This window comes from Lynx rufus, unplaced genomic scaffold, assembly GCF_022079265.1.
Source record: "Lynx rufus isolate CCGP_SWC_20201006 ecotype Redwood Valley unplaced genomic scaffold, mLynRuf1.p SCAF_14, whole genome shotgun sequence".
In the NCBI taxonomy this organism is placed as follows: domain Eukaryota; kingdom Metazoa; phylum Chordata; class Mammalia; order Carnivora; family Felidae; genus Lynx; species Lynx rufus.
Window position 1 is genome coordinate 3,231,662 of NW_025814828.1, and position 576,716 is coordinate 3,808,377.

Below are 576,716 nucleotides of genomic sequence, written 5' to 3' on the forward strand. Positions count from 1 at the left end.
AACTGGTCTTTGTAGAAAGAACGAGTGAGAACTTGTTAGAACTTGGGGTTATAAATCTTATCTAAAGAACTACATCAAATTGAAGCTGAAATTGGATACGTAAATACTAATGATTTATTTTACAAAATCAAACTCACATAAATACGTTACTGACCCTGGTAAGTTTATCACCTCTTATAAATTTTTAATCACTTATTGGATACACACACACACATTTTTTTTAAATGTTTATTTATTTTTAAGAGAGAGAGAGACAGAGTGTGAGTGGGGGAGGGGCAGAGAGAGAGGGAGACACAGAATCCAAAGCAGGCTCCAGGCTCTGAGCTGTCAGCACAGAGCCCGACGCGGGGCTTGAACTCACAAACCGTGAGATCATGACCTGAGCCGAAGTCGGACGCTTAACTGACTGAGTCACCGGGGCACCTCGACACATACATTTTTTTAAATCATAGAACTATAAGGAGTCTTTGAATAAATTCCATCTTGGGTGAAAGAAAATGACTACAATTTTAATATTAAAATTGCATTTTTTAATTTCCTGGCAAGACAAAAACAAAATCTGAAAACCAGTATAACTTTGGAATTTTTGGTCACACAAGCCCCAAGGGAAAAATAACGGATTGATGAAGCCAGGACAAAAGGTACTTATTTAGATGCTCTTGAAGCATTCCAAATGCCTAAGTAACTACATGCAACATTCACTTGTCAAAGCCAAATCTTTGTAACCAAAAGAAGAGAAAAAAGAACAAGGCATCTCATTTTGGAATATCAGGTTCCTGATGCGGCCACGCTTATGCCTGTAACCCTGCCCTGTTCCCTTCTTGAGCAACCAGCTCATGTCTCAGCCATGCCTAATGGCCTGTGACAGCTAACATCCTTCACGGAAAGAATGTCATACTCATGACTCCCTTCTCCTCGATTCACTGACATTCCTCACAAGTCACCTTAGGTTCAGTTTCTCCAGGAACTGTGCCCTGATACTCTCCACCAGCTCACTCCAAGGCGCGTCAGATGACAATTCTTTGTGCTTCTGTGACACCCACGTACGCTTCAATTGCAGGACTTTCTATCTTGTGCCTCAGCTGTTTGTTGACTCTTAACTTTTGCACTGTGGATTGCCAGAGGGCAGGTGCTACATTTTTCATCCCTTACGTACTTAGTCCCAACACAGTGTCTGGACATATATTAAATATTGTCAGCCATGATTTAAAAAAAAAGAGATGAACAATAATTTTACCGGTATCTTGCCTTTATAGCTTAAGGACAGTGAGAATATTATTTAATTTCTTTGGAATTTATTTTGATTTTGGAAAAGCTGTTCCTGTTAAGCAAATCCGTATCTATTTACTGAGTTGGAATTTTACCTGCATTAATAATTCTGGAGATAAAAGGACCCTCAGCTGAATGCTTTTTTACATTGATCATTTGAGTTCCAACAAAACCTGAATTACGGATTAGATGGTTTCTTTAAAAAAAATATTAAGTCTTTGAACTGCATGAAAGAAAGTTGTCTTTGGGGACAAATGTGTTTTCTGAATTCTTTCTGTTACTTTCTTTGCTCCTGCCCCAGTCAATCTGTTCCACGGTTTCTTGTTTTCTGGCGAATTTCTCAGATTGCCTTACTTTCCTTTTCATAGATTTGCATTCTATTTTACATTCTTGACACGTGTATTTTCAATTATTGCACAACTGCTGTCATTTCTCTCCCTGCATCACATTTTACTCTGATTCAGCCCATCTCACAGTATGTATTCCTTCCATGTGACACTCCAATGCTTAAGAACTTTCATTAGTTCTCATGATGAAATTCCTTCCATTCAAGACTTCCAATACTCTGGGCTCCACAACCTTGTCTCACCTTCCCCCTCACGTTACCCATAACCCCTTTGCTGGAACCTGTACAGATTGGAATGCCTTTGGCTGAAAGTAATGAAACATTAAACACCAAAGCAGAGTGCTCCCATGTTGACAAATCCAGTGGCTCAACAAAATTTGCAGAGGATCACCCTCCTTCCATCTTTCCATTCTGCCATCTTGCTCTTCAAGCTAGCTTCTTTCCTTCCCCAAGAGGGCAACTATGGTCCCACACATCATACCACACCTGACAGAACAAAAGTACAACAGAAATACACCATACAGATAGTAACATCCAGTGGTAGAGGAGAAGCTGACTCGTCCTTTCCAGAAACCCCCCCAGGACACATTATCTAAACTTTCCACTTGTTTGAACCAAGGACTTTCTCCCTTCTAGTCAAATCTCAAGAAAGTGTTTGGACTTCCGAGAATGGCTCACCCCAAGGAAAATTATCCTTTGATTAAGGGATAGGGTCAAGAGTTTTTGAGACATCTTAGGGTTGGTTTCATATCTGAGACATACCAAAATTATATAAAAAAACCAAAAAACCATCTTTTATTTGTTGTCAGACCATTGTCTATTCTGTTCTCTGCCCCCTGAAGCTTAAATGGATGGATTACATCAATGGGATCCTCTGACAGCGGGAAGCCAGGTTAGTGATTCCAATGGGGATCTCTGGCAGGAAAAAAAGAGGGTTCCTGATTCCAAATTGGTGCAGTGATCTGAAAACTTGCCTCTGTCTTTATTTCTCTGGGTGTAGGGCTGCACTCCCACCAGCCCTGTGGGTCCTACCCTAATATTTGGGCGTCTGCTACACCCTACACTATTCTGGAAAGGAATCCCCCTGGGTGCTACTTGCTACAAAGAGAAAGGGGAATTTGCTGCTTGGTAGGGAACTAATGCTATAATACATTATCTGTCTTTATTTATAGATTCTTGACATTAACTTTTGTGTCTTTCCTACTGAACTGTAAATTGGAAATTCTCTATCTAAAGCCCATGAGTGTGCACATTTTTCCATGTATGTACATTTTGGCATTTACCTAAAAGGCCACCTGCTTTCATTTAAGGAATAATCACAGAGATATATGTAAGCTGGCTAAGCTCTTAGCCATAACATAGAGTTTATATGTTTTCTTTTTTTTTAAGTTTATTAATTTATTTTGAAAGAGAGAGAGAGCATGCACACCAGAAGTGGAGGGGCAGAGAGCAGAGGAGAGAGAGAATCCCAAGCAGGCTCTGTACTACCTAACACGGGACTCCATCTCACGAACTGTCAGATCATGTCCTGAGCCAAAACCAAGAGTCGGATGCTCAACCAACTGAGAAAACTGGGTGCCCCTGTATATTGTTTCTTAAGTTTAATATCACGTATGAGAAGTATTTTAAAGTCACGTACATGAATTGGCATGTTGGCAACTGGATTGGAGGCAGCTTGACTTAGAAATATTTATTTAGAAATATTCTTCACTGTTACCTTTAAACATGAATTCCCTTGTTCACTGTTACCTTTAAACATAAATCCTATGTGTCTTTATTCCTGAATATAATTCAAAGTAATTACTCAATTACTTACTATTTAAAAGAGCTTTCTGAGCTGTGTACACCATGACCCATAATTTAGATATGGCATTTGTAAGGTATTAGAAGAATAAACGTTGCTATATATTTATATGAAAAATGTTTAAATGAATGAAGAGATTCTAATCAATAGAATTAGCATTCAATATAAAATACTCATCAGAACACAAAGTTTAGAGCAAATGCTACTACAAATAAATAAAAGTAGTAATTAAGCTACAAGAAATTTCCAGTCAAATAAGTCAAGCTGTGATGCTAGACTTAGACACCCGATTTTGTGAGTAAATTACCTTTAGTGATGACTATAATAGGGACAAAATGTATAGACTACAGAATTAAAACCCATACAAAAAATCTAAACACTATTGTCAAGGGACAGCGTATAAAATGCAACCAAACAACTGATTTAAAGGCTTAGGGTAATACAAATTAACGTGGTCATATAACCAAAACTTTAGTTTTTGGATGAGAAAGATTAGAAAATATTTGCATAATATAAACACTGGCTAAGGAAGTGAGTGATCAATGATTTGGGAGGCTTTGAGAAGAAATAACTTTTTAAAAAAAAATTTATTTTCAGAGAGAGAGAGAGCACATGAGCAGAGGAGGGGCAGACAGAGGGAGAGAGGGAGAGAGGGAGAATCCCAAGCAGACTCTGCACCCTAGGCACAGAGCCCAATGTGGGGCTTGAACTCACAAACCATGAGATCACGACCTGAGCCAAAGTCGGACACTCAACTGACGAAGCCACCCAGGTGCCCAGGAAATCACTTCTTGATGGCAAAAGCATCTGAGAAATAATTTCAAGGTTATTACATGGTCTTTTATTGATGATTCCAATATTTTAGAGACTAGCTTCATTTTTACACTTGACTTGGTTGGACCCAGCTGTGGTTCTAGATATGGACAAACTCACTACGTAACAGCTGGAATTTATGTCACCGTGACAAATCTGCATTGGCTCTGGGGACATTACAGCAGACCCCTGAACAACTCACGGGTTAAGGGCGCCAATCCCTTGCAAAGTCCAAAATCCATGTGTAACTTTTGACTCCCCCTACATGTAACTACTAATAGTGTATTGTCGACCAGAAGCCTTACAGATAACAAAAACAGTAATACATATTTTATATGTTCTATGTAGTATATACTGTGTTCTCATAATAAAGTAAGCCAGAGAAAAGAAAATGTTACTTAAAAATCACCAGAAAGAGGGGCGCCTGGGTGGCGCAGTCGGTTAAGCGTCCGACTTCAGCCAGGTCACGATCTCACGGTCCGGGAGTTTGAGCCCCGCGTCAGGCTCTGGGCTGATGGCTCAGAGCCTGGAGCCTGTTTCCGATTCTGTGTCTCCCTCTCTCTCTGCCCCTCCCCCGTTCATGCTCTGTCTCTCTCTGTCCCAAAAATAAATAAACGTTGAAAAAAAAAAAATCACCAGGAAGAGAAAATACCTTTGCGGTACTGAATGCCTAATTTATTGGAAAAAAAATCCACTTCCAAGTGGACCCACTCAGTTCAAACCAGTGTTGTTCAAGCGTCAGCTTTCATTTAATTGCTGTTAATCAGACAAATGTGAAATGGGTCTTTGAGATACTGTGTGGTGATAGTAAGACTTAACTCTTCCTCTTCTCAGATTCCTTCTGACATTCTGAGTTCAGAAAAATCACCTGTACAATCAATTAATGTATTAATTACAGGAGCTCACGTGGACATTTTTTCAAACCTTTGTCCCTCAAAGCGGAATTCTGTTATATCAGAAAATACCACCACAATGTTGGACTTTACACTGCAAATGCCCTTTATCTCGGTAGCCATTGACCATCTTTTTTTTTAAGTGGTTAGATAGGAAATGTTGCTGGTTTTACGTGAAAACTACTGAACTCTGTCATCTTAGTGAGAAGGTAGTCGTAGATAATGTGTGAACAAATGGGTACAGATGTGTTCCAGGAAAACTTGATTTATAACAACTAGCGGTAGGTTGTGGTTGACCAGAAGCATTAGACTGCAGAAGATAAAGATGAAAAAAAGTATAATGCTGAGAGCATTTTGTTTTTATAAGGACCGGAGGTGAGGTGGAGATTGCTTTTTGATTAAAGGCGGTTGGAACTGGACCCTGCTGACAAGCGAAATGAGGAGAACACGGTAAAACAGGGGACTTTCATGACCTAGGCAATATGCAAGTTATCCATGCTGACTGTCCTTAATTTCTGAAAAAGTGTTTTCAATCTCAACCACATTGTATTCTGAAATCGTGAGGTGTGGAGACTTGATTGGAAGTCCACTCGAAAAAGTGCCAGTGATGAGGGACCTTTGCTACATTTGCACAACATATTGTAAAGACTGAATCGTGTTCTCTGTGTGGTGGCAACCGCTAAAGACAGAGAGGAAGTACAAAGCAGCGCGTTGTCAAAGACCAGGTCCCCCTAGCTGTCACGCTATTGCGTTCCGAGTTTGCCAACCAGTTCCTGTAACACAACAGGAGCAAACACTACACCATCTTTTTTTTTTTTTTTTTTTTTAAGAGGATGATCTACCTTTGGTAAAATTTTCTTTCTTGAAATGTGGCAGTTTGGGAGCTTAAATGTGGAAGGGGGAGGGAAAAAAAGCATTTAGCAGTATAAACGCTATCTTTAATATATCTCAGTTTAATATACCTTTAATATACCACTGTTGGGAACATCTTTTTATGTTTTGTTCAAATATCTATCGTTGAAAAATGTACTTTTTAATACAAATATTATTATATTTGTATTATTTGTATTATTATATTATCAATATTTCTTTGTAGCAGATACTAGGGATGATTTCCTTTTACCCTTAAACTGTTACTGTGCACCATGACCCATCGTGTGTGTGTGTGTGTGTGTGTGTGTGGTTTAGTTCAACACCCCACTTTATGTAACTCTCAAAATAACTGTTTATAGGCTGCTGGATCTCCATTCCCAGGTGTAGAGACCTACATGTACCTGGGAACCCCTTAGGCTGGCCATTAACCATATGACGGTCCACCTTCCCTTATTAAAACTGACACAACCTTGAATTTACAGTTCAGACCTCCCATGGGGTCAGGCTGAGTCTAGGAGTTTGTCCCATCTTCCCGTCTGTTATGTCACTACCTTCCCTTCCGGCTCCCTTGGGGACACTTCCTCAACATCTTCGTTAACTCCACTTCTTACGGTTAAATCGATACTGTATGCTCTCAGTCTAATGAATAAATTCAAGTAGACAATGAAATAGGAATCCCCACACAAGGCGATGGTTGAGGTTTTCAAACGTCAGATACATTCATGGAAATTTACCAAGCCAGTGGTTCGTTCTCTTACATGAGAAATATGAAGAATCACACTGCTAAAAATTACCAAATCACCTTTTTTTTTTCCCGAGCTCTGTCATTGTAGTTGAGAGGTGACGTAATCAAGTGTTGTCTGTGTGGTTGTACTTCCATGGCATTTGGAGGGGGAAATGGGCTCAGCTCTTTGAGGCAAGGGACACTTGTGCTTGTCTGGTTTGAGAAAGCCTTGTCAAAAATGGTTGTGTCGGGGTGCCCGGGTGGCTCAGTCGGTTGATGCTCCGACTTCAGCTCAGGTCATGATCTCATAGTCTGTGAGTTCGAGCCCAGCATCAGGCTCTGGGCTAACAGCTTGGAGCCTGGAACCTGCCTTGGATTCTGTATCTCTCTGTCTCTCTCTGTCCCTCCTCTGCTCATGCTCACTCTCTCTCTCTCTCTCTGTCTCAAAAAAAACATTAAAAAATGTCTTTAAAATGGTTGTGTCAAATTTTAAATTCACTGCTCTTGCATGGGTAAGACACATGGGGAATAGTTAGGGAGATCTTCAAAGATGTTCATGTACTGATCTTCAGCCGCTAAGAATGCGTTAGGGTTATCCAGCCAAAGTAATTGGGTTCTCTGATGGAAGTAAAGTTGTTGGCTGACCTAAAGATAGGGAGATTATCCTGGGTTATCTGAGTGAGCATCATATAAATCACTTCAATTTGGAAGAGGGGGACATGAGAGTTGGTGTCACATAGACAGCAGCATGAGGAAGACTTGACTGGTGACTGTTAGCATTGAGGATGGAAGGAGCCATTAGGTCAGGAATGGAGGAAGCTTCTAGAAGCTGGAAAGGACAAGGAAACAGATTCCCCCACCCTTAAAGCCTCTGTGCTATACATAAAAGAACTACCAAGAGCTTGGTTTTAGCCCAATAAGACACCCAGTCCACTATAGTAATAAGATATGCACGTATAGTGTTTAAGATGCTAAGTTTGTGGTCATTTGTTATGGCGGCAATAGGAGACTAATCCAGTCATCACTGACCATCACCCAAAACCTCACCTACCCCCCAGAGACAAAGGCCAATGATTGGGTATAGGATGATAATAGAATCAGATGGAATGAGCGTCAGGAAAAAAAGAGAAAGTTAAACTTATTTCACATGCCAGAGAATTTTCTTATGTTTCTTTTTCATGGAACCATCCATCCACGCTTTGGGATTCCACTGGCTTCCATCTAGTTACAATATTTAATTAGGAATCCTTCCCCCTTCTTGCCAAGGGTTGAGTGGGTGACCTACTTAGGTCAAGGGATCGATGCCTTTCATCTTACACCTATTAAGTGGGGGATTGATCAGCGGCAGGCAGAGAATGCACTGAGTTAAGTCCACCAATCAAAGATGGGCAAACGCAGAGATAATTGTGAATGTCAGCTCTGGCAGTTCAGGGCTCCTCCTAAAATGTCACCCAGAGGAGCAAGATTCACGTTGCCTGTGGGGAAAAGGCTGTTATTTGGGTAAGGACACAGGAGATTTGTTTCCAACTCCCACTGAAGATCAGTTTTGTATAGATTGAAGGTAAAGGGAAAGCATTCACATGTAAATGTATTTTTTTTAGGCAGTAAAATGCCCAGACCTGAAATTTGAGAGAATGCTGAGCATTTCAGAAAGAATGTTAGGTTCCTGCTGTTTTGCAAAGTGAGTACAACTGTGTTGAATCAGGCTGGAGACATTCCTGGTGATATTATTTCATCTGAGGCAGTGAATGCCTGTTACAGAAGTCAAAAGTTAGGCAAAAACAAAAAAAAAATATTCCAGGCTTAGTGCCTTTTCTTGAATAATAAACTATTAACATAATAAAGAAGCATTATTTCTATTTTCCATGGGAGATTATGGGTGCAACACATACTTTAAAGCAAGAATAAAAATGTGCATCTAGCTTTGAGATGGTCCCTTTTTCCTTGCCTTTTTTTTTCTTTCAAAAGTCTTGATCCAGGCTTGTATGTTAGTTCAGATCCTCTGCGAAACAGAAAGGACAGGATTAGAGGACCAAAGGTTTATGAGGGGATATTTGGGAGAGAACATGAGGACAGAGCCTGCAGGGAGTAGGAGAGCCATCAGACCAGATGGGCATGTATCCAGTGGTGCATTGGGGCGGGCAGGCAGGCAGGAAGGTGGTGAGGAAGCATCTTGGCTTACAGCACAGTTCAAAGACAGATTCACAAGGCTGTGGAAGTATTCTCAAGTCAGTCACAAATCATCTGCCAAAGGCATCCTGTGACACCGAGGAACAAACTTGCTTTTGACTCCCTGTGGCTTTTAGGCACGGGTAGGGAACACCCCCAGGAGGCTGAAATTTGGTTCAAATGCAGTGGTGGATTCCCGAGCTCAGTAGCTGGGCTCCCCAATCAATGATGCATTCAAAGATGTGCCTGGCACATTTTTATGGCTGCCATAGCTGACGACTGCTTGCTTTTGGCCTCTCATTGTTAGTCAGCTCCCATGCAACTAATTTTTACAGTCTGGAAGCATGAGTTTTAGTGTTGCTTTGGCCTGGAGTCCAATTCGTTTGGGTGGGCCCCAGATTACAACCACTGATGAGAGCTCTTGGTTGACTGTCACTAAACCAACTCTTCATGTAGAGAGGATGGCATGCAAGATGTTCTCAGCAGCTCATTGGACAAAGTCTCCAGAATCATGTTGGTTTTCTAACTAACAAAAGGACAAGTGAGGGTATAGGATACTTAGGTTGCCACCATAGATGCCTTGAGTTTCATACAAGAGGGTGTTAGCCTTCTGGAATCAAGCCCTGAGTCTCCTACCCATGGAATCATACGTTGGGCATGTCTGGAGCCTAAGATTATCCCTAAGGAAGATTTTGACAAGGAGTCTTTGCATCCTTTATGATATGCCCTTTTGAACTCAGTAGAAGAAAAATCTGCTTCTGCCCCTTAAAGAATCTTATTTTCTTTACATTCAGAGAGGAAACAGTATTGATTAAATGTTTCAGGGAAAAAAAGATGGTCATCGTAGTGGTGATGATGATAATGATGGTGGTGATGATGGTGATAAAGATGATGACGATGATAGTGGTGATGATGGTGATGGGGTTAATGATGGTGGTGTTGAAGGTCATGATAATAATGGTGGTAATGATGGCGATGGTGATACTGATGATGGTATTGGGCTTCTTGTTTTTCCAAGTGCCCCCTGGTTCATAGATGGCCATCTTCTCACTTTGTCCACCCATCATGGACTGGACAAGGTGGATCTCTGCAGTTATTTTTTTATTATTATCATTATTTTTATTTGAGAGAGAGTGTGTGAGCATGAGCAGGGAAGAGGGGCAGAGAGAGAGAGAGAGGGAGGGAGGGAGAGAGAGGGAGAGAATCCCAAGCAGACTCCACACTCAGCACAGAGCTTGACATGGGGCTCAATCCCACAACGCTGGGATCATGACCGGAGCTGAAATCAAGAGTTGGATGCTCAACTGACTGGGCCACCCAGGCACCCCTGGGGATCTCTTTTATAAAGACACCAAACCCATTCATGAGGTCTCCACTGTCATGACCTGATCACCTCCACAAAGCCCTGCCTTGATAACATCACCTTGGGGGGTAGGGTTCAATATATGAATTTGGGTGGAACACAAATATTCAGTCTATAGCACCACTGAGAAGCTTTATTCATATGGTTGTAACAATTTTATTATGCATCAAATGTGGACATAATATCCTCTTTGGCAAGTAGGAGTGACATCGTCATAAATCGTTAATGTGTGAAAAGAAATTGCTTCTTCCTCTGACAGAGGTGATTTCCTCAGACTCTGAGCTGTTTATTTGAGGCCTCTTGCAGTGTTCAGAATAAATATCTGACAGGACAGCGACATTCCCAGTGACTTAGGTGTTATCATGCCTGGCTCGACGCTATCTCTTTGCCTAGCTAAAGAGAAAGTTTTTTGATTTGTATTTAATCTTTTCCAGTTTGTAAGTCTGTACTAAAATTGGCATAATTCATAAGGATTGAACTGTGGATTTTGTGGTATGTATGGCTTCTGGTTATTTCCTGTGTATTATAAATATAATTGTGAAATTGTTCTTAAAATCAACCATACCTTACGACTGGTATACAGAAGAAGGTATGAAATTAAAGGGAGGCTGGGTTCAGTTTATTAAACATCAGATTCTTGATTTCAGCTCAGGTCATGATCTCACAGTTCATGAGTTCAGGCCCCGCATCGGGCTCTGTGCTGATGGTGCAGAGTCTGCTTGGGATTCTCTCTCTCTCTCTCTCTCTCTCTCTCTCTCTCTCTCTCTCTCTGCCCCTCCTCCACTAGCACTCTCTATCCAAATAAACAAATGAACTTTTTTTTAAAAAAGAAGGTATGAAATTAACAGATCTACCTTGCATGACCCAGCTGTTCCTTCGAGTATAGATAGAAACTCTCTGGACTCTAGTTCACCATGGGGGAAACAAAGGAGGTTTCAGTGGCTGTAAATTCTGGTATTTGAATGAATGTTTATCATTGGCTTGAATGCAATGTCTTCTATGGGCCACAAAATGTACTCGTGAAGATCACTGATCTTCTTTACGCCTTGAGACACGAAACACGAAACAATACCTAAGTAACGAGGGAACAAAGTTCCACAGTAAAAACAGCAACAATCCTGTGGTGCCACAGATGTGCAGATCAATCTCCAGTTGCCCACAGAGGAGGTCTGTGGGTTCAGGACATATCTCAACTCTCTGAGCATCTGCTGTGTCACATGTACGAGATACTTAATAATACCAACATGACAATATGATAAAGACTCGATGTAAAGTGGAAGTAAATTTTCAGGTACGTGATTGGTGCCCATGAAGAAGCTTTTCTTTTTATTATTGAGGAAATGGAAGAGTGACCTCATCATGGCTTTCCCATTTATTCTGATGGCAGTGAGGAATAGAAAGGCAAATCTACAGCGTGATCTTAAACATCTTTAAAACATGAAAGAATTTTAAGCGTTTTGGATGACATGCATGCCATCCAGGATTCCCTGAGGCTATTTGTTAGAAAAAGAAATGAAAACTGATGCCCACAGTGAATGCTGTGAACAGATACAGCTAATAATTCTTGCATTGCCTCGACATGTTGAAGAAAGCATGTTCTGTGTCCCATCTTGTTGTCCCATTGTACATGGGCTGTGGAATTATTTCATTCCACTCGATTATTTCATTACACAACCAGAAAATCTTCTCACAGCATGTAACGATAGTGGAAATTACATATTTATCCATGTCAGTGCCTTGTTTATCCCTACAGATGCTTCAGTGTAGTTCAACAGATGAAGAGTCTACCATAGGGCCAGGCTGGGCAAGGCTTTCAGACAAGACCTTGTATGTGGTGCTTTTCAGCTCTGAGAGGACCAAGTCGAATATTTAGAGCTGGTTGGCAACTCAGTGGTATTCTCTCTTACAACCCAATTGACTTTTGTATTTTGCTTTATACATATGAAAACAACCTACAGGACACACAGCAATGTATTTCGAGCTTTCTGTGGGCATACCCCAGCTCACGGACTTCTGAGCGAGAATCCTCGTTCCATGCAGGTGAAGAATATAGAAGGGCACATAGGCCCTCTTTATTTTATCATTCAGTGGAAATACGCCCTTCTAAATAGAAATTTTAAGACTTTGACCTTTAAGCGGACTCCAAGTAACCATTCATGGCCAAGATGGAATTGTGTTCATATTCATCATGTAGGCACAGAGAAGTGGTATGGAGGTATTTGAGGAGCTATAACTGACATGAAATCTACATTAACTAAAAGAGTGAATAATCACCGTAATGAAATTTAGAAGAAAATGTGCCGTACAATAATGACAAGATGAGGATTTCAGAGAAGGGGTCACTCCAACTTTATGTTTAACCAGAATTAACTGAGAATCAGGATGTCTGTTTATATTCCAGTAGACTCAGTCTTCCATGGGAGTTTCACTCGAGAACAATAAGCACTGGTTCTTTCAAGAGGAGACAGTAGGTAGGTATCAGTTCTCACTTCCATAATTTGTAAGTTGTTTCCTTTCCCATGTATATTACTCTATGCATTTCCTCTACATATTCAGTCACTGTTAAACACTGGAAGACCTTTCTTTTATTGGTATTGTTAATAGAAAATGTCATAAAGTGTTAAATATTTTGAAACAATCTTTGAAACAAAGGTTTTATCTGGAGAGGGTGAAGGACAGGCTTCATCAGTTATTATCTTTCACAAAAAGAAAGATGTGGCAAGGAATATGGAGGAACCCCTTCTGTAATCCTTGAGGTACCCTTATGGGTGTGTGGCTAGCCTTCTTCAGATTGTGAAGTCTATGTAAGTAATGAGGAACCCACAATTTTCATATATCCTTTGTCTTCTGGTGCGTGGAGATACCACGCACAGTGGGTGCCAGGCTGAGAGGCAGACATGTACTAGGGGCACCCTTCATATCTGTTCACTTCTGAACCTTGTGCAGATAGTATGAAGCGAGATAGTCCAGGAGAAGCTCCCTGTGGAGGGTTCATTCTAACAGAGGCTCCCATGATCCCCAAACCTGGTATTCACATCTTTGCATAATTCTGTTTCATTGAGTGTTGGCCATCCCTTGATTTCCTTGTATCCAAAAGCATAAGAGAGAAGTGATAGGATGTCATAAAAGCCTAGGACTTCTGTCTTACTAACCCTCTTCCTCTTTTTTTTTTTTTTAACACTTTCTCAACTTATAGGGATTGATAAAGTAAGTAGTCACGTTTGAGAGCTTCACATGGCTAGGATATTAGGGTGGCCTCTGACCAATTGTTATGAACTGAATGTTTGTGTCCCTCACAAATTCATATATTGTAGCTCAAAGTCCTGATGTGATGGTATTTGAGGTACGGCGTTTGGGAAATAATTAAGTTTAGATGAGGTTGGGGGCTACCATGATGGGCTAGTGTCCTTATAATAAAAAGAGACAGCAGCTCTCTTTCTCTTTTTGTCTCTGCAGGCACACTAAGAAGGGGTCATGTGAACACACAGGGAGGGGGTGGCCATCTACATGTCGAGAGAAGAGAACTAAAAATAAAACCCTACCTTGTTGACACCTTCATGTTGGACTTCCCAGTCTCTAGAACTGTAGGAAATGAATGGCTATTGTTTGAGCCACGAAATCCAGGGTATTTCTCTATGACAGCCTGAGGAACAGGCTCATTGACAACAACAATGAAAACCTTTATCCAAAAAGCCTGGGAAGCTAGATGACTAGTGTCAGCTATTCTGGAGAAATAAAGTCTAGCAGATAATTATCCAGGGCAGTAAATTGGTCGTAGGGAATGGATTACAAGGATGAAAAACGTGTCCCATGATTTGCTCAAACATCTGAGTCTCTTCCATTTTCGACTTCACGTCTGTCTTATTTGGCTCATTATCCACTCTATTGGCAGAAGCCAACTCTTGAGTTCAAGGAATCTTGTCTGCCTTTGGAATTCTGGCAGTCACGTAGGATTTTGTTTGTTTGTTTGTCATTTACTCAAATCTTTAGTTCCAATGCTTAAGCCAAAAGTTAGGGGGTGGATAGGGAGTGGATGGGGATAGTTTTGATGTTGGAACAAAGTGATTGGGTCCCTATCACTGAGTGTGGAAGATGGGTTGCATATTGGGAGAACCCAGAGGGAGCTGGAAGGCATAACTGTTACCAGCGCTAGGAAAGACCTGCTGGAGAGTGCAAATCAATAATTCACAATCTGCATCTGATAAAATTACTGCTAATTAAGTCTTCCCAATCAACAAGAGGAGTCATTCATTCACGAGGCTAGGAATAAATCCTGCATCAAACTTATGCAAATAGTGATTTTGCTCCTTTAATCAAACTTACTCTGGTACTGACAGCACTAAATAAAACATTACATATCTTCCTTCCTTCCTTTGATGTTCTAAGTCTCTTGTTCATTATAGCTATAACAAGCTCAAAGCAACGAATTACATGAGAATCATACAGAACTGAATTACGATGCATATGCTTAACTCGGGTTGGCCCATTAAATAGCAAAGGGGACTCTGTTGTCATTTATATTTCAGTGGGATCTATCCATGGAGGCCACAAGTGTCATTACAAGCATTTAGCAGGAGGATAAGAGGGATGCTAAGGAGGTGGCAGTCAGCAGTGTTCTTCAGTTCCTATTGCAAAAGTCAGAACGAGGAACGTTGGCCTCAAGTTTCAGCAGAAATGAGGTTAGCTAGATTTCATTAAAAATTTTGAGATGCAAACGTGTGAGTAAGTGGGTATCTTCGTATGGCAGAACGAACGATAACCCTTCTAGGGCTCCTGGGTGGTGTCTAACTCTTGACTTTGGCTCAGGTCCTGATCTCGCGGTTATGGGTTCAAGCCCCGTGTTGGGCTCTGCACTGAGAGTGCATCCTGTTCGGGATTCTCTCTCTCCCCACCCCATCTTTCGAAATAAATAAGTAAACATGTAAAAACCAAAAAGCAATAACCCTTTTATCTCCAAGTCTATATCAATAAAAGGAGACAGAGAGAGAGAGAGAGAGAGAGAGAGAGAGAGATGATTGCCATTACTCATCAGTGAAAACAGAGGCTGCGTGATATGTAATTTTTCTAATACATGGTTCTGGATTTCAGACTGTGAACCTAATAAAGCTGAAAGACTTAGTTCACATTACAAAGAGTCCAAGAGAGATCACTAAATATGGTGAAGTCTTATCTGACCACTCTTCCTTATTTCATTTCAATACATGGGATAGAAAGATGATAAGAAGTTGGAAAACAATTGGAGAAATTAATTCCTATGAGAATATTCTTTCTAGTGTTTTTTCAACTTAAAAGAGCACCAGTAAGAGTTTCTCGGGAAAGGGTGACATATTAAGAATGTAATGTCAGGCGTCTATGTCTGAGCAGGTGGTTGGGACATTACTTCCTTCCAGTGTGATCAAAAATACTGTTCTAGGGTGCATCGGTGGCTCAGTTGGTTGAGTGTCTGACTCAGTCTCAGCTCAGGTCATGATCTCACAGTTTGTGAGTTCGAGCCCTGTGTTGGGCTCCATGCTGACAGTGCAGAGCCTGCTTGGTATTCTCTCTCTCCTTCCCTCTCTGCTCATCCCCCACTCATGTGCGCGTGCACTCTCTCTCAAAAATAAACAAACAAACCAACCTTAACAAAAGGTTTTAAAAATACTCTCCCAGCAGGGTTACTTAGTGGAAAGAATCTACCTGTGACTGTTATGATAAAAGTATGTTATAATATATTATTTTCTTACAAGCATGACTTACTCTGTGGCGAAACTCTACACTGTTGGTATCTCTCTAAAATAAAGATGCAACAAAACGTGGCATATATTAATAGCTCTGCTTTCTCAGTACATCCATGATCGGAAGGTCATGGCAGTGTACATCTTTGAAAGAAAAACACCTTTGATCTAAGAATGAATATAGTTTTGGGGCTTGGTGTGTGTGTGTGTGGGGGGGATATGTAGCTGTGTTTTTTAGGTGTTTGTATTTAATCACCATACACACTGAGTTATCTCTCTTCTATCCACTCAACTCACTTAGTGTCCCACCCAAATACTTTAGACGTAGCAATAAAAAGACAAATAGCCCCATTTAAAAAATGCACATAGGATCTGAATAGACTTTTCACCAAAGAAGAGGTAGAAATGGCTACCAAGCACATAAAAAGATGTTCAACACATTAGTCATTAGAGAAATGCAAACCAAAATCTCAGTGAGATACCACATCACAGAGTGGCTAAAATTAAAAAAAACATGTTGTTAAGTACTCATGAGGATATAGAGTTTGGAGCTCCCATACCCTCCTGGTGGGACTGTTAAATGAGGGAGCTGGCTTTAGGAAACAATTCAGCAGTCACCCCAAATATTAAATGCAGAGTTGCCCATGACCCAGCATTCCTTCTCCAGGCTATATATGTAGGAGAAATGAAAACATACATCCACACAAAAAGTGGCCCATAAATGTTCATAATAATTACACAGAGGAAAAAAAAAAAACTTCAACGTCCATCAACCAGTGAATGCACACACCAAATGTGGAATAGCTATATGATAGAATATTATTCAGTAATAAAAAGGAATTAAGCACTGATACATGGGAAAAAATGGATGGACCTTGATCGTGTTATGCTAAGTGAAAGAAATCAGACACAAAAGGCCACCTGTTGGATGATCCCATTAGTAAGAAATGTCTAATATAAGCAAATCTATAGAGACAGCAAGGAGGTTAGTGATTTCCAGGGGCTGAGGACAGGGTGCGGACAGGGGTGACTGCTAATGGTTTGCAGTTTTCTTTGGGGTGATAAGAGCATTACGGAATTAAATGTAATGATGACTGCAAACACACTAACATGTGAAATATTGAAAAGTGTGGACTTTAATGTTTTCTGGATTATACTTCAATAGAGTTGTTATTTAAAAAAAAAATCTAGGTAGCTTTTCACCAATAGGTAGAAATTAAACAACACCACTTTTTTCTTTTTAAGATTTTACTTATTTTTGAGAGAGACACAGATGTGGGAGGGGCAGAGAGAGAGGGAGAAGGAGAGAATCCCAAGCAGGGTCCGCACTGTCAGCACAGAGACTGATGTGGGGCTCGAACCCACGAACGGTGAGATCATGATCTGAGCTGAAATCAAGAGTCAGACGCTTAACCGACTGAGCCACTCAGGCGTCCCTAAACAACACTACTTTTAAGCAACCAATGGGTTGAAGAAGAAATTAGGAGGAGATGTCTTGAGACATCTGAAAATGAAAATACAGCAGAAGTGGCTGCATTAAAGAAGAGGAAAGGTCTCCCATCAACAAACGAACTTCACCCTCCAAGGAACAAGAAAAAGAAGAACAGACTGAGGCCAAAGTTTGCAGAAGGAGGGAATAATGAAGAATTCAGCAGAAATAAGTGAAATAGAGAATAGAAAAAAAAACCAATGAGACTAAGAGTTGTTTTTAAAAAAATAAGAAATAAAAAAGAGATATTAAAAAGGTGCCACAGACATCAACAGGATCATAATATACAACTGAATAACTATCTGCTAAAGGGTCGGATCACCTACAAGAAATTGACAACTGAGTTCCTAGAAGCACACAATCTAGCAAGCTTGCATCCTGAAGAAGGAGAAAATGGGAACAGACCAAAGTCTGGTAAAGAGATGGACTCAGGAATGAACAACCTCCCAATACAGGAAAGCTCGAGATTAGATGACTTTGCTGGTGAATTCTGTCAAACACATAGAGAATTAATGACAATCCTGCCATGTTCTTCTAAACAGGTGAAGAGGAGGGGATACACCCAGACCCATGTTTGAGGAGCCCTTGTTACTGTTCCCAACCAGGGGCTCGCCTTGCCTACACCTGGGCACACGCCTCCCCCCTCCCCCCCCCCAAGGCAGCTCCTGGCCTGTGCAGAGCTTTGCTGAGCTGTGTAGACACGCGGGCGGCCCCTGTCGCTACACTGCGTAGACCAGCAGCTTCTCAGCAAGTTTACCAGAATCTATCAATCTCTCCCCAGGACTACACGGTCACACACTGGGCTTCTGTGCACAGTCACGAGGTCACCTTTTCACCTATGCTCTCCTTTCCCATCCCATTGACTCAGGACTTCTTCTGTTCTTGTAAAGGTCCTCACCTCCTACTGAGTCGCCTTCTGTCTAGATATCTTCATCCTCCCTGGCCCTAAAGATCGGCTTCCTTCCATCCTTCAGGATTCACTTCTCACCAGACGGTCACTTGTTCCTGGGCAGTTGCCTGTCCGAGGACGCCCCCCGTACACCTGCTGTATTTCATCATCACGTCCTGTACAATCCAAAACACCTCGCTGTGAAAGTGGGGTGCTTTCTCCTTGTTCCTACTGCTTCCTTTATGAGCTAACAGGTCAGCTCTTCTCTCTGAAACTGGGTCTGTCCCGGAAGCTAGCAGGAAACCAGGCACATAAACACCGCTAAATAAATATCCGTTGCATAGACCCATTTTAAGAAAGGGCTTTTGGTACAAACGATTTAATGCTTCAGAATGTTGGGTCTCCTGAGCTGTAAAAATCAGAACGTCTCATAAAGGATCACCAGTGTGAATATATTCTAACACAGTACAGAATTATTTTAGTGGGGCCATGAAATAAATTTCATGGTAAAACAGAATTTCCAAGTGAAATTTCCAGGGAAAAATGGCAGTGGAGCTTTTACGGATCATGACCTTACTTATGATGCAAACCCCATTCGTCCCAATCGAGGGTCTTATGTCATACAATTCTCTTCTTGTCATTTTGAAATAATCACATTTTCCTAGAACCAATTTTACAAGTGATGAATACGGTAATTCCCCAATTTGTATGAAAGCAGTGTATGAAATTTCTCCGAAGTAAGATGCTGCAAATTCCCAGTGTAATATTTTGGAGCATTTGAGCTCAACCATCACAAGACAGGCTCACTGTGCGGGACGGTGATGAGACCCTTAAAGGAGCCTTGGGAGGGGCTGATGGGAAGCCTGGTCACCTGGCTCCAAGTTCGTAGGTTGTGAACCTGGTCCCAGTGCCAAGCCATCCAGTGTCCTTCTCTTCTGACACAGAGCGGATAATGCCACCTACTGGGTCACTCCCGTGGCTTTAGTGCATGCCCTGCATTTGTGTTTTTCCTCTGTGAAAACATCTTGTTCATTATCGTGGGACATATACACGCAGTATGAAACAGGAACAGATAAGTATAACTGTAATATTTGTATCATGTATATGACATTGTGTGTAGTATGACCCGAAAATCAAACGAGGAAGAGACCTACAAAGTTTAAGTGATTTGCCCCAGGTGTGGGAGGGGAAAGGGAAAGGTATCAGTATAAGTTATCTCCCTTGTCACAAAATCCTCTCTCTCTCTCTCTCTCTCTCTCTCTCTCTCGGTGACAGAAGACGTGAATGGAGTTCAGAGTCACTGTCTAATTGTCTTGTATTGACATGTTTTCAAAACTGATCCAAATGCATAGCAAGAACTGTTAATGGCTTGGTAAAACACGTATGTATACATTCACACGTCTATACGTAATATAGGTACACATATGGTAAGAGTCACACATGTATATTATTTATACTTATCAACCCATAACATATACTTATTTATAAGGGTTTGGTGTCAGTACAAGACAATTAGACAGTGACTCTGAACTCCATTCACATCATCACCGTCTGGGGCTTCCTTCTCCAACGTCAGGCAGAACTCCCCCCGTGGGTCGCCCAAGAATCATGCACTGGGAGAAACTGTGCGAAGCTGACCCGTTACAGGTTGGGTGTGTCCATTTATGTCTGATGTTTCCTGAAGGTTCCTGAATTGGAGCACTAGGATTTATTACTGTTATCACTGCCCGTTCTTATGGTGCTGGGTTTGGCATTGAGTTTGACAGAATAATGCCCTTATACAAACACACACATCTTTTTAACTGTACATAATAGTGTGTGTGTGTGTGTGTGTGTGTGTGTGCGCGCGTGCACATACATCCTTAGCTGGTAAAAATATTTTCTAAAGCACAAAGCATAGCTGATCTTTGGTTGTCCTACAAGTGAACTGGGGGAAAACTGACCCTTGATCCTATAACTTTCTTCAATTTGCAAGTATTGGCTTTTATGTTGCTGGCATAAGAACATGAAAACAAGAGACTTGTTATGTTGGATGTCTACGCATATCCAACCCAGTGTTTGTTCTTGTCTTTGATGGAGGTGTAAGGCCATGATCTAGACTACTGTTGTCCAACCCAATGCTCATGTTAACACACTCACCACGTGTCCCAAGAATCTTCTTCTTTTTTGTAAGTGTATATATTTATTTTGAGAGAGATAAAGTGTGAGCAGGGGAGTGGCAGAGAGTAGAGAGAACCCAAGCGGGCTCCACACTATCGGCACAGAGCCCAACTTGGGGCTCGATCTCATGAACCGTGAGATCATGACCTGAGGGGAAATCAAGAGTCGGTTGCTTAACTGGATGAGCCACCCAGGTGCCCCAAGAATCTCCTTTAATCATATTACTATAGGCTTAAATTACTTTCAAATAAAGGATAAACATTGTACTTACCTAAAGATCATTCAAATAGTTAAACAAAAGTAAAGATTCATGTTCAAAAACCATATGTAACGTTTACAGGAGTAAATCAGAAAAAAATATACAATTTTTACATTTCAAAAGAAAAGTCTGTATGTTGTGCAGGCCTTTCTTCTCCCCACCAAAAATAAGTTATGAGTGTGTATATATAGACTGCATATATGGGCATATGTAATATATACAGTATATATTATACACTATATACTATGTCACTATATATAGCATACATAATATATACTATATGTATACAATATCGTATGTCTCATAGTATATATTATGGTACATATATGTTATATACTATATATGTGTCATTATTTTTATATGTTGTGTATATATGTAATATAGCCATAATTATGTATATCTATATAATTATATATTTGCAATATATATAGCCTAATAAAATTATATACAGTAAAAACCTTGGTTTGCAAGCATAACTAATCTGGAAACATGCTTGTAATCCAAAGCACTCATTCATCAAGTTAAAACTTAGAAAGCTTTGCTTATCTTGCAGAACACTGACAGAATGAGTTACTTGCAATCCAAGGTTTTACTGCGTATGATTTTATATATATATATATGATAAATAAGATTATATATAATTATGTATAATATATACTTAATAGCCAGTATTACAGTATATACTAAGCACACACACACACACACACATACATACACACATATATACTTATATAAGCACACATGAATAAGCAAGTAAGACTTGCTACTGATCGGGGCACCTGGGTGGCTCAGTCAGTTAAAGCATCCGACTTTGGCTCAGGTCACGATCTCACGGTTCATGGGTTCAAGCCCCGCGTTGGGCTCTGTGTTGACAGCTTGGAACCTGGAGCCTGCTTCAGATTCTGTGTCTCCCCCCTCTCTGCCCGTCCCCTGTGCATGCTCTGTCTCTCTCAAAAATTAATAAACATTAAAAAAATGTACACCTCAGTATGATTTTCTAAACTTTATCACAGTCTCTTTTCCCTTACTCTGTGTGCTCAGGTCTCCCAAGTGGAGTGTTCCCCATACATGAGATAAACAGCACAGGCTTCTACTTTTCATGCCAAATGAACAGAGAACAATAAAAAAAAAAGTGAGTCCACATTGATAAGCACAGTTCCTAGAAGTCAGCAAGACAGAGTGACCACTTTCTTCAAATATTGTTTAGAAAGAATCAGATTACCCAGGACCCTTTGAGATTTATAGGAGTTTATAACAAATTCTCAAATGTGCCATTTTGTTTTATCTTCAACTGGATGCGGGGGCGGTGGGGGGAGGAAGCAGGTCTAACCAACACGGTCCCTCGTTGGCAGGTCAAAATGCACACAAACTAAGTGGCTTGTGTGAGGTCACTTGACCTTCCTTTGGCCAGTGCAGGAGAAAATGCCAGGTCACCTGACTCTGACCCATAGGTGCTGGGGTGTTTCGCTCGTATTTAAACACATGCTTTGCAGGCTAACAAGCGTCCTTAGCACAAAGATCCAACTCTTTTCCTTTCCCTAGAGGTTCGGTGTAGATTTATCTCCATTGTTGAAAAAGGAAGAGGGGTTCGTATTTCACTTATTGATGTATCTCTTGTGACCAAACATTGATTCAAAAAAAAATGCCCTCAATTGTTGCCCCTTTTTACAATTCTGTAAGAAAGCACTTACAGATAGGGTTTTCACACTATCATTATTTTAACACTATCATTATTTTTCTGGACACGCACCTTTAAAAAGACCAGTGGAACCAAAGTTACTATCATCATCCGTTGCAACCAAGAAACATAGCAAATACGGCCCTTATGTTTGTATTTTGCACCTGTAGCTCAGTCCTAAATAAGGGGTCAATGAGAAGCTGAAGGTGTATTTTTTTCTCCCCCCGCGCCTCTTGGCACATTAAAGATCATACGGTCTCTACCTTCTGTACCAAGGGGACAGGCTAAGCATCTGGTTTTAGACTAAAAGGATGCACAATAAAAAGAGACATTCTGCATAACCATAGTTTATAGCAAAAGTATTATTTCATATTATTTCAAGAACTGAGCCTCAATACTAGATTTTGTTTGCAACAGACTAGCAACAAACATATGATTTTTTTCCCATTAAAATCTAAGAGATGTTTGTTCCCACCACAAACTACGTTCCGCTTTCTCTCTGACGCAGTTGTTTACAGAGTGTGGTTGACATATGCCTGTTCCAGTCACTTAAACGGGCCTCTCCAATAGGCTTCGTCTAGCCGGAAGATGCCTCACCGGTCCACACCGGACTTGTTACCGTAAAGAACAAGGGGCGGGGCAAGAACTACCTTAGTTCCCGCTTCTTTTGATGTCCCATGGGCATCATGGAACACTCTGTAAAACTTTAGGATAAAACAGAATAGGGTTCATGACCAATTTACGAGCACGCCTCTTAGGAAACTCACTTCCGAGGTGATTTTGGTATTACGGTTCAAAAGAAAGTACAAAGGAGGATGCTGTCCCAAATAGGATGTGTTTGGGGATGCAGGAAAAGGATGTGACAGAATCAAGACATAGGTGTGGGTTTTGTGGAAGGAAAATAGTAAGAAAAATCCCCATAAGAGGTTGAAAGGAACGAGTGTGACTTTAATCAAAGGGACACAGTCCCACTTTTATTCACTTATTTCTAATTTTCCCTCTTCGTTGTTCATCTGAGTTCACAAGGATATTTCTCTTTAAAAATTTTTTTTGGAATGTTTATTCATTTTTGAGAGGCAGAATGTGAGCAGGGGAGGAACAGAGAGAGAGAGAGAGAGAAAGAGAGAGAGAGAGAGGCAGATTCCGAAGCAGGCTCCAGGCTCTGAGCTGTCAGCACAGAGCCCGACGCGGGGCTTGAACTCACAAACCATTGAGATCATGACCTGAGCCGAAGTCAGATGCTTCGGCTGAAGCCCCCCCAGGCGTCCCCAGGAGGATATTCTTAGTAAAGTGCTTCAGCACCCCACAGCCGAGGTAGAGCATCGCGGAACAGGACGCATGCGTACACACACACACACACACACACACACACATACACGGTCTACTTTTCTAGTAAGAAAGGAAATAATAATAGCAAAATATGGATGAAATCAAACTGCAATCCCACATGATGCTGAATTGAAGATAATGCCTACAGCATCCAACTGTATGGACATGTGGCAAAGATCCTGCCATCTCTAATGAGTAAAACTACCATGGGCTCAAACCATGCACTGTTAAGGGAACCACTGTGATATTTGCTTATGATAATTATATTGTGGGCTCACATAATGAAAGTCAGATTTCTGATGTTTATTCATAGGAATATTGCCTTATGTCTCTCCAACATTTCTCTCAATGTTACAGAGCAATTAAGCACATTACGGTAGATGAGAGAATGGAACATGAGGAACTTTATGGCTTGTTGGTGGAAATACCATGAGGAGAATCCATACATTCTGGGAATCTTGGTTCCAAAGTGCACACTATTCCTTCCTACTTTATTTTCCCCAGAAATCCAGTGTTCAAGGCTCCCAGGAGGACAGAGGTAAATGTAGGATTTAATTTTCATGGCTTACGATTGAAGGTCATCATTCCTCTAATTTTGTGCCCTGAACACCAACAAAGATAGTGTCATTTTAAAGTTCCAGATCATTTCTTACATAACTGTCAGCTGCTAGTTTTTTTTTTGTTGTTGTTGATAAAGGGAACAATTAAGTGTTTTCCTAGCACACATGGATCACCCAACATTCAGATACTTTTGCATACTTTGTGCAGACAGGCGGTCAATTGTTATTTTCCCTAGTTACCCCTGATAGTTAATTTAAAATACAAAACGTCAGGGGTGCCTGGGTGGCTCAGTCGGTTGAGTGTCCGACCTCGGCTCAGGTCATGATCTCATGGTTCCTGGGTTCGAGCCCCCTGTGGGTCTCTTTGCCGACAGCTCAGAGCCTGGATCCTGCTTCGGATTCTGTCTCCCTGTCTCTCTGCCCCTCCCCTGCTTGCACTCTGTTTCTCTCTCTCTCAAAAATAAATAAACATTAAAAAAATTTTAAATGTGAAACGTCAGCTGTCCACATTGTAGAATATCTACATTAACCAAGAGGCACATCTTAAACTGTTAGTTTGTGCCTTATTCCTGTTAGTGCGTAGGATCCATTTATATGTGATTAAAAGGGGATTTGGAAGAAGGGTGAAAAGTTTTGCTGTGATGAGCCGCATTTAGGTCCATAATAAAAATGAGGCTAACAGGTGTGAACGGCGACCGGGTGTCCTGCTAGTTTCTTTCTTTCTTTTTGTTTGTTGGGACTTTGCCTGCTCCCGGGATCTGGTGTCCGTTACCCGGATGCTTGTCTCAGTGGTGTTGAGGGCAGAGGAGGGAACTCCCGAGACAACCGCTGACCACTGTTGTCTTTGACCCTGCGCACATCTGGGAAGCGGGGCTCCCCGGAACCCCCATGGGGACAGCTCAGTGTGCCGGGGCTCGTGGCACTGTGATGGTTGGTGGCTCCTATTTGACAAAGCATGAGCTGAGCCCACACGGTTCAGGTGGCCAACACACCTGCCTGTGAACCCGCCTCTTCTCTGTGCTTTCTCCTCATTCAAATGCTGCTTCTTTCAAAAGCAGGCTTTATAACAACACGTAGGGTCAACATTTACAGCGGGTCGCATCTCCCTCTCCTTCGGTTATAAATTACTTACAGTGGGTCCTGGTGTAACTCTGTCCCCTTTATGTTGTCTTACCTTAACAGGCCAAGTTTCCTGTTCTATATCCATCCATTCACGTGAGAGGCCGGCATAGCAGGTGTTTAAAAATAGTGCTTCAGTAAAATGAGATCCCAATGATTAACGACACAAAAGAAACCTAAAATTGTAAGTAAGACAATAGGTGATGCTGATAAATTATTTTTTTAAATAAAGGAACACTCTACAAAATCATATAGGCATCTGAATGTGTGTGTGCAGGTGTGTGTGTGTGTGTGTATGTGGGCGTGTGTCTACATGCAAAGAGCTCTAAAATTTAAAGCTATCACTTTTCTCAAGACAGAAATGACAGACTTTTTTTTTTTAATCTTCCAAAATTCCTACAGGAGACATAGATTTCCGAACCAACCGGCTACATTACAGAATAGTTGATAAGCACAGCAAAGCACAACAGATCTTACCACTGACGCTGTGTAATGCTTCCCATATTTGCAATTGGGCATCAGCTGATTTCCCAGTTTTTCAAGAGACATCTCCACTGGTGTACGTTGGGGTACCAGAAACGTATCTCCCCATTTCCTCCCTACATCAAGGGACGCACTCAATACCAAGGTCCTGCATTCGGGACCTGAGACGAGGGACTTGGATGAATTTGCTTTTCAAAGCTTCTCCCAGCTGAACCTGCTGGCAATTTTTCTCAATACCCAGAAGCCCCCAAGCCATTTCTATTAGGAGCCTCTGACCTCAGACACTAGAATGAAGACTTTAATGCATTCCACCTGTTCATTCTGGCCAGCTGCTTCTCCGCCCTGGCCAAACGTGGAAGAGGACGCACCCTCCCCATTTTCTCTCAAGCCCTTGTCTGGAGGAAAACACAATTATTTGTAGGCTTTCTAAAAATGCGGGTAGTCGCTTTGTGAAAAGGTAGAGTCCTAAAAGACTGCTCTCTCTCTATATATATCTATATATAGATATCTATATATAGATATCTATAGATATCTATATATCTCTCTATAGATCTCTCTCTCTCTCTATATATATATATCCATTTATTAAAATATAATCATGAGCATCTGCAGACAAAGTATTGCTTTTGCTTCCTTAGCAGAGACTAGATTTACAACTTTTTTTTTCTAATCAGGTGGTCCAGAAGAGGTAAGATGATGAGATGAGAACATTTTGAGGCAGTTCTGAGAAGGAAATGAAGAGCCCTGCCATCTGACTGCTTTGAACTAGTCTGATGGTTCATGGCTCGGTCATGTTGGGCTCCGCTAAAAGTGACCAAACGTCTACTTTTATTCCAGTTTATTTGCTGATGACGAGTCTGGACCTGTTCCGCTCCTCTTGCTTCCTGCCGAAACACTGTACACCACAAATTATCCTGAGGGTAACTAATCCAGAACAAATTCTTGTTCGCGAAGCCCTCTTAATGCCGCCCTGTGTAAGCCCAAACGCTCCTCTCTGTCGTGTGAACGGCTCACCCAGATGGCTCACTGGTCTTGCGTGTGCTCTGCCTTTGCTGCAAGTGACCAAACTCGAGCTGGATGCCGGAAGTGCCCCTGGTCATCTCTGACCACTGGGCTGTATCAGTTCTGGAACACAGGGCTGTAAAACGGCTCTACCCCTCTCCCTGTCCCCACCACCTCGGAGAAGGATGGTACTTCATTTCTCACGTTGCTTTGGCTTTCCACGCAACAGCTTTCACGGCGCCCAGGGCCCCCTGACCGTGACCGTCATGGCTACTTCTGAACATTCTCAATAGTTGGGGACAGTTGGGAACCAGAAGCCTCTCCAGCACTTGAGAAGTTGTGGGAAATGTGGGGACTCCAGCCTACACATCCCCAGCTGAGGGCTCACCACTCCTAGCAGGTGAGGTTAGGGTGCTGTGTCTACACTCCCACTGGCACTGGGTACCATCTCCAAAGCCTACTGCTATTCTGTCCTTTCACTTCACACACTATCCCTGGCACACGGCCTGTGAGGAGGGAGACGGTCGGTAAACGTTTGCTGAGTGAACACATGAGGGAACGAGTGCATGAAGGAATGCATATACTCTTACCATTTTTCCAGTTAGGATGCACAAGAATGTATATATACATGGTGGAAAAAAATAGTGACTCTCCCTCTAGCTAAAATTTGCTAAAGACTCGGTTTTAAACATTTTTTTCAATTTTGAATCCATGAACATGGCATTTCCATGAAATATATATTACATATACATATATGTATGAGAGTATTATACATTCACATATATATACATGTAATATACACCTATATGCAATATATAAAATATGCATATAAATACATAAAAATGTATTACAGATTATATAATACGTGGTATATATTTTATGTATTTATATAAATACATGCTATATATTTTGTTATGTATTTATATAAATACATGCTATATGTTTTATGTTTTATTTATATATTAAATATAAATATAACATATGTTGTATATAATATATAAATGAATGTGTCATACTGTGAATATTAATAACATTTATATTTTCCTTTATATAATTATAAGATAAATACTATAATTATATTACAAATAAAACATATGATGTAAATTCTGTATATACAATATTTCTATAATATAGCAACTTAATATGCAATATATTATAAAACATATTTTTATATTATACAGTCTGCATATATTATATATGCTATATTATATATTATGTATAGTTTATATCACATAAGCATATAATATGTAGTTATAATAAAATATAATAGGAAGTATACTACTAAATTATTATTATGTAACATATGACACATATATTTATCTCCCGTTTGCCTCATACTAGCAAATAACCCCAATCAATATGTAAAAACCTTCAGTGCTGCACTGCAGCAAACAGTCACAGGATTTTCTGGGTTTCTTTATCTGACCATCGGCTAATGCACGGGGACACGTGTGCACCTGTGTGAGAAATTCCTGCTGTCTTCCTCACTGGTGGAGTTGGGGCTCTCAAGCACACTACCTTCGTTTGAACCCAACCTGTGCTGCCTGGCGGCCACACGTTCCCAACTCTCAACCTCTTCCACTTTAAAGGAGGGGTATTACAGGTGCCTGTGCCTGGGGGCTCTCCTGAATGTTAATTAAAAGGATAAGAAACAGCCAGATGCACTTGTGCGGACATGGCCAATTTGCTCTCCACGGGCCCGGGAGGCACGTTCTGCCTCTTGAGTTTTACTCACAATTTCTTGCTGTCACCCGAAGATTTACTCAAACAAGGCTGTTTGGATGCGGGAGGGCATTATGATGTCAAACTCAATGCCAAACCCAGCACCATAAGAACGGGCAGTGATAACAGTAATAAATCCAAGTGCTCCAATTCAGGAACCTTCAGGAAACATCATCATCACCGTCTGGGGCTTCCTTCTCCAACGTCAGGCAGAACTCCCCCCGTGGGTCGCCCAAGAATCATGCACTGGGAGAAACTGCGAAGCTGACCCGTTACAGGTTGAGTGTGTCCATTTATGTCTGATGTACCGCGTAGCTTTGAAAATGAAAACAGCAGTCAAAGGGGTAGGAAAAGTAAATAACATAGGCCACCTACAAAAAAAGGATGGACGCGTAATTATTTGCACAAAGCATTAGAAAATACTGTGATATTTTATTATTAAAAATGCTGCTGAAAAGTTTATACATATGTGTCCAGCCATATATATCTTCTATCATTACTTAAGGCAAAATCAAAAACAAAATTTCAAAATAATAACCCAAGAAACCATTAAACCCTGCGTGCCTGTGAAGGTCAAGGATAAAAGCCTAGGAAAGTTTTTTTTTTTTTAACTTATTTTCTTTTTCTCATTTTTTTTCTCATTTTTCTCTTTTTTATAGATAGCAAGTATATTTTATTCTCATAGAACTCTATGAAGATTCTATAACTTCTTTCCATGTAGAAATAAGATATCATTTACGGTGTATTAAATTTCTTTTGATCATATCCTCTGTAAAAGCTATTCACTTAACAAGAACTCTTTTTTTTTTTTCCTTATCCAAATGTCACAAGCCTGATACATTACTGTGCATATTGCTAGCAGAAGACAATTGGAAATACTAAACAAATATTGGAATTCACATTACAAACATACCAGACCCACACTGATGCCAAGCATCACCTCTCGGGTAGTTGTATGGAGAGTCTATTTGCCGTACCCCGCTGGGGGTAATACATAGCTTGCAGAAATGACCTGACAATACCTTTAGAAAAGGATGAACTGGGGACAAAACTTGTACCCGTGACACGTCTAGCTGCAGGAAAGGATTGTTGGTTGGCCATGTGCAAAGTGGGGATTATCATAGTTCACACATGTATATACAGAGACCCACTCTCAAATCTTAACCCAGATGGACGACAGAATTTATCGTGGGACTTCTATGCACCTGTAGGAACTGTCTTTTGCTAAAGGGCGTTTTCGAAGACGTTGGTATCGATCGTTACTGTTTCAGTGTAGGGGTTCAGTACGCGAGCGTTGTGCCAAGGGGCAAGGACGCTGGACTTATCTCGTGGAGCGTCCCCAACGTAGCAATGACTTGTAAGCCTCGCTTTCTGAAATAACCATAGTCAAGCCCAGAGACAGGATTTTCAAACATCTTTGGCTGCTACTTCCTGATGTTGCAATAACGCTTGAAAGACAAACTATAAAGTAACCATTGTTCTTTTCCCTTCCACCGTAGGAAACTCAAAATATTCCTTCAGATAAAATTAAAAGGACAATGGGAATGTGAGGAGGTGTTGGGGGCAAATGTCCAGTCCCCAGCTTGCCAATTTTAAGTGGGGCGAATAATTCCCGTAACTTATCTTGACAGCGAAGGCGACCCTAACTTTGCAGAAAAACCCATGCAGAGGGCTTTTCACGTTCTGTCCTTTCACGTGGGTTTGTTTTCTCCCCGTACGATTCATTGACCAGTGACTGATACACAAGTCTCACAGTACTTTAGACAAGCATATGTGTTATCCCATAAACGATGTAAAGAATAAAAAAAAATCTTGCTTCCTGATAAATAAGGGACTTACTGCTTAAAGAAAAAACAGGAAACACACATGCCCTCCTTCAATCTGATTAGCTAAGCTGAGCAGGTAGCCCGGCACCCACAGCCCTTTCTGCAGCTGCTGGGGAACACTGAGTCGTATTTACCCGGCGGGGCATGGCCCCACCCCCACTAAAGGCGAGCTTTCTTTCCTTTTTGGCAGGACCCCTGGGGGTGGGCAGCAGGTCTCCCTAAACATATTCAAAGAACCACAACCACAGACCAAGACTTGTGTTTTGTTTTTTGTTCCCGCAGTGTCTCTGTGTGTGTGTGTTTCTAATTCAGCAAGCTTTACATAAACTCCACGCTGGGGATGGGGGATCCATCTAGGTGGTGCAACTCCATGGAGGCTAACACACACAAAAATAAAAGTTTGCTAACACAACGGTCGGTCTCCTAACAATGCTGTCGCATGCATCCCAGAAAGGGGGGTGAAGAGCCCCACCACACAGACAGTCTGGGTCCGCTGTGTGACACCACATCGTCCTACAAATGAAATGCGTTAGAAAACCCCATGTGTTTGCTTACCACGAGGAATTAAGAACATCCTCCTGTGTCCTGGAGGAAACAGAGGTGAATGACTAATGTATATATATATATATATATTTATATACATACAGACCACAATGGAAAGCACAATCTTGCTAAAAGGTCTTTCAAACTGAAAACACCAATAAAAGCTTTTTTGTTGGTTGTTTTTTTTTTCCTTTCTCTGTGTGTCTTTTTGTTGAAACTCACAGCTATATACATTTGTTTTTTCTTTTTTTTTTTTTACAAAGTTTCTTAAATATAGTTCAGGCTGGCGAAACACCTCTTTGCACAGAACTATACATATGTTACTGCATAGTCGGCTCTTGTAATAATAAAATTCTACTTCTCCTTCTGTCTGGATGATAGCTCCATGCACTGGGTAAAATCCCACAGACTCGTCCTTCCCTTAAGTAGAGCCATCCGTCGTATGGCACATATTGTATTTTTCAACTGTTAATTAAAAAAAATTTTTTTCTTAAGTGTCCCTGGCTGAGTCCCCAAAGTGTCAGCTTCTATTGTTAACACGGGAAGCATCCAGGTCCTGGAGACGGTGATGTCCTAGCCAAACTAAACGTTCTCTGGAGAGGTGGAGATGTTAAAGCAGTATTGTAACAGCAATGTATACTTTTTCACATTTCATAGGGTCAGAAGTAGATCTTGTCGTACTGGGAAATGCCAATGGGATGGGTCTACAGGGACACGATGGTGGCCCTGTTCTTTTTGTCTTATGTCAGTGGGATGACCCACACTCCTCGTGGGCACACGTTGCTTCTCTCTTTCTCCCTCTCTCCAGTGGGAAGGAGCAGATGTAGCGGAAAGGAACAGCAAAGCTATACTCTAGTGGTCGAGTGTCCGTGGGGGAGATTGGTACTGTTTTGTCCTCCGCTGAAGGTGTTGAATGTGTGCAAAGGCTGCATGCCCGTCAGTGTGTTTGGGATCATGGTGATGGTATTTGGTGTCATGAGCGGGATGTCATCTGGAGACCTGCGCAGTGTCAGGGTGTAGTCTGGAGGACAGGTGAGCCTCAGCGTGTCGTGAGCCTGCAGGGACTCACACTCGTGGTCATGTTCCAGCTGCTTCATCTGCAGGGACATGATCTCTTCGTTCTGGATGTGAGCAATGTCGTTTGTGGTATTCCTCTGGGGACTAGGGCGCCTGTGCGTCTCGTGGCGTCTCTTGTCCTTCTTGTAGTACAGAGCCGCAAATGCCAGAATGTTGAGGAAGAGCAGGGAGGCCCCCACGGCGATGGTGACGCTCAGTTCAGTGGAATAATCCCGTTTGGTTTCGATGAGGACGGTTGTGTCCTCGGGCCCTGTCTTATGAGGGTCCTTGGAGTGTTTGGGGTTGTTAGCGGGAGTGATGGCTGGGCGTTTGGTCGTGGGCCATATCTTGGCGGGAGACCGCCGGGTTCCATAGGGGAAGGAGGTCATGTCGGGAGGAGGGACCTTCGTGGTTGTTGACACGTACTGGAATATCTCATTCAGGTTGTGCAGGTGGGGAACCAGTTCCAGCCAGAAAGCCACCTTGGTAGCTCGGTAGTGATCCCTCACTCTGGGCTTCAGGCCAATATGTAGATAGAGCTGGTCTTTGGGGTTATACTTGGACCAGGCCACTTCCTCAAAGCGATTGGGTTTTGTATGAATGAACTTGGTGTCCTGAGGAACAGGCTGATTTGGGTCACTGGGGACAGAAGGAAGAGAAAAGAGGGAAAAAAAGGTCACACCCTTCGACATGTGACAAGTAAATCTCGCCATCAAACAAAACGGGGAATTAGGACCATTTAATTGAGCTCACCAAGCCCTGTTTATGAACACCAAGTACTCAAATAGCAACGGACACACTGTGGTTTAATTCAACCATGGCTACCACTTTGTATTTTCCTTAAAGTCTTCTCTTCCTTTTATTTTAAAAATAATTCCTGGTGGCAGAGGTCTGGCATTTTCATAACATTTCTACTATTTTTTTAAATGCATCAAATGATCTTCAAAAATAAAAAAAAGTAAGAAAAAAATGGGTGTAGGAAATTTTTTCAGTATTTCAAGTTTAGCTACTCTTGAGCCATAAATCTCAACCGAAGCGTGTTGTCCACACAGGGACATTTGGCAATGTCTGGGGACATATTTGGTTGTCATGTGTGGACTGTACCACCATGAATGAGTAGAGGGCACAAACATCAACAGTATTGAGGTTGAGAAATCCTGATTTAGAGGCAATTGTTCAAAAAGTAGGCATTTTCTTTCTTGCACCAGGGTGGCTTCTGAGGTGGACAAACACACACTGAAGTTTTAAGAACTAAAATTGTGTTAAAAATCAAATAAAAATAGGACTTGCCATTGCAAAATGTGAAGACACGGTGAAATGAAGGCACCGCGAGTTTGCTGTCTTTTTGAAAGAGGAATAGTTGAATATTTGAAAACCTTTCCAAGACTGAGCCACGTAAATATCAAATAACATTCCATGAATTCTAAGAACGGTGATAAGATCACAGCTTTACATATGGCGAAGCTAACATGTTTAGGAGAAGTAAAACACGGTGCAAGAAATTGAGAGTTTTTGTAGATGTTAAGTGTGCCAGGCCAACTCTGAACCCAAGAATTGTCTTGTTATTTACATAAATGGGCACAGGCCGAAAGGGAATCACCAAAATTAAAGGGAAATCCAGAAAACTCGGTACTTTAAACATCTTTGCCACCAACTCTTTTACTATAACAAAGAACCTCCCCAAAATATCATATTCTCATTTCTTCCATCTATTTCTACGGTTGGCAAGGTGAAGTGTAAAACATATTTCATCTTAATGTTTATTTGTTTTGAAAATTTTGAGGTCATGCACAGTGAAATGTCAGCTAGCAGACAACACTGACCGTTCAGACGTCATGGACAAGCCAGAGCAAGTTGGGATGTGCACACACAGATCTGGCTCTTGTCACTTCCGTTTTCCATGGAACAACGTTCTGGCAGCATGGACAGAGCTGCCTCTAGCCACTGCCTATATGCTCACATGCCAGAACACTGGCCAGAAGTCCTACCTGAAAGTCCCAAGTCCACACACATGACCGTGCATTGTGCAGGATGCAAACGACACCCTGGCCAACTGGTGCATGCAGCCTTTGCTAAAAGAAGGACATTCGCCCTCAGTCTGAGGCTGTCAAAATCATCTCCGGGCATTAAGCTCTGAGGCTCTCCCTCATTACAGCTGTGAAATCTTGCGCAAATTTCTGAAGCCTCTCTGGGCCTAATCATCCTCCTCTACAGAATGGGTGACGATACTGGGATTAGAAGTAATTGATGGAGGCTCAATAATCATAACAAAATTTTTGGAAACTAGTTACATCCTAGTAAATATTATCCCCTTCGGCCAATATACAAAGTAGAATGCCTAAAAATTGCTTAGGGAGGGAGAGAGGACTGTAAAGTAATATACTGTAATACCCACAGCATGTACAGGGTACCATATCCTGCATATAGTATATGCCATATAAAAGTATACTGTTTACCACCGTATGTATGGTATGCTATACATTGTAAGTAATATACATCATAGCATGTATATTACATGGTACCTAGTACACATCACAGTATATTATATTACATATTGTATGTATTGAATACTACAGTATATACAGTATAGTATACACTTCATATAGCATATATTCTATACCACAGGATTTATGGTATATGCTATATGTTATATCCAGTATATGCTTCATAAAAGTATAATGTAGAATATATACTCTGTGAAAGTATACTATATATCATAGTATATACTGCATAATGTACACTATATATATGGATATCTATATCACTAGATATATAGCTATATATAGATACATATAATTATATGTAAATATAACTATATACACGGCATACAGAAAAAGAAATTTTACTACTTAACTGAGTGCACACTCACTTTTATTTTACTCATGAGATCAAGAAAAAAGAATACAAATTTGTAGATCCTAGTGCATGAGTTTTCTTTCTTATCTGTTCATTTACAAACATTAATATATTTAAAATCTTTTTATCTGATTTTTAAAAATACTTGCATGTTTCAGAACCATGTTGGATTCAATATAGCACCTCATGTTTCTTTTATTTGAGTCTTCTGAAATAAATTTTTGAAAAAATTCCTATTTAATTGGAATGTGCCACGGAAACTTTTGTCACCGATTTTTATTTTCTAAAAGCAAGGAAAGGTGGTAAGGATTCCTACTATTTTTCCATTGATCTGATTTCACTGAATTGGGTCTATTAGCTGTGTGGACCTTTTATTAAGCAGAGGGCATCTAGGAAAAAGAGTATTCTGTTCATGTTGGATATTGGACTCTTTTTGATGAAATTCGGTGTGCATTTGAAAGGTAAAGAAACACATTTATTTTGTTCTCAAAGAATAGAGCAGAGGATTTTGAAAATCCAGATAAGTAAGCTTTAGCCTGATACAATCTATCTATTAAAGTTCTTGGAGGTGCACGGTCAGAAGCCTTAAACCAAGATAAACTCACAGAGCTTATGAAAGTCCATCATTTTCCCTTGTCAAACACTCCAAAGACAGCAAGACCTCTAAGTGGGATATCAGTGTCTTGCTTTTTAGACTTGACTTCCGCATATGGCATGTTTTAATTTCCAGGAGTAAAATTAAAGATCGTGATGATTAAGGATAAAAGCAATGGACGTATCTTCTCTCCCGTGAAAACCTCAATGCTACCTGCATCCACATTTCCCAGCACCTGAGACACACATTTTCACCTGTCACAATTTATTTGAGACATCATCTTGGCGGAGGATAGTCAAGTGCATTTCTAAGCCCTTGTGATCCATGTTATTTGCTAGAGGTAGGTAATGTGATTCCTGTAGAAACACCAGTAAACTCTCTGATGGGCTCCTTTTGATGACACAAGATTCTCCTCACATCTAGCATAACGTAGTACCTGGTGTTTGTTACCAGATGTCTAAGAAGAAGGCTACCACGTGCACCTACACAACAGGTCAAGATGTTCATTCACTCTGCTTAAAATGCTTTTTGGCCGTAAAGGTCATTTTAAGACCAGACACGGGCTGCAGTTCTCTCTAAGCCATGCACCCTAAGGGCCTCTTGAGTTTTCGCAAAGGTTGAAAATAAATTCATCACAGGATACCAACAACGTCAACAGTCAAGATAGCATCTCATTAGACCTACACCGAGAGCCTTGGTCCTGAGACCAAGTCAAAAAATTGAAATCTGTGTTGGTTGCATTTGCCGTGCCAGAATTATCTTTGCATTATCTGAACTCCAATGGCATTTAAGTAAGGCCCTCGATGGACAATGCATCATCTGGTTCCTTAAAGTGCTGATTGTTGCAATATGTCCTACAGAGACCAACTTTTCTTTGGTGTCCCCACAAAAGAGTTCAGACTGAATCGGTGTTTGATCCACAAGCACCTGGATGCTATGGACCAGTCAGGGCTCGCATTCCCAAAGAGATTTTCTATGACACAGGTTGTAATTCTTTCTAAGCCTTTGTAAGCCTTGGGATTAGTTTTCATTTTTCCTTGACATTGCTTTTCATTTAGCAAAACTTTCCACATCAGCTTTATTTTTAGGCTAGTACTTATTGTTTTGGCCTATGTTGTTCTTTTCCAGCACTGTTTCGATTGAATCTTCTTTTTTTATTTTTAACATTTATTTTTGAGAGAAAGAGAGTGTGAGCAGGGGAGGGGCAGAGAGACAGAGAGAGAGAGAGAGAGACAAGGGAGGGGCAGAGAGAGAGGGACATACAGAATCGGAAGCAGGCTCCAGGCTCTGAGCTGTCAGCACAGAGCCCGATGTGGGGCTCAAACCCAGGAACTGTGAGATCATGACCTGAGCTGACTGGCACCCTGGCAGCACCTTGGCTGAGTCTTCTAAGCTGGATCATGGAACCTTCCTTCCTTCCCTCCCTACCCGCCTTCCCCCTTCCGTGACTTCTATACGCATATTCCCAACATTTACTTCTCTGTGATCCACAACAACAAAATGTTGGCATATCATGTATTTACATTTAAAGACAGACATAAGGTCACACCTGTGAGCTGTGGGTTGTACGAAAAGCAGCACCAGGGTATATGCCTTGCCTAACATCCGAACAGTAAGGAACAGCAGCGTGTTGTCTGTAAGGTACAGAAGACTGGAAACAGCAGCCAGTGATAATGGCAAAGCATGTCCTGATGCCATGGACTCCTCTCTCTCTGTAGACAAGGGCTGTGACAAATGGCTGGGGAGATGTTCTTATAATCTAGGTCCTGTCCCTCTAGTGCTGGTGGGGAGCAGTTGGTGGTCTCTGTGTCACGGTCTGAGAATGTGTTCTGAAGAACAGAGTTAACCAGCATGCTCACACTGTGGCATCAGACATGGTTTATCCTACGTTGTTCCATTGCTGGCACCATTTTGGCTCACCTTCCCTGGGACCACCGAAGCAGCCCCCACCAGGGACAAGGAAATACGCCCCTGCAGAGAGCCTACTGCACCACTACCCTAATTAAATAAACGAATAGCAACCACCTCTCACGACTTTGCCAAGTATTGACAAATACCTAAATCACTAGACTGCCCACCCGTTCCATCCTCTGTCTCCTTGTTCAACTGGCCGCCATGGAAATATTATCCCACACATACTGACGGGAGACTGGAAGACTCCACTTTGCATTTCACATTAGAGGAAGTTCTGAGTGACTCTCTTTAAGGATGATTTGAGTCATTTCAATGACCTTTCCAAACGAATGAAGAAAACTGACTGCATTAATATCCCTAAGTATTATTTCAGCCGTGGCCCACAGGCACCGCGGAAGTAAAAATAGCTCCTATTTGGATCCAGTCCAGGTTCTTCAGCCTGACATCCACAGCTCTCCATTGTGTCTTTCCCGTTTGCTCAGGGAGAGCTTGACTCTCTCTGAAGTTCTAGACTCCACTTAGATGACACCTGTTCCCCCAAAGCGGATGTCCTCCCCCTTCCGACCCCTTTTCCCATCTGTTCTGGCTGTTTTGACACCTTCATGAACACATACCATGAACGGTCACACGAATGCCTTTGGCCGTGATTAAGCCCAGGCTATTTAACAGTTCCGTCACTACGTTCCCCACACGAGGGTGTGAACCACAGGCGCCGGGCACAGAGATTTTAGGAACCAAGCTATGACATGAAAAGAAGCACTCAATAGCAGAATGCTGTGGTATTTTTAATCCTGGCTCAGCCTTTGATAGGTCTTGGTGAAAATATCCATTTCGCGCTAGGAGATCTTTCCCATCGCGTGACACTAATTAATTTCCTTTACCGTTCTTCTTTCTTTTTTAAACGCCAAGAGGGCATCAGCCCCAGAGCTCTTGGCAAGGCAAGAGGAGCTAACGAGAATTTAATGGCTTTGTTCGGAGTTTGCCATTTTTTTCATGGTTCAGTTACACTGCTGATGAATGATCACCATGTAAGAAAAATCATATAAAGTCCATTTCCAAAACACATAAGGGAAAGAAGTATGTGGTTTTAACTAAAGCGAGTAAGGATGTTTTGATATTACTTAAAGAGTGCTATGTTTGGATGAAAATGTAGGGAAAGCAGATGGCCATCATTTGGGAAATCTTTCTGCTTCAAGAGCATGACACTTGGTTAGGAAAGGCATCACACACCTGAGTTCAATGACACAACTGGGCGTCATCCTGCCTTTAAAAGGGGTGATGAGTTGAATTGCTCCTGCATCAAATTAATACCATATGCCAAAGTGCTAACCCCCAGGGCCTCAGAACGTGACCGTATTTGGAAACGGGGTCATTCCAGATGGAATCAGTGAAGATAAGACGGGGCAGGTTGGACTTCTAAACCAATATGACGGATGCCCTTAGAAGAAGACGGCCATCTGCAAACAGACACATAGGGAGGCCGCCACATCACACAGACGCAGAAACCACAGTCACGTGGCTATAAACAGGCAATGCCACAGATAGCCTGCAAAGCAGCAGGAACTAGGAAGGAGCACAAAACTGTCCCCTAGAGATTGGAGAGGGAACTCGGCCCTGCCAACACCTGCATTTTGCATTTCTAGCATCCAGAACTGGGCAACGATAAATGTCTGTGGTTTGAAGCCACACCGTTTGTGGTACATGGTTACAGTACCCTAGGGATGTTATAATAACATCATAAACAAGGGGTGACATAAAGATAGTCGTTGACTAGGGGACGCCTGGGGGGCTCAGTCGGTTGAGCATCTGACTTCGGCTCAGGTCATGATCTCACGGTTCATGGGTTCGAGCTCCGCATCGGGCTCTGTGCTGACGGCTTGGAGCCTGGAGCCTGCCTCGGATTCTGTGTCTCCCTCTCTCTCTCTGCCCCTCCCCCACTCGTGCTCTGTCTCTCTCTCTCTCTCTCTCTCTCTCTCTCTCAAAAACTACATAAACATTAAAAAAAATTCATTGGCTTGATGTCAATCATCTCCTTGTTGAGGAAAGAACCCTTAGGTGACAGGCAAGCATCTGTCCCAAATATCTGTACATCCTCCCTCCCCTACTGCCTCCTATGCCCACCGTGGTTAGACCAAACATGTAAAATGTGACAGTTGGACGTGGGTATCCATACAATACACTTGCCACTCTATAAACACGCCATACTTTTGCTAAGACCTCCAAAACTCTGAAGACAGCGTGCACACAGTAACATTTGGAATCGTTGTGAAAGAATGAGCCCTGAGCATTGAGCCCTCAGCACCACGAACCCTGTCTCTAGAGCTGCCTCAGACTCAGGCACTGCGGGCTGCTGTCGTGTGGGCGCCTCTGTCCCACATCTGGAGTGCCACGGGAAGACGCACATTCCCGCGGAGAGGGAGAGCGTCTCCGATTTTAATTCAGGGCAAGAGGCTCAAGGTTAATGAGAGAAGCCCACCCAGGTAGAACAGAATGATACCTCATTAATTTCCACAATCACGTTGCTAGACAGGAGAAAAATGAAAAGTTGCTGTGACTTTGTAGCCATTTCAAATGCTGGGGAGTCGGGGCGCTTGGGCGGCTCAGTCGGTTAAGCATCCGACTTCGGCTCAGGCCATGATCTCACGGCTCGTGAGATGGAGCCCCGCGTCTGGCTCTGTGCTGACGGCTCGGAGCCTGCAGCCTGCTTCGGGTTCTGTGTCTCCCTCCCTGTCTCTGCTCTCCCTCACTCACTCTATCTCTGTCTCTCTCAAAAATAAATAAAAACATTAAAAAATATTTAAATGTTGGGGAGTCTTCTGATGCCTGGGTGGCTCAGGCGGTTGAGTGTCAAACTCTTGATTTTGCCTCAGGTCATGATCTCACAGTTCGTGGGATCGCGCCCTGGGATGACAGTGTGGAGCGTGCTTGGGATTCTCTCTTTCCCTCTCTGTGTACTCCTCACCCATCACACGCCTGCTTTCTCTCAAAATAAATAAACCTGAAAAAATAAAAACTTGGGGAGACTTTTCTATCCTTGTTTGCTTGGAAGCTGCTCAACAGGATATCGGTGGACCTGTCGTTATGTGTGCCTCTTGTGGGTTTTGTACTACATTTAGCTGAGGTCCTTTCCTGTGAGGTATGTATATACACATATATATGAAATATATATTTGTTTATGAAACAAATATGTATAAGTGATATATAGATGAATAAGTATTTGCCAATATATGTATATACAGGAAATAAATCTCATAACTGTAGAGAAACATACATACGTGTGTGTTCATATATAGTATAAACACACATGGATCATATTTCTTAGATGTATTATGAGACTGAATCTGTTCTCGTGGCTACACAATAAACACAAATTGCCACGTGGTACACGTGTTTTGATAACCCTACTATTTACCAAAGGACACAGGGTCCTATTTGATAACCCTACTATTTACCAAAGGACACAAGGTCCTATTTGATAACCCTACTATTTACCAAAGGACACAAATTCTGGGATTGGCTTCCAAAGGTATTGCCGTTTACCCCCGAACCCTGGAGTGGCAGGTAGAAACAGACTTTTAAGTATGCAATGAGCGCCCTTAGTAAAAATCTGGTTGGCAGAAAACAATTTAAGGAGGAGGAAAAAGCGAGGCCCCCCACCATTACCGTGTGTGAATGCATCTTGCACTCCGTTCGTCACGGCAGAACCAGACAATCTAGGAGAAGAGCAAGAAAAACCTGCTGTGGGGAAGCACGTACCCGGTTTTGGCAAAATTGGTCCAGTAGGTCATGACCACTGCGCTGAGCATGACGTCGTTCTTGGAGAAGTTACAACTGAAGAGTTCAGTAGGGCCAATCATGGGGATCCCAAAGACGTAGGGGACTTCGTCACCATGGGCTGAGTCCGCCCAGCTGGGCTTCATTTCACTCTGGCAGTGGTGGTAGAAGGCATAGAAGTAAGTCGGGGAGCCGTACTGAGCATGCAGGTCGGCCGTGGCCACCGCGGGGGCCACCCACTGGTGATCCGTGAAGAGAGCCACCAGGGTCTTGCGCCGCGTCTCGGGGTTTTCCTTGTCTGCCCAGTCCGTGTACATGAACTTGATGGTCTCCCGCAGCGTGTCTTTCCCCTCTGGGTAGCCGTAAAGGTTGTCCACAAAGTTGGACACGGAGAAGTCAAAGTCGTTGGGCGTCACACCATCTTCGTTGTCCACGATGCCGTCGACAAACTTCAAGCCTTCCCCCTGGTTGACACCAAGCATGATGTCGTAATTGAGGAACTCCCCCTGCTCCATCAGGATCTGAGGGTCGTCTGGGATGACGTCCCCGTCGATGACGGGGCCAAAGGAGATGTGGTACGTGGCCGGGGTGATGGTCTGCTGAATGAGCTCCTTGTAGTTCTTATTCCGAAGGCATTCCACCATGTCCGTGGTGTCCAGCATGTTGCAGCCGACTTTATCTGCCAATATCCGCGTGTACTTGGCTGGCTGGTAGTTCACTGCCCAGCTGGACAGCGCGGTCCCGCTCTGGATGATTGCCTTCTGGAACAGACCTGCAGGTGCAACGTCGTACACGTGCAAATGAAAACCCGGAAGACAGAAAAGCAGCGTTTACTTAGCAAAGAAGGCTCTGATTGTCTCTCGGCATGTGAATTTCTGGATACGGTGGCATTCAGCGCTTTCAGGATTTTTGGGCTCATTTCCATCTCCTTCTCTCCTCCTCCCCTTCCCGCTGGACATTTGTTTTATGGGATGTTATTACGCACGCACGCACGCACGCACGCACACACACACACGGTTTAAGAAAATGGTAAAAAAACTTTTAGCTCCAGTGGTAAAAAAACGTGCAATCTGTTTATCACTCCACAATTTAGGGTAGTCTTGCCATTGGCATCCCCAGATGCTGTTATAAATAAACCCACCCAGGGTAATCACCTACCTCCCATTCCTTAAACATATGCTTTGAGCCAAGAAGATGTTAAAGACCATTTTGCCTCACTGGCAAATCCAGGTACCACGTCAACACGCAGAAAGAAAAAATCCACTAAAATCAATTTCAGGGTAAAAATTCAGAGATGTACTTCTGTTTCCACCCTCAATATATTGGATGTATTAAGCTTTCACAACTAAAATATTAATTAAGCTAGCTATTCCTAAAGGAATCCTCACTTGATTGCCCAAGTAAAATGCATTAAAAAAAAAAATCACTGGTTTCAAAATTGCATCCATTCGAATCCCAGACTTTCCTCTAATGTATTCTGCCACATGTTCAAAATGTCTGTTTCATGAGAAATTAAAAAAAAGGGCAATTTGATGAGTAAAATTCTGTGTGGCTTACAATATTCTCTCAGTTCTGTCTAGTGCATGAATGTTGGGAAGTAAAAAAAGATTTTTTTTAAACCCTGTATTTTTCACTACTACAGGACAAGAGCTGATGGGGTATAAAATGATAGCATTCTGTTTCTTATCTCTTCCTGCCATTTTCTTGAATTCCAGCATGATGTAGCTCTCATGCCTCAGGAGACGCTGGCAGAGTAATTCAGCTGGGAGCCCAAAAGTTTGTGCCCTGTAGAGTTTTAAGGTCATGCAAGCAATCAAGTGAGGAAACATGATTGCAATCAGGAAGATGTGATTCTAAAGACTGGAAGATTGCCCAAAGATGACACACAAGAGAAGACGTTAAGTTGATCTGGTTTTGCTCAATGCATCATCAAAGTCATTTGGGGGCCATTCTCCCAGAGTTTATAATGCTCTCAGACATGTACAACTACTGACGTTTGTGTTTGGCTCTAAAGATTGATGTGTTGAAGCCTCTTAAAGAAATGATGTCAATATGTGATCGATTGAAGATTTTCACAAGTTAAAATAATCAGGATTATAAAAATTTTGCTAGATGTTTTTTTTTTTATCCTGTTACAACTATTGGCCATGACTGATGTAGCTATGTGTTTGTGTGTGTGTGTGTGTGTGTGTGTGTGCTACAGAATATAATTTGTGATAAAACTTGAATAATTGGATAAAGAAAAATACCACTCATACTTCATACTATAAAATTCAACCAAAATGTTTGGTTAGCATTTTACTGTCATTCCTACTTGGCTATCTAGCTCCCCCTCAACGTTGTTTTGTACAACTGTGTGTCCAGTAGATGCATAGCTTTCACACTGTGTCTCCCAGACCACTGTATGTCTTCAGCACAATTCTTAAATATTTTAATTATTGTTCCTTTGAGTAAATGCATGTGTTCCTTATAACTTTCTTGTCTTTTTAATCTTGGAGCTTCTCATTTGATTCTTTGCTATGATACTGTGGCAAACATCTTCAAGAAAACATCATTTTCCATGCATCTGTTGATTGCTTTTTTTGGGACTACATCGCTAGAAGTATAATTCTAAGGCCAACTATCTAGTTATTTTCATAGTGCTCATTACATTGCTGGGTTGTTTTGAAAAGCTGCTGTGTAGAGACGCGACCCATGCCCAGCACTGCCATGGAGCTTGATCACTTCCGACACGCTGATTTAAGTAATTAATGCTCTTCCTCCAATTAGATTTGGTTTCCTGTGTTTGATTACTAAGGAAGCTGGTCCTGACTACTTGCTAACTTGAGAACTGGGATTACATCAGTTGAAAAGTGGGAAAGTCTAAATATTTTCTGGAATGCTATAGGTATTGATGTTGCCAACAACCCCTCTAATTATCCACTGTTTCATTTTTGTAAAAATGAAGTGTTAATATAAATGTGAGCCCATAACGTGACCTCTCCTTAGACACTATGAAATAATCTATAGCCCTGTCACCTTTGATTTGACTGATGGTTGCTTATGGCTGTTGGACTGAGCATCCTAATAACAGGTGCATTTTGAACCTCCTTACTAAGCCGCAAATCTACTGGTCACATCAGTGCCTGTGACTAGTTAAAATTTCTACTCGAGCTCAACATTTGTGTTTCCTAAGAGCTACAGAATACCTTGAGAGGAAATCTGAACTTCAACACTGGAAGCCGAAAGTGGAGAAGCAGTTGGGAGGTAAAATACCAAATAGGAGAGACAATCAGGGCTTTCCTGATAGTTGTTCTGTGCGCAGATATCCATGAATCCCGCACAGCCAGTCTATTCTGCACAGAAGATCAAGGCTACCCTCTACTCTGGCACAGTTTTTAATAGCTAAGGAAGAATGGTGGGAATAGGTTTGAATCAGGGTCTGGGAAGTTGGGTTTCTTCCCTGCCTCCATCACTTGCTGTGTGAACCTAGGCAGGTTATGCAACCTCTTTAAGCCTCAATTTCCTTTTTGATAAATGAGGGCTTTGGGGTAGATACACTTCAAGGTCCTCTTCAGTTTTTTTGATTCTATTTTATTAAAATTCTATGTATTTATTAGTCTTTAAAATATTTTGACCTTTTCATTCCTTTTGCAAGACTCTTTAAAGAAAAACAAATAACTCCTTTAAGGTTTCAAGTGCTTTTGATGAAAATGGTTCAAATAAAAATGGTGCAATTCTTCAACCAACCAATGACATGGAAAGAAATATAACATGACCCTGATAATTTAGATCATAACCGAGAATGTTTATTTGCATTTTCCTGGGTTGTTTATTGGTTTTTTTTTTAATGTTTATTTTTGGGAGAGAGAGACAGAGCACAAGCGGGGGAGGGGCAGAGAGAGAGGGAGACACAGAATCCAAAGCAGGCTCCAGGCTCCAAGCTGTCAGCACAGAGTCCAACATGGGGCTCAAACCCATGAACCGTGAGATCATGACCTGATCCAAAGTCGGATGCGAACTGACTGAGCCACCCAGGTACCTCTGTTATGTTTTTGTTTTTGAGGGGGGAGGGGGCCAGGAAGTTATCATGAATGCATCTAATTCCAGTTGACTTCTCTCTTAAACCCCTCCTCTCTGGACACGAGGGAGCTACCCCAAGTTAGTGTGGGTGACCCAACTGACTTTTAAAACCACACGACCACAGGCTGCATTGCTTATGGAATGTAAAAATGTGCATCCGTCTTCCACATGACTGTTTCTCTTCTGTATTACCTCTCCCAAGTTGAAATGAGAAGGCCTTAAAATTTAAAGGTGACCGAATAAAGTCAGGAAGGCAAAAGCAAAGTGTTGGTCTTCCTCTAAGAGTCATTATGTTCCAATTGTTGTAACCAGCACTGAATTGTTGTCATTTAAATGGTTAAAATACAAACAAAGCTGAGCCGAAAGAAAACAATGTGAGGGGCTCCTGGGAGGCTCAGTTGGCTAAGCATCCAACTCTTGGTTTCAGCTCAGGTCATGATCTCATGGTTCTCGGGTTCAAGTCCCACAATGAGTTCTACGTTGACAACGCGGAGCCTCCTTGGGATCCTCTCTCTTCTTTTCTCTCTGCCCCTCCATCACTCACGCCTTTGCATGCTCTCTCTCTCTCTCTAAATAAAAGAAACTTAAAAAAAATTTTTTTAAAGAAAGCAATGTGAGCTCATGTCATCTGGGGACTTTGTGCAGAGGATTCGAGAGAGACTTATGGTGACACCACCAGCAGGCACCTTGGATATGAACTCCACATGTGTTCACCAGTCAGCCCTGGGAGTCGTGCACCAACACGGGGATGCCCTTGTTACCTTCTGAATAGTGCGACAAGGTCAACAGACTGACGCAAGACGCCCCCGCGCCTGAGCCGAAGATGGTCACTCGCTTGGGATCCCCGCCGAAGGCCCCGACATTCTCCTCAATCCACCGAAGTGCCTGGATCTGGTCCAGGAGCCCATAGTTGCCTTTGGCCGCCTGGTCACCGGTACTTAAAAACCCTACGAGAGAACACAGGATATTTTGGGTTGTTGATGACAACAAAGCACGTAAACATCTCCGGTATTTGGAAATAAATCTCCTGGGGGCGCCTGGGTGGCTCGGTCGGTTCAGCGTCTGACTCTTGGTTTTGGCTTAGGACATGATCTCTCCGTTTGTGGGTTCAAGCCCCACATGTCAGGCTCCATGTGCTGATGGTGTGGGGTCTGCTTGGGATTCTCTCTGTCACTGTCTCTCTCTCTCTCTCTCTCTCTCTCTCTCTCTCTGCCCTTGTCCCTCCTGGCTCGCACACATACTGTCTCTCGAAATAAATAAATAAACACTTAAAAAATAAAGAAAATATATCTCATGGTTTACCCTGTTCATTCTTTGGTTGTCTTCCTATAAATGAGAAGCAGCAGTGGAAAGCATTTTTCATGGCAGGAAGGATTATATTATGTAAATAATCGTGATGATGGTTATTGCTTCTGTTTCTATCGGTTCTGTTTCTGATGATAAAATGCCTCCTCTATGAGTCTGTACAGGGCTAACATATCAGGCGAAATCAATCTCAAATATTTATAATATATGATAATACCAGAGACCATAAATTTTACTAGATTCAAGTTATCATTTGTCTACACACGTTGGTTGTAAAATGAGAAAGTCCTCCTTGAAAAAATTTTTCAGGGATTTCCTAAAAGAAGTTTTTCAGGGAAAAATAAGTGTGTGTGTTGGGCTGGGGCATCTGTGTGTTGGCGTCTGTGTGTAAGTGTGTGTGTGTGTGTACAGAAAAGCATTACAGGTTGTCAGCTTTTCCCCATTGAATTCCTTATTGATATTTTCATTCTTTTTAATGCTTAAGTTTCAAACTAAATGACAGATCCTGGGACTCCACTCTTACTTAGTGCCCACCCCTCTCTATAAATTGAGGAACCAATTTCACCAAAGGCATCACATTCCTAATTCGCCCTTAGAGGCTGCAAAGAAGGCAACCCAAAGCTTTTCCTGTAGCAACGTGGTCAGATGGATCCCAGACTCGTCTGTCTCTCTCTCGTGGCAAAAACGATCGTGACCTCGAAACAAGCCTTCCCTCTGATGTCTGAAGTCGTTTTCCGGACAGACAGGTCCTCTCCTTCTCAAATTCGAAACTACCGCTGCTTGTTCCAGCTTCTGCCAAGGTTAACGCACCGCACCCATGTTGGTCTACCTTTGTATCCACTTCTGTCTTGCCTAGGCCTTCTGACAAAACAACACCAGATGCTAAAAAGGTGTTTTGTTTGCTTCTTAGTCATTTTTCTTTCTTATGTGCCCTTGCCCCCAAACACCCCCTTCCATCCCACCTCCTTCTTCCCAGCCATTTCAGTAAGTGCTTATTACGCTCCTACAGCCACCTGCTGCAGTGTTTGGGTGAAGACAGACTGACTGAGGCCCTGAAGTCACATGAATCAAAACCTGGTTCTGAAAATGCACGAAGTGCACTCACGATCTCCTGTATCTGCAGAGATGCATGGCCAGGGCATCTCGAAGATTCAGGCCTCTCCAGCATTCTCAGGGGTGGAGCTGAGATGAGCTTGTCATTAGTGGGAACGTTCCGACATTACCAACCCCTCCCTTATTTAATTAGCAATTACTAATTAGCGTTTCATGCCAACGAGTGTTCCCTGGCTCTGGCATTCATCGTGCAACCTTTTGCACAGTTTCTCATAAAATGCATCGCGCCCTGCTTGGGAGCAAAGGCCCTTTCATGCAGCTTTATGTATGAAACGGGCTCATAATGGTAGTTTGGGTGCCGTTTAATAACCATAAGACAAGCCTCTCTTTCCCCATTAAGGAAAGCGGTGATTCATTCCTAAAGGCTCCAGTAATTTTCTGGCAGAACCCCTCTGTCTTCAACACATCCTTCCTCCACTCCCTCTCCCCCTCTGTGAGCTCTCCCAGAATGACCTATTTGCTTATTTTGTTTCCGCGGGGCACCAGTGAGGATTTGCAACATACGGTGAATCGCTAGCCTTTATGGAACTGAAGCCCCTCCCCAGCAAAACATGACTGTTGTAACCTCTCCAATGGCAGGCTAATTAATATTCTATACCCTGGCAAATCTTAGCTTTTCTAACAGCCTCCTATTGAAAGGTTTGATCTTTGCGATTCTGAATTCCTTCCAAAAGTCCTGAGGGAAACAGCTCTCCGTGCATGCCTGAAGTTTAGCAAATGAACGTGGGTTTTTTTGAAGTTGGTGTTTCCATAGTTGCTGCCATGGAATCTTCATTCACTGCATCATCCAGGGATTTTTTTCCACCGTCTCTTTTAATTTAAACAATCAACAAGGCAGAGTTTTTATTGCAGGTGCAGAATGAAGGCAAGCAATTTTATTTTACCCTGCAAGAATATATTTCTTTCCTATTCTGATTGTGGAAATAGAGTGCTTGATATAATGCAGAAACAAGATGTGTATCAGTTTCCTATCATGAAGTTCTATGAACGTGGGAGTAGATAATCCGTTTGGAAACGGCCATGCACATCACCAAAGCCGAGTGCTGGTAGAGGCGTCCTTAGAAGTCTGTCCCCTCGAGAAGCACATCTCTTTCCATATACGCTGTAGATGAATTAATAGAAGCAGCCCCTTGGCTGGCTAAAACGAGAGATTTTAAACAAATGGCTTCTTTCACTGATAAGCACTCTTGGCTCCAAATCCGTTAAGCATTTCAGCTGATGAAACATTTGGCTTTTGAGATTTACTGTCTCTGAAATGAAGGTTGTAAATCAGTCAGCCCCCCAGCCCCCCTCCCCCCGCCCCAACCCCCCGCCAACAACAGAACAATGAGAGAGAGACAGAAAGCACATACTTGAACTCAGACCTACTGTGACAAGATCGGGACCCAATTTCATTCCAAGTGCTAGAAGGAACCAAACAATATACATACTCACAAGAGATAAGCTCAGGTGTCCAGTGGTTATTTTAAAATATGGTCCATGAGAGGGGTGCCTGGGTGGCTCAGTCGGTTAAGCGTAGGACTTCTGCTCAAGTCGTGATCTCACAGGGGTTTGAGCCCTGCATCGGGCTCTGCGCTGACAGCTCAGAGACTAGAGCCTGCTTTGTATTCTATGTCTCACTGTCTCTCTGCCCCTCCCCCACTCATGCTCTGTCTCTCTCTCTCTCTCTCTCTCTCTCAAAAATGATTAAACGTTAAAAAAATTTTTTTAATATGGCCCATGAGAAATGCCCGCAAGCCAGAAATCACATTTCCCGCCTTGCTCGTTGAGTGAAATGGACATTGGGTAACAATGAGCACTGAAGTCGGTCTTCATACTGTGGCTAGGATACACAGATTCAGGCTTTTGTGGTAGGACATCACAATCTAAAGGTGTCTTGCTCTTCTGAATTGCACCATAGGGCTTAGGAGAATGATTCCAGGTCGCGTGGCTTTTCACACAGGCAAGTCAGTGGTTGTAACGAAGCCCGATGGTGTCAGATGTGACGGCCCTTTTGTTCTTCTGTAATAGAACTTTAAAGCTACAGTTAATTTTCTTTTAGGACATAATTCATTACATAAGTACAGGAGACCTTTTCTTGGGTGACCATTAACTAAAAGATAATTACCAAGAGAATACAGAATATTTTAGTGTATAATTTTATTGTGTGTATTCACTGGTGATTGGTGCAACTGGAGTCTCAACTGTACTTCTAAAAGAATTTCTGAAATACAGTGGAGACTATAAATTATTATTAATAGTACCTATACACATATGTATATGTAGGTCATATATGTATATACATATTTGTATAATGTATATGTATATAGAATGTATATGTATAAATATGTCATTGTGTGAGAACACACGTGTATATAAGTATGGGATAGATTAGATAGATAGATGATAGATAGATAGATAGATAGATATAGGGATGGATACATAGATATAGATGGGTGGGTGGATGGATGGATAGAGAAACAGATACAGAGTAGCATGGGAATTGACAAATCATTAGCCATTATTAGATCATAATACCTCTATCTTATAAATTTAATAGAGCAAAAGCAAAATGGAATGTTTACACAAAAATTCTTCAACAAAAATAGATAGAATTCACTTTAGGTCACATCAAGGGGCCTGGAAAGGAATCTATGATAAGAATAGAGCAGAGGTATAAAAATGAAAATCAGCCACATAAATGCAAATGTCTATTCTCTGATGTTTATAGGAAATCATTCACTGAGTGCACTTATTACAATGTGAAGCTGAAGTTTCCTGCTGGAATCATTTATGATTTAACAAAAGGGTATATACTTGCACAGGATGGATGGAAGGGGAGAAAAGGTATATATTCCAAATCTTTGAGCCTGATGGGGGACAACTAATTGAAATTTAATGTCTCTACTTGTAGTTTTTAGTTTACTTAACAATGACATGAGTCATAACTTTCTACTGCATTTAATTATCACACCAAAGTCATACAGGGTCAAAATCTATTTATAAATAGAACAAAAATTTATAAATCTATTTATAAATCAAAGACAATTATGAACACACACGATTTCTGTAGCACAGGTTTCCAAACAAAGGGTCCATTAAATTGTTAACGGGGATCCTTGCATTATTTCCATAAAGTATATTATATTTCCACACAGTATTTACACTGAGGCTGTGCAGGTTTTTCATACTACTTTAGTTGAAATTACATTAATTCACAAACTGAAACCAATTATATTCCGGACACAAAGCACAAAATAAGAAACACAGTTTTGTTTAGTATATAATATAGATCAACATATGAAGGTTAATAAGTTTCACAGTGATGAAATTTGTGGCAATGGCCATGTTGGAACCAGATCCTTTGAGCCAACGTTAGATGAGTTTCCATTCAAGACCCCATGCTGGAACATTCCTCTAGATTTGTGGGACTTGCATTCACTCGGCCCTCAAATCTTTTTGCTTTTATTTCTGAAACAGCTAGTATACCTCATCACTCTGCTGGGTCCACACCCCAGTGCCCAAGATAAGACTTCCAGCTCACCCCTCCATCCTGGCTGCTTCCAACCTATTCGTTACCATTAGTCTAAACATAGTGCTCCCCAACTTGAAAAAATTGACAAAACCCATGAAGATGAAAACCTGAAACCCTCTGACACTGAAGTTCTATTTCTATGCTTTCTAGATATATATAAAAAAATCTTTATTTAAAGGTATAAAAGTTGCCAGCCACCCAAGGAGCAATTCTTTGTGATTGTGACTTTGAAAATGAGAGAAGACAGCAATGTCAGTGCCCGTGCATAAAAGATTTGTTGCGTAAATCATGTTGGCTGAACCATATAATGAGAGGTTCTTGATTTCTGTGGACACAGAAAAACATCTAAGATGTCTCAGGAGAAAACAGTGAGTTTCTGAATACCGTGTGATAAGATCTCTTTTTTATGAACACAATAAAGCGGGGTGTAAATTATAAACTCTGGAAGGAAATCCAACATTTAAGTGTTTAGCTCTAGGAATGTGGATTGTTTACACTTAATCCTACATCTGGGTTTACATTTTTTTCCAATTTTTGCTTTCTTTAGCAATCACTCTCACACACTCCCACACACACCACACCACCCTAAAGCAAATATGTTTTATAGTCAAATTCCTTAGTGGGACTTCCAGAGCCCCTCCGTGAGATAGCATGTCTATACCGCTGACCATGTCCTATGTATATTCTTCAGCAGACAGACAGACCACGTTAGTTGTTTGTTGACTGCCTCCAGGAAACGCCTTGCATTTCTGTATCTCTTTGCCTTTTTACACACAGCCTGCTGCATCCAGGATGCTCTTGACCAAGCTGCGGTCAGCCTGTAACCTGCCTGGTACACATTGCCCGCGTCTGCCTTCCTCCTAGAAACCTGGCCCCACTGCAAGGTGCACCATTTGCTCAGGGAGCACAGCACCACCTGTAGACCAACCCCGTCACCTCCCGGCTGCAACCACTGAGGCAGGATTTCGCACCTCATTTTCCTTCCTTCCACCGAGGCAGGTCTCTTTTTAAAAGTTTCCTGATGGCCTCCAATCTCTCGGCTCGGCAACTTTCTTTCAGTGACTTTCTATCCTAGAACGTACTGCTCTCTAGGAAGGATGTGTGCTTGTAGTTCAGCAGCAGGTTGGAATCGATGGTAATGCCTTGGGCATGCAAGTTGAAGATTCCAAAGCCCCACGTGGCTCCAAGGTGGAATCAAGAAATCCCATAGCATTGCTTGGGGGAAATAACTGGGCACGACCAGTAACATACAAAAGCACTGTGCCTGGTGTCCAGTGTGTATTTTTAAAAAACGGTCACCGAGTACTATGACTTCCTTGACATCAGAAACACCGCTATTTATTTCTGTTTCACGTATGCGTAGCAAGTATGAAGAGATGCCCTTTGATTTAGGAAATGAATCCAGAGGAAAAACTGGTCACAGGTCTACTTAGATTCCGACTTTAAGATTCTGCAGGTGATAGATGAAGAAAACATGTGGCTTATGCCAGATTTCGCATGAACGTGATGCATATTTATTAATTCTGTTTACTAAATGTTCATTATGTGCTTAAAGTCTAAGGAGAAAAGCAAGGCAAGAAAAAACCCAAACAAAACAAAACACCCCACCACATAATCTACCTTTTCTCCATGTTGTGAATTAGGGAGATGCCATTCTACCAACATTTAGATATACCCAAAATGACCCAAGCAACATGCTAAAACCTGGGGTGGGGTGGGGCGGAATACAGTATTTGAGTAGATTTCTACAGATACCTTGAAAACTTGTACAATTTTTTTTTTTGCATTTGCAAGCTTCTATTTGGTTTTTTCCTTTATTAAAAATTTTTTTCAACATTTTATGTATTTTTTAGAGACAGAGTGTGAGCAGGGGAGGCGCAGAGAGAGAAGGAGACACAGAATCTGAAGCAAGCTCTGGGCTCTGAGCTGTCAGCACAGAGCCCCACGCGGGGCTCAAACTCACAGACCGCGAGATCATGACCTGGGCTGAAGTCGGACGCTTAACTAGCTGAGCCACCCAGGCGCCCCTTTCTTTCTTCTTCTTCTTTTTTTTTTAAATGTACTTATTTAAATTCAAGTTAGTTAATATACAGAGTAGTGCTGGTTTCTGGAGTAGAATTCAGTGATTCATCTCTTACATAGAACGCCCAGGGCTCATCCCAACAAGTGCCCTCCTTAGTACTCACCACACATTTAAAAACTGATTAGAACTGAAAGTTCTATTTTTGGCATCAAAGTGTATTTATAAAGCATACATAGGATGCACATTTTGTACACGGTAATCAGAGCCCTCTAAAGTGCATATAGAAGAAAAGCCAATTTACACAACAGTATTTTACAAACAGGAAACATAATTGCCATAATTTCTTCTAAAGTACAGTAATTCAAAATATGCTGCTCTGTTTCAACATGATTTTCTAGCCTCCGTTGCACATAAGCATGCTAGTGGAGATACTCACAGTGTTTCCTAGTACTTACCGTTAGATACTATCTGGGGGCAGACCAGAACTACTCTGGTCTGTTCTTATTTTTCCATAACATAATCACAAGAACTAAATGAAATAAGGACAATGCATTCTCTCTCAACTCTATCAAAACTTGACATTATCTCGTAGCTCACACAATCTTTTCTGTGCCCAGAAACATCCCTAGGTTTTCCATCACTGCTTTTCTCCAGCAAATCTGGAACACAGATACGGACGTTGTTTTAATTGTTTTTAAGGTCTGTTTATTTTTGAGAGAGAGAGAGAGAGAGAGAGAGACAGAGAGAGAGAGAGAGAGAGAGAGAGAGAGAAAGAGAGTGTGAGCAGGTGAGGGGGAGAGAGAGAAGGAGACAGAATCTGAAGCAGGCTGCAGGCTCTGGGCTGTCAGCACAGAGCCTGATGCAGGGATTGAACCCACGAACCGTGAGATCATGACCTGAGCCGAAGATGGGTGCTCAACCTACTGAGCCACCCGGGCACCCCCGGAAGTTGCTTTAATTAAGAAAAAACCAACACCATCTCAGATGAAATAGCACACTCTTGAGTAATAAGTAAGCGTGAGGGTATATGAAAGAGTTAAAGTCCCACTGCGAAGTTTAGTTTCAGGAACAGAAAGGTCTTTAAAGATGACCTTTTCCAGAACTGAGTGAAGGCACAGCTGTGCACATATCCTCCGCGTATCACGCGCTAAAGCAGTCCCTTTGGCTGAACGCTTTCGAGCGCTCGCTGCTTCCTTACGTTGTCACTTATTATAGATCATGCCCATGACCGTTCTAACACCAGTGTTATTACTGTCTTTGCTATTTTTCTCAGAGCTAGCTGGTATGCCCACGACTCTCAAGGTCCTGTTCCCCACAAACACAACACAGCTGGGGAGGCCCTTCCTAAGGCTCATCACAGTACCTTTGCTCACACACGTGCAGTCTTGGTGGACTGGAAGATGTAGAGATGTAATGTAACCTAAGGCAGCAAGGGAGGAGGCTAGGGGAGCCTGCAGGGCTCAGTCGGTTCAGTGTCCTCCTCTCGGTTGCCACTCAGGTCACGATCTCACCATTAGTGAGTTTGAGCCCCATGTCTGGCTCTGTGCTGATGGCACGGAGCCTGCCTGGGATTCTCTCCCTCTCTCTCTGCCCCTCCTCCGCTGTCTCTCAAAATAAATACTGAAAAAAAAAATTTAAAAAAAAAGGAAAGAAAGTGAAAAGGTTTTCCCCACTTGCAAGCAGCTACCACATCCCATTCTATCTTTTACTGTACTAATGCTTATTGTTATAATTGGTATTGTCATTTTGGGTAACTCTGGTGGCACCTGAAGAGGCAGGGGATGCTTTCCTGAGGATTTAAAAGGCAGAAATTGAGATTTGTCACAGAAAAATAACGTACAAAAACATTAAATAGACCATATGACAAAACAGGTATGGATAGATTCATCTCAAAAAGAGGGTAACTCTGGTTTTTAAAGATTTATTTTTAGTGTGCCTGGGGGGCTCAGTTGGTTAAGCATCTGACTTCGGCTCAGGTCATGATCTTGCACTTTGTGAGTTCGAGCCCTGCATCGGGCTATGTGCTCACAGCTTGGAGACTGGAGCCTGCTTTGGATTCTGTGTTACCCTCTCTCTCTGCCCTTCTCCCACTTGCGCTCTGTCTCTGTCTCTCTCTCCCTCCCACTCAAAAATAAATCAACATTAAAAAATTTAAAAAAAAGATTTTTTTAAGTAATCTCTACACCAAATATGGGGCTTGAACTCACAACCCCAAGATCAAGACTTGTACGCTCTACTGACTAAGCCAGCCAGGTGCCCCCATAACTCTCTGCTCTTAAAGATTAGACAGTAAGGAACATTAATTGTGCTGATTCTCCACGTAAGAAATTTTATCCCACCAACTTTTGCTTAAAGAAAGCAACGTTCCAGAGTCAAGAACATCTGAAGTCTTTCCTGCACAGACAGCATGTAGAGAGCACGTTGGGTTCACTGAATTTTGGCCGGTACCCTTGGGTTCAACTGGATACCATTATCCTTATGACGGCCAGAAAGCAAAAGCAGCATCAGAGCCAGAGTCAACTGTGGAAAAAGCAGAGATCTTAAAATAATGAAGATGTGATAGAGATCAAATATTTAACAGGCGTAGGGGGGTAATTTACCTATGAGTCAGTTCAACCTGATCTTCATGGGTGCCTACAATAGTCTAGGCACTGATTGTCCTTGTGGTAAAGATGTAGCAATGAACCAGTTTTTTGTTTTATGTTTGTTTGTTTGTTTGTTTTTTTGGACGGCTTGAAACTCATATTCTGGCGATGGGTAGATCATCAGCAAACAAATGAAAATTAAATGATGTTTATATTAGCTTCCTTTTGCTGCTGTAACAAAGTGCCACGAACCTGGTGCCTTAATCCCACACGTATTTCTCATCATACAGTTTTAGAGGTCGGCTGGACAGCGGGTTCCTTCTGGAGCCTCTAACACCGAGCCTGCTCCCTTTCCTTGTCCAGCACCCAGAGGCCGTGCATGGACTTTTCTTCATGGTTCTGTCTTCCTTCGTCTAAGCAGGTAGCATAGCATCTTCTCTCTGAATTCTGCTTCCAAGCTGAAATGTTCTCTGGTTCTGACCCTCCAGCCTCCCTTCCTTAAGGAGATTTTTGATCAGATTGCATCATCCCAGATATTTGAGGCTGATCTCCCCATCTCAAGATCCTTAATATATCTGGCAACATCCCTCCTACCACATAGTCTATATTCTCAGGGTTAGGATGCACACATATGAACAGAAGGGGACTGGTGTTCTGTCTACCAGGGATGGCTGGCCTTATCCTGGCTGAGTCAGGTACATTGCCACCAGTACTGTGACTTTGACAAGCTGAATCAAACCCAGGTTTCTCTTAAACTCTGAATGGTGTTCTGTCCCCATCCTGCCACCACCACATGGCATGGATCGGATGAGGAATGTGATGTCTTATACAGCTCCATGGAAAGTGATTTACTACTATCATCTTGTGTATGAAAAATACTTATTAAGGGCTTGGCGGTAATGACGGTTATGAAAAAAAGGCCACTAGCATATTTTGTTCAATTTACCTTTAACGAATGGCACAGTCGCTATTTTTAAAGCAGTGAGTATTTACCCAAGTGTTCTTGTATACCAAAGGCATTTTAAACAAGACCATGCATAGTGAATTTAAAAGATCTTCTAGTTAAGAAAAATATATATGTGTATGTATGTATAGATAAAGATATAGGTAAAGACAGATAGATAAACAGATAGGATATATAGATGATGGATTAATGGATAGATTGATGGATAGATGGATAGATGGATGGGTCAGTGGGTGGGCAGGTGGATGGATGGACAGATAGATGGAAAGGTGGGTAGATGGAGGGATAGAGGGATGGATGACTGGATGGATAAATGGATAGATGGAAGGGTGGGTGGATGGATGGATGGATGGAGGGATGGATAGATGGAGGGATGGATGGATGAATGGTTGGGTGGATGGATGGGTGGGTGGATGGATGGATGGAAGGATGGAGGGATGGAGGGATAGAGGGATGGAAGGATGGATGGAAGGATGGATGGATGGAGGGATGGATGAATGGGTGGAAGGACAGATGGATGGAAGGATGGAGGGAAGGAAGCATGTATGGAGGGATGGATGGGTGGAGGGATGGATGGGTGGAGGGATGAAAGGATGGATGGATGGATGGATGGATGGAAGGAGGGATGGATGGATGGAAGGATGGATGGAGGGATGGATGGAGGAATGGAAGGATGGATGGATGGATGGATGGAGGGATGAGGGATGGGTGGATGGATGGAAGGATGGATGGAGGGATGGAAGGATGGATGGAGGAATGGAAGGATGGATGGATGGATGGAGGGATGGATGAATGGAGGGATAGAGGGATGGATGGAGACATAGAAAGATAGAATAATTTCAAAGGCTGAGGCATAGCACAGACTCATTTCATTACTATCAGAACAGTTTCAAGGTTGCCAAACCTGACAGACAAGGGCAGAAAGTACTAAAAATAGGGACTCAGAGGGAAATGTACTCAGTTCCTCTCCCAGATGCTTCTGCCACATGACTGTACATTGCCTCTCAATATGTGACTCAGCTGCATTGAAAATGAACTAGAGAGAGCGATGCCACTGAGCACCTTCCGGGTGCAGGTGTACGTTTGTCTCCTGAACACATTGTTACGAGCATGTCTGCATCCTGTACTGTGTTTCCTGGGTGAGCTAGGACCATCCTCTCCAGCCTTCATGGTACTTCGAGCCAGGGAGGGCTGGGCTATCTCAGAACCAGGGTGAGGGGCTCATCTGGACCAGCCCGAGTTCCCAGGAAAAATGGACACAGGTAGGCTCCATCCCAGGCCACAGAAGCAGAACCTTTGGTGGTCCAACTCAGGGGTAGACACTAAAAACCAAAAGGGATTCCCAGTCGGAGGAGCATGGCTGTCCACAGTTGCACTTGGCAGGTGTAGCTATCCAGGGCTGGCTTTTTAAGAACAAATGGAGCAAAACCAAGGTAGTATTTTTCCAGGTTCAAGACTCTAGGCGGTCATTACACATAATGGGCAGAGTCTGCTGAGCGAGGTTGTCTCAGACTTTGGTATATTTTTCTTAACGTCATTGGGGAAGGTGCCAGCCACTGAAGAAGAAAGAGAACTTGCCACCTTCAGGCACCACCTCCTCTATTATCACCAGCCCCAGAACTGCTCTTCAGAAAGAAACACAAGAAAAAAGGAAAAGCTGTCTCTTACCAGAAATAAAAATTCTAGAATCAAATGTTTTTGTCTCTTTCTCTCTCTCTCTCTCTTTTTTTTTTTTTTTTTTTTTTTTTGCTTCATCTGCAGAATTTGTGACCAAATTCATGCTTACCTTCGGTACCTGAAACTCTGAGTGAATCTGTTTTTTTTTTTTTAATTTTTTAAATGTTTATTTTTGAGAAAGAGAGAGAGAGAGAGAGAGAGAGAGAGAGATGAAGACACAGAATCCAAAGCAGGCTCCAGGCTCTGAGCTGTCAGCACAGAGCCCAACGTGGAGCTCGAACCCACAAACTGTGAGATCATGACCTGAGCTGAAGTCGGATGCTTAGGCACCACCTAGGCACCCCATAAATCTGGTTTGTTTTTGAGAAAAAAACATGTATGGGGTATTACATTTTCATGCTACCTCACACCGTCCTTAATTTGAGGAAAACTAAAACCAAAAATCTTATAGAGATATGTGTATACACATTTTTCTGTTTTCATCATTTTTTTAAAAGTTTACTTATTTTGAGAGAGAAAAGGAGGGAGAGAGAATCCCAACGAGGCTCTGTACTGTCAGATCCTATGAACTAATGAGACCATGACCTGAGCCAAAATCAAGAGTCAGACACTCAACCGACTGAGCCCCCCAGGCACCCCTGTTTTCATCGTTTCTAAGCACGCAATTCAGTGGGATTAATAATATCCATAGTGATGTGCATCTATCACCACTACCTATCTCCAAAAATTTTTATCACCCCGAACAGAAACTGTATGAGGCTACCAGTTCCCATATGGGAAATACTCTGCATCGTAGTGTCCATAAGACATGTCACATACACCCTGGGCTAAATCCACCTAATAAGGTATGACACCTGGATTGCATGACTAAGGCCACTTCCCTTCTGTTCCCCCTTGCAATGGACTGAATGCTTTTATTGCCCCCCAAATTCCTATGTTGAAATCCTTATCCCCAAGGTTTATTATTGGGAGATGGGGCTCTTGGGAGGTGACCAGGTCATGAGGGTAGAGCCTAATCCATGAGCGGGACCGTTGCCCTCCAGAAGGGTGAGAAATAAACATCTATTGTTTTTAAGTCAACCAGCCTATGGTATTCAAGCTATAACAGCCCAAGGAGCAAAGAAACCAGTAGTGCTCATGCTGCCTATGAGGTCTGGACATCCGTGTCTCCAACCAAGAATGAAGGTCCTTGCCAAAGTCCACAGGAGTGCTTGTTAGATCCCTTTGCGTGACTTTAACGTTGTCGTTTTGTAGTCTATATTTACATAAGTAAAGCGCCCACAGAAGGTGTTTACCTTGAGTGGTGTTAAACGCAAATGATGGAAAACGGAATCCTTTTCGTCTAATTATCCAAAGTTGATTGAAAAGCTAACTAATACACCTCATCCTGGGGAGAATTTGGGTCCGCCAAGATGTCTCTCTGGTCCAGTTTGCTCAGTGTAGAGTCATGGCTAATTGTCAACAGGATGACTCCAAAACTTGGCATTATGTTCAATGTGTAAGAAAGATCCCATCATGTTGAACACCTTTTTTTTTTCCCCATGGGAAAATTCTTTTAAGTGCTTTCAGGAGAAAAAAAAAATCAAATGTAAAAAACATATTATTTAACTGACCATGGCATTTAGATAGAATCTTCAAATAAGAGCTAACCTCTTTACACAATCACCTTATCATAATTTACAAAGTGCTTTTTACACTTTATCTTATTTGTGCCACTGAAACTGGGGTTCCTTTCATTTACCAATATTTCTGGCTCCTTGCATCATGTGTGTGGTCACACACCTATTATTTTCAAAGAGTTGGGTAACAGGAAATAGGTGACTACCCTCCCTGTCCACACTAAATATCTGGACATCTTTTAAGAAATAGTCATGCCCAAGCCCCAGTGGTAGAGATTCTTAATTAGTTGTTTTGGGGTAGGGTGTAGGCACACACAGTTTTCAAAGCTTGTACAAGTAATTTTAGCGAACAACAAATAACGTGATCTGCGATCTAGAGACAGAGCAAATAAAAATAATGAGAAGATCTCTTCGGTAATAAAATTCGTTTCATTTTCTGATGACATCAGTGTCTTTAAAACATCAGGCAAATAGTGCTGTGAAGCAAGGCTGTTCCATGTTAGCAGGCATGAACATCGCCAGCAGGGTCTGTGAAAACACTGGACCCAGGGGGCCCCTGCCCCAAACTTGAGATTCAGGAAGCGTGGGGTGGAAGCCAGAAATGTGCATTTCTAACAAGCTGATGTCACCCTGGTCTGTGAGCTACAGTTTGAACACCACTGCTGAAAAATATCCTGAGTTCTAGAACAAACTGAATGCTTCCTACGCTGTCTTGTATCTCATCCTGCTGTATTTCCTAAAAAACAAAACAAAACAAAACAATTAGTTTTTAGTTCACAGGTTTGGTTAGGTTCATGTTGCCTACTGGAGGCAAAAATGCTCTGTTTCATCATATATCCCATAAGAACGTAAATGGTGCACCACTGTCTTATTTTTGACTATCTTAACAGTGATTGATCATTGGATTCAGGTGGTAACTAATCCCACCAACTATAAAAAAACATCTGCCAAGTTTTTCAACGGATGTTTTACAAGGCACTGGTGAAGATCGACATCTATGATTTCATCTGGGTTCTACAGAATTCTGATTGCCTGTTTTGATTATTTCTTCTGCATTCCCTGTCTGGAATGGCACAAAAGTTCCCCAAATTTTGTAGTTGCTCTGAGTTTCAGAGGGAAAGTGGGAGAAAAGCACGATTCTTTCAGTTGTTGGTATTCAAAGATGTGTGATGGTGCCCTAGCAGCGGGACCAATGAGTTGTACTTGTGAAATACACTTCAGTTTTAGAGGAGTTTAGCTTCATGGCAAAATTGACAGGAAGGTACAGAGATCTCCCATGTACCTCCTGCCCCCCCCATATAAGCATATGCTCCCAAATTATCAGTGTTCCCCCCAAGAGTGGTACGTTTGTTATTATCAATGAACCTACATTACCATAACATAACCACTCAAAGTCCATTGTTTACATTAGTGCACTTGGTCGTGCATATTCTGTGGGTTATGACAAACGTATAATGACATAGATCTACCACTATGATATGATATAGAATAGTTTCACTGCCTTAAAAGTCCTGTGTGCTCTACCTGCTCATGCCTCCGCCTCCCCACCCCTTGACAACCACTGATCTTTTTACTGTCTCCATAGTTCGCCTTTTCCAGAATGCCATAGGATTGGAAGCATACAGTATGAAGCCTTTTCAGATCAGCTTCTTCCACTTGGTAATATGCTCTTAAGGTTCCTTCATGTCTTTTCAAGGCTTGGCAGCTCATTTCTTTCTTAGTGTTGAATAATATCCCATGTCTGGATGGACCACGGTTTATTTATCCAGTGACCTACCAAAGATATCTTGGTTACTTCCAAGTTTCGGCAATTATGAATCAATCTGCTATAAACATCCATGTGGAGGTTTTTGTATGGATGTGTTTTCAGCCTCTCTGAGTAAATACCAAAGACAATGATTGCTGGATCTTACGGGAAGAGCATCTTTAGTTTTGTTAGAAACTGCAAAACTGTCTTCCAAAATGGCTGCACCATTTTGCATTCCCACCGGTGGTGAACGAGAGTTCCTCTTGGTCCACACCCTCTCCGGCATTTGGTGCTGTCACTGCTCTGGATGTGTGGCATTCTAAGACATGCCTAGTGGTATCTCGTCGATGTTTTAAGGTGCATTTCCCTGATAACCTATGATGAGGAGCATCTTTTCATATCGGTATTCATCACCTGTCTATCTTCTTTGGCGAGGTGTGTCTTAAATCTTTGGCCGTTATTTGTTTTCTTACTATTGAGTTTTAAGAATTCTTTGTAACCAAAGAAGTATTATATGGAGTATCGTGGCGAATGTATGGGTTATTATAAATTTGTCAGGTTTTAATTCAGTACACCTGTTATTCTTAAGGATGCTGAAATTGTCCTGTTGTGGCCAGGGAGGGTCTTACCAGTTGGCGTTTGGAGACTTTGTGTTTCTATTGTCTCCTTGTTTTTTCTTTTTCTTTCTTTCTTTCTTTCTTTCTTTCTTTCTTTCTTTCTTCCTTCCTTCCTTCCTTCCTTCCTTCCTTCCTTCCTTCCTTCCTTCCTTCCTTTCCATACTTACTTATTTAATGAACCCTTGAACAATGCAAGGGTGCTGACCCCCTCTGACCCATGCAGTTGAGAATCCAAGTATAACTTTTGACTTTCCAGAAAGTTAACTGCTGATAGCCTAGTGCTGGGTGGAAGCCTTGCCAGTTATGTAAATGGTTGGTTAACACATAGTTTGTATGTTACGTATATTGTATAATGAATTCTTACAATAAAACAAGCTAGAGATAAAGAAAAGGACAGTAAGAGAAATCACAAGGAAGAGGAAATACATTTCTGGCACTGTTCAGTATTTGTGGGAAAAAAAAATCCACACGCGAGTGCAGTTCAAACCTGTGTTGTTCAAACCTGTGTTCTATATACATACACCCACGCACGGACACATACACATATATTTTTTTCTTTATGCCCTTTGACATTCTAAATTTATAGCATTGAAGGTGTGTTATCTCAGCAATGAGACAATTAGAAAAACATAAAAATATTACACTTAAAGAAGAGTATCATCTGAAATAGAAGTCAGACAGACACTCCACACCGGAGGTGTCTTATCGTCTTAGAATAGTTTCGAGAAGCAGCAAGTAGGCTCTAAAACGATTGTTGTTGAGTTCCTGCAGCCAACTTTTGATCAATTGTACTTTCTGTAGCAAATCTGGGAATTCCTGAAAGCAAATTGGATGTGGAGATATAGTGTGAATCAACAAACTTGAAGGAAAAATCATTAAATATTAAGTTTGGAACTCAGCCTGAAACAAATATTTCTGCTTTATCTGTTTTTCTAACAGATGGATAGCATCGGTGAATCCCTATTATTCTTGCCCATCTCTTCACAAAAGTACCAAGGGGAGCATAAAACCAGGTAAGAGTGAATTTACATTAATTCTTGCAGCACGAAAGCAGATCCTTCAATAAGGATGCGCTCCCAACATGGGTCTGTGAGCCCACACCGGCCTGGAGCATCGAGGATCTGATGACCATTGCAGCCTGGATCTTTAGGGAACCACAAGGGGCTCCAGTCTTACACGCTGCCCAAGCATCACGGAGTTGTTTCGCTCCGTTGTGCTCCTTGTCTGTCAAGCTCAGTGTGTCCGATACGGAGCTGAACATCTTGACTTCCCTCCGCCCACTCTCCCTTCCTTCTCACTCCCTGTGCCCATATCAGGAGCATGTCTCCAGCTACTGAGGCTGACACATCTGAAAAGGCGTTTCTGGCTTCAGTGCCCGTTTAGAAACCCCAGCATTTGGTTAACATTCAGGCTGTGCTGATTTTACTCTCGTGTATTGCAGTCCTTCCCACGCATTGTCACACTCACCCCCAACGCCGGAGGGAAGACCCGTATCTATGGTAAAGACACAGCTTCCCAGTTACTCCCCCCCTCCCCGATTCTAAACTTTACTGAATGCCCACACTTTGTTGACTGTCCTCTTGCTAAGTCTTGCTTAAAACTTGTATTCCTCAGAATTCTGTAGGAGTTGTGTGATACAAACACGATTGTGTTCCTAGTCTCGTCCGTCAAAGCCGTGCACACAACTTGCTTTTTCACCTAACATTTATTACCCTCCTGTTTCTGTGCAGTCAGGTTAGTCCTGTAAACTTTATGTTCTCAAACTCATATTGTGTCCATTAAATGGATGTTGAACGAGTAAGCAAATGCCCTCTTAACAGGTGACAGATGGCCCCAACTCCCTTCCAAAAATTACTGCTCCAGTATCAAGGCGATTTGAGTGGGGAAGGCGGCCAGGGATCAATTGGTAGGAAGAGAGATGAGGTTACATTTAGAAAGGTGTACAGATATTTCGGACCGCATGCTTGCTGGATTCATGTGTTTTCCAATACGCAGCGAATAGCGGACCTTTTGAAAAGGTATCTGTCGATTGTGCAATTGTGTATTTAGCAAGAATGTGCGCACACCTCCTACGGCAGTGACTTTCAGCTGAAAATGCTGTCCTGAGCTTTGCCAAAGCCTGTGAGCATCCTGCCTCCCGTCAGCAAGGACGTGACCTGGGCAGAGTTTGCTAACTTGACGTGTGAATCCCCGTGCAAAAATGTCCCCTAAGCCTGTCATGCAGTGGTTAACTTTTTATCTGACTCGAGCTACTAATTAATCCGTTGAATGAAAAATGCAATGCTTCTTATTTGGCAGGCCCTGTTTTAGAGACTGAAGCTTGTCTGTTTTGAAACAAAACAGATATAAGATTTGTTAATAAACCACTGTATGTTAATTTTTGTTTCATATATATCTTTTTATATATTATAACATTTAATAATATATGCATAGGCTATATTGATATTCTATAAGATTTAACTTCAGTTAATGTGGATAATTAGGGAATTGTTTAAGAAAACTCTTTGAGTTGGCTTCTCTCTGTAGTTATAGTCTGGAATAAATTCATTTTAGATAGAGATTTTAGGAAGAGCGTGGTTGGGAACTGGCCAGCAATAACAATTACAGAGGACAAGTCACAGTTTTTATGACATCCAGAGGTCTATACACAGCACTACTCGAAGTGTGTCCGTGGACCCACAACAACCACATCATGTGGGAACCAGTTAGCTCTATGAATCTTCTGCTCCCTTCCCATCCTCTAGAGTTATTGAATCCAAATTTTGGAGGATGGGCTCTGGAATCTGCATTTCAGCGAGCCCTTCAGCGGATTCTGAGAAATGCTGCAGCATGGCAGGTAACTGGGTGGCTCAGTCAGTTAAGCATCTGACTCTTAATTTTGGCTCAGGTCATGATCTCAGGGTCATGAGAGAGAGCCCTGCATTGGGCTTTGCATGGAGTGTGGGAGTCTGCTTGGGATTCTCTCTCTCTCTTCCTCTAGTGCTCACACTCTCTCATAAATAGACAGATGGATAGATAGATAGATAGATAGATGATAGATAAGGCTAAAGCATGAGAAGCATTTTGGAAGAGTGTTTGGTCATAGAAGTAATTATCACTCAAAATGACCAATTTGGATAAACATTAAGAAGACACTTGACAAGTCAACTAATGAACTATAGTTCCACCAACTTGATAAAATGTTTGTGCAAGAAGTCTTCAGACTTGTGAATTAATACGACTCGTTTTGTTCTGGGTTGTGGGGGAAGGCACTTGGTCCCTCTTCCATTTAGCATCTGAATCTGATAACGTATGAGATCAATGGGAAAAGGTGGTGAAATAGCCACCTATCAGTAAACATTTCTTAATCTGAAAAAGGCCATTTACCAATACCGTCCTCCAAATCTTTCACAAATGGTAGAACAATAGAAGACTTTCTTCTAAAGACAAGATGCCAAGATACACAGTCTCATTTCCACTCAACACTGTGTTCAGATTCCCTAGCAGCTCTATAAGAAACACAACAATGACAAAAACAGAAAGTCTGGACGGAAAATGAGGATCGCTATTTCCAATTGGAAATAGTTGCTGAATCCTCTTCTCTACGACCTATGCAAACCAACAGGATGTAAATGTTATTCACACTAATGACAACATTTAATAAGGTATCTGCATAGAATATCAGTACACAAAAGCCAATATTATTTTGATGAATCAGCAAGAATTTATGGGAAAATGTTCAAAGGATGTCATTTACCAATCCGTGGGAATGTAAGAGAAACTATACAGCTGTACATGATCTGTATGGAGAAAATACAAAACAACTTGTTAAAATTGTTTGTCAAAAATATCGTGCCCCAAATTTCAAACTCATGGAATTACACACTTAAGACATGTGTATTTTGTATGTAAGTTACATCTTTAAAAAGAAAGGTTTACAGGGGCAACTGGGTAGCTCAGTGGGTTGAGCGTCCGACTTCAGCTCAGGTCATGATCTCATGGTGTGTGAGTTCGAGCCTCCCATAGGTCTCTCTGCTGTCAGCATGGAGCCTGCTTCGGAGGGTCTGTCTCTCCCTCTCTCTGCCCCTTGCCCACTCACGGTCTCTCTCTCAAAAATAAATAAGACATTGAAAAAATAAAAGAAAATAAATGTTTACAGTCACCAGGTTGAAAAATAAACATAAAACTTAGACAACACCTCGTCCAGTGAAGAGAAAGGTCAGTGGAAACTCAGATACTATTCTTGGCATAAAAGCTCAATTATTCAAAAAGTTGCTGCCTTTCGCAAGTACATGTAAATATGCACATAGAATGTGGCACAGTGGGCTGGTTATCGGTAATGCCTCTTCTACTTCTACAACAAGAGAGCTCTACAAAGTGTTCATGGCCGCAGTGTTTATAAAAGGTCAACCCAGAGTAAATTTCCAGTTTCAGAAGAAAGTTAACTACATGGTGGCCTAGCCACACAATGTCATTCTGTGTATCAGTGAGTATAAATGAATTACAGCTTCACACATCATCTTGGCTGAATACCAAACATACAGTAATCAATGAAACACCAGGCGAAGAATATATAATAATCCCATTTATAAAAGATAGAAAACAGACCATACTTAATACACATTTTTAGGGTCACGCTAGTGGTGACAGTTTTGAAGAAATCGACTTTCCTAAAGGAAATTTCCTAAAGGAACTTTGATTTCTTCAAACTGTTAAGAAGGAAATCATAAGATTCAGAAAGGTTTGTGCAGGAGGGGAAAAGAGATCCAGAAATCTTCCTTGTGTTCTAATTCCAGGCCAGATTGTGTATAGAAAGATGTTTAATTAATTCTTCATGTCTATGGAGGAAGCATTCCCTAACAAAAAAAGAGAGAAAAAGAATAAAATGGTCTTAAAACGCTAAAGCTGTAAATATCTGGAACAGCTAGAGATATAAAAGAGGTAAATCCTTTCTGTGCTTTAGATCGAATCCACCAGTTCAATAACCAGTATAACCACCAACCTTGCACTTTATCCAAAGAAACCAATGGGTTTACGTTCATGGCATAGCTCCAGGGACACATGAAAATAACTGTTTCTCTGGAATGAAGAAAACGATATGTGTTCTAAGTGTTCTAATTCTTCCGTGTCTTGTGCCAAATGCTAATTCTCAGGAGCTAGAACAACAACAAAGAATCTAAATAATTCAGTCTCGGGTAGCATGGAGAAAGGATTTATTTAAATGGTTTTTTAAGCGAACGTTCGACCGTTCTCTGTTGCCAAGCCTGCAGAATTTACTGCTTATTATAAATTTTTACCAGTGGTTTCCAGACCCAGCTGAACACCTGGGGTGTGTTTTGCAAAAGTCCCCAGCGATACCTCCTGGGGATTCTGACCTATAGACTGGCTACTGGCACTGGTAGAAGGTAATTATTCAAATTGCAAGCGTAGCTAGGAGAAAGGATGTAGCTTCCAAGGGGACATCCCTGTGTATGTACAACTCTCTTAATAGAAGCACACATTGATTATTGTACCCTAAAGAAGCAAAACTCATCTTAGGGAGAAAACGGACTTTCATAGCATTCCTTCTTTTTTTTTTTTTTTATTTTTGGGACAGAGAGAGACAGAGCATGAACGGGGGAGGGGCAGAGAGAGAGGGAGACACAGAATCGGAAACAGGCTCCAGGCTCCGAGCCATCAGCCCAGAGCCCGACGCGGGGCTCGAACCCACGGACCGCGAGATCGTGACCTGGCTGAAGTCGGACGCTTAACCGACTGCGCCACCCAGGCGCCCCAATAGCATTCCTTCTTGAATCGTCAGTGACAGAGGGCAAAACTCCAGCAGAAGGACAGACCATAAATCTGTTCTGGCAGATCAGTGGCTTTGGTGAGTCAGGGTTCAGACATCTAGGAGAAAACCCCCAGTTTTAGGATGCCCGAGAGGTATCTATCACAAGGCCAGGGATATGTTCCATTTGAAAGGTTTATCTTTCCATTATTTTGATAAAATGCTCAGTGTCTCCTCAAATCGTAATTCAATTTGATGAAAACCACACTACACTACACTACACACACACACACACACACACACACACACACACAGCTCGACACCCACAGTTAAGTGGATTTCTGTATATACTGAAGAGTAGCTAAGTTTCTTATGTTGCTGCCCAAGGTGGAGACTGCACAATGCATAACTGGAAGGAGAGAAAATTGGCTCCAGAAAGAGCTGTGTTAACCAGAGTCTCCATCCATGCCCTATGGAAACTGTGCAGGAATATGTGGGGAGGGGTTAGGAATTCCCTGTAGAATGAATCTTGGAACTGAGTCAGAGTTACCCCCAACCACTAGGGGATGTCCATTCCAAGGGGCCAGGCATCTGGGTCTGTACTGCTCATGGCTATATCTATGAGCCTACCTGGTGGTAGGCACACCACGGGTACTGCATAAATACTTGTTGAGTAAATGGATTTTCAGGGATACAGAAGCCCACTGCTATCTCTGAACCTCAATTCTGTAATTAGGAGTATCACAGGTCAAGCCATGTGGATGTCAGTCACCTTGTGCTTTGCACAGATGACAGGAACCTTCCACACCTGGTTCTCCTTTTTCCAAAACTTGCCCAACTTTGTGGTGTCTGTAGGGCTGTAGGGCTGCAAATCCCATACCTACCTTCTAGAACCGAGACACTCACGTGCTCCTGTTGGGGTCAGTGACAAGGTTGGGTTTCAGATCTGTAGCTGGGCTGGGTTGAGTTCAAGTGTGGGTTCGGGTTATGATTCAGGTGAGAAAAAGGTTTTGAGTACAGATTCAGATTCCTGTCCAGAATGAGGGTTCATGCCAAGAGTTAAGGCGTGAAAGGTTTTGAGTATGGATTCACGTTCAGGGTAGGGTGAGGTTAGATTTCTGATTGGATGTTGAGTTAGGGTCAAAGGTCAATGTTAAGATCAATGGATCATTCCCATATTATTAAGATGGAGGTCAAAGGTCAGGACCAGTATCAAATGCCACGGGTCAGAGATTCTCTGCAGGCTGGTTTTACAGTATGAGTGCAGGGTTAGCAGTCAGGGGTTATGGTCAAAGGTCAAGACTCTGTTGAAAAGTTCATTTTTTTAAGTAAATTATTTATTTTGAGAGAGAGAGAAGGTTCTATCGGGGTGGGGTGCAGAGAGAGAGGGAGAGGCAGAATCCCAACTCGGTTCCCCTCTGTCAGTGTGGAGCCTGACAGGGGGCTCACACTCACATACTGTGAGATGAAGACCTGAGCCAAAATCAAGAGTCGGGACGCTTAACCAACTGAGCCACCCAGGTGCCTCTAAAGAGAAAATTTATAAATGCACGTTCAGTGTCCTGGTACCAAAGGCAAGAGTCAAAGAGCTCTGGGGTTTGCACGATTGGATAGAAATTTGGGAAGCACTGCACACAGAGAAAAGCAGAGTGCAGAAATATTTCACATAAGTGTGTCAACATTTAAATTGGTGTCTCCCAAAATACTTCGACTAGGTACATTATGGAAAAAAAATCTGATCACTCAGAGGGAGTGAACACACAGACACACCCTTCTAGCTCCCAACACGCTGATCTGCGACCAAAATCAATTTGCTGTGTGAGCTACCAAGAGGTCAAGACATCCATATTCCATCAAGCAACTTGGCGAAATTACTGTATTTATACAACAGCCACTCCTGATATCTCTTGTGCTCTAAAACTGCAAAATAATTTATTTTTTTAATAACCTTTCCCCTACCACGCCTAATTATTGTATGGTTGATCTCTTTCCACATCTCTGTCTCATAAAAGGATGCATGGGTTATGAAGCTCTCCCCTCTCCATGCATTTTTCTAATTATGATCTTCAATCACAGGATCCAAGACGTAAGGATCCCTGTGGTGTGCTCAGCTTTCAGTTATGTTCTGAAATTAAAATCACACGAGGGAAAAAAAAGGTCAGGAAGAAACACCTAAAATAATTCGGTTTACTTAGCAACACTGACTCTGCAGGATATAAAGCATCAACAAGGGCCCCTGTTTTTTAAGTACCTGGAGATTCTGCTTAGATATTAATTCTTGACATTTGTCCCTGGAAGCTTACGCTTCCTGTCCAGGTAAGACAGCACTGATACACTCACAGAAGCCCAAACTCACTGGACAATGGGCTAGCATAGGCAGAAAATTCCAAAATGGCATGCCATTGCTTCTCCTAACTCAGCCATCTGCAAGGTTGGGGAGACCACACTATCACAATATTAGGTATGCCGGAATCCGCTGTGCCCATACATTTCTTCTTTTAAGAGTTGCGTTTCATTTAGGAAAAGCAGATACCCTTATTTCTAACACTCATTTATAAAAATAAAGCCATGTTTTTCAGGGATTCAGTCAGCACCTAACTTTATTTTAAATGTATTCTACTGTCTTATCCCGGTACTGGATTTTAAACCCACTTTCGTATCTTGTAACCACAGTTTTATTAAACTATCTAATTTCTTCTGGTTCTTAATTGACAGAGGATTTTTAAGGGCTAAATAGATGAGTTGAACTCTTCCTTAGAGTTCATCTTCAACGTATTCTCTTAGAAGAAACTAATTTTATCACCTTGAGTAAAATGATTTAATAAATGGGAGAAACAGTAGAATCGTATCCTTGTGAGGATAAGGTGCCAAAAGGGTTCCCATTAATGTTCCACATATTAAGAGGAATATATAACACAGTGACACTGCTTGGTCCTATTTTCTAGAGAAAAACTTTTTCAGCTGAGCAAAATGAGATCTACAATCAGAAATTACTTTAAAATATCTTTCTTCCACTACTCGGTGATAACCTACCGTGGCCCCAGAGAAGCTGTTAAAACATAAGAAGCTACAACAGTAAATTAGCAAGCCAGGCCACTACTTGCAGATTTGGTCTGGAACTGACACAAGGCAATGGAAATGTGAGTTAGAAACAAAGCTAAAATGTTGGTCTGCACGTTAGGCTGACATTTTCAAATTATTATTAGGAAAAGTAGTTTAAAGGCAGACTGTTTCACGGACAAAGCAGTATTTCCTAAGAAATGGCTAATTAAAGTACCAGAATGGCCCAAGCAAGACCCCAAGCCAGCAGACAAACACCAGGAAAAACAAACATCGGAAAATGTGTGTAGGTCAGGTGGAGTCGTACAAATTAACAGTCCTTACCGAGCCCTCTGGGGTTGCAAAATCACTTTGAATAAAATAGGTAAGGATATGTATAGAAGATGATGGGGGCACCGGCTCTGAATTTCAGCAAGGAAACACCCTAAATATGAACAGTTTCGCTCTCTGGAAGGGAGCAGTAGACAGAAGGCATTGTAACTCTCTTCCTAAGAATGTAAGACTTCCAAAGCGTAGGATGATCTCCCAAGGTCTTCCCCTGTTCTTTGACGTGATTGAAAGCTGATTAAAAATGCAAGGGCTGCCAAACGGTTGCCTTATGGAAATGTATCCACCTTTAGATTCACTGCTGGAAACTGATGAAGGTGAAAAAAATTAACCTGGGATGATCCAAGGGAAGGGAGAAAACAAGATGGGAATTCAAGGGGGCTTGGGTACTAAGTCCCTTTTAAGGTGACAGAAAAATCACACCCTAAGTAGAAATAATAGGATAACAACCACGAGATTGGTAGAGTCCATCAATTTCAGGATGTGGAATTTTGAGAAAAAGGATATACTAAGTAGAGAACAAAGTTAAGCAATAGAAGGATGTTGGCATTTTGAGTCTATTACATAAGAAAGCACAAATAATTGGGGTGGTGGCCAGCCACATCAGAGAGGAGAGGCAGATATGATTGTCCCTGATGAGAAGCAGTGTCAGCTGAGGAATATTACATAGAATGGGGCAGGGTAAGCAACCTTTGGCATATCTTTCCCAGTTGGGTTTTCCCTCAACCTGGGGAGCCTACCGGCTGAGTGGAGCCTAGCCTAGTCTGGTGGGTGCTTAAAGCCAGATGTCAAAGTTCAACCAACCGCAACAGTCATTTATATAGGGGGATGTAGTAAGCAGAATTCTAAAGATGTTCCCCCCCCCCAAGATTCTTCTCCCCCTGATTATTCAGTCAAATGTGAATCTAGGTATTCTTGGGAAGGGACTTGCAAATGCAATGAAAGGTACTAGCCAGCAGACCCGAAGATGAGCAGGTTATCCTGGAATATCCAAGATGCTCCAATGGAGTTGCATGACCCTTAAAAGCAAAAGATGGAGACAGAATCATCTGGGAGATGCCACAGAAGACAGAAAAGGAGCAATGATGGGGAAGGGAAGTCAGAGTGATTCAAAAGACTTGAAGGCACCATTATGGCTTTGAAGACAGAGGAAGGGGACAGGAGTTAAGAAATGCTAAGGTCCTCAGGAAGCTAAGAATGACCCACAGCCAAAAGCCAACAAGGAAACAGGAACCTTAAATACATGGTACTGAATTCAGCCAACAAACCAAATGTTCCCGGGAGTGGATTCATCCCTAGTGTCTCCAGGAAGGAACATAGTGGGTCCCCTACACTGATTTTGGCTGTGTCAGGATTGATTAGAGAAGCTGTCCTAGAAATGTGGACTTCTGGTCTACCAGAAGTGTGATATGATAAATTTGTGTTGTTTCAAGCCACTGAGTGTGGGATTATTTGATGATACACGGGCCACAGGAAACACATGCAGCGACGTGCAGGCAGGACTAACCCCACGGACACACCTGAAGGTGCAGACTTTGGGATTTGGAGAAACAATGACTGAAAATGCTCAGAAAGATATTTCCATGGAGTCCGAGACTCAGAACCCACTGGGAGGCGAACGTTCCTTCTAAGTTAAGGAGATAATTTAAACATATAGAGTGACCATTTCTTGTTAAATCATGTACTTTCCCACCTGAATGAACCTGGAGAACATGCACCTTGGCAGTTTGCCAGAATTGCTTCGGAACAGAATTGTTTCCTTCTTGTGTGCCTTACTGGGGATCCCCTAACAGTATCTACTGGGACTGACAAATACCAGGACGATTTGAGAGGAAAATGCAACTGTGGGCACCATCTCTGACCATAAAGCTTATAAAGGGTTCATTCCAGATCTTTCTCTACCAGATCAAGGTGCCCAGAACTTCAATGAAGAAGCCACCTATTTGGGGGCACCCCATCTGCAACACCAATGCCCAATCTTGAATGAACAAGGCTAGCTCAGATGAAATTTCGGTTTTGTTACAGTGCAAAGAGTTGCCGTCAGTCTAACGTGGAGGTAAAGGCCGCCCAAGCTATGGCAAAAGTCACCAAGAGTGGTGTCCAGAAGCCCTAGGGACAAATATCTAGTTGCCATGGGGCAGGGATGCTGCCCTCTGGGCTCATTTTGCAGTGGGCTTCTCCTGGCTGCCCCCATCCCTGCCTCCCTCCAGAACCACTGAGCAGGACCCCAAAGCTGCCCTCATTAATCAGTTTCCTTTAAGACACCAGTGAGGAAAGCATATGAATCCACACCAGTGAGGAAGATACATACATCCGTGGCTCGCCCCAACCTTGGAAACTCCTCCAGTCTGAAAGAAGAAATTGGCCAAAGGAGAAACACTCTTAAAGTTTTCTTTAGTGTTATTTTTAGTAGAATAATAGCAAATAGCATGGAAAGAACAATCAATATGGAGCCAGAGGACAGCACCCAGATCCCCAGGTTTGCTGATTTTTGGCTTCGAAATCCTGGCGTGTGATGAAAACCCTTCTTTTGTCACATAAAACACAGGTGTAACGATACTTTCATCACGAAATTGTTGTGGAGGACAAAAATGAGGCAGGAGAAAGTCTTTGGAAAGAGTATTTATTAAAAGGACACAAAAAATAACACTAATAATCGTAAAGAAGGACGAGAGCATAGCAGAAGGGCTACTGGCCATCTTGTTTCACCGTCCAATATGCAAGAGTCGCAATGACTGATGATAAATGCCAAAGAGGAGCGGGGGCTCGTAAAGACACAGAGACGCTGGGAGAACACAAGGGTAGCAGTAAACAGTTTTCAGAAAGGCTACAGGCAGTGGCAAGATTGATAGCTTAGGCCAGCAAGCATCGTTATAAGAAACCACTTTGAGGAAGCACCGAGAGCGAACTCACCGGGAACGACGCTTAACCAGATGTACAGCGTGATTTAAACTCCCAGAATAAAATAAAATGGCATATGCTTCAGAAAAGAAAAGTGACATATGATTCATTTTGTGAAAGTTTCCAGCAGCAGAAAGTAGGCTGTCTGGCATGCCTTGTTGGTCAGCCTGGAGTAGTCAAATTTGGAAGGGGTTTTTTGCAACGGTGAGAAGGTAGGTGACCTGAAGGAGCAAGAAAAGCACACAAAATGTACCATTTCAGGGTCACGGCACTCGCGTTGCATTAGGAAACCATGTCCCCAGGGAAGTCAGTGGGCACCATGGTTTCCCTAACATGGACCATTCTGGGAAGTATCTTAGCTGATAGGTACTTCTCTCTTTGCTCCAGAATTTGCATAAAGCACAGAAGCAAAATGGTACTCATGAATTCCATATAACCAAGGCATTATTTCCTCCCGTGATCTTTTTTTTAAATTTAATCATGCATAAACCATGTAAGGGAAAAAGCAATTCAAAGTCACACTTTGTCCTTATCAATATACTCCTAGACCAGGGATCCTCAACCTTGTCACTGGTGATACTTGGAAATGGATGAAATCTTTGTCACTGTTCTGGGCATTACAGGATGTGTAGCACCATCCCTGGCCTCTACCTTCTAGATGTCTGTCTAGAACAGACTTCCACGTAGCTGGGGCAACCAAAACTATGTCCAGATACTGAAAAACTTCCCCAGTTGGGAACCACCGGCCGAACAATCAGACATCTACTTATCTACTTTACTTCTTTTAACTGACTTTTCAAAAGTGCACTTGGTTATTATTGCATGTGTTGAAGATATTAGACAACTCGTGTATTTTTACAGTCTTTGTACATGCCCTCAAGGAAAAAAAATAAGAGAGTATGATGGTACTGTACATGGAGAATCAAATTAGGAAATAGTGCTTCCATGGCTTATAAAGAATTCAGTCAAGCAGGAATCACAGCAAAGCAGAAACAAATGTGGACAGAGAGAGAAACTGATTCATAAGCACAAGTAATAAAAAGATGTTTTTGAACTTTAAGAGAGTGTCTCTAAGATCAAACGTTAAAAATAGGTATGTAAATATGGTGGATGAAGACATATCATTTAGGATTAGGCAAGGAATCAGAGGGATAAGGGAATGTGTTCAAAGTGCTGCAGGTCTGAGGTACAAAATGCATTCAAGTTCGGGCAAAATTTGCAAAAAGGAAGTTTGAAATTCATTAGAGAAGTAAAAATAGCTTCCAGTGATTTCAGACCCTATATGTGGGTTGATACTGAGGGCAGAGGACCTGAGTTCCATGTAGGGGAAGAACATATATTAAGTAGATATAAGTTTGATGGAGTAGTCATTTTTCAGAAGGTGATGGTATTGTGTGTGTGTGTGTGTATGTGTGTGTGTGTGTGCATATTTATATTACATATGTACCATACACAAACATATCTGTGTGTATGTGTTTGAGACTGTCAAATAGGAAAATACTACACGTTCATAAAAAAAATAACCCTTCTGTAAGAAGCTATGAATGTGCTTTCTTTATGTATCTCTTATCCTCACAATATAGATGTTTGTAGTACAACTTGAACCTGAGCATGGAAATATGTATCTCTAAACAGCAAATGAAATAACTATGCAACTTAAATACTTGTTAGGCAGATAGAGGCTGAAAGGAATGTGAAGGGTATTTTCTGACTTTACACAAACATTCAATAGGTAGGAATGAATTAAACAAAAGAGTAAGTACAGAGTTACACAGGAATACACACGAAGGAAAACTCGTTGAACACTCAGTCTGAGAGGAAAGATAACTACAAACTGATGTTTTATAAATTGTTATTTTCTGTGGGAATATGTTTCACAAGATTCCTAAAGTAAACATAGATCTTTATGTGACTCCAACAATGGGAAAGTCATGGATTAGATGACAAAATAAAAATGGTGCTCACAATTGACATTTAAACATAATAGAAAGAAATAAAAAGGAATATATTATTATAATTACATCCTTGACCTTTTGCTATGCAATGGAAATTATACTATACTGAGATTATAAATAACATACACCTCTGAAATTCATGTTAACTATTATATTCTTTAGGAATTACTGATGACAAATGTGTTCATCAGGATGCCATCTTTCCATTTGAAAAGACAAATATAAGTTTATGTGAAATTGTACAATGCCCAAAGCTATTTTTTTCCCCATAAGAGTCTGAATAAGTTAGTCTTTTGTATGGTTCTCTCTATCCATCCCACTTTACCAGAACCTCATTTTCTTCCCGTTCTTCAAGCCCACTGTCTTCTACCCATGGCACTTCTAGCTCCCATCTGCCATCTGGTCCTAGAGGTCAACACCATACATTTTAGGTTTGAGGTTGTTGCTACAACAAAAGTGTCTTGTTTCAACGGCGTGCTGATTAGCTCATGCCATGTAACAAACCAGCCCAAAATGTGAGGCTTGCAACAGTTTACGATGATCTCTCATGGGTCTTTGGGTTGACTGAGTTCAACCGGGAAGTTCTCTTTTGAGGTTTCCAGGGTTATAGCCTGTTAGAAGCTGGAGACTGGATCATCTAAGGGTTTAATGGTGGGATGACCTGTGTACTCACATGGCAGGCACTTAATGCTCTCAACAGAGTGTGCGGTCAAGGCTGTTGATGGGAGCAAGACACATGGCCTCCCCATGGGGCTTGAACGTCTTGCAACATGGAGTCTGTGTTCCAAAAGTTACTGTCCCAAGTAGCCTAAGCAGAAACTATATGACTTCTTGTGATTCAGCTTCTACAATTGCCAGCACATTACTTCCAGAACATCCTATCGGTGAAGAAAGCCACTGAGGCCAGCACAAGATGCAAACCCTGTGCTTCGAAGTTGGAAAAATATTTGTGTGTTTTTCTCTGTTACACCCAGTACATGAAATCTGTTTAATCACGTGATGATTTCTAAAAGATAGATTATAGGGGCCATAAGAAGAACAATGCATTGAGAAGAATTCACTCTTAACTCAGAAAACCAGAATGCTATGATCAATTAGTGATGTCTACCAAATGTAACAATGGCCTACCAGTTGAACATGTGACTCAGACCAAAGTCATCCCTTTAAACACAGGAAACTTGAGAGGGCAGATGATGAACTTGCCTTCAAACTGCCCCAGATCATACATCACATGTCAAATCATACATATGTGGTTGATCACAAGTAGTACGTCAAGTGTGTTCCAACATATTGTTTTAACCATGAATTTCAACGGCATCACTGTTGAAACATTGTAGTTTAATTTCTATAGTAGTAATAAGGACATGTGACATCAGCTGGAATTTGACATTAGCTCATAATTTTTTTAATTTAATTTTTTTTTATTTTAAAATTTTATTTAAATCCGAGTTAGTTAGCATGTAGTGTAATAATGATTTCAGGAGTAAAATTTAGTGATTCATCTCTTACCTGCAACATCCAGTGCTCATCCCAACAAGTGCTCTCCTTAATGCCCATCACCCATTTAGCCCATCCCCCCATCCAACACCCCTACAAAACCAATGTATATACTGCATCATCCATTACAGGAGCAGAAGGAATTTTTCATACATTAATTCAACTCAGCTGAGGGGGGGGGGCTTCTATATCTGTTATGGTTTAGCCTCTCCACTAGGTATGACGGCTGGATAGTGAAGGGAGATGCTGTGCCATCTTGGAGCTTATAACCCAGAACCGAGGCCAGATATACTCTAGAGACCAAAGGCATGGTAAATGTAAAAGAGCAAGGTGCTTAGAGGTTTGGTCAGAAGACCTACAATATGAAGAAGGAAAGACAGATGATGTGCAAAGAGGCAAAATGGCTTACTAAGTAACAGACCACTTTGAGTCTTGATGACCAGTACCCAATTATGAAGGTGATTCAAAGATATAGATGTGTTTTGATCATCTGTTTAAAAGGCCATTTGGTCTTTCTAGAGGCCAATTAATTTGGTGGGGCAGGAGTGGATGTCCAGAAGCCAAGAGATTGTCACAGAGGTAGAAGTGAGAAAGTATGGGTGATAATGGTGTAAGTGTTCAGACTTGGGGCGCCTGGGTGGCTCTGTCTGTTGAGCATCCAACTTTGGCTCAGGTCATGACTTCATGGGTCATGAGTTCGAACCCTGTATCAGGCTTGTTGCTGTCAGGGTTAGATCATCTGATCCCCCTCTCTCTTTGTTCCTCACTCACTTGTACTCTCTCTCTCTCTCTCTCTCTCTCTCTCTCTCAACAAAACAAAACAAAACAAAACAAAACAAAAACAAAAACAAAATATAAAGAAAAAGAAGTGTTCAGACTTTAATACCATGGTTTCCAATATGGTAGCTGTAAACACATGTGGCTACTGAGCCCTTGAAATGTGACCTGCACAAATTGAGGTGTGTTCTAATGTATGTGGACATCAAACATTTAGTAAACTATACACAAAATATCCTCTCGATAGTTTGTCTGCATTACATGTTGAGTTAATAATACCTTAGAAATATTGGGACAACCTAAATGTATTATTAAAATTATTGCTATTGGTTTCTTTTTACTCTCTTTCATGTTGTTGCTAGAGAACTTAAAGGTACACATGTAGTTCATACGACATGTCAGTGGGCACTGGTACCTGGGAGGAAACTGGTGGTTCTTAGATGTCTTGGTTTTCTATGGTTTGCAAAGGTTGGCAGACATAAGTAACCACATTTAACAGCTTAACGAGTGTCATACAACGTTGTCTTGTTCCAGAAACCTTGGTGCTAAGAACTTTTCTTTACGAGGAGATAAATATGTGTGACAGTGAAGGTTCCAAAGTTACCTACGGACACGTGGAGGAGAACTCAAGGGCCGATGGAGTAGTCTACCAAGGTGTGTGGTGGACGATGAAAAACTTCTGAAATTGTTTATGCTGTTCAATCACTGTGACCTTGAAACTTCTGTGCACACACGAACAATGGAAGAGACTGAGATGTGTTCCTATCTGCCTTCACTCCAGCAAAATGCTTACACCATTCTCAGGAGGAAGAAGGGTGGGCAGGAAACACTCCCCACCCAAGGTGAGTACAAGAAGACTCAGATTGGCCATGGTCTTTCAACTGCCTTTCTCTTATGTTTCTGTCACTGCAAATCAGAATCAACTCTGAGAATCATCATTAACCTTTGATAATCAGCATTCGGCCACAGCCAAAGAGGCATGTTTCTTTCTTTCTTTTCGTGAAGTTTTTATTCAAATCCCAGTTAGTCAACACACAATATAATATTGGTTTCAGGTGTACAATACCGTGATTCAACACTGGCATACAACACCTGGTGCGTATCACAAGTGCACTCTTTAATCCCCTTCACCTACTTCACCCATCACCCCCCTTCCGCCATATTTATTTCTGGAGGGTGATGTATAGTGATTCATTGTGTTTTCAACTAATTCTTCTGTTATAGAAGATGCCTACTCACTTCATATGATTATTACCTGCTCCACATCCTCAAGCACTAGGAATGTCCTATTTATTTATGGCTTAATGAAACAAGAACTTGCCACAAGTTCGAGAGTGCGCCAGAGTCTGACCACCCGCCTTTTCCGATTCTACTCCAGAATCCCAAAGAAGTCATTTGACCCATTTTTTCCTGACATTTGAACAACTGGACAACTGATTGCATGGACCAAGAAAATTAGAAATGTAAAGCAGGTCTTTCGCCCTACCTGGTGGACCAAAGGGCACCGAAGTTAAAGTGTGTCCTGCCTTCCCTGGGCTGTGTGTTGGAGCATGAAGGTGGAGAGCACACAGGAGTGTGAGGGCTTCTCCATTCCTTAGTATTTCCTGGGAACAAGCCCAACCTCATGACTTCCCCCAAGCATTTTGAGATGTGGCTTTCTGAAACCCTGCCGGAGCAAGCTGGATGATGACTTGGGAGTTAACTCCCGGATGTAGCAGCTGAGGGCTCAATGGTGAATTAGCAACAGGAGTCTGATGGGAGTGGTCAGAAAGGTACACTGATGTGAGCAGATTCCAGAGAGGGTCAGGAGGAGAGAGACTGAGACATTCATTGGTGAGAACTTTCCATGGGGAAGGGACTGGCATTAGAAGAACAAAGACGTGGGGCCACAGGAGCTGTGGAGGGAGCACTTGTGAATGGGACACATGAGAGAACATTTACAAAGGGTCAGGTATGACCAGCGGGCATGAAGAAATGCAAGATGTAGACGCTGGCGCAGGAGAGTGGCCACATGTTCTGGAGTAGGTGTGAAAAGGATGGGGTTTTCCACACAAGATCATCTATGGTTGAGTCTCTTTTCCTGTCTGCAGTGCCTATTTTTATGTTGGGCTGTTGATAGATCTCTTTGTGAGTGGGTGCGTGTATGTGTGACAAAAATGCCAGACAATGACTTATATTTTAGTCTAAGTTATTCCGATTTCTCTGAAAAGAGCCAAGCAAGAGTGGGACCAAGATGAATCAGCCACAGCTCTCTGTTAAATGTGTTCACCTGTATAGGTTGAATTGATTAACACCGTCTATTTTAAGGAATTGGCTTGTGTGCCTGAGGGGGCTGGCAAGACCGACATCTGCAGGACCGGCTGGCAAACTGGAAACTCAGGCAAAAGATGAAGTTACAGAGTTGACTCAGAATTCCTTCTTCTTTTGGAGACCGCAGGTTTTGCCATTAAGGTCTTGGCTGATTGGATGGGGGCTCACCCACATAATGGGGGGAAATCTCAAGTTGACTTGGAGTCCACTGACTTTAGATATTAACTGTATCTACAAAACTCCCACACAGCAACACCTCCACTCGAGTTTGATTATATAATTGGGTAAAATTCAACAGGCCTATTTTTCTGCCGGTAGGTTAACAGAGGAGTGGAAGTAACCTTGGTGTATTTGTGTAGATAATACCAGGTCTTTCTGCACGCCCGTCACCAACTAAGCTCAGGTCAGGGCTACTTTGAGAGATCTTTTGATTATCTTTCACTGCAGGTATCTCTGAAAGCCCCGTCGGTAGGGAGATCCATCAAAAAAGTCAAGTCAAATACGTCACGAGGATGAAAAGTACAGCATAGGGAATATAGTCAATGATACTGTAATAATGTATGGTGACAGATGGTGGCTATACTTATCATGGTGAGTACTGAGTGATGCACAGAATTGTTGAATCACGATGTTGGATAGTGAAAAGTAATACAGCACTGTATGTGAAAAACGGTTCAATAAAATAAATAATTTAAAAATTAAAGAAAAATAAAAGCAATCTACAGGGGTGTCTGGCTGGCTTCGTTGATACAGCATGGGACTCTTGGTCTCAGGGTTATGAGTTCAAGCCCCTTACCGGGTGTAAAGATTATTTAAAATATATTTTTAAATCCTTTTTAAAGAAAAGCAATCCATGAGAAAAGGTGAGTCAAAGACATCATTGTGTTCATTTGAAAAAGCAACTGGTAGAATTAAAAATCGAGAGCTTTCCATTTAAATTCTGATGAATAGGCTGGAATATTGCTCTTTTGTCTTCCTAGTCTGGAAATGCAACATGACTGATTGTTGCACTAGGAGCAAACGGGTGTGGGAACGTTTCCTGTGCTTCACTGTATTTTCTGTGTTACCAGCCAGGATAGGAAGCCTCCTAAGGAGGTCTAAGGCAGGCTGTAGTACTGATGGCCTCATCCTTCCTGCCATGGACTGTGAATTGAAATGGAAGAGAAGACACTATGTGCCAACAGGCTGGGCCGTGGAGAGTCTCCGGTGGATAGCGAGCATATGTGCTCACCCTAATAAAGCTGTGATTTATGCCCGCTCCACAAAGCCCGGAGAGGAGGTGGGCACTGGCTGGTCGCCAGGGATTCCAGGCGACGTGGGCAGCTGTTGCGAAAACTCAGATTCTGAGCTCCGGTTCCCTTTCATCTGGGGAATTTAGGGAGAAAATCCATTTGTAGGAGATTGTAAGGCATTTAGGAAATAGAAAGGACTGGAAAATCATCACCCCATGGCATTATGTGATGATTCCCAGTGAAATGCTCCCATACTATTCCACCTTAGTGTCTGCTCTCTCTCTCTCAAAATATATGATAGGTGCTCTCAAACCTATCAGAGCCTTCACTGATTAAATCAGATACTTTATAAAACTATTCTAAAACAAAACTTGGAAACTTTGACTTTACGGAATCTAAAGTAGACCCTGCCATTATCAGAGGATCTTGTTTTTACAATATTTCCCAAATATAAATCCTTATCATCAGGCAACAACTCAGGACTTCAGCTCAAAATAACCAGATTGTGGTCAAACAATCCATTGAGAACCAGGAGAGAGTCCTTTACTCATCAGTAAGTGATGCAGAAATAGTTCCGTGACATCAGACACAGCTGATGTGTCAGGTATGACAAGAAATGGATTTGTCACCAATGAGAATTTCAAACCTCACTCTCATACGGATGGATATTTAAAGCTTTAGCACATCAAATCATAAAAAGAAATATGTTCTTTAAGAGGCATTCATTGAACCAGTAGAAAAAAATGGTAATTTCCATGCACATATCAAAACAAAATTAGGCTGAGTCTTAATATGTCAGAGGATACAAGTATGTCATTATCCAATCCAGTCAAATAAAAACCACTTCCCAGTGCTAGAGAAAAAAAAAAAAAAAAAAAAGAGGTTCCAAAATCGTAGTATAACATAACAGAAAATAGTCAGATGGTGACAGACACATATTTAACCATAACATTAACAATATTTTAAAACTATTGTTTCCGTTAGAAATGCGTGTTATGACCTTGCCCTGGCAAAGGAAACTATAGTCAACTCTCACTCTCAGTTAGACCGGTCTTAAAAATATGAAGCATCTCAATATGTGCTAAATTAAAGAAACAAGGAGGGATATGAACTAGAAGACATACAAAAGTCTGTGGGAGCGCAGACCCACATACAGCAGTGGTCAAGGAGACATAAGCAATGCTGCTGGTGGGGCATGTTTGTTTGGAAAACCCATGTAGACTAGTCTTGAATAGTCAAGGACGTGAGAAGGTCACAAGGCAACAGGAAATGAATACACTGTAAGCGTGTGCCTTCCAAACACTGTCGGCATGTAGCCTTGGGGGTGGGGGTGGGTAATCCATGGATATAAATTTTGTGTTGGGTAGAAACTGACAGGAAGTACAAAAATGAAAAGTGCTGGTTGAGCGCGTGGCTACCTAGCCATGCCGTCTGAGGATTACCAAGGTGACCGCCTCTCTCTCTGTGTCTGTCTCTTTCTCCTCTGATGGTGATCCTGTTATTTCCACTTCTTGTGCACTAAGTCATGGGAAAAGTCAGTGTGTGTGTGTGTGTGTGTGTGTGTGTGTGTGTGCGTGCGCAGGGGCAGAGACAGAACCAGAGACCCAGAGAGACAGAGAAATAGACACACAGAGAGAGAGAGAGACAAAGAAGAGAGAGAAGTCAATCATTGGTAAGGGAATCCTCAAACCTGTTTGCCCACTCATCCACAAGCACCCCTCTACAATCTTATTATTATTTTTTTTTAAGAAACGCCAGTTACCGATAAAAATCCAATGCACTTAGAGCCACCTGCATTTTAATGTGTAAATAAGTAAAATATTCACATCTACTTTACGGAGGGGGCCCTGCTTCTAGCATCACCTTGACTTGCCATCTTTACCGTCGTTATGCTGGGGAGAAACCGGAGGGAGAGGCACCACAAGATTCAGGATTTATGAGGTCTTTCACACAAGGACTGACTCTCGCATTTAACATGTGTGACATTAGGTTATTGCCTTTGCATCGATACGATCAGTGGCAAAGCCCTCACAGTAGTTCGTTTTTTCCTCAGGGAGAAAACTTGTGATATGAAATATGCATTTACTTTTTAAGTTTATTTATTTATTTTGAGAGAGAGACAGCGTGAGTGGGAAGGGGCAGAGAGAGAGGGAGACAGAGTCCCACGCAGGCTCCACACTGTCAGCGCAGAGCCCAACGTGGGGCTCCAACTCATGAAACAGCGAGATCATGACCTTAGCGGAAACCAAGGGTCGGATGCTTAACCAACCAAGCAACCCAGGCGCCCCTGAAATATTTATTTAAGCCTCCCTAATGCCAACCCCCCTTGTGTATCCCACGCAGACACACAGGCAGCCGCTGTCTGTGCTCCCTGACTTTCAGATCCTGCTAGTAGTGCACTGAACACAGCGAGGTACAGGTGACGTAAAATCGCACGTCCTGCAAAGATTACAGGACTTGGTGAATTTAACTACAGAGCTGGAATTATTCCTTGAACTACTAACAGATTGTAATGTGGATGACTCACATGTGATGTCCCCAAACCAAATCCTGCCAACAACAGTGACCCAAAAGCCCTTGGCCAATCTTTATTTTCCGTGGCTTTCCATAGAGTTTCATGTATATCTTACCTTTTTCTTAAATAGGAGATAAAAATTCCAGAGTTACAATGTTCCCCAAAGCATTTAAGACCAACGTTTTCCCTATGATGGAGAGAAATAAAATGTTGATCCTAAAAAATATGTTTCAGTGAGTTCCTTTAAATGGCATTTTCCTGGTTTGTGATTACCACTGGGTAATGGGAACCATTTTTAGACATTTACTATAATAACATTTTTTTGCCTTCTCCCCGACAAGGACAAGTTTCTATCTAACCAATTTTGCAGACTACATGTGATGGACATATGGAATGCCATTAAGTGATATTTGCTGAGAAATCCACTCACACTAAGGGTCCGGGACAGCAGGGAGCAGTGAGGAAAAAGCTGCACATTTCTACCAAAAAAAAAAAAAAAAAAAAAAAAAAGGGGTCATCTATGCATTTGACAGGGGTAATGATGATTCTCGGATCTTTTACAGACTTCTGGACAAAACAGAAGAGTAGAATATTACATTTATCAGAGTCAGTTTAAATAGGTATCATCTTCTGCCCGATCAGCGTCATTATCTAACTACACATCTAGATCTATGCATCTGTCTGTATGTCCGTCTATCCAGCCATCCATCCACCCACCCACCCATCCATGAATCTTTCTTTCCAACTATCGTTAAATGGCAGCAGTGAGGATTGAGGAAGAAATAGAATAAGTAGGACTACATAATGATGAACGTTACATTGTCTGAACCACCTGCCTAAGTTCCATTAAGTGGATAAAAGTGTATTTTATCCACTTGAGGTCTAAGGAGCTATGCTAAGGCCAGGGACTCTGGTGGTTGCAAATCACTTTAAATGCTTAACATAGTATTATTATAACCTTAAACATGGTTTTCCAAAATAATTATGTCTCCTAAATTTGTAACGGAACATGGGTGTTTATACCATTTTGGCTCACATTCAACATTGCTGTCTTATCCATCCCCCGAACTATCCCTCCACCTAATTGCCTTCCTCTTCTTGCTTGGTCATGATTTATTTAAGATTTGCCTACAGCCAGGGCGTGCAGAATTTCCCTCTACAGAAAGGAGGTTGTGGAAAGCCAAATGATACAGTATGCTGCAACTTTATGTAACTTGGCTGAGTTTCATGAGGCTCAGCCCCTGGGATAGCCCTGGGTTCACTCTGTGAAGTCAGTGTCACACATCTCCCTGAGCCAAGTTGCTAATGCACAATTCGCAGGTTCGTTTCAGTAGGTAACAGTAACCCCTTAAGATCCAGGGGCAGATGGTTAGCTATACTCCCCCTCTGCCCCTATTCCATCCCATACATCTTAAACCGAAAGGTCACACATACAACCACGTATCAGATTCCTATAACAGACACACCCCGCTTCAGTCCCCTTTCAAGAGATCCGACCTCTATCTTGCATCAAGCAATGAGAAATTGTTTTCCCTTCTTCATGGCTCTGCACAGGGCTACCGTTCAAAGCCAGGAGCATGGAGCCATGTCAGAGGCATAGGCAACGCTACATTTGTGTACCTCGATCGTGCAAACGTGAAGACTGTCTCTAAAACATTTCAGGCAATCCACATATCTTCGCTATCTTTAACGCCACCAAGAAGAGTCCAAGCTAACATTCCTTGAGACCTAACGCGTAATTCATTTCATGAACAAAATGCATTGCTGACATGCTAATCATAAGCAGCACAGTTGGCCGTGATGTGCATGCCCAAGGGACTAGGCTATCTGATGTTGGGCTAACTGGCCAATCGTGGATGGTGGACATGCCATTAAAATAACGGTATTCTCTCAAAAATAACGAGCACAGGGGCGCCTGGGTGGCGCAGTCGGTTAAGCGTCCGACTTCAGCCAGGTCACGATCTCGCGCTCCGTGAGTTCGAGCCCCGCGTCGGGCTCTGGGCTGATGGCTCGGAGCCTGGAGCCTGTTTCCGACTCTGTGTCTCCCTCTCTCTCTGCCCCTCCCCCGTTCATACTCTGTCTCTCTCTGTCCCAAAAATAAATAAACGTTGAAAAAAAAAATTTAAACAAAAAAAATAACGAGCACGTACGTAATACCATACTCTCTATGCTTTTTGTTGCCTCGACTTCCCTTTTAGCTGTATATATATATGCTGTGCTCCGCATCGTAGACTCCACAGGACACAGGGCAAGGGTAGACAAAGAAAAGTGTCAGATCCTCCTTTAAAAGCTAACTATGAACTATTTGGGGAGTTGGGGGCACAACACCCTCAAGGAATGTTGTTGTTAGTTTCTTGGTGGTTTGCTTGTTTGGCTGTGATTTCCATTTCTACTGCAGGGCACCTCCAACCTCACACGAGAAAGATCAATCTGCATTTTCTCGACAAGGAAAAGAGCTACTTACAGAGACGTGAGCTAATTGGCACTGTGTGTCCAATTTATTCCAGCGACACTGTGACGTGTCATAGACACTGTGAATGGACCGAGCCCTAATCAGCTTCCAATTACTTCTGGAATTTCCACAAAAGTGCAAATGGGTACAAAAGGAGAGTTTTCATGACAACACTGTCCATGAACGACCCCAAACAAGGGTTAAGGCAAAGTATGAAAAATAAGACAACAGGCCCCAAATGGTTGTTTATGTAAAGCCCTAGGTCACTAGGACTTAGCTTAACTATGGTGTCGGCTATCCCAGAAACGGGAGTACCAGTCAGTCAGGAATGGCCCGGACAGCACTACTTAGGGTAATTCGACGGACACACCCCTGCCATCCATTAAAGGAAGGTAACCTTCAAATAATCAATCAGAATTTTTGCTTAGTACAACTTCCTTCTGCCTATGAAAGTCTTTCATTTTGAATTTTTTTTTTTAATTTTTTTTTCAACGTTTTTTATTTATATTTGGGACAGAGAGAGACAGAGCATGAACGGGGGAGGGGCAGAGAGAGAGGGAAACACAGAATCGGAAACAGGCTCCAGGCTCCGAGCCATCGGCCCAGAGCCTGACGCGGGGCTCGAACTCACAGACCGCGAGATCGTGACCTGGCTGAAGTCGGACGCTTAACCGACTGCGCCACCCAGGCGCCCCTGAAAGTCTTTCATTTTGTACAGCTCTTGGGAGTTCCTTTCTATCTGCCCGATTGCATGCGTGATCTGAATTGATTTTTACTCAAATAAACTCCTAAAATTTTTAATATGCCTGTTTATCTTTCAACACAAGGAAGTAGTTAAATAAATGGTGGAGCATTCAGTTGAATATTATATAATTGTTTGAACAGGAATTCTTTCTGTAAACTTCCATACTGAGATCCAGACTGTAGTAAATACAGCAACTTGCAGTACAGCAGGAATGACAGAATACCAATTTTGTGCAAAGACGCTCAAAATAAACATGCCTATAAATGCATAAATGTGTGTGGTATAGCTGTATAATGGATGTAGATAATGCAAGAAAGAACTATAAAAAATTATACAGAAAATAGTGATGGAGGAACTTAACTGTCCATGTCACACGTTTCTAAATTGTTTGAAGATGTTGAAAACAATAGATTTTCGAGAATCTATTCTCGAAATATATATATTTCGAGAATATATCTTAAAGACATATTTCAAAGGACTTAATCAAATACCAGACTGGAAGTTAGGAAGTAATAAGGTATAAGAATGCCTAAGGATGCTTCCATTTTGATGGAGAATGGGCAAGAATTTATCTTTACTAAGCTGTTGTGTCTCATATATCACAGGAAAACCATATACGCTATGTTTGAGAGACCTAATTAACCATCTTTTCTATTAGCACATTAACCAGGAGCCTTCCAAAGACGTGATTCCTTAAGATAAAATAATCATAAAATTGAGGGGAATTTAAGGTAAAATGGTATCTCAGAAAGGGAGGTTTTGGAAAGCAAATGTATATTCATTTTATAAAAATGCAACAACCAGGCTGCCATGAGAGCCTGGCCATATGGTCCAACAATTACTTTATAATTAGTGTAAATATTCCATCAACTTGGTGAATTTTATACTTTACTGTGGTGTTTCCCATAGCTTGCAATATTGTTCCAAGAAGGTTTTCTTCTAAAAATGTTTCCAATTTTCACATCAATAATAAATTTCAGATTTTAGGAGAGAGACTTTATTGCATACACATATACAGTAACAGTGTGGGACCTTCTTTGTGAAAGTAAGTTAAATTTTGAATAGTGATTTTTGTGACAAGAAGTAGCTTTCAGAATCAAATAGATATTTTGGTAGAGTCATAATAATAATACTGAAAAGCTTTGGATGCTAATCATAGAAACCTACAGACACTCCATTAAGACTCTTTGACTTTCAAAGCAGTTCTTAGTTAAGTAAATTATAATAATTCCTTCAGAATTTCAACCGTGTTTTCAATAAGGATAGATATCCTATCACAGACATGCTAAATTCTTGAATCTGAAATTTGCATGCATAGAAAATGTAGCACAGGCTGGATGGATATCAAAATCTATATTTTAACACCATATCCCTTTAAGATCTAAAAATGAGAATGTTAACTTGTTTTATATTAGGTTCCATGACATTTTCTGGAATATTCAATTCCATAAAAGTCAGCACAGCCATTTACATAAGACACTAGAGTTTAAAAAGAAAAAGCTAATTCTGATTTACTAAAATGTCAATGTCAATTTGAAATCCTATTAAGGTTGGAAAAGAAGTTCTTTGCCATGGATACTGAAAAACATGAGTCATTTCAAACTTTAAACATGTTTTTACATTTTTGTGAACCTCTGAGGTATCGTCAGGTGGATTTATCACCTGGAAGTCTTAGAACATAAGAAATATGTTACAGGCATACTTCAGATATACTGCAGCTTCTGTTCCAGAGCACTACAATAAAGGGAATATCACGATAAAGGGAATATTGCAATAAAGCAGTATGTTTACACTATACTGTAGTCTATTAAGTGTGCAATAACATTAGGTCTAAAAATAGCATTAGGTCTTAAAAACACTTCATTGCAAAAAAAAAAAATGCTAACCATCATCTGAGCTTTCCGCGACTCATAATCACCAATCACAGATCACCATTTAGTGAATAGAAGAATAATGAAAATGTAAGAAATGAAAATAAGAAATGAAAATGAAAATAAGAAAATGAAAATGTGTGAGACTGTGGGAATAACCAAAATATGACAAGGAAACACGAAGTGAGCAAATGTTGACAAAATGGCACCAGTAGTCTTGCTCACGGCAGAGTGGCCACAAACTTCATTTGTAAAAAAAGAGAAAAATGCAATATTTGCAAAGTGTAAAAGAGCAAAGTGCTATAAAGCAAGGAATGCCTGTGTGTTGAACCCTCAAAAGCAAAGGTGGCCTTCTATTTCAACGACAGAGGCACACATAGAGTGTATCACCTCTCCAAGACGCGCAATAACCCAAAGAGAAATTTGAAAAGTTCACCGTCACTTTACGCCATGTTATACCTGTTTTCTCTTTTGTACACCAGGTTCCTCTGCCCCTGTGTTCATAAAAATGCGAATCAAAAGTTCATTTTGTCCTGAGTTCTAGGAAGAAGAGTTCCCAAAGAATAGACAATATAGTAATCCGAATTATTTGACATTAAGTGTTAGCGTGTGTGTCCATAGAAACAGGAAGTAGAAAGTCCAATGGATTATAATAATGCCTAGGACTGGGGTATCAGAGCCCTTGTTGATCTGTCTTTTGTTTACGAGGGCCTTGGCCAAGAACGTAGAAGGATAGTAGAAAAATTATTCTCTTCTCCCCCCAACACTCATTTTAAGATGCAAAAGGCCAAGTTCTCAGATATTGGGTAATCTTTCCAAGATCGTATCAACTCAGAGAAGAGGCTTACAGCAAATCAAAAGCCATGCTTTTGCCAGTATCTTAGACGACAATTAAATACAACCAGGGGCACCTGGGTGGCTCAGTTGGTTAAGTGTCCAACTTTGGCTTAGGTCATGATCTCACTGTTTGTGAGTTTGAGCCCCGTGTTGGGCTCCATGCTACAGCTCAGAGCCTGGAGCCTGCTTCAGATTCTGTGTCTCCCTCTCTCTCTGTCCTTCCCCTGCTTTTACTGTCTCTTTCTGTCTCTCAAAAAATGGAAAAATGTTTAAAAAATTAAAAAAAATAATTAAATACAACCATGTACATTTATTTTCTGGATAACGAATAATATACAGAAAGTACACGTAGCAGAACCAAAAACATACTTTGAGTATATTTTAATCAAAACCGTAGAAGAGTTTATGGATTTCAATAGCTTTCCTCTACCATCTCCTTAGCTCTTTAACAAATATCTTAAAAACCAAAATCAGGGGGATTTTGTCTTGAGACTAATATAAGTAATTGCCGTTAATAGAGTGTGTAGGCAATCCTGTGCACAGCAGCAGAGATGGGCAATACACGCAATCCTGTATCACTTGCTGGGCACGCAGAAAGAAATAAAAGAAAATCCCTTCCCTGGAGGAATCCTCAATTTCTAGGGCTGATAGCACATTTGGCTGATGGAAGTGCCCAACATAAATCATTAAAATACAATGTAAAGTTACTAAAATAACAGTCATTACACTGTATGCCTGGAATGGTACCATTTTTTCTAGTCATAGGTATTCTAAAAAGATTACAACTAACATAAGAACTGGCTGCCATCTAACAAGTGACAGAAAGAAAAAGGAATCTCAGTTGAATTGGCCAGTTAATGCCTCCAAAGAATGCAGCCTGGCCAGTCGTTCTTAATTTTAGATTAGATGAGTCTTTTCTACAAAAATGTAAGTAAGATGAGATGTTGATGTCTACTCATGCTTTGCAACTTCAGGAAGAAGAGGGAATTTTCTACATAAGGCGTTCAGTAGTAACAGCTCAAATGTATAAAAATATGAGAATTTCCCCATCATTTGTATGAAGTTATCTGATATATACAGAACACCAAATACATCTAAATCAACCATATGCAGCTGTGCTATGTGGACCATGAGGGTAATGAATATAGATGTTGAGTTGAAGGAAGACATGTGCAGTGATCAGTCGAAATGCCACCTAAGCCTGTCCCATGTAATTGTTATAGACTGAGTGTCTGGGTCCCCCCTACAATTCATGTATGGAAACCGTTCCCCCCAGTGGGATGGCATTAGGAAGTGGGGCCACTGGGAGGTAATCAGGTCGCGTGGGTGGATCCCACTTGAATGGGATTAGTGCCCTTATGAAAGGACTCCAGACAGCTCCCGCACCTCTTACACCATGTGAGGACGTGGCAAGAAGACAGCCATCTATGAACCAAGAAGAGGGTCTCACTGGACACTGAATCCACATGTGCCTTGATCTAGGACTTTCAGCCTCCCGAACGGTGAGACATTAGTGTCTGTTGTTTATAAGCCCCTCAACCTATGACATTGTGTTGTAGCAGCTCCAACAGACTAAGACGCTAAGTGAATGCTTTACCAGCCTGAGAAAAAGAACAAAACCAGTACCTGTCATAGGCACACAGTGAGCAGTGCTCGATGCACCTGATGATTAACAGTCATTACTTGGTAAGTCAAGGCAAGCATCACACATCACACGACGAATCTCTACATTCACCTTGACTTATTTGGGGGTTACTGTAAAAGCAACACCTGAGAGGGGCACTGGGGTACAGGTGGTTTATTTGGGTAGGGGAACAGTCAATAAACGGAGCTTGCATGAGTGTGTTTCTAATGTGGGCAACTGGAATTCAGTTCTTCTGGAAACCTCTGAGGAACTCTGTAGAACGCGCTTCAGAGCTGTTCCACTGTCTCGACAGAAAAGAGGCTGAGAGAGTGGGGCATTTTTCCACCCACACTTTTAGTTGAGAGCCATTCCTGGATTCTGCTGGTGTTACTTCCGTTGCTCTTCTGGGTTGTGCCTACATACAGCATGGTCCTCAACAGCTTCAGAGTGAGCACGGCAAAGAGAGACCACAATGGTACACATTTTTTTTTTTTTTTGGTGGGATGATGGTGAAAATGCACCATTTGGAACTGTCCGCTGGGAAGGTGCTGAAGTTGGGCAGAGAGAGGGTGAGTAATCAAACTCCACGCTTGCCTCCTACAGCCCTTCTCTGATGGGCATAATTGCACTAGGTAAATGATAAAGTGGAATCTGGGAGAAGCTAAGTCATGGACTTATGTGCCTGTAAGTTGGACACATGGACAAATTGCCTGTAAGTAAGAAATCCTCACTTCCAAGTAAATGTTCTACAGCTCATGTAGGCAATGACCCCCAGACTAGGCAAATGCATGTGAGATATCCAGACATTCCAAATAGTGTCACTCAGTTGGAATGACAGGGAAAATTCAGTGCGTGTTGCCCACAACACATAAAACCCCCAAGAAGCATCTCTCAGTTCCTGTATCACTAGCCTCAACTTCTAACATCTTTTTCAGTTAATAAAATTTAATGTCTCATTGGCTGTGAGGACCCCTGGAGGGAATGTGTCACGGTATAAAGAAAAACCAGCCACACGCCAAGATCCCTGAAAATGTTACTGGTCACTGATCCACTTCTCACAAGTTGTAAAGGCACAGCTTTGAAATATTCTTAATTATGGTTAAAAAGAAAGCATCCGGCAACATTTGTTCATTGGAGCTCTCAAAAGGGTAAAATGTGGTATATCCTTTACTTTCATTACTCTTTTTAAATATGCTGTCACAAAACAATACAGACAGTTGGGAAAGAAACAGACTTTGAGTGTGAATAAGATGCTGAATCATGCATAGCTTAAGTTAAACATTAATAAACACTTAGTAAATTAATCATTTTGATTTTCCATCACACAGCTTAACTTTTCAGGGCATACTTTGCTGCTTCTTTACAAAGCTGATCTGTTCCTGTGCTTCCTAGAACATGAAAATTCACAGAGAAAGTACAATTTGTATAATAGTGTAAGGGGAATATAGAATATATATAAGGGGAAAAGCCAATGGGTACACTGTACTTTTAGAACACAGAGGAGGAGTGACTTCCCACATACCACATCGGCCCATGATTAAAAATTAAATGTACTTAAGACTAAATAAATACAGGCAGATGTCGACATGCTTTAGTGTCGCAGTTAAACACACTCTTCAAATAAGCTTCCGTGTGACATCAGAGATAAAAGCATCGCGGCCATATATAAAATTTTAATTTTGAAATGAGTCCTTCAAGATAGCTTCGATGGCTAAGGTAGAAGAGGTATCCTTTAGTGAAATGTCAAGGTTCAACCGAATTGCCAGAATGGAAGCTGAAGTCACTTGAGAAGCTGGCCACAGTCCAAGCTGGACATTAGAACAGATTTATGTGAAACTCAATTCCTTAAAATGTGGAGGGAAGAGGCAGCCTTGTAGAAGCTTTCACCTGAAAGTCGATGCAACATCTGTAGGACTGTTTCCTAATCTTACTATTTCCATAAAACATAGTATCCCTGCACATTTCTCCTCAAGCCCCTCAAGAGAGCAGGTGGCAATAAAGCTCCAAATCAAACTGGGGACAAGTTCAGTCTGCCATCTGAGATGAAGGGAGAAAGGACTTCAGTTGACAGAACGAGGCCACTTTATTATGGGGGAAGAGATGTGACACCAGTGAGTAGGGCACAAGGAGCGCCAATGAGGTCTTACATTTCTTCCTTTCTAGCGCCTAGGACAAAATACTAATTTTTACAGCAAAAGGTATTGCAGTCTTACTTAAAATATTACGAAATATTTTTACATAAAATATTTTTACACAAAATATATTTCCATAAAATATTACAAAATGGTGATTGTCACAGAATTGCCTTTAAATCTTCATGGTGGGATTCATCTTTTTAATCAGCCATCTAAAAATGTTAACATGCTTTGTAATAGAAGCACCAGGTAGGGGTTGGATGAGAAAAAAAGGGGTTTCTTATCCCTCTGCATCCTGGCCCCTGTCTGGTTTCTGTCATGTATGCTTCTGAAGGAGCACAAGAGAGCTCCCCTATAAAATCTCAAAACCAAAAGCTAAGGAAGGCGGAAGAAACTCAGAAAAAAAGCTGAGCCACTCCACTCCCCTTCTCTTTGTGGGCATTCAGCCTCCTTGTCACTCAGTCTTGCTCAGGGGAGTTGAATCTGGTGCCTGAGAAAGTAGTTCTAAGAAAGGTTTATTTTTAAACCTGTATCATCAGTGCTGTGCTTGGGTATACTGGAGAGAAGCAGACACAGATTGGCTTTCTCTCCTGCAAACCTCCAAAACATACACAAAGAAGGGTACTTGGAGGACAGGCAGGAAAGATTATCGCCCTTACAATTTGGAAATGTTGTTAGCCGTGTGGTACCAAGCCTTGTTTACCTCTTACCACCAGATACTACCTGCGATATGGTGTACTGAGGACTCAACCCTGCTCCCGTTACAAAATACCCACTGACCCTGCCCCTCATCATCTACCGAACTCCTCAAATTACTCAAATTCACAGCCCGACATCTGATTTCCAATCGAGTTTGGATGTCAAGCGTCATTCTGTCCTGCACTTCCCTCCAGATGGCAAAACAGCATTTATGGACATACCTCCCCACCGGAGTGTGACCTGAGTCTTTGGGAGGAGGAAAAGCCACAAGCTGAGCAGCTGATTGATACGTTCTCTTCAATGAAGGGATCAATGATTCATACTGAAAAGGACCCTCGAAAATTCTTACCTCACTGTGTTCTGCTGTTCTAGACATTTCCTTCTTTCCTGTCCATCAAAGGACAAATAGAAGTGCTCCATAAAAGTGCCTTTAACATGTCTTAGTGTATTTCCAATTTATGTGCATGGCAATTTTATCTACATGTTGTTTGTACCAACTGTATCTGGTTGTGTTCTCTCTGACTGAGGTGGGATTCAGGAAATGCTATCTCAAAATATGGCACCTTGGCACACTGAAAAAAAAAATATACACACATGAATATTCATTCATTCATTCATTCATTCATTCATTTAAAAACCCAATAGTTTAATGAGAGCAATTAAATAACACTTAAACTAAATGGAGATAATGTACCATGTTTACAGATTGGAAAATTCAATATTATAAAGATGTCAACTCTTATGTGGATCCTGAGAAACTTAACAGGAACCCATGGGGGAGGGGAAGGAAAGAAAAAAAAAGAGAGAGGTTAGAGTGGGAGAGAGCCAAAGCATTAGAGCCTCTTAAAAAATGAGAACAAACTGAGGGCTGATGGGGGGTGGGAGGGAGGAGAGGGTGGGTGATGGGTATTGAGGAGGGCATCTTTTGGGATGAGCACTGGGTGTTGTATGGAAACCAGTTTGACAATAAATTTCATATATTTAAAAAATATAAATAAATAAATAAATAAATAAATAAATAAATAAATAAGATGTCAATTCACTCCCTATTGATCTAAAAATTTACTCCAGTGATCATTAACATCTCAGTGGGCTGCTTTGTGTGACAAGCTCATTCTAAAATTTATATGGAAAGACAGGGACTAAAAGGGGCCAAGAAAATTTTGAAAAAGTAGCAAGAATTGCTCTATCAGTTATTGTGGCTTACTATAAAGCTACAGTAATTACACCAATGTGGTATTTGTACAAGGATGAATGGAAATCCAACTGAACAAAAAAGGAAGTTTGAAAACAGACCTTTGCATATTCAGATGCCTGTTCTGTAACACATTAAAGAATGATGCATGCATGTGTACAAATATACATGTACCTAAGTTTCCACAGGTACTCTGAATATTTTAAGCTGAAGGAGTTTAAGAAACTGGCAGAGGCCAGAAGGTCACTTAGACCTCTTCCCTCCACTGGCCTTTCTCCCCCGAAACAGGTCATAAGATCCTCAGGTGACAGGTGCCTTCCTGTATCTGGAGGAAAGGAACATCCTTATCTCTAAAGCCAAAGGGACCTTGAGAAGCATCCCCATGAACAGGCCTTTCCCCCCTGGTTAACTATACTTGCCTCAAACTCTGCCCTATCATATTTCTCCATGGCTGTCCACACGTCATCATACCCAGTTTACACTACTGAGGTCTGGTGGGTGGAACTAGATAGAGTGTGTTATGCTAAATGAAATTAGTCAGAGAAAGACAAATAATCATATGACTTCACTCATCTGTGGAATTTAAACTACAAAACAGACGAACGTAAGGGAAGGGAAGCAAAAATAATATAAAAACAAGGAGAGGGACAAAACATAAGAGACTCTTAAATACGGAGAACAAACTGAGGGTTGCTGGAGGGGCTGTGGGTGGGGGATGGGCTACATGGGGAAGGGGCATTAAGGCAGACGCTTGTTGGGATGAGGACTGGGTGTTATATGCAGGGGATTAATCATTGCATTAGACTCCTGAACTCATCATTGCACTATATGCTAACTAACTTGGATGTAAATTTAAAAATGAATGAATGAATGAATAAATAAATAAATAAATAACAAGAAACAAAACAAGAAAAAATGTTTAAATAAAAAATATCACTGAGGTCTGTCTGTTTCCTCTCATGTCTGTTTCCTTATTTTCCTGTCCTCTGTTTCCTGCATGCCATGGATGTAAAACTTACACTAAATAAATGCCTGAGTTTTTTTTTCTGTTCATGTGTCTTTGTTAGTTTAATTTTTAGACCCAACCCGGGGGCTTGAGAGAGTCAAGGGAAACTTTTTCCTCCCCTACAACAGTGAGCATTTGTGCATTTATGTGGTTGATCTAAAATTCCGACATATTTGAAAAAGAAAACCAACTCTTATGAATGAATTCATGCATCTGAGTAATCACGGTATTCCCTGAGGAGTTTATGAAATCTGGGGCCCAAACAGCCAGTAAATAGCAGTTTGTGGTTTAAAAAAAAAGTGTGAGGGGCGCCTGGTGGCTCAGTCGGTTAAGCGTCCGACTTGGGCTCAGGTCATGATCTCACGGTTCGTGGGTTTGAGCCCCGCATCGGGCTCTGTGCTGACAGCTCGGAGCCCGAAACCTGCTTCGGATTCTGTGTCTCCCTCTCTCTCTGCCCCTCCCCTCTTCTCTCTCTCTCTCTCTCTCTCTCTCTCAAAAATAAACATTAAAAAAACCTAAAAGTAAAATAAAATAAGAAAAAATTTAAAGTGTGATTTTTATTGCTAAGTTGCTCTGGTCCCTTTATGACCCAGCCGGTGAGATGTGGAGGGGTGGTTTCAGGAGTCACGAGCAGTGCCTGTTGTGATGTAACAGGATCATCACTGCAGAGACATGCGAACTGGACCCTCGTCCACCGGACCCCTAGAGCTGCCCAAGCTTTTGTGAACGGCCCCTTGAACTCTCCCCCTCAGCAATTCCCACCTCCCCTCTAGAACGAGCTTGGCCATCTGTGTCAGCTCAGGGCTAACACAGAGTCAATCGCACTCATGAGAATACAACCATCTACGCTGAAGTCCTTCGCAGGTAACCGTATCTGAATTCTGGGAGAATCACCTCCTGCCTGCCTCACCAGGAGTGTGTTCGCCCATCTAGAAACCAAAGGAACTTCCATGAGCATGTCCACCGTCCGTAGCTTTTTTGAGGCCTTCTCCCCAAGCTTCATTATTTAGCATCTTCCTACACTATCGGTAGCCATCTTATTTTGGACCTCAAGCCATTTATAAAGCCCTCTGCTTTAAGATACTGTTTTTCTCTGAATGTAACAGGAAGATGCCCCCATCTCCAGTTCTACCTTAAGAAATGCACTCCTATCACTTGTAAGTTTAAGTAACATGAATGAGATACTGGCACGTAAGAGTGTGTGACTCTCTTATGTGGCTAGGACCCTCTGTTTCCAGCCGTAACTTTCAGGCCTTAGAAGCGGCGAGAGGCATACCTTAGCTGCCAATCAATATAGTTGGCGATGATCTGAACAATGACGATGTTGGGAAGGTTTTGATATCGAGGGCCTGGGCTCAGAGAATCTCAGCATGGCCAAGAAACAGAGACCTGGTTCAGTTCAAATGTTCTTTCCAAATGGGAATGAGCTTTGAACTGTCCTGACTACTGCCTCTGTGGCTGATGTGTAAACACCTGCCGTGATAGGAGAATTCACGGTCTCCTGAGGAAGCTCACCCCATGGCTCAAGAGCTCAAATGGAAACGAATGATAGTTATTACAAATAATCAATAAGCACTGGAAATGATATCCTATTATTAGGAATAGTTATGGGAGACCCCACAAGCCAGGCACAATCTTAGCTTAGCTCTCTCGAATAATTGGAAAATCATCAATAATGCTGTCTTGCTCATTTTGTTCCGAAAACCATGGTTGCCTAGACATTTAAACTTGTCATTCACCGGATCAGGCAACCAGGTGAATAATAATACCAGGGCTGGACCATGATATCTTCTTCCTAGGCACAATCCGTGGGACCAGCTTTGGAACAACTCTAAGTCAGACCTCAAATGTGCCCCAGTCCATGCTTTGCAAACGGGCTGCTGAGGTTTTTTTGACAGGTATTTCTGCAGCCTGGGAAAATCATAATGAATCCTCTCCACGTCTTAATAAAAACCATGAAGTTGCATTTGCAATGATTTGCTACTATTTTCAACTATTCCTTTACAGACCAAGACACCTTCAGTCATGATGTGAATCATTGCCTCCTCTGTGACTTTAAAACGGTCCCTAATAGAAGGAGCAAGTCACAACAGATCCAAGGATAATGCATCCTGATTTTCACTTCTGAGAAATGCTTTCAGCAGGTAGATGTTAATTTAGCAAATAGGAAAGGAACAGAAGAGTGATGTCAATGCTTGGGTCCCATCAGCCACAGTTTCCTCAGTGACACTTTCCTTTTTGCAAGGGGATGACATTTCTTTAATCAATTTCATCTCAACTGCCCATATTCTCATTTGGGCATGATTTGCACAATAAATGACATAACAGGCTTTGGGGAAATTATATTAGACAGAATTGGGCTTTGCACAGCCACCCTGCTGTGTTCCCACAGTATGTTCTGTTCTGGGTCAGAGGAGTGAAAATATTAATTGAATCATAATGTGTGTCCTAGAAGCAAAGACCACTGCTGGTGGGTGGACAGAGTGAAGTAGGACATTACTTCAAGAGCTTGATAGTTTTTTTTTTTAATTTTAATGTTTTCCTCTGTGCCAGACTCAAGAACATCCTTAAAGGCAGTTAATTGCTTTCTGCCATGAGAGCAATTTGAAACATTTTTTTAGATCATGGTAATCTAGAACGTTGCGCTATCTCAATAAACATTATCTAAGAAATGATGGACGTGTTTAATATACAGAAGGAATATGAAAGGTAACACCCCCAAACACACATCATGTGGGGTTTTGTGTGTGTGTGTGTGTGTGTGTGTGTGTGTGTGATTTTTTACAACTATTTAACTGAGGAACATAATCCTGAAGATCTTGCCTCTCAATACCTTCTCAAATTCTTTCTGTTTTGTTTATTTACTCATGGAAACTCGTACTTTGAGACTAATTCTGTACCTGTCTCCTTCCTATACTAAGAAACAAGTGATTAGTCACTAAAAGTTCAAAGAAACCAACACGCCACACATTTAAACACTAACCCTTTACTAAACAATAAAAGGAAAAAAAATCTTGGCAAGGTATTAAAATTCGTGTAAAATTAACATAGCTAATATAAAAGTCAACGATATCTACTGCCTATTCTGGGCAAATGTGAATACATGATTCTTGTCAACTTAACAGTCTGTGCATACATGAATGAGTGATTTACCAAATAGAAATGTAAGGGCCTAAAAGGAATCCTCCGTGGGGGGGTGGGGGGGCTGGCTCTCCCAGGGCAACTAGGAAATCCCACTTCTCTGTGAGAGACCGCTGTATTAGCTATCATCTCTGCATTAGATAGCCATGTCAACAAGTGTTTTTATTTTTATTTATTTATTTTCATGAATATAATTTATCGTCAAATTGGCTTACATACAGCACCCAGCGCTCATCCCAACAAGTGCCCTCCTCAATGCCTATCAACCACTCTCCCCTCTCTCCCCCCATCCCCCGTCAACCCTCAGTTTGTTCTCTGTATTTAAGAGTCTCTTGTGGTTTGCCTCCTCCCTCTGTTTGTAACTATTTTTCCCCCTTCCCCTCCCCCATGGTCTTCTGTTCAGTTTCCCAAGATCCACATATGAGTGAAAACATATATCTGTTCTTCTCTGATTATTTCACTTTGCATAATACCTTCCAGTTCCATCCACGTTGCTGCAAATGGCAGGATTTCATTCTTTCTCATGGCCAAGTAGTATTCCATTGTGTATATAAACCACATCTTCTTTAACCATTCATCAGTTGATGGACATTTAGGCTCTTTCCATAATTTGGCTATTGCTGAAAGTGCTGCTATAAACATCGGGGTACAAGTGCCCTTGTGCATCAGCACTCCTGTATCCCTTGGGTAGATTCCTAGCAGCGCTATTGCTGGGTCATAGAGTAGATCTATTTTTAATTTTTTGAGGAACCTCCACACTGTTTTCCAGAGCGGCTGCACAGTTTGCATTCCCACCGACGGTGCAGGAGGGTTCCCGTTTCTCCACATCCTCGCCAGCATCTGTTGTTTCCTGAGTTGTTAATTTTAGCCACTCTGATCACTGTGAGCTGGTATTTCAGTGTGGCTTTGGTTTCAACAAGCGTTTTTCAATTGCTGCCACTATCAGAGTCCGTATCCCACTACTGGCACCTCCCTGACACCCCATGGCAGGGAAGGTAAGCAAAAGAAAACTTGGGCGGAAGTGAAGGGCAGAAATGAAGAGAAAGGACTGCTGGTGAATTGGCTTGGGAAGAAGACTTCTTGGATGTATGAGTGTACCTCTCTAGAGGGTAGTTAAGCTGTAAGAATGTAGGACGTCTGATTTGTGACGTATTATTTTAATCCCCATGGCAACTGGCAGGTGGGGGGTATAAGGAAAAAGAAGGCCCTAGGACTGAAGTCCAAAGCTGAGTTACAGACTCAGGTCCATCTTTCCAACCTATCATCCAGCTCAGGCTACTCTGAGACTCAGTTTCTTCATCTGGACAATTGGAAGGCGTCTCAAAGTAAGGATGTAACGATCACATAGCACACAGTTGGTTGAAAATACTTAGAAAACTACAGAAGTGAACATCGATATAAAGTTGAAGTGTCTTTTTTTTTTTTAACGTTTATTTATTTTTGAGACAGAGAGAGACACAGCATGAACGGGGGAGGGGCAGAGAGAGAGGGAGACACAGAATCGGAAACAGGCTCCAGGCTCTGAGCCATCAGCCCAGAGCCTGACACGGGGCTCGAACTCACGGACCGCGAGATCGTGACCTGGCTGAAGTCGGACGCCTAACCGACTGCGCCACCCAGGCGCCCTATAGTTGAAGCGTCTTTAAATATCACAGGACCGCCTATGTGGCTCAGTCGGTTGAGAGTCTGACTTCGGCCCAAGTCATGATCTTGTGGTTTGTGAGTTGGAGCCCGGCGTCGGGCTCTGTGCTGACAGCTCGGAGCCTGGAGCCTACTTCGGATTTTGTGTCTCCCTCTCTCTCTCTCTCTCTCTCTGCCCATCCCCCACTTGTGCTCTGTGTCTCTCTCTCTCAAAAATAAAAAACAAACATTAAAAAAAGAGTAAATGTCACAAACCAAAGGGGCATAAAATAATATTTACTCAGTTCTATGTAAAATAGGAATTTATAGGAAAATCAGCTGTTGTAACAGCTAAGGGATCATTATATATTCAGCATTTATGAAATACTTAGGTTTCAAATATAAAAAAAGCTCTCACAAATCAATAAGAGAAAGTTCAAGTGCATTATGAAATATGAACAAAGGATTTAGACAGATTTAACAGAGATTGATACCTAAATGGATTTTAAACACAAGAACAGATTCCCAAGTTAACTCATATAAAAGAAGCAATTTAAAAATTATTTTTGAGCTATTGGATACATCAGAGTCAGCACACTATGGTTCATAAACCAAATCTGGCACACCACCTGCCTTTTCAAATGAAGATTGGAACACAGCCATAATAGAGTTCATTTATGTCATCATCTATGGTGCTACCAAATGACAATGACAGACTGGAGCCTTTAGACCATACGGCCCACAAGTCTAAGGTATTTACTGTCTGGCCCTTCACAGAAGTTTGCTGATCTGTGGTAGATAGAAATTACACAGTTTACAATACTTTGTGTTGGCAAGAATGTGGCCAAGATGCACTTTCATAGGTTATGGTTAGAAGCTGGTTTGGTTAACTTTTTTTAAACTCTATAAATATCCCAACATCTATATAAATTTAAAATAGATATGGAATCTAACCCCCACTCCTAGGGCCTGTTTTTAGCACACCATGGTTTATAGCAGCCACTGTTTAGAAACCATGTAAGCTGGTCAAGAATTATGTTATGTCCATATACCCAACTGTCATGGAACCTTTCTGAAAATGGGACAGATTCATAGGTGTCAAAATAAGCAATCTCAATTTTATGTTATTAAGTGGAAACAGCAAAATGTTAGGATAGTGATTTGCAGTGGCATTTAAATGCTGGTGAGATACAAATACCTCTGGAAGCTTTCTGTAGACAGAAGGAACAGTGGTGTTTTCTGGGAGACCTGAGTAGAAGGTGTGTTGATGTGCGGTCACATAGTTCCCTATATACCTTTTGTTATACTGGGAGTTTCAACCACAGATACAATTAATTTTTCAGAAATAAGAACAAATACCTGGTCTGCTTAAATGAAAAGTGGTTCAGATATGGATATTTGAAACACATTTGTGGATGCACCAAAAGGACAGGCTTGAGAGATAGTCCGTAAAAGAAAGACAAGTTCAATTTCAATCCAAAGTCATGAAATAAGTCAAGTGAAGAGACATCACATTTGGAGAGGCTCAAGGGAAAGTAAGAAAAGGAGAAAAGAGAAACCATGAATTCAAAGAGAAAATAAATTCATGAGTTTTTCCTTCCCCAAATTATATTGACTGACATCATAATAAATTTAAAATTCTGCTACAGGATATAGTGGATCAAGGGTTAAAATGACTAAGCAGAGTGGGTGCCAATTCAAAGTCACCAAAGGAGAAAAGACAATCAATGAATCTAAATCTCTTGAAATACTACAAAAATGTTGTACGAAATAAACTTATTATAATTTAATAAAACGTGTAGACCTGATTACAATTCTACAGAAGCCACTTTGGGTAGAAATACTGTTACACCATTCGTTAGTGAGACTAAATACATAAATTGCTTGGCAAAAGATGAAGATTATTCTACGCTAAAAGAAAGAGCTATTTTCTATTTATTAGCATAACCCTCCTATTTTAAAAATTTTAATATTAAGACAAGACTCCACCAGAAGCAACAAGGACCTCCAAGCTGCAGAGCCCCTGTTTCCCCTTGCCTCCTCCTTCATGCAAATACTACCCAACCATAAAACCAAATCAAGCCACTCACTCTTCACGGAACCCAGAACCAACATGTCCCTTTTGGAAAGGCATAGGCAATGAAAAACTCCATTAAACACAAAGCAACATCTATGGATTGCCATGTAATTTAAAACCAAGAGCATCACCTCATAGGTAGCTTCCCAGATATTAACAATTACAAAGTTTCCAACAAACATACAGTCTGCCTGTATGATGCTACATTTTAAATTGCAGACAACAGGAAAGTACCGTTTGGGTAGGTAGATAAAAACCGATCCTGTCTTGCCCAGTTACCAAAGGCTGTGCCACGGAGAGTGGACCATCGAAACTGTGAAGGTGGAAGTAGAGATCTTCCAGCAACATGAGTAAACACAAGAGAAATGTAAAGGTTAGAGTTTCCATGCTTTTCATCCCGTGAAAACATAGTACAGAGAAAACTCATTTGGTAACTGATGGAACTTCTTACAAATCTGCTTCTCTCCTGCTGTGAAATCACTTAACTCATTTTTCGAGAGGAGATAATATACACTGAAGATTCTTAACCTTTTGTGAATGTGTTTTTCTTTTATAGCTCTCAAAAAAGAAAATAAGCCGGCCCCTTTCATGGCTGATATATCCTAGCGTTTGAAACTGAAGAGTCCCTCCCACCTCAACACCCTTTACTTTGGGCTATACAAATACAATTTTGTTTTTGAAAATCTGTGTATCAGTATGTTTAAGGTACTTCATTCTAAGTCTCCACCGTCTTTTGAGAAAGTTGAAAAACAACAGTAAAATCTGGCCCTCTGCTTATATGCAAACAGGCCCTATGGTAGTGCGTTCTGATTATGTTTTTCTCATGATGATAATAGAGGCGTGAACAATTTCATAAAACGACTGAAATTTTCTACCTGCTTGTACTATTCAAAGATTTTTTTTTTAAAAAAGATGTCCAATAAGGAGCGCCTGGGTGGCTCAGTCGGTTAAGCGTCTGACTTCGGCTCAGGTCATGATCTCACGTTTCATGGGTTTGAGCCCTGGGTTGGGCTCTGTCCTGCTTTGGATTCTGTGTCTCCCTCTCTCTCTCTCTCTGCCCCTCCCCCACTCACACTCAGTCTTTAGCTCTCAAAAATAAATAAACGTTAAAAACATAAAATAAAAGATGTCCAATAATATTTCCTCAATATTTCTTGTGAATATAAAGAATATTAGGAAATACACTTTAAGACAGATCTACATGTTTTTTTCTCAATAATTGGTCTCACGTAGGGGAGCATTAAACTCACATTCACAGAATTGAACTAAAGAGAAAGGCCCAACATTTTTCCATACAACCATTTCTGTTCCCATAACCAACATCAGAAGTGAAGTAAAATTATCTTTTAGAAGGTAAGTGATTAAGAAATTTAATTTCTTTTCTGTTTAATTACATAGCTCATAAAAAAGACCATGAAATGAAAATAAAATTGTTTCACTATTCATTAGTTTCTAGATATGCCAGACCTCATGGGGAGAGTGAGGGTCAGGAAGAAATACTAGTTAATTTTAAACCTTGTTGACGTAGGAAAAAAAAAGAAATACTAATAGAAATACAAATACATATCCATTGCATACTGGGTAGAATTTTTTTCCTCAGAAATGTAACTGATATTCCTAGATAAATAATTTAAAAATAAGCCAGATGCTTTTGAATAGAAAATAAATGATATTCCACAACACATTAAAATTTGACACAGCAAAGGAAGCCAGCAAGAAAGCAAAAAGACAATTTATTGAATGGGAAAAGATATTTGCAAAGGATATAGCAGATAAGGGATTAATCCAAAATATGTGAAGAACTTATACAACTCAACACCACCACCACCAACAACAACAATCTGATGAAAACATGGGCAGAGGGGGCACCTAGGTGGCTCAGTCAGTTAAGTGTCGTACTTTGGCTCAGGTCATGACCTCATAGTTCATGGATTTGAGCCCCACATCAGGTTCTGTGTTGATAGCTCAGAGCCTGGAGGCTGTTTCAGATTCTGTGTCTCCTTCTCTCTCTCTGCCCCTCCCCTGCTCCCATTTTGTCTCTCTCTGTCTCAAAAATAAATAAACATTAAAAACTTTTTTTTTAGTAAAAAACATGGACAGAGGACCCGAATAGACATTTTTCCAAAGAAGACATCCAGATGGCTAACAGACACATGCAGAGAGGTTCAACATCACTCATCATCGGGGAAATGCAAGTCAAAACCACCATGAGATATTAGCTCACACCTCTCAGAATGGGTAAAATAAAAAGAAAAAAGATAAGAAACAACAAGTGTTGGTGAGGACGTGAAGAAAAAGGAACGCTTGCGCACTCTTGGTGGGAACGCAAACTGGTGCAGCCACACAGTACAGAGTCTCCTTAGGAAATTAAAGACAGAGGTATCGTATGATCCAACCCTTCCCCTGTTGCATATTTACTCAGGGAAAAATGAAAACACTGGCTAAAAAAGATACATGCACTCCTATGTTTACTACAGCACTATTTACAACAGCTAAGATATGGAAGCAGACTTAAAGGTCTATCAACAGGCGATTGCACAAGGAAAATGTGGTGTATATATACTATGGAATATTACACAGCCATGAAAGGGAATGAGATCATGCCATTTGAGACACTACAGAGGGACTCAGAGGGTATTATGATACGTGATATAAGTCAGACTGAGGACAAATACTATATGATTTCACTCACAAGTGGAATCTAAAAAATGAATAAGTAAGCAGAAACCACCATCAGAACCATAAATACAGAAAACAAAATGATGGTTGCCAGAGGGGAGGGAGTTGGCATACGATCAAGCATATCATCAACAGTATGCTACAGTCTCATTGTTTGCATTTTTAAGTTTAGTTTTGAGAGACAGAGCGTGAGCAGGGGAGGGACAGAGAGAGAGGGAGACACAGAATCCGAAGCAGGCTCCGAGCTCTGAGCCGTCAGCACAGACCCCGACGCAGGGCTTGAACTCGCGAGCCGTGAGATCGTGACTGAGGCCGAAGCTGGACGCTCAACTGACTGAGCCCCCCAGGCGCCCCATCAGTGATAGTTTTCAATGCAGATGCTATGTGTGTACTTTCTCAGATCTATTACTACATGGTGTATATATTCGCACCAGAGTACCTTTCCGACTTGGGTTGCAAACAAAAGACAAACAACCAAACACAAAACCTAACTGTCCATGACAGATGGCTGAATCATGTTGTGCTATGAGATATTCTTGAGAAATACGATCATTTAAAAATTTTCCCATTTATAAAGTAGTAATTCTGATGAGACTTCACCTCCTCTTTCCGCTTTCCATTGAACAATTGATGAAAGTTTTGGCAAAACGTAACTGAGCCAGTTTTACAAACTTAGTTTGCAGGGGTGCGTTTGATGTACATGTTTCCCTTCTATTGACTTTAAATTTACCGCTATTGAAGCACACTCAAGGGGCGCCTGGGTGGCTCAGTCGGTTGAGCATCCGACTTCGGCTCAGGTCATGATCTAATGGTTTGTGAGTTTGAGCCCCGCGTCGGCTCTGTGTTGTAGCTCAGAGCCTGGAGCCTGCTTTGGATTCTGTGTCTCCCTGTCTCTGCCCCTTCCCTACTCATGCTCTGTCTCTCTCTGTCTCTCAAAAATGAATAAACGTTAAAAAAATAAAAAAAAAATAAAGCATACTCAACACTCAAATTTTTCAAAGTTGATTTGCATTAAGAGTAAGGTAACTAAACTTAGGAGTCCAAGCTGAGTCAAACATTCAAATTACCAATATAAAAGCCTAATTTGCATTCCTGGAGAAATATACGTTGTTACTATCCCGAGAAATTTTAATTTTGGCATAAAATGTACCATTTTTCTTTTATATTATGCCTGGATTTCAAACATAAATTCACTGCTATGGGACTGATTAGTAGACCTACAATCATAAGATGATTATTTATTGAGTAATTAATGTATACAAAGAAGCTGGCTAGGTCCTTTACAGGCACTGTCTCATTTATTTCTCTTAGTTGCTCTGCAAAGTAGCTACCATTATTGCCATATGATAGATTTAATTCAGATACACTCATGAACAGCTGGCAATAACTCCATCATTAATCTTTAAGGTCAATGATCTTACATCACATTATGCAAATATAAAGGAGGACATTTTGATTGGAAAATTCTAAAAATCTGAATTGTAAATGCAACACTAGCTGTAGTCGTTTCCATTTAAAACACTCATGAGTTTATTTCCAAAATGGCTCTTAATCATGCACTTTAAAAGATCAAACGCTCTTGAACAAACCAAAATAACCAAACTCACATTTTCCAGGAAACACTCAAAGAGTGATTGAGAAGGGTAAAGAAACCTGTGAAAAACCAAGAGTATGACTCAGTGTTTCCTAGAGAAATGTTAATGAAAATATCTCCTCGTCCATAACTCTAACATAAATCCTAATTAAAATCCAAGTTGCGTGTGCTGTCTTGTTAAATGGTGATTAACTGTCTGAAATTTCTTTGAAGTTCAAGTTGTTAGGAACAAGATTGCCTATTTAATGCCTGTAAAAGAAAGTAGTAATTCTCTGAATTCTGAACTGCTGTTAAGAGAATATAGCTCTAATAAAATATTTTGCATTATCTCTATCAACTGGTATCTCCTACCTTCCATTTGTGTTAAAATTAGAATAAATCAGACATGTACATCTTATAGTAACAGACGACGTAATTGAAGCCAACCCCCTTACAGAGAACAAGTGAAAATTTGCATGATTAAGTAAGAATTCTTAAAAAAATTCCAACGCTAAAATCATACTTAGAGATTGCAGTACTAAACCAATGAGAAAGTCATGATCCCGGTCGGGAGACCAGTAGAATCCCCAGCACACAAAGCGGCTTGTGCCCCAGGGCATTTTCTATTCTGCAGGACCAACAGTCACCTGCACAGCCTTGGTTTTTGTTGTTGTTGTTGTTGTTGTTGTTGTTGTTTTAAGCAGACCACCATCAAGCCCCAATGTCTGCCAAAGGTATGCACGACCATGCAGCCCACCCTCCACAACATCTAAACACTTCAGAGAACAGCAGGTCTTGGTGGATTAAATCATCTGGAGTTTTAATGTCCATAGATGTCTGCCCTGGAGAAAGAGGCCATTAGCCCAAGCATCAATTTATGACTATGCGTAGGTACTTTTCAGCAGCAATGGCCAGTTCACAAAGATGACCAAACGCATAAAGAAAGAAATAAGAAGTCACTGGTAAGACCAGCAGAAGTAATCGTCACTAAAAGAGACCCTGGAAAAATTAAGAGAGTGTCATGATCAGACATATATGATAACCTAACTATTTCAGAATAATACACAAGGAAGTACAAAAACAAAAAAGAGAGACTGAAAATTTCTGCAGGGTGAGAAACTATTAATATGGGGGAAAAGACATCATAACAGACCAGCTAGAAATTCTAAATCAGAGGATCATAGAAAGAAAGAAAGAAAGAAAGAAAGAAAGAAAGAAAGAAAGAACAAACGGATAAGTCAGGTTCAAGGGCAGATCACTTAAAGCTGAAGGGAGGGGCACCTAGGTGGCTCAATCCATTAAGTGTCCAACTTTGGCTCAGGTTATGATCTCATGGTGTGTGAGTTGGAGCCCCGTGTCAGGCTCTGTGCTGACAGCTCACATCCCTGAGCCTGCTTCGGATTCTGTGTCTCCCCCTCTCTTTGCCCTCCCTTGCTCGTGCGCTCTCTCTCTCAAACATAAACTTAAAAAAAAACATTAAGAAGAGAATTAAAGGGCGCCTGGGTGGCGCAGTCGGTTAAGCGTCCGACTTCAGCCAGGTCACGATCTCGCGCTCCGTGAGTTCGAGCCCCGCATCGGGCTCTGGGCTGATGGCTCAGAGCCTGGAGCCTGTTTCCGATTCTGTGTCTCCCTCTCTCTCTGCCCCTCCCCCGTTCATGCTCTGTATCTCTCTGTCCCAAAAATAAATAAACGTTGAAAAAAAAAATTTAAAAAAAAGAAGAGAATTAAAAAATAAAAAAATGAAGAGAAACAAGTGACTATGAGTACAGGTGAGAAGGAAGTGTCCAGAATACATCGTGGAAAGATATCAAAAGAGAATATATATAAAAGAGCATTAGAAATAGGGAAAGTCACATGAGAATTTCTCAAATGTGTATAATCTCAATGCTCAGGATATGAAACCATCAGACATTGAGATGAACTATGAAGGAAGAAAGAGTCATGGGGTGACTGAGATAATGGCAATACCAAATGTAACAGTTAAATATTTTTTGTTCATTTATTTTTGAGAGACAGAGACAGACAGAATGTGAGTGGGGGAGGGGCAGAGAGAGAAGGAGACACAGAACCCGAAGCAGGTGCCAGGCTCTGAGCTGCCAGCACAGAGCCCGTCTCTGGGCTCGAACTCACAAACCATTAGATCACGACCTGAGCTGAAGTCGGATGCTTAACCAACTGAGCCACCCAGGCGCTCCCCAAACGTAACATTTAAAATAACTAGAAAGAGTATATGCAAGAAAATGCAAAATTGAGAGCTTCCAACATGTGGAAATTATAAGGAGGGTCGAAAAATCTCAAAGTGTAAAGAAACTATGTAACTAAATTATGAATTGGATGCATTGGTTAACCACCCACTAGAGACAGAGGAAGGAGATTTACCGGAATAGAATGGAGGTCTGGGGGGAAATATTCAGAAGGAAGTTTGAAAATAAAATTAGATGAAAATTCAAACAGAAAGGACAGAAATGGAGTGGTAAAGATAAAGTCTAAGCTATGTGCAAGTTGACCACAAATAGGAAAGAAGGAAGAAAATAAAACAGCAATATTAGAAGCGGTAATGATGAAGCATTCTCACAACTTAAGAAAAACATCCTTGCAAAGGTGAAAGGTGATTAAGGAATTGCAATCAGGTAAACAGAAAAAGAATGCAATACCTAACTGCATCAGAGAAACACTGAAGGAACTCAAAGGCAAACAATCTTCAAAGCATCATGGGAATGAAATCTAGAGAATGTATTATTTTCAAAGGAGAAACTCTTGAAGTGACAGCTAAATTCTCTACAGCAACAATGGACTCCAGAGAAGAGGAGAAGGATTTCTTTGATGGCTGGAGAGAAATAACCACAAATTAAAATTCAGCAAGAATACTCTTCAAGAGGAGGGAATTGTAAAGACATTTTCAGACAAGCTATCTGAGGTTTCCAAAAGCTCACATGCTCTGAAAACATATTTCAGATGATTATTGCGGTTTCTCATAAGAGAGGCTCACAGATAAAGTCAGAGGCACAAGAAATAATGGGGAACCAGTAAATGATGGGACTGTGGGGAAATCAACATTAATGTGGAATACATCAAATAAACACATATTTCCTAGGAGATTCCGAAAAATACACACAAAATCAAATGCCAGTAATAGTAGGTCAGCCAGGTACATGAACATGGAGGTTAAAATATACTAATTAGGTAGTATTTGCAGAGAAGTGGAAATTGCATTAATTAAAATTAGTGATCACATTAAGGGTCCCTGTTGTAATTTCTGGCGTTCTGCAATAAAAGATTACAGGCACAATGCTTTAATTTGTAACACAGAGGGAGAGAGGAAACAAAGGGATGAGATGATTAAAAAAACAAGCAATTCACAGGAAAGCAAAAAAGAGAGGAAAATACAAAAGAAGTGGGCTAATAAAAGCACACGTTTAGGGTGGAAGATTTAAACCTAAATATATCAAAAAAGAAATGTAAATATAAGTAGATCTACAGTTGAAACAGCAAAGATATCAGACCCCAATGTATACTACCTATAAAACACACAATGAAAATATGAGTCAGCAGAAAGGCCAGAAGTAAAAACATGGAGATGATCCACAACTGAATTACTAACAAAATACAGCATTATTAACATCGAGCTAAATAGATGTTAAGGCATGAAGTGCAGACTGATATAAAGGACCACATCAGAAAAAGAATTTTAATTTGTCACAATGTATACAAATGCTAGCTATCATCCCCTAAATTGATACGTGCATAAAATATGTAAAATAAAACTGTAGAAAATATAAACGAAGAGAGAAAATTCACGATGGTGGGAACACTTAAGAGACTCACTCTAGTCAGTGACAGAATACTCAGACTATCAATAAAGTGATAGAAAATGTGTAACATATAATCCAAAAACCTGAGTTATTAGATGTATATAGAATATCACTACCAATTCCGGGAAAATAAACACTTTCCTCAAGGATGCAAAACACACTGAGAGGAAATAAACAAAACAATTTTAAATGTAACTGGAAAGAGCACATACATTTCGAAATTAAAGAATATCCTCTGACAAAATTCACAAGTCAAAGAAAAACTCATAATGGAAATCATGTAATATTTCATACGGACAAAAAAAGTATCATTCATGATTTATGAAATGCAACTAATGGGTTCCTTGAGCAAAATTCACAAGTATGTATTAACATGTTAGAAAATGAGGACATTGGATCACTAATAAAATAGGCTTCTATTTCAAGATGATAGTAAGTAAAAAACAGTAAGATTAATGAGGAGGAACCAAAAGAGATAAGAACAGTAATTAATGAAAATTAAATCAACATATAGTAGAGAGAAGAGTAAAATGAAAGTTGGTTCCTTGGAAAGTGTAATCAAAGATAGAAACTGATGAGTTTTACTGATAAAGTGGAAAAGCATACATATTTTGGGTATTGAAAAAATAAAACACCAGCATACACTTGAGAAAGTAAAAACATAAAAGAAAATTACTAACTTCTATACTTTTGATAAAAGAACATTTGTAAGACATTCAAAGACTTCTAGAAGAATGTAGCGTAACAAACTTGACTCAAAAATAAACAGAAAACTGGAATGATGCTACATCCGTTTAAGGTACACATAAGATTTATTGGCCACAAAAGAAAACTCAATGCAAAAATGGTGCACTTACCAGTTCTGGAAAACATTAAGGAAGAAATACCTCAATTTTTTTTTATTATATTTTTTACTGTTTACTGATTTTTGAAAGAGAAAGGCAGAGCTAGAGCAGGGGAGGGGCAGAGAGAGAAGGAGACACAGAATCCGAAGCGGGCTCCAGGCTCCAAGCTGTCAGCACAGAGCCCGACATGGGGCTCGAACTCACAAACTGTGAGATCCCGACCTGAGCCGAAGTCAGCCGCTTAACCGACTGAGCCACCCAGGCGCCCCCTTACCTCTGCTACTTTTTGATAAAATGCTCACCATTCGTGAGTTCGAGCCCTGCACTGGGCTCTGCACTGACATCATAGAGCCTGCTTGGGATTCCTTCTCTCCCTCTGCCCCTCTCTCTGTCTCTCTCAAAATGAATAAATAAACATAACAAAAAAACAACAAAACAAAACAAAGAAAAAATACAAATAGCATTGTTTAAATGTTGGAAACACTGTCTTTAAAACCAGAAGCAAAAAACCAAACACCCAAATCTTTGCAGTATTTTGCCAGCTAAGGTGAGAAAAACAAACGTGGTTTTTACTCACAGATGATATAAGTGTATATGTAGGAAATCTCAGATCACATAATTTAATAAATTTGCTGGCTGTAAAGTTAATATTAAACAAAAATGTATTTTAGGAGCGCCTGGGTGGCTCAGCCAGTGAACCGTCTGACTTGGGCTCAGGTCATGAGCTCATGGTTCACGAGCTCGAGCCCCAAGTCAGGCTCTATGCTGACAGCTGGGAGCCTGGGCCCTGCTTCAGATTCTGTGTCTCCCTCTCTCTCTGCCCCTCCCCTACTTGTGCTCTGTCTCTCTCTCTTTCTCCTCTCAAAAATAAATAAATAAATAAACATTTTTTAAAACTGAATTTTATATTCCAGCAGTAACAGGAAACAAAGATTTTAAAAAGATAAGCATTACAAAAGTTCTGAAACCTTTCCTACAAAGGTTTCACAAACCTTTGTAACACAAAATGACACAAAATGTGTATAAGACCTCTATTTGAAACATGATAAAACATTACTGACACAAAATGTGTATAAGACCTCTATTTGAAACATGATAAAATATTACTGAGAAAAAAAGACTTAAGTAAGCTATAGGGACATATCATTTTTGTGAATTGGTCTAGGCAATGTTGAAAGATGTGCAATAAAGCCTGACTGGGCCAAGACATTACAGTTTTCATTCAAAATCAGATGTTTGTTTTCCCAACGGGAGATGCTTAAGTGTATACAAAAATGCGAAAATTCAAAAATAGCTAATGTTCTCTTAAAAAAAGAATAAGAAGAATACTCATTACACTATATATTGTAGTTTATTATAAAAGGCAATTTTTAAGGGGCATCTGGGTGGCTCAGTTGGTTGAGCGTCCGACTCCGGCTCAGGTCATGATCTCACGGTTCGTGGGTTCGAGCCCCGCTTCAGGCTCTGTTCTGACATCTCAGAGCCTGGAGCCTGCTTCAGATTAAGTGTCTCCCTCTCTCTGCCCCTTCCCCGCTTATGCTCTGTCTCTCTTAAAAGTATATAAACATTAACAAATTAAAATATATATATATATATAATTTTTAAGAAAATATGATACTGGCAAAAAGGTAGGCAAAGGAAGCAATAGAACTTTAGCAATACGGTATACATGTTTTTCTCTTTTAAAAATGTTTATTTATTTTACTTTTGAGAAGGGGAAGGAGGCAGAGAAAGAGGGAGAAACAGAGTTCCAAAAAGGCTCTGTGCTGTGAGCACACGGCCCAATGCAGGGCTCGATCCCACGCACATCGAGGTCATGACCCGAGCTGAGATCAAGAGTTGAGAGCTTAACAAAGTGAGCCTCCCAGGTGCCCCATATTATTTTCAATAACTGGTATTGTGACCTCAACGTGTCTACAGGGAAAAATAAATTGTACCCATTACCTACACAAAAGAAGAGTGTTAAGTCCCTGTGAAATTTAATATAAAAATTAAAAAAATGTGTTGAAGACACTGTGCTCTTACCCTTAGGAAGGAAAATATATTTTTTCCCTAAAACTATATTTAGGGAAAAATATCTTCATATTCCAAAAGCAGTAATCCTAAAGTAAAATAATGTAAAGTCAATAAAGTAACTTTATGAGCAGTGGCTCATGAAAAGACACCCTTAGAAACAGTGAAAGGCATGCCAGGGTATGGAAGACATTTGCAACTCACGAAAGACAGTTCATCCAACAGGAAATACGAATGATCCAGAGATAAATGGACAAGCATCAACCTCAGGGAACAACAAATTATAAACACAGTGAGTTTCCATGTGCGCCCACCAGACAGGAAAACAAATACTGGTGCAGATCTCACGCTGCTGGTGAAAACACTGATTCCCATATTGGAAAATGGCTCAGTCTTACTTAAAGTAGATTTAAAGTAGCAATTCCACAATGCACATATGTCTCCAAAAACCCATGTGCTTGAGAAATGAGGATGTATTTCCAAGAATGGCTGTATCATTAAAGTTTGCAATAGCCGGGGCTGGAAATAACACACATCTCTATTAACGAGAAAATGGGGGAAATACAAGGTAATGTATCCACACAATGGAATACACAGGAATTCAAATGAGTGGAATAGATCTACAGAAAGGAACATAGACTTTAAACACAATTGTGCATAAAAATAACATGTCAGAAAAGAATATAAAGTTCCATTCATTTAGAGTCCCCAAATATGTAGAATGGAACTGTGATGCGGGGATGCCTATATTGATGTGGGAAAAATATAAAAACCAGGTAAGTGTGATTTGCATAAAAGTCATGACAATGGTTATCACCTGGGTGGGGAAGAAGATACGGTCAGAAGAAAACGGGTGTCTTTATGAGGAGAGGGACATCCTATTTCTTTTTTTTTTTTAATTTTTTTTTTAGCGTTTATTTATTTTTGAGACAGAGAGAGACAAAGCATGAACGGGGGAGGGTCAGAGAGAGGGAGACACAGAATCTGAAACAGGCTCCAGGCTCTGAGCTGTCAGCACAGAGCCCGACGCGGGGCTCAAACTCACGGACCGCGAGATCATGACCTGAGCTGAAGTCGGACACTTAACCGACTGAGCCACCCAGGCGCCCCTAGGGACATCCTATTTCTTGACACGGCGGTGTTTACTGGAACATTTGCTTGATGTTTTCACGTCTCTCTAAACGTCAATGCTCTATACAAGCTTTCCTTTCTGTGTGTTATATTTCAGAGATGTTTTATTTTTCAATCAGTGTCCATCTAATTACACCATAAATGTTGACCAACATACCTAGTGTCTACTGTCTTCCTTCACATGGTCCCATCATTTGTACCCGCACTGCCAGTGAAGAAAATGCCAAGAGAAACGTGACCACGTCCCTGGAGAGCTAGTCATGCAAAAAGGAAAACGATGAAGGAGCACTTCTGTCCCCTGCTTCCAGAAACCAGGACAGCTCCCAGGGAAGCCCCTAAATCTGCACACTTTTCCTACAAACCCAGCGGCAGAGAGCCCTGAACCCACTCATTCTCAGATGATAAACTCCAGTCTAAATGGAGCCGTCTATCCACACAACTCACGCCTCTGCTCACGTCGACCGCACTGTCTGAGGCTTACGTGGCAACTATTTTTTTTTTCTGATTGCATGTCTGCACATGTGATAACTTATCACAACTCTCTACAGGCCTAGAGCAATTGCTACTGCAGCTTTCGCGATTTATCTAGTCCCATGAAACATTCAGAGCTATTCCTACACAAATGATATGGTACGATTTTTAATTATTCAAGACATTTTGGGGGAAAAGGACCTAATTCAAATGGCAAGCAGATCAGCTAGGTTTTAACACCGGGCGGGTACTTTCAGTGGTGACCCGTGGCTCCAGTGATACCGAAGACGCATTGAACGATCAAGAACCACTTATCGAACGGACTTCTGGAAGATGAGCGTGCCAGATGAGCATTGTAAAAACGTAAATTTTTTTGTGAAGGTAAATGTAAATGTAAATCGAGCAATGTGAAAATAAGCACGGTGGAAGTCACAGCCCCAAACGGATGCTCTCCTTTGCAACAGTCAATTCCGAAAGGTGTGTATGTGACACTTGGGCTGCACAAAGCATTTTGCGTTTCTCCTTTCAATGTGCCTTAAGAGTGAGCTGAATCAAGCTTACATTTATTTATAGCTGTACCTTGTTTTTGAAGTAAAATTGCATTAGCCAATGTAGTCAGTGACCTTACTCAACAGAACCTTCATGTTTCCAAATATAAATCCCTCTTTAAGGATTAAAAGTTGCCTCGTAGCAAGATATTGAAAACAAATTATTATGGGCTCTAAAGGGATTTAAACAAGCAGAAAGGGGAGACTGGGTGGCTCAGTTAAGTGTCCAACTTCGGCTCAGGTCATAATCTTGTAGTTTGTGGCTTCGGGCCCTGTGTTGGGCTCTGTGCTGACAGCTCGGAGCCTGGAGCCTGCTTCAGATTCTGTGTCTCCCTCTCTCTCTGCCCCTCCTCCACTCTCTCTCTTTATCTCAAAAAAATAATAAACATTAAAAAATTTAAAATAATAAATGAATGAGCAGAAAAACAAATGTTTAAGCAATCTTCTTTATTATAATTAGCATATTGCCTACAAAGTGACTGATTTGTGTATAATCATGCTCATTTGAGTATATAATTTCTGATATACTTGCTAAATTATTTCAGCCTAACATACAAGACTTGGTGTCCATACACCTTTAATATTTTTACCATTAGTCATTAGACTATTTCCCAACTAACATCGTCCTTCCGTATGTGATCGGATACATAAACTGTGGTCCATCCAGACAATGGAATATTATTCGACGCTAAAAAGAAATGAGCTATCAAGCCCCAAAAGACACAGAGGAACCTTAAATGCGCATTGCTAAGTGAAAGAAACCAATCTGAGAAGGCCACATCCCTTTTGTCAGATTCTGTAGGAATCTATAGAATGATTCCATCTATATCACACCCTACACAGGACAAAAGTAAGGAGACAGTGAAAAAGTCAGTGGTTGCCAGAGATTAGGGGGAGAGAGGCGTGAATATGTAGAACAGAGAGGATCTGCAGGGTGGTCAAGCTACAGATGATATAACAATGGACACAGGTCATTATAATTCGTCCAAATTCATGGAGTATGCAACACCAAGAGTGAATGCTAACATAAACCACAGGTATGACAACCTCCCAACGTAGGGTCATCCCTGGTAAGAAAGGCACTAATGTGAGCAGGATATTGGTGACAGGGAGGCTGTGCATGTGTGGGGCCAGGCGGTACAGGAAAAATCTCTGTATCTTCTCAAGTTTCCTGTAAACCTCAAATTGCTCTAGAACAATAAATTCTTTAGAAAAAAATTTTTAACATTCGTTTATTTTTGAGAGAGAAAGAGCGACAGAGTGAAAGCAGGGAGGGGTAGAGAGAGAGGGAGACACAGAATCCGAAGCAGGCTCCAGGCTCCTAGCTGTCAGCACACAGCCTGACACGGGGCTCGAACTCACGAACCATGAGATCATGACCTGAGAGGAAGTCAGACGCTTAACCGACCCGGCCACCCAGGAGACCTGAAGGAAACAGAAGTCAATCTCAAATAATCCCTGAAAATACATCAACTATTATGAGATTTTTTTTTTAATGGAAGATCTATTCTATAAACAGGGATGCCAGGAAAGAACACTCCTGAAAAGTCCTTAGATTGTTTTAAGTATAGAAAATAAAATTTTATCATTCTATAAAATTTTTAAAATTAAAAAAAAACCAGCTGGAATTAAAAATTAAACATTTTTAATTTTAAATACCAGCTGGAGTTATAAATTAATTAAAATTAATTCCCTAGAAAGCAATACAAAAAAACATAAAAAGTATGTGAGAAAGTTGAAAAATAATTAAATAGTTTAGGTATCTGACTTCTACAATTTGGGAGACTTTTTCAAAGATGAGAGTATCAAAACCAGGTGGGAGGAAATTGCCAAAAAGAAAATAATAAATCAGAACATTTCCCAATACCAGAGGAACTAAGTCTCTAAAGGGACACCTGTCTGGCATAAAAAATAAAAAAAAGACACACATCTAGGCACACGACGTTAAAATTTTTGAATACCAGAGAGTCAAGCCAAAGATGGTAAGTGTTTCAAAAAAGAAAAGCTGCACACAAACTCAAATAAGAGAAGTAGAATCGGAATTATATATAAAAGCAGATAAGGCAATGGACATATTCATTCTGCCTTTTGTGAATTTGCTGTAACCTGTAATTTGCTGAAAACCTGTTGTTTTATCCAACACACCTTTGCTGAAGGTCTTCCAAGTTTCCAAGGAATGATTTAGGCACTGACGGTAAGGTGGAAGAAATCCCATCAAGTTGGATCAAACAGACAAACATATTAACAAGGAAATACCCAGCATATGTCAGGAATAGGGTGAGAGGGCGGGGAGGGTTGGGGGAGCCTGTATCCAATGAGGCACCTGCTATTGGGTGAGGTGAGAACAGCCACACCTCTGGCCATGTGATACAAGTCCACAGGGATTGCTGAGTGTAGGGCTAAACGTCAGGGTCGGCTTGTCCCATCAGCCTCCTGCCTTTGCACAGTTCAGGAATTACCTAAATGGATTACCTAGATACAGGTCATTATAATTCAGACAGATGTTAGAAGATGTATGTACCATCACTGATAAGAAGTTAATTCATCAATAATGCCCCAAATAACACTTTCTTAGACATTGGGCTCAGATGGCAGAGCTGTCTGTAACAGTGTATATGTGTATGTATATGCACTTTTTAGTATCTTGAATCACAAGAAGACTGTCTTTATTGCTTGTCTACCAGCAAGAACCCATAGGTCAGAGGGCAGTCCTCAAATCAGAAGACATGGCCCAGAATTTGGGGGTGAAATCTGCAGCCATCTTCTCCCTGTGCAATTGGCACCTGTTCTAGGGAAGCACACCGATTCTATGGTAGGAAAAAGAAAGAAGAAAATGGCCATGTGTTTATTGGCTTATTTTGCAAGGGAACAGTATCAGAGGAGATGGTGTTTCCCTTAAAGACTGCCTCCTGTTGGGTCCCCCTCATGGTGTAATCCAACATGGAGGCATCACCCACCTCATGGGTCAGACAAGAGATGGGAGAGTGGAAAACTTCCTCCCTACCTCTGGTTTCCAACTTGTTTCTGAAGGGCAACGCAGACCTGCACCCCACAAGGTGCCTGCAGCTGACAGCCTTTCCGTAAACTAGTGTGTTCTCTCATGAGCAAGATGGAAATCGATGCGGTGAAGCTTTGGAATTCCCAGGTCTAGAAACCCACTAGGAAATTAGGTCTCTTCTTCGGGATGCAGTATTCTGGGGAAGACATGAGGATTCTAGCCCCATGAGTGCTAATAACAGTACACAAGTGTGAATGATGCCGGCCACCGATGAAAACCCCCGAGAAGACAAGAACATCTACTGTGGCAGATAACGCCAATGAGCTATAATTGAAAGGGATAATAAAGACACTAAGACTTGCATGTCCAATGTGAAGACAGCCTTCTTTCTGTTTGCTTTATGTTACATGCACTTTAATTTCCTGAGAGTAGCATAATCTGATTCCATTTAATGAACGAAGCAAGGGGCAGGAGAGGAGATATTGAATAAATTTTGACTAGCGGGATTACTTGACAATGGAGGGTCTACTTGCTAAGAGAGGGGGTTTGTGTATAAGCGATGCTAATGCCTGCCTTTACTCCTGCTACCTCCCCAAGCTGAATACAGAGGGCAGTCAACAAAGTAATACTTCCAAGGTGCTTACTCTCGGCCAGGCACTCTGACATACTGCACCGACATCTACAATCCACAAGTTACCTTCAGCGCTGGGCCTTATGAGGCATAGAAAAACAAACAAAGGATCTAGAGGCACAGAAAGATGAAGTAACTTGTCCACGACCTAAGATCACAGACAGAGCTACAAGTGCCCAAGCTGGGACTCATATGCAGGGAGTATATTCCTATCTAGGGAGTTCAAGATCTGTGCTCTCTCTTCCTCTTCCAAGCTGCCCCTGCGGCAGCTTGGTGGACACCAATAAGTAACTCTACATTCTAAACCAAGGTCTCTAAATCTTAAGAGTAGTGACGTTACGGGGGAGAGCCAAGGTTCTTAATCAAGGGACTGCTTCATCCATGCAAGATCTGCCAAGACCTTAAGGCTGGCTCTGACATCATTGGCCTATCATGGTCATTCTAGTGTTGTCAGACAGAGAAAAGAATATGGTAGCAGTTGAAGATACTGAAGGGTTTCTGAAGAGAGGACCCTGTGAGCCGTGGCAATGTGGAGACAAAGGGGCACCTCCTGGAAAGAATCATTTTCTAGTCATCTAGAAAGAGTACTTGCACAAGAAAACCACCTCTAGGACCAGGTGGGTGTAAGAAAATAGATGCATCCGGAGATAGCCATGGATGAGAAAATTCAGTAGAAGAGGGCTACCCCAACTCAAACAAATTGCAGTTTGAGGACCCCACCACAAGACCCTGGAAATTATAAATGCATCCAATGTAAAATTCAGCTGTGGACACCTGTCACTCCTAGAAGCCAGCAGAAACAGATTTTAGCTCTAATAGCCACGTGAGAATGTGTAGTTTCCTCAAATTTCCTCGCTTTTTTTGGTGAGGGAAGAAGTCAACATCACCCTCTATTCTTACTGAAATTTTGCCACAATTATGGTTGTCCCAGAGAGTAAGAAAGCCTTACACTGGAGGCGAAATTGCAATAGGCAAAATTTGGATTGTTATAATCTTGGAGTGCCTAGACTTGGTACACTTCATGTCGCGTATTTCAGACAAAGGCGAAAAAGTCTACAGAGTACATTGAAAATGTAAACCACAGAAAGAATAACTTTGCTTCTCGCGTATGCTATGCGGAATGATGTTAGTCTGGAATCTATCTGTGGATCTCTCCCTCCAGGACACAGGAAAACTACTAAACTTCTAATATCTTAGACCAGACACTTACCAAGGGTTGGGGCTGGAATAAGATAACCCACGGGGTCCCTGAAATCTCTTATTCTATTTTTAACTGTGTTTTTAACCTAACAACAATGAAGATTGTATATCCTCAGCCAAAACCAAATTGGTAGGTGTATTCTGTGTTTTGCCAGACCAGACCTACCCACTAAACTTAGCAGTATGAGGATGATTTCAAGGTAGCCCTTCTCAGAGACGCTTAGAAGATCCACAGGGATAGTGAGGGTGTCAGCTTGGTGGAAGGAGCCTCTGACCTCCTGGCCCAACCCTGTAGAATGCAATATCCCCAATGGAAATTGTAAACAATTCTCACGTATTGACAACATGGTAATCACAATGAAGAAGCCTGAGATGGCTGTATGGCAGAAGGGTGACCCTTTCACTGTAATTTGGCAATCTTTGTGGGTTAAACATACTCAGTGACTGTCTGGTTACCCGGGTGGCTCAGCTGGTTAAGCATGTGACTCTTGATTTTGGTCTCAGGTCATGATCTCACTGTGAGTTTGAGCCCTGTGTTGGGCTCTGTACTGACAGTGCGGAGCCTGCTTGGGATTCTCTCTCTCTCTCTCTCTCTCTCTCCCCCCCCTGCCCTCTGCCCCTCCCCTGCTCATGCTCTTTCTATAGATAGATAGATAGATAGATAGATAGATAGACAGATTATATAGATAAACGAACTTAAAAGAAAACACACTCATCAACTGCTTAATTCTGATGATGTTAGAAGATGTATGTACCATCATTGATAAGAAGTAAGAAGTTAATTCATCAATAATGCCCCAAATCATACTTTCTTGGACGTTGGTCTTGCTTAATACTTTTGATATTTTATAATACTGTTGATAATCCTGTTTTGATATTATTCGTTTCTACAAGCTTTGTAACTGTTCTCTCCCACGAATGAGTAAATACTTTTAATAGTCCCTCTCAATTTAGCCAACTTTTTTATGAGACTTTTTCCACCCTCACTTGGTAAACTGAAGGAACTCTCTTGGTTGAGTAAATGCATCCTATTTAATAGAAAAGAACATCCCAGGAAGGCACTGGCCTCTTCTGCCCTTGGTGAACCTTACGTACAATAGTGCTCCTGGGTTCAGAAAGCAGTCCGATGCTTTACAAAGTTTCACCCAAAGGGGAGGAGGGCACAGGATCAAAGAGATGACTCAGGGACAAACTAGGCAGGTAGAAGATGTCGGTACACACACTCTGGAAGACCTTCACTCGGAGCATCCTGGTTAGGCCTGACTTATTCCTCACCTATCATGCAAAAGTAGAAACAAAATGTAGCACTCAGGCTGATGCATTTGGCAAAGTGGAAAGGGAGTTCTGCAGAGAGAAGCTGGAGAGATCTGACCTCATCCGGGCAAGAGTTGGCCAGACTTTAGGAACTAAGGGCATGCTGGGCTTTACCGAACAGTTATATACAGGCTTTTTTCTTTTATAATTTCTCATGTTATCGAAGAGATCTGCATGGCACCATTTCTGAAACACAGACTTTAAGGGCGCAGAACAGTAAAGGGGCTGGCAAATTGTCATTGTCACACACATTGAGCGAGAAGTAATGGAGGGAGAGGAAGTTATGTACAACTCTGGGTCGGAACGGGAGGGAAAAACCTGTTCAGGACTGAAGGGAGGTCCTTGGTCTCTAACAACAAACTTCGTCTTACTACAAACCTCTCCTTGAAGAAAGACTACACAGGTAAGAGTGTCAGTTTACCAAAGCCGCTGAATTGCACAGAAGGCATATTAGGCAAGAGAAGTGGCCAGGATGGAAAGATTCAGGCTGTGGGGACCACAAGTCCGGGATGGCTGGGTTGGAGGTCAGAGACCCAGCTGGAGGCTGCCACTCAAGTCCAGGACCTGCAGGGAAAGAGCAGGCAGAAAATCTAGAAGCACAGGTGAGTGCATTCACCCAAAGTCCTTGCTTTCCAGTCAACCTCCTACAATGCTTTCTGCTAAGAGGGTCAAAGAGGCCATTTCTGAGGGCCATCAAGAACGTGCTTGGTTTGTACAGGGGGTTGGATGAGAGAGAGCTGAACTACCTGCAGACTCTAGAATGAAAATCACACATCAGCTTCTTCTTCTTTTTTTTTTTTTTTTATTTTTTTAAAAATTTTTTTTTTTCAACGTTTATTTATTTTTGGGACAGAGAGAGACAGAGCATGAACGGGGGAGGGGCAGAGAGAGAGGGAGACACAGAATCGGAAACAGGCTCCAGGCTCTGAGCCATCAGCCCAGAGCCCGACGCGGGGCTCGAACTCCCGGACCGGGAGATCGTGACCTGGCTGAAGTCGGACGCTTAACCGACTGCGCCACCCAGGCGCCCCAACACATCAGCTTCTTCTGACCAACAAGAACCTCTCTGGGTCCCTGACTCCGGTATCAACGTCCACCCTATTCCTTTTCTGAGATCTTAAATCCTAGGTCATCTTTCACGAGGAAGTCAGTGGGCATCTACCATAGACGCACAAGCAGCACCATCTGGAAGCCTCTATTTCTGTGAATGAGCCCTTGGTCTTATATTTAAGCTTCTTATAAGCCCGGAGCTCCTATGTCTCCATCACGTCACATGGACAGACACCTAAGCGTATCCTGTCACAAGTGAAGAGAGTTATGCCATCAGGGCGATGCCAGACATACGTCTGGAAAGGGTCCCGTCCAAAGTCAGACCCAATTTACCCATTCAAGACAGTGCCTCTGCTGATATGAAGAAAAGATCAACATGTGATCAGTTGAGCTCATCAGAGGTCTACCGGTGTTCCTGAATTCTAGTTTGGGAGCCCGTGGTCCAGGTGAGTCCCCTCCAGATCAGAGCCCAATGTGGACATGGGGGATGACAGCTTCTCTTTCGTCCTTGCCTTTTGGGCATCTCGCATCGCTGCACAGCCTGATTTCAGCTGTCTTTCCTCCCTGCCCCTGTCACTTAGGTGCCGGTAGATGACAGAGGGCAAAAGGTTCGCTTCTACAGGGCCCTGGAGGCTGCAGGAAGCATTCGAAGGCGAGGAACAAGCCTCCTTTGAAGCTGTGACGGAGGTAAGTGGTGGTTTTCACCCTTTCGGCAGCTGGGTCCGAGGGATCGAAAGGTGTGGACCTGCCCTCAGAGATGACAGTACGAATCCCTGCCTTGGTGGCTTAATGGAAAGAGATGCAGAGCCGTGGAAGAACACAGATAATTACTGCATAGATCATCATGTCTTCAACAAATACTGCGTTTATGAAAAAGCCTCAAAGAAAATACTATAAGATAATGTCATTATTAGTAGTATCCTTTGTTGTTTCTGTATAAATCAGGTGATATTTGAGATTCCTTTTCTTACACTGTCTATTTCTGTGTGCGTGTGTGTGTGTGGGGGGGGGGGGAGGACCGGTTAAAACAGTGTCAGACTGTGTGATGAGTATGTGTGTACCATGTGTAAACATATATTGTATATGATATATAATACATAGGTACAGATCTGTGTTATATATAAATGCTTTTTTATTAAAATTGTTTTAACGTTTATTATTTTTGAGAGAAAGAGAGAGGGAGAGAGAAACAGAGAGAGAGGGAGACACAGAATCCCAACACGGGGCTTGAACTCACAAACCATGAGTCCATGACCTGAGCAAAAGTCAGATGTTTAACCGACTGAGCCACCCAGGTGCCCCTATATGAATATGTTTTATATGAAACCATGTACAGATACATTATAATAAATATATACATTACATATATCAAATTTTATATGTGTAAATTATACATCAATGCATACATAACAAGGCTTGTAAACATTTTATATATATTTTATATATTTATATGTTGTATATATTACTTAGAAATATGTATATAAGTATATGCATGTATATGCTATATATTTTGATACATGTCTATATAGGCATGTATACTCATATATACTATGTATAAATATAGGACACATATTTACATATATAAAGATAGGTATATGTAGTATACAGTTATATATATAAGGTCACATGGTTTTTTTTTGGTTTTTTTTAAAAATTTTTTTTTTCAACGTTTTATTTATTTTTGGGACAGAGAGAGACAGAGCATGAACGGGGGAGGGGCAGAGAGAGAGGGAGACACAGAATCAGAAACAGGCTCCAGGCTCTGAGCCATCAGCCCAGAGCCCGACGCGGGGCTCGAACTCACGGACCGCGAGATCGTGACCTGGCTGAAGTCGGACGCTTAACCGACTGCGCCACCCAGGCGCCCCGGTCACATGGTATTATATACAGATTTATTTATGTACTATTCTGTTAGTATATGTCCTGTATATGCTACACTGCAGTATAATGCATATGTAGTGTATATATATATATATATATATATATATATATACTGAACTATATAACTATAAATATATAGTGCTATGTAATTTCACGTAGTATACATACAGTATGAACATACATATATAGTACAAATTGAACTCACATATAAGTATATATACAGATCTGTACATATATAAATATACGTAATTTTCTAACTCTTCTGCCTGAGCAACTATTTCTTCCACCATCTCCCAAGATCCCCCACCTTCTGCCACCTGTTCGTTATTTATTACCCAAAAGGATGTGACAAAACAATTGATCTTCCTTGCCTGCAGCCAGACCTTGGAAATTCTCATGCTCAATGGGGAAGTTAGAAGTCATTCTGTAGGGACCAGAAGAACAAGGAAGGGCTTGAAGCCGGGACAGTGAGGTGAGGTGAGCGGTGACTGTCGAGGACGTAGCATTCCTTCGGCCCGGGGAGAATGGGTGACAGAAAGAGCTGCATCTGGAGAACAGAAGGCCCCCGCTTGGGAGGATGCTGGTATTGGAGCACATGTGGACACAAGGACAAGGGAACTGCACAGAGAGCAGCTGGCAGGGCAGGGCGGGGGGGGGGGGCGGGGGACAAAGGATTGCATGAACACGCATAAGCTAAATTCAGTTCTTGGCAGTTTTCTCCCAAAAGGTGCATGCAAGTTTAAAAAAAATTTTTTGTAGGGGCACCTCAGTGGCTCAGTCGGTTAAGCATCCGACTCTTGATTTCTGCTCAGGTCGCGATCTCATGATTCTTGAGTTCGAGCCCCTGCATCAGGCTCTGTGCTGACGGTGCAGAGCCTGCTTGGGATTCTCCCTCTCCCTCTCTCTCTGCCCAGCCTCCACTCATACTCTCTCTCTCTCTCTCTCAAATTACCATTTTTTTAATTAAAAATTTTTATTGTATTTTTCTAATTATAGAGAATTTGCAAGGAGGATAAAAGCAAAGTGTTTACACTCATCCAGAGATATCACCTATGTATTTATGCATATATAGTATACACCCTTTTTTCATACATATATATTACTTATACTATGAAATTGAGACTGTAATCTGTACTTCATTTTTCTGAGTTTAAAATTTGTAAGCATACTGAGGCGCCTGGGTGGCTCAGTCTGTTAAGCATCCAACTTCTGCTCAGGTCATGATCTCACAATTTGTGGGTTCGAGCCCTGCATCAGGCTCTGTGCTGACAGCTCGGAGCCCGGAGCCTGCTTCGGATTCTGTGTCTCCCTCTCTCTCTGTCCCTCCCCTGCTAGCTCTTTGTCTCTCTCAATCTGTCTCAAAATTGAACATTAAAAAAAAAGAAAACTACACATATGAAGAGGGGACACTGATTATTTGGGGGGGGGCAACGAATACAAGGTACACAGCTTCATGTAAAATCATGCTATTATTTAAAAATCTTCCTTTAGCTAATCTTATACTATGTTGAAACCATACACTCTGCCCCTCTCCTGCTCATGATCTGCTTCTCTCTCTCAAAAATAAACATTAAAAAAAATTTTTTTAAATTTGTAAGCATATTTAAAAATTTTGCGTTTTGGACTTACAAAGTCTTCCTCCAATATTTATTCAAATTCCCTTCATCATGTGGGAAAATATAAATTAGCAGTAGTGAATTAAAAAAAAATTAGAATACTTGAACAAAGCAATAGCCAGAAACACAGGGGTAGTTTGGGGAGGAAACTGGGCTAACAAAGTTATCAAAGAACTTCCTAAAATAAAGCCTTTTAGGTCCCGACCACTTTTGACAGGTGACCTCTTTCAAAGTGCAGAACAAGAAATAGTTTCCACGCTGTGCTGCTTTGGGGCACCGACAGGGAGGGGACTCTCAGCACCAACGCAGATTTTCCTTGCGTGTGACAGCCGGGAGCCAGTACGCGATTTGGGGCACATTTACCTACGCTCTTGTAAAACCTTAGTTCAATGTCTGTACACAAGGATAAGAATAGGCGGTCAGCTGATTTAGCCTTTCCACACGGCAGGTGGCTTTACTACCACGCCATGTGTAAGAAGCCCTTTGAGACTCACAGAGAATCAAAGGAGTCTTCGGGGGGAAGTCGCCTGCTTGGCCTCGCACGGCTCACGAGGCTCCTGACGATCCGGATTTCACCCCCCGGGGAGGGCGTCAAGCAGGGCAGACACGCATCGCGACCGCCTCGATCTGTCTCTCTGCTTTCACACTACATCTTGCAGCTCTTTGCATGTTTTTCTGGTATTTCATGGAACATTTCCATTTAGAAATCTTCACATACAGAACGGCACTGTGCACATTTTTACCGTGTCCCCTGTAGTGCCTCTCAAGAACGGTTTTATTTAGATACATTTCTCAACATCAGTGCCGCTGCTGGAGAACTCTGGGCTAATGCTACCTTGAGACCTGAAACATGATTTTCTATCACGTTAAAATATGCTAAATGGCTGCCGAAACTTTATCTCCGGAGTTCCCGATCAAAGATGCCCTCAAAAGCATAATGGATTTTCCCCCAGCAGCTAAAATGAAGAGTCGTGCTACTATGACATTTTTGACAATAAATAAATACAGAAATTAATACACAAATCTGTACAGGGTGCGGGCTTCTTAAAAAAAAATGCCCCAAATAAGACCCTTTGTATGGTGCATTTGAATTTTCCAGTGTGAATTACCATAGTTTCATTGTAAGAAAGTGCAGGTACATAGGCCTGCATGAGGTAGATGCTACCGAAAACTTTGCACAAGGTGCCTACTCAGGGCTGTAGAAATTACTGTATCTCCCAGCCGGCGATTCCTGAATGTGCGCCCTCAATTTAGGGAAGGATTCGAAGCAACTTTTTTGAAGCCCTGAGCTTTGAAGCAAAGGAAAACCCACTCAGGCACCAAGATGGTATTGACCCAGCTGTGATTGCCACCGTCTCTCTCTCCTGGTTAATCGGAAGCAGTTCCTTCCACAAGAGGAGAAATACACACACATCTTTCCACTCTTTGCTCACTAGTCATATTTGCCCTGCTAGCACTTCTGCAGCTTGAATGGTTGCATGGCTGGTCTCCGCCATCATCAGCCCCATTGTTCATGGCCTCTTGTAAAACTCTCCAAACATTTAAAGGTGCCTGAAATGCCACAGGATTAGTTATCCACCTACAGGAGCCGAGGTATAAAGCTCTTGACCTAAGAGACAAAGCTGTCAATCAGCTCATTTTTCAAACTGGGTCTCTTAAAATCTTGAAAAGTAATTTTGACAAACTTAAGACATACTGTTATTTAAAAAAGCACATGAGAATAACTAAAAAAAAAAAAACGATATGATATTCTTGCCTTTCCTACAACCTCATCCCAAAATGACATGCACTCACTCATCAGGAACAAGAGAACACAGGATTCACATGTGGGATCAAGAAAAGTTTCTTTGCAGACGCCTCTGGTTCTCAAAAGCCAGAATCCCAGGCATTGGAGAAAGTGAGGCTGAATCTGGGAGATCCAGGCTTAATGACCTCAAATAGGTCGCAAAGACTGTCCTTTGTCTGCATTTTTCTTTGCATTTCATTGTGCTCTTCAAATCCAGGCAGAAATGCACATGAATGGATACCTTAGGGTTTTTCTGTTTTAGGTAACGTACAGAGCAATATTGGTTCCAGGAGTAGAACACGTTGGCTTGTAAATGTAGTGCCTGTTGATGAGTTCAGACCCTTCTCTGCATGGCTGGCAAGTCCTAGCTGTCATTAGGTGGAAACCAGAAAGGGGAGTGACAGATTGGTCTGTGGAATTCAGCTGCAGGGGGAAAGCCACTGTTCAGCACTGAATCCGGCACCTTCAAGGCGGGAAGGCTCGGCCACAAAATCAGAGAACAGCGTGGACAGGTCACAATCAGCCATAGAAAATACAACAGTAAGATCAAAACGTTAAAGACACTGCTATTGGCCATGCCCACCCAAGTAAGGTCCGTGGAAGAGGTTGTGCAGGCTGTACATGGAGGGCTCCCATCCTCACCATACCCTCAACCCTAGAAGAAAGATGGCACCCGCTGGCCAGCCACAGAGCGTCTCCCACCTGCCAGTGACACGGCTCTCTCCTTCAACTTCCTTACATTCTAAGGCTGTGCCTGATTAAAATTAGATCCCACTGGAAAATGTGCTGGCCGTGTACGACATCTCGTTTCTGCAACAAATATGTTGGCATTCAGGTTCCTAGAGAAAAGCTGCAAGTTCACAGTCTAGACCCCATTCTACAGTTTTTGTTGAGATATCAGTGCTGCCTCGTGCCCTCTGTGTAATTTGGACCGCGTTATCTGGTGCATTTAATCCTTGGTTACCTGAGAAAGAGAAAAATAGCCCGTTCACTTGGCTGCTGGCCAGGGGTTACCATGCAAGTGTGGCAGGGAGCTGGCTCAGCCCAATCCCAGGCTGTGGTGGTCTCCCGCGGAAGATAAATATTTCATGGAACAGCTCCATCAGGCAAAACTTCTGAACGACGCTCAGCGATTCTTTGCCAAGTACGGTATCAGCTTTCATCTAATTTTTCCTCCTTTTACATAAGCAACCCTAGAATTACCCTCACTTCTTCAGACTTTTGCACTCTACAGCCATGCCTCACTTCCTGGGATTCTCCCTAAGGTCACTTAATAGAAGCCTACATCCTAGAAGGACTTCTTACCCCTTCCTACTAAGCACCCCACACGGGGTGCGTTCTCACACTTGTTGCAAAGAGTCAATAAAGCCAACGTTGTTCAAAGACATATGTGCATCTAGTAGTTTCTGTTGGAAGACCACAGATATATCAGCTGGGAAAATAAAGGTACAGTGGGAAGTTTTTGAAAGTTACCAGGCGGATGATGGGTGTGACATTTCCCCGGTCATAGCCTCTGGAGGAATGGGTTAGCCACTATTTGCATCCCTACTGAGTGCTGGGGATAAGAAAACAGGTCTCTACCCACAGAGTCAATGGGTTTTCACCGATGGTTGTAAGCCCATCCAGAATTATTCAACTTGGCGAGGACATCTCACTCAGCGTTCTCCTGGCAATCCAACTTTCTCTCAAATGCTGACATGTCAGTTAATCAGAACATACAGCTAACACAGCCCAAATCATGGGCATCAACATCATCACTGACACTATACTATCGCTACCATTAAACCATGCTGGACGGCTTACACATCTTCCAGAACTGTGGTATTAAGGCAAATGACTAATTAGAGGACGGGCAGAATAGGCCTAAGGTTATAGAATAAGGTGTTTTCTCTCTTTCTCTCTATCCATCCACCCACCCATCGTATCTATCTATCTATCTATCTATCTATCTATCTATCTATTCATCCATCCATCATATCTATCCATCCATCCATCCATATCTATCTATTCATCCATCCTTCCATCCATCCATCCATCCATCCATCCGTACATCCATCTATCCATTCTCTCTCTGTCTCTCTCTCTCTCTCCTCCCTAAGGTAACAAGTCCTACTAATGGTTATGCATGTGGCTCTGCAGTTAAACTATGTGGATTCCAATCATATCTCCAAAGATGACCAGCAAGACTGTCATTGGGATTGTGCTCAACCTCTCTGAGCCTGGGAGTAATGTCTGGTAAAGGAAAGAAAATGGCATCTTCCCTTTACACAGGATTGAGTGGGACATCACAAGCAAAGATCTAGGAACTAGGTGAAAAAGGGGAACTGTCATTATAATTACTGCTTCTAGTGCTTGCATCATTATGAAATGCCTGAAAGAATAGATTTTCCTATTAAGGTTTAACCATGTGCCATAGCCCTTTTAAAAAGGCAAAAAATAAAAAGAAGAAATGTTTCTTCCTTGACAATTTTACCATAGAAAACACAAGCAATGGTCCTCATAAAGATACTGGTTAGTTTGGTCTTTATAGAATATAAATTTTACCCCTGTTCGCACTCTCTCTCAAAAATAAATGAACATTTAAACAATTTCTAAAGAATAGAAATTTTAATATTTTAATGATTTGCCAGGTACGTAAAATATTTAACTTTTAAAAAAATCCTAATAGGTTTTCATAGCAAAACTACTATAATAGTTAATGATGAGCCAAAGGTTTTTGCTGTTTTCATTTTAACTTTCTTGCCATCTGTTGAAATCTTTCTAAAACAGGTCTAGAAAAATATTATTTGAGAAATTCTGTCTTTGTTAGAGTGTCAATTACAATGTGATTTTCAGTAAATCATGTTAATAGGATTATGGTTTCCTCATTCCCATCTAGGGAACTGAACAAACAATAAAGTCAGCAAAATTTCTTCAGTCTGATCTTTCCTTCTCTTTAGGTCGGATGGACGTTTCAATTCCAAGAGCAAAGATCAATTCCACTCGGGAGCACAGTTGGGTACCAGCAAGCATTTGTTATTCATGCCGCGTCTCGTGCATTCTACAAGTTTATGGGGTGAGTCTGACCTACGCGTCGTGTCTGAAGAGCTAAGCTTCAACGCTTGGTATGCACGGAGCATTTATTAAATATAGAGTGCTGACTCAGATCATATTTAAGTACGCCTAAAGGAACATTTGATCCAGAGAGATCTCCTGCCACAGCATGCCTGGATCTTATCTGTGAAATGACTTCCAGATGAATCCCTTTACTCCTGAACGAGAAAATGTTCTCAACCTTGCTTCTGAAGCCCAGAAAGATTTATGTGTGCAACACTATCAAGTGAAATCAGCGGGAGTCTTTAACCAAGCCCAAGTTCCTCTGTGAACTGTATAAAGGAGACTAAATGGTGTGAAAAGAAAAATACAGCCTTCTGTTGAGACAGAATTGGCGGAAGTATGTGCAGCTCACTTAACATACGTCACCAAGAAGTGGCATGATCTGAAATGACTTTTCATCATGGTTGGAAGGCATACGTTGTCATTGGGAGACGAAAGTCCCGAGTTTCTTACAGCAAATGGCCGATTCACACATCAGGATCACACACAGTCATGAGAAACTTTGTACCTGCAGAAGGAGGCTTCTAATAAAGGACTATCTACTGGTCTTAGTCTGACATGTCGAAGTGAAAAGCAGTATGGGGCTCAAGAAAAATCCCACGTCTCTCGTGGACCATTTCAGAAATGACTAGGAGAATGAACTGAGACCTTGGAAGTGTTCTCTGAGTCGTAGCTTTTGAACACAAAAACCACTGAATGTACACTTAGGTCACCACCAAGCCCTGCCAGCGCCCTGGCAAGAAACACCAGTTGCTAATTCAACTTAGTATGAACCAAAACTCTAGGAAGGAAAGGACGGGAGAAGCCAAAATGGAATACACGCAATTCTATTTTCTTATAGTGGAATCTGTTGGATTTGGGTCACTCACTCCTTTTAAAGGATGTGGAACATATAAAACTAAGTGGCTAAGGGACTTGGAAGGAAGTAATAGGATCTGTGTTTATTTGCTGCACTGGGCTGGGAGCTTCCCTAAATCATGGACCACGTGTGACAAGGCTGATACAGGTATGAACTCAACCTGAATTTGTGTTCAATGTGTGACAGGGGACTTAGAAATTAAATGTTTATTTCACTTCATTTTTTATTTTTTTAATGTTTGTTTAGTTTTGAGAGACATAGAGCACAAGTTGGGGAGGGGCAGAGAGAGAGGGAGACACAGAATCCGAAACAGGCTCCAGGCTCTGAGCCGTCAGCACGGAGCCCGATGCGGGGCTTGAACCCACGAAGCGTGAAGTCATGACCTGAGCCGAAGTCGGACGCTCATCCGACTAAGCCCCCCACGTGCCCCAGAAACTAGACCCTTTAACATCCCGGACAAATGTTTGTCTTGCACACCATAGGTACATAGGAAAACATATTCACTGATAATGAATGCAGCCCCTCCTTCTGGACTCAGAGGTGTGCAGACAGCACATATACAGTTAAAGTATAAAATGGGACGGAATAAAGAGAAAAGTTGCTGCAATGTGCTAGTTAAATGGACGCCATCCATTTGGATGGAAGGAAAAGTCTCCCTCACAAGCAGAGGACAGCTCTTCTCAGAGACACAGGACAAGCTATCCTGGGGACAGGAAAAACAGCATTGCATTGGGCACGAAGGGTGGAGCCAGAAATATCCAGGAAAAGTAGGCAAAGGCACCCTTTTCTTTTTCCGCCCCTCAAAGCAAAGCCACACCAATTTCCTCCTGGTTGAGCAGGAGTTGGGTTTTAAAACCAGAAAACTCTGGAGTCCGTTGAAATCTGGTGTCATGTTCCTGAAGATGTTTGGGGACTTAAGTTACGTAGTATATCACATGTGCATACTGACATGGAAACGCTGTGAGGCTGGGATTCCAATCCGGCAACAGGTGATTTTTGGGTCAAGGGTTAGAAGCTTCAGGAACCCCTTGGGTTGACATAGCCCAATATAACACTATGACCCCCTTTTTAAATTATATTTTACCTTCAGACTACTGATATTCTTTAGGTTTTCTTTTAAAAAAAATAGGGGTGCCTGGGTGGGTGGCTCTGTCGGTGAAGCGTCCTACTCGGTTTCGGCTCAGGTCACAATCTCACGGTTCCATGAGTTCGAGCCCCGCGTCGGGCTCTGTGCTGACGGCGTGGAGCCCGCTTTGGGATTCTCTCTCTCTCCCTCTCTCTGCCCCTTTGCTGCTTGCATTGTCTCTGTCTCTCTCAAATAAATAAAAAACTTTTCTAAAAAATTAAAAATAAGTAAGTAAATACTTTGCAAGAGCTGTATAGAAAAATCCAAGGCAAAGATATCTCAGAGGTCCTGTAATGATGTATACACCCTGGGTGCTCCCAGTTGATGATGAAGTGTTGTCCTGTGTTTGCGGCTAATATGCATTCTTCCAAGAAATGGGCAGACAACTGCATTCTTGGGCCTTTAAAGTCCAATCAAGGGGCTGAAGTCACAATGCACACGTTGTGCCGAAAGTCCTAGATATACAGGGGAGCCCGGCTGGCCCAGTCGGTAGAGCATGTAACTCTTGATGTCAGGGTCTTGGGTTCAAGCCCTAGGTTGGGTGTGGAGCCCACTTTAAAAAAAGTTCTAGACATTAAAAAGACTTTTGAGACGGCGATACATGTGTCACGGGTGTTCTTTGTCCTCCTAAACAACATACATTTACAGTTTGGTGGGAAGCCGTCAGCACACAGCTCTCGGGGGCCCTCAGCATCCAGCAAAGGTGGGTGGGGCAGGGTCCCTGCATGGTTCTCAAGGCGACAGGCGAATAATGATAGGAAAATAAGAGAACTCTACAGGCTGAGAAGAGGGCCACTGTTTTGTCTCACTGTAGTGCAGGGAGAAACAACTTGGAGGCAGATTTCAAACCGTTTGAGAAGTAACGGAAAACAAGAGAAGGTCTAAGCACTAAATGTAATTGTCCAACCACTATGCCTCTAGCGAAAACCCCCACTCCCCAAGCGTCCCAAACAGTATTACAACCCAAAGAAAGGAAAGTTAACATTGGACTGACACGAATCACCACTTAAAATCGTCACTTTGGCAAGTGTCTTAAGAAGCCCCTGATACGTGCTATGAAAAGTGATGAGTTGTTTTTTGGTGATTCTCAAGAAATCACAGTAGCAGGAGATGAACACTGTTAAATTCGACCGTCATGTCTACAGGTTTGCGGTTTTAAAGGAATTTCTTTAACTTCACTCTTTACCTTGTCAAAAGCACAGGAATTCAATTAGCGGCCCTGATTGATTCGATCCCGGGACACAATGCCTCTGAACGTAGCAGAAAGGAAGAAAAAAGAGGAGGTCTTTGGGGCCAGGTTGCTTCTGTTTTTGCATTTCAGGACGTTGTGGTGTATCTTGACATGTTTTGCTTGTTCGTTGCTAGGCTTGTTGATAGGTTTCTTGGAAGAAATGCTCTCAACCTTTTGTGCAAGTTTAAGGCGGGGAGCTCGGGGTGGACGTGACCAGCTTCGGACTTCTGCTCAGACTGCGGTGAAATGCACGTAACATGAAATTAAGCATCTTATGAACATCACAGATCTGGTTTTGCGTCTCGGTTTGAGTTGCTCTCATCTCCGTTTCTCCAGGAAGGATAGGAAGGTTCTCACATTTGTATTTCAAAGGCTGGTGCCAGGATAAACTATAAAAGGCAGGGACTATGGGGGGCTTCACGCACCAGAGGTATCTTTAACAGTTAAACAGAAATCCCACTGCAGATAAGAGAAATACTGAATTCTAATCACTAATTATAAATCGTATTTGTCCCGTTCGTTCCTATTTTAAAGTGGGTCATAGTCTCCAAGTCTATACTGGCAGGGAGACTAACGTTCCCCACCTGTGAATCTTAAAAAATTCTCATCACAAGAAAAAAGAAATTGTCACCATATGAGGTGATAGATGTTAACCGATGTGGTGGGCATTTCACAACATACATCAATCATCATGCCATACACCTAAACCTACGACAGTGTTATATGTCCATTATATCTTTATAAAACTGGGGGGAAAATCTCTCAGAGTAAAGAGGCTCTTCGTGTAAATGAATAAAGGAAGAAAAAGCAGCTTAGTAAACGGGGCTAGGAGTATCAGAAACTATGAGCAATCTAAAGCAGGATTCTCTGCTTTTATTCTCTAGCAAATAAAAAATAAAGCCTAAGAATTTCCCTGTAATAGGGGCGCCTGTGTGGCTCAGTCGGTTAAGCGTCCGACTTCGGCTCAGGTCATGATCTCGCGAGATCTTGCGTGATCTCGCGTGAGTTCGAGCCCCGCGTCGGGCTCTGGGCTGATGGCTCAGAGCCTGGAGCCTGTTTCCGATTCTGTGTCTCCCTCTCTCTCTGCCCCTCCCCCGTTCATGCTCTGTCTCTCTCTGTCCCAAAAATAAATAAACGTTGAAAAAAAAATTTTTTTAAAAAAAGGTTCAGAGGAGACACTTCTGGATACTGCACGACTACATTATTCGAAAGAGAAGAGGAAGGAGGAAGGAGGTGAAGTCACAGGAAGTCCTAGGATGTTCCATGAGGGTGGTGGTGAGTGAAAGACAAGGTTGCATACGGTGGCATCCCAACACAACGATGCAAACACTGGATACCCCTGTGCCCACCCACAATATCGAGATAATGACCCAGTTGAGAAAGGTAGGAACACAGGTTAAATGCTGTCTTCCAAACATTCATGCCTCCTTGGACCCTTAGAATGCCACCTTCCTTAGAAATGGTTCTTTGCAGATGTTATCCATTAAGTGTCTTGAGAGGAAATCATCCTGAATTCAGGTGAGCCCTAAGGTCAATGACCAGTTTCCTTATAAGAGGAGAGATGCACACAGGCGAAGCCATGTAAAGATGGAGGCCAAGACGGGAGGGATGCAGCCACAAGCCCAGGGACACTTGGAGCCCAGAAGCTGGAAGAGGCAGGAAGGACCTTTCCCTAGAGCCTGCAGAGGGAGCATGGTCCTGCCCTGCCTGGATCTCAGTGGTCCTGCCCCCTCTGGATCTCAGGGGTCCTGCCCCTCCTGGATCTCAGTGGCCCTGCCCTGCCTGGATCTCAGTGGTCCTGCCCCTCCTGGATCTCAGTGGCCCTCCCCTGCCTGGATCTCAGTGGCCCTGCCCTGCCTGGATCTCAGCAGCCCTGCCTGGAACTCAGCAGCCCTGTCACCCCTGGATCTCAGGGGTCCTGTCTCCCCTAGATCTCAATGGTCCTGCCCTGCCTGCATCTCAGTGGTCCTGCTCTTCCTGGAACTCAGTGGTCCTGCCCTGCCTGCATCTCAGGGGTCCTGCCTGCCTAGATCTCAGACTGTGGGAGAACAGACTTCCATTGTTTTAAGCCACCAAGTTTCTGGTAATTTGTTATGGCCACCCTAGAAAACTAATACATTGAGATTTTAGGATCATTTAAGAAACTTGCCAGCCATTTGCAAAAAAAAAAAAAAAAAAAAAAAATTAAGCCAGTTTTGGGAAAAAATCACAATTATTGCTTGTTTACCAGCTTTGTTTAAAATAGCCACGGAAAGGGGTGACTGGGTGGCTCAGTCAGTTAAGCACCCGACTTTGGCTCAGGTCATGATCTCAGGATTCATGAGTCCGAGTCCCGCGTCGGGCTCTGTGCTGACAACTCGGAGCCTGGAGCCTGTTTCAGATTCTGTGTCTCCCTCTCTCTCTGCCCCTCCCCCACTCACGCTCTGTCTCTATCTCTCAAAAATAAATAAACATTAAGAAAAAAATTCTTTTTGAAATTAAGAAAATACCCACGGAAAGAGCCAAAGAGAGAAAATCTCTATTACGAAGCTCTATTGTTTTGGTTTGTTTTTACAACTCTCAAAGCTTGATAAAAAATATAAGGATATGCAGATTTTCAAATGTTTCTTTAAGCTTATGTTTCCATTCAAGATCAAATGCATGCCACGAACATAAACTGTGTGTCTTCAAGCTAAGTCACACGTTAGGAAGATACATCCTGAACTCGTCACACCAGCATCAGTAGATGCATCCAGGAAAATGGAACCTTTCAATATGTGGGAAAAAGGAACAGCTGGTAAACGTAACAAGTGGAAATACATATGGTTTACACAAAATGAGGCATTCGTAGAATTTGACAACCAGGAGTTCACTCCTAGTGCAATAAAAAAAAAAAAAAAGTTGTTCAAGTCAATATATTCTCTCCTTTATTAATTAGCTTCCAATTTGCAATTTGGAGCTAAACGCACGGCAACCGCTAACCATCCAGAAGGCGTTTATTCTCTGGTAGACGCTCAGAAGACAAAAGGCAGTATCCGCTATGACCCCGGCCCTCAAGGAGCTTGGAAACCGGTTACAGGAAGTAAACGCTGTCCGCAGGAGGGAACAAAACCGTATACAACACGTTCCAAATGAGTCGAGGGACAGGGAGCAAAAAGCCAATTCTGCTGTGCTTCTGTCCACCAGGGGACACTGAGCGGGGACCGGAGGCATTTTTGGTGGTCACAATTGGGACTTGGAAGAGGTGCCTGGCAGCTACCATGTGGAGGCCAGGGTCGCTGCTCAATACCTTTAAGTGCACAGAAGAAACATCGGTCCAATGTGAGAGGCTACATGCTTCCGCAGGAGGTGAGATTAAGGGAAAGAAGGCTGCTCTATGAATCAATGGAAACCAAACAGGATGAACTTGAGCAGAGGTATAAGAATTATGAAGCAGAACCAATCTAGCAGCCTTCCATGCTAAATATTTATCCATAGCAGTCACCAAATCATATGATACTGTGCATTTTATGGTGTGTGTCTGGTCTTTATGGCCTCCTCACTGGAATAAAAAGGGAACGTGCTCGGGAATTTTTGCCTTTTTTCTTCACTAGCCTATTCCCAGTACCATGTGGAAAACAGTAGGATTTTAGTATACGTTTACTGAATGAAAGAAACAATGAACGAATGAAAACCATGATTTTTTTGAATGTTCATTCATTTTTTGAGACAAAGAGAGAGACAGAGTGTGAGCAGGCAAGGGGTAGAGAGAGAGGGAGACACGGAATCCCAAGCAGGCTCCAGGCTCTGAGCTGTCAGCACAGAGCCCGACGCGGGGCTCAAACCCACGAACCGTGAGATCATGACCTGAGCCGAAGTTGGACGCTGAACTGACTAAGCCACCCACGTGTCCCTGAACGAAATCCACTATCGTATTTTCCGTGGCAAAGCTATCTTTGTAAGGGCGTGGAAAAGTGTCTTACCACTTACACTTTACACAAACAAGTCTCTTTCTCCCCCTCTCATTTTTGTAAAATTTAAATTTAGGAATGCCTACAACACCTTGTGAATTGTGCTTGCCAACTCACAGCTGAAGGATTCCTTATCAATGTTTTGTGGATAGTTATGAAGGGCTTTATGACTCCCGGTCAATGACTGCATCTGCATTGCAGTTTGGTTAATGCTGGTCTTCCCCCGATATATGCATCAACTGCTCACAGATTTACATTTCCAAGCCTGCAGTATCAGGATGAAATCCCCAATTACGGTAAAAGTGGTGGAAAGGAACCCATATTTGTAGACCCTCAGATGCTAGTCTATTCTGGGTGCACCTTGCCCATTCTTACATCCAGGAATCAGGTCGGCGCAATGGTTACACAATCTTGACAGGTACGGAAGGCTCTGCCCTGGGGGCACGGGGGGTGATGGCACTGGGCTCGAGACATGCCAGGAGGTCATTATACAGAGCGGTGGATGCATGAAAGTGAGGACAAAGTTTTCAGACACGTAAATGGTACAAGAGACACAAAGAGTGTGCAGGGTTCCCTCTTTGCAGTGAGTTTGATGACTAACGTGGAGTCTTTTCCTTTGAAAGTCTTGGTGGCAATTTCAAGGGGGAATATGCTTTGGATACGGGTAGGAGGATGGGAATGAAAACTCAGTGCAAATATCAGCATAAGTGGTGGGAAGTGAAGCACCATCACCTTCCAGGTAGGCGCTGAATGTCTACCGGCAAAGGAGCTCCAAAGACGGATGAGGAAATGTAGACAAGTAGACAAAGTGAATCAGTAAGGAAAAAATTTTCCTCAAAGAACATCCCAGGCCCAGATGGCTTCCCTGCTGAATCCTACCAATTGTTTAAAGGGGATTTAACACCCATCCTTCACACTCTCTTTACAGAAATGAACTGCAGGGGACACTTCCCACTCGTTCAGCGAGGAGAATGGAACCCTGATACCAAAAGCTGATGAAGGCATCACCAGAAAACAGACCTACAGATTCATCTTTCTTATGAATATGGATGTAAAAGGCCTCAAAAAAAAATGCCAGGAAACCGAATCCAGAGATATATAAAAAGGATTATACACTATGACCAAGTGGGATTTATTCCAGGATGCAGGTTGGGTTTAATATTCAAAAATCAAGAGTCGGACGCTCAACCGACTGAGCCACCCAGGCTCCCCTAAAAGTTTTTTTATTTTAGTATCATATTCTGAATACATATTTCTTATCAGATACAGGATTTGCAATACTCTTGATTTTGGCTCAGGTTGTGATCTCATGGTTCGTGAGTTTGAGCCCCACATTGGGCTCTGTGCTGACAGCGTGGAGCCTGCTTGGGATTCTCTCTCTCTCTCTCTCTCTCTCTCTCTCTCTCTGCCCATTTGCCACTCATGCTATCTCTGTCTCTCTCAAAAATGAATAAACAAACTTAAAGAAAAAACTTTTAACAACTCAATAAAAGCCAAGTCCCCCAATAAAAATGGGCAAAGAATCAACATTTCTCCAAGGAAGATATATGGCCCATAAGCACATGAGATGATGTTCAACATCATTACCATTCAGGGAAATGCATATCAAATATGGTACCTCTTTGCACCCACTAGGATGGCTCTACTAAAAAGACAGATGTGAATGAGTGTTGGTGAGCCTACATCTTTTATGCTGGTACCAATGCAGCCCCTTTTGGAAAGAAAGTGGAAGTTCCTCGTATTGTTAAACCGAGTATCATATGGACCAGGTATCATACTACTAGGTATATACACAATAGAAACGCTTACGTAGAATTCCACAAAAACTTGTACATCAGTATCTAAGGCACCTTTATGCATAATATCCAAAAAGGGGAGACAACCAAAATGCTCACCAAAAGATGGCTGAATAAACCAAGTGCATCAGATTAATACAATGGACCACTATTTGAAATTTTTTTGATGTTCATTTATGTTAGAGATAGAGAGAGACAGAGTGTGAGCAGGGGAGGGGCAGAGAGAGAGGGAGACACAGAATCGGAAGCAGCCTCCAGGCTCTGAGCTGTCAACACTGAGCCCAATGTGGGGCTCAAACTCACGAACTGTGAGATCATGACCTGAGCAGAAGTAGGACACTTAACTGACTGAACCACCAGGAGCCCTAATTTTTGTCCCCTTTCTTAGAAAAAAAAGCCTTTACAATCATTTTTCTCTTAAAATAGAACATTTTACCACATTATAGGTAAAGGGGAAAAATGAGGTCTTAAAAAAATGATCGAGTTTAACACAAAATACACATAAACTGGACAAATCTTTAAGTGTGAAATTCAGTAATATTTTATGGATGAATATACCTATGTTACTATCATTCTGTTCTGATGAAATATGTTTAGCGCATTGAAAAAGCGGAGAAAGCAGAGACAACACAGCATTCCCTCAGGATGCTTTCAGATGTGACATCTATGCGTGGTTTTTAATAAAGAAGTTCTCGAGAAAACCATGAGTCATATTTCTAGAGGACTTTCATATAGGTAGATGCTTGGGAGGGACATAGATAGCAATGAGGGGAAAGGATATTCAGAGGTTCAGAAACGAATGGAAAACAGGCACTCCAGGGGGTGTCTTCTGTGTGTTCAGAAAGCAGAGGGTGGAGTAAAAGAATATTTATATATAGGGGGTGCCTGGGTGGCTTAGTCAGTTAAGCATCCGACTTCAGCTCAGGTCATGATCTCACGGTTTGTGGGTTCGAGCCCCGTGTCAGGCTCTGTGCTGACAGCTCGGAGCCTGGAGCCTGTGTCTCCCTCTCTCTCTGCCTGTCCCCCGCTCGCGCTCTCTCTCTCAAAAATAAACATACGTTAAAAAATTTTAAATAAAATATTTATATATAAATATGGCGTATTATTATACACATATATATACACATACCTGTATACAGTATGTGTATATATATGTGTGTGTGTATGTGTCTGTATATGGGGCACATCATTAATAAAAAAGAGGAATAGAGTCATCTAAACTATTACCAGGGTATTTTAGTAAAGACGCAGGGTCATTCTGAATGATAGAAATTGTTTCTCAATCCAAACTGGAAATATTTCCTCTTTCGAAAACTGTTCTCTCACTTCTGGTACAACTCTTAGTTATACTGGGTAGAATTGATGATGTTTTTCTAGGAGGCCAGGTCATACCTCTGTCTATACCAAAATGTGTGTCTTTTTTTTTTTTAAGTTTATTTATTTATATTTGAGGGACAGAGACAGAGAGCAAGGGAGGGGCAGATGGAAAGGGAGAGACAGAGAATTCTAAGCAGGCTCTACACTATCAGCAGAGCCCAACATGGGGCTTGAACTCACAACCCGTGAGATCATGACCTGAGCTGAAATCAACAGTCAGACGCTTAACCGCATGAGCCACCCAGGTGCCCTCAAAATGCATTTCTTTTTTGAAAAATTTTTAACATTTTTATTCATTTTTCAGAGGCAGAGTACAAGTGAGGGAGGGACAGAGAGAGAGGGAGACACAGAATCCAAAGCAGGCTCCAAGCTTTGAGCTGTCAGCACAGAGCCGACCATGGGGCTCAAATCCACAAACCATGAGATCATGACACTTGACCCACTGAGCCCCCAGGCACCCTAAAATGCACTTCTTTATAATGCATTTATGCTACCCACCTGTTCATGACTGTTTCACAGGACATTTCACAAGACACAGCCTTCCCTCCGTAATAGCTGAACCTATAATAAAAGCTGTAGTACTCAATGCAATGAATATAGTTCATCCAGTGTCATATTATTAACAGAATCACCAGAGCCTTGCGACTGATTTACCTGCATCAAGATTTTAGCTCATCCATATCTAATGGCCAAAGGATGGTTCCATGCAGTGTTCTAGAATATTTCTGATTCTTTTATACTGGGAAATGCACACTTCATTCAAAAAGCTATTGTGTTTTTTTGTTTTTAAATAAAAGATACAGTGTCCTAAGCATTAGGCTCAACATACCTAAGCAACATGTTCCAAGGTGATTTTATTTGAGAAATACATTTACATTGTTAAAACTACAAGACAGCTGCGGTATCTGAGTGAGATTTTTCTTCCCGAGAAATTGACTTTGAATCTGCACCTTGCATCCGCTAGGGTCATTTTCACAAAGCCAGTGACTTCTTGACATGTGATTGGGAAAAAATAGGAAGGTATCTTCAAGAATAGGGTGCTCCAGGGTATCCCTGCTGCGGGCTAGGTATAGATGCGTACATTCCTTCCACACTTCTTATAAAGGAGGTGTTCAGGCAAAGGGCAGAATAAACAAAAACTGATCTGCAGGCCAGATTCTTTTGGTCATGGAGCGTTTCCGCCTTAGGGGTCTTTAAATGTCCCCCTCAGGTTGCCTTTGGGAGATTTTTCCATTATGTGACTTGGAAGGACTAACTTCCTTGAATATATGAAGGGAAGGAAGTCAAGATACAGAAGAACTATGGAGGTATTTACCTCGTTAAGGATTGTTTAAAACCCATTTCTCTGACACAATCATCAGCAGAATCTGAATTCCCAGCCATGTCCAATCAAGCTAATGCATTCTGACCCTCAGGTTCAATGCTTCTCCTTGGAAAAGTTCCTACCTTTCTCCCGTACCCAAATGCCCATCACTGTTTTCCTTGTCAGTAGAAGGATGCCTGTGTCCCTTTTCCCAATAAAGACAGCAGCCACTTTACCTAAAACAACTGAAAAGAGTCAACCGTTCATGTTCACACGCTGGGTGAGACGGAAAATTAAGAAAACATGCAAAAGAAAGAATGTGTCTTCTTTTTGAATTAATAATCAGAAAAGGACTCTGTTCGGAATGCAAACATTCCAAGGAAGGGACAGTTTTCAAGGGTTACCCCATGCAATTGTTAACTCAAGCTTACACAGTCCTCTGCAATCAGTTAAGCAGCAATTATTGTATTTACTTAATAGGTTCTTCAATCAAGTGTGTCCTAACACCTTGATTTCCAAGAATGGCGATGCACACGGATATAAAATTCCATCTTCCTTGAGGAAATCCTGAATCATTCTTAAAGGATCAAGTATATTCTCCGTAGAGTGGCACGGGCTGGTCATAGTTAGGCTCATTTGAGATTAAAAGTGAAAAGTCTTTGGTTCTGATTTCTCTCAACCATGATTTTCTTCACCCCTCAAAAAATCCGTTCATATCCTTGGGTGTCTACACTTGCCACAGACTTCTTATTCTTCCATGGACCCAGCAGCTTGCAACAGAAGGGACCTGTCTCCCTTGTTCATACTCATCCTCCTGGTTACAAAGTCTCCACCCCATGGCAATGCCTTCCGGATCTGCCCCCAGGGCCCTCTGAAGTCCCAAACACAGGACTTTATTCTTACACGATGCCTCTAACTTATTTGCTGAGTGCATCAAATCAATGCAGTGGGCATTTTCAGCCACCTGAAAGGCAGGCAGAAGAGGAAAGTCCAAGCCAATGGTCACCAAGGGCAGAACAGGGCCATGAACTTGTCTACTCCCAGAGCTCAGGTTCCACACCAGCAATAACAAAGACCCGATTATGGTGTTTCCAAGCGGGTTATTAGATGCATCGAAACCTACTGATGAAGACAACAGAAGGTGATGTATTTTTTTTCGGGGGAGGGAGGACATTTCTTGATTTTTCTATTTTGCATAAATTTTGGCACAGAGGAGAGGCAAGGCCAACCCTCCTTTGAGCAATGTACGCATCCTACGATTGTGTTATCTGCAGTATACACATCCGTCCACATCCCAGCCCATCTTAGAGAGTCACATGGGCAAGCAGTGCAGCAGGGAGACCCAGAGCTTGTTCCTTTCTACCACCGACTTTCAATATCCTGGTTTTGAGTGGTCCCACATAATTCCTCTCACCTCCAGATCCCATTTCTCGCCATTTTCTCCCATATTCCTTTACTTCTCTAAGATTATGCATATTTCTCTAAAGGCAACACTTCACTGTTCCTGTCGATGCCCTGAACTTTTCACCGCATTTTTAAAAAATGTTTATTTTTGAGAGAAAGAGAGAGACAGGGTGTGAGCGGGAGGGGGCAGAGAGAGAGAATGAGACACGGAATCCGAAGCAGGCTCAGAGCCTGAAGCAGGGCTGAAACCCATGAACCACGAGATCATGACGTGAGCCAAAGTCAGACGCCCAACCGACCGAGCCACCCAGGTGCCCCTCTGTGGCATTTAAAATGCGGCTTAGCAATGCATGGTTTCCAAGACACAGAATGGCAACACTTCCAGTGGGAAATCCAATCAGGGCAAACCCGTAAAGAGGGAGAATATGACGCGAGTTGGGAGGGCAGCAGCAAGACGAGGAGATCCTCAAAGTGGGCCAGATTATTGTTTCCCTTTATAGATACGTGTATGAACTTTTGACTTGATCTTAAGATGGGTTCCATTTGTAATTTAAAACAAAATGCTTAAGGGACGCCTGGGTGGCTCAGTCGGTTAGGCATCCGACTCTGGATTTCAGCTCAGGTCATGATCTCACAGTTCGTGAGATCGAGGCCAGCAGTGCGCCTCAGTGCGACAGCACAGAGCCTACTTGGGATCCTCTCTCTTCCCCTGCTCCACCACCACCTGTCTCAAAATAAATAGACTTCAAAAAATTAAAATAAAAAGCAAACCAAAATCCTTAGTAAGAGATAAAAACAAACCAAAGACAACAGAGTGTCTAAGAAAAAAAAAATAAAATAAAACAGTGCCATTAGCAAACAGCAACCAATAAACTCCCAAAAACAGGAGATGTATTCTGGGTACAGCAGCTTGACATTTTCAGCAGAGGTGTCCAAGGCCTATTATAGGGACCCACCAAATTATCACGGATGTAAAATGCTCGTGCACGATGCACACAAAATATAATTCAGACCATAGCTCTTTACAGGAATGTATCAATCCTTTGCCCCAGTGATTCCCAGACTCCTTTTATGGAGTGGAATCAGACATAGAACACCAACGTATCAAATGGATGATGGCGAGAGTCCCCTGGCTGATGTCAAAGAGCTGCCTACAAATGCCACCCACCTACCCCTCATTTCAGCTGGAAATCGAGACCCCACAAAGGAGACGAGAACCATGAAGGTGGACACACCGTCATAGCAGGCATACGGCTCAAATCCCGTGAATTCTATTTATTGATTTATTTTAATGTTTATTTATTATTTTGAGAGAGGGAGAGACAGAGTGTGAGCAGGGGAGGGGCAGAGAGAGAGGGAAACACAGAATCTGCAGCAGGCTCCAGGCTCCGAGCTGTCAGCACAGAGCCCGACGCGGGGCTCGAACTCGCGAACCGTGAGATCCTGACCTGAGCCACACTTGAGTGCCAGCAACTGAGCCACCCAGGCACCCCAAAGTGTGTGAATTTTTGCTCTGCAAGTACACTGCCTTTACTTCAAACCATTTCTGTGTTATATTCAAAGCCATGATGTCACTGCGTGTGAATGAACTTACGCAATTACTCACCTTAAAGACAACTTCAGGATAACCCCTACGCAACCTTCCCTGAGAAACAATTTTACACCAGTTACAACACCTGAGAAACAAGCAGGTGTTTCTGATACTTTTTTGAATCCTTGAAAAAGTCAGTTATATAAATCTATGGGCAATGTCTCCTGAGACCGTAGAATACCTGTCAGGCGAGAAATCTGTTGAAGTCACCAACTGACTTAGTGGCATGGACTCCATTATGGGCAGCACACAGCAGATAGGCAACGAATGGGCAATACCAATCAATCCCACACCCAACTGGCCCATAAACCATTAGATCTACAGCACCGAAGAGCTTTGCTGCGATCCATCGATGGTGCTGCTGGGGTGGATACCACCCTCACCGTGCACCATGATAACGAACGAGCAATCAAGACCCACTTGGAGGCACCTAACTGTAAGCATCGTAATCATAATTTTGTATCTAGATCAACTAACAAGCACATCTGACTTTTTTTGCGTAATTATAGAAGCTACATCGTTTCCAAACTCATTCTGTAGTTTACCTGATTCATGCTTAATACAGACAGGAAAGCCTGGAGGTGGGATCTGAGTGGAAAAAGTACAGAGTTGAGGCTTTTCTCAGCCCTGAGCTGGGAGCCCAGCACTGATCCCCACGAAGGGTATCGCTGGGAGTCAACCCTTCACCCTTCACCTCTACATGTCCTTTTCTTGTAAGTAAAGTAAGCAAACCCATCCAGTGGGCGTGGTGAGGATTAAGTGAGCAACGACAGCCATCCATGGCTGGCCAGCCACAGGTTCTCGATGAGCGGGTACTAAAGCATAGAAGTCAGACTGTTGTAAAGCAAAAATAATTTAAAGCATGCATGAGGCTTCAAATTGCAGGTAGTGATCCCCAAAAGGGAGTGATACCATGGGAGGTAAATTCAAATGAATGTTTAAATGGTGGTGGAATGAACTAATTCAAGATGTAAAGGCAAAGTGGAGACAATGAATGAGTGAATAGAGAGGTTAAGAGCCACAAATAAATAAATTCCGGGTATTTCCATCAGAAGGCATTCGCGAGGAGCTTCTCTTTTATGTCTAAGGTCTTTGGACGCTTGTCATGAAAAAATAAATAAATAAGAGGCAGATGTGATGGAACTCAAGTCTTGGATATGTATGCCTTCCTAATGACCAAGGTGCAGAGCAGAAGAGGAGATATGGTTATAAAAGAGCATCTTTTTGGAAAATAAATGGAAGACGAGTCCAATGACTAGACTTCATGCAGACATAAATAATGGCCTTCCACTTCTGATGATACGTACCAGTTTGCCAGGCTTCATTCCAGTGTATCAATAACATACTAATAGCTCTCAACGCATCCTGGACTAGATAACAAGTTATATGGCCAATGGCTGGCAAGACTGTGCCACACAGTCCTGAGTAAAGAAAACATCCATATTCCACAACACAAGTGTCTTCTAATCATTATTTTTTTTTAATTAAGGTTCAGGTTGGAGGGCGGCATTTGATAGATACTAGTGATTACATTGTTTCGCCAGCAGCGATTACACGTGTAGAGCAACAATGATATTCATATGTTGTCCAGAGGTATTAGTAAGAATGGAAATTATAAGGTGATTCGGTGTCCTTGTTGCCATTACTGGGCTATGAGATTTCACACCTAAAGCCTCATGCTGAAATCTGTGTTCGTTCCATGCACAGCCTCCTGTGTACACCGTAATTCCTGTTGTCAAACCCTCCTCCTTTGGGTGGGAAAACAGCATTTATTACTCCATAAAAACAATACTATCAAACAATATTTTTCCAATTTCTTAGACAGAAAAAGAGCAGTTATGCACTAATGGCTTCTTTGAAGAGGAAACTCAATATTTCCACGTTTTGCGAAAAACATCTCTCTCCGTATCAAAAGCACTAATTAGAACGTTCGTCCCCACGCACGGTTGTGCCGTTTTATCGGATCATCTTTTTAAATATCCGGACGGCAATGGTTTAAAAATATTTCTCAACACTGAAAATAGCCGGCTTCCTGCAAGCTAAAAGGAAGTGTCCCTTAACAATTTTGAAGAGGGTCGGGAAGAAACGCAAGATCCGTGGTAAAGACAGATAAACTAAGTCACATTTCAGAATCTCTAGCACTCTGTATAATCGGCCAAGCTGGCACGGTTCACCCCAGCAAATAAAAGGGGGTCTGTGGCCTTCGCAGCGTCTCCACAGTAGCTCATTCGTGCACTGTAAATAGACCCGCACAGAGATGCTAAATTGATTCTTTGATTTCTCTGTCGCCCACTACAGCTCTCTGTTTTGCCATCGCGATTTCTTTTTTAACTCTCAGGAGCAAAACGTGGACTTAACGTCTTTCAACGGGAAATATTTTAGAAGCAAACTTTTGTCTTTTGCTTAAAAGATCCGTATGTATACATGTATAAATGTGTACATATATGTGTGCATACGTATATGCATATATAAATACATATACACATTTACATGTGTATATAGTGTGTGTGTGTGTGTGTGTGTGTGCATAATCCCACAGCATTTCCCAGATCTGCACATAATTTCACAAACATGCCAAACTGATAAGGGGTCACCATGTAAATGGAGCTCCATCCCACAGCTGGGCTTCAGAGGGGGAGAAAATCGATTTCCTTTCAAATCTAACGTTTTAAGGAACATCAACGCATCATGCACCCAAGAGAACATTCTGTTACTCCACAGAAGCAAAAGCTTGTTCAATGGGCACTGCTTCATTCAGAAAATAGAGCCCAGGGTTCCGTGCTCGGTCTGATGATGCTACAATGCCCTCTTCGAAAAGACCATACGCACTGCACTGACACGTTGTATCCTCCCTCCACCTCTATGTCAGAATGGACCTTTTGTAAGAGACCAAGAAACACGATTTCCTGTTTCAAGGACTAGCGGCAGAAGCAACTACCCAGAAACTGCTGAAAAAATGTTCAGAAATGCAGGCACTGATGGGGATGTGATGTTAACTACAATGATTCTACAAGGACCTGGCTCAGAGGACCTATGAAAACAGAAAACGAAATAAAATCATAAAACGAGAGGGTTCTTGATGCTAATGCTTTTTATTTTCTTTCATGTGCAAAAACCAACGGGGAATTTTGAGGACTTTATCAATGCTCCAAAAGGCTCAACTTTGCAAACATCTGTGGGTGATTTGCACTTGTAAACTACAAATGCATTTCTACCACTCCCCACCCCCCCACCCCCACCCCAGCTCCAGGGGTCTTTCCTAGGTGAATGTTTTCACATGTAAATGAAAAAAAATGCTCAAAATAACATGAAAACATCAAGGTGAAAATAAAATATTCTTGGTAATATTTGTCCATTTGGAGAGAACATTTTCAGCCACAGATTTTGTTCAGCAGAGCTCCATTTACGCGTTCTATTGTTGTCTTAAAAACAAACGTTTTGGGGCGCCTGGGTGGCGCAGTCGGTTAAGCGTCTGACTTCAGCCAGGTCACGATCTCGTGGTCCGTGAGTTCGAGCCCCGCGTCAGGCTCTGGGCTGATGGCTCAGAGCCTGGAGCCTGTTTCTGATTCTGTGTCTCCCTCTCTCTCTGCCCCTCCCCCGTTCATGCTCTGTCTCTCTCTGTCCCAAAAATAAATAAACGTTGAAAAAAAAAAATTAAAAAAAAAAAAAACGTTTTCGTGTATGCCTAGGAATATTAGTCATGAAATGTACAACGGTAGACAAAGCTACAAAAGAAGATAAATCTCAAAATAGAGCCCACCCCAAATATCTATTTTTCCAAGCCCCCAGTGGGGAAAAAGGAAATAAACAGCAAAACCATGGAGAGCCCTTACTGGTGGATTTCCATGCCCTCACCCTTTACGGTAAATCAGAAACTGTTGCAAAATTCAAGTGAGAGTCAAGCTCCATTGTGTGCAAATACAACAGTCATTGTAACCCCGCCACAGAGGCACAACGCTCACAGAAGATCAGTTAAGGAATTAGGTGAAAGATTTTCCAGCCCCCAAGCTAAAGACAAGTAAAGAAATCTACTATCTACGGCCCTCCATCATCACTGCTTCCCAAAGGATCACCCACCAGCAAATGAGTTCCCTCTACAGGGCTGTGATGCCCAAAAAGTATTCATTTGGCCCAAAGATAGAAATGCGCTTAAGTAAAATTTCATTTTAATTTGGGACCTTGGAGTCTGCCTTTGTTGGAGGAAGGATAGGGGTTCCCCAAAATACAATTCAACGATGAAAAGCTGCATGCCGGAAAAAGACGACCAAACCTCTCCTGCAGCGAGCCCAGGGAAATAGAACCTTCCAAGGATCGGAGTAACACAGTGCAGATCAGCTACTCCCCACACAGTAAAAAGCACCACTTTGTCACCGCCCCTTGCACATTTACCCGATGCCATCACTCACCTAGAATTCCCAGCCGGTAGTTAATGGTGATCACAATGACATTGCCGTAGCTGGCCAGCACACTGCCGTCTATCATATTCCCAGTGCCCTCCATGTAAGACCCGCCGTGGATATAGACCATGACCGGCTTCTTACTGTTCTGATCATGGATGTCTGGAAAAAGAAAGTCAAGTAAGGAAATAGAATAAAAAAAAAAAATCACACTGATGAACTGATACTATGCAACGGACAAAGGGCACGGATTATTATGTTCTTCCTTCTTTGGACTGGAATCAACCATGCATCTATGTGGAATTACATACACCGTGGTAAGACTGCCTAAGAAAACTGCTCAATGTTATCATTTTTTCTAGTCACAGAAATGGTATTTTTGAGAAGCATACGGACATCTGAAGTAATATGAATGCCTATGTACATTTCTGTACCTACCTAAAACACTAGAAACTAGAAGATTTTGATGAAATGCTTACTTCCTAAACAGTGCTCAACTCCTAAAAGGTGATTTATTCAAGAAGCACACGGCGTAATAAGTTTCATCATCTTGGGAAGTGTGCAATCTGCTTCAAAACGATCATTTGCTTTTCCCTCTCTATTCAGAGATGAGCCTACAGATGCATTTTTAACTGAAACATGAGAATACATGAGAACCAGTGAGGCTGAATGTAGCAAACTCCAAGTAAACGGTTAAAAATTATCAACAGAACAGAAACGTGTAAAACCGAAAACAGGGCAAAACAACATGTCCGAGCAAAGGTCTTTGTTCTAGTTTGCTGACTGCGATAAATATCTCAACATATTTAAGTAACGAAAATGAAAGGGGTGCCTTGGGTGGCTCGGTGGGCTGAGTGTCCGACTTTGGCTCAGGTCATGATCTCACAGTCTGTGAGTTCAAGCCCCGCATCGGGCTCTGTGCTGACAGCTCAGAGCCTGGAGCCTGCTTCGGATTCTGTGTCTCATTCTATTTCTGCCCCTCCTCCACTCACGCTCTGTCTCCTCTGTCTCTGTCTCTGTCTCTCTCTAAGAATAAACATTAAAAAATTAAAAAAAAAAAGGAAACAGATGTAATAGAAATGACACAAGACTCCAACCTCAACATGAAATGATTGACATGCAATCTATTTTCAGAGGGATATGAACCCCAGTTGAGATTTGCAACCACTGGGCACCCTTGGTAATGACTTTGTGGCTTTATTTCATAACGATGTAAAAACAGTGTTTCACAATGGTCTGTGAGGACAGGAATTCAGAGACCATCTGTCCATTTGTGGAGCCTGCTTTGTGAACAGGTATTGATTAAATCACCTTTTAAAATCAGTCCTTAAGTTTACGTTTACTGTATCACACTGATTCCTTTTACAATTATTTCTGAATATCTCTCTACATGTATCCATAGATATATACACATAGGTGTGTGTAAATAATGTATATATCTGTCTGTCATCAAAAGAAACCCCAATGTATCCCATGTACATTTATTGTCACCTTTTTTTCAGTCAAGTGTTTTTTCTCCTTCAGCAAGACACTTTTGAAATCTCAAGAAAGGAATTTTAAGGAAATGAATCACTATCATTTGGATGAGGGGGGCTGCTAATAAAATGAATTCTGATCACAATCTCAAAATGAGTTCATTGGGTGCCTCAGGAAGGGGGCTCGAAAAACCCACTGGTCACAGTCAAATACAGAAAAAAGTGTCACGCTCCCATGTCCCTGCAGATCCTGAATAGATAGCAGAAGAACCGATCTTATTTTCTCAAATAAAATTCAAATATACAGTAAAAATGCTTTCTTCATCCCTTGTTCATCAAGCGCTACTTGGAATTCTGAAACACACGGGTGTTTGGAAAGGTGTTGGGTTTTGAACCACGTACTCCTGTGTCTGGCTCCTGATTTGCTGGTTTTCCCCTTAATTCTTTTAGCAGGTGCAGGCTGTTGGGCGGTCCACTGTGGAACAGGATGTGGTGGAGACTTTGAAGGCTACTTGAAGGGGTTTTCTCAGAGAAAATGCTAGGTTAACATCTCTAAGCTTTCCAAAGGCATAGAACAAGGTTCTCGTGAACTTGAAGAGTAATAAATAACAAATGCCCTGTTAATTCAAAGTAAAAAAATATATATCACAGGGTATTGGTATTCAGTGACTAGGGGGCATTTTAAGGGGAATAAAGTTGCATTTTGAGCATTGGGAAAACAGATCCTAAGAAGCAGAAATGCTCTAATAAGAGATGCAGAGTAAGAGGCAAATTATATCTCTGGCTGGTGTAAGAGAACCAAAAAAAAAAAAAGTTTTGGGTTTTGTTTTAATACATTTTCTCTTTTTTTTTTTCTTTTTACATGATCCGATAGAATCTTTTTAAATTAAAAAAAAATTTGTTTTGGGGCGCCTGGGTGGCGCAGTCGGTTAGGCGTCCGACTTCAGCCAGGTCACGATCTCGCGGTCCGTGAGTTCGAGCCCCGCGTTGGGCTCTGGGCTGATGGCTCAGAGCCTGGAGCCTGTTCCGATTCTGTGTCTCCCTCTCTCTCTGCCCCTCCCCCGTTCATGCTCTGTCTCTCTCTGTCCCAAAAATAAATAAAAACGTTAAAAAAAAAAAAATTAAAAAAAAAAATTTGTTTTAATACATTTGTTTTTTTTTTCATTTTACATGATCTAATAGAATCTTTTTAAATTAAAATTGTTTTTTGTTTTAATACATTTTTTTCTTTTTACACGATCTAATAGAATCTTTTTAAATTAAAATTTTTTTTTGTTTTAATACATTTCTTTTTTTCCTTTTCACATGATCTAATAGAATCTTTTTAAATTAAAAAAATTTTGTTTTAATACATTTCTTTTTTTTCTTTTTACACGATCTAATAGAATCTTTTTAAATTTTTAATTTTTTGTTTTAATACGTTTCTTTTTTTCCTTTTTACATGATCTAATAGAATCTTTTTAAATTAAAAAAATTTTAATACATTTCTTTTCATTTTTACACGATCTAATAGAATCTTTTTAAATTTTTATATATTTTTTTGTTTTAATACATTTCTTTTTTTTTCTTTTTACATGATCTAATACAATCTTTTTAAATTTTTATTAATACGTTTTTGGATTCAGATAAAATGGCAGGCGTTTTGGGGCCCGCCACAACAGAGAGGCTGGCGTGCGAGTCAGGTGCGGGATGAGCTATTCTAAGGCCATCGGAAAAGATCTTGCGGAAAAGATCTTGCGAAGAGAGGTAGGGACAGCCCTAGAAACACACGGGAGTTACAACAATAATTAAATAATAACAATGTTAAGACAAGAGCAGGTGTGAAACCAGCATTGGCCCCACTTCTTGGACCCAAGTTGATTAAACGGCACCACCAGGGACTCCTTGCTGTCATCATCCGCTTCTGTGCCTCGAATTGTGTTTCCCCCCAGAACCCAAATGTTCCTCAAGGGCCTCTGCCCTGTAAGGCAAATGCACAGAGGTCCGTGCACTTTCCTACTTGGACGGCAGAAATGGAGTCTTCCTGGCAACTTACTTGGGACTTTCTGTCTTGTCTCTTGGACACTATTTGTTGTGCTGAAGGCACAGGTACAGTGTGGTCCCGGTTGTTACAGACCACTCTCTTCCAGAGTTTAAAAAGCATCAGTTTAGTTCCAGTGGCTGATCTGTCCAGCAACTTGGGATCCTTCAAGAAACAACATCCACGGCAACCAAACATTTTTTGGGGGGGGTGTAACAAAAAAGTTTTCAAAACAGCCTTGGTGTTGGAAAGGAAAAGATAGAGATGTAGGTTTTTGACCTTTTCATTTTTCACATCTTTGCTATCCCTGCTTCCTACCCCCCAACCCCACCCCCCTTTAAATGCTGCTAAAAGGCAGGCAGCAGAGAAACGAGATCTTGTTAAAACACTTTGTCATGTATTTCACTGTGAGCCAGAGAAGATTCTTTGAAACTTAACTGTGAATCCGGATATTTAAAAAAAAGAAAGAAAGAAAGAAAGAAAAAAAAAAAACGAAAAAGAAACAACCAAAACCAGAAATGCCAGACACCCAAAAAGTTCTACGAGGGTGTCTCACAGTTTGGCAGCTCGTAGAAGGAATTAAGAAAACCAAATCTCCAAAATACAATATTAACTTACAAATAACTTTGGAAGGAAGAAAAGAAAGTATACATGCATGTGCTAAAATTTCATTTTCTCTTCTTATGACCAAGCCAAAAAAAGGGGGAAAAAAGGAAAAAGGAAAAGAAAAACATACGATGCCTTGTAAATAACATTTTTTTATTAACTCACTTCATATTTAGAAACGTTTATACTCCTTATGGGTGGTTTGCATTCAGCGACAGGGTCATTGAGATTAAAAAGCACAGTGGTTTCCAAACAAGAAGAAAATAAAAAAAGCACACAAAAGTGTACTCGTTTCAGAGAAGGGGAGGAAAAAGAGGTTGAAATAAAAAAAAAAAATAGAGAGAGAGATATAAAATCATGCATCAGGGTCGAGCTTTGAAAAAACAAAAAATACCTTCGTCTTCAGGACGATCATTACTGGTTATATCATCTGCGTTTTTCTTTGTGTTGGCTCCTGGGGTCATAATGAGAAGGAAAATAAAGGGAAAAAAAAAGAGAATTCAAAAACAACAGGTTTGCAAAAAAACCAGAAGAGAGATACTACCCAGTAAAAGAAAAAAAAAATGTCACACAAAAAGTTGAAATTTGTTACATTTGGATTTCAAAAAAAATGAGGTAGGGGGTCGATGCAAAATGCATAAAAACATAAAGATGTCAAGAAGAACAAATTCAAAATGTTACTTGCGAAAAATATTCTCTATCCTGTGAAAATGCAGTTTGGGGGGTTATAATGATAGTACTGCAAAAAAAAAAAAAAGGAAAAAAAAAGAGCTAATGTGAGTTTGAAAAAAAGAAAATTAAATTATTAAGAAAGATTTTCCACATTCTCAGAAGAAATGCACATGAAGTATTCAATGTCCCTCTAATTTTAACATATTATAATCTACATAAATTCATGAAATGTCACCGATACACCTTGGTTATAAAATTCCATAATGGAAGAAGAAACACATTTATGCAATAAACACAGAAGGACTTTCAATAAAATATTTAAAATTGACATTAGTTCCATGCAGATGAACTTAAAACACAGCGTTTCAAATACAAATCAGAAATGTCAGTTGATTTATTAATTTGAATCATGAAATTCACCTCTGACCGGTGTCTAGAGAACTACTCAATATTTGCTCCTGTTTAGTATAAAAACAAACACAACAACAAAACCAGCATTTTCAATCAGGATTTCTTAAGTTAAAACATTATCAATCATGTTCTCTCTGATTGAAACACTTATTAAATATTACTTCAATGTTATCACTCATTGAATTTAAGATAAGTATATAATAAAGTCACCTACCTTGATGACCTGAAATTTAAACCAGATAAGAATGTCCATGTAGACAAAATATGGCGGGCGGCGGGGTGGGGGGGGGTCCCTCAACTACACCACAAACACTCTCTTCCATATTCGGTATGCAGTGCACCATTTTCCTTTTTATATTTTCCAGATACAAGATGACAAAACATTTAATAATGCTTGAATTGTTTGGTTAATTAGCTCAATTGTCTTCTTTTCATAGATAGACACAATCAGAACATGCATATTACAGATCCACTAGCTTCAAAAAGGTCTGAACCACATCCTTCTAGAAGTTCTAAGTAACTCAAAAGAACTCAGCATGTTGTGAAGCCAAAATGTGAAACTGTGGTGTTTTTGTAGTCAGAGAAGGCTTGCATATTTTCTATTTTATGTGGTTTAACACCTTTTAATGAGCACACCTAGGTGGGTGGGAAATCTGATTTGTTGATTTTTGAGGCTTAAATATCCCCACTGTCGATAATTTCAAACTACCAACATAAAGTTGTTGAAGACAGCTGCACAGAGGTGCCTGGGACCCCTAGAAACTCCAGCCTAATTCCACCCTCATCCACCTAAAATTAGAGTCAAGTCTTATAGAAACCACCTCTCCTTACAAAACTTTCATTTCTGGTCCCTTAGAAAGTATCGTGATGCTGATATCCCAATCTATTATAGTCATTACCTTGATATCAACATCTATTTATTGCCCGCAATCCTACTGCATTTAAATATCTAAAAAGGGGCACCTGGTTGGCTCAATCGGTTAAGGGTCCTACTCTTGATTTCAGCTCAGGTCATGACCTTGTGGTTCCTCAGATCAAGCCCCACATCAGGATCGGCGTTGACAGCTCAGGGCCAGCTTGGGATTCTCTGTCTCCTCTCTCTCTGTCCCTCTTCTGCTCATGCATGTGCATGAAATCTCTCTCAAAATAAACAAACTTTTTAAAAATAAATGAATAAATACCTAAAAGAACTTTAAAAAATCAGATTAGGGGCGCCTGGGTGGCGCAGTCGGTTAAGCGTCGGACTTCAGCTCAGGTCACGATCTCGCGGTCCGTGAGTTCGAGCCCCACTTCAGGCTCTGGGCTGATGGCTCAGAGCCTGGAGCCTGTTTCCGATTCTGTGTCTCCCTCTCTCTCTGCCCCTCCCCCGTTCATGCTCTGTCTCTCTCTGTCCCAAAAATAAACAAACGTTGAAAAAAAATTTTTTTTTAAAAATCAGATTAGCTTGACTGTCTTTGGGTTGTGTTTGTCGGGGTTTATCAGCATAGAACCTATTTCAAAGTGAACTCATGGACTGAATTTATGACAAAACTATGTAGAAGCTTATAAGGGATGCCCTTCTCGGAGAAGTATGCTACGGGAGTGATCCACAAATCTGTGTTACAAGTCCTCCCCTCATTTCTGGAAGAAAAAAATTTGCATTCCTCTCTGTAAGCAGATTTTGTAAGTAAAGTGTGAGTGACCTGAAACACATCCTGGGCTGGATGAGAGGCAATGGTTAGGGAACCTTCCCCAACAAAGAGAGGAAAGTTCTAAAGACTAAGAATGCTTTTACAATTTTGATAACATAGTTCCAAGGCTGATTAAGTAGCAATCCAGGGTAATCTACTGCCTCTTTGATTCTTTACCAAACTTTCTGGTTAACCAAAGTGTGATTTTTAAGAGCTTTACTGAAGCATGATTTACATCCCATAAAATCAACTCATCACAGTATAAGATTCGATGATTTTTTTTTTTAACGGAGTTGTGGCAACTATCAGCATAATCCAATCTTAGAACATTTGCATCAACCCAGAAAGACTCTGTTCTAATTATAGGTGCCATGTTCTTAGCCTCCGTCTCATTAACCTACTTTCTGTCTTTCTACATTTGCCATCTCGGGGCGTGTTGTATAAAGGAATTTGTATAATGCCCAGTCTTTTGTGTCTAAAGCAGACACTCTCACTTAGCGTGTTTTCAAAGTCATTTATGCTGTAGCATGGATCAGTACTCGATTCTTTTATATGGATGAATAATATTCCATTGTATGGATAGACCGAATTTTGTTTTTCCATTCATCTGTTGGTGGCCACTCGTACTGTTTCCACGTGGTGGCTATTAGAACGCTGCTTGGAACATGTGGGCACAATATTTACATTAGGATATAGGTGTTTCTTTCTGTTGGGTAGATATCTAGGAGTGGAACTGCTATTTTATATGGGAAATTGATGTTTAATTTTTTTAACTGTTTTAATGTTTATTTATTTATTTTTTTTTTTGAGAGAGAGGGAGAGGGTGAATGGGGAAGGGGCAGAGAGAGAAGGAGACACAGAACCCGAAGCAGGCTCCAGGCTCTGAGCTGCCAGCACAGAGCCCGATGCGGGGCTCGAACTCACAAACCATTAGATCATGACCCGAGCAGAAGTCGGACGCTTAACCAACTGAGCCATCCAGGAGCCCCCCAAGCGTAACATTTAAAATAACTAGAAAGAGTACATGCAAGAAAATGCAAAATTGAGAACTTCCAACATGTGGAAATTACAAGGAGTCTCTGTCTCTCACGGTTTCCCAAAAATAAATAAATGTTAAAATTTTTTCTTTACATTGGGTTCTGTGTCCCCTATTATTGAATTGTTAAGTGTTCTTTATTTTTTTTAAATTTTTTTACGTTTATTTTTGATAGAGACAGAGTACAAGTGGGGGAGGGGCAGAGAGAGAAGGAGACATAGAATTTGAAGCAGGCTCCAGGCTCTAAGCTGTCAGCACCGAGCCCGACATGGGGCTTGAACTCATGAACCATGAGATCGTGACCTGAGCCAAAGTCGGACGCTTAACCGACTGAACCACCAGGTGCCCCTACATTTTTTAGATACAAGTCTTTTTCCAGAAATATGATCTGCAAATCTTTTCTCCCAGTCTGTGTGGCTTCTCTTTCAGTTTTCTCAGTGGTGTCTTTTGAAGTGCAAACGTTTGTTTTTAATTGTGATGAGGTCGATTTTGTCCATTTTCTTTCAAAGCTTGTTGCTTTGGATATCATATTTGAGAAATCCTTGCCCAAGCCAAGATCCTGAAGATTTTCTCTCATGTTTTTCCCTCAATGCTAACCAGTTGTCGCTCTTCACCTTTTAAGTGTCTGAGTTACTTTCAGTGTATGATATGAGGTTAGGGTTGAAATTCATTGTTTGCGTCTGAGTATCTCACTGTTTTAGGACCATTGATTGAAATGCTAACGTTCCCTCGTTAAGTTCTTGAGACAATATTGCTGAAGCCAGTTGACTATAAATGCCAGGACTCTATTTATTCCCGGACTCTTTTAATTATATTCCATCCTGCGTTTCTATCCCCATGAGTCCCTACCTGTCCTGAAGACTACAGCTTTATAGTATGCTTTAAAATGGGGAAGGAGTGGGGCGCCTGGGTGGCTCAGTCGGTTGAGCGTCCGACTTCGGCTCAGGTCATGATCCCACCGTTCGTGGGTTAGAGCCCCACATCGGGCTCTATGCTGACAGCCCAGAGCCTGGAGCCTGCTTTGGATTCTGTGTCTCCCTCTCTCTCTGCCCCTCCCCTGTTCATGCTCTGTCTCTCTCTGTCTCAAAAATAAATAAACGTTAAAAAAATATTTTAAATAAAATTTATTTAAAAATAAATAAATAAATAAATAAATAAATAAAATGGGGAAATATTAAAAAAATATTTTAAATAAAATTTATTTAAAAATAAATAAATAAATAAAATAAAATGGGGAAGGAGTGGGGCGCCTGGGTGGCTCAGTCGGTTGAGCGTCCGACTTCGGCTCAGGTCATGATCTCGCGAGATCTTGCGTGATCTCGCGTGAGTTCAAGCCCCCCCTTCGGGCTCTGTGCTGACAGCTCAGAGCCTGGAGCCCGTTTCCGATTCTGTGTCTCCCTCTCTCTCTGCCCCTCCCCTGTTCATGCTCTGTCTTTCTCTGTCTCAAAAATAAACGTTAAAAATTTTTTTTAAATAAATAAATAAATAAAATGGGGAAGGAGAAGCCAGCCAACTTTATTCTGCTTTGTCAAGATAATCTGCTCATTCTAGATCCTCTGCCTTTATACACAAATTTTCAAACGAGCTTGTCAACTGAAGAAAAAAAAAAATCACCCACCGAGATTTTGACAGAACTTATTTGCCAAACTGCAATTTTGAATTAATTTCATATAGCACAGTACGACCCAGAAACATCATTAGGTATCACCTTTAATGTTCAATGTGTACTTAATGTTTCACCTTTTTGTTCATGTTTAGTAAGTTGTTGCTGCATTTTTCTTTGCAAATATAGCTAATTAAATGTCCTTTAAAAAAAACAATGGAGTTATCCTGAATATCTAATTTAGTTAGAATCGTGAGCTATGGGAAAAAGATTCTGGTGGGATTCATTCCGCAGCAAACCCATCTTGCACAAGCCAAAAAAAAAAAAAAAAAGGCATTTCAAAATCCATACACGCCATGAGTTTTTTTTTTTCCACCCACTCCATGTCTATACCATTCTCCAAGTGCCAGAAACATATTCCTTTACATCTAATAATTAGGCCCTCTATGAAACCTCCATGGGGAAATAGCTCTAAATATTAAAGGGAATATTTAAGCAACTTCAAACAAATGCATAGCTGTTCCATTATTAAAATTTAAGTATGATTTTATAAATAAAATATCTCAATGTCGCTGGTCCTTGAAGGGTGTCCATCATTTTTTTATACCTGTGCTTCTGATGTGCCCTTCTTATGGTTTATCTGCATCATTTTCAAAAGTAAAACTATTTAAACGAGTACTCTGTATCCTAAATGGAGAAGAACTACTTTGTAGAGAATTCAGAAAAGGTAGAGCATGGTAAAGGAAAGGAAAATCAATGAAAATCCTCTAGATGCTGATTTTAACATTTCAAGGCAAGAAAATAATTTCATAATTCCTCTTTTTATTATCCATTACCTTTGTAGCCAGTTATGTATGGAAATCCTCAAACACAGTCATCAGACAGTGTGAGATGATCGCGTCATTTATGCGAGAACGTAACGAAATGATACAATATGGAAAACCTTTAAAGTATTGCTTTCAAAATGAGATATCATATTTAAAATGTATTTATTAGTTCACATTTTTTTGGGTCTCTTAACAGTGCAAATTCCAAGCAGAAGGTAGACTTGTTTTCTTAAATACAAAAAGAGTGCATCTTAGCTAAATGCATTATTTTCATCACACGGGAAGTTGCGTAATGGGCTACAGGGGACATAAATGCTTTTCCCGGCCATCACACACGTGTGTGATTGATCGCTTTGTCCCTCGGCCACAGAGGAATGCTTCTTTTTAATCTTCTAATTCAGTAATGGGCTCATTTCAGCAATAATAACCTGAATGGGATCTGATCCATGAGAGAGTGCCCATGCCTCATCACTTAACTCACTGGTAACCCATTCCTTCTAAAGACAGGTATGGATGCTTTAAAGATGCCAGCCTTGGCCGCCAGTGGGTACCACGAATAGATACTCCACACGTACATCTTAATATACGCTCTCACTCTTACTGGAACATCGATCTGAAAGATAACACGAAACACTTCATTCAGAGGGTTTCATCCAAAGCATATGTACCTTGAAAAATGGGGTCCCCACAGATGAGTTCACTTTCTGCATCTGAAGCAATGAGCATAGTTGATCTTCATTTCCCGCCCCCCCCCCCCACCCCGCCTGGAATCACAACATCTGAACCAGATCGCGTTGCACTCAAGGAAAATACAGGCAAGGCTGGAGAGCCTGTCTAATTAATGCAGCCTTCAACGAACAGGCTTCCTGACATCCGCATTTGGAATTTCTGTTCATTCCATGCCTTGGTGACACAGGACAGGAGGGTGATACGGGACAGGGTCGACTATGGGAAATCAAGAGCATTCCTTTTTTTTTCTTTTAATGTATTTATTTATTTTGAGAGAGAGAGCATTAGTGGGGGGGCAGCAGAGACACAGGGAGGCAGAGAACCCCAAGCAGCCTCCCCACTGTCAATGCAGAGCCTGACGCGGGGCTCAATCTCCTGAACCGCGAGATCATGACCTGAGCCGGAACCAAGAGTGGGAGACTTAACCAACTGAGCCACCCAGGTGCCCCAAGGGCATTCCTTTTTAATGTGGAAGGAGGATTCTTGGTGATCAAAAGCCCTAGGAAACAGAACATATGGAAGCCGGTGGATTTCTCTAAGTCATCGGCAGACGTCTATTTTGAACCATTTTGTGATGGCATCCCCAAGTTTGAAGCCTTCTGCTCCAAGACATATGAAGAGATATGGAATTGCTGACTTACTGGGTGTGGTCTTGAGGTCAAATACCTAGGATTCATCCCACAGACATTTATTATGTGACTTTCACGTGCTTGAGATTTTCCTAATCGTTGTGAAATGTTCTGCCAATCAACTTATCCTCCGTTGTCCATGTATCTGTGACTACGGTAAAACCAAAGTCTAATTCTTTGTAATTTTCTACCAGTTTCAAAATGCCTCACTGTAATAGTGAAAATAATAGGAGGGTTTTTGTTTTTTGCATGTATTTTTTGCGTGTTTGCTCTGATTGGCTTGGGAAGACAGATTGAGAGAAATATGAATAATAATTTGTTCTTTCTTTTGGAATTAGGAAGAATTCTTTTCACACTTTCTTTGGTTGGAATCAAAATAAACCTAAAAGTACATAGGTCCCTGATATATGTTTGTGCTTTTTATTAAAATCTCAAGGCACTGCATAGCTTCACATAAACATTTTTTTGTTGTTGTGAATTCGGTTATTGAAATGTTTCTGTTCTTGGGAATAAAACACAAATCCTATTAGATTTACAGGAGTCTCTCCTTTTTATTAAAACGTTCAGCTGATAGGATATATTACCTCCTCACACAATCTGTGAGCTTGAGATTAAATCACAATGCATTTAAAAGCTGGAACTAGGGGCGCCTGGGTGGCGCAGTCGGTTGGGCGTCCGACTTCAGCCAGGTCACGATCTCGTGGTCCGTGAGTTCGAGCCCCGCGTCGGGCTCTGGGCTGATGGCTCAGAGCCTGGAGCCTGTTTCGGATTCTGTGTCTCGCTCTCCCTCTCTCTCTGCCCCTCCCCTGCTCGTGCTTGCTCTGTTTCCTTCAAAAACAAATACACATTAAAACAAAGTCTTAGGGGCGCCGGGGTGGCTCAGTCGGTTGAGCGTCCAACTTCGGCTCAGGTCATGATCTCGCGAGATCTCGTGTGATCTCGCGTGAGTTCGAGCCCCGCGTCGGGCTCTGGGCTGATGGCTCAGAGCCTGGAGCCTGTTTCCGGTTCTGTGTCTCCCTCTCTCTCTGCCCCTCCCCCGTTCATGCTCTGTCTCTCTCTGTCCCAAAAATAAATAAACGTTGAAAAAAAAATTTTTAAAGCTGGAACTAATTTAATATTGAATTATGCTGGATGCTTTTCCTGCACCTGTATTTAGAAAACTCATGTTGAAAATGAAATTGGCTTTTATTTGCCCTAAGATACCTCCAGAAATGTTGTATTAAAAAATGATAAACCTCTGTAGATATGTATATAGGTATACATATTCATTTTCCTTGCCAAGAGATTCTGGAAGATTTTGACCCCATGGGCATCGTTTTAACTCTGATGAAAACCTTCTTTCCGTAGTCAGAACACAGACTACTGGCAACTGGGTGGTTCTCTATGCCAGGAGACTCTTCGGTTGTGGCATTGGAATTACAGAGAGCTGGGACCTTTGGCATTTCGTCCCCTTGCATTCTACATAGAGGAAGAGTCGCTTGTCCAGCATCACCAATAAAATCTGTCCAGTTACCTTTGGGTTTCCCTGTGTCTGACTTGAGGACTATTGCACAATCTTCCCCTAAAAATGAAATTTGTTTGGACTTATGCAAAACCCTCCCTACTCTGCAATTCCTGAATCTGTTGTGCCAGGAGATGCTTAACTGAATGTCCCCAAAGAAGGCTCTCAAACTATTTTTAAGAATCACAAGTCACTGAAGCCTTGGGAAAGCAGGATGATATCTTACTGCAGATGACGACTTTAGCAACCTCTATCTGCTTTTGAACCTTGCTGACTGGCCACAAAAGAGCTGTTCGTTGTTCTTTTCAGTGAGAACGCAGAAGACATCATGATACAAACAACAGAAATGTCAACAAGGACACCAATGTAAGGGGAAGAATGCCTCTCATGTCTTTTCCAGTGTGGCAATGTTCAGTCAACACACTGTCTGTAAAGGACCCTGTGATTTGCTCAAAAGATCCAATGCCCTGCCCCAGGGAGGTGTTTTACCATCCACACCTGCTAACCTAGCACTCTTGGCCAACGAAATGTGATTGGAAGAGACATACGTCACCCCCAGGCGGAAACATTAGGAGGCATCGCGTTTCTGCCGTATTTCTTTCCCTCTAAAACCAGACCAGCATGTCCTGCATGGGGACTACCACTTCAAGTTTTTGTTTGGGAAAGAAGAGGGAGTAGAGAACAATCAGTCAGCCCCAAATGGACACAAACATCATAAAAGGGAAATAAGCTATTGTTGTCGCAAGTTGCTAAAATTTTGGACGCTTTTGTGACAACTGCACAACCTAGTCTAAGATCACTGTCGCAGCCATCTGCTTCTCTCCATGAGGTACACATTCTCTCTCTCTCTCTCTCTCTCTCTCACACACACACACACACACACACAGAACACACACAGCCATGTGCATACTCACACTAGCACACAGCTTCCTAACATCCCAACACATACCTCAATCCAAGAAATCATTTTTATTTTTTTAATGTTTAGTTATTTTTGAGAAAGAGAGAGAGAGAGAGAGAGAGAGTGGAGGAGGGGCAGAGAGGGAGGGAGACACAGAATCTGAAGCAGGCTCCAGGCTCTGAGCTCAACAGAGCGGGGCTTGAAACCACAAACTGTGAGATCATGACCTGGGCCGAAGTTGGATGCTTAACCGACCGAGCCACCCAGGCATCCCAACAAACTGTTTTAGATCAGAAGCATGTCTGGATCCCCAGTGCACTTGAAATTTGGAAATCAAAGCCAACATGATAGTTTTTCCTAAGGGTACATGTTTACCTTTTCAGAAAATTACTTTTTTTAGTACGTGGTCCTAATTTCCGTATCACTATAGTGCAATAAAAAAGGGAACACCGACATACGGTATGAAGTACCTACATAATTATGATGACCAAGCACAACACTATCATGATTATACCCTAAAATAATTAAGACGAGGCAAAAGTAAAGCAGTGTAAACAATCATCAGGCAATTTCTGAAGAGCTTAAAAGAATCACGTATCTGAAAAGATCGGGCACAACCTTCCTTCAAATCTGCTGGTTCTCCAGTAACACACGGATGGTGTCTTGCACAAAGCAAGCACTCCACAAATGTTGGCTCATGTTATCTCCAGAAGTGGCATTGTTTTTCATAGTTCCCTATACATTTTCTGCGGTTTTCTGTCTCCCACATTTTGCTCATGCAGAATTTTCTTCCTAGCTACTGAGACTAAGACTGATCTAACTTACCCCCTGCCCAAACTTATTCCTCAACTCTGCAAACCTTATGCCGCCCAGTCTAAGGGCCGGCAGCTCAAGGGCGTGTTCCCAGGACGAAATCACGTCTTTATTAATGTATTACAGTGGGATTTTGTGGGTGTCCCTGTTACACCTGAGTTGTATGTCAATTATACACTCTACACTCCCTAACGATAGCAGGTGTCCATCAATGGGTGAATGTGGTATATTACAGATTTTGCATAAATCTGACATCTATATACATTACATATACACAGTGGAATATTACTTGGCCATGAAAAAGAAGGAAATCCTGCCATTTCCAACAATGTGGACAGATCTTAAGGACATTATACATAACCAAGATAAGTCAGACAGAGAAAGACAAATATTGTATGATCCCACTTACGTGTGGATTCTAAAAAAGCTGAACTTGTAAAAACAGAATAGAATGACGAATAGCGCTTCCCAGGGGCTGGGCATCAGGGAATTCCATTTAGGAATCAGAGAAGGGGGGTATGACTGATGTCTGCATGTTTTGGGGTTTTTTTTCTTAGTAACTTAAATTTTAGGACTGGTTTTCAATTTTAAGTAAAATTGTGAAGACAGTACAGAGACTTGCCATATGTCTCACACCCAATTTCCTCTGTTATTAACATCTAACATTAGTCTGGTACATTTGTTATAATTAATGAGCCAAGACTGAAATACCATAATTAACTAAAGCCTGACATGTATTCAGATTTTCTCAGTTTTTACCGAAAACTGTCCACATCCCATTTCAGTCCTCATGGCTTCTTAAGCTCTTGGCTGTGAGAGTTCCTCAGAATTTTCTGAGTTTTGATGACCTCGACAGGTTTTTTTCTTCCTTCCCAGATTTTATTTAAATTCAAGTTAGTTGACCAACAGTGTAGTATTGGAGAACCCAGTGATTCACCTCTCACATATGACACCCAGTGCATCCCAGCAAGTGCCCTCCTTAATGCCCATCACCCATCTAGCCCATCCTCCCCTCCTCCCCTCCAGCAGCCCTCAGTTTGTTCTCTGTATTTAAGAGTCTCTTATGGTTGGCCTCCCTCTCTGTTTTTATCTTATTTTTCCTTCCCTTTCCCTGTGTTCATCTGTTGTGCTTTTTAAATTCCACATGAGTGAAATCATATCCGTCTTTCTCTGACTGACTTATTTCAATTAGAATAATACACTCTAGTTCATTCCACCTTGTTGCAAATGGCAAGATTTCATTCTTTTTAGGACTGAGTAATATTCTGTTGTATCTATATACCACATCTTCTTTATCCATTCATCTGTCGATGGACATTTGGGCTCTTTCCATACTTTGGCTATTGTTGATAGTGTTGCTATAAACATAGGGGTGCACTTGTCCCTTTGAAACAGCACACCTGTATCCCTTGGATAAATACCTAGTAGTGCAATTGCTGGGTCATAGGGTAGTTCTATTTTTACTTTCTTGAGGAACCTCCATACTGTTTTCCAGAGTGGCTGCACCAGCTTGCATTCCCACCAGCAGTGCAAGAGAGATCCTCTTTCTCTGCATCCTCGGCAACATCTGTTGTTGCCTGAGTTGTTAATTTTAGCCACTCTGACAGGTATTCAAGGGTTCCTTTTTCATAACATATTCACCAACACTTGTTGTTTCTTGTGTTTTTATTTTAGCCATCCTGACACATGTGAAGTGATGTTTCATTGTGGTTTTGATTTGTATTTCCCTGATGATGAGTGATGTTGAGCATCTTTTCATGTGTCGGTTGGCCATCTGGATGTCTTCTTTGGAAAAGTGTCTATTCGTGTCTTCTGCCCATTTCTTCACTGGATTATTTGTTTCTTGGGTGTCGAGTTTGATAATTTCTTTACAGATTTTAGATACTAGCCCTTTATCTGATATTGACAGTTTTGACTGTCTATAGGAATTCTGTAGAATATCTCACAATTGGGGTTTGTCTGCTTTTTCATGATTTTATGGGGTTGTAAAATTTGGGGAGGAAGCCCACGGAAGTCAAGTGCCCTCATCGTCACATCATATCAAGCGTGTATGCTGTCACCGTGACTCATCACTGCTGATGTTGGCCTTGACCACCTGGCTGAGGTGTGCTTGACTGCTTTCTCCACCGTCAAGTGTCATGTTCTCTGCTCCTCTCACAATGATGCTCTCTGGAAGGAAGTCAGCATTCACAGCCAAACCGCAGGAGTAGAGATTCATGCTCCACTGGCTTCAGGGAGAGGATCCACACAAATCGTCAAGAATGCTTCTTCCTGGGAGATAGGTCTCCACCCCCCGTGGGAGGGAGAATCATGTGACCCATTCTCTAGGAGATCCACACTGTAATCCCCCGAACCTGAGAATATGATGTGATACGTGACAAGGGGGAACGGAAGTTGCAGATACAATGAAGACTTTTAAATAAGGAAATTATCCAGGATTATCCAGTGGGCCCAATGCCATCACAAGAGTCCTTCAGAGTGGATGAAGGACGCGAAAGAAGAGAATCAACGCCAGAGACATGTTGCAAAATATGACACCTGTGGCCTTTGCAGATCGAGGAGGGCCCGTCAACCAAGAAATACAGGTGACCTCTCGAACTGAAAAAGGCAACAAAGAGATTTTCCCCTGGATCCTCCGAAGGGCCGCCATCTTGTGAAATACTTCAATGCTACCCAGTGAGATCCACTTGGGATTTCTTACCTCCAACACTGTAAGATAAATTTGTGTTGTTTTAAGCCATTAACTATGTGGTAATTTATTACAGCACAAGTAGGGAACTCATAAATCATGTTTCATTTCTTCATTCAGTCACTGACGTCAATATGAGGTTATGGATATTTACTTTATACTCAGTTACAATCCACTAACTATTTTGTTGCTTGAATTGCTCCAGCACTGGCCATTGAGAACACTTTTATTAGGCTTCTGTGCCCCTTCAATAGACCCCTATCATTACGGTTTGGTTTTGTTGTGTTTGGGTGTTTTATTTTATTTTGTTAGCACTTACTTATTGTAAAGTGTTCCAGATTCATCTTGTCTATTTCCTACCCCATTTCTAGAATCGGACACTTTTCCAAGGAGCCCAGAGTCCTTATACTTGACATCTTACAGATCAAGATTTTACAGGTCAAGAAGTTGAAGGAGACCAATTGTAGATAACTTGCTGCAACAATGCAAGACCTAGTTGGTGACACAGCTGATACTTACATAACAGGCTTTACAGCACATAGTTGTGTCTGTAATTCATACTAGCTGGTGACAGAGTAGAAACGTTCACTTCACCTACCCATCCTGCTGGTCTATTACTACAACAGTTATTTCATTTTGACGCTGTTATTTAAAAAAATTTTTTGTAACGTTGATTTACTTTTTGAGAGAGAAAGAGACAGAGTGCAGATAGGTGAGGGGCAGAGAGAGACGGAGACACAGAATTCGAAGCAGGCTCCAGGCTCTGAGCTGTCAGCACAGAGCCCGACATGGGGCTGAACTCACAGACCGCGAGATCATGACCTGAGCTGAAGTTGGACGCTCAACCGACTGAGCCACCCAGGCGCCCCAGAGCATAAACATTTCTAAATTGAATAGCATATAAAATTTTTTGTTTAATTCTATTATAAATAGTGTAGGAGGAGCATTTTTATATAAATCCTTGAGACTGTCATTTACTAGATGTATTTAATCTCATCTATTTAAAGAGACTTTAAAAAATTTTTTTTCAATGTTTATTTATTTTTGAGAGACACACAGAGACAGAATGTGAGTAGGGAAGGGGCAGAGAGAGAGGGAGACACAGAATCCAAAGTAGGCTCCCGGCTCTGAGCTGTCAGCACAGAGCCCAACGTGGGGCTTGAACTCACAGACGGTGAGATCATGATCTGAGCTTGTCAGACGCTTAACTGACTGAGCCACCCAGGTGCCCCATTATGACACTGTTATTAACTAATCTGCAATGTTGGCCTAATACAGGTACTTTGTAACCATCTGAACACTTATCAGGAACTATTTTTGATCCCACTATACAGAGAAGACAGTTGTAGGGAAGAGGGCTTATGGAACTTGGTCCAAGAGATCAACCGGCCACAGTTTTGAGATGCCAACCCAGGCCCCGAACACATTACAGTAACATAAAAGTCAACATTTTAGCAAATGGGGGAAAATATGTTATGCAAGGTGGTAGGTCAGTCTGTGACAAGGTGGCTTTGTTTTCTTCCCCAAACTAAATAGTAAAAAAAACAGAGACGAATAAGCCATTGAGTATGCCCTAAGACCTTTGGTCTAGTAAAGAAAACAAAAATTATACCTACATGAACGACAGCTAGTATTCAGGGAAAGGCATGACCTGGGTGTTGTAGATTATGGTTTCAAGAAAACAAGACATTCTGGGACAGGAATAAATAGAGAGATCTATCTGACTGGGGGCAGGTCTCTAAATCATCAGAGTATCATCTATCAAGTATAACTCATTCTTTAGGCAAGACCGTGGCAATGAGCTTGAAGAACACACTTGTGTTTTGGATACAGTCCTAGGTGTTAATGATAGATTTTTTTTTGTTTATATTTTACATTTATTTATTTTTAAGAGACAGAGAGAAACAGAACACAAGTCAGGGAGGGGCAGAGAGAGGAGGAGACACAGAATCTAAGGCAGGCTCCAGACTCCAAGCTGTCAGCACAGAGCCCCACGCATAGCTTGAACCCATGAACGGTGAGAGCACGACCTGAGCTGATGTTGGACGCTTAACCAACTGAGCTACCCAGGTGCCCTGATAAAGAGATTTTTAAGCTATTTCAAGCCATTGCCCCCAAGGACTCAGAATCCTTAGGTAATGCTGTAAACATAAAATGCTACCCAGCTCTATTAAACACATCTTGATAATCTCTAATTTACACTGATTTCAATATCATTATATATTTACATTAGCATTATATTACTTCTGAAAATAATACTACGTGGTGATTGTACAATGGGATTTTTCGATGGGATTTTCAGTAATACAACTGTTTAATCCCATACCCTTAATGACTCTAAGCCAATCAATTCATTCTATTATAAACCCATAAACCATTTGCTTCCAGCCAAGATGTAACCTTAATATGTCTCTAGGTGTTTACAGATTTATGCTAAACGAGTTCCGTTTTTAAAACCATGTTATTTTGAGATCCGCAGACAAAGTCAGTGCTAGCTTAATGATTTCATTTCTTTGGTAATTATATGCAATTTTAGGTATTTATGAAAATCTCTCCAGGTAATGGATTTTGGCTTATATTATTATTACTTTCATTCTTAGAAATAGGGAATGATGAAATTCAGCTCCAAATATTTAACAGTATAAAAGAGTCAATAAGAAGGTGGTGAAGAGTGTTAAAATATCTTCAAATTCCAATCTTTTTTTTTTTTCAACGTTTATTTATTTTTGGGACAGAGAGAGACAGAGCATGAACGGGGGAGGGGCAGAGAGAGAGGGAGACACAGAATCGGAAGCAGGCTCCAGGCTCTGAGCCATCAGCCCAGAGCCCGACGTGGGGCTCAAACTCACGGACCACGAGATCGTGACCTGGCTGAAGTCGGACGCTTAACCGACTGCGCCACCCAGGCGCCCCAAATTCCAATCTTTTCGCCAAGAAAACCCATTTTTTGCTGCCATGGCTACATCTGCGTGCTGGTCAATATCCAACCAGCTTTCAGGTTTGGATAAAGCCTCTTCTTTGCTGAGTCCTCCCTTAACAAGTAACTTCACAGTACAGTGTCTACTTAGCATTCCTGGATGCAAATTTCCCAACTGGAATACCCAATAAAGCAAACAAAAAGATGTGAACATCACAGAAAATGAAGAAGACCAGAAAAGCTAACGTCGCATCTGGTGGGTTTATATGAACCTCATTAAGGAGCTTTAAAGAGAGTTCAGTCTTGCCCAGGGATCTTCCTGACGCACCATCGTGTTGGGAATTGTTCTACACCTGTGACAGGAAATAAGTCAGGAAACACTTGGGCACATGCTGCATCCAGCCAATTATCACAGAGAACAAATGCCTGTCTATACAAACCAAAAAAAAAAAAAAATAATAAAATCTAGGAAAGGTATTCCTAGCTCAGAGGGTTGCCAGGGCATTATTTCAGGAAAGCTCCTGCCTCCAATACGTCTAGGTATATGTTCAAATGAGACAAAATGGAATCCAGCCAAAGCATACAGGTAACACAGCAGGTTGGTGCACGGAAATGGTACCTGCACCTTACTGTTGCAAAACTGGCCAATTCGGAAAAAGCTCAGGAAGCTCGATGTCATTTTCCACATCCTCAGCTAGTACAGAGGACTGGAAGGTTAACACTTCTGTTAACTACTACCTAATTAATACTTCATGTGGACACATACTTATTTACTTAACGTCTTAGCAAGGAACAGTGCTGTCTGGAGGGATATCTCATTGGCAATAGAATTTGAACAGGTGTTCAATAGGGTCCACCACCCCAAAGGGTCTGTATTTGTAAGGTCCCCTCCCTCCCCCCAACACGGTATGAGTGCTGGCAGTCTGAGACCGCCCCGTTGAGCGACGAGGACTTTCTGGAGCAGTGGCACAGGACAGGCCCTCTCACAGAGCCATCTACTATGTGGGTACATCTGGACTTGCTCAAAGGTGAGGATAGAGAATAGAAGACAACACAGCATGTGTTTTGTGGGCCAAGAAGCAGGGGGGAACAAACGAGGGCCACAGCTACTGGAGACTCTACGGGAATATTTTGCGAAGCATCGGCCATTTCTCACGGAAGAAAATAGGATGTAGTTTCTCTGGTGCAGAGGCAGGAAAAGAGAACGGTCTGAGACAGAAGAGGACACAGAAGTAGAGCCCACATTCTTGGTAAGGAACAATGCGTAGGCCACCCGAGATGTCAATCCAGGACATCTAATTGTAATTGTCACCGGGAGATAGGACACCATAGAAGTACGTCTTCAAGGGGAAACGGGATGGCTGTGTGCTGTATTTATCCACTTGAACACCCTGATGTAAGGATAACTGGGAAGACAACTACCATGAGGAGACAGGAAGTTCAACAGACAGAAAGTACATGATCAATTCCTGACACCTCCTCAGGTATAAGGAGTATCCGGGTCTCCACAGGCAGGCCCTGTGCGCCAGAAGGACCCCTCAAACGGCGACCACACCAACCTGGAAGTTACCATGAGGAAGCCTAGCACGTTCTGATGTCTCTCCTTGTGACCGCTTTGATAAAGAACATAAAATGTTCATTTTTTCTTAAAGGAAGACTATGTCATGATCCAATAGGAATGAAGTTTACGGTAGGAATGCTGTAGACGGTTCCACAGAAAGAAGGATGGTATTTCACTGGTCTCGTGAACAGTGGAAAGAGCAAAGTCAAATGGAAACCAAGGAAAGATCCAGGGAAGGGTGCCTGGGTGGCTCAGTCAATTAAGCACCCAACTTCGGCTCAGGTCATGATCTCACAGTTCGTGGGTTTGAGCCCCACATCGGGCTCTGTGCTGACAGCTCGGAGCCTGAAGCCTGATTCGGATTCTGTGTCTCCCTCTCTCTCTGCCCCTCCCCAACTTGCACTCTGTCTCTTTCAAAAATAAATAAATATTTTAAATTAAAAAAAAAAAAAAAAGAATGATCAAGGGAGAACAAAGTATTTGAAAGGTGGAAAGTATGGGATGCCTGGGTGGCTCAGTCAGTTAAGTGTCCGACTTTGGCTCAGGGCATGATCTCATGGTTCATGAGTTCGAGCCCCACATCGGGCTCTGTGCTCACAGCTTGGAGCCTGGAGCCTGCTTCGGATTCTGTGTCTCCCTCTCTCTCTGTTCCTCCCCTGCTCACACTCTGTCTGTCTCTCTCTCTCAAAAAAATAAACAAACGTTGAAAGATGGCAAATAGCATTTGACACAGATAATATGTTTAACTAAAGGACTTTAGTATCTGGAATATTTATTTACTTGAATAGGGAACCCTTTTCTAATCCCGCAAATGAAGTGCAGACATATCCTTACGTGGAACACTCTCTGGGGAAGAGTAAACGACGTGAATGTGCACTAAACATGTAAGGAAAGAGATCATGACATGATCATCATTTTTTCAGAGACTTCTGCAAGTTCAAGTCAATATGCTCACAAGAAACATAATGAGAACCAAAAATACTCAAAAGGAGACCCAATGAAGTCATTACTGCACATGATTATCTAAGCAGGGGAAAATAATTTAGGACATCAGCTAAACAAATTACAGTCGATGAGGTATTCGTTATAATGGTATGAAATCAATACACAAAATCAATTTTCATGCCTGTGAATATTAGCATATCTAAAAGGAAAGCCTTCTCATATTAATAATAAACGGTCTGAGAATAACCTTATGAAGTATGTAAGATACATCGTATAAAATATATAAAATCTGAGACACGTACAAGATTTCTATACATTCAGAAGCTGTCAAGGGCAGAAATTAAGTGTGTCACAATATCAATATATTTTCAAATTTGTTAGTTTAAACTAGTGAGCTTTTGGGGTAGCAACAAAATCATTCTAATCTCTATTCCAAAAAAAATAAGTGAGTGTGAGTAATTTTGGGTTGAAGAAGGCAAACACCATTCTTCTGCCCTCATTATATTGTTTATTATAAGATTAATTATTTTAGCATGAGCATGATGAAGTCTTTCTTTTTAAAAAGTACCATTAGCTACATATTTGAAAAAGAGGGAAGCATGACACGTTCATTTTACTGCAAAATAAATGGTGGATTAATTATTTATGCTTAAAAACAATGCCTATGTTTATGAAACAATTATATAATGTTTGCATTGATGCTTTAGTTCAACATATATTTACTTATATAAAATTTTTTTTAGCGTTTATTTATTATTGAGAGACAGACACAGAGAGTGAGCAGGGGAGGGGCAGAGAGAGGGGGAGACATGGAATCCGGAGCAGCTCCGGGCTCTGAGCTGGCAGCACAGAGCCCAACGTGGGGCTTGAACCCCCAAACTGCGAGACCATGACCTGAGCTAAAGTCGATACTTAACCGACTGAGCCACTCAGGAGCACCTAAAGAAAGTGTTTATTGATACAGATGCTCACATTTTTGTGCTATAGAGCCCCCCCCGACACACACACACAGGATTAGTCAGCTTTTCAACTGCCATTCTGTGAACGTGGCCATGAGTATATACACAGACACACATGTATATACACACATATGTATGTATGAATATACTTTTGTCATTTATTAGACGTGATACATTTAGTGTGCACGTAAATATATGTAAAACATCTAATAATAGAAGACATGTATAAAATTTGTACATAGACATTTTAATGAATAATAGAATCACTCAGAAAATATATACATATATTTTGTACACACGCATACATATATACATATATATTTAAAACAGAATGGTATCACTGAGGAAGTATATACATTTAGATTGATATATATTTATCTTGTATACATATATTTACTTAGTACACATATAATGTATATTTATTTTGTATATATATTTATAGCATGCAAATATATAAACATACACTTAATAAGTTAAAAATATAAAGGTTTATATTTAGTAAGTATATAAAAATACATTTAATAAGTGTTAAAAATATAAAGGTATACATTTAGTAAGTATATAAAATACATTTTAATAAGCATATAAAATGTATATTTAATAAGTATATAAAATATAGAATCAATAAGCATATAAATATATAATTAATTCATATATGAAATATGTATTATTAAATATATAGTGTATAAACATTTGTGCTTTTCTAGATATACGTAAAATACATATATATTATGTAAGCATATGAAAAGCTAAACAAAAAAGGAGGCTCACGGAAAGGAATCAAAAGGGGCAACGACTTTGTGGCCATGAGCAGCGTTTCTCAGTCGGGGACAGAAAAGGAAACAGCACCCGTGGAGGACACAGGTAGGATGATGGCGAAGACAGAGAAGACAGTGCGGGAATCACAGTGAAGACTGAAGACGGTACTTCTGAGTCAATAGCCCTGTCATCTCCAGAACAGCGCATGGAGAGAGCTAGACCCAGAGACACGTCCTGGCAATGTACTTGAAAAGTCGTGGACTGAAGGAAAACAGAGTGACAGGCATCCCAGTAGAAATTACACTCAGTCTGTGTGCAATAGCAGGTCTCTTTGGAGGCCCCAATGGACAGCACACCTGCCCAGTGCAAGGGGAGGTGAGCCGGGTAAATGGTATCGAAGGGTATGCTCACCGTCCCCACCCCAGCGCTCCCCCCAACACACCTGGCTGTGATTGAGGGCCAGGGGACCCAGGCATGCAGGCATCCCCGGGTCCTCCGATGCTCATTTTCTCAAAGCGGCCAAGGAGCTGGCCAGCCAGGAGACGCTCAAGGAGGCATGTGGATGGGAGATGAGAGGACAGGAGGCATGAGACCCTGGGGGGACAGGTGCCCCCCGGTCCTGCTCCTGTGAAGTTGTCCCTGCACCCGGCCCTGGTGCTCCAACGCACGTCCATGCACTGCTTGCCTGTTTGCCTGTGGTTAAGCGCCACCCCCACCCCCTGCCATGTCTTTAGGATGATTACAAACGTGCCAAGATCTCTCTCCCCTGGGAATTCTCTGCAATGCTAACTGGAGCTGAAGATAAAGCAAGATATCTATCAGGTTTGGGTAGAAAACCTTTGCCAATCTGTCCTTCACGAAGCGATTTTCAGAGACCAAAGGATAAAAGACTATATCCTCCCTAATGCCCAGTAAAATGCATAGGAAGAAACACTCCAATAATCTAATGAATCAGGGAGAATTAAACTCCATTAAGCTCAGGAATTCAGACAGGATGAAGTCAGATGAAGGTTAAGAATGGGGGAAATTGGGGCGCCTGGGTGGCGCAGTCGGTTAAGCGTCCGACTTCAGCCAGGTCACGATCTCGCGGTCCGTGAGTTCGAGCCCCGCGTCGGGCTCTGGGCGGATGGCTCGGAGCCTGGAGCCTGTTTCCGATTCTGTGTCTCCCTCTCTCTCTGCCCCTCCCCCGTTCATGCTCTGTCTCTCTCTGTCCCAAAAAAAAAAATAAATAAAAACGTTGAAAAAAAATTAAAAAAAAAAAAAAGAATGGGGGAAATTATGGGGCGCCTGGGTGGCTCACTTGGTTGAGGGTCCGACTTCAGCTCAGGTCATGATCTCGCGGTTCGTGAGTTTGAGCCCCGTGTCAGGCTCTGTGCTCACAGCTCAGAGCCTGGAGACTGCTTTGGATTCTGTGTTTCCTTCTCTGCCACTCCCCCGCCCGCACTGTCTCTCTCTCAAAAATAAACATTAAAAAAAATTTTTTTTGGGGGGGCGCCTGGGTGGCGCAGTCGGTTAAGCGTCCGACTTCAGCCAGGTCACGATCTCGCGGTCCGTGAGTTCGAGCCCCGCGTCGGGCTCTGGGCTGATGGCTCGGAGCCTGGAGCCTGTTTCCGATTCTGTGTCTCCCTCTCTCTCTGCCCCTCCCCCGTTCATGCTCTGTCTCTCTCTGTCCCAAAAATAAATAAAAACGTCGAAAAAAAATTTTTTTTTAAAGAATGGGGAAATAATGACACAGAAGAACTGAAGAGTATACACCAAAAAAAAAAAAAAAAAAAAACCCACCACCATTTAAAATATCTTATTAATGAATAGGACAAGGCCAAATAAACATCATTTGCCAAAATGATGCCAAAATAATACTTTAACTTAATAATGCAATAAGAAACCATGTATGACAACCACAGCTGACAGATTTGTTTTTAATTTCAAGTTGTAGCAGAAGAAAATAAAGATTAATGGGAGGTCACAAATGACCTTATTGTGTTCAAATGAAGAAATTAATGCTATTGAATAATTTTTTTAGTCTTCAAAAAAAAGACACTAGAATTGAGGGTATGACACTGTCATTGTTCTGTACGTGTAATGGGATCTATGACTGAGGACAATTCTGTTCTCCATTTCATTTCTCCATAGTATCTGTTGTCTTCTCTAGGGATGCGACCTTAATCCATTTGGACCACTGAGACAAAATAGCATAGATGAAGTGGTAACAACAGATACTTGATTTTCACTTTCTGGAGGTTGGAAGTCTGGGATCAAGGTGTCACTGGATTTAGAATATGGTGATACCTGCTTCTTGGTCCATCTGTGGTTGTCTTCCTGCTGGGTCCTCACGTGACAGAAGCAGTGAGGGAGATCTCTGGGGTCTCTTTTATAAAAACACTAATCATCATGGAGGCTCTACCCCGATGAATGGATCACCCCCAAAGGCCCCACCTCCTAATGCCATCAGCTTGGGGGTTAGCAATTCAACCAGTGAAATCTGGGAGAACACATTCAGACCATACGAGATGCTTAGACAACACTTATGTGCACGAATTCACTTCAAAGAATGGCTTGTTTCTCTGTTAATAACTATGTAAAATCTCCGTGTTGAAAACACAGCCAGGACCCATGGTTTTTGAAGGGTTAGCAGACTTCCCCAGCAAAGCCACAGAATGCTTTTCATAGGAAGGTAAGTTGGGGGTTCCCACGGTCCATTTGTTCTAAAATGCTAGGGCTGAAGAGACCGACCACAAGGAGGCTCTGTCTTTGCTCTTATGAAGTCCATAGTCTCTTGGAATATGCAACAATTAACTTAATAATCACACCAAATTTTTAAATTCCTACTGTGACACAATTATGCAAGGGCAGGTTACCATGTGACTATGCATGGCTCATATACATCCTGGCGACCCTCTAATAATCTGCTGGTCAGCAGTATTTCCCCTGAAGACACAAAGGGAATAAATATGCAACGAACCAGGGGCTAAGAGGATGAAAAGAAATGAGAAAATATTTCAGAAAAGGCGCAGGGGAGTCTGGTGTGAAATGAAATCAGGGAGATGGGCAGCATCTGACCTTGGGCAAAGCTTGGGGTGGATGGTCATGCACTCAACAGCATCCCCAAAACTCACATCCAATGAGAACTCAGGGTGTGACCTTATTTAGACATAGGGTCTTTGCAGATGTCAATGGTTAAGGATCTGGAGGTAAAATCCTCCTGGATTTACAAGTGGGGTCTAAATCCAATGACTGGCGTCCTTCCAAAAGGGGAAGACAGATGGAGACATACTGAGAAGGAGGTGATGGATGGAGACATGGAGACATAGAGTGGACAAGCCAAGCAACCCTTCAGATTCCTTGAAACCCTAAAAGCTAAGAGGGAGGCTGGGGACAGGTGAGTTCTTCCTCCGAGCCTCCAGAAGAAACCAACCATGTCAACATCTTGATCTTGGACTTCTGGCCTGCTGAGCTGGGACAGAATACACTTCTGCCATCGTAAGCCACCAAGTTTACAGTAATTTGTTATGGAGTTCCAGGAAACTCATGTCTTGGGCATTTAACAACGAAATGGTGAGGATACCCCAAGGCAACATCTAATGAGTGGCGTCCTCCTGGAATCCTTGCCAATTGGGCATGAGCTGCACCTGCTAAGATCATGGAAGGGTCATCCTCGGATCAGGTTCTATTACGTGGGAATGAGGTGGGATTCTGATGGCTTGATGACAGTATGTGAGATTCTAGGACAGATTCTTTGTCAGCCGACCTGAGTACAAGATTGTCCTGCTGGCCTCGAAGAGGTAAGCTGTCCTCTGGTGAAGAGGCTGCCGGTAGCCAGCAAGAGAGGGGCTTGGAGCCAACAACCCCAAGGAACAGAGAGACCTGCCCACACCGGAGTGAGCTCGGAAGACCATGAGGTCCAGACAGGAAGGAAGCTGGGCCGGTACCTTGATGGTGTCTCTGTGGGACCCTGGGCAGGGAACCCAGCTGAGACACGCCCAAATTCTGGACCCACAGAAACTGTGGGATAATGAATGAGCCCTGCGTTTAAGCCACCAAGCTGGTGGCAATCTGTTGAGCACCCGTAGAAAACTAGCACATGGGGGCCGCCATGGCAGTCTTTGGAAGGGGATGGCATCCTGCATCATCACGTTTGACTGCCCGTCTCTAGTTATGTCACGAATTTGTGTAGCCAACCCCACAAATCCCCTCAAATCCCAGGCAAGGTGATTTCTGTCAGGGACTCAAGGAAGGCAGGGTCTGAAGAGAGGCCAGCGAGCAGCAGCAAGCCATCTGGGGTCTAGCCATGTGCGTGGGCATTTGGGCCGCCTGTCAGCTGTCCCCCTGCAGGGTGGAGCCAGCACGGCAGAAAGCAGTCCCTTCTGTTCCCAACACACCCCACGGGCCACCTCCATTTCTGCCGGCCACGGTGCACGTGTGCGTTCCTTTATTGGGGTGCACGAACGCTCCGTATCGCATGATGTAGGCATTGCTTCTAAATGCACGACGGACAAGGAGCACGCAGCCCTCCAGCGATCTCTGAGCCTATGCACGCACTGCATACGAGCCAAGGACACAGCAAATTATAACGCTGCTGACAAAGGAAGTCAATGCCTAGATGGCTTCCCAGCTTTCCTGGTGCGCCTTGCTTCTTTTTCTTTGTTTCCCCTTTTTATTTATGTCCACGTTGGTTCCAACTGCACCCCCCCACCCCCATTTAGCCACCTACCGCATTACACACGACATGAATTATAAATTTTTTTTTCAACGTTTTTATTTATTTTTGGGACAGAGAGAGACAGAGCATGAACGGGGGAGGGGCAGAGAGAGAGGGAGACACAGAATCGGAAACAGGCTCCAGGCTCCGAGCCATCAGCCCAGAGCCTGACGCGGGGCTCGAACTCACGGACCGCGAGATCGTGACCTGGCTGAAGTCGGACGCTTAACCGACTGCGCCACCCAGGCGCCCCAACGACATGAATTATAAAGGCTGGAAAGACCGGGACCGAGGTGGATCAGGGAAAGGAATTTCCCCCGGGACCGGAGGCCACCTTGCGTGCCAAGCCTGACCATGTACGCCCTTTGGGGGTATAAAAACCAGAAATGCGGATGAAGGTGGGGTGTCCCAGTAGCGATGCTGCAATCATCTGCATCTGGAGACGGCGTGTACACAGAGTGATAACTCGGTAAGGAGCAAGGATTCCCACTTGCAGCATGGATTCGAAGGGCACACAAATCATTCACTTAGCAGCCTGTGAGCAGTTGGGGAGGCCAGGGTTTGTCCCCGGGGCTCACGGGGCAGACGGGAACTCAGTGAGCGTGCCGGCTCCCAGGGCACCGCAGAGCTGCGGCAAGCATCCCCGGCCACACACAAGCGGGGGACAGGCCGATGGCTTCCCGGAGCACAGGATCATCACAAAAACGAGGAGGAAAAGAGGGTTTTTTTTTAAACGTCAAGTCCCGTACAGGCATGTGACTCTACGTTTCCATCTACAGGGAAGGTGACGTCCCTGATGGATAGCACGATTTCATTCATGACCATGGAGAGCCTTCAGAAAACACCACCACATTTGCTAACAGCACGCCGTAAACATCCACAATAACTCCAACTCCTCAAACAAAACCAAAATGAGTCCTTCAGTGCATGCTTCACCACGCTTTACTTGGGAAGCTTTCAAAACGGGTGAGCTAACTAATCCATTCGAAGCAGAGATATTCTATTTCACTTGGATGCTCTTGTTGCTATTAAAAAGGAGCATCTGGAAATAATAGCTTCAGTCGCCACCCATTATCACCTATGTTTTACGTGTCACCTGGAATAGTGTCCTTCCTTGTATCGTTACTCAACAATAGGGCCGTATTTCTATCCCGGTGTCATTTGCAAAGCGAGAAATGATCTACAATAATCAAAGCAGAGAAGTTGCTAAAAATCCACGGGTTGTATGTCCTATTAGCATTAGTTAGGAACTAACGATTACTTCCAAATAAAATCTTTTTGGCTGTCATTCAGTAAAGAGGGAGTTATGACAATGATTTTTTTTTTTTAATTTTCGTCCCCAAATGAGAACTTTTCATGTTCTTTGGAGGAATAACAAGATTGGCTACATCCTAAATCTGACCACATTTAACCACAGATTTAAAAAAAAAAAAACACAAAAAAACAAACGTGTTCCATGCGACCCATTTCTTCCAATACGGCTTTTGGAATTCTTGGACGAGGATAAAGGCACAAATTGAAACAGCACAAATGAAAGGCACAAATGAAAAGGGCGGTAGAAGAGGAATTAAATGTTGACTGTGGATGCCCCACACTGACGTTAGGCCAGAGCAAAGCTGTGGGCTCACCTTCCTGCACCTTCTCCCTCAGGAGCCACAGAACAACCCTACGTCTTCCAGGGGCAGTCACCCCATGACTCAGGTGGATGAAGGCTCAGCAACTCTCCTGTTTCACCAAACACCCCCCACGGTGATGGAAGGCAGATGGCCAGCAGCTAAACTCACCAAGCAGAAACACTCTCCAACCGCCTAACACCCTAGAGCAGCTGGCATTTGTGCGTTTTCCTCCCGCCATCTTGGAAGTCCAAATCCATCCAAATGGAATTATCCATTTGCCCACTTTATTAGTCTACTCCCGTTTCCTAAGGGATGGGCCCTGTGGATGCAACTGCCTGTTGGCAATGTTAAGCTTCCCTAGTGTTAACACTACACTCTCATCTATGATGGATGCGGTCATTTCGTTGGTGGTACCCTATTCGCATCGTATTAAACCAAAATGAGGAGTCCACACCATCAATACAGAACGGTAATTGTAAGGGGGCGATTTCTTGCCGTGGAACAATGGGTCAGTGGAGCCACGTGATAAACCTTAGCATAAGAGATTAAAAATAACGCAAAGCTCAATGTCAGGCAAGTGACCACTTTTTTTTTGTTTTCTTCTGTTGGGGCTGAAGGAAGAAGTCAACCTCCCTATCAGAATTGCCTGGAAACATGTGTTAATTGGACAGCTAGATGAATACATGTAACATGCACTATTGCTTTGAAAGCAAATAATTAGGGAGAGCTGACAGGAGATGAGCCAACAATCCATTAGCAACTTTTAGCCAGATATTATGAGTTGACAGACTGAGTGAAGCAGAACAGATTGGGACCAGTCCACTGTGAAGATAAATTCTATTAATGAATCTCGCATGTATGGCTTGGGATACAAAGCTACAGAATGGTTCATAAGTCACTAGGAAAAGGAAACTATTGACAAAAATCAGCAGAAAGAGGTGGATGGCCTTTATATCCCAGCAAATGTCAGTGGTAATTGAATCGGCCTAAAGATCAACCGATTTCTTAGCTCCTGAGAGGGAGTCTAGTGGTGCTATGAATATTTTTAATGATACAGATTTAATGAGGGAAAGCAGAATATGAAAACAAAGACAATGATAGGAGACATTGAACATCTAACAGGTACATTATCAAGGATGCTGATTTAATGCATTAAGGTGATGTGAGTAAACAGTTCGTATGGTCCTGGGACCACATCTGAAATCATAAAGTATGCCAAAATGCAGTTTCATAATGTTGACCGAGTAACATGCATACGTACTTGGTTTTTGCCTCGACTAAGTACCAATATTTTGCCAGCTATGGGAAGAAGGCTCTAGGAATGTGGCCACAGGAAAGCAGATTTTGTTTCCTGTGGAGAGGTGGTTTGATTCTGCAGAATCAGTTCAGAGACGGCACTGGGATTGCAGGATCACAAACAATTTTCCCATGCATCCCAAGGCGGAGAGGACTAGACAGAGGAAAAGTTCAACAGTATGAAAGCCATTAAGAGGGTCGAAATCATTTAGAGGAAGAATCAGTGACTCTGCTAACAATAGTTCATCAGGCAGATTAAATTACAAGGTTCCCTCTCAGCGCTTTTTCATATTTAAAAATCATTAAAATGCACATCATGTATATATGTGAGGACCACGGGTTTCATGGACATGGGATCACTGCTGGAGACCCTCAGGCTGATTCAACTCGACGCATCTCCATTTTGGCTCCGTGTTCTTATTTTTGTAAAATGTATTGGATTTTCTGGTAATGGATTACATGGTACAAAGTAAGGGAAGATGTTGCATAAATTGAACCATTACAAGAAGAAGAAAGAAGAAGACAGAAGAGGAAGAAAAGGAGGAGAAGGAGGGAAGGAGGAAGAGGGAGAACAAGAAGAACCAATACCAGCGTTTATTTCCAAATTAGTAAAATCAAGTGTAAGTCAACAACAAAATGCCCCCAGATGAGCCAAAAGCAACTTACCTTCATACCCACTGATAGATTTTAGTTAGGGACTGTATGGAGTTCCTACCTAAAAAGGTTCTTGATGTAACAGGTCTGATCAACTCATCATAACAAAATAACACTTTTACATATGGTAGAATGAACATGTCCCATTTTGAAATACCAACAAAAAGATGCTATAGACGCAATGAAACCGACCAACATGGAAACTGATCTTAGGGCTTGGGGCAGAATTTCAAGCATTACAACCACAATGAAAAAGACTTTTCAGTGAACTGTTAAAACGTGTATACATACATACATACGTGCAGTAATCGAAGCATTGGAAGCTAAGATATAGGCAAAATTATACTTTTCACCTCTAAGACTAGTTTTTCATACTCCCCATCGGATGCAGACAGTTTTGATGTAGACAATGTGTTCCACACATTTAGCTGTGAGACCAGAAAAAAAGCAAATAAATGTTTCTGCTATAGACAGATCATTAAAAACTATGTGAAAAATAATTATCTGATAGATGGGGCGCCTGGGTGGCGCAGTCGGTTGAGCGTCCGACTTCAGCCAGGTCACGATCTCGCGGTCCGTGAGTTCGAGCCCCGCGTCAGGCTCTGGGCTGATGGCTCGGAGCCTGGAGCCTGTTTCCGATTCTGTGTCTCCCTCTCTCTCTGCCCCTCCCCCGTTCATGCTCTGTCTCTCTCTGTCCCAAAAATAAATAAACGTTGAAAAAAAATTTAAAAAAAAAATAATAATTATCTGATAGAAAAACACAAGCAGGGGCACCTGGGTGGTTCAGTCGGTTGAGCATCCGACTCTTGGTATTGGCTCAGGTCATGATCTCATGGTTCATGGGATGGAGCCCCCCATTGGGCTCTGTGTGGGCAGTGCAGAGCCTGCTTGGGATTCTCTCTCTCCTTCTCTGCCCCTCCTCCACTCACGCTCTGTTGCCCTCTCACAATAAATAAATGCACTTAAGAAAAACCCTCCTGGGATATAGACAAAATAGTTATTTTGTTTAAATTCTGTTATTCAAACTACTTGGATATCTTGCAGGTTTATAAAAATGAACTCTTCATTGTCAGGAATTTTTATTTCTAGCATATTATAAGCAAAGGGGATTTTATGTATTTTAGGGAAAGGCCTATCAAATTAACATTTAAAAAATAAATTTGGCACATTTTTACCTATAATTAAAATCATTAAACATGGTCTTAAAGATACAAGATAAATTATGAGCACTGTACTTTTATATCAGATGTTTTACCTACATAGACAATCTGAAATTCTATGCCAACTGCATAACCTATTTATAAATAATGACTTAAGTAGGAATATACAACTGAATATTATATGGGTTCAATATGATGGATGGGCTCCCTTTCATTAAAGGATGAATCATTGAAGATTTAGCAGAAATGTAATCTCAAAATACCTGACCTTTGGTCTACTGAAAGATTAATCATGGAGATATTTTACAGCAAAGAAGACACAAAGAATCCATATGAGAATCCATATTGATCAAAGTGTATTAGATTTTGGAATTAGCTCAAAAAATATGCATTGCTCACTGGAATTAAAATTTAAAAACCATGCACTGTATCATCAAAGTGTGGGCTGGAGTCACTCTTGTGTATTTGGACAGCTTCCGGAAAGGTGAAGAATAGGATTAAATTTTGTTGGTAGCTATAGGTCACCCACCAGTGAAAGGGAAATTCATAGTATCTATAAATTAATCTCTCTGTTTATGGCAATACTCTGGTAAAGCAAGAGAAGCCAAAACAACCACTCATGGGGATGATATCAAACTCAGCTATGGCACTGCTTAGACAGTAAGAAGACAACAGAAGCGCAAAGCACCCTCTGACAAATTTCAGCCCACATTGATGGTGTTTGCTTCAACTTTTCACTGTTGTCTGACATCCACAACCATCACCTTAAAACATCTGTTGCCTGATTCTCTAATTATCTACCCCACACATGCTGGCAGTTAATTATACATTCTCTTATTCTGTGATTGCGATCTTGTTGGTTTTCCCAACAAGACTTTAAGCGCCTCATGAACTGGATCAAAACCTGAGCTCCATGATACAAACTGCCCTACCTGCACAGAACAGTGTATTCCCAACAAATACTTTCTGCCTGAAAATAACCGAATGTCACAATATCCAGTGGATTGAGAAGAAGGCAGCCCAAGCTTCAAATGGGACACCTCAATAAGACCTTGACTAGATAGGATGAGAACATAAGCCAGCCAATTTTTTACTGAGAAAATACTTTTTTCTTGCTACTTTCAATCTCAACAATATATGGTGTTGCTATCATACCTTGTTTACTTTACATCACACTAAATAGAAAGTACGGGTTTTTTTTTTTCAACAAGGCGCATGGACTGTTTCCTGAGACGAGGAATTTCAATGAAACAACTAATATTTTATCACCCATATAACTGACTGTATAGCTAGCTTTCCCCATCTTACTACTTTGGGGCAGAATTTGAACACAATCTGTGCCGCTGACGTTTTAAGGCAAACCTTGAGAGCTGTTCTCGCTCAGACATGGGAGAATTGCATGGAAACAGGGCAACCTATTACCCTTTTTGGACCCTAAGATTACAGACACACAAACACTCAGAATCCTGTGTAGACTGCTAGATATGTTTGTTTCCTTAATTTCACTATAGGTCAACGGTGGGGATACCAACTAAGGCTGCTTATCACACATCAAATCCCACTGATGTACCAATCCAACAACAAAACAGCCCTCCCTTGCTCCATCAGAACTGCTCTCCTCTTGTGGAGGAAACCCAACAACTATGTTACTGTTCAAAGTACTTTCTGCCCCTTTGTGGGAGAGAAAAAAAAATACACTGGTAGCTGTTTGATGACAGTCTGTCTTAAGACTTAAGAGTGCTTGCCCACCCGGGAAGAATTTTACTGCCTCACCTCAATGACATTAGATATACCCATTTGGCATGTTTTAGCCAATGATGCATGAACAGAATTTAAGAGTGTCACTTCTAAGAAAAAAAAAAAAAACTTGAGAACTCGAATGTGGTTCTGCCTGTTTTCCTTCCACTTTGCCATAACATCAGAGATGTGTGTGCACCCTCAGATTGTGTCCTAGAATGCAGAGAAGAGCGAAAGCCAACCCCTGGAGAGCATGTGACATTAGAGAGAAATAGACCTTTGCAGGTCTCATGCCGTTGACATTTTAGGGATATTTGTTAACACAGCGTAACAGAAGCTAAACAACTGATGGATACGACTTGCCTCTAAATCATTCCTACGGCACACGGAATGCTGTTGGACCTGTTTTCCATCATGGAAGGACTATAATAACTTTTCTCTTGGGTTTATATATTCATCACCAAAATTGCTGCTGCTGTAGTAAAAGCTGCCAATAACCTCCAGGCTTCTCTGTTGGTGAGCTCCAGACTCTGACTTCTCTCCTGTCTCTTTTCTATCTTCGTAGTCTTCATGACATTAATTACCACCTAGGCAGACCACTACAATATTTTCCACCTCAGCACAGACCTGTCCCTTGAGCCTCCCCGAAACTCAGACATCCACCGTCTCAGGGACTTCTCATCTGTGACGTCCTAGATGCACCTTCAAAATCAAGCTTTCAAACCTCAGCTCCTCCTCAAGATTCTCCCCACCAGAGCCTTCTCCAATTTCATCCATGAGCAACTCCTTTTCCTTTTTCCACGTTTGGGTCAAGAACTTGGGCTCCTTTCCTTTCCTCCACATTCTACATGTGAATTTTATTTTCAAAAATATAAAAAAATCCAAACACTTTTCCGCACCTCACCGCGCCCATCTTAGACGGGTACTCATAATTTTTCATGGCAACTCGTAAATTAGCCTTCTGACCACCCTCTTGATCTCTGCTCCTGCCCCTACAGGCTGATCTCAACAAGACAGCTAAAGCTGTTCTTTAAAACACACCTCACCATGTCACGTCTCTACTGGAATGCCTCCAATTCTTCTTTTGTTCTCTGAATTAAAGTTCTTGGGGAGCCTGACTGGCTCAGTTAGTTAAGCATACAACTCTTGACCTCAGCTCAGGTTATGCTCTCATGGTTGTGAGGTCAAGCCCCACATCAGGCTCCACGCTCAATGTACAGCCTCCTTAAGCGTCTCTCTCTCTGTCTTCCTCTGCCCCTCTCCCCGCCCCCCCCACCCACTTGAGTGCGTTCAACCATCCCCCCAAAACACTTGGATGATAAGATAGGGTAAAAGGGATCAATACATGTGGCTCAGTTACTGTACTTCTCTCTCTGCTCTGTTATTTTTTTTTAATTTTAACTCTTATTTATTTTTTTAATTTTCTCAATTAAAATAAAAATAAAGTAAAATAAAATAAAAAATAAAATAAAAATAAAGTAAAATAAAATAAAAAATAAAATAAAATAAAATAAAATAAAATAAAATAAAATAAAATAAAAGTTGTTGATGGCCTTATAACGCTTGGATCCCAGTCACCCACTGCTGTCTATTGTCCTTCCCCAACACAATGGGAATGCTTCCACTTTGCACTGGTATGTTCCTTCTGCCTTCTGGTACATCATCATGGCTTTCTCTGTCACCTCTTTCAATTCTTTACTCATCCTTTTCCTTCTCAGTGAGGTCAAAGATGACCACCTGCCTACATTTGTACTTTCCTTGGGAATCCTGATATTCCTTATCCCCTTTCATTTTTGTCATATAGTCCCTCATCTTCCAAAATAAAATGTAACCTATTTAAGTCTTAAATTTATTTTTCACGCCCTCCATAGAATATAAATTGCACTAGGCAGGTAATGTCATCTACTGGGCACACTGTTGCATCTACAATGCTTAGCACAATGCCTGATGTGAAAGACGGAATCAATATTAAAAACTAAGATACCGTAAGTGTCATTTGTGGAATTATGCAATGCTACCCTCCTGTGTAAAGCAAGAATGGGAACGCTTAAAAATCTTATAGAATACATTATTTACAAGTTGAATTTTCAGGTGAGTTTAGAGAGAACCATTTAAGGACAACTCAAGAGAACGTGCAGAATGTGCTTCACCAAATACAAAAATACTTGTGATGTCCTTCCAAGGTTATTGAAGCGTAATTACTCAGATGGCCGCCTCTAGTCCTGCAGGTGGCTTTGCCTCGATTTGCTCATTTGGCTCTTTGTTTTTTGTCACAGGTGAACCGATCATTTCTTTTTATTTCTTCCTTATTTCTGTCCTATTTTTGGATACCATCAGTGAGTCTGTATTCCTTGTGCATGGAGTTGTTGCAATTTGATGACCCCATTCTGTGCCTTCTTTCCCCCCAGTGTCATCCTTATAGGGCCTCATAAATCTCAGGTTTCCTAGAAGGTTCTTAAAAAGCTGGGTTTGGGTTTGCCAAGATTTTATCATCACTCCCCTTCATTCCTGGAGCTTAGCCAGGAAGCTGCACACGTAGGAAAGGCATGTGAGTGATTATAAAGCCAACCTCTGCCTCTCCCAGGAAGACAAATGTCCACATGGCCTCAGAAACAGGCGAACCTGTGCTGTTTCTCACAGTCTCCGGAAGAGACGTGATGACTTCTTCCCCCCTGGATGCCATTCTATTCCAGGAAACACACTTATAATTACCTCATCTTAAAGTCAAGTAGAGAGGGTCTGCTGTGAGCTCAAGATGGAGGCCATGAAGGGGAGAGAGAGAAGCCTCTTAGGTGAGGTATGTGTGCAAGTGTGCTGATGGGAACACATGTGGAAACAGGGATCAATGGTGCCACCAAGAGAAGACAGGGCATGCCAGGGGAAGCAGGCAGGAATACACGGGGACAATCAAAACATAAAGACAGGGGCACTTGAGAAAATTGAGAAAATTAAAAAAATAAATAAGAGTTAAAATTAAAAAAAATAACAGAGCAGAGAGAGAAGTACAGTAACTGAGCCACATGTATTGATCCCTTTTACCCTATTTTATCATCCAAGTGTTTTGGGGGGATGGTTGAACATTCTGTAGTTAAGTATTGGATATTTGAGAATGATGCTTACCCTATACCTAGAGTCTCCTCTTTAAAGCCAAATCCAGTATATAATCTCTGGAAATTTTGCTTTGGTGCACCAGGAAATAGAAGCTATTTTTTTTAAAAAAACTCCCTCTATCTCAACCATGTAAGATGGGTCAGGAAACATGGCCTCCATTATTTGGCGCCTAAATTGTCCTTCTATATTGCTTGACACATAGTATTTGTTTTGTTGTTAAGACTGCTTTTAAAGTCTTTAAATTTCTGATTTTAAAAAGTAAAAAAAAAATAAATACAAATAAAACATGCCCAACATTTTTAACACTCAATTCAATTTTATGGTCCTCTGGGAAATAAAGTAGATAGTTTAAACAAATGATAGTAATCTGAAGATTGATCATTAAGTATGATACTCATTTTTTAAAAATGTTTATTTATTTGTTTGGAGAGAGTGAGAGAGCCCAAGTAGGGGAGGGGTAGAGAGAGAGGGAGAGACAGAGAGAGAGACATCACCAGATTGGGGGAAGGTCAGGGAGAGAGGGACAGAGACAGAATCCCATGCAGGCTCCGAGTTGTCAGTGCAGAGCCACACACGGGGCTCAATCTCACAAACCACGACATCATGACCTGAGCCGAAATCAAGAGTTGGACACTCAACTCACTGAGCCACCCAGGCACCCCACTCATTTTTCAAATGACACTAAATATATTAGGTTTAACATTTAGTGTCCTGACATATCTTAGTGTCCTGGGTTGGTAAAGCATCCATGTGCTCACATAGAGCTAAATTATGTGTAGTATTTGAGGTTGACCTTCTGGTTGCCCTGCTCAGAGGTGTAACGCACGTCCTGCAGTTTCTTCCTCCTCAGTGATTTCCTTTGCTTATGAACATTGTCTACTTAGTAGACATTCAGTGTCCTTTCCTTTGGTTATTTGTGATTTTTGTCTTTCTTCCAGGTTCTCAGCCCTTGTTCTGGCTGTATACTTTAATGTTGGTCTCAGAGCCTATCTGGTAGCTCTTTTCTTGCCTCCTTTGTATGCCTCATTCAGACTCTCAGTGTTTTTGCAGTTTTTGGTTTTTTTGTTTTTGTTATTTTTCACATGGCTTGGCCATTTCCACGTTTCCTTTTGTTGTTGAAATTCTGGTCAAGAAAATAAACCAGCATATGCATGCAATTTTGATTCAGTAAAATCTCGGAAGGCATGTAATTTTATAACTGTCACTTGGCACCCTGTCACTGCCATCCTGCGCTCATCCATAATAGATCGGGCTTTGTGGTAAGGGCGTCCTTTGTTCATGGAGCCTGTGTGGCGCCATCTTGTGTTCCCGACATCCTTCAGAGATTCTCTTCTCCTTCCCATTACCCTTTTCTTGACATCTTTTTCTTCTTGCTTTGGCTATTTCTTCCCTTCCATCTTACTGCTCCTCCCCTATTATTTTCATATGATGGTGTTACCCTGGCACCTTGACCCTGGAGAAGACACACACACATATACACACACATGTGCTTGTCTATGATAAAGGCTTTGTCCCTGTACACTTCTTCATTTCAATGTTGTAGTTGGGTTGGGCTCTTTGAGAATTCTACCGCCGTGTTTTGTGGTCCTTGACCCTGGAGAAGACACACACACACACACACACACACACACACACACGCTTGTCTGTGATAAAGGTTTTGTCCTTGTACACTTCTTCGTTCCAATGTTGTAGTTGGGTTGGGCTCTTTGAGTAGAATTCTACCACCATGTTTTGTGGTCCTTGACCCTGGAGAAGACACACACACACACACACACGCTTGTCTATGATAAAGGTTTGTCTTGTATACTTCTTCATTCCAATGTTGTAGTTGGGTTGGGCTCTTTGAGTAGAATTCTACCGCCGTGTTTTGTGGTCCTCCACAGTCCAGCTCCACATGGGGTGATGGCATATCTCCAAGGACTTGCCTGGGTAGGCTAATGCTGCAGCATACCAGTTTCCACATACCACAGACCTCTGCTGTCTCCTTTCATGTGGGCATTCTACAGAGGGTCTGGAACAATCTGCATTTCACATTATTATTTTTACCACTTACATAAATTTCTAACCCTCATGCTGTTTTGCAAAAAATTAAAACAGATGGAGACAAATGGTATGTGTGTTCATGCTGGAGTCACTCATTTAAATGAACACTGCAACGATAATCTTCCTCTGCTGTTTTCTGGATTCTGTTTCTCTCCAAAGCTAAGGACAGAAGAAACTGTCTGGGAGCCATTTATTTCACTTAAAACCGGAAACAAAAGAAGTATCTTTTTTCAAACCCCAAATATCTGGTGGCTCATCCACGTAGCTTTATAACATTTTGTCCTCTCTGTGATCCGTGTTTTGAAATGCAGTCTTTTAGTGTTTACTGTACAGTTTTATGTTAGTACATAAAATCTTACCACCGATTAAAGCCCACGGTCATAGTTAGGACTATCTGGCAACACATGTGGCAAGTCCCACATCTGGGAACTTTAAAAAAGAAGAAAGAGACATATTTTTTACCTGACAAGAAGGTTTATCACTCAGCTACTCCACATTGCCTCCAGGGGCCCATGTCATCTCTCTCTCACCACACTGCCATGTTTGGCCATTGGGTTTCATCTTGTCCTCAAGCTTGCAGCTCCTGATGACTATGCCGGTGACCCACATCCAGGCAGGGGGAGGGGAGGAGGTTGGTGCAAGATGTTTGGGTCCTTTATATTATCAGAAAGAAAGATTCCCCAGAAATGATCTCCATAAGAGTCCACAGATGCCTGTTTGGTCCCATTCATCTTTGATGCGCCCCGCCCTCCACCCACTTCAGGCAGGTTGGGAAACTGTATTGGGCCAGCTGACCAAAGTGTGCCCAGTTCTTAGGACTGCTGGACTCTAAATGGGAAATTCTGTTGGAATGCTCAAGTTTCACTGAACTAAGATTCAACCACCTTTCTAAATCACAGCCTTCATCTGAAAGCAACAGTGTAGATAAACACTCCATCACAAAAGAATGAAACCACGTTATAGAAACCTAACACCCCGTAATGAATGATCCCCCGTTACACGACAAGGGAGACATAAAAGAATTCAAGACACAGTTCTGGAGCTAAGGATTGAAGGGACAAGACTTATGAAACAAAAATTTGAATGTTAAGTTAAATAAAAATGAGGATCCAGACCTGAAAACAATATTATGAAAGTATTAATAACTGTCCCAAGTAGTTGCACAGCCAATTACTGTTACCAAGGAAGGTTAACAATCATTAATTACTAAGAGGAATTCTCTTCTTATAGATATGAAACCTCAGAAATTAATACAGAAAGCAAAACTGAACGCTCAAACAATGCCCCGACAATATTTTTTTTTTAATTTTTTTCAACGTTTATTTATTTTTGGGACAGAGAGAGACAGAGCATGAACGGGGGAGGGGCAGAGAGAGAGGGAGACACAGAATCGGAAACAGGCTCCAGGCTCTGAGCCATCAGCCCAGAGCCTGACGCGGGGCTCGAACTCACGGACCGCGAGATCGTGACCTGGCTGAAGTCGGACGCTTAACCGACTGCGCCACCCAGGCGCCCCCCCGACAATATTTTTAAACAAATTTGCCTGGAAATACGTAACAACCCAAGGGCTCATGCAGAAATAGGCTCTAGAAACCGTCTTTAATCATTTTAGGGAGGAATGGATCTGTTGCACTGATGCTATTTGGGTCTCTAACAAGACATGCCCTTCGATAAGGGGAGACACTTCACTGGGAAAATACAGAATAATTTTATTCATACTGAAATGAAAAATGGAGCAAAACTTTCTGGATGGCTGATATAAGAAATGCCTGATGGTTGTACATCTATGAGATAATTGGAAGGAATTCAAGTTTCCATGGATGGAAAATAATGATGTACGACTCTAATACAACAAAAAGACACTACAATCAACTCAAGCCATATTCATTAAGCTTTCTGCCTAGGTGCCTAATTCCACACAACTTGTTAAAATGAGACAATGTCCCCATTCCTGAGATGTTCCTGAGATTAGCAGAACACGTACAGCAACAAACAAGACTGTGTATCACCCTTAAAAGAAGCATGTGAAAGGTTTTAGAAACACAAGTTAGCAATTAAAGCTAAGAAGCTAAAGGGCTTATACTTAAAGCTTGCTTATTTTCCTAATATTAATGCAATAAATTGTTCATGGCACCCATAGAGATTTCCCATAGACTTGGGCACAGAAGCTCTATCTTTGATAGAAAACATCATACCCATTTGAAACTCAGTTTCTTTCCCAGTTCATATCTTTACATGGGACAGAAAGAAGGTTATCTTTGCATAAGGCAGAAAGCCACCATGATTTCAAGACAATTAAGAAGGGGATAACTGTAGCCAAGAAATGGGATCCCTGGACTTTTGGATTATTTTCATATTCTGGATCACTGGTGGTGGTGGGAGGGAAAAATACGTCCATTTAAATTAACTTAAGGTTAACAACACTTTTACGACAATAATAAAACATGTGTCTAGAATGAAATCTAAAAGCAGTGGATTGTCCAGGACAAGAATTGCCATGCGCGTGAGGAAGAAATGAAGTGAGAGATGCAGCCACACTAGACCTGTGGGCAGTTTTCGTTCTGCTTCCCACCATGGGGAGGAGAAGGGGAGAGGCACCCTCATCAGATTGATATCATCATGATCCTGGACACAGCCAGCTGGTCTGCACCTTGTTATATAGCATGACATCACTTAAATGCATTTGGTGCTTAATGTGGCTGGAGATATCTCCAAATGTCAATTGAAATCCTGCCCTTAATTCGTCATGAGCAAGACTTGAATTTTAACAGGGGCGACAAGGCCCCTTGCCCAGTGTCATTAATGAAGATACTCGAAGAGTGCTTGAAAGTATAAAAGCAGCATCCAGGGAGCCTCGTGCATACTGCAAGGATGTGGCTTTTCAATGCCACACCTCCATTATAAATTCAGTACCACGGACAGCTGATGACGACTCGAGAGACTGCGAAACCATTCACATCAAAACCATCTTCTTTTCCTTTTCCTTTTCCTTTTTTTTTGTCCCCCATGAGGGAAGATAAGTATTGGTCCAAGTGATGGCAGGAAAGGCATATGCTTCCTTCCACTTTAGGGGCCGTAAGAGAATGTTGGAGACAGATTTCTCTGATGTTTGAGGGAGGTTTTGCCGTCTGAACATCTGGATGTCAGAGTTACTTATCTTTAGGTTGATTTTTTTTCCTCCGTGAAACAAACTGAACCACTTAACACTGCCAATCGTGGCCTCCAGATACGGACTGAGAGCCCTCCAAGAGCTCTATTTCTAGGATACTCCCCGTTTTTCTCCTACATCTTACTCCTCCATTTTTCTAGGCATTCAGTTAGCTTCACAATTTACTTCGAGTTATCTGCTAATCCCAGACCCTCCTCCTGACTTGTGTGGGTATGTGAGCCTCCCCTGAGCATCTGCCATGATGCCTTACTCTCCTTGCTGCTATCATGTTGCGTCCACTTTGAGTTCACTTTGAGTGAATATGTTTATATTCAGTCTCCCTTTCACTGCCTCCAGACCCCTTGTTAATCCTACCTCACCCCTCACTAAACTTCTGCCCTAAACTCCTAACTGGAGTCTCCAATTCCTGTAATCCACATTTGTCCGTGCTACTCAATGCTGAGAGACCCATCTTTCCAGAAACTGGGGTCAATCTTACCTACAACCCAAATGAAGCCTAAACTCTTTACTCCCACATTCACTCTGCTCTGGGTCATTCCCAAATCTAGCCACAGGCTCCCCTTCTGCTCCATCCTCAAATTTACTGTGTTTTAGACAGGAAGGATCCTTTGTTCTTCCCAAATTGTGCCTCACACTTTCTTATTCTACACCCTACTTACAATAGTCCCTCAAGCACAATGTCAATGGCTTCTCTTCCTTTATTTCCCTTAGGAATCAGTCAAAATTTACCTCCTTTATGATTCCTTTCCTAATGCTACAATCTAAACAGCATCATGCCTCCCTTGCACCCCCATTACACAAACCCAGATTCAGTCCCTCACTTTGTCCAGGAAATAACGATATTTTATTTTAGTTCCATATTTTATTTTCCTTAATAGAAGTAGGCATTGACTCATTACATATTTGCCCACTGGCACACGTTGCAATGATCTGTAGAGACTTGGAACTCAATAAAGATTTGCTGAGGAGATGAATTAGTGAATTGTATAGAATGACAACATTAGCACCAAGCTTAAGAAGATGTTATAGAATATAGAGAATGAGGATTAGAGTTGTTAATATTTATGGAGGATTCCAGCATTGTTCACAGTGGTGAAATTACATGTAAAGGACCTCTGACATTCTTGCCAAACTTGTGTCATTGTATTCAAACAAAGTAAGAGGGATGCTCATGAAAGAACATTTAGGGCACTGGCACAGTAGTTCATGCTTTGAAGAGGGAAGACAAAGCAGGATCTCTACACTCACAGAGCATATGACACAGCCGAGAAGCACAAACAATGGGACGGGGCAGTTACTAGGTACTTTATAAGACTGCATCATAAACTAGGAAAGAGAAAAATTAGAAGACAGAGTAAACAATTTTTAAAAAGTAGGGGATAAGGGGAGCCTGGGTGGCTCAGTCGGTGAAGCGTCTGACTTCAGCTCAGGTCATGATCTCATGGTTTGTGAGTTCGAGCCCCACATCGGGCTCTGTGCTGAGAGCTTGGAGCCTGGAGCCCGCTTTGAGTTTTATCTCCCTCTGTCTCTGCCCCTCCCCCACCCCTGCTCACACTCTGTCTCTGTCTCTCTAGTAAAAATAAACAAACATTTAAAAAATTGTTTTTTAAGTAGGTGATGAGAGAACCCAAGAAAGACTGCAAGTGTTAAAGGTTGATCTGAGTTTTGAAAGTGGTTAATGAGCGAGAAATAGAAAGTCTCTCAAGCAGGAAAGAAGCATCAGAGAGAATGCTAACTGTGAAGCCAGTATTCTGTGGCAAGGACTCTGATCCATGCCGTTTAATGCCCAGTGGGGGTCTTCTTAGGTTTAACTGAACATATAAGAGCACAAGACCTCCAAAAGTCACCAAGGTGCCAGCAACTCAGAAGGACACAACCAAGAAAGCTGAACTTGTCCACAGAGCTGCCCCAAAATGCCTCAGATGCAAAGAGGCAAGATCTCTACAAGGTCCACACCTATGGGGTTAGTTCCTTCTTGGCACAGAAATTCCAAGGCTTCACAGGAGTGACTATCTCCTATAAACACCACAGAAGCACAACTTCCAAACCCCACACTTACAAAAAGCAGTGCCCTTGGGAAAAAATCTCGGTAGATCTCTAATTCCAGGATGACACGATATCCGCCCTTTAGATGGACACGATGACTCAGCATTTGAGTGTCCGAACGATGACGGGATAGATACATATTGGTTATCCTTCATAAAATACTGCAATGAGAATTAATGTTGAGCATCACTGATCCCCAAAATGTAAATACAAAGCAGTAGCACCAAAAAAATTCCACAAAGCCTGTTTAATAAATAGTCCCATCGACTGGCCTTACATCGATCCTATCAATATCACCGCTACAACGCTCACAGATGCAAACTCGTCCATAGCCACGCAATTCATTGAAAGGGGCTTCCTGCATTATCATTTGGGAACAGAGAGCTTGTGTATGGATCTGGCCCTTTTCCCAGTTGTTCTCATGGAATGTTTTACAGTCTCATGGAGCCAAACCTATGTAGAATGGCCCAACTCTTCTCATTTCTTAGCAGCTACGCATGGCTAACCCGCACAGGAATAAATATTCTGAGATCAGTGTGGTGCTTTTCCCTTCACCAACCCCTTGAGAAATTCGGGGTGAAATGTTAGCAACTCATATCTTTCAAGAAAGTTGCATATGAAGACTGGTCGTGATCAATTGTACTCGCTCTTTCTCCAGTGAAATAAAATACCAATTCATTGTGGTCTTTCTTATTTCCTCAACACAGGCAAATACGGAGATATGAAGTTCACCTGGACCCTGCTCTTTGGTTCGTTATGCTGGTGCTTCTCTGAATTCAGTGTGTTTATTTCAAATAGATGCCAGGGGCGCCTGGGTGGCTCAGTGGGTTAAGCGCTCGACTCTTGATTTCAGCTCAGGTCATGATCTCACGGTTCATGAGTTCAAGCCCCGCATCAGGCTCTGTGCTGACAGTGCAGAGCCCGCTTGGGATTCTGTCTCCCTCTCCCTCTGCCCCTCCCCTGCTCTCTATCTCAAAATAAATAAATAAATAAACAGTAAAATATAAAATAGAAGCTCATCTCTTTAAAAAAAAAAATAGATGCCAGTAAAAAAAAAAGACTATTTCTAGCATCATCTGGGATCAGACCCTAAAAGAACACAGTCCTAAATAATGTTTTCATATTTCCAATATGTTCTTCCATTAAAATTCTAAATTTAGTTTTTTTACCTTTTTCCTTTCACTCCCACATACGTTTTAAATATAAAAAGTGATCTACCTCCTGCCAGTCTGACATTTGCACAGGTGGGGTATTTGAAAATGATTGCATTCAATTTTTGGTAACTAATGCATAGGGAAAAATTTACATCATGTGGTTCAAATATATTTTTGTATGCTCTTTCCTCATAATTTACTTTAGCATCAGTATTATCACATTCTAAATTTTACAGATTTCTATACCAAAATTATCTCATTTCTCCTTAAAATTTTGTCTGATTAACCTTTGTGTTTGCTAGCATTACATAAGAATTGCCCTTTGTGTTTTTTTCCCAACTACCTTTCTCCTATTTCAGAAACATTCAGCTAATCATCCAGCCATCCGCTGACTAAACCAAAATGGGAATTAATACAGAAGGTTGGCTTATGGAAAGACGAACATTCATAGGAAGATACTCGTCCTTTGCCAGGTTCAGTGCATTTTCGTTGCTTGGCAGATGATAAGAGACTCTACATTTTAGCCCATCACCAGCTCTGGAAACCACAAATGGGATTTGAAGCAATGTGCTCCTTTCTAATCCCGCTAGCCACAAAGGAAGCTGCGTTCCCTGCAGCGTGACCCTGAACTCCTACCGTTAGTTTATTAAATTTCAGCAAACTTGCAAGCCTCTGTCACATGGTGAAAAGACCAATGTCTAGCCCCAAATCTGTCTGGGATATATTTGTCCTGTTCTTTGCATTACTGGGTTTTTGTTTGTTTGTTCTCGGTCACCTTCAGTTGTTCACCTCTTAGAGACCTGTCCTGGTCACACAATCTAAAATATCCGCACCACCCACACGTTTTTCACTTTCTTATTTGCCCTATGGCTCTTCTCCCAATCTGAAATTCTGTCCTTTAACAATTTTAGGTTAATTTATTTATTTTGAGAGAGAGAGACAAAGCACCATCAAGGAAGGAGTAGCGAGAGAGGGAAAGAGAGAGAGAGAATCCCATGCAGTCTCCATGCTGCCAATACAGAGCCCCATGTGGGGTTCAATCTTAGGAACCATGAAATCATGACCTGAGCCACAACCAAGAGTTGGATGCTTAACCGACTGAACCACCCAGGCACCCCTGAAATTCTGTCCTTAATACATTTGTTTACTGGGTATCTACTCCCTCCCCAGCTAAGATGAGGAAAGGACAATTTTGAATCCTATGTACTATTACATCCTCAGGATCAAGAAGAATGATTTATCAATATTCATTGATTGGATGGAAGGATGGATGGATGTGTGGATGGATAGGGGGATGGATGGATGGATGTGTGGATGGATGGATAGGGGGATGGATGGATGGATGGATGGATGGGGGATGGATGGATGGATGGATGGATAGGGGGATGGATGGATGGATGGATGGGGGATGGATGGATAAGTGGAGGAGGCTCTACATGGGTCATTTAACGTGCTCCCATGAATCTGTGTTGTGTCTGTTTTCAGGGGCTCTTGGGTTGGACAGCTCGTCCTTCTCTAACTTCTCTGATCTCTCATTTTGTCTATCTTCTCACTACTGAATGTGTGCACCCTGGCCAAGTTGGTTGTGGTGGGTTATGAAGAGACAGAGTTGTTTCCATGACTGCTAAGAACAAAAATTCTAATAATATGCTAACCTAGCTTCTCCTCAGTCACTGCCAACCACCATCCTGCTTTAGTGATCCCAAAAGTCACTTATCATGACTTGACTCATTTTATATTGCTGAGCCTACCCTTCTGGGTCCCCACATTAAAGCATGCACAGTAGGACATCATGGAGCTGTCAGTCCTAATGATGGTTCTGTCTTCTGTGTTGGGCACATAGTAGGGACTTGTGTCCAACATTTGTTTCATATGAGAATATCCTAAAACACATAATTACATCTGATAATGCAGTTATAAATATTTAATATATGAATATTCTAGTATTTAAACATCTCTGGACCTTTTCCTTTTACCTTTGTTTATGTTCATCCAGGAAAATGACCACAAACCCTCTGGGGAAGGCTTAGGTGAAGTTTTGAATTTGCATTCATTCTACGGTATTCATTCATTCATTCATTCATTCATTCATTCTAGGGTATTTCCTCAAGCGTACCCCTGCTCCATTAAAAAGATCTTCATCTAAGGGCACCTGGGTGGCTCGGTCGGTTGCGTGTCCGACTTCGGCTCAGATCATGATCTCATGGTTCATGATTTCGAGCCCTGCGTCAGGCTCTGTGCTGACAGCTCAGAGCCTGGAGCCTGATTCGGATTCTGGGTCTCCCTCTCTCTCTGTCCCTCCCCCACTCATGCACGCACACACTGTCTACCAAAAATAAACAAGCATTAAAAACAATTTTCAATACTAAGGAGATCATTGGCACCTTGCTATCTTGCCACCCGAGGGGAAAGGGAATTTATACTGACTGTGAACACCCAACTTCTAGGAACGCTTTCCACAACCCTCTGAGGATGCATTATCCCAGTTTTCCAGACAGTTGTATTAACTCCCTCTGGATCACAAAGGACAGATTTTAAACAAGATCTGTCTGACTCACACTCCTTCTTTGATGTGAAAACATTTTCTGTTCCTGGTCACCGTCTCTACAAATTGGTGGGTGAGGACATGAAGCGTTATATTCCCTGTCTTTTTGAGGAACTTAGTGTTTAGGAGGGGAGATAATGTAAATGTATGAAAAATACACTTTGAGCCATATGGAAATGACAATAATTGACAGTTTTAGGACCAAGCACATGGCAATCCCATATGGTTCAAACTTATATATAGGAAGAAGAAATTCCTGTCCTGACATTCTGAATCCAAAACAGGATTCTTTACCTTTCCTGGGTCATGGACTTCTCTTAGGAGATGTTCCTCTCAATGGGAAATACGTTCTCATCTATTCACAAAAATGTCACACAGGTAAGGGGGTGGTTCTTAGACCCCCTGGGAAACCATGGGTCTCGGCTGAATAACATCTACTTCCAAAGATGCAAAATTATCTTCAGCTAGTCCTAAACGTGATACAGGAAATGTTTGTGGCCTCAGGCTCTTAGGATTAAGTGGAACCTTGAAATTTAAGTGAAAGCAGCATATCCTTCTTTTCTGATCTAAGTGTATTCTCAACGAATTGGCATGTTTACGTAAAGCCGTTCAGGCAATACCGACCAAAAGCAAGCTCTCTATTATTTGGGAGGAATATATTTAGCCTGAAAACTGTTCCTTGGAAGATAACAGTAATATTGCCTTTCTTTAGAAAACAAATTGACCTGGTTGATACAAGATGATAGTATTTAATGTAATAGTCAAGCTTGATAAGCAACCGTGCAGGTGTCTCCAATCTCATGGAGGGAAAGTGCCTTGCTGTAGAGGGTATGATAGGGAGATCTTCGAGCAAGAGTTTCAGACTTCAGCATGGAAGTTCCCCCCTCATTCTTCCCTGTTTGGCTACCAACTACTCATTTATCCACAGTTATGAGCCACATCTTTAAGACAAGATTTAGATTAGATGATCTCTGGAGATGGTTATGGGTGAACAATCCACCCTCGGGGACCCATACATTTGCATTACTTTTAACCCAGCTTTCCATAACTACTGGACACACTGGCACATTCATCAATCCAGGGTATTTTCTCTCCTCCACTCTCTCAAGGCCCCTGTGGTGACACCCTCAACCCCCACATCCAGTAAACAGCAGTGTCATATGAACCACTTGGATATGCAGGTGATGACAGTGTGGATCCTGGATAGGCCAGGAGGGAAGAGAGACTGCAGGCCACAATAAGGTGATAAGAAATCTCTCCTTCCTCGCCCCTCCTGTCTAAGAGACTGGCAGCAGGTGGGGCCTGCATATAGGTGTGTGGGTTTAGTTGTGCATAGGTGTATAATTACCCAGACAGACACACATACATGTGCACTGATGGCTGAGTCTCTACACACATCCTCCGTCTATCAAAACGAACTCGTAAGAATACATGTAAGAACTGCCGCCAATGCAAAAATTCACCTGATATTATGATATGGAATAATAATGACGAGTTTAAAACTTGAATAGAATAGTAATTCTCTCTATCCAATGCCTGGGTGTAGACTTTCACAAACCACATGGACTGTATTTCCAATTCTTTTCCTTTTCTTCTGGGTTACATTTGTTCTGAGTGCATTTACTGAAACGCAATCAGATGTCTATTGAATCTAATAAGAACATTAAGCTTATTTTTAAAAAGTCTGATAAACTAAACTAAAAACTAATTGTCAATAAGTAAGACAGCAGATACACTCTATGCTTAGACTCTCAGGACCAAAACTTTTAAACTTCTATTGTAGGCACAATTCTACTAAACAGCATGGTTATCAGGTTCTCATAAATATTTTCTTAATGGAAAGAAAGTGCAAAGTAGGCAGAGTAGCAAACAGGACAGCTGGTCTACCCCATGATGAGAGGTAGCTGATAGAGAGGTACGTCCAAACCCAGAGTCTCCCAAAGGGATCTCCCAGGGACCAATTGATACTTTTCTCTACAGTGGAACTTTCCAGACTCACACCTGGCTGGTCAAGTCAAAGCCTTGAGGGGAGAAGGTGTATCTGAGCATGGGCTTCTTTCCACTTAGCAGGCCTGCTGGTCAACATGGCCCCGGCAACAAGAAAGGGTTTGCCTCCCTGGGGACAGAAGCCGGGACCGCAACAGAAGCAAACCACACACAAAGAGCACTGCCCACATCAAGGATGCAAAATATACCGGGTCTGGTATCTTGGTCTATCACTAGAGTAAGAGATAGTTTCCTTCCAACCTTCCCTCCAACCCCTGCCTGTATTCTAGAAGCCAGAAACCGAAGCTCAGAACAGGAAGCCCGAGATGCTTTCTAAAACACAAGGAGATGCAAGACGAACGAAAGAGTAAATGATCTTATTTTCCAAAAATGGGGTTATGTTGCCAATGCGCAGTTGTGACCATAGGACATTTTCTCAGCCAAGACTGAGACAAAACACCACGAGACCCCTACATTTCTTCGACTATGCTACGATGCATAAAGGCTTAGACCATTCTCATCACACTCCGTTAAATTCTTGACAGCACACACGGAACAAGCAAACATTTTTAATAACGCACTGGATAATTTTCCAATATACAATGAAAATAAGTGCCCCTTTGCCCCATTTTGGCCTGAATTCACCCAAGGCAATCCTGTGGTTCTAACAGTCTGTACTTGGGCAAACAGTCAACTCCCACACGCATTTGTCAACCAAGAAATCATTTGCCAAGTAATATTTGAAAAAGGCAAATGGTCTAAGCATCAGAAGCACAAAAATATGTCAAACGATTCACATATGTATGCATATGTACATATGTATGTGTATATATGTATATATGCAATACATGTATATTTATATGTGCATTTATGAATATGTGTATGTATGTATGTTTGTATATATTCTCCAGGAAAATGAAAGGTAGGGTACAGAAAGCCCTTTTGTACCCAATTTAATAACTGACTGGAACCTTCCCAGATGGAGAGTGGGGAGGAACACATCTGAGTACAGCTTGTCAGAAGGGAGGCCTGGAGGCATGTAGGAGAGCAGGATGTGCTCAGGCAAATGTGAGCAGTTTGTTCCCAGGGGCAAGAGGACATGGTCTGTGGAGGTGGGAAGTGCAGGAAGCTGACCGTGGAAAAGAAACACAGGTGTGTATTTTACAGATCCTTCTGCATTGTCCCACAGGTCTTGGGTTCTCTGGGGGTGGTGAACATGTAGTCACTGGAGAGATGTGGTCATGATTTGTCTTTCATTAGGAAACAAAGTCATCAGATCTGAGAATCGGGACACGCCTATGACAGTCGCATGAAGGATGCATTGGAGGAAGGAGAGGGACAGTTGAAGCGGCCAACCAGACCAAGATAATGAAAACAACAAGTGCAGCAGTCACTATGGGCTTTGAGCAGTCACCTCACGTTCGGGGACATTCTACACGCAGAAATGGTGGCATATAGTCAGCCATTCTGTAAATGGTGACAAAGAGGAAGTAAATTACTCCTGAGTTCTTACCTTGGAGACGCTGGTGTTTAGGGTACCTTTGACCAACACGAAGGTGTAAGGAAGAAACACGGTTTAGAGGAAAGTGATCTGTCAACATTTGGACATGTTGGAAGGTTGAGTTTGGAATGTCTGAATGACACTCAGAAGTTTTTCATAGGAGTTAAAATTCAAACGCTGACTGAAATTAGTGGTCTAGGCTGCCAATAAAGAGAAGAAGCACTCACACAGATGTGTAGCTGAAACTATGTGGGTGGACTGAATCACTCAGGGATTAACTATAATGAAGAGAATGAGGGAGGCGCCTGGGTGGCTCAGTCGGTTCATCGTCCAACTCTTGATATTGGCTCAAGTCATGATCTCACGGTTCGTGGGATCTGCTATGAGCGCAGAGTCTGCTTGGGATTCTCTCTGTCTGCGAAGCCCCCACTCACATTCTCTTTCTCAAAATAAATAAACATTTAATAAGAAAGAGAGAAGAGAATGAGGTAAAGAACAAAATGTTGGAGAGGCCAATATTTAAGAATGTAAATTAAGTGAAGAAGGACCCCACAGGGTTGTGGAAGAGAACCATAAGATACGGATGCAATGAAAACTTAGGAAGGAGTACAGGGCCAAGCTGACAAGCACCCATAAAATGTGCTAAGGGGTTGCCACTGGCCTTGGCAGTGTAGACATTACTGGCCATACTGTATTGAAATTATTTTCACATGAGGTTGAGGAGGGTTGAAAATCAGTTTTGGGGAAATGGAAGGGGAAGAAGGAAATGAAAGTTCTGATTTCGAGAAATGTGACTACACAAGAGGAATTTACGTTATAATGTAAACTGGTGCAGCTCATATGGAATACAGTATGGACATTCGTCAAAAATTAAAAGGAGGGCTACCATATGATCCAGCAATCCCACTTTTAGGTATTTATCTAAAGGAAATATAAACACTAATTTTTTAAAAATTTTTTTTAACGTTTATTTATTTTTGAGACAGAGAGAGACAGAGCATGAACAGGGGCAGAGAGAGAGGGAGACACAGAATCCGAAGCAGGCTCCAGGCTCCGAGCCATCAGCCCAGAGCCCGACGCGGGGCTCGAACTCGCGGACCGCGAGACCGTGACCTGAGCCAAAGTTGGACGCTTAACCGACTGAGCCACCCAGGCGCCCCTGAAAACACTAATTGAGTATATGCACCCCTATGTTCCCTGCAGCATAATTTAGAACAGCCAAGATGGATAAAGGCTATGTGGTACATGTGTGTGTATATATATATATATATGGATATACATATATATATATATATGAAATATTACACCACCATGAAAAAAGGAAATCTATTTGTGACAATACAGATTCAACTTGAGGCCATTATGCTAAGTGCAATAAGTCAAATGGAGAAAGACAAATACTGTATATCTCATCGTAGGTGGAATCTTTAAAAACAACAAGAACAAGGTCGTAACTATAGAGAACAGATTGGTTGTCATTAGAGACGGGGAATGGGGAAAATGGGTGAAGGGGGTCCAAAGGTACAAAGTTCAGTGATAAAATGAAGTCATGGGTGGGTGCCTGGGTGGCTCAGTTGGTTAAACATCTGACTCTTGATTTAGGATCAGGTCAAGATCTCATGGTTCGGTTCATGAGACTACAGCACATTGGGCTCCTTAGTGACAGTGCAGAACCTGCTTGGAATTCTCTCTCTCTCTCTCTGCCTCTCCCAACTCAAGCTTTCTCTCAAAATAAATAAATAAACATTTTTTTAAATTAAGTCATGGTGGGGTGCCTGGGTGACTCAGTAGGTTGAGTGTCCGACTTTGGCTCAGGTCACGATCTCACAACTCTGAGTTTGAGCCCCGCGTCAGGCTCTGTGCTGACAGCTCAGAGCCTGGAGCCTGCTTTGGATTCTGTGTCTCCCTCTCTCTCTGCCCCTAACCCACTTGCATCCTGTTTCTGTCCCTCTCAAAAATACATAAACATTTTAAAAAATTAAAATTAAGTCATGGGGACATAATGTATAACATGTAGACTACAGTTAACAATGCTATGCTGCATATTTGAAAGTTGCTACCACATTAGATCATAAGAAAAAAGTTAGTAACTGTGTAGATGTAAACTAGACATTTTGGCCATTTCGCAATATATAGAAATATCAAATCATTACACCTGAAATAAATATATGTCAATATACCTCAACTTAAATACCATCCTCATAAAATTTATGTTAACATGGAATTGGTTCACTATTGTTATTTTAAATGAATTAATAAATATTTTAAAAGTTGAAAAAAGCATCTGGTGGAAACACATAAGAAATGAATAAAATTATCCATTTGCTGCCATAAATAAACAATGAACAGGTAGACAGAGTTAGGGCTGTTAAGGGTGGAAAGACGGAGTGGTGAATGGATAAGGAAAAAGTACTTGGTGGTAAGGGTTGACTTCTAGATCATAGGCAGAAGGTTGGGTGCTGCTGAGATTCTAGGAGACAGAATAGATGTGGGTGCACAATGATCTGCAAATGCGTTGTGCTATGTGGTTCTGGAGAGTTCATTCCTGATGGATTGTCCTTTCTTTGAGGAGGGAGAACACCATTTTCTGTTTAAAAAAAAATGAAGGTGAGAAGATAGAAAACCATGGAGTGGATGCCGAGGGAAATGGATAGGACAGGTGGTGAGGAGAGAGCTTAAGTGGAGTGCCAGCCATCCCTACGATCTCCACTGTTTCCAGAAATCACATATTGATGGTGAAGCCAATCCATGACATAATTCCATTGGCCCAAGGGACCAACACTGTGGGACCAAAGAAATGGATATCTGGGTAGACACAGAACTGGGAGTCAGCAGGATGAGCTCAACCCAAGAAGAGGAGGGAATCAAGGGTGTGAGCAAGGGTTCGAGTCAGATTCGACAACCTACGTCACACAAATGGTGTCTGAAAGGAGAGGCAATCCTCACAGCCTGGATGGAAAGCAAAGAGAGGAGAGGGGGAGACATGACTGGCAAACCAGGAGCCCGGCTCCCCTGTTCTAAAAGGATTCAGAATCAGGAGGAGGGGGAAGCTTGAGGAATGATAAGATGCTAATGAGGACCTAGGGACGGCCATGGAACACAGCTGAAGTCTTCCAAATAGAGAAGACCAAGAACTTCATATGTATCCACTCTTTCTGAGCCTTTTCAGTCTATGCTGGCTGCATAGACCTAACCCTAGCATGGCAACAGCCATCTTAAAACAGGTACATTCTCGAGGCACCTGGGTGGCTCAATCAGTTGAGCGTCCGACTTCAGCTCAGGTCATGATCTCAAGGTGTGTAAGTTCGAGCCCCGCACCAGGCTCTCTGCTGTCAGCACAGACCCCGCTTCGGATCCTCTGGTCCCCTCTTCCTTTGCCCTTCCCCGCTCACATTCTCTCTCAAAAACAAACACAAAAAAAATTCTTTAAGTAAACTAAAAAAAAAAAAAAAACACACAGGCATATTCTCATCCTTGAGTTGTAGGACATAAGGGCTCTGGCCTCAAGTATTTATGTAGTACGTTGATGTGGGGCACTTTTCTCTGGGATTACGCTAACCAGAACTCACGCTGTTTTCCAAGTCTGCACAGACACTCTGCTTACACAGCCTCAAGTAACGTCCTCCCACATGCCTTCCGTACCCACTCTGAGGATCTCCCTAGCTCGGTAGGCCGTGGCAGCACACTGCGCCCAGCACAGAGCAAACACTGAAAGACGCTCTTGTTGATGATGTGAATCAAGCCAGCATCTTCAGAACACCATCTATGGCTGATTCTGGTGCCACTCTCTCAGGGGTGACTGATAACTCAGCACCGTTTTTCTTTGTGGGGTTAAAGAAAGGCAAAGGGCCAGTGAGAGGGGCAGCCCAGGAATGGCCAGGAATCTGGAATGGGGTAAGGGGGGCCCGCAGGGTTTCCTCTGCCTCTTCTTACTTCCAACGCCTTTACATCGGTGTCCATTTCCTGGATGTTGTATGGGTTTAATACGCACCGTTTCATGGTGATACTGTAAAAATGGAGCAAGAAAAATCATGCAAACACTAAAAAAATGAACTATTGTTATCATTATTACTACTATTTGTTGGGGGGTGGATGATGATTCCATTAAGCTCAGATGGAATCTTTCACACCTGCTGGATGCGGACAGAACTATGAGGAGCAAGGAAATGCATGTCCATATACACAGGAAATGTATAGCTTTCGAAGAGATAAGTGGACAAGAGTTAAAAGGTGGTGTGGGTGAGGCCGGGGAAATAGGGTTTCAGGAGAAAAGAACATGTTTTCATGTGTAATGACTACTTCCAGGATATGAAATAAAAATTTTGAAAGCTGAGATGCTGTAAATCATAGAGTATTTTGCTCATTTCTCTGACGGGTTTCTTCCAAACCAAAAAAATAATAGAAAAAGAAAGCAACAACAAATAGGAAATAGAACAATAAAGCAGAATGATCAGCAAGCCATATATTCCCCTGAGTGGATTTCCCTGTAACAGTGAACCACAGGAGAGGTTCCAGAAACCTCTGAGATTCCCAGTCCAAATCTCAAAATTGGGCTGATGGGGACAATCATTTTGAGAACTCATCGATTCTATCTCAATTAAGGGATTATTTGTGTTTGTTTCCATGTAAGGAAGCTTTAACTAAACTGATTTGAGAAAATATTATGCCATCAGTGGAGTCCAAATCCTAACCTGTGTTTTTCTTCTGCAACATATTAAGCCATCCGCTCTCCCCCACGGATTCTCACACGCGTGGAGATCTGCATAGGCTGCAGAATTATTTTTTCTTATTTTTATAATGATCATGCTTATTGTATGAATTGAAAGAATATGTAAGCATAGAAATAATTACGGTTTTCACTTTCTCTGCCAATCCCTGTCTGTCCCCAAGGCATGGGAACTTATATGTCAACACTGCTTATTTATTTCCAGACTTTTTCTACACCATTATACACATATATGTACACATACATGCACACACACATTTTAAACACATATGTGTGCCCACATTCACATATATGTACACATACAAATATGTGTGTACCTTCTTGTGTGTGTGTGTATATATATATATATATATATATATATATATATATATATATATGGGTAAATATCTATACTTGCCTATATAGATTTACATTCTAATGTAAATATACATCTTCACATTTCTACTTTGCTTGTTTTCTTTTAAATGAAAAGTAGTTTTAGATTGTAAGTATATACAAGAATTCATTTGCTCATCCCCCTGATAAGAAAAATTTCAGTAGCAATGGACATCTCTGTCCATGTAAGCCATAGACTGAATGCCTATGTCCCCTCAAAATTTGTATGCTGAAACCTAACCCCCAATGGGATGGTATTTGGAGGTGGGGTCTTTGGAAGGTAACTGGGTCATGCGGGTGGAGCCCCCATGAGTGGGATTAGTGTCCCATTCTATAATGTCGTCCCTTATATAAAGTGAGGACACAGGAAGATGGCCATCTAGGAACCAAGAGGCAGGTCCTCACCAGACACCAAATAGGCCCATGCTTCCATCTTGGACTTCCAGCCCCTAGAACTGTAAGAAATAAATGTCTGTTGTTCACACCGCCCGCTGTGCGGCCGCCCCGACAGACTAAGACGACGCATCTTTGTGCTTATGCATGTAGGACAGATTCCTGAGAAAGAAGTGATGGAGGGGAAAGGGGGTCTCTTTTTAAATCTTAATATAGCATATCACATCTCCATCAATTCACCCAGCCACCAGTAAGGTGTGAAAATGCTTACCGACCATGCCCACAGATAACTGCATTTAGTTTTGTCATTAAACAGGGCAAAAGTATAATAAAATAAAGTAAGACTTTAATAAAATAAAGACTTGACTTTGCTTTAATATGAATGTGTTAGGGTACGTCTCTTGATGAGGTTTAGACATTTTATTTCTTCGACTATGAGCTTCCATAATGGCTTTGACAGAGTCATTTTCAGTGTATTCCTCTCTTTTCCGGTGGCATTTAATTTGTCACTTTTATTCTCAATTTGCTATTCTCATCTACACACAGTTTCCATATCCTCCCCGTAGCATTTCCCTGCTACAATTCACAGTGGGGCAGGCATTTTGCACTAGCCAAAATTTGCAAATCCACGAGAGGGGAAAGGTGAAACACAGCACCCTTTGGAAATTGGCCAAAAATGCGAACGAAAGCGGTTTCATTTTCTATGTGACATTTGTCATGCTGCACGCACAGAGCATTTTAAATTGCACATCTGACCTTTTTAACAATAGCAGGAAATGCCAAGAGAAAATGCAAAGCTCTTCATTTCCCCTCGTAAGCCCCTGTAGAAGCCATTTTTCACGGTCCGTGGCTAGAGCCTATGATAAGATTGTCAAGGTGCCTGAAACAAGCCATCAATTTCCAAGCAGTTTTCCATGCATCCAGGGGAACATCACACACTCATGCGGCACCATGCAGGGGGCTTGTTTTCCTCTGCTCTGCCTCAAGGACGCTGTTGAACAACACCACACGAGTCAAGGCAAGGTAGAAAGGAAATCAGCGCTTAAGATGGCATTATCTACCAGAACCCAAGCAAGTCCCACATCATCGTTTTCAGAACAGAGTTACTTATACCCTATTAGGTTACTAAAGAGGAGACTATGAAAGCCTTCTATCAGGGACCCTGAGGAAAGAGAACTAGAAAGAAAAGAAATAATAAATCTCCACGTTCTCCATCAAAGCACCATCGTCTTGTATTTTGTGTTTAGCTTTTGAACCAAAGGAACGATGGCTGTCTGTTGAGTTTCAAACATGTTTAATGATGAGGTGAAAAGAATATATCATGTCAGGGGCATGTAGGTGGCTCAGTCGGTTGAGCGTCCGACTTCGGCTCAGGTCATGATCTCGCAGTTCGTGGGTTCGAGACCCCGTTGGGCTCTGTGCTGAGAGCTCGGAGCCGGGAACCTGCTTGGGATTCTGGGTCTCCCTGTCTCTCTCTCTGCCCCTCCCCAGCTCATGCTCTGTCTCTCTCTCAAAAATAAACATTAAAAAATTTTTTTAATTAAAAAAATATATCATGCCAAATTTCACATAATTATTTTAAGTTAATGAACACATCTCCACAGATTTAAGAGAGTAGACATACAATGAAGAGTATGATTATGTACAGTCAATTGATTTTGAGTACACTGAAAGTAAAATAATTTTAAATTGTTGAGATTTAATAATTAATTAAAATGAAATATTAAGAAGTGCCTCTCCATTATTTGAACTACTTTCTTTTTAGGACAATAGATTTCTGCTTATATGTATTTGATATAAATAATTTCACTATTTTTTTTCAAAATGTCAAAAGAAGAAAATAGCACATATATGAGATCTAAAATGTGAGTTTTCAAGTTAAATGAAGGAAAACACCTATCTTGCAAAGTTCTTTAGTTTTCTTTGGAAAACCCGTTTTGACAATCACTTTTTCAAAAAAGGCTATTTAATATTTCTTTTTTCTTTTATGTAGTTAGTCTTTCAGTTCATAAAGCCACAGCATCAGGGGAGGCATTGAGATTTTGATTTGTTGTAAACAGACCATAAAAGGCAACCATTTTCATAATCACAAGACTTATTGCAACAATAAAAGTCCCAGGGATGGTGGGGGAGGGGTAAAACAAACAAAAAAAGAGAATCCCAGGGATTGGAAAGAGGAGTAAAAACATAAACGAATAAAAAATAAAATAAAAAAGAATCCCGGGGAGGGGAATTCTCAAAGGCAATCATCATTTAGGGTAAAACAATAAGTCGCTCTCTTCACCATTGGCAGCACAGTGCCCTATGATCTCTTTTGGTGCTTTACAAAAACAAATCAAGTTAAAGGATTAAATCAACAGTCTTCGTTTCCTCATTTTCTAGAGGAAGGGGACCACACCCTTACACAACAGGAAAGGGTGTGCACGATCTTGTCCAAATTTACTTTCCCCACTCCTGAGTCTCCTGGTCTCTCCCATCCCCAAACACTGTGCATCGTTACCCTATGGCGTGCTACCCCATTCTTGACTGTGTCCAACATGGTACCTGCCCACTTGCCCTCTGTTCTTCCCATTGAACTCTTTTCTCACTTGAGCATCAAAACATGATTCAGCCACCACATCTGAATAGATAGTATATGGCACCTCCTGTCTGTCCCCGCAACTCCCGTTACGCACATTCATCACACAACTTATCACGCACTATCTACATGACATCATAGGTTCTCAGCAGCAGGACTACCTTTGTTTGTCTCATGAGGGAACACTCTGCCCTGCCCAGGGTCTGGTTCCTAGAAAGGGCTGCAGAAATGTCTGCTGTGATGGTTTTGTGTAACCACAAGGATTAGTCACAGCAGGAGAAATGAAAATTAAATTACTGAAGCATCTTTCGGTTGTGATCAAAATGGTTTGCTTCTTTGGGTAGAAAGCAAATCATCTACTTCCCCCAAGATAAAATTGAGGAATTGCTCCTTCCTGAAATGTTCACTGCATGACAAAGCTTACGTCGTGTGGCACTGGGGTCCTTCCTGTCAGGGACGGTGACGTAACCCATGTCAGCACCATGCATACGTCACAGGGCATTAGTGACATAAAGAGATGACTGTTTGGCGTTATTTTGACAGTCCGGTTGACCACTCCCATCTGAAAGAAAACTTTGGTGCATCCTCAACATCCAATTTCCAATTTTAGAATTTCCAAGTTTGCCTTCGGTTGTCTTTGTTGTATCCTTCAAAATACAGTAGCCTACGAGTACCAGACCACTGCAAACAAGCTACTTTCTGTACCAAGTTTTGCAATTTTCTATTAACTCAAGTTACCTCCCTAAAATGTTATTATTTTAAATCATCATTTATCATTCATATTTTAATTAATATGTAATATTTATATATTTATACCAGTTATTATAGATGCATTGCTTCTTGTGGATGTTATCACATTTAAATCATTAGTATTTGAGCAATATTTTGCAACCCAGAGATGCTTGATGTGACAGGAATAGTACTCACCATCTTATAATCATGGGAGGCTGCCATGGTCCCTAAATCATTAACACTTGTCTGGTTTTCTTTTCAAATACATAGCACTCATATTAACATTTACTATGTATGACTTTTATATTATATATTTATGCCGCTATTTATCATTCATCCATCAATTATTATGGAGGTTATGGTATTTAAATAATTATTCCTTGAATAACATCTTGTACCAAGGATTAATCTCAGAGGACCCTTGCCGTGAAGGCAATGGCTTCCAATAATCATACATCATGAGGTTGCGTTGTAGGAAGAGACAATGCTCTTTATAATCTCAGTTCAGACAGAAATACAGAAATGGATCAGCTCTGGATGCAATGGACCCATTGGCCTGCCCTTGTGGCCCTTGTAAGCGTCAAGTGTATCCCGCCTGACGTGTTTCCCATGCAGGTAGGTAAGCGAGGCAAAAACTAAGGGGACAGCCAATGCCCTCTCTTTCCCTTCTCCAAAGTCTACGTGTATTATTAATACCTCTCTGGTTTTCTTCCCAAATATCTCTCCAATGGCTCCACCTACTTTCCCACCTTCGGCATCCTAGTCTGGGCCGGCAGCCTGTCTCCGATGGACCACAGAGTGACTTGCTGATGAGATGCCCCCCTCATTCTGCCCATTGATTCCCAACCAGAGGACTTAATCACAGTACTGACTGTGACCCACCCCTGCTTAACGGCCTCCAGCAGAGACCGGAATGACCTGGCCACTCTCTAATTGTCCATCCGTAACTCATGTCCCTTTTTTTTGGTTCCTGTACTCACAAATGTTCCAGCCCTAGAGCCATGGACAGGATGTTCTCACATGTCAATCTTCCCCTCTCCACTGTAGAACCCACCCAACCCCCTAAGTCCAAACTCCATTCTGTCCTTCCCTGAAACATGAGGTCAGCTGGCTTGGTCACGATCACAACATTCCCTTTCCTCCATGGCACTGATTACATTTTGTAGCTTATATTCACTGGGATGTTTCTGTGATTACTGGTTGTCCCTGTATTTCTACTACACATCCCCAGAAGGCAAAGAGTGAGCATCTGTGCCTTGAAACATTTTTCCCCCAGAGCAGGTGCTGTTCGAGAAATATAGGTGGTGAAAGACGAATAAATGGTAATGCCTATTGAATAAACAAAATGGAATGTGTACCTGACACCCCACATTTTGAGACTGTACCTCCTGTCATCCTGTACTACCTGTTAGAGGAGTTTCACGCATGGCTCTCCTGCCTGGGTGAAAAGAAGAACTTAATATTGGTGCAAGCCTTAATTATCATAAAATAATTCCATACAGCACCTAGAATTCTTCCTCAGAACTCAGTGGGTGTTCAAGAAATAATTGCAAAATTGAAAGCTGTAGGAACTGAAGGGTATTCTTATGTAAATTACAGTTGCTCCCCATGGGAACAGATAGATTTTAAATATATACAAGTAGCATGTAATTAATTTCAGCCTTTTCTTGCCCATAGACCCACCGCAGGAATATAAAGGAGAAGGCAGGTGAACTCCCTGCAGAGAAAGACTACCCTCTCCCTGTCCAAAAAAAAGGGTTGGTGTGGGAGGGAAATGTAGGTGGAAAAGAGTGGGAATCTCCCTTCATTCCATTTAGCAAAGGTTTAAACGGTGGTGATGCCATGTCAAATAGCACCTTGTAGAAAGGGTCCAGCCTGGTAAACGTGGAAATGTCTGCTGTGTGTGTGTCTGGAGACCAAGGAGGAGAGTGGGCAAATGACTTGCCTTCAGACTTGAGCCACAATAAACCACCTCACTTGGCCACTAGTGATTGTGCACAATGGGGGAGGTATGTAACCACCGAGTACCTCCATTTTCTCTTCTGTAAAAGGAGGATGATTAACAACCTGTCATAAGTAGTGTCAGGAACCTTGCACCTGCAAGTTGATGGACCAAGGGGAGGCTAAATCTGAGAAAAATCCCCACAGGACACAATAATAGAAACACTAATATTCTGCACTAAGATCACCTCACCTGGAAAGATGAATCTGGGACATGTTTTAAAAATGTAATTTTAGTTTTTTCCTTTTGTACATATTTCCTAATAATCTCAGTGTTGAGCTAAACTTTTAGTGTTTGGTCTTTCCATATTCTTCCATCATGAGCATATTTATCCATCCATCCATCCATCCTTTCCTATCTATCTATCTATCTATCTATCTAACCCATCCATCCATCCATCATATCTACCTACCTACCTACCTGCCTACCTGTCCATCTATCCACCCATCTTATCTATCTATCCATCCACCTACCTATCCATCCATCTACCCATCTTAACTTATCTATCTATCTATCTAATCTGTCCATACATTCATCTGTCCACCATCCATCATATCTGTCTATCTACCTACCTATCTATCCATCCATCCAATCCACTGTTAATATATTTAGATTAACATAATTAAAATTATTTTCATCTTAAGAATTTTGAGAAGCTACTAGGGAAAATGGAGTATGTTACTACTGTCACATTCCTGAGATGAAAATCAGCAAATAATTACTATGTCATATCTTTACCTTTACATTTAGTTTTATCCTCTTCTGATTCTATGTTATCAGAACCTCATTTTAAGATGTGTAAAAGTAGCTAATATGATAGATTAAGTTGCATGCTCATACCCACAAAAATATGTTAATGTTGCTGTATTTTAATAACAATATAATTTCATTTTTTATTTATTTTTTATTTTTTTTAACGTTTATTTATTTTTGAGACAGAGAGAGACAGAGCATGAACAGGGGAGGGACAGAGAGAGAGGGAGACACAGAGTCAGAAGCAGGCTCCAGGCTCTGAGCCATCAGCCCAGAGCCGGATGCGGGGCTCGAACTCACGGACCGTGAGATCGTGACCTGAGCTGAAGTCGGACGCCCAACCGACTGAGCCACCCAGGCGCCCCTATAATTTCATTTTTTAAATCAATAGTGTAAGTTTTAAGAATCAATTGAACAGCAGCCCTACAAATTGTATAAAAAAACCAGGATGTTATCATCTTATTACTCTGAACTGTGTGAAAGATGTAAGGCAGGACTTTTTATTGATAAAAGGTATATTTGAGAGCAGTGGTACTCAAGCAGGGATGGTTTTGGCCCCAGACGCTACTCAACAGTGTCTGGAGACATTACTGGCTTTCATAACTTGGGGGGGGGGCGGTGGCGAACACCACAGGCATCCGGTGGGTGGAAGCCAAAGACGGTACTCAACATCTAACAAGGCAAAGGCAGCCCCATCTAATAAAGGATGGTGCAGCCTCCAACATCAGCAGTGCCAGGTTGAAAAATCCAGTGTTACAGGGGAGAGACAGAGGAAGGAGGGAAGGAAAGAAAGGAGAGAAGGAAAGAAGGAAGGAGGGAAGGAAAGAAAGGAGAGAAGGAAAGAAGAAAGGAAAGAAAGAAAGAAGGAGGGAAGGAGGGATGGAAAGAAGGAAAAAAAGAAGGAAGGAAGGAAGAAAGGAAGGAGGAAGGAGGGAGGGAGGGAAGGAGGAAAGAAGGAAATACAGAAGGAGGGAAAGAAGGAATGAAGAAAGGAGGGAAGGTAGGAAAGTCAGAAGGAAAGTGTGAGGGAAGGAAAAGAAGGGACAAAGGAAAGAAGGAGGGAAGAAGTGAAGGAAAGAAGGAAGGAAGAAAGGAATAAGGAAAGGAAAACAGGAGGAAGGGAAGGCCTAAGTAGGGAATTAGGGAAGGAGGGAAGGAAGAAAACAAATTGCTATTACTGGTGGTCTGATAAGTATAAAAAACCTGGCTGGTCATTTATTCCTAACAGTACTTCTGAAAGCTAGAGATTTTAATCTCCATTTTACTGTCAGGATATTCTGCCTTGAGAGGACAATGGGTTGCCCCAAACTGTGCTGGTCCCAAGACCCTGCTACTGGGAGGCCTCCTGGGTACCTAACATCACGGATGGGGGAACAGCCACGTGCTTTACCCCCACTGCTACTAGATACGTGCTAAGGTTTGTCGTGTTACATCTTGTGTTCCAGAAATGAAAGCGTCACAGAGGAGTACGCAAGACCTACTTTCTAAAAGTGCATTTCCTATGGCTCAGTGGGTTAAGCGTCCAACTTCAGCTCAGGTCGTGATCTCACAGTTCGTGGGTTTGAGCCCCGCGTCGGGCTCTGTGCTGCCAGCTCAGAGCCTGGAGCCTGCTTCGGATGCTGTGTCTCCCTTTCTCTCTGCCTCTCCCCTCACCCCCGCCTGGCTTGTGCTCTGTTTCTCTCTCTCAAAAATAAATAAACATTGGGGAACCTGGGTGGCGCAGTCGGTTAAGCGTCCGACTTCAGTCTGGGCCGATGGCTCAGAGCCTGGAGCCTGCTTCCGATTCTGTGTCTCCCTCTCTCTCTGCCCCTCCCCCGCTCATGCTCTGTCTCTCTCTGTCTCAAAAATAAATAAACGTAAAAAAAAAAATTTAAAATAAATAAACATTAATTTTTTTAAATGAAAGTGCACTTACTTACAGAATATTACAGGAGAGTCTATCAGTGGGTGAATGTCTGCTCCTGCAACTTAGATGTTATTCAAAGTTGATACTGGCTGGGTTTCATTCCATACAAGCGACAGTACTGTTTTAATCCTATTTTTCTTCTCATCCTCTGGTTTTAGGTCAACATTCATCATTACAACATGCACCTGTATTCCAGCCAAACAATGGACACTATAAAATCCCCTCTCATTAAACCTATTTTCTCATGGATGTGGATTATAGAGTAAGAGATAGCTCATTCTCTCTGAAGAAAAAAACTGGCTCCCTTCTCCTTCCCTCCCTTCTTTTATTCTTCCTTTCCACTTCCTTCTTTCCGTCTTCTTTTTTCCTCCTTTCTTCTTTCCATCCATCCCCTCTCTCACTCTTTCTTTCTTGATAGGGTGAGGTTCTATCAAAGGAAAAGCTTCCACTTAGGTCATCAGTGGTTTTATGTGTATGCATAAAACAATCCTGAGAGGCATTCCTTCCAAGGAACCATGACATCCTGATAAGACACACTGTTAGTGAACTTCCCAGCTCCCTCACGTAATGGGATATCCAAGAGTGATCTCCCCCCACAAGCCGCCGCAGCAGTCTACCTGAGCTAAAGTGTACCTGAATGTCTTCGGTAATGAGAAAACTGGACAAAGGACTGGCCATGAGACATCCATATCCATAGTCCCACATGTAAGAGAGGGGATGCTTCTACCGAGGTGAGAAGTTGGACCCCTAAGTGGGCTCAAATCTCACAAAGGAAGCTCATGTCAGATTGAATAGCAAACCTTTCTGGGGAAAGAATCACCAACATAGTCCTGAAAGGTCCCACAGATTTAGATCAAACAAACATGAGCTTATAGTCAGACATCACCGAGCAGAAAAGCAATGAGATGCGCACACACACACACACACACACACACACACGGGCCTGAGGGCTGTATACAAAATATAAACAGGTATTTAAGAAATGTTTAAAGATATGAAGGATGGAATACGGCAACATAAGCAAGACCCAGAAATTCTTGTTATCAGGGAATAACAAAGATCTTAAAAATGACCACACAGAAATTAAAGTGAAAACTATGTGTTGAAATAAATACAAATCCATGGACTAGTCAAAGAGCAGATTAGACATGGTAGAAAAAAGAACTAAAGGAAGATATGTCTAGAAAATTTTACACACAAAGTCCTCTTTGAGGCGCCTGGCTGACTCAGTCGGTAGAACACGCGACTCTCAACGTCAAGGTCGTGAGTTTGAGCCCCACGTTGGGCACAGAGCTTACTTAAAAGTAATAATAAATAGAAAATTTTATAAAGCACAGCAAAGATACGGAAATTAACAGTTGGAAATGAATGTAGGTGACATCTGTGTGAAAATAAAAATGTCTATCATATCTAATCAAAGATCCAGAAGGGCAATGTATGAAGAATGAGAAGACACGTATTTGAACATCCACGCCTAAGCAAATATATAGAAAACACTAGTAAAATACATACATGTGTGCATGTAGATGTGTATGCATTTAATAATTTGAATGCCTTGAACTATATTCCCAATGTAGATGCTTCATGTTATTTATTCATACAGACAAATCTTATCAATAAAATAATCCAACACTAAATGGGATTCCCTTAATGTATTTTATATTCTTAAATAACAGAAATGCCCTAATGAGAAATTAAAACCAGTCTTTTTTACCATGATCCATTTTTCACCTAGTCATAAATATCAAATGCATTTCCATTATCCTGATTGGAAAGATACCAAAGTTTATAATTCTAGTTTTAGTCGGTGTCCCAGTGAACACGCACTATGCAAAAGTAACTTAGAGACCATTCTCATTCATTGCCACAATAACCCTGGAAGAGGTTATGTTTTTTTTTTTTTTTCATTTTACCGCAACATGGGTGCCAAGAGGTGACATGCATGGATCAAACATGCAAGTTTTGTAAAATAATACATATATATCTTTTATTTTAGAAAGAGAGAGAGAGTGTGTGTGTAAGCGTGTAGGGAGAGGAGCAGAGAAGAAAAAAAAGACTCCTAAGCAGGCTCCATTCTCACTGTAGAGCCCTACATGGGGCTCAATCCCAGGACCCTGGGTTGACGACCTGAACTGAAATCAAGAATCAGATGCTCAGCCGACTGAGCCACTGAGGTACCCCAAGAATATTTTCTTTTTTTATCCATGTTGTCTCCCTAAGTATTAGAAATGACGTAAGGCATCTAAGTGAAGCGGGTGAAAGGTAGTGCCCAATTTCAGACCTCTTTAGCTCAGACCTGCAGGGAGCCACTGTGGCTTCCATCAGACCTAAAATCAGTGACCGGATGCCCCAACGTGCTTGGGATTGAGGTGTTCCCTGAGTCATAGGGCTTTCAGTGCCAAATCTGGGGCAGTCTCTCTCAAACCAAGATGTGTAGGTCAGCCTACTGTAGATTTCCATCATGGAGTGCAGGGGATGCTAGACAGGACAGGCACTGCCTCTCAAATACACGTGATGATGGATGAGGCAAAGGTCGTGGAGGAAACTGATGAAAAAGACCCCAGAAGATCTACTTCAAGTCATTAATTAGCATGAGCTATTTATCTGGCTGGCCACAGGAACTTACATGATAAGGGACCCAACAATGATATATGGAAGAATCGTCAGCCACGGGTGTCTGTACTGAAGGGGGAGAGAAGGTAGGAATTAGCAGCGTGAAGTTACCAAGTCAGGGTGCACACATCCAGGGCGAGCCATGCGTAAAGGTTTAGAGTATTGAAAAACATTGCATTCAATAAAAACAAAGGAACAGGAATTTGCATCAAATTTGCACTAGACAATCGTTTTCTAGAATAGCTTTCTTCTATTAGAACATTCAAAATCCCACCGTGAATAGAATTCCATGTTTATGAGGGTTAGCTGTTCAATTCCAAAATTACGTGTGTATGTGTGTGTGTGATTACAGTAACAGTGATAGATGTGTAAGTGTGTGCCGTGGCTTCCAGATTTGGGGATACCGTACTGGGGCTGCACACTCTTCAGTGATCACGTTGTACTCTGGAGAACACGTGTCATTCTACACTCTTGTGGATGCCAGTGTTTAGACAACACTGGGTCTTGAGAAGACAGTAGGTTCGAAACAGCAATGTCTCAGTGCTCTGGAGGCCTCTGTGCCTGGGAAACTCACAAATTGCACTTTATCTTTCAAGCAACTGCCAACTCAAAGAACTAGGCTCTTCAGGGCACCAGGGCGGCTCAGTCGGTTGAGCATATGACTCTTGATTGCAACTCAGGTCATGATCTCGCCGTTCGTGGGTTCGAGCCCCACATCAGGCTCTCTGCGGTCAGCACGGAGCCTGCTTCAGATCCTCTGTCTCCCTCCCTCTCTGGCCTTCCCCTGCTCGTACGCTCTCTCTGTCTCTCAAAACTAAATAAACCATTATAAACAAACATTTAAAAAAATACACATTCTTAAAAAAAAGAACTAGGGTTTTCACAGTACTCTTTTAATACTGAAGAATTTCAGTTTGGGGTTTTGTTTTATTTTTTTCTTCCTCAGGACGAAGTGTTGTTTTCTGGTCTTTGTAAACAGGGGATTCCACGTTTTGTGATTATATCCTAAGATTGCAATGACTATAAATAATTATCCAGAGACATTCTCATTCATGTACTAATGCAGGCAGAATCCACCCACAGATGCCAGGGACTCATAAGAGAAGACGATAAATTCTGGCACTGGCACAGAATGGGGACAAATATTCCTTCTCAGCTGGCACTTGGCATTATCTAGGAGACATTTTTGGCTGTCCCAGTGGGGATGCCTAATCACATCAAGTGGGTACAGAAGCACCGCTAAATACCCTCCATGCACAAGACAGCTCCCCTTAAATGTCAGCGGTGCTAGTGTGGATAAACCTGGTATTTGGGGAAGAAACAGATGGAAAAACCAAAATGGCCCCTGGCTGGGCTCCATGAACTTGCTATGTTCAGCATCTGTATCCGAACACAGTCTCCAACGTCCGATGTCTTGGGAGTTTTCCAGAGGACATCTGAAAATATTCATCATGGAGCCAATTAATTATATGAAGAGAGAAGGCTCACCATGAGAAACAACTGTTTCTACAACAGCAAGAATTGTTCATATCATGCACAACCAGGAAGAAGCTATCCTTCTCTGCTACATCCAAATTCTATGGAAAAGGTCTGGTTTCCTCCCAAGGGGGTGCTGCTCCTGAAAGTTCCCCCGAGTGACCGGCTGGAGAGCTAGGAGGAAAGGTATCCACTGGTCTACCACGTGCCAAGCATGCCGGAGGACGGCTCCTTTGCTCCACCTCACACGTTTTCATGGGTTCAAAGCCAATTAACACTGGCCCTTCCCGTGTCATCCAGCCACACTTCCCGCATGCAAGCCACCGCGTCAATGGAAAATGGAAACTATGATCTCATTATTTGAGACCACTGGCATCGAAAATCCACTCTGTGATGCCATAAGATGTGAACTCTTAACGTGTTATTCTTTTTTTTTTTCAACGTTTATTTATTTTTTTTTGGGACAGAGAGAGACAGAGCATGAACAGGGGAGGGGCAGAGAGAGAGGGAGACACAGAATCGGAAACAGGCTCCAGGCTCTGAGCCATCAGCCCAGAGCCCGACGCGGGGCTCGAACTCACGGACCACGAGATCGTGACCTGGCTGAAGTCAGATGCTTAACCGACTGCGCCACCCAGGCGCCCCTTAACGTGTTATTCTTAAGTTAGCCTTTAGAATACGCATCTTTAAAACAAGACGGTATGGTATGTTCCTATGCCATAACTGTGTTACCAGTGCAGTCGGTATTCCGTGTTGGAAAGAAATGCCCATGTGTCCCCGGAGGACTCAAATGCCACCTACAGAAGACTGGACAGTTGCATATCATTAGGTGATGAATTCCAGGTCAAAGATGTTAATTTGCTGAGGGCTTTTGGCCTATTTGATGTTAAAATCCCAGTGACTGATGCACATAGGGGCATGAGCATGACTTCTTATCACAGAAGCCAAAACAAAAAACAAAAACAAAAATAAAAACCAAAACCAAAAAGAAAAAACAAAAACAAAAAAAACCCCAAACAAAAACCAATTACGGACATCTTTGGCTAGAATCAACTATTTCTGCCCCAGCAAAAGGAGGTTTCCAAGTCTAGTTATAAATAAAGTTAATCACTGAAATCATGTGTTCAACTAGTTGTGTAAATACATCTCAAGGACTCATCATTATCTCCAGGCAGTGGCATTCCTATAAAGGACGGGGAAATTCTGCCTGAACGCCGGGGTCTGAACTCTATAAGCACATTAATTAGACGTGTATGGGTCACTTACTTCTCACACATGGTTAATTCATCTAGCGATGATGGATTTACGCTGTCCATCTTACATGAAGAGAGTAATACCATCTGAACATTTACGCGGCACTCTGGTCACTAAAAAGTCCTACTAAAAACTGAGAGCAAAGACTATCCAACTGAATTAATTAATTTATAAAATACCGATTTCAAAGACATTTGTTCTATTGGTCTACTAAGATGCATAACACAGACCCTTCAAAGCTGATTTCAGTAGGGGGTGCCCAGGTGGCTCCGTTGGTAGGGCATGTGACTCCTGATCTCAGGGTTTTGAGTTCGGGCCCCATGCTGGGTGTAACAATTGCTTAAAAACAAAATCTTTAAAAAAAAAAGAAAGAAAATGATTTCAGTTGGATGAAGAAAAAAAAGAATGCTGGTTATGATCATGGCAGACCTTTGACACAGACTCATGAAAAATAAAATGCTAGAACAGATTTTATTTCCTCCTTTCGAGACAGGATGATTGTGTTGCCTACAAATAATCTTCTTGCTCCCGACGGTGTTGAAAATAAACTAAAACTATAGTATAGTGTAAACGGAGGCAATGAGAAGGTATTGCCCCTGTATACTCTACAGAGAAACAGAAAGGAAGAAGATACTTAAAACAACATATGGACCTCTCCTAGTCCCGCGGGTACATATGACTGTGCCTTTTAAGTCCGCCACATCCAAAGTAGTAGGATGCTATTCTAGCCTGCTCGGAAATGTTTCTTTTGAAATTATTGGTCCAAATGTAGGAGGACACCCAAGGGACTCAGAATACCAGGGGTCCAGGAAGAGCTTGGGCCCAAGACAAGAGCAACTAGTCAATGACAGCTGTTTGGTCTCCATGGTATGGAGAGCCGGGAAAGTATAGAAATCGCTCAGCGTTATAAAAAAGAAAATCCATACAAATGGGGGAATATTGAATTTGGCCATTTCGCTACAAAAACCAAAAGATTTCCAAGACAGGATCAAATAGGAATTACTGAATATTAACTAAATATTAACTGGGTGTTCATATTTCAGAGCGGACAAATCTAGTAGTGATATCAGGACACTAGCTCATCGAATTTTATCATATTTTTCCAGATACTGTAGAATTTAAGATAGATTACTAGTTTAATTTTGTGTCATCAACAGTAATATGCTGACTGGTTATACGTGCCTCAGAATTGCAATCCTGCTGTGTGGACACCTTTTCACTTAGGAATAAAATTAACAAAAAATGGGTTAAGATTTGTATGCTGAAAATGACAAATACTGCTGAGAAAAAATTAAAGAACGTTCAGATAAATAGAGGGCTAAATCATGCTAATGGACTGAAAGGCTCAAAAGTCTTAAGTTGTCAATTTCCCAAATTACTTAAAGATTTATCACTATTTTCACAAAAATCCCCAAATCCCATTTCTTAATTAAAAATGACACACATTCTATAAATCTATATGGCCTTACACCAATTTTTTTAAAACTTATTCGTAATATTTTATGCTTTTCACTGCTATTGTTAATGGCATATTTTAAATTTCATTTCCCAATGGTCTCGTGTTGAATATGGAAATAAAAACGTGTACATTTTGTATCCTGAGATACTACTCAAATCATTTATGAGTTTTAGTAGTTTGTAAAAACCTCAGGAGTTTCTATATAAACAATCACGTCATCTGCAGTTCTCCTGTTCCAAATCCACCTACTTAATTCTTTTTTACCTTTACTGCAAGGTAATGCCTCCAACTCAATGTTAGCTAGAGGTAGGGAGAGTAGACATCCCTGCCTTGTTCCAGATCTTAAGACGAAATCAATTAATAGGCTGTGATAATGTTTTGTTGGCTATTCTTCCGAAAATACTTTAGTAGTGGTCTCTAATGTAAGCAATGGAATAAAATCTAATGAGAACATCCCAATGGTATTGTTCTCATTGTAGAAGGATCCAATTCTGGAGGTCCCCTCATCCTAACCCCAGCCAGTTAGCTTCCATATATGAATGTAGGGCAAATCTAGAACCCCAGATCTGAAGACGTAGTTTAACAAGATGTGGGAAAATAGTCAACGATTAAAAATGAACAAAGTGAAATCTTAGCTCTTGCCATCAATAAGTACCATGACTCTTCTGTGTTCTACAATGCTTTTATCACATGTCCTCTCAACTAACAAAGATGGCACGTGACTCATTACTTCAGGGGATGCCTCACACACCGTAGTTTAGCAATTGCATACAACTCAAAGCCATTTCAACTCAGACTTCAAGAAAAATGACACATGTCCTCAATTCATGGCCCTTTGCAGCTGCAACATTAAGAATCAACACCCAGGGGCACCTGGGTGGCTCATTCAGTTAACTGTCTGACTCTTGGTTTCAGCTCAGGTCATGACCTCACGGTTTGTGAGTTTGAGTCCTGCATCGGGCCCTGCACTGACAGCGCAGAGCCTGCTTGGGATTCTCTCTCTCTCTCTGCCCCTCCCACTCGTTCTCCTGTACGTAATGATACTTGGTGTTAATTAGTTGATGGTCTTTCCACTCCCAGTAGACCAGAGTTTCTCAGCCTCAGCTCTACTGATAGTTTGGGGCTCATCATTCCCGTAGGACATCTCTGCTGTGTTGAAGAATGTGCCAGAGCACCCTGGCTTCTACCCACCAGATGTCAGTAGCAAACCCCAATCATGACAATCCAAACTGTCTCAAGACATTGCCAAATGTCCCAGGGCGAAAAATCACCCCTAATGGAGAACTACTGGTTTACAGTATAAGCCACATTAAATTAGAAACCGATCTGGTTTTACCCAACGTTCTGCCACCAGAGTCTAGAACCATAGACAGGACGTGGGAGATGCTCATGACATTTGGTAGATAAATGAACAATCCAGCAGCAACCGTGGGTTAATTTCAGATCCTCTTGGAGCAGATACAATATTCCGGGATACTCAATTCGGCGGCACTTAAATTCTATCAAGCTCTGGGCACTAAAGTGATTCTGGAAAATTTGTAACAACCCAAAAGCATCTCTTGTTTCCTCCTCTGACTTTTGTTCTTACCACAATTATTTTGTTCTTCCTTGTTGTCCGGTTGATGCCTAATTGCCCTCCAAGATGGCAGAACATGTTTCCTTATTCACTTGGGTGCTTGGTCCTATGTACCTATCATTAGGCACCAGCCTTTCAAGGCGGAGTGGGACAAAAAAATCCCTACTGCCCATTGTGACATCACCAAGAACTACGTGCCTCATAATGTCTTGTGCAGAGCAAACGCTCCTTAAATACGTGTGCACCTGGACTGAATTGTATAAATCAGCACTAATTAATATTTCAACATGGATGGTCTCAAGGCTCCTGGAAAAATTATCAGATGACAATGCCATGTGGTTGACTTGAAGTCAGCAGACTTGGCTTGGGAGTAAAATCCTGCAGAATCAGTCTCTCTGAGCTTTGTTTTTCTTATCTATTGAGCAAAGTGACAATACGCCTTCTCCACCTTGTTCATCAGCTGCTGTCCAAAACGAGAGGCTGGCTGTCTGTGAACATTACGTAGAAGGCACTTTCTGTGGTTTTATGAAGAGCAAAGGCACGGTCTTCACTCAGTCAAATCTTACCGTCTGGGACGGCTGAGTGTTAGAAAATACAGTATAACCTACAGATACCGATAGAGTTCAACGGGAGTTCAGTGGGGGGAATTTATCTCTGCGCAAGAGCAGTTGGGAAAGGTGTCTTACAGAAGGAGCTACCCACAATCAGTCTTCACGGGTGGGAATTAGACACTGGAAACTAGGGAGGGAAACCCAAGAAGGGAGACACCAGTCGTCCCGTAGCAACGGCAATATTACGATTCATTTATTCATCCACGTACTCCACAGATGTGTATTAAGCAATCAAGTTGTACTAGGCACCGAAAGTACAGCGCTGAAGAAAACAAAGGCCCCCACACTTTTGGAGTTTATATTTGGGGGGAAATGGCAGACAGGTGTTACACACACAATCAATACCTATCTGTCTTGCACACTCAATTCCATCCTGCTGATCCTTCTGCTACACCATCACTCTGGATGCAATCTTTATACCTAACACAGATTAAAAAGTGATTGGATTTCAGAAAACTGGGGACGTGTAGGAGCCCCAGGACACAGGCGAATTATGTTCAAAAGGAATAGGAACATCCTACCAAAGAAGAAAAAAAAAGGGAAGATAAACAGAACTTTCCAAGTGTAAGCTCTATGTGCTTGGCAGTGTATCCCCACATGAGGTCTGTCTGAAATGTCACCTTCTTGTAAAATCCAATATCCAGGGATTGGATAGGTGACAGAGGGACCCATAAATATGATATCTAAATAGGAAGATACACATGTTTGTGTGTATTTGCAGGTGATAGATCATATGTAAATATATAGAATCATATATAGATATATACATTATACATAATTTTATATACGTATGCATTTGGTCTTGCCCAGATACTTAACAAAGACCTGTAATTCATTTGCTCATCCAAATCTTTTTCTAAAGTTTATTTATTTATTTTTGAGACAGAGAGAGAGAGAGAGAGAGAGAGAGAGCAGGGGAGGGGCAGAGAGAAAGGAAGAGAGACAGAATCCCAAGCAGGTTCCACACTTTCAGTACAGAGCCTGACGCGGGGCTCGAACCCATGAACCGTGAGATCATGACCTGGGCTGCAATCAAGAGCCAGATGCTTAAGCGACTGAACCATCCAGGTGCCTCTGCTCATCTAAATTGTGTGCGTGTGTATAGCTGGTTGATGGTCTATATACTTAAAAAGACTCTCCTCACACGAAGAGACCTCTTCATTGGGGAGGCAGAGACAAGACACGGAGTCAATTCTGTAAGCACGGGGATCATCCACAAATCACTCATGGACAGCATCCAAGGGTCTGACCTGCTCCATGAAGCAGTAGCCTAGGGAAGGTGTGCCATTCCTGTTTTTGGATATTATTAAAGTCTGAAAAGACAAGAGCCCTTCTTCAGAGGGTAGAATGCTCGGCCTCAGAGGGTAGAATGCTCGGCCTCATGGGGTATCCCAAGGCCCCTTTCCTTTGGACATTTCCTGATACTTCTAAACACACCCTTGAAAACCAGAGGGCAGATATTCACGGGGTTGAATCTTAAGATTTACTCATTTTGTTGTTACACACAGAATGTTTGTCAACACCAGGCAAAGAAAACGAAATCCGATCGCGGAGCTCACGTGGCCTCCGCTCTACCAGACTGGATATGTTGCCTGCTGTCCCTTCTCCTCTGGAGCACCAGCTGCATTGTTCTTTCCCTCCAGTTTACGAGAAGATGCAGCTTAGGGGGGCCAGTAGCCAAGACTCAATGCTTCCAAAAAAGGGTGTAGCCAACTGTCATCACATACAACAGCCACTGGATTTTCGTACGACGGACTGAGCCCTCCGATGCAACACGGTGTCGTTGCACAATGTCAGCACCGTCATTCCAACAGACCACCATCATGTTTTGCGGCCTTATTGGGGCCCAGTTACAGCATGGCACCGGAGGGCGATGGTCTCACTACAGCTCGACACTGGGGAAGCTGGATTTCAAAACATCAGCCCTTAATGTTTCAGGATTTTCCTTCACAACACTGTCTAACTGATACTTCGGAGGCCCTTGGGGGGCTCAGTTGGCTAAGCATCCCACTTCTGCTCAGATCATGATCTCATGGTTCATGGGTTTGGGCCCCACATCAAGGTCTGTGCTGATTGCTCAGAGCCTGGAGCCTGCTTATGATTCTGTGTCTTCCTCTCTCTCCCTGCCCCTCCTCTGCTCTCTCTCAAAAATAAACATTTAAAAAAATAAAATAAAACGTTAAATAAGTAATAAATGGGGTGCCTGGGTGGCTCAGTCGGTTAAGCATCAGACTCTTGGTTTCAGCCGATCTCACGGTTCATGAGTTTGAGTCCTGCATCTGGCCCTGTGCTGACAGTGCAGAGCTGCTTGGGATGCTCTCTCTCTCTCACACTCTCTCTCTCTCTCTCAAGATAAATGAATAAACTTAAAGAAAAAACATGTTAATACTTTGTACTACACAGAAATCCACAATATCTCCACGGTGTATGAACCATTACGGTGTTTCTAATAAACCGTAATGTGGGTACGTTGCACTCATTCCAGAATTCTGGGCAGATCAGCAGCAAAGAATAGTTATGGAATATATATGTGTTAGGTGTGCATATGTATGGTATGCTTGGGTGACAGTGACGCTTTTGTGTCTTAGCAGAACAGGTGCATGAGAGGTGTGGGCAGGCGTGCATCTGTGTGGACACATTTGTGCCCTTGAGAGGTCTGTGCCCACACGCACACACACACACGTAGTATGTATTTCTCCTCGCTTGAAAATCTCTTGAGCGTTTTCAGATACTGCACAGACGTGTATTTCAGATTCCAAAAATGCTCGTGTTTACGCTAAGGCTGACTTCATCCACAAACTCTTTTGTAACTGCACATTTATTTTCTACTCTGTAATAGTCAACCTAAAGAATTCCTGGAATTGCTAGTACCCACAAATTTCTAGAGATACAGAAATGAAACTCTGTGGTTTCAGGTGAGAAAAAAAGAACACATTGCATAGCTGTTAGATTTCCTTATCATCTTCCCCAGTGAGGGCTTCAGACAGCATTATATAGGGAGAAATAGATTGTTAACTACCGTCACGGGTGGATAGTATCTAAATATGCAAGTGTTTCTGTGTTAATCAGGGAGGTTATATCCCAGTGCATTCATCCACTGTTTTTTTTTTTCCTTCCTCATCTCTCCGTCTCTGTCTTTTTTATTCTCTAGTTGACCAACAGTGTAGTATTGGAGAACCAGTGGTTCATCACTTACTTATGAGACCCAGTGCTCATCCCAGCAAGTGCCCTCCTTAATGCCCATCACCCATCTAGCCCATCCACCCCTCCAGTAGCCCTCAGTCTGTTCTCTGTATTTAAGAGTCTCTAATGGTTGGCTTCCCTTTCTGTTTTTATCTTATTTTTCCTTCCCTTCCCCTAAGTTTATCTGTTCTGTTTCTAAAATTTCCACACATGAGCGACATCATATGATATCGGTCTTTTTCTCACTGACGTATTTCGCTTAGCATAACCCCCTCCAGCTCCATCCACGTTGCTGCAAATGGCAGGATGCCGTCCTTTCTCACTGCCAACTAGTAGTCCATTGTATATAGAAACCACATCTTCTTAATGTCTGTCTTGCTTGGATTCTGAAGGTCTTCCTCTGTCTCTCTTAGCTGAGACTGACAGACAAAGCAAGATACGAAAGACTCTCAGACCTAGGAACTCGGGGAAAGTTTCTAAAGGAGAGAACACAGCAGCTCCCTACATGTTCCCTGGGGACCCTCACCATTAACGGGATCTAGAACCTGTGAGCCACCTGCATGGCAGGTAAGGGATGGGGGCCAAAGAACGTCACACGTTGATCCACAGTGAGCCAAACAGACCTAGTGGGGGGTCCCCACAGCAGTATGGATGGAATCACAACTGTGACACATCTCTGCAGCTTAAACCAGAATAATACTGCACATAACAAAGCATTACTAATGGCTAATTAATAATTAGCATAATCAGTTGCATAATTGTCAATTTCGTTAACAGAATCGAACGAAGTTAGACCACGCACTCAAGATTATTTTACAACTACCTAAAAGTACACATCCTCTTTTTATATAAACTTAACTCCCAGTATAGAACATATCTGTGCATATTAATATAATTTAGAATATGGAATAAAATATTTAAGTTGGTGTACTTTAATGAAGGCAAATCAAAGATATGTTATATGAAGACTCTAGATTAGCTTGTTTAAAGTAGACTAATGAGTTTTACGTGAGCAAATATTAAGTGGGTTCATTACTTGTCACTGCTTAGAAAGTGTCATGGAACCTGTTATAGTAAATGAATTACTATTTTCCTAATGGATGTTAACTTGGAAATTACCATCTTGCTCTAACTGACACGGAATCCCAGAACCTTGCCTTGGATTCCTAATAATTCATGCGGGGAGTTTAATGTGCAAGCTGAACACATAATACCGAGACTTATCCCCCACATCATTGCTCTTCAAAGAGATGTCTTTATTTTGATGGGAGTTGTGTGCTTTTTTTGTTTTGTTTTGTTTTGTTTTGTTTTTTGGCTTGTATCATCTGTAAAGGTAAGGGAGGCAGTTAAATTGCTTGGTGTCTTTTGGAAATGAGTAAATATGAATTATTACTGCAACCACACTCTATGAATTCCAGGCTTGCTATTCTTTGCAACCTACTGTCCACCTGCCCACTGACTACCATGATCCTGGATGATACCTTTGGGACCACATACCACAGGTCAACTTCTAGTGACCTGGAATCCTTGACAATGAATATGCTTTGTGGGGGAGGGAGGGAATTTAGAATCTTTCAGTGTGGGGGCATCTGGGTGGCTCAGTTAGTTAAGCATCCCACTCCTGATTTGGGTTCAGGTCATGATCTCACGGTTTGTGGGATCGAGCCCCACGTCAGTGCAGGGCCTGCTTGGGATTCTCTCTTCCTCCCTCCCATTTCTCTCTGCCTCTGCCCTCCATCTCAAAATACATAAATAAACTTTCAAAAAATAAAATTACAATCTCTCGGCTTTTACAAATATCATGTAACACCTCCAGAGGATCCCGGAACATCATCTCATACATAATCCAATTCATTAATAATTTCCCGGCAAACGTCTAAATGTCTACCCCAGAGTGGGATATAAAAACCATCCAGTGCCATCTGTCAGGTCAGCTTTTGTATCAAATGAGTTATAAAAGCACTTTTACATTTTGAAACTGGTTTTGATTCCTTTTTGTTGGGCTGGGATATTTTGTGGATGCTGGAATCTGGATGTACACCTCTCCCGATGTCTAACAGCGATTCTGAGGACAGCACCTAAAACAAGGATATCCATGAACGTCCCATTTAGTAAAAGAGTTTTAAGTTGTGGTCATCGACGCCGGTTAACACGTGGATGCTGGAAATGCACGCGTGGTGGATGGGATCCGTTATGATGGCTATCGATACTCAATTACTAAGTTCTAGCAGCGCCCAGAAAACTACATGTGGAATCAGAAGACCAAGGCTGACACCCCATCGTGCCTCCGAAGGCCATCACCTCCTGAGTCAGCACCAGCAATCTCTGAAGAGCCTTCTCCGCTGGCCCCCAAAGGCCTCTGCCTCGTAAGATCTGGGACTCATCACTGCTTTGGGAGGTGGTGACGAGGCGCAGGAGCACGTTTCCTCAGTCACGCGGAAGCTGGTGGCTTTTCGGAGGGTATTTGAAAACACTTGACCTTCAGGACAACATTTCATTTTGTCTTGAAGATACATGCGTCATCAGAACAATTTGAAAGGGAGGGCTTTACCTAAGGCTGGGCTGGCCTGGCTCTTTCGTCCGGCTGCATTAAAAACAAAATCCTTGCAAGTAAGGCTCTCTCATTTCTGTCAAGGGGTTAGCGGATACGTGAGGGGCGCTGCTGATCTCGATGCTGACCACAGAGCGGACATGGGAGGCCGCAGCTATGCGGACGGTCCAGGGCGAGGTATCGCTTGCCCGGGCAGGCGGCTGGGATGATACAACTCAGAATCGCCAACGCCTTTCCAGGAAATGATCTGCGTTCAACCTGGAAACATAAAACCTGAAGAATTCTGCACAGCCACGGGGGTGCAGGTAACCTGACTTTTGAAGCACGGATGCATTTTTCATCCTTGTCTTACTAACAGGGAGACGCTGTCGCCGATAGACGAGGTGGAAATGCAACACGGAGAATCTTTAAGACGTTGATGTGCTCTGACCCCAGCTCAGCCACAGCCAGCGGAGTGCCCTCTGCGGGGCTCTGGAGGGTTGAGTTGGATACGTCCTGGCCACATGGAGTATTCCTGCCATTGCCGTGCTCACCGGGGCAGCCCAGCAGCAACCAGCTCCCCACGGTGCAAGTACCTGTCACCTGCACGTGTGTGTTTCGAGCTTTCTCTGGTGCCTCACAGGGAATGGGGCACTGAGGCCTACCTAGCACACCCCGAGGAGTCTGGGGACGTCACCCACAGCAAGCTGACAGACGACAGCAGGACAGTGGGCCTTCACTCAGTTTTGACCCTGAGAAGGTACTCCACACACACACACACACACACACACACACACACACACACACACACCGTAAAGGTTTTCGGGCAGCCCCATGGGCCAAGCACCAGCTACCGAATCGATACAAGCCTTCGCGGCTTCTCTCTCATCCCAAGGCCCACCCAGGTGTCTTGCATCCTTAGTCTCGGCATATCATTTGCGATAATAAAATTACTGTACGAAGCTGTGTATAATACAACAATGCACAAAGTCGTGGACGTTATAACAATACTATCATACAAATTTTCCTTTCATCCCCTGCTTTCATTTTTTTTTTTAAATTTTTAATGTTTATTTATTTATTTTGAGAGGGATAGAGAGAGAATCCCAAGCAGACTCCATGCTGTCAGCACAGAGCCCGGCGTGGGGCTCGAGCCCATGAAATGTGAGAACATGACCTGAGCTGCAACCAAGAGCGGGATGCTTCACATACTGAGCCACCCAGGCGCCCCATTCAGTTTTATTTTTTATTGAACTTGCATGATCCTGGGAGTCCTTTTTTCATAAAATGTTTATTAATGCAAGTGTGCAAAAGCAGAACAGAAGAAACACAACGCTTGGTTGGAGAAATCAATCCTCCGTAACCATCAAAGGAAGTGACTGCAGAATTTTGTGTGTCAGCGTTCACTGCCTGGTCAATCCCTACACGTTGCCATCTTTCAGGTTTGGGGCAAAATGGCACTTCCTTCGGGAAGCCCTCCAGGCTGTCTCCATGATCAGGCCACATGTTGCTGGTAGCTGCTCCCAGATATAGCTGTTTGAAGGAGCATAGGACTAACCACTTTAAGCCCACTGAGATCCAACTGTCTGTCTTCCCTTCTAGCAATGACTCTTATGCATCATGCTCACAGTGTAACCAACCTTTAGAAATCAAGTAATAACTGGCCCCATACAATAAGTCTACAGCAAACCGCTGAATCACATAAAATGTGGGGTTATGGAAGGTGGGGGGTCGTAAAATGAGAACAAGAACCGCATTAAAAGTGGGGACTAGGGGCGCCTGGGTGGCTCAGTCAGTTAAGTGTCTGACTTCAGTTCAGGTCATGATCTCATGGTCCGTGGGTTCGAGCCTCACGTCGGGCTCTGTGCTGACAGGTCAGAGCCTGCTTGAGATTCTGTCTCCCTCTCTCTCTGCTCCTCCTCCGCTCGTACCTTGTCTCTCTCTCAAAAATAAGCATTAAAAATTAAAAAAAAAATACTGGGGATCAACCAAGGCTCGACTCAATTTCCAATATTATATTGGCACATTTTGTACAGCAGACTGTTGAACACAGGTTTGAACTGTGCAGGTTCACTTATGCATGGGTTTATTTTTATTTACTTATTTTAGAGAGACAGCACACAAGAGTGGGAGAGGGGCAGAGGGAGAGACAGCTCAGCACCAAGCTTGACGCAGGGCTCGATCCCATGACCCTGGGATCATGACCTGAGCCGAAATCAAGACTCAGACACTCAACCGACTGAGCCACCCAGGCGCCCCTATACACAGATTATTTTTTGATGAATGTGGTGCAACCATACTGTAAACACATTTTCTCTTCTTTATGATTTTCTTAACCTATTTTTGTCTCGCTTACTTTATTTTAAGAATGTGATTAAGTATCATAGGTAACATACAAGATATGTGTTGATCAACTGTTTATATGACCGGTAAGACTTTGGGTCAACAGTAAGACACTACTTAAGTTTTGAGTGGAGTAAAAGGTATTCACGGATTTTTGACTGCGTGGGGGGTCAGTGTGGTGAAAGGGTCAACTGCATTAGGTGCTTAGTCCCAATGGACAAAAGAATGTGTGAACTGAGTCAAGGATTCATCCTTTTTGTAAACTCCCTGAGCATCTGTCTCTGAGCAGACAACAGGAACGACAAAGGAGCCAACCACAAAAAGAGGAACATTCAAGCAACAGAGCTCAAAGTACTGGGCCTCCTCTTTTGAAACGGTTTTGTGACCGCAAACTTTTCCCCCTATGGGCACCGGGTCTCCTAACACTTTCCTGATGCAGAAAAGGAAAACCACAGGGTTTCACTCCCTCAGGTGTCGGGCAATGGCTGTACGTATTCCTTCTCTCTCCCCACTTTGGCCAACCCACATGGGAAGGTGAAAGTAAAGCCACCGGGAAGACACTAAAAGCCTTTGGGGATTACAGTAATATCTCTATTAGCAAACAGATGTGTTCTGGGCATCTGGGGCGCTGTTAGGAGCTTTGCTTCAAGGTGCAGAGCAAAGCTGGGGAGAGGGAGGTGGAAGGAAACAGTCTACGTGGCAGGTTTCTTGAGTCCCAGGCAGTGGAGGGCATGCCCAAGGAAAGAAGCCGGTGACCCAACCATGCCTAGACAGCTGGGCTAGCACAGCTCTGGGAGTCTGTACATCCCCCTCAGGAGGCAGGTGTCCCCAGCACACTGGTTCTCCCCGATATATATTGCTCTCAACTCAGGCATCCTTGATTCCGGGATTCTATGTACTTGCAGGATGCTGGGGTCACAAAGGAGCTGGGCAAAGCTTCACCTTCAAAGGCTTCACTCTACAAAAGTAGAAACAGAAGTACCCGTCTCACGATGAAGAGCACGCTGGGCAAACATTCCGGGAAGAAGGATAGAAACGCATCCCCCCCAGAGGGGCTAGTAATGTGCCCCCAGGAGAAATAGCTTCTGAGTGCCCTCAGGAGGCGTGTCCCCAATCCGTGAGTGTCTCCCGTAGGGTGTAATCTTGAGTCAAAAGGCCTTTGGAGGAAATTGAAGGCAATGACAAAGAGGGCTTGGGTATGAACCTTGACATTGTCCATTCCTGAGTCTGTGCAGAGGAAGGACCCAAGGTGTGAATCCGAAGGGGCACGTCCACCGTGAAAACCAATGCCCGGGGGCTGTGGGAGGGAACATACGTACTCTGCCTGGCAAAGCACATCATGAAAACCACAGAGAAGTGACGACCTAACAAGGTCATGGGGCACATCTACGGCTGCTCCCCCAACATTATAATGTTACGATTTGTAAAGTGTCATTGATGGTTGTACTCAGTTTCATTTAAGGAAAATAAAAAAATGTGAAAGCTTTTGTAGATGCACTTACGTCCAGAACACCCCCGACCTCAATGTACACCTTCAGATCTTAAATTTATCATGTGTAAGATATCATACCCTGATATTTCTAGATATCTAACCATAGTTGTTAAGGGAAAGAACATTGTGAATATTTGTTTAAAAAATTCAGAGTGGGATGCATGGGTGGCTCAGTCGGTTACGTGTCTGATTTCGGCTCAGGTAATGATCTCATGACTCTTGGGTTCAAGCCCCATGTCGGGCTCTGCACTGACAGCTAACAGCCTGCTTGGGATTCTCTCTCTCCCTCTCTTTCTGCCCCTGCCATATTCATGTGCTCTGTTTCTCTCTTGCTCAAAATAAATAAACTTTAAAAAAAATTAAAAATTCAGAGGAACAAGAGAGCCCTTAGTTTCTAGGAGAGTGATTTTAACTAAAGAACCTGGGGTCGTAAGTAAATGAATACATAACCCAGTTTCTTGGAAATCAAAATTAATTAGAAAATCCTTATGTCCTAAAATGCGACATATAACTTTGTTTTGCTGGCTTCTCTCCCAGGTACAATAACAGCATGCTTAACGCTCAGAAATGAAAACAATCTCAGTTCCAGATTATTTCCCTGTTGTAGATAAATAACATAAAATTGGATCAAAATCTAACAAATAAAATTAATAACCAATCTATACTGATACAAGCAAATGATTTGCAGAAATAAATAAATGGGGGGAATAGAGAAATGTCTCATGAGGAATAACTTCAAATAGTTTATATAGATCCTCTGCCCTCCAGGACGGAGAAGGTAAGTCCCCAGTCCTTAAGTATTAGCTGTACCTTACTGACTTCCTTCCAAAGACCACAGATCAGTAAGGGGGAAGAGTCACTTTGCAATGGACAATGTAATGAACCTGCCGTTCCTTAGGCAATCAGGGGTCAAGGTCATCAGTGAGAAGTCACATTGGTGACAGCATGAACGTTGGGTATGGTGTAACCAGAAGGGCCTTCTGCCTCTGTGGACCTTCTCTCCACAAGCCATAACCCTAATCGGATCGTGAGAAAAACATCACGCAAATTCAAATGGAAAGACCAGTCCTCAAAACTGCCAAGGTCAAAAACAAAAAACAAAAAACAAGGAAAGTGCAAGAAACTGTCACAGTCAAGAGACGCCTTAGGAGAGGGGCGCCTGGGTGGCTCAGTTGGTTAAGCGTATGATTTCGGCTCAGGTCATGACATCACGGTTCGTGGGTTCGAGCCCCGTGTCGGGCTCTCTGCTGACAGCTCAGAGCCTGGAGCCTGCTTCGGATTCTGCGTCTCCCTCTTTCTCTCTCTGCTCCTCCCCCACTCGCATGGGCTCTGTCTCTCCCAAAAATAAACTTTAAAAAAATAAAATAAAAAAACAAGGCAGACATCAAGAGTTGCATGCTCGACTAACTGAGCCAGCCAGGCAACCGTGAAAAAAAGCATTAATAAAAAAATTAATTGGTAGTTCAAGTTTTTAAACTTACTAGGAAAAAAAACCTCTAATGAAAAGGGGGGAAAGAGGTATAAGAATGTGAAACTTTGTAATAAATCCCAATGCTGAAACCATAAAAACGGCCCAGCTCTACAGCACGTGGCATCATCAGGGTCCCTTGGAATGTCCTGACTCAGACTGGATAGGAAGGGTTAATTCAGGAAGGGGTTATGCTTGCTCTCCCCAAAATACATGATTTGAAGCCTCACAGACTTTAAATGTTTTTGTTTTTGTTTTTTTGGAAAGAAGCTGGTAGGAAGGAATAACCTGAGCAGCATATCAGTCACTTTTATTATTTATTGAATATATTTTTACTTATGGAATTTACTGACACAAATTGCAGTGCTCCGCCCTTGTTTTTACTGACACAGAAGCCGTAATTTCTTGAAGATATTCTCGTTACGAGGTATGGTTCCCCTTTAAACCACATCTTCATATTTTCCCTGACAATAGGCAATCTGTGTTAAAAATATCAAGAAAGCTCTACTTTTTTTTTTTTTTTAATGTTTATTTATTTCGGGGACAGAGAGAGACACAGCATGAATGGGGGAGGGGCAGAGAGAGACGGAGACACAGAATCGGAAGCAGGCTCCAGGCTCCGAGCCGTCAGCCCAGAGCCTGACGCGGGGCTCGAACTCACGGACCGCGAGATCGTGACCTGGCTGAAGTCGGACGCTTAACCGACTGCGCCACCCAGGCGCCCCAAGAAAGCTCTACTTTAATGGACAGCTCTTAACAAGAACAAGTCTCTGTGAAAGTCTCTTTCCATCAGAGTGAGAAACACATAGAGACACAATTCCAACATTTCACAACTTGAACTATTCAAGTTTAATTGTCTCTTAATCATTTGCGTTCTCCTTCGTTATTATAGTAATCACAGACGCACAAACTAAACATCAAATTATAGCATCTTGTCTTTAATCCCTTCTATTATTTTTTAATGTTTATTTATTTTTGAGAGTGAGAGAGACAGTGCATGCAAGTGGGAGAGGAGCAGAGAGACCCCCAAGCAGGCTATACGCCCTCAGCACGGAGCCTGATGCAGGGCTCGAACCCACGAACTGGGAGATCGTGACCTGAACCAAGATCAAGAGTTGGACACTCGAGGAGCCTGGGTGGCTCAGTCGGTTGAGCGTCCGACTTCGGCTCAGGTCATGATCTCACAGTCTGTGAGTTCGAGCCCTGCGTCGGGCTCTGTGCTGACGGCTCAGAGCCTGGAGCCTGCTTCAGATTCTGTGTCTCCCTCTCTCTCTGCGCCTCCTGTGCTGTAGCTCTATCTCTCTCAAAAATAAACAAACAACAACAAAAGTCAGACACTTATCCCAGTGAGCCACGCAGGCACCTCCCATCCCTACATTTTTTTTTAAAGGTATTGCGTGTGATTACCCACGGTGACTATAGTGGACGAGTGGTCAAGTATTTTATACTCGGAGGAGCTTAATAAACATTCTTGCCACTTTCCTGAATTTCTGCTTCTCAGATATCACTGCTCTCATCCTGCAACCCATGGAATCCTGTTGCTAACCTGCTACTCAGCACTTTATTACTATTATTATTATTAAATCCAGAAAAACCATCCCTAATGGAAAGAAACAGCAGTCGTCATGTCTCCAATTGGTGTCGCCTATAACTGGGAGTCCAACTTTGGCTCAGGTCATGATCTCATGGTTTGTGAGTTCCAGCCCCGCATTGGGCTCTGTGCTGACAGCTTGGAGCCTGGAGCCTGCTTCGGATTCTGTGTCTCCCTCCCTCTCTGCCCCTCCCCCTGCTTGTGCTCTGTCTCTTTCTCTCCTCTCTCAAACATAAATAAATGTCAAAATTTTTTAAATTAAGTAATAATAAAACAGCTCACAGATATAAGATTTTAGGAAGACCAGAATCATTGTCATATTTGGTATCTGCTCAGATAATTATACATCTACTTTGTGTGTTGACGAAAATGTCAAAAGAAATGTTCTCTAAGTACTTTCTGAGATGATCTGGTAGATATGAGAATTTTTGAGTCAATACTCGATGTTGGATTATTGACATTTAAAAACTGTGAGGACAACCACATGACCCAAAGCATACATTCACAAAGAATGTATGAGTCGGGTAAGAATACAGGAGAAAAAAAAGCAGGAAAGGTACATTCAACCTGAGGGTTGGCAGCACTCTGGGGAGTGGTGGGGAGTGTGGCTATGTAGCAAAATGAATGTCATGTCTAAGAGGAAGACCTACTCTTCATCCCTTGTCAACCACTGGCCCAGTATTGCCCAATCTTACATATTTTTTCCTAAAATGTTCATTTGTTTTGAAAGACAGAGAGAGCATGAACAGGGAGGGGCAGAGAGAGAAAGAGGGAGACACAGAATCCCAAGCAGGCTCTATGCTGTTAGCACAGAGCCCAACAGGGGACTCAGTCTCATAAACCGTGAGATCATGAGCTGAGCCGAGATCTATAGTCAAATGCTTAACCGACTGAGCCACCCAGGTGCCCCCTAATCTTACATATTTTTAAGCAATGTTGTAAATGTGGATTTTCTTGCAAAAAATTTCCAGCTTCTAAATATTGCCAGAAGTTTTCATTTGGTACAACACTTTTCAGGGCCTATTACGATGATATTCACACTCGAAAAATAGCTCCAAATGGAGATTAGAGCAATTATTAACCCCCAGGGAGGAAAACTATATAGCACGTCTTATCACTGATTTGCAAAACAGCTACATAATCTTTGGTACACAGAATGGAGGCAAGAATCGAGATGTACCATAGAAATAAGCCTCTCTGAGCAGGTCAAATTAAAGGCCGGTGTCCACAGGGATGAATACTTTGAATGCTGAGTCATCCCCTCATGAGCTCAGGTAGGTAATATGTGGCAGTTTTGTGGAGGTCCAAAGAAAAAGGAAACGGAAAAAAAGCCAGTGAGTGAAAGGAGAGTAGTGAGAGTGAATGAGTTCCCTGGTACCTGGGTCACATCAGCTTCAGTGTCATCACGAATAATAAGATTAGTAACTGCTCGCGTTAATTAAGGACCTCCCAGGGGCGGGATGCTGGGCTTGGAATTTATATACATTATCTCAAGAATCTTTACCACAGCCCCTGGGAGGCAGGTGTGGTAGGATGAGGCCCTCTCTCCCGGGCAAAAATGAGCATGAAACACACAGTGTTGTTTGTGTGTATTGAACAGAATCCCAAGAAACTGGAGAGAATGCAGGTGGCCCCAAGCATCTCCTACAAGAAATAATGTCTGCAGTAACAAGGTTCAGTCAACAATTCCAGGTCCTACATCCTTGGTTACTTCTGTCTCAGGAAGCATGGGGGTGTTTTTTTGTAATGATTTATTTGGTTTTTAATTTACACCCAAGGTAGTTAGCATCTAGTGCAACACTGATTTCAGGAGTAGATTCCTTAGTGCCCCTAACCCACTGAGCCCATCCCCCCTCCCACAACCCCTCCAGCAACCCTCAGTTTGTTCTCCGTATTTGTGAGTCTCTTCTGTTTTGTCCCCCTCCCTGTTTCTATATTATTTTTACTTCCCTTCCCTTGTGTTCATCTGTTTTGTCTCTTTTTTTTTTCCAACTTTTTTTTTTTTTTTTTTTTAATTTTTGGGACAGAGAGAGAGCATGAACGGGGAGGGGCAGAGAGAGAGGGAGACACAGAATCTGAAACGGGCTCCGGGCTCTGAGCCATCAGCCCAGAGGCCGACGCGGGGCTCGAACCCACGGACCGCGAGATCGTGACCTGGCTGAAGTCGGACGCTTAACCGACTGCGCCACCCAGGCGCCCCTGTTTTGTCTCTTAAAGACCTCTGGATGGGTGTATTTTTTAAAAACATTTATTTATTTTTGAGACACAGAAAGAGACAGAGCATGAGTGGGGAGGGGCAGACACAGAGGGAGACACAGAATGTGGAGCAGGCTCCGGACTCTGAGCTGAAGCCGGACGCCCAACTGACTGAGCCACACAGGCGCCCCTGGATTGGTGTATTTTTTAATGATTTACAGAGAGCCCCACCCAAAATGTTTTCATTAGAGGGAAAATCCTGCTTGAGGGCTAAGGCCTCTAAAAAAAAAAAACTCTAATGGCCATAAAAAGGCTATTACCCTAAGGGTTTCAGGTGGGAGAACTCTTACTGCCTACCAAAGCCTGGCTTGGAATATTCTGGAACATTCGAAAAATTTTTTTTGTTGTGATTTTGACACAAGTGAAATCCTGTGGCATTCTTTTGTCTCGATAAAAAGAGCTTCCCAAGTTCAGTTCGGGTCTTTGAGATTGTCCTTACATCATTAAATGAAGGCTACGTGGGAACCAATGCTAAGTCATTGATGGAAATACCTTGACAGAAGACAGACATGTCGGGTTCTCATGCAATGAAAACCCTTGGCAACTGGAGAGCCACAGACGGTTGAAGATCTGTTGGCCCACAAGTAAACAGTAACAGACGGAGATACAGGAAGATGTTCTGAGAGAATATTCTTGGAGCCAGAAGTAATTCCTTTTTTTTTTAAGACATCTGGAAACGTCTTCCTTTGATTTACAGAAATAGTGATATTCCAAAAGCACCACACTCATGGCATTCTCCACTCCATTTTGCAAACAAGCCACCTAAATTTCTTCCTCTGTTTCTTTGATCCAAGTATTTTGCGTTTTTGCAATGACTGCAAAAACGGAGACGCCTGGAGATGAGAGCTGTGCTCCTTTGGGACGGGAAGTGGCTCCTAGGATCTTGATAACCCAGCAACAAGCAACAGGTGAGAAAGAGCTTTCTGGCTGTGTGTTCATCTGTCCTCACTGCGTGGCTTCATCGCTCCTTTTCCTACCCTTGTGGTATGGAATCAAGTAGTTCAGGGTGAGGTTTCTGGTCACTCAGTAGAGGCCCAGTTTGCCACCAGAGTGGGGATTTTATGGCAAAGAAAAATGCCAGGTGGGCAAAACCCATTCACATCCCCTCCCCACACCCTACTTGCAGTAGGCTGAGTATTGACTACTAGACTTTGTGGAGCCTCCGTAGGCGCCTGTGTGAGGATGGGAGGGATGGGAAGGGAGGAAAGGATAAGACGTCCTTCCTCTAAACTACACAGAGGCACTAGATGGAGAGCAGGGCTTTTGCTTGGCCCTTGAACGTGAATGCCCTACCATGATATCTGCTGGTCCCAAGGAAATGATGACAAACTTGTAATATTTAAGAGCCAGGTGAAGAGGGAAAGCACTAGCACATGGGATGGGAACAGGAAACAGGAGCAAAAAATTCTGAAGGGGGCCAAGACAGACTCGGGGGGAGGAAAATTAAATGGTTAGATGTAAAAGCTCAAAGAGTGAGCTGAAATGTATCGTTTTCCCAAAAGTATCTGGGAGAGAGAAATGGGCAGAAAATCCCCTAAATGCCAACATAAGGAAGATGGAACTATAAAGGTCATCATTCGTCCAAGAGGACACTCATCTAAAGACAGAGTAACAAACATTAGTGGCTAGAAATAATGGCTAAGAATTTCCAAGAAGTAAAGCAAACGTAAGGCTTATGACAAAGTACTCACAAATTAAACAACTAGCCTATTTTTAATCACTAAATTCAACATCTGATGGGGCACCTGGGGGGCTCAGTCAGTTAAGCATCCCACATCAGCTCAGGTCATGATCTAGTGGTTCGTGAGTTCGAGCCCCACGTCGGGCTCTGTGCTGACAGCTCGGAGCCTGGAGCCTGCTTTGGATTCTGTGTCTCCATCTCTCTCTCTCTCTCTCTCTCTCTCTCTCTCTCTCTTTCTGCCCCTCCTTCGCTCACAGTCTCTCTCTCTCTCTCAAAAATAAAGAAACATTAAAAAAATTTTTAATTCAACACATGAAACCAGTTTTAGCCTATACGTTAACTAAAACTTAAATAAAAATTTGAAGAAAAGAATATCCTTATTGATTTCAGCTTTATATAAATTCTGTCTATTAATGCAGTATTGTATTTTTCATGCGAAGTCAGTATTCTCAATAAAGCTAATTTCCCACAAAAAAAAAAAGGGTAAAAAAATGTCACTTCTGGACCCGTTTATCATGATTTTTAAGAACATTAAATGCACACAGAATATTTCTAAATCGTCCGGCGAGAAAAAAGCAGGTGACAGTCAAAGGAAGGACCATGTGGCTCATAGGGGCTTTTTCACACCAACACAGGATAGAAGAAATACAAGATACAGATGGCATATTACTTCCCACAAGATGAAAGGAAAAGAAGAAACTTAGACTTTTATATCCAGTAAAAGTATCTTTTAAATGAAAAGGAAAACCAAAGATATGTTCAGGTCTGAAAAAATCTTACAAAACGTGCCACATGAAACCCTCTTTGAGAAATGATTTATTTCCACAAAGAGAGAAATGAATCCAAGATAAAGCAAAAGAGTACAGATGAGCAGAAAACATTCATAGGCTCAGAAGACAATAACCTAAAAAGAAATCCTCCCTATATTATACACCTGAAACTAAAGCTACGCTGTATGTTAAGTAACCGGAATTGAAACTAAAACTTTAAAAAATAAATAACAAAGAAATCCCAAACCAATCTAGAGCCAAAGTTCCCTTAGTATTGGCACGGTGGGACATGGGAATGGGAAAGGACTTAATCTAGATTTTGTTCTAAAGACAACAGTGGATACTGAAAAGGTTGATAGGCAATAATGAGAATAAATATGGGTGTTACATGGAAATATATTGCAGGTTTTCACTTTCAAACAAGTAAAGGCACATCTGATGAATCCTACGTGGAAGAGGGAAAAACACAACAGGGAAGAAAGAGTAGGGTAACAATGACATCACCCATAAAAACTTAAAAGCTATACAACAAAAGTTAGGAAAACCAAAGAAAACAAAAATCAAACAAGCATGGTGACCAGAAGACAGAAAAATACAAGGACAAAAGTTATAATCTCTATAATAACGGAAGCTGGGAAGTTTTAAGTGGGATAAACCGATCCAACAGGATTATCGATAGCTTTATCAACATCCATAGTTAAAATGGATATATTTGAATAGATGTATTTAACACAAGAGGGAGGCCTCATAAACTTGAATATGAAGAACCTGAAAATATAAAACGTATGGTAAGTATGACTGAAACATACCTGGGATGGAAATTTAACATTGGACAAAAATATCTTAAGTATATAACGATCATATACTTGTGTCAACCTACACAACATGTTTACACTAAAGGGACGTTAAGACAAAAATATGGCGAGAGATTAAAATGACACCTTCTTCAAATCAATAGAGTTAGGAGACCAAACACAAAAAACAACGTGCAATATGGAATATTTGAGTAGCTCTGTAAGTGTTCTCTGATAGATACACATGGAAATCTATGCCCCCTAACATGTATACACATGCACACACACACACACGTGTGAATATGTGCATGCATGGATACATGTATGCGCTTCTGTGTGTCACACAGAAATGTTTCCAAAACATACAGCATATGAACGCATACAGCAATATAGTCTTTGAAGCTAATCAAATAAAGCAAAAATTGACGGAAACATCCTACAAAACTGTTAGACGCTAAACATGTGTGTGTAACGTGTAGTGTGTGTATACCTTTAGGCTAAAGTGAAAATACAAAATACGTGGCATCCAATGATACTTCACGGGTCTCGTGTGAAAATTTGTCTGACAGGTCTAAAGCAGTGCTTACGGGGAATAATTAAAACTTCAAATACAATTACAAGATAATAAGAAAGATTGCAAATAAATGAGCCGTGGAGGCAAATCAAAGAGTCAGAATAATGGAAACAGAATAAATCCAGCTCAAATCAGAAAATAACATATGATAAAAAGTAAAACTCTGTGAAACAGGGAACGAGAAAATAGTCAAGCTAATTAACAAAATGAAAGCTAGTTTACTAAAAGCTTATTAGTATAAGCAAACTTCTGGCAACAGTGAGTGAGCAAAACTGAGAAACAATGAAAATTAATAATCTTGAAAAGTGAGGGAAATCACTTCAAATAATTTCAAATAAAATAAAAATATTAAAATATAGATATTTTAATGATATAAGCACTGATGTTAAAAAATAAATTTAAATAAATATTTGAGAAAAAAGAAAGTGGAACACAGACTGAAATAAATTCACTAAAGACTATTATTACAAAATAGTAATTTAAAAATGTCTCACATAAAAATTCAGCAGCCAAGATTACTTTCAAGCAACTTGTAGCAATCCTGTTGTTACTGAAATTTTGTTCAGAAAATATAAAATGAAAAGAAGCAGCCGAAATATTTTTGTAAGATCGGTTTAACTATATGGACTGTATAAGATTAGAAAACCAAATTTAGAAACCAAATCAAACTTAAATTCAAATCAAAATCATTAATCAAATTCGCTTATGAATGAAGATGTGGGCATCCTCCGTGAATATTAACAAAGCAAATATAACAGGGTTACTGGCAGGTGTTTGAAAGTTCACCTTAAGATCAACTCAGGGTTGTTTCCAAAATGCCCTAACAGAAAAACCTGTTATTAAACCAAATAAATAAAAAAAAAGAAGAAGAAAGAAAGAAAGAAAGGAAAATCTTGTGACCAGCCACAGAGATGCCAGGAAATTATTCTGACAATTCAATGTCTATTCATGATTTTCAAAAATGTTTTAGCTGAGTAGAAAATTGGAAATTGAAGGTAATTTCTTTTACTTGATAATGAGCACTTACCAAAAACATCTAGCCAATATCACATTTATTCAAGAGCGTCAGATGCCTTTCCTATAAAATCATGAACAGGGGTGTGAGTTTTCCCTCACACAGTTCAATACACCACTGGACATCCTGAATCAATGCAATGATAACAGGCATATAGTCCATAAAGAGCACAAATATTCAAAGGGGAAGAGAGAAAATGGTCATTATCTGTATGGCATATGGTCATTTTTATGGGATCCATGAAGTTGATAGATCAGCTACTAGAAATAATAGACAATCAAAAAAGATGGCTGAATACATAATCAAGACATTCTCTTATACATACAAAATAAGATACTATTTACAAGAAGGAGGAGGAGGAAGAGGAGGAAGAAAGAAGGAGTTAACCCATTAGTTTAACAAAGATCAAGATATATCTGAATAAGATTTTAGTAAATAAACATATTTTTTAAAGATAAACATTAAAAATTCTTAATAAAAAAATAAGTGGTGACATGAATTTGGAATGATAACTCTTCTTCCTAAAGTCAAGTTTCAAGTCAATACAACTCCCAACAAAGATGGCAGAATTTTGCAGAATTTGACATGTTGATTCTAAACTGCACATAAAAGAACAGAATGTACATAAAACAGACACAAAGAGAATGTTGAGGGAGAAAAGCACAGGGTCATTTCGTTCTACACGAGTCACGCTTTGCCTACTTCAGGAACAGACGGGTGACTGAACGAGACCAAATATAAAACACATAGATTGCCCTATGCATAGGTGGTGGATGGTAGAAGGTTGAACTGGGTTATTTTTTGGCAGACCACTTTGAGATTGACTCTCTCTCAGACCCACAGTGCTGTCTGCCCTGAACTCATAGGAGTCAGTCTTGTCTCTGGCTTCCCTTGGGTGAAACCAAGGGAGATCCTAGCAGACAATCTGGAGGCCAAACAAGAGAAGAGCCTATCTCCCCTTAGCAGGCATGACCAATAACACCCAAATGGGTATCCGTAAGTTCTCATAAGGGTTCCCTAATATACCACCCCAAGGTTACTGTGCTACCCTGTATCAGCTTCCCTATCACCTGCCCCATCTCTTAATACATACTTTTTGTGTGTCATCTGTCCTTATCAGGACTGCGGTCGAAATTACAAACCCCTGGGAAATGATACATCATTTATATTACATGTTGAACACATTGTTTCTCTACCTGCAGAAAATAACTCTGGATCCCTATCTCACACCATATCTAAAAAGAGTCTGCGCAGATTTAAAATGCATGCATGAACTCTAACACTCACAGAAAAATATGCAAAAGAAAATTTTTGTGATCTTGGGGTAGAGGTCAGGAATTCTTAAATGTGCTCAGCTTCATGCGTCCTACTTAGAAAAAGACACAAGGGAGAGAAAAATGTTGAGGGATCCTTGCTAGATCAAAACTACCGATTTTTGTTTCAACAAAGAGTATCAGAAATGATGCCAATGGACAGGACACAGGTGAGAGAAGAGGTTTGCAATCTGCACACCAACAATGGCTGACTGCTTAAACCACAGCTCGCTCACACTCTTAGATGGCTTAAGAGACAACCAGGACGTGGGGTCTTAAGGGCTGGTGTTGCCTCAAGGACACAGAGCTTCCAGGCAGACTCCCCCTGCCTGCCTCCCTCTCCCCCCGCCGCAGCATATTCTGTTCAGACCACCGTAAATATTCATAGCACATAATGTGCCCACCTGTCATCATCTTCTGTCCTTGTCATTACACGAAATAAAACGGAGAAGTTCTGGAGTAATTATTCAGGGGAACTTAAAAAAAAGACTACAAGACTATTGGAAAATAATATGATGAAGATGCTTTAATATAATGCTACATTCTGAATGTGTCCTTGTATCACTAAATATTATCCTATATAATGCAATTTTAATGGCTAGTATTGCATCTCTAATTATGTAACAATTTCTAGAATGTTAAAAATTGTTGTGGCCGTTCCTTTTTCTTTCTCTCTCTCTCTCTCTTTTTTTTTTTTTTTTTTTTTGGTCATCATAAGCACGTGACAATGCCAATCCCTACACACGCATCCTTCTGCACGTGTCCAATTGATTGCTTCTTGAGGATAAAATTCCTTGAAGTGCAACGTATTCCTGGCACGTAGTTCAGGCAATTTTGCTACCTCTTGCCCTGCTTTCTCTGAGAAATATTATGACCATTTGCAAACACTCCAGCATTGCATGAGTGGGCATTTCCCACAGCTAAATCCACAGCTGATGGGGTTTTTAATAATTGTGGTTTTATGAGACAGAAGAGGGAACAATTCTGTAAAGTACAACAGCTACAGAGAAAGCTGAAGCCCTCCTTCCAAAGAGAAAAAGAAACCACTGGTCTAATATTTATAGCCAAGATGCGTGTAAATTTAACAGATGCCTATGGTCAGCTATACTTTTCACATCCGGGTTGTTAGCAGCTTGCAGGAGTCATGGGGAGGAACACAACACTTGCCTGTCTGTAGAATACTACTTCTGATGGACTTAAAAGGTTGACTGAGCCTGATTCACTGGTGCTTGATTTACTGACTAAATAGACAAATAGGGACCCCTAATTACAGTCTTTTCTCTAAACCATTCAGTTCACAGATACCTGACTGCTTCATAGCAAGGTCTTTGGTTTATCCTTATTTTTTGCACCATTTCTCTCCTTCTTCTAAAAAAACAATGAATAGCAGTATGAGAGTTTCATCTCCGTGACTCAAAGAAGTCTCTGCTCACTTCCCAGGTCTCAGACATGGGCAGGTGGTCAGTGAAAAAATCTAAGTCTATGATGTGCACCTCTTGGCAAGTATGTGTCAACCTTCCAAAACCCAACGAAAAGAGTCTTTTAAAGAACACGCACAGAAAATCCAAAGCAAAATCACGTACAGACATGCAAGCCTGACAATTTTCTAATACTGAAATGTAAAAGAATAAAGTATTTGCCATCAAATATATGGTTTTCAAATTCTATGCCAACTGTCAAAGAAGATAACTGAATCTTTGATGGCGCCTGGGCGGCTCGGTCACTTGAGCGTCCGACTTCGGCTCAGGTCATGATCTCATGGTTCACGCGTTCGAGCCCCGCGTCGGGCTCTGTTCTGACAGCTCGGAGCCTGGAACCTGCTTCAGGTTCTGCGTCTCCCTCTCTCTCTGCCCCTCCCCTGCTTGTGTTCCGTCTCTCTGTCTCTCAAAAATAAATAAACATTAAAAAAATTTTGTTAAAATATTCCCTATGCCCCACATCTTCCTACAAATGTCAATCTTAACTGGATTTTCCCTTGGCTCCTCATATAACAACATTATATATTCTACCATATTGAAATTCCACGTGAAACCTGAAATGGGAAGAAATCCCCCATGTGAATATTTTGTTGTCACTGTTGTTAAAAAAAAAAGGTACCCCCATAAGGCCTAAAGCTTGCCTACAAAGAACACGCTTTTGACACAAAGCATTCTTTTCGTTTTTAAGCATTTTGTGTTTTTGCTTTTTCCCATGGAACAGTGCTGCTGGTGGTATTAAGTGTCTTCCACGCGTCCCTAATAAATTACCGCAGCTTTGTTTTCCTGGCTCCTCTGTAAATCTGGCAACAATGACGTTAATTGTGCATGAAAAATATATTAAAACTGTAAATCATCTCTATTTTCGAGGAGGATGGGGGAAACAAATCCAAAGTAACAAATCAAACGCTCTTTCTTTTGTCCGGATTTGGCCAGAGGCCATTATATTAAAAGCATAAAATTACAGCCTGTTTCCATCAATTAGGCCTTATTCTTCGGTTCTTGAATCTAATCATGAACCTATAAAATGTAACACAAATCCCATGTTAATGACCACTGATTAATTTCGTTAATCGTGCTGGAAGTTTCTCTTTCTGTAGTGCGTTCTTTAAAGGACTCGTATATGCGGACCTTTTTTGTACCAATTGTATATAAAAGGGCCAAAATACTTCTTTTTGATATTATCTTAGAGCTGCAAGGATGGCACAGAGGAAGAGGTTGGTCACTTTTCTAAGGATAATCGCTAAATTTTGCTTTTATTCCATGCAATACTCAATAGAATGTTTTTTTCTACAAAGGATGAAAGATTGATTTTTAAAAATTTTTTTAAGGTTTATTTATTTTGGAGACCAGAGACAGAGCACGAGCCAGGGAGGGCAGAGAGGGAGACACAGAATGTGAAACAGGCTCCAGGCTCCAAGCTGTCAGCACAAAGCCCAACGCGGGGCTCAAACTCACGAGCCATGAGATCATGACCTGAGCTGAAGTCGGACACTCAACCAACTGAGCCACCCAGGCGCCCCGAAAGATTGATTTTTTTGACGTGTATCTATGGATACTTCCTTACGGTCTTGCTAGACTGCTCAACTTCAGACACTGAGAAAAAAAATGTTTACAGCCTGATTTAGGAAGCAGAGTATGTATATTTACCAATGGACTTATTCATCCAAAATTTAAAAATAGAAACTAACTGAGAGACAAAGGTCTTCTATTCCCCGTCTTTGTGCTACTTTAACCCTCTTTTAATGTCCCATTTCTTGATAAACTAGCTCGGCAAAGTCATCATCTGACAAACTCACCCATTGGTCAACTGATTCAATAATCTGATCCACACTCGCTCCGTTGATGGCTTTTAAAAATGAGATGCCGTAACCTAAGCAAATGAGTCTTTAGTGGTCAGAAATTCAGGCTGGAGGCCAAGAGAATGTAGGGGCAAATCACCTCTCTGCAGCGTAAATCAAATTACAGCATCTAGATGCCAGCTTGGGCCAAGCCAGGCAAGTTAACGAATAACTGGCACTCTGGGTAATTTATCTCCAAATGCAAATCTCAGCCTGTCATTTTCCTTCTTAAAAATATTCCTTCATGGGACTCCAGCTGTCAACAAGAGAATTCCCAAACAGGATACATGAGGTAATACATGCCAATTGCCTAGTATACTGCCTGGTGCTTTAGCAAGTGGTCAAGAAATGTGGGACGCTCTCCTCTTCCCCGGCCCGTTGGAGATTGATTGCAACTCGGCTCCAATCTGCTTCTGCAGGAATTATTTCCCCGGGTGACTGAACAACAGATATCATGAACGCTTTGCTGTCACTAAAATTTTCGCCAAGTATGTATTTATCTGTGAGGAATACAGACTTGTTAAAAAATAGTGGACCTAGGGGCGCCTGGGTGGCGCAGTCGGTTAAGCGTCCGACTTCAGCCAGGTCACGATCTCGCGGTCCGCGAGTTCGAGCCCCGCGTCGGGCTCTGGGCTGATGGCTCAGAGCCTGGAGCCTGTTTCCCATTCTGTGTCTCCCTCTCTCTCTGGCCCTCCCCCGTTCATGCTCTGTCTCTCTCTCTGTCCCAAAAATAAATAAACGTTGAAAAAAAAAAATTTTTAAAAAAATAGTGGACCTAAATATATACAGCCTCCAACTCTTGATTTCAGCTCAGGACATGATCTCACGGTTGGTGAGTTCAAGACCTGTGTCTGGCTCTGAGCGGACAGAGCAAAGGCTGCTTGGGGCTCTCTCTCTCTCTCTCTCTCTCTCTGCCCCTCCCCTGCTTGTTCTCTCTCTCTCTCTCTCTCTCTCTCTCTCTCTCTCTCTCTCTCTCTCTCAAAATAAATAAATATACTTAAAAAAAAGATTTCTTGTATAGATGACTGACAAGACTGTACTCCAGAAAGACTTGAGTAAGATCTTGCTCATATATATCCGAGGTTGAGAGACTCTGCTATTAAGACCCAGCCTCTCGGCAGAGGACTGTGAATTAAATGCTATATGCCTATCTCTATAATTAAATCACATGTACAGCCCATGTGGACCCAGGTACGCGAATGTACACGTCCTCAAAATGTGCAGAAACCCTGCCTCCTAAGTGCCCTGAAACCCTGTGTTCAACTTTCTTGCCAAGGGTCAGGAGCAGGTGTGGCCTCATCCCCCACATTCCTCCTTCCATTGTTCCAAACCATCACATGCCAACGTCTGGAGCGGTGGGTACCATTGCAGGCACCAGCTGATTAGGCTCCCTTGCTGGGTGTGGTAGCCACAGAAGGATCCTGAATGTCTCTACACAGAGCTGTGATATAGAACCTGGACTCAGGAAGTCTTGGTCCAGAAGGGGAATCCAAGGCCGGCTGGTTCTGCTCACTGTCCTCAACTCTATGGTTTCAGCAAACTTGCCTTGGTACTTTATATACACTGTAAGCACGTCCTTAACATACAAACCATGTACGTCATTCCAGGATTATATCATTAACATATCTCCTCTCTCTTTATTTATCTTTTATTTTCCTATCATAAATAACACCACAACAAAAATTCTTAGGCATCAATCTCTAGGAGCATTCAAAATATTATTTCATTAAAATGGATTTCTTGAGATGGAAGGAATGAATCAAAAGTTATGGAAATTAAAACATTTTTCTCACACATACGATTATACTACTTTCCCCAAAACCTAAGTACCAACACACAAAAATGCGCACCAAAAAAAGTCATGCATGCACGTGATCTTCAGCACTAAGTATTTTTTAATTTTGTCTTTGCTAATATTATCGGTAAAATCATGTTTGCTTTTATTAAATTGCATTTAATAACTCTTAATAAAATTACCTGGGAAACTCTCAGAAAGGCCTAGGTCTGAATTCTTTTCCCTTTTATGCACTGGGCCATTTAGGTAAAGGATGAACCCCTCCTGGCTTCATGTTTCCCATTTGTGACTTGGCACTTTGGAGAGCTATTGGGTGCACCCGATGATAGAAAATGCACAAACTTTAGTGCAAAGTTTCTGCTGTTAAAAACTCATTTGCCGGGGTGCCTGGGTGGCGCAGTCGGTTAAGCGTCCGACTTCAGCCAGGTCACGATCTCGCGGTCCGTGAGTTCGAGCCCTGCATCAGGCTCTGGGCTGATGGCTCGGAGCCTGGAGCCTGTTTCCGATTCTGTGTCTCCCTCTCTCTCTGCCCCTCCCCCGTTCATGCTCTGTCTCTCTCTTCCCCAAAAAAAAAAAAAAAAAAAAAAAAAACCTCATTTGCTGAATACCAACTCACATAATCTTCCTTACCATCACCATCATCACAAAACTCATCATCATCTTCATTGTTATTATCATCATCACCACCACCACCATCATCACTACCACCATCACCATCATCATCCACACCAACATCACAACCATCATCATCACCATCATCACTGTCACCATCACCACCACCATCAACACCATCCCCATCATCATCACCACCATCACCATCACCACCATCATCACCACCATCACCACCACCATCATCACCATCATCATCAACACCATCCCCATCATCATCACCACCACCATCACTGCCACCACCATCATCATCACCACCACCACCAGCATCAACACCATCATCACTATCACCACCACAACCATCATCATCACCATCATCATCAACACCATCCCCATCATCATCGCCAGCATCATCACCACTATCATCATCACCGTCATCATCACTGTCACCATCACCACCACCATCATCAACACCATCCCCATCATCGCCACCACCATCACCACCAACATCACCACCACCACCGGCATCATCAACACCATCCCCATCATCATCACTACCACTGTCACCACCATCATCATCATCATCACCACCATCATCACTATCACCACCACCATCGTCCCCATCATCACCATCAATACCATCCCCATCATCATCACCAGCATCATCACCATTACCACCATCACTGTCATCATCACTGTCACCATCACCACCACCATCATCAACACCATCCCCATCATCAACACCATCATCACCATCACCACTGCCACCACCACCACCATCACCATCATCATCAACACCATCCCCAGCATTGCCACCACCATCACCACCACCATCATACCCATCTTCATCACCACCACCATCACCACCGTCATCACCACCATCATCATCATCACCACCACCACCATCATCATCAACACCATACCCATCATCATCACTACCACCATCCCCACCATCATCATCACCATCATCATCACTATCACCACCACCATCATCCCCATCATCATCAAAACCATCCCCATCATCATCGCCAGCATCATCACCACTACCATCATCACTGTCATCATCACCATCACCACCATCACCACCATCATACCCATCGTCATCATCACCACCATCATCACTACCACCATCACCACAACCATCACCACCACCATCATCAACACCATCATCACTATCACCACCACAATCATCATCATCCCCACAAATACCACAACCATCATCACCACCATCACCACCACCATCATACCCATCGTCATCAACACCATCCCCATCATCACCACCATCATCATCATCATCACCACCACCACAGCCACCACCGCCACCATCACCACTGTCATCAAAATCATCACCGTCGCCATCACCATCGCCATCATTATCATCATCCTCACGGTCATTATCACCTCCATCATAATCACCACCATCATCATCTTCATTTCCATCATCACTATCACCACTATCATCAAAATCATCGTCTATTCCTACTACTACGGCTGTAGCTGCTGCTAGTATTACTATCTACAGTAATTCATTTATGAGGTGGCTATGTCCTCTGGCCATGGTTCTGTCCGTAGTTTGTTAAAAATTAGATTTTAAGGACCTAGAGGTAACAACCCCTTATTGTGTGTCTCTTAGCTGCCTGCAGATACATTTTGCAACCAGTTGCCCTTGGAAGTCACTCCACAAATTGACCCTGGTCTAAACTATATGAGCCATGGTTTCTTTAATGGGTTTCATTATTTTTTTTTCCAAATGGCAGAAAGGACTATTTCTTTATATTTGGTTTCACAATGCTTCAGGCCCATTTTTCTGAGGTCCTATTTATGACTATTTATTGTATCATGAATCTCATCATTAGCCATCATGTAAAGAGTCCTATAAATATGACAATAGTTAATACACACATATGTATGTTTGTTATGACTATTGCATGACAAAATCTTTGTCTATCATATGTGATGTTATTGTATGACTGTTATATGACAAAATATTTGTTGGTGTCACCTTCACAGTCATTAAAATTCAAATTCTTAGGGCCCATCCCCAGAACTGATGAGTCAGTAGGAGCCTGGGTGATGGCTAGGAGTCTGCATATGAAAAAGTTCCTGGTCAGTTTGAGAACAACTGTGCTACGTCCTTGGAAGTCTGGACTATGCCATTATATGTATTAACTACAAGATTCCCAATGACTTCATGAAGGTAGCCCTTTACATCAAGGGTCAGCAACCTTTTTCTATAAAGGGCAAAATAGAGGGGGCGCCTGGGTGGCTCAGTCCGTTGAGCATCAGACTTCAGCTCAGGTCATGATGTCATGGTTTGTGAGTTCAAGTCCTGCGTTGGGCTCTGTGCTGACTGCTTGGAGCCTGGAACCTGCTTCAGACTCTGTCTCTCTCTCTCTCTCTCTCTCTCTCTCTCTCTGCCCCTCCCCTGCTCACGTTCTGTCTCACTCTGCCTCTCAAAAATAAATAAACATTAAGCAAAAATTTAAAGGGCAGAACAGTAAGTATTTTGGACTTTGTGAGCTATATGCCCTCTTTTGTAGCTATTTGACTCAGCCATTGTACCAAGAAAGCAGCCACAGGAAATAGGCAAATAAATGGGTAGGGTTGGGTTCCATTAACCTTTTTTGCAAAAACAGGCAGCATCATGATGGATTCTGCCTATGAGTCATACTGTCCCCTCTTGTTTCACATCTTTAAATGGAAGTGAGGCCCTGTTTTAGTTGAACATTTGTCCTTATTGGGTATTTCAATCTTCATAAGATCACATCTATCAATAGTCTCTGTAGGTCAGACAATGATGAGAGCACACTGTCTTGCAATTAACTGACCACAACAGTGACTTCAAATTCACTCTCTCGGTCTCTTAAACCATACTCAGCCAAAAGAATCGATATTGACATCAGCTTGCAAGCTCCGTTCCTGACCACGGCGACCCCTCCGCCTGAAATCCCCCTCACCCACCAATCTGGTCAACTGTTGTCTTTCATAGTTTGCCTCGGTGTATCCTGACCTCTCAGTCCAGAAACATGCTCCTCCCAGATGTTCCCATACCTCCCCAACTTGTCCCATCATGGCGCTGATTATACTAAGTGGTAACTCTGGTTAACTGTCCGCCTTCCCCTGTGTGATCTGCAGGGGAAAGGATGGCACCCTTTCGGCAAAGTGGCCAGACAACTGTAACATGCTCAGTAAGTATTCGTTGAATAAATAAATTTGTCAATTGCATTTGTGCTAATGTCAGGAGCATCTACACGAGGAAATGTTAAGAAACCAAAGAAATACAATGAAATGAGGGTACTGGTGGCACCTACTTGGATTTACAAAGCTGCGTAAGAACTGAAGACCAGGTTTTACTACCATCCTGAGAACCTGCCTACCTCAAACTCTCAGAGAAGCCCAATGAGCAGAGGAAGCAGCTGAGGATGATGCCCTGCGCTTCCTGCAGAATTCCCTGGATACCATCTTGTCAGCCATTTGTTCAGTGCCCGACAATGCAACTCTTACCGATCCCTCCCACCTACTGAAGGCTTAGTCTGAAATTTGTTCAAATTCAATTTCGTTTCTCCTAGATCAACTCTCTAAGTTGGGTAATCCTTCAGCAAACCCAGCCCTTTAGCTGGAATGCTTAGAAGAAACAGACACAGTAGGTTACGCCCTATCCTAATGAGCTTGGCCCACTTCAGGGCAATTTTTCCACCTGGAGTCATAGCTCACGTTAGCCCTGTTTCGCCACCCAAGGCCAACCTCCAGAGCCAGACATCCGTCCAGAGCACAGCACCCCAATGTGGTTTCGCCTCAGTGTTGTCCAAATACAAATTTCCTCACGTTTCAGAGTTGGCCTGTGACCCATGCTGAACCAGTGGCGTCGTCCCCAGGGCAATGTACTTCTCGAAACTCAAGGGTGATATCACAGGGAAATGCTGGTGGCCGTTTTTGACCTCCACATGGAGACAGCCTCACAGAGAGACAGAAGAAATCCAAGGATAAACCAAAAGTGCCAGGTTAGTAACGGCGATGATTCGGATCTCTGTCCCAAAAATAAATAAACGTTGAAAAAAAAAAAAATTAAAAAAAAAAAAAAAAAGAATGAATTGCCCAAGTGTTATGCAGGACAGATGTCTGAAATTATGGAGTCAGCAGCGCTGGTTACTTCTCTAGGGTCTGGGGGAGAACAATGTCACTCTCTCTCAGTTCTCAGTTTCCGGTGCTTTCTAGCAATCTTTGGTGTTGTCTGTCTTGTGGATCCACTACTCATATCTCTGCCTCCACCTTCTTATGGCATTTTCTCCATGTAGATCTGTCTTTTTCCATGTGTCTTCTATTGTAAGGACACCAGTCATAATGGACTTAGGGTCCTTCCTAACATAGCATGACCTCATCTTACCTTGATTACATCTACAAAAGCCCTCCTTTCAAAGAAGCGGACATTCACTAATCAGGGATTACAACTTCCATATTATCTTTCTGGGGGGACACAATTCAACCCATAACACGGGTCAACTCAAAAACCCAATGACAAGAGAAAAGTCTGAAGGAATAAGAGCCATGCTATGATCTGTAAACGTCTTTTAAAAGATTCCAACTGACGGGGTGCCTGGAAGGCTCAGTCAGTTAAGCGTCTGACTTTGGCTTGGGTCACGATCTCACGGTTTGCGAGCTCGAGCCCCGCGTCGGGCTCTGTGCTGACAGCTCGGAGCCTGGAGCCTGCTTTGGGTTCTGTGTCTCCCTCTCTCTCTGTCCCCAACCCATTCGCATTCTGTCTCTGTCCCTAACAAAAAAATTAATAAACGCACGTCAAAAAAATTTTTTTAAAGATTCCAACCGATAGTCTGTGGCCTTAGGATAACAATTTCAAATCTCACAGACCCTTAATTCCTCTCAGGCTAGGACCTCATAACTTCTAACCTGATGATTTCTGGCATCTCAATTATTCTTTTTTTAATGGGTGTTTATTTATTTTGGGAGAGAGCATGAGTGAGAGTGGGGGAGGGGCAGGGAGAGAGGGAGAGAGAGAGAACCCCAAACAGAGTCTGCAGTGTTAGCCCAGAGCCCGATGTGGGGCTCGAACCCATGAACTCTGAGACGGTGACCTGAGCCAAAATCAAGAGTTGAAAGCTCACCCTAATGAGCCACCCAGGCGCCCCTCAACTCCATTACTCTAACCTGTGACCGTTACTGAATATCCTGGAAATCAGTCCATCACCATTAACTCAAATCACAGTCAACTGTATTTAAAAACAGACAACGCCCTGCTTCCTCAAAACTACAAAGCAATTAGCTTCTGGCCTGTTCTATCGCAATTTTATGCCGTCTTCCCTTGTAACACCTCTGGGGCTTGGTATTTCAGGGGAATGGGCAGCACACAGGCTTTGGCCCGGCTGCAACTGGGAAAGATAACGCAGCCAACATCCTGCAGGGATATCCAAGCCTCAGCCGCAAATTACCTTGTCCCGGTGTGTGCGCACACACTTTATCATGGGAAGCAGAGGGATCCTGTTTTCCATTACTTTCTAAATCATGTCGTAAAATAGGATGCTACTTCTTTAAAAAATTATGAGAACATGTGACTTTCAGGCACGATGTATGGAAGCCAAGAGCTTCAGGCATTCGCTAAAGAGAAAAATCTAAGGTCAACTCCAGCCTTGTTTAGAACATACATCGTGATGGAGAATAAATCATCAGAGGTGCCTGGGTAGTTCAGTCGGTTGGGCATCTGACTTCAGATCAGGTCATGATCTCACAGGTCATGGGTTCGATCCCCACGTCAGGCTCTGTGCTGACAGCTCAGAGCCTGGAGCCTGCTTCGGATTCTGTGTCTCTCTCTCTCTCTCTCTCTCTGCCCCCTCCCTTGCTCATGCTCTGTCTCTGTCTCTCAAATAACAAATAAACACTGAAAAAAATTAAAAACTTAAAAAGAAGTCAGTTGAGCATCTACTGATTTTGGCTCAGGTCATGATCTCACAGTTAGTGGGTTCGAGCCCCGCATCCCACTCTGTGCGGGCACCTCAGATCCTGCTTGGGATTCTCTCTCTCCTGTCTCTCTGTCCCTCTCCTGCTTGCTCTCTCTCAAAATAAATAAATAAAGTTAACATAAAAAGAATAAATCATCTTGGGGAGTCTTTGCACTGCTAGGTAGGAGGGTGGGTCAGTCTCATAGCCACGTGCTGGAGAAAGCTAAACCTGCTGAGGAGACCTACAAAAGTCTACACAGGAAAGGGCATAATACCTTGTCTTCAAAGATTTTCCAAGCAACAGAGTGAGCAAAAGAAGCATCCAAAATTGCCCCGGCTGTGTTGGTAGAAAGTTCACAGGTATAGATCACCAGCGCTTTGTCTAACAACAAAGTCAACTCTCTTAACGGAGCTGCAAAAGTCTTTCATGGCCAGGTCCAAAAAAGGCTGAGTGGCCAAGTGCTCCCCATTCACTCATTCATGTGACCGACGTCCTCCTGCCTAGAAAAGGTTTATGGCGAACGCAGTGCATGTGCGTTTGTTATATCTTGTCTGCCTCTCAGCACTCGCTTCATAAAAGAAGGGGCTTGGTTTTGTTCACTATTCTTTTTGTGAGTCTCAGCCCCTGGTCGCCTGGGTGTTGTTCCTTCTCTGCCTCTCTCCCCTCGGTATACGCTCTGTACAGACGCTGGCCAAGAGGCAATGCCCAGAGCATGGTGGATGCCCAGAAACGGTTGTAGAAGGAACAAATGAAAGAATAATCTCAAAACAAGTTTTAGAGTCCATCGGCGGTGTAGACTTGTAAAATAACCACAACTCTAAGGACACGGCAGATGTTACAACTGGGCATAGGGCTTCAGTGAGTAAAGAACAGGCAAATATGGCACTAAGGAAGACGGCAGATGCGATGAGCCCTCGAGAGGAGGTCTTTGTAATTCCGTGATGGGCACCCATCTTGGTGCCATCATGCACTCCAGGGAAATTTGGACCATGATACCCAACATACCAAGATCCCTTGATGGGAAACTTGAGACCATGGTACTCAACATACCAAGAGCTCTTCGTGGGAAACTTGGACCATGATACTCAACAGTCCAAGATCCCTTCATGGGAAACCTGGACCATGATACCCTATATACCAAGATCCCTTGATGGGAAACTTGAGACCATGGTACTCAACATACCAAGATCCCTTCGTGGGAAACTTGGACCATGATACTCAACAGTCCAAGATCCCTTCATGGGAAACTTGGACCATGATACCCTATATACCAAGATCCCTTGATGGGAAACTTGAGACCATGGTACTCAACATACCAAGATCCCTTCGTGGGAAACTTGGACCATGATACTCAACAGTCCAAGATCCCTTCATGGGAAACCTGGACCATGATACCCTATATACCAAGATCCCTTGATGGGAAACTTGAGACCATGGTACTCAACATACCAAGATCCCTTCGTGGGAAACTTGGACCATGATACTCAACAGTCCAAGATCCCTTCATGGGAAACTTGGACCATGATACCCTATATACCAAGATCCCTTGATGGGAAACTTGGACCGTGATACTCAATACAGCAAAACCCCTTGATGCGAAACCTTGACCATGATACTCAATGCCCCAAAATCTCTTGATGAAATGCAAGCAACTTGTAAAATGTACTACAGTGGAATTCGATCTCATTATTAGTTGATTTGAGCTCAACAGGAAAGATCTAATCTAAGTTGATAGATTTTAAACATTTAAATTTTCTTAGGGAGAATGCAGTTTTCTCTCTGTGCTGTGCTACTATTTTTGAATCTAAGCTATTCTTAAACACGCAAAACTAATGTGATAACTTTATTTCCTAGTCTCTGGGTAGATACATTACAAAATATAGTGATGAGGGCGCCTGGGTAGCTCAGTCAGTTAAGCGTCTGACGTCAGCTCAGGTCATGATCTCACAGTTCGTGAGTTTGAGCCCTGAATCAGGCTCTGTGCTGACACCTTAGAGCCTGGAGCCTGCTTTGAATTCTCTGTCTCCCTCTCTCTCTGTTCCTCCCCCACTCATGCTCTGTCTCTTTCTCTCTCCAAAAATAAATAAAAACATTTAAATTTTTTTTTAAAAAATAAAAATAAAATAAAATATAGTGATGAAAGTAATTCAGTAGATTGAAGAATTGGGAAGGAGGCAGAAATCTTTTAATAAATGATATATATATCTTTAATTTCAGGTGAGAAAAGTACATTTGAACTTGTTAAGAATGGAACTTTACGTTCTCTGATTTAACGTTACTGCCTAGTGGTGCTGAGAAGAAAAATGTGCATTGGAATTCCTGGGGATGGAGTCCCAGTAATGAATCCTCTGACGTCAAAAATGTAACGGCAAAAAACACCCAGGTGAGCGCTTTGCATGCAAGATTATACCATCAGTGCACTGTCCTATCATTTTGTTAGGTTTTATCTCTCCCTCCTCCCCATTTTTGCACTTTTTATGTCTTAGCCTATCTAGAGAAGCGATAAATGAGGAGCTTATTTGGAGGAGTTCAGAAATCCCTTCCTCACTGCAAAACATACGCGTATATGCCTCGTGTATCATGTCAGGATTGGTGGAAAACGTTCCCTTGTGGATCCGCAACAGAAAACATCAACTTACAGACTGCCCTCCTTTTATTTTTTTTCTTGAGATCCTAACAACTCCCTGAATTCTTCTGCCCACTGAACCCTTTCTGAAACTTGAGTTTTGTTACAGTTCATTCATTTTCCAAGCAAAGAGCTTATATTCTCTTCTATCACCATTTGGACTGGTCCAATGCCTTGTGTATGCTAAGTGCAAATGGTCATTTTTTTAAATCGGTAATTTTTTAATGAATCAGCTAAAAGGGCTTTAAAGGAACAAACGAGAAGAAAAGAGATACAGAATCAAAATTGGGATGAGGAGATTCATAGATTGACTGGCTTGAGTTGGAAATAAGTCAACTCATAGCAGGTGAGTTGGATGTTAAGTGAATACTGGACTTCACTTGTGGATGGAGGGATGAGTAAGTCCCCAAAGAGATGATGCAGAATGTGGCTGAAGGCATCAGTTTAAGGAAGAAGGGGAGTTTACAAACTTTCTCGTATCTTGTGGAAACACACCACAAAACTCCCTTGCTGAAGAGTCAATCCCTCCTGCATTCCTCCCTTTCTGCTGGGAACAGAGCAAACGAGTATGTGCTCACAGCAGACAAGAGAGTGTTTTGCTTAAAGGGGACGTCAGAGTGCTTGCATATTCGGAGAGGAAGGGACCTGTATAGTGTTAGTATGTTCCAATGTCCAACTGGGCGTTTTCAGAAATCGTAACACATTTCATCTTCATTGGACAGTGGATATCACGCTTGAGTGGATACCTTTCACACACACACACACACACACACACACACACGTTCACTTTCCAAAGTAATCAGATATGTGACATCTAACAGGAAATGTTTTTCACTTAAAAAAAAATCTGTGGGGCGCCTGGGTGGCTCAGTCGGTTGAGCATCCGACTTCAACTCAGGTCATGATCTCAGATTCGTGTGTTTGAGCCCCGTGTCGGGCTCTGTGCTGACAGCTCAGAGCCTGGAGCCTGCTTCAGATTCTATGTTTCCATCTTTCTGTGCCTCTCCCCCACTCACGCTCTGTCTCTCTCTCTCAAAGATAAACAAACAAAACATTAAGAAAAATCTGTTTCTCGTTTGTGGAAACCTATTTCTCTGAACCCAAATACAGAATATCTGATTGGATCAGTAAAATAGAGAGCAGTCACTTTTATTTATCTTAACGACTATCACTCTTTGGCTTTTGTCCTGGATGTCACCTGTGAGCTCACTGTGTGATCTGTAGGTCGCATGTGTTCATGTGTGGGCCCCCGCTTTGCACACCACACACCCTCCATGGTCGTCAAATCCAAAGCTACAGAAATCTTCGCTTCTGTTCGCTTTTGCTGCCATTTGGATAGGAGCGCTCCAAGGAGAGGCGCTCTTGGACATAAAAGAGGGAAAGTGAAATGAATTTAGTATGAAAACACCCTGGTTTAGTATGAAAACGGAGCAGGAAGGCAGGGACCTACTCCCGACCATCGAACACGAGGAACTGAATCTTCCAGTGAAAGCTCATGTAGCGAGAATAACATGACATTCACATGAAATTCAACAGATAATGTACTGACCTCTTCCATGTCAAAATTATCTGTATAATCATCTTGTTAATTATGATTCATAATTAAGCAGCGGCATACTCCAAAATTGCTAGAATCCTAAACAATATGCAGAAGAGGTCTAAGAGGCCTGCTATTACCACTAATATAGCTGACGTCACTAAATGTGGAGAAGGTTGAATGTCTCAATCTTCTAAGCTGGTAGAGAAATGCAGGTTATCAGAAATCTACTCCAAGATAACCGTCTTCGCAAAATGCTCAATTCCCTTCCAGGAATCCTTGTCAGAGAGATTTCTGTTTAATAATCTTCCATAATTACCTTCCCTTACAAGCTACTTCTACACAACGTCACAGACCCGAGTGACAGACGGAAATGACAATCCTTTGTTTTCACAGAGTTGCATGTTGATTCGTTAAAACATCTGTCTCACTGTGTTAACTCTAACTCGGTTACCCTTTTACTTTGTCACCTGCATGTGACTTACATGCATACAAATGGACTGAGACTTGATGAGAACAGAAAGGAAATTAATCTCTCTTTTATCTCACGTTTAAAAAAAAAAAAAGACTACTATTGTCTTTGGATGTGCAAAGGCACTCTTCCAAGAAATGAATTTTAATGCTTTCTTGATGATTAATTTCTGTAACTCACACAGGATGCTAAAAACGCATTTGACAACTGAGGCTGGAAAAGACCAGGCTCCGGAATAAGGGAGAGCAGAATAATTCTGTGCTCTTGTAAAACAGTATCGTATTCCCTCTACATTCCCTTTTCTTAAAGCCATACTCAGCACTATCAGAAAGGATGGTCCCTCGATCCCGTTCCTTAAGCTGACCCGTCCACTACCACAGTAAATGATTATGTGACAGACAAGAAACATTTATTACGCACTGGATTAATATTTATGTTAGACTCCACAAGCACATGCAATTTTGCTGATATGTTGTTTTTGTTCCCTTTTTGACGATGAATTATGCTGCACTAACATCGGACTACAGAGTGGTTACATGTGCAGGATACTTCATACATGAACGCCTTAAATCCCAATGGATCTCATTCACACCCACAGGAAACAGAGGCACGTACAAGCCATGTGACCTGTCCGCCGTCATCCCTTGGCTGGTAAGGGGAAAGGCTGGCATGTGAACCCAGGTGGGCACGTTCTTACAGCTATCTCTCTAGACTCAGCTGGAGGCGGGAAGCGGGTTTACATCAAAAAGCATAAAGATGAGGGTTGATGGGGGGGTGGGAGGGAGGGAAGGGTAGGTGATGGGCCTTGAAGAGGGCATCTTTTGGGATGAGTACTAGGTGTCGTATGGAAACCAATTTGACAATAAATTTCATATATTAAAAAAATAAATAAATTTTAAAAAATGCCCAAGTTCTATAATACTTAGTAAAAAAATAAATAAATACAAATAAAAAGCATAAAGAGACTCTTATGGTTTGCCTCCCTCTCTGTTTGAAATAAACGCATAAGAGAGTCTTAAATACAGAGAACTGAGGGTTGATGGAGGGGCAGGGGAGGGTGGGGGGAAATGGGTGGTAGGCACTGAGGGGGGCACCTGTTGGGATGAGCACTGGGTGTTGTATGTAAGCGATGAACCAAGGGAATCTGCCCCCGAAACCAAGAGCACACTGTACACATTGTATGTTAGCCAACTTGACAATAAATTATATTAAAAAAAAAAAAGCATAAAGCATCACTCTGCCCAGATCTTGGTAGGATCTTGAGGTCTACAGGTGAGGAGCCCAAACTATTTTGCTAACATGGGTGCAAACGGGACACCATTTAGACATGCAGCTCCCGTTGTGAGCGAGATTTAGTAGACAGAAGAGGACCACTTGGGTGTTTTGCTGTGGCTCATTCATTGACATTGACTCTGGAAATTTTAAATGGCCCTTCATGACATCCCTGTGTACAATCCCTCTGAAGTATGACACTTAGTAGGATTTGCCCTAGCCCTATACTATCACAGTGGACACAAAGGTTGCGTTTCTACCCAACAGAGTTAATGCCTCAACTCTGCAGAGTGCCCGCAAACTGGAACGAGTACCATCCCCTTGGTATGCGTGCAGAAAGCAGCAAATTTTCACCAGCCAGCATTAAGAAGGTCTTCCCACCTATAGGCAACACTGGAGATGGAAAGGAAAGCACACGGAGTCTCAGAATGGGTAGGGGTTCTGAAGGCTCAAAACAAACCAAGTGCTTCAGCCATTACTCTGTTTTCACTTAGGGTATAGGCTTCACTGTGGAGTTCTAGCAGGATTGTAACACACTGCCGTGCACGTTGCATCGTCACACAGCAGCAAACAGGTGTTACCTTACAGTTGGGAAGGTCAGGGTTGGAAGCTGGCACCGGGAGACAGAAAGCAGCAGCGCCAGGGTGCAGCAACGGATGGAGGGTCTTTGTCATTAACTGGTGGTCCCACCCAGGTTGTGCAAGCTACGCTCCCCTTAGCGTCAAGTCAACCGATGAGCCAAGGCAATGCCACACGCAATGGAAACGGCCCTTCGCCATGGAAGGTGTCACAGTTACAGGTGCCAGGGATTAGCAATGGAGGTGCCTTTGGGGAGTCGTTTTTTTGCCCACAAGCGTCCGTCTCCCTAAATTAGGAATCCTCATGTCCTGTGCAATCCCAACATCTAAGCAAGTGGTGGGTACTCAAGAACTATCTTTGGGAGTCAAGTCAAGGTGGGCATGGTCAACCCCGTCACCCTCTGATTGACACAGAAAGAATGAATCTAAAAAATTGAGGGGCGCCTGGGTGGCGCACTCGGTTAGGCGTCCGACTTCAGCCAGGTCACGATCTTGCGGTCTGTGAGTTCGAGCCCCGCGTCGGGCTCTGGGCTGATGGCTCGGAGCCTGGAGCCTGTTTCCGATTCTGTGTCTCCCTCTCTCTCTGCCCCTCGCCCGTTCATGCTCTGTCTCTCTCTGTCCCAAAAATAAATAAACGTTGAAAAAAAAAAAATTTTTAAAAAAAATTGAAGGATCGGGGCGCCTGGGTGGCTCGGTCGGTCAAAAGTCCAACTCTTTTTTTTATGTTTATTTGTGTTCATTTTGAGAGAGGCAACGAGACAACAAGCAGGGGAGGGGCACAGAGAGAGATGGAATCCCAAGCAGGCTCCACACTGTGACAGCTCAGCTGACAGCTCAGCTCTTAAGCAGGTACACCACCCAGGTGCCCGTAACTGTCCGACTCTTTATTTCGGCTCAGGTCGTGATCTCGCAGTGTCTGAGTTCAAGCCCCGCGTCGGGCTCTGTGCTGACAGCTTGGAGCCTGGAGCCTGCTTGGGATTCTGTGTCTCCCTCTCTCTCTTCCCTTACCCTGCTCATACTCTGTGTCTCAATAATAAATAAACGTTAAAATTTTTTTTAGAAAATTGAAGGATCAAAGTGGTATATGCAATATTGCTGTCTTACATCATTACATAAATGCATTGATATGAGTTAAGGCAGTCCATAAAGGGAGGTCCTTGGAGGAATCAGCATGTTGCCATTTCAATATGTTATTAAGGGTGGGGAGTTCATTCATTAAGTGAATAACCAACAATTAAATTTCTAAAGCTCCACATTGATTCTCAAATTGATGCAAATATTTTTAAAAAGAAAAGAAAAAGAAACCTCAAGACTCCTGACCCTACAGGCTGTGATTTGTTCTTTGTACAAACATACAGGCAGGTACACCTTCACTCACGAGCGAAATGCCAATATTTATACGTTGTAGGAAAACACATTCTGCCTTTCGGCCCCTACTGGATTTCTGATTCTCTCGTCAAGATCACGTGAGATACTGTTTGCAAAACAGCTCTGAACAGGTAAGCAAGCCACGCTGGCCTTACTCTTTTAAGTTTGGATTGCTTTTCCATCAGGTAGCATTTCCCAATTCCTCGTCAGCAGCAGACCACAGTGAAATGGCCAAATCCTTCGTGTTTCCGAGCTACACAACTGCACATCTCAGTGCTGCAGTCAGGAAGGCTACTGACTTTTCTCCGGGGTTGGTCTCTTTCGGACCAACCGACCTCTCACCGGGAGGGGAGAGCCACAGAGTCCCCAGCACGGCAAGCGTACCAGGACGGCGAATTTCATCTTGTACGCTGTGTTGTTCTCTCTGTCCTTTTCTGCCTTTGCTTCTTCTAATTTCTTATTTGCATAGGTCGCGAGGAGAACAACCACCACCCAGCTAAGCGGCTTCAGAAGTGAGCTGTCTCGTTAGTTTGGGGTATGGTTATGCTTCCCTACAAGCACCACCAGCCAGAGATTATAATTATATTAGTGTACAAATAGAATAGTGCACTGTCTTTCCTCCTCTTTCTCCGGGGGTTCTCTGTGATGTGGGTAATAGACCACCACGGTCTGGTGTTTCGTGACGTGCTGAGGCTACCTTTCAGCACGGACAAGGACACAGCACAGGACAGCTGATCCAATTTTGGACACCGTGGATCCCTTCTTGCACGCCCTCAGGCAAATCTTAAGTAAAAATCATTCTCCAAGGATTAAAGGGGGGCAAAAAGAACAAAAAGAAAAAGAAATCTCTCCCCTAAAAGATGCAAAGGACACATTTTCGTTTCTATAGTTGATGGTGTCTATGGTTCCTGTAAATTACTTCTTTTAATTCCAGTAAGATGTACCTTTCAGGCTTTTGTCTCCCCTTGTCTAAAAATAGCATACGCAAATGGTCAGTGAGAAATGTGTTCACACTGCAGCATAACATTAGTCTGGTTAGCCTTTACAAATTTTTTTGTTTTTTAATTTGAAATCTACACAGACAGGAAGATAACCAAATTTTACTACCGTTGGATTAAATGAATAAATCAAACATCATTGGTTCTTACAGATTTTCATGGCTGTGCTACTGAGAAGAAAGGGAACATTTTGTTCAAGCAAGCACATTATCTCCTAATGTAGCTAGAATCATGTAAGGATACTCGTTAGCCATTTGACTGCTGTGAATATTAGGAGGAAACAAGCTGTAAATTTATGTTAGCAATAATGAGTCTAAACAATGAAATCCAACCATTGTATGAAATATCCCTTGCTTCTATGTTTAAAACAATCAGTGGTTTTCCTTTCAAGACTCGGAAGGAAGGAAGGAAGGAAGGAAGGAAGGAAGGAAGGAAGGAAGGAAGGAAGGAAAAAGAGGGAGAAAGGAGGGAGGGAAGGAAAAGAAAGAAAGAGAAAGAGAGGAGGGAGAGAAAGAGGGAAGGAAGGAAGGAGGAAACTGCTAAAATCTTTAGGCATTAATGAAAAAGAACCATGCCTTCTAATTTTCAGTTTGCAACTTAAACATGACAGTGTTCTTAATTCTATTGTTTTCTATAGACTCGTCCCTTTACAGATGATGCGGGCAGAAAAGGTAACACTACATGCTCGCACTGGTTATCCGCTGCAGATACACATTGTAAACACGCTAAAAAGGCAATAGATGAAAATAATTAAGTCATTAATTACAGCACCGTCCATCTCTGAGTGCTCGGTAAATACAAGGGGAATGAATCATAAATTAGGGTCGTCGCTGCATTCACAATATGAAAAATGTAAACAGGTTATAGGAAAAAATATCATGCACAGGACATTCGAAAACCCTGTTGGCAAATCCAACACTGGGCGAGCACGTGCTGTTTACTGTTTAAATAAACTACTCACCATCCTCCGTGGGCACGTAGATGTTTAAGTAAAGGCAGTCTTCGTTTTGATCTTGAACGTAGGTCATTAAAGTATCCAAATTAGCAGTAAACCAGATGGGCAGCATATCATGTAATAAAGACCTCTCGTCCAGGTGTTGGGGGCACACCGCAGCGAACTGGGTGGCATTTCGAACTCCAGTCCATGAGGACGGGGGCTCTGGGGGCTGAAATCGCCTCTCTCCAGTGGGAGGAGAGGCATACGGGACCCCCAAGTACTGCTCCACTGGACCCAAAATCTCATTGGGCAATGGTGTTCTTAAGCCCCGGATTTTGCCATAATTTGTGTTGACCACTGGATACTGTGCTTGGCTGTCACTGAGCGTGAACTTAATGGCAAGAGCGGTTATCCACAGGAGAACATTGGAGTTCAACATGACGCAGACCGGGGTAAAGAACAACGGAAGCCATAACAGTCCCTTGGGCCTCGACATTGTTCACTTCCACATCCGCGGGTGTCCGTGTGATACAACTCCAAGCAAACAGAGCCGTGAGGCGAGCCCGCAGAGAGATAGGGCTTTCCAGGGAGCAAAGGACCCAGGAGGGGAGCCTCTCAGATGGGTCATAGACAGAGCCCAAGGTTAAGAAGAAACCCAGCAGTTGTCTCGGCAGCCCATTGCGAGAGAGAGCAGCCCTCTCTTAATCCTGGCACCGAATCCCGGCAAGTGTGAGGCTCCAAGGAGGCGGTGACCATCCGATACCCGAGGACAAGGATTCCTTAGGAAAACTCCCAGGCAGAGCAGTCCGCCTAATGGGGGAGAAGAAAACAAAAGCAAACACGGATGATGATAATGAAGCCAAGGGTGCCATGCAACCCTCACCATGACTCTATGAAATTCCTATTTGCTGCTGAGCATCTATCTTCATGTAACAGAACCTAGCAAGAGCCTCACTTGTCTTAATTCTTGTTGGGTGCCCATTACCAGGAACGACACGGGACATTTAGAAGACATTCAGCATTTGTTGAACGTTGTCTTTGTTGAGTTGCCCAAAAGTGATACATATTGCTCAAATGACATCTCCCAATTTCACCTTTAGCTACAATGACCAGCCAGTCGGTGGACAGGTGCTTCCCAATGTTTGTCAAGCATTTAAGGAAACTGTCACTATTCCCTAAGGTCTGATAGTCATGGAACACATGAAAATTTTTTCAGTACAAGGAAAGGAGAAGTGTGCACGCTCAGGGGCGCCTGGGTGGCTCAGTGGGTTAAGCATCCGACTCTTGGTTTCAGCTCAGGTCATGATCTTATGGTTCATGGGATGGACCCTGAGTCAGGCTCCATGCTGACAGAGTGTAGCCTGCTTGAGGTTCTCTCTGTCCTCTCTCTCTCTCTCTCTCTCTCTCTCTCTCTCTCTCCCTCTCTCAAAAAAAATAAATAAATAGACTTGGGGAAAAAATGAGTGTAGGCTCTGGATACTAATCTCTCTTGGGTTACTTAATGGCACCTATCTTTAGACTCCGCACATCATCACCCTGAATCTCCACATCCTTGTAAGAACTGAGCATGACACTGCATTTCAAGTACATTCTGTAGTGCTTGTCCCATCAGGGACATCATTCATAATTAAAAGTGTTGATACCTAAGCCATCCAGGGTAAACTTCTCACCTTGCAGCCCATTTTAAAAGCTGATGGTACTTTTGAGTTACCCTCCCACTGAGTCTGTTCTCCCAGACTTGTCTCGATGTAGATCTTATGACTCTCACTAGATCAATCGTTCCTCTTACGGCATTAAGGAATGTTGTGCATGAGCAGGAAAGGATTGTGAATGATCCATTAGGGATAGAAAATATTACATTAGGTGGTGCAAGGAATCCTATCCTTAAATAGAGTGTTCTTCAACTCAAAAACAGAGAATGCGTTTGTAAAGATGTTGTGGGCAATTCAGATTATTTCTGGACTAGACCATAAGCACCCAGTTAAGTGCACAGTGGAGGAGAATATGTCAGGAGAATATGTCAACGAGCTTTTTTTTTTTAATTAAACCTATCGGTGGGATGCCTGGATAGCTCAGTCACATAAGCATTCAACTCCTGGTCTTGGCTCAGGTCATGATCTCAGGGTTGTAGGATCGAGCCCGCATCGGTCTCCATGCTGAGTGTGGAAACCTGCTTGGATTCTCTCTCTCTCTGGCCCCCCTCAAAATAAATAAATAAACGTAAAAAAATTAAACCTATCAGAGCTGGAACTGTCATGGAGCTATACCACCTCTGGGGGAAATTCCATAGTCTATGACTTCCTGGGCCAAGTTCATCAGACCTGAATGAAAATGCACTCGCCATTAATTTGTGATTCTGAGAGACTCAGGTCCTCAAAAGGCTACCTCTGTGAGCTGAGGGAAGGGAGCTGAGCTGCTGGGAATGTAGGTCAATGGTGTGTCAAACCTTCTTCATGGGGTGTGGCGAGCAGGACTGAGAGGCTCTACAAGCCACATGCGTGTTAAGAGTACACAATGGGATCAGCCCTAGAGTTCACGCTGAGCCCAATGATCAAGCCTGTCCTCTGCCTAAACCGACCTCCCCACAGGGTTCTGAGGGCCAGAGAGAGATCATGGACCAGCAGGACCTAAGAGAAGGTGTTTGGGGACGTGTGAACACCTTATAGGTAATGTTCATCAGTTCAGGACTGTCTTACTTATTTCCTCATTGTTTGAAATTTGGCTAATTTGCATAAAAGTAATCTGATCTGAAGCCCATGGTCTCTCTACCTCAGCAGTGTTGCCATTCTGCACCATGTACTTCTTTGAGGCAGGTGATGTCCTGTGCCTGGTAGGGTGTTAAGCATCCTGTCTGGACTCCACCTGCTAGATGCCAGTAACACCTCCCCACCCAATTTGAGCAATCACAAATGTCTCCCGTTATTGCTAAATGACCCCAGAGTGAGGACCACAGTCTGAGTCATCCAGCATGGAATTCTGGGGGCCATGTAAGTGACTTAGGTATCCATGGGTACATTTTAAACATTATAATATGTTTGTGGGGAGCCTGGGTGGCTCAGTCGGTTAGGCGTCTGACTTCAGCTCAGGTCATGATCTCACAGTTCATGAGTTCAAGCCCCACGTCGGGCTCTGTGCTGACAGCTTGGAGCCCAGAGCCTGCTTCAGATTCTGTGACTCCCTCTCCCTCTGCCCCTGCCCTGCTCGCACTCTGTCTCTGTCTCTCAAAAAGTGAATAAACATTAAAAAACGTATTTTAAGCGGTGCCTGGGTGACTCAGTTGGTTGAGTGGCCGACTTTGGCTCAGGTCACGATCTCTCAGTTCGTGAGTTCCAGCCCCACGTCTGGCTCTGTGCTGACAGCTCAGAGCCTGGATCCTACTTTGGATTCTGTGTCTCCCTCTCTCTCTCTGTCCTTCCCCAGCTTGTGCTCGCTCGCTCTCTCTCTCTCTCTCTCTCTCTCTCCCTGTCTCTCAAAAATAAATAAATGTTAAAAAAAATTTTTTAATGTATTTTGAAAAAAAAAACTTTGTAATATGCTTGTGTGTGTGCGTATGTGTGTATGTGTGTGTTACATTAAAATATCTGACAACTTTAAAAGTTTTAGCATTACAAGTAATACAGAATTCAAAAGTAAATCTATTAAACACACATCATCATCATGATTTAAAAAATCCCTATAAATTCAACCAACCAACATATTTGGGGACTAAAAAAAAAAAGTCCTCTCATGTAAATGTCAGACACTGGAAAATATTTCAAAAGGGGTGAAGTGTTGTTATATATGCATATAACATATATATACTTAATACATTATACATTGCATACATCTATATATAATCTTCTATATATTATACATATTTTATAAATAAAAGGGCATACTATAAAGTGAATTAGTAGAGGGGCACCTGGGTGGCTCAGTCAGTTAAATGTCCAACTTCAGCTCAGGTCATAATCTCACAGTCTGTGGGTTCGAGCCCCTCATCAGGCTCTGTGCTGAAAACTCAGAGCCTGGAGCCTGCTTCAGATTCCGTGTCTCCCTCTCTCCCTATCCCTCCCCTACTCGCTCTCTCTCTCTCTCTCTCTCAAAAATAAACATTTAAAAAAATTTAAAGCGAATTAGCTGAATAAAAAATTTTAATGAAAAAATGTAAAAATGATGCCATTGAATAGATAGAATTTGAGAGTTAAGAACGACTTTATAGCATGTTTTCTCTGCAAAGGTTGCAGAAAGAGGAATATCTAATGGTGGCATTTCGGCATGATTTATAACTTGATAGGGTCTTTTGTAATGATTCTCCACAGGGCGGTTATTCTGTCTGAGATTGTAATTAAGGCAAAGCTCACGCTGTGCAGACGTTTCAGAATATAAATGGGTCAAAATAAAAGTCGCAATACATTTCTCCCCAACATGCGCATCACTCAAACTGAGATCGGTTTCATGTTAAAATAGGTACTTCGTGAACATGAGTCCTGACCAAACTTATTTTGGTGTCTTGAACCCAACGAGGAATAAAAGCACGTCCCCCATCCCCTGGGTGTTCAAAACTTTACGTTTCCATGTGGTGACAAATACGTGAGAAGACAGAAAACTTTCTGGATACATCTTCAAAAGCCCAACCACTCCACTTGGAAAAAAAAAAAAGGTGGGGGGAGGGAGCCAGAAACAACTCTCCTCCGTGAGGCTCTCAGCTACGCGGGAGGCCTGAGATTCACGGAGGGCTGGTGTCCAGAGATACTCTGAAGAATCACGTTCATCTGACCTCATGAGCATCGGGAATAAGAACAGCTGATTGTGGTCCCTGCCCAGTTAACGCGCTTGTACAACAATCCTTCCATAGGGTTTACTAAGAAATCTGAGGATCGCCATTCTTCCAACTATGTGCAGCCTGCGCGCGCACACACACACACACACACACACACACGTCAATCCCTACCAAGGTTCACTCAATGTCAGCCATCAGCCAATTAGCATATTTTTGCATATATTTAATATTCTGGTCTTACCTCCTAGGTGAGCAAGGTTACAATCCATTGTCTTTGGCGAACGTTACAGCACATTCACTTCTCATTCACCTATGAACTTTCAGTTGTGAAAATCGGATCCCACAGAAATCTACCGTGTTGAACCATGAAGCTCAGATGTAGATAAAGTAATTGGACAGTAAATAAAGATGCCAACTACACAGTCTGGAAGGTGGTTGCATGCTGCACTGCAGGCTCAGGGCATCAATCAACACCACCGCCTGCCTGCCCACGTCTGTTCTTTAATGGGTCAGGAACACACCTGAGCCACAGTGGAAAAGGAACTGGAGTTTCCAGCAAGCGGATCCACAGAACCCGGACTAAACACAGGACAAAGAGTTGATGGCTTCCATATGGTCCAGTCAAAATTGACTGGATAGAAAGATACTTGACAGTTGTAGCCCAAAACTCAGGTCAGGAATAAAGGGATTTTCTAGAGTCAACTCTGTGGACAACAGGATGCTACGATAGCCACAGCAAAACCTAATCACAGGTCGAGAAGCATTTCAGAAAGATCAGCTTCATAGGCGGTGGGAACACAGTGGTGGATGAAGACATGACCCCAGCCCACTACAAGCTACGTTCTCACGAAACTACCCTTAAGAGTACGGCTCAATTCCTCATCCACATTCTGTGCTTAGCAAACACAAATATCAGCACGGACGGAAAGGCCATTAAATGCTTGATTTTCTGTGTCTAATTAAGCTATTACGAAAAATTATTTCCAAATCTAAATCAAATAAGTTGCAAATATCTGCAGCTACGGGTGGACTTCTGTCACCAAACTTGGTCCTGCATCTTCAAAGTCACAGTGTCCTGTCTCCAGAACCTTCTCACTTACATTACCTTGTGGTGTTCAGAAAACTCTCATTTTTGATCCCGTCGAACTGGCCCTGTCCTCTGGTTCCCTACATTTTAATAACTGGTACCATTATTTGTCAAGTTATTCAGGCTAAGTTAAATACCACCTTTGGCGGGCGCCCCTTCCCATAATTCCATACGGTAAGTCCTCAAATCTGCCAAGGGTCTTATGGGACAGGAGGCCTGACCTCAGTCATTATGGCTGAAAGATGGAAAAGTCAAATGGTACCAAGTGTTGAGCCAGGACGTAAGGCACCTAGAAAACTCATACGTGCTGGTGAAAATTAGCGCCGTCCCATTAGAGAACAGTTTGGTGTGCCATGGGGAAGTCAACCACAAGGAAGACTTTGGTTCCGATTAACTGCACACACATGGAGAGACATACACATACTACCTGGTGTTCCTCATCTCTGTCTCTACTCTCAAGCTTCTTTAATATGTGTGTCCAGAGACACAAAACAGTGTCCCCGTGCAGACATAGTCACAGGAGCAAGGAGGATAACACAGATGTGCATTACCAGGAGAATGGACACATAAAGGTTGGCACATGCAAAGAGCACCCTGCCCAATAGTGAAAAATGAATGAAATACGGACATACGTATCAAAATGGAGAAATCGCCAAAATAAAAAGCAAGTCACGGAAGAATATGCATGGCGTGGTTTTATTTATATAATACTGTATAAAACTAAACAGGGCATTGGTTAGAGCTTATTTGTACTAAAATATTAAAAGAGGGGCCCCTGGGTGGGTCAGCCGGTTTAGCCTCCGACTCTCGATTTCGACTTGGGTCACGAGCTCATGGTACGTGGGATCAAGCCTCACATCAGGCTCTGTGCTGACAGCAAGGAGCCTGCCTGGGATATTCTCTCTCTCTCTCTCTCTCTCTCTCTCTCTCTCTCTCTCATCCTCTGCCTCTCTTCCCCTCTTTCTCTCTCTCTCTCTCTCTCTCTCAAAATAAAGAAATTAAACGTTAAAAAAATGAAATACAATATAAAAAAAGCAACGGCACTTTTAAAGCCAAATTCTGCTTGCGTCTGGGACACGGGATGGGGTAGAAACAACACACACGTGGATAGACACAGACACTGATAGTGTCCTATTCTGTCGTCGGACAGCAGCATATGCGTTTAATTTTTATTTTTAAATCAATGCATATAATTTACGTATTTACGCGATTCTTGAAAAATGCAAATGTTAAATGTTAACACACCTTCGTGTCCCCACGCACAATCCAAACAGATTTAAAAGTTGAAGGAGAGACAGAAACTGGTTTTTTTCCAAAGTTATGTTACGAGCCCCAGGGACCAGGCCATCCGCTGACATAGCCCGTTCCTGGCAGTATGACTAAAATGAATACTCAGCTCAGCTGTGAGTGCTCCTGTCCGGTCACTAATTAGCCAGGTGACCTGTGGCCCATCGCTTAGCGCCCAGGGGCTTCAGCCCCCTGAACGACACAAGGAGGGCTTGGACAAAGTGGCCTCTTATGATGCCTTCAGCCTGCGGATTCTCTGAAACCTCACCCTATTATCCTCCACACGGAGTGTCCACGAAATAGGGAAGCCGGTGGGAAGAAGAAAGTCCCCCAGTGAAGTGGTAAGACCCGACTTGGGTGAGATAACTGACAGGGAGAAACAAGGGAAGGTCTGTTGTGTCAGAAGCAGCTGAAATTGCCTTACAGCCACACCCGCGAAAAACGCATTTCATGGGGCACCTGCCTGGCTCAGTCTGTGAAGCCGCCGACCTCGGCTCAGGCCGTGATCTCGCGGTTCGTGAGTTCGAGCCCCGCGGCGGGCTCCGTGCTGTCAGCTCAGAGCCTGGAGCCTGCTTCGGACTGTGTGTCTCCCTCACTCTCTGCCCCTCCCCCTGTCGTGCTCTGTCTCTGTCTCATAAATAAATAAACGTTAAAAAAAATTGAAGAAATGCATTTTGCAATACCAGAGAACATATATCAGCAGGATAAATATGTCACCAACTTCTTTCACCTGATGTCTCCATCGAGATTCAGGAAGAAGATTGTCTTGCATGCAATATTCACTCATTTCTTGTATTATTTGTTCTATATAAATGATGTAATCTTTTTCTATCCTATCTAAGGATGTGGAGTTATTTCATGAGAGTTTGTCCTTAAAATTTTTATACATGCATAGTGTGTATAAATGTAACAGACATTGTTTACATTTATATAGTACATATGTCTACATACGACATATATGTTCCACACAAGTATTCCACTGTACGTGACACATAGGCAAGTTTTTACACATACAAGTCTACCAATCCAAATTAATAATGTAGTGTGAATATACATGTACATGTGTGTCTCCAAACTAAGCCACTGAAATATTAAGCACATTAGCTTCAGAAACTGTGCCTTCTCCCTTTTCCGTAAACCCCCACAGTACCCAGTTCGGTGCCCTTTATGTTGTAGATAATCAATAAAACCAGTTGTATGTGATGTTGCTTATCCCCTTCCAAACAGAGGGCTCGAAGCGTGACCTATGTGAAGAGCAAGCCTCACAGACACACGGAAAGGCGTCATCATACCGATCTGCCCGTGTGTTGAATAGCTGGGGGCCTTCTGGGGCTTGGGCAGGAACATGATCTGAAGGCTCATGCCGTCTACCTCTTAACCCAGGCTTTAATATAAACTCCATCAGCAACCCCAGAGAAGGGTGTAAACCGTCAGGGACTCTAGTTGCTTCTGTATAAAATGGGCAGGGTACAGGATGTGACTCAGGGACATGAGCAGGTATGTTCCAACACATGGAACATACGTGTGTGTGTGAAAATAGACATATATTTATATAGTATCTATAAATACACATATGCATCAATGCATATAAACATATATACATATGTATACAAATATGTAAATTTAGAACAAGAAGTATCCTCCCAGGAAATGCTCGCTAATTATAATTACTTGCTGAAGGGCGCCTGGGTGGCTCAGTTGGTTAAGCATCCAACTCTAGATTTTGCCTCATGTCATGATCTCGCAGTTCATGGGTTAAAGCCCCGACTGGGGCTCTGTGCTGACAGCGTGGAGCCTGTTTGGGATTCTCTCTCTCCCTCTCTCCCTCTGCCCCTCCCCGCCTTCTCTCCGAAACATTTTTTTAAAGTAATAATTACTTGCTGAGGTTCTAAGAAATGCTTTCACTGCGGGAGCCGCTCTCCTAAATATAAAGAAATGTCAATCCAATTCCCATCTGAACATAGTCTACAGCCCAGTTGATGCGATAAAGCCCGTATTTAGATATTTTTTAAGTTTATTTATTTTGAGAGAAACAGCATGGGCAGGGGAGGGACAGAGAGAGAGAGGAGAGAGAGAGAATCCCAAACAGGCTCCTCGAGGTCAGTGCACAGAGCCCAATGTGGGGCTCAAACCCACGAAACCGTGAGATCACGACCTGAGCTGAAATCAAGAGTCAGACGCTTAATGGAATGAGCCAGCCAGGCGCCCCAAGCCTGTATTGAAATTGCTATTATTAAGCAATCACGTGGTCTATTTCCACCTCCTGTGAGACTGTGGGCTGATGATGCAGGATAGAATCTGGGATGGGATGTCTAAGACATGCATTGAAAATTTTAGGTATAGAGAGAGAGCTGGATTGTGCAAGATAGGAAGAAAAGAGTTAAGCTTTGAAATTCAACAGTGTGAATACAAGCTTACCAAGATTTATGGAGAGTGGGAAAGATAATACCAGAAGGAACATTCACATTATGTCATAGTTACTTCCTAAATGTTTACATTCACTGCTAGACTATGAGCAATTTAAGGGCACAGACCAGAGATAATTAATACTTACAGTGGGAAAACACAAGGTCTCAGCAGAGGTTATTAAATTAAGCGAAGGGATAGGATGCATAACGGCAGAAGAACTAGCAAGGTCAGGTTCCCTGATGCTGACCTTAGCTTAGCTCCTGTAGGTACCACGGTAAACCTCTACACTCACCACCAGCAACACTCGTGTTTCTGACACAAACTCCCTTTGGGCTCCATGATCTAGCCCCTATGGTTTCTACCCATAGGAATTCTGTCTTTTTTATTTTTTATTTTTTATTTTTTAACGCTTATTTCTTTTTGAGACACAGTGCGAGCAGGGGAGGGGCAGAGAGAGAAGCAGACACAGAATCGGAAGCAGGCTCCAGGCTCCGAGCTGTCAGCACAGAGCCTGATGCGGGGCTCAAACCTATGAACCGCAAGATCACGACATGAGCCAAAGTCAGACACCCAACCAACTGAGCCGCCCAAGCACGCCATCTTGGTTCCCTTGTTGACGCAGCGGTAGAACATGGTAAAGTCTCTGGCATTTTACCAGTTTCGGCCAATTTCAATGAAAATTAACTTAAAAAAAAAAAAGCACTCTGACGCAGTTCTTCGAATAAATTTGCCTGCACGTCTGCTTGCAAGTTAAGGAATCCCAGGTGCCAGGCTATGGGATGACTAACCACAGGAAGGGTTTCCCCTCGCTGAAAAGATGGGCAGAAATAATTTCAGTCGGTCAAAGGAAATGTTTAAGATAGAGATGAAGTTGAATGAATTCTCCTGCAAAAGAAGAGTAAAAAAAAAAAAAAGACTTTCATATTTTTCATATTTTTTTTAAATTTTTTTTTAACGTTTATTTATTTTTGGGACAGAGAGAGACAGAGCATGAACGGGGGAGGGGCAGACAGAGAGGGAGACACAGAACCGGAAACAGGCTCCAGGCTCTGAGCCATCAGCCCAGAGCCCGACGCGGGGCTCGAACTCCCGGACCGCGAGATCGTGACCTGGCTGAAGTCGGACGCTTAACCGACTGCGCCACCCAGGCGCCCCTCATATTTTTCATATTTATTAACAGCCCAGCGTGGCCTCGAGTTGGTACCTCAGATATGGTGGCTGTGCAGATAGATGGTTGACTCCTTGGACACTTGTGTGCTCCCGGGTTGGAACCGTCTCGGGCGATAGTGACAGGCATGTCTCTGTGCGTCTTCAGTAAGTAGCTTTGAAAGTGCTGCACACAGACCCTACTCATGAGCTATGTGCCACCCAGAATGGAGAGTGTCTTTGGAACGTATCCCAAGACACCATCCATGACCCAAGGACCACTTCAATCTGACGTAACCCTGGCAGGAGTGCCCTCTTTTTCCTCCGAAGCCTGTCCCCTATTTGCCTCCAGGATTACAGGATACTTCATCTCCCAGCGGAGGCCGTTCCCGCTTGTATGGACGACCCTCCATTATGGAAATTACTATTGCCCTGTGATGTTTCTTCTGAATGTTGATGGTCTGCCCTTGCGGGTTTCTGACGGTGCGGTCACTTCTGATGACGAGGCGATGGGCTTAGAAGCTGTCCGGCTCCTGCCCTCCTTACAAAATGATCCTTTCTCCACACACCCTCCTTCCTGAGCGTGACCTTGCACAAGCTCCCAGGAAAGGCGGATCTGTCTTCAGTGTTGAGCACCATCTGCCTACCCTTCCCTGAATGTGTCCTCTGAGTTCCTCCAGTGGCAGAAGTAATGTGTGCAAACACACTCTTCCCAGAAATGGAGACACTACAGACAGGCGTGACAGATCGGCCTGAGGATCAGAAGCTAACAGAGATGAGACCTTCCATGTCTAGGACATGAATGGGGCTTCTGAGATCTGGAACAGGGACAAGAGGCTTCCTTAAAAGCCTTCCTCTCACATCTGGATGAGGAGGGAGGAGAGAAGCAGAGTGGAGTGGAGAAAAGAGGGGAGTGGAGGGGAGGGGAGGAGGGGAGAGGAAAGGGGAGGAGGGGAGAGGAAAGGGGAGGAGGGGAGAGGAGAGGACAGGGGAGGACAGGAGAGGAGGGGAGAGGGGAGGAGGGGAGCAGGGAGGAGAGGAGGGAGAGGAGAGGGGAGGGAGGGGAGGAGGGGAGAGGAAAAGGGGAGGAGGGGAGAGGAAAGGGGAGGAGGGGAGAGGAGGAGAGGGGAGGAGGGGAGAGGAGAGGACAGGGGAGGACAGGAGAGGAGAGGGGAGGACAGGAGAGGAGGGGAGAGGGGAGGAGGGGAGAGGGGAGGAGGGGAGTAGGGAGGAGGGGAGAGGGGAGGAGGAGAAAGGAGAGGAGAGGGGAGGAGGGGGAGTAGGGAGGAGGGGAGAGGGAGGAGAGGGGAGGAGGAGAAAGGAGAGGAGAGGGGAGGAGGGGAGGGGGGGAGGAGGGGAAAGGGGAGGAGGGGAGGGGGGAGGAGAGGGGAGGGGGGAGGAGAGGGGAGGAAGGGAGAGGAGAGGGAAGAGGAGGGGAGGGGAGAGGAGAGAAAGGAGAGGAGAGGAGAGGAGAGGAGAGGAGAGGAGAGGGGAGGGAGAGGGGAGGAGGGGAGATGAGAGGGAGAGGAGAGGAGAAGAGAGGAGGGTAGAGGAGAGGGGAGGAGGGGAGAGAAGGGGAGAGGAGGAGAGGAGAGGAGAGGGGAGGAGAGGGGGAGGGGAGAGGGAGGAGAGGGAGAGGAGAGAGGAGAGGGGAGAGGAGAGGGGGAGGAGAGGGGAGAGGAGAGGAGAGGAGAGGGGGAGGAGGGGAGAGGAAGGGGAGGAGGGAGAGGAAAGGGGAGGAGGGGAGAGAAAAGGGGAGGAGGGGAGAGGAAAGGGGAGGAGGGGAGAGGAGGAGAGGGAGGAGGGGAGAGGAGAGGACAGGGGAGGACAGGAGAGGAGAGTGGAGCACAGGGGAAGAGGGGAGAGGGGAGGAGGGAGATGGGAGGAGGGGAGTAGGGAGGAGGGGAGAGGGGAGGAGGAGAAAGGAGAGGAGAGGGAGGGAGGGGAGTAGGGAGGAGGGGAGAGGGGAGGAGAGGGGGGAGAGAAAGAGAGGAGAGGGGAGGAGGGGAGGGGGGAGGAGGGGAAAGGGGAGGAGGGGAGGGGGAGGAGAGGGGAGGGGGGAGGAGAGGGGAGGAAGGGAGAGGAGAGGGGAGAGGAGGGGAGGGGAGAGGAGAGAAAAGGAGAGGAGAGGAGAGGAGAGGAGAGGAGAGGAGAGGAGAGGAGAGGGGAGGAGGGGAGATGAGACGAGAGGAGAGGAGAAGAGAGGAGGGTAGAGGAGAGGGGAGGGAGGGGAGATGAGAGGAGAGGAGAAGAGAGGAGGGTAGAGGAGGAGGGAGGAGGAGAGAAGGGAGAGGAGAGGAGAGGAGAGGAGAGGAGAGGAGAGGAGAGGGGAGGAGAGGGGAGAGGGGAGGAGAGGGGAGAGGAGAGAGGAGAGGGGAGAGGAGGGGGGAGGAGAGGGGAGAGGAGGGGAGAGGGAGGGGAGGAGGGGAGAGGAAAGGGGAGGAGGGGAGAGGAAAGGGGAGGAGGGGAGAGGAAAGGGGAGGAGGGGAGAGGAAAGGGGAGGAGGGGAGAGGAGGAGAGGGGAGGAGGGGAGAGGAGAGGACAGGGGAGGACAGGAGAGGAGAGTGGAGCACAGGGAAGAGGGGAGAGGGGAGGAGGGGAGATGGGAGGAGGGGAGGAGGGAGGAGGGGAGCAGAGAGGAGAGGGGAGGGAGGGGAGAGGAGAGGACAGGGGAGGAGGGGAAAGGGGAGGAGGGGAGAGGGGAGGAGGGGAGAGGAGAGGAGAGGGGAGAGGAGGGAAGGGGAGAGGAGAGGAGAGGAGAGCAGAAGAGAGGAAAGGGGAGGGGAGGGGAGGGGAGAGGGGAGGAGGGGAGAGGGGAGGAGGGGAGAGGGGAGGGGGGAGAGGGGCGGAGAGGGGAGGAGGGGAGAGGGGAGGAGAGAAGGGAAGGACGTGGGGAAGGGAAAGGAGAGGAGAGGGAGGGAAGAGGAGGGACGGGCAGGGCATGGCAGGGCAGGGGGCAAGGTCTCCCTGGGCGGTGACGGCGAGGGAGGCGAGAGAGCAGGGGGAGGAGTGGCATCTCTCCTTATAAACATCTACCCCCAAAGCTTATAAACCATTATCACAAGGTGAAAGTCATTCAAATGGAAAGGGTTCTGCCAAGACAGGCAGTAAACAGCGTTCATCAGTAAACTGTTCCTGAGACCCTAACATTTCTTAAACAAAAGTGACAGGGAGACTCTAAGCCACTAGATTCCCCCCACCCCGCCTTTCACCGACACGAATTCTCACCCAGGAATTCTGCCCACCACGGTGAAACCTGGTGAGTCTCACGCCCATCGCCCACCTTTGGCCAATCCCGAAGGCACCGATGCAGACTTTACAAACGGAAATGTGAACGGAGATGCGGTATGTGCTTCTTCGATTTCAGATGTAGTGTAACGTGCGCACACACACACACACACCACACACACCACACACACTCAGTAGTATCAGAAACCCTTGATAACTCCTTCAACAAAACTGGTTTCTTTTTAGGGGTGTCTGGTGCTGGGTCGGTTAAGCCTCTGACTCTTGAATTTGGCTCATGTCTCATGATTCTTGGGAATCAAGCCTCAATTCCTGCTTGGGATTCTCTCTCCTTCTCTCTCTGCCTCTCTCTCTCAAAAATAAATAAACAAATAAATAAATAAACATTTTTAAAAAACTCTTTTCCTTTTAAGCTTATTTTTCTTTAAGACTTAAAAGTGTTGGGGCGCCAGGGTGGCTCAGTTGGTTGAGCATCGGACTTCAGCTCAGGTGATAGTCTTGCAGTTCGCGAGTGTTCGAGCCCCACGTCGGGCTCTGTGCGGACAGCTCGGAGCGTGGAGCCTGTTTCAGATTCTGTATCTCTCTCTCTCCACCCCCATCCCGCTGCTCATGCTCTGCCTCTCTGTGTCTCTCAAAATAAATAAAATGTTAAAAAAATATTTTTTAAAGACGTATAAGCGTTGGGGTGCTTGGGTGGCTCAGTTAAGTTTCAGCCCAGGTCATGACCTCTCAGTTTGTGAGTTCAAGCCCTGCATGGGGCTCCCTGCCGACAGCACAGAGCCTGCTTGGGGTTCTTTGTCTCCCCCTCTCTCTTCCCCTCCATTGTTTGCTCTGTCTCTCAAAATAAATAAACATTTAAAAAACGATAAAAGAAGTCTTAAAAGTGTTATTTTTAGAAAAAGTGTGTATTTTTCACCAAGCTGACAAAGGAGTCACACACACACACACACACGCGCGCACACACACACACATACACCCCAAGCGTTCATGGTTAAGAACCCCTGATGGCCGAACTACCTCATGGTGGAGAGCAGTTAGTCCGCGACGTTGACCTCGTGGGTCCAGCAATCGTTATGGCCCCGCTGTCTGCCGCGTCTAAGGCGGATGTGGTCGGGAGAATGAACAGCACCTACACAACTATCTCGTTCAAGCTTTCCTGCTCTCCTTCCCTCCCTTGGGAAGTCCTGCCCTTACCGTCAGTCCACCAGGAAAATTAATGACACTTCCCTCCACCCGCAGCTCTTGCTTGGCTCTGATCGTATCCTCCCAGGTCAAGGACATCTTCCCGGTCGCCCCTCCCTGGACACACTTTGGTGGAACCTGAGACCCCATCAACGTGACCTCCTGGAGGCCAAAGCTGTGCCCACAGCAAATGACTAAGAGCAACACTGGAGTTTCCATCATCCAGGAACCGAACAACTATCTGTGCCCTGGGGAGATGGGGATGATCTCTGGATAACTTCCAGAGAGATTCCACCAACCACATGGTCTTTCTCTGTCTGAACCAAGGCACTTAAAAGTCAACCCTAGGGGCGCCTGGGTGGCTCAGTTGGTTAAGTGGCTGACTTCGGCTCAGGTCATGATCTCGCGGTCCGTGGGTTCGTGCCCCGCGTCGGGCTCTGGGCTGATGGCTCGGAGCCTGGAGCCTGTTTCATATTCTGTGTCTCCCTCTCTCTGACCCTCCCCCGTTCATGCTCTGTCTCTCTCTGTCTCAAAAATAAATAAACGTTAAAAAAAATAATAATAAAAAATAATAAAAAATAAAAAAAAAGTCAACCCTACAACTTGAAAATAAAGGACTGTTAAATTGGATGCTGTGTACCCGGGGCGGGGGTGGGGGGGGGTGTCTCTTCTATGAAGCCATGAGAAAGAATCCCAGGGATAAACAGAAGTGATGAGAGACATGCACGACCAGGAGTGATTCCAGATCCCTGTCCTCTTAACCTCATGCTCCATCTCTCAGAGAAAATATCAGGAGAGGCTCAAAGTTATATAAGCTCCAGAGTGTTTCGCATCAAACGGCAAAGTCCTGAAACTCTAAAAGGGTGGGTCTATCTCTTGCCTGTACAGGGAGCCTGTCCACCGTCCCTTTTGAATCTGGAACTCCGTCTTGTTCTTCTTAAATATATGTGTGGGAAGATTTCTTTCTCCCAGTCACCTCCTCCTCTATACAGAAGGATATAAAAAGGTTGGTCTTTTTTTTCACTACAGTAATCAGATGTCACAGATTTTCTGCAATTAATGCTTTCCTTGGCTATTTTCAGACCTCCTATTAAGAGCTATTCTTTTACCGTGGCCTATTCCCCCGAACCCAATTAAGCCCAATTAAATCCTCTGCCATGACTGTTCTATTTCCCCCATGTTTAATTATCTCTTAACAAGTCTGTGAGTGCATGTTTTCAATTGGCCACCCAGACAGTGTCACTCAAAGGATGTGGGACACACGTCTATAAAATCCGGATGTGAAATCGTCACCTGGCAAACTCCCCCAAGTGGAAACGTCCCAACGCGGAAGGTTCCACATTAAGACGTCCTACCACAACTTCAAATATTAGAGCACCGTGGGCTGACTGCAACACAGAGATCTTAAAACAACAAATAGGAAACAATTTCCCTCTATTAAGTATGTCCTTCGAATTAACTAGGTCGTTAGAGAACATATTGAATTTAGGGTAGCCCAGATAAATGGCTTCAATACGTATCAACAAGCAAGCTTCACTTCTGTGGGTGTGTGCACATGTGTGTGAGAGGGTAGCTGCTCCCCTCTTGACTAGATTAAAATTACAAGCCTCAGTCCCAATAAGGACATTTTTGGTGTTTCATTTTGATGTTTATTTTTGAGAGAGACAGAACACAAGCAGACAGAGCTGTCAGCACCGAGCCCGATGCGGGGCTCGAACCCACGAACCGCGAGATCAAGATCTGAGCCAAAGTCGGACGCTTAACCGACTGAGCCACTCTCGTCCCCGTGTGTTTCACTTTAGTTCACAAATGAAGAGCTTATAGAAATACGCTAAAGAACATTAAGAATGCATTAGCTTTAAGAATACTCTAAAAGAGAAAAACCGAGGAGCCTACACTCAGAAAAGGTCAAAGGAAAATCGGAAGAGGAACGATAGAGACCTAGCTCGCCATCAGAAGAGACCTCTGTGGAAATACTCTGGTCTTCCAGATCATAGAACGGGGACCTCCAAGCAGCACAGACCACAGGCATCTTCAGCAGAGACGGGGAACAAATGAGCAAGTTTGTTCCATCAATAATTAGAGAAACAGACTCAACACTAAGATCATGTCACCGGGCCAGACCTAAATGCCAGCACTGCACGGTTTAATGAGTTAGCTTCTCCTAGGATAAAAGGGACTCAAACATAAATGCTTCTGGAAGCCACCGGCTTCTTGTTGGATAACAGACCTACAGGTGGAGGATACGTTGAAGGAAGGTAGCCCTTGCTCGCTAGAAAAGACAGGAAAGCAGTGCTGTTGATAATCACCAGCGCTCGTAGGCAGGAACTCAGTCCTTCCCACCATAGCAGCTGGGGAAAGAGCAGGTCATAATGAAAGAAAATTTTGCTTCAATACCGGCATCCTTGACCACTGAACAAATTTCTGGTGCCGGTAATGATGTCCCTGGCCCTTGAGTAAAAGGGCCTCATGGAATGAGACCAGCAGAACGCACAAACGCCACTTGGGATGCCCACCAGGGAAATGCAAACTGAGAAAATTGTATTTAATTCAACCTCATGTGCGGTCACAGAAACAGGAGAAAGTGGAACAATGACATCAGAATGGTGCCATTGACTGTGCACAACAGGCTTTCCGTAGGATAGGCAAAGCCCTCCAAAACAAGAACATTCTGTGACTTCAGAAAAAAGAAGGAAAAAGAAAAACTCAAACAACCAGAAAATAGAAAGCTTTTGAGAGACAACATTAGGTCATTTTTAAGTGATTACAGGCTTTCTCTAAAGAACACATCACATAATAGAGGGGGGGAAAAACAAGAGTGCTGAAATTTGCTCAGTCTGGAGCCTTGGTTTTTAAGGGAAGGCTCTGTGTCCAGGCGAAGGGAATAATGGGTGGGATTTTAAGTTCAAGCAATAACCTGTTCTACTCTAGATCCGTGCTTCTCAATTTCTACTGTGATAGAGAATCCTTGGGGAACCCTGAAAAATCCCACTGTGCAGACAGCACTCAGGACCAAGTCAGCCAGACTCTCTGGGGTCAGCTCTTAAGTTCTCCAGGTGATGTGGGGGGTCAGCCACATTTGCAAAATGGTGCTTCCGATGGGGATCTTCACACACACGTGCCATGCAACTTGGGCCCTATTTTATTTGTTTCTTTTGGAAGCACTGTTTCAACAGACACTCGCGTGAAGTAATAAAAGCCAAAGTATAAGCACCGGTAACACCCAACAGCAAATCCCTGCCCCAAGATACATGCCCACCACGACCAAATCTACCTCGGGAGATACTTCCAGATCCCTGCCCTTTTCTTCTCCAAATAGGTTCCACTGTAGTTCTAAATAATACTTTCATGCTGCTATTTCTTCATATATTATTTCTGGATATCATCTACAATTTTTCTATGGGCAACCGCCAGTACCCGATTTCCATCTTTGCGCCCCACATCCCAATACCCTTACAACGCTATTTAGGGTATATCACTCTTTAGTATTAACATTGTCGTAACCAGGCGATTCACGGTCACTCGGAACCCAGCTTATAAAATTTCCCTCCTTGAATAACCTGTTCCATGTGGGTGACCGGTTATTCAGCAACGGCTTCAGGTTTTCATTTTCATGCTTTCTCTAGATGTGTTGTTCGATTTTTCTAACCGCTCCCACAAAACCGTAGCCCATCCCAAGTACTATCTGCACAGGGTCAAATGCCTATTTCCTGTTGTTTGTTTTTTTTTCCCTCCATGTCTCTCTCTGTCTAGGATCCTTCTTGTCCCAATCTGCTCCCTGCACTCATCTGGGACCCAATTCCTTCCGCCATCTTCCACTGAGTCCATGGTTTCTTGGAAACCAACTCTTTCCATTTTATTTACGCTGCCATTTGAAGACAGAATCACACAGCTTTCTGAGAAAGAGTGCATGAAAGGTCAATCTTTTGAGAGCCTGCATGAGTGCAAGTTTACTCTGACTTCACATTGACAATTTGGTTCAGGATAGAGCTCCATGTTGTCAACCGGTTTTTCTTACTATTGTGAATCTTTTCCTCTGTCTCAGAACCTTTGGTAAAGACTTTGAAGGGTCCCGGGGCATTCTAACTCTTGATTATTTACGTTGTTCTCTCTTTTTATACGCTCCTCCAACTCTGTGAGGATCCCAAGCTCTCAGCATCTTGTCTATGTGGCTACTGTCCTGAAATCCCACGACAATGTGCTGGGGAATGAGGTTCATTCTACTCATGGGCTGGGCGTCTGCTGCACCACAAAAGTCTGGAAGCATAAGTCTTTCAATGCTGGGGGAAAATTAAATTACTTATAAGTCATTTCTACCTCTTTCTGCAATCACTGCGTGTATGATAAATTCCCAGACTGAGTTTTAATTAATTCTTTTTAATTTCCTTTCCCATCGCTCTCTCCTTAGATTTTACCAACAAGAAATATCTTCATATTTATTTTCCAACCCAATTCTTTACAACAAAGCTATTATGTTACTTTTTCATGGGATTCTCATTTCGTTCGTTCGTTTGTTTGTTTGCTTTAAGGATCAATAGTTTGGCTTCTTCCGCACAAGTTATAGATTAGAGATTTTTTGAGTGTGTGTTTTCTATTTGATGCTTTGTGCACTCCCTCCAGATAACTTTTTTCTATTGGCTATCCTTAGACTCTCTTATGAAGGGTTTCACTAGAATATGTAGGCTGGTAGAGTATCTTTTCTCATTTGAGAATAAGCTCCAAATGGGGGTTTTCAGCAGGTGGACCTCTGTACAATGAAAAAGCAATTTACTCAAATGGTCTTCAAATGCCATTTATGGGATTCTTTCCATGGCCCATTCAGTTTCTCAAAAAAAAAAAAAAAGAATCTTCCAATATCGGTTTGTATAAGGGCTTTCACCCAGGGGACGTAGGGGAGAGAAAAAGCTGTGTAGCCAGTGGTAAGCGAAATGTATATAATTCCTAGTTTTCAGTCTGAGTCCTCAGTCCTCACTCCACTATACGTGAAGTGCCTGGTGTTTATCGTCTGAGTTGAATTCCTCCAGAATAAATTTCCTCTGTTTCCTGAGGAAGAGCGTAAAAGACAGTGCTTTGCTACACGGGATGGAATCCTGTGGTCGGAGAGAACTTCACCTGAGCATAGAGTCTGGAAGACGTAACAAGATCTTTGGGTGTGTTCAGTCCAACCCGGTTAGAGAGTAACGTGGGATTGTCCACCACCACGGAAATGACTTGTCTCACTCTAACAAAAACAGCCCTGCAGGTAATACAAGGACCTGCATTAGACCGTAAACTAGAGGGGCATCTGGGTGGCTCAGTGGGTTAAGCATCTGCCTCTTCATCTCAGCTCAGGTCACTATCTCATGGTTCAGGGGTTCGAGCTCCATGTTGAGATTCTCTCTCCTTCTCTCTGCTCCTCCCCCTGTTCTCTCTCTCTCGCTCTCAAAATAAATAAACTTGCAAAAAGTTTTTTAAAAAAGTAAACTAGCAAGGGAAATGGTTTGGTAGCATAAGATTACGTGCTTTATATACATACCCCCGTGCAGTATGGAGACCACTCTCTATGGAAGGCAATTTGTTTACATCAAAGTAAGCACTTTCCAAAGTGAGACACAGCTTGACTCAATATATTTCGTGTAGTATCTCATTCTTCCTATACATCATGTCATCAAGTACTTTTGCTTTCTTGTTTATCTGGCACAGATGCATCTAATACAGTTCGATTAAAGCAATTTTTAAAAAACTAAGAAACAGGGCTAAAAGCGAAAACTTCCACGGAAAAATAAGATGGACCCAGGAGTGAGGGTGAGTATACGGAAGGCACAACAAAATATATCTGCCAACAATGAGCTCTAACCTGTCCTCACTTGGGGCACCTGGGTGGCTCAGTCTGGTAAGCGTCTGACTCTTGATTTCAGCTCAGGTCACAATCTCCTGGTTCGTGAGTTTGAGCCCCACATCGGGCTCTGCGCTGACAGCGTGGAGCCTCCTTGGGATTCGGTCTCCCTCTCTCTCTGTCCCTCCCCACTCGTGCTCTGCCTCTCTCTCTCTCTTTTAAAATAAATAAACATTTAAAAAACTATAAAATATGGCCACTTTCTTCCATCTATGTCATCCAGTCAGCTCAAGAGAGTGAGCCGTGTCCTGTCCATCACGTGGCTAAAGGGCTCCTGGTGACCTCTAGTGTTTCCACTCAGGCTGAGGTCTCCCGTCTAAACCTGGGTAAGAGCCTCATGTACACCTTTAGAGAACACAACATCCAATGAACCTGACCACAGGTCTGGCAACAAGCGCGAATTAAAGTCAATGAATATGCTACATGCTACGTGGCAGGAAGCGGACCCCAAAATGCAACGCGGGCAAAAGTGCAGACCTTGCTACCACCGTCGCTGGCATTTCCACACACGCCATCGTCTCACTGAGGCAGGCAGAGGCAAAACTAACGTCAACGCTGGGTGAGAAAACGGCGTATATACCAAACCGGTTACACTGCTTATCCCCCGAGGGGTAAGAAACACAAAGATGACTCTGAAAAGTGGAGAAAAGAAACTATTAAATGTAGCTGCCTATCAACACAGAAGAATGCATTACGGCTGTTCTGCAAAAATGCGAGACACCGCATTTGTTCAGAATTACAGACATCCTCTTGCCCTTTGGTCTTTTATACCAAAGGTATCAGCAATCTATGACAATTTCCATACCCTCGAATTTGCAAATGAAAACTCCGTGGTTTATCGGAATGGCACTGTGGGATTAACTTTCCAATTTTAGGATTACAGATACAGAAAATTAAATCCCATACGTTCTCCCCGGAAGAGAAGCTTATGCAGGGTAAGGCTGCAAAGATGTGGAAAACATTTACGTTTAGGGAGAAGAAAGGAGACGACCAGGGGGCAGATGTAATTTTCTGTGACATCAGTGATGTATCATGTTTGTCTAGTCCTTTAAGCTTGCGAGGGTTGACTTTCGCTACTCGGACACATGGGATCGTGAACGTAGACATCAGAGAGTTTGGGTGCCCTGCTATCCTATCCTCAGCCACAGAACCCATGTCAGCGGGCTGGTCTGCACTCCCACACGCCTCCTCTTATTTGCTTGTTTTCCATGCTAGAAATGCTACCCTAAAAATAGGTCTGATTAATCCCTTTGGCAAACACACTGTCACTGCCTTCGGAAGAATAATTTTTCTAAGTGCATTCTCATTCTCAATGCACATAACCGTTTCAGAAGTCAAGAAAAGAAGTGGCTTCTTCCCTTTGACAGAACATGACAGATCATCTATATTCCAGCAATCACACTCCTGGGTATTTACCCAAAGGAGCTGAATACTTCCGTCCAGACGAAAACCCACACGTGGATGTTTTCAGCAGCTTTATTCGTAGTTGCCAAAAGTTGGAAGCAAGCAAGATGTCCTTAACTAGGAGAATGGATAAAGTGTGGGCCATGCAGACAATGGAATAGTACCCAGGGCTCACAAGAAGTGAGCAATCAAGCTAGGACAAGATGGGGGAGAATCTTAAATGCACATTATTAAGTGCAGGAAGTCCATCTGAAAAGGCTGTATGATTCCAGCTCGATGACATTCCGCACAGGGCGAAACCATGGAGACAGTAAACAGATCAGTGGTTGTCATGGGGTTGAGGTGGGTGAGGGAGGGATGGATAGGCAGATCAGAGAGTAAATTTAGGGCAATGAAATTACCCTGTATGATATTGTAATGGGGGATACATGTCATTATACATTTGCGCACAACATAGAATGTACAACCCCAAGAGGGAACCCTTATATAAACCGTGGAGTTAGAGTGATAATGATGTGTCAATGGTAGGTTCATCCTTGGTTAAAATGTATATGTAAATATACAGCTGTATTTACATATAGGTATTTACATATATATTTACATATACACACACACACACACACACACACACACACACACACTCTGGTTGGGGTGTGGATAATGGGGGAGGCTATGCATGTGCAGGGGCAGGACGTATGTGGGAAATTTCTCTACCTTCTGCTCCCTTTTGCTGTGGACCTAAATCCATTCTAAACATATAAAGTCTTAATTTTAAAACACTATCATTTAGGGGCACCTGGCTGGCTCAGTCGGTACAACGTGTGACTCTTGATCTCAGGGTTGTGAGTTTGAGCCCCATGTTGGTTGGATGTAGAGATTACTTAAAACTAAAATCTTCAGGGGCACATGGGTGCCTCAGTCAGTTGAGCGTCTGACTCTTGACTTCAGCTCAGGTCATGATCTCACAGTTCTCACATACAGCCCTGCACTGAGCTCAACACTGACAGCACGGAGTCTGCTTGGGATTCTCTCTCTCCCTCTCTCTCTGATGCTCACGCTCTGTCTCTCTCTCTCTCAAAATAAATAAACTTTAAAATTAAAATCTCAAAAATATAAATAAACACAAAAAATTAAAAAAATTATCTAATTGCCAAAACTTTTTTACATAAACAAGTATTTCTGTCGCCCAGCCGCATGCCAACATAGTTCCGGTCGGAAGACCTGGTCTTCTCATTTGCCCGACACAAGTATCCCGTGAGAGGGACACCACTGGGCCCATTTTACAGAGAAGAAAATGGCCCAAGCAGTTAACCCCTGTCCAAGAAGACAGAAGTGGTGTCAGGATTCACGTCATTTGTTTCCTTCTAAATTCTGTGCTCTTCACCACTAGGATATAAAATATTTCCAGTGTTACGGCATTCTGTGCAGTAGAGCTGAAACAATTCAATAATATAACCCCTCGGTGTTAATTGAGCTTTAAATTTTCTGGTGCCTCTTAGCACTCTTATGTTAAAGAATATTTGGCAGCATTAACATAAAGAGGTTGCTGACTTCAAATCAATCCCTCTGTAATTTAATTGAGTTCTTAAAATACATCAGCAAAATTGAATATCTAAAATAAAAGCCACAATCGGCAAAACAACAAGGATTACTTGAGAAAGTTTTCCATTCATGTTGTGGAAATACTATTTACAAGTTGATGTTAAGCAATTAACGCATGTCTTAAGCTGCGATCAAAGAGCTTGCAAAGGAGAAACGAGGGGCTTCCTGACAAATCGTGAGCATTCCCATGGCCTCCATTTTCTGAGTCTGGATAACCATTAGATGTCTTTTTCTCCTGACAATTCAAGTGAAATATCTGTGTCATCTAAGAAGAGAAGAGCACCCTTTAAATTCGGATTTTTAGAAAGTTGGTGCCTGGTCTTTGCACACGCGCACAAAAATCTATGACACCAAAATTGTTCAGTCAGGCTTCATATTTTGGTTCAATATTGTTTCACTGTCCATGTTAATTGCACTCTGTTCCCAGCCCTCCATGGCTAACTCATGGCCTTGTACCTGCTCATTCATATAGAAGGTCAAAAGGCAACTACCGATTGATTTTGGCTTCGCAAGGATCTGAGCTCAAGCCCAGTGCAAAGACAACCATGCCCTCCAGGCGTCACTCTGTGGCTCTACATTCCCATGTCTCCACCACAGACCCACCCTACGACATTGGTGAAGGCCTTTAACCTTCAGAGTTCAGTTTCCTCACCTGTGAAGATCATAATTGTGCGGTAGGTGGAGTTAATGGACCCCAAAGATGCCCGTGCGTTAATCCGCAGAACCTATGACTATGTTACATTATATGGAAAATAGGAATAAGGACTGCAGATAGAATTATGGTGGCTAGTCAGCTGTCCTTGAGATGGGGAGACGATCCCGGATTATCCAGGTGGGCCCAATGGAATGACAAGGGTCTTTATAAGTGAATGAGGGACACAGAAGAGAGGGAACCGGGGAGATGGTAGCATGAGCAGGACTCAAGCCAGTGACTTTGAAGATAGAGGAAGAGGGCAAGGAGCCAAGTAATATGGCAACCTCTGGCAGATGTGGCCAAGAAACAGGCTGTTCCCTAGAACCTGGGGAGAAATGCAGCCAGCCGCCATGTTGATGTTACTGCCAACAGACTCACTTTGGACTTCTGAACTCCAGAACTGTCAGATAATAAATGTGTGTTGTCTTAAGCCAGTGGGTTTGCAGTCATTTGTTCCAGCAGGCGTAAGAAACCGATATGAATGTAAGTACTGGCTACGGTGGTTGAGAGGATGGAGTTCATATATAAAAAGCACTTGGAACAGGTCCTAGCACAGAGGAAACGCTATCTAATTGTCAGCCCACGCTTTGGTTGACAACCCAAAGAGATAAGGCTGGATTCAGGAGGTAGAAGGCTAGGGTGATACAGTGAAAAGAGAAATAATGGTATTTGGGGGCACACAATTCCCCTTACTTCTATTATACGTTGGAATAATACCCTGTTCCCATCTATCGTTGTTTGATTCCACAAGCATTATAATATATCTTGACATATGTTTATTTCCCATATAGGATGTCTAGATGTACTTATAATTTGAATCAATTGCCAAATAACAGCAGACTGCTCATGCAGAATCATGTCCTTGGAACATGAAAAACTGCTCATACACCGAAGCAGCTCGGGACATTTTTAAAGAACACCAGGAGGCATCTAGAAAGTTCAGACACATGACACTTAGTGGGACAGTGATGGAGGCAACTCAGATAGCATCAGGAAGTTGGCCAGGGGTTAGCGCTCTCCTTATGTGTCTCGAATATTCCATGACCAACTGAGATAACATGCAGACTCTATGACATACTTTAGCACAATCAAGTGCTATCACGTTCATGCACCACCTTCTGATACCTGAGTAAAGACCACAATGCGCTTTGCTGTAAAGAGAAGTGTATCCCTGCCTGCGTTCCTATATGGATTCTGTCACTCTATACTCCTTCCGGGAAGGCACATCTCCTGTGAGCCTTGTGCACACGACGGACAAGACAACCACTGAAAAAGAGCCCACGGTCATGTTTCTGGCAACCATCCCACTTGCTTAGACCTGAGTTTCTATCCGTGGAAGACGGACAAGAGATATCTGCCCAACTGTTGGCAGAATCAAACACATACGCATATGAAAACAAGGTTGAAAACCATAGAACAACAAATGCATCCATAATTATGCCAGTGGGCACTATTTCATTCGTTTACCATCAAGTATTGCAATGTAATGAGAGCCACGATCTTAACCACCAGGCAAATCACTCAACATCACTGTACAGTCCAAAACAGCGTAGAACTAGGTCTCCCTTTGCTGGCTTCTTCTAAAAATGAGTAAAATATAGAAACTCTAAGTGTATATTTATCTTGTCGGTCAGGTGTGTGTGCTGAGATAGTTCACATAACCCGGGGAAAATAGAGGAAAGCTGAGTTACAGGGCGCTGGCAGAAATGAACATCAACGCCAGCTGTTGAAGGGCTGAAGTAAGGAAGCTCCCATACTAATAAAAACTAAAAAAAAAAAAACCTAGTAAGAAGTAAAAAAACAGCCAACCACTGGGAATGGCATGGAAAATAAGGCATGTTTCAGTCACAACTTGTAAGACATTAACAAACTCCAGGCACAGTGATAAGGCTTGGGGCAATGTCATCTCTGCAGCAATATCATTCCAGCCTAAACGTCAACCACCTCCTCCCCTGAGTCTCAAGGGCTTTGGAGAAGTCATTTTTCTGGACAAAGAAATTTCAGTAGGTTAACATTTGGAGTCCTGCTACTCGGGTGATTTTTATGGCATTCCTAAGAGGGAGAAACCCAGATGTCTGAATTCCCCAAGGTGCATGTGGGCCCCCTGGTCAGTAAATGAGCGTTCGCAGACTGTGATGCCCTCATTTGCTCAGTGTTTTGTTCACACCATATGAGGGAGCAGTCACCGAGTTCAGCATCTCAGTACTGACTCCAGGCCACCTGAAACCCGACCTCTCGGGTCCATCAGGTGGAGACAGCAGGGGGACCAAACAGCAATTCCAAATCACAGGGACACCATCCAAGTTCAGGTGGAAGCCATGTGCAAAACCAAGATGGAGAAGGAGGTAGCCTTTTCTTAGCTTACAGGGCTGAGAAGTGGGGTCCGTCTCTTCCTTGCTAAGGACATCTCCTTATGACTCCCTGTCATCTACTAGTTATCTCACTTTTCTGAGCTCACAGGACATGATAAAAATAAATTAACACGCCATCACCAAGATCCCTTGGTTTTTAGTAAATTCACCTCCTTTGGTGTCTGAAAAGTGCTTGTGCAGCTTTAGGAAGGGAGTTCAATTTGCAAAGTCTCCAACACAAGAAACCCACAGAGAACAGCAGCGTTAAGTGCATTTCCATGTGGGCGAGCGCTCGACTAAACCTTACTTCATGAAACGACACCGAAATACCAATTAACATGAAAGGCGTCCCATGTAATGCTGGATATGTCCACTTCTTGGAGATCATGAATACTAAACGCACTTCTTTGCTGTTTATAACATAGAAAGTAGCAGCAGAAACTGTATTAAGGAAAAAAAAACTCAACTATGATTTCCCTCAAAAAAAAAAAAAAAAGAAAGAAAAACAAAAAAACCAGAGAGAGATCAGAGTTGCTGTAAACTTCAGGTAAGCGGTTCTCTACATGACCTTCAGAAGGTCTAAACTGCTGACAGCAATTTTTTTTTTTTTTGTAATCTTCACTTTCATTTCTTGATGTTATTTTGAAAGCATTATTCTTTAGGATTTTCCCTAAGAGCAGAGCCGCCCTGGCCTACATTTTTCTTGACGTGCAATGCATGTAAAGCATTCCTGGGGATAACATTGCTGCACTACGAGGCACCAATATTTCGCTGGTCTCCCTCTAAGTGACAGGGATGGTAACTCTGTGCTTCGGGGAGAACTTAATTCTCACCTTGCTTGCTGCATCCACCGTTCTCCAGAACGTTAGGAAGGGGCTGCGTGGAACCGGGAGAGTCTAGGTCATTTGCAACATTTGCCGTCTTTTGACGACTGTGCGTGAATGTCAATGAATTTTAGCAGACGCTACAGAGAACGCTCAAGTTTAATGGGTGTTTAAGTAATCGATCACGATACACCCAACACAGACATGCGCGTGGTACGAAACGAATACGGATACGTTTATGAGAGCGGGACAAAGTAGGGAGACCATAGCTAAACACCATCGTCACCGCTTCTGCATTAATTCAATACGTTCAATAATTAAATATTAATTCAATTAATTCAATAAATCATTTCTGACCCTGTGGGGGCACTGTGTCAGACAGGGTGGCGGTTACCACGTTACAAAATATTTTCTATACCAGAGGGATTTTTCAGAGTAGTTAGGAAGTCAGGCATTTAACTAAACTAGACAAGAGAACGCAGTTGATGGAAGTGACCTCTTCAATAAGTGATAATCACAGAGGAGGAAGACGTCCCTGAGAGATGACACTTGGGTGACATAATGACATAAGACAAAATGGGATTTTTTCAGGAACTCAGATCCAGGGAGGAAGGTCTGCTAAGGGAGGTGAAGAAGGCAGCACATCAAGACACATGAGGGTCTGAGTCAATACTGCTGGTTCTGGAAGGTTCCAAATGCTTTGACGTGCCTCAGACAGAGCACGTGGAGGGTTGTGAGAGATGGAGTGCCATAGGGGGACAGGGGCAGGTTACCAGAAGCCATATCGGCAGCCCCCAGTCTTTGTTCACACAAGAGAGGGTCCTCCCTCCCTCAAGTACAAAGGGTAGGATTCCAGAAGGAGACAGAGTGAAGAAGGAAGGGGCGTGGGTATCAAGATAAGGGAGGAGGGCTCTGGTGGACAGACTCAGAAGCAGCCTCGGGAAGGACGAGGAGACACAAGAGCTTGGCAAAGATGAGAAGAACATCCCAAAGAAGGAGACAGATTTCCTGGAAGTCATGGACGATGACAGCTGGAATGCACCTACAGGTGCTCACAAGTTCATGACCTACTAAGTGTAGAAGGCTGAATAATGACCCCCCCCCGGAGTCATCTACTTCCAAATCCCCAGAATCTCTGATCCTAGAGCAATGGGGCACTGACCACTGTACGATCAGAAATCCACACCTAACTTATGATTCCCCAAAAACTTAGCTAGTAATAGCCTTCTGTTGATGGGAAACCTTACTAACAACATAAAGTCAATAACACATTTTGTATGTCATATGTGTTACATACTGTATTTGTACAACAAAGTAAGCTGAAGAAAAGAACAAGTTCTTTTTTTCTTTAATGTTTATTTTTGAGAGAGAGAGGGTCGGAGAGAGAGAGAGAGGGACAAAGGATCCAAAGTGGGTTCTGTGCTGACAGCAGAGAGCCCAATATGGGACTGGAACTCAGGAACTGTGAGATCATGACCTGAGCCAAAGTCGGATGCTTAACCGAATGAGCCACCCAGGCACCCCAGAAGCAAAAAGTTCTTAAGAAAATGACAAGGAAGAGAAAATACATTTGCAAGACTGTAGTGATAAAGAAAGAAATTCATGTACGAATGGACCCGGGGAGTTCCGACCCATGTTGTTCAGCGGTCAGTTGTGTATACCTTCCCACGGCAAAGGGTTTTACAAAGACGTTGCAGATGTGATTAAGTAAAGGGTCTCAAGTTGAGGAAATGATGCTGGGTGATCTGGGTGAGCCCAGTGTAATTGCAAGAGAAGGAGGAGGGAGTCAGAGTCAGAGAAGGAGTGACTGCACATGACTGGTGAGGCAAAGAGGTGCAGTGATGTGGGGTGACAAGCCAAGGGACACTGGCAGACCCTGGATGTGGGGAAAGGCATGGAAATGGTACTCTACCATAGAGCTTCCAGAAGGTACCAGCCCTGGGGATGCTTTGGTGTTTGTCCCCGACAACTCACCTCCAGAGCTGTATTTATGAATGTGTGCTATTCAAACTGTTAAGGCCGTGATCATTTGTTATAGAAGCCGTGAGAAGCTAATGCCTGGCAGAAAGAGCAGAAACTAAGGAAGATAATTGCTACTTCTTCATTAAGAAATACACAGTAGGTTGGGGCACTTTTGGGGGCTCAGCTGGTTAAGCGTCGACTCTTGATTTCAGCTCAGGTCCTGATCTCACAGGCTGTGGGATCGAGCCCCTCATGGGGCTCCGCAGTGACCGCGTGAAGCCTGCTAGGGATTCTCTGTCTCCGTCTCTCTCTGCACCCCCCACGGCTTGATTGCGCATGCATGCATGCATGCACTCTCTCTCAAAATAAGTAATCATTAAAAAAAGAAAAAGAAACACAGAGGAGGCACAGGCACAGAGGTGCGGGTGAAAGAGTTCAAATCCAGGGAACCTAAGAAAGAAATCCGTATGAAAGATCCTCAGGAGACATCCAGCACAAAGCACCTGTGAGGACGTGTTCGCCATGAGAGCTGGTGTGTGCTTTCCACGCCCTGAAACGTCACGTCATCTTGAAATTTCCTTTGAAAGCAGTTAAGCCATTTCCGAACAAAGAACTGTTCTACTTCCTCCTTAAGGTATATGATCAATTCATCGGTGTTCAGCTACACAAAACCAAGATGGCATCACCATTGACAATGACATCAAATGGTCTCTATGCACTTTAGAGCAAATGGACTTAAATGGACTTCCTCCTTAAATCGGTTCTAATTCTGGTCAGATATTCTAGAATCCCAACTCAGTAATCTTTTACTCCTTTTTAAAAATTTAAATGATGGCTGGGGCACCTGGGTGGCTCAGTGAGTTAAGTGTCCGACTCTTGGTCTCCACTCAGGCAGGTCACGATCTCACACTCTGTGAGATCAAGCCCTGTATCAGATTCTGTGGAGGGCCTATTTGGGATTCTCTGTCTCTCTCTCTCTGCTCCTACCCTGCTCTCTCTCTCTCTCTCTCAAAACAAATAAACAAAAAAGAACTTAATTAAAAAAAATTTTTAAACAGTGGTCAATGACACATCATTTCCAAGGCTGGTTCTAAGACTTAGAGACAGAAATGGCAATGATCTTTAAATAACCTGACAACCTGTTGACGGTAAACACAGTAAAATGTTTACGCAGTAATGGGATGTTTCCGAGCATAAAATGATAAATCACAGTTACTCACTGTCAGCTGCAGTCCCCCTCATTCATTCGTGTTTGAGCCAGGATTTGGTTTAAATATTTTAAAAATGCACACTATGGTATCTTATCAAAAGATTAAATTAGTTGAGAATTGCAATGAAGTCATGATCACAGAAGGCTAAATGTAAATACTAACCAGAACAGAGCAAAGGGACAGCTATTATGACAGGCCACCTCTGTGGCCACCATATTTCCCATTGTAAAGCTTACCTTCATTATGAATCTATAACTTTGGAAAGGTAAGAAATTAATGAGGACACGTATCTTGGACACAGAGGGCTCTTCATTCATCTGATGCCATTTGCTTATGACCTTGCCAGATTTTATTTGTTAACCTTCTTCCCAGAACAGCATAATTTGAACAAGACAATCAATTACCATTAAAAGGACAAGTGAAAGACGAAGCATTCCCCAAGGAAGGCTTAAATTTTCTAAGTAATTGAGAAGAAAATATAGCAGCTAAAATAGTAGTCCATTTAGAAGACTTAATTACAGATAAGTCAATGGCAAATAATTTATATTCTCCTGTGCATATACATAAGACCAGAACAAATACTGGAAAACCAAATTTCTAGAATCCACATTTCAGTGCTTCCATGTGGCTCTTAGCCTAGAGTCAAATACCATAAGCCAGTGCGTTTATTTCCTTCTCATTCCAGATTCACAAAATGCAAGGAAGAAGCGAATACTTACTCACCCCTGGGTAAAAAATAAAATGTTTGGTTTACCTAATGTGATACTGTGATTTATAATAAGAAAATTATATTGGGTCTTCATCCCCCTTTCCAGCAGAGCTCCTAAAACCCTTGGAATTTCCTAAGTGGTAAAAGCAAAAATGGTGTTTTTTGTTATGTTAATGAAGTGATTTTTGGAAAGTATCTACCAGCGGGTGCTGGTTGCTAATGGAGACATCTACATGATTGATTAGAGAATTGTAACTTTTTGTCCTACCTCTGACCCTTGGGGAGGGGACAAGAGCTGGAAGTTGGATCAATGGCCAATGGCCAACGACTTAATCAACCAAGCCTGTGAAATGACGAAGTCTCCATAAAAACGGAAAAGAAGGGGATTCGGAGAGCTTCGAGGTCAGTTAACATGGAGGTTTGGGGAGAGAGGTGCACGTGGAGAGACTAGGGAAGCTCCACGCCCTTTGTCCATACGTTCATCCTTTCCAGAAAGCTGCTCCTGAGTTAAACCCTTTTATAATATAATAAACTTGTGATCTGGGAGTAACGTGTTTGTTTGAATTCTGTGAACCAGCCACTTTAGCAGATTAATGGAACCCAAGGAGGGGGCCATTGGAACCTCTGATGTATACAGCTCCAGGATTTTCTGTATATTAGAAACAACTTGCAGCCTCTCGGAGGCTGGTCAGCTCTGGACCAGTTTGTAGGGAAGCTTCAGGCATGGAAGGGTGCCTTCCCAGAGCTGGACAAAACCGGCATCACGTAGGCTTGTTCCCTGCACATCTCAGCTGAAGGGACAGGAGGAGGTAAGGGGACTCGTCCAATGTCACTAACCCATGGGGTCTGCTCAGCCAGAACTAGACCCTGACCCACTTCGAAGCACCGGGTTGAGTGCGTTGACTTGCACTGACTCAACATTTCCTGAGAATGCCCCGTGTGCCATGCACCGTGCTAAGGATAGGGAAGAGTGAAGAATTTTCACTTAAATTTTTCAAGTGCATATAAAGGACACTGGGAAGGTTCACGTAAGGGGACGATGAGCGATGCTGAAGTCCAGTGTACTAACCATCTTGATGTGGATTATGTTACACTTAGTGTCACCAAGGTCCTAAGTTTTTGCCTTGCCCCCTCACCCCACGTCATGGTTAAACAAAGTAATACTTCAGGACACCATGGACAATCGTGTTTCAGCATTCACTGGGGAAAGGGACGAAGTAGGGCGTATGAACAGAACATTCTTAAGCAAAAGATCCTCAATCATCTACAACTGAAATAGATTTTGTTAATCGTTACCACCAGAGCACGCCAAGTATGACATCCGATAACCTGCAGGAACAAAACAAAACGACGCCATTCCCTATGGATATTAATTACCCACTTGAAGAAAGCGTGCTGAGTCAGAATCACCTCGCTCTCCGATTCCCCAACACACCAAACATGGAATCAATGAACTCCCTGGTTTTGACTTCATAAAATGCACTTTGTTAAAAAGGTGAGTGAAGCAGAATAAAAATCCCAGTAAGTGCCTGCAGTTAATCAAAGGTTGTTTTTTCTAGGTCAGGAAACAAATGGACTGGGGCATGGCAAAGCCAGGCAAGGGGGCTCCCCATGGTTGGCTGCCTTCATTGGGAACCTCACCCTTAACCAACAGAGCACTGAGCACAGACGGCCACCACAGCCAGAGAGGACGCACGCTAATTGGCGTGTGTCAGCTGCGTCACATCTGTTGTGTGGATTGGTGGCCGTCAAATCTCTCCCTGGTGCATAGAGATTCCACAGGGGACATTCCGGTATGCTCCCAGACCCCACTGACGCATGCATTCCAGACTGCAGGTTACAAAACCTGCTGTCTGTTTAAAAGGTTGAAGAGGGGCGCCTGGGTGGCGCAGTCGGTTAAGCGTCCGACTTCAGCCAGGTCACGATCTCGCGGTCCGTGAGTTCGAGCCCCGCGTCGGGCTCTGGGCTGACGGCTCGGAGCCTGGAGCCCGTTTCCGATTCTGTGTCTCCCTCTCTCTCTGCCCCTCCCCCGTTCATGCTCTGTCTCTCTCTGTCCCAAAAATAAAAAAATAAAAAATAAATTTAAAAAAAAACGTTGAAAAATGAATAAATAAAGAAACCAAACAACAAAACAAAAAAAACCAACGCCAACACCAACAACAAAACAAAAACCCGTAAATGCCAGAGTGTGGCTGTGTTCCAATAAAACTTTATAAAAACAGGTGACTTCTTTGGGGCGCCTGGGTGGCGCAGTCGGTTGAGCGTCCGACTTCAGCCAGGTCACGATCTCGCGATCCGTGAGTTCGAGCCCCGCGTCAGGCTCTGGGCTGACGGCTCGGAGCCTGGAGCCTGTTTCCGATTCTGTGTCTCCCTCTCTCTCTGCCCCTCCCCCGTTCATGCTCTGTCTCTCTCTGTCCCAAAAATAAATAAACATTGAAAAAAAAAATTAAAAAAAAAAAAAAAAACAGGTGACTTCCCAGTGGCCATAGTGGGCTCACCTTGTGCCTTCGCGTGTCTCATGGTCATTTACTCAAAAGCTGAGTTTATGTATGTCTTCCACAGATCAATAAAATAAGCTTACACATAAATAACTTATAAATAGTGTATAATGATCTACTTTACTAGATACACTTGCCCCTTTTTTCTACTCTGAAATATATCACCTTGGCAGAAAAGCAGCATTACATCAGGGGGGAAAAACAGGCAGTATTATATTGGTACAAAACAAACATTACAGGTCCAAAAAAATGGTTGAAAGGAGAAGGATCAAAGAGACCCAAGAACAATTTATATTTACATTATATATAATATGTATGTATGTCATATACAACATTACATACATTTGCATTATTATTATATTTATATATATTCTATACCATTACATTTTTTCAATTTTTTTTAATTAAAAAGAAATTTTAACGTTTATACGTTTTTGAGATACAGAGAGACAAAGTGTGAGCTGGGAGGGGCAGAGAGAGAGGGAGACACAGAATCCGAAGCAGGCTCCAGGCTCTGAGCTGTCAGAACAAAGCCTGATGCGGGGCTCAAACCCACGAACTGTGAGATCATGACCTGAGCCGAAGTCGGACGCTCAACCGACTGAACCACCTAGGCGCCCCTTAAACTTTATCATTATATTTAAGTCTGCTTCCCAAATGGTGCACCAAATGGATTTACAGAACTACTCTGCGTCCCTCCGAATCACAAATTGTTTAACAAAACATTCACTGGGATAATGTGTTCAGGACTAAACAGGCTGTAAACAAACCATCTCAACATTGGAATGTATTATTAGTCCCTAGGATTGTCCTGATCATCAGGATGTGTTCAGTATACTCCTAAATTGAGTTCCATAGAATACTGAACTTCCTAATCCCTAGTTCGTCTATGAACTGTGAAAGTTTCAGTTCCAGGACTGCCCTGAAAGGCATTTTCCTCGGCCAGCAGTTGCTAATTGAAGTAAGTCATCCTGGGAATACAATCGAGGCATTTCTACCATCGGTTCACCAAGACCGTCCCCGACTCCTAGGAAAATCCCCTGCATAGAGTCTCCCTCCACAGCGTACGAAACCAGAAAATGCTCAGTCAACATTGTATAGAAAATGTGACGAAACTGGCATAGGCTGAAATTGTCAAGGATGAAAGAGGCTTAATGACTTCTCTGTATTTCCTAGACAGCTGGTTTTCTTCATGTACGATCCCAGATTCCTCATAGTGAGAAGCCTCATCATCAGGAACTAGCTACTTAGCAGCAGACCTAGATTAAAGCGCCGATGCCCCGATGCACGTGTCTGTGTGCTTTTCCACCAAAGCCTGCCCCCCTTGTGAACAGCAGTTACTCCGAATTAAGACCTACAGAGCTTTCCGTTCTGAGAATGCCTGAGAAGGAAAATCCCCTGTCGTTAGCTTTTCATCCAGCCACGCCATCCTCCGGAGACAGTGCAGAAAGTTCCAACGTGGGATCAACGTGCATCAAAGGCCACCCCAAACTGTGACCTCAAAGCACGCCCCGGCTCAGAGAGGCCGTTTAGACAGCCTCTTGGACAAACATGTCGATAATACCTGGTGCTTTCAAATGCAGATTGAGGTGAAGTGCATACGGCCAAAAAAATAATAAGTGTTCCTAGACTCAGAAGTCCTCATTCTCTTCTCCTGATTGTGCACTTTATATAATGTTCCCTTTGGGTTTCATTATGGGAGCTGTCACATTATGAGCTGTGACTTGTCTACAGCTCGGAGGCTGATGCCAGACCTATTCCCACTGCTTCTCCCTGGAACCAGGACGGCCTGATTATATTAAACAGACTTCTTCTTGCACAGCGGCTAACTGAAATGATTACCACCAAGTTGCATCGGGTTCCTGTTCCAAAATCTTTTCGTGTGAGAAGGAAGACAGATAGTTCCGAGACTTCATGCCCTGGTTATAAAGCAATGCTCGCCCAGATTGGAAAAAGGAAATAAAAATGAAAAAGGAATTTACATAACGTGCTGTTAATGATTACTGAGCTATATGCGCTGATGACAAACGTGTGTGTGTCGAATACCTTTGGTAAAATAACCTATACAAGATAAAAATAGCAATCATTTTCTCATCTATAATCATCTTCCAAATTTGCACGTTCATAACAAAAGGGGGACAGCTTCAGTCTTTACTACTCAGACTTATCTTTGAAAAAAACAAAGTTTGGAAAAAACAAAGTTTCCAAACTTATCTTTGGAAAAAAAAAAAACAACCTAGCATTTCTTCATGGCTGGAAATGGGGGAGGAATTTGTAAATCAAGTTTGTTGGGAAGAAGAATCTCATACAAAACATGACCTTGACAATCATGTAGAATCCAGGAATCCTACAGAAGTTTGTTACCGAAAGAGTAAAGATATGGAAATTATGTGGTCAGCTGTAGACAGAAGCTTAAAGCCATTTGTGGTCCAAACTGTGGGAAACGTTTGGAAGCTGTGGCACTCAAACTGACAAGAAAAATGGTAGATAACAAATATTTGAGCAATATAATCACAAATACTACCTTATCAGGGCTGGAATGGACAGCTGAGCCATGAAAAGACATAAGCATTTACTCAAAACATATTAAAACACATCCTTTCTCAAAATTAAGTATGGCGGGGGTTGGGGGGGGTGCAGCAGACAGGTCCAGACTCTGAAGTGTGACATGATTTACTTAATGAGTTCAACCACAAATCGTAACAGTATTCTACCCATTTCCCCTTCCTTGGGATCTGCTCTACTTATGTTCTCCAGATAGAAAGATCCTGTGGCCTCAGCGGGCCCCCACTGTACGTTAGAACCACACGTCTGACATTTTGCATCCCATTCTGCAGGGGCACTGCCGTTCAAGTGCCTCCGTAGCTTGAGATGCTCACTCTAGCCCAGTTGAGAAGCTCACAGTGGGCTTTCAGTGACCAATGGACTAGAGGGTAAATTTTGGATCGGCTTACATGAGGTGAATCAGAAAGTGGAACCTCTCCTGTGGATACCTGATCTAGGAGATACACTCGGCATTGTGGCTCTTTGTATGAATAAGCAATTATTACAAAACTCTAAATTTCCAACGCAGGCCATTGTATGTACTCCAAATAAGCTTGAAATCACTGCTTTGCACTTTGGTTCATTTCGAATAGATTTTAAAAAAGAAAGCTAATCTTACTACCAAAGTGCTCAGGAACGATTGCTAGATTGGATTCCACCAGGCTGCAAATCAATGACACGTGCCAGCAGAGGCCAATGATTATTTTTGATACTTACCATCACGGTGTCCTCCTAAGAAGATGCCTTTAAAAATGCCTCCACGGACATATACTTGATGTCTTTTCCATCTCAACACATTTTTCCCTATTAAAAACAAGAAGAAGATACATTGGTCCCCTCAGTAAGAGACATGGTGTGCCTGCTTCAAAGCCAACGGGATATTGCTCACACAACCTGTCTTTTGGGTTGTTCCAACAACTAGCGGGTCATGAACTAAGTTCCTTAGTAAGTCAAGCTCCTACTCATGATGGGCATCGACACGGGCGTGGCTAAATACAGATTCCACGTGGAGACACCCTGGTCCTCACGCAGCCTGGCGATTTACAATCAATGGAGAAAGACTGAGGCTTCCAGGGCCCGGTTCACCTGCATTCGCGTGGGCTCTGTTCCATCTCCACTGACAATGACAGTCCATTCAGTGTGTGTCTATGTGAGACCTAGCTTATTCAAATCAAGACGTTTTCAATCCTTGGAAAATTCAGTTTGGGGGAAGAGTCAATGTTTTAGAAACGGTTTATTTACAGGAATAAACAGCCCTGCACAGCGTGTTCGTCCCCGACAGCAGCGGGTCAGGATGGGAAGGACCCAACGTGGTCATGTGTGCTTGGGGATGGGAACGACCCAACGTGGTCATGTGTGCTTGGGGATGGGAAGGACCCAACGTGGTCATGTGTGCTTGGGGATGGGAAGGACCCAATGTGGTCATGTGTGCTTGGAGATGGGAAGGACCCAACGTGGTCATGTGTGCTTGCGGATGGGAAGGACCCAACGTGGTCATGTGTGCTTGGGGATGGGAAGGACCCAACGTGCTCATGGCCACTTGGCTCCACTGTGACAAACCTAGTGTCTATTTGAGCAGTGTGCATCCTGGGAGCAGTCAGCATTATTCTTGTCAACTCAACATGGAATCTTCTCTTTAAAGGGTGACTCTCACACAACACTGCTCCTTCAAATTAACAGCTGAGGTCCAGCTGAGGACCGCAACAAGGGAAGGTAGCTCCTTGTGGGCAGTTTGACAGGACAGTGAGTTGACACGGCCACGGAGGTGCTCACCATTTTCTAGCTCTAGAAAGGGGAGTAAGCGGAAAACGGGAATACATCGTTGGATGCACTTCTCAGGTTACCCCCACGCTGGAAGAATATGAGTACCAAGCAAATGAGGTCTTTGGGTTTCAAAGGAAACAAGCCAGCACGTTATTAAACCGTAGGAAGGCAGGGTCATATTTTAATTATGTTCTGATTACTCATAACAACACATCCAGTTATTAATATGTGTTTCATGAATACTGTTGATTAAAATATATTTGTGAGAATGAATTTGTATGGAACAACAATCATAATTGCATTCATCACAGCTGACCCTGCCATAGCCGTGCGGGGTACTATTATCACATCTGTTTACAGTTAAGAAACTGAGGGGCGCCTGGGTGGCTCAGTCGGTTGAGCGTGCAACTTTGGCTCAGGTCACAATCTCATAGTCTGTGAGTTCGAGCCTCACGTAAAACTCTGCGCTGACAGCACGGAGCCTGGAGTCGGCTTTGGATTCTGTCTCCCTCTCTCTCTGGCCCTTCCCCATTTGCACTCTTTCTCTCTCTCAAAAACAGATATTAAAATTTTTTTTAAAGAAGAAGAAACACCGATATTCACATGCAGAGTCACACAGTTCATCAGCTGGGAGGGAGGGCTGAGTCTACCTAGACATCAAAGACCACACACTTTACAATATCAAGCTGCATCGTCAACAAATGAATGAAATAGCAGCCACCCCATATATAGTGGGTCAACATTGCCTATCCCGACTGCTGTATGTACTGACTCATTTTATTGTCTCAACAAGCATAGAAGGTAAGGAAGGGCATCATCACCATTAGTTGAAAAAGGTGATTTAGAGGAGTATTAGGCTATTAGCCCAGGAACATGCAGCTGTGAAAGGTAGAGGTGGACTTAAACGAGGCAGTGTGCCTTCTCTATACCTTGCTACACGAGTCAGGTGGGACAATGGACATCTTTTCTCCCCCACGTCCTCACTCCACACTGTGGGAATCTACACCTCCAATGGTTTTCATCGGTGAAAAGGAGGCTATGTGATATCAATACCCAAGATAACCTCATAATGCGTAAGTGACAGACACCCAGTAGACGCTCACTGAATACTGGCCATTCTCGCATCGTATCATTAATATTACAACATAGAAATTGGCCTTGTCTGTATTTCACCTGATCACACATCGTATCTAGGCTCACGACTCCAGGCAAGTGTTAAGTACGCAATCACAATGTATATTTGTACGTGCTTCCGGAAAGTTCTACAAACACTAGTATCTCATGGGCCATACATATTTTTTCTTCTTTTTAATTTTTTTTTAATATTTATTTATTTTTGAAAGGGAGAGACAGAGCACAAGCAGGGGAGGGGCAGAGAGAGGGAGACAGAATCCGAAGCAGGCTCCAGGCTCTGAGCTGTCAGCACACAGCCCGACGTGGGGCTCGAACTCATGAACCGTGAGATCATGACCTGAGCTGAAGTCAGTTGCTTAACTGACTGAGTCACCCAGGCGCCCCTATCTTTTTTTCTTGCAATGGGGTAGAGAAAAATATTCCTTAATTATTATTTTAAGGTTGAGTTTTGTTTCTGGGTTTGCTTTATGTTGTCGGTGTGTTTTTTAAGGTATACAAGTGAGATGGAATGATTAATCACATTGGCATGTGTCTTATTTATTGTAAAATCCGATATTACGCTAATCTGAGAGCACAAAATCCACATTCTCAGCATCTAGTGCTTACTGTGTGGTCATGTCCCTGATGCCATATCACTGGAAAGAATTCTGTTCATGCATGCTCACTCTGCCTAAGAGGACTGCACAGGAAAAATGTCTCCCCTCCCTCTCACTGTCCCCCGTCCCTCTCTTACTGGGACCTACCCTCCATCCTGAGTGCAGACTGCAGTACCTTTCCTGCGTTGCAAGGTTAAATACATCCCAAATATCTTTAGTTTCTTCTTCGAGGATAACCTGTGATGTGTGAACCCACAATGTGACACACTCCCTGATTGGTTTCTGTAAAGAAACGCCCAAATCCTGATGAGCCCGAGGGACAGGCAGGGCCCTTTATTATACCCATATGGCAGGGCACCTGGGTGGCTCAGTCGGTTGAGCGTCCGACTTCGGCTCAGGTCACGATCTTGTGGTTCGTGGGTTCGAGCCCTGCGTCGGGCTCTGTGCTGACAGCTCTCCTGGAGCCTGCTTCGGATTCTGTGTCTCCCTCTCTCTCTGATCCTCCCCTGTTCATGTTCTCTCTCTGTCTCTGTCTATCAAAAATAAACATGAAAAAAAATTTATTATACCCATATGGTTATGACACTTGGGGCTAACCTTTGAGATCAAGGGAGAATGCAGGTCATCAACACACTCACATTCCAATGCTCCTTTGTTTTTCCCTTTGTTTTCCGCTATAAAGGTGACTGTGGGGCGTGATGCGATAAGGCTTACTTTGTGTATCTGAAGCTAAATTATAAGGTCTAGTCACATGCCAGAGCGTCTGGGTGGCTCAGTTGGCGAAGCGTCCGACTTCAGCTCAGGTCACGATCTCATGGTTCCAGCCCAGCATTGGGCTCTGTGCTGACAGCGTGCAGCCTGCTTGGGATTCTCTCTCTCCCTCTCCTTCTGCCCCTCCCCCACTCACATTCCCTCTGGATCTCTCTCTTTCAAAATAAACTTAAAAAACATATAGTCATGTGCCTTATAGCATATATCAAAGGTTAAAGAATATATTCTCTAGATTAAAATACTTCTTATTTAATATTAAAATATTTTTTAACATTTATTTATTATTTATTTATTATTATTATATATTATATATATTATATTATTATTTATAATTATTATTATTTATAATTATTTATTTATTTATTATTGACAGAGAGAGACAGAGCATGAGCATGGGAGGGAGACACATGAGAGAGGGAGACACAGAATCAGAAGCAGGCTCCAGGCTCCGAGCTGTCAGCACAGAGCCCGAGGCAGGGCTCGAAATCACGAACTGTGAGACCATGACCTGAGCCGAAGTCAGATGCTCAACCAACTGAGCCACCCAAGCGCCCCTATAATCTAGGTTTTGACACAAAAAGTATACCCTACTATATACTTATCATTTGTAAAGACTTACAGTGTACTTAATATGTATTCATTGATATAGAAAAGAATCTTTTGGGGGCACCTGGGTGGCTCAGTTGGTTAAACATCCCACTCTTGGGGTACCTGGGTGGCTCAGTTAGTTAGGCATCCGACTTCAGCTCAGGTCATGATCTCACAGTTTATGAGTTTGAACCCTATGTGGGGCTCTGTGCTGACAGCTCAGAGCCTGGAGCCTGCTTCAGATTCTGTGTCTCCCTCTCTCTCTGCCCCTCCCCTACTTGCACTCTGTCTCTCTCTCTCAAAAATAAATAAATATTTTTTAAAAATGGAATCTTTTGGGGCGCCTGGGTGGCGCAGTCGGTTAAGCGTCCGACTTCAGCCAGGTCACGATCTCGCGGTCCGTGAGTTCGAGCCCCGCGTCAGGCTCTGGGCTGATGGCTCGGAGCCTGGAGCCTGTTTCCGATTCTGTGTCTCCCTCTCTCTCTGCCCCTCCCCCGTTCATGCTCTGTCTCTCTCTGTCCCCAAAATAAATAAACGTTGAAAAAAAAATTTAAAAAAAAAAAATGGAATCTTTTGTTTTAAGTTTTTTTTTAGTAATCTCTACACCCAACATGGGGTGTGAACCCATGACCCCAAGACCAAGAACCGCATATTCTTCCAACTGAGCCAGCCGGGTGCCCCTAGAGAAGAAACTTTTAATTACAATAATATATGGCCTGTGATGACAGTTTCCAAATAGTCAAGGTAGATTAAAAAGAGGAGGCACTCATTTGCAGCAACGTAGGTGGAACTGGAGGGGATTATGCTAAGTGAGATAAGTCAGTCAGAGAAAGACAGATATCATATGTTTTCACTCATGTGGAACTTGAGAAACTTAACAGAAGAGGGGAGGGAGGGGGAAAACAGTTTCAAGCAGAGAGGAAGGCAAACCATAAGAGATTCTGAAATACAGAGAACAAACTGAGGGCTGATGGGGGTTGCGGAGGAAAGGGGAAGATTGAGGACGGCACCTGTTGGGATGAACACTGGGTGTTGTATGTAAGCGATGAATCACAAGAATCTACCCCAACCAAGAGCACACAGGAGGCACTAACTAAAGCAATATTTATGAGTTGTTAATATATTAGCAATATTATAGTTTGTTAACACATATATATATAATATGCAATTCAACATAATTTATAATATGTAAATAATTTAATATAATTTGTACTATGTAAATGTATCGTTTCCTATTCATAAAATTATTGTATCATGTTAATAGGATCTTAGCATACAGAGAGTACATCAGTCAAAGCATACAGACCTTCTGAGGAATATCAGGTCCGGACAGAAGAAGGATTCATTCCACACTAGGATAATGTTTCAAGGAGGCCTCTCCATGTACTTTCATCTTTACAACTGAAGATTTGGGGGTTCATGAATATCTTCAAAGCCATTCCAATTCACCCCGCGTAGTAGGTCAAAAAAATACCTAGAAAATAAGATAGAAAGATATAAACATCTTCATAAAAGTTGGCATTCATATACGTTTGACATTCCAAGAGGGTACTGATGGCATTTTATTCCCTCGTACCTAAATAACTTGCAATAAATATTGTCTAGAGATCCTGTCGTTTCATTCCACAAGTGTTTTTTGAGTGCAAACCACGAATGAGACAGGAAGTCAGAAAAGGAATTCCAAAGACGCACGGGACAGCCCCTATCCTCAATGAGCCTGACTTCTCATGAAGGAGGGGGCATCCTCAGAGCAAGGACTCATAAATAACTGCACGACCTCACGGACCGGCAATTAAGGAATAGATATTGGCAGGTTCAGCGGAGATGACAGCTGTAAGAAAATCTTAGGAGCTGGCACAGTAGAGGACCTTGAGAGAGGAGGGCGACAACGGCCATATTTGTCAGAGTCCAGCCCATGGGAAGGAGGAGGAAGAAGGTGCTCCACTGACTGAGCCATCCAGGCGCCCCTAAATTTTTTTTTCAATCCTACGCTTATTCATCCAAAATTAAGTAATTTTGTTTTGAGTTGCCGTGCCCTGCTGAATTTCTGAAAGAACAATGAGGGGTTTTCATTTCTTGGGTAGCTATGCAAAAAAAAGGGAAGCTCACATAAGAAGAAAACGTCTGTTTAGGTATCAGGGGGTCATCCTGGATATTTCTAGATGTGTACCTAAATGTTCAAATTAATGTAAGTGACCTCATTTATCTCCCCCAAATTTTACCTCCCATCCCTCAAACAGAACAATCTTCCAAATTATATCCAGTTTTGTAACGATGCATATTTAATAAAACATCTGTTTCTGCTTTGGATTTGCTCCCGGTTTTATACAATGTTCAGATTGTTTAATTTTTAGCGTTCTGAAAGCCGAGTAAAAAACAACGAAGAGGAAAATTTCTCTTCAGAATTTAAAAAATAACTGAAAATACATATAATCAATTTTACCCAATTCGACTTTTGCTGAGTCAACCCACAATTCCAATGAACTCTCAAGGAATTCATTTCTTGCCCACATTGCTAATTTGGACCCAAACCTTTACAACAAAATTAAAAAAGTCCTCGACTCCTCTATCCTGTAAGCAGAAGAGACTTCTGAGCCCGGTGGATTTATAGCTTTCCTGTAAGACATTAAATGATTAAGCTCCAGAATCCTGTAGATTCCGAAAATTTATTGCTCTTAATTTTCCAGGCATGGACTGGAATGGGAAACCTGAAGCCTTTCTCTGACACTGTCTTTAAAAAAATACAGAGAAACAATTCCGAAAAGTCGAAGGACATGCATACTGGCAAAAAAAAATTTTTTTTGAGATAAAAAGACATCTAGAAATAAATCACAGAAGTGTGTGGCATAAACCACACATTTTCAGTAAATCATGCTAATTTACAAGCTCAATAATCGAGGTAGAACCGTTTTCCCCTTCGGTGGGAGACTAACTTCCATCTACAACAAATAGGTTAAATGATCAAAGATGTTCTTGGGGCACATGGGGGACTCAGTCGCCTTAGTGTCCAATTCTTTATTTGGACCCAGGTCATGATCTCACAGTTCATGGGTTCAAGCCCCACATCGGACTCTATGCTGACACCACAGAGCCTGCTTGGGATCCTCTCTCTCCCTCTCTCTCTGCCCCTCCCCTGCTCGCTCTTTATCTCTGTCTCTCAAAACAAATTAAAATAAACTCTAAGAAAAAAAAAAAGACACGTTCAGGGTGCCTGGGTAGCTCAGTCAGTTAAGTATCCGATTTGAGCTCAGGTCATGATCTCACAGTTCATGGGTTCCAGCCCCGCGTCGGGCTCTGTGCTGATGGCTCAGAGCCTGGAGCCTGCTTCGGATTCTGTGTCTCCCTCTCTGTCTGCCCCTCCCCCACTTGCGATCTGTCTCCCTCTCTCTATCTCACTCAAAAATAAATAAACATTTTAAAAAAATGTTTTTTATGGAAAAAAATAATGTTCTCTCATACTGTCTCTGGTTTGACTCCATGCTGTCTAAGAACCCATGATGGCTGGCTTGTTAACGCTTGTCTTCGAAGTGCAATCTTTGACTTTTGTCATCCGCTCAGTGCATATCCACAGAGTGTCTACTCATTTCTTCAACAAACACCCAATGAGGGTGTCATCTGAGTGGGACTCACCAAAAGACACACGTTTAAGGGAAGACAGGAACACTTTAAAACACACCTTAGTGGGCAAAAAATAAAAATGCCTTCCAATTTGAGGAAGCACCAAGAAGGAAGGAAGCATGGGCTAAATATGAAGACACTAGAGCATGTGACCCACTTTAAGTGGGAAGAGGGAAGGGTGTTCCAGGCAGGGGAAGCGTAGAGGCAATGTCCTAATTTGGTCCGCACTTAGTTGGATCACAGAATCAAGAGCCAACTGGTATACCAGCAGGGCGGTAATCAGAGAAGGCTATGCCATGGAGCTGGGGAGGTGGGCAGGAGGCTCACTGCGTAAAGCCAAATAGGTCAGTAAAAGGAATTTGGGGTTTATTCTAAGTAACACGAAGCCATCCTTTGTAAGACATTCTAGACGCAGAAGGAGGAACGAAAGGTCAATCATAAGTGATACGAAGAGCCTGCCTTAGGATGCACCTGTATGTCAAGGTACGTCACGTGCTTCAGTAACTTCTTCATCTCGCAGACACCTCTAGATGCAGGCGCTCTCCACATTACTCTCTTACAGATGAGAAAACCGGAACGTGAACAAGTCAGCCCCACACAGCCAGGAAGCATTAGGTGACCTGGCTCCTCTGGGAGAAACTGAGTACCAGAAACGAGTGTGTGTAATGCACGCCAAACTCAGAGAAGAAAGCGAGCAGAGAGAATCCTAGCCTCGTGTGATGGATAAAGTATGGATATGCGTGACATACTAGGTAAAAAAAACACATTGGGCTCTGCCTCTGGCTCCTGGCACAGAACTCCTAAAACCCCTGCGATTCCTAGATCACTAAGAGTATCCTTGTTGTAACATTTGATCTACGACTCCGATTCCTCATACCGAGCTCCTAATTAGCTTGGAACTTCTTAGGCAGTAGGAGTGTCTTTTGTTCCAATGAGGCAACACTTGGTGGGCTCCAACATAGCTTCTAAATGAGAGCTGGTCGGCAGGAAAACCAAGTCACGGTTGGAAGCTTGGAATGTTCAGCCCCCCTCCATGCTCTGGGAAGAGGAAGGGGCTGGAGGCTGAGTTAAAGATTGGTCATACGTACATGAAGAAGCCTCCATAAAATCTGAAAAGTACACAGTTCAGGGAGCTTCTGGGTGGGTGTGTCCATCCACGGCTGGGAGTGTGGTGCATCCCAACTCCATGAGGACACAGCTCCTGCTTCAGGACCCTCACAGACCTCATCCTATGTTATCTCTTCATCTGGCTGTTCCTCTGTATCCTTTATCATCTCCTTTATTATAAAATAAACTGGAAGACATTAAAGAAATGTTTCTCCAAATTCTGTGAGCTGTTCTAGTAAATGATACAATCCAAGGAGGGGATTTTGGGAACCTCTGATCCGTAGCCAAGTTGGAAGAAAGTTGTGGGTAACCTAGGGACCTATTGCTTACAATTGACATCTGCAGTGGAGACAAGTCTTATGGGACTGAGCCCTTAACCTGTGGGGTCTGTGCTGACTCCAGTTTGGGTCAAATTGAACTGAATTGTAGGACACATCCTGCAGGTGTCACAGACAATGGCTCAGTGCTGGGGGGCGGGGGAACCATATACCTGGAGACAGGAAGTATTGAGTGTGTGCGTAAAGGGGAAACACAGGAGTGGTTTTCCCAACCGGTGTGGTAGAGGGGAATACACAAGTACCCCAGGTTGAAGGAGAACGTGAGAATGACAGCAAGAAAGCAAGGAATCCCTGCGATTATCAGCCTGGATGGAACATTACATACCAGGGAGGAGAGGCCACGAAGTAACATGGCCGGGACAGGGAATGGACAAAAACGTGGGCTTGAGCACAGTTTCCGGACTGGACAGTCCTCTGATGCAACCTATTATTTAGGAAGGTGGAGCAGGAAGACAAAATAGATGGGAGAGTGTGAACAGCCATAGGACATTAGTAAAACAGCGAAACTAAAGAGAGAACATGGAGGTAAGGAGACCCGGAAAGCGTATTACACCAGGCAGACCAGAGAGATGGGATGCAAAGTGCAGGATGAGCGACTGAGTCCGGGAAAACAAAAAGGCAGGGGAACAGAGCAAGCTTGGCAAGAAAGACGACGGGCTGAATTTGGACACACCGAACTCGGCTTTTGGCAGTATGCACAAAGTCGTCCTCAAAAGAGACGACCGTGGGAGCGAGATGGAGCTTGAGAGTGACGCCAGAGCAGAGAATAGAAACCCAGGGGTGTCCCAGGTGGAAACTATGGTTGAATCACGAACAGATGCAAAGCTACGTGGGACAGTCTGGAGCAACAGTAGTAGCTGAAGAAGCAGGATGAGAAAAATGCAGAAAATGCAGAGAAGATACCGCAAAGTTCACTAAAGGCACAGGAAGGCAGTAGAGGGGAGCCAAGGGGACAGCGTTGAGAAACTGGGACAATGAACACGTCAGAGTCTACGGAGAAAGTCCCGGGAGGACGCTGGCTCTGTTGAAGACTCACCCCCGCGGTGGCCACCTGGGCAAAGCCACGGAGTCCAGGTGCGCGGTCAGAAAAGACGGCAGAAGAGACGCGAGAGGAAACAGAGCCATGGGTCTTAGGAAGAGCTCTTCTTCTCAAGGTACGATGTGTCAGGACATCAAGTAGATACTATGGAAAGACGAGAATGGCGGAGAAGGTCTTGATGGTGCATATGGCGGACCGGTTTTCAGAAAGAAAAACACTACGTTCCAGACACTGTGGAGGCGGGAAAAGTCCATCTTTAAAGTCCATCCATTACCTTATAAGCACCATCCAAGAGCCTGTTCTCTGCCAGTCTCACAGATCTGTGCACTTTCTGGCAAGACTGACCTGTCCCAAGTTCAGGAAGCCTCTCCCTTCCCCTGAATTAAAGGACCTGAAACACAACCCCAGCGTCTCATAGCTACTCCGTGGCTTTGTTGTCTCTGCAATAGGTAGCCATCCCACGCCATGGTTTCATTTTCCCAGTGTCAACCCCCCCCCCCCACCGGATCTCCATTTCCTCTACTAGCCTCATTCCCTCAACCTCCATCTCGGCCGCTACCTGCCCGCATCATATCCGCCCCCTTAAAACTGACATTCCGTAAATGATTCACTTCGGCAAAAACAATAGCAGAGCTCCTCCAACAGCTGACAGAATAACATTGATCAGCTTTCCCATTGAGTTCCACCACCTGGAGTGCTCTCATTTCAAATTCTTTTTTTTAAATTTTTAATGTTTATTCATTTTTGATACAAAGAGAGAGAGAGGGTGAGCGGAGGAGGGGCAGAGAGAGAGGGAGACACAGAATCCGAAGCAGGCTCCAGGCTCTGAGCCATCGGCACAGAGTCTGACGTGGGGCTCGAACTCATGGACCATGAGATCATGATCTGAGCCGAATTCAGATGCTTAACCGACGGAGCCACCCAGGCGCCCGTGATTTCAACGCAGTCGTCCGATAGAACCCCTTGCACTGGAAATGACACTCAACCCACTCATTCAAGTGCATCTGTGAACTGGCACACGATGTCACATGCATGTTATCATTTGAGAAGTGCCTTTATCCAACACTCTGGCACACACATTTACTCTCTCTCTCTTCTACTCTTCAGACAAAACCCCAGCGATCCTGAGACACAGATCATAAGCAACCTCTTTGGTAAAAGTTTCTTGGACAGTCTAGCTTCCAAGATAGCGGTCAATGGTCCCTGCCTCCCTGTCCGAATGCCGTCTCGCTGTCCCCGTCCACGTGGTGCCAGGTTTCAGCGGTGTGCATGCAGATCTGATAATGAGCCACCTCCAAGATCAAGGTAGAAAAGACAATGGCTTTCATCTTAGGGTCCCTCCCTCTCATGGGCTCTTGCTCCTCTCCAACTCGAGAAAGCCAGCCACCAAGTTTGTGTGACTAGCCCTAGGGAGTGGCCTGTGTGGCAAAGAACAAAGCCACCTGCTGACAAACACACAAATGAGATTCTCCAATGCCTTCGCGAAACTTCCAGCCCAGCCTCCAAATGCAGCGCAGCATGCCAAGACCGTGAGCCAGAACCACCGAGCTGTGTGGCTCCTGAACGCCTGACTTCCAGAAAATCTAGGCAGTAATAAACAGTTGCAGTTTTCAGCTGTGTTTAAGGTAATGTAGACAAATAACAACCTGTCCCAAGTGGTACACATGCCAAGTAAGATTCTAGTGGAATGTAAGATTCCAAATTCCTAAGGTCTGGGTTTTCATCCTCTTTTGGGGATGTTTAATGGGCATGCCTTGTAGAATACGTACTCCACTGATCATGTTGTCTTCTCCACTGGGATGGTGATCTCACCAGGATCAGGAATTGAATCCTATCTATGTTTCTATGTCTTGCATTATCTAGCCTGTTGACTGTTGTGCATTCATGGTTATCGAATGGATGGATGGATGGATGGATGGATGGATGAGTGAATGAATGAACGAATGAAGCTCCGTTCCTGGTTTCTCAGTCTCTGAAGGGAAAATAGCTGCACCCAGCCTGGAGTTACAAGACCTTCGTTTGAGAGAGAATGTGCCCTTGCATCCCTCAAATGAGAAACCACTGGCTGCCTTCAAGTGTTTTCAAGTATGAGCCAAGCATTTGGAAGCATAGGGGAATAACAATGAGTTTTTATGGTGGTTATTATTAATCTTTACATCCTGCACCGTCCATAGCACATGGTAAATGCCCAACAAATACACATGAGATTGAACTCACCAGGAGCCCGAACACAAAGGCAATGTGGAAATCAGTGCAGCGAGATTCACTATCAGAAGCAAAGCACCAGACCCAGACGTATTCATGCCACCTTCCACACAGAAGAAACCAAAACAGGACGGGAGAGTCAAAAACTAAACAGGCTGTTTGTGACCAAAGAACCTGAAAAAGACTCGAATGGTGTGGTTTTCAGGGTGTGACCCCCTAGAGGAGGAGCAAGAAGTTCATGTGGGTTCCATCTTGGATCTACTGGCTCAGAACCTCTCCTGGGTGGGACACTGCCTTGCAGGGGATGCTGGTACAGAGGTTTGGGAAACACTGTCCCTCCTTCACAGCCCAGGGTTTAGAGCACACGTCAGGCTCCAAAATCGGTCTCTCCCCTACTATTTCCTCAGGTTGTTTCAACCCGCTCTCAACTGGGAGGTCGCATTTCCTTTGGAAGACCTCTCATGAAGCCAACCCTAAGGGAGCATCCCCTATCAGGAACCCCCGTGTCATGTCCTCCTAGCCCCATAAGCATCGACTGAGCCACTTCTTATTAAAGGGGTGATGCTGCATACACTTCATCATCGCCTGACATGCGTGTCTCTAGCCGCCGCCAGACCACACAGTCCGTGAGCAAGCTGCCGGGTGTTCCTTCCCCAAGGCAAGTCCAATGCATCGTCATTCCTCGATGAATGAAACATATGGTAACGGTTCAAAAGGTTCTGACAATCACTCCAACTGAGAGATTAAAGAACTCCCCATTCTGCTTCGTAAATGTAGAGAACACTTTCCCCAAGGATCAAAAAAGGCACGAACTAGACTGGGGGTCACGTCCTCCATAGAAGCACGGAAAACACACAAGGCTGCTCTTCGGCCCAAGTGTTTATATGCCATGATCAGAAGTTGAAAAGATGCTGGAGAAAACCCATGTTGGAGTCGATATGTCCTAGCAGTCAGACACAGTGGCAAGACAGAGGCAGAGACAGAATGTGACAAATCATACCCACGTCCCAAGTTTCATTTTGGTGCCATTTAGACTTTCTACCCTAAGTGCTGCACTGTGCTTTTTATGATCTAGCCAGATTTTTGATCATCTAGACATTGTTCGGTGTGTCAATACCTCTGGGTTTGCTCCAAATTTCACAATTTCTACTTGCCCACCCCCTCGCCCCACTTGTATCTGCCATTTAACCAGGTCACAATGAAGTTTATTCGGAAAATACACGGAGCGTGTGTATCACTAATCACGGTTTAAAATGAGCAGTATTCAAGTCAAGAGTCTTAATTACAATGATCATGGCTCTGGAATCAGGCAGAATTAGTTGGAAAGGACCTGGGGATCGGTCCAACCCACTCATTTTACAGTTGAGGAGTATGAAGGCCCACTGCTTGCCTCCAAAGGGCTGTAATTAAGTAGGGGACCGTCACCCCTTCCCAGAATGCGTGGGGGCTGTGATAGGATGTGGTGCCATCTCTAAAAAGCTGATGACACAGAGGTGACCGTGGAGGACAAGTGTCCTCCCCACCACTGCCAGAATGTGTCAGAGAAGCAGGGAGAGACGGGGCCAGGGGTCTGCCCTTCATCAGGCTCGACCCCAGATGGCTGTTTCCCGTAGGGTGGGACAGCCCCGAATCTTGGCGGGATTCCTAGCACTGCAGTGACAAAGTACGACAAGTCTACTGGTTTAATTTATTCTCTCATCAAGGTTCTGGAGGCCAAAATTCCAGAATCAAGGGGTTAGCAGGACCACACTGCTCTGAAGGATCCAAGGAAGAGGGTCCTGCCTCTTCCAAGTTCATGTGGCTGCTGGCAATAGTTGGGGTTCCCTTGGCTTCTGGATGCCTTGCTGCAATCTCTGCCCCCCACCGTCCCATGGCTGTGTGCTCCCCGTGGGTCTGTCTGAATCTTCACTTTGTCTTCTCACTGTGTGCCTGTGTGTGCACACAGTGTGTTCCCCTCTGAGATGGACAGGTGTCATACCGGATCAAGACCAGTATGATCAGGATGTCACTGATCTCCTCTTTATTTAAAAAAATTTTCCTTAAACGTTTATTCATTTTTGAGAGAGAGAGAGAGAGAGAGAGAGAGAGAGAGACGGAGTGCGAATGGGGGAGGGGCAGAGAGAGAGGGAGACACAGAATCTGAAGCAGGCTCCAGGCTCTGAGCTGTCAGCACAGAGCCCAATGTGGGGATCAAACCCATGAACCGTGGGATTCTAGTGCAACGTAAGATTCCAAATTCCTAAGGTCTGTGTTTCCATCCTGTTTTGGGAATGTTTGATGGGCACGCCTTGTAGAATACGTACTCCACTGACCTGAGCCAAAGTTGGACACTTAACCGACTGAGCCACCCAGGGGCCCCGTGACTGATCTCCTCTTAACTACATCTGCAAAGAACTTTGTTCCAAATAAGGTCACCTTGGGAGGTGCTGCGTGTTAAGGACCTCACTGTATCATTTTGGGAGACACAATTCAATCCACAACGTTTGGTTTATTTGTAAAATGATACGGTTGGATTCAGGGTGTTTTTCCTTGAATTTCTAGTGTTAAATATGGAGCAAACAGAAGGAGAAAACTGCTCTCTCTCTCTCAGACACACACACACACACACACACACACACACACACACACACCCCACACTGGAACCAAATTGTAGGTGGGAGTAATTTGTCTCCAGACATCAAATTCTGCATAGTAAATGGACTTTCCCTTTTCTCTTGTATTTTCTCAGAGCCTCGTTTATTTGCTTCTTTCCTCATGGAACCAACAACTTACTGTAAAACTGCGGCATTGGTTAGTTTGAATAGTTTACGCGTGGCATCAGCCTTTCAAAAATATAACCCAAGTTTTAAACATGGAGACAAGGAAAAATGTAGACATTTATGAACTATGCAATGAAGGCAATGAAATACTTATTGTAGCAAACGTAAATGCTGAAATATGTACCAAAAAAGACCGGCGCGTACCCCCACATCCCAACGTTACAGAATTGAACTGTTAAGAACCAGCTGTGCATCATTCAGACTTTTAGAAACTACGTATGTGGACTTGAAATGAAATGTAGCAACACACTGCTGTTTTATTACTATCCGAATAAAAGCAACTGGCTTTACCGAACCTTTTTATCATGAGAATGTAAAAGGCGGCTATGTCTTATAGAAATTTAAAACGATCACACAAGATAACCCATGATGAAGACACTTATGACAAATCTTACGTCTGCAATCTCCCGGGTTGGTGACACGAATTGTGAATCTCTGAGGCTGATAACGACCTCTCTTCAACACACATTTTTCCACACAAATTCATCTCGTATTCACTCACACGTTATTAAAACTTCTTATTTTGTCGGAGAATCTAATTTTAACCAATCAATGTAACGGCTCAGAAAACACAACACCATCTTCCATGGGTCTTCGATTTAATTTTCTGCGCAGCACATTTGTGTGTGTGTGTGTTTTCCACGGATGTGAGTTGCAAACGAGTGAGGGCACTCGCCCGTTCGTGTGAATCCACGGCACAGTATACCGTCTTCCCATCTAAAGCGTTTCCATTTGCAAGATGGCTCTGCCCAGTGTTAGATAAGCTAGCTGCATTTTGTTCTGTCCTCTGTTCTCAACGATGCCTATCAAGGATTTTCTTTATTCTTTTTATTTTCTCCAAAACTCTCACTTACAGACATCAGTTCTATCTTCCTTTTCGATAAAGTGCTTTATCATGGCTGTCCCCAAACATCAACCTAATTCTCATTACCACGGATACAACTCATACAGTCTATTCTTGTTACGAAAAAGCTTCAAGGAACACATGGATATGGCCTCTCATTGTCCTGTTTGTCCCCGTTTTTCTGGTCACGCCCAGCACACCTAAAAGGCCACCAAAACCCCAAAGAGAATGAAATCCCCTGTGTAAAATCTGGCATGGGCACACCTCATTTTGTGATACAGGTTCTTAAATGGGAGGGATTTTAACCCCCAGGGGACATCTGGCAACGTCTGGAGACATTTTTGATGGTCACAGCTGGGAAGAGATATACATCTAGATGCTGGAGGCCAGGGATACAGGGAAACATCAACCATGCTCAGGGAAGTCATGTGCAACAAAGAATTATCCAGCCCCAGTATCAATGATGCCAAGGGCAATAAATCTTTGTAAGAGAGATGTATTCCCGCAACATATGAGTTCATCGAGTCGTGTTTTAAGTATCATACAAGTCTTGTCACTTCAACGCATCCTTTTTCTAATCAACCGGAATGATCTTCTACTTACTATCACGTACGTTACAGAAGTTTGCATTTGTTAAGCGCACACACACATGCACACACACGTACACTGAAAGGTGGGTGAGTCATTCCTTTCATTTCGCTTTACAAGTTACACATGTAATATGCATCACTGCTTTCAAACACGCAGCCATTTCTGCAAAGGCCCTATGTTACTATTACAGTGAAGGATGAGATAACGTTAGGAGGGGAGAGTAGAGTGTGGTTCCCAGGGGTGAAGGGGAGGAAGGGGGGGTCGGGAGGGAGGGAATGGGGGGGGAATGCTGGTAGCAGAGGCTAAATATCCACTTAGGAGGTGAATGTTTATGCAAATCTAATACACAATATTGTATGCATAGGGAACAATAATGCATTCTATACTTGAAAACTCTTGAGACTAAATCTTAAATATCTGTCCACCAAAAAAGAAATGGTAACTAGGTGACCAGATGGAGACTTAGCTTACTCTATGGTGGTAATCATGCTGCAACTTAAAAGTATTTCAAATCAACAGGTACCCCTTACACTTACACAGCGAATCATGTCTCAATCAAGGTGGTGGGGGAAAAGGGATAAAATAAACCGGTAAGAACGGCCGGCTACAGATGTGTCTGTGACATCGCTCCTTTTTCGTCTGGTGGAGTGGGAGTCGGCAAGGGAAAAATTGCACGTGTGTGTTTGTGTGTGTGTTGAATGATGAAGCAAAGGCTACCTTGGAACTCTCTTTCTCACAGACTCTTGTCCACACTCTGAGTTTGTTGGGAACTGGAAAACGGGAGGTGTAGGAAACCCACAGAGCCCCCTACCCACCCCCCCAACACACACACCTAGCAGCCTCCTCTTTGGGGGCTGGGGACACTTTCTCAGGCCACTCAAGCTTACCCCATAAGGAGCCTGTAACCTGAGACTGCGTATTCCGGAGAACGCCCATGTTCCTTTAAAAATAACTTGAGTACTACATTTTGCTGATGCCATAACCTACTTTCCCATAGGATACATAGAAATAGCAGTTTCTTCAACGAGACTTTGCAATGAAGAGTAAAGGGCGGGAGGCAGATCGATGAAAAGAAATTCAGAACACAAACCAACCTGGTGTCAGGCATAGCCCTTGTGTGAGTTAGCAAAATATTAAAAAATCATTTTTTTTTTACTTTTATGACTTGGAAAATGAGGATACTAAGAAAAATAAATAAACATTAAACATTATTTTTGAGACAGAGAGAGAACGTGAGCAGGGGAGGGGCAGAGAGAGTGGGAGACACAGAATCTGAAGCAGGTCCTAGGTGCCGAGCTGTCAGCACAGAGCCCAATGCGGGGCTCGAACTCACGCACCGTGAGATCATGACTTGGGCTGAAGTAGGACGCTTAACGAACTGAGCCGCCCAGGCGCCCCAGGACTCTTTTTTTTTTTTTAACATAGCCATTGTATCTTGACCACGCCTAAAACTATTATCATTTTCTCAGTATCCTTGTTTTCCAAGGGCCTTCTCCAGAATATGCAGTCTCAGGTTACAGAGATTTTGGAAAATCCTACTCCTTCTCTATAAGGAAAAACACAGTCTTTAGGAAGCTCCTTGAGCAATCCCTATCAAAATAACACCAGCATTCTTCACAGAGCTAGAACAAACAATCCTAAAATTTGTATGGAACCAGAAAAGACCCCAAATAGTCAAAGCAATCTTGAAAAAGAAAACCAAAGCAGGAGGCATCACAATCCCAGACTTCAAGCTGTACTACAAAGCTGTAATCATCAAGACAGTATGGTACTGGCACAAGAACAGACACTCAGATCAATGCAACAGAATAGAGAACCCTAAATGGACCCACAAATGTATGGCCAGCTAATCTTTGACAAAGCAGGAAAGAATATCCAATGGAATAAAGATAGTCTCTTCAGCAAGTGGTGCTGGGAACACTGGACACCGACATGCAGAAGAATGAACCTGGACCACTTTCTTACCCCATACACAAAAATAAACTCAAAATGGATGAAAGACCTAAACGGAAGACAGGAAGCCATCAAAATCCTCGAGGGGAAAGCAGGCAAAAACCTCTTTGATCTTGCCCGCAGCAGCTTTTTACTCAACACGTCTCCAGAGGCAAGGGAAACAAAAGCAAAAATGAACTACTGGGATCTCATCAAAATAAAAAGCTTCTGCACAGCGAAGGAAACAATCAGCAAAACTAAAAGGCAACCGACAGAATGGGAGAAAATATTTGCAAATGACGTATCAGATAAAGGGTTAGTATCCAAAATCTATAAAGAACTTGTCAAACTCAACAGCCAAAAAACAAACACTCCAGTCAAGAAATGGGCAAAAGACATGAATAGACACTTCTCCACAGAAGACATCCAGATGGCAAACAGGCACATGAAAAAATGCTCAACACCACTCATCATCAGGGAAATACAAATCAAAATCACAATGAGATACCACCTCACACCTGTCAGAATGGCTAACATTAACAAATCAGGCAACAACACATGTTGGCGAGGATGCGAAGAAAGAGGATCTGTTTTGCGTTGTTGGTGGGAATGCAAGCTGGTGCAGCCACTCTGGAAAACAGTGTGGAGGTTCCTCAAAAAACTAAAAATACAACTACCCTACGACCCAGCAACTGCACTACTAGGCACTTATCCACGGGATACAGGTGTGCTGTTTCGAAGGGACACAGGCACCCCCATGTTTATAGCAGCACTATCCACAATAGCCAACGTGTGGAAAGAGCCCAAATGGCCATCGATCGATGAATGGATAAAGAAAATGGATGAAAGAAAATGTATATATATATACACATACACACACAATGGAGTATTACTCGGCAATCAAAATGAATGAAATCTTGCCATTTGCAACTACGTGGATGGAACTGGAGGGTATTATGCTACGCGAATTTAGACAGAGAAAGACAATATCATATGACTTCACTCATATGAGGACATTAAGATACAAAACACATGAACATAATGGAAAGGAAGCAAAATAATATAAAAACAAGGAGGGGACAAAACAGAAGCAGAGACTGTTAAATACAGAGAACAAACACAGGGTTACTGGAGGGGCTGTGGGAGGGGGGATGGGCAAAATGGATAATGGGCATTAAGGGATCTACTGCTGAAATCATTGTTGCACCATATGCTAAGTGACTTGGATGTAAATTAAATAATAAATTAATTAAAAAAGAGCTAATGCAGAAATGGTAGGAAAGTATATATATTGATAAAAAATCAGTACATGGCTTCTCTTCCTTATCAACAGTGCAAGCACAGAAAGGAATGTATATTTTATTTTCCTCCTCTCTAATAAAAATAAAGCCATCTCAACTAATGGACAAAGAAAATGTGGTGTGTACATACAATGGAGTATCACTGAGCCTTAAAATGGAAATTGTGGCATATGTCACAGCATGGATGAACCTTGAAGACATTGTGGTAAGTGAAAAATGCCAGACACAAAATGACAAATATTCTATGATTCCACTCATATGAGGAATGTAGAATAGTCAAATTGAGAGACAGAAAGTTTGACAGTTGTCATGAGGGACTGGGCCTCAGAGTGGGGAGTCCGTGTTTAATGGTTACAGAGTTTTGGTTCGGGGACATGACCACACAGTAAGCGCTAGAAGCTGAGAATGTGGATTTTGTGCTCTCAGGTTAGGGTAATATCAGAGTTTACAATAGATAAGACACATGCCAATATGATTAATCATTCCATCTCACTTGTATACCTTAAAAAACACACCTCCTTGAAAAGGCAACCATATGCTTATGTGTTATTCATAAAGGGGACCCAGTCACCAGAATCCAAAAAAGAATACTTAAGATGTATTTAAGTGACAACCACCAACATGCCTATTAAAATTTTATACCAAAACCCACATCATGGGTTAAGAGCATGAGGTCACTTTTTTAATGTTTGTTTTATTTATTTTGAGAGAGAGAGAGAGAGACAGCCTGAATGCAGGAGGCACAGAGAGAGGAGAGAGAGAGAGAGAGAGAGAGAGAGAGAGAGAGAGAGAGAGAATCCCAAGCAGGCTACGCATTGTCAGCACAGAGCCTGATGTGGCTCAAACCCACGAACGAGGCATCATGACCGGAGCTGAAGTCAGACAGTTAACTGACTGAGCCACCCAGGCACCCCTAAAGTTTATTTTTAAAAACAAAAACAGTATTGGGGCGCCTGGGTGGCTCAGTCGCTTAATCGTCCGACTTCGGCTAAGGTCATGATCTCACAGTTCAGGAGTTTGATCCCTGCATCAGGTTCTGTGCTTGGGATTCTCTCTTTGTCTCTGCCCCTCCCCTGTTCATGGTCTCTCTGTGTCTCAAAATAAACTAACTTAAAAAAAAAAAAATTAGGAAGGGCGCCTGGATGTCTCAGTCAGTTAAGCGTCAGACTTCGGCTCAGGTCACGATCTCAAGGTTTGTGGGTTCGAGCCCCACATTGGGCTTTGTGCTGACAGCTCAGAGCCTGGAGCCTGCTTCAGATTCTGTGTCTTACTCTCACGGTCTCTCCCCTGCTCGTGCTCCGTCTCTCTCTCAAAAATAAATAAACATTAAAAAAATTTTAATTAAAAAAAAATGAAAACACTATTGCAAAAATGTCCTAAAGGAAAAAAAAAATAAAAAAGGTTATATTGCATCCAATCAGTCAACCTATAAGCATGAAGGGATGAGCACCGTAACCCAGGGGGCAGGTCGGCCAGCTTCCTACAACTGAAATTTTCCATCCAGTGGAATAATCAGTCCCTAATCCGGTGGCATCAGAGCCCCGCTGGATAAAAGCGGGAACAACAAAATTACAATTTTAAGATGCCTCTCACTGACATGAGAGAGGATTCGTTTCCAGTGCTTCTGCATGGAAGCATCGTGGGAAAATCGCGAGCGTCTGAAGCAGAAAGAGAGAGCTGTACGGGGAGCTCGGGGCTGCTGATCTTCGTGCAGAACACGCAGGGTCCCCGACACAGCGGTGGAGGTGCGTGTCCAACAGTAATGAATCCTCAGGTTCTCACAAAGCATCTCCGCGAAGGCTGGGGCGCTAGGGCTCTCCGGGGACCTCGGGTGCCCATTACCACAAACCATCACCCAAAACGTACCAGGCTCAGCCTGCAAGCCAGTCACTTCTTACCCTGACCCCGGTTTCCCCTGGGGTCCGTCTGTTCTCGGATACGGATGAATCGACATAAGCATACAGATTTCCCCGTGTTTAAGAGACTGCCTGTGAGGGGCGCCTGGGCGGCTCCGTTGGTTAAGCATCTGACTTCGGCTCAGGTCACTGATCTCACGGTTCGTGGGTTCGAACCCCGCGTTGGGCTCTGTGCTGACATCTGAGAGCCTGGAGCCTGCTTTGGATTCTGCGTCTCCCTCTCTCTCTGCCCCTCCCACACTCGTGTTCTGTCTCTTTCTCTCTCTCAAAAGAAATAAACATTTAAAATTTTTTAAAAAGAAATAAATAAAATCCAAGTCACAGAGATGAAAAGCACAGCACAGGGAATATTGTCAATGATATTGTGACAAGTGTGGTGCGGAGACCCCTGAGTAACATTCAGAATTTCGGATCAATGCTGTGATCCTGAAACTAACAGGATGTGTGTTAATCAGATTTCATTTTAAAAAACTAAGAGATTTCAGGGGGTCACCTCCGGGTTGGGGAACATACAGAGGTCATGCAAAGCCCTCAGTGTGACAAGAGCTCTTTTTGCCCCTAGGACCCTCTGCTTATCTCTAAACTTGGGTGACGGTAAAAGGTTGTCTCCACGTTAACAAGCGTTGCTTCCCATTTTAGAGATTTTTTTTTTTTTTACTTCTGCTGCTTCCTCCCTTGACACCTGTCATCAACACAATTTACCCTGTTAAATTTCTGCTGCACAGATAAGAAAAATGGGCTGGAACACGGTCATTGGACATCGGGTGCTTTGTTCTGCGAACCCCTATGATGAGTCTGTAAACAGAAATATACCAAGGTCCAAAGCTTCACCTAGTTCACCTTCATTTGGTAACAAGTGTTTAAAAGTACTGACCAGTTAAAAAAAAATTAAAAAAAAAAAAGGGGGGCGCCTGGGTGGTTCAGTCGGTTAAGCGTCCGACTTCGGCTCAGGTCATGATCTCGCCTTCCGTGAGTTCGAGCCCTGCGTCGGGCTGTGTGCTGACCACTCAGAGCCTGGAGCCTGTTTCCGATTCTGTGTCTCCCTCTCTCTCTGACCCTCCCCCATTCATGCTCTGTCTCTCTCTGTCTCAAAAATAAATAAACGTTAAAAACAATTTTTTTAAAGTACTGACCAGCTGTGTGCAGGCTGGATCAATCCCAGAAGCTCCTTGTGACTCCGTTTCTACCCATGTCAATAAGGGAATGCCCACGTTTGCTCAGTTTCTTTCAAGTCTTAACAAAAACGGTGGCTCTAAATGACTTTCTCCTTTTATCACGGATATCCCGACAAAGTATACGTTGTATTTGATACAGGCAATTTAATAGTCGTGTAAGCACACTGTTATATTCCCCGGATTAAAAGTGGATAAGAACGTACAGGTTTCTAGAGTCATTGCATGCTGTCCCCCACACCAAAAAACGGAGAAAACAAACCGAGATAGCCAAAAAACTTACAGAGTGTCTACTTGAACCCTGTTCTTAATTTGAAGAGAGGACAACAGTCCTTGCAAACTCCAGCAGGTCTGAAAGGATATCAGAGCAGAGGAGGAGAGGAGGAAGGGGAGGTGCATGTTGCAATCTGACCTGCCCAGGTGAGCATCTCAGGTGAGAGCCCCTGACTCACCCACCACAGGTGGCCACTTGCTACGACCACCACTGGGAACAGGTGTGGTCTGCTGGGGGGGGGGTTCCTGGTTGCCTTTCTAGGCATCTCATCCTTACGATACGTGCAAAACACAGACCAGGGAAACCCCAAAACACAGACAAGGGAAACCTGTATCTTGGAAAGACGGAGCGCGACAGAATTGTAGCAATCCAATTTTGTCAATATAAACGGCGCATTTGAATTTTTTACTAACTCCGTTATGGTATTACGGAAAGCACACTACTTTCTGTCTTTTCAAAACCTCCACGGGGGTGCCTGGGCGGCTCAGTTGGTTAACTGTCCGACTTTGGCTCAGGTCATGATCTCATTGTTGGTGGGTTCCAGCCCCGCATGGGGCTCTGTGTTGACAGCTCAGAGCCTGGAGCCTGCTTTGGATTCTGTGTCTTCCTCTCTCTCTGCCCCTCCCACACTCATGTTCTGTCTCTCAAAAGTGAAAAACATTAAAAAAAAATTTTTTTTAATAAATGCAGGGGCACCTGGGTGGCTCAGTCAGTTGAGGATCTGACTTGAGCTCAGCTCGTGATCTCACAGTTTGTGGGTTCGAGCCCCGCATGGGGCTCTGTGCTGACAGCTCGGAGCCTGGAGCCTGCTTCGGATTCTGTGTCTCCCTCTCTCTCTGCCTCTCCCCTGCTGGCACTCTGTCTCTTTCTCTCAAAAATAAATAAGCTTTTTAAAAAATTGAATACAAATCTTCACAAAATGCTCACTTTGTCAGCACATATACTAAAACAACTTCAGAAAGATAGGTTTCCCAATAGAAAGTAAATTATGTATACATATGTAAAAATATATGCGTATATATTTACATAATTTATATGCTTAAAGTATAGCGATACATATAAATTATATATATGCTGATATATATTTGTGTATTTACATATGAACGCTATCATTTTGTATAATTTTTATTTTATATATGTTTTATATGTACAAACTATGTATTTCATATATATAAAATATCAGCATACATGTAAGTTGTATATTACAAAATACGCATGCCATTATATATTTTTATATATATAAAACCAACACGGAATATGTTATATATCATATATATATATATATATATAAAATATCAGTACATATGTTGTACATTCATGAAACTAAACAGTCTCTTGTTAATTTGGATGTGACTGGATTCATTGTGTTTTGAAGCTGATGCATACGCTTATTGATGGCACTTAATGCCAATTTGATAAATTCGAGTATCTACTTCTTGTCAGTCATTCAAGGAGACTTTCAACCAATATAATTATCACATAACCTGGCGGACATGACCTGAGAAGCTGTCGGCGGACAGAATCATCATGAAAAGACCTTCGCGCAAACTTTAAGTGAAGCCACGGCCAAACTAGTTTGTCCTCATAATATGCTACCGTTTTGTTTCCACCACGGACCTAAACGGTCAGTGTTTGGTTGAGACGGTATTTTTCCCACATGACAAACTGTGACTACCTTCCGGCTTTACGGCTTTATAGTTGAGTTGATGGCGCTGTTTTGAACCGTCTACGATTCCCCCGCCTCCCTCGGCTTTCCACGTGGCTGTGTTTCGCGCTTTAACTAATTCAGGTTTCTCCACTTTCTGCTCTCCCCTTCTAGAGCCCCGGCTTGAGACAGGGGTCCCCCCTGTTCTGTTGGGGAGATGCTTCGCGAACCCCCCAGCAGATGCCTGAAACCACAAATGGTAGTGAACCCTACAATATGCCGGGGTAACTGATGAACAGGCGCAGAAGAGCGTAACGATAACTTAGAATACAACACAACAATTCTAACAATATACTGTAATCAAAGTTATGTGACTGCCTCTCAAAAATCTCTCCTTTTTTTAGTATTTATTTTGGGGGGGAGGGGCAGAGAGAGGGAGACACAGAACCCACCATGAGATCATGACCTGAGCGGAAGTCGGACGCTTAACCGACTGAGCCACCCTGCCGCCCCGTGTCTCTTCAGAACGTCTTATTGTTCTGGACTCACCCTCCGTGTTGCGATGAGGGGAGAAGACAACGTGCCCGCGGATGAGGCGAGGTGAAGGTTGCCGGTGTTGTGACCCGCGAGGCACGAGGTACCGACCTTCTGACACCGGGTCAGCAGGTGCACCAACGCGACCACATAAGAGACGGCGGGTAACTGACCCCGCAGGAAGGGAAACCAGGGATGAGGCTGGGGGGCGGGGGTCTACCGTACTCCCCAACTCTGCCCATTTAACTATGACTTCGCTTGCGCGTATCGTAAATTTTCTCTCTGGGTCTGCTTCACGGTCCTGCCTCGGCTCCTGGGGTACATTTCTGCTGTTCATCCTAAACTCTCTGTGCTAATAAGACAAAGATGAATCCAAAGTAACATTTTGGCCTTATGGGGCTAAGTTTTTTTGCATTTGTATTTTTTTTTTGTTTTGTTTTCCAAATGTCGACTGTTCAGTGATTCTGACTCTCTCATGACATCAATTCTAAATAATTCTCTGTACTGCAATCTAAGCTATCCCGGCTCTTCCCACACCAGGAGCTCAGCACGTGTGGGGTTGACAACACGCATATGCACACTGATGCTTCTGCAGCACAGAGATCCAGCCTGATGGCTTACGACTGGGACACAGGTGTCTCCCAGAAATGCCCTAGGCCAGGCAGCCTTCTTTTCGCCAAAGCTCCAGGTCACCTCCCATCCCATATGGAACAAATTCACCTGTTTGTACAACTCCAGGACTTTGTCCTGTTAAAGTAGCTCAAGTGTGGCAGTATACCGTCCTTGTCTGGAAATTATAAACGGAACCAAATTGCTAATATTTAAGCTCTATGGCCCTGGTGATTTTGCTATTAACTACGTGAGAAAGACTTATGAGCACTCCATTAAGCTACTATTTTCCTGAACACTGAACACAGGATGTGAGAGATTAAACACACATGCGCGCGCGCGCGCACACAAACACACACACACACACACACACTGGAAGGGAGATTTGGATATAAAACTTCTGTGTCCTTCATCATAAGACTGTGGCTCATGTTTTACTGTTTCCACCCATCCCACACACACTTTTTTTTTTACTTCTAACGAGGTACAAAATGGCCTTGTCATATGGATAATAAACAAAAAACAAACAACATAGTCTTCTTTATCTTCCTACTTGTCAGCCTTCAACAGATACTGAATAAATAAATATAATGGAGGGGAAAAAGAATACCAAGTTCATTTCTCCAGATGACCCTGGCAATTTAAACAGTCTCCAGGAACTTTAGATTGCCTTTGTTTTTCTTTGTGCTCTGCCAATAAAATATAATGCAAGGATACTCGATAGAGTTCTGTGATTGCAGTTATGTAATTTGGGGGGAACTCATTACAAAGAATCTCAAATCATCTGGCACGTCCCTGAATCCACTAGCGTGAGGGTTCTCAAGTCCTCAGATGTGCTGGTCTCCAGGGTCAAAGTCAAGTGTGGGCTACGACACGTGAGGCTCTCCAAAATTAGTTGATCTGGGATCCTCCTTAACCGAGGATCCCTGACTGGGAGCTCTTCCCACACCCATTGCTGTGATGTTTGCATGTGTTTTGAAAACAATCACCATAAAAAAAAAATCTTTCTCTGGGACTATGTAATTTACAAGCAAGGCCAGCTTGCCCATGACTGATGTTGTCTGTTTTCAAGGCCGGTTCATGAAGTTCAAAGATCTAACATGGTAGAAAAAAATAGATTATATGAAGGGTGGTAGAATATGACACAATTATCTGTGATTTTTTTAAATCTCTGAGACTCAAGTACCTTAGGATTCAAGGTATTTTTCTTGCCTTCGGAATGCAAAATACCTAACTATCGCCAATTGACTTTTATAAGGACCATAAGGAATTGGCTGGGATTGATTTCAGCTCAAGTCATGATCCCAGGGTCATGGGTTTGAGCCCTGTGTTGGGATTCTCTCTCTGTCTCTTTGTTTGCCCTTCTCCCCCACTCGTGCTATCTCTTTCTCTTAAAAAAAAAAATATATATATATATAATGTATATATTTGTGTAAATATATATTGAATATATATCTCTGAATATATATTATAAATATACATTTCTAATATATATAACATATAGATTATATGTTGCTCAGGATGATATAGATTTCTAATATATGTTACATTTCTCCCTAAAATACATATATTATATATATTTCTCTCTAAAATACACATTATACATTTCCCTCTAAAAATATATATTCTATATATTTCTTTCTAAAATATATATAATTTCTAAATATATATTGTATACATATTTCTCTCCAACATATTATATATTGCTCAAGATGAAAAGCCACACACATATAGCATGTGAAGAATTCTATCAAATTGTCATAGAATTCTTTGCCACTAACATTTGCTACTCTTTTCTGATGACTGGATGCATTCTTCTTATCTGGTTACCTTTATTATTCCTTCAGCCCTTTAAAGACCAGTGAGTTCTCCTCACTCACCCAAACAGAAGAAAGCCAGGGAGGAAGGGACCCATAATAACACCAGAAAATGGCAGAGGTGATATACATCCATGAACCAAAGCCCTTCATAACTTTACTGTGAGCACCCACACACGGGTTTTTGAGCGTACGTATATTCCCAAATTCATCTCTTCCCTACTGGCACTAACTTACACCCACGCCTGTAACTGGCACATAGGACGTGCTCAACGAAATAGGTCAACCAAAACAAGACCAAACGTCTGCGGCAGGGAGAAGCCAGTTTCCAGCAAATCACGAAAATCCCTTAGTCACTCCATTTCTTTCCTGCCAGCGTAAAGACTTCCCCCATTCCCGAGCCTCCCGTATTGATTTTTCATCGTGAGCAAGGCCAGGCAAGAGACCAGGTCAAGAGAACCTATCCCACAGTGGGCACAGGGATACAGAGAGGCTGTCCTGGCCCATGACGGTCACCGACGTGCCCTGGCGCTCTTTCCTGCTGACCTCCACACAACCTCGGAAGAGTCTCGGGTTTTTTTACGGTATTTTTTGTTCTCATTTTGAGTACAGTCGACACCTAACGTTACATTACTTCCAGGTGCTCTCAGTCTCTCCTGGTGGGAGCAGACATTGCCTGTATCCAGGCAGGAAAGATACACGGGTTGCCACATGTTCCCACTGACATAAGAGGTCCCAAATGGTTCACAAAAGCACACTAAGTACCAATTAATTACATTCCTGTGAGCACTGCAATATGCTAGTCAGCACATCAACAGTAATTCATCGCGAAGCTATAGTTTCTGTGGACCGTTAAATGCAGATACCACGGGCCAGCCTGGAAAGCTACTTACCATTTACGACGCATTGTTCTGCAAAACGCATGACTGCGTATTTGCCTAGATCGATACATGTAGTATGTGTTTACATGAAATGTTCATAGATTAACTTATCACGTAGGCTATGTGTTTATATAAAATCATAACACACGTAATTGTATATACCTATAGATCTAAAAAAGTTAAGTATATAAAAGCTTTCCAACGAATTACAACAAATTTAGAGGATTTCGTCAATTACATAAATCGTATATAAATATAATTATATAAATGGATAGCGTCTAAGTACAATTAGATGAGTGTATATACATTTATAAATCTATATTGAAATGGAAACACAAGAATGCCAACTTCATTTCTCTAGAGTACAATCATAACTAGTACATATACGATCATATACTAGTAATTATATACATATTTAAATGAAGTTTGGCTAGATAAACGCTGGACAGTTTCTACATAGAATTTGCCAATACAAGTATTTTATGCACCTGGGTGGTGCAGTCGGTTAAGCGTCCGACTCTTGAATTCAGCTCCGGTCATGATCTCACGGTTCATGGGTTTGAGTCCTGCGTTGGTCTCTATGCTGACAGTGCGGAATCTGCTTGGGATTCTCTGTCTCTCCTTCTCTCTGCCCCTCCCCTGCTCGCTCTCTCTCTCTCTCTCTCTCTCTCAAAATAAATGAATAAACTTAAAAAAAAACAAACTATTCTATGTAAGAAACAGATCGTCGTTATGTTGTGTCCGTAAGTGTCCTGATGTGTTGGGGACTTCAGTGTGTTTGCTGTCTCGTAAAGTAGCGTAATCCTATTTTACAAGAACCCGTGCAGGGTGGTGTAGTGAGAAGCCAGGACAAACCCTGGCTCCCGCACTCATTCACCCCTGCCGCGGATGTCTACGGGGATTTGTCGGGGCTTCCCGGTAGGTGCACTGTGGCAGGAGAGTGCCAAGAAAGGAGCCGAGACCAGAAAGAGACTCAGATCAGTTTCACAACGGTTGTGGCTTCGAGCTTCTCCGTGTTTACTAAGGGGAACGCTGGGTCTCTCTACTGTGCTGATACAACGCTCGTTCAACTGAGCCACAAGGTTTCAATGGCAACAGTCTCTCAGCAGAGCCAGCAAAGAGAGGTGTGCGAGATCCTAGGAGGTATGGGTTTAGCCTTTTCAAGTGAGTGTCCGGGCTGGTCCTTGAAACAACTGTCAACTTCTCCAGCCCAGTGTGCAACAACCTACGACACCAGTGTCCCTGAGGGGTGCCATTCTGTCACACCTATATTGTATAGATTTTTTCACCATCGACACGGGTCATCGATACAGTGTTACAAAATATTACTCAAGGGGCGCCTGGGTGGCTCAGTCGGTTAAGCATCCAACTTTGGCTCAGGTCACAATCTCACAGTTGGTGGGTTCGAGCCCCACGTCGGGCTCTGTGCTGACAGCTCGGAGCCTGGAGCCTGCTTTGAATTCTGTCTCCCTCTCTCTCTGCCCCTCCCCCACTCACGCTCTGTCTCTCTCTCTCTCTCTCAAAAATAATAAACATTAAAAATTTTTTAAAGAGAATATTATTTTAGTTATAAGATAAAACTTGAAGGAATCCAGCTGATTATGGACGAGTGCCTTCATTTTCAAATGACCAGGAGTTACAAGCGCTACTTTGCACATGACTCACATGATGACTATTTTAATATGACTGACCCTCGGTGAATGATGGAGAGAAGGCACGGAAAATGGGACAAGATCACATATTGCCTCCTGGTATGTTGTTTCGTGTGCACATCAAAGAAGGAAAAATAGGGGTGCCTGGGTGGCTCAGTCGGTTGAGCGTCTGACTTTGGCTCAGGTCATGATCTCGAGGTTCCGTGAGTTCGAGCCCCGCGTCGGGCTCTGTGCTGACAGCTCGGAACCTGGAGCCTGTTTCAGATTCTGTGTCTCCCTCTCTCTCTCTCTGACCCTCCCCTGTTCATGCTCTCTCTGTCTCAAAAATAAATAAATGTCAAAAAAATAAAATTAAAAAAAATGTGCATGGTTCTACGTTTTGCCACCTAGTGCATTCACAGCTCTACTTGGGTAGAAAACATTTGACAACAATAAAGGCACATGATGTCACGTTGTGGTGTCTACAACCCACACCACTCTTTCTGAGAGCACAGATCAATGCTGCAGACCATCCACGTAATGGGATATGTGTCCCGCCCCAACTGTGAACCAAACACGGGTGACGTTGAAATATGAAACAAGGAAAACGACACGGAGAGCAAATCCCATCAGGGCTATGAGAACAGAGCAAGAGACCTCTCCCACGCTTTGCAAAAATAACCATCCACGTACAGGGCCGCGTCCTATCACTGCCGTTCGGTTTCATTAACCTTGGTTCTCTTTTACTTTTATTTTGTTTCAGAGAGCAGAGGGAGACAGAATCCCAAGCAGGCTCCACACTCAGCACAGAGCCCGATGAGGGGCTTGATCTCACAACCCTGGGAGCATGACCTGAGAGGAAATAAAGAGCTGGACGCTCAACCGACCGAGCCACCCAGGCTCCCCACCTTCTTCTTTCTTAAAGGATTCAAAACTTTACCAAGAAATGCAACTTCAAACTAAGCAAGTCTTTTCTTTTTATTGTAGAAAGAAAGCAGGGAAAGTTCAACACTCTTAGAAAGTGCACTTTTGGGGGCTCCTGGGTGGCTCAGTCTGTTGAGCATCTGCCTTCGGCTCAGGTCACGATCTCACAGTTTGTGGGCTCGAGCCTCCCATCAGGCTCACTGCTGTCACAGCTGAGCCCGCTTGGAATCTTCTGTCTCCCTCTCTCTCTCTCTCTCTCTCTCTGCCCCTCCCACCAACGCGTGTTCTCTGTCTCCTCCATTCCTCCCACGCGGAAAAAGCACAACTAGCCAGAAACAAAATCGTAAATTGCGCCAAGAGGAGGAGATGCCCACAGGTATCTAAAACAGTCAAATTCGAAGACGCAAAGAGTGTGACGGTGCTTGCCAGGGGCTGCGTAAAGGGGGAAATGGGCGTTAGGAACCAGCGGGTATATTGTTTCAGGTGAGCAAGACGAGAAAGTTCTAGAGAGGCGCTAGGACAACCTTTTACCCAGAGTCAGCAATACCGCGAGGTACACTTAGGAGTTTGCTAACAGGACAGACCACAATAAAATACGATGGAAAATACACCTGCAACATACCTTCAAGACCCAGGGTCTCATCATCCCTCAGGGAACAGCCTCTGGAAACCAGAGTGCTCACCAATATTAACACGCAGGACCAAGAAAGGTCCAGTTGTGATCCCAACACTGCACTCTGTGACTGTGGCAAACCACTCTTTACATAACATGCATTTTAAAGAAAGCCACCCAAACAAAACCCTGGATTATTTCCAAACAGCTGTGAAAGCACATGGCCTTTCATTGACACTACTCTGAATAAAGATTTGTCTCCTGGAGATTTATTCCACGGAGGCTGTAGTGGCTTTATGCTTCCTTGTTTCCTCCCCCAATTATACACAGATTACTCTTTTCCCCTGTGGAATCAGTTCAGTACCTCATCTTACTATGGACTTTATGTCTGCTGGGGCCTGGCTTTGTTTTGCTTTAGGTACCGCTTCTGGGAGGAAGGAGCTTGGTTTAAGAACAAAAAAGAGCAGCATTCTGGAAACTGGGCAATGTGCACAGGCAGGTAGGGCTCACGGAGGTCCATGGACACCTGGGACAGGTGCAGTCAACACTCCGTGTCTCAAGTGTGCTGAGAGGCCCAACTGGACTGGCTATTCTGGGCGAACAACCTTCCATTCACGTGACTTATGAGCTTTGACTCAGTCCTTTTTTGGCTTGTTTGTGGAGAAGCACCACCGCGGGCAGAAAAGCTTCTCCTCCATGTTTGTCTAAAGGCCATACAGGGCAAAATGGCAAGCTCGTAGGCAGACCCTCTTGTTTTTCCCGATGCTTCTCCGTGCTATTCTGTCCTGCCCAAGAAAAATGACGAAGGGTTTCCCATCTTGCCATCCGCGAAGCAAAGAACAGTGGAGGCTTTGAGCGGCCAAATGTAGGTTGTTTGGAGAAAAATGACAAAACTGGAAAATATTCATTGAGTGAGTGGCCCATGAATGGTCACAGCACACAACAGATGACCTAATTGCCTCGAAGCGCATGGCCTTCAACTTGGGAGATTTGCAGTTTCTCTCCTTGACTGGGCAAAAGCTGGACATTTGATTTGAAACTGGGAGCTGACATGTTTAAGAAGTCAGTTGTTACTACATACGAGGCACGGTCTGTCTTAACGTAATTATTATTGTTTAACATGATTAAGTAGAACACGAAGCCTCTTCTCACAGGAGAAAAAGAAACCAACAACAAAAAACAAACAGGCAACGGATTTAAACTAAGCCCCGAACATATTCTTCTCATTTGGGAATGTAATACACATTCGTAAGGCAGAAAACATCATAGGAAGAACACAGACTGGTTTATGTACCACAAAAAAATCTGTTCTTTACACGTGAAATCAGCATCGTAAAATCAGCTCTCACCATGTTTGGAATTTCAGCATGTTTTAACCAGATAAGTCTATCTGCAGAGTGAGGGTTTAGGGTCTTAAAATATTTTCATGATGAAACTGCATTTGAATAAAATAAATCCCATCAACAAGTTGCATCATTGACAATACTCAACCGTGAACTCGATGTTTAAAATATGTTGTACCAATTAAAATGACAGCACCTTAAATAGCGGCCAGAGCCCATGTGGCTGAATGTTTACTTTTCAGAGAACCATCTCTAGGCTTTTTTTTCTTTTTCTTTTTTCTTTTTTTTTTTTTTTTTTTTTGTGGTCTGGGCATAAGGGCCCTATATTATATTCTAAAGAGTTCTGAAAGAGTGGCTTGCACATTCCGAAACCAATGTAACAGGCTTAGTCAGGAAGCACGCTATCTTTGTGCAGAGACCAGAAGCTTTCCACAAATTACTACAAAGGAAACCGAATGAAAAGGCTAAGTTCAGAAATAAAGAAAAAACCCTCGTACACTTACCAGTCTACATTCCCTACCAAAAACAAAACAAAGCAAAGCAAAACAAAAGGAACTTTAGTCAATCCTCAAGTTCATGCACTTGCAAATCTATGCAAATCGACTAACAGCTGTGTACCTGCATTATCCACCTGACGTAGCCATCAGTCACTTACCAAGTATCTTTTCTATTCTTAGATTTCGGTTAAAAATTAGCTGGACCACTGGATTTAAGGCCAAATGTACATTCAGCGTTATTTCTTTAAGAAAAAGAAAAAAAACACAAAGGAAAGCGACAATTCCTTTACCCCCCAAAAATATGTCAACAGAGCCTAGAAATAGCATCAAAGCACAGCCATTAACGTTAAATTCCTGCTCCAAATCATCCTGATTTTCCAAAGAAAACCATCGTCTCATTTGAATTCGGTGATTTAAAACTGATGAAGTAATCTTTCCCCTGCTACAATTGGCCCTGATTATTTTCTTACATGTCAAAGATGATTCTCTTTCAAACTGCCACAGACACACAGATACGGCATACACACGAGCCACAGATATACTGCATTTCCTTGGGGAATACCATACTGAAAGTCCAATCTGAAAAAATATATAGTTGGAGAGCCCTCGATGAAATTGTTACGTTCTCGATAGGGGGACAGATACCAAAAGAAAACGAAAAAAAATTTTTTTTCTGGAAATAACGGACGCATGGAACCATGTGCCAATTCCGCGACCCTCCTACGCCCCATCTACCTAGGGAAGTCTATGCTGAGGTTTTCACAATCGCTGTTCACCTCTGTGCACAGACGAAAGGCACGCAGTCTCTCTCCAGGCTCCTCACCGCCCCCGGGAAAGTGCAGATTTCGGTGCAGTGTGCTCGTTTCTCTGGGCTCAGCCACCCTCTAGGAAACCGGTAAGCCTCTCCCTTCCAACCGGGGAGCTCTGTCAGCGGCTGATGTTGCTTTGTTCTGACGGAAAGTCAGATCCTTCTATATAGCCTGGTCCTTTAATGTCTGGCTGAGGAATACTACCTACCCACAAAGGTCTTCAGCGGGCACTCGGATGCTGTCTGCAGGACGCCCACACCAGCTGCAAATTCTGCACCACCCTAAGTAGGTCTCCCTAAACTTTTTCTTTGCTTTTTTCTGCTTTTTGGTTGCCTTCCCCCCCCCCCTTCCCTGCGTCCCCTCAAATTCTGGTAAAGTGCTGACTCTGGGCAGGGACCTCGCTCGCCCCACCTCTCCCCAGGAAACTGTTAATGCGACGCGCCCTTGATGTCGACGCCTGGCCAGCGCTGGATCCTTTCAAAAAGCATAAGATATGAGCACAGAAAACCGTCCCCCCCCCCCCACAACCACCACCACCATCAACTGACCAAATAAGAAGCGAAAAAAAAAAAAAAAAATCAAATCCAATGAAAAGAAGAATCCATACCACCACCTTGTGGATTGCGCTGGCAAGAACAGCACCTGCCGGGTTCAACAGCCCCCCACCCGGCAGCCCTCACCCCAAATTTCTTAAGTTGGGTGCAAATGAGCCATGGGGATCCGCGGTGCTCGCTCGGGCCCAAACTCGCCGGCGCAGGGGGGTTAATCCAGTCCGCGCGCTCACCCCGCGCAGGCCGGAGCTGCAACCTGGACGCACGCGGCCCCCGCCGCCCCCGGGTCCCCGGCGCTTGCCTGCTGCGCCCCCTCCCCTCGCCAGCCCCTCAACAGCAGCCCAGTGCCTCGGAAAATAAGTAGAAAGAGGCCCGCACCTGCCGGTCGGTTCAGAAGAAGCAGTCAGCCAAAATTTAAAAAAATAAATAAATGTAAAAAAGCAAGGCGCTGGGGAAGGGGCGGGAGGGCTGCGGAGGACGTCCTCGCCCCGCGCCCTCCGGGCGGGACGCGCGCTCCCAGGTGGGCCCCGCGGGCCTGGGGGGAGGGGTGCGGGGCTCGGCGCGCCCCCGCCCCGGGCAGAAAGGGCGCCGCGTCTGGCGGCGAGCAGGCGGCGGAATGGTGCGCCCGGGCCCAGGGCTGCGCGCCGCACGGGGCCCCGCTCCCCGCGCGCACAGACACCCGCGCCCTGGACTCCCGGCTTGCGCGCCACCCCCCGCCGCCGCCGCCGCCGCCGCCACCACCGGGGGCCGCAGGAGCCACGGCAGGGCGGGGGGAGGGGACGGCCCGGGGGTCGGGAGCGGGGGCGGGGACCTCGGGCCCTCCGCGCGCAGCCACCACCGCCCCCCACTCCCGAGCCCCCGCAGGGTCTGCGGCCGCTCCCCACCCCCCGCCCGCACTTCCGCAGGTCGGGCCAAGCGGGTGCAGGCGCAGGCTGGGGGCGCCGCGGAGGCCTTGGGGAGGGGGCGGGACTCAAGTTCAGCGGCTCGCTCCGGGGGGCCACCCCCCTGTGGTGCTCCCCCCCCCCAGCCCCCGCCTCCAGCAGCGGGTGGCCGGATCTCCACGACCTGCTTGGCCCACTGGGGCGGGACGGGGGGGGGGTGGGGGTGGCCAGGCCGAGCCGCGCGGGGTTGGGGGTGAGCGGGGGGCACCAATGGACCGCGAAAGCGGGGGCCGGGAGGGAATTCGCAGCGCGGGACGGCCGAGAGCGTTGAGATGGGGGTTCCTCGCCAGGTTGCCCGAGGCTATCGGGGTGCTGCACAGATCCCCATCGACTCCCCAGACCCCTGCCCCCACCCCAGACCGGGGCACCGGCCGGCCGTGCGTCCCGCGGTCTCTGCTCCCGGGAACCGACTGGGGTCTGCGTCCCCTGAGACCCGGGCTGGGGCGCCCGGCGCCCGTCCCCGCAGCCACCAACTTTTGTGGTCCTGCAGACCAGCGGGCAGCGCGGGGCTGGTGCCCGGGCGTCCGCTCAGTGGCCCCCGGAAAGGTCCAGGCCAGACCCAGAGGCTCCCGAAGCAGCAAAAACACCACCCCCCCCCCCCCCCCCGCTTTCCGCCGCTCGCCTCCCCCCTACCCACACGCACGGGAGAAGGGGGGCACGGAGCCCGCTCCCCAGCTTTGCAGAAACAGCTCGAAGCTACCGTCATTGGAGTGTCCAGCCGGGGTCTCCGGCGCGCCCGGGTCGCTCCCCAGCAAAGCCCAGCCAGGTCCTAATCAATCACGTGCGTTATTTCGTGCATCACAACAGCCGTCATGTTCTACGAGGCCAGCAGAGAGGAAGGAGGAAAAAAAAAAAAAAAAAAAAAACCAAAAGCAACAACAACAAAAAAAACCCGCTTAATGCAACCCCAGCCAAGCCTGTTTTCCTTTTTTCTCTCTGGTTAACCCAAAAAAAGCACCCCAGGAGGGTGGTAGCTGACAGTTTCCTTAAAGAAGGAGGAAAAAAAAAAAAAAGCTCGCGGTTGCTCAGTCTCCAGAAGTATTCCTGTCTTCATCTCCGGTCCCGGTTTGCAGGGAGCTGACGCTTTGCTCCTGCTCAGCCTCTACTGCAGATATATTTTTTTCCCCTCCTGTCCTCGCCACACTCTTGTGTTTATTTGCATGTAAGACAACGCTACTTTGTAAACACATCACACACGGCCCCAGCGCCGTTCAAATAGCTGATTGCAGCAAAATTCTTTCAAACCACGGTGGTCCCAATTTTTTTTTTTTTTAAGTCAACAGGGGAAAAAAAAGCAAATGTTTCTGTGGAAATGTGCATGAAGCTTCTACAGGACACGCCACACATACATGTCCCCAGTCCCACCCACACCTATAAGGAAATGGAGCGGCAGATGGCTGAAAGTCCTGTCCGAATTCTCAAAATAAAATGCAATAATAATTAAAAAAAAAATGTCAGATGGGAACGCAGCTCGAGTGTTTTCCAGGAGGCTTAGCATCCTCTTTTGCTGGGGAAGCACACACAGGTCCAAATGTTTCAAAGGCTTTACAAATAAATAACCCAGAGACACATCTGAAAACGGCACCTACCTTTAGCCGTGGAAAAATCTGCATCGGCTCTGAGTGTTCTTTTTCACACATCCAGATTTTTCTAGGGAATCCTGACCGAGGGTAGGATTCAGGAGGCTGTGTGCGAGTCCAGGAGCCTGGGCTTTGTCCAATTCCCAACTAGATGTGCTCATCCAAAGGAATGCGGGGACCACCGAGGCCGGCCGCTTGGAGGAAATTCGTTGTTTTTGCCCTAAAATCGTCAGGAAGAGAAAGCAAGACAGTGGGAGCAGGAAGGGCACGGCGAGGTCTGAATAAGAGCTCTGTGCTGAGAGACACAGACGGGTCTGCAAGGAAAAGGGAGATTGAAGCGAGAGCTCCCGATGTCTCCCCGATCCCCCTCTGCTATTGGACCAAACTGAATGAAATTTACAAAGCCAGCAGCCAATAGATCTCCGCACTCGGTCCCATCACTACAGAAACCACATCCACAGCTACAAGGAAATGCAAAGAGCAGCTAATCTCGGCGCAAAGCAACTGTAACAGACATTCCCGGGGCCAGGGTGGCGAAACAGGTGAGCGCGCCACACTGGGCCACCATGCCAGGACCGCGAGCGCGCAGCAAAGCTTGCTCTCTGCCTGCTCTGCTCCCCCCCCACCTCCCCCCTTTGCAGCATCGTCCACACCACACACGCTACAGTATTTGCAAACATCTTTAACTCTTTGAGGCTTTGCTCTGCAAAGAGTGCCACCCATGTGCAGCTATTCCCTCGTGGTCAGGCTGACAAATGTGTTACTGTACGTTATGTTACTGTGGTTATATTGGCAGGGAACGGTATCTTTTGGGGGGGGCAGTAAAATTACAATGAAGGTCTGTAAAGGACAGAGTCTCCTTTATGCCCAGGTGATGGGTCCAGACGTTTTGTGTGTTTCTTCTCTGACACAGTAATGGTTTCGATGAATACCAGATAACGGGGATGTTGCTAGGATTTGGCTAGCTGTTTTTAAATACTCGTCTTCACTTTCAGGGCCCGGGAGTTTTATCTTTCCCAGCCAGCCTCAAGTTTGGTGATACGACCTGTTATTTACCACTGGCTTTCCATGGGCAACGTATGAAGTCCCTAAGTGATAAACCCCGGGGACAATGTATACTGCTGTGGCAATATGAGAGATTCTCAAACTACACTGCTTGAATGCAGGTTGCATATGACCTTAGGTGTCCATTTAAATGTTCGGTCTCTGTCTCTGCATCTATAAAATGGGGAAGAGAAAAGTAACCACTTCCTTATATCATGATGATACGAGCTGGGTAAACACAGGACTCAACACGCAAGAAGCCCTAAAGAAATGCTTGCTTTTCTTAAAATTAGTTCACAGGCCTACGAATTTATTTATCGAAGAGAAAAGATAATGTCCCCTGTCCATAGGACATCCTCTGCACTTAGCGGGCAAACTTAGGCATCCAACCTGCAGTAGGTATTTGCTGTGTGCATATAGAGATTCCTCACAAGCTTTGAGACAAGAACTCATTGGGATATGTCCAAAAGACGGGAAGGTGAGGCACACTGAGTCAGGGGACTTGCTTTCATGTCAAGGGTCTACCCTTGCTAGCTTTGACTTGCTGCAAAGTCTGTTATGTTCTGTGAATCTTAGAGACCACATCTGTTGAATGGTGATTTAAAAACACTCTTTTGTGGGTTTCTGGGGATGATTAAGTGAGAGAATGTGTTTGAAAACACCTTTTACCAAAAAGATGTATACAAATATATAAATATATATATTTAAATGTATTTAATATATATTTAAATATATCTTATTATATGTATTTATAGAAATATAGTATATTTATTATATTTTATATAATATATAATAGTATATTTATTATATAAATATATTTATTATATAAAATATGATATTATAGTTTATATAATTAACATCACATTTATTATATAAATATTATATTTATTATATAAAATATGATATGTTTGTTATATAAATATTTATTATTTATTATTGTAAAATAAATGTTATATTTATTACATCAATAATAGATGAAACATGTTTTATACAAATATATTTTTTCATCTGTTATTGAATAGATATTTAAGATCCAGTAACATAATAGTATTGCTAATAAATATAGCTTCTCCCCGAATTCACTGACCTATATAGATATCAGTACAAAAATATAGGTGTAGATACATGGATCTCCCAAAGTGGGGCTTAGAAAAGACCCTCTACTTGAAAACAATAGTTTGTAGCAGGCCAGAAAATCATTTGCTTTGCCAAGAATGTATTAATTGATTGATTGATTGACTGATAAATTCAAATATTTGTTGAGCACAGGCATGGTCCTAAGCACCAAACATGCATTCATGTGTAAGTCACAGCCACTTATTTTTGAAGAAACCTATGGTCTAGTGGATAAGACAGCCAATAATGTAAGACAAGAAAATGATAAGAAGGTGTGGGAAAAGTCCCGTGACATGTGAAGTCATAGGGATCCACAGAGGTGGAAATGATGAAGGAACGGCCTTCAAAAGAGAAGTTGCATTCATGTGCGGAATTGAGAAAAGAGCTGTGTGGGTCGGAAACACAGAAGGTTTGGTATGAGCAGCTCACAGAGTATGCAAAGAAGGGGGGTGAGACACAGGGGTGAAGAAGTGTTCCGAGACATATTTATGGAGGATCTGGAATGCCATGCTGTACAGGTGGCAGCCAATTTATCAATTGGCTTTAACATATTGTAAGCCCACGGTAGGGGGGAAATCATCAGATTTACGTTTTAGGACAACCACAGTGTGGCAATGTGGACAATGGACAAAACTGAATAATGGAGACATGTACACAGACACAGAGAGAGGGAGGAGGAAAGAGAGAAGAAAAGGGAAACAGCAATTGATATGGGGAAAATAGGTCATTTCTCATCTCATGAACCCTGAGATCATGACCAGAGCCAAAATCAAGAGTCAGGCCCTCAACTGACTGAACACCCAGCGCCCCAAAAGGTCATCTCTAAATTCATTAAGGCAGCATAAAAAAGTGAATCTGGGGAGGGGGTGATTGGATCCATGGGTAACATCTGAATGTTTGTCTTAGTGTGGGGACAATTGGTTGAGGAGCAGACCTGTTTCCTGAGATATGTTATGTGGGAGGGGCAGGCCAGCACATTTTCATTTCCATTTGAACAATCTTATGGAGCTTTAAAAAAAAAAAAAAAAGCTCAGGTCCCTCCCCCCAAAAATACTTAAGCAGACAGAGTACTTATTTTAATACAAAGTAAATGTATAATGGTATGATTTTATAATTTTCTCTAATCCTAATCACATGAGACTAGGTCAGAAGAGGAAGAAACAGGGGTGCCTGGGTGGCTCAGGCAAGCAAACAACTTTGGTTCAGGTTATGATCTTGTGGTTGGTGAGTTCGAACCCCGTATTAGGCTCTGTGCTGACAGCTCAGAGCCTGGAGCCTGCTTCGGATTCTGTGTCTCCCTCTCTCTCTGCCCCCCCCCCCGCAACCCCCACTCACGCTCTGTCTCTCTGTCTCTCTCTCTCTCAAAAATAAATAAGCATTAAATTTAAAAAAAAAAAAGAAGAAGAAGAAGAAGAAGAAAAGGAAGAACCAAACACACCATTTCTAATCCTGTTGGGAGAACAGATTGAAAAATGGTGAATGGAGTTACATAGGTTTAAACCCGGAATTCTTGGACAGATACGAGTATAATTCTTTATGCTCCCACTAAAAATCTAATTATGCAATATGGTGAGATGGGGAAACATGAAAAGATATCAAACAATGGCGTACAAAAAAGGACCCATTGACAGGAACTCGGTTTTGATACAGAGAACTCGAAAGAAACTGAGATTTCATCTGTACTGTAGCCGTGCTCTTAATGATAATTCCGTCCTGTGTCCATCAACCACGTTCTCGTTCATGTTCCTGTGGCGTTGACACAATCAACCCTAAATGCAGTATTGGCTAAACCAGGCAGGCCACTGGGAATACTGACTCATGACTCAACTAACACAAGGGTTAAAACCAAACAGAAATATGATTAAGTAGAACAATAATTATTAGTGTAATAGTAACGTATACTATTTGGTTAACTGCCACACACTATTAGAGATATAAATATACGTAATATAGAAGAGGCTTAAAATGTGAGAGGGTGATAAATCAGTAAAATCTAAGGTAATATACGGTATATGCTGTCCTAGAAGCATAAGAGAGGCATAGCATACTTCCTGAAGGGAAAAATGAGAAAATCTCTCATACATAAATAAGGTTTTCATGGGGAATTGGAGAGCAGAGATGAGAAATCATTCCAAGAGAACAACGTCTAGAAGGGAGAAATGGAGAGGGCGTAGACAAAGGTTCTGAAAGTTCAAGGTGGCTAAGGACCACCTTGTTAGCTGGTTCCATGCTCTAGGAACTCAGCACCAAGGATCCAAATTTAGTAGGTCTTGAGTTAGCTCTAGCACAGTTAGCACTGTGAGGGACACCTTGCTAAGTGACTCTTTGGTAAGAAGCCCTTAAACCATGAACATACTCATGGTGGTGATTTAATGGTTGGTTCACAGCATGCATGACGAATGATGAGATATGGCTCACAGACAATCAGTGACGGGAATCATGGCTGACTTTTGAACATGAGAGGCACAGATTCACTTTCAGGGAGTTTACCCTGAAGTATTTTAGGGCATCGCTTCATTTTAGGGATGGCTTATCGCAGGGACATTCTAGAACAGGAGAGCACAGTTAGTAAGCTATTGCAGCATTCATAAACTAAGGTAATAGTAAAAATTAAAAATAAGAAATGGGTGGAATAATCGTTACAAGACTCGAAATCCAAGAAATTGGTTAAAAGTGGGCTGGGACCTCAGAACAGGAAGCGTATAGAAGATTGCCTTGATGTTGCAAGATGGAAACTCCAAGATAACCGATAACATGCAAAACCAAAAGAAGTTGAGTGGGAAGAAAAATGAAGACTTTGACTTGAATGCTGACAGATCACGTCAATGGAATTGGCACTGACACCGCGGATCTTTGGAAGACTGAGATTTGACAACGAGAGGAAGCTTAGAGTAGGGTCAACAGATCTGACGGCAAACTCCATGCATAGGAGACTTAAAATTCTGGCGTAAAAGAGAGAAAGGAGAATTAACCTGTATTTAAATATGGGATGACTATCCATGTAGAAAATCCAATGGAATATAACCAAACAATTGTCAGAACTACCAAGGTGCCACATGGAATTCAAAGGGAGGAGTTTCAACTGCAAAAGGCAGGGGCAGAAGTCAACTGTGTGAAGAGATGCAGACATTGCAGAGATTTTAGTGGAGAGGGGGAGGACGGCGGAGCAGTACTGCAGTTTGGAATCAACAGATTATTGGACAGGCTTCAAATGAATATTTTAGGCAGATTCGCGAGTGGGACCCTGATGAGGAAGTTGAAACCATCATGATAGCCTCACAATGAAGGGGGGAAATGATAGGTATCCAGAGGTAGCGGGATTAAGGTGGGACTGTTTGTAAGCAGTTTTCTGCTTGTTACATTTATTCATTTATTGAATGAACATGAATCTGAGAACTGTTGCTTATTCCAAGAACTCTTTAAAATACCAAGGATGGAAAAATAAGACATGATCTTTGCCCATAAGTAGCTGATCCTGAAATTTCTTTTCAATCAATGGCTTTGCTTAACAATACAACTGTCCCACTTTATTTTTATTCATCTGTTTATTTACTTACTGTATTTTTTCCATTCAGTTACCATTATCGACACAGTCTCAGAAACAAAAAATCTCTGCAACATTATGATGGTAAATGCTTTGGGGGGGTCACAACTATGAGACCACGTTAGAGCATGAATTTAATAAATTTGAGAGAGGATAGAATATGAAATAACTTTGATATGACAGACGATAGATAGATGATAGATAGGATGGATGGATGGATGGATGGATGGATGGATGAGAGAGAGAGATGATGGATGGGTAGGTAGGTAGGTAGATAGATACATAGATAAATAGATAGACAGGTGGGAGATATGTAATGGATGGAGAGAGAGACAGACATATATATTACATAGAACAAATATAACTGAGTTTCATATAACAAATATAACATACTTAATTACAAAATAGTTAAGTAGCAGTATTCCCAAATTACACTTAATAACTAGATTATAATAGGATGAACAGCATAGATTGAATAAGAGAAGCATGCTGGAAAACTTAAAAATATTTACTCTCTGAAAGTTTCACAAATTCCATCCTGTCTTATTGTGTACTCGAAACCTGCTACATAAACCTTGTCCTTTCAAAGATACAGAGGTAACTTCAGACCAGTCTAAGTTAAATTAGAATGAATTTCAAATGCATGCCCATCATTGAAAAGAGGTTTTCTGACATTAGTGGAAGGTACACACCTTTTCTTACCTGTGAATATAGTTATAGACACTTACTTGGAAGAGACACAAGCAATTGTCTTAGCTTATCCTCCTCGGTTTTGTAAGTAGTGTTTCATAAGGCTTCTAAAGCTTCAAGGAAATGTATTAAAGGATCTGTTTTCCAATAAGAAGGCTGTGCATCCCCCTAGTGCGATGTTTGCATCTGAGAAATGGGAATAATTAAATCTTCATGGAAGACAGTCTGCTCCCAGTCTTTCCGAAGCTTTGTCCTTCTGACTGTTGTTTTAAACCCATAAAACACCATTAATTATGTAACATGCATCCACTGTGCAGAGATACACTTTGTACATGGACTTTCCATCTGATGATTTTAAATTCTTTCCCTGGTTATTATTTTATCACTGGGCATGATTAGCCTAAATGACTTTTAAATGGCCCTGATTTTTAAAAAGTATTCCAGCTCCTGACTTGCACTGTATTTGGTGCAGATGAGAAAGCCATTAACTATTGCTTTTGTATGAAAACCAAGAATACTGAATCCCAAATAGCCAGAGTTCATTTCTAAATGACATTTGCAGCAACTTTCTCACTGTTATTGCCTAAGACTTTGTATGAAAATCTTTCACAATGTCTGTGTCCTTTCACAAATAAGAATATGCACTACACTTGAAAATGATGAAAAATATTCATGAAACTTCTTCTCTCTAGGTTACATAGAATTATATATATATATATATATATCATACATAAAATGTATATATAAATATAGATATATAAAATAGTGATGGGTTATATATTATACATAGGGTTATGTAAATATACATATATTTATCATTTATATTATATATTCATTATATATAGCTTTAATAATATATATAAGGTTATACATTATATGTTATATAGACTTATGTAATAAATATGTGGTTACATACAATATAGCATATATTATATATAACCCCTCTCTATAGGTAAATATATGTATACATGTATACATACATATGGATATATGTATGTATCTATACACATAGATGTGTATATTTGGTATAATCATATCTTATATAAAATAGATATTCATATATTATACAGACTAAATATTAAAAAACTCTATTATATTAAATATCTATGTATTTGTATATAAATATATATTATATAATATGTTATAACATAATATAAATATATATTGTGATAATTTTATTTATATTATGTATAAAATATATGCATCATTTCTTCATTATATATTAACATATATTACTCTGTATATTGGCACTATATAGACATAACTATATGTACATACAAAGCTTTCTGTATATATACGTTACTATATGTACACATGTATGTAACCGTCTGAATATATATAATAAATAACAGACAGATATTTATACTCCCAGAATGTTGATTCGCACCTGATTCTGCCCCTCTATCTTTATCCTGTGTGTGGACACCTATCTTCCTACTTTCATACTTATACTGCAGATAATCTGTATTTGAAAAGAAAGAAATTTAGCATTTGGAGGTACAACAAAAGGAAGTTTAATATGAAGGGCAGCACTGATGCGCTTTGTGTATTGACTCCACAGCAGATAGCCCTGTCTCTTGTTAATGACCTATGTCAGCCATGCCAGTAGAAAAATAGAACATCTCTGGTGAATGCAATTCTGGTTCGTTATTTTGAGTGTAAATAAAGTGCAGTTGGCATAGGGAAAAGAAGAGAGAGGCAAACCAAGAAACTGGCTCTTGACTATTGAGAACAAACTGGTGGTTGCCACAGGGGAGGTGGGGGATGGGTGAAATTGGTGACGGGGATTAAGGAGTGCCCCTGTCGTGATGAGCACCGAGGGATGTAGGAAAGCATTCAACCACTAAATAGTACACCTGAAACTAATATTACACTATGTTAACTAACTGGATTTAAATAAAAACTTTTTAGAAAATGAAATAAAGTAGAGTTGGCAAAAAATTATTAGGAAAAATGCTATCTTTTATCCTTTTGAATTAAAGGTTCATTCTAGAATCTCTTTTTAAAAATATTTTAGTTTTGTATCAACATTCATTGAGATGAGAAGGCAAGTATTGCAAATAAGCTTTATATGTGACATGCACACATATATGTATGTGTGTACATATGTGTATATGTGTACGTATATGTGCAATGTGTAGGACCAGAACAGTATGAAGATATATATTAAAATCAATGGATTTGGGGCACGTGGGTGGCTCAGTCAGCTGAACATCTGACTCTTGTTTTCTGCTCAGGTTGTGATACCAGGGTCATGGGATTGAGCCCCACATCAGGGTCCACGCAGATCATGGAGCCTGCTTAAGATTCTCTCTCTGTCCCTCTCCCCTACTTGTGCTCTCTCTCGCTCTAAAAGAATAAAACAATAAAATAAAATAAAATGTATTTTAGAAAAAGATCAGTGGATTTGTTTTGAATGGGGATCAAACCCTGCTAAAAGGCATTGGTATATTAGTAATACAGTAGTATTTTCCTGGTCTATATGACCAAGGATATATGGAAAATAATTTTCTATATTTTCCAAGTATGTGTGACCAAAATTACATGGGGAACCCCTGACCCTGTGCCACATCTTCAGGGCAGAAAACTGATGGTGCCTTTTGGCCACAGCCAATGAGGAAGTGAAGTCCTCAGTCCATCTGTCTGTGAGATACCAAATCCCACCAACCATGTGATCTCAGAAGTAGATTCTTCCCCACTCGAGTTTTCTGATGAGACCCCAGCCCCTGCCCAGCTGATGCTGGCATTGCAGCCCGTGAACATTCTGGAACACAGCCCTCAGCTAAGTCACACGCCATGTGCTGAAGCACAGAAGGGGTGAGATAGTATGAGTTTCAGCCTCTAGGTCTGTGGTCATTTGCTGTGCTGTTATCAGATAACTAAGAGTATGTAGTTACCTCTATATGCATATATGTGTGCCTGGGTGGATATGCATAGGGATGGCAGTAAGCCAGCTGTAGCACCGAGGAAGAGAAAAGAGCACTGAACAATTCGAACCAATATGCAACACATTTTACAATTTTCAGAATGGTTGCTCAGCTCTTTCCTACACGCCATAGACAAATGAACCCGAAGTACATCATGTGCTCATAAATCCTGCTAAAGTTTTCAAATTAGAGGAAAGGCAGAAGTGGACCACAAAATCTGTGATTCCTGCGTCAAGCAAAATAGACTTTCTTCACCCTGCGTCAGAACGGTTTTGTTCTCATCAACAGCCTTGATCTTTTCATAGCTTATCAAGTCAAGGAGTGATTAGGGAATCCACGAGTGGTCAGTTCTGTGCTAACCAGGGTGTGAGAGGCTCAGAAATATTACTCGGTTCCAAAGGACTTACAATTTCCTCATAGAACCACCCACTCCAATTCGTCCCATAGAAAATTTCATCGTGCCACCTTGTGTGTTCACAAAGCAGTTAATGCACTATTTCCAGCAGCATTTAGAACATACGTATGAGCGTGTATGTGTGTGTGTGTGCGCGCACCTGGTTCACTGGACTGTAAGCTCCCTAATGCCTCACTTTACAAATGCTTATGACTTTTCACATAATAGAAGTTGAATTTTGTTTCATTTTCTTCAGCCTCAATAATTTCATCTCAATAATTCGGGCAGATTACTCCAAAAACCTCAATCAGAATTTCCTGGGAATGGTGGGAATTCCCTTGTCTTCCTCCGGATACCGTCTCATCGTTGAGTGTGGAGATTCCAACCTTGGGGAGACCACCGTGAAGTCATTTGCAAAGGTCATCGAATCCAATGGCAAAGCCACTGGCCCCCTGGTATGAAACGAAGCAACATGGTTTTTATTAACAGCGTGAAAGGGTGAAGTCCCAGGTAAACACGATCCCCATGCCTGCTGAATCACCAAGTCCCCTGTGCACATAACCAGCGTAATTAAGCTATTCTGTCCGGAGATCCCTGACAGTGAGGGTAAACACACCCTCTTTGATAGCAATCGGGGATCAATAGTGTTTAATGCGAGCACCTAGCAGATGGGTTACAAGACTGCAAAGGAATGTTTATTCCAACTTGGCCAATTTAAAGAAAATAAAAATTATTTATAGAGCCTATTCTCAAATTCACATTCAAAATGTGTTTCATAATCCTAAGGAGAAAACAATTTCTCCCTCCCTATGTCTCTCTGTCTCTGTCAGTCCATCTGTCTCTGTCTCTCTCTCTCTCTCTCTCACACACACACACACACAGGCATACCCACCTTTCTTTTCCTCTGGAAAGGACTGGGCACCAGAAGCAGGGATCACATACTTGAGTAATTTTCCTCTTTCACCCAAGGACCCCACGGTGCTCTCTTTCACTGGGCTGCAGGCTGCACCCAGCTTGCCGTGGAGAAGTCCTGGATGGCCTCAGACCTCAGCCACCCTCACACGCACCCGCATGTGCAGATGGGCGGCTGGGGCTGCTCCTTCTGGGAGAGCCTCGCGTTGGCTGGGCCCAGGCCCCTGCGGTGCCCTCCCGGCCTATAAAGGGAGGGGGCAGGACGCGGTCAGGAGGAGGAGGGGTCATGTGTCCAAGGCCCCATCCTGAGAAGCTTTCAGCCATAAACAATCGCTATTTGTAATGTGCTAAAAGCATCAATTATTTCAGTGTATATTATCTTTAGGTTAAAACATTCTACCATTTCTGTTCAAGGAGTCCATGATTTGTGTGACCTTTTTACAACTATCTCTTCATCTATTTTTATATACAGCCGAAGCATTAAACGATGGGAACGTCCTGAGCTTCTGATGCCCCCCGATCATCCTTACGTGGCTGGTTGCCCATGACTTTGGAAGAGCACTTCTAACCGTGCGGGATGGTCCCCCGGAAGGGTGTCTCTCATCTGTCTGTTCTATATGAATGGAAAGGTGAACAAAAACTAGGCAGCCACTTGTAACCTCCAGGACTTTAGCTAATCTCTGTGTTGGCACTTTAAGTCGCAGGGGGCACCCAGGCGATCATGCCGGTGCAACGTTCGCTGGGCTGCAGAAGCTGGGTCTTCCCGGGGTGCATCTGTCTGCACCACACCTGCCTTGTCAGAGGGACACGGCTGTCTTCCCTCCAGTGGCCCAGCCCTCAACCATCTGGCTTCCTTCGAGCCACCTTTTTCTTAATTAATAACACACACTTTGATTTCTCATGGATGTCAAACACCGTGCATTGGCTCAGAAGCTAAAGAAGTGTGCTAGAGAATCCCTTCCAAAAGGAACTTCCCTCTATGCATCTCTTGAACTTTTCTGTCCGCCATGTTTTCTGTCTTGCGTTATTTCTGATTTTAGGTGTTTCCTCATTATGGTAGTCTAGGTATTTGAAATCTGCTTATTACTAATGTTAAAGCAAAGAGAGAGAGAGAGGTAGAAGGAGGAACAGGAGGAGGAGGAGGGAAAAGAGAAAAGAAAGCCAACAGCAGAATTCCAAGTGGATGGTTTTTCCCCTTAGACTTTGCCTCCTCCGGGTCTAAGTGGTCTCATGCCACTGGATAATAACACTTTAAATACCATGTCTTGGGGCACCTGGGTGGCTCAGTCGGTTAAGCATCCAACTCTTGATTTTGGCTCAGGTCATGATCTCACAGTTTGTGAGTTCAAGCCCTGCATTGAGCTCTCTGTGCTGACAGCACGGAGACTGCTTGGGATTCTCAATCTCTCCCTCTCTCTCTGTCCCTCCCCCATTTGCACACGGTCTCTCTCTCTCTCTCTCAAAACAAATAAACTTAAAAAAATAAAAATAAAAAATTTAAATACCATGTCTTTTTTTTATTTTTTTATTTTTATTTTTTTTTTAAATTTTTTTTTTCAACGTTTATTTATTTTTTTGGGACAGAGAGAGACAGAGCATGAACGGGGGAGGGGCAGAAAGAGAGGGAGACACAGAATCGGAAACAGGCTCCAGGCTCTGAGCCATCAGCCCAGAGCCTGACGCGGGGCTCGAACTCACGGACCGTGAGATCGTGACCTGGCTGAAGTCGGACGCTTAACCGACTGCGCCACCCAGGGGCCCCTGCATTCTTATAATAAAGCAAGGTAGAGAAAAGAAGATGTTATTAAGAAAATCAAAAAGAAGAGGAAGTGAATTTACGGTACTGTACTGCATTTATTGAAAAAAAAAAAAAAAAAAGCCCACAGATAGGTGGCCCAGCACAGTTCAAACCCAGGTTGTTGAAGAGTCTATTGTGTACCCTTGATACATATGCAGAAGTAGAGAATATCTAACATATATTTCAAATAGTATCCGAGCCACTCAAAAAAGTAAGTGAATATGAATTTATTAATGTACAGGGGCTCAGTATAGTGCAGGACCATTTAATGTGTATAAGACATTGTCTAAGGCAACACCCTCAAGAAATGCAATAATGTCATGAAAACATACCCATAAAGCACAGCGGCAGGCTGAAAAATATTTAACGATCAGATCTCTTGGGCAAGGAAAGCCCTGATTTGTAGCAGGTGATGATTTCCATGGCGAAAATAGGAAGATGGGCAGACAGGTCTGATGATACAGAATTTCCATCATGAGCATGCGACAGTAAAATGGCCAGGGATGAGTTTCAAAGCATTTATCTTTTTTAACCGTGAGTTTAATTTTAAGATTATTATAATTTAAGTGTTAACGGCGGTTGTGTTAAGCACCAACGTTTCAAAATTCCTGAAAAGTAAGCCATGGGCAATCAGGAGCCAATGTCAGTGGGGTACAGAATTCACAAACGTGATCGATGCATCAACTATTCACATTAATGAGTCAAACGGTGTTAGCATTGCTTTTCCTTTGTTGTATGTATAATATCTGTTCATGGACTTTAGTCTAACTGCCATTTCTGAGTTTCTTTGGGTTTTGATGGCTTTGCACGAATCCCCTTTATTCCAGGTAGCTTTCATTATCATTCTCTGCAAAATATTCAAGTAACTGTGACGAGGTTAGTATAAACCCTTCTATTCCGATACCTGTGTTTCTATTCTGACCCTTTCACTATGGATTGAGGACTTTTTTTTTAACTGAAGTATAATTAACATACAACATTATACTAGTTTCATATGCACAACACAGAGCTTTTGAAAGCAACCGTGCTTTCCGGTATGAAGTTTTCATACACAAAATTTAACCATGCTTAACTCTTTAAGGTTCCTCAGAATAAAAGCTCATCAAACCTACCATGTGCAAATACAGATTTGGATTTAAATAAACATGCAAACTTGGTTATAATGGGGTGGGCAATTGGTGACTGCCCTTCCCCGGGACGCCCTTCTCCAAAAGCAGATGGAATCAAGTTCCTATGATTTACGAAGGAGGAGAGTGTAGTATGATCGTAAGAGAAACTGAACCATCAGGCATGGGATTTTTTTTAAGGAGGTTTAGAAGGCAGGTATTAACGTTGTTTGCAGTGACAGTTTAGGATATTAGATAGCAACTTTCTGTAATTTATAGATTTTATTTATTCATTATATTGATCATCTTTAAAGACTGTTTAAGAACTTGCTTAAGAAGTTGTATATTTCAGCAAAATGGGCAACGCACAAAACGCACACGGTAAGTGTTCTTGGCCCACAAAAGTTCCCCGGGGTGCTGGAGAATCAGAGAAAGCTGAGCCGCCCCTGTCCAGTGAGGATGGATGTGGGCACATTGACAACTGGAGTCATCGAGAGAATATTCTACATCTGTCCATGTAAATCACAGATTGGCAACCTTTTATTTTCAAATCAGAAGCCAGTGATCTATTAAACCATAATGAAAGGGTATAAAATTATAAGCACTTTTTTTTTTCTGTGAGATTATGGAGTTTTGTTTTGTCGAGGAAGAGGAATTTAAACTTTCATCTCACATTTTCAAGAGATTAATAATGGTGACACCAAATTTCAGCTGGTTTTCGTAAAACCTTTTATAAGATTTAGTTCTTATAATATCTCCTGCTTTCTCTTATTGAAGTAGACATTTAGGTAAAAGTAATATAGTGATTGAATTTGAACACTTGCAATGGATGAATATTTTATTTTATGAAAAAAAAAAAGACAGGAAACAATTTATGAAGTTAACTATGGGAATGTGCTAAATTTGATTTCTTACATTCAGCCCTGTGAGGTTAAGAGGCAGGAAGCTTTCGCCTGGAGTACGGGCTGTTATGCAGATTGAAAAGCTGTACTCCTACAAGGTCATTGGTATTTACTTTCTTAGAGTGGCAGTCGAAATGTTTTGTTGGTCAAGTTTGATGTTTAAAAACACTTATGAAAATGATGTTAACATTTTTTTCAAAAGCTGTGCAGAGCTCTGGGTTTTTCAGCTATGGACATTTCTGGGAAAGCAAATTACTAATAACCAAGTTCTTTCTGCTAGTTTTAATGGCCAGCTTATTCTTTCTTTATTCCTTTCTTTCTCCCTTTCTTTCTTTTCTTTCTTTCATTTGTTCTTTCTTTCTTCCTTCCTTTCCCTTTCTTTCTTTCCTTTCTTCTTCCTTCCTTCCTTTCTCTTTTCTTCCTTTCTTTCTTTTCTTTCTCTTCTTTCTTTCTCTTTCTTTCTCTCTTGTTTCTTTCCTTTTCTTTCCTTCCTTCCTTCCTTCCTTCCTTCCTTCCTTCCTTCCTTCCAGCTTAGTGTTTCTTTAAACATGTTCCCACTTGGCTGTGATTCATGGCACCAGGTCTACTGGGGATGAAAAGCAGAGACCTACTGAAGAGACTCTGGGGGGGGGGCAGGGAAAGTGCTAGAAGATTTTGGTTGTTCCCACAACTGTGGAATCCCAGTGAATGATGTTTGCCTTGTAATAACGTCAATGAGTTTCGGTGGCAAGTTGTCCACCTTAAAAAATGGTAGCTACAGGTCACGGTACCATGGTTCAGTTCGTGAGTTCAAGCCCTGCGTTGGGTTCTGAGCTCACTGAGCAGAGCCTGCTTGAGACCCTCTGTCTCCCTCTTTCTGGCCCTCTCATGCTCTCTCTCTTTCAAAAATAAATAAACGTTAAAAAATTTAAAAGAAGGAAGAATTGGTAGCTACTATTAATAGGTAGTTAAGAATATGTAGCTATATAGGGACTTTATTTCAGGGTGTGGATAAATTTTACATAGTAGCACTTTTTCACTACAAGATCCATCATAGCACATTTCTACATATTTCTCATGTTTTCGTGCCCAGAACCATCTAGAAAGAGCTCCTTATTGTTGTAAAATTTGCTCCCTGTTTGTAGATTGCATTTGTGGGACACCTTCAGTGCCCTCAAAGGTAGGAGGGTCAGTTTTAGTTAACAGTTAGATTTTTCCAACCTGCTTTGGTTCTTAGCATTTGGGGTATATCTTCCCTGAGAATCTGTCTATTATCTATTATAGGGTAGTAAAAATTTAAGCACTTAGAATTTTGCTAAGAAATACAGTGTCACAAAGCCTGAATGACCTCCGGGAACCCGGCTTCATTTTAATGTTGGCAAATCTGACCGGAGTTGGCCACGTTGCCTTTTGAATTTTCCTGGGACCTTTTCCTGTGAACATAAATAAATATATCACTTACTATAACCATTTGGAAAAGGGTCATCCCTCTGGATTTTTTCATTTGGAAGATGAGAAGGGGAAAAAACTATTAGCTCTTATATCCCAATCTCATGCTCAAAGAGTCTTCTATTTAAACTGCGTGTGGAAATTCTCATTTTTTTTTTCAAATCAAATCCATGTACAGCCTAAGGAAACATGGCCTTGAAAGATAGTGGGGATTTATCTCAGAAAACCTGAAACCAAAGACAGTTGATTCTGGTTCTGGGTAAGTCAGAGGGAACACAAAGTGGAATTAAGGTTTTTTTGGTTTTTTGTTGTTGTTGTTGTTGTTTTTGCGGGGGTGGGGGCGGTCAAGAGTAGATTGGCTGTCCTAATAGGTCTGCAGTCATAGGGGTAGAAAGCACACTCAATTTGTTTTGGTAGACCTTGAAATTGAACAGCCAATTTGGTCTGGCCATTAAGTCAGTCTTGATTTGGTCCGGGCATGAAGACAAGATTCAACCAGCTTGATTTTCTTCTTTAGCTTTGAAACTCCCTGTTTGGCAGTATTTAGGAAAAGTTTTGATTTCAAGAGTACAGAAAGAATAAAGAAAACACAGTACAGCCTTTTCTGCAGGGATCTAAAATAGGAAAGACTTCCCAAAGAATTCAATTTAAAAATGTTTATCTCTGTTTTACTGTAATGGGATTTTTCCACCCCATATTTATGGGCCTCTTCCTCTCATTTCATTCTTAAATAAATCTAGAGACGAGAATAGAAGGAATGTCTCCCATCGTTACGTTTGGGCCTAAACAATGAAGTCGTTTGTTTAAAGGAGGATTATTTTTGTTAAGCACAATAGGACTATTATACAAGCAGTTGTTTGGTGTCTTATTTATGAAGTATCCGACCCTGCATTAAAACACAAAGCAATGCGGTGTCTATCACGGTTTCCTTCTGCAGATGAAACATTCAGCAGGAGACACTGAACAACGGAATACCCTGATACTTCATTCTCCAGCAAGCATTGCGTGTCCCATAATTATCATCCTTTTCCTGGATGGATCGGTTTGCTTTAGCACCATAAGTCCCAATAGGAACGGTCTAGATCACCACGGTTATCTGCAGCAGTTGAGGCAGAGATGTGTGTACCCCAAATATCTGGGGTACTATATATATATTATATATATAATATATATAATATATATATATACAGACACACCTATATATAATACACACACACATAGAGACACTCCAGAGAGTAAGAGGGTAATAACAAAGGTTTTAATCAATAAAACATGAAAATAATTGCAAACAAAAATAATGTGAATAAAGATTGGGCATCATACACTTTGAAAGTCAAGGGTTTCACTAGAATCCTTGTGAAACTGCTTGCCTGGGGGTCCCTAGCAGCACTGCGCTTGCCAAAGGGGAATCTGGAATTTGGAATTTGGAGGCCAAGCATGGAGGAAAACAGGAGAAATTTCTCAGGCAAACATGTTTCCTTCCAGCTGTCCTTTATTGATCCCCATCAACCTCTGAATTGAAGATTTACTGCTGACCGGAGCATTCCAGAATGATTTTCACCTTGGGAGCAGTCCCATCATGGCGACTAAGTTGTGGACGTGAATCGATTGATACCATAACTATTAATTACTTTTTTAAAAAGGCAGAAGGAGGGAGAGGAAATATGATGAAATTCTATTTTTTTCCTGGCTGTGTTTGTTGTAACATTTGCAAGTACTATGTTTCTCCATTGCAGGCTTTAATAATCAGATCCCAGCCACCTCAGCTCCTTTCCATGTGACCTTCGGTCTTAGGAAATGATAGGTAATACAGAGTCTCTCCATTTTCCTCCATGTTTGCTGCTCCAAAATCCACAGAATTGGGCAACAGGGGAGTTCCCATTGCGTCGTTTTCCACAGATGCGGATTCTTCAAGTTGTACCATAGATGTGTCTGAGCTGGGTCTCAGATGCAAGTTTTTCTCCCGATGTTCCTCTTAACGTTTGTACCCTTTTTAAAATGTTACTTGAAACATTTAAAATGTTATTTTAAAAATCAGCCTGCTGTGCGGTTCACATATCGAGTGTCAAGAAACATAGCAACGGAGAGAACCTCCTTCTGGTCGGAAAGAGGAGTCTTTGTTGATGCAAGGAGATTAGATGTGAATCCCAGCGTCCCTCAGTAATGTCTTATGGGCAGATAGCCATGCTCTTTCTGCCTTCCTGGGCCGTGTGAGCATGCCCTCGGGCTTCAGCCTGCCTCGAAGTGTTGAGAAGTCACCACAGAGACCCTCTGACCGCGAAGTCTAGAGTAGTTCCTACCTGTACCTTTAGGGAAGACGTTCCCCCAGTGCTGGTTGAGGGCACCAGCTGGAAATGCCTCTGTGGGTGTGAACGGTGATGTCTCTGCACCTGACCTAGAAGGAGGACGCTCAAAGACAGAGAAAGATCATTGTTGTGCTTCATGGAGGAGTTTGGGGTTTCGGAGGACAGGTCTGGTGACAGGGCGAGGGATGGGAAAACACATCTCAGGGATGAGGGTGGGCTGAGGGGAGGGGTGTGGGAACACGCTGGAGGAGACAGGCCACGCCCCCATGCAGAAGGGGAGTCACCTTCACACTCTGTGATCAGCAAAGTCCCCACGTCGCCAAGCGACAACCAGGGACGGTTGAGATGAGAACCTGCCATATTTATTGGACAGGAATTTCTCCCCCTGTGCTGTCCATAATCCTTCCTCAACACCCGAAGAGTGCTCTTGTAGGAGCGTGCACCCAGGGGTCTGAAGGCTCTAGGGTGGGGGTTTGTGGAGGATCCTGGGAGGCGGCCTGCCCTCTGCAATAGGAAGGAACCAGGCAAGGCTCTCCCCAGCCCCAAACACGGAAGAACCAGTGTTTGCAAGCTTCCTGGGACCCTGGGAATTGTGACGGGCCATCCAAGCAGACTACGCATGGGCCCTTCATCTTTTCATGGGCGCCTGTGACAGGGGACTTCAAAAGACAGGAGGATCGAGGGGCACATGGCCGACACTCGGGTTACATTGTGTAGCAACAAAGGGGAAAATATTTGGGTACATTATCTCCATGGTTGCAATTATCACCCAATATCCTTGTATTAACTTTAATGTGACCTACTCTCTTAGCTGTTAAATGTTCAGAACATCTCTGCCTGAATCACTCTCCAAATATATATTTGGATACAGGAAGGAGAGAGGAAAAAATGTTTTTGAAAAGTGCCAAATGGATTCTGAAGATAATCTTATTTCAGAGAAAATAATTAAATGAATGTTGTTTTCTCTTTAATTGCTTTGTACTTAAAATCAAACGTGCTTGGGTTAAAACGGTTCTACATCTAATTGAATTTTCTCAGTTCCTTTTATTATGGGACTAGGTTATATGGAAAGGTGATGACTTTAATGTGATTATTATATTGTTACACAAAATTATACCATCAAAGATTATGCAGCAACATTGCTGTTTTTTTTTTTTTCCCCCTCCCTGGGGAATTTAATACTGTGTAGCAATGACCTCAGATGAAAGTCAGTGCCCTCTCCTGCAGGCCAGTAGTCAATTTCTATTTTGTAAGTCATAAATAACTCTTCAAAGAGTTAAATTGTAGCTACAATGTTAAGAACAATAAAGTTAGAAATTCATCTTATACATTTAACTATGAAATTACACAAGGGGGTAGTTTTAGGGGCGCCTGCGTGGCTGCGTGGGTTGAGCCTCTGACTCTTGATCTCGGCTCATTTCATGATCCCGGGGTCGTGGGATCGAGCCCTGCATCCGGCTCTGTGCTGAGCGTCGACCTTGGTTAAGTTTCTCTTTCTCCCTCTGCCCCTCTCCCCAGCTTGCGCTCTCTCTGGAATAAGATTTTTTAAAAGGAAAAGAAAATAAATAAAAAGTACATTCCTAACATATCTACGTATCATTATCCTTTTATTCACTTTGTCAACCATAGTTTTGTCTGATGGATGGTGTTTTTTCTTCTGTCCACAATCTTTAATGAGACCCACCGTTCTAACAAAAATGCTACAAAAAGCCAATGCCTGGTTTTTAGGAACCTGTACCTAAAATTTCAACATCGACATAAAAAACCATAATTAGCGATCTCACCTGGTGGTTGTTGTTTTTCTTTTACGTTTTTGTGTGATATGTTTTCACCCGTCATCTTCTGCCTGTTTGCTCTAGGGAAATTGTAAATCAATACCTTTTTCAGATAGCATATGGTTTCTAGGTACTGTTAGGCAATGTGTGAGTGGCAGAAAACATGCTTATTTAGAGATGGAAGTTTCTAAGTGTAAACATGTTACAAACACAGCAATAAAGAGCAAGTCGTTTTATCACAGAAGGCAAGGAATAAACAATGTATTAGCCCTATTCCCATGCACGACATCAATGTTCAGAGCACAGGGAGACAGGTAAATGGAACTGACCACAGTATGCTATACTCTACACAGAGAGTCGTGTTACGGAAACTATGATCTGACCCACGGGAAAATCAGCACTCCTGGGATCATTTGAATAATTTTGGGGTTTGTACGAAAAATAATAGTGGGTAGTGGCTATAACGGGGCTGAGAAATTTAGCAGTTTCTGGAAGGCTTGCCCTTAAGCTGATCATTTAAAGTCATTCCTATTCCACGTTTTTGAATAATGGTTTCATTTTTTTTTCCTGATTCCTATCTCCCATCCAATGCGTCCTGTATGTTTTAGGAGTACATTTACATTTTACACTTTTAAACTTTCTTCCTGCTGATATCTAATATAATTGCGCAAGGCAAAGTGAATCACGTCTCCATGATTTGGGATTTTTTGGGGGATTCTCTTTCAGATTTCCTCTGCAGTCCTGGTTAAACCTTGTCAATGATTCAGATGCCCTGCAAAATTTATGCTGAATGTCTTTTTGCTGTGTGTACTTCACTATCTCTTTCTGATGTATCAATTAGATCAAGCTTGTTAACGATCAGATTCCAGGTTTTTGTTCTCATTTTGTTTTTGCATCCGTTTCCTTTGGTAAGACACGACAGAACGTCATTTAATTCTCCCATTGAAGATTTCTTTTTGTTTAAAATTCTTTTTAACATTTATTTATTTTTGAGAGAGAGAGAGAGAGAGACACGGAGTGTGAGCGGTGGAGGGGCAAAGAGAGGGAGACGCAGAATCGACGCAGGCTCCAGGCATAATATTATTTACTTTGTTCTAATCCAAACTGAGTGTTTATACCTTTTAATGGGGGAGATGCCAGCCTTTTATGTCTACTGTGATTCCTGATATAATTGGACATATTCCTACTATCTCAAGTTGTATTTCCATTTTTCACCCTACCCTGTGTCTGGCTTTTTTTTTTCCCCCCCTCTCTCTCCTTTCATAACCTCTGGTGCTTTTAGTCACCGCCGGCTCAGTTTTCTTACTTTTCCCCACTTGCTCATTTAAATATTCAGATTTCTTTTTTTTTAATGTTTATTTATTTTTGAGAGAGAGAGAGAGCATGAGTGGGAGAGGGGCAGAGGGAGGGGAGACAGAATCTGAAACAGGCTTCAGGCTCTGAGCTGTCAGCACAGAGCCTGACATGGGGCTCAAACTCACGAACCGCGAGATCGTGACTTGAGCCGAAGTCAGACGCTCAACCGACTGAGCCACCCAGGCGCTCGTGAACATTCAGATTTCCAATTTTCTAATGAACTTTAAATCATCTAAGTGTCTTTTTCCTCTTTCTGCACAAGACGATGCTGTTAATGTGCTCACACTGGTCAAATACATTCCCCACGCCCCAGTTTTCTTTTAACATTTCTATCCCAGCTTATGTTTCAGTATAAATATTAATACTGCATTACAGTCATTTTTGCAATTAGTGTGTATTTATAGATTTACCAAAATAGCTCATATGGCCTTTACTTATCTAGCACATGGAATCCTGGTACCTCCCATCGAGTTTATTACTCTTTGTGCTGAAGTATATCTTTGCATAGTGTCTTTGCAGAGGGGTCTGTGAGTAAAACGTTGTTGGAGTCATTTATGCCTGAAAAATACCTTTATTTCTTTTATTAACTTGCATCATACATGCCTGTGATTGGAACTGTAGATTCTCAGATACTGTGCATCTAAACATTTCAAATATGGGGTGACGGACAATGTGTTTCCAGGGTGATCCTGATGGACCCCATTCCCTGGTGTTCACATATTTGTGTAACCCCCTCCCTTAGAATATAGGCAGGGGGTGTGTGGGTGGCTCAGTCAGTTGAGCATCCAACTTTGACTCAGGTCACGATCTCACGGTTCATGGGTTCGAGCCCCGCATCTGGTTTGGCGATATCAGCATGGAGCCCACTTTGGATCCCCTGTCTCCCTCTCTCTCTGCCTCTCCCCAACTCACACACACTCTCTCAAAAAAAAAAACAAAAAAACAAACCTTAAAAAATGTAGGTGGGGCATGTGACTTGTATCTAGGCATAAGCTATGGAACGTTTTAAGGGAGATGGCTGATGTAATTTATGGTTCCACATTGACCGATTTTGAGTTCACCTACAGGAAGGTCATCTGGGGTGGGCCTAACTTAATCAGATGGAAAGCCTTAAAAGATGGACAGGGCCCTCCCCGAGAAGACGGTTGTGCCTTGGGTCAACGAAGGGAGCAGTCACCCTGGAGAAGCTGACTCAGGGCCCACCTGGATTCGACAGTTTTCTAGATGACTGGCATCTTCTGCATACTACTTTGTATATGTCCCTGTCCTTGGTGTGCCCAGGGTCTTAGGATGTCACTGTCACGTTTACCTGTGTCATACAGAACTCCATCCTGCCACCAGACTCTCTTCTAAAGACGTTCTGCTGCCGATGTTGAAGAAATAGATGGTCGTCACTGCAGCCTTGTTAGACCCTGAGCACCTGACCCACCTAAGCCAGGCCCGGAGTCCCAGCCCACAAGAGCTGTGGGGTAGTGAATGGTTTCATTTGATCCACGTTTCAAGCTGCTGTGTCATGGGATAATTCATTACATGGCAACAGATAGCTAATACGCGTATGATTCCACGATAATGTCACTGAAGCAGAGTGTTGGAGACCTTGGTTCTGAATCCAAACGGATTTTACTTCTCTCGGACACAGTTTGCTCACCTATTAATTGGGGTAAAATCTATACCTTCCATCACAGTCATTATGTAGCTAAAGTGTGGGCTTTTCAGAGCCCTTAGTGGGGTGAGTGCTTCAGAATAAATATTTAATCAAGCGATGATTATTATCACTGTTGTTTTATCAGTCAAGGAACTGAAGGTATGAAGAAATTAATATTGCTTAGCTCGTAGTTTTCTACTTATTAGACCAAATCAAGTTCTCCTTAGAAAGAAAGTACTTGCTTGAAGAAGCCATGCCTTCAGAACATCTGACCCTCTCTTGCTTGCGTGACAGCTTTAAATATGAGGTCTCTCCTTCCTGAAGATCTCTGCAATTATATACTTTCTACACTCACCCCCAAACATCAGCAACCCATTGATTTTTGAAGTGAACACATTGATTTTGTTCCCTCTCTTATATTACAATGACAAAGGCTTTTAATAAATGAGCGGTGGCCTTTATGTGAACTAACAGAAGTCCCCCTGATGGAGCAGCTATTAAGATATCATTCACACGTATAAGCAGGATCATTTATAAGGTCTTAGCAGCAAGACCCTTGGTCCCCATATGTTGCAAAGGCTCGGACTGTGACCCCTGACCAACATCTAGAATAGGTTGCCCTCCTCATGTTATGTAACTGCACATCCTAATTTTTGAAAACCCCGATCTTTGATACGTTATGGTTGTAAGACACATGAGCAGCCTTTTGGGGTTTTTTTAATGACAATTTCTTATGGGTGCCCGAGTTACCTGGTTTTCTAAAAGGAAATCACAACTTCTCTTTAAGACTGTTTAATCTCAGTGGATCAAACAAGAAAAGTGACACATAAGCCTGAAAGTTATATTACTAATGCATAAGAGTATTACTTAATTTTCATGCAAGTGATCTATCTGATTTATTCATTCTCCACAACTACTTGCTTTGAAGGACAGTCTTTAAGAAATTAATCATGAATTCCACTCTTAAGAAGGCATTGGTTTTCTACAGGATACATTTGAAATTTTGGGAACAAATGTATTTGTTTTCTTTTTCTTTTTAAAAAAATTTTTTAACATTTATTCATTTCTGAAAGACAGAGAGAGAGAGAGCGTGCAAACGGGGGAGGGCTAGAGAGAGAGGGAGACACAGAATCTGAAGCAGGCTCCAGGCTCTGAGCTGTCAGCACACAGCCTGACGCAGGACTCGAACTCATGGACCGCGAGATCATGACCTGAGGCCAAGTCGGCCGCTTAACCGACTGAACCACCCAGGCACCCTCTTTTTTTTTTTTTTTAATGTTTATTTATTTCTGAGAGAGACAGAGTGTGAGAAGGGGAGGGGCAGAGAGAGGGGGAGACAGAATCCAAAGCACACTCCAGGCTCTGAGCTGTCAGCACAGAGCCTGACGCGGGGCTCAAATTCACGGACCGTGAGATCATGACCTGAGCCGAAGTTGGATGCTCAACCGACTGAGCCACCCAGGAGCCCCCAGATATATTTGTTTTCCATTGTTTAACAAATTGTCTCAGTCACAGAGGCTGAAAACAATAAGACATTTATTATCTCATAGTTTCTGTGCTTCTGGAGTGTGAGCTGGATCCTTGCTCAGGGTCCCAAACGGTTACCATCAAGGTAGTAGCTGGGCTGTGTTCACACCTGGAGGTTCAAATGGAAGAGTTCATTTCTTGGCAGGTATATGACTGAGGGTCTCGCCTTCCTGCTACATGCCGGCTAGAGGCCACCAGCAGGTCTTGAAGGCTGTCCACAATTCCTAGGGGCCACCAAGTGTGCCTTGCCATTTGCATTTCTGCAACATGGGTGCTTATGTCATCAGGCTTGCAGAGAAGGTCCGTCAGCTTGGGGAAGGCATTCAGTTGGTTCGATGAAGCCCAGAAAAATCTCCCTTTGAGGAAGCTCAAGATCAACTGATTTGGGATATTAATTACCTCTGAAAAGCTCTTTCACCATCGCTACATTCTTGGCTAGAAGCAAATCACAGCACCTGCCCACGGTCAAGGGGAGAGGATTGCATAGGGCATGGACATTATGCGGTGGGGCCACAGGGATTACCCTAGTGTCTGCATACCATAGTTGAATGATAATCATGAGGAAGTATATCATTTTTAGGACACTAGAAGCAAGGGAAAATACATGGTAACGGAATTTAAACACATACACACATACACACACACACTCCAATATAAAAGGTATTAATCTAAGGGCGCCTGGGTGGCTCAGTCAGTTGGGCATCTGACTTTCGCTCAGGTCATGATTTCACGGTTTGTGAGTTCCAGCCCTACATTGGGCTCTGTGCTGTCAGCCCAGACCCTGCTTCGGATCCTCTGTCCCCCACTGTCTCTGCCCCTCCCCCATTGGTGCTCTCTAGTTCAAAAAAAAAAAAAAAAAAAAAAAGGAGAATGCTGAGAACGGAGTTAGTCCTAGCTTTGCTATTGATTTTGTGACCTAGACAAGCCAGTTAAACTCTCTGAGCCCTAGACTCATCCTTGGTAAAATGGCTCTTTGGACTAGAAAATATCTATGGCCTCATCCATCTCTAATGTCCTGTGATGCTTGGATATTGATGATGCATTCACACCTTATTGCCTGAAGAAAACAACAACTATAAAGATCTTTGCTGCACAAGTGATGGCCTCATGTGACCATAAGCACTTGAAACATGGCCAGTCCAACTTGAGATGTACTCAAAGTGGAAAATACACATCAGATCTCAAACACTTAGAATATCAAAAAGAATGTAAGATAGGCTATTAATATTTTTATATTGATCACATGTTGGAGTGATAGTATTTTGTCTGTATTTGGTCACATTACACATATTCCTAAGATTGATTTCACCTTGCTTTGCTTATTTTAGAGAAGTTTCTGGAAAATTTGAAGCTACACACAATTGGCTAGCCTTATTTTTTATTACTTAGCAAAGATCTGGAAATTCTTTCCTATCTGTTTACATTCACTTGCTGGATTTGGTTTTTGGCAGGGTGGGGGGCAGGGGTGTGTGTAGAATTTAATATATCTAAAATTATATCTACATTAGTCAAAAGTTCCTAAATATTTGTTTTTGTATGTCAACTGATTTATTTTTGAGGTATATTGAAACTTGCAAACAGATCAATGATAGCAACTATTCATTTTCCTATAACAAATCACACAAAAACATCTTATTCACATACCAAAATATCACTAATCCTTACATCAGATCAAAAAGAAGCTCATGTTACCATGTTTACACGAGTTTGTTATATTTAGGGAATAACAGGTATAAAATCACTTACCTGCTATTACATGTAAAGATCTGCCTATTTTATTATTTTTAAGACAATTACATAGCTACTTAAAGCAGCTAGAACCTTAGGAAATATTTTTTTATAATATTTATGCATTTCTGTGGACAATCTTATGTTTCATATTTGATCATTTAGACTGCTTAACATTAACAAGGCAGCCAAACACATGATTTGACCCTTCTCCATCACACCTGTATATCGTGATTCCCTGGGGGGGTGGAGGGTGGGGTTAAGAACCATTCATACCTGGTAAGAATCCCAGTTGCTATGAGTTCCATCAAGATTTCTGTTAATTGGATTGAACTGGGTGTTGCCATTTAAAAAAAGTGCTATCCACGTCAACCCAGATTGGTACCACTGAGTAGCAGAGCCTAGCTTTTGACCTAAATACAATATACGTGTTTGGGACAGCTTAGGAGTAAACAAGAAAGAAGGGAGGGAGGGAAAGAAGGGAGGGAGGGAGGGAGGAAGAAAAATCATGCTATAATATGTCTTGGAGTTCAACTCTCTCTTTTACTCTTACTCGTTGTTTAATTCTGTACCTCAGACTAATTTTTTTAAATGTTGATATTCCTGACCTAGACTTACCTTCTTTTTTTTTTTGTACTGTAGAGGATCCCAAATGAATTACATACATCCATCAGACACAGGCAGAGTTCTTTTGTGACTATAAACATGTAACAGTTGCTTGGGCAGCTTATACTTTCACCCAAACTAAACCATAATCATTTTGGAAACAATCATGGCCCCAGAATGGTCTAAGAGTCATTTGGAAGCTGCAGGCATTTTGTTTTCACCTCTTCCTGAGTTGGTGAAGCCTTCACTTTTCATTTCACAGAAAACAGCTTCTACTTAAGACACACAAACCAACATACCTTCTTGGATGGAAGAGGTTACACGAAGGATGCCTGGGTTTATCTGAGTTCCCAGATGAGGAGACTCCAAGATTGACCTGAGAACAGACAAGCTGTGATTTAATGGAAATGGATGGTTTTAGGAGAAACACCTGCATGAGGGAGAAATGGGGCGGGATCTTGGAGAGGCTGAGAGAAACACCAGTGCTCAATACAAGTCCAACTTTGTAGAGAGAGAAAAGGAATACAAAGATTAGGAAAGGTGGTTTGAGTGCCTTCAAGTGAAAGCTGATCATCCAAGAAGTCTTCTATCTCCTAGGGATTAACATTCCTTATCTTCCCTGCCACACTTGGACATGGGGGGGGGGGTGGTGGTGGCATTTGTCCATGGGAACTATGACCACCATACCCAGGAAGCTGTTTCAAGTTCTCTTATTTTCTCTCTGGTCACTCTCCAGTGTCTTTTCTAGGTTAAGTTTTATCTAGGTCCCCAGGTGAGGATTTGCTGAGCAGTGGGAGAGAGAAGTTCGAGTGTGTGTGTGGGTTTAGCACAAGGGCACCACAGTGGATGCCTGGCCAGTGGACGCGGGGCCAGTACATGAGCTCAGAGCTGACCACTCCAGATGTCAGATCTTGGGGGATACGTGCTTCCTCTTTGGGGGTGACCAGAGATACTTTGGGAGAGATGCAATAAAATGCAGGACATTCCACAGGCACACAACATGGGGGCTGGGACCTTCATGTGTGTCTTCTCACATGGTTAGATTTTGTTTTATACCCATCTTTCCGCCCAATAGGAGAAATTCACACATGCCAACTAGAAACATTGCTTCATTCGTGCTCTAAAACTGTGTCCACCAGAAGTAACACAATCTCATTACAGATGCAAATGTAAATCCTATTCTGAAGTCATGGTTTTCCTTCAGAGAATATTGTAAGATTTTTCCCAACTTCTAGAGGGCTTGGTGAAGGGGTCAATGTTAACCTTCCGAGTGTAGGTCTTAATGTAATATAATTTTTCAAGGAAGGTTCAGCATGTTTTTTCTTGAAATATCTTTGAATTTAGCTTCATTGTGTAGATGGGATGATCTGCCCAGGATGGAATCAATCAATTGGCCCATCGTCATTGTTGGCATAGATGTTCCAGTGTGACATGAGTCCTGCCTGACATTTACTGTCTCACAAATATAGAGGATAGAAGTCTGAGATCAACGTGTGGGTAGGATTGGTTCCTTCAGAGGGCAGTGGTTCCTTCAGAGGGAGTGTGTTGCACGCCTGTGCTGTTTTCCAGCTTCTCTTGGTTTGGTGGCCATCTTTGGTGCTTCTTGTCTTCCGGATGCATCACGCCCATCTCTGCATTTAATGCCACATAGCCTTCTGTGTGTGTGTGTGTGTGTGTGTGTGTGTGTGTGTGTGTCTCCAAATTTGCCCTTTGTATAAGTGCAGCAGTCGTATTGGATTGGGACCCACCTTTATGACCTCCCCTCAACTTAATTACATCTGCATCGATTCTCTTTCCAAGTCAGGTCACATTCTGAGGTGCTCTGGGTTACGTCTCCAACACGTGAATGTTGAGGCGACACAACTCAGCCTGTGACACTACTGAATTAGAGAAATGGCACTGGAGTTCAGGACTCCAAGTCAGGGCCCTTCAGACCACCCAGGGACGCTCAAACCTTGGCAAGAGAGACTCAGTTCCCCGACAAAAAGCTGGCTCAGCATCGGAAATCAGTATCCTGTTTCCACCATGTCAAGCTGTCGGATTCTCTGAATCCTGGAGGAGCACATCCGTTAATTTGAGATGTATACATTATCCAAAGTCTGGCTGACCCAAGAGGTTTTGCCAAATTCCAAAGGCAATGAGTTCAAATCTGCATCTCATTGTTACAGACAATCTACTAATCATCACAATATCCACTTTGGTAACTACTCACCTTTTAATGCGCCACAATTAAATAAATGTCAAGTACTTTCTTTTGCACAGGTTTGTCAGAAGTGTTCTTAACAATTACAGCCTGTCTCCTTAGCAGCAGCAATGAAGATTGTTGGCACTTGAGAATATTTTAAGTTTGTCATACTTCCCGGCATAATTTTGGAACCTGGAGAGAAACCTGCAAATCCGAGATGTCAGGTTTTTTTCCTTCGTTGCTATTTCCTGCAAGTTTTATGGTCCAAATATGCGTTGCTATTAACGATTTCTTCTTAACTTTTAAGCATCACGAAAATGGCCATCATCATGAACGAGCCATTGTTGGAGAACAGCGTAGCTGAGTTCAGGAGTGCATGCGTGTGCATTCGTGTTTGTGGCTGGCTCATTTGCCATTTATGAGTCACTGTCCTTTAACATCTGTCAGTGGTCATTTCTCTATTTTTGTCTTATTTCTGTGCCTTTATAAAACAGTTCTGAAATACACACACCCCAAAACACAAATCTCTCTGCTGCAAGGGAGTGTGCATTTCAGTGTGCACTCCTAGAACTGGAGTCAAGGCTGGGTCAGAGGCCACGTGCATTTCAAGCGTGGATGTGCTTTGCCAAATATCCCATTTAAGGGGCGACCTGATTCATAGTATCACTATCGAAACACTTGCTATGTGTTATCAGTGTTTTACCCAGTGGTCAATCCAAAGGTTTAAAATATAGCTTCCCGGGGCACCTGGGTAGCTCAGTCAGTTAAGCATTAGACTCTTGGTTTCGGCTCAGGTCATGATCTCGTGGTTTTGGGGATCGAGCCCCATGTTGGGCTCTGCACTGACAGTATGGAGCCTACCTGGGATTCTCTCTCTCTGCCTCTCTGTCTGCCCCGTCCCTGATTGTATTCTCTCTTGCTCAAAATAAATAAATAAGGTTGCGAAATAAATAAATACACAGGTTGCCATCACTTTTGATTTGCATTTCTTGACTTAGGAGTGGACAAAGAATTTTGCACTTATTTAAACTTATATAGCTCCGCTCAAACTCTGTTTAGACTTTGCCGTGGTTATTGTTGTAGGCACATTTTAAGTATGGCAGACCGTGGTCTGCCATATATTTTAATGATGACCTTATGTGTTGCTTTATTTTGCCAGGGCCACCATAACAAACCACCATGGACTGGGCAGCTGTAATAACAGTTCTTTGTAGCACCTTTCAGGAGGCTGGAAGTCTGAGGTCAAGGTGTTGTGGCCTTGGTTCCTTCTTTTTTTATTTAAAAAAAAAATTTTTTTTTTTCAACGTTTATTTATTTTTGGGACAGAGAGAGACAGAGCATGAACGGGGGAGGGGCAGAGAGAGAGGGAGACACAGAATCGGAAACAGGCTCCAGGCTCTGAGCCATCAGCCCGGAGCCCGAGGCGGGGCTCGAACTCACGTGAGATCACGCGAGATCTCGCGAGATCATGACCTGAGTCGAAGTCGGACGCTTAGCCGACTGCGCCACCCAGGTGCCCCGGTTCCTTCTTTTTTAAATTATTTTTAAGTTTATTTATTTATTTTGAAAGAGAGAGAGAGAGAGTGCAAGTGGGGGAGAGACAGAGAGAGAGAGGGAGGGAGAGAATCCCAAGCAGGCTCCTCACTGCCAGCATAGAGCCCAATGGGGGGCTCGAACTCCTGAAACCGTGAGATCATGACCTGAGCTGAAACCAAGAGTTGGATGCCTAACTGGCTGAGCTACCCAGGCGTGCCAGACTTGGGTCCTTCTGAGGGCCAAGAAAACAGGATCCATTCTAGGTCTTTCTCCTGGATTTGTAGACGGTGGTCTTTTTCCCGTGTATTTGACATTCTCCTTGTGTATTTGCGTCTGTATCAAAATTTCCCTTCTTTGGAAGGACACCAGGCATACTGGGTTAGAGACCACGCTAATGTCCTCATCTTAACTCAATTGTGTCTTCAAATAAGACCACATTCTGAGGCGGGGGTGGGAGGTGGGGATTAGGGCTTCAACACACAAATTTTGGGAGGAATGCAACTCAACCCATACGAGGAGAGACAGTCTATTTCTGTCATCGGCAAAAAGGACAGCCAGAGCATACAAGGTCTTTCACGCTGCCTGTGAGATCTTGTCTCACCAACTATAAGCAGGTGACCGTGAGGCACTTAACCGAAGTGGGTGAGTTTCAACATTTCACCACCTCCTAAGAGGGGGGTTTCAGCTCCAATGTGATGCCCATTCTTACAAATGACAGATCCAGGGAAGAAGGTCATCAAAATATCCATGACACTGGAGATTGTCTCGTGTGCCATTTTGAGGGGGATGTGTAAAACCTGAAAAAGCAAAGCAAGACTCAGAGAGATGTCTTTTGCAATCAGTTCTTAGCTGTTCCCGAGTCTTAGAAATGATGACATCCTCTCAATAACCTGCAAAGGGTTTTAACATTCTGGAGTCCTGCTCAGAAGGACAGAAGAGCATGCACCATTAAAATTAAGTGGAGAAATGGAAGGAGAATTACGAGCTGCCCAAGAGGTAGGAGACATTTCAGGCCAAAGCTTAGAGACCTATTTGGGGAAGAGATATTAACATCGAGGGGACACCTTGACCCAGGACCCAGCACTCCGTGCCTGACTTAGAAACTGGGAAAAGAGAGAAAAGCTCAGGGTAGGTAGGTGGACTTGGTACACCAAGCCTTGTCACCTTGGCCACAGCAGCAATTTGGAACGGGCTTTCTGGAATCTTTTCAACATATGCCTTGACTTTTTATACAACTCACAGCGCTGGCATTGGTGACAAGTTTTATTAACTCGCTGCTCAAAATTCCCTTCCTATAAATGTTCTCCAACTCATATCCATGGTAAATGGACAACTTCTCTTTCAGAATTTGCAGGAGGGCAGTCTTGAAAAAAAATATCAATTTACTGAGATATGATCAGCATATAAAAGGTATGCATGTTTCATGTGTACGACATCATGAGTTTGGCAATGAGGGTACAGCCGTGGAACTGTGACCACAAGCCACGCCATAAATGTATCCACAACGCCAAAAGTTGCCTCTCACCTTGTTTGCGTATTATTACTCTTTCCACGTGTGTGATATCCTACAAAAGATCTATCCTCTCAGCACATTTAAAAATATCCTAGAGAGTAGGGGTGCCTGGGTGGCTCAGTGGGTTGAGTGACTCTTGATCTCAGCTCAGGTCATGATCTCACGGTTCGTGGGATTGAGCCCTGTGTTGGGCTCTGCACTGAGAGAGTGGAACTTGCTTGGGCTTCTCTCTCTCCCTCTCTCTCTGCCCTTCCCCTCCTCGTGCTCTTTCTCTGTCTCTCTCTAAAAATAAACAAATAAACTATATATTCTCCACCATTCTACCTGCTCTTCCTGTGAGGCTCTTTTAGATGCCACATGAAAGGAAGATCGTGCAGTATTTGCCTTTCTGTGTCTGGCTTATGTCACTGAGCATAATGTCCTCCGAGTTCATCCATGCTGTCACAAATGGCAGGATTTCTTTCTTTGTAAGGTGGATTAATATCCCATCGTATGGATAAACACCACATCTTTCTTTATCCACTCATCTGTCTGTGGACTTTCGGGGTGTTCCCAACTGTTGGCTATTGTGACTAATGCTGCAATGAACTCGGGGGTGCAGGTGTCTCTTTGGGATCCTGACTGCATTTCCTTTGGATATATACCCAGACGTGGGAGTGAGCAAGGCAGCCTTAAAGTCACTCCGCATTGGCTGGGCCCCTTGATGCAGACATCGGCAGGGGCTGAGCTGCTTCCTCTCCACCCCTGTGAGCCCCAAAGTCTGCATACCCAGAGAAAGAAGAAAGTTTGTCTGACGTCCCTAGTTTCAGCCCTACGGAGCTATGTTGCTTTGGTCTCTGGAATCAGGGGAGGGAAGCATTCACCATAAAGATACTGCGGAGTTTCCCAGTGTCCTTTCCGTTCCTGCTTATTACCTGCACTGGGAGACCCTGTGCACATCTCCATCCGTGGCGGTGCAGTTCATGTCCCTGCAACCGCTAGCAAACACTGAGCGTGGCAGTTGTGGTTGTGTGTTTCCCACAACGCCCTAAAAGGCACGGTGACCGTGGAACAACTCTGTTGATTAGCTCACGCCTCCTGGCTCCGGGAGAAATCAGGCTCTTCTCAAAAGAAAGCAGGCTTTGTGGGGGGAAAGATACCCTAAGGACAAAGTGAAATGTGAAACTGTGGTGATATTTATAGATTCTCTACCTTATCTTGGGAAGACTGAATGAAACACAGGTGCGGAGCAATATCGGTTTGGTGTGGATGCAGGAAAAGAGAGACGCTGTCAGTGCAGAACTGGTGAGGAGAAAGGCTTTGGGCAACTATTGGCAGCCTGAATCAGCCCCCTCCTTTTTGCGATGACTCCCACGCCTAAAAGGAGGGGATGAAAACCGTATGGCTTTTGCCATGCACTGTCCGACATGAGATGCTGCAGAAAGGACAGTCTTCTGCAAGGCTTTTCTGGGAGGTCCATAGAAGCACACCCCACCGCTCAGAACGTTCAGTGTGTTCCTAGGTAGCTAGACACACATTATTAATGGAAGTCTCTCCTCCGGTATTTTTCACAGCATGGAAATGATTCTAAAAATAACCTGCAGAATTATGTAACTCCCTCTGCCATTATACTCTTGCTTTTTTTTTTTTTTTTTTTTTTTTTTAAGAACTTCTAGATGGATCGGCCATGAGCTGTTTCGGCTAGAAGCGATATAAAAGATATATATCTCAATGGACCCTTCTCCTTCATTAAGTTCTAGACCGTGGATGCTCCTGGGAGTTATAATTTAATCTCTGCAATCTTCACAGTGCAATTTAAGCAGTGGGTTGAGTTGTAAAATGAGTGTTTCAACATCGAGCGCTCCAACAGTGAGATGTAAATGTTTTTACTGGTTTTTCTACAGCCCAGATTCTCCAAGAAAGTAAAAAAAAAAAAAAAAAAAAAAAAAAAAAACAGACAGAGAGGCAGTGAGCTCATAGTTTTGGGGGTGTGGTAGATGGGAGCTAGGTTCACAGAATACATCAGATTGCTGCAGGAAAGCCCTCCAACTAAGGATCTGGAGAATTCTGCAAGAAGCCACATTCGTCAAGCCCACTCTCTGAGAGCCGTCAGTGTTGATTCTGGAACTCGGGGATTCGGTACAGCTTGGAAGTCAAGATTAACGCCTGCCTGCTCTCTCCATTGTTCATTTTGTTTCAAAAAGCCTTCCTTTCTTTCCACTTTTATGAAAGGAAAGTACACAGAGGCATCTTATTACAACAATGAAATCTCAAATTGCCATTCAAACGGATTCAAAAGCACCTTGTACTGTGGACTTAAGTCATTAATGGAATCAGAATGTGCTGGTAAAACAATGGCTGGAAGACCCCAGAGGTGCACTGAGAGCTGCAAAGAAGAAGATTCACCTTTTCTATTTTTCAGTCGTGGAGAATGTGAACAAATTGTGAATTTCCTTTACACTCTACATAAAATACTCTGGTGAATATACGATTTCAGTTAGTAGAGAGGTGATTTATGACTTCTGTGTTTGCTCAGTGTTATTGTCATTGGAATTAAATAACTCAATGAGATCTATTTAGTTTGATAAGAATGAAAAATAGATGGGAATAAAGATACGTTCAAGTGTTTGACATTTGTCTTTTCTAATGGTTTAGAGTTATAGGTCCCTACATATATCTTGTCAAGGGTTCTTTTTAGACTCCCACTTATATTTAATTTTTATTTTTGATGTAAATTCATTGTGGGCCGAACTCTGCCTTCCTTCTTCTATAGAAAAAAAAATGAATGTTTCTCATTTTCCTTCTTGAGCAAACCATGGTATTAGTTGAATTAAAACCATGGTATCAGTTGAATTTACATATAATTCTTTAAGGGGTACCTAGGTGGCTCAGTTGGTTAAGCATCTGACTCTTGATTTTGGCTCAGGTCATGATCTCATGGTTCATGAGTTTGAGCCCTACATCAGGCTCTGTGCTGACAGTGCGGAGCCTGCTTGGGATCCTCTATCTCCGTCTCTCACTGGGAAATATGCAAACCATCTGCTTTCAGATCTTCCTATAGGTGTAGGAAGATAGGGTTTTACCTATTAAAACAGTGTTCATCTTATAAGTGTTAATGATGCTTCAATTAAGGTAACATCCTGGCTAACTCTGGTCTGACCATCATCCCTTATGCTGCAGAATTCTGTTGCTGATACAGCTACAGAAAATCAAAGCAAAACATTAACTCTTGGAACCATACAGATCTCTTTGAAGAATTATAGTTATTTTTCTATTTTATATGCTTGGCATAAATGATGTTTTCAATGTATATTTATTGGATGGATGATTACATGAATGAATGTAACCTATGTGCAAAATGCTGTGCCTTACAATTTGGAAGGCCACTAGGGATAGAGAAGGAGAGAGAGATCCTCATCTTCTGGAACCTCCCTCAGCTCAGGGAGCTTCTGGTTTGTTGCCTTTCTCCATGAGTAATAAAAATAATAAGAATAAAATCCATAACATGCATGGAATAGAAGGTACTAGACTCATTTTGTTTCCAGGAGAACCATAGTTGAGGATTGGCTGCGGAAGAAAAGAAGGAAGTCAAACCACATGGCCTGAGGTGCTTTTGGGGATGTCTTTCCATCGCATAGTTGGCTTAATCCTGTTCCTGTGAGGTATTATTATCTGCATCATCCAAATAAGGAGATGGAGACCAAGGAAGCTACAACGGGATGAGAGCTTCAAGGTTCATAAGTGGCATAAATGGGGTTCTGACCCTCGTGTTCGAGGTCCAGAGTGCCAACCTGTTCGGCGAACATGAATCAGTTCATGCTAGAACTGCGTTTGTCTTAGAGATTGCCACAGCTTCAGAAAACATTCAGCAACAACACCAAGTCCTTTCCAGAATGCAAAGCTATTACTTTCCAGGCCACGACTTCTCCCTTCTTCCCTCATCACAGTTACTCTTCATCATGCAACCAGTCATGCCCTTTCAGCTATCATTACTGGTATCCCTCGTGTGCAGGGCCACCCACCAAACTAAGAAGGTAGCAGCAAGCAAATGGCACTCCCTGCCCTGACAGAGACGGTACCTTACCTCAGACTTAAACTAACACACACGTGTGGTCTCACAGTTTCTGTGGGTGAGGAGTTCAGGCACAGTGGAGTCCTCTGCTCAGAATCCATCAGGGCTTCCATAGACGTATCGTCCGTGCTGAGTTGTCATCCGGAGGACTGACTGGGGAAGAATCCACAGTTAAGCTCAGATGGGTTGTGATATCTCATTTCCTTGAGAGCCCTGTTGGGTTTAAGTTTGCACCTGCATGTGTCCTTCTGAAGGAAAAGAACTAATACGTATGAAATGTTGGACTAACATCCTTGACAATTTTGTCTAAAAGAAATATTTAAGGTTCATTTTTTGTCTCATGGACCTAATGTTCTCTTTGGAGCATAGAAGTGGTTATTTGATTTTCAATTTTCCAATGTTGTATTAATTTTTAGGAATATTCTGTATAAGAGATTAATGGCTTCCTTAGTTAGTTATAAGTACACTCAAGACTATGCTGGGGCACCGGGGTGGCTCAGTCTGTTAAGCATCCAACTTTGGCTCAGGTCATGATCTTGCAGTCTGTGAGTTCGAGCCCCGCATTGGGCTCTGTGCTGACAGCGTGGAGCCTGGAGCTTGCTTCGGATTCTGTGTCTCCCTCTCTCTTTGCCCCTCCCCTGCTCACACTCTGTCTCTCTCTCTCAAAAATCAATAAACATTAAAAAAAAATTTAAAGACTACTATGCATACTCTACTCATCTACAAGTATATTCCCGGGATTTAAGAGAATATACTTTTTGATGTCCATGCCCTACCAAAACACACACACACACACACACACACACACACACAGAGTCCTGATAAAGAGTGGCACCTAGGGGCTCCTGACTGGTTCCATCAGTAGACCTTGCAACTCTTCACCTCCGGGTTGTGAGTTTGAGCCCCATGTTGGGTGTAGAGATTACTTAAAAATAAAATCTCTGTTTAAAAAAAAATGACACTTAAAGTTTTTGTGTGTGTTTAAAAAAAAACAGTATTTTCTTCCTTAAATTTATTTATTTCAGTAATCTCTACACGCACCTTGGAGCTTGAACTCACAACTCCAAGATCAAGAGTGACACACTCTTCTGACTGAGCCAGTCAGGCACCCCAAAAGCTCTTTTTGTTAAGTAAGCTCTAAGCCCAACATGGACCTTGAACTCACAACTCCAAGATCAAGAGTGTCCTGCTCTACTGGCCCAGCCAGCCAGGCGCCCCCCAGCATTTTCTTCTTATTTACCTCCTGTTTCTATTTATTTTCTTCACAGGAGACCAAATGATCTGAACTCTCTCTAATTCTTTGTCACAACAATGGTTGCTACCTTTATACACTGTCACTGTGAAGTATTATCAAGGCATTAAAAAAAAACACCTCCTTTTTAGGATATGGATCGTAGAAAACAGTGTTTTTCTTTCTAATGCTGGTCACATTATGAAACTCAATTTTGCTTAGATCCATTCCATCCCCGAATTGTCTTCCAGTTAAAGGAGGTTCAATCCGGTCTGCATCTCCTTAAGATTATTCCTGTTAAATGCTGTAGCCATTTGCTTTTCTATAAAAGTTCCCTAAAATACCTTCCCTTTTACTGATATTGCCATCCTCAGACCCTTCGGTAAAGAAAACCCTTTGATTGAAGGAGAAAATCAGCCTGCACCAGTACTGCAGACTTCCCAATGGTTATTTCTCTAGCTCAGGATTCAGAAGCCATATTGTATCTTTCCAAGGCCAGTAGATTTCCTGCCATGGGGTTGAGTTCCCAAACCCCCAAAGGCTTTGCTATATTCAGGATCTCCATGAAAGCACTGTCTTCATGGGATATACACATTCGTACCAAGTTTAGCAACTACCAAAGGATCTCATGTTATATGATTGCTCATCCCATTTGATTTAAAACAGGTGCCATCATAAGCTTATAGTGACGTAGAAATGGTACACTTGATCCTGCCATTGTTGGCTCTGAGGTTTCCACATTACAATACATATGTCAAGAAACTACAGAAATCCTTCACGGTGTCAGCAAGTCAGAAGCCATTCGTTTACGGAAGCGTGCAGGTGTGATGTGCATGTTCCGATAGATGCGCCAATGCAATTGTCAGAGATAGGCAGCGCCTGCCCTACCATGGAACATTCCTCCTTCAGAACCCAGCTTCGGATTTTCTGACTCGGAATTTTGTAAAAGTGTAATTGTTGTAAAACGGAGAAAATTGCCGGGCTGTAAAATCCTTCAAATTTATCCGTGTATTATCTTTGCAGTTTTTCTTTAAAGAATAATAAAAAGAAAACCATCCAAGGGGATGGTAATTGCATAAAATGGCAGATAGCAAAGTAGATAAAATTTTAATCAAATGTTTTGGTGCTTAGATAGGAAAGGAAAATGTAAATCATTAAAAGGTTTATCTTTAAAAATTAGATGTAAACTGCTCTCTTCAGAGACCATCCATATTTATTTTTTATGTTTTATAAAATAGAACCATGTTTTAATCAGTCATACAAACATGGACGAAAACGATTTTCTCGTGGGGCCATTCAAATTCATTTGGCCTGTTTATTTTGCACTGCAGACACCTGAAACCCACGTTACTGGCACTGAGATGAAATGTGGACTTGTTTAGAGGAAATTTTCTGGACATAATGGAAAATTTTATGGAGTTTGAGTGAATTCCTGTGAGGCAGGCCTTATAGTATTGAGTATAACAAGATTGTGCTCTATTTTCCTTAACGACCAACATGAAAATACAGAAGGTTTTACAACGTAGGCAAAATGCCCTTTCCAAGGTAAATATACCTAAGACACCAAAGCCCCAAATATGTATTACTATGCCAGTGTCTGTGTGTGTCATAAAGGAGCTAGGAGCTCGTCCGCCCCACTTTCTCTTCCCGGGAGCACGTGTACCCACACGTACCAGAAACCCACATGGTTGTGTTCATCTCCTTGCTACTCAAAGCCTCCTCCATGGGCTGCAACATCAGCCTTGTCCAGAAGCTTGCTAAAAATGCAGAAGGTCCACCCCATCCTAAACTTGCTCAGTTGGACACTTCAGAGTGGGAAGCACCCCCCCCCCCACCCCTCCCCATGTGTCACCTGCACATTGCAGTATAGGAAGTTCTTGTAGAGAAGAGTCGCCTGGAGCCACTTGACCAGGGACATCTTTGCATAAAGGAGAAGGAACATTAATTGCACTCACTAACACTCAGTGAAGGTAGTATTGTCATACAATTTACCGATCCTATACCCGTAATTATCTTACTATTTATTATACAGGTTTGCGCACCTGATTGCACACATATACGCACACAAAGTCCTGTCTGCTTTCCCTCGGGGTACACACATTTCAGCTCATGTGGTGTTTTCTCTGGATGTGTTACCATCGTCACCCACCATTTCCAAAACTACAGAGGAGAAACAGCTAAATATTCTGAAAACTCCACAACATGAAAGTTGTGACTCTGAGATTTAGAAATGACAGAGTATCTGTAGGGAGGAAGGGAAGTCGGTCTCCCTCAAGGTCAGGTCAGGGTTCATCATTGGATTCTCAAGTCAACACAAATCAGCTCACCGAGCCCATTTAACCTTTCCGAAATTTTTATTTTAGGGAGCAGGGAGGAGGCAGCGTGCTCTAGCTCAACGGTCATCAACATTTTTTATCTGGGGGATCACTCTGCCTTTTGAAAAATGATCCAGGACCTCAAAGAACATTTTTAGTCTGGGTTCTATCTATCGTTATCTGGCAAAAGTGGAAATGAAAATGGAGAAACATTTGAAGTATTTACTTATTACTATATTAAATTTATATTTAATGTAATAAGTCCTTTGCATGCTAGTATAAATAACATCTTTTATTAAAAATGACTGTATTTAAAAAAATAGTGATTAGGGTCCCATTGTTATGTATCTGAGCAAATCTCCTCAGTGAGCTTCATAAAAGGCAGCTGGATTCTCAGATTGGGTTCTGCATTCAGTCTGTTATAATATCACCTGTCATGTAGTTTCTGGAAAATGTTACTGCAAATCAGTGAGGGAATGAGAGAGGAGGAAAGGCAACAGTGTCTGAGAATTGTCATGAGCGGGGTTTTGGCCCAAGGACCTTTGGAAAGGGTCCTGAGGCACTCAGGGTTTCCTGAGCCGCAGTATGGAAACATGTGCTTGAATTTGTGGAAAGCTGCCTCCCACGGGCAGAATAACAGAAGTCAGGACCACCTTCATCATATTCAGGGATCAGTACAAAATAAAAAGGTGGGGCCCCTTGATCTCAACTTATTGTGAATTTCAAGATGGTTGAGAGCAGAGCGTAAAACCAAGTCGGTGATGGGGGTGGGTCTTCTAAGAGTGAGTTGCCTGCAAAAGATGTGGTAAAAAGTGAAATAAGTAGTATTTCTGGCTGTAATGTTGGGAATGAATGGAGCTGTGTTTGGGTGATCTTTGGGACACCACTGGCTTCTCATGTGTCCAGTAGTGGGGGCAGGGCTGTTACTTGTGCTTAGGGCTGGATGTGAGATGCTAGAGTGTTTCCTCTTGGTTTCTGCTTTTGGTTTCCCCCACCCACCTTCCCCAGGCAGAGTGGGCGTCTTCACGCTCTTTCATTTCCCCAGAAGTGCATGGATGTTCCTTGTTCATCGATGCTAGCCTGATGTCAAGGATGGGGAGGGTGTGGGGGAAAGGGGTGCAGTGATCTGTCCTCCTCATCTAATGTCAGATTTAGCTTGCTCTTGTATTCCCAGGGTTTAGAGATGGGACCTTCTCAGCATCCCTGGCCTCCCTTCTCTGTCAGTGAAACTTGGGTTGGCATCTACGGTTGGTCTTGGGTGGGAGGGAGTTTAAGCCCTTTCTGCTTGTCACCAGTATAGGATCTGGGGGCCAACAGAATTTTCTGCCCCTCCCTTAGGATTAGAGGATTTGTCTGCTACGCTTGACCCAGCTGCAAAGCGTCTGTGCCTGGGCCCTGGGAGTGATGTCACTTGCCGTACCTTTGATCAGACATTGAAGATTTTGTTCCCTATGAGAAGAGAATTCAGGGAAGGTGGTGGGTCTTTGTGCTTTTCCCCTGGCAGGTATTGGTCAACACCATCACACCTGTACCACTGAGGTGGAGTCTGTCTCATGTCCCACTCTGCTTCCAGCCTCTCTCTTGAGAAACAGTAAGACCACCTGAGAGCTTGTGAGTAAGTGTAGACTCTCCTTGTGCCTGGGGTCCTAAGCATAAAACTAAAAATGTAAACCCAAGATGCTCATTAAGCTATAAAGTAAACACATACTGAATATTTTAACTTATTAAAGAGGGAATTGGTAAGATCTATGGTTGGTTTGAGCATTTACGTCTGATAAGGAACACTGAAATGAATTTACAAATGGATATAAAACTGACCAACTCATGTACTGGTTTCCCATTGTGCAGCCAAGTAAAGTTGATGTGTGGAAAGAACATCGCACTGGCAAAAGGTGAAAAGCAACTTTTTCCCATGGGACCTAATTTGCATTGCTTTGGACAGGAATTATTTGTCTTGCTCTCTGTTTGTTGTCGTTTAGAAAGTTGTAGATAGTCTGGTGAAGGCCTATGAAGGAAGAGACTACCTGAATGGATGAGCTAGCTAGGACATCCATGACATTTCAGTCTTTCAAACCTTGACCTTAGAGGGCGTGGGTTTGTTCCAGATTGGCACACTAGCCCTCAGTTGAGCTATAAAAGTTGGTTAATATTTCAGCAGATTTTGTCTTGCTTATTGTAGGGGGCCAATGGCAGGCTGCCTCAAGATGGGCCACCTTGGCATGAACAGTATTTTGAGTTAAAAGCCATCGAAATGGAGCAGATTCAGGAAAAACTCTTTACCTCCTCCTCAAGTGTCTAAATTTACACTGGAAAGGAGAGCCTGCACTAAGAAGAGAGGTATTAATAAGAGCTTCTTCTTTACCTAAGACACTTAGAGCAACCTTTGTTTTCCACACACATCCTGTCACCTTCCTGCTAATGGTCTTGCTCCTCTTGGTATCCTCAGACCCCTACCCCTCTTGTTCAGGTCACATAAGCCTCCCATTGCCTGTCTTTGGAATTTCCAAATCCCTGTAGGTACAAAACTAAATCTGATGTTCTCTTGTTAATGGGTCTCATGTCAATTTGACTTTTCATCCAGCTGTAAGGACCCTGAAGGGCAGAGGAAAGTTTTCCTCATCAGCATTATGAAGGGGAGAGGAATATGACACCAAAATATCCCTCTTGGGCATAAAGGTTATTTTGAGCCAATTCATTTTGAGGAGCTGCAGACATACAAGAAGCTCCACAAACCTAGTAGAAATTTACCTTTTTACGTTTAAAAGGGAAATTTCCATTTGCAAGGGTGTCCCCTCGTCTGTGCCAGAAAGAGAGGGATGGCTGAATCTCTAGAAACTCGTATCAATGGGGAAGACAGTGACTTAAATCTGCCTAACGACCATCCCCTTGTCCTGTTCTTCTGTTATTGCAGGCAGTTCTCAGCCAAGAACCTAGAAAGGTAGAGGGAAAATGACTTCTCCCCGCCTACACTTTCCAGAGTGAAGGATGGCTCTCCCCTCCATGCTGAGATAGGTAATGGAGGTGGCATATCTCATCCCTCATTGGAAGGTCTTAGCCACATTGGAGGGCTCAAAGCAAGTTCAGATTTCTGTAGGTTATCCTTCTCTTTCTCCTTGTAAGCGTAGAAGTGGCATTCTTTGCAGCTTCAGACAACCTCAGTAGATGTGGAAGAAAAAGGAGTGGTTTGATATTTTGACTGTCATGCTACACATACTAGCTTTGTTTGGAGGTGTGGGGAGCAAAGGAGAGTGGGTCTTGTTCCCTGGAGGCTTGAAGTAGTGAGTAAAGAAGACAGACGTATGAAAATTCCCTGCAGGACACGGCCATAGGCAGTGAGACAGAAACTGGTACTGGGGGGTAAGAATCACCTGTAATCCCTATGCTTAAATTGGAACTTCCTAATTAAATGCCTTTCCCTCCGTTTGGTGGCATTTATATTAGTATTAACTTCCTTACACAGAACCTTTCCAGGATTTGGTTTATTTAAGTAATTGCCAATGGCTTGGAACAGGCAACAATTGTGCTTGATTAGGCAACCTTTCAGGACAAAAAAAAAAAAAAAAAATCAGGTGTACTTTAAGGAATAGGCTAAGTGAAAATAATCTGTGTGAGGTCGCTCGGTGCCTTATGGTATTCCAGGGACTTGCACCAAGAAGGTTATTTTTATGCAATAAATATCTAAGTTTGATGGGAAACACAATAATATTGCAGGCATCGAGTATGCAACATAGCAACACGACCTCTCTTCTTGTACCATGATGTGGTTGTGCTTTGACTTATTAGTGAGAGCTAGCTTTTATATTGTGTTTCCTAAGTCACCTGAAATCTGTATTTTAAAAGATTTAATTTTGGGAACAGTTTTAGGTTCATAGAAAAACTGAGAGGGAGGTGCAGAGGTTTTCCATATACCTCCTGCACCCACCCACACATCAGCCTCCCCTGTTATCAACATCCACACTAGAGTGAGGCATTTGTTGTAACTGACGAACCTATATTGACACATCATTATTTCCCAGAGTGCATACTTCACATTAGGGCTCGCTCTTGGTGGTGTATGTTCTACGGTTCTGGAGAAACGTGTGATGGCCCGTGCCCACCGTTACAGAATTGCACAGCCTAATTTCACTGCCCTGAAAATCCTCTGTGTTCTGCTAATTTATCATTACCTCCTCCCCAACCCCTGGCAACCCCTGATCTTTTTACTATCACCATAGTTTCGCCTTCTCCAGAGTATCATCGAGCTGGAATCATAGACTATGTAGGCTTTTCAGACCCGTCTCTTTCACTGAGAAATGTGAACTTGACGTTCCTTCATATCTCTTCACAGCTTGAGAGCTCATTTCATTTTTACTGTGAATAATTCCATTGTCTGGATGGACCACCATTTATTTATCCAGTCATCTATTGAAGGACACCCTGGTTGTGTCCAAGTCTGTGCAATGACGAAAAAAGCTGCTGTACAGCTACCCATGAGTGGGTTTTGGGGTGGACATACGTTCTCAGCTCTTTGTGGTAAGTACTCAGGAGCACGATGCCTGGGTCGTAGTGGAACAGTAGTACGTTTCACTTTTGAAGCAACCACCAAAGGGGCTGCACCATTCTGCATTCCGCCCAGCGGTGGATGAGCCTTTGTGCTGTTCCACTTCCTGGCCAGCATTTCGCATTGGTCTTTGTTCTGGACTTTGGCCATTCTAGTGCACGCACAGTGCTGTCTCACTGTTGTTTCAATTTGCATTTTTCTGATGACATTTTTCATTAAAATATTTTCTATTTCATCACAAGTGGACAGGTTAGCAGGACCAAACGCAGTGTTATTTTTCAGATGCTGTTGCAGAGAAAATTAGACGCAGAATGCTGATTGAACGCTCTCGAGTTTGCGCTATTGTAAGCGATAGATGAAGTTTTAGAATGGAGGTGTTTTCTCATGCTCTTCTTCGTCATTGCAGAACCTGGTACTTTGCGTTAAAGAGAACAGTTTACAATGGGTCTAAGTCACACGTAGAAGACTCCACAACTGTATGGGTGTTTTATTTTCCTTAATTCAAAATAGAACATGTCATAGTCCACATGTGAAGTTGCTATTGCTGGCAGACTTTTTGTTTCACCTAAATTATTGGCAGAATTTTCTCCAGTTTCCTACAGTATGTGTGTGCACTGGGTTTGGATCAATGGTCTTAGCAGGCAATTATAGACATGCAGGGAATTTGGAAGAAAGAGCGAAGATAATACGGTGGTGGGACAACCACATGGGCTTACAGTCCACACTGCCTTTTTATGAGCACCATCGGGACCAGAAAAAGATATGGAGAGGAACTTATGCCCATATTGATGTGACTAATTAATGCTCTGCCCACACCCATAACTCACACTTAGGCTCCATGGTTTCTCTGTCTCTACAGTGGACACGAGTTTTACAATTCTAGGAAAGACATCGGCAAATTTGTTTCCTATTATCAGGAGTGTGTGGAAAGTTGGGGAGAGTCCTGTTTGTCTAGTTTGCCTTTGATATTGATGTGTGGATGTTACATGCCATGATGCATCGCATTGGGGAAGGCATGGAGGGGTTTCCATGCTTTGGAAGTTAACCAAGCCTGAGTTGTAGCCATGACTTGGCCATGATAATAATAATGCCCTCTAAGTGTGTTAGTTCTTAAGTGGGTAAAAAGCACATGGCACATGACTCAATGAAGAGGAGGATTACAGTTATTTTCAGCAACGGATGGATCTAATAAACATATGCTTTTAAAAAAACGTTCAGTGGTTTCAAGGAATATAACAAGGTGGCACAAAAGAACTGGATGTTCTTTGAAGCAAGGATCTGTTTTCATCCTCCTCGGTGCCAGCCTTTAGACAGTGAGAGGGTGGTTCATGCTGAGTACTAGCAATTAACTGTCTATGATTGAAATGGTCAATGGTTTTATCCATTGATTTTCAATTACGGTGACTGCCTTGTTCACTGCCCTGCTTCTGTCCCTCGTTGAAGGAGATTTTGTGGAGGGTCTTGTTTTCATGCCCTGAATACTGTTGACTGGACCCGTGCAGAGAATCTGATCAAGAAGGAGAGGCTGGGCAGGTCAGGCGTGCGCTGGGGTGCACAGGGATCAAACACGCTACTAATATGCTCCTTCCAGAAACCTCAGGTAAATAACTCTTAGAAGGTGAGGTCTCCAAGTGGGCGAGCTGAGTCTGCAGGAATGCAGAAGGACAGTGAGGAGGAGGAAGCCCTGAGTGACAGGTGAGCAGCAGCGGATATGAAGTAGAGAAGGGGAAAGAGAGGAGGGAAAAGAAAGGAGCTGGTACCTGGGGAAGCAAGGAGCAGACACGGGATAGAATGAGAGGGGCCAGGACAGTAAAAATGAGGAAGGAGCTAGCAGACCTCCACGCAGTTAGCCTGGTAACAACCTGATGTTTGATGTCTGGGTCTGGTTTCCCTTCTGGTCTGTCAGCGCCTTGAAAGGAAATGATCTTTATTTACTTATTTTTTCACATCCATCCATCCATTCATTTTAGACAGAGCATGTGAGCAGGGTGAGGGGCAGAGGGAGAGAGAATCCCAAGCAGGCTCCACACTCAGCACAGAGCCCGACTTGGGGCCTGATCCCCAACCCTGGGATCACGACCTGAGCTGAAATTAAGAGTCCGATGCTAGGGGCGCCTGGGTGGCGCAGTCGGTTAAGCGTCCGACTTCAGCCAGGTCACGATCTCACGGTCCGTGAGTTCGAGCCCCGCGTCGGGCTCTGGGCTGATGGCTCAGAGCCTGGAGCCTGTTTCCGATTCTGTGTCTCCCTCTCTCTCTGCCCCTCCCCCGTTCATGCTCTGTCTCTCTCTGTCCCAAAAATAAATAAACGTTGAAAAAAAAAAAAAAAAAAGAGTCCGATGCTCAACTGACTGAGCCCCGCCCCCACCAGTGCTCCAGGAAATGATGTTTATTTTTAATTTTTTGTTTATTTTTGAGAGAGGGAGGAATCAGGCGGGGAAGGAGCAGAGAGAGAGGGAATCCCAAGCAGGCTCCGAGCTGTCAGCGCAGAGCCTGACGTCGGGCTGGAACTCACAAACTGCAAGATCATGACCTGAGCCGAAACCAAGTGTCGGATGCTTAACCAGCTGAACCACCCAGGCGCCCCAAACAATGTTTATTTTTAAGCTTATCTGAGTCAATATCTGTTAACTGCTGATGCATCAAACATTAAAAAAATCAGATACTAAATTTTGGGTTTGTGTATTATACGAACACAGGCTAAATATAGAAAGCTTTGCATTTCAGATAATTAGGAGAAAAAAATAGCATCATAGTAAATCCCCCTAAAGAGAATTACTAATATTTGTCTACATTTCCTCCCACCTTTTTTCAAGCGTATTGTATGTATTGTGATATTTATATCCAATTTATTTAATCCTCAATAGAGTATATTACATTTTCTAAATTTGTATGTGCTTCTCACCACGTTGGTTTCTGATACATAGTGGTCCACTGACTTGATGCAATGTCATTTATTTAAACCTTTACCAACAGGAGGCATTTACATTGTTGGTCCTTTTTCTTAATTTCAGCTCAGGTCATGATCCCAGGGTGGGGATCGTGCCCCAAGTCGGGCTCTGTGCTGAGTGTGGAGCCTGCTTGGGATTCTCTCTCCCTCTGCCCCTCACCCTGCTCACATGCTCTGTCTAAAATGAATGGATGGATGGATGTGAAAAAATAAGTAAATAAAGATCATTTCCTTTCAAGGCACTGACAGACCAGAAGGGAAACCAGACCCAGACATCAAACATCAGGTTGTTACTAGGCTAACCGCTATTGACTTTGTTTTTATTTTCACAAATGAACTAAGACTACCACTGTTGTCCGTCAGCCATTTTCCCTTAAAGGCTCTGCATTATTATTTAAATTTTTTTCTTTCAATGTTTATTTTTGACAGGCAGAACACGAGTGGGGGAGGAGCAGAGAGAGAGGGAGACACTGAATCTGAAGCAGGCTCCAGGCTCTGAGCTGATAGCACAGAGCCTGATTTGGGGCTCGAACCCACAAACTGTGAGATCATGACCTGAGCTGAAGTCGGACGCTTAACTCACTGAGCTACCCAGGCGCCCCTCCTCTGCATTATTTTTAAATCATCTTATGGCATTTGTTGTCGAAAACCCCCTGAGGATAATCTATTTTTTTCTTCCATTTTTTTAGGTCACTGATATTTCCTGCTCGAATGCCTGTATGTGATTCTTTTCTCTTCCATGAAGTTCTTGGCAAGCGCGCTGGGTCACCAAACTCAATTATTTCCTCGGCTTTAGGAAAATTCTTTCGATGATGGTTTCAATACTGTTTTCCCTGCAGTGGTCTTTATTTTCCCAAGTTCCAACTGTTCTTTGGAGTTGAAAGTAAGATCCTGGAGGACTCTTAAGCCTGAGAAATGTAATACATTCTACCATCATTAAAAAAAACCAACAACTCGTGAAAAACTAATTTGTGTTCTCTTCGTTCGCCTTCATTCCGCCATCTGAGATTGGCTTACTGGGTTGATTTCCCCATACTTTGCTCTTTGGTACCCCAGACTGTAAAGCAGATCTTCATCTCGGGATGGCATTTCTCAACTCCACACAATCTTTCCCAGCTCTGCCTATTGTTACCCCTCCCCTACTCCACACTTTAGATCTCATTCTTTTCATGTTTAATTTTTGAGAGAGGCAGAGCGTGAGCAGGGGAGGGGCAGAGAGAGAGGGAGACACAGAATCCGAAGCAGGTTTCAGGCTCCGAGCGGTCAGCACAGAGCCCGATGCGTGGGCTCGAACCCACGAACCATGAGATCATGACCTGAGCCGGTCTGTCGTTCACCTGACTGAGCCACCCAGGCGCCCGTACACTTTAGATATTCTTAACTATGTTAGAAAGTATGCCATGTACAGCATGGTGGTTCTAGTTAATCCTACAGTGTTGTATATTCGGAAGTTGCTGGTTTGTAACTATGTGTGATGATGGATGTGAAGCAGACTAGTGGGGTGATCGTTGTGTAACATTACAAATATTGAATCATGATGGTGTAGAGCTGAAACTAATCTTATATGTCAGTTGTATCTCAATAAGAAAAAGAAGACACTGGACCTTCTGATCTTCATCTTGGACACGTGGCTTCCAGAATTACAAGAAATATATACAGTTTTTGAAGCCTAAAAGAGAAAAAGGGGCATGAGGGTCCCTTGTACCTAGGCTTTGGCACATATTTGCTGCCTGGGTCATGCTTTCTTCTCCCCAGATCTATCATGTCCATTGTGATTCTTTCTTTTTCCTCTGAGACATCATGTCTCACAACAAGCCTTTCCTATTGTCCTAAGGGATGTGCCCAGATCTCTGGGTTAGGTGTTCCTCAAATGTATTTTTGAGGACTTTATTACCTACAAAAATGCCGCCAGTCTATTTTAAGCTATAAAAAGGCAGGGAAAATATGTCTTGCTCACCAGTCTGTTTTCATTGCAGAGCACATTATCTCAGAGCATTCTAAACAATAAACATTCAGCATATCTCTTGTATCATTAATTATTTAAGAATGTCCCCTGTGAGTGAGGGAAGATCTGGATGAGGGAAGATCTATAAAAGCCTGATGTTTGCACAAAGCGTGTAGAGTCAGAGCCTCGTCATTGGGAGAAAAGCTTTCAAGCAAATCAGCACTTTTGAGCCAACATGTTGTCGGAGGTGGAGGAATCCCTACTTCTTGACCTGTCTGTATCAGAAGCTTTTCAAATATTGTCCATTTCCATCTTCACAAATGCTTGGTAAACTAGACAGGAGTGGTCCTGCTTTGAAAAGAAAGAGACTGAATGATGGGAGAAGTGCCCAGTTACACCAGACATTTGCACCGGATTCTACTCCGAGCTGCTGTGAATCTGGTTTCATGATTTTGATTGGAAAACCCAGACTTTGCACCTCCATGTAAAGCTTGGGCTGCACTCTTGAGGGCACTTGACCTGAGAGGCTTCCCTGATTTTGAGAGTACCCCCTGCCACTCCGCATTGCCCCTCCCAGCCCTGTGTCCCTCCAGGTTGTAATGGGGGGGCTGAGGGCATCCACCTAATTTCAGTTGCAGCCTCATGTAGCGTGCTAGCACAGGCCCATGGCAAACGCAATTCGATTTTCCCTGACTTCCTTTACTACTGAGAATCGTGTTCCTTCCAAATCCTTGTTCTTCCTCATGGATTCCTGCCTGTCTCACTCCCAACACCACCCCCTCGAAGAATTATGCTGTGCAAACTGAGAAGTCCTCTTCTCTGCCATGAACATTTTAAATTCGCATGGAGTAAATTAGAGTCTTTCCAGTATGTGGTTATTATGCCACAAACAGCAAGAACATTACACTATTTTTTAACATTCCTCAGATTTTACACCCTGGTCCCATTTTTATAATTACTAAACAGACACATGGAGAACATTTATTGTGAAAATGTTAAAATCGTTTTCTTTTGGAACTTGTTGGTCATAGGCAGTTCTGGAAGCAAAGCTTGGGGTGACTTGGGTCACATATTAAAAGATACGTGGGGCGGAAGGCAGCACCCGTGGTCAACCAGGTGAGCCCGAGCTCCCCAGGCAGGAGTAATGTGGTTGTGGAGGTGACGTCTGGGACCTTCCATCGCTCATGGTTGAAATGCTGTCCACCTGATATCCACTTAGGGGTGACCTCAGGAGTGAACTCTGTCTTTCTCCTCCTGATCCTCATATCTCTTCATTTTATCTTGACCTCTGGCAAGACCCTTACTTTTTCCATGTTGACATACCAACTGGCAGAGTCTGGTTATACCCAGAGTGTCAGGTTCAGTTTATTTTATTTTTTTAAATGTTTATTTTTGAGAGACAGAGAAAGCACACGAGCAGAGAAGAGACAGAGAGAGGGGGAGACATAGAATTTGAAACAGGCTCCAGGTTCTGAGCTGTCAGCACAGAGCCTGACGAGGGCTCAAACTCGGGAACGGCGGGATCGCGACCTGAACCGAAGTTGGATACTCAACTGACTGAGCCACTCAGGTGCCCCAGGTTCAGTTTAAAATGTATGGGAGGTTTTATCACTCTAGGTTTTGTTTTTCCTGATCAGCTAGGAAGACCTACCAATAAAGATCAATCGGCCAGGTATCATGACTTTAATGTTATGAAAAGGAAATATTTACCAAGAGACACCAAAGGTCTTAGAATAAATCAAGTTTGAGCACAAGGTCCGTTAATCCTTTTCTCCAGGATAGTGGAGCTCTCAGCACACTTTAGAGTATTCAGTAAATATAGTCAGTGTCATGATTTACATCTTTCTTCTTTTTATCTTTTACACATTTGACACCATCTAGATGATACTGGTTCCAAAATCATGTGCATCGGAAGCTGCATTGGCAAGAAAATGGACAAGGTCATGTGAGTTATCCTTCTTATCACTCGACCCTGAGATTCCTTCTAATAAACATGTGGGTGTGAGCTACCAGAAATGTGGCTTCCGCCAGGAATCTCCACTTCTGATGATACTATTTTGAATTTTTTTTTTAACGTTTATTTATTTTTGAGACAGAGAGAGACAGAGCATGAACAGGGGAGGGTCAGAGAGAGAGGGAGACACAGAATCGGAAGCAGGCTCCAGGCTCTGGGCCATCATCAGCCCAGAGCCTGACGCAGGGCTCGAACTCACGGACCGTGAGATGGTGACCTGAGCTGAAGTCGGATGCTTAACCGACCAAGCCACCCAGGCGCCCCTTTTTTTTTTTTTTAATTTTTTTTTAACCTGATGATACTATTTTGAATGAGTCCTTGGGTTTATGCAAAATGAATTTATTTACACATATTTGTCAACAAGCATTTTTTGAAGTTACTGACCAAAGCTGGTTGAGTAAAGATGTTTATTACACTCTTTCTCCTTAAAATCCACCATAAACAACTGACAAAAACTACAGGGGAAAAATAACCTCTGTCTTTAACAACATAAGAACATTTTCACAGAAACAATCACATTGAGTCACGTCTGCTGATTGAACATGGCTTAAAAAAAAAGATGGTTCCCCTTTTCTTGGAGGACGAAACACAAAAAAGCTGAAGTGACAGTCAAGGTAATGGTGAGTGGGTGTGAAGAGTTGCATGCACACACATCTAACACGTTGATAGTATAAGGTTGTTCCCTTCATAGTATCATGAGTTTTCCATCATTTAGTTCCCATATGTTAATTTGCATTTCAACTGTGGTATGTCTTGTCTGGCAGCAACTGGTTAACTGTCATGTCTTTTATCTTTCCTTGGACCTGTTGTGAACCTGCATCCAGCTTGCCTTGGAGTGAGGTCCTGGGCTATACAATGTGGACATAATTCGTGGGGGTGACTTTCAATTCTGCATAAACATCTAATTATATGTTTCCTTCTCTTTTCTTTCTCCACTGGCCAGGATGAACACAAACATGGAAGCATCAGAATTTAGCTATGAAAAATTACAGCACCAAACAATGGACAGCAATTGGTGCCTAAACCATTTCTTTTTTTTTTTTTTTAATTTTTTTTTCAACGTTTATTTATTTTTGGAACAGAGAGAGACAGAGCATGAACGGGGGAGGGGCAGAGAGAGAGGGAGACACAGAATTGGAAACAGGCTCCAGGCTCCGAGCCATCAGCCCAGAGCCTGACGCGGGGCTCGAACTCCCGGACCGCGAGATCGTGACCTGGCTGAAGTCGGACGCTTAACCGACTGCGCCACCCAGGCGCCCCTAAACCATTTCTTAGAGAAGTTATTTGTGACTCAAGATAGCCTGTTTCAGACATCACGTGAGAAAGGGTACTATAGTGTTTGAATCATTATACAGTGGTGGGTTTATTTCATCAGTCAGGGTTACCTTATCTAATACAGTGTATGACTGTTCCCTTGCTTTGAAAAATGGAATTAAATACTTTCATCACAGGTAAGTCCAATATTAGACAAGCCTGGAATTCGTCTATGTGCTCTACTTTCTTTTCCTTTCTTGAACAGTTCATCCTAAATCCATAGGGTAGGGCTGACAACAACAGGTGTCCATGCCAGGTCAGGGAGAGAGCTTCAGTGTTCCAGAACAAGATGTCAGAGCCAGTACAAGCAGGAGAGGTAGCACCAGTGTGGGGGAGAGGAAGCCAGATCAGCTATGGGAAATTGGATACATATGGGGAGGAAGAAGAAATAGAATGTGCATTAGTCACGAGGGGAGCCAAGGTTCTCATGGTCAGATAAGGGAGTTAAAATTACGAATGGAGAAGGTTTCAGTGAAGACTGTGGTATGGAAATAGAATCAGAGGCATCTTTAACTCACGATTTTTGATGCAGTCAGAGATCCAAAGAAATGAATGTAGATAGAAATGTATGCAGATATTCCCTAGTTCTGTTTAGTCAGAGGGCCCGGGAACAGTCCAATGAGCACATCGAGGGCCCAGATTTTGGCTTCTATGTACCACTCTTTATTAAGAGATACCAGGGCTCCTTGAGATAAAGAAAAAAAAAAAAAGGAGGGGGGGAAGTCCAGGGCTGGGCTGGATCAGGAAAAATACAAGATGAGTTAGTAATGTCTTGTGTCAGAAAGTGCCCAAATGATGAGATCATGTCAAAGGACCGTGAGGCTTATTTGGAGGATCTAACACTGGTTAAACTGGGGACAGTTTGAACGAATTAGAAGCCATTGAGTGAAATGACAAACCATGAGGCCATATTGATCTAAATAAATCAAAGGAAAATGTTATGAGGAATAGGACATTTTCATAATTTGAAAGCACTGCCCAATGATACGTACTTACGAAGGGCAAATGAGTGCCTTTACAGTAAAGCATGAAAACATGTCACTTTAATGGAATGATCAAGTGACCAGCATTGTTAACTGCACTAAAAAACGTTGTTCACCACAAGACAGGATCAAAGGGGAACATGTCATTACTTCTGGGATATTCCTGCCAAAGACACAAAGCTTGAATGGAGTCATGCAGACAGTCAGACAAACCCAATTTGAGGGGCATGCTGAAAAATAACTGGCCTTGTGAATTTCAAAATTATCAAGGTTGTAACGGTCAAGGGAAAATCCGAGGAAATGCTCCGGATGAAAGACACAATCAAATGTCTCATGTGATTCTAGAATGTAATTTTGTTTTAATTTCTAATTTTTTTATGGAATGTAATTATGTCTAAAGGACATAATTGTGATAGTTGGCAAGGTTAAATAAGGTCTGGCAATTAGACCAACTTAATGGATCCAGGATAATTTCCTTATTGTGATGTAAGAGTTTCCCCATTTGTAGAAAACCAGTAGGGCATTTTCAGGATTAATGATGCATCAGAGTCACCACATTGACTCACAAATGTTTCTGGAAACTAAAAATAGTTCTTTACCCTACACTTGGAACATTCTGTATATTTGAGGGTTTTTCGTAAGTTGTAAGGAAATGGACTATCACCTTCTTCTTGTGAGACTTCTGAAAATGATGTGGACCTCTTTTGCCCCCAGCAAGTTCACTGCCTGTATGGATGGGGATCCCACGCAGGTGGGGTAGTTGAGGGAGGCACAGAAAAATCTTGGTCAAAGTTAACTGTGAACTAGTATCTCCTTTCCTGCAGAGTGGAGGCTGATGCCCTCCATTGAGGAATGAGGGGCTGTGCCCTCCCAAAGCTGCATCGCAGCAGTTTTGTTCCACGTGAGTTGATGCTGCTGGAGAGGCCATCCAGATGGCTGAGTCAATGCTACTGCGCTGTGGGTCAACAGATGCAGGCACAGCTCCCTGGGTTTGCTCAACTCAGGTTGGGCTCCCGTGAGATCCCCAAAGAAAAGTGGAGGATGAAAATTCTCTCTTGTGTAGAACCACTGGCCCTCCTTCTTCTGTTTCCTTCTATATCTTCACCACTTTCCCTGATGTTTTGTCTCTGTTATCTTTTCTGCCTAAGCCTTTGAGATTTTCTTTATTGGCCTTCATGATGGTCCAGAATATCAATGCTTGATATTATTCTAGAATTACTATCTAATGCAACACATAGGAGAAAGAAAAAAAATAATCTATCTATGATACAAGAGGGTGGACTTATCTTCAGAAAGGTTAGATTTGTAACTAAACCCTAAGAGAATGACCCAGAAAAAAAAATGGAGACATTAAAATGTTGAAGTAAAATGGCTATTTATGGTATTGACACACAAGTTCAATAATTTCCCCACACATGAGTAATAATACGTTAGAGAACAAGCTAACAGATAACCCACATTAGCAAATAAGCAAAAAATAAAGTGCCTCAAAATTAACTTAACAAGCCATGTACAAACATATTTAGAGAAAATGTTGAAACATCATTGACATATATTAAATAAGAATTAAATAAGTGGAAAAACATGTTATTATTTTCTTGGCGAGGGAGCTCCGTATTGTAAAGATGTCAATCTCCCTAAATTAATTTGTAAATTGAAAGCAATTTCAATATCAATGCCAACAGGATTTCTTTGAGTACAAGAAAAGCTGGTTCTCTGAGTAGTGAGGAAGCATCAGCCCCTCCGGATACACAGATGGGTTATAAAGCTACATGTATCATAGGCACTTGGTATTGGCAGAACAATAATCAGAGAGCAATCAACAGGACAAAGAGTCCATAAATAGATTGACATACAGAAGGGAATTTAGTGGATGACAAAGAGAATATCCCAAATGAGCGAGGAAGAGAGAATACACTTAAAGCTGTGAGACAGCGATGTGGCCATCAGAGGGTACAATACGTGCATGCACAAATAAGTGTATATACAATATAATTCTTCTTTTAAATGCTTGTTTATTTTGAGAGACAGAGAGAGCATCGGTGGGGAGGGGTAGATAGAGAATCCCAAGCAGGCTCCATGCCGTCAGCACTGAGCCCAGTGCAGGGCTTGAACTCACGAATGATGAGGTCATGACCTGAGCTGAAATCAAGAGTTGGATGCTTAACCGACTGAGCCACCCAGGTGCTCCTATATAACTGTAGTTCTAAATAGTGTCTGTGTGTACACAGAGATGGTACATGGATAGATGAGATAGATGAGAGAAAGATAGATATATAGATTAGATATAGATAGGTAGGTAGGTAGGTAGATAGATAGATATTCCTATTTATCTACCTGTGGCTTACTTTATTCATTATATAAATTTAAAAATGAGGGTAGAGATTCCAGAACGGAACAGGAAATTCAGTGATGAACTGGAGACAACTTTCAAAGCAAGACAGAAACTCCAGGCACTACACAGATTTACTGATTTGGCCACACATGAATTTATATTTTCTGCATTCAGACACATACTAGAAATGAAATCAAAGAACAAATTTTTAAAAATGTATCTCTTGGCCTAGGCCATCCTGAATTTGAACACAGGGATGCTTTCGTTTGTGCATTTAATTATTTGGTATCATCAAAAGCCAACAGCATAGCACACGACATTAATGGTTGCTCCAGACACATTAAATTGATTATCAGTTCTGTTTATTAGAACTCCGTAAGTGGAAATAGAAAAATTTTCTCCATATCCAGGCAGGAATTGATTCACTTATCCTTAGGAAGTAAACGAAATCCAAGTTCCCAGAATTCAGCTAAGCATGAACTTTGGGATACAGGAGGAAAAATAAATCAACACTATGAGAACTCATTCAAATTATAAGAAGGGATTCAAGTTATAGAATGCTTTGAATTCTATAAACTTTGGGGGTTTTTGGTAACAGCTTTATGGAGACACAATTCACACACCATGCAACTCACCCATTTAAAAGCGCACAATTGAATGGTTTCTTGTATGTTCACAAAATTGCGCAACCACACAATAAATTTAAAGATATTTTCATCAGCTCAGAAAAACAGCCTGTATATTTTGCATGCAATTCCTCACCACCCCTCCCCTCCAATCCATGCAACCACTAATGCAGTTACTGTTGCTAAAGACTTGCTTACTGTAGACATTTTCATATAAATGGGAGTCCCACAACATGTGCTTTCATGACTGGCTTCTCCTCATGGCATACTGTTCCCAAAGACTACTCATGTTACAGCAGGTGTCAGTACATCATTTCTTTTCATGGTGGACAGCCCATTCTATGGTTGGACCACATGTGTTTTTTTTTTTTTACTTCATCCATGCATGGAAATGTGAGTTTTCCAACTTGCCTCTTCGTTTTCAAGAGCGCTTTGGCTACCATGGTGTGCTACAATTGCGTATGAATTTCAGAATCAACTTTCCCATTTCTGAAATAGGCCATTGGGGTTTTGATGAAATGGTAGTGAATCTGTAGATTGCTTTGGTGACTATCATTCACCATAACAAGATGAAGTCTTCCAGATCGTGAACACAAGATGCCTTTCCACTTTCAACTCTTTACTTTCTTCCAGCAGTGTTTTCTAATTTTCAGAGTATGAGGTGTACTACTTTATTTTTCACCTCTTTTTTTCTTTTTCAAGTTAGGTTGTACTTCTCTCATAGGATTTATTCCTAAGCATTTTATTATTTTCAAAGGAATTATGAATAGAATTGTTTTCTTAATTTCATTTTTGGATTATTCATTGCAAGTATATAGAAATTTGATTCATTTTTCTTATATTAAGCATGCATCCTTAGAATTTTCTATGTATAAGATCATGACACCTGTGAATAAAAATGACCTTTTGTCTTTCCTATCTGCATACCTTTTTAAAAAAATTATTGAATTTATCAAAATAAACTGGACTTCCAATTTTTTTCTATCTGCATACCTTCCATTGCATTTCCTTCTCCGGCCAGTCTAGAATGTTCAAAACAATGTTGAACAGAAGTGTTAAGAGCAGAAATCCTGGTCATGCTCCTTATGTTAGGAGAAAGCATCCAACCTTTCACCATTAACTAAGATGCTAATGCTTGGTGTTTTGCAGATTTCCTGTGGGCGTTTTTTTGTTGTTGTTTTGTTGTTGTTTGTTTGTTTTGTTTTGATTTTCTGTATATGTTGGAAAAGTACTACAACTGATTTAATGATCTATGTTCGAATTTTGACCTACATACTTCCTTTTATTCTGAAACATGTATAGCCCTGTGCCATATGCTACATAGTAAGTGGTCTTAAACTTGTGCTAATGGTAAAGTGTGAATTCCCAAATACCTCAGGTAGAATTTAATATTTAGCAAACCTAAATTCGATTTTAGTGCTTCCTCCAAAATAAACACATAAAGAAAAACAGACAGAAGATTGATCCCATGGTACTCAAATACAAATTTTAAGTAGAATGCAGCAATACGAAAGTATTGGTAATCTTAGAATCGATTGAAAATATATGAAGAAAAGTGTCATTGTAAATAGTGCTGAGAAGCTCCATTCCGGAACTGGTCAGCTTCAGTTTACAAACAGTAATGTTGTCTCACAACTATAAAGCACTTGTCAGTTTACAAAGACCTTCTATAATCATTATCTCCTTGGTATCTTCCAATTTTGCGACAGGTCAAATGTGTATTCCTTTTGAGAGTGAGGAAACTGTGTTTCAGAGACATCTTAGGTTATGTGAATGCACACACTGCCCTAAGGGTGGTGCTTGTACTAAACATTAGGTTTCTCACTTTGCTTTCCAGAGTTCCTCTCTGCACCTGGCATGATGTGTACAGAATTTTTAGTCACCACCACCTGTAGTTTCCACAGAAGGCAAAAACGGGAAAAGTTGATTTGGTTTAAAAAAAAAACAAAAAAACAAAAAAATGAAGCTCAGGAATTTAAAAGAGAATTCAAATGTCCCATGACATCAGGATGGAAAATAAAAGCTATATTTAAAACATGAGGGGCTCCTGGGTGGCTCAGTCGGTTAAGCACCTTCAGCTCAGGTCATGAGCTCGTGGTTCATGAGTTTGAGCCCTGGGCCAGGCTCAGCTGAGAGCCTGGAACCTGCTTTGGGATTTGTCTCCCTCTCTCTCTCCGCCCCTCCCCTCACGCTCTGTCTCTCTCTCTCTCAAAAAATAAATAAAAATTAAAAAATAAAATACAAATATGATTATGGGCTGTTGGCACTAATTAATGTTAATTTATTTTTGCCATTCAGATGCTTCACTGAGGTGAGTTCATTGATGTGTGATGCTGATTCAAAACTTTTCTACATACATATTTTAGGTAAAAACGCTCCAATTTTGAGGATGGGGTTCCAGTTTCTCAACGGTTTGAAATCCACAGTCCATAATTAAAGCAATTTAAAAACATTTAAAGAGATAGGACATCTCCAGTGTGGGTTACCTAAATTTCAGGATATTGCCTTGTGTATTCTGTTTCAAGACCCATAGATCTTATGAAGGAATTCTAAAATATTAAAAAGAGAAAGGGTTTTTTTTTTTTGAGAATTTTCCTTGTAAAGATGGGATTTCATGAGTTCCAGTGAGCTCCAAAGCAAAAACGGTCCACCCAGTCAATAAAAAAGGGTTTGAAAATGAATTATTATTATTATTATTATTATTCATTTATGAGGGAGGGGTTTTCAGACTTCAGGCCCATATCCACATTTTCCTGCTATGTCGCCATGTGCCCTGGACACAATTACAATGTATGCCACACTCTGGGAGTCCTGTTCTGTCATTGTAAGTTTGTTTGTTTATTTTCAGAGGGAAGAGTATGAGCAGGGGAGGGACAGAGACAGAAGGAGAGACAGAATCCCAAGCAGGTTCCATGTTGTCAGTGCAGAGCCCAACACAAGGCTCAAACTCACAAACTGAGAGCTTGTGACCTGAGCCGAAACCAGGGGTTGCATGCTCAACTGACCAAGCCACCCAGGGGCCTCCTGTTCTGTAATTTTAAGAAGCCTCAGTGACAGCCAATGGGGTCATGCTTCCACTGACAGTGAACTCATAATGTGCAGTGTAAATATGGATTGCCACATATTTGAGCAACTCAGCTCACAGCAATGTCTGTTGTACTTGAGAAAGTACATCGGGACAGGTGATGAGTCACACCTGCACTGCAAGTTGGCTTGGCAGTGTGATGTCTGAGCTGGTCAGGGAAAATAAAAGGCAAAGTTGGCGAATATTCTAGTTTATTCTGCGGGTCTTGCCCGTGGTATGCTTACTTCTTGGCATACTTAAAGGCATGTTAAGCGTTAGGTTAAGGGAAGCTTAGAGGATGTTTTGATCAGAATTCTCCAGAAAAACAGAACCAACAGTGTGTGCATATGTGTATAGTATATATATTAACATTAAATCCTGGTGGCACCCACGGGAAATAAGAACATATAAGCATGTCTGATGGGTTGTTATGAACATTCTGGAAGGAGATATGGCGATACATAGCAAAGGCTTTAGATAAAGGACTATCCTTTGACAATCAGTTCCATTCCTAGAAACACACTGTAAGCAATCATTGGTGTGTGCAAAAATTTAATTGTGTGTTCTCCCAAGTTCTGTTCATTAACAGTGAAGAGATGGCCGGAAACTAAATGCCCCAAATGGAGAATTGATAAAAATAAAGAGGAGCTGAATTTCAGTGCAGCTATTTCAAGATGGTACTCCAGGGGTGCCAAGGTGGCTCAGTTGGTTAAGCCTGCAACTCTTGGATCTCAAGGTTCATGGGATCCAGCCCAGAGTCGGGCTCTGGGTACACAGCACGGATCCTGCCTGGGATTCTCTCTCTCATTCTCTGTCACTCCCCAACTCGCTCTCTCTCTCAAAATCAATAAACTTTAAAAAATTAAAAAAAAATTAAGATGGCATTCTAGGATAGGTTATAACAAAACAAGTTAAAATATTCAACAGATATAAATACAGCTACAGATATAGATAGATAGATAGATGGATAGATAGATAGATAGATAGATACAGATATATCTCTATAGAAATAACTAAAAGGATATATACTCAATAGGAAATGATGGTATGATTACAGGTAATTTATGCTTCCTTCTTTGCACATTTCTGTATGTATCAAATATTTTGGTAAACAACAACAAAAAAGTAACTTTCCAGTGGACAATCCCAACAATACCACCCGGGTCAGGCAATCAAACTCAACCCCAATAGTGCTGTGATGTTACTAGGACGCACCCTTGTTAGGATGTGACGGAAATGATCCTTTGTCTCTGTCTTTCTTGTGAAAACCCACAACCCCGGGCTAAACAGGAGAAAAGTATTCCCATGAATCCCAATTGAGCGATATTGTACAAAATGCCTGAGCACTCCTCGTTCACACCGTCCAGCTCCTCAAAAACCAACTGAAGTCTGGGGAAACCGTCACAGCCAAGAGAGACCTAAGAAAACATGAGGAGTGAATCGAATGTGGCATCCAGGTGGGGTCCTGGAGTGGCAAAGGGATGTCAGGGGATATGAAATAGGGAATAAGGACATTGGAGTGGAGTAGGCCTTTGAGTTAGTGTTGTGTGTATAGAGATGATGTCTGCGAAGGGGAGAATTCACCAAGGCGAGTCTGTTTCCTGGTGTAGACTGCGTCAGTCTCTTCATCCACATCTGCCAGTTCCCCCGTTGAGAAAGATGCATAATGGGTGGTCTCATCTGAGGTAAAGACTTTTCTCGGAGCCTACTCTAGGCATCGTTGATGAGCATCTAGTCTAGACTGTATCAAATCTCACGTGTCTCCTTCACCCATAAACAGCTCCTCTCTCTAAGCCTTCCGGCATTTCTGTGGGGAATGCTTCTCATACCCTGTAATGGTCATTTCTGAGAACATATCCCAGAGGAAGAGACCTGCCCTAACCTTCCTCTGGGCTGGACAGGACTGAGGCTCAGGTGTTTCTCTCACCTGCCCACTGAGTGTAAGTCCCAGCTCCCGGTGATGTCACAGAGCTGGGGTTCAGCTCTTTTGTGACACCAGGGGTTTCCCTGGGATGGGCCAAGATGCTTACCATTATGGTGGGCACCTTCATTCAGCTACAGTGTTGACTATGAACAGTTAACAGAGAGTTTCTAAAGCAATTTCCGCTTTGCTCCCAAATGGTGCCAATTTCTACCCCAATCAGCCACAGAGGTAAGGGTGTTGTTTTCCCCTTAAACCACATTTTTAAAAAACTGTTAGTATTTTCTGGCCATTTATTTTTGGGTTGGAAGATCTGACAGCTGCATTTTTTCCCTGACAAGGTTTTTCTGGTTTACCTAACACAGTTGGGTTGGGATAGAGCAAGCAGAGCAGCTGTGGGCTCTTGGTGGCCCGTGTTTAGGGCAGCAGGAATCAATGACAGAGCGAAGGTGGATCATTGGGAAGGGAGAAGCAATCGGCTATCGGGAAATGGAGATAATATTGGGTATGCTTCAGGGGAACGGACTTCAGTCCTCTGTCTACACCTTCACGGTATCTTGGGACCAGTAACTGTGAGTCTCAGCTTTGCCGCCTTGTGACGTGGGGACTGGAGTTCTGAAAAGCCACTTCTGGCTCTGATATTTTACGGCTACAACTCCACATGACAAAATTCACAAAGATGCCAGAGATTCGCTGTGCCAAGGGGCTAGTTCAATACTTACTAGGTCAAAAAGGCTGTGTGATGGCACTACCAGGCGATATGGATTATCTACTCATTATCTGTACCTTGAGGGCTGATTATGTGACAGATGAGTGGATTTGAAATTGTGTCAGTAGAGGAAGAGAAGTGTGAAACGTGGGGGGATGAGTGAGGCAATCATGTGCTTTGCTCATTCAGCAAAAACAGATCACAAATCTTCTCTGTTAGGAGTCAGGGTGACATTGAAGGAACCGGAGGGAGACAAGAAGAGAAAGGAAGCGAAAGAAGGGAAGCACAGGGTAGGAAGGTGAGGAGGAGATTTTGTGGTCTGTTCAAAGAGTCACATTTGCTGCCCATGGACTTGACAGCAGGATTCGTGCAGAGGAGGTAGGGCCCCAAGGTCAACCAGTAGGACAGGTCAGATCAGAAGAGACAGAGGATGCCATCCTAAGGAACTGAATGGATGTTTCACAGGTAATGGAGAACTTAAGTGTATGAGCCGTGATAATTAGAATTGTGTTAAGGTTTCCGGTTGAGGGGCATCTGGGCTGCTCAGTTGGTCAAGCATCCAACTCTTGGGTTTCGGCTCAGGTCGAGATCTCACCGTTTGTTGGATCGAGCCCCACGTCAGGCTCTACACTGACGGCTCAGAGCCTGCTTGGGATTCTCCGTCTCCCTCTCTCTCCCTGCCCCTACCCCACTCTCTTTCTCTCAAGAATACATAAATAAATAAAACGTTAAAAAATTATTAAAAAAATAAAAGGTTTCTGGCTGATACATAGAAGATAAAGAGGAGGTGAGGCTGAAGGGAAACTAAATATTAAAACTGTATCAATAGACCAAAAGTCAACAATGTGAGAAGTTTGTCTTCAGCTTCTAGCATGCTGGGCATGTTGGGCTCAAGGAAAATAGCATAGCTTTAAACTGACGAATTACTAAAAATACATGAAGATAGGCAACTTGGCATTCCTTTAAGAACTTTTTTCCCCCCCAGAGAGAGTGAACCAGCAGGAGAGGGGCAGAAGGAGAGACAGGATTCTAGGCAGGCTTAGTGGAGCCTGATGTGGGGTGCGATCCCATGACTGTGGGAGAATGACCTGGGCCCAAGTCAAGGGTCAGACGCCCAACCCACTGAGCCACCCAGGCACCTCTCAAGTAAGAACTTTAAAGGCAGACCGGCACAAATGGAAACAAAGTAATGTAAATAATACTGGGAGTGAATGGATTAGAGAAAAGAGTATTTTTACAAAATCATGCTCGATATGATTTTCTAAGGAACAAACAACAAAATATAATGTCAAGTACATAACTATGAAAGGCATTTAAAAAACTTAGAGATATCTAAAAGGAGTGAAAAATTATATATAGTCAAATACAGAGAAAGTAATACTTATGAAAGATATATACTTATATATAGGATAGGAAGAAAATCCTATCCACTGTTTCATACCCAAGTGTTATATATATAAAACATTTGATATGTAACATATTATATATACAACTTGGCATGTATAATATAAGTTATAACATATACAATTTGAAAATGAGAATGAATGGGAGTATTATTTTTGCAAAAACATAATTTATCAAAACTGGCTAGAGAAGAGGTAAAAATCTTAGACCAATCACTCCAGCAGACATTGAGAAAGTTGCCAAACGATTATGCCATAAATGTAATGAGTTGTTTTAAATTCTGATGAAACACAGGATTCCTGTGTATTTATAATTTTCTAAGAACAGAGAAAGAAATTAGGACAATAAAAGAAACCATATGTCATTACCTAGTAAGTTTCCTTTCAGGAATGCAAGGCAGGTCAACATGATGAAATCCAAATGTATAACTCATTGTATTAGGGGAACACAAGAGAAAGAGTAAGCATTTCTTTTCATAAATTAGATAATTTAGATACATTATTAGATAATTAGATTGGATAAAAATCAATATCAATATCTAAGAATAAGTGTTACTAAAATAGCGAGAGAAAGAAATTTTCTTGCATGATTTAAAAAAGAAAAAAGTTATTTCAGGGGCGCCTGGGTGGTCAGGTGGCTAAGTGTCCAACTTTGGCTCAAGTCATGATCTCATGGTTTGTGGGTCTGAGCCCCGCGTCGGGCTCTGTGCCCACAGCTTGGAGCCTGGAGCCTGTTTCGGATTCTGTGTCTCCCTCTCTCTCTGCTCCTCCCCTGCTCGTGCCCTGTCTTTCTTTAAAAATAAATAAACATTAAAAACATTTTTTTTAAGTTACTTTAAAAGTATAGCTATGCTGAAGGTAAAACACTCGATATTTCCCCTTAACCTCCACCAAGGACATGACAAGATTCCTCACTGAAGTTTTGCTGACCGTTTGCCTGCAGAAAGATCATATTTGATAGGAGGAGGCAAAGTTGTTGATATGTGAAGATGCTCTGAGATTTGCCCCTAAGAGTCAATTTAAAATAAATAATGTTCAAAATTATAAAAGTTCACTATGAAGCCCAGGGATAAAACAGTAACTGTGTTAAAAAATTGTTACTGTTGACTGCATTAAAACAGAAAGTCAATATGGTTTTTATGTCCAAACCCTAACCAGTTAGGAAACATAATTTTACCATGTTGCTAGCAAAGTGGCTACAAAATGAAAATAGAGGGGCGTCTGGGTGGCTCAGCCGGTTAAGCATGTGACTCTTGATCTCAGCTCAGGACTTGATCTCGGGGTCGTGGGTTCAAGCCTCACATGCTAGGCATGAAGCCTACTTAAAAATAAATAAATAAAAATAACCAAATAAAAACGTCATAATAGAGAGGAGCAAAATTAATGAGAAAGTCTTTGGATCTCTATGAAGAATGATGGATTTCTTTACTCATACAACTTCAAAGTCCAGGGGCAGGGCTCCTTTTTTTTTTAATGTTTATTTTTGAGAGACAGAGAGCACGCGAGAGTGGTGGGGGGGAGAGGCGGGAGAGAGGGGGACAGAGGCCCCAAAGTGGGCTTTGTGCTGATAGCATTGAGCCCAATGCAGGGCTCAAACTCACAAACCGTGAGATCATGACCTGAGCCAAAGTCTGTCACTTAACCGACTGACCCACCCAGGCACCCTGGGTTTATTATTTTTTCAATTAATACATTAAACTATTTTTCAAGTTTATTTATTTTGAGAGAGAGCATGCAAGCAGGGGAGGGGCAGAGGGAGAGGGAGAGGGAGAGGGAGAGAGAGGGAGAGAGGGAGAGAGAGAGAGAGAGAGAGAGAGAGAGAGAGAGAGAATCCCAAACAGACCCCACACTGCCAGCGAGGAGCTTGATGTGGGGCTCGATTGCACAAACCCTGAGATCACAACCTGAGCCGAAATCAAGAGTTACATGCTTAACCAACTGAGCCACTCAGGTGCCCCGAAGGATGGATTTGTTAAACTTACTCAGAGGACATTAAAAAATGACATGATTTAATAGAAAGCACTGACTAAATATGGAGACATAGCTCATGCTGGTCTGGAAAGACTTAAATCATAAAGATAAATTCTGGTTGACACAATTTAATGCAAATTCATTCAAAATATCAAAGGTTTAACTTGAAGAAATACTTGAAAGTTCTTTTGAATGAACACATTTTGTAGATTTTTTCAAGTAAGTTTTGAAACATACAAGAGACTTTTTTTTCAGATATTGAGATGTTTTATAAGGTTAAAATAATATGTCGAAAACTCCAGGAAGAGGGCATACTTACTCCATATAGACGCTTGTACAGACATATAGCAGGATATTCTGAACCCACACTAAGAGCGATAGAGATATAAGCGGACAAGAAGGAAACTCGGAATGTATTAAGTGAAGAAAACAGTTAAAACACAGTTTGTACAGTGTTGGCCAATTATGATTAAAAACGCATATATACCCAAGAGCATATTTACAAAGGGGTAACTGAACGTCTGGAAGGTTATATGTGAAAATGTTAACAATGGTTACATCTGAGAAATGTCAAATAAGCTAAATTTTAATTGCTGACTGTGGCTTCTCAGCAGCATGCAAACTAGAGAGAAAACAGAGTAAAAAGCAAAAAGCAGCCTCTAATGTTGCCAATTTGTTCTTTATTAATGGATTGATGGAACACCATTGACGGGGTGGAAAGGCAGGGAGAGCATGAACTGATGAGACTCTCAAACAAATCCACTGACCATTTTCAAAAGCCGGGGCCCCAGCCCACTAGACGATGTTGGGAAACGCATAAGCTTCAATAAAAGGGATTATTCGATTGTGCCCATACCTTGACATTAGCCCAGGGAGACCCATCGCAGAATCGTGACCTCCAGATACGTAAAGGAATAAATTCGTGTTGTTTCAAGCCAAGTAGTTTCATGGTGACTGGACACGGGAGCAAAAGAAAACTAGCAGAGTTTCCTTCTCTGATGGACTATTTCTGTCCCTCTGTGGGAAAAGTCCCATTTCTGTAAAAGAGCAAAACTCTAGCAGATCAGTCTTGATAAGGACTGGCCATTTCCATACCTCCAGATAAATAGCATCAAGCTTGTCCTGACCAGTGATGCTTTGATGGCCAATTTCTTGGATACAAGCCCAGATTAGGATTCTCTGGGGCCAACAGGTACAGAAACGTACTGTCCTTGATGGGCCCTTGAAGCACACCAGATCTCTTTATTAAAAATGAAATATTTTAATACCGAAAGCGGTATGTTAGAAGAGGCAACATACATTCACTTTAACATGTAAGCAAACCTTATGCATTCTTTTTTCTTAATAGTTAGAAAACTTCTGAAAATTTCTCTACATGCTGTTTCTTTTGCAGATAGTCTTGGCTATAGATTTATGTGTTTCTAAAGCAAGGGAAGGCTTCTCTTTATACTAAAGTCACCTTCCCCCCTTCGTGCTGTAATGCACATATGTATGTGTTGGTAATTCGCATTGTCCAACAGCAAGAAGAAGAAAATTGACACTTTCCAACTGGTAATTAATTCCTGTACATACACAAAAAAGGTTAGGAAATTGGAAATGATGAGTTGGACAGACTATGGTACACAACAGCAGTTCTCAAATTGTGGTCTCCAGACATCTCCATTGAGATGTCCTGGAAACTGGTCAAAAAAAGTGAAGTGTCCAGTCCCATCCCAGACTTGCTGGGCAGAAACCATAGTAGAAGCAACCACCTTGGCTATTAAGCAGGTAGGTGTAATTGTCTGAAAGACACAGCTCAAACACATCATCCACGGTTTGGGTGGCATCGTGGCGGGAAAGAGAAAATTAGTACCACGTCTACAACTTTCTTTTTAATTTTTTTAATGTTTATTTGTTTTTGAGAGAGAGAGGCAGAGAGAGAAAGGGACAGAGAGGATCTGAAGCGGGCTCTGTGCTGACAGCAGAGAGCTCGACACGAGTCTTGAACCCACAATCCATGAGATCATGACCTGAGCCAAAGTAGGACTCTCAACCAACTGAGCCACCCAGGCGCCCCCAGGTCTAAAATTTTCAAGTCTTACACTCACCCACATCCCAGAAATGGATACCGTCCTGGAGTCTCTTCTTTCTTTGTCCTTAAAAAAAAAAAAACAAACAAAAAATACGCTATTTACACATCATTGATTATTTGCTCCGATTGTTAATGAAAAATAAAGGAGAATTAATTAATAACATCCTCAATTCAATGATCATTTCACAGATTTGAAGAGTGTCCTTTTTTTTTTTTTTTTTTAGAAATATCATTTTTATCTGTCTCATGTCTACTAACCAGCTGCTTACAAAGTATTAGAATATGGGGCTCACAGACACATTATTATATTTTCAAAGGAAAAATGGTGAGCACCCATGTATACAAAGCAATTTTGGGAATTCATGAGGGTTTCATTTTAAATGTAAATCAACAGATTATGGAAGCAGTCTGGACTTGGTACATTTTTATTCTTAATCTGTTATCTTGTTTCTGAATGTCAGTATTGTTTTTGAATTTGTTTTGTCTCCTGTCTTTTGTAAACACGTTACTTCTCTTCCCCTTTGCTTTTCCATGGCCGATCTGTTGGGTGCTTTTTATGCTTTAGCTGTTAATTTGTTTCATGTCAAAATAACCTTACCACATAATTCAGGACCCCACGTGGTTTGGGCTTTGAATTAATAGGATTATTACTAAATTTCCATTTCACTTTAGGGTGTCAGGATGGAAGCAAAGAGTGTTTCAAAATCAAACATGTTTTGTGACCATTCCTTTTAAAACCTCGTCTTGAGTATTCTGCATGTCATAGGTAGATAAATTGGCTCCTTAATTGAAGAATACAGGTACATATTTTACCATCAATTACAAATAAAGCCTTGCAATGCACATTTAGGCCAGTATTTGGAAGAAGTAAAAAAAAATATCCAGGCTATTCATCATGAATCCTTTATAGCAAAGTCAGTGAGAAAAATTAAAAAAAATTCATAAAGGCAGTGACACCTCCCATTAGTAGACAAATATGTCCTGAAGATACTAAGGTCTTTATACTCTACTCACCATGCCCCTCACTTAAGAAGAAATGCATTTGAGGCATGTATGGGTCTCGTTGGTTTTTAAGGCCTTGTTATGGGACCAGTTCTTAGGCCAGTAACGTTCTCATTGCCTGGGAGCTTGTAGAAGATGCAGAATTTCAGGACCAAACCCATGCCTAGGGCGGACTCTGCACCTGAACAAGCTTCCGGGGTGACTCATATATCCATTACAATATGACAACTAGCACTCAAGGAAAACCATTTCCTAAAACACTGAAGATCTGGGGATCCCATTTTTAAATGTTATTTATTTTGAGAGAGAGGGAGAGAGAGGGAGAGAGAATCCCAAGCAGGCTCCACACTGTCAGCACAGAATCTGACGCGGGCCTCAAACCCACAAACCACAAGACCATGACCTGAGCTGAAATCCAGAGCCTTCCACTCAGGTGTACCTGGGGGTCCCGTTATTAAATATCCTACTCGCGATGCTGCCAGTGAAGAAAATGTCCTGCATGTTAAACCCTCATCTGTCTTCGGTGTGAAGATGTGTGGGTAGTGAGTCAGGGATGGGGGAGGAACTTCGGTCACGATGCTGCCACAAGAAAGCGAGGCTTTTGCCCTTCGGAATCCCAGCCAGGTGGCTCTCCCTGTTGGACACGTGGTCTCTAGTAAGAGGAATATGGTGCCCTCTTCTACCCTCGGCTACTTCCTGATCAAAAGACGGGGCACCCCAATTTATTTTTAATCTCTTTTAAGAAATGCAGAAAGAGAGAAATCTCTAAAGGCATTCATCCTAATTTCTGTCTCTTAAAAAATCCATAATTCATTATTGCATTAGTTTTATAAATGTCTACTTTTAAAGGAGTAGGAAGAAAATCCTATTCTTCAATGTTTCATATCTAAAGAATATGATCTGCAAGAAAAAAAAATCATTCCTCGGATACTTAAAAGCAGCTCTCCTTATGTTAATTATTGAAGTAAAGCATGCCTTCCTATATAGCCACCGGTGATCATTTCTCTCCACAAATTGTGGAAGAAAAAACATCCACTCTGGTAAACGCCTTAATTTGATGTCTTTGGTTCCCAAAAGGATCAAATTCCAATGCATTGCAAGGAAGGTATTTATTCTCAGTGTTGTGGCATCCCATTTATTTATGCATTTGCTGTGCCTCCTACCTGTTTCTCATTCCTGCAAATCAATCAAGGTGTTATCATGGAAGCATTTTCTCTAGAGGCTGTGTTTATATTTGTTACAGGGATTTGACTTGACACAGTTGTGGGGTGGTCTGAGCAGCCTTTCTCAACCTGTCATCCGTGTGCCTGTTGCCGCAGCTGAAAGTCCACAGAGCAGGTGGTCACGAAGGGACAGCTGATGTTAACGGGAAGAGATCTGGGCAGGCTGGAACTCAAAAGCATGAGTGAAGTTGGACAGAAACTTGTGTCCATTATTGTTGCCTCTAACCTTTGGTAAAAGCATCCTGCAATATCCGTGGCCGTTGATCGTGCACCTGCACATGCACCCCGAGCCTGTGTGCTGCAGAAGCCAATAAAGGAGCGGGGAAAGGAAAATACACACAACTGCTTCACACCAAGGTGAGTCAGTAAATCAGAGGCAACCTGCAAAATGGCGGCTGCTTCTCTCCTACCCTCCTAATCCCTCAAGGATCTCCTTGGTGGAGATTCACATATCAGAAGGGGATTTCTGGAATACGTGATTCAGCAAAGCCAAGGGGACACATTCCAAAGGCATATCCACCTTCTCCTCTCCCCGACGTAGCTCATGTAGCATGTTAATGACCAAGAGCTTGAGACTGGTGAATCTGAACTTACTTAAACCCAGACTTCCTGGCTGCAAGTCAAGTGACTTTCCACAAAGCAAACAACATGAAATGTCCAAATACGTGTCCTATTCTGTGACCCTGCTTTCCTAACTCAGGTGTCCAGTTTTGATCGTCTGATATAATGCACTAAAACTAATGTCTCCTCTGAATCCATAAGCATTCTGAAACAGGGTGATGTTATTGTGTATCCACTGAATGAGACTGATAAAGAAGTAAAGGAGGTGGCAGGATAAAGCTTCATATGCAAAGGGGTTCAAGACAAAAAGTGGTCGGCTAATCATACTGCTATCCCCAGCGGTTCCCACGTTTGGATTGTACCATTGCAGTTGTGGAAACTGGCCACCACTGTGTCCTACCTTCCCTGGAAAAACACCCGGTTTCAAAGAGACAATCTTAGGAACGGTGCTCCCCTGAATCTAATCAACCTTGAGTTTCTGCACACTAACCTATTTCTTCCATCCCATCACTTAATGTTTGCCTTTTAAGCTCATGTTTATCCGTTTCCTCTAAAAAAAAAGAAAGAAAGAAAGAAAAGAAAAGAAAGCTCTTTCTTTTGTTAGTAGCTGGAGGCTGATAATTACTCTATGTATTTAGTAGCAAGTATCATTAGAATTCTGAATTAAAAATAAGATTAATGATTTAATTTCAATCTTGTCAGGATGACCCATTTAAAAAAATACTGATGTGATATAGTGCTATAAAAGATTTAAGCATAATTTATTGATAAAACCATTACAACTGCAATGAGAGAGCTATTTGTCTACATAATGGTTCCTGAAATCACAGATAGTACTTTCCCATTATTTCACTGCAACATTTATAATTCCTTTTTGGAGTTACCATTTTCTTTCTTTCTTTCTTTCTTTCTTTCTTTCTTTCTTTCTCTCTCTCTCTCTCTCTTTCTTTCTTTCTTTCTTTCTCTTCCTTCCTTCCTTCTTTTTCTTTCTCTCTCCCTTTCTTTTTTTTTCTTTCTTTCCCTTCCTTCCTTCCTTCCTTCCTTCCTTCCTTCCTTCCTTCCTTCCTTCCTTTTTAACAACCACATATGGTGCTTCTGTTCTAAGCCTCTTACAAATCCCAGCTCAATTCATCCTCACCACAATCCCATAAGGTAGCACTGTTGTTCTCTGTACATTATGCCTAAGGAAATGGAGGTGTGGAAAGTTTTGGTAACTTCTCCAGTGGAACACAGCAGGTAAATTTTGCAGCTATGATACAAACATAGATTCTGGTTCCAAAACCTACCTTCTAACCACTGATCTGCATTGCTTTTCCATTATAGAAAATCCAGGGACAACTTGTTTCACTTCGGTTGGAGACAGTAGCAGATGCACCTTTGCATTTGGGAAGGCAGCCAGGTAACAAAATTATTGGCATAAAAACTGCTCAATATTTCTCATGGCCAGATAAAATATTATAGATTTTCTCATAACAAGGAATTATGTAACCCTGGATGTCAAAAGTTCACTTAAGACCTTCTGCTTCTGGTGAAGCAGCAGTAACAGGGAATCATCTTCTTGACAAAACAAAACAAAATGTAAAACAATGGTTTTCAAGACATTAGGTATCAGTCCATTGATGACAGTTATTTCAGAAAGATGGATAATGAATGATGGGAACACTATCATTGAACAGCTACTGTATTAAGACAGATTCTAGGCAGTGGTTTCAAGAACGGGAACCCAAGCAGGACCAGACAGGCTCCTGGTTTGAGGTGATGGATCCCAGAGGATACAGAACAAGGCAGTTAGGAATTTCAGGACAGATTTTGCAGAAAAGAAAGCTACATAGAGAACCCCAAAGAACAGGAGAGTACCCTAGTGGAATAATTAGCAAATTACTAATCAATGCATACACATAACCTGTACAGTCATAATACTATGTAAGGGTGGGATATAACCATCCAAAGAATGAGAACACTGCTCAGGGCTCACAGAGGACTATAAGCAGTGCCTGATTCCACCCTCCAGAAGGAAAGAAATCTCATAGCATAGAAAACATTGCATAAAGTCTTCAGGAAGATTCCAGCTCAATAAGGAAGAAATCATTCTTCACATCCTGAGCACTGCTCAGGTCTTGCTACCAAACCTTATTAGCCAGACTAGAAGAGATAAATCTCCTTCCAAACAGCTTAACTAAATCCCAAAAGAAAGCCAATGAGTTTTTATAGGAATAAAAATACCCAAACCCAAAGTGGTAAGGTGCACAACATTCTACATTGAAATATTAACATCCTTGAAGTATAGCAACAGAAACTATCAAAAAATAAAATATGGAAAGAGAACAAATAAAAATGAAAAAAGCATAAGTGAACTATAATATAACATCAAGTATCCTAATGTGTGGGTGATTAGAATGGTCAAAGGAGAAGAAAGAGGCCACAAAAAATTCTGAATTTAGAGTTGTCAGAAATTCCCAAAACTTAAAAAAACCCACAAACCTCTAAGCCTAGAGATCCAAGAATCTCAACAAACTCTAAGTGTAAAAAATATAAGAAAAAATTTGCCAAGGCACAGCATGATCAAATTGCTCAAAACCAGTGATAAAGATAACATCTGAATAAGCATCTAGATTAAAAATACATTTTATATAGATGGGTAAAGATAAGAGTAACTTTAGATTTCTTGTCAGTAACAATTTAAAAAAGATGGTGAAGGGCACCTGGGGGCTCAGTAGGTTAAGCATCAGACTGGCTCAGGTCATGATCTCATGATCTGTGAGTTTGAGCCCCATGTCAGGCTCAGTGCTGACGTCTTGGAGCCTGGAGCCTGCTTCGGATTCTGTGTCTCCCTCTCTCTCTGACCCTCACCCACAAGCTCTCTGTCTCTCTCTCTCAAAAATAAATAAACATTTAAAAAATTAAAAAAAAAGAAAGATCGTGAAGAAACACATTTAAGATTAAAAAAAAAAAAAGTCGCCTAGATTTCTATACCCAGCAAAAATATCTTTAAAGTAGCTATAGGTGAAGAAAACACATTTTCAGACATATGAAACCCTGAAGAACTCATGACCAGCACACCTGTACCACAATAAATGTCCAAAGAATTCTTTTAGCCAGAACAAAAACAGTCTTAGATGGGTATTTGGATTAACACAAGAGTGAATAGCAGAAACTCCTTGATAAACCTATCGGATTATATAAATATTTGTAAAATATAATTGATGGTACAGGGTGACTAGGTGGCTCAGTTGGTTAAATGTCCAACTCTTGGTTTCGGCTCAGGTCACGATCTCATGGTTGGTGAGTTTGAGCCCCACATCAGCTTCTGTGCTGACAGCTCAGAGCCTGGAGCCTGCTTCAGATTCTGTCTTTGTTTCTCTCTCTCTCTCTGCTCTTCCCTTGCTCACGTTCGGACTCTTTCTCTCTGGCAAAAATAAATAACCATTTAAAAAAATAAAAAAAAATATAATTGATGGCATAAACAAAAATGACAGGATGTTTTACGGAATAACAATAGTATATGTTGGGGGTGGGGGAGTAGAAATATACTACCACATAAAACTGGAGAAAGAGAACAAAAACCAAAAACTGATGAATATTTCTCACTAACAGTCGAATATTCTAAATGCATGTTAGGAAAGTGTTCAAAACTGCATAAAAAGGGTAATAGATCATGGCCAAGGGAGATTCCAAATATATAAGGTTGTATTTTTTAAAAATTTTTAAATGTTTATTTATTTTTGAGAGAGGGAGAGAAAGAGCGTGCACGAGCACAAGTGGGGGAGGGGCAGAGAGAGAGGGAAACATAGAATCTGAAGCAGGCTCTAGGCCCTGAGCTGTCAGCACAGAGCCCGAAGTGGGGCTCAAACTCACCAACCACGAGATGATGACCTGAGCCGAAGCCACTCAATATACCAGGTTGTCTTAACATACAAACTCAATGTCCTATTGACTAATTACAACAGAAAAAAACCTTGATCATCTCAATATTTGCAGAAAACAATTTGTTGGGGTTCAGTGTGTATTACTGGTTTTAAAAAACACACTGAAAAATTTAAAAAAATCATCCATCTGATAAAAGGCATCTACATACTCTACAATTAATAGCATTCTTAGTAATGGATTTTTCCACCTAAAATCAGAACGAAACAAATGTGTCTGCTTGCACAACTTCTTTTCACCATTGTACTACAGATTCTGACCAGCATGATGAGGGTGGGTTGGGGGAGGCAGTGGGAATCAAAACTCCAGATTGGAAAAGGAAAATTAAACCTGTCTTTAAATATGGAATGACCATCCATGTAGAAAATCCAATGGAATATAACCAAACAACTACCAGAACTATCAAATGTATTTAGCAGGATTGCAAGATCAAAGATCAATATACCAAAATAAATTGGTATATACCATTTCTATATACCAGCAATGAGCATTAAAAAACTGAAATTGAGAAAGCAACATCAATAGCAAGAACATTAAGTGTATGAAATACTTTGGAGGTAACTCTGACGTAGGATGTGTAAGACCAGTACACTGAAAACTACAAACCAGTGTTGAGTGGATTTGAAGACTGAAATAAGTGGAGAGGTATACTTTGTTCATGGGTTGAAGAACTATGCAGGTTTCAGCATGTCAGTTCTCCCAAAATAAATCTACAGATTCAACCCCATTCGATATTTTGGCAGGGTTTTTTTGTCAAAATTGATAAACTTATTCTAAAATTCATATGTACAATAGCCAAAGGGGAAACAATGTTTGAAAAGGAAAAGCAAATTTGGAGGTCTCATACTACCTGTATTCAAGATATATTCATGCTATAGTAATCAAGACAGCATAATATCAGTATGAAAACCAACAGACCAGGTGAACAGAATATGGGACTAGAGAAACAGATGCACACATTGATGGTAAACTTCATGTCTACACACACACAGTCATGACATCTGAGGGACATCAGGAGCAGGTATTTGGGACACATACCCTCAGATCATCTTCCAACTTCTGTGCAGACTCAGTGACCAATATTGTTTCTAGATAAGCCTTCATTCCTTCTCATCAGAGATTATCATGTAGATGTTTCCAGCTGATGACCAATCCAATTTCCCATGTTGGATGTTGACCACCCCACATCTTTTTTTTTAAATTTTTTTTAATGTTTATTTTTGAGAGACAGAGAGAGACAGCATGAGTGGGGGAAGGGCAGAGAGAGGGAAACATAGAACATGAAGCAGGCTCCAGGATATGAGCTGTCAGCACAGAGCCTGACACAGGGCTCAAAGTCATGAGCTGTGAGATCACGACCTGAGCTGAAGTCGGACGCTTAACCAACTGAGCCACCCGGGCACCCCTTCACCACCCCACATCTTAGTTTACAGGTGAGAAAACCATACATTGGCAACTGGGGAGAAATTTGAGGCTGACTCAGAAGAAGCGCATTGCTCAAGTCAGATCCAGAATTTTCTGTATGGCAGGCCAGAGGAGAGAATAAATGGTGTGGAGTAGGTCCAGAATATGGTCCAGCTGAAAATAAAAGGCTAAACTGTCTATAGTTACACTGGTACCATAGAATACTTGGGTTTGATCTACCTTTAAACCTGTTCACTTATGATATTTATGATCTAATAGCATCTTTAACCAGAGTTAGGAATATTTAATCATGTTTTATCTGAAAATATACATAATTGGAAATGTGTTTTTTAAAATATTCTTATTGACTTACTATACTGTCTCAACGATTTTCCAGTTCTATAAGCCATAGCTTAAGAAGATTAACTTGTTTTTATAAAACGTATTTTTCTTGATTAGACTACATGTCACAACTACATTTTAAAATGATGTGTCGAGATCAAATATACTTAGTATCATTTTAAAACACAAAGATCGATTTATAAAATGAAGAGATGTCAATTCCATATGTACTGACAATTTATTAATGATTTATACCCACTGGTGATATTTTCAGAATAAAACCCAGTTTCAATCTGAGAAGGCTAGGAAATAGGAAAAAGTATGGCTTTTTATAGTCTGGTGTTTTTGAACCATCAAATATAAAGAAAATATTTTGGGGGGCTTTGATCATGACATTCCATGAGTCAGGATTTTACTATCTGTATGCATTGCCAATCACTGTCGACAGAAAATTTATTAGAAAGCTTTTATGAGACATTGGTTGGAATTTTCAAAATGATTTACTAATAATTCATTATCAATTATAGCTATGGTAATAAACTGATTGGAGCTTTTAAGAGACCATGTTTTATAGTGAGGAACATACTCTAAATATATCTCTTACACATTTAAAAATTCTTATGAAATATCTTGAGTAGACATAGGGGCTACTTTAAGACAATATTTGGCCAAAAATGCACTTCTTTATTACAGTTCAGATCAGATTATTACTTGATATAATAATACGTATAAATTGGTAACAGGAGATTATGTGAGACAGCTTGTCCCTCCTCCCGAGATTAATTTAACATTAAATTACCTTTGTTTGAGAGTGAAATACAGTATCAGCATTTGTTTATAAAAGACAATACTAAAGCATTTTCATCTAAACCCTAATGTTCATTATGTTCAATTACAGAGGAGATAATTTAACAGCTTGTGTCACTAGTAATGGAAAATCAAGATAGCCGTGTTCATTTTTGCAATGCAAATATAGGACATGTGTGTTTGTAGTGTTCTCGTCGGTGGACAAAAAATGCATTCCAGATATGATCACCGTATTGAAGACTGTTTACATAGGTTGACGTTTCTGAAAGATTGGAAAAAAGCACCCAAGGTCAATAGCAGTAACGGATTGAAGAGACCTCACCAATATTCGGACTGTTTTCATCAAAAAAGCATATTTTATACTGAGAAGGAAGATGTATAAGAGGAGTGTAGTCACATCGCATATTAAAATGTACAGCAAATATGTACAAAACATACAGGAAAGTCTTTATAATGAAGACGATGATGAACTGGCATGAGAAAGGGAAAAAAATGAAATAGAGAATAGAAAGAAGAGAAATAGACCCAAGGACACATAGAAACCTAGCGTAGGATAAAGTTCAATCTTAAATCATTTGGGGATAATGGATGTTTTAATAATGGACACTGTGACAGATGTAGGCAGCCATTTAAGAGATGATAAAATTAGATCCACTCCTCACACCGTACTCAGAAACGAATCCACAATGGACCAGAGAAAAGGTAAAAGAACCAGAACTACAAAGTGGTCAGGACCACTACAAACCAGAAAAATTCTTGTATGGCCTGGGTGTAGGGAAATGGCTTTCTAATCATCGCATCTAGACGTAATAAAGTCCAAATTTAATAAAAGAACGGATGCATACGTTTGGCTACATTTGTTTTTTTAATTATTTTTAAGGACTAGTTTTCCCTCACATATTTTTTTAAGTGTTTATATTTTATTTATTTATTTTTTTAATTTTTTTTTCAACGTTTGTTTATTTTTGGAACAGAGAGAGACAGAGCATGAACGGGGGAAGGGCAGAGAGAGAGGGAGACACAGAATCGGAAACAGGCTCCAGGCTCTGAGCCATCAGCCCAGAGCCCCACGCGGGGCTCGAACTCACGGACCGCGAGATTGTGACCTGGCTGAAGTCGGACGCTTAACCGACTGCGCCACCCAGGCGCCCCAAGTGTTTATATTTTAAAGAGAGCATGAAGGTGGCGGTGGGGGGTGGGGGGAGGAGCAGAGAGAGAGGGAGACACAGAATCCGAAGCAGGCTGCAGGTTCAAGCTGTTAGCACAGAACCTGAAGCGGGGCTCGAGCTCATGGACCGCAAGATCATGCCCTGAGCCCAAGTCAGCCACTTAACCGACTGAGCCACCCAGGCGCCCCAAGACTTGGTTCCTTTAAAAGATAAATACAATTGAAAAACTTTCAGCCAGACTTTCAAAAAAGAGAGGATTCACATAAATAAAATCAGAAATAAAGGAGTTTAAATAACAACAGGTCGTGAGTTTGAGCCCTACATCAGGCTATCATTACAGAGCCTGCTCAGATCCTCTGTCCCCCTTCCTCTCTCTGCCCCCTGCCCACTCTCTCTCTCTCTCTCTCAAAAATAAACATTAAAAAAGAAATATTTCTTCAATTAATAAGTATTTTAAACCTAATAAACTTGATGTAGAACTTAAATTTACATTTCAATTGATTTGAAATATGCATACCGTGAAATAAACTTGCCTTCCACAGTAAGTTACCATTTAATTTCTTAAACCAAGCGTTTGTCCAGGAGCCTCCATCTACATGTTATCATACCCTTAGGATTCAGAGCCATGCGTCCCCTGTGTGCCCTCCAGTTAACCTCCCCGTGTGGGTAACCACCTTCGGAATGCTGTCACGTTGTGACAAGTGGATGCACTCGGCTCTGAAGTCCCTCGGGGGACTGAGATTCCAGCAACGGTTGGATTGCTGTGAGTGCACGCTACACTTCAGGGAGCAATCGTGAGCGCATAAGTATCCCTTACAGGAACCGGGCTACTCCAGAACACGACCATGCTCTCTCCCGGATGACCACCGTCACCTAGCGGGAATGTTCATGTTCTTAACCAGTAATCGTCCCAGGCTGTGCGTCTCAGGCATATGGTGCCTTGGTCTGCTTTGTTTTCCCTTTCACGACCGTCACTTGGTCAGATGCGATGTGGAGACACTATGGTTGCACGTGACCCACACAGCCAGTAAACCTCTAACTGCTTGGAGGACCTGGAGGTTCATGGTCCGAGCACAGGACTGTCAGGGGCTGATACCAAGCGTTTCTAAAAAGAGGGAGAGGAAAGGAGAGGAAAAGGAGAGGGCCACACAGGCTGGAATTAGTCACATGGAAAAGTTCCAGAATGGGCAGACATCACCTGCACCCATTTGGAGATGCACAGCGAAGGCAACAGGGTAACGTAATTGTCTCTTGTCTTCAACTCTCTTATAGAACGTTATTTTGCAAATACTTGCAATCTCTTCTTCCCGACTCCTGCCGCGGCTCATTCCCTCCTGTGATAAGTATTCGGGGAAGGAGAGAGATTGCCTGTTGTCTAGTTTTACACTTTCTAGCCAAAACCACAGGAGACGCTTTGAGTTTTACATATTTGGGTTTCCGCCCCAAACGCTGGACACAATTTGTGTTTGGAGAAGCGCCACCTTTCAAAAAAAACAAAACAAAACAAAACAAAAAAACAAAAAAAGGAAAGCGATTAAAAGGTCGACCGAAGAACCTGCAAACACCGGGAATCCTGGCTGCCTGCAGGGGTGTCCTCGCTGTTAGATGTCGTTTCGAGGAGACCAGAAAACTGGGGCTCGCTGGCCGTGTTTGACAGAGGCTGCTGCGGGTCAATCATCATGTTTGGGTTTGTAGAAATATTGTCTCGGTGTTTCAGGAGACTAGGATGAGGTAAACTGTAGCACTACTGTCGTTTTTCTGCTTGGACTCGGAATTTTCAGCAGCTGGTTTAAGTTTACTCCTTTCCCGTTTTCAAAGCTGTTCCCTCTGTCAGGTTTCGTGAGTCGCTGAGACTCATGCTGACTTTAAAATTTATGTGATGTGTATGTAAAATCTTTGTAATTGATAGAATGTGCATGTGAGATGTATTTTTTAATAATTGATATTTGAACATTTACAAGTACGCGGTGTGGTTTTAATCTCTATTATACGGTGAGGAAGGTTAGGGGAGTATGAGAACATACTTTCAAATACCAAATTCATTCATAGCAAAGTAAAACTTTTCTTTCTTTCAAGGGTCAATGATAAAATCTCACCTTTTAATGAACCTGGTAGATTGAAACATATGTGGATCAATAAAATTCATTTTTGATTCAAAATTGAAATACAAGAATCAGTGAATTCGACTGGCATGAAAGGATTAGTATGCTATACTGTGGCTCAGCGAGGAATGGCAAGAAATATATTAAGAAATCAAATCAGAAAGATTTATTATCACCCACTGTTTGGGAAAAGTGTGGAAGACAGAAACTTGCTAAAAAAGAATGAGCAGATTGGAAGCAACTTCCAAGAAAACGCAACAGCTTTAACCATGGAATAAAGTAGACAGCATAATACGAGAAGTGCAGAATTAGTATTTTTCAAGTGAAACATTCTCGTAATATTTGGGTTCCAATATTTTGACAACTGCCAGTTGCCTATACAACTAGTAAGTAAGTGTTGTCATAATACGGTGCTGGGACGTTATATTTACTTTTCCACAAATGAGAAGTACATTTTGGGATTTTCTGAACACACAGCCCAACGTTCACCAACCCTGTAGTTCGCCACATGTGATGTGAAAGAACCAATTCACAGAGATGCTACGGAGAGTATTGATCTCGAAGATAGAAACTGTAACCAACACAGCTCTTTGCCTTAAAGTCTGCGGCTCATCAAATGACTAATGTACAAATCAATGCTTCCGCCTTATCACGTCTATTTCATAAGCTTCCCATACCAATTCTTCCTGCCCTCATCCACCTTCCCCCTTCAACCTGGAATCTGGTCTATTTGAATTCCAAAGTGTATTCCTAGTTCCTGCACCCAGGGTGTTCTATAATAAAATCAATAACCCTCGAATGCACATGCACCCATAATAAATATCATACCCAGCACAACCAAACTGTAGCACCTTGATAGATAACAAGCCCCAGCTTAGTATTCAAGAAGGAAAGGTAACTTCTATCATTGAATCTCATTCTTTATATAGAACTAGTCGACTACAAAATATGATCAAATAGATGAATCCCTGACCCATTTCTTACATGCTCTTTTATACGGATGCTTGCCTTGCAGCAGGAGGCCAAATTCAGAGGCATCTCCGCGTGGTTGTATCTGCTGATGCCCTCAAGAGACTATTCAGGGTTTTTACGAAAATAAATATGGCAGATACACACGTTGGAGAAATGGCCAACATTTACTTTAAGCTGCAACTGTGCTTATTTTGCGAGAGGTGGTTTATGGGAATGATCCTTGTAACTTTTCAGTGTCTCTAGGAATTATTCCTGGCTGACACAAGTCTCTGAGACAGACTTTGGAGAACTTACTCTTCCATGACGCCTTTCTGCCTGCCTACATCCACCACCTCGACAAAATAACCTGTACACGGCACATAAGATATTCTCTCAGCGTACGTGAATTCAAGCTCATTATATTTTAAGATGATTTAAATAATTTCTAAGGCCTTTTGGGTTACTTGGTCGTGGCTGGCTATGTTAGAGAAATGGGGGTGGACAAAGAGTTCGGGCTGGGGTGGGGGGTGGAGTTGCTATGTGAACCAGGGACCTGAAATAATATCAAATCTCGTGTTCCTGAGAGACAGAAGAAGGGATTTTTCTCCCGAGGAGTCCATTTGTCCAGTGGAGCCTGCAGATGGGGAAATAACGTAATGAAGTGATTCTGTTTGCTCACAACAGGAATGGGGGGGGCGGGTAACTGGAACCCCATGCAAGTGGAAGCAGATGTCATGAGGATGACAGGCTAGTTGGTGTAAGTGCCACGTGACCCTTCTTGTCCTACTTCTGTGTTTTTTACAGGACAAAAAAAAAATCCCATTTTCCAGGTAAGCCAACCCATTTTCTAACAGCACACCCTCCCCCTTCGTTATTTCTCCAATGTTCCCATCTCTGTCCAACTCCCTCTTTATCCCCTGCCCCATCAGTGTCCTCTGGAGTCCAGTTTTAAAAACACACGTTAAATGTCACGTGTTGGGTGAAACCTTAATTAACCTGCTCCAGGGACCGCTAGATGTGTCTTTTTTAAGAAATTAAACAGATAGTAGATGCTTAAGAAATGTTAGCTCTTGTTACTGTGATTATTAGATGAATTGTGTCAGTTCTTATTTATGAAGGGAGACGTGTTTACTGTGGCTCAGGGGTTTAAGAAGGTCAAGGCTACATGGGGTCCATTCTCTTGGTCTCTCTTTCCAGGATGGTGACAGGATAAGAGCGGTAGCCCCAGCCACAGTGTGTCCCTTCCAGGCAAGAAGAAGGAAAGAGAAGAGAATAAAAGGGATAAGCCGGCTAATTCCATTTTGTGTCAGATCATCCTTTGTGGAAGGCAAAGCAATGATTTCCACTTAAATTCCATGCCCAGATGCGTGTTATATGACATGACCCATCTGTAAGGGACAATGGACTGTGGAGTCCTCTCCTGATGGGACACACTGCCACTGAGAACAAAGCATGAGGATCCCTTGGCCATGAAAGAAAGGACAATGAACATTGGGCAGGAAACGTTCGAGACCCCCCGGTCTCCCGTTCCTATGTAGCCATGTTGTATCCCATCCAGCCTAGCCATCCATCGTATTGAAGGGAAGTAAAAGCCCAGTTGAGCTTTATCTCCATCAGCGATGAAAAGCATGTTTTTTTTTTATTTTTTTTATTAAAAAAATTTTTTTTTTCAATGTTTATTTATTTTTGGGACAGAGAGAGACAGAGCATGAACGGGGGAGGGGCAGAGAGAGAGGGAGACACAGAATCGGAAACAGGCTCCAGGCTCTGAGCCATCAGCCCAGAGCCTGACGCGGGGCTCGAACTCACGGACCGCGAGATCGTGACCTGGCTGAAGTCGGGCGCTTAACCGACTGCGCCACCCAGGCGCCCCTGAAAAGCATGTTTTCTACAGCAAACAACAGACCATGTTACTCTGGTAGTGACTCAGGAAGTATAAACATTTTCTGTTGTACATTTTTTAAAGTGTCCGCTTGTTCTGAACCTGAGCTTTCTTTACATTCAACTTATAGTCCCTGCCTCTCTTCTGTATTTTCCCCCAAGGGTTTGTCAGAAAACCTGGATGTGTTCCCTGAACATTCTAGACTCAAAAACCTCCAGGTCCTCAGGCTCATTTTGAGTTTAAGTGCAAAATTTCACTTTTGAGAATACCTGTTCTGCTTGAGTAATTTTTCTGTGGAGAATCTCAAGCCATGAAAACCTATATGTCAATAAATCATTTGCCTGAAACCAGTGGGCACATCCAAAGTGCCTCCTCTTAGGACTATGAAGGACTCATCAAAGAGTGTTTTGAGTTGTACATCACTTCAGAATGTTACTGTCTGAACTAATTCCATCTTGGTCAGAATTATGTCCTGAACAGTGGATTTCGACTAGAAAGTCAGGGATTAGTAATTTAATCTACATCTTTTGTATCACCTTGATAAGCCACTTAAATTTCATTTAATGTGAAAACGAGTAAGACATTCAGATAATTCAAAGCTCAAATGTGAGCTCACATTTCATTCAAATTGTTTGATGCATCTTTCCAGTGTTTCCTTTATGCAAATAAAAAATGAATGGGTAACATTTTTAAACCCCTTTTCCAACACAAAAGTTACATTTCAGGGCACCTGGGTGGCTTAGTTGGTTAAGCATCCTACTCTTGATTTCCGCTCAGATCATGGTCTCACAGTTCATGAGTTCATGGGACTGAGCCCCTGCATCAGGCTCTGTGCTGACAGCGTGGAGCCTGCTTCGGATTTTTTCTCTCCTTCTCTCTCTCTCTGCCCCTCCCCCACTCATGATCTCTCTCTCTCTCACTCTCTCTCTCTCTTAAAAAATAAATAAACATTAAAAAAATCAAGGTACCTTTTCATATACATTATTTTGCACTGTATTTTTTTCATCTAATATAAAGAAATCCTCATATATTTAGCAGAATTCTATTTGATAGTTTTTAAACTCCTTTACCATTTCCTTCCTTGGGAATTTACTCTGTATTTCTTTCACCTAAAATAGTTTCTATGACCTTTAATCAACAAAACGAAACTAGGCCATATTGCCTTTTATTATCTTCAGCAAGTTTTACAAGAGATAAACTTCCAACATGTCCACAAACCCATACACGGCAATCTTTAACATTATCTGATAGTAGTCCCAAAGCTAAAATGTATGGCAAACAAGCAAAATGATGATATTAAGGGGCGCCTGGGTGGCTCAGTCGGTTACGCGCCAGACTTCAGCTCAGGGCATGATCTCATGGTTCATGAGTTTGAGCCCTGCATTGGTCTCTCTGCAGACAGCTCGCAGCCTGGAGCCTGCTTCGGATTCTGTGTCTCCCTCTCTGTCTGCCCCTCTCCCACTCATGCTCTGTCTCTCTCTCTCAAAAATAAACGTTAAAAAATTAAAAAAAAATGATGATATTAAGGCTCTTTGCCTATTAAAGAATCACAACCTAAAATTCATGTCTGCACCTTTCAGGATGTGAAATCAATGACCTCAAGAATGCCCAAGTGCCTTTGCATGAATTTCTGCCTAGGAAGAGTGACAGAGTAACTGAAGACCAGATTTCTTCTACTGATTCAGTATAAAACTGAAAAACTAAAGGTCGTTAGGGAGTCATAGGTTAAGTATTAATTGTCCTAGAAAATATAAGGAAGTGGGCAGTCATGACTGACATTTATAAAATCATGGCATATATATATACACCTATATTTTCTTGTTCACATAGTTCCAGAATATGAGAACCAGGACACATTCCTGGAGGTCAGAACATGATTGTTTTATGACACACAGAAGCATTCTTCACATGCCAGGAAACAAGGCTACAGGATCTATTCCTCGAAGGGGCTACAGTAGATGGAGAGTATATAATAGGTACAAAAAGATCCCAATAAAATCAGAGATGACAAATCCACATAAGAAATAGAGAAATAGCGATGTTTGATTTCTGTTTGTACTTGCGGACATGACACCATGCAGGGTGACTGCGTCACTTAACGAAGTCTTTACGTAATTGTCAAACATGGAGCATCAGATGTCCTGTGGGGTTCTCTGTCCAAATCGTGGAATCAGCCAGTGCTGTGCCTTTGCCTGGCTGCTTGAGGATAGCTTGCTAAATAGGTCAGCTCTGGATGTGGCCAAATAGTATGTTCCAGGTGGCAACGGCTGGACCAAGGTAGGGAGGTGATAATGCAATGAGACTGTAGGAGGGAATGTGGTCCTAGAAGGTACAGATGCCCCAGTCATGCAGTCATCCCCAAGAGAAATAGTTTAGTGGGGACAGGATGATGGAATTTGGTGTAGATAGTTTATTGGAGTAATATCCAATGCAAGATGTTTGATAGAAATAGTTTATGGGTGATGGGATGATGAAAGTTGGTGTTGGTACCTCATGTTGGAAAGGAGGAAGGAAGTTGGTATAGTTTATTGGGAATAGGATGAAGGACGTTGATAATGTACTTTATTGGGGATAGGATGATGGATAGCCTAGCCATCCATCCTACTGTAAAGATTTATTCCTGAAAGATCTAACCTGCTGTTTGCTCCAAGAGCTAAAGCTTGGTCTCAATGCTTTGTGTTCTTTGTTTTTTCAATTGGGGTTGTGGATTTACCCTAACATGTGCTTCCTCCGGGAGAATCCTTCTGCTCCTTTTCAGGGTCTTACCACTCCAAGGAAGAACCACTTTCCAGGTGCCGGACACCTTCTGTGCCTACCAACGCTGGTGCATTTTAAGGTAACTGTTTATTGTTGGGTCTTAAATTGTTAATTTGTTCGGTCTTAAATCATGTAGCAAGTATAAGATCTAATCCCCAAATCTTCACAACAGCAGTTCTATACAAATTCTCAAAGGAGACATTTTTCCAATCTGGATTTCAGATCAACAGGGTACATATCATTGTTATTTCCTTGTATTAACAGGTGGGTATTTTTTTTCTAGTGCAAATCTTGACTAGCAGAAGAGCCTTTTGAGTTTGTGGCTGAAGGAAGAGGTCTCCGTTTCAACTCCATCCTTTGCATAAGACCAAGGTCTTGTGTACTCTCTGTCCTGGAAATAGTTACTCCCCTCAGAGAAATTTTGATCCCTCTGGACAGTCTTATTTCTTGTGCTATTACATTTCTACCCCTAGAAATCAATTCTTTCTACTTCATTATAATGAGCTCTGCATTTAAAAGAATGTTTGGTACACTTTATCTGGAATTTCTATGTCTTTTCTGGTAGAAATGTTAGTTTGGCGTAGCTAGTCTGCCATACTCTGCAAGCAAAAAATCCTACACATCTTTTTTTTTTCCATCCACCCTGCCTTTACCTCTCCCACTCCCCTTTTAGACTGGATGATGGACTAGCCTCCCAGTGAACTTCATTAACTAGAGACTTCTATTTCTGTCTACTGGCAATGATTTCCATGAGTTTAATCTCATCTAAGTTTTATTTATATCCTAATTCCCTGCTCCAAACCTTACTCTGCTCTCCTATTGTTCAAAGATGAAAATGTTTGGATTTCTAGGACTCTTTTCGTTTTTACCTTGTTCTTTATACAAGCTCGTGTTGACCATTCCTCTCAGGATTTCTAGGACTCTTGAGCTTTACTTTTTTAGTTATGCAAACTCATGTTGACCATTCTCCAATGAGCAAAGTCCACTGTCATCCATGCGACTTAAGCAAAGTCTCTCAAAACACTTCCTTGTAGCCCTCAGTGCCTTTGCTCCTTTGATTCTTTTATCCCATGGAGGAACTTCTCTTCCTCCTCCTTCTGGGGTAAATCCTAATCATTCTGCAAGTCCCACCTTGTTTTTGAGGGTTTTTACTAATCAAGTTACCTCTGACCCTAGTAAAACCCTATAGCATTTATTGTAATTGCTTCAAAGTAACAGGTAAATACACTTAGGCTTTTATTGTTCATTATTTTATGAGCATTCCCTTTGTCTTCCTGGTTGTAGGTGTTACAAAGATTTTAAAAGACGATCCATTAATCCCAAAGTGTGTAGCATAACACTGATGGTACTTAATAGAGTGATCACATAGGAAATGCTTTAAGAATGGCCTATTTAAAGTAAACATCAACTGGTGTTCACTTCGTTACCTTCTTTCCTGATAATGGAGAACATGGCACCATTCCTTCAATTAAGTAGGATACTGGGTGACCACTGCGTTCGTAGATCTGTTACTCAACATACAGCACAGAGACGGTAGGCATTCGCCAGAGGCCCAGGTCTTTCTACGTACTTCTCTCCATGTCCCTGTTCTCCTGGGTTGCCTGGTACTCAGCATTGCCTGTAGCTTTGTTCGAACTTGATACATATTCATTGGGCGTACTTGGTTGGGATCCTTACAGCCCAGACTCCTGGACGTACAATTAGAATACATCCTGTCTGCTCCTACAAACCCCCTCAATGAGAGGAGTCTCTCCCCTTCAACTGGTTTTGGTCACAGAACCCACTGTCAATTCAGCAGTGTAAATTATCCAGTTATAGACAAAAACATGTTAAAAACTTGACTTTGATTTAAAACCTTTCTTTTTCCCCAACTGGAGTCCATGGGAGACTGTCCAATTAGAGTATACAGGGGTGATGGTAGTTCTGTCTCCCTTTCTACCCTACCTGAGTGTTTTGTTGTGGTTTTTGTTTTACACTGGGGTCTATAAGGCAGGGGGAGCTGGTAAGGGTCTGAGGACACTGTTGCTTGCAAGGCACTAATCACACTCTGTTTTCTTGCCCTAGAATTAGTTGATTTCGAGGCTGACATTTGTCTCATGGACGTTTTGGTGGTTTCTTTGCTAGTTGCCTTCTCTCATGACAAAGGAAAGTGTGTGTCTCTCTTTAGGACAGAAACGCTAAAATCTCTTTGGCTGCTGCTCCTGGAGGTAAGGGGCAGGGGGAGAGGTTGGGTCTTCAGTATTTAAAGTGATCTCAAACCAACATGGAGATGGGGAGCTCACGGTGGTCCTCAGGTGGGTTTTGGCATGGTGTTGTTCTGTTGTTGGAAGAAAGTGAGATAAATTTCCAGACAAGGCCCTGGGCTTTGCACCACAGGGCATTTTAACCTTCTCAGGAGAGAGTCAAGACCTTCCAACGTCAGGGCATGCACATCAAGGAAATGACTACAAAGGAGACCTACCCAGAGCAATCTACAGATTCATTGCAATCCCTATTAAAATACTAACAGCATTTTACCACAGAACTAGAACAAATAATCCTAAAGTTTATATGGAACCATATTATACCTTGAATAGCCAAAGCAATCTCGAGAAAGAACAAAACTGGGGGTAACACAATCCCAGATTTCAGAAAACACTAAAACACTGTAGTGATCTAGCATTATGTTACTGGCACAAAAATAGACACATAGATCACTGGAAGAGAATAGAGAGCCCAGACATAAATCTACACTCATATGATGTGTTAATCTACAACAAAGGAGGCAAGAATGTACAAGGGGGAAAGACATCAACAAATGGTGTTTGGTAAACTGGACAGCAATGTGGAAAAAAATTAAAGTGGACCACTTTCTTACACCATACACAAAAATAAACTCAAAATGGGGTAAAGACCTAAATGTGAGACCTGAAACCATAAAACTCCTAGAAGAAAACATAGGCAGTAGTTTCTTTGACATGCCATAGAAACATTTTTCCTGATATGTCTCCTGAGGCGAGGGAAACAAAAGCAAAAATAAACAATTGGGACTACACCAAAATAAAAATTTTTGGGAAAGTTTGCAAAGGAAACCATCAACAAAAGAAAAAGAAAAGCTAGATATTTGCAAATGATATAAATCGTAAGGAGTTAATATCCAAAAAATATAAAGAACGTATACAACTCAACATCAAAGAAAACAACAACAACAACAAAAAAAACCCCAAATAATCTGAATAAAGAATGGGCAGAGGACCTGAATGGACATTTCCAAAGAAGACATCCCGATGGCCAATAAGCACATGAAAAGATGTCCAACATCACTCATCGTCGGGGAAATACAAATCAAAACCACAAGGAGATATCACCTCATACCTGTCAGAATGGCTAAAATCAAGAACACAAGAAACAACAGGTGCCGGTGAGGATGTGGAGAAAAGGGAACTCTTGCGCACTCTTGGTGGGAATGCAAACTGGCACAGCCAGTCTGAAAAATTGTACGGAGGTTTCTTGAAAAATTAAAAATAGAATTACCATATGATCCAGCAATTCCAGTTTTGGGTATACACCCAAAGAAAATGAAAACACCAATTTGAAAAGATCTATGCACTTCTATGTTTACAGCAGCATTATTTACAACAGCCAAGATACGGAAGCATCCCAAGTGTCCACTGATAGATGAATGGATAAAGAAGATGTGGCATATATATACAATAGAGTATTACTCAGCAATCAAAAAGGGGGGAGGGAAATTTTGCTATTTGCAACAACGTGGATGCACCAAGAGGGTAGTAAAGCAAGATAAATAAACCAGACAGAGAAAGACAAATACCACATGATTTCACCTATATGCAAAATCTAAACAACACAACACATGAACAAACAAGCAAGCAAAAACAGAAACAGACCTATAAATAGAGAAAGAAAGGGGAGATACAGGCTTCCAGTTTTGGAATGAGTGAGTCAGGGGGATGAAAGGTCCAGCACAGGGAATACAGTCAGCGATACTGTAATGGTGTTGGAAGGTGGCTACATGTGTGGTGAGCACAGCTTAACATAGAGAGAAGTTGAATCACTATGTTGTGCACCTGAAACTAATGTCCTGTTGTGCATCAACTACAATGAAAAAAAAAACTAAGGCTTTATAACGGGAAAAACAAGAGAAAACACTACAGAGAAGACTGAAGGAAGTGTTATGAAAATAATGATGCTGATGAGTATTTCTTACACCTGTTACAGCACATATGCTAAAATGCAAAAACACATGTGAGTAAAAATTAGAATTATAGACAACGTAATAGAGTCCATAAAGTTAATAGAAATGAACTCAGCATTTGACATTCCATTAGAAATAAATAGAGTCAATTGATTCATTAGGAGAAGCTAACAGTATTCTGGTACATGAAACTGTAATTTTTATTTTTAGATGGCTTTTAACATGGTGAGGTTAAAAGATGAAGTCGTTAGGGTGCCTGGGGGGCTCAGTCGGTTGAGCGTCCCACTTCACTTCAGGTCATGATCTCACGGTTCATGAGTTCGAGTCCTGCACGGGGCTCAGTGCTGACAGCTCAGAGCCTGGAGCCTGCTTCGCATTCTGTGTCTCCCTCCTTCTCTCTCTGTGCCTCTCCCCTGCTTGTGCCATGTCTATCAAAAGTAAATAAATAAACACTAAAAAAAAGGATGAAGTGGTGAACATTTGGCACAGCGTCTTTACAATCTGTGAAATGGCAGGCTGTAGGGACATCTTTGTGCGTATCCTCAATGCAGGCAGATGTGGAAGCATCCAAGCTGGATTGAAATGCCACTCCGTGCTGTCTAGATACTCAGAGTATGCAAACTCCTGATGTTTCAAAAATCTAGAATTTCAGGCGGGCTACTTCTCCTGCAACCAATCCTCATTACGTGAATTCTTCAGATGGGGTTTGTGGATAACTTGGGTAGGAGGTACTGTGGAATTATTTTTTTTTTTCTGATCAGTCATTACAGTTTGCCCTTCCTTGATATTGAAAGACAGTGGATCTATATACTTTAAGGATCACGAACCACAGAGCAGTATCCACATCTGATATTGCAAGATTTTAAAGAGTAATTCTGGGGGTTCCTGGGTGTCTCAGTCGGTTAAGCATCCCGAATGTTGACTTCAGCTCACGGTGGGTGAGTTTGAACCCCGTGTCAAGCTCTGCGCTGAGAGTGTGGAGCCTGCTTGGGATTCTCTCTCTCTTCTCTCTCTGCCCCTCCCCCGTTTGCTCTCTATTTCTCTCTCAAAATATAGAAAAATAAACTTAGAAAAATAAAGAGTAATTTTAGGGGTGGGTAAAGGGCCCATAGGCATTAGTTAAGTTGGGGAGATCCAGAGAATGAAAAAAAAATATAAACAATCATATTTTTTCAGGAAGGTCAATATACATAACTAGCAAAAGTCCCTGGTTCTACTCCTTAAAACAGAGCCAAGAAAATAATGCATGATTTGACTTTTATTACAAGAAATTATGAAACCCATGCCATGTCTCAGAATCTCTTTGGCTTTAGGGTTATGAACGTTTATCAGCAGAAATCAAATATATTTGCATCTCAGCAAACACCAAGACACTGAAATATCACCACTGTGGTGGTGGTGAATGCACCGGGGCCCCTAGGAGGGCGCCGAGGGAGAGATCTGTTGATTACGAAAAGTTTTGACGGGTGAGGCTGCGATCTCAGTGGGATATGTGTTGAGCAGACATGGCAACCAGTCTTCCGGAATAGAAAGTGGCACGGCCGTTGTTCACTGTGGGTGCCATGTTCTCTACGGTTCCAAACATAATGAAGATTTCATCTCTAGGTTGAACATTTCAATGATGCCAACAATGGGTCAAGATTTAGGAAAGAGGAGAGAAGCATGCCCATCTTTTACTTTTTTATATATTTTTTAAAGTTTATTTATTTATTTTGAGGGTGAGAGAGAGTGAGTGGAAGAGGGGCAGAGAGAGAGCAAGAGAGAGAGAATCCCAGGAAGGCTCTGTAGAGCCTGATGTGGAGCTCGAACCCATGAAATGTCAGATGACTTGAGCCAAAATGGAGTCTGACACTTAACCAGCTGAGCCACCCAGGCGACCCTCTATCCCTTCACTTTAAATCTGCATTTTTTTAAACTTAATGTACTTATTTTGAGAGAGAGCGTGAGTGAGGAGGGGCAGAGAGAGAGAGAGAGAGAGGGAGAGAATCCCGAGCAGGCTCCATGCTGTCAGTGCAGAGCCTGATATGGGGCTCGAACTCACCAGCCATGAGATCATGACCTGAGCTGAGATCAAGAATCAGAAGCTGAACCGACTGAGCCACCCAGGCACCCCAACCATCCTCATCTTTTAAATTTTTTTTTTCAACGTTTATTTATTTTTTTGGGACAGAGAGAGACAGAGCATGAACGGGGGAGGGGCAGAGAGAGAGGGAGGCACAGAATCGGAAACAGGCTCCAGGCTCTGAGCCATCAGCCCAGAGCCCGACGCGGGGCTCGAACTCACGGACCGCGAGATCATGACCTGGCTGAAGTCGGACGCCCAACCGACTGCGCCACCCAGGCGCCCCCATCCTCATCTTTTAAAAGGTAGAGCCTAGGGGCGTCTGGGTGGCTCAGTCGGTTGAGCGTCCGACTTCGGCTCAGGTCATGATCTCACGGTTCGTGGGTTCATGCCCCGCATCGGGCTCTGTGCTGACAGCTCGGAGCCTGGAGCCTGCTTCGGATTCTGTCTCCCTCTCTCTCTCTCTCTGCCCCTCCCCTGCTCACGCTGTCTCTATCTCTCAAAAATAAATAAATGTAAAAAAAAAAAAAAGGTAGAGCCTAAAATGTCACTTGCTGAAGGCAATTTTCATTCAGTCTCTCAAATGGGTTACCTAAATTCCTGCTCTAAATCTTAAGAGACATAAATCTCCCACTTTTATAACAATATTTGATACATTTTTTATAGATCAAAAATTTTAAACAGACCTCTATGCTCACACATGTATATTAATAACTAATATGATGCTAGGAATAGCTAACTTTGATGTATACTAGGTGTCAGATACGAACCCTTTACACACAGTGCTAACTCACTTAATTCTCTAAGGCTCTGTGAAGGAAGTAGGTTTGATCACATATGAGGAAACTGAGGCAGAGAGAGGCGTTCAACTTGCCCAAGACTGAAAATCTGATAAAGGATGGCCTATGAATCCAGCAATCTCGCCCCTTATGCTATAACATACCCAGACCCTTATTTTAAGAATAATATTAATGACGACGATGATGCACTCCCTAACTGTAATACACACAGGAGATACATGGAAAGCGAAACGTGGTAATACGATATGTATTTTCACTAATGACATAATGAAGCAGTCCGGAGCTTTGGTGGGTGAGCCGTTTTTGTCAGTGACTCAAACATCATGAGCAATGTTGGAATTTTTCTGAAATCGTTAACAACTCTTGGTACGTTTCCAAACAAGTAAATGACAATTTTCCCTCTAATTACTTGGCAGCTGTGTTCCTGGAAAATTCAGAGCCCTATTAAAACTGTGTGGAAAAAAAAATACTCCTTGAGTTTGGATATAAAATGGAGTTAGGTTCTAGATTGATAGTTACTGAGAGCTTCCTTTTAACGTAAATGAATACCTGGGGTATTTCGAAGTTGTGTGGGAAAGAGCGCAATTTTTGTTTGGCTTGGGTTTTTTCCAGCATACATTGCTGAACTTTTTATCATTCCTGGCTCCTGCCCACTAAGTGACAATAGTGACACTAAATTATTATAACAACTGTCACAACGACTCAGTCCGTAACCACCAGTGAAGAGTTAGTTTTATGGAATCTACAGATAGAATTCAGGATCTCCTCGGACTCTGAAATTCGAGGCAAAACCCTGAGCATAAGCGCGCTCTGCTGGGGACCCTGTCGCTCAGTTTCAGCAAACTCGCAAATCATAAGGATCATCGATTCTCCCAGAGGTCAAGAACCATCGATGTTGGATACTCCATGGCGTCCTAGGCTATGTTCTTCCCACTTCTTTTTCCATTTGGTAACCACACTTTCTGGCTGGCATGGGGCATTTCTTGCATGTTCAAAATGTGCATGATTTGGCCTGCTGCTTCACCATCCTCTTGGCTTTCCATCGTGGATTTTTAATTTGTAGTTAACCGTGTTCTTGCTCACAACTGCATTAAAATAAGCTAGGAGAGGTGGGCTCCTCCATGCTAAAGCTCCAGATTCTGCTGTGATTTTCTCTGGTGGTGTGTGTGCAATAAAGGCGTGGTTTTGAGAATCACCACTGAAACGTGGTTGTATCTCAAGCACAAGCATGCTTTCCAGGTGCTAAGTAGCTAATGCTGTCCTTTCAAACGTGCAGTGTCCTCACAGGTAATGCGAATGGTACGGGAACCGAAGAAGCTGGGTACCTGCTGACGCTTCCTGGCCATTTGGTGTGCCAGTCCTCTGAGTCACAGTTGGTGCCACTCCCCAAAATACGTGCAAAGCTACCAGGGCAAGTTCAATGTGGGAACAGGACATCATTGTTGGGCAAATAGCCAATATGTACTGGAAAAGAAGGCTCAGTAGTCCTGCCTTAGGTCATGTAGTCGTCTGAATATTTTGTCATAATAGCTGTGTTAATGTCATAGTATACATCTGCAATTATTTGTTTCTGATCAAATGTCAAAATGTTTGTAATAGAGCCTTTTGACAAGAATGAGCTCCAAAAAAAGCAAATTTAATTAAGAAATAAATGTCCATTTTTCTTTTTTTTAATTAAATTTTAAAAAAAATATTTACTTATTTTTGAGACAGACAGAGTGTGACAGGGCAGGGGCAGAGAGAGAGGGAGACAGAGAACCAGAAGCAGGCTCCCGGCTCTGAGCTGTCAGCACAGAGCCCAACGTGGGGCTCGAACCCATGAACCTTGAGATCATGACCTGAGCCAAAATCAGATGCTTAACTGACTGAGCCACCCAGGCGCCCCAATGTTTATTTATTTATTTGAGAGACAGAGACAAAGGCAGAGAAGGAGCATGGGGAGGGGCACAGAGAGAGGGAGACACAGAATCCGAAGCAGGCTCCACGTTCTGAACTATCAGCACAGAACCCAATGTGGGCTCAAACTCACTGTAAGATCATGACCTGAGCTGAAACCAGACGCTTAACTGACTGAGCCACCCAGGTGTCCCCGATGAGTGTCATTTTAGATGGCAGCCATCCTTAAAAATATGACTCTATGTTAAGAAAATAGAATGTGAATCTCTCTTGATGTAACTTAAATGATTCCTTTTCCATCACCAGCAGAAAGTGAATTTGCATGCCATGTTGGGAAGCATGACCTTTCATTTAGATCAAATGACTATTCAAAATTCTTCGCTTTTCCCCAAGTTTCTTGTGCCTGTACTAACAGTAACATAAAGACTGTTAGCATGTTGACTCCACTCGTAAGGCTTCATCGAGTGGCATCGGTTTTATAGTCACAACTTGAGATGCTTAAAATAGGATATCCGTGAAAGTAATTTTAACAGTGGTTCAATTTTTCAACCAATTCAAGGAATAAAAGTAGAGACTTTCCAAGTTCACGGGCCACCTGGTGTATTAGGAATGCTATGTTCCACATGAAAGATGAAATTATTGGTTTGGTGGTCATGATATGAAGACAAACCTTAAGGAAGTGCATGTCTTGGTAAAATGATGTTCTTAGTAAGTGGAGAAAACAATGGGGCAGACAGGTCCGTGGCAGGAACTGTGGTCCACAAATCATTCACAATTTCAACACGAGTGGCTGTTCTATGACAATGTGTGAAAATCTGAGCTGCGATGGTGGACAGTTATAAATGAACGCAGTAGGGCTATAGCATCCACGATCAAAATCTGGCTTCCAGACCCCTGAAGTCCCCAAGAGCGTGAGAAGGGGCTCAAAACAAGAGGTCAGAACAATTTTTAGAACAAAATCATGTTTTCTGCTCCTTCCTCAATGTTGATATGTGTACCTAATGTGCCAAACGTAGCCAGTGAAGCTATTGGTGACTTAGAACCAGTCAAAGCACATCAATATCTATTGTTAGTCACTGTGTTATTCATACCATCCATCCTCAGAGACCTGGGGGAAAAGACAGCTTCACTTAAGAGTGACCTCTATGAGGGGACACCTGGGTGGCTCAGTTTGTTAAGCAATCGACTTCGGCTCAGGTCGTGATCTCACGGCTTGTGGGTTCGAGCCCCATATTGGGCTCTGTGCTGCTAGCTCAGAGCTTGGAGTCTGATATGGATTCTGTGTCTCCCTCTCTCTCTCTGCCCCTCCCCTGCTCACACTCTGCCTCTGCTCTCTCTCAAAAATAAACATTTTTTCCAAAGTGACCTTTATGAAACAATAAAGCTGCAGATTTTATTAAATCTCAGCCCCTCAGCAGGTCTTATTAGTAATCTGCATGGTGCAATGGGAGGTTTACATGAAACTCTTCTGCATGCTGAAGCACGACTGTCACCTTGCAAGGAAGCACACGTGCGGTTGTTTGTGTTGCGAACTGAGCTAGCAGCTGTTTTCCTGGAAGAACAGATAAAATGCACCCACCTTGGTAACTAAAACGTGAACAAAGGGAGCCTTTCACTTCAAAGAAAAATCTAATTTTTATTTCCTGAGAGCTTCCTATACCTAACATCATTTCAAATTGGACTGATGATATTAGCAAATATGGTAATGACAATTAGTTAGAAAGCTGCCATCAACATCCATGGGGATGTAAGTTTTCAATGTCTTAGGATGAATGCCAAGGAGGATTCCTGGACTGCATGGTAAGAGTACGTTTCATGTTGTAAGAAACTAATCAACTGTCTTCCAATATGGCCGCACCATTTCATGTCGTCACCAACAGAGTATGAGAGCCTCTTTTCTCCACACTCTTGCCAGCATTTGCTGTTGGATTTGGGCCATGCTAATGGGCGTGTAGTGGCCATACGTTTTCAGAGTCTTCAAATAGCTGTTCTATGCATCCTGTCCAGGGAGAGTCAGCATACAACGTACTGTCCCCGTTTTACAGACGGGATTGTATCTTCTCAAAATTCATGTGTTGAAACCCAAACTCCCATATGCCTATATTTGGAGGGAGGGCCTTTAAAGAGGTAATTAAGGTTGAAAGAGGTCAAAAGGTAGGGCCTTAATCCAATGGGACTGGTGTGCTTAGAAGAAGACACCACAGAGAAAGGGCCACATGAGGACACAGGAAGGCAGCCATCTACAAGCTAAGGAGAGAAGCCTCACTCAGGACGTACCAACCCTGTCAACCTTGATCTTGGACTTACAGCCTCCAGAATCATGAAAATATAAATCTCTGCTTTTTAAGCCAACCATTATGTGGTGTCTTATTAGGGGCGGCCCAACAGACTGATATACCATCTTAACCAGAACCAGAATGCAAGAAATAGATTTTCGAAAGGTTATTTATTTATTTTGGAGAGAGAGAGAAGTGGAGGGGCAGAGGGAGAGAGGGAGACAGAATCCTCAGCAGGCCCTGTGCTGTCATTGCAGAGCCTGATGTGAGGCTCGAACTCATGGAATGGTGAGATCATGACCTGAGCTGAAACCAAGAGTCGGACACTTAACCGACTGAGCCACCCAGGTGCCCTGCAAGAAAAATTTTTTAACGATATGCGTGTCTGTGGGTGTATGTAAAAAATACTTTTAAATAGGACTAATACATGGCTCCAACAATTTGATAAAACTTATTTTGCAATTAATATTTTTACAATTATAAAATTTATAAAATTATAAACTGTTTGTCTCTAATTGTCTCTAGTTCTGGATGAATGATGAAATTTTTTTTTTTTTTTTTTTTTTTTGGGACAGAGAGAGACAGAGCATGAACGGGGGAGGGGCAGAGAGAGAGGGAGACACAGAACCGGAAACAGGCTCCAGGCTCCGAGCCATCCGCCCAGAGCCCGACGCGGGGCTCGAACTCACGGACCGCGAGATCGTGACCTGGCTGAAGTCGGACGCTTAACCGACTGCGCCACCCAGGCGCCCCTGATGAAATTTTTTAAAAAATAGATTTTGTTTTTAAGTAATTTCTACACTCATTGTGGGGCTCAAACTCACAACCCCTAGGTCAAGAGTCCAGAGCTCTACCGAGTGAGCCAGCCAGGTGCCCCAGAATGAAGAAATCATACAGTCACCTTACTGAACATCATCCTGACCACTCATTCCCCAAATCTCCCATTTCTCATCTTTTTAAATACTCATTTATATAGAAGATGGAATACATTTTCTCTGACAGCCCCCTTGCATTCAGCTTTCAAGTACAGACATTAATCATTGATTACAATTTAAATCACCACCTTAATGTTTAATAATATTAACAAAGTATTTAATCCCTTATTGGAAATTAAACCCATATTTCTTTTTTTTTTTATGACAGTATGACAGCTATGGAACCAGCGCCCCAGTAGCAAGTCTAATGGAATTTCTCTACAGGCGTAAGTGTTACTCCATGTCAACCGTAATAGATGAGCTCTAGCCAGTGTCTCTGGCAATGGGCAACATACATAGTGCTGAGAGGTAAGTTGTGATAACATCCATAAAGGTGTTTGTGGGAGCACCTGTGTGGCTCAGTTGGTTAAGTGATTCTTGATTTTGGCTTAGGTCATGATCTCATGGTTCATGGGATCAAGCCCCACACTGGGCTCTGTGCTGACTGTGTAGACCCTGTTTGGGATTCTCTCTCTCTCTTTCTCTCTCTCTCTCTCAAAATAAATAAATAAACTTGAAAAAAATAAAGGTGGCTTGTGTGGACGGTAAGTCGGTTACATGTTGTCTCCCATGATGATGGGGGAAGCTATATAGGAATGAAATTTCAGTGTCAACCTTTTGCATGATTCTTGGGGTACGGAGACTCAGAGGAAAGAGACAAGAGTCACCATCAAAGTGTTTTCCTTCCTGGGATTAGCATTTGGGTCCGTGCTAAAGCACACGGCAGTCAGTGTGAGGGCTGCAGGATGCCAGGACCCAGAGTGAGGCGACATTTTGTGCAGACGACCTCAGTGACATTCAGAAACGCATTCAGTGTCTAAACCTTGATCTCATCAGCTTGTTTCAACAGATAGTTCTACGGACCCTGACTATTTCCTAGTGTCAGAATAAAATAAAGATGTAGGCATAAAAGTGTTCAGTCAATTATAAAACATTCTACAGTTATAGAGTTGAATTAGTATCGCATCATAATAATTACTGAATGGTGCCTTTTTGAGAACGGAAGTTGAGATATTTTAAATTCTGCCTTATCCTTTACGTATGGGACTCAGTATTATTGTTATACATTTTTCATTCATTCTCATGGTGATAGCATTTTTTTTATCCTCAGTAACTGTTAGAATGCAGGCAAGCTTCCAAGCCTCTCCAAATGCACGCGTTTAGGATAACCATAAATCGACAGATATTTACTGAAATAATGAGTTCTAATTATGAATATGAATTGGATTAAAAGGCATGAAGTATTTACCCAGCAATTGACCGGATTAACAAAAAAACAGTGGGACTCTGTGGATACTTACTCTCATGATTTACTGCAAGGATACATAAATCTGTGCTTTTAGAAGTTTAGACTATATATTTTGCCCTTGATTTATAAAACCTGCTAATAAATCCAGTTCAGCTTCTCATTGAGAAATCATTATTCTAAGCATCAGCTCTAGCTAAGTATGAGGATTTATAAGCCAGGAAAACACATGTGCAAAACAAACCACAGATTTTAAAATCATGCCAATAAATCTTATAAAAAACAAAACAACAACCTGTTATTTACAAGTCCGTACCTTACCCTGGGGCTATAAGTAAAGATTTAGAAACCGTGGCCTTAAGTATGTACAATTTTGGCCAGCATTAAGAATCAGAATCTAATCTGAATTCAACACGTTGGAATTTCTGAGTGGTACATATTAGGAGTCACAGCAGGAAAAGACATATTACTATAAAAGAATGCTTAAAGAGATTTCGACTTGCAGGAGTTGGTAGGGGTGATAGATGCTGTTTTGGTACCTTGCCCAAGCCCCCCTCACAGGGCCAATGCACTTGTCTTTCAGCTGTCAAACTTAGGTGCTAATGGTTCACAGCTCATCTCCCTCTAGAGCATTGCCCTTGGTTGACAATGAGTTGCCCTGCCTGGAAAGTGACCCCCTACCTCTCCTCCATGGGGACCATGACATCAAAACCCACCATGATGTGAGATCAAGGCTGCATTGTATAGACGCTGCTCCTTTCTCAGTCTTTCCCCCCTCACATTCCTTGTTGGGTTTTGCAAATCAACTGTACCCACATTCTTTGTCTCAGGCTCTGTTTCTACAGAATCAAATGCAAGGCCCTAGCTGTTTCTACCAATTCTTCACACATGGATTGCCATTCCAACTCATTTGGATTACCAACACCAATTTAAGAGAAGTAGAAGATAAAATCTCCTTTAAATTTGCAACTAATTATTTTATGGTGAAGCTCCTTGGTCGGAGTCTCAACGTCTGAATGCATCGGCAGTATCTTCCCATCTTTCCCATTTTGTGCTTGTTTGCACAAAAATTAGAGGTGACTTCATATGTGCAATAATCACCTGAAAAAGGATATTGATATTTCATTTGGTTTCAGTAACTGAAGTCTTGGTAATTGAAGCTCGATGTATTGGTGTCTGTTTTAAGATGGGCAGGGTTGTCTCCGCCTGAAGAAAAGGTTGCAATGAGATACGGGCTTGTTGAGTTCCAAAGCCCCTGGTCCCCATCACAACTTGGAACCATCATTAAGAAATGCATTAAGCACAGGACGTTCTGAAATGAACACACTGCACTTTGGGAGTTAGCAAAACATTTTCCATTACGTGCGGATGATGATGAATGTAGCTGTAGATGATGAAGATAATAATGGGGCTTAAAATATTCAATACATAAAGAACATTCCATACACGAGCTACTGAAATAGATCCAAGGCTATTAGTGATTCCCTTTGGCGATTAACATAGATGCGTCCACAGCAAGGATTCCTCATCTCCCTCTTTTGGTTTGGAGGTGAAAATGCACCTGTTCTATGCAGACGTGGTACAGCACTTATAGCAGTGACAAGGGATGTTGAATTAATAGGGTAATAGTTAATCTTGAAGCTGCAATGCCAAATTCAACATGGCAGATTTCTGGATGTGGCTCATTCGTCTCCTCAGAGGTGCCATCATGCACATGTGGGAAAGTGGAAGCCATTGGCAACTTCCAACAGTTGGGAAATGCTAGTTGGGAAGGGAACTCTAGACCACACACCCCGGAATCAAATCACCGCTTGTACTCAGCACTTCTCGTCTTGGGACCTCAGGTAACTTGCCTCTGGGGGTATCCATACTCTGTGCAAATGGGTATAATGATACCTTCTAGCTCATGGCTGTTGTGAAGACTGAATTGTGAAAGGAACAAATGTAGCCTATTTAGAATGCTACCTGGCATAAATCACACTAAATAACTGTGTGAAAATGTTTTGTTTATTAATGTATAATTAAATATTATATTAAATGTAATATCAACAAACTGTATATAAATTAATAAATTTTAATATATAATATTAACATGTGATATTATGTTATAATATGTCAGATCATATATCATTACATATTATATATCATCTATCGTTATATGATAAATGCATATTATATGATATATAATGTATAATGTAACATTATATTACGTAATGTACACACTAATAGTATTCACTTGTATTCTTACAGATGTGAATGTATTAGTGTTGCTGTATTTTTTTTAATTTTTTTTTTTTACGTTTATTTATTTTTGAGACAGAGAGACAGACCATGAATGGGGGAGGGTCAGAGAGAGAGGGAGACACAGAATCTGAAACAGGCTCCAGGCTCTGAGTTGTTAGCACAGAGCCCGATGCGGGGCTCGAACTCACGGACTGCGAGATCATGACCTGAGCCGAAGTCAGCCGCCCAACCGACTGAGCCACCCAGGCGCCCCTAGTGTTGCTATATTAATAACCAATATATTTATACATAACGATAATATAAGGTATAATTATGCATTATAATATATAATTGTGTGTATACAGAGAGAGACAGAGGGAGAGGGAGGCATATAGGTGGGGCATATGTAGAGACACATGCTAGTGTGTCCTATATGTATAATGTTGGCAACAAGTCTCTCACATTCTTCCCTTTCAAGCAATGATGACGTGTCCAGGCTTCCTATGAGGTGGCTCCATTACTGGAAGTGCCCCTCCCCACTGGAAGTGTTTTGCCCTCTTCCCACATTTGCTTTCTTCAACATCAAATTTTACACTACTTTTATGCTCTATGACACATTGCAGAGTTCAATCACACCACGATCAAGATTGCCCCACTCACCGAAAGGAACACAAAGTCCAGACCAGCAAGTCTGACTTCAGGAAAGAAGGAGACGTTAAGGACGGGGGCATAGGTTTGCTAGATTCAGAGGGAACTGGTACTTACACCCTGGCAAGTGATGGGTGGTAGCAATAAAACACACACAAGCTAATTGCCATGACTGACTCTCTTTATAGGAGTATGTGAGCATATGCCCACGAGTTTTAACATATGCCCAAGACTCCCAGAGGCCTTATTCCTTAAAAAACAATTCATATTTTCAAATGGGAAGATCTCAACTATTTGTTGCTTGATAGGGTTTGCTGATATATAAAAAGAAGCACATTTAAACAGGGGGAAAGACATGAATGAATGAGGAAAATAAACATATCAATTATTAATTGCATATTTCACTTGGAAATACTTAGGACACTTGAAACTGATGACCCACCATTTCTCACGAGGAGAATAATGTAATTTTCCTCATGTCCAAAAAATAATATTAGTGGGTTTGCTATTGTGGAATGAAACTTTGCCGCTGGGGACAGGGGATTGAAAAGAGGCAGGGTTGGTGTGAAGACATTTGTTAGGTTTCCTTCACGCTTTCTCTTTGATGGGTTTTAAAACATGTTAGAGAAATATTTTTAAATCCCCTATGTACCTACCCTCGATTTCATTTTTCTTGCTCTCTTCCCAGCAGAGTTCACTCAGCTTGGGTCTGATAGTCTCTTGGATCCTTACGTTTTCTTATCATTCTAATACATATGAATCTATCTAATTTTTTTAATGGTTATTTATTTTTGAGACAGACAGAGAGAGACTGAGCATGAGTGGGGGAGGGGCAGAGAGACAGAATCTGAAGCAGGCTCCAGGTTCTGAGCTGTCAGCACAGAGCCTGATGTGGGGCTCAAACCCACAAACCACAAGATTATGACCTGAACCGAAGTCAGATGCTTAACTGACTGAGCCACCCAGGCACCCCTGCATCTGTCTATCTAGCTATCTAGCTGTATCTATTATCTATCTACCTATCATCTATCTACATGTCTCCATCCATATCCATCCATCCATCCACCGATCATCTAGATTGATCCATCTATCAATCAACCTAGCTAGCTATAATCTACCTATAGCTATTATCTATCTACATCTATCCATCCATTACCTATCTATCTTCTATCTATATCTCTCCATCCATCCATCCATCCATCCATCCATCCATCCATCCATAAATCTAGATAGATCTATCATCCATCCATCCCTATATGTATTCTATTATCTATCTACTTATCATCTACATCTCTCCATACATTATCCTTCCATCCATCCATCATCTAGTTCGATTGATCCCTATCAATCAAGCTAGCTATCATCTACCTATATCTATTATCTATCTATCTACATGTCTCCATCCATCCATCCCTATATCTATCTATTTACATAATCTATCATCTATTTATGTATTTACCAATTATCTATCTGCAACTCTCCATCCATCCATCCATCCATCAATCATCTAGGTCGATCTATCAATCTATCATCCATCCATCCCTGTATCTATCTATCTCTCTCCCTCTATCATCCAGCTATATCTATCACCTATCTACCTATCATCTATCTATATCTGTCCATTCATTATGCATCCATCCATCACGTAGATCTATCTGTCTATTCCCAAAGTGGCATATCAATCTATGCTCTTCTTAACACTACAAAGATCCTTTTTTCTTCATGTTTTCCTTAGTAATTTACACAGTCTGACTTCATTCTTTTGCCCAGGGTAAGGGAATTTTATTCATGTTTTAACTTGAATTTCTCTGTCCACAAGTAAAAGACAGTTTTCATGTGTTATTGGCCATTCATACTCTTTTTTCTAGGTGCTATTTGCTTTCTTCCATATTTTGTATGGAGTTTTCCCCCACTTTTTTTTAAGATTTTTTAATTTTTTTTTTCAACGTTTATTTATTTTTGGGACAGAGAGAGACAGAGCATGAACGGGGCAGGGGCAGAGAGAGAGGGAGACACAGAATCGGAAACAGGCTCCAGGCTCTGAGCCATCAGCCCAGAGCCCGACGCGGGGCTCGAACTCACGGACCGCGAGATCGTGACCTGGCTGAAGTCGGACGCTTAACCGACTGCGCCACCCAGGCGCCCCGAAGATTTTAAGTAATCTCTATACCCAACGTGGGGCTTGAACTCCCAATCCCGAGATAAAGAGTCACTCACCCCATTGACTGAGCTGTCCAGGCGCCCCTTCCTGCGCTTTTCTGATTTATTAGAATCTGTGTGTGTACTTTTACATATTCTTATATACACAGATACTCACTTACATTTTTATATATAAATGTATTATAATACAACACATTCTTATATTCCTAATATTAATCATAAACATTTGGGGTAAAACATGTTTTAGTCTTCACACATTCATGGCTTTTGTCTTGTTGATGTTAAAATAAACAACATATATTTTTCTGTATATAAGTGCATTATAATACAGTACATTGTTATATCCTTGATACTAATTACAAATGGTGGGGGTAAAATGTGTTCCAAAGAGACTTTCCACATTCTTGACTTTTCTCTTTGTTGATGGTATCTTTTATTTTAAGAAATATTAATCATCTGTATTCTAGGTAATTTACATTGTTTTAAAATAATTGGTTCTTTCCGAGTTTTATAACTGAGCTAGGTGGCCCCTTAGACGCTAACCTGACCCAACAGGTTTCCGACTGCCCGGAGGAACCAAGGGTGGTGCTGAGCCCCCCAGGAGCAGGAGGGGAAGCTATTAGAGGCAGATGTCTTTTCTGGTTGTTTTATGGATTGTTCACTTTCCGGCTTTTGTTGTCTTGATTTTTTTTTTTTAATGGATGGCAATTTCAGCCACAATTTCCTTTGAAGACTCATGATCTACCCAAGAACTGCATTTCACATTATGTATGAAAGCCACATGTCTCGTCTGAGGTTATAATATTGCTGAAGAAGCTCTAAGCAAAATTCAAGTGTCATGGTGTGTTACACACCGGTGCCCTTTACACTGATGTGCAGGTTTACCTCACTGCGTAAAGGCAAAACAGACGCATTATTCTTCCCAATACCCCAAGTGGTGTACGCATTATTGCTCTTTAAAATCAATAATCAGATAAGAAGCCGTGAAGGAAGATGATGTAAAAACACACGGGAAAGAATATGCCTTCGCCATGCCGCTAAACGGTCGCGGCTTCATCTTTCTTAAACAGAGCGCCTAATAAGGCTTTTCTGATTGCATAACCACAAAACTAGATGACCGTTTGAGACGATAACGACATTAAAAGGCATGTTATGTCGTTTTTCAGAACTGAGTGCATTTGGCTGTTATTGGAAACAATTGCCCATAAACACCAACATTATCATCATCACTGCAGAGACACATCAGGGTATGTTTCCAACCTATGTTTAAATCACTTTTATTCGTTATTACCCTGTGACCTAGTTTTTTTAATTGGAAGATATTCCCTCTCAGTACTAAGTTTCTAATTAAATCCCAGACTAAAGTGTGAACCTGCCCCCGTGTTGTTACAGGAAGTGGACACAATTGGAAAATTAACATGTATGTTAATTATGTTCGTCTTTGCAAGCACAGGAACCAGTTGCTGCATTCTAGAAACATTGATTTGACCCAATCTTGTTCTAAAGGTTCTTAAATTGGGGGTATTGTATTCTACAACTAATTCTATGCCTTGTGAAAGGAGCTTTTAAAACTCCCTTTGCTAATCTTGAGGATATTATGTTAGAGTGTAATAAGACAATCACAGAATGACACATCTGTATGATTCCACTTATATGAAGTCCTCAAGATCATCAGATTCACAGAGACAATAAGTAGAACAGTGGTGGCCAGGGGCTGGTAGGAGGGCATGTGAGAGGGCAGTGTTCAATGGGTAAAGAGGTTCTGTTTAGCAACATCTAGAGAGTTCTGGGCATGGATGGTGCGATGATTGCCTGGCCATGTGAATGTACTCAGTGTCCCTGACCTACTCACTTAAAAATAGTTAAGAGGGTACATTTTATGTTGTGTGTGTTTCACCATTAATTTTTAAAACTCTGTTTGTTTTAAAACTAGTAAATGCGTGCTCATGGTACAAAGAGAGCATATGTGAGCAAAGGAAGAAATGATAAAGGTTGAAGTAGTGATTTCCATTGGCCAGCCCGTCATCCTTATGGCTTATACTGCTCTAGGTTGATGCGGGTCACAAGAAAAAAGATAGGCATGCCAACATATTTTCTGAGTTCTTTTTTTTAACATTTTAAAAATGTGTATTCGTTTTAGAGGGGGGAGGGGCAGAGAAACAGGGAGGCACAGAAACCAAAGCAGGCTCCAGGCTCCCAGCTGATGCGGGAGCCTGATACGGGTCCATAACTCACAAACCGTAAGATCATGACCTTAGCTGAAGTTGGATACTTAACCGACTGAGCCACCCAGGCTCAGGGTTTGTAAAAACCCCTGAGGTTTTTAAAATTTAAATATATTTGACATAGAGTGCTGTGTACATTTAGGGTGAGTAATGTTGTTCTGATATGTTTATGTATCGTAATATGATTGCTATTGTAGCTTTAGTTAGCATCTCTATGACATCCTTAGTTATCATTTCTTTTCAAGATACTTTTTTTGTGTGTGTGAAATGGTTACCATGATGCTATTCCAAGAAACAAAGACCAGGTAATAAGAATCAAGTAGCTTTTGAGCTAAGATATGCGTTGGGAAAAGGCAGGCCTTCTAGAAATGTTGATCGCTGGCTGGAAGGTTAGAATTCTTGAGTTCAATGTCAAACTCCTGTGGAAGGAGGTGGTGGTAGAAAGAAGGTAAACAGCTTCATAACCATAGGATGATCACTGGTCAGTGATAAATCCAGAAAAGCTGGGCCTCCTGACCTCAGGGTTAGAGTTTACATTATTGTCAAGAAGCAAGTCACGAATCTTCTGCTATAATATTTGCTGATTTCCTTTCTCGTGCACATTGTTGGGATGACGTTGGCCATCAGTGCCATTCTTTGTCTCAATAACACTAGTTACGTGGTTGAGCAGGACCAGCATTTTCCAGGGTACTTTTTCTTTCTTTGATACTCAGTATTTTAACTTGGCAATGGTACGGTGTCAGACATAGGATGCTTTCTGCAAAAGCGAGTCGGGGTTACTTTCATTTGGGCTTCCAAAAAATACACGGACATATCTACCCTGGCAATTTTATTGCTTCAGCAACAGGTGAAACAGTCTACTCACTAGGGGGCCACCCATGGTAAAGAAAAAAAAAAAAAGTGGTAAAAGTGGAAAGTTCTTTCTGGAAACACGGCCCCTCATCTTTTATCCGTGAAAATCCTTCCGAGGATTAAGTGGTATTGTGCCTCGTGTATTGTTTTTCTCTAAATCCTGTCTTGTTGAGGACGGTGTCGATAAAACAGCATACAGGCCTGCTTGGCCATCGTTCACGTGCTGGCTGATGCCACAAATCATGTCCCTTTTATGGACATTTCTGTCTTCACTGCCTTAAATCAACTCATTCCGTCAAAACTCCCAATGGGAATATCACTTGAAATGATGGTAGGGAAGTAGGAACTATATAAAAGTCAAACAAGGGATAATGTGTGAAATAATTCTGTAAGCTTTTACCTATAAATGTGAGTGACTGGATTAATACTTTTATTACTATTAACATCTCTGCACTTAGAAGCTAATTTAGACCATTTTTGATACTTTAGATCAGAGCTGGGCCGGATCTGAGCGGCTGCTTATGTTTGTTTGTTGATAGCTGCCGAGTTAAAAATGGCTTTTACGTTTCCAAATGGTTAAATTTTAAATGGTTGTACAGCATTACTTCTTGGTCTGTAAACTTGAAAACCAAAATATTTACTGTCTGGCCCTTTATGAAGAAATCTGGAGAAGCTTGCTGTACCATTTTGGTTTTATACATAGATATTTATTTCAAAACGGGCCTCAAAGGATTTTATGAGAAAAACCCCAGGGAGGGAGTGGATATTGTACCCAGGTCAAAAATCATTTCGAAAGGAGTTTGAGCATTTATACAAGTAAGGCCAATACCATTGGATGATTGCGAAAGAAACCCACAAGTACGTGAATGTGCCTTTTTCCCCGCACTAAAGTCTATAAAAATACATTTTGTGCCTTGAAGAATTTCACTTTTGTTCTGCTCCGGTGGTAATTTCCCTCTTAAATAGTTAGTCATAAAGTGGTTTAGTTACACAGGAGTTAGTCTTTGGAAGAAAACAACTAAGTTCCATCCATCCCCTAATGCTATTTACACTGTTCTTATTAAGGAATCAGCCTCATAACTTCCCAAAGAGGGTGGTGGGTAATGGCAGGACAGTTTCTAATGACTCAGACTCACTTTCAAAAGTTGTACCGATGTGTCGCTCGGGTGGTGGTTGAGAAATGTCCCTGCATCTCAGGAGATGCGATTGTGAAACAGTCACATGTATCCGTTGATTAGCCTCTTGTCTCTCTTGGCACGCCAACCCCCAGAAATGCGTGCACACACGCATACGCACGATCACGAAAGGATTTAAGCAGCGAGAAGTCCGTGTCTACAAAAAGCACACTTTCTGGCAATTTCCATGGATGGCTTCTAGACCATGCCTGGGGCCAGTCTGGAATGAGGTCTGTATGATCATAGCCTGCATGAAGGTTCAGAATCCAGGAACTTCTTCATTCACTTTCAAACAATTGGTCTTCTACAGGTTAATACAACGTTGATCAGAAGCGTTAACTGTTGCCATAGCAACTGTGTATGCGGGGCAAACTGTGTCCTTAGCACTGTGTTGTAAATGCAGAGCCCTGATTTTTAAAAGGCTCTCAGGAGCTGTATGATGTAAGTGTGATGTACACAGCAAGGAGAAAGGGTCAGTATAAGACCAAATTCTGCTTGCGTCCCTTCCCTCCGGTGCTCCTAGGAGTTTCTCCATTTGCAAAGGAGAGAACAGGAAAGAAACGACCACGGTGATAAAAACACCACGGAGGTTAAACTCAGTGGAGTGCTGTAAGGACTTTAGGGCGGGGAAAAAGGCACATTCACATACTTGCGGGGGTCTGCCAACATTCACAGAAGGGGATGTTAGAGAATGCAGCCCTTGGGGGCACCCGGGTGACTCAGCCGTCCGACTCCTGATTTCGGCTCAGGTCACCATCTCACGGTTCATGAGCTCGATCCCCGCGTTGAGCTCTGCGGGGACCGTGCAGGGCCTGCCTGGGATTCTCTCTCTCTCCCTCTCTCTCTCTCTCAATAAATAAACTTTAAACAAATGAAAAGAAATGATAATAAAAGGAAACGCAGTCGTAGCTCAGCTAGGTGGCACGGTCTGAACGCACGGAGGCAGGTGGATGGCTAATTTCCTGTGTCTACCTGAGGGGTCCTGGATGCCCAGGTCGCTGGCTAAATGTCATTTCTGGGTGTATCTGTGAGCATCTCTGTGCATGAGATTAGCATTTGAATTGGTGGTCCCAGTAAAACACAAGGCCCTCCGCCGTGTGGCTGGGACTCCTACTTTCTGTCGAGGGTCTGCCTAGGCCAAGGGCAGAGGAAGGTTGAATATGCTGTGTGCCTGACTGATGGTGTCCTGTCCTCCCAGTGAGACTCCTGTCCTTGGTGCCCTTGGTTCTCCCACATCGCCGCCTGCCAAGGACTCACAGCCCTTTCCCCAGAGTCCCACGTGCCATGCCTGTGTTACCTCCCCCTTATTTTGCCCCCTGTCTCAGGAACAGCCAAGCCCCTCCTTCCCACAGACGACGGACTCCCCACCCTGCACGGAGATCTGCCCTTCAAAGCAGGAAACCTGTGTCATCCATCAGAGTCTTCACAAACGCTGTTCGACAGAGTGGCTCAGCCCTTTTTATGCGCAAGCCCCGTCCAGGATGTGAGTGTTCACACCCGTCGTTCTTGAGCCTTTCTGTGTGTGTTGGGCTCATCCGCCCCTCCACACGGGAAGCCAGGCTCTGTGGCTCAGGTTTCTGGTATCCCCCGCCTTCACGGGGCCTTCCAGGGCTGAACGTTACTCGCTGCCTGTTTGTTGACTGCATCTGAGTCATGGGGTAATGGACTAGATCAACGCCCTGGTGACGATTTCGGGGTGCGGAGCCTTTCCCACTTTCAGAGGCTCCGTCAGGGACGACACCCAGTCCGTGGAACACAGGCATTTCACTCCTCGTATCGTTGCTCGAAATGGCCCTTGTGAGTCAGCCCGGCGTGCGGGTACTGAGGCGGGGCCTCCCGACCGTTAACGGCACAGCTCACAAAGGGCAGGGGGTCCTTGGGTGCAACAGAGCCTGCACTCTGTGGCATTGCCCTTCTCTGGCAGACCTTGGGAAACCCATACCGTGCTGGGGATCAGGATGTCCCGTTGGGGTGGGGCACTGAGGCAACGGGAAGGGAGTTGCTGAATTCGTGGTCCCGTGACAATCAGGGACTGATGGGACTCGGTGCCTCCCCTCCCTGGGTACCGGCTGCGACACAGCAAAAGCAAGCTGCTCAGCGTCCCACAAATGGGTCAGTCTGTCTCTGTGTGAGCCCTGTGCCTGCCTCTCTATTTACAGTGTCCCCGACTGGGCTGCTCTCAGCCTTCTGTGCTTGTCCACCGGGCGTGCGGCAGACCCACGGGCCACGTGGATCCCTCCCAGACAGGGATCGGCTTACCCTCGGACTCCTCACAGGTCCTGGCTCAGTGTGGAACCCCGCTAACCATCCACCGGGAATGCAGGCGAAAGGTCAGGACTTTGGTTTAGCACTGGGGCATTTCTGCTGCGAGCCTCCTTCTCTTACGCTGTGCTTCTCCTTGAAATCAGGACTTGCTCCTGTGTCAGTATTTTCCCACTTATGAAAAGTGTTAAAAAGTCAATCACATCGTGGGCTATCCATGGTCATCCAATAATACCTGTTTCATCCGAAAATTGTGACTCCCACAGTCGTCTTCCTCCTCTCTCCTTCTGCCCTTCCCCTGCTCTGAAGAATCCAGTCAGGATTCACAAACCACATTTTTCATCTCTCTTGACATCTTTTTTTTTTTTTTAATGTTTATTTATTTTTCAGAGAGAGAGAGAGAGAGAGAGAGCATGCACCAGCAGGGAAGGGGCAGAGAGAGGGAGACACAGAATCCGAAGGAGGTTCCAGGCTCTGAGCTGTCAGCACAGAACCCCACGCGGGGCTCAAACTCACGGATCATGAGATCATGACCTGAGCCGAAATCAGATGCTTAACTGACTGGGCCACCTAGGCTGCCCTAGTCCATCTTTTTAATGACATAAACTTCTTTGTTTCGGAGAAACCACACATATGTGTTACGTGTTACACGCAGCAACGTGTATCAGATTTTATTTGTAGCCCCCGGTCCTGATGCTGGTACAACCAGCACCAACGTGCATCACTGCCCAGCATGCAACGTGGGCACATCCTCTGTTCATCTGCCTACTTTATTTTTGACGCTTCACATCTTCTGTGATGGCTGATTAGGCTTTTCAGAGGACGGAAACAGCGGCCAAAGAGAGGGTAATGCTTGTAACTGAACACAAAGGTTACTCTTTCCTTTTTGAGCACCCCCAGGCGTATTTGGGGTATAGCACTTGGTCATTCGCATTTCCCTTACATTCTAGTTTCCAAAGAAATGCCTATTGAAAGCAGAAAGGGTACTGGAGCAGAAACATGAAAATAGAATAGAATAGAATATTTATATATTATATTATATTTTTATTATATATATGTTATATATTATATATTATATTGCATATATATTAATTATATATATTATATTACATATATATTATAATTAATGTATATGATTTATATGCATTTATATGATTTATATTTATTTATATATTATATAAATCATATACATTAATTATAATATATATGTAATATAATATATATGTAATATATATGTAATATAGTTAATTATGTACTATATGTAAAATATATGTAATATATAACATATATATTAATTATAATATGTCATATTAATATATCATGTTATATTTATATTTCATGTTTCTATATTTACTTATATATATAATTATAATTTATATAATTATGTATATTATGTATGTTATATATTGTATGTAAAATTATAATTTATATATTTTGTAAATTATGTATATGTTTATAAAATTTATATATTATATATGTATTAATTATATACTATATTTATATATTTGTTTAGTATATATTATATTTTATAGTCACTCACATATATATTTGTATATATAAATTTATATAATTTATATACATATATGTAATACATACATATACACATAGGTATATATTTATATACCTATAGGTATGTATTTATATACCTATAGGTATATATTTATATACATATATATATGCATATAACTTACATAATTTATTTTTATTTTTAAATTTATTTTTATTTTTTAATTTTCAATGTATTATTCATTTTGTGAGAGAGCGAGCGAGCAGGGGAGGGGCACAGAGAGAGAGGGAGACAGAATCCGAAGCAAACTCCACGTTGTCAGCACGGAGGCTGACGTGGGGCTGGAACTCACAGGTCGTGATCATGACCTGAGCTGAAGTCAGACATTTAACTGACTGAGCCACCCAGGTGCCCCTAAATTTATATAATTTATTTTACATATATTTAATTTATAAACACACACACACATCTGTCCAAATACCCAGAGATGAGATCCAATGTAAAATAAACTGAGTTGTGTTTCTTCCTGTGCCTCTCAGACCCCATCTTTCTGTGATCTTGGAACTAGTCTCCCCAAGAACAAAAGCAACATTCTTTTTGGTGCCACTTTCTGCTTTGTTTAAATCACCCTCAATCTGATTAACTTCTGACAGATGATGCAGTGTCCGAAAATAGCTACAACACGGAAGGCACAGTGCTTGTTAAAAATGAACCAACCCCGCACCCCTCCTCCTCACCGTGACCTTTCCTTATCTGATCTTTTCCTCCGCACCAGTTGACAAAACAGGCTCTCTCCCCTTAATTACTCTGGGCTTTCTGGAGAAAAAAACCGGCTTGCCACGACTAAACTTCAGTAGCTCCCAGGCTGCTAAGAAAGCAGAGGGTGGTGTGGTCTTTGTGCACTCTGTCCCCAGCTCTTGTGACGTGCAGGCATTTACAGACACTCCAGAGGTGGTTTCCATAAACGCTACCCTAAGTTCAGGTTTTTCTTAAAACGGAAGAGCAGAAAAATGTTTCAAGAAATCTTACTGTAAAAAAAAAAAAAATAAGTTCAGGAAAATCAGCTGGTCATCTGACATTTAAGAAATGATCTCGTGGAGATATTGATCTGTCAACTGGTCTCCGTTGAGAAGCAGTTATCAATCTAACAGGTTGTTGATTTTTACACCTGTCCTGCTCTTAAAAAAAAAAAAGCACAAAAATTTGCAAATAACTATCTTCTATGCTAACACCACAGATGTCAAAGTCTGCCAAAGCCAGGTGATTTGCCTTGGGCAAGGCTCTGTAGGGCAGCCCTCTCCCCCGGCAGTTTCCATGGAAGAATGCAAGTCAACTGGAAGAATGCATATAAAAGGTACTCCATGCTCTCAGACTGCTTCAATCTCAATCCGTGTGGCCTCTGCAAGTGATACTTTGTCTTATCTTTCTCCAAAGTCCACGGAATACATTGTGTGCAGTCCCCATGGAAAGCAGCCTCAAAGGAATAGAGAAGTCATTTTGGGGGAGAAGGAACTAGCAGTTTGGAGTTTTCAAAGAGTAGTAGGATTGCAAGTCTGTAGCAGCATTGGGTAGATTCGAGTCACTGATCTCAAGCCCCACAGCACATGCACCCCAATGCCCCGTGGGGTTCTGTGGCTGCCTTCCTAAGTTCTGAGGCTGCCGGTTGCCCCCTGAACACCTGCCAGTATCCAGATGCCACACTGGTGTGATGCACTGTGCTGGCCTTGGGGATCCTGCCCAGCCGGCGGGACAAGAACCATCTGTTGGGAACGTGAGGTTTGCAGTTGTCTCTACCAAGACCTCAAAATGCTGATGTGTCCGTGTTGGTGGGGATGCCTTCACCCAGGCTCAAGTGCAGGATGCCTGATGGAATAAAAGTGACTTTGGAAGGAAAGAGGGGGTGACAGGGCACCGTGGAGGGCGGAAGCGCTGCGCCATAATCAGAGATGTGAGCGTCGCCCATCTCAGTGAAGCCTCCTGAGAGTTGAGGGATTCAGAGAATCACAGAAGCAAGGTCAGGCAGTGGGGGACGAGACGTTTTCATCCAGCTTCAGAGCAGGGAGACGTGTGGAGGGCACCCACCTCGATGGTCTTCCACAAAATGTCACCAACCGCCATGGCGCCCAGAGGATGAAGGGCTTTGGCATGACTCCCCCGCCCCCCACCGTGTTCTTTCCAAGGGAATGATGGATGACCCCACAGCCCATTATCTCCCAAAGTGAAAGGGATTCCGCATCCAGACGTCAATCAGAGCCCTTTGAGTCCCATTCATTGACCGGGTGAGGCGAATGACCCAAACTCCGGGAGTATTTCCATAACCCCATCAGCACGGAGCAGACAGTCAGTGCATAATCGTTGCTTACTGCATCCCTTCTGATGCCACCCGGTGGTTTATGCAGCGCTTGGGTAAACACCCTAATTGCAGAGCGGCTCTGACTGATGAGCAGACCCAGAAGGGCGTTCTCGGGAGCTGAGTGGCCTCGACTTCAAAGTGATTTGTTGTGCTGTCTGGCATCTGAAGGAAGATGAATAGTTTCATTTTATGGGGGGTGGGGGGCAGGAGAGCACGCAGCTTTGCAGGCCTCCTATTAAGCAGGAGGGTCCTCGGCTTTGTGTCTCTTACCTCCTGGCTCTGCCCCGGCAAAGGAATGCCCCCCCGTGGAATCCTTTGAAGGCTCTGCCAGGCTCAGAGAGCCCTGGCTATAATCACTGCACATCAATGAGCTCATTCAGCTCGGCTTGCCCACGGCTCGGGGCCTGCTCCGGGTGCACCGGTGCACCAGGGAGAGCACCTCCAACCTACCAGGCGTCCCGGAGCCCACCTTGGAAAGGACTCTCCGGAAGTCTCACGGGATGGAGAAAGCAGTCATTTCAGAGAGGTAACACTGTTTTCCAACAAGTCCCTTCCGAGGAAAATGAGTTGCGGCGTAGACACGTCCTTTGTCTTGGACAGGTTTACCTCCCAAAGCACTGGAGGAGGGGGTAGGCCGTTTCGTGCATAACCAAGGCTACTGAGTAGGAAATTTCCGTGCCCAGGCTTTTTCCAAAGCATCTCTGTGCCCGTAGGGGCCTGGGGGATGTGGAGCTCAGCATTTGAGACTCAGAGCCATCATTATTCCGGAAATAGCCGATTCTTTCATTCATTCACACGTTCATTCATTCACAGGAACGTGAGGGGTCTCTCTGTGCTCAGGGGAAGTTGACAGTGTCTGGGGGCAGTTTTCACTGTCCTGACTCGGAAGCTTGCTCCTGAATTCTGGTGGGTAGAGACCAGGGGTGCTGGGAGACATCCCAGAACGTCCAGAACGGGCGCCCAGCAAAGTTAGGACCCCACGTGTCACTAGTGTCGAGATGGGGACACCCTGGGGCAGCCCAAGCAGGAACCCACGAGCTCAGCCTTGAGGAATCACGTTAGTAGGTGACATACTACCATGGAAACTCAGTCTTGGGTCTGTTGAGAAGGGTACGGATTGCGCAACAGACGGATTCTCCAAATTCCTGTGCGTATACATTTGGCCATGGCAGACGCGACAGATTTGTCGAAGCCAAAACATGGCTAAATACGCACGGTTCGAGAAATCCCATTTTCCACCCACATGCTCTCTGGGCCGCCCCCACCCCCCCCGCCCCAGGCCAGCACTGGCTGGACCACATGAGGTTCATCTTGTCCCTTTTGATCACGTGTGTATATGTGTGTGTGTTTTCCCTCATTATAACACCATTTCCACAAGGAGACGGCCCCTCACACCAATGCACAGCTTGTCTTTGTGATTCTGTTGGCTCCCCTTGGTCAAACCTCTTCTGTCTTCCTATCACGTGCTTGTGGTTTCTGGGGCAGAAACATTCCCCATTCGTGTTCTCAGTGGCTTTTCCTGTAATATTTTTCCGAACCCGTACAAGTTCAGCTGATGCGCTCGGGCATTAAGTGTTGTGGTTCTACTAAACCCTCTCCCAAAAGCACTCCTCTCCCTTCGACGTAACATCTCTCAATTTCTCTCTGTGTCTATCTAAGGAATCCCACCACATCCCGTTCCCCATTTATCTCTCCTAATTAGGACTAGGTAGGATGCAGCCTTAAAGCTACTGGACAATCTTAAAATTATGTAGAAAATAGCATTTCCATATTTTCCTCTTTTCTGCCATACCACAGGAGTAAAATGTTTTTCAATTGCTCTATATGCTGTATCATCTCCTTGCTGTTGCTACATATCAAAAAGTAACCTGTGGGTGTGTCCCTCGAGGCCATATTAAGTCTTGCTCACACACAAGCATCTGTAGGTTTTGCCTCTCAGTGAACACTCTGGGTTAAACTGAGGCTGTCTTATGGTCTCATGAATAAACAGTGATTCCCTAAATCTCTGCTAATATGCTCACCTACAGAACCACCTGTCTGTTTTCACTGTGTCCACCCAGGTGCTACACAGCTTTGGGGTTCAGCCACAAACCCACTGACTATGGAAATCATCTTGAAGTAGAACAGCTCCCATTAATTCCTCCCCTTCTGAGCTCTTAGTATAATCATAGCATTCATATGGCCCTTCATTATCACTGAATGGGTGAGTTGCAAAGGATCTCACAAGTGGTCTGCCTCTTGGGCAGAAACATACCGAATCAAGAAAACTGGATTACACCAACAAATGTGAATTTCTACTCTTAGTAGCCGTTGACCCGCATGTTGTTTTCCCCACCTTGCTAGATGGGAGGGATACGATCCTGTCTGTCTGCATGTAAAACTCCATCTCACTATCCTGGGCACATGATGCGGGTGCTGACTGCTCAGATACAGCAAATCTTCTTGTATATCTATTTTATTCTTTTGTGCATGTTTCTACAATACGGGATTCATCTTACAAACCTCATGTCTGGCAACTGTTTTGAGGGACTTGGAAATAAGCAGCAAATTTAGCCATCAAACGTCAAGTTCAAGGTGAGAATGCAATAGAATTCTTTTTCAAACTATTGATTGTTTATCCTGGTGGGAAGATTCATTTCTCCTGCTGTGGAAAGTCTTCATTTGCATGGATTCTTAGTTACTTTCCTTAGGCAACCAGCTGGAGGCCTCTGTCACCCTCTGATATGCTTGTCTAAAGTCATCTACCATATAACCTCCCAAAATGATTCCCTTTCTTCTAAACCCATCTATTTGTGGGGTGCCTGGGTGGCTCATTCGGTTAAGTGGACGACTTTGGCTCAGGTCATGATCTCATGGTTTGTGGGTTCAAGCCCCTCATTGGGCTCTGTGCTGACAGCTCAGAGCCTAGAGCCTGCTTCTGATTCTGTGTCTCCTCTCTCTGCCCTCTCCCCCCCCCCAAGTCACACTCTGTCTCTGTCCTCTCTCTCTCTCAAAACTGAATAAACATTAAAAAAATTTAACCCATCTATTTGCAAGTTTTTCCATTCTCTGACATTCATTGCTTAATTCCATAAACATTCAGTGATCAACTGTGTCTTTATTTCTACAGAGTTGACACCCTCATGCCTAGGATTCATTCTCTCAAATATCATATGAGTTTTGACTCATTATCTTGTTTCTTGTCAAAAAGAATATAGTGTCCATGACTCAGATATGATCATTCTGCTATAATAAAATGAGTATGTCATTTTCTGGGTGTTATGGCACTCAGATACTCAGGGCAACTAGAAGCACATCCGAGAACTGGTGTGTGGGTAGAAATGTTCATCCACCCAGAAATTAAAATATATTCTTTGCCTGCCTTAGGGGTCATGGTCCCCATTTCTGTGTGGCTCCAACCCTCGCCACGGTGAATCCCTACCTCACACACTACAGACGTACTCTTTCTTTAGCACCACAGAAGGAAGATATATAAGTTTTGTCTCCCCCCATTCTGTATTGCTCAGTATAAGTGGTATTCTTTCCCAAAGACCGTCTAGGCAGAACCACGCTTTCAATAGCCACCCTCACTGGGGAGCTAGACCCCCATCTGCACATTTGTTATTCTCTAAATCTACTTTGAGGATATGTACTGTGACATGCCCTTCTGCAGAAGGGAAATCAGTTGAAGCATTAATATTTGTAGCAAAACCTCAGCTGTGAAGGGGTGACCCCCAAGGACGCAAAAATCCCAGCAGCCAAGATTGGCTCTGACGGGTCCTACAAGCATCCCACGTAATATCCCCAAATGCGTGATGCATAACCTCCTTGTAAACACATTTCACCTTAGGAATATGCTGCTGCTGCTATTACCGTGAAGCTGGTAAAACGAAACAAGCCTGAATAGATCATTTATAAATATACCAACAAATAGAATTACTATGGAATCTGTCAGAAACCTACGGGAGCCTCTCGTGTCATACTTCACAGAAGCTGGCATCTTTCGATAGTTTTTACCCTTTTGCCAACCTATGCTCACTTCATGTGACACACACTCCTCAACCATCTTTCATAAATGCTTTCTATCCTTTCAGTGTGGGTGTGGATTTTCTCTTGTGACGCTCCAGAAAATATAATTTCCAGGTAAACCATCAGAGCCATGATGTGCAATGTTGAAGCAAGAAAAGATACGGCATTGACTGCCATCGGTCTTGCCAACTCAGCCCCAAATTTAAAATGCTACCACTAGTCATGCTTTGCAATGTCCTTTCATGAGTCAGCTTCTCATTGCTTTAGCCTAGGCTCTGTATTTTTTCATTACGTGTAAAGTCAGGTTTGACCGTCCATCACCAGGGAGCCTCTTAGCTTGTGTTCAATACAAGAGAAACAATCCCCCTTGTCAGGATGATCCTTACAGGGACTCCACATGCGGACTGAGTTTGGTAAGCTCGCTAATTATTGCAAAGCATACAGAAATGCAGTCGTTCACATTTCTAAAGCACGATATCTAAGATATGCACAAGCTGTACTAGTCAAGGGAACAGTGAATTAATCGTGGTCTTATCTGGTCCTTGTCCTATTAAAAAAAAAGAGAGAGGGAAAAAAGAGACCAAAACCAGCTGTGGGTAGTGACCCAGGTCCTTGTTACGTAGGTCACACAAGCAAAAAGGTTTTAGTGACAGGGCCAAAGGACATTATTTCAAGAAAATGCACAACTGGGCTCTCAAAACATTGCATACAAATTTTTGCACACAAATTTCCAGTGCAGTGGAATTAGATATACCCCAACTTGATTTTAAACTGCGATGCAGAACAGAGTAAATTCTGGGTAAGTAGACTCCTCCCAAAATACATCTACCCTGGGATGAAACGAACCACCACAATGTAGTGAAAGCCCAAAGTTGCAGATCCTTTTGAAAATATACAGAACAAAAGTACATAAATAAGTACATATAATATTTTACACTGAGATCAATTGGTCTTCAAAATTTCCTCTGTATATATTTTTATATTAAGACAGTTTAAGATATTTTGTAGGAAAACATGGTAATTAAGAAATATGAATTGACTGAAAAACTAATACACAAATATAATAATAAGTGGATTATTCTTGAAAATATGATCACTCATTTTTCTCAAACATTCACAAAGTAATCAAATTTTAGGAATGGGATTTACCTACGATTACTAGATTTGCTATTATCATTTGATATTTACTTGGTGTTAAATAAAAGAACCTAGAGAAGTCATCTATGTTCTTTCTAGAAATAATTACTACACATAGTATGTCTCCCCAATCCAGATTTATAAAAGGAGGTAAATTAAAAGTTTAAAAGTTTTCTGCCACTACGATCAAAACAAAAACAAAAACAAAAACAAAAACAAAGGAATGGACCAAAATAGACTTCTTACATAATAGAAAATGTTGAGTTCTAAAAGTAAATTAGAAACGGGACACCTGGGTGGCTCAGTCAGGTTAAGCATCTGACTCTTGATTTTGGCTCAGGTCATGATCTCAAAGTTTGTGAGTTCAAGCCCTGCATCGGGCTCTGCTTGGGATTGTCTCCCTCTCTCTGCAACATCCCCCCACCCCTGCCCTTGTGCATTCTCTCTCTCTCTCTCTCTCTCAAAAATAAAGAAACATTGAGAAAAAATAAACAATAAAATAAAAGTAAATTAGAAACAAGAAAATAAGTGGAAGTAATTATGAATGTAGGGCTACATCTTTCTCTATCTTCAACCTTTGAAGAACAAGTCTATTAAAGAGCTAGAATCCAAGTAACTTAACAAAAGTTTAGAAAGATTGATTACTACTACTATGTATTTATAATTACTTCAGAGCATTTTATAAAATTATTGTTATTTAAAGTAGCTAAGCTTCTTGTAATTCCCTTGGGTAATCTGAAGACAGATTAATTTTTCAATTACAAATATAAACATCTACGTCGGGGAAAACATTTTACTTTAAGCCTTTCTTCTTTATTTAGGATTGATATTTAGTCTGTTTCTATTTTGAGAATATTATCACTTTTTTTTTTATTTTTTTTATTTTTTTTTTTTAAATTTTTTTTTTTTTAACGTTTATTTATTTTTGGGACAGAGAGAGACAGAGCATGAACGGGGGAGGGGCAGAGAGAGAGGGAGACACAGAATCGGAAACAGGCTCCAGGCTCTGAGCCATCAGCCCAGAGCCCGACGCGGGGCTCGAACTCACAGACCGCGAGATCGTGACCTGGCTGAAGTCGGACGCTTAACCGACTGCGCCACCCAGGCGCCCCGTGAATATTATCACTTTTTTTAACATGCCCAAATGAATTAAATCTTACATGATCTAAGATTATCTGTCAACAGAAACAAGAGATGATGTCTTTAAAGTTCCAAGAGCCTCAGCATTTTGCCAAATTGAGCCCCACAAGGAACATACTGTAAGTCCTTAAAAACACTGAGCAAAGCCTCAAAAGAGGTTAAATATGGTAAGACGGAGATTAATGTGTTTAGTCTCACCTTACCATTGAAGGGATAGGTTGGACAGCACGCACCCCTCAACAGCAGCACCCAAGACTATGAGTAACCGTGAATGAGAACAGTCTAACTGCGTTACACAAAGAACTTCTCTGTGGTGCCAGAAAATCCCACACACACAAATGCGTCCCTGCTAGATAGCACAGCGGGCCCAGCATAGGTGAGGCAGGCAGTTCCCTGAGATGGGATACTGATATAGCCAAAGGAAGGAAACGCAATAGGGAAGTGTCCCCGATACATGCGGACATATATAAAAACTAGAGTTTTGCTGATTCCAGGTGACGGGCATGAGTTCCCCCAGCATTAGGGACTGAAAAAGGGTATCCTGAGCCATTCGCAACAGGGACACACTGGGGAAGGCTCTTAATGAGTTGGCTGGTTGTACACGTGTGATTGATGAACGCACAGTGACCCAGGGAAACGTAAGCTTGCTGTGCCCAATGTCATCTCCATCAGAAAAGAACAGGAGTCGATCCTGAAACAGGACACCCAGGCAGCCATGTCCCACATGATGACAAATATTCTATCTTAGCCCACACCCAAGCCATGCTAATTTCATCCATGTTGGCTTACCATTGAGGCAGGTTAGCGCTCGTCCGTCTGGACTCCTTTCGGGAACTTCTGTAGAGACAGCCTCAGTGTGTGTAGCTGCAAACTGGCTGCGGGAACACTGTTTGTGTTACTGAGCAGGTCCTGAAGAGTTCACAACCTGTGGAATGAACAGAACATAGACCAACCTGAGCCCAGACGGACGCCCACACACACGGATCTGGTCTATAGATCTGGTCTATATACTGGGAGTTCCAAAAAACCTTCGATGATCTTCCTTCACTTTCTCATGTTTGTCGATGACACAAAACCAGGACCTTTTCTCTGCTGTGCCATTCTGTCTTCGTCCCTAAGGATTATTCCTACTGGCTTCTGATTGATTGCATAAGGCGTGATGCCTTCATCATTTTCTCCTACTTTTTTGGAAAAAGAAATTTTTTTAATGTTTATTTTTGACATAGAGACAGAGCATGAGTGGGGGAGGGGCAGAGAGAGAGGGAGGCACAGAATCAGAAGCAGGCTCTGGGCTCCAAGCCGTCAGCACAGAGCCCGACATGGGGCTCGAACCCACGAACCGTGAAGTCAGACGCTTAACTGACTGAGCCACCCAGGCACCCCATCTCCCACTTTTGACTTCAGGATCTGCTTTTACTTCTGCCAGGACTAGAAGCCTCTTCCAACAGGCTTGACAGGTCTTTCTACTTCTCAGACATATGGCCAAATTAGTTTTGTTCTAAATTATCTCAAAGTAACCTGGAGCCTGGAGTCTCATTCTTGTATGCTGCTGCAGTCAGAGGGTACCACAGACATGAAGACGATGCCGGGTGTGCAAAAGTCAATGGGACGAGCACAGAGATGTGCAGTCCCAGAATTTGGGGAGGGAAAGAACAGGAGCAAGGAGCTGGGGAGTCCATGACCCCTCCACTGAGCAATCTGCCTGAGGCTAATGATCTCATAGAAACACGAACACCTTTTGCAGAAAATCTGACAAATCTCCATGTGTATTTGATCGGGAATCACAGAGAACCACAACCCGTCTGCCTGCAAAAATATAGGTCCTCTATTGTTGAACTTCCCAGTTTTTAAGAAAAACAAGACATCAAATTCTAAAATCAACATCTAACCAACTTTAGATGGTCAATAAATCACATTTTAAAAGACAGTGGTTAGCATCAATGAAACATTCTACAATAATAAAAAGGAAGGTACCACAATGAAGAATCTTAGTTCATTTAAAAGTGAGGAAAGGAAAACCTCTGTCTTTTTCTTTCTTTCTTATATAGTCAAGAATATAATAAAGTCTACATAAAGTACAGGAAATTATTCTGGTTAGACATAGAATCTCTACTATCTAGAAAGTAAAAAACATCCCTTTATATTGTAGGCAAAGGCAATAAGCAATAAACCAAGGAAATAAAGCCATCAAAATTGAAAACACTTCTAAGATTTTTAACAAATTCTGTAACTTTTTGTCAAACTTAGACATTGTAAGTCAGGTCAAATAAAATTTACTTTCCAAATCTTGTTTTTCGTTTGCTCCTTCATATTGTGGAATAAACTGACACTTCACGACAGTTTGGGGGAGGTGCCTGGGTGGCTTGGTCGGTTAAGCGTCTGACTCTTGATTTCGGCTCAGGTCATGGTCTCACGGTTCATGAGATTGAGCCCCGCATTGAGCTCTGCATGCTAACCTGGGGGAGCCTGTTTGGGATTCTCTGCCTCCCTCTCTCTCTGTCCCTCCCCTGGTCACACTCTCTCTCTCTCTCTCAAAATACATCATCATCATCGTCATCATCGTCAAGAGTTGAGGGGCTCCACAATGGCAGTACTAATTTCATTATAATACTGTTATTAACAATGTGTAATGTGCTCATCATTGCTATCTTTATTTTTTAGTTTTCAAGTTTATTTATTTGAAAGAGAGAGAGAGGGAGTGGGAAGGGAAGGGGCAGAGAGAGAGGGAGAGAGACTATCACAAGCAGGCTCTGCACCATCACCACAGAGCCCAATGCGGGGCTTGAACTCGCGAACCGTGAGATCATGACCTGAGCCAAAAGCAAGAGCTGGGCGCTTAACCAACTGAGCCACCCAGGCACCCCATCATCGCTACCTTTAAATGAATCAATAAACGTGGAAAAAAGAAAAATAAAAAAGTAGCAGTTACATTAGGGAAAAAATGGATGCAACGCACACAAAACCTGTCTCTACTCTTTTTTGTAACTGCATGTGAATTTATGATTATTTCAAAATAAAATGTCTGAGTGAAGAATACAACAAAACCCCATGCAGACTGACTTCATGCTGTGCCCTGGGTGGTCGACGCCCTCTGTCTTACACTGGTGTGTGAGGGGCACCAGGTGGCTCAGTCGGTTAAGCGTCTGACTTCAGCTCAGGTCATGATCTCACTGGTTCTGAGTTCAAGCCCCACGTCTGGCTCTGTGCTGACAGCTCAGAGCCTGGAGCCTGCTTCGGATTCTGTGTGTGTGTGTGTGTGTGTGTCTCTCTCTCTGCCCTTCCCCCGCTCATGCTCTCTGTCTCTCAAAAATAAATAAACATTAAAAAAAAAACAAAAACCTGACATGTGAAATGTTGGTTGTGGCTTGAACTGCTGGAATAAGGTTGTGGTTTGTTAGTTGCTCGGTTGGTTTGCGGCTACTGTCAATATATATTTGCTCTGGAACATGACTTGACATCATGAAAGTTCTTAAGTTTAAAATTTGGCAAGAAGGAGCACATTTGTAATGTACAGGCATGCATCATTGAAGACGAAAAGTGACCATGGAGCCACGAAAATGAACCCAGGCAGTACAGATGTAAGATAGAAGAAACTCTTACCCAAGACCCCAACATGCATGCCCCAAACGAACCATAAGACAAACTTACGAACCGCACTTTATTTGAATGCTAGATTTTGAGGGTCCCAAAGCAGATGTGGGGAATCTACCATGCTAAGTATAAACTGTGTTTTCTGTGTTGATCAGGTAATTTTCGCTAAGACACCTTTAATGCATTTCACTGGTGTCTCCAGGACAACTGGCGGGCATCGCTCTTTCAGGGGAAAGGTTTTTGAGGTTCTAAGTTTCTTCATGAAGGTGGTGGGGGGATTTGCACAGTTTTGCTGATTTGAATTCTGCTGTGCTGATCTTTCTTTGTAGGATAAAAATAGTTTTATCAGTTCGCTCATCCCTGATTAAGCCCTGGGCAATCAGTTCCTATCAGCCAGTCTCGAAAAAGTGATTTGCATGCAGTGGAAAAACACAGGAGATAGAAGAGGTAGAATATCAGAAGACACCATTTGGGAGCCATGTCTACCACTCTTTCCTGGGTCAACGTAAACTGGATAAACCCAACACCTAGTGCTTGCTGAATATTTGCGACACCAGGCTCTGTGTTACTTGTTTACTTTTATCAGCTCACTTAAGTCTCAATTGGACCCTGAGAGGCAAAACTGTGTCCGGGATATTCTCTCACCGAGCAGATGAAGAAATTGAGATTCGGATGGGTTCATGGATTTTCCTAGGCAGAGTATTCTAGGTCGCTGGAATGGGTTCCAAAGTCATGGCCTTAAATACCAAAAGAAGCTGTGTAAAATTGTTGCATGTTTTCTGTGTCTTTTTCTCTGTTGAAAGAAAGAAAAGGGAAGGGAGGAAGGGAGGAAGAGGGAAGGGAAGGGAAGGAGAGAGAGAGAGAAAGAAAGAAAGAGAAAGAAAAGGAAAGAAGGAAAGAAAGAGAAAGAAAAAGAAGAAAGAAGGTAAGTAAGTTCTGCCTTCTTCCACAGAATTTTGGGGATCGAGGTATATTTATTAAAGCATGGTAAACTTCCCACTACTATACCGATACAGGGTGCTGCTTTTGCTATTATTGTATGCTTACAGGCACTTGTTTCTTTCATTTATGTTGGAAGATGTATCTAGGAAGAGAATCAGGACAGGACCTCTTTTCAGAGCACTCTTCCTGGTTGTTAATTCCACACAGCAAAACTAAATGGGATGCTAGAAAAATGTGCTATGCAAACAGAGGGTATTTGGGGATAAATGGATATTTGTATTAATTAGAGGACCTTGGTGCAGGGCAGTGTTTCCAAAAGGATATTTATCAGAATGAAGGTTTCTCAGAATTATCCGAGTTAAAAGGATCTATGGCCAGAGAAGTTGGGAAAACATTGCATATGATAATTATTTCTTGTGGATTCACAGTACACAATGCTGTTCAAAATGTTAACATGAAGGGGCGCCTGGGTGGCTCAGTCGGTTAAGCATCCTACTTCGGCTCAGGTCATGATCTCACGGTTGGTGAGTTCAAGCCCCGTGTTGGGCTCTGTGCTGACAGCTCACAGCCTGGAGCCTGCTTCAGATTCTGTGTCTCCCTCTCTCTCTGCTCCTCCCCTGCTCACGCTCTGTCTCTCTCTCTCTCTCAAAAATAAATAAAGATAAAAAATTTCCCACAATTTGGTCCTGGAGCCTGGGAGTGTGAGATCCAGGTGGGGCTGAGGCTGGTTCTCCTGAGGCCTCTCTCCTCAGCATGCAGATGCCACGTTCTCCCTGTGTCCTCACGTGGTCGTCCCTCTGTGTGTGTCTGTGTGTTCATCCACTCTTCTTATAAGGCCACGGTCAGGTGGGATCAGAGTCCACCGTAATGACCTGATTTCACCTTCATCACCTCTTTAAAGGTCCTCCCTCCAACCAAGGTCTTTGGAGTTAGAACTTCAACCTGTGAATCTGGAGGTGGGCAGGGTCACAACCCAGCGCATCCATAACAAGTACCCACTAACACTGTAGGAATAGTAATCCAGAGAAGACATCAGAAATGCTGGTCAGAGGATAGTTCACCCTGGAGATAGCGGCCAAGGACATTAACGGGCTGGACCGTTGAAAACGCACTCCCTGCAAAACGCACCCTTCGACCTGGTGTTTAATGTCATTTAAACCAAATATTCCACCAACCGAGCATTCACCGCGATGCCAACACTTTGCTGGCTCACTCGTGATCACGGAAGTCCCCAGCGTCCCCCATCTGCCCACCTCGTGAGCCCTTGTGATTATACCCCGGGGGACTTGTAAGTGCAGAGTTCCAGGGAACTATTAAAGGTACAGAGATGTTTGCAGATGTGCTCTGAATCGTGCGCCGCTATTAAAGCAATTATTGGATCAACTATAAATCCAGCCGGATAAACTCTGAAAGAGAAAATCCTTTTCACTTCCCTTAGCCTATAATGAGTCCACATGTGTTCCTTTCTCCAGCTCATATTCACCTGACAGAATGATGCTCAGAGCTGGCCAAGCTTGAAATTACGCAACGGAAACATCTCATTCTGAAAATCCACGAGACTGATTCTCCACGGACGCCTTCTGTGGGAGATAGCAGTCTGCCACTCAGAAATCATGCGTGGAAGTAAAAGTGCGTCAGGTGACTTACCGGGGGCCCTTGTAGGTGGGCTGGTGTGGCATGTGCAGAGGTGCGTGGGGGCGTAAAGGGGGAGGGAGGGCGAAGCCCTCTCAGTTACCTGCAGGGGATTTTTGGCAAGAAGACTTTTCTCTTCGCAGGGGCTGTGGAAGCAAGTTAAGGAATGTCTCTTTGTTTCTGTGTTCATAAGAACCCAAACAGAAAGTCAGGAATGGCTCTGGGAGTGCGGCAGGGACGGACAATGAGCTGTGTTTCTGCTCACCTTGGTCCAGCGTAGAGAAGTGCGTCTTGCGAGGAGTGTATTAAGAACCCTGCCGAATACCCGAATCCCCTGCCTTCTTAACTGTCCTCACAAATTACCCTTTCTCGGAGACCGTGGATTTTAAACCATTTACCCTTTGTTTCCCAAACAAACAGGCTCACTCTCTTAGCGGTTAAGTGGAGAATCAGGAGTGCTTTTCTGTTCTGTTTTTTTAGTGCTTTTTCTGACACGTTGATAGAAGCTGAAATTCACTATTTTTGCATGTTTTTCTTTCTCTTTCTTTTTTAAAAAAATGTTTACTTCTTCTTTTTTTTTTTTTTTAATTTTTTTTTCAACGTTTATTTATTTTTGGGACAGAGAGAGACAGAGCATGAACGGGGGAGGGGCAGAGAGAGAGGGAGACACAGAATGGGAAACAGGCTCCAGGCTCTGAGCCGTCAGCCCAGAGCCTGACGCGGGGCTCGAACTCACGGACCGCGAGATCGTGACCTGGCCTAAGTCAGACGCTTAACCGACTGCGCCACCCAGGCGCCCCTACTTATTCTTGAGAAAGCGTGAGCAGGAGAGGTGCAGAGAGAAAGCAGGACAGAGGATTCAGAGCAGGCTCCAGGCAGACGGCAGCGGGCCTGATGTAGGGTTCCAACTCACAAACCATAAGATCATGAGCTGAGCTGAAGTCAGTTGGACCGTCCTGGTTTTTCTATAATTCGAAACCAGTGGGCAAGCCTCAGAGGCTTCCAGTATGAGGAAAACAAATTTATTTTGCACAAAATGCTCACTTATCATGGAGAATGCCTAGAACCCAGCATTGCATTCTCTGGAGAAACATCAGTTAGATTGTGTTGAACAATTCCAAGTGTTGACTTGTAAAGCTTCTCCAATCACTCAATAAATTTCCACCTTTGCACTGTGCCTTTCGATCCACTGAATATGGAAATTGTTTGTTCAGTGTATTTGAGGAGATGCATAGGATTCATATGTGGACAAACAGACTTAAAGCAAACAATGTCTTGTTCATCCTTGCAAGAATATAGTCATGCATGTGAAAGACTCCAAGCAGTACAGAATATGTGGAAAATACGCATTGCCACAGTATTATAAAAGCAGGGACAGACCAACTTATCAGGTACTCGTCGTTTGAATGACGTGGAGTGTTCGTGTATCGATTATGCCCCAGTAAAGCTATTAAAAAACCCCACATGTTGGCATAACACAGTCTCGAAAATGCCCTCCATCTGCAAGAACTCTTTTGAGGGGTTACTCGTATCAGGAATTTCCTAGATATAGCAACAGTAAAGTTTCTACTATAATAGGACATAAATTACGATTTTAGTTTCTACATGATGGTATAATTTTTCATACTGAAGAAGAGAGGCTGAGTCCAGGTTAACACTTGGGTGTCTTTTCATTCTGAAGGTGTGGGCAGTAAAAATTTTGCCTTGATAAAGAAGCTATTACAAGCACGTATCTTTTTTTTTTTCAATATATGAAGTTTATTGTCAAATTGGTTTCCATACAACACCCAGTGCTCATCCCAAAAGGTGCCCTCCTCAATACCCATCACCCACCCGCCCCTCCCTCCCACCCCCCATCAACCCTCAGTTTGTTCTCAGTTTTTAACAGTCTCTTATGCTTTGGCTCTCTCCCACTCTAACCTCTTTTTTTTTTTTTTTCCTTCCCCTCCCCCATGGGTTCCTGTTAAGTTTCTCAGGATCCACCTAAGAGTGAAACCATATGGTATCTGTCTTTCTCTGTATGGCTTATTTCACTTAGCATCACACTCTCCAGTTCCATCCACGTTGCTACAAAGGGCTATATTTCATTCTTTCTCATTGCCACGTAGTACTCCATTGTGTATATAAACCACAATTTCTTTATCCATTCATCAGTTGATGGACATTTAGGCTCTTTCCATAATTTGGCTATTGTTGAGAGTGCTGCTATAAACATTGGGGTACAAGGGTCCCTATGCATCAGTACTCCTGTATCCCTTGGGTAAATTCCTAGCAGGCAAGCACGTATCTTAAAATATTTTGTAACTTGAAGGAAATGTTACAGACTTCTGTAATTTACTCCTGGGCATTTACAAACCCTTTTCATTTTGTGCTATTAAAAGTTTTCTCAGGAATTTTTGTTGAAATTTTAAATTTTTTCATGGGTTCATTAAGTTATCTGCTTTCATTCACAGGTCTCAACTTGCAAATTTGATGGTTAGCCCTTTTAAAACCCACTTGAGTATTTAAGATTTAACTTGAGAGACTCATTCTATTTCCATGGAAAAGTTGGTGCTTTCATGTTATAGCTCGAAAGAGGGGAAAATTGGTATCTGAATCTGAGAGACTGATGAACTCCCCACAAAGGATTTATTTAATATCTCTGTCCCTCCATTGCCATTTGACTGATCATGTAATGGTTCCTAAGATTCATGATACAGACTTTAGTAATTTACAAACAACTCAGCTGCACTTGAATTTTTTTGAATTCAGTAGAGTTTGTTGGTAAAGGCATCTTTCCCCATTGTTTTTTTGTCAGTATCCTTGGTTATGCTTTCCAGATCCCAAATAATACCATTTGCTAAGAGCCATGTATGACTGCGTTCTTCATCAGACTGACTGACTCTTGAGGCCAAGCGCGGAACTTGTGTATTGACTCCGCTGTGTGTTTTGAGCACAGTGGCTGTTGAATAAATATCTGTTAGATGAATGGACAGATGAGTTGCTGAGGCTCTGTCTTCAAAAGCAGATTTTCTAAGGCAGCAGATAGAACATCCTTTGCATGTGGCTGGATTTAGACTGTGGTCTTGACATCATTTGATGCGAGTAAAGGAGAGCTTTCACTTACCATTAGAAGGTCAAAGAGGCAGGATGATGGGGATACGGGGGCCTTTCCTGGCCTCAATGAGATCTTTCAAGTATATATGTATAAGTAAAAGATAAGACACTCTTCCCTGAGTCATAAAAAAGACCATATGTTTGTGTGAGTTCTCTGTGCAGAATGCGCTACGAACTACAGAGAGTATGAGCAAATCAACTCAGCCAGAAGGTTGTTTTAGTGCAGAAAGATAATGAGTCATTAGACTAACACCCCTGCTCAGGCATCTACTACTGTGTGAACTTGAATAAAACACATCACCTTCCCGATCCTCAGTCTTCTCACCTGTAAAATGAGAACAACTGTGCAGAGTTTGGAGACGAAGAAAACGCATATGGTGCTTTGTAAGCTGTGGGTTGTACACCTACAATCTGAGTGTATGGGATGTTCAGTCCAGGCACTGGATTTCAACGGACACCTTGACAGCCACGGGCATCAGCTGGGACCAACTGAAATGTTGGCCATCCTTGCCCGTTTGACTTTATGAAACACACTGTGAGTCTTGACGGTGACTTTCCGTGCAGTCACATGACCTCAGAGTCTCTGGTAACAACAACCATTTAAAATAATTTACCCCTTTCTCAGTTTCCCAGTGTTTGACATTCATTGATCATAATAGAGCACAACACGGTTTCCATGGAGATCAAAAAAACACTTTCTGCTCTCAAACAATTCTCCCACGTTTCCATCCAATTAATTGCATCAGGTCCCTCGGAACACACGAAGTGCGGCCTATGGAAAAGAGGAGGATGATATGGATCCTTCTTGCCACAGTTCCGAATGCAGTTAAGATCTTCTACATGGGTAAGTGACATCTGTCGGTTAAGATGTCAACACTTACACTTACCTTCAACCTTACCAGATGCTAAATAAAATCAATGAACTGTTGGCTGAAACCTACTAGCAATCAGCTAGTAGGTTTAAACATTTTTTTTTAAGGTTCATTCAAGTAATCTCGATACCCAACATGGGGCTCGAACTCACAACCTCGAGATCAACAGTTGCACGCTCCTCCAAATGAGCCAGTCAGGCGTCCCTTTAACAGTTTTAAATAAAGACTTGTTACCGGTAATTCAAATAATTTTAATAATTCTAATTTGAGGGGCTCTTGGGTTGTTCAGTCAGCTAAGCATGCGACTTTGGCTCAGGTCATGATTTTATGGCTGGTGAGTTTCAGCCTCGCGTCGGGCTCTGTGCTGACAGCTCAGAGCCTGGAGCCTGCTTCGGATTCTGTGTCTCCTTCTCTCTCTCTGACCCACCCCCGCTAGCTCTCTGGCTCTCTCTCTCAAAAGTAAATAAATGTTAAAAAAACAATAATACTAATTTGAAAATTTTTAATAATTCTAAATAAACATTCCTTGAGTGTTACTATCAGAGATGAGGGGTAGACTTTTATTTCTGCTACTAAAACCAGACCATGGATTAAGGTGATTTTGGTCACACCTCTGTCACTAACTGGATTTGTGATTTTCAGCAGGTTACATAAATTCCTCAGCTTACATTCCTCATCTTTAAAATGAGGAAATGAGACTAAAGCTGTCTGTGAGCTATACCTACTCGGAGATTTTTTTCTTAATCCTGTATTTTGAACACTTTGGACTCAGAAAGCATTTGTTCAATAAGTTAAAGGGATAACAGGCATGTCACTTCACAGTAGAAACTGCATTTCATGCATGGTGTTTTATCATTTTTTGACAGTTCACTTTAAATTGCATCATTACAGGGGTGCCTGGGTGACTCAGTCAATTGAGCGTCTCACTCTTGATCTCTGCTCAGGTCTTGATCTCAGGGTTGTGAGTTCGAGCCCTGTGTTGGGCTCCACGGAGCCTACTTAAAAAAAATAAAATAAAATAAAATTACAAACTGCCTCATTATATATTGAATGATTGTATTTGTTTGTGAAAATTAACTTTACTTGTCACCTAGTGTAGAAAGTTAGCACTTTAAATCACTAATCGGGAATCCAGAAGTACCCACGTACGTGGGATATATTCCAAACATCCTTTTGAAATCTACAACAGAGATTTCTTATTTATAACATATAAGAAATAATTTTTCTCGGGGCACTTGGCTGGCTCAGTTGGTTGGGTGTCTGACTTTGGCTCAGGTCATGATCTCACAGTTTGTGGGTTCGAGCCCCGTGTCAGGCTCTGTGCTGACAGCCCGGAGCCTGGAGCCTGCTTTGGATTCTGTGTCTCCCTCTCTCTCTGCCCCTCCTCCACTCATGCTCTGTCTCTCTGACTCAAAAATAAACATTAAAAAAAATAAAAGAAATAATCTTTCTCTGGTGACAGGTGGAACCAAGATATGTGTTTGTATAGTGTAGTAGTCAGAATAATGTCCTGCTGCAAAATGTTCATCTACTAAAATTCCCAGCGCAGGTGACAATGTTATCTTGTACGATGAAGCATAATTAGGGTTGCAGATGGAATTAAGGTTAATCACCTGACCTAAACAGAGAGAGAGTATCCTGGATTATCCAGGTGGGCTCAGTGGAATCATCCAGTTTCAAAGACACTTAAGAGATCAGAATGGCGAGAGTTGAGGACTCGGTTAGTCCACAATCAAGGAATGTAGGTGGCCGCTAGATGCTGGACAGGACAAGTTGTTGGGCTGCTTTCAGGACCAGAAACTCCTGATATCTATGCAAAGTATGAGGGCACTGCTAAGTGGCTAAATCAGCCTAGGTCAGATGAGAGTGGGAAAAGGCTATATATTTGACCATAATTAATTTCATAATGACAAATGAACATATTTTGTTCATTATCGTCAGCACCGTGGACAAAATTTGCAAGCACTTAATCTGTAAATGAGCACTCTAGAAATAAACGATTTTCACTAATTTAGACTGACCTTCTCCATCAGTTAGTACTAAGTCATTAATAATATATTGTTACTAATTTGCTACAATACTAATCAGCCTTGGGTCAATTATAAACATCACGGACATCACATGGACATTCCACTCGTTATTGGGAATCAAATCCTCATCTTTACTGAATGATGAATGGTGACAACATGACATTAATTAAGTTAAGCTACATTGAGTCGAGAGGGGAGGGGCATACCCCTCATCATTTATTTATAAAGCAATCATCTATTTCATGTGCTTCTCGTTTTAAACTCCTTGAAGGCAGGAGTGTTTTGCTTGCTCTGGTGTCTTTCAAAATGCCTGCTCTGCGCCTTGGTTAGCCATGGAAGTATTTGACATGAAATGCTCAAATGCATATGGGGCCCTGTCCGGAAGAGGATGGGAAAACAGATAAAAATAGGTAGTTTCTGAGGGAAGGGGGCAGAGGCAGAGACGGGAATTTTGGAATACATGGTAGAGATTCAGAACGAATAATAACCATGTGTTCGAGATACAACTCAATCCATTCCATGTAAGGACAACGAAACATACAGTTCTGGCCAAGAAGCTTTATCGTCCAGGGACACAGGGGTCCCTGGGAGGTGTTCATCCAATCTGAAAAGCTGACAAGCAGAAATCCTCGTATGCTCAGTGCTCAGGTCAGCAACCCTGTTGCTTCCAAATTTGATTCATAGTTAATGCCAGGTCCCCTTCGAAATTACTAAATTTTAAAATATTCCCAAGTAACAGTTTTGATTCTCAGAAGAAATAGGTAAGCAACAAAGATGTTCAAAAGACACAGGGCTGAAATCCCAATCATGAGATTATATTCCATTTAATGAGAACGTGAGACACTGTGTATTTAATAATGGAACGTATAAAATAATGAAATGAAACAAAAATGAACATAGAAAAAAGATACTTGAGAGGAAAGGAGTCAAAAAATATTTGGCATTATTTCAAGAAATTCAGGAGCCATGGTGATTGTGGTTTCTACTCTTCATGTTCTTCTCAATACCTTTCTACACGTAACAGTTTGTTTTGTCAAAGAAAGAGCTAATAAAAATTAAAAAAAATTTTTTTTTTAGCATTTATTTATTTTTGAGACAGAGAGAGATAGAGCATGAACGGGGGAGGGTCAGAGAGAGAGGGAGACACAGAATCTGAAACAGGCTCCAGGCTCTGAGCTGTCAGCACAGAGCCCAACGCGGGGCTCGAACCCACGAACTGTGAGATCGTGACCTGAGCTGAAGTCGGATGCTTAGCCGACTGAGCCACCCAGGCACCCCTAATAAAACTTTTAAAAACTTATTTTAAAATTGGGAGCAAAGACTATAATCCATGTCATTTTATGAAGGACTTTATAACACTGTGTCATTTATGCAGCTTTAGCAAATTTTCCACAGTCTTCCAGCACACATACCCCACTCTGAACATCTGCATTTAATTTGACAAGTGCATTTGTCCCTTCCAAATATCTACGGTTTACAACATCACCAACCGGCAACTAATTTGGTTTTCCGGGAAACTTGTAGGACTTACTCTATGTTCACAAAAAAATGATTCCCAGAGAAAGCGGAATTCAGATAATCACGCATATTGAAAATAAACATGTTGCCAGTGCCCAGGACTGACAATTCAATTTGGAAAGGAAATGAGCACTTTGAATAAAAACATGTAATTGTGAGTACTTAAGTCATTATGGACTAATTTGGGTTAAAAGAAGGTATCATACGGTAAAATCCAACATGAATACGAAGACACATTCTAACAATTCATGTGCAAATATTTCCTCAGCAGCTCTGGTTGTTTCCCAGAGAACATACCAGCAAGGAGCGGAGAATCTGACGCGCGGGAGCACGCGTCACCCACGGCAAAAGGAACAACGTAAAACGAACCGAGAACTTTTCATGTATCCTGTGTTCTCTTGAAAAGCTTTAGCACCTCAACCGAGCAATCTTCCCAATGGTAATTACCCTTTTCCCCCCAAATATTTAAGATCCAGATGTGTTTCTTTATGGAATGGCTTGCTCTGAAATCCATCACTGTGAATTCTAATATTCTGTGGAGATGAGGTAAAACTGAGAAAATAGATGTTAAATTTGGTTCTGCCACTTACTGAGTGATATTTAGTGTCTGGAGTTCTTTGTTCCTGTTTCCCTATGAACAAAATGGCAGATGAGTCATAAAGATGATTTTTGTTTACTAATTAAACAGCCATTACGCACTTACTATATATAGTAAGTACCAGGCACGATATCATGCTCAGGAATTACCAAGATGAGTAGGGCTCCTTCGGTTTTTACATGAAGCTCATGGTTTAATAAAGAAACTAAGTATGTAAATAAGGTCTATATTAAATTTGCGCAGGAGGCACACTGACTACAAACTAAGACTTGACCACCTCTTGGTGTTGGCACCTGTCGCTTAAATATAAGCTTCTCCAGGACGGCAGTTTCTGTTGCTTTTTTTTCTGCCGTATCTAGAATAACTAGCACAGTACTTCAGGATACAGTTCAAGAAAACTGACCGAATGGACAAATGCCCAGTGCCGTCCAATAGAACTTCCAGCAATCGTGAACATGTCCTACGTCACTGGCATCCAATATGGTAACATCAGGCCACATGTGCGGCTACTGAGCCCTTAGGATGTGGCAGACACGAGTGAGGAACAACTTTTTAATTTAATTAAAGAAGAAATTAAATTTAAATGGCCCTATGCAGCCAGGGGTTGCCATAATGGACAGTACAGGGCTAGGTGTATTTTGAAAACAAACATGAAATGCTTATTTTGTTTTTCACTGGCTAGTCTATGCCACTAGACTCTAAAACATACTATAATGATTCTTCGAAGGCTTTTAACCATCCTCCATACTGTTAATTTTCAAATGTTTTCTAGTTATTCACTGTTTTTCTATATGTCCTTCTAATTGGTTGTTGCTTATATGTGGGAACACGTTTACATATTATTTTGTGTCCTACACTGAATTCCCAAGTGAGGGAAACAGCATTGCCACTCATATCACAAGCAAAGGTGAATGAATTGCTTACTCCACGAGCAGCTCCTGGGAAGTGGTAATTAAAAGACCGACAACAGATAGCTACCAAATGGGCAAAGGACAGGAACTGACCATTCCTCGCAAAACAAAGCAATACAAATGGCTTTTGAACAAGGGAAGAGAAATGATAAAATTATTAAATAAGCAATTACAAGGACACAGAGATCCTATTGTTAATGTGTTGGATGAGGAGAATAAGCAAATATTGGGTACAGCAAAGCCATCACCAAGGGTCCATTACTTCCTTCTGTGTTCCTCCTGGGGAGCACTGACCTTATTATTTTACCTGTACCCAACTTCTCAGTGCAAAATAAATAAGCACCTAAGCACAGACCTCAAGAAGCATATTCTGTGTGCAATTATAAGGGCCCGGATGCTGGCTTCTCTGCTGTGGACACCTCAGCCCTTTTGGAAGCAATTTCTGGTAATAACACACCATGTTGAGACCAGCCCCAATTACTCGGTGCTGTTTCTCTCGCTTTGATGAAGAAAGAGAACGAAGCCCTTTGTCTGTGGCAAATCCGGATGTCTCTTAGCAATTTATCACTCTCACGTCAACAGAGTTTCCTTGTTTGTCTCATTTCTGCCAGGGCATGGAGCTCACAGGAGCAGCTCAAGCGGGGAGGAAAAAGAGAGCAGACCAGACTGCCAGAAAGAATACAGTTTTGGAAAATGTCACAGTCAAGCAGAGAAGCTGAGTACGGGGAAGAGAAGGGTGGGTAGATGGAGAGAAGAAGAGCCTGCTTGTGCCCATCACGAGTTTTGGCAAAAATAAATACTGAAAACAAATGACGACAACAAGATAAACTGGCAGGGGGAGCATGACCGTGAAACCCTCAAGAACTCTCGAAGGTTGGCTGTCGCGTTCATTTGAAAGAGAAATCACATTGAGGAGGCACAAACCCAAGCCATGGGCAATTGTCTACTGGAGACCTGTGCTATCCGGGGTGGTGGCCATTTATCATGTGAGGCAATAAAGCTCTTCATTTTTTAAAGATATTGTTTTTTAAGGTTATGTATTTGGAGAGAGAGAGAGAGAGAAAACACACGTGGGGCAGAGAGAGAGGGAGAGAATTCCAAGCAGGTTCCATGCTCAGTGCAGAGCCCAACATGGAGCTTGATCTCAGGAACCATGAGACCACGACCTGAGCCAAAATCAAGAGCCAGATGCTTATCCAGTTGAGCCACCCAGGCAGCCCATGAAGCTCTTGAAATGTGGGAGTCTGAATTGAGACAGGCTGCATGTACAAAACACACACCTGATTTCAAAATATGTAAACTATGTCCACGGGACATTTTTAATATTGGTGGTCTATGTTGATGTTGAAATAATATTTTAGATATGTTGGGTTACATAAAATGTTACTTTAAATCAACATCACTATCTTGTCTACAGTTTGAGCAACTCTCCTCTCCGGTGGGCTTCCAATTTACCCTTTGTCTCCTCAACTCCTTCTCTTTGTTCTCTTCATAAGGCAAACATTTTCCTGCATTGGCTAGTTTTATACGTCTTTACTGAATCGTGCGCTATTTTCCCTCTCTCCACATAAAATCCCTTCTGCTGTTCAACACTCTATCTGCAACACACTTCTACCTGCTACAGAATTATCCCACCATGGAGTGGGGGGAAAAAAGGTGTTTTCACATCCTTCCTTCTTTTTCCTCAGTTCTCTGGTGTCTCTCAAGATAAAATGACCCCTCCCCCCAAATTCCTTTGGAAGACGTCTGTCCTTAGAACTGGTTGGTCATTGCCCTGTGAGATGTTGCCAGTTTCCTCCTTTAACACAGTGAGCCTCATTTCAGCCAGATCTTCTTACCATAAATAAAATTATATCTGAAACACAGAAGCTAGCTATTTAACACTTGGGTATAATCGTCATGGGACTATTTTAAGGAGACTAAAAAAAAATTTGTTGTACATCTGGTAAACTCAGAAACGGTGGGAAGTAGTGAGTTTTTTTTTTTTTTTTTTTTTTGACATCTCCACATCTCAACCCATCCATTGGGTTGATTGGATCCATCCATTGGATGGATACCTGGCCAGACTTGGCCAATGGGAATGTTTTAATGGCCTGTTGAAATATAGGTCTTCATTTAAATTTTCCATCCAGAAGTTACCTCTCTGAATTAGGAAATTATTGTGCCACTCCGGTCGCTAAACAACCTGTCTGTAAAACACAATTAGGTTGTACACAGAGCAGAGCTCTGTAACGGTATCAGAATAGTCAGTCTAACGCTTTGAAAATTACAGTGAAGGTCATCAACCTTGCCAGGTGTCTTGATCTCCTCGGGTTATCAAAATAAAGTACTGTAGACCCAGTGTCTTAAACTACAGACTGTTGTGCCTCACAAATCTGGGGGCTGGATGTCCATGTCAGGGAGCCCAGGGAGGTCTCTCTTCTGGCTTGAAGGCAGCCACCTTGTCACTGTGTCCCCACGTGGTAGAGAGAGAGCAAACTCTGGTGTCTCTACTTCTTGTACAAGGACACTAATCCCATCATGGGGCCCCAGCCCCATGACCTCATTTAAATCCAATCACTCCCAAATGCCCCACCTCCCTTTTATAAACCAGAGTGAAGATTTTGGTTGTTTTGTGTCTCAGCATCCCGTTGGTTTTGTACTCAGACGGCAAGGCTATATTTGCTTTTGTCCTTGTTCTTAATCATTCTTGCCGTGTCGGAGATTTAGATAGCAGAAAACTAGCAAATTCTTCATAACAGGCTCTCTAAAGGAGCTGGGACGGGGTGCGGGGAGAACTGTGATTTGTAGAGTTTACCGATTTCTGTGGTGTAAGTAATCCTACCGTGGCTGATTTCAAGCTACCCATGTGATGTCACTCAATGGAGAAATGGGAAGGCACCATGTTATGTCACTGGGAAGGCATGCACCCTGTCGAGATTTTGGGGGCCACCTGATGTGCCCTACTGAATGTCAAGCAATGCCCGACATCACTGACTGAAATCAAACAACATGGCACCACTCTGTAAGGGTAACTCCAAAAGACATGGAAATCAAAAAAGCCTGCCTAACTCATATTAACCACGTCAATGCAGTTATGACCATGAGGTTGTACCGTGTGTCCTGGTATATGATTTGGAAACACACACCAAAAAATGCAGCTTACCCAGCACAGAATCCTACTAATCGGTTTTAAATCTGGTAGTGTGTACCCACTGGGATTGATTCCTGTGAGATCGACAGGTTTTCTCATGCCAAGAAGTAGTTGGCACTTGCAACCAGATGAATGAATGGATTGTAGACGTACTGACAGTCTTATAGCAGTCTACAAAAAGCACAGCGACAGAGAGGCAAAGGATAGCAAATTCATGCATTCAAGTGAATCCTACTGAGGTTTCACTGAATAGATCAGGGCATTTGTGAAAAACAAACAGGACTAAAATGCTTCCAACTTTATCCCTTAGGGAAAAACTACACTTCAAGAAAAGCAACTGTGTTTGTTATGAAAAAGAAAAAAAAAAGTTGTGTTTTCATTACTTTAAATGTGTTTTTAGGTGACTTAAAAAAAAAAACACCTTAAGAAAGATATCAAGGAGTTGGATTATGCCTCTATTTTGTTGAGAATATTAGTGAGAATAGTTGCTTGTATAAATTTCTATTTGGGGATATGAAAACAAACACACATACATCAATAACAAAAACACAGCAAGGTTGACTTCAGTGACAAGCAGGGAAAACGGTGGTCTTAAGAAGTTATCCTTTGGAGTTGGGGCAATGGATTCGGAGGGTTGATTGCACTGCAACTTGAATACAGTAGCTAGACACATGAATTTTTTTTTTTAACAGTAGAAATGTTTTCTTTCATTCCCACACATGAATTAGAATCAGAATTCTTTGAATTCTATACTGAAGATCAGGAACTAAACATTTTACTTTTATGTCCCTCCCATGGGGAACTTTTAAATTAAGTTGGTCTCAGGCTATTATATTTATTTTAATCCCTGGAGTTTATTTTTCCCAACCATAAAGACTACAGCTTACCGGTGTACTGTCAGATGATGCTGAATACTCAGAGAACAGACCCATTATCTTACTCAGCAAATGGATTTTCTCACACCTAAGACAAGTGATTAGGTTTGTAAGCTTTTACAACACCTTGTTCAACTTTTCTTAGGAAACTATAGGGATCTTTTTTCCTGTTCATTTTCAAACTACATAAAACAATGGGAATAAAACATTATAATTTTAGACCTAGGGTCGCTTAAAATTAGGTTTTTAAGACCAAGATCCAAATAGATGTCTGTCTGTCTCTCTCTATAGAAGTACTATCTTAGGTCAGGTTTTCTGACCTAAGAAAAGGTGGGAAGGATTATTTTCACATGTGCATGGAAATTTTTGAAGGCAAGCTCTCAGGACAGGAGGATGGGGTTGGGGTGGTAAAAGCAAGGTGATGTGATCCCTGTGCACGTGAACTTCAACCTGACCCCATGGGGAGGTCTGGAGCATGACCCACACCGCACATCACTCAGTACCATTCTCTCAGTGCATCCAAGCTGCTAGAACAGCATCTCGTAGCCTGGGGGAGTCTATAAGCAGCAGACATGTATTTCTCAGCTCTGGAGGCTGGAAGTTCAAGATCAAGGTGCTGGCAGATTCCCAGTCCAGTGAGATGCACTTCCTGGTTCATGGATGGCTGTCCTCTTGCTGTGTCCTCACATGGGAGAAGGGGTAAGAGAGTGTGTGAGGTCTCTTTTAGAAGGACAGTAATCCCATTTGTGAAAACTAATCATCTTCTAAAGGCCTCACCTCCCAATGCCATTGCATTAGGGATTAGGTTGCAGCATGTGAATTTTTTCTCAGAGGGAGCCATCAACATTCAGGCTACAGCACGTACACAGCCTGAGGCAAAAGAGTCAGCCTTCTGTACTGCAGGTTCAGCCTGTCATTGGATGCAGGCAGTAGGTGTTGGGGGCATCCATTGAGATGATATGCATGAAGGACTTAAATGGCAGAGACTTGGTTATGACCTGTGTTAAGCAAAACCAAAGTATACACAGGAAACTACCAACAGTACAATCTTAACCATGCACAAAAACATGCTGAACCAAGATGAAGCAGAAATACACCTGACTGTTATTAGCGATTATCTCTGGAAGATGCATGAGTGCCATTTTCTGTAATTTTCTGTAGGTTTCCAACATTTTTATAGTGGATCATGTGTAGCGAATAGGAACCCATACTCAGGATGTGTGCAAAACTTGGCTTTGCAATCCAAATAAGGTTAGGACTTGCCATTCTTTGGAAAATGGGTCTGCACACTACGACCCATGGACTGAACCCTACCTACTGCTTGTTGTTATAAATAAAGAGTTATTGAGGGGCACCTGGGTGGCTCAGTCAGTTAAGTGTCTGACTTTGGCTCAGGTCATGATCTCGCGATTTGTGAGTTTGAGCCCCGCGTTGGGCTCTGTGCTGACAGTTCAGAGGCTGGAACCTGTTTCAGATTCTGTGTCTCACTCTCTCTGCCCCTCCCCTGCTTGTGCACGTGCTCTCTCTCTCAAAGAACAAACATTAAAAAAAAATTAAAGTAATTAAATAAGTAAATACAGAGTTATTGGGACAAAGACACGCCCATTCATCTAGCCTCTTCTAAGATTGCTTTCCCACAGGAGCAGAGTTGAGAGAGCTCAATATACACCGCATGACCACTCTAACTCCTTTACAGTTCTCTGCCTCATCTGTGAAATGGGCTAATAGCTCTTACCTCATAGAGTTTCTGAGTGGTTAAAAGAGAAAACGTGAGTCAAGACCTAACTTATTAGCTAAAATCAGCTGAGATGTGAATGTGAGGCCTAAAATCATAAATTCCTAGAAGAAAACATAGCAGGAATGTCTCTGACATGGGTTATAGCAACATATTTCTAGATCTGTCTCCTGACGCAAGGGAAACAAAACCAAAAATAAACTATTGGGACTACATCAAAATAAAAAAGCTTTGCACGGCAAAGCAAACCATCGAGAAAATGAGAAGGGAACCTAATGAATGGGAGAAGATATTTGTAAATGACACATCCACTAAGGGGTTGATATCCAAAATACATGAAGAACTTCTACAACTCAAAACCAAAACCACAAATAATGTAAGAAATAGGCAGAGGGCTTGAATAGACATTTTTCTAAAGAAGACATATAGATGGCCAACAGACACATGAAAAGATGCTCAACATCACTAATTATTAGGGAAATGTAAATCAATACCCCAAGTGGATATTGCCTTACACCTGTCAGAATGGCTAGAATCACAAAGGCAAGAAGTAAGAAGTGTTGGCAATGATGTACAGAAAAAGGAACCCGTGTGCACTGCTGATGGGAATGTTGTTTTCTTTGAGTAAGTACCCAGTATGGAGGTTCTTCAAAAAATTAAAAATAGAACTATCATATGATCCAGTAATTTCACTACTGGGTAATGACTCAAAGAAAACAGAAACACTAGGGACGCCTGGGTGGCTCAGTTGGTTAAGCATCCAACTTTGGCTCAGGTCACGATCTCATGGTTTGTGGGTGTGAACCTTGTGTTGGGCTCTGTGCTGACAGCTCAGAGCCTGGAGCCTGCTTCAGATTCTGTCTCCCTCTCTCTCTACCCCTCCCTCGCTTTCTGTGTCTCTCACAAAATAAATAAACATTAAAAAAAAACAGAGAAACCCTAATCTGAAAAGATATGTGCACCCTCTGTTTATTGCAGCATTATTTACAATAGCCAAGATATGGAAATAGCCCAGATATGCACTGACGGATGAATGTATACAGATGATGTGGTATGTGTGTATATATATGTATCATGCTAAGTGAAACAAGTCAGAGAAAGAGAAATAGCACAATTTCACTTGTATGTGGAGTCTTAAAAAACAAGGCAAATGAACAAACAAAAGAAACAGACCTGTAAGTACAGAGAACAAACTTGAGGTTGCCGAGGGGGCGCATGGGCAAAATGGCTGGAGGGGATTGAGAAAAATAAACTTCCAACTGTAAAATTAATAAGTTACGGGGAAGAAAGGTACAGCCTGAGGAATATAGTCAATGACATTACAATAGTGTTGTGCACTGGCAAATGGCGACCGAGCACGGTGAGGGCTGAGTAATACTGAAGACTATGAAATCACTACGCACTATACCTGAAACTAATAGAACATATGTATCTATATCTGTATCACTATTATAACATTGTGTGTCAACTACAAAAAAAAAAGTAGAACTTAAAAAAAGGAGCTAACTCAACTTTCACTATGTGGTGGCCACCTACATCTGTCTTTATTTACTGTCCGAAGCACGGGTAATCCCAGCAGCCTCTTACTACGAAAAATAAGAAAGAACCAAAGGGAATCACCACAGTCCCCCAAACTATCTGGAAGCCTGTATACCCGGCAACTGATCTGATTCTCGGTGCGATGCCTTTTCAATAGATTCATAGCTTCCATGCGCTACATGCAGTATGTACTTGCAAGTATATCCCAGGTTTTCAGAGTGATGTTACAAAGCAAGAAAGATTGCATATACAAGTTCATTAAGTTTCAGTACCAAAATATCTTTCATATAGGATTGATTTGTTCAAACCATTTTTATGATTTGTAGACAATGTGGTTTTTAAGATAAACCACACCAAGGGATTGCATGTATTTCTTCTGTGTATTGTAAACAGATATAGCTTTCTAGAAATTTCTGGAAAAATTTTTTTGCTACATTAATATAAAGCAGATCAGCATACATTAGTTGCATTCTTCAAGATGTGCAGCATCATGCTTTTGGATTCTATTACATAATGCCGTACCGGGGAGCAAAGGCAATCTGTAGCAGACATTTTATTTCAGCTGCTCCTACTATAATCACTGTGGTCCTATAGATGTAGGCCAGAAAAAAAAAAAAAAAAAAAGTAGCTGAATGAAGTGTATTTTCTATGCCTTTCTTTCTCACGTAAAAATTTCATCTGGGGAATCCTTAAGAATGAAATGCAGGTAGTTCTAAAACTACACGAAGAGCTGCCTTCCAAGGCTGCCTCTATTTGTGTTATTTTTTTTTCCGAGTAACTCAGCATCTCAGGAATAGTAAATTAATGGCTTAGGCTCTTACCACACAAAGGAGATTCCAGAATTATGATTCACTGTGACATGGATGGCAGGTGCTATTTAGAGACAGGCTGCCTGCTTACGAACAGTTGATAAGTGTCTCCTATACATAAGGCACCCGCTGAGAAATGTGTAAATAAAATAGTCCCAGAATTAAATGAGTTTAACATTTTTGTAGAAAAGAATCAATGTTTTAGGCAAATACCTACGATACAGGGGATAGGCAATACTTTCAATGTGTTCAATGAACAGAATTCGGTATTTCCTATTTGACAGGTCCTTCAGAAAAAACAGCAGAGAACCCCTTCCCTCTTCTCTGGTTGGGATTAGAAATTATCTGCCTTGAAAGAGTTCATGAATTAACCAATCAAAAATTAAAGAGGTTCTCTCTATGGTGACGTGAGGAGAAGCTGGGCTTTAGACCAACCAACCAGATGTGAGTATCATATTGGATGTGGCTTTATTCCCAGGCCTCTGCAGGCAGGTGTGGGGAGGGAATTCAAGACCACAAGCCAGCACTCATGAGCCAGGCTAACTCTGTACAACAGGCTGTCGTCCGCACATTTCAGATATCTTAGAAGATGCCATTCCACATCTCAGCCTTCTCCTGGGTGAGTGAAGGGAACAGAAAGCCAGATTAACGGTGAAAATGGTATGGACCTGCCATAGTTACAGGCAGGAGAAACAGCCACCCATGCGATGATCCTGTCCTGGAGTGACGGTCGTGAATGTGTTAGGACAGCGGACAGTCTGTCCTTCACATTTTCTTTTTTTTTTATTTTTTTTTTTTAATTTTTTTTTCAACGTTTATTTATTTTTGGGACAGAGAGAGACAGAGCATGAATGGGGGAGGGGCAGAGAGAGAGGGAGACACAGAATCGGAAACAGGCTCCAGGCTCTGAGCCATCAGCCCAGAGCCCGACGCGGGGCTCGAACTCACGGACCGCGAGATCGTGACCTGGCTGAAGTCGGACGCTTAACCGACTGCGCCACCCAGGCGCCCCAGTCCTTCACATTTTCCATTCCACACCCACAGTCTTGCTTGGAGCCCTGCACGTAATTGTGTCAATGCCATTTAGACAGAATGCTGTGTGAGGGAGACGCACTGCTTAGATGGAGGTCTTCAACTGAGCTCTGCATCAGGGTTCAGAGTGAAAATAGATGAAGGTGGTCAAGGTGAGCAAAAGCGTATATAACTCAGGCCGAACGATATCACTCTGGACTAGTAGACACTCAGCCCTAGGCTCCAGCCTTGGTTCCTAAGGCTGTGAAACTGATTTGGAAGAATGATCTTCCTTAAACATCAGGTGGTCGTCCCGACAAGAAACCCTACAGTGTTGTGGTTGGCCAATCTGATGCTCTAAGAATCAGGCAGTACTGTTGTGTTCATTCTTGTAGCCCAGTCACTCCAAGTTGGAGTTCCAAAAAATTGCAACAATGCAAGGAAAATGGCCCTAGTGGTGTAAAGTGGGAAGACAGATTGATAGAAGCTTGCAGAAAGTGATACTGTAGTATTCTCACTATAGGGAACAGGAAAGTCTGTTGGGATAAGGCATCTGATTTGGTCTCCAGAAAGAGGGGTGAACTCAACTAGGTGCTCTGGCGGAAGACAATGCCTTGATCTATAATGTCATGGAGAAGGTCATGCCCAAGGTCAAAGATATCGGACACTTTGCAGCTTCTTCTCCAAAGCCTAAGTATCGTCTGTCTGAAGCTAGAGTATGTGAGAAAAAGTAAAGGAATTTGAGGTCACCCCATGGCAGAGGACCATGATGGATCCACCAGGGAATGCATCAGAAGACCTTTATGATCAAACTCTTAACACAGCTTTCTTTGTTGTGTAATAGTGCTTATTCTTTATTTTTTTAAAAAGATATATTTGCAATGAGACAGTCAGCGATAATAAAAGGTATTCCTATGCTCATCTGATCCACTGGAAACAAAGGATCGATGAGAAGTGACCAATTTAAAAGGCCATCCTTATCAAAGACAATATTGGAATTTGGACTCAGATCCGTAGACAAAAAGTTTCCATGCCTACCATAAATTTACTGATAAGGTTACATTTGTTCGTAAAGCATATGAAGCTTTTTGCAAGAGAAATAATTTAAGATTCCCTCACTTAATTCACAACAAAAACAACAGGTGGAAACAAATGTAATTGTGTTTACAAGCGTGATGTGTACAAGTGTCCTTAAAATGGACAGCAGGGCACGAAATGCCAGGATGGATACGTAGAAAATTCATCACTCATTTGGTTTCCACTGTGGGGAAAATTAAGCAGATACCTGAACTCTGGCTGCGCTGATTTCATACCCCATCGATGCCAACTCTGTTACGTACCGTTTCTGCTCAAGAACTACGTGTTCAGGAAAGCTGGTAGGTCGAGCTGTGTTCTACTACTTAACAAGATCCAATACTCAATTCAGCGAGCTGAAATTAACTGCCTCTCCCCAGCTGGCAACAAAAAACCAAAAACCAAAAAACAAAAAACAAGGCTTCCAATGGTAAAGTGAATTAACTTATTTGCACACACTCTGGAGAATCTGACAGTCTCCCTACCAGCCCAGGGTTTCCTTAGCACAGGAACCACATTCCCTCTCTTCACTTGACTGGTTTTTACTTAAAGGAACAATGTAGCTTGAGGGAAAATGGGGGACAGTTCATCTAAGAGAAGAGAATGAAACCAGCATGGTCTCAAACATGGTCAGAATTACTGAGTCATTTGAGGTCTGGGTATGGAAGAAGAGAAGGATACATTTATTGGCTTTCGATGATTTAAGAACTTTTTTTTTTTATTTAAAAAAAATTTTTTTTTCAACATTTATTTATTTTTTGGGACAGAGAGAGACAGAGCATGAACGGGGGAGGGGCAGAGACAGAGGGAGACACAGAATCGGAAACAGGCTCCAGGCTCTGAGCCATCAGCCCAGAGCCCGACGCGGGGCTGGAACTCACGGACCGCGAGATCGTGACCTGGCTGAAGTCGGACGCTTAACCGACTGCGCCACCCAGGCGCCCCTTAAGAACTTTTCAAGGGAAACTATCAAAAGACAGGGTTGTAAGTGCTGTAATCTGTTCACCCACTGGAGCCCGGGTCTTAAAATGAGTAAAGGAGATGACAGGTTGACATTTCATTTTAAGCAATTTGAAAATTGAGGAGGCATAATTAACTGGGTTGATGTTTAATCAATTTTAAGAAACAATTAACGCATGAACATACAATTATCGAGCTTCTTGTATTGTTATAGTATTGCCCCAAATACAAAGGTGAGTGCCTTATTATATATATTATATATATATAATTTGATCTCTAGCCATAACAATCTCATGAGGATGGTACACTGATCTACTTTTTAGAGCTAAGCAAACAGATGAGGGCACATCACCTCTTGACTGAGCTGTGACTCTGAATCTGGCTTGCTTATCTTAACCACCTGTGTGTCCTAGATTGCATCACGTGGCTTCAAGCTGGAGAGGAAAAGGCACACGTGTGTCTGTGTGAGCGTGCATATACTGTGATCACATACAGTGCATGAATACTGAGTATATGAGAGACTCAGTTGGGTGGGCTTTATTGATATTCCTATCATAGCAGGCTCTCCGTGAGTGCACAGGGACAGATCGGTAGAGCCCCTACTCTACCTGGATTATGATAAGTGGAACATTAGGATTTGGTGGCTTTGATGCACAAGGAAGGAAAACCCAAGCAACACTGAAGCATTAGCAAACTGACCAGTTTTTTTTTAAGTTTATGTATTTATTTTGAGAGAGAGAGTGAGAGGGAGAGCAATCAGGGAGGGGTAGAGAGAAAGGGAGAGACAGAATCCTAAGCAGGCTCCACACTATCAGCACAGAGCTTGATACAAGCTTCAAATGCACAAGCCATGAGATCATGACCTGAGCCAAAATCAAGAGTTGGACACTTAACCAACTGAGCCACCCAGGCGCCCCAACATACCGAGCAGTGTGATGGGAGACGAGATCTGTCTTAAGATATAACCAGAAGTCAGTCTGGGAAAAAAAAGAGTCCCTTGAATCTTTTTTCCCCCAAGTTTTTATTTAAATTCCATTTAGTTAACAGAGTATAATATTAGTTCCAGGTGTAGAATTTAGCGATTCAACGCTTTCACACAACACTCTGCTCATCGCAACAAGAGAGTCACTTGAATCTTAAGTGTAAAGGAGATTGGGGTTTAGATAAAGATAGTACTGGGAGAAATTATCAAAAGCACACACTGTAAGGTCTCCTTGAGATCTTTAAAGGGTATACTTCAGCTGACAAAAAATTCTACCTTTCTGCAAAACTATTCCTGAATGATGGCATACGGATAGAAAGATTCACTCCGTAAAGTCTAAATCTTAGAACCTATGAATGAAAAAGTCTTATTTCAGAGAGTGGAGGGGGCTTTGTATTATTGGATAAAAAAGTCTCACGGAGACCCATATGCAGATTAAAATGAAGAAAAATTCTGGTCTAAATATGTTGAAATATTTCCCATGTGGAAATTCATTGTGGGAATCAAAACACTTAAAGAAAGTAAGAGAATTTATTTCCCAAAGAGCAAAAACAAAGGTGGGAGCAGGGGAGGAGGGCTTTTGCCTTAGGAAAAAGATTCCATCCTGGGAAAGGTAACTTCGTCTTCTGCCATCAACCTGCTATAGCTGATGTAGGATGAAGACCCATGGCTTCAAGATCAAAAACGAATTCCAACCTACTTACTTAAAAAATAGTGGTTTTCAATGGCTAAAATCAAAAACACAAGAAACAGCAAGTGTTGGTGAAAATGTGGAGAAAAAGGAACTCTTGTGCACTGTCGGTGGGAATGCAAACTAGTGAAGCCACTGTGGAAGACAGTATGGAGGTTCCTCAAAGAATTAAGAAATACTGTAGGCTCGGGGCACCTGGGCGACCCAGTCCGTTGGGCGTCCGACTTTGGCTCAGGTCATGATCTCACAGTTCGTGAGTTCGAGCCCCGCGTCAGGCTCTGTGCCGGCACCTCGGAGCCTGGAGCCTGCTTCGGATTCTGTGTCTCCCTTTCTCTCTCTGTCCCTCCCCCACTCACGCTCTGTCTCTGTCTTTCTCTGTGTCTGAAATATAAATAAACATCAAAAAGAAATAAAAAAGAAATACCATAGGATCTAATAATTCTGGTATCTGGGTAAATCCCCAAAGAATACAAAAACACCAAATTGAAAAGATACACACACACCCTTATGTTTCCAACAGCATTATTTACAACAGCCAAGATGTGCAAGCACCCCAAGTGTCAGCTGATAGATGAATGGATAAAGACGATGTGGTCTATACACAATGCAATATTATTGAGCCATAAGAGGCTGAAATGTTGCCATTTGCAGTGACCTGGATGGCTATAGAGGACATAACACTAAGTGAAATGAGCCAATCAGAGAAAGACAAATACCATATGGTTTCACTCACATGTGGAATCAAAGAAACGAAACAAAGAAGAGTCAAATCGAGAAACACTCGTAACTATAGCGAATAAATTGACGGCCACCAGAGAGGAGGTGGGTGGGGGATGGGTGAAACAGGTGACGGGGATGAAAAGTACAGTTACCATGATGAGCACTGAGTAATGTATAGAATTGCTGAATCACTATATTGTACACCTGAAACTAACATGGTGCTTTATGTTAATTATACTGGAGTTAAAATTTTTAAATTTCAAAAACACACAAAAAATCATCTTTTTCATGAAAACGTGAAGATACTGAAATCTGCTTGGGCTGTTTCATTCCGGAAAGAAGGTGACCTCGAATGAAGAATGCAAGTGCCCTGAGTGCCACTAGAAAATCCGATACTAGAAGAAAATGAATCACACATCTATGGCCTGAAGAAGAGATATGATTTAACAAGGGTTGTTGAGCCCACTGTGACCAGCATTCGACATTTTTACTGGGAGGAAACTGTAAAGGGAGAGAAGGCTTAAAATCATGGTATGCTGAAGGCAGGGATGCTGGAAATGAGCTTCGGAAAGAATGCATTTTCTCTTTACCACCGTCGCTCATAATTCACCCAACACCGTCTTCCGTCCAGAGGAAATTTTAATGTGTCACTTAAATGAATGCCCACTGATCTCAGAGTCAAAATTGGTTGTGAAAATAAATGCATGGTGATAAGTATTTAGGAGGAATATATCATATCGCACAAATTTTTGTTAAGTTTCAACTTACAGGAATTTCTGCATTTTCAGTGTGGATTTATGGGCAAGTCTAGACACTGCAATTATGGGCAAGTCTAGACATTTCTGTGTTTCTTTTTTACAAAAACGGAAACAGAGAGCTCTACAAATATCCTGACAATTATTTATATTTAACATATTTGCTTTAGTAACAAAGCTACAACATAGATGTTTGGCATATACACACAAAAAAAGAGATTGTATTTACCCGCTTAACAGTTGAGTTTTTGGAGATCTTTCTTTGTGATGTGAATACTATAAGTGAAACCCCAGATTTTGTTTGCCCAACAGTCAAGGTTTGGGCAGATATATGGGCACATTGCTAAATGTATTATTGCTCACATGAGAAAGATAGGCTCACAACTTAACCGCTTGATTACAAAAACCAACAATGTGCCCTCTTTTTCACCTCAACACTTTTTATTTTTTTTAAATATTTTTTTTTCAACGTTTATTTATTTTTGGGACAGAGAGAGACAGAGCATGAACGGGGGAGGGGCAGAGAGAGAGGGAGACACAGAATCGGAAACAGGCTCCAGGCTCCGAGCCATCAGCCCAGAGCCCGACGCGGGGCTCGAACTCACAGACCGCGAGATCGTGACCTGGCTGAAGTCGGACGCTTAACCGACTGCGCCACCCAGGCGCCCCTCAACACTTTTTAATATAACATACTCTCTGTGAATGCTGCAGATTCTAAAATGTCCCTGAATAAGTGCTCAAGGATGTTTAAGAGGATAGGCATGTATTGTGCCTTGTAGTCAACAAGTTTTTTTTTTCCCTTCTAATTTTTTTAAATGTTTGTTTATTTTTGAGAGACATAGACACACAGTGTGAGCAGGGGAGGGGCAGAGAGAGAGGGAGACACAGAATCGGAAGCAGGCTCCAGGCTCTGAGCCATCAGCCCAGAGCCCGATGCAGGGCTCGATCCCACGGACTGCGAGATCATGACCTGAGCCGAAGTTGGACGCTTAACCGACTGCGCCACCCAGGCGCCCTGCAAGTTTTCAGCAACAAACTGGGTAAGCCACTTGATGTTCATTTATTTATGATTAACTCCTTCTGGCTATCCTGCAAGGTAAGTCAAGTCAGCAACCTTCAAAGAAACCTGCCTGATTTCAGGTTGGGCTATAAGAAAATTCCCACTTTGCCTTGTATGAAGGGTTAGAAGGGAGATTACAGGAAGTTGCAACAATTTGGGGCAATTAAAGTCAGGCAGGGACCTTGGCATTTTCAATACTGAGCACACCAGTTGCATCACAACCCCAGACTTTAGCCTCTACTACAAAGCTGTAATCATCAAGACAGCACGGTATTGGCACAAAAACAGACACATAGACCAATGGAATAGAATACAGACTCCAGAACTGGACCCACAAAAGTATGGCCAACTAATCTTTGACAAAGCAGGAAAGAATATCCAATGGAAAAAAGATAGTCTCTTTAGCAAATGGTGCTGGGAGAACTGGACAGCAACATGCAGAAGGATGAAACTAGACCACTTTCTTACACCACTCACAAAAATAAACTCAAAATGGATGAAGGACCTGAATGTGAGACAGGAAACCATCAAAAACCTACAGGACAAAGCAGGAATGTTTTTTAGCTTTTGATTAGAAAATGTTGGAACTTGTTCCAGAGTCGGTGAGTTATTAACCTAAAGTTCGTCATTGTGTTATTTAATTAGAATATTCCAGTATGTCCCTTTTCTTTGAAAGAATGGTAAGAACAAGTAATTGCAATGATACCATAATTTCCTTAGCACCTCTTTCCCTATTTGAGTCTCTACATATCTTAGATCAAAGGTACGATCTTGGAACAGATGCAGAAACTGACATTAGCAGACTCCTGATAGGATTTGCTCAAAATTACATAAGTAATATTCTTGCCAAAAAGCTTAACCTGAATCTAATCAGGAGACGAAAGCAATTAGACAAATCCAAATTGAAGAGCGGTCTATGAAACAAACACCGTGGATGCTTCAAAAATGTTGATTTTTTGGAAACAAACCAAAAAGGCAGAGGAGCAGTTCTAGATTTCTGGAGGGTGAAAAAACACACCAAGGGAAGGCCAAGCATGAGTATTAACGAGAGTCCCATTAGATAGCTTTCTAGACTTCACATTTGTAATTGCAGTATATATGTACTCTCATTATAAAGAATACAGATAGGAAATGTGACAACTGGACAATTTTAACTTGGGAGGGTACATTAGATGTTACTTTATCTCTCTTAAATGTCTTAGATGTGATCTATGTATTACGGTTATTAGGGAGAACGTCTTTGTTCTTAGGACACTCTCACTAAAGAATTTATCAGTAAAATGTAGTTACTCTCAACAGATTCAGAAAGATGTGCATATATATATATACATATATGCACACACATATATTATACATATACATACATATACATATATGCACACACATATATATTATACAATGTATATGCATTTTATATATATTTATATATGTGCATTATATATACACCTATGTATTTATGTATGTGTATATATATGTTTGAGATGGTGCATAAGCAGAAATAGTAGAGAGATAATCTGAGAAAATGATAAATATTAATAGTGACTCTCAATGAAGGGTATGTAAGTATTCATTGCATTATCATTACCACATTGATGTAGTTTTGACATTTCCAAAATAAAAGCATGGGAGGGAATGAAAAGCTCTGATGCTCATGGAGAAAAGCATAAAAGTTACTGAGCGGTCTCTGTGGCTGCCCTTCTCTGTCCAGCTAAACTGTATTTTCTTACACCATATGGCCTATATATTTTTATATACTTGCAAATGTTTTCAGAGGTAGCAACTCCTTATTTTTCTGTCTTCAGCAATTCCTTCCTTCCTTCCTTCCTTCCTTCCTTCCTTCCTTCCTTCCTTCCTTCCTCCCTCCCTCCCTCCCTTCCTTCCCTCCTTCCTTTCCTTCCCCTTCTTCCTGCTTTCCTTCCTTCCTTCCTTCCTTCCTCCCTTCTTCCTTCCTTCCTCCCTTGCTTCCTTCCCTCCGTCCTTTCCTTCCTTCCTTCCTTCCTTCCTTCCTTCCTTCCTTCCTTCCTTCCTTCCTTCCTTCCTTCCTGGCTCTGGGGAATAGGGAAATTCACTCAGAGCCAACTACTGTGAATATGTTAGATAATCACAATGGCAGCATGACAGAGCAGAGACATAATAGGAATACAGCTGCGAACTCTGACCTTAGAGGCTCATCATGTGACATTAAGCAAGCACCTCTGTGCCTCAGGTTCCCTCTAGGCCTGTTAGTGAGTTAATACAATGCATGTAAAAATGTGTTAAGTTGGTAAAGTTCAAGATTAATAATGGGCTCATAAGTGTAATGCAGATGATAAGTATAACCAATTTTAGCAACTGGGACGTATTGTAAAAATCGAGAGATTTTTAAAGCAATACAACTAATTTTGGGGTGGGGTGATATGTTGTCTTTTTAAAACAACTTATACCAAAGGAATTTCAAAAACGGTAGAGAGCAACATTGGCATATAGCACTTGGATCCACAGGTTGGTCCATTACTTTAAAAGACTTGTGTTAAGTGATCCATCATGCATTTGTGTAGAGTTAACATTTGGATGTGCATATGCACTTATGTTTGCAAGTGATAAAAGCTTCAAGTGATTTTCTAGAAGTTGCTGAGAAGTGGGATATTCACAAAATGGAGCGGAGTGAAATTATATAACAGCAACTACGGATTCACACTACATGTGGCATAAAAATGCAATTCTCAGTGGATAGATTTAGGCAGACGATGGGATTTTCAACAGAACATTTGTCCATGGCAACTATTTGGGGGAACTGACAGACTATACGGTGAAGGACTCTGCAGGAAAAGTGGTGATAGGGTGATAATACAATTTTCATATTCACTAGTGGCTTTTCTAAGGATAGTTTTTCCCATAACCATCAAGAATATTTCTATTCCCGGGGCGCCTGGGTGGCTTATTCGGTTAAGTGGACGACTTCGGCTCAGGTCATGATCTCATGCTTCGTGAGTTCGAGCCCCAGGTGCTGACGGCTCAGAGCCTGGAACCTGCTTCGGATTCTGTGTGTCTCTCTCTCTGCCCCTCCCCTTCTGGTGCTCTCTCTCAAAAATAAATAAACATTAAAGAAAAACTGTTTTTAAATTTTAAAAAAAGAATACCTCTATTTTGAAGTCACGGAAACCTTATGAATTAACTCTTATTTTCGTTTTTCTTTTTTTGTCTTTTTTTTTCTGAGAGAGAGAGGCTCATATTTTCTGGATAGGAATAAAAGTGAGAAACTTAGCCACTTTCTTTCCAACTTCTGGTTGATGTTGCAGTTCTCAAAACCATTGTCTGTTTTATTAGCTTTCCCCTTCTGTCCTATTTTACACCCTCCACTTTCTGACTCCTGCCCATAACACTCTCCAAGTTCAGTTCTCAGGCTCTGATTCTATTTTAACCACCCACATCCAGAGAACTCCCTTCCTACCATGGCTGTGATGTTGCCTTCATTTAGTGAGAGCCATGTTCAAGGGGGATGTCCGTCAGTGGATGAATGAATAAATAATATGCTGTATCCATACAATGGACTAATTTTTGGTCATAAAAAGGAAGGGAGTACTAATACATCCTTCAACATGGATGAACTTTAAAAATGAAAATATATTTTTTAATTCCAGTATAATTAAGATACAGTGTTGTATTAGTTTTAGGTATATACTATAATGATTCAACAATTCTACACATTACTCCATGCTGATCATGATGAGTGTCCTCTCATGCCTACCACCTATTTCACTCATTCCCCACCCACCTCCACTCTGGTGACCACCAGTTTGTTCTCTAGAGTTAAGAGTGTTTTTTTTGTCTCTTTCTTTATGTTGTTTCTTAAATTCCACATATGAGTGAAGTCCTATGGTAATTGTCTTTCTCTGTCTGATTTCACTTAGCATTGTACCCTTCAGATCCATCCATGTTGTTGCAAATGACCAGATCCCATTCTTTTTATGGCTGTATAATATTCCATTGTACATATATACACCATATCTCCTTTATCCATTCATCTATCGATGAACACTGGGGCTCCTTCCATAATTTGGCGGTTGTAAATAACGCTTCAAGAAACGTGGGGTGCATATATCTTTTAAATTCATGTTTTTTGTATTATTTTGGTAGATACCCGTAGTAGAATTACTGGAATATATGGCAATTCTATTTTTAATTTTTTGAGAAACTTCCACAGTGTTTTCCAGTGCTGCACCAGTTTACATTCCCCCCACGTGGGTTCCATTTTCTCAATATCCTCTACAACATTTGTTGTTGAAAACGTTATTTTAAGTGAAAGAAGTCAAGTAACGACAGTACCATATGATTCCATCTATGTGAAACGTCTAGACGCGACAAACCCACATAGACACAGAAGGTAGATTAGTATTTGCCTACGGTGAGGCAGTGCTGGTGGCAGGGGCAGGTGGTTGAGGGAGACAGTATGCTTTAGGAGGTGATAACCATGTTGGAAAATTGGTGGTGATGGTGGTTATATAAGGCTGCATATGTTTTAAAAACCATTTCATCATACACTTTGAATGGGAGGATTGTATGATTTGTGAATGTTATTACAATAAAACTGATACCGAAAACAAAATTGTGGAAAGCAGGCTTTGACACAAGAGACGTAGAAACTGGTGATGTTCCTCAGTCTCGGATTATTTATTTGCACAGCCAACAGCTTGGTGCGCTAACACCTGCCAGACATACACCTGCAAGGCTTATGAACAGTGTTCATGGCGTGACATAAATGCCCACGGCTCTGCAGGGTCTCGGGGTAATCCACGCTGTAACTCCTATCGCAAGCAGAGCCGAACATTCCAGTTTACTGTCTTGAATGACTTTACACAAGAAGCGGGAACATTACTGCCCTGGGAAAGCCATGTTCCTCCGATGGTGCGCGTCTTCCTGGATTCCTCACAGGCTGTGAAAGGAATTCATCTGCATATGCTCAAGATATAAGAGTAAATGCAGTATTTTGTGAATGCGCTGACATTTTTTAGTTTAAATTTATGACAGTGGCTTTGTAAAATGAGTCGATGAAAAAGTGATTTTTTTTTTTTTGGACAAACGTGGAAATTAGAATAAGTTTGAATAATGGGTGACGGGTGCAGCCTTATTTCAACATTAGTTTTCACAAATTTGAATCTAATGCTTTCAGGACACACGAAATACCTTAATAACAGAAGAGTCCCTGGGAACAAGTTGGAGGGACACTGTTCTAATGTGCTCATTGATCATTTAAGTTTAGAGGAACTCAGTCCCAGTTTCCTTGTCTTTGAATCATCTTCTTCTTCTGTGATGACCTGATTTTAGAATTCCAGTTCTCAATATATTGTATGACCAAAGGGTGCGTTCCTGAGAGACAAAAATATAATTTACGCACATTATTATATCTATGTGTTTATGTGTACATATGTGTGTATATAAATTACACATATAGGTACATATATTTAATTTCATCTCTAAAGAATGCACCCCTTGACCACAAAATTTGATACCAGACAATCATAAAACATAATTTTTTTGCTATCGGTAATTATGCCTTCTTCATTTTAGCTATAGAGTTTTGCTTTAGAAAACTGAATTTAGTCACATGCATCCTGTACAACATTTATGTGTAATGGTTCTTCTTGCTCAGAGTTTTTCAAGATCTCTGACTCTTGCCTTTTCCATGCAGATAGATACGTTGAAGTAAAGCATGCCACTGCCGATTCAAACCCAGTGCATTATAGATTTTCTCACATCGGAGTATTCTTTTCCCTTGTGCCATCTTTGATCTGGAAGGTAATGCGTGACTGCTAAATGGTCTTGTGTTTTCAGGCATGCCTGATACCCCCATATGCTCCAGAGCTACACAGAGGAATTCTTGTCAACTACCTATTCCCCTGAATCACTTGTTAGCTGGACGACCTTCTTCAGCATCTCATTCTTTACGTCAATGGACTTCCCCAATCTTGTCCTAGTTATATTGTTAGCCCTCTGAGCCCCATTGGTCCGCTCACAATATGTTAACTTTTCTTGAACTTTCCCCCCAGTTTCATGCTATGTTTCTTGCTGGTGGTATTGTTTCCACATGATAGGGGTTGCAAACCTCACCTAAATGTATGACGTGACTTTCTCCTCATTCAGGAAGACTTTTCCGTCGTTCCACAGTGTCCCACAATAGACAACTTCAGCCCCATATGGGCAGCATACCCATGAGACATTTGCTATGTGTTTTATACTCAGTTGTGTATTTTTTAAAGGGTATTTAAATGGTTTAGTTATTTTTGAGAGACAGAGAGTGTGTGAACATGAGCGGGGGGTCCAATGTGGAGGGAGTCCAATGTGGGTCCAGAACTCACAAACTGAGATCATGACCTGAACCGACGACGGACGCTCAACCGACTGAGCCACTCAGGTGCCGCTTAGCTATGTTTTCAAGGGACCTCCTAGAAAGGCAAATTTATATCCTGTTATACGTGAAAGATCCATATAAAGATCTAAGGATGGTTTGCTTACAGTATGCACACCCCTTTTAATCCCACACAGACTATGCACTCGGTCCACGCCTGTCAACGTGACCGTGGTAATCACACAGCTATCCCAGAGCTGAGTAAGTGAAAACGCTTATGTCCTTTGGTGTTGTTGCAATGGGAGAACAAGGCAAGTTTAGGCATGAGTCTAGTATCACGTTTCAGGGAGGTATCACCCCTCTGAAATTCCTCAGGTTACACAAGGTCGTCAAGTGTCAAAATGCTGGATCTCCAGGGCAATTTTTCCCCAGTGCTGTGCTGAGATGTGACACCACTTCCATTCAACGTCACCAGGGACTTCCAGGAGACAAGGTATTCCTTTTCTATGCCTCCGTAACAAATTAATACGAAGGCAAGGCCTTAACATGACACCGATTTATTAGCTTGTGGTTTCTGTGGATGAGAATAAAATAAACTTGTAGACATGGCTGCGTTCTCTTCTGGAAGCTCCCGAAGAGAATTCCTTTGCAGATGCATTCCTGTGACTCAAAGAAGAATACGGTTGTAGGACAAAGGTCCGTACGTCCTTGAAAGGTTGTCAGCTTCTGGGGTCTGTCCCTCCTAGTCCTCGGGCTTTGGGCCCTCTGATGCCAGCCAGGATGTGTTGAGCCCTCCTCCTGCATTCAACCTACCTCATCCTTCCTCTGTCTACCTCTCCCACACACCTCCAGGAGGCCTTCTTCTCCCACAATAGACAACTTCAGCCCCATATGGGGCTCAATAAAACTGAGTCCTTTTAAGGGCTCATATGATTATGTTGTGCTCACCTGCATAGTCCAAGAGATTCTATTCTAAGGTCAACTGATGACACCTTAACTCCATCTGTAAGGTGCCTTTGCAGCAGAACCTAAATTCATGTTTCACTGAATAAACAGGGGCAGGACTCTTGAAGAGACATGTTCTGAAGGTTGCAGAGATGGCTATCAGGAAACCATGTGGGGACTCACTAAACCCAGAATCAAACCATCAACGGACTGGTACCAGAAGCCAGAATCGAGGAGATGAGGTAAGTCAATAATAAGAGGTAAGTTGTGTGATCCTCAGATAACAGGAAGAAGTGTAGGTCCATGGTCCTCTCTTGTGAGCTAGATGCGAAAATAAAGAAAGTGGCTACATTCCCCACTGTTGAACTGCGTTCCACCCACATGAAACCTCAAGTCATGTTATATGTGCTTACAGTTCCCAGTAATTTCCTTTGCTCTTGTCTCTGCCTGGTCTGTTCCTCCCCCTGGGATATTCCTGGAATCTCCACGTCACTCATTAAGATCAAGTAGACATCTCCCTTTTCAAGGACAGGACACCTTTGCCCGTCTTCCTGGGCAGATTTTCCTTGTCCTCTGCAATGTCACCCTATTGGGAGCTGTACGCTTCTTTTCCACGTAGCAGGCATCTCCCCTTTGTACTTGCCTATGTCCCCTACCTAAGTGGAACTCTATCCCCGTGATTTCCACACAGCCTCCTGAAAGGTTCCTGAGACGTTGTAGGCACTAAATCAATACTGGTAGAATGAAATGTTTTTATTATAAATTAAGTAGCAGGTGGGTAATAAATTGTGCTGTTGAACGTTGGTTGTGAAGAATACATATAATCAATATGTTGCACCTTTAGTCGTTTCATAGAGAACCAAAATCTTAACATGTTTCTTTAGGGAAACATGATTTGGTGGGTAACAATAGCAGAAAAACACAATTAAATTTAAATATTTATGGTATATTAGTGTGCTAAGCCCAAGCAAGCAGAAGAGGAATACCTAAAAAGGCCCCAAGTCCACCCCAGGGGGGAATAACAATCAACACTTGGTCTGCAGAGTTGCAGCTAATTTGTATAAGTAATACAATGACTTACACTGACAATGCTGAGAACAGGCATGTGGCCACTGGAGTCTTATACCTTGAAGGGATTTATAACACATTCCACCATGAAGGCTGTGTGGGTAAATCAGGTTCTGAAAACTCTCTCTGTAGTTACCCTAGGTCGTTTAAGTCAGGTCCTTGACAAAAGTAGTATTTTACCCAGAGGAGGTGCTTACCAGCCACACAAAAACATTTTAAGTACCTTTGCACCTGCTCTGTGTGTTGGCTTTTGGTCACCTTTCTATCTGTTTATAGATGGGTTTCCTCCTGGAGGAAATCTCAATGATTTCAGTAGCAAAGAAGGAGAATCTTGCTTCCCTCAAGAGTCTGCTAATTAGTTAAAGGGCTCCATAAACTGTGGGTACCAGGTATTATCAATATTGAATGATAATGATTGTATAGGTATGTGCTTATTTTCTACGGATGCTGTGACAAATTACTGCCACACTTAGGGGCTTAACACAAATCCCAGTTTGCATCTCACAGATATGAAGACAACATTTCAGCAAGGCTGAAATCGAGGTGTCAGCTCAAATGGCCTCTTAGCTGGAGGTACTGGAAGGAAATTAATTTACAAGCTCAACCAGGCTGTTGGCAAAATACATGTCCTTGTGTAGAAGAGAGCTCCTCTTTTCCTGGAGCTGTTGGCTACAAGTTGTTCCCTGACTCAGGAGGCCCCCTACATTCCTTGCTTCGTAAGCCACTTCCTCCACCCCCGAAGCCAGTCCCAGCTGACTTGGCCCCTTCTCACGTTTCTCTGAACACAACTAGGAGCAATTTTTACTAGATGGAGCCCACTCACAGGACCCAGGAAAATCTCTGCATCTCAAGGTCCGTAGGCTTAATCTCATCTACAAAATCCCTTCTGCCATTGTATTAGAGGGAGGTGCCACAACAAAGTAAGACACACTGGGGGGCTTAAACAAGAGAAATTTATTTGCTCCCCATTCTGGAGGCTGGAAGTCTGAGATGCAGGCCTGGGCAGGGCTGGCATCTCCTGAGGCCTCTCTCCTTGGTGTGTAGCATCTGTCTTCTCCCTGTGTCTTTACACGCTGTCCCTCTGTGCAAGTCTGTGTCCTCATCTCCTCTTCTTACCAGGACATCAGTCCTATGAGATCAGGGCCCACCCTAATGACTTCAGTTTACCTGAATCCCCTCTTTAAAGACCCTATCTCCAAATACAGCCATGTCCTGAGATATTAGCAGTTAGGACTTCAACATATGAATGGAGGGAGAGCAATTTGGCCTATAACAGTTGTGTAAAGTAATATATCTAAAGGTTCGATGAGTTAAGACATGCACACTGGCAGGGGTGGGGGCATTATTGAGCCTACCAGAGTTGAACTCTTGAAAACTAGCAAACAGGGTCGCCTGGGTGGCTCAGTCGGTTGGGCGTCCGACTTCAGCTCAGGTCACGATCTCGCGGTCCGCGAGTTCGAGCCCCGCGTCGGGCTCTGGGCTGATGGCTCAGAGCCTGGAGCCTGCTTCCGATTCTATGTTTCCCTCTCTCTCTGCCCCTCCCCCGTTCATGCTGTGTCTCTCTCTGTCTCAAAAATAAACAAACATTAAAAAAAAACACAAAAGCTAGCAAATAATTAGGTTTATAGCAAGAGGTAAAACCCAAGAATTCCTCACACTGTTATAAAGCAATGGTAAACGTTTTCAAGGGCACCCTCATGATAATCTCGTGTCTAGAACCACCCAATGGAAGGACAGTCCCATATTCATGTGGGGTAATGTGCAAATTTAGATATGGCTTTACAATGTAATCATCACTGACCTCATATATCTTCACATACATAAAAATCACTATGGATTTTTAGTATTAAATAATAATTATTATCACTTGAAAATAATCTAAATTTCACCTAATTATTCAGGTTAATATGCTCTGGTAAAGAGATTCATGTTTCCAATACAGCATCACTAGCTACTTGTGACAATTTTAGTGAAAATTGGGATTAACTACAATTATAAAACATTGATGAAAGAAACCAAGGACAACACAAGTGGAAAAATAGTCCATGCTCATGGATAGTAGAACCAATATTGTTAAAATGTCCCTACTAACCCAAGGCAATCAGCAGATTCAATGTAATCCATGTCAAAATACCAACGGCACTTTTCATAGAACTAGAACAAATAATCCTAAAATTTATATGGAATTACAAAACACCTCAACGAGCCAAAGCAATCTTGAGAAAGAACAAAAATGGAGGTGTCACATTTTTGTGCATTAACAACCGTGATAATGCTCATTACGCTCTTGATACTTGCCAGATTTCAACATATACTACAAAACTATAGTAAACAAAACAGTATGGCACTGGCACAAAAACAGACATGTAAGTCAGGGGAACAGAAATGGAGAGCCCCAAAATAAGCCCATGATTATACGGTCAACTAGTCTCCGACAAATGAGGCAAGAATATCTGATGGAGAAAAGACAGTCTCTTCAACAAATGGTGTTGGGTAAAATGGACAGCAACGTGCAAAAGAATGAAACTAAACCACTTTCTTACATCATACTATAGTGTACAGGTATTCTATACAGAGAATAAACTCAAAATGGACTAAAGACCTAAGTGTGAGACCTGAAACCATAAAAATCCTAGAAAAAAAACATAAGTAGTAATCTCTTTGACATTGGCCTCAACAACATTATGCTAGATATGTCTCCTGAAGAAAGGAAAACCAAAGCAAAAATAAACTATTGGCACTACATGGAAATAAACAGTTTCTGAATGGCAAAGGAAAGAATCCACAAATCTAATAGGCTATCTACCGGATGGGAGAAGATATTTGCAAATGACATATCTGATAAAGGGTTAGTATCCAAGATACATAAGGAACTTATACAACTGAACAACAAAAAACCCCGCAAATCATCCATTTAAAAATGAGCAGAGGACCTGAACAGATGTTTCTCCAAAGATATCCAGATAGCCAACAGACACATGAAAAGATGCTCAACATCACTCATCATCAAGGAAATGAAAATTAAAACCACAAGGAAATATATCACCTTCCACCTGTCAGAACGACTAACATCAAAAGACAAGAAATAACCATACCGGTGAGGATATAAAGAAAAGGAAACATGTGTGCACGGCTGGTGAGAATGTAAATTGGTATACCCACCGTAGAAAAGAATGTGAAGGTTCCTCAAAAAATTAAAAATAGAAATACCACACGATCTAGTAATCCCACTGAGTATTTACACAGAGAAGACAAAAACACTAATATATGCACCACTATGTTTATTGAAGCGCTATTTACAATAGCCAAGATATGGAGTAGCGTCATGCCCACTGATAGATCAATGGATAAAGAAGTGGTGTACGTATACACACAATGGAATATTAGCCATAATAAAGACTGAAATCTTGCCATTTGCAACAACATGAATGCACGGAGGGGGTATTGTGCTAAATGAAATAAGTCTGAGGAAAGCAAATACCATATGATTTTGTGTAAATGTAGAATCTAAAAAAGTGAATGAAACAAAGCAAAAAAAAAAAAAAAGCAGAAACAGATCCATAAAGAGAGGAGACACTGATGGTTGCCACAGGGGTAGGGGATGGGAAGATGGATAAAACGGGTGAAGGTGAGAGCGAGGCGTGGGCTTCCAGTTATGGAATAAATAAGCAATAGAGGTAAGAGGCACATCACAGGGAATACAGTCTATGCTGTTGTAATAGTGTTGTATGGTGAGATGGTAACTACAGGAGTGGTGGGATAGCGTAACACGTATAGAACTATCAAATCACTATGTTGTATACCCAAAAGTAATCTCACATTGTGTTTCTACTATACTTCAATAATAATAATAATAATAATAATAATAAATAATAATAAAAACCCTTAAAATTCAGTATGTCCAACACGCTGGCCACCTTCCAAGAGCTCCATACATACTTGTGGCTAGCGACTTTGATAGTGCGCAGCACAGAAAGTTGTGTTTGACAGCACTAGTCTAGACGGTAATATTATGATTTTTTCATGATGTGATTCCCTCAAGACAATGTAAGCTGATTAAGGGTATTAGAATATGGATGTTGATTTCTCATTTTGGAGATATGCATGATGATTCATTTATATAAAGGAGTCATTATGTATTCAATATAGGACAAAAGAAATGAAGACCACCATTTATACCGAGGAAGGCAACCAAAAAGGAAATATAATTGCCAGAATATATATCTGTCTGCCTCATGCATGTGGTCGGATGTCCAGACATTTCCAGAAATGTAACGCCAGCTTTCGTTGTTAGTGATGGATTACACCCCATAGACTCCAAAAGTCTTCATTTCCAGTTGATTGTTTTCAGAACCGGTATTTCTTTAAAACAAAGTTCAAGTAAGTGTTGGAAGCTGAAAATTACCTACTGATATAGATGTGGTCACTGCTTTCGAGGAAGAGAAAAAGCGTCACTCAGAGTTCATTAGCAAGCCTTGGGGTTTTACATATTTATTAGCTGGCAGAGATGAAAACCTCCATAAAAGTCCTTTATTTTCATTTATTTATGGACATCTCTAAAGGGTTAAATACATTTTGTTTGAACTCATATAGCCAACAGAGGTTTTAGAACAATTTTTAAAGTTGGACAACTCTTGGGGCGCCTGGGTGGCGCAGTCGGTTAAGCGTCCGACTTCAGCCAGGTCACGATCTCGCGGTCCGTGAGTTCGAGCCCCGCGTCAGGCTCTGGGCTGATGGCTCAGAGCCTGGAGCCTGTTTCCGATTCTGTGTCTCCCTCTCTCTCTGCCCCTCCCCCGTTCATGCTCTGTCTCTCTCTGTCCCAAAAATAAATAAACGTTGAAAAAAAAAAAAAAGTTGGACAACTCTTTGAAACAAAGGATGTTTTTGGGTGAGTCCCAGCGATAATTTAGGGTGATAAGGATTTGCCGTGAACGTGTAGAAATTAGCATTACTGGAACAGAAGCAGAGGATTAGTGTTGGTACTGCTCTGTGTCAAGGTGGCAGGTCCTGGCCTGATAAATATCTGAGTCCCTGGATGTTTGCTTAATGCATTGCTGGTATTTATAAAGCATGGGTACTCTTCAAACGTGCAGGCACATTTCAGGGGTGCAGCAGACATACAGACAGACCTGTGGCTCTTTCTCTGGATGCACTTTCCCAACGTGGACAGAACCCTGTGGTGTCTAAGGATCTTCTGCTCCATCTGAATGGCAAGTCCCGTTTCATTGATATTCTGGCATGGCTTCATTTATTAGACAACTACAAGGACTGGAGTGTCTTGAGTTCTCCGAAGTTCTCCCAAGCCCTGAAATGTATCCCATGCCAGAAGATCCCTGATTCAACTTGCTCAAGCCCCAGGAAACTGCTCCTTTGTTCTTAGGGGTGTGAAAGAGAGCTTCAGAATTCGAATTTCAGAACCTGAAATTGTAACACATCACTTCTCTGTTATTTGGTGGTCAGCAAATCATTTATTCTGAGCGTGTGGTAAAAACGTAAACACAAATGCCTGTCAAAGTGTTTGGATGTCTGAAGGCCATGTATAGAGGGGCGCCTGGGTGGCTCAGTCAGTTAAGAGAACAACTCTTGATTTCGGCTCAGCTCATGATCTCACAGTTCGGGAGTTGGGAGCCCTGCATCAGGCTCCTCACTGGGAGTGCAGAGCCCGCACTCCCAGAGAAGCCGTGGGATTCTCTTTCTCTCCTTCTCCCTGCCCCTCCCCTGCTCATGCTCGCTCGCTCGCTCTCAAAATAAATAAAGCTTTAAAAATAGAAATAAAATAAAGACAATGTATATAAAGCACCAAATTTGTGTGCTCAGAACATACGATCATGTGAAGGAGGCATCACCAGACATCATGCTTAGTATATATGATAATCTAGAGTAGGGGGTGACCGAAATCCCTGTAAAACATGTTTAGGCTTTACAGGCCATTCGATCCTCCATGACCATGACTGCTCCAGTCCTGGTGCTACAGCATCAAAGCAGCCATGGAGAACTTGAAAGCAAGCAGGTACGGCCGTGTTTGCCGTCCTTGTAGCCCAAATCGAAGTCTTGTGATTATCATCTTGGATCGAGACTAAATCCCAGAGTGTTGTACACATGGCACCGAAAAAGCCATTCCCTGGTAAGTGTAATGATGATTTTTATTACTCTCTTTCCGAATGATGATAGTAATATTAACAACCGTGATAATGCTCATTACGCGCTTGATACTTGCCAGATGTTTAATCTTCCTTGATTATGGGGTACATTAGGTATTTCCATTCTACAAGTGCAAAGATGGGGATGTAGAGAATTTCCACCTGCCCTCCAAGTAGAGAGAGGCAGCCTGGGGCAGCGTTGGGTTGTTGAGTCACGCGCCCAAATGCTGAAGCCAGGACACAACCCTGCAGGTGAGTCAACACTGGCTAGTACCACAGTGCACGACTTTGGTGCAGATAGAAGGTCACTGTGTCACCTTGCCATCAAATGTATCTCTCCCTCCTTCCCTTACTGGTATATGAGCTTGGAGAAGAACCTGACTATCCTTTGTCCCTATTTCTTTATCTGGAAAGTGGAAGTGAGATAGTATGTACGTCCCCAGGCAGATAGGAACCACTTAAGTTACAAAAATCATTGCACGTGGTCAGTGCTTATAAATATCAGCTATTAGAGGCGGTTGGAAACATATGTCTGCAGCTTGGTGACAGGCATGTATAGGAGACATAGATTTGGGTGTCAGCATAGAGAGATACTACTTAAAGCTACTAGCCTGGGTGATAACTCATCAGGCAAAGGTACAAGTAGATTTTCCATTTGTGCACAAAAAAATCATAGGGTTGGTGAAAAGTATAAATCTGAGGCCTAAACTATATTTATCAGCATCACAGAATCAAGCTTTTTTCCAACTGAACGTACTCCATGGGAATGACAATGTTCTTTTCTCTCCAGAGCTGCCTCACGTGATGTCTGTGAACCATAGTCCTCTGCCCAAGTATATTCATTTCTGGAAGCTGTCAAAAATCACCACAAAATCAAGGTGTGGACAGGGTTGTTTCCTCTGAGTTCTATGAGGGATAAAATGTTTCATGCATCCCACCCAGCTCCTGGTGGTTGCTTTCGCTCTTTGAAGCTCTTTGTCTATAGATGTGTCACTCCAGTCTCTGTTTCTGTCCTCACATGATATTTTCTGTATCCAAGTTTCCCTCTAATTTCTGTTTTGGAGACGCCAGTCACTGGACTAAGGATTCACCCCAACCCAGTATGATTTCACCTTAATTACATCGGCAAAGACCCTGCATCCAAGAAAGGACATACTCACGGTGCCAGAAGTTAGGACTTGAATATCTGGAGGACATAATCAACTTCCTCTACCTAGTCATCGCCAACTGAGATAATGTTTTGAGAAAACACAGATAATGTAAACATGTACCCTAAGTGCAAAAGCTCAGACCCCACTTTATCATAGGTCAACATCATCACACCATGGGAATGGAAGGTCTAGTTCTTGGCTGTTGATCAAGGAATGTGGTGAGAATTAAAACATGGAGGTAGACCCTCCTCCCACAATGGAAGGCCAGGTGCCTCGCTGAGAGGAGGTAACAGGCCTGGAGCAGAGTAGGCTTCATTGCTGTCAACAGGCTGCAAAGATCGCAGCTTCCGGAAGACAGAAGAAGTGTGGGCTTGAGCCCTGCAATGGCCCCCCTTCACAAACCCAAGAGGACAGCCCGTGTATGCAAAGCATGCTGGGAATCAGTAGCGCCATATGGCAATGGGCCATGTCCAAGAACGAAGCTCAGTTGTCATGAAATGGGAGATCCCTGTCTTGATGGGGCTGCATGATCAAAGATGCAGACAGGACTTGAGCAAAGACTGTGGTCTCCAGGCTTGGTGCATAAGTAGGCTGGGGTCTTCAGCCAAAAACCAGTTATCAGAACAGGGAAAACGTTCAGAAAGGGTGACAAGACTTAGAGAGTTGAGTCCTTTAAATCCTTCTGTCTAGAGTAGAAAACGAGGAAGGAGGCAACGGGTGGAGAGGGTGGGGAAGCTCCGGTCTGCATGTGCAAAGTCAGGGCAGCCAAAGGCAGGGTTGGGGTGTTGGAAAGATAGGGGACACACACGGCTTGCTAAGCCTTCAGCTGATCATGAGAAGTCCCCGGAGAAGGCTTCTTTGGGGGGTTCCTGACATCCTGTGAAGGAGTCAGAACACCATGACCCCTCCCTTGTCTTGGACCCTTAAACTCCAAGATCCTGATGTCACCCTGCAGATCAGTATGGAGGGTAAGGGCACAGAATACATTCTTGAAAGCGAGGCTCTCAAAATAAACTAAAATGGAAACTCATGTTTTAAACATCAGTAGCGCTGGAACCACTGTAATCCTTTGATATAGATGTTTTGCTGTAGGCTGAATTAATTAATTAATTTGCATCAGGCCTCTGAACCCAAAGTGCTTCTTTCTAAACTAATATGCATTTCCACACACAAGTCTGTGACACAGAAGGCGAAGTAGGACAGCAAGAACGCTGGCGGTTTGGCAATCGCTACCAAATCTTCTGATGTGTCGCTATTTTTAACGCATCATTGAGACACGTTTTAGGAAATTTATGTATCATGGGGAGGGGCCTAAAGTTCAATATTGACTATCCCTTTAAACTATTTACATTTTATTGTCGATGTGTCTGGTTTATGACGGTGCCGAAATCTCTTCCCAACTTTGTTGTAGGAGAAGTTTGGGAGGTAGTTACTATCAGGGATGAGAAGGCAGACTTTTATTCCCAATTGTATTCTTTCTACTAATAATTATGCCTGGCAGTATAATAAATGCTCATGATGTGAACATAAATGTGCCACCACCCTTACCACCCTCAAGAGGCTTAAAGACTGTGATGAAAAAAAACACACTTACGTATTGACAGAACAGGATGGTGTAGACCAGGGATCTACAAACTTTATAGCCCACAGGCCATATTCTGCCTGCTACCTATTTTGTGTATGGCCCGTGAATAATTCTAAACATATTTTTAATAGCTGGGAGCACCTGGGTGGCTCAGTCGGTTAAGCGTCCAACTTCAGCTGAGGTCATGATCTTATGGTTCATGAGCTTGAGCCCTGCATCAGGCTCTGCACTATCAGCGTGTAGCCTGCTTCAGATCCTCAGTCTCCTTCTCTCTCTGTCCCTCCCCAACTTGTGCTCTCTCTCAAAAAAAAAAAACAAAACATATATATATATATATTTCATTTTTTAAATGATTATTTATTTTTGGGAGACAGAGCACAAGCAGGGGAGGGGCAAAGAGAGAGGGAGACACAGAATCCAAAGCAGGTTCCAGGCTCTGAGCTGTCAGCACAGAGCCTGACATGGGGCTTGAACTCACGAACCGTGAGATCATGACCTGAGCCGAAGTTGTACGCTTAACCGGCTGAGCCACCCAGGTGCCCCCGGAAAATACATTTTTAGTAGTTGCAAAAAACCAAAAGAATAGTATCTTGTGACATGTAGCAACGATATGAAAGTGTACTCTTACAATTCCACCACTATAATCATCGGTATTCACCCATATCAGTTGAAAACTTTTGTACACAGAAAAACCGGAACATGGATGTTTATCGTTGCCTTATTTCTATAACAGCCAAAACTAGGAAGCAACCAGGATGCCCTTCTGTAGGGGAATGGATGAATAAACTAGTACATCCAGACAATTAACATATCATTCAGTGCTTAAAAAAAAGAGAGAGAGGTTTCAAGCCATAGAAAGGTATGAGGTATTCTTAAATGCCTATTATTAAGTGAAAAAAGCCAATCTGAGAAAGGTACATCTTGTATGATTCCAACTCTGTGTCATTCTGGAAGAGGCAAAACTGTGGAGACAGTAAAAAGATCAGTGGTTGCCAGGGGTTGGAGGGAAAAGAGATGATTCAGCAGAACACAGAGGATTTTCAAGGCAGTGAAAATACTCTGTATAATACTGTAATGGTAGGTCCGCATCATTGTAGAGTCGTATGAAACATAGGACATCCAACACCACGAGTGAATCCTGATGTACAATATGGACTTTGGGTGATTTGACGGCAATGTACGTGTTATCTGTTGTAACAAATGTACCCTCTGGAGAAGGATTTTTCTTAAATGTTTGTTTATTTTTCAGAGGGTGAGAGTGGTGGGAGGCAGAGAGAGAGGACAGAACATATGAAGCAGGCTCTGAGCTATCAGCATAGAGACCGACACGGGGCTCAAACTCATAAACCATGAGATCATGACCTGAGCCGAAGTCAGACTGAGCCTCCCAGGTGCCACTGGGGGAGATATTTTTGAGGGCAGGGTATTCATAATGAGGGAAACTGTACATGTGTGGGGGCAGGGGATATATGGGAAACTCCTGGACCTTTTGTTCAATTTTTCTGTTATCCCAAAATGTAGCCTATTAAAAACTATATGAAACACAAATATCAGTGTCGACGGAAAAAGTTTAACGGGAATATAATAATAGTGATTCATCTATGTATTGTCTGTGGCTGCTGTTGGGGACTATAGTTGTAGAGTTGAGTGTTTCAGACAGAGGCCACATGGCCTGCAAAGTGGAAAACGTGTACCAACTGGCTCTTTCTGGAAAAAGTGTGATGACCCCTGCTCTATAATTATGAATTCAGTGTCATCACGATAGAAGGAAGAAGTAACCAGTCTGCTTCCCTGAAATACTGAGAGAGATGGTCGGGCTGGATTTTAAAGAATGAGGTGGAATTAAGGGTTTGAGGACCTTTCTCTTGTTTTCTATATTTGTTTTGCATTTCATGGCATTTCCTTAAATTGGCAGGCATCCCTGGGGGTGTCAGAACCTGCAATCACAGAAAATCGATGTAAGATAATCACTTCTTACATTGATATTGGTAAGAGAATGTCACCTGCATGGCTGAGTTTTTGACATTCTTAAATGTTTTTGCTTTCATTGACAAGTATAGTTAGAATTTTCATGGCGCTCTATAGTAGTGTGTGTGTGTGTGTGTGTGTGTGTGTGTGTATGAAGTATTTTGCAGAGACACAGACACAGTCTGAAGACATTGCCTAATGTCAAATTGCTCATAAAAGGATGTCCACTTTGCCACTTTTCCCACTTTGCTTTTATTCAACATAGTATGGGAAGTCCTGGCCGCAACAATCAGGCCAAAAAAATAAACGAGTGAAAGAAATAAAAGGCATTCAAATTGTTAAGGAAGAAATTAATCTGTCAATATTTGTAGATGACATGATAGATACGTGGCAAATCCTAAAGACTCCAACAAAAAACTATTACAAGTAATAACTGAATTCAGTCAAGTTGCAGGATACAAAATTAATACACACAGATAGGTTGTGTTTCTATACTAATAATGAAGAAGCAGAAAGAGAAATTAAGAAACAAATGTATTTACAATTGCAACAAAAAGAATAAAATGCCTAGGAATAAGCTTAACCAAGGAGATAAAAGGAACAGATGGAAAGATACTCCATGCCCATGGGTTGAAAGAATTAATGCTGCTAAATGTTCATACTACCCAAAGCAAACTACAGATTCAATGCAATCCCTATCAAAATACCAAGAGACTTTTCAGAGAACTGGAACGAATAATGCTAAGTTATGTATGGAACCACAAAAGACCCTAGACAGCCAAAGCCATCTTGAGAAAGAACGGAGCTTGAAATCCCAGATTTCTTTTTATTTTTTATTTTTTTTAACGTTTATTTATTTTTGAGACAGAGAGAGACAGAGCATGAACGGGGGAGGGTCAGAGAGAGGGAGACACAGAATCTGAAACAGGCTCCAGGCTCTGAGCCGTCAGCACAGAGCCTGACGCGGGGCTCGAACTCACAGACCGCGAGATCGTGACCTGAGCCGAAGTCGGCCACTTAACCGACTGAGCCACCCAGGCGCCCCAAGAAATCCCAGATTTCAAGACACATCATGAAGCTGCAGTAATTAAAACAGTATGGTCCTGGAACAAAAATAGACAATCGACCAATGGAGCAGAACAAAGAGCCCAGAAATAAACCCAAGATAACATGGTTGAATTAAAGTACAGTAAAGGAGGCAAAAATATCCAGTGAGGGAAGCAGTCTCTTCAACACAGTTTTGGGAAAACTGGACAGCGACATGCCTGAAGAATGAACCTAGACCACTCTCTTACCCCATACACAAAAATAAACTCAAAATGGATGAAAGACCTAAACGTGAGACCTGAAGCCATAAACATCCTACAGGAGAACATATGTAGTAACCTCTTTGACATCGCCATAGCAACATTTTTGTAGATAGTTTCCTGAGGCGAGGGAAACAAAAGCAAAAACAAACTACTGGGACTGCATCAAATAAAAACCTTCTGCACAGCAAAGGAAGCCATCGATAAAACAAAAAGGCAACTTTTTGCCTTTTTGTTCCATTTTGCCTTTTTGCTCCAACACACAGAATGGAACACACTGAATAGAACAAGATATTTGCAAATGACATATCCAATAAGGGGTTAATATCCAAACGATATAAAGAACTTATACAACTCAATATCAAAATCCCATGAATAATCCAATTAAAAAATGGGCTGAGAATGGAAAGAAACATTTTTCCAAAGAAGATACACAAGCGGCCGACAGATACAGGAGAAGATCCTTAACATCACTCATCGTCAGGGAAATGCAAATCAAAACCACAAGGAAATGTATCACCTTACAGCTGTCAGGATAGCCAAGACATGGAAACAATACAGTGTCCATGAATAGAGGAATGGATAAAGAAGATATGGCGTGTGTATATGTGTTTGTATGTCTATGCAAATTATATATATATATATATATATACACACACACACAGACACACATATGTATATATACATATATAATATATATAAATTACTCAATATTATATATATTACTCAACCATAAAAAAGAATGAGATCTTAGGTTTTGCAATCACATGGATGGACCTAGAAGGTATTATGCTAAGTGAAATAAATCAGAGAAACACAAATGCTTATATGTGCAACATATGTGCTTATATGTGCAACAAATAAACACACACACACAAACACAAACAGACCCATAAATACACAAAACAAACTGGTGGTCGCCAGAGAGGAAGGAGGTTGGGGGATGGGCAAAGTGGGTGAAGGACAGCGGGAGACACAGGCTTCCAGTGATGGATGAAGCCGGGGGATGAAAGGTCTAACACAGGGAATATAGTCCACGGAGTTTCAATCACATTGTGTGGGGGCAAACAGTAGCCACATTTGCAGTGAGCTGTGCAGAACACACAGAGTTGTCGATCCCTATGTTCTACACCTGAAACTCATAATATTGTGTGTCACATTTACTTCAATGAAAAAAAGGATCAGTTCTTGTTTTTTGTGATATTGTGCTTCAATGGATGTCCAAACAACAGTAGCTGAGGGGAAAAGGAGAGATAGACAGATAAAATGGACTTTCACTCCCACAACCCTCACACAAACCTACAACCTATTGCCCTGTTTCTCTGCCAAAAGGTAGAGCTTTGGTTTCTGGGGCTAGAGTAAGAAATGTAGGGGTGCCTGGGTGGCTAAGTCAGTTAAGCATCTGACTTTGGTTCAGGTCATGATCTCGGGGCTCATGAGTTTGAGCCCCGCGTTGGGCTCTGTGCTGACAGCTCGGAGCCTGGAGCCTGCTTCAGATTCCATCTCTCCCTCTCTGTCTGTCCCTCCACTGCTCAGTCTTTTTCTCAAAAATAAATATCAAAAAATTAAAAAAAAAATGTAAATTCAAGCAAGAAAGTAATGTAAAACCCAAGAAACAAAGGGAATACCACTGTCGAGGTGTTCTGGCAAATGGCACATCAAAGTCAAAATTTCAAGAGTTACACTGCACCCCAATCACCCTCCTTGGCCTCCTTCAAACATAATACGATGGACCTGCTGGTGTCTCTATGTCGACCCTCATGCCTAAGTACAAGGACTTGTCCGTGTGATAGAGATGCGCATTAGGGAAGTTTCTCCCAGGAGACGGAGAAAGAACTGGGCAAGCGCCACTTGCCAAATGGTCATGAAAATATTTAAAGAAGCATAAAAAGCATGGCTACGTTCCCCTCTTTTTCTGTAGTACCAGTAGTTAAAAGGCGTCCAACCAAGATGTCACAGAGGACAGGATCCACTTAACCACAAAGCATGATCAACAGTTACACCCACACTTCAGAGAAACACTGGGCCTCTACCTGGTCTAATGTAGAAAGGATATATTGAACCACAAATAATGGATTAACGGATGCTCTACGGTGCTCTGCAAGATGAATAATGGAGGTTTGATTACGCAGTGGGAGTTACTTATGGGTGCCAGCTCACCAGGGCCTGAGGATTGGGTCCTCCCTGCCTTTTCCCTGTGAGTGCTCAGAGGTGGCCAAATTCCTTTCTGGATGACAAATGGGCCACGCCAAGGAGCATAAAATATACAGCTTTGAAATGTGCCATGCTGTGCTGGCTCTTTCAGAGCAAAGCTGTGGGGAGCAAGGATGAGCTGTCTGTGTGTCCTTGTCTTTGGGTGTGATGCTTACAAGGCTCTGTGTAAAGGGACTGGCAGGTGTGATGAAGGGGGAGGCTTTTTTTCTGGGATTTTGGCAAAAAAAAAAAATGACTACTCTGATATCCATAAACCATAGCAACTGGCAACTAAGAAAAATGATTTAGTAATGGAAGTCAACTTGGCAGGGGTCAACAAAATGGAGCACACCAACATGGATGGGACTTACAGAGGCAGGGGTGATGCTGGTTCACCAAAAACATGGGTACCCTTACCTCTAGAATGAAGATCTGTCCCAAGCGGAGGCATGTTTTAGAAAGCAACATTGGCAGGTACTTAACTGCCATTGATTGGGAAGGAACAGAAAGGAACATCGCAGAAGCAAATGCTTTGTGCTGAAGAAAGAAAGAAAATAAAGAATTTTGGTCCCTCCCAAATCCCCCTGTTCCATTATAAAGACGTGATGAACTTTATATGTTAGTTAAGTGATTTTTTTTCCCCAAATGGGATGTTGGCATTGTCTAAACATTATAAAAACTCTTTTATCTCCCTTCCTGAATAGGCAAAAGTCAGGATTTGATTTCAGTTAATGTATTTCTTTTAATGACAAAGGGAACAAAGGGAAATGGACTTTGGGTGACGGGGAGGGAAGCAGAAACACGTGGAGAGGAGTGATTCCCACGGAGTATGTCTTCTTTCCCTCCCTTTATGTTCTTGCATCCATTCTCTTCCCCAGATGCCTTCTGTGTTTCTGTCCGTGCTGTGCTCCTGAAGCTGTCTTAGGAGCACACACTCATTTATTTATTCAGCAGGCACACAAACGGTTTACCCTGAGTTCGAGGGTAAAGCAATTAGATTTCTAATCAGATAAAGATGGACTCGGGAAACAGGCTAGATAATTTCTTGTTAAGAGCAAGCACCCTTTGAAAAAGACCATAACACGTCTCCAATTTCATATGCCAAACGGATCTCTGAATGGGTCTAACTCATTTAGCTATTTTCCCAAAGTGACAGGTAATGCTTCTCCAAATAATTCAATTTATTGGGGGGAGGGGGGGAGAAAAGACTCTTGAATCATCTGAATAAGTGTGTCAAGCATATTCCTTGGAATCTGTTGCTGTGTTCAATTCCAAAGTGTATTCTCATTTTCTTGGAAGGAGACTTGGAGATTTAAGTTATTCATCCAGTCAATTTTAGACTTGTTCACTTCCAGCATTGAAATCAATGTTTCATCCCTTTATACAACTTGGACTTACTTCCCCCTCCAAGTACCAAATATTTTACAACACGACTTCCGCAATGAAATAATGATACTTATGAATCCCCTTCTCTAAAAGGTATTGGAATTTTGCCTCCTCGTCAATTGAAGATTTGTGGGTTATGTTCATTAGAGAGGAGTTATTCTAAATAGGACCCAGGCAGTGAATCAGTTGCTATTAAACTGGAGTAAATTCTACCATGCTGAGTTGTTACAGTGCAGATTTTTATACCAAAAAATAAACAGTGCTAGAGGTACTCTGTCCACTGCTGATGCAGTTATCTCTTAATCAGTGCATAGAGGCACCTGTTATATTTTCAATATGATATTCAAAGATAAAATATTTTCATTAATAACACCTTGGAATATTGTAGTCTTGAGAGCCACAGAGAGGGAATGAGAATACTATGAAAGTATCCATTTCTGAAGGCACACGCGGGTAGGAGGCAACACTTCATTCCTACAGTGAACATTCCGAGTGCTTTCTTTGGAATTTATGTTTTATTTGCTGGTGAGGAAATGCCTCTTTAACTATATTTAAATTGGGGCTGCATGAATATTTTAAGTGATGGTTTCCATCAAAGGAACATTTTCCTTATGGAATGAGCAACAGAAAAATATTCCACTTGACTTTCACTGTAGGGTTGCAAAGCTATAAACCCGATCTCTTGAAACATCAGAATTCACCACCTTAATTATTAAAATAAATACATTGGTAATAAGTAGTCTAATTCTGGTCCTTTATACTATGACATTAAAAAATATTAGGAAAAATTTTTAAGAAACAGTGAAGTAGAAAAAAAGGAATATTAGATGGACACACATCCTCTAGATATATAAAGGCTGAAATGAACTTAGTTATGACCATGGTAGCTAATTGCTTCTTAGAACCTTCCCCACAAGGAACCCTTAGAGCCACCATGTAAGTGAACTGTGACAATTATACCTGATCTACAAATAAGCAAACTGACATCCCCAAAAGTTAAATCCAAACATGTGTCAGGCAGGGAGATTGATCACTTACCCAGGTGTGTCTACTAAATGTGAGCTCCTAACCACACATTCGAGTTCACAGCATTCTCCCTTTCTCAGGGACGGAGACTACTCACAGATCCACATGACAGTATCAGGCACTTACTAAAAATAATTGTTGCAAACATTTAATAAGCACCTCCTGTGTACAAAAACAGAGTACTAGGGTGCCGGGGTGGCTCAGTTGGTTAAGTGTCTGACTTCAGCTCAGGACATCCATTCACGAGGTCGAGCCCCACATGGGGCTCTGTGCTGACAGCTCAGAGCCTGGAGCCTGCTTTGGATTCTGTGTCTCCCTTTCTCTCTCTGCCCCTCCCCTCTGGTGCTCTGTCTCTCTCTCCCTCTCTCAAAAATAAACAAACATTAAAAACGTTTTCAAAAGCAGAGTACTACAATAAGTTATACAGAGACGGGCAAAACGCAGCCCCTCTGAAAAACTTAGGAAGCTTGGGAGAGAGAAATTATAGGACATAATCTTAGTTAATAGGAAGAAAATATATAATTTAACCAAGATACTACATTCTCTGAGGACTACCTTTAATTATTTTGTTTGTGTGTTTTAAATGAGAACACAATAATTCTGTCACTATAATATCAATTAAATTTTTATACATCTATTTCATTGAATATAAAGTTTAATTTTAAAGGGCTCATTGAATTTATAGTTGACAAATCCTTCTTATCCCAACTTATAATTCCGGCTGTTGTACTAAGATCTGAATTTTTTTTTCTTATTTACAAATCAAAGGGATTAAAGCCATTACAAAAAAAAATATCTAGAATTGGCCACTGTCTCTCTTGGGCATTTCTCTGAAATTTAGCATGGCTGCTGATCAAGTCTACTAATGGATATTTTAGTGTCTAAAAGAACACTGCGCCAAGAGTCAGGAGACAGGGAAAAATATTTAAAATATTAAAAGTATTACTTGACCACCAGGTTTATCAATCTCCACAAGGAAATTATAATCCCTTCCCACTTACCTGACAGGTGGCACACGATCAGAGGGTTGTGAAAGTCGTTTGCTAATTATAGACAAATGGGCACATACAATGAACCATCACACGGAGAACATAGCTTTTAATTCATAATCCCCTCACATCTAACATACAACCTGGAATAAAATGAGTGGTCCATAATGTTTTCTGAATCAGTGAGCACATTTCAGCATCCCTACTTCTCCAAGAAGTTCACTTCTGATTACTTGGGATTTTCTCCAGTGCTAAAGCACTCGGTCTACACCAGCCTGAATCTTAACATAATGTATTTACTCAATCACTTAAGTCCTGTTCATTGCTTGTTTGTCTGTCTCAACATGCGCATCAATTTTACTGAGAACTTTTTAAAAAAATTTTTAATGTTTATTTTTGAGAGAGATAGAGAGAGAGAGAGAGAGAGAGAGCGAGCATGAGTGTGGGAGGGGCAGAGAGACAGACACAGACTCCAAAGCAGGCTCCAGGCTCTGAGCTGTCAGCACAGAGCCCGACGCAGGGCTTGAACTGAACTGTGAGATCATGACCTGAGCTGAAGTCAGAGGCTTAACTGAGTCACCCAGGCATCCCTACTGATAACTCTTTGAAGACAGAAATTAGTACCATGACATTCACATCAATGGAGAGGACATAGGAAAACAGTTTGCAAATAGTAGAAGGCTCTATAAATGAGGATGATGATGATGGTGGCAAGAATATTGACCTGGCCAAGCAGCCATCCTGCCTTCAAAATCAAAGCTGAGCTCACACATTGACTGACTTCCACATTTCATTCTTTGCTACGGATTGGGTTGAATATCAAAGTCCACTTCTTTGCATGGTACGGGAAGTCCCTGCGGTCAATTCCAATATCCTGAATTTCTGGACCAACGATGGCTGTATCCTTTGATTACTATGCTGTCCTGGTTGGGGCTTACATGTGACACAGAAAAGGTAAACTAACAATTTCCACATACACCTCAGTGGAAGAAAGGAGGTCCCAGGGCTATAGTTCAAAAACATCTCTTTGTTTTGGTAGATTCTGTAGTGTGAAATACTTGTAAATAATACTTTCATTTCAACCATTCGTCATCAGTCACGAACTGAGTGAGGTACAGTGGGTGGTCTGGCAGGGACTGTACCAAAATATGTATATTGTAATTTGAATGGACCTCTTGCCCCTGATAGGTCACTAAACCTTGTAGCTCGCTATTTAAACATTCATCAGTATACAGAGGTTCGATAATGATAAGCAACCAAGCCTGTACTCTACTGCTGGTTTTTTTTTTTTTAGCATAGAATTAAAGTAAGAAATCTTCAGGGTAGATATCCATTGAAGAATGTAATAATAGGGCAAAAATAGATTAATTGGAATGTTTTTAGAAGCACTGGTAGATTAAAAATCATCAATGGAATAATTTTACAAAAATAATTTGCAGTGTTTTTTTTCCCTATGCCACTAACTTGTAGACAAGAGTTGGCATGTGTAGTGATAGATGACCAATACTCTCTTCAAATAAAATACATTATTTGTGTTCTATTTTTAGGACTGGTATTCCTATTTATGGTATGTGATAATCATGATTTCTCTCTCACTGAAGCCTTGTTTGATTTATCCACTCCGTGCCCCCCCCAGCCCCCATCCCTATTTCCTCCAGCCCAAATTTTCCCTCTTCCTTTGCTTTCCTTCCCACATTGTTGCATCTGAGATACATAGCACTCCAGGGTTAAAATACTGTACAGTGGAAATGCCCATCCCAGGAGTAATGCAGCTTCTAGGACACACAGAGATGCCCCATACTGGTACCCAGGATTTCTCCACTGGAAAACAAACCTCTTCTGTTTTCTCAAGGAAGGGAGTGGTTTTCTGGAAAACCCCATGGATAAGGCAATGCCTGAAGGCTTTTGGTGAAAAAACTAAAAGCAGAAACATTAGAAACTACCAAATCTATGTATTTGCAATATGCTGTGGGATACACCAAGAAATAACACCATGCTCTCCATTTCACAGCAGAACCTTTCCCACTGGCCAGGCACTGGGATTCACAGTTTGGCCAGGCAAACAGTTGATATTCCTAACACCTTAGTCATTGTATCTTATTTTTTAATGTTTATTTATTGTTGACAGTCCGAGCATGAGTGGAGGAGGGGCAGAGAGAGAGGACAATACAGAATTTGAAGCAGGCTCCAGGCTCTGAGCTGTCAGCACAGAGCCTGATGCAGAGCTCAAACCCACAAACCTGATATCATGAGACCTGAGTCGAAGTCGGATGCTCAACCGACTGAGCCACCCGGGTGCCCCACACCTGAGTCATTTTAAAAACCAAATTTATAAACTTTAAAAAATATGTGAGATTTGGTCTTATTTTGGCAAAATCTTGACTGTTATCTAGTACCTATGTTGATCTGATAAAGCAATAATGACATTTTTCAGGATATGCCGATGGGTCACGTGAAAGGAACATGACTGAGGAAAAACATGTGTTGTCTAATAGCAAACACACAGTTGACCTGATGACATTGCCTCCCTCCCTCCAGGTCTTTGATGAAAAACTGTGATCATATGAATTTGTCTTAGTATGAGCCTTCCAAAAACAATTAAGTGTCTTTTTGTCACCATTAAGTTTCTGGTTCCATGTAAGAAAATGACTCTATAGTATAAGTTAATTATTGAATCTTTCAGATAAGAGAGCCAGAGATTAAAGGTGTTAATAAACATAACCCAGAAAAAAATTGCCTGTTTGCAATACAGGTATTCACAGAGCAAATAATGCTGGCCCTTAAAATAAGATAAATGGTCTCACTGTGGGTACCATTCTCTACAATCTGACACTCTGCAAATACAATTCTGGATTGAGATTTCTCTCATTATGACTTTTAAAACTACTCTGACTTTGTCAGTCAGGTTGAGATAACCAGAAGCAAAATTCATTCCTTAAAATACCCTGTGCGTGTACATTTACAGGAGAGCGTAATGCTATTTGAAGTGCTCCATATTTCACCTTATGAGAAACACTGCAAACTTCCAGCCAAACATCAGAGTCATTACCTGCATTGATACAATGTAGTTTATCTCATAAAAGTACAGAAATATTTTGCTATCTTTGTCTAGGATCATAATCTGATGGCAAAGTATCCTGAATCCAGACAGCAGAAATACAACAGCTAGAGGTAAGTGATCTAATGTAGTCAACAGATACAACATTTCCTTCCATTTACTCTTGGATTATCTAGACTACAGTAGGGTAGAGCCTTCATCAAGAAAAAAAAAAAAAAATATATATATATATATATATATATATATATATATATATATATATATATATCAGTGCTCATGTAACTGATGAAGTCTATGGCTAGTATTTGAACTATTATTTCCTCTACCATAGATTTCCAAGGAGACTGTATGTGCACTAAAATTTGGAAAACACTGACTAGAACGACAAGAGAAGATGAGTTCCTAAATTCCTTTTTTACTACATTTGTGGCATTCCTAAAGATATCACCCACTCAGAATGGATGGCTTATTTTATTAAACTATTCCCTACATGACAAAAGTGGAGTCATGAATCTGATGTAGTAGAGTACATCATTTTTCACTCCCAAATCACATTTTGAAAAAGGCCATTAGTGCTTTAAATACCCACACATACCGAAAGGGCATGTGCTGAGAGTCAACCACACTATCTATAGACGCCATTCATGGAGAATTTCATAGATTCAGATTCGTGCCATTCAAAATAACAGAGGAAAGCATCTTGAAACCCAGGCGATGGGGTCATGACAATGATAGCTACGGGTAGGAGGGCAGGTTGCTGAGAAATTAACTAGTCATTGTTGGAAATTACTTTCCTACAAGCTTGACAGACAGGGTCATTTTAATTTATTTATTCATTCAACAATTGCTGGGAATCAGTATTGTGCCAGAGAGAGTCCTAGGCTTTGGCGTAAGGGCCCTGGTTTTAAGGATCTTGCACCGTACCAGGAAAGGCAGATCAATGAATGAACGGTGAAGGTGTGGTCAAGGACGCGAGGAAGAAGCGTCTACTATGATGTGGCCGGGACGCGAACTCAGATGCTTGAATGGATGTTTGTGTGACCCCATGTCCTCTGAGAAGCAATCAAGACAAAAGTAACTACAGGAAGGTTTTATGAGGCAAAATGTCTCCATAGGGTGAAAAAATGAGGATGGGGCTATTTGCCTCTTCTGCCCATGTCATGTAATGGGACTCACACAACATGTAGCACTTTGTGACTGCTTTTTCACTTAGCATAATGTTTGAGGCTTTATCCGTGATATAGCATGCATCACTACGTCCTTCCTTTTCATTGCCAGATAATACTCCACTGTGTAGATGTACCACACATCATTTATCCAATAATCCCTTGATGGTCTTTCTCTCCATGTTACCAGTGCACCTCAATATACAATCTAACGTTTGTAAAAGAAAAATCTGTTCCATCATACTTCTGTGTCTGAATTCCCATGGTCTGCCTCACTCCGGTACAATGCTGGGGTTTGCCCTCCAAATCCATGACAGGTAGCTGTGCAGATTCACCTACACTTTGTCTTACCTTGCACCTCTCAGTGACAGCCACAGGATTAGACCCAACCCCACCACTCACATATGACTTCGTAATAGCATAATATACTTCCAGTCTTCAGACCTAGCTTCCTACTTCCATTACACCAAAGTAGACCTCCATATTTGTTTCATGGCACACGGAGAACTTGATGCCCCAGAATGTCTGGCAGACATATGTCTCTTGCAGGTAACACATCACCTTCTGCTTTTCTTTTATCAAAGTCTCAAACTCCTTAAAAATCCAGCTCAAGAGGGGCACCTGGGTGGCTCAGTCTGTTGAGCGTCCAACTTCAGCTCAGGTCATGATCTCGCGGTTCGTGCGTTCGAGCCCCGCATCGGGCTGTGGGCTGACAGCTCAGAGCCCGGAGCCTGCTTGGGATTCTGTGTCTCCCTCTCTCTCTCACCCCTCCCATGCTCGTGCTCTGTCTCTCAATAATAAATATTTTTAAAAAATCCAGCTCAAGAATTCCACTTCTGTGTGGCCAGTTAAGATCCTACTGAACCAGCAAATGTCCATGTACCAAGAATAAACTCCAAACAGTATATATCAATCAACTACCTGAAGTTAGAGGAGAAGACCTAGAAACAGGCACATACTGGAGAAGAGCTGAGCTTGTAAGAAGGGAAACACAGACGGGTTTTCCATTCTGTAGAAATTTTAGCCCAAGAGCTGAAGGCAGTTACCACCTTCAGCTAAACTTCTCATAAAATGCCCACAGTTGTTCTGGTCAGGAGAAACAATAAAATGTTGAGGTTGGGGGGGGTATAAGCTCAAGTTTTACTTTCGGGTTAAAGCCTCCCTTCAAAATTCTGCTTGCTTCACTCAAACACAGTCATTTGCCCTTGTGTCACAGCCCAGGACTTCACGGCTCTGGCACACAGCACTTTGTGGTCTGCTGTTACACATCCCTGTCCGTGTGTCTCTGCTCTTTCTATGAGGTTGTAAAGCAGTTTAAAGAGAAAAAGATACCCCACTTCACTGTCTTTTGCTATTAGCACATAGCCTCCTACATCCCCTAGGCTCCCAATAAATGCGCATGCATATTCATAAGGGGCTTTATCCTACTCTAGACCTCGGACAATTGTTACTATTACCAACTTAGAATTTCACTGGAGAATACACAGTTCATTTCAAAGCCCGTAACAGGGGCACCTGGGTGGTTCAGTCAACTGAATGTGTGACTCTTGATTTCGGCTCAGGTCATGATCTCAGAGTTTGTGACATTGCTTGGGATGCTCTCTCTCCCTCTCTCTCTGCCCTTTCCCCGCTCATGCTCGCTCTGTCAAAATAAAAAAAGAAAATAAATAAATAATAAAAATGCCATAACAATTTCCACCACACTTTTAGGGTTGGAGGTAAGTTACAACATTTGTTAAAGCCATACTACTTTTTTTTTAACAAAAAAATTAACAATCTCAGTAATTGGGACCAAAAGTCAATTTTGTTGCATGGGAAACTGTGAAGCATTATAAACATACAAGCCAGTTTCCTCTGAACTCCGTGTGGTTCCAGAAACTCTGGGAAGAGTACACACAGGACAAATGGCAACTTCTCCTTTAAGTTACAAGTAAACTTAGTCATCTCGATAAAATTCAGATGCTTTCAACTTCTCTGTGATCTGAGAACCAAGTTGTAGGTTTCTTAGCTATTCCTGACTTGCTGAGATCATTGCCAATTGAATGGTCCTCTGTGGTCACAGAAAACCAAATGACCCCACAAAAAGAGGGTGTCCTATGCATATTGTCCCAGGCAGAACTAAGAATCATAATTTATCATTTTATTAGCAAACACAAAGGCCAGGAGAGTATTTATAAAGGCCCACATTCTACAAGGAGCTCTAAGTTTAGCTACTCATGCTCTGGACTGATTTATTTTTTTCCTGTAAATAGTGTATATTTCTGTAGTCATTCACAATAACCCTGTCTGTACTAGGACATTTTCCCTGGGGCTTTACTTTTTCTCGTGTGTTTCTTAGTGATCTAACATTTACAACACCATTGACATCTTTGAGTTGAATATTAAAAAACCCTGAGATGCTTTGTTCCTTTTCATGTTACTTTTCCTTGTGAATTATATTTTTCAGTTTTGATCTATGAAAAGACATGAGATCTCTTTTGCAATTTTATACTCTGACAAGTTATTTCCCAAATGACCTGTATATAGTTGAACCATCCTACCAATATTTCTTTGTCAGATAGCAAATAACGACTCTCCTTATACATTATTTACATTATTAATGGAAGCCCGTTGATATTGTTGATTATATCTTAGGGACATTTTAGTACACTGACAATTTTTTAACGAAAAAGGAAAGAAGAAACCCACTGGCCATAATTAAAAACAACAAAAGTGTGCCTTTCAATAAAAAGCTGAAAGCATAGTATTTTCTGAGTTGTCATTCACATTCTTATATGGCTTCCATATTGTGATGAGTCTCAGAAGGGCGTAAATACTCATATAATACCATCTTTTTATTTTAGGGATGGCCACTCCTTTAGGCTCACGGACTTTCTTGGGCTTTGATTATCTGTGCCATAAATGAGGATCTCTGCCTTGTTTTAGAGCATTTGTTCACCATCAGACTCCTGTCTTTCCACAGAAGATCCAGGGTCCAATTCAGCTGATGGGTACCAAGTGGTGGCTCCGTTGCATTTGTGCATGGGGTCCTGTCTGCTTTCTCCTTACACTGCAATGTGGACTCCGGTATCCAGGTCTGCAATGGACTGAATGTGCATCCCCTAAATCATATAGTGAAGACTAATTCTCAATAGAATGGTATTTATTAGGAGGTGGGACCTGTAGAATGTGATCAAGTTATGAGAGTGGAGCCACCCCTAATGGGATGAGAGGCCTAATAAAAGAGACCCTAGAGGACTCCCTCATCCCTTCTGCCATTTGAGCACACAGTGACAAGACAGTCTCCTGCGAACCAAAAGTGGGTCCTCACCAGATACTGAATATGCCATGCCTTGATCTTGGGACTTCCAGCTCCAGAACTAAGATCATTTTTTTTTTATAAACCATCCAATCTATGGTATTCTGAGAGAACTGCTTGAACAAAGACGAAATCTGACACTATTTCCAATATTCTTCCACACCTGGCTATGACCAGACACCAAGTCATGCCTGTAAGCTCTGAAGATCCTTCCTGCCATTCTCACTCAGCCAGAACGGATTTGTGGGTGTCAACACCAGTTTGCTCACTTGGGTTGTGTATATTCCTTAATTACTCTAATTTGCTGATTGCAAGAAACTAACCTTGACTGCATTGCTTCCTAATGTAACACACACACACACACACACACACACACACACACACACACACACACACCATCTTGAGGAAATAGCACCAGTACCCTCTTCTTTTCTCTCCAGATGTATGCCAGACCTCCCATGAACATTTCCAGATGTAGCACCTTCCACCCACAGCCACCGGCCCTGACTTGTCTTCTTGACTTTCTCGTTCTGCCTCTGGGAGGAGGAAACTCTTTCAAGCAGCACATACTTCATAGAACAATGTTGGTCACTGGCCCACACTTACCATAAGTCCCTGATGATAATAAAACTTTTCATCATTGAAGACTCACGTGCCTGTTGTGTACTACATGTTTTCCACGCATTACCTTACTTATTTGTAACATCCATAATGTGGGTATTTCCATCTAGTTTCCTCTCCCTTTACAGCTGACTGTAGGGAGTTTTACAACACAAATGGCTTTCCCAAGCAATATAGCTAACGAATAGAGTTGCTATGTTTTTTAAGATTTGTCAGTAGCCTCTACACCAAATGTGGGGCTTGAACTTAGAACCCTGAGATCAATAGGTGAACGCTTTACTGATGGACTGAGCCAGCCAGATGCCCCTGGATTTGGTATCTGACATGTGTATTCTACAATAGTTTTCCACCTGCCTTTCCAGAGAAGTGTCCCTCAAGCCATGAGCCTCCAATACTTGGATCAACAAACTAAGCTATTTTTGCCAACAAGGATATTTACATTATTTCTGGGAAAAAGAACTGTATGCCCCTTGTGGGCACAGCTTTCTGCCACCCAGTGTATATATCTAAATATTTCAGAAACGATCCCACATGGATTATGAAAATTTTGAGTTCACTCTCTTCATTTCTATTTAAAATATTCTATTTCTACCGGTCATTTTTTTTAACTTACCACTGCAAACTTTGGGGTATGTAGTTTAATAAAATATTATAGATCAACTCACTCAAGCTTCAGATAGGGTGTAATTTCCAGAAAATGAGATTTCCCCCATCTTCACTAACCCAAATAGAACTTCCTTTTGAATTCTACCAATCCTTCCTTAATTTACCATCTTTAGTTAATAACTTCACTGTTTTAGAAGAGTGGATAATTTTTATTTTTTGCAGTGAGGTCATTCTGATAAAACTTTCAATTATACTAGGTCAATGTAAACTATCACCTCTTCAAAGTAATTCTATAGAAATATACACTGTGTTCATGTTTTTAACTATTCCTTAAAAGTTATATGCCTTGGGGCACCTGGGTGGCTCAGTCGGTTAAGCGTCTGACTTCAGCTCAGTCGGTTAAGCGTCTGACTTCGGATCTCAAGGTTTGTGGGTTTGAGCCCCCACATCCAGTTGTCTGCTGTCAGCGCAGAACCCACTTCAGATCCTCTGTCTCCCTCTCTCTGCCCCTCCCCTGCTCACGTGCTTCCAAAAAATAAATAAAAGTTAAAATAACTTATGTGTCTTAAGAAGTCAGACATAGATAATGCTTTTTATTAAATTCACTTACATTTATCTAAAAAATGCACTTCTCTATAAACAGTCTCTTTGAAGACGGAAAAATACAGAGGTGCTATCCTGAATGGGATTTGGGAATCAAATTGCATTGACAAAGCTAAACATGCCCCTTTGAAATGATGTTTCTTGAAGTTGAGAATTTCAAAACTATCTCAAATTTTAGGGCGGAGAGAGGTTTTTGGGAAAACTTGGAGGAAAAACAGTGAAAATATTTTAAGACATTTTTTAAATATTACTTGATGTTTTTACCTTGTACTAAGAGAGTAAACATTTTCAATCTTACTATTCAAGAGTTTTGAGATGATATATCTTGCAAATACGCATCCCTTTGTACACCAATGACACAACATAGTTGTTAAATAGCATTAAAGGAAGGGTACAATGAAACAAGCAGCAAAAAAAAAAAAAATGGCTTGTACAGATTTTTGTGGCTCAAGTTCTGAGACAGGCATTGCCCGCGAGGAGTTTTACTAAGAAATGGAAGTATTCTAGGGCACCTGGGTAGCTCAGTCAGTTAAGTGTCCAGGTTCGGCTCAGGTCATGATCTCCCAGTTCACGAGTTTGAGCCCCGTGTTGGGCTCTGTGCTGACAGCTCAGAGCCTGGAGCCTGCTTTGGACTCTGTGTCTCCCTCTCTCTCCTCCCCTTCCCTGTTCGCACTCTGTCTCTCTCTCTCAAAAATAAACACTAAAAAAAAATTTTTTTTAAATGGAAGTGTTCTGCTTCTCTGAATTGTACCATGTCTGCCCCTTCTGCTGAGTATCATTGCTTTATTGCATAACATCCAAGGCAGATGGTGGAGACGGGGTGATATCCTGGGAAGAACACGCAGATTAAGGTCACAATACTGGGTCTTCTCCTCCATATCCATGTAAGTGACACAGACCAGCTCTCTGGAAACTTGGAATTATTTCCTCTCTTGTAAAGCGTATGGGAATAATACATGTATAACGGCCTCAGAGATTTGCACAACAGAAGTTGTGTGGAAAAAGAAATGTGTAAACCGTACTCTATTTTATGTAGCCCTGCATGCATAGTGGAATGAGCAGGAAGAAACAGTGAGTCCCAGAGAATAAAAATATTTAGAGGGAGGGTAAGCTTATGACCGAAAAACTATGTTTCTTGAACAAGAACGAAGTTCAGGTCCAACTTCACTCTTTGAGGAATTAAGTCAGAGTCACACAATTTTCCCAGAAACCATTCCATATGTCTCCATGGTGCTGCCGTGGGTGAAGTGACATGAAAGCAGCTAACCACCCAGCACATTCAGGGTGCAGCTGCGGTTAACTGGCTGTTCACCTTCTGGCATTATGGGAGACGCTCACATGGGACCCTGCCAGGACCCAAAAGGAGACATCTTTACTAACACCATATGAAGGATCTACTCAGAGAGCAAAAACAGACTTGTTGTACAGTGTGTATATAAATGAGTCTGTACGCACGTCTCAGATTATGTCCAGGATTCCTGAGGACTCAGGAGGACGTGGTTAGCATTATGGAGCAAAAAAGCTGTGTTGTAAGAAACCAGGAGTTGTAGGCTGTTCTACAGAATATAACATGGAGGTGGCGATGAGGCAGGGGTGGCATCCTAGGGCTAGGGTTCTGTCACAAATGCGTGCCTTGAGATGTTTTGTCAGAAAGTAAGTCTGGAGCATCTGGGTGGCTCAGTCGGTTAAGCGTCCGACTTCGGCTCAGGTCATAATCTCAGGGTTTGTGAGTTTGAGCGCCGCATCGGGCTCTGTGCTGACAGCTCGGAGCCTGGAGCCTGCTTTAGATTCTGTGTCTCCCCCTCTCTCTGCCCCTTCCCCTGCTCATGTGCTCGCTCTCTCTCTCTCTCTCTCAAAAATAAATAAACATCAGAAAAGAAAAAACACAAAGTAATTTTGCTTTCAAAAGGGCACGACAGGGGCGCCTGGGTGGCGCAGTCGGTTAAGCGTCCGACTTCAGCCGGGTCACGATCTCGCGGTCCGTGAGTTCGAGCCCCGCATCGGGCTCTGGGCTGATGACTCAGAGCCTGGAGCCTGTTTCTGATTCTGTGTCTCCCTCTCTCTCTGCCCCTCCCCCGTTCATGCTCTGTCTCTCTCTGTCCCGAAAATAAATAAACGTTGAAAAAAAAATTTTTTTAAAAAAAACAAAAGGGCACGACAGAACGTAAAACTCAGTTCCTATCAACCACATGTGTATAAATAAACTATCAACAACAAAGTTACCAAAATATTAAAATTCATTGCAATCTACTTTCTGCCTGGCTGGAATACCTTCTAACGTGAGGAATTATCTTCCTTATCTGAAAACAGATATTTTTTGGTTGTCCCAACGTGTTTCCCATTTGGAAAGTCCAATAACAGAACGTCATTCTTTATCTATTATTTCATGACAAAGTATCCCAAAATGTAGCAGCTTAAATCAACTCACACATGTTGTCTCCCCGTTTCTGTGGTCTGGAGTCTTGGCACAGCCTAGCTAGGTCTTCTGACCATAATCATCTGAAGGCTCGAGTGGGGACAGACATGCTTCCCAGTGAAAGTGGTCACTGGCAGGATTCACTTCTTCACACTTTGTTGGACGGAGGGCCTCAGTTCCTTTGTGAGTAGTGGCTAGAGGTTTCCCCTGATGCCTTCTGTCATGGACTTCCCAAACACGTCAACCTGGATTATCAAAGTTCTCAAGTCAAGAAGGCCATAGAGGTAGTGTACTACCAACAGGGACATCACATACTTTTATGACCTAATCCCAGAACTGACATCTCATTACTTTGCAGTATTTTTTGCATTAGAAATAAGCCACTAGGTGGGGTGCCTGGGTGGCTCAGTCAGTTAAGCGTCTGACTTCAGCTCAGGTCATGATCTCACGGTCCGAGGGTTCGAGCCCCACGTCGGGCTCTGTGCTGACAGCTCAGAGCCTGGAGCCTGCTTCGGCTTCTGTGTCTCCTTCTCTCTCTGCCCTCCCTCTACTCACACTCTCTCTTTCAAAAATAAACACTAAAAAAAAAACCCACTAGTCATTAGGTCCCCTGCACACACACAAGAGGAAGGAGTCACACAAAGCCACAAATAGGAGGTGAAGATCCTTGGGAATGATTTCCAAACAGCACCACCTCCTAGACCTCACAAGACTGATTTACAAACAGCCTCACAAGACTGACTGGGGCGTTCCAGGAAACAATCAATGCAGAATGCTTAGCACAATGCTGGATAGATAGTCAATCAATTATCACTGTAATGCTGGCCCCATATCCTTTGCCTTTATTTTATTTTTTGAAACAGTTCTGTCTCAGTATTTCAGGCTATGTTGTAAGCAAAGTTTTAAAGAAAATTTATTGAGGAATTATTTCCAATGCTTGATTTGTCCTCCCAAATGATAGAATACTCACCATGACCATCAGATTTGCATATACCTATCTATAAAGTTTTGGCCTTAATAGGATAATAGAAATGAAGTAAAAAAAAAGTTTGTTTCTGTTTAGTTCACAAGAATGATAAATACACATTAAATGTGTCTACTTAGACATAAATGCCAATGATGGAAGATTGACAAGGATAGCTCTCATATAGCTGTTTCCTGCAGGTATTTAACTGGAGTCATTATTAGGTTTTTAATAAAAGACACTGTGATTCTTTACAAAAATGGTCACAGTAGAGAACACTGAAAATGTTTAATGAGGCAAACAAAAGTCTACAACATCAAGAAACACACTGTTTACATTTTTAACAGCTTTATTGAGCTCTAATTCACATACCATACAATTCACCCACGTAGTGTACCTTTGCCAGTTTTTAGTGTATTCACAGAGTTAGCCATAATCATCGTGATCAATTTTAGACAATTTACGTTTTAACACACAATGCGTAGACTTCGTATCTATGCATCATCATAGTTTTCTAACCGGAATTTGCACTTAATATGTTGCAAACATTTCCCACATCCATACATATTCTTCAGGTTCATGCTTTATGACAGGTACACAGTCATTGAAGAAAAAACAATTCTTTTTCTTCTCTTGATGGTTTGCTTTCTGCCAGGCACTTTGTTCAGTGATGGATCATGTCCTTTAGCATTCCTGATAACTTTATGAAATGCTTGCTATTATTTACAGAGAACAGAGGGTCAGAGAGAGGGTTAAGGTTCCTGGTACAGTAGTCGATACAGGAACAAAGTGAGTGGTATTCTCACTCAAGTAGTCTAACTCCACTTCCTCAACATGGAATACTATCCTTTGGTTGGCCAAGCCCTTGCTGTTGAAAATTTCACTGGTTTCCAATTTTGAGACATTGGAACGATTATTTGTCTAATGGTGCATAAAAACGGATCCAAATTTTGGCAACTTAAAATAAGCAATAATGGAGGTTATACATTCTGTGGGCTAGAAATCTAGAAGCAGCTTAACTAGGTCCCCTGGCTTCGGAATTCTTACAAGGTTACGATTCAACGTCAGTTGGGGCTGGAGTCTCATCTGAAGATTTGACAGTGGAAGTACCCACTTCCAGGCAGGCATTAGGTCCTCAGTGGCTGTTGGCCAGAGATGGCATTTCTTTATAGGTGATCTTCTCCACAGGACAGCTCCAAAGATTGCAGAGGGCTTCCTCAGAGCAAGCAAAGGAGAGATGAAGCCCAGGATGGAATTCTCGTCTCTGAAGGGACATCCCATTATTTTGCTGTACTCTATTTATTAGACAAAGTTGCTTGATTCAGCCAACCGTGAAGGGAGGGGACAACATGGAGGTCTGCATATCATGAGGCACGGATCATTTGAGACCATCTTAGATGCTGCCTACCACACAGCTAAAGCAGATTGGTAAATAAACAGCTATGTGCACTTGTGATTGTTTAAAAATGAAAGCAGCCACATAGTACATGTGTCTGACAAATACATATTGACAAAATGACTTAGAGGGCATATAGGTTGCCCATGAATATCCATTCAAGGCTCCTTGTTAAGATCACCCATATTTTTATTTCAGTATCTACCTCTTATCCACAGAGCTCATACATCCCGATGGACCACGAATGCCATCCTGCCCCTGCTGCTGCTGCTGCTGCTGCTGTGGTGTGGCTCAGGTTGAACTAATCAGCCCATGGTGGGCATGTGACACGAATGGTCCAATCAGAGCTAATTCTGGGATGCTAGCTGATCGTGCTCAGACAGGAGAACATCCTCTCTCCTATCACACAGTGGTGTTTGGTGTGATGGCTGAAATGCTTTCGCCATTTTGGCACCATAAGGGGGAGCTGCCTGAATATGAAGCCAACCCCCACAGACAGCCAAAGCCAAAGATATCACAGCAAAAACGGAACAGGGGCTTCCGGTTAAGCCAGCCCTGAAAACTGCCCTCCACCTAAATGCAAGTTATAAACACCAATACATATTATTCTTTTGAAAGCCCGTGTGAATAATTTCTAAATTTATTTTGCCATCCATGATAGGCTATTCAAAGAATGATGTCCAAAGAAGCGGTATGCCACAATTCACACATCTTAAATGTCGGGTGTGCTGAGACAGTTTAAAGGTAGGAGAGGGGCGCCTGGGTGGCTCAGTCGGTTAAGCACCCGACTTTGGCTCAGGTCATGATCGCACAGTCTGAGAGTTTGAGCACTGCATCAGGTTCCGTGCTGACAGCTCAGAGACTGGACCCTGCTTTGGATTCTGTGTCTCCTTCTCTCTCTCTGCCCTTCCCCCACTCGTGCTGTGTCTCTGTCTCAAAAATAAATAAACATTAAAAAAATTTAAAGGTAGAAGAACATGAGAACTGTACCCTGGTCTCAGAAGCTGGTTAGCGTTAATATGTAGTTTTGAAATACTAGTTCAGCCCCAACCAATTATTTCCTGGGACTCAGACTCTGTGCCCCTCAAGGCTTAGGGCTGCTAAAAGGAAAAATTCAGGGTGTTGGAGAAAATTAGCTACTCCCTGAAGTTCTCAGTAAGGGTTATAAGCCAGAGAGAAGGGAGAAGTTTATCCATTATGCCTTTGAAATAGAATTTAAAATATCCTGAAAAAGCCAATGTTCTATCTACTCCCAAGCTACAATGAATGTGAAAATCATCCTTATCTTCATTCTTCCTCATGCATTCTTCAGCCAAGGTCAAAACATACCTAGAATCTGACCAGTTCTCACCACCTTCTCCACCCAAACCTGGTCCTAGCCTCCAACGTATCTTCTGTAGGTTTACTGCAGTCAGCTCCCTAACATGCATCCCTATATGGACCTGTCACCCTACAGTCTATTTTCCTTTCTAAAAATTTTTTTTAATGTTGATTTTTTTTGAGAGAGAGGGGGACAGAGTGTGCACAGGGGAGGGGCAGAGAAAGAGAGACAGAAAGGGAAACAGAATCTGAAGCAGGATCCAGGCTCTGAGCTGTCCACACAGGGCCCGATGCGGGGCTCAAACTCACGGACCGCGAGATCATGACTGGAGCCAAAGTTGGATGCTTAACCAGCTGAGCCACCCAGGGGCCCCGGTACCGTCTACTCTCAACTGAGGAACCAGGTTAATTCTTTTAAAATGTAGATCATGGGGCACCTGGGGGGCTTGGTCAGTTAAGCATCCGACTCTTGATTTTGGCCCATGTCAGACTCCATTCTAAGCAGAGAGCCTGCCTGGGATTCTCTCTCTCTGCCCCTCTCCCGGCTCTTTCTCTCTAAAATATAAATAAATAAATAAATAAATAAATAAATAAATAAATAAATAATAAATATAAAATAAAATAAAATAAATATAAAATAAAATAAAATAAAATAAAATGTAGATACAGATTATGTCACTTCTCAAGTTCCTTGAATGGTTTCCCATCGCACTCAAAGTAAATTTAAATTTCTTATAATGGCCTAGAAAGCCCTACTTCTCATGGGATCCTGACACATTTCTGTTCTAATCTCTAGCTGCTCATTTTGTGCATTCTGTTTCAGCCACTATATCCCCCATGCTGTTCTGTCAACACATTAACTATATGCTCCCACCATTTGTGCTTGGAGTCTTTGTGTCTATTATGCCATTTTCCAAATATCTGCAGAATTCCCCCATGAGATGTGTCTGATAAATTGTACCCTCCCAGGTTTGTTTAAAGAGTTATTTGGGACAAATTTCTTATAGTGACACCCATAAATCTTTATAATTATGGGTAAATGCTAACATTGTATGGTGCTGAAGGTTCCTCCTGAAGACTGGAACAGATAGTATTTGTTATTTATTTATTTTCAGAGAGAGAGAGAGAGAGAGAGAGAGACAGAGCGAGCATGAGAGGGGGAGGGACAGAGAGAATCCCAAACTGGTTCCATGCTGTCAGTACAGAGATCGATCTTATAAGCAAGATCACGACCTGAGCCAAAATCAAGAGCCCAACGCTCAACCAACTGAGCCATCCTCTTGCCCCAGGAAAAACTACCATTAATCTATATTCATTTATGGTTGCACAATATTTTACAATATTCTCATTTGAATTATGAAGAAATATTTCAGGCACACAAATTATATATAGATTAATTTTGGATCAAAGCCCTACCAGTACCATCAAGTGAGTTGGCAAGTTTTCGTTCCTGTCATATTTTTGAAAGAGTTCACAAAAGGTAAGAGTATTCTCTTTACTGAAATTTCACTGAGATTCAACCAGTAAAACTATCTAGGCATGGTACTTTTTTTGAAGGGATAGAGCATGTTTTTGACTGCTAATTCAACACAATGCATTCCTGGTCCCTGTTATCAAGGTAATCAAGCACTTTTATTTCTAAAACATCACAGTAAGAAAGAAAGAGATTAACTAGAGTTGAAAGAAGTCATATTCTACACGTCATGGAACAACATCACATTTTCAAAGTGTAGGACGTGCTTTAGTTAACGCTGGGGCACATATATTAGAGTTCCAAAGTTGCTGCTAACAGTTTAACCTTGGGGATAGATTTTGAATAGCCTTTATCTCACTTATCTGGATGAGGATTTCTTCAGGCAAAAAATGGTATTTGGACAAAACCACACTTCCTGGTTTAGGCCTGTTGTCCAACACTATTTTAAAGAGAATCCTTTTACATTCTTGAAAGCATCCTTGTTCGTATGATTCGCTATATGGGTACCTTAGAACTGCATACTTTCAGGGGCCTTTTCCTATGCACATATGGGAAAGTACTTTTCCTTCTGACTCCATGTTTCCAATCAGAAATGTCACATTCTGCAAATCATTAATGATTAACAAATACCATTGATTCCTTGCTTAAAAAGTCCCAGGCAGTAGGTTGCCAAGTGATTGAAATTTTGTGCATAAAATCTCTGTATGAATTAGCTGAGACACGATTTTACAATTTTGTAATTTAATCTTTGCACAAAAATCTCATTAAGTAAATAGGACACTTATTTCTTGTGCACCATTTTATAGAAGATGAAAGGTGAAAAATATTAAATAGACTATCTGGCATTAGATGACAAAAGTGATAATGTCCTCCTGATTCTAAAAACACTCGACTTGTTCCTAAATCAAACAGACCATGAGAAAAATGACTGTGTTTGGGAAACCATGTTGCATTTCCTTAAATGTAAAGAATACAGTACCAAATTATCACTTTTGAACATTTTCCTGAAACCTAAGTAAAAAAAAAAAATGTCTTCTGATCTTTGTGAATTTAATAGACATCGTCATACAGCTTACCAAGGTTTTCTACCTAATTTTCTATTTCCATGCATGCTCTCTCATTCCTTGGCTTTTCTTTAATGAAGCTAGAGAAAAACAACTCATTTAATGGGCATATCATTAAAATAGGCGTCTGTTGTTCCTGGATGTCAGCGACTGGCCATCCTGGGGTCAGGAAGTCATAGGTAACAAGGAAACAGAAGATTAGTTTGCCTTTGAAATTCAGCATGGTCTATGACACAGTGATAGCTACCTTTGTTGTGATAATATATTGTGTCAGTCATCACCAAAGTGGAGGCATTTTGTTATATTAAAATCACAGGGATCCCATTCCCTGGCCCCTATCAGGAAGACTCAAGTTTACAAAAGAGAGAAGAGAAATTGACGCTAAGTGTAGAAGTTGGTGCTTTGTTAGCCTGTGCTGGAGACACTACTTTTTGCTCTAATGAAAACTTGTATTTTCTCTATTGTCCTGTGCCTCAAACACTATTGGTACACCATCATGAGGACGGTCATGTTGCTCTTAGTTCACACTGTATGACAGAACTGCTCTCCTGTGGGGGGGTGCCTGGGTGGCTCAGTCAGCTGAACGTCTGACTTTGGTTCAGGTCATGATCTCATGGTTTGTGAGTTCAAGCCCCACATCAGCCTCGCAGCTGTCAGCCTGTCAGTGTACCAGGCGCTTGGATCTTCAGTTCCTCTCTCTCTCTGCCCTTCCCCCACTTGCACTCCCCTGAAAATAAGTGAATATTTGTAAAAATTAAAAAAAAAAAAAAGAACTCCTTTCCTGGGAAACAACCCGCAGAATGCCCTGGGTATTGGCTATATAAATACACCATGTTCCATGAGATTCAGAAGGTGGATTATTGTGTCCCATTCTGTCCTTTTCTGGATAGTTCAAACAACAGCTCATTACATAATCAGCTGTTACTATAATGTGGTGTCTTCAAGTGAGGTCTCTCCTACTTGCCATTTTTAAAAGGGCCCCTAACAGACAAAGGCAACGATGCCGGCTTGCCACAAAGCACTGTCCTTATGTATAATTCAGGCAGAGACTAACATACAACTTGCCTCATTTGTAGTCCCATTCAGATGACCTAGGCTTGGTGAGTGGGGATATTGGTCCCTCCTCAATCCCAATGGTATTTTAAGGCCCATGTTCCAAATAAGTGATCCAGGTTTATATCTGAACAACTGCATTTCATTTCAAAGTTTATAGGAATGGATGGCATTGTCACCAGCCCTAGAGTCTTCTGGAATGAAGCTGCTTAGCATTTGGTGATCCCAATGGCTTATTTCTTAAACTGTTCAGAAACTGTTCACAGTCGTACTTTGTTGCTAAGATGTATGTTCTGGGAAGTATATCAAGGATCGGCAGGATTGCAGACACCTGCTATCGCTAACTGATTTTATTTGAAAGGAAGTCTTATGGTGCTGAGACAAAGTATGAATGAATTCAAACTCAGAGGACAGGCATTGTGAAGAAAAACAGCTATTTCCTGAGGAACTGAGCCTTAGTGTTAAAATTGATACTATCTGGTCAAATACAGGACATGGATTTTGAAGGAACTTGGCCATGAGGGCACGTCCCCATTCTCTCTCTTTTCAAGAGGCTCCTTTAGAAATAACTTCAGCTTGGGAATCAATCAGACTGATTCCTGCTCCCTCCAAAACATGAATGTTTCCGTATCTAAATATCCCTCTGTTTTCTAGAGATCAAGCCAAATGCCACTTCCTTTACAAAGATGCCCCTCATTTTCCTATCTGCAGACACCTTTTTCCTCGAAAATCCAGTAGTTTACCATTTATCGTAAATCAGTGCTTCATACTTTCACTTGAGTTGTATTTGTGTGTTTGCTTTTGCACATGAATTATACCGTCCTGTTCCAGTTTTTATTCCAAAGCTCCTAGAATAGAGTCCTGCATGGAATACAGGCAAAGACAAATAGCTACTTAATGAATTAATAATTTGCCTCAATGGATCCTCAAATATAAATTTGGATCAGCCAGTAATTATCACTAAGTTTCTCAAACATTATCAGGCCATATAAATAATTGAAAACGTCTACATGACAAAGAGTTTCTGCTACCATTATGTAAGATCTCTCCCTCCCTTGATGAAATTTGACACTTCAAACGAACTCTGCAGAAATTCAAACACTGGCAAATCCATGCATTTCTATTTCTACCCCCAAACTCAAATTTAGCTGCAGCAATAAAGACACTGCTTGGTGCACAATGTCATTCATTGTATTAATTCATTCAGAAGGCTTGCCACTCTGTTATATTTTGCAAAAATGCTCATGAAATAGAGGCTGCTTCCATGCCGAAGACATTAATCCAAGCAGAAGTATGAGACAACTAATTATCCTTAAGACTGAAAGCATAAGCAAACAGTTAATGAATTTGCTAATTGTTTTTCTATTCTTTGGACCTTTATATGGTCTTTAGTTGTTATAGATACTGTAATTAAAGGGAAACAAAAGACAGCTAAGTTTCAATATTTCTTTTACCTTTTCCTGTTTTCTTAGGCTTTTTTCTACAAGTCAACAGAGTGTAGGAAAAAGAAAAAGAGAAAAGAAAAGCAAGAACACTGGAACATGAGTTCCTTTGGAGAAATAAGTATTTGTGTTTCTTCAAGGTGATGCATAGTAGGTCATTATGTATTCATCTATTCATCAAATGTTTATGGAAAACCAGGCACCCAGATAATGATCATGACTCATTCCTTGAAGGGGTCCTGAGGGGTCTACAAGCCAGTAGGCTGCAGAGAGAGGTGATCCAGTAGCTACAATAAAATGGATGATGGTACAACGGGTAAGTGCAGGAAGCTTCCTGGCAATGCACACAGAGAGAGGGCCTGCACTAATTACAGGCAATGAAGCGATATCTAAGGCACGACTGCAGGATGAACAGGACTATTAGGAAGAAGAAGAAGGGGAACAGGAGGTCTCGTGTTGGCCGATGCACACCTGTCCGGGGAAACATCATGCATGAACTCTTGAGAAGCAGGGTAATATGGCACATTGGTAACCAGAACTCACTCTATCTGCAAGTATGGTGTTCAGGAAAGGAGAAGGAGGAGGCAGAATGGGGATATCAGTATCACACCAGCACAGGGATGGATGGATGCAGAAGGAGCTGAGAACATGCCACCCCAAAATGAACTGTGTTGGGACGTTGGCTATGAACTGTAGACACTTGAAACACAGCAGATGCCGGGAGAGGCTTTCTCAGAATTTTCCTCTTCTGTCTCAAGACATTCTCCAAAAGGAACTTGACCACCATCACTGCCCTCCCTGGGGAGGACTGAGTCTTGTCACAGGAGATGAGACTAGAGGTTGACTCCACACCCAGACTCTGTCACAAATGGTCACACCTCCATCTGTTCTTCTAAGGACTCAGTCATCTTTCCTAAAATCATTTACTCTCCCCTAAAGACCCACATGTTTTCCCCTTCCCTTATTAAGATGATGTATAAGCTCTCAAATCTCACTGCCTTTTTAGGGGATTCACCTTTTCCCCTAAGATGTCCCAGGGAACAGAATATTAAACATTAATACATATGCATACCATTTCTCCTGTTAATCTGCCTGTTAGATTTTTTTTTCCCCAAAGACCCAGCTATGGAACCTACGAGGATAGAGGAAAAGTCTTTCCTCTCTTCCAACACCAACAGACATGCCTGAGAGCATCGACTTACGCTCGTGACAAAGCATATGGAAACAGATCTGTTCAGAGGCAACCATGCAAAGCTAAAGTCATCACCACATGGGATCTTTTCAAAGGAAGTAACATGACCTTGGGCTCAAAGACTTCCTAGGAGATTATAACACTGACTCGGGCTGAGTGTGGACTCTGACTGGGGGCTTTCTTATCTATCAGCTTGAACATAAGGTGGAAACAACCGGGGCAGAACAGCAGTGAACACTCCTGATGTGTCCCCTAAGACTGCACAGCAAAGTCATTGCCCAAGCCAGCATCTCTTGGCAGATTCAGGCTTCAGGCTTTCCTGAGGCTTGTTCTTGTAAGAGGAAAGCCAGAAAGGGCCAGCTATGACAGCTAACAATTAGATAAGGGCTCCTGATGTGTCAGGAATTTTTTGCTTGAGTCAGGCTAGGACAGGTAATAATGCAATAACAAGCAGGTCCTCACATCTTAGAGTCTTTACATATATAAATATGTATTTATATAAATTATACATGTATATTTATATATTTTTGTATATATTAATATATTTACATATTATTATTTATATATTATTTATATTTGAATATTTATATTAATATTTATATATATTTCTATATGTTATATATATATGATATGCATATATGGGCTCTTTCACATGTATATAAGGGTTCTTCTTAAAAAAAATTTTTTAGGGGCACCTGGGTGGCTGAACCGGTTAAGCATGTGACTTCAGCTTAGGTCAGGAACTAGTGGTTTGTGAGTTCGAGCCCCAGGACTAGTTGGTTTGTGAGTTCGAGCCCCATTTGTGCTGACAGCTCAGAGCCTGGGACCTGCTTCAGATTCTGTGTCTCCCTCTCTTTCTGCCCCTCCCCAGCTTGCACTCTCTCTCAAAAAATAAGCAAACATGGAACAATTTTAAAAATTAAAAAAAAAATTATATATATATATATATTTTTTTTTTTGAGAGAGAGACAGAGGCAGAATGCAAGTGGGTTAGCCACCCAGGCACCTCTAAAATTTTTTTAATGCTTAGTTTTGAGAGATAGAGAGTGTCAGTGAGTGGGGGAGGGGCAGAGAGAGAGAGGAGGGTACAGAGGATCTGAAGCAGGCTCTGTGCTATCAGCAGAGAGTCCAATGCAGGGCTTGAACTCACAAACTGTAAGATGATGACCTGAGCTAAAGTCGGACACTTAACTGACTGAGCCACCCAGGCATCCCTATAAGGGTTTTTTTCTGCTCTGGAAGTGCACTACAGATCAAGGAGCTCTACAGCAGTGACTCAATACCGCCATCATATGGGGAAACTGTCAACAATACGTGGCTGCTGGGGTCAACATAGCAGAAGGAGAGAGATTGCAGAAAGTCACTTCTGCCCTCAAGTGCCTCTCTCTAGTGAGAACACAGGTCACTGTCTTCTACAGGTCATTAGAAGTAGTTCCATGACCACTCCCAAATAAGAGGGAGCTTGAGAAATGTGGAGAACCGGTAGGTGCCACCCTGCTCAATGCACTGCACAAATTTCAATTCATGTCAATGCTTACGGGATGGGACCCACTCATTTTCCTAGTTAATAGATGAGGACAGAGAAATTGAGAAACTTACCTAAGGTAATAGGACAATTAAAAGGCAGAAGGGTGATAACACATTCATGTTAAGATATTTGGAAATTTTGTTGAAGGCATGGGTGAGCCATTAAGAAGGTTTAATTAAGCAAAGAGGTACCATCATTGTATTTATGACTTAAAGCTTTCCTTTGGCTATGGTTAGGAAAATGGATTCAGAAGGACAGGTGTCAGGTCAGTTAGGAGACTGTGGTTAAAATCTAGGAAAGGAGACAATGAGAGACCAAAGAAAAGGTACCATATTAATCAGGAATATATTCAAGTGGCAGAAAACCCCCTTCAGACTGGTTAAATAAAGGCAATGTATTTAGCATCCAGATATGAGATTAGCTTCTGAGAAAGCACCAAATAAAGTCATCAAACATCCAATACCTCTTTTTCTCTCTACACTGCTGTTTGTACATTAGCCAGGTAGAAATATCACTCACCGTTTCCAGCCATACATACTTACAGCATGTTATCAAGGACAAGAAAGAGAGAGAAAGCCCCAGAAAATATTTCCAATGGTCCTATGGACTACGATCTGACCATATCCTATTTCTAATTCAGTCAGTTTTGAGCATGAAGATGGTACTCCCCAACTTGAGCAAATGAGGATCCATTCCTGGGATTGGTTGTAAGGGCTACTTTTACCCAACCTCATTGGTTGAAAGTGGAAGATAGATCGGTCTCCCAAGTGCTCTGTCCATCAGCTGAAGTTCATGGCTCTCCCATTTTCCCATTGTGCACCTTGCTTAATACAGGATGTCAGATACAACCTTCAATGAGCTGTTGATGTTTAAAAAAATTTTTTTAACGTTTATTCATTTTTGGGAGATGTAGGGAAATAGAGCATGTGCGAGAGAGGGGCATAGAGAGAGTGGGAGACACAGAATCTGAAGCAGGCTCCAGGCTCTGAGCTGTCAGCACAGAGCCCAACACGGGGCTCGAACCCACAAACCGTGAGATCATAACCTGAGCTGAAGTCGCCTGATTAACCGACTGTGCAACCCAGAGGCCCTGAGCTGTTGATCTTAATGAAGCCCACACCGAACTTAGCTTCTGTCATCCAGTTTAATTTTGTTTAACTGTGCTTAGCATACCTAAAATAGCCTTGTTCATTGATTTGTTTGCCTATCTATGGTAGAATTTTCTTCACATACACACACAACAGAGTAAAAAATTGATGGAGGCAGAGACCCTATATATTTGCTCATCATCACCTAGAGTGATGCCTGCAATCTAGGAGGCATGCATCAAAATATTTGTTTTGCCATAAACCATATTTAATAGTCATGTACATGATGCATTTACCTAACTGAAAATATACAAAGCGAGATAAGACTGATAAATCAATTGAATGTTTACAGAGACACCACTGATTCATGAAGTAGGGCAAGCGGTGTTTGAGCCTCCCACGCTCTCTTACTAAGCAGGCTCTTTGTGTGCAGTATTGTCACTTGTAGCTACCTTTATTAATAAGTACTTAAATCTAAGTTGCAGTAGTGTCCCTGAACGAAATTGCATTTCAAGATCAGCTTCTTAAAAATGGTGCCAGACACTCATTTAAATAAGACTTTCTAGTAATAAGACTTCCTTTGAATCTCCCTCATTCACATCAATCCAAGATGGCCTCATGATGCAGATCTGAGCATCCAGAAAGCAAGACTCAAGATTTTACTTCTTGGATGTGCAGTTATTGGGGCCATATATTTATTTATTTATTTTTTTTTAATTTTTTTTTTCAACGTTTATTTATTTTTGGGACAGAGAGAGACAGAGCATGAACGGGCGAGGGGCAGAGAGAGAGGGAGACACAGAATCGGAAACAGGCTCCAGGCTCTGAGCCATCAGCCCAGAGCCCGACGCGGGGCTCGAACTCACGGGCCATGAGATCGTGACCTGGCTGAAGTCGGACGCTTAACTGACTGCGCCACCCAGGCGCCCCAGGGGCCATATATTTATAAAAGCTGCTCAGGCGATTCCTTTTGTGCGGAGAAAGGAATTTACTATTCTAAAATTTACTGTTTTATAAAAATGCACATTTTATCCGCAACATCGTCGAATCTCTTTCCAGGAGTACCATTCTCTAACTTCTCCACATTGAACAGCATTGGTGTGATGGCCGGCTTTATGCAGAATGGTAGGTCGGCCTGTCCAATCTCACACACAATGGAAAGCATCAGCGTGGAGGTAGTTCAATAACTAATTTAACCTCAAACCTAATTCTTTTAATGATGTATCAATCACAGCCCCTTAAAATGCCCATGTCAAAGGAAAACACACAGCTTTGGCTTGGATTTAATTAATTTATAGGACATTCATTTTACCTTGATGAACACCCATATAGGTGGACTGAATAAATATACATAAATTTCAGGTTAATTTTACCTATCAATAAAAAAGCAAGCCAAGTGAATTAAAAAGATCCATCAAAATATGTGATATTCTCTTTCAATCATGGGGTGGAGATAGGAAAAGATTGGAGAAAAGGAACAGTTAGAAAAATACAGTTTAATATTCCTAAGAATCTATATTCGTACTTGGAAAGAGAAGGGGATTCCTATTCAGATCTGCTTGGTTTTTGAATGGATTCCCTTTGCTTCCCATCATGCCAACCTCCAGAGATGGGCAGTATAAAGCAGGATAGAGAACAAGTTAATTCTCAAAGGGTAAGGCTGGTACAAAGAGTTGGCTTCTAGTTGAGTGGTGCGGGCAAGAATCCAAACTTCATGGACCCAGGGATCTGCCCTTATTTACTTAGATCTTTGGATTCCTCCCCCTCCCCCTTTTAAATTGAAATGTATTTGACATGCAAATTTAAGGTATATACCATGTTAATTTGATACATTTATATATTGCAATATCATGGCCATTGTAGTAATCATTAGCACCTGTGTCACGTTACCTATCAGTGACATCTGTGATCAGAGTGGTCTCAGAGGTTAAAACTCAACTCTCATTAAGCAGATGATCTCAAAAGCTGTTGTTTTCTGGGAGTTAGGCCATAGTTCTCCATATGCAACCAAGACAATTACGATGGACTGCTTTGGTTTTTCCTTAATAAAGACAGACGTTGTCAAAATGATGGCAGGGATCCCAGAGAGAGGCAGAAGAGGAAGCAGACCTCAGTGTGACTGAGCAAACGAGGTGTGCTCAGGGCAGTAAAGCAGGTCATAACAGGATGATTTTTTTTTTTAATTTTTTTTCAACGTTTATTTATTTTTGGGACAGAGAGAGACAGAGCATGAACGGGGGAGGGGCAGAGAGAGAGGGAGACACAGAATCGGAAACAGGCTCCAGGCTCCGAGCCATCAGCCCAGAGCCTGACGCGGGGCTCGAACTCACGCGAGATCACGCGAGATCTCGCGAGATCTCGCGAGATCCTGACCTGAGCCGAAGTCGGACGCCCAACCGACTGCGCCACCCAGGCGCCCCCTAACAGGATGATTTTTAAAACCAACGTTATCTCTGTTGGATGAACACATGGTATTTGGAGCTTTGGAACTCGGAGAAGCTAAGACAACATGCATGTATTCATGTTGTTAAATTTACAGCAGCTTATCTTTTAAGATAAAGGGGCACAAGGATTCAGTTTCATGTCCTAAACATAGGACTTTACGGTCCCTGATTCTGCATGGAGAAGAGAGGGGGGAAAAAAATCCAACAGCTTCTTTTCTGTCAAAGTGGCGAAACAGGAGGGTCTAGGAAGGTCTGAAGAGGCGTGCAAGGACCTTAAGCACATCTATATTCACCCTCTTCATTCTCATTAGGAAGGTATTTAGGCAGAGGTCACCCAAACTGTGAAGGTGTGGTTGGATTTGGTCTTCAATAATTACCTTTTCCCCCCTCACAAATGCACTTTCCGGGTTTTTCCCCCAAGAAACTATTTTAGTTAAATAATAAATTCAGATAATACAGAATCGCAAAAAGAAGATTCCTCAAAAGTCACCTAAGATAAGCATAGTTTATGGTTAGTCAATATCATCGTGGGCATCTCTGAAAACATTTAAAGAAGCAAATGTAATAATTAAATGCACAGAATTGTTTTTTAAAAATGATGTGTGCCATATTCTTAAATATTTGATTTATATCAAAAGAAAATAAATGGAATTAAGCTGAAAACATAACATATCCGGGGCACCTGGGTGGCTTAGTTGGGTGAGGGTTCGACTTCGGCTCAGGTCATGATCTCATGGTTCCTGAGTTCGAGCCCCGTGTCAGGCTCTGGGCTGATGCCTGGAGCCTGTTTCCGATTCTGTCTCTCTTTCTCTGCCCCTCCCCTGCCTGCACTCGGTCTCACTGTCTGAAAAATAAATAAACGTTAAAATTAGAAAAATAATGGATATTCAAGAAGATAGCTCTTCATAAAAGGTCCTCTCGTCAAAAAAGAAAAGTCTTTAAAAAATTGGAGGTCTTCTATTTTTGTTAAAACGTATATATGTTTTGCTTTAGAGGTAATCCACGGACTCTCCGATATGAAAGGCGAAGGTCTTGCTAGAAATACATTTCCAGCACTTTCTCTCTTCTTGGACTTTCCAGTTTTGTCAGTTCCCTTGTCATTTTGGAAATGGCAAGTTTTATAACAGTTCAGCTCGGTTTTCAAAATCCCTTCTACCATTTTATCTTGGAACTATCTTGGAAGGGATTCCATGCACACCAGCCCTCCTTTTGATCAGGACTTCTCAACTTCACAATTCTTTTCACATCGTTTCAAGGGTCTCATCGTGCAGTTGAAGGTTTTCAGTGAGTCACAGTTGCTGCCACATGTCCTTACAGTCCATGGAAAATTCTGAAGAACGTACTCTTTCTGACTTTAACCATTGTTCTGTTACATTCTGACACTGAGCATCTGTATGAAGATATTGAAAAGGTCTTTCCTCCATGTTCTATTGGGTTTCTTTTTCTGATTATCTCTTTGTTTTTCCCACTTGGCAACATCAGTAGGCTAGGTTTTGATAAGACATTCGTGGTACAGCAGCTTTTCCCAAAAACAAGTTTTGGACACTAGATTTCAGTGTTGCTTTATCTCAAGAAATGTCTCTTGTGTCACAGCTTTGAAATGAATCTTCCTTCTGTTCTGCTCTCGAGGAATGCCAACGATGTAAACATTTTATCCTAGCTCTCACATGGCAATCACTTTACTCATTGTAAACATGTTTACCCTTTTGTTTTATTTTTAGTGACTTCCCTAAACCTATCTCCTGTGTTTCCAGCAATATTTTAGTTTGTTTAAGGCTATTCTATGGCACTCCAAATGGCTTTTCCAAACTTTTAAATTCTTATTTTTGTCTTTCATTTCTTTCCATTAGCTTTTCCAACTTAGTTTACACATTCCTCTGTTCTTTTGTATTATTTTGAGACATTTCATTTCTCTTCACGCCCTTTGAGAGATTGTATATTAAAAGTCATTTGTAGACCATGAAGAATTATCTGAGATTGCTGTTTCCTTATGTGAAGTTTACGGTATTTTCCTTGGCTGAGGTTTCTCATTCCATGTCACCTGTGTTCGTTGCAATATTCTGTTGGTTGTTTTCTGATTTTTGCTTATGTGAGAATAGACCATTGACAATGGGCAATAATTGAAACCCAAGGGATCTGTCTGTAGCTTTGATTCACTTTGTTACTTGCAACTCCCTCTTGTCTGTTATTCTTTGCCCCACAGAACAGGTCTTTCCTCAGGTTCAAGAGTTCAGGGAGACAGAGATGATAGCAAAACCCCTTAGCCCCTGGTTTCTCTGTGTATATCGTCATAATCTTGAGAGGACTCCATTCTTGACATTGTTGAACAACGTCCACAGAGTTAGGAATCAAAGTCTTAGAAAAAGCAATGCAAATGGACAGCATTAACCACAAGTTCAAATGCTTTTCTCGTTCTATTCTTGTCGCCACAATGGTATCCTGAGCCGGCCCAAAGCACCTGTGCCCTGGGAGGAGGTGGAGGAACATTTATAGGTAGAGGTCAACCTTGAAAACAGGATTCAGGAGCAAGCAATATAGTCTTTATAGACAGGCTTTGTGAAGAGGAAGGATTTACACCTGCCCATCTGCATTTCTTTCTAATGATTGGATATACCTTTGAGATCTGACCCTGTTTATTCTGGTGGAGGATAAACTGTATTTCTCTCTTCATGGGTGGACTTTGGTGGAGTTCGTGGTTGGGAATGATCACCATGTCTTGCATTCATTGAACATGAGCTTTCTGTCCATTTACTCTTTAAGAGATTGAAAAAAAAAGTCTGAACGATATTTAACAAGAATACTGGATATTTACTTAAATTATTCACCTTAGAAGACATTCTGTGAAGCTTTGACTTTTTGCCCCGAGGGGTCATTTTAAAGGGATTCAAATATTTATACTAGAAATATTTACAGATGCTGAACTGTTGCAGGGATGGTCCTGAATAGGTATGGATGCATAAAGGAGCCTGGCCACACCACCTTCTTAGAGCTTATGATCTTCATTTGAATGGCATCTTCTCCACAAATTCCAAATCCCTTGTTTCCTGCAGAATTAGCCTTATAAGCCCATTTGCCATTCTGGGCACAAAATCCCTTTCTTCATTTGAAACAGATTGATTCCTCCTTGAAGTTAAATAAGCAAATGTGTATTTGAGGAATGCCAACTCCATTCAATGTTCTCATCACTTCTTCAGGGCAATGCAGACTCATTTCCAAGGAACTGTCCTTTCTCATTTGAGATCTGATGTATGTAATTTCCAAATCATTTCCTTACATAGTTGGTTCTACTGAATGGACTTCATTTATATTTCTCACATGTTTTTCATGAATATTTAGGATGTATGTTAGCATTAAGCATGCTTGGCATTTAGCACAGAGCTCTAAGGGTATCAGATATTGAATAAATATAGCCGGACATTATATACTTGGGGGGGGGGGGGGCGGAGGGGGTCTTGATGTCCAGTTTGGAAGGGGAGAGTCACCTTAGAGACACAGGCTTTTCTATGTAAGGTCCTAACAACTGACACTATTCTAGTCTAGAATAAGGTAATTAAGATGGATTTGAGTTACCTAACCATCATGTAAGCACTATTGTTTTTTGTTAGAAAATTAAGCAATTAAGGTGAATACTGATCATTATGGATGAAAATATAAATGCTTATTTCCAAGAGGAGTTCTAAATATTTCATCCTCATGCCTAATTATTTAAGCTGGAAATCTTGTCTACTCATAAATGATGCTTAAAAAGTGCAGATAAAAACACTACAGTGTTTGGAAAGCTCAATAAATGTTGAATTTGAGTTTTTAAAATGAAAGAAAATACTCTAAAGAAAATGACTAGTTTTTCTCTCAATTCCTCAGGCATATCTAAAAATATGGAGAAAATGAAATAGCATGTTATTAGTAGGGCTGAGTTGAGTCTTGCATAGATTAAGGGGGAAATAACAGTACAATTTAAAACCTACCACAACTCCATTATTTGGAATTTATCCTAAAGAAAAGAGATTTACATAAAGATGAATGCACAAGGATGTTTGCTACAAGGTTATTAATAGTTTTTAAAAAATCACAAAAAAGCGTAGATCCTCAACAAAATTAAGATAGTTGAATAGATTTTCTGGTAACATTCAGCCATTAAAATTCAGATAAAAATATATATCACATCGTAAATTTTCAAAAATACAGCATTTTTAAAGCAGAATGCACTATTATATATACAAGATCCTAAATTTGTAAACATTTCATAAAATGTGTATATCACCTAATTCATGTACAATGGGCACTGTATTATATAATTTGCACATTTGTCAAAAAATGGACAGTGTTCATTTTTGGGAAGCAAGTATATCAAAGAGACTAAATTTATCCTTTTTACTCTTTTATTTTCAAAAAGATTTTGTAGTGAAACTACTATTTTAAATTTTTAACATTTATTTATGAGAGAGAGAGAGAGAGAGAGAGAGAGAGAGAGAGAGCAAGCACGAACGGGGAAGGGTCAGAGAGAGAGGGAGACACAGAATCCGAAGCAGGCTCTAGGCTCTGAGCTGTCAGCACAGAGCCCAATGCAGGGCTTGAACTCGTGAGCCACAAGATCATGACCTGACCCCAAGTCGGATGCTTAACTGACTGAGCTACCCAGGCGCCCCCAAACTATTCCTTTTTAAAATGGAAAACAAGAGTGATCCATGTTACAAAACCTATGCAGAACCGTTTCATCAAGTCTGAGAGAGCAGACCCTACAGGCACTGTTTACCAGGTTGAGCTCGAACGTCAGGGCAGCACATCCACTGTGCATAGATCCTAGCTCACCTACCTCGTTGAGGGAGACAGACCAGAAAGGAAAAGAAAAAAGAAAAACATATGTACAACAGAGTGTACATAAAAGTCTTAAGGATAAACTGAACTAGAGCCCAGAAAGTAGGTATGATGTGTTTGGTGGGGGTAGGGGGAATGGGAGAAGGGACAGCCTTGGAAGTTTCACGGAGAAGGGGTCTTTGGAGGCAAGATCGAAAGGCAGATGGTAAAAGAGAGGAAGAGCACACTAAGAGAAAGGAATCACCTAGTGACCAAAAAAAAATATGGCGGCTACAAAGGATTGGAAAGCTTCTGCCATTGTGACCAGATGAGTAAAATTATCTCAAGTGCATCTTCCTGGGATCACTCATAATGGTCTCTGGTGACTCCATGGTGACTTCCACATAACTTTCACAGCGCCCAATACTCAGTATACGTTCTAGCCCTTTCCAAACTATTCCCATGTCCCCCAAATCCACCACACTATGCTGTTCACTACACTGTGCATGTGGGCATCCTGGTTCCATCGTTCACACGTTCCGTCTTCCACACTTTGATAGGCCAGCTCTGCGTCATGCACTTAAACCGTGGCTGTAGTGTTCTACTTTTGGCCCTGTACTGACTGGGTTCTGTTTTAGCACGTTTTGTCCGGCTCTAGCCCCAGCAGCTGAGCATTCCAAGGTGAAGAACTCCTCATGGTCACCAATCAACTAAAAGGAAGAAGACGTGGAGAAGAATGCCCCAAACCATTAGGAAAATGGGGAACACGGTGCCCGATGGGGAAAAGGGTGAGTCAGTAGAAAATGCAACCAAAAAATACGGGAGGTCATAGAGTGAAGCCCCTTCTTAGTGTCACGAGCAGAAGAGAGGTTTCTCTTTCCCCATGTTATTCTGTCCTCAGACCACCCCATGTCTATCTGGGCCAAACTGTCTATTGTTAGACTTAGGGATGGAAAATTTGTTGGGAAACAGGACTATGTAAGCAACCTAGAACTACTGGATTTCTTAGATGTTTTTACTGGATGAGTTTTTGAAGATTTTGAGAGGCTTTTGATCTTTATAATCTCTCAACTGGAAAGTAGTTATTATTGTCCCTTCTACTTGCATGGTTTCATGTCTTCTCCTTGGAAAGCAGCCTTACTTATGAGTATGTAACTCAGAGGAGAGAAACAGGGTCCAATTTCCTTGTTCAAGGCTCTAGTGTTAATAGGAAGTTGTCTTTTGTGTTACCGCAGATTGATTTAGCAGAAGCACAGGCTGCCACTGGGCACATGGGAGGAGTAAAGTATTTGTATTTGGCTGGGGCATCTCTTCGATGCATCAGTTTTGAGATGACATGGTAAGACACCTCAGGATATTGGGGAATCAAAAAACATAAAGGAATATCAGGCATGTTTCCCATGCAATTCTTCTACATAGACTTCAATTTGTGGATCATGGGGGCCAGCTAACCCATAAACCAAGGGATGATCCGACAAGATGATGGGGTATTCTGGAGAAGTCTCCGTGTACACATGGATTTTCCTCTATTAAGCAAACATGGGTGAGGGCGCCTTGATTGCTCCAGGTGAGTGACTCTGTCTCTGTCTCTTTTTTTAAATGTTTCATTTTTGTTTTGGAGACAGAGAGAGAAAGAGTGCAACTGGGGGAGAGGCAGAGAGAGAGACACACACACACAGAATCCAAAGCAGGCTCCAGGCTCTGAGCTGTCAACGCGGAGTCTGACACAGGACTCGAACTCACGCACCGTAAGATCATGACCGGGCACCCCAAGTGTCTGATTCTTGATTTCAGCTCCCCTCATGGTCCCAGGGTTGTGGGATTGAGCCCTGCATCAGGCTCCACACTGGGCATGGGGCCTCCTTGGGATTCTATCTCCCTCTGCCCCTCTCCCATGCCCTTGCATGCTCTCTCAAAAAAATAAATAAACATTTAAACATTTTGTTAAAGAAAACACCACACAGCATAGCTGAATTAAAAGTAGTAAGTTCTTTTTAAGGTGTTCATTATGAATAACATTTTGATTGCTCAAGATATCAATTCATGGGGGAAGGGAGGGGAGTGTCTATTCGTGGCCACACCCATATATTTTTGTGAGTTAAGTTTGCTGCAGACCCAACAGGTCTTTAGGACTTTTTAGAGGTCTGTAGAAAAATGAAGGGGGTAGGGAATTTATCCTAGTTATGGCCGCTGATAAATTATTTTTACCTAAAAATTTCCACGACATAATTCATTGTGTTTTCAACGGTTTCATTTTACTGACAAGTAGATTCAAGTTACAAAAAAAAAAAAAAAATCAATTCTGAATTGAAATAAATTCACTCTGTGACTTCATATTCTACAGTCTACACTAGACTTCCCTGGCATTCATGAAAAACAAAAGTATTTTAGAACACATTAAAAAGACAGGTATTGAGAAGAAAGTTGTGGTTTGCTCAGTGGTCTCAAAGTATTTCATTTAATCAAATGCTTAATACTGGTAAGCTTGCTGATTCTCTCATCCCACAAGACGGCTCATTTTGCTGGTTCTGGGCTCCACTATTAATCAGCTCTGGCACTCAGCATGTGTGCTTAGGGAAATAATTTCCCTACTTCTATTTTCTCCTAACGCAGTAGAAGAAGTGTTTCAATTTCTAGAAGTTATTTGGAATGATTTCTAGTAAAGTGGATTGTGGGGATGTATGGAAAACAGCATGAATGTATTTGCCAGGGCAAGATCATTCTAAATAAACACTCACGTTTTTCCTATTGTTTACAATTCTCAAAACCATTTCACATGTATTATCTCATTATGAGATTCATTCAAGTCACTGGGAAAATTAACTGGAAATACAGTTATTTCTACGATTTGAATGACTGTTATTTCTGTTTATTCCTCTATACCAGTAAATAAAAAGGGTAGAAATGTAACAATTTATACTTTTCAATGCCTACCATTAATCAAATTAAAAAAAAAATGTTAAAACTGATTCTCCATAACCCTACATTTCAAAGCAAGATTTTCATATTCTATTTTGTTTCTGTCTTTCAAGATGTATATAAACTGTATTTCTATTATATGTACCTATATCATACCATAGATACAGATACTATAGAGATATGTAATTATATTATAAAAATGTTACTATGTTATATGATATCTTACATAATCACCTATTATATACAATATAACATAATATACATTGTATGTTATATATAATGCATATTCTATAAATGTTATAATAATGTATATTATATAATGTACAATGTTATATTATGCTATAAGTTATTATAGGTTATAAATATAAATAAATATATTTTGTATCATGTATAAATATCATTATACTATATATTCTAACTTCATTTAAAAATATTGGGCAAAATATTTGAAACAAATCTGAATAATAAAGGGACGGACTTAACTGTGACCTAATTGTATGACTTAACTGTTGGAGAAAAATCAGAAAATTTCTGAATAACCAATTTTCAAAAACAAAATTCCAGCCATTTTTCTAGCACACTAGAGAGAAGAACTGCAAATCTTATTTATGATTCTGTTCTTTTCCAGTCCCTACAGAATATGTTTGATTATTCCTGATATAGAATCAGCTAGAGTATTCTGTTCCACGGATGTCATAATTAACCAATATCTGTCATAGGCAAGTATGTTTGTGCCACTATTCTGGTATTGCACATTTCCTCAGGATTATATATTTCCCCCATTGTGCTATTTTTCTTTGGGTTAAATTCCTAAAACTATGCTTGCAGAGACAAATGTAAGACATTTTAAAAGGCATCTTATATTTCCAAATGGAAACATAAAGGTTATACAACTTTATTCAAAGTGTCCCAGAGTATTCTTCGCCAGATGTCCGTGCCCATATTTTCTATTATTTTCACCAATATCAAGGAAAACTCCAGGCAGTATTTAAATATAAGCCATTTTTGTTTAAATGAATTTAAACTTTTCTTTCATGTTTATGGGCTCTGAAAGCTTTTGTAAATAGTTTCAATCTTTGTCATGATTTTACTTTTTTCCTATCAATTTTAAGAGCTTTTGTATTATACTTGATATAGAGGCCATAGGTGTTAAAACTATTTTCTACATATTTTTCATGTACATTTCCTTTTTATAAGAAAAATTTTTATTTGTATAGTAAAATCTGTAAGTATTTTTATCATTTAAAAATATTTTTGAGAGGTGCCCGGGGGCGCTCAGTCAGTTGAGCATCAAACTTTTGATTTCAGCTCAGGTCATGACCCCAGGGTCATGGGATCGAATCCCGTGTTTAGCTCTGCACTGAGCATAGATCCTGCTTGAGATTCTCCCCCCTCTCTCTTCCCCTCTCGCTGCTGCTCCCTCCCTCCATTGCACTGTCTGTAAAATTTAAAAAATAAATAAAAATATTTTTGAGTTCCATCTATAGGAAAGAGACAATAATGTTTGGGTATTAATGGTGAGTAAAATATACCTGGTCTCTCCTGGGGGCCTTAATGTATTTGAGGAAAGAAAGATATTAATTTTAAAAGGCCACAGAAGTAAATACACAGCTATCAATTTTGGCTAGCATTATGAAGGTGTATTGGAGGTTATAAGCTCACTGGTTCCCAGGGAGATCCAATCTATTAAGGGGGTGTAGGTAGGCAAGGGATGATATCTGAGCTACTCTATGAAGGATGACTGGTGTCCATCAGTGGGAGGAAGGAGAGGTCAGTGGCAGAACTGGACAGGTCCAGACAGGTACCAATAGGTACCTTCCTTCCTGATTTCTGTATTTAGAATTAAGCTTACAAAGTCTTTCTATGACCCAAAGTTCTACCAATATTTGTCTACGTTGTACATAACTTTTCCTGTTGAAATACATATTTCATTGATCTGAAATTTATGTGATGATGTATTTAGTTTGAGGTAGGATCTAGTTATCTAGTGGCCACTGTGCTAACGTTGATATTTTACCAAATGTCTAACTTGCCTTGTGGATATGAAAACACAGCATCAGAATATATCCTGATAAATATTTTGGTCTCTTGTACCCATCAGTAATTTCAAAGAGATTAGAATTGACTTATAAACAAAGGTCAGTAATTTTGATTGTAAAAAAATGCAGAGGTATAGGGACATCTGGCCCCCTCAGTCATCTTGGGGTCATGAGTTTGAGCCCCAGATTGGGTTTAGAAATAAATAAACAAACAAACTTGAAAAAAATGCAGAGGTATAGTATAGAAGGACATCTACACTTTAACAGATGCTATGGGTATTCATGTTAAACTTAGGTTTAGAATAGAAATAAAATATTTGTACTATTATATTCTTTCTAGAACCTTATGGATTCTATTAAAGTGACCTGTTAGCAGACGTCTTTTTGGCAGAGCTCCAACTTTATCTACCTTTCTAATTCGCATGGAATAGCATTCTTTTTTGTACAATACCCATTAATGTATCCATCTCAAGAAACAAACACCCACGTCCTTGAGGTAGGCAAAGCTTTTATAAACAGTGCACAAAAAGCATGAACCTGGAAGATTATAAAATCTGCTGCCTTATTAACAAACCACCTCTGTTCAACAGTGGTCACTGTTCAGTGAGTGAAAGGAAAAACCACATGTGGGAGGTGATATTTGCAACATGCACACAAAAGCTTGATAGAGGAGAAAATATAATGGACTGTTTCAACTCCATCAGGGAAAAATATATATATAGAAAGACAGATAACCATCTAAAAAATAGAAGCCAGGGACTTTAATAGGCACTTTAGGAAAAAATGTCTAAATGGCTAGGAAATATGACAAGTTTTCCAAACATATTCGCAACCAAGTAAAGGCAAGTTAACATCACAAAGTGATCTCACTCACAGTCATCTGGATATATAAATTTAGAGAGACTAACAATACAGGATGGTAAGGATACGAAATGGTGTTTTCCAACGGAACGATTTGTGCTCATGAAAAGGTTCTACTCCATGCTGTCCAATATGGTAGCCACTAGCTGCCATAACGCCACTGAATCCTTGAAATTTGACCCAAGGAAGGAAATGTTTGCCTTTATTTAACAGTCATTAAATTTAAGGGACCACAGGTGACTGGTGGCTACCATATTAAATAGCCCAGATATAGAACATTAGGAGAATGCCCATGCTGTGGGTAGGAGTATAAATTCATGCCAGCTCTTTGAAAAGCATACATCACTGTGTATTATAGTTAAACATACTCAGGCCCTCAAACCCACCAATTTCACTTTGAGGTATCTAGGCAAAACTGCTCACCAGCGTGGTTTATAAGAGCCCAAACTGGAAAACATCAAATGCCCAGCAGTGATCAACAGATGATAGTATTTTTATACAATAGAACACCACACAGCAATAAAAGTGAATGGACCACCACTCCATATAACAGCACTATTGAATCTCCCAAATGTAACGGTAAACACAAGACGCCAGAGGCAAAAGAATATTCTAGAATTCTATTTTTATACATTTTTTTGATATTTTATTTTTGAGTAATCTCTACACCCAAGATGGGGCTCTAACGCACAACCCTGAGATCAAGAGTCAGGTGCTCTACTGACTAAGCCAGCCAAGTGCCCCTACTTTATAAACATTAAAAGGACCCTGAAGTCATCTGTGGGGTAGAAAGTCATGGTTGGGAGAATCTGCTGGTGATGGTCAACTTTTTGCTCAAGGTGATGCATATACAAGTGTATCCACTTGTGAGAATTCCAGCTGCATGTGGAAGATTTGGATGTTTCAGTTTGTCCGTTTCCACGTAAATTCTGAACGCAAAACAGAGGATTGTATGTTAGCAATATGCTAGCGACACAGGTGATTTCTACCCATGTTGGAGGATGCCAACAGCAACGTGTAAAAAGCGTACAGAGTTTTAGGGACCCCTTTCTTCATTTTGTATCTATTTTCCATTTTATGTATATGTAACGGTGGCATAATCCATTTTTTAAAAAGCTGTATCGATGAGTATAAAGTAAGTGATAAGAAAACATGCCAGTGGTTGAATTGGCAAGGTTTCCTCTCAGAGAACCATGGAATAGTGGGGTGTCACACAATCAAGCTTCTTAGATTCCAGGAAAAGAAACAGGCCCTTCCTTACTGAGGCTTCCTAGAACAAGACAAGACACCTCCACAGACAGGGGACCACAATTACAGGACAGGTCATAAATCCATTGTACATGGAGGCCAGAAGGGAATTGAAGAAATTGGAAGAACTGACTGAGGAGGTATCGAGAAAGCAGGGTTTTCTGGAGGGAATTTAATATGTACATAAAACAGGAACAAAAATGGAATTCTCCCCCATTCCATTAAAACTTCCAAAGAAGCTCTCCTTCCAAGTTCTGGTAATTTAATTCACTATTGAATCATGGTACTTTAAATCACTATTTTGCCAGAAGGAGGGTCTTTGTCCTTGGGTGGGTGAAATCAAAGATATTTACGAGGGGAGGGGCGCCTGGGTGGCTCAGTCAGTTGGGCATCAGACTGTTGATTTAGATTCAGGTCATGATCTCATACTGTGTGGGTCCCAGCCCCACATTGGACTCTGTGCTTATGCTGCAAGCCTGCTTGGGATTTGCACGCTCTCTCTCTCTTGCTCACTCGCTCTCAAGTAAACAAAACGTATAAAAAAAAAAAGAAAGAAAGAAATTTACTAGGGGTGGGGGAAGTTTTTGAAAACCGGATTTATGTGTGCCCTGGTGATTAATTCAGAGTGGCCCTGTAAGTTGTGACAGATTTAAAAATATCACTAAAATCTACTGGAAGAGATCACTCCCCTGTAATAACCTAAGATATTTTGTTCAGTTGGTGTGTGGAACAAGCTTCTTCTTCCTAGCCCTATGATGCAAATGGATTCCAAAGTCCAAGTTTACATTTCAAACACTGGTAGGTTTGGATTGGAGAAACCAGGAATGCCCTGAGACTCTTCACTTGAATTCATAATGCCTTCTTTTATTTATCCTGAAATCAAATGGACCGTTTTTGACAAGCTCTGCATCACCAAGGATCCTGTGTGTGAAGACTTTTCAAATCTTGAGTCTGTGTCTTTTATGAGATAATTACAACGTCCGATGCATTTTCAGGATGGGAAGTCATCGGGTGTTATTTCTGCTTTGTTATTTCCATTCTTCCTCTGAGGAGGACGTTGCTGTGTGAAAAGCACCGTTGTTTTTGAATTCCATCTTGCTCGAGGAGGAAAACAGAATTCAAAGAATGCATAAGCTTTATCATGCTTTTTTCTTCCTGACCCTTTCTAACTTCTGCTCAATTTGATGTAAACAAAGGTAGGCATTCATAATCTTGCACCATCAGAAACTTTAGTCTATCAACAACAAAAGCAAAACCAAACAAACCGTTGCAGACATTTGCCTTGGAACACAGGGCAGTTGCCTCTCAGGATGAATTTATACTTCCAATTACGTGTGTGACTTTGTTCCTATGTTTATCATCAGCGCCCTCCACCGCCCTGCTGCCCAATGGCCATGGAAAGGTTGATGCTCTCCTCAGCTCGTTGAGGAGTATCTGATTTAACAGTGAGGCAATCCCCCTTAATCTCACTAGTGTCCGGCCCAGGACAGGCAGGTGATCTGCCCTTTCTATTAAGATGGAGGTCTTCCGCGAGGCTCTTGGGAAGAGTCCTCCTGACAGGTAGGGACGCACAAGAAGACATGGGCTCTTGGCCTCCACTCTCTATGGCTCTCGCGCTCTATCCTGATACCACACCTGGAACTGCACGGAAATCTTGCCATAGAGCTGAAGACCGAGTAATGACAAAGATCGTATCAGAGGAAGGAGGAGGGACACCCGAGATCTCAGTGGCCTCATAGAGTCACCAATGCTGGCACTTGAGGCTCACTTAACCTCAGGCTTCCCACAGACTAAGATCCGGACCTGGTTGACAAGTCCGTCAGCCCCAGGCTCTGACAGACTAACGGTGACTCAAACAGAGCATTCTGTCCTGGCTGACCGAGACAGAATACCTATCCCTCACCGTACTGGAACTGGTTTGGAGGGAACATTTCCTTCATAACAACATTTGATCTACTTCTCTCTTTATCAGGTTATTAAATGAGAAGAAGGAAATTGAAACAAGTAAAAAGCAAATACGGTAGGTCATGTTCACAGATGCCTCCAAAACCCACCTATGCCCATGGGATGAGGCTGTCTGGCTTTGAGGAGATGCCAAGAGACATTCCACCGCCATGTGAGAAGGGAACCAGACTGGCCGAAACAGAAGATTTGGACAGTTGGCAAAAGAGGCAGAACTAGTTTTAAAGGATCAAGTTTAAGCATTTATTTTTGAGACAGCGCAAGTGGGAACAGAGGAGGGACAGAGAGTGAGGGGGACAGCAGATCTCAAACGGGCTCTGTGCTGACAGCAGAGAACCTGATGTGGGGCTCAAACTCATGAACTGAGAGATCATGACCTGAGCGGAGGTAGGACGTTTAACCGACTGAGCCACCCAGGAACCCAGAACAAATTTTTTTTAAGATGTATTGGACACAATACCTAGTTCTTGAATACCTACATTAATAACTTAACTGTTAGCTACAAGTAGTAGTTTGACCAGGTAAGAACCTTCATTTGCCCACATGAAAAGTGTGTCACTAAAAAGAAACAAAACAAATGAGTAGGTCAAACAGTTTCTAAAGAAGAATTCATTCAATTCATTCCCATATTTGGGGGTAATTAGCATATTCAAGGTACTGAGGCCCTAGGAAATCCTATGCGTGACTTAGATCACAGATTCTGCCACCAGTGAAAACAGCTGGGGTTACTACCAGGAGAAAAGAGGTCACGCAAATATCAAAATCTCTTTGGGTATACGGAGTTTGATCGCGTGAGATTAGGAGAGGCAAGAGGCCAATCAGTCGAGTTTGTGCAGCATAGACCTAGCTCATTTTGACTTCTTAAGCACTCTATTCATATCCTATCTGCCTGCTATGGACGGAATGTGTGTGGCCCCTGACTCATCACATGCTGAAGCACCGACCACCACTGTGAACGTGTTAAAATCAAGGACAATTAATGGGGTTGAAAGGCACAGCATAGGGAATACGGTCAACGGTATTGTAAGAGCTACCCTTGCGGTGAGCATAGTGTGACGCATAGACTTCTCAAATCACGACGTTGTACATCTCAGACTAACGTGATACTGCATCAACTGTATGCCGATTAAAAAAAAAATCAAGGACAATTACCAAATAACCAAATGGACAAAAATACTATGCAAGGCTTTCAGAAGATGGAGAGATTATTTCCAGCTGGGGTAACTGGGGACTGTGATAGGAGACAAGTGTGAGCCAGGTTACTTACCAACAGACGGAAGGTAAAGAAAAGGCGGGGTAGAGAATCTGGACCTTTTGCATTGTGCCTACTCCTTGCAGAAGTACGTTCACCTCATGTAGACCTCAGTGCGTCTGATGTTCAAATAATCTTGCGTAGAGTTCCATACAACATACCTCTTTGAATAATGAAAGGGCTTATTTCTTGACTTTTGAGAGAGACAGAGCTCAAGCAGGGGAGGGGCAGAGAGAGCGGAAGACACCGTTTTCGAAGAGAGAGATATACACGGAATAGCAGTCTTTAGAGCTGTCTGCGAGCCTAATCAGGAAATCGTGCCCACACACTCCACAAATTTCTACATCACACTCCCATCGTGTGATGGGAGTTGTCACTCCCATCGTGAATTCTATCAAGAGGGTGTTCTTTGTTGGTTAGGTCTGAGCTCTGTTTGGTCTTGAATACATCTTTGATATGGTGAGGATCACTGATCCGTCCCTCCGAGCCAATATATTGGAGAGCAAAACTGAGGTAGGCTTATTATACCAGGCATGAAACGAGGACTCCTATAATAGATGGGAGTATTGGAAATTCTGCAGAAGAAAGGAAGAAGAAGGGGAAGAGATAGAAATATTGGAAATAGGAAGGCAAAAGTGAACTTATTTCAAGAGGTTAGGATGGCCTCCCTCGCGAAAACAGAAGGATCGAGTCTCAGACGGTCGAATGCATTGATTAGTTGACAAATTATTTTAGTATCTTTTTTCTGTGTCAGGTATAAGTACTAAGAAATAATTTTCAAAGCTATGGAAGTCCTAGAATACAAAGCAGACCTAGAGGTATGCTTGGTGGAAAAGCATTTGCATCAACCCCCAAAACGTGTTTACTAGATCCCTGACCACGGATCACGCCAGCTGCACCTTCCAGCTCTGCAGGACAGGCGAAGACATCTTTTTTTTTGTCACAGCCACAGAAAACCGCTGAGGGTTTTGAGTAGGACACAGACATTATCTCATTTGTGTTTCAGAGGATTCTCTCGGACTATAAAGACGAGAATGGCTTACAGGGGAAAAGGCCGACAGCCAGAGAGGTCAGCCAGGAGGAGGTGTTTGCTCTAAAGGAGAAAAAAGATGTTTGATTGTTGAAGGGAAAACAGTTTCTCTGCTCAACACTCCTGACACCAAATGTGTGTTTTTCACATCGAGCAATTCTCTGCAGACCCCAACGAGATGTCCTACCATTTAATACCGTTTAATTCTGTTAGCACTGCGAGTTCGGGCGGACCCCACAGGGAAAGGTTCAGTCCCACAAGGCTGCCCAGTCTGGACGCCAATCACAAGTAGCGGGTCCCCAGGGTACCCACCTTTCTGTCCGACTTGGCTACGCATCAGGGGTTCCCATGACCTAGTCCTTAGTTTTGTTGCTATACTAGGAGCACTCAGAAAACTCAAGGAAACGCTGTACTTACTATTATCCGTTTATCGTGAAGGATACAGACGGCTGACTTCCGGAAGGGGCTCGATCACAACGGCTTCTGTCTCTAGAAGTTTGGGGTGCAGCACCCTCCAGAGATGCGGGTGCCTTCAGCAACCCGGAAGCCCCTCAACCCCTTCATGTATGGGTTTTTACAGAGGTTTCATTAGGCACAATTGATTAAATCCTTGGGCACTGGTGATTGATTCAATTTCCAACCCCTTGTCTTCTTCCTGGAGGTATGGCCTGGGGCTGAAAGTCCAACCCCCCAGATCTTGGGGTTGGTTTCCCTGGCAACCAGCCTCCAAGCCCCAAGGGGCACCCTATTAGCATACACTCAGGTGTGGCCAATGGGGGAGGGGCTTTTATGAATAACGAAAGATGTTCTACTCTCCTATTCTCCCATCTGGAAATTCCAAAGGTGTTAGGAGCTCAGCGCCAGGAACCAGGGAAATCATCCTGGACGAGGATGGACACGACACCCAATAAGTGTCCTTATACATGACAGAAGAAGAGAAACAGACACAGGAGAAGCCACAGGAAGAGAGAGGCAGAGATGGGAGGGATGAGGCCACAGGCCAAGGGATCCCTGGAGCCCCCAGAAGTTGGGAGAGGCAGGAAGGACCCCGGCCCCCAAACGTTGGGGGGAGCGGAGCCGCCCTGCCCAACCTGGATCTCAAACTTGGGGGCTCCAGAACTGAGAGACGGTAAGTTGTCCCCAGTTTGCAATCCTTTGCTACAGCGGCCCTAGGAAATGAATACCATCTTGTAGTACGCTCAACGCTTTTTCCTCCATGTGTCACCGGTTTGGGGAATACATACACTCTGTTAGTTCTAGTTATTTAGTGAAAGAGTTGCTAAACAAAGCAAGAGTGGAAATGGAGCCACCACCGGGCCTGTGGGCGAGATTTTTGCCCGGAAGTCTGAGCCCTTCTCCGCACACCTGAAATTTCACCACGGAAGAGAGGCGGGCTGCCTCCTGGCCACCCTGCGTGACCCCGTGGCTCCTAAACACAGGTGAAAGGTGACCTACTGGCAAGCCACAGCTAGTAAGAGCCTTCTGTGAGTGATTAAGCTTTACAGGTGGCTCCAATATGGATGTGTTGCTAGATCTTACCAGTTCATTTTCCAACAAGGTAAGAGGGATTTTAAAATCAATTCTAATAAAGGGAGAAATAAAGTCTAATAAGTAATGGGTGTGATGGGAACATCATCAGGCACAATGCCTGCATGGATTTTATTGTTTTCTGAAAATCACAGCTATCAGAGCCAGAGTGAAAATATTATAAAATGCCAAGATGTGGATAATTAAGCAGTGAATTTTTTGAAAAGGAGAATGTCTTAATGGAATGAATCATTATGAATCTGGAGCCCAAAATATAGAATTATTTGGTCTGCTGAATATAATTATTTGGCTAAAATGTGAGAATTACCTTGCAGAAGAATGGTTCTCTCTCTGTGTGTGTGGTATGCGGACCATCAGCATGGGCCCCACCTGGGAATCTGTTAGAAATGCAGATTTGGGGGCCCCACCCCAGATCTACTGAACCACAAACTTGAGAGGGGCGCCCAGCCGTCCAGGTTTAACAAGCCTTCCTGTCGAGGCCCATGCAAACTTGTGTTATGGCATGCTAAACTGAAAACACGAAGCAACTTTACAGAAAACGTGACCCTTGTAGAAAAGGAACATAATTTTGCTTCTTCGATGCATCAAACCTATAACCTTCAAGTGGTTGATTAAAGAGACTGGCAATTCGGAAATGTGCATTTTCCTAAGAAGCATAAAGATGAAACATTGGCTTCCAAACATGCATGAGGGTCCTGTTCCCAGACAGTGACACCAATTTGCTTCCAGAGCTCCATCCTGGGGGCCACAGAGCCTAGACCGAATATCTAGGTAACCGGAGAGGGCAGAAACTTCCAGAGAATCCCTGAAAAGTTTCCTGCGTGTTCCCTCTGGGTCCGTGGTAAAGAGTGATGGCAGGACATTCCATGTCGCCATGGCGCAATCTTATGTAGATTTCAGAAATGCTTTGCACACTCAGCTGTGTGTGTTACCTAAAACCTGTCGGGTTTCTTATGGGTGACGCATGTAGCTGTAGTCAAAAACATGGACGTGAAATTAAATTCTCTCTTTGATAACGACTGGTTGCAGTCAGAGAATGAAATCTGTTTTCTTATCCGCTTGTGCCAAATAAAGCCACATTCAGCCGTGCTGGCTTTCCCTTTGGCTCACGTGGAAATCATACAGAATATTTGCCTGGGCGTGTTTGGGGAGTGCTTTGAAACAGGATGATCACAGAGCAGCAGGCAAATGGAAGTTCGATGTACTTTTCAGAGTCTGAGAGCAAATTAAAGAGGTACCTGAAATGGTTAGGGCGATTCCAAGGTAACTGGAACTCAAAAGTGAATTCTTTTCTTTGACTTTATTATGGCATAAGATAAAATGAGGCGGACCTTGGAAATTTTGAATATTGGCATTTAGCTTGAAAAATAATGAAATTATATTTTTCAGCGACCTATAAATAACACAAATGTACCATCCTCTCTCTTGCACGTGGGTGTGTGCACGGGCATGCACGGTTTAGCAGTGTGGTGTTTATAATGTAATGTGTGTGATTTTGACCATTCTTGACATTTATATTCTGAAAACGGATATAAATTGGAAATAAATTACATTTACTCATCTATGTACACTCTTCAAATATGCAATCAAAATGAGAATATTTCCAGTGAGAGTAAGAAAAACAAAATTCTCTGTAATGTCAGAGGTGGAGAAGCCTTTTAAAATGTGTGTCAAAACACAGTAGAAATAAAGATAGATTCTATTCCAGGGTGACTGCAACCCCACCCCAGGACATGATTTCTAGGCAGAGGGAGAGGAGACACATCGGAGAAAGAGACGAATACATGTACAAAAATTAAAGCAATCCCCAGGAGGGCAGAGAGAGAGGGAGAAAGAGAATCCCAAGCAGGCTCCACACTGTCAGTGCAGAGCCCGACGTGGGACTACCTCCCCCAAACTGTGAGATCGTGACCTGAGCCAAAATTGAGACTCAGATGCTTAACCAACTGAGTCATCCAGGTGCCTTCTCTATCTGTGTTTTGTTTTGCTTTGTTTTGTTTTGTTAAGCAAAAAGAGAATGTTTTATCTACTCCAGTGATTCAGTGACCACAATAAATGTGATGATCTACGAAAAACCCACAGCAAACATCACTCAACAATGAAAAACAAAGTGTTTCCTGTAAGATCCAGTATAAGGCAAAAATGCGCACTGTAGCCACGTCTATTCGACACAGCTAGACTAGACTAGAAGTCTATTTGACTACAAGTCCTAGCCAGAGCAAGTATACAAGAAAAGGGAATAAAAGGCACCAAAATTGGAAAGGAGGAAGTAAAATCATCTGTTTGCAGATGACATGGTCATATAGGGGGAAAACCCTAAAGACTCCCCAACAAAAAAACTCTTAGAACTGATAAAGCCAGTAAAGTTGCAGGACGCACAATCAGCACACAAAAATCAGTGGCATTTCTACATACAAGTGATAAACTACCCAAAAAGGAAATTAAGAAGACCATCTCATTAGAAAAAGCAACAAAAACACTGACATCTTTAGGAATAAATTAACCAAAGAGGTGAAAGTTTGTGCGTTGGAAATTATAAAATATTGGTGAAGGAAATGAAAGATGACAGATAAACGGAAAGATACTCCTGTTCATGAACCACAATAATTAATATGGTTACATTCCACACAGTCCACAGTGATCTACAGACTCAAAACAATCGCAATCGAAATGCCAATGGCATTCTTTACAGAAATAGGAAAAACAACCCTAAAATTTATATGTAACCACAAAGACCCTGGGTGGCCAAAGAAGTTTTCCCCTGGAGAGAACATAAGGAGAGGACACACCCCAGTTAGGAGGCCAGCGATGAAAAGCTCTGCCTCACTCCCGATACACTCTACAAACTGGTTCGACTTACGGTCTCCCAACAAGCCCGCTCCTTCATGGACTACGGTTCATAATCCGTTACCGATGGCCTGAAATGATCCTTTGAAAGCCAGGACTTCCAGTGGGATGTGTCCAAGTGAAGGTAACACATAAAGGCAACCTATTCGTCATCAATGGAAATGATTTCCCTAAAGAAGAACAAAATAAAGTCAAGACTCCACTGAAAATAGAATTGTTTCTAATCCAAGAATAAAAGTAATTACTCATAGGAATATTGAATTACAACAAATTTTGGCTTCCTAGGATATGATGGCTCAGAGATAGAAATATTTCTAATGCTTTCGGATTTTATCCTCCCTGATGTTTTCAAATGAGTTGAACTGAATATTTTGTACAGTTTCAATAAAATATCCTCACATGCCTGTCATTTCTTCAGATAAATTTGCAATATTTAACAAGGCTGGCATACAAACCTCCACTAATTCAAAACACACTCGATGAGTATAAGGGAAGGGACGGTAACATTTGGAGACAAATTTTTCTCATGCCATAAATGGGAAATAATTGGGATTTTGGAATTTTGTTAGGCAGATTTACATTAATCCTATTTTTATATTAAAATACATGTCAATTAATTGGAAGGGAATTATCACTACTGTATCGTGAGTTGATATTTTGATTCTATGATTCTCTCAGTAGTATATCCTGAATTGTAATCAATAATGAATACTTCTTTTTTAAAAAATCTTTGTTTATTTTGAGTGAGGGGCAGAGAGTGAGGAAGAGATTCCCAAGTAGTCTCCACACTGTCAGTGCAGAGCCTGATGCTGGTTTGTTCCCACAAAGTGGGAACAATGACCTGAGTGAGTGAGATAATGACCTGAGCTGAAATCAAGAGTCACTTAACCAACTAAGCCACCCAGGTGCTCCAATAATGACTACTTCTTGATATTTCATGTATAGCACATTTATTTATAAGTTTTTCAAAAGGAAAAAAATATACACATGTAGAATTAGAACATGGCATTTATCTTCCAGGAATTTATAATATACCCTTTCGATTTCAATTATTTTACTTTTCAGATGTGTGTGTGTGTGTGTGTGTGTGTACTTAAGCACTTTTAAAGGTGTTATTAAGTAGAAGGTAAGCGGAGAACATCGTGTAGGTGCATAAATCATATGGAAACTTCCAAAGAAGAAATCATAGGTTCTGAGATCTCCACACCCTGTGTACGTGAATATCTATGTAACATGTACATATATGACTATGACATCATGTATTCCTTGACATACTATATATGTATTCTATTGCCTGTTTCTCTGTAGAACCCAGATTACTCCAATGATCTTTGCTCTTTCTCCTTGAAATAATTTGAAAAATTTGAGTATATTCTTTTTTTTAACATTTATTTACTTTTGAGAGAGAGACAGAGAGACAGAGAGACAGAGCACAAGCAGGGGAGGGGCAGAGAGAGAGGGAGACACGGAATCAGAAGCAGACTCCAGGCTCTGAGCTGTCAGCACAGAGCTTGACGCTGGGCTCAAACTCAGGGACCGTGAGATCATGACCTGAGCTGAAGTCAGATGCCTAACTGACTGAGCCACCTAGGCGCCCCAGAAATGTTTAAGTATAATGAGGTAGTTTCTTAGTAGAAGTGGAGACAAAACTCAACCATTTCATTACCTTTTCCTATTGCTGACTTACTACTAACGATGCAATTACCTAAGCAGCTACAAGGAAGTAATTCATCATAAACCAGCAGGTCAAGAGTAGTAAGCATGTGTGTGATTTCGGAGAAAAAGATTTTGTGGTTGTCTGTTAGTAACAGCTTCAATTCAAGTGAGACGGAATTTGGCTTGTGAGACTGACTGACAAGAATGCCAGCTCAGTTCATGTTCCAGTGCTGCTGTGTGTCTGGAAGTTGGATGCAGACATGGGGAAGACTGGACCCCAGCCCTCCAGCACGCATGGGGTCATCCAGAAGGAGACACGCACGCAGTGGCCAGGTTGTAAGGAAAAGCGCAAACGAATGACTGCACTTCATAGTTGTTCACCCCAAACCATGCCTTTCCTTGATGGGTGTCCGTGTTCTGAATCTGCACCCCACGTAAGGCTCCTTTGGTTGGAAATGGTTCCACTAGAACTGTCCCAGCTTCATCTTTTTCCTTTCTTTCTCCTTAGAGGGGAAAGATGAGTTTTATTTGGCTTCAACAATGTCCAAAAAGAAACTGGAGATACTTTAGTATTTCCACAATAAATGATGTTCCTCTTTCTCTTAATGACTCCCTTCTTAAGAAACAAGAAAGCTTGGGGCGCCTGGGTGGCGCAGTCGGTTAAGCGCCCGACTTCAGCCAGGTCACGATCTCGCGGTGCGTGAGTTCGAGCCCCGCGTCAGGCTCTGGGCTGATGGCTCAGAGCCTGGAGCCTGTTTCCGAGTCTGTGTCTCCCTCTCTCTCTGCCCCTCGCCCGTTCATGCTCTGTCTCTCTCTGTCCCAAAAATAAATAAACGTTGAAAAAAAAATTTATAGAAAAGAAACAAGAAAGCTAAAAAAAAAAAAAAAGATCCTATAGGGTAGTCTGGGAATTCTCTACCTCGGGGTGACTTCGTCTGCGCAGAGGGCACTTGACAACGTCTGGAGACCTTTTAGGTTGTCACAACACAGGGAGGATGTTACCATTGGCACCTGGTGGGTCGAGACCAGGGATGCTGCTCAATGACCCACAATGCACAGGGCAGCTCCCACAAACAAGAATGATCCAACCTCAATGTCAGTAGTGTTGAGGTTGATACACTGTGCTGGACCCCACTCTCCATCATATCGACTCCTAGTGGAGGGAGCATCACAACAGAATCCACATAGCCATGGACCAACATAACATCATCACTTGTCATAAATCTAACATGAAGTTGGGGTTCTTGCAATTCCCAGAATGCCTAATGCATTTCTGTATGCATGATTTCATTTCATTTCATTTATTTCAATATATTTCATTTATTTTTGTTTTGTTTTAATGAACCGTTAAAAAGCCTCCATCATGTGCCAGGAGCTGAGGGCACGAAGGGAAATAGCATGCTCGCGAGATGCTCGAAGTCTGGTAGAGGAAGTAAACATGTAGCCACATGCACTGCCTTGATCACAGGCAGTCCAGGCTCTGTGAAGCCAGTGCCAAGTCACTAATCCTCCAGAGGAAGCTTGCACGGCTTCAGAAAGTTGGTGCATTGGTTGTAGCCTTGAGGAAGAGGTGCATGCCGGTCCACTGGATGGAAAAGGAGAAAGGAGGGGAGCGGGATAGCAGATGGAAACCCTCTGGGTCAAGGAAGAGCCAGTATCTTTTGAGACAAGAAAAAACCGAGTGTGGTTGAAATGAACTGGAGGTCATTCCCAGCAGGATGGGGAGATTAAACACAGGGTCTCTTGTCACGGTTTTAAATGTGATTGGCACTTTGGGAAGTTCACACCGTGACTGAAGACACCCCTTTCAAAAAGGGTGTCAGTGACAGAATGACAAGTGTCAAAGCAAACATGTTTTTTTTTGTCTCTTATTATTTTGCAATAATAGAGTTGGCCTCTCTGCATTTTTGGATACCTTGCAAATATCTCCTTAATTTACATTTGATTTTCTTTATTTTTGTGACTTCAAAAGAGTAAGATGCCAACAGCCTTCCGGTGGTGTCTCACAAGCAGAGTGATGGCTTTTGGAAATGTGCGTTGCCTTTTGGACCCCTGATGGTTTGGGGGGCAGGGTGCATGGTGGAGAGGGGCTCAAACAGGAAGCGGATGTCAGCACAGAGCAAGCTGGAGAAGCTGGTTGGCTCACATCTGCATATGGAGGCTCTCCGCTAAGACTCTGGCTCAGCTGTGTGTGTGGTGGGTTAGTGATCTCTAGGTTTCCTGAAACAATGCTTGGCTCCTTTGTTGAGTTTCTTGGATTTTGCACCCCCCACCATCCCTACTGCTTTGACTCAGCAGCCCGTCTTCAGCTCTTCCCGAGTTTTGCATCTGAGCGTGCTCTGTCCCTCTCTGCATTCCACGGCATGCTGCTACCCGAGCAGTTTCCAAAAAACCATCTCTAGGTGACTCTGAGAAGTGCCTGAAAAATGAGTGACCGAGAAGGAGGAAACCAAGCCAAACAGAAAAAAGAAACGTCTGAACTTCCAGGCGGGCAGGGCACTCCCGCCACAATCTGGCGCCTGCAGCCCCACTCCATCTGGCCACCATGCCTACACCTGCCACTAGCGCTGCCCAGCCAGCCACTCTGCCCCCTTGTCAAAGGTTCCCCCGCATCTGTCTCCCCAGCCTCCGTGCCCAGTCACACCTGGGAGGGCTGATGGTCCACTGTCCGTCATCTATACTAGGGAAATACGTGACCGGATTAAGGCTCGTGACAAGTGACCTAAATCTAATGGAGCTGTCACATAGCCTAATCCAATGCTATCCCTACTCAACTGCATTCTCGGCCTTTCCATTTGTCATTTACTTAGCAGAACTGACAGATGCCACTGAGCCCTAACAGCTAATAGGAATGACTGTCGCCAGAAAGGCCACACGCGCATTTATTGCAATTGATGTTCATGCCACTGAAATGCGGGACACTTTAATTCTTTAATTTTTCATTCGCCCGTCCTGTGACGGAGCTACACGGATATTTAATGCTCTATCGTAAAGCTCTGTTTTCAGAGAGCAGACAGGAAGCGGATGCTTGAAGATGACTGGGTTGTAAAGGTGAGTGTAGGAGAGGCACCTGATTGACAACGTGATGCTCTAGTAATTGTAATGGTGTTTTGTGTTTCTCCAGTATCATTCTTCACAGAACTCACAGTAGTCCAAAGTGATCTTTTCATGGCTTGGTAAATTCCTGCAAATGAGTCCAAAATTGTATCCTGAGATTTACCTAATCGTTATTACCAACAGTGTGGTTTTAAAATCATGAGATATATGTGTTATATATTACATGCTCAAATATTCATGGTGTAGATATGAGTTGCATAGTGTTACATACAGATAGATATAGATAGGGAGACAGATAATGGATGATGAATGGATGGATAGATAGATATTAGATAAATAGATAGATGATAGATGGATGATGGATGGATGGATAGGTAGATGGATAGAAGATAGATAGATAGATAGATAATGGATGGATTGATGAATAGGTAGAGGGACAGATGGAAACACAGATGATAGGGAGATGGAGAGATGGATGGATAGATAGATGCATAGATACATAGACACAGAGACAGATGATAGCTCAGTGGGATGGTAATGTGCTGGAGAAGGTAAAGCAAAAATATATCAATGGAAATATAAAAAGCTATAGAAATATTAGGATGTGCCACTTTCCTTAGCATTGTTTCAAATACATTCTTGGTAAATTTTTAACCTGGACGTCAGAACATCTAACGCACAACAATAACTGACAGTCACAGGAACAAGTATAAGATACTGCTAATTCCTAAGACATCCCCAGAGTTGTCACAGAAATATTAAATTATTAATTCATTCAGGACAAATGTGAGATTAATTTTCATTTCTTTTTTTTAAATTATGTTAAATGTTTATTTATTTTTGACAGTGAGAGAGAGAGACACAGTGTGAGCAGAGGAGGGGCAGGGAGAGAGGGAGACACAGAATCTAAAGCAGGCTCCAGGCTCTGAGCCATCAGCACAGAGCCCAACGTGGGGCTCAAACTCAAGAACCATGAGATCATGACCTGAGCTGAAGTCGGATGCCTAACTGACTGAGCCATCCAGGTGCCCCAAATTTTTGTTTCTAATCCAGTAATGAATTGGTATTTACTTGGGGGAAAAACATCCCAAAAGCTGTTAGCTTTTGTTTGGCTCTAATAAGAGGGCAGTATTGGGTAAAAATGTGGAAAAACAAGAAGAAATGAAGGAAGCTGACTTAGACGCATTTTACTTAATTTTTCCACTTTCACTTGTTTTTACTTAAAGTAAAACGAATGCACATATATTGGGGGCGGTTCTCAAAGAGAAAGAGGGATATGCGATGAAGAGGAGAAGATGGTCATAACCTAGACCGACCATATTTTACTACCCATTGTGTATTGGTCTTGTGCATACACATTTGTGTGTATGCCTATGTATGTATTACATATGTATGCATATAATAGCTATTACATACAGGTAAGAGCTGTGTATATATGGACAGTGTATAAAGTTCACAGGGAATAAATGTGAGACATTTCAACATTTTTCTAAGAAAGCAGGAACCTATAATGTTATATGTTCTCTATTACATAATTTAAATTATATTTACATATATGTAACTACTGAATTCTCTTATTTTTAACAGCTTTTCGGATTATAGTCTTAATGTTTTCAAGATACACACTCACATCTGCAAGTGTCTGTGTTTCCTCCTTCCTAATTTTTGTTCCATAGATCTCTCTTCTGTCTAATGTAATGGACTGGTAATTTCAGGGCAACATCAAATCATAACGATGACAGTGGGCATCCTTACCTTTCACTGACTTAAATAGGAATTTTTCTAATGTTTCCACACGAATTAAAGCTGGTTCACCACTGAAAATACTTATTTTTTTCATTATAAAATTATCAGTCCCTATTTATTACCCATTTTAGTCAGACTTGACACTGAGTTTTACCAGATCCATTTTGGCACATATGGATCATGAGGCTTATCATGTGATTTATCCATCATGATTTATCCATGAGGCTTACCATGTGATTTATCATCATGGTGCCTGGCATTAATAGGTATTGAGCCATTCTTGTATTTTATGGGATGA

At 42.2% G+C, this 576,716-nt stretch overlaps 1 protein-coding gene across 2 annotated transcripts; it reads right to left on the minus strand.

The window, feature by feature from the left end:
* Positions 1-31,872: 31,872 nt before the first annotated feature.
* Positions 31,873-270,687, minus strand: NLGN4X (neuroligin 4 X-linked). 2 transcript variants are annotated; one of them, XM_047076351.1, is made up of 6 exons: positions 270,216-270,687; positions 156,323-156,382; positions 151,837-151,989; positions 46,046-46,231; positions 41,205-41,994; positions 31,873-32,722 (listed from the first exon to the last, which is right to left on the minus strand). In XM_047076351.1, the coding sequence occupies exons 1-6, from the start codon at positions 270,685-270,687 to the stop codon at positions 31,873-31,875; spliced, it is 2,511 nt and encodes an 836-aa protein (XP_046932307.1). The 2 variants fall into 2 exon arrangements, with proteins under 2 accessions (XP_046932307.1, XP_046932308.1); XM_047076352.1 differs by lacking the exon at positions 156,323-156,382.
* Between the last annotated feature and the right edge of the window lie 306,029 nt (positions 270,688-576,716).

Bases quoted from the DNA above. Each gene is read 5' to 3' on its own strand.
- NLGN4X (XM_047076351.1), bottom strand. From the start codon at position 270,687: ATGTCGAGGCCCAAGGGACTGTTATGGCTTCCGTTGTTCTTTACCCCG. The intron at 156,383-270,215 runs GTGAGTAGTTTA...TTATGACCCCAG, and splicing joins CTACGTGCCCACGGAGGATG to GAGCCAACACAAAGAAAAAC. The intron at 41,995-46,045 runs GTAACAAGGGCA...TTGCACCTGCAG, and splicing joins CTTGTCGCACTATTCAGAAG to GTCTGTTCCAGAAGGCAATC.